This window comes from Saccostrea cucullata, unplaced genomic scaffold, assembly GCF_032062105.1.
Source record: "Saccostrea cucullata isolate Sc308-1 unplaced genomic scaffold, CSIRO_AGI_Scuc_v1 ctg448, whole genome shotgun sequence".
In the NCBI taxonomy this organism is placed as follows: Eukaryota; Metazoa; Mollusca; class Bivalvia; order Ostreida; family Ostreidae; genus Saccostrea; species Saccostrea cuccullata.
The window spans coordinates 1-442,500 of record NW_026937346.1 but is presented as its reverse complement, the minus strand read 5'-3'; the positions used below and the strand labels follow the sequence as shown (position 1 = coordinate 442,500).

The 442,500-nt window shown below is 32.6% G+C and overlaps 27 protein-coding genes and 1 long non-coding RNA gene across 42 annotated transcripts in view; 12 read left to right on the top strand and 16 right to left on the bottom strand.

The window, feature by feature from the left end:
* Window positions 1-25,904, top strand: part of LOC134247976 (major antigen-like) — a 33,162-nt gene extending 7,258 nt beyond the window's left edge. The window contains exons 3-5 of one of the 4 annotated variants that reach the window (XM_062730384.1): window positions 22,432-22,579; window positions 23,573-23,721; window positions 24,883-25,904. In XM_062730384.1, the coding sequence (XP_062586368.1) occupies window positions 22,432-22,579; window positions 23,573-23,721; window positions 24,883-25,022 (437 nt within the window). In that variant the 3' untranslated portion in view covers window positions 25,023-25,904. Of the gene's footprint in view, window positions 1-2,916; window positions 3,065-5,475; window positions 5,625-7,506; window positions 7,707-10,528; window positions 10,801-22,431; window positions 22,580-23,572; window positions 23,722-24,882 lie in introns of those variants that run through there. The other 3 variants (XM_062730383.1, XM_062730381.1, XM_062730382.1) reach the window with 3 other exon arrangements.
* Window positions 25,905-29,311: 3,407 nt separating this feature from the next.
* Window positions 29,312-49,000, bottom strand: LOC134247974 (uncharacterized). 3 transcript variants are annotated; one of them, XM_062730376.1, is made up of 3 exons: window positions 48,628-48,972; window positions 48,396-48,503; window positions 29,312-29,898 (listed from the first exon to the last, which is right to left on the bottom strand). In XM_062730376.1, exons 1-3 carry the CDS (start codon window positions 48,917-48,919, stop codon window positions 29,426-29,428), a joined length of 873 nt encoding a protein of 290 aa, XP_062586360.1. In that variant the 5' UTR covers window positions 48,920-48,972; the 3' UTR covers window positions 29,312-29,425. The 3 variants fall into 3 exon arrangements, with proteins under 3 accessions (XP_062586360.1, XP_062586359.1, XP_062586361.1); XM_062730375.1 differs by having other exon boundaries at window positions 48,396-48,512; window positions 48,628-48,971; XM_062730377.1 differs by lacking the exon at window positions 29,312-29,898 and adding an exon at window positions 46,969-47,475 and having other exon boundaries at window positions 48,396-48,512; window positions 48,628-49,000.
* A 1,976-nt stretch (window positions 49,001-50,976) lies between these two features.
* On the bottom strand, window positions 50,977-74,245 carry LOC134247975 (complement C1q-like protein 4). Of its 3 annotated transcripts, XR_009987957.1 has the most exons (3): window positions 73,968-74,245; window positions 73,580-73,696; window positions 65,421-65,558 (listed from the first exon to the last, which is right to left on the bottom strand). XR_009987957.1 is itself a non-coding variant. In XM_062730378.1 (2 exons), the coding sequence occupies exons 1-2, from the start codon at window positions 74,056-74,058 to the stop codon at window positions 51,391-51,393; spliced, it is 564 nt and encodes a 187-aa protein (XP_062586362.1). In that variant the 5' UTR covers window positions 74,059-74,235; the 3' UTR covers window positions 50,977-51,390. The 3 variants fall into 3 exon arrangements, 2 of the variants coding, with proteins under 2 accessions (XP_062586362.1, XP_062586363.1); XM_062730378.1 differs by lacking the exons at window positions 65,421-65,558; window positions 73,580-73,696 and adding an exon at window positions 50,977-51,863 and having other exon boundaries at window positions 73,968-74,235; XM_062730379.1 differs by lacking the exon at window positions 73,580-73,696 and having other exon boundaries at window positions 64,672-65,558; window positions 73,968-74,238.
* Window positions 74,246-75,067: 822 nt separating this feature from the next.
* On the top strand, window positions 75,068-78,679 carry LOC134247957 (uncharacterized). Of its 2 annotated transcripts, none has more exons than XM_062730350.1 (10): window positions 75,068-75,417; window positions 76,043-76,107; window positions 76,243-76,354; window positions 76,549-76,619; window positions 76,792-76,909; window positions 77,033-77,170; window positions 77,783-77,856; window positions 77,978-78,050; window positions 78,196-78,261; window positions 78,407-78,679. In XM_062730350.1, the coding sequence occupies exons 1-10, from the start codon at window positions 75,397-75,399 to the stop codon at window positions 78,470-78,472; spliced, it is 804 nt and encodes a 267-aa protein (XP_062586334.1). In that variant the 5' UTR covers window positions 75,068-75,396; the 3' UTR covers window positions 78,473-78,679. The 2 variants fall into 2 exon arrangements, with proteins under 2 accessions (XP_062586334.1, XP_062586333.1); XM_062730349.1 differs by having other exon boundaries at window positions 76,240-76,354.
* A 5,437-nt stretch (window positions 78,680-84,116) lies between these two features.
* Window positions 84,117-97,578, bottom strand: LOC134247972 (staphylococcal nuclease domain-containing protein 1-like). The gene is made up of 21 exons (XM_062730368.1): window positions 97,300-97,578; window positions 96,321-96,467; window positions 95,590-95,713; window positions 95,129-95,210; window positions 94,592-94,752; window positions 94,209-94,300; window positions 93,877-94,035; window positions 93,153-93,259; window positions 92,913-93,003; window positions 92,519-92,610; window positions 91,089-91,209; window positions 90,206-90,288; window positions 89,311-89,494; window positions 88,870-89,011; window positions 88,550-88,662; window positions 88,210-88,398; window positions 87,639-87,904; window positions 87,219-87,285; window positions 86,988-87,095; window positions 86,392-86,640; window positions 84,117-85,878 (listed from the first exon to the last, which is right to left on the bottom strand). Exons 1-21 carry the CDS (start codon window positions 97,342-97,344, stop codon window positions 85,813-85,815), a joined length of 2,688 nt encoding a protein of 895 aa, XP_062586352.1. The 5' UTR covers window positions 97,345-97,578; the 3' UTR covers window positions 84,117-85,812.
* An 8,675-nt stretch (window positions 97,579-106,253) lies between these two features.
* Window positions 106,254-127,332, bottom strand: LOC134247971 (ras-related protein R-Ras2-like). Its single transcript, XM_062730367.1, is given in 6 exon segments — window positions 106,254-106,729; window positions 107,299-107,417; window positions 109,331-109,439; window positions 114,004-114,106; window positions 122,713-122,800; window positions 127,185-127,332. Coding segments are annotated over 6 exon segments (588 nt in total). The 5' UTR covers window positions 127,284-127,332; the 3' UTR covers window positions 106,254-106,659.
* A 2,552-nt stretch (window positions 127,333-129,884) lies between these two features.
* Window positions 129,885-146,390, top strand: LOC134247970 (inner centromere protein-like). Its single transcript, XM_062730366.1, has 18 exons — window positions 129,885-130,093; window positions 130,433-130,549; window positions 134,961-135,585; window positions 135,832-135,888; window positions 136,850-137,880; window positions 138,048-138,147; window positions 138,355-138,391; window positions 138,632-138,659; window positions 138,886-138,937; window positions 139,149-139,274; window positions 140,573-140,682; window positions 141,044-141,211; window positions 141,687-141,762; window positions 142,093-142,298; window positions 142,943-143,051; window positions 144,374-144,585; window positions 144,778-144,914; window positions 145,430-146,390. The coding sequence occupies exons 1-18, from the start codon at window positions 129,885-129,887 to the stop codon at window positions 145,615-145,617; spliced, it is 3,588 nt and encodes a 1,195-aa protein (XP_062586350.1). The 3' UTR covers window positions 145,618-146,390.
* A 2,396-nt stretch (window positions 146,391-148,786) lies between these two features.
* LOC134247969 (uncharacterized) lies at window positions 148,787-153,821 on the top strand. Its single transcript, XM_062730365.1, has 7 exons — window positions 148,787-148,983; window positions 149,812-149,958; window positions 150,523-150,704; window positions 150,932-151,050; window positions 151,286-151,330; window positions 151,445-151,555; window positions 152,637-153,821. The coding sequence occupies exons 2-7, from the start codon at window positions 149,837-149,839 to the stop codon at window positions 152,730-152,732; spliced, it is 675 nt and encodes a 224-aa protein (XP_062586349.1). The 5' UTR covers window positions 148,787-148,983; window positions 149,812-149,836; the 3' UTR covers window positions 152,733-153,821.
* A 785-nt stretch (window positions 153,822-154,606) lies between these two features.
* LOC134247968 (uncharacterized) lies at window positions 154,607-173,937 on the bottom strand. The gene is made up of 3 exons (XM_062730364.1): window positions 173,547-173,937; window positions 173,048-173,191; window positions 154,607-155,319 (listed from the first exon to the last, which is right to left on the bottom strand). Exons 1-3 carry the CDS (start codon window positions 173,737-173,739, stop codon window positions 155,156-155,158), a joined length of 501 nt encoding a protein of 166 aa, XP_062586348.1. The 5' UTR covers window positions 173,740-173,937; the 3' UTR covers window positions 154,607-155,155.
* A 1,704-nt stretch (window positions 173,938-175,641) lies between these two features.
* Window positions 175,642-183,245, top strand: LOC134247967 (osteopetrosis-associated transmembrane protein 1-like). The gene is made up of 6 exons (XM_062730362.1): window positions 175,642-176,096; window positions 176,737-176,842; window positions 179,326-179,474; window positions 180,028-180,144; window positions 180,950-181,121; window positions 182,049-183,245. The coding sequence occupies exons 1-6, from the start codon at window positions 175,761-175,763 to the stop codon at window positions 182,129-182,131; spliced, it is 963 nt and encodes a 320-aa protein (XP_062586346.1). The 5' UTR covers window positions 175,642-175,760; the 3' UTR covers window positions 182,132-183,245.
* A 541-nt stretch (window positions 183,246-183,786) lies between these two features.
* Window positions 183,787-186,447, bottom strand: LOC134247966 (uncharacterized). The gene is made up of 3 exons (XM_062730361.1): window positions 186,049-186,447; window positions 185,011-185,205; window positions 183,787-184,694 (listed from the first exon to the last, which is right to left on the bottom strand). Exons 1-3 carry the CDS (start codon window positions 186,437-186,439, stop codon window positions 184,081-184,083), a joined length of 1,200 nt encoding a protein of 399 aa, XP_062586345.1. The 5' UTR covers window positions 186,440-186,447; the 3' UTR covers window positions 183,787-184,080.
* A 3,436-nt stretch (window positions 186,448-189,883) lies between these two features.
* LOC134247965 (uncharacterized) lies at window positions 189,884-195,096 on the top strand. The gene is made up of 3 exons (XM_062730360.1): window positions 189,884-190,282; window positions 191,136-191,330; window positions 194,310-195,096. Exons 1-3 carry the CDS (start codon window positions 189,910-189,912, stop codon window positions 194,918-194,920), a joined length of 1,179 nt encoding a protein of 392 aa, XP_062586344.1. The 5' UTR covers window positions 189,884-189,909; the 3' UTR covers window positions 194,921-195,096.
* Window positions 195,097-203,040: 7,944 nt separating this feature from the next.
* On the bottom strand, window positions 203,041-203,967 carry LOC134247994 (E3 ubiquitin-protein ligase TRIM9-like). The gene has a single exon (XM_062730412.1). It carries the CDS (start codon window positions 203,965-203,967, stop codon window positions 203,041-203,043), a length of 927 nt encoding a protein of 308 aa, XP_062586396.1.
* A 5,796-nt stretch (window positions 203,968-209,763) lies between these two features.
* Window positions 209,764-210,977, top strand: LOC134247960 (uncharacterized). Its single transcript, XR_009987956.1, has 3 exons — window positions 209,764-209,788; window positions 209,999-210,056; window positions 210,781-210,977. It is a non-coding gene; the product is annotated as an uncharacterized LOC134247960 (long non-coding RNA).
* Window positions 210,978-226,619: 15,642 nt separating this feature from the next.
* LOC134247973 (uncharacterized) lies at window positions 226,620-246,604 on the top strand. 5 transcript variants are annotated; one of them, XM_062730372.1, is made up of 8 exons: window positions 226,620-226,770; window positions 234,247-234,324; window positions 236,108-236,239; window positions 236,956-240,261; window positions 243,136-243,198; window positions 243,344-244,810; window positions 244,933-244,963; window positions 245,892-246,604. In XM_062730372.1, the coding sequence occupies exons 2-7, from the start codon at window positions 234,315-234,317 to the stop codon at window positions 244,941-244,943; spliced, it is 4,989 nt and encodes a 1,662-aa protein (XP_062586356.1). In that variant the 5' UTR covers window positions 226,620-226,770; window positions 234,247-234,314; the 3' UTR covers window positions 244,944-244,963; window positions 245,892-246,604. The 5 variants fall into 5 exon arrangements, with proteins under 5 accessions (XP_062586356.1, XP_062586353.1, XP_062586354.1 ...); XM_062730369.1 differs by lacking the exon at window positions 244,933-244,963; XM_062730370.1 differs by lacking the exons at window positions 226,620-226,770; window positions 244,933-244,963 and adding an exon at window positions 233,780-233,940.
* A 1,996-nt stretch (window positions 246,605-248,600) lies between these two features.
* Window positions 248,601-256,806, top strand: LOC134247993 (WW domain-containing oxidoreductase-like). Its single transcript, XM_062730411.1, has 7 exons — window positions 248,601-248,958; window positions 251,371-251,456; window positions 252,372-252,579; window positions 254,080-254,114; window positions 255,282-255,476; window positions 255,613-255,780; window positions 256,798-256,806. Exons 1-7 carry the CDS (start codon window positions 248,883-248,885, stop codon window positions 256,804-256,806), a joined length of 777 nt encoding a protein of 258 aa, XP_062586395.1. The 5' UTR covers window positions 248,601-248,882.
* A 13,238-nt stretch (window positions 256,807-270,044) lies between these two features.
* Window positions 270,045-277,688, bottom strand: LOC134247964 (ras-related and estrogen-regulated growth inhibitor-like). Its single transcript, XM_062730359.1, has 4 exons — window positions 277,143-277,688; window positions 273,501-273,557; window positions 272,825-272,898; window positions 270,045-270,784 (listed from the first exon to the last, which is right to left on the bottom strand). The coding sequence occupies exons 1-4, from the start codon at window positions 277,240-277,242 to the stop codon at window positions 270,296-270,298; spliced, it is 720 nt and encodes a 239-aa protein (XP_062586343.1). The 5' UTR covers window positions 277,243-277,688; the 3' UTR covers window positions 270,045-270,295.
* A 17,127-nt stretch (window positions 277,689-294,815) lies between these two features.
* On the bottom strand, window positions 294,816-303,130 carry LOC134247963 (ras-related and estrogen-regulated growth inhibitor-like). 2 transcript variants are annotated; one of them, XM_062730357.1, is made up of 6 exons: window positions 302,864-303,130; window positions 302,460-302,615; window positions 298,248-298,304; window positions 296,663-296,736; window positions 295,337-295,544; window positions 294,816-295,112 (listed from the first exon to the last, which is right to left on the bottom strand). In XM_062730357.1, the coding sequence occupies exons 2-6, from the start codon at window positions 302,590-302,592 to the stop codon at window positions 294,931-294,933; spliced, it is 654 nt and encodes a 217-aa protein (XP_062586341.1). In that variant the 5' UTR covers window positions 302,593-302,615; window positions 302,864-303,130; the 3' UTR covers window positions 294,816-294,930. The 2 variants fall into 2 exon arrangements, with proteins under 2 accessions (XP_062586341.1, XP_062586342.1); XM_062730358.1 differs by having other exon boundaries at window positions 302,971-303,109.
* A 4,803-nt stretch (window positions 303,131-307,933) lies between these two features.
* Window positions 307,934-312,748, bottom strand: LOC134247956 (glutathione S-transferase 3-like). The gene is made up of 7 exons (XM_062730348.1): window positions 312,603-312,748; window positions 310,667-310,817; window positions 310,208-310,259; window positions 309,709-309,841; window positions 309,278-309,413; window positions 308,559-308,693; window positions 307,934-308,324 (listed from the first exon to the last, which is right to left on the bottom strand). Exons 2-7 carry the CDS (start codon window positions 310,742-310,744, stop codon window positions 308,202-308,204), a joined length of 657 nt encoding a protein of 218 aa, XP_062586332.1. The 5' UTR covers window positions 310,745-310,817; window positions 312,603-312,748; the 3' UTR covers window positions 307,934-308,201.
* A 3,790-nt stretch (window positions 312,749-316,538) lies between these two features.
* LOC134247955 (uncharacterized) lies at window positions 316,539-318,495 on the bottom strand. Its single transcript, XM_062730346.1, has 4 exons — window positions 318,395-318,495; window positions 317,229-317,324; window positions 317,014-317,121; window positions 316,539-316,724 (listed from the first exon to the last, which is right to left on the bottom strand). Exons 1-4 carry the CDS (start codon window positions 318,431-318,433, stop codon window positions 316,599-316,601), a joined length of 369 nt encoding a protein of 122 aa, XP_062586330.1. The 5' UTR covers window positions 318,434-318,495; the 3' UTR covers window positions 316,539-316,598.
* A 1,234-nt stretch (window positions 318,496-319,729) lies between these two features.
* LOC134247954 (uncharacterized) lies at window positions 319,730-325,902 on the bottom strand. Its single transcript, XM_062730345.1, has 5 exons — window positions 325,818-325,902; window positions 323,990-324,108; window positions 321,614-321,724; window positions 321,206-321,280; window positions 319,730-319,900 (listed from the first exon to the last, which is right to left on the bottom strand). Exons 1-5 carry the CDS (start codon window positions 325,900-325,902, stop codon window positions 319,841-319,843), a joined length of 450 nt encoding a protein of 149 aa, XP_062586329.1. The 3' UTR covers window positions 319,730-319,840.
* A 14,857-nt stretch (window positions 325,903-340,759) lies between these two features.
* On the bottom strand, window positions 340,760-345,558 carry LOC134247962 (uncharacterized). 2 transcript variants are annotated; one of them, XM_062730355.1, is made up of 7 exons: window positions 345,320-345,558; window positions 343,804-343,901; window positions 342,032-342,186; window positions 341,830-341,942; window positions 341,579-341,718; window positions 341,122-341,337; window positions 340,760-340,807 (listed from the first exon to the last, which is right to left on the bottom strand). In XM_062730355.1, the coding sequence occupies exons 1-7, from the start codon at window positions 345,439-345,441 to the stop codon at window positions 340,767-340,769; spliced, it is 885 nt and encodes a 294-aa protein (XP_062586339.1). In that variant the 5' UTR covers window positions 345,442-345,558; the 3' UTR covers window positions 340,760-340,766. The 2 variants fall into 2 exon arrangements, with proteins under 2 accessions (XP_062586339.1, XP_062586340.1); XM_062730356.1 differs by having other exon boundaries at window positions 340,761-340,807; window positions 341,109-341,337.
* A 2,939-nt stretch (window positions 345,559-348,497) lies between these two features.
* LOC134247992 (uncharacterized) lies at window positions 348,498-365,274 on the top strand. The gene is made up of 6 exons (XM_062730410.1): window positions 348,498-349,550; window positions 359,774-359,845; window positions 360,110-360,139; window positions 360,227-360,327; window positions 361,385-362,159; window positions 365,048-365,274. The coding sequence occupies exons 1-6, from the start codon at window positions 348,613-348,615 to the stop codon at window positions 365,151-365,153; spliced, it is 2,022 nt and encodes a 673-aa protein (XP_062586394.1). The 5' UTR covers window positions 348,498-348,612; the 3' UTR covers window positions 365,154-365,274.
* A 322-nt stretch (window positions 365,275-365,596) lies between these two features.
* Window positions 365,597-373,922, bottom strand: LOC134247961 (uncharacterized). The gene is made up of 3 exons (XM_062730353.1): window positions 373,086-373,922; window positions 366,235-366,405; window positions 365,597-365,794 (listed from the first exon to the last, which is right to left on the bottom strand). Exons 1-3 carry the CDS (start codon window positions 373,140-373,142, stop codon window positions 365,624-365,626), a joined length of 399 nt encoding a protein of 132 aa, XP_062586337.1. The 5' UTR covers window positions 373,143-373,922; the 3' UTR covers window positions 365,597-365,623.
* Window positions 373,923-385,457: 11,535 nt separating this feature from the next.
* On the bottom strand, window positions 385,458-386,739 carry LOC134247953 (G-protein coupled receptor dmsr-1-like). Its single transcript, XM_062730344.1, has one exon. The coding sequence runs from the start codon at window positions 386,668-386,670 to the stop codon at window positions 385,585-385,587; it is 1,086 nt and encodes a 361-aa protein (XP_062586328.1). The 5' UTR covers window positions 386,671-386,739; the 3' UTR covers window positions 385,458-385,584.
* Window positions 386,740-393,717: 6,978 nt separating this feature from the next.
* Window positions 393,718-396,408, top strand: LOC134247991 (toll-like receptor 4). The gene is made up of 2 exons (XM_062730409.1): window positions 393,718-396,150; window positions 396,253-396,408. Exons 1-2 carry the CDS (start codon window positions 393,733-393,735, stop codon window positions 396,406-396,408), a joined length of 2,574 nt encoding a protein of 857 aa, XP_062586393.1. The 5' UTR covers window positions 393,718-393,732.
* Window positions 396,409-404,190: 7,782 nt separating this feature from the next.
* On the bottom strand, window positions 404,191-405,674 carry LOC134247952 (uncharacterized). Its single transcript, XM_062730343.1, has 2 exons — window positions 405,637-405,674; window positions 404,191-404,745 (listed from the first exon to the last, which is right to left on the bottom strand). The coding sequence occupies exons 1-2, from the start codon at window positions 405,649-405,651 to the stop codon at window positions 404,200-404,202; spliced, it is 561 nt and encodes a 186-aa protein (XP_062586327.1). The 5' UTR covers window positions 405,652-405,674; the 3' UTR covers window positions 404,191-404,199.
* An 8,958-nt stretch (window positions 405,675-414,632) lies between these two features.
* Window positions 414,633-433,403, top strand: LOC134247990 (uncharacterized). Its single transcript, XM_062730408.1, has 4 exons — window positions 414,633-414,659; window positions 414,998-415,478; window positions 427,949-428,122; window positions 432,997-433,403. Exons 1-4 carry the CDS (start codon window positions 414,648-414,650, stop codon window positions 433,401-433,403), a joined length of 1,074 nt encoding a protein of 357 aa, XP_062586392.1. The 5' UTR covers window positions 414,633-414,647.
* Window positions 433,404-442,500: the final 9,097 nt, after the last annotated feature.

Here is a 442,500-nt window from a genome sequence, read left to right as displayed (position 1 = left end):
TAATTTGACTATGGACGCTAAATATGTTTTGTGCTGAATGGAGACAAATCATCGCACCGACCATGTCCCGGGCATGTAAAAAAAACTTCCTAAAACATTTCCTATCACATTTTTCATCAAAACGCCACAACTTAAATCTAACTATCTATCAATTATCTATAGCTAATAACGTTTTTTATTCTCTAGCAAGTTATAATACACGAAGTCATTTATCTGTGCTTTTAAGTACTTCGCTTGATCAGGATTTACACCTGTGACCTCAGAACGCAAGTTTCGAGATTATCTCCCTTGATGCGCTCTTTCGTTGAGGAAGGGGAGTTTAGTTGGCGCGCAAACAAACAGGTGGGACAGATATTTACTATTGAATATATCGCATCATTGATATACTGGTTTATCGTAATTATATAATTGTAAGGATGCACTGTTCACCTCGAGAATAACCGAATTAATGTAAAGGTGTCATTTTTAAAAGTAAAAAAAATCGAAACAAAAAGAATCAAAGTACTGAAAGTACTGAAAAGCGGTTAGCATGCTTTCATCGAATATGTACAGTGTACAATCACAAAAAATGCATTGAATGATGATATTAAGTAGGCATGCATATCTTTTTCCATTGTCATCAGCGAAGAAGCAGACACAATGAATTTTGTAGTACTTAATTAAATGGTATAACCAATAACATCCCAGACTGATGTCACAAATGTTTGTTTCAAAATATCAACCTGCGATTTTCAGTTTGAAAAACAGAAAGTTCAATTTAAAAAATTTCTCCCTAAGTATCTCCATTGGTGGCGTCCAAAAGTGCTCAGAACGAAAAAAAAATTATGTTGATGTTGCCAATTTTATTGGCTTTCATGCTCTATTGATTCTGAAATTAGGTAACTATAAAGGCTCTATAGCAAACAACTCAAAAAGAAAATAAAATGATAATTCAAATTCTTTGGATTAATTGATTTGGAGTACTGTACATAGATCTTTAGCTGGCTAGTCTGAGAAAAACGGATGGACGAGCAGAGAATTAATTACGGTAATTTCAGAGAGCTTCAGTATCGTAGGCTCACTGCGGGTCAGCAGGTGGGTTCATTCTATCTATTCCCACTTTTTGAAAATGAATTTTTCCCTGGAAACAAAGCTTTTATCATCTTTTAAATAATTTCAATTGAGAAAAAAAGGAGAAGAAAACAAACGTTTCATTATGGAAGTAATCCATAACTGTACAACTTACTTCAGTATTTTTATATGAAAGCTTTCTTCGTGTACTAGTATAACTTAAGTTAATTATAGGGATGCCTTAATATTTTGGAAAATGAAACTCGATTGAGAGATTCTCCGATGTTTTGCAGTTGGTAATAACCTTCAACCCCTTTAGCCAGTAATTAACCCGTCCTCCCTGTGCCCAGTAGCATAATTCGGTCAAATATTTATTGCTCATGAGAGTAGCCTTATAATTAATCACAGGCACCTGAATTTTTATCAGTAAGTCTCCAAATTAGCCAAATATCGAAACATTATACCCCCTCTATATATAAATACACAAGGTGTCCAACGCCAGTTTGACCCCATGATCGATTCAGGCTTCAATTTAACACATAAATCGGAAATGCCTATTGGTTTTTTTGTAGCATTAGAATCGAATATAATTCTCGCTATACATTTCTTCATAAAGTTTAAATCTAACGCATTGATAATGTTATCAGCTTAACTTCATGCTGACTTCGAATTTCGTCACAGGGACCGATCGCCATCAGCTGATGTCATGGAAATTTAATCTCGACACAAATGCTTCTATACAAAAACTTTAAAAAAAAAACAATTATAAATTTATTTCATTGACAAACAAAATCAGAAAAAAAATTAAAAACCAAAAGATTATGTGTTTTGATAGTCTTGATTTTATTTAACATATGTTATATGTGTTAGATTCAAATCATAGGTACTAGGTAGAGGCTTTGTTGAAGTTTCCGTTGTCGATAGGTAGCGCCTTATGGAAGTTTCCGGTGTCGACACATGCCATAAAGCGGCTAGCGAAGCTAACCGCTTAAAAATCAGTGGACGTGAGACTTTTTTAGACGAGTCTAATAAATACGGTAAACATGAAACTGATCATTAGATGTCGGCAATCTAAATAACACGTTGACTTTTTTCCCTTATTATAACCCACTAACTTTTTAGAGAATGTTTGTACAATCAAGAAATCTTTTAATAAAGACCACGACGTTTATTTCGTTTTCAAGTACCCTATAATTGAAAGTAGATAGTAAATATACACAGTTGAGCTTGATAAAATCATAAAACGCATCACTGTTTAACATTTTTATCTTTCTATAATATTTATTTAAATAAATTTAAGAAGCCATAAACATCGTTCATTTATTTATGCACGTTTGTATACATGAACAAACTGTCCCACCTCCATGCTGAAATGGATACTTTTTGCGCCTCTATCGCAGGAAAGTTACAATCTTGAAACTCGCGTATTGCACGCAACATTGGCGATCAAAATATACACATTGAGAAATTCAAACTTTGTGTCGCTGAAAGCACCCAAAATACTTGTATCTAGAAAAGATTTTTTTGATGCATTAGTTTAATAGCATATAAACTTTGTTATATGATACAAAATGAGAATTAAAAAAAACCCATTGTGTTTTACTAAGATTTACTGTAATATAAGTAGGAACTATCTATTTAGCATACTGCATCATAGAGATGTTGTTTCTTCTAAAACACTTAAAACACCTTTTTTCAAATGAGAAACTCTCCTTAGATACACATGCATACACCTTCTATAGCCTAATTAATCCTAATGATATTTTGTTCTAAATAATTGTTGATTGACTGTTCATATGATCATCACCTATTATCAAAACTTTATGTTTATGTATGATGCTTAACTTTTTCTACATCTGGCAATAGACTGCTTAGAATCAAGCCACTGTTGGTTGCTGTATAGCTTTGACTATGACAATAGCTGGAATGGATGTGAAGGTGGAGCCCAATACGTAAAGAAGACAAACTATTCTTCTGCTCCTTATCTCGGTGTGATGATATGCAGCTCTAAAAGGTATTTATACCGTCCGTATGTGTTATGGTTTTTATACATGTTTTATCTGTTTAAAGTTTTATTTGACGATCAAAGTAACTGGTTTTAAGACCCTCTGAAACAGAAAACGGAACATAATTTCATAATATAATGAAAAATAAACACTTTAAACTCGACGACATTATCTAAAACCTCTTGCAATTTTGCTACTTTACTTTCATTGAACAGCTGCCTAATTTTAAGTTACATCTATGAATTAGCTAAACACTCTGCTATCCTCGTAAAACTTCGACGAGCAGAGTCTGGGAAATATCTGTGATAACATTTGAAAATCCAAAACAAGGCTTACCAAAATTTAATCAATTTCGCTGAAAAGAATACATCTGTATAACTGATACAAATTGATATATAAATCGTCACAATACATAGATTTAAAAAGAGTAAAAAGTTAAATGTTCACAAGTAATAGCAGCCAGAAAGGGGTTGTTTACGGTATTATCGCAACGGTTTTGGCCAGTGAGTTATGCATTACCTTTCCATTGTTGTCTGAAGCAAAAGTGAAATTACTTATCCTACCTGCAAAGTATTTTTTATCCATAAGATATAAGATATAAGATCCGAGTTCTTTTATATAATATCACAATCCAACAGAAGAAACATAGATATAACGTTTTCAAAGGGGTCATCAAATATGAAAACAAAATAACATCCTTTCTCGGTCACAATGTGTAACGCTATTTTGTTTTTTTGTTGGTTTTTTTTTTTGCGAGGCTCTCTGCTCGTCGGACTTTACGGAGACAGCTGGATTTGATTGAATGTGACTCCAGTAAAAATCGTTATAAGCGCAGACCTGGGAACTGGTGAAGTTGTACATCCGTAATTCTTTATATACGTATAACAAAATTCGTATACTCAGTTACTATACAGTGTATATTTCTTTCAAGTTTTTCTACCGAATATTTAGAAAAGCAATAATTACAAAACATACCTTGGATAGTTAAGGTCTAATTATGAATTAAATTTTACATTAAAATAATTAAATGAAAAATTGTTGTAAAAGATGTAACCTTTATATTAATTTTATTCTCTACGGGACTCTAAATCAATTTTCATTATCCGTGAATTCGTTATATCAGAGTTCGTTAGAGCCGTAAATTTTTGCAAAGAATTTTAAACAATTTGCCCATGTTCCCGAAGAAAATCGCTATATCCGTGAATTTACTGTATCCGTGTTCGTACTAAATGAGTTTTACGTTACTTAGTTTCCTTTACTGTCAAGCAGAATGTGATTATTATTGCGGCATAGCAATGTCGGCAATACTGTATCTTACAGGCAAAAGCAATAAAAAGGCAAAAGATGAAGAGAATGCATATTTAACTTATTTAACTGTTTGCGCATTGCGAGTTTGGGAAACTGTCAATTAGATGGAATTGTTTTTATATTTGTTTTTGATCTACTGAATATTCAAATGAATTTGACTGGTATTTCATTTCCTCGTAAAGAATTTTAGTCAGACAAAAAATGGCAAAACATGTTTGATCAAATACTTCTGACAAGAATGTCTGATGATTACTTGGACATTGAATCGTTAAATGTATTTCCCGTGCCTCGTGTTTGTATGATTTCTGTTTAAACCAAACATTAAGTATTTCATTAAACTGAAATCAAAATGCGAATAAACCAACCCCCTTCCCCATCGGATCAGCCCTTTAAACTTTTGTGTAACATTGGATTTAAGCACAAAAACACTTTGTATTATTGCACGATATACCCGGATCCGACAATGGGAAAAACTGTAAATGTATCAACGGTTTCTAATGCCATAAGAATATACCTATTAAATTCTTTGATTTTAAAGGGGAATTGGAAATAGAAATAATAAGCTACATACTTCTTTTTATGAATAAAAATGAAACACTGAAGTTAATCAGAACTATAAATAAGTATATTTACCATAGGCATTGAATAGAATTTCCCTTACATTTTTTTAAAAATTAATCCTTTAATGCTTTAAGACTGATTTTCTTTCTCTTTCAATGCACTGTAACTTTTCCAATAAAAATATGAAAATAAAATTGATATCATGTATTCACTGTTTTGTAAACTTGTAAGTTATAAATATAAGTGAGGTTATAGAACTTTTGCATAGATGGTGATATTGTTCTCTTTTAAATTGCTTAATATTGCTGAAGGCAAATTGATATGCAGGTCGATATATTTCAATGAAATTTGTTTTTATGTTTTATGGAGCATTGTGTTTCAATTTCTACTCTAATTCTGAAAAAAATCATTTCACGATAAAGAAAATGTGAACCTGTTTTGTTTAATTATATACACAAAAGTTTAAAAATTATTGCTAAAGCTAATTACATTTATATAGATGTATAGTCGTGAAATTTATTTTCTTTCTTATACTTTTAACATTTATTAGATACAAGCTATTTCTGAGCAGAACACTTATTAGCAAATATTATAACATCGGTGATCATAGTGGTAATGGACAGGATCACTGTGAACTTTTGGGGTCTGCACAGAAAGGCGTATTGCCTGGAACATACTCCCAAGCACCTAACACACAAGGTAAGGAAAGGGCTGTTCAAACGCTCTTTTGAAGTTTTGAATCGTCCTGCTTTTGTATTTTCGCTTTCTTTAATTCAGAAAACTAAACTAAATAAGTAAAGTACTAAGTGTTGAGAGTAAGTGATATAAAGTTATATTATAAAAAAGTTACCATTAAAATGCTGCAGCTTTTGTTTGTGAAACTGTGTAGATAAATGGTAAGACTAAAATGAGATTTTTTAATTTTAAGGAAACGTTTTTCATTGTGTATGATCAAGTTTTTAAATAAAAGAAATAAATGGGTTTTTTATTTATTACATAACCTCTTCCAAATGACAATATTGTTATCCGTTTTATCTGTCTTCCTGCACTGTGTTACTTACTTTTATATCTAAACATTCAATTTATTCTAGTCCGTTAATCACATTGTAATCAATTTTTTATATTGCTTTTTACATGTAATGGGTGAAGGGGAACAAAAATAATAAATATCATGGTCAATGTTCTTGTAGGTCCTTGTAAGGCTTGTAGGCTTTGGGTCAAACAACAGAATCATGAATTTTATGAAATTTTCCTTTTCTCTTGGTCAAAGAATCATAAAAATTCTAAAGCTTTAGTCTAATTTATACATTGAACTAAAATGTTGCCGATTTCAACCGACCAAAATTAAAACATTAATATTATTTTACAAGTCGAAGTTATCTGCAAAAAAGAGATAAAATCAACAATTAATTAACATTTTACTGGAGATTGAAAATTTAAATTAAATTAATTCTGTTTCGTGATCATAGGTCCAGGGCATCAAGCAGTCAAACTGTTGTATGATTGTAATAAACTGAACTATCAACCAAAAATTTCCCCAATCCGTGCCACAAAGGTCAAGGGTCTGGTGATAGAACGGAGTTCTATTGATCATACTGATCGTAGTTAAAGTGCATTCTTTGATAATCTTCTCTCCTCTTGGGAATTAGACAAACTGATTAAGTATAATGTTATGAAAAGAAGGAGATCTCGTCCAAAATTGTTAATGTCATGGCCCTTGGACCAGGGCTTGCGGTGTTAGACTGGGGTTCAAATGATTATAGATGGTTGAACTGTAACAATTGTTTTTAAAGTGGTATTTCATGCTTCTTAATTGGTATTATTAAAACAAATTATATCTGGATGGTTATGATAAGGAAGAATGCTTCATCTGAAATTCTGCATTTTTGCCTAAGAAGTAGGGGTTTTAATGAATTGGGGATCTTTATATAAATTTGGGAAAAAGCATATTTTTTGACAAAATATTTTCTTGTGCATTTTGCCATTCCATGGAATACCCAAAATAAGTGCCATATCAAAACATTTAAAAATGATGTAGACAATGCAGATATGAAAAATCGGTGCAATATCATCAAATTTATTCAGTGGTATAGGAGTTTCGGGTGAGAGATGAGTATTTTTCAATATTACAGAAATCATGACGGTGTCCATGTTTTGCTATAAGGAATTCAACATAAGTGTTTGATCGAAGTTAGGTAGGACATGTTTAATGAAATATAATAAAACACAGACTGGGAAAGTCCCAGTTGTATATACATTAAAGAAGTATGTGGATAAGGAGATGGGTACCCCAGTGCGAAACGTACAGACAAACGGGTGAAAACCAATCACCATATACCAGTCTGCTTTTCAAGCAGGTATCATAACAGTAAATTATTTATAAATAACAAAATCTAACGTGTTAAAAATGATACTGGGAACACTAATAAAGGAGCTTTAAGAATGCAAAATATATTGCCGCACAGCATTGCCCTCACCTTGCCAGATTTTAAACATTTTTTTTATATTCCCGAATCGTCTAAAAGCAGTGTTTACCTGGAACAAAAATGAAATGAACTGACATTTTCATTTTTTTTTTTAGGTTTCTTTCGATACAGAAGAGGACAAGAATTCTCGTTCGGAACTTTAGGAAGAAAACCAATATCGACCCCAAAGCACGTTGAAAAATGGATTGAGTGTGGTGTCAGCATACCGGGAAGTGACAAAGTCATCTCCTTATAAAAAGACCTATATTTAATGAATTTTCTCTCAATTTTGGTTTTAAGTAAAGGCAAAATCGTTTTTACATGTTATACAATCATTGCTTGGTTTATGGTCCATACAATGATTAAGACACCTAAGAAGTACAGTATAGAATAAGGGTGGCTTAATCATCGTGTTGACCAAAAACCCACCAAATATTATTTTATTATATACTTTAATTAATGGCACAATTTTTCAAACAATTCATGTCATCCCTACCCTTACAGTAACACACATCCTAACAAAACTATCACGTGTATTAATGTCATGTCCTTATACGAGGGTTGTTCAATAAATAATGTCCTGAACTGTATGACTTACAATACAATTATAATATGACATTAAACTTGACTTTCTCTCATTATTGAATCTTTACTGACTTTATAACAGTTTATGTAACCACTTTTAATCACATAGTTTCATCTTGAGAAGCTCGGAAATAAGGGTATTCAAAACACTGCATTATAAATGAATGGTAAAGAATCAGTAAACTAGAGTGAAAATAAAAGCTACATTAAAGCTGCTGTAAAACTTATCAAAAAATCCAAAGAAATATTCACTTAAATATGTGACATTTACAGCAACTGATGCCTATTTTTATAGACAAATAAGCAGGTGGATTTCAATGATAACAAGCAAATTCAAAGAATTGTGGTCCCCCGCTTTCGGTGCCTTTTTGGGTGAGATGTCATTTTTTATGACATTTGTGTCAAATTAGAACGCCGTATCATAAGTCATCTATTTAGAAATTATCACTGAACTCAAAGGTCAAGATCAAAGGGTTAAAGTTCATGGTATCCAATGAAAAGTCTTCTCAAAAAGATTACATATGTGGAGTAAGAAAGCCCTAGCCCTTACTATTCAAAAGTTATGGTCAAGGTTACAGTTTTCCCATAAGTACACAAATCTCGAAGGTCAATGTCAATAGGTCAAGGTTGTTGGTATAACATGAAAGGTCTTGCCACAAAGAATACATATGTGAAATATAAAAGTCCTGCATGGTGTCTATTGTTCAAAAGTTTTGGCCAAGATCAAAAGTAAATCAAACTCTAAGGTCAAGGTCCAAGGGGCAGAGTTCTTGGTATTCGATGAATTGTCTTCTCACAAGAATTATATAAATGAAGTATGAAAGTCATAACCCTTACCATTCAAAAGTTATGGTCAATGTTTTTTTCATAAGTACGGAAATCTCCAAGGCCAAGGTCAAAAGGTCAAAGTTGTTGTTATCCTGTAAAAGATCTTGCTACAAAGAATACATATGTGAAATATGAAAGTCCTAATACCTGCCATTCAAAAGTTATCGCCAAAGTAAAAGTTTGGAATTTTTGTGTAAAAGTGGGTCAAACTCCAAGGTCAAGGTCAAATTTGGTGGCATCCAAAGAAAGGTCTTGTCACAAGAATACACATATGAAATATGAAAGTCATAGCTCCACAAAATCAATAGTTATGGGCAAGGCTAAAGTTTTTGTGACGGACGGAGAGACTGACAGACGGACAGACGAATGAGATTTAATGATGTCCCCTCACTTTCGCGAAAGCGGGGGACAAAAATTATATAATGGCCATCAAAAATGGGTATTTTCCTTGCCAACATAAATTATAACAACTTATATACTGTTTTCCAAACTTCAACAAATAATATTTGATTATGTATGATGGACTTCAAGACACATAGCAAATTTGATAGACATCATATCAGGAGTAGTTTACAATGTTTTTAAGAAACGTTTGACAGTAAAAAAATCTTGGTATTCAAAGGTCACCCCATATTTTGAAAATGAGTGAAAAACGAAAGCGTGTACGAAAGTCTTAACAATTATTTTAAAATATCAGTAATCGTAGTTATCCACGTTTGTTTTATATTCAAACTGATATTGGAACATGAATCTATTGCTTAAAACCATCAAAACAAAATTCACTACAAAATGTACTAAATATTAGTGGTATAGTTGTTCAAATTCGTTTTTGGGGAGACAGTTTAATATCTGGAGGAGTATAGAAAGCAATGTTTTGCAAAAAAAATCGAAAGTTCATTGATCATTCAAAATGTAAAACAAATGACAGTTAAAAACAAATGACGGATATTTAAACCTTATTTTTTTTCTAAACAGTCCAATCCAGTGGAAAAGTGTATCTGGAAGTCAATATGGCGAGATGAATGCGTCCATAAAACAAAATGTAGTCACAAGAGGCGCGATTCGGGCTGATTCTGAGAAAGAGTATGATGACGACGCTGCTACTGGTTTTGTTGTTTTGAGTCTAAAAGCTGGGGACGAAGTTCAGATTGTGTCTGTTACTTTTAACAGACAGAGATCTTTATACAGCGAAGTATTTTTCATCCATTCCATCTTTACCGGGGAAGGAAGTAAAACTCTTTCTCAGATTTTTAAAATGTGTTTTTAACTGAATTATAATGCTTTTTGAATCTGTGTTTGGTTTTAGAATTTTAAGACGAAAAATTTCTACTTCATATTATTTGTATTTATATGTAAAAAAAATAATACTTAAACTCTAAAATATTGAAACACGAAGGCATAATTACAATTCATGGCAATTAAATACTAAGTATTTTCGTGACGTTTCTTAATTTACTAAGCAACCACATGTCTGATTTTTCTAAATCCATCCTTTTGTAGAATACAACTCTGATTTTTTTTTTTAGAAAGAAGAAGGCTTTCTTTATTGTCTACTTAACAAATAATTTCAATTTTCAATATAGGGTAGTACAATGTCATTATTTACTATATATATATATATATATATATATATATATATATATATATATATATATATATATATATATATATATATATATATATATATATATATATATATATATATATATATATATATATATTAAGGTTTTTATCGAACTTCAAGGGGAGAGACTTTTTCTTTCGAAACAATAGGATATACACCAAATCAGACCAGTAACTGGTACGAAAAATGGATTGAGTGTGGTGTCAACATACCGGGAAATGACAGAGTCATACCAGTGTTGTAAACATGACTAGAATATTGTCAATGCTTCAGTGAAGTTTAAAAAAGACAATTGTGATTTTATTCATTTTCACGTCTGTTTTGAGTATAATTCCTATAAGACTGTCTCATATCTTCCGGATTTTTTTTTAAGGTAAGTCACTCCTCAAGTTTGTTATATCAATGCTTTTTTGAGAAGTATATTTTTGATAAGTATTCATAAAGTGTAACTCAAAATTGCAAAGAAAATAGGGGGTCAGTGTACATCCTTCTGATCTACGGTACATTTAAGTTGACCTTTTTGCACTTAAATTTCATCTCTTTGGTTAATTACTTTAACCCTTATTATATTTGATTAGATGTAAGCAAGGCAATAAATGTAATCTTATTTTTTGTAAAATAGTTTGAATAATATTTAACATTAAAAAAATCATGCAAATTAATGCGCGTAAATTATTGTTTGACCTTTTTGCACTAAAAAATAACATATTTGGAGTATTAAAAAACTTAATAGGCAATAAAAAATTTTCTTATATCAAACTGTTTACGACTTGAGTGCTGATCAGTCACAAGTATCGAATAGTTTAAAATAATGAAAGAAAAAGGTGGGGTCAGTGATGTTAATTTTGAAATATTTGTCAAAATATGTGATTTTCAGGCTAAAAATGGTGTAAATTTGACCTTGACTTCTTTCATATATTTTCATTTTTTGGGAAAGTTTGTTGAGGGAAGGTGTAAAAGTTAGTCTAAAATATAAATTAAGACCTATATTAAATATTTTTAGCAATATCAAAACGGAAAATATTCTCCAAGTAAAAGTATTTGAGGCTAAATTTCCATTACATTAAATTTTATAAATGTGCAGATTTGCAGAATTTCTGCTAAATATCCTTCCACTAAAAGAAATAGTCCCTCATAAATCTTTCTTCTTTGTTGATTTTTGAGCAGTTTTTTCATTGAATGTTAAAAAATTTACATTGTTGAATATAAATATGTCATAAAAATTGAATTTTGATTAGTAGTTTTGAAGTAAAAGCTTCTGCGTGAACTTTTCTAAAAAGCTGAGGAGTGACTTACCTTAACATATTAGATATTTAGAAATTTTTTACATGTTTTTTCAATTTTCTTCAATAAAAATTCTATAACACATTTCAAAAACATTATAATTTCTTTTTTGAATATTGATAAGGAAAGATCCCTGTCAAAAATTTTGCGTATTGTAGAGCCAAGTAAATATTCAATACTTTTTGTACATGTCAATCTATTTAAATCAGATAGACATAATCTAAGAAATGAATAAATGTGCTATAGATTTTGATGTCAAGAATAAAAATTCATTTAATCATGTCTGCATGATCAAATACTATCTAGCACTGAAATATATTTATAATTAAAACGTACAGAAATATATTGTCAATTATTGATATTACTAGAAATAAAATTGCAATTAATTTGGGTTTCATCAATTTACGGAATGCATCAAGTAAGCAATGTTTCCAATATACAAACAAGTAGACGAAAAAGAGAATATCACCAATCTTAAAGTCACCATTCATAACTTCTATGGTCGACACAATTAACTTGTCAATCTATCATGAAGTCAAACGCTGATTGACGTTTTTCATTACCATTATTTTCACACTGAATTGTCGACGGATCCTACCCTTATTTCACATTCATGTGACAAGGACCATACAGCGGGTGTGACCGGTCGACAGGGGATTGTAACTCCCCCATGGCACCTGATCCCTCACGATTTTAAGGTCCATGTGTGCTCTGTCTAGATTCTAATTATTTGAATGTACGTTTGAGCTAAATACTGTTTTTATCTCCATTTCTTTCATTTTGAAATTTATTTTGATTTCATATTAATTATACCTGAGAAAAATTAAGAATTTTACCCTACATGGATTAAGTAAGATCATCATTTAGATCACCAATAACCCCGAAATAGCCAATGTTTTCAAATAGACAATCGAAGATGCATGTTTTAATTGTTTTAATTTAAGAAGTCCATTCTGGTTTCTTACTAAAGTCCGTCAAACCAGCAAGTCAAAACGAGATTCTCTTCATCAATGTATAGTTATACGAAGTATGTGGCTGGCAAATGTAAAAAAAAAATCAAATAATGTTTATCATGATATACATTTCATGATTAAAAGAACATAAGTGTTGCTTAGAAATGTTAGAATTATTTACTTATCAATGAGGAACAAGCATTTTTAATGACGTAAGCGATAGGCACATAATGTTATACAGTCATATAAAACATATAGACATTAAGTAAGTAAAACAATCTTAATTCTAAGATAGAATGTAATCCTAGCTTTACACAGAGTTGCATTGAAAAGATTGATTGAATATTGTTTAACGTCCCTCTCCAGAATATTTCACTGATATGGAGACGTCACCATTGCCGGTGAAGGGCTGCAAATTTAGGCCTATGCTCGGCACTCAGGGCCTTTGAGCAGGGAGGGATTTTTATCGTGCCACACCTGCTGTGACACGGGGCCTCGGTTTATACGGTCTCATCCGAACAACCGCCCCATTTAGTCGCCTTTTACGACAAGCAAGGGGGTACTGAGGACCTATTCTAACCCGGATCCCCACGGGACGCATTGAAAAGATCTGAGTAATGGTCAGCCGGAATCTTTGTAAGCAGGCTAAATGGGAAGATGGGACCTCCTGGTGGGATAAGTACTTTGATTGCAGCTTCCGCACTTAAAACCGTTACAGGGACCATAAGACTTTGCAATTCTTCTAAAATCTCGAAGACGTCAGAGGCCCAACTAAGAGCTGACCGTGAATTGGTATATTTTTGGATAATTTGTTAATTTAAACTGGTGATTTTCTGGTTAATAATTGGATTAGTTTCATTGGTAGATTTGGGTGAAATCTGTTATACATGGTGCGCTTATAGAATTCTTGAAACATAACCCTTATTAAATAGGAATTAACTCATAAGTACTGGTGATGTTTTATCACAGAGTTATAGGTGATCAGACCGGATTATAGAAAGCTGTTGGTGGCGTTGATTCACCAGAGGTGTTCATAAGAAGAGTATTGATGATAATTGTTGGTGACTTCGATTCACCACAATTTATTACTAGAGTTATACAAAAACTTCACCAGTTATTCTTTTAATAATATTAGGGTAACAAATAGTTAAATGGGTGTTTGAATTTTTTATATTTTTCATTTTGTTGTTTTATCAAGAGTCGCGCATTATTTTTATACTTTAATAAACTTCATAATGTCTTAGTATTCTGGGGCTCGTAACATAAAGCTTGCTAAGTTTTTGACTTAAGGAGGGTCATAAGTACGGTTTAGGCACAATCTTAGGATCTGTCTAAGTACTACTTAAGTATGTCTTAAACCGTAACATAAAGCAAACTAAGCTAGGTCCTAGCTATGTCGGACTTATATTAAAAATATCTCATATGTGTTAACCTATAGTTTTTGATTTTATATAGATACATTGCTAAATGTGATTCAGTTAAGGTTTTAATTAATTACATATTAAAGTTGACGTCCTTACCTATCGGTTTAACTTATGTTAGATTAGATTTCATATTAAAATTATAATTATGTTATAAACTATTCGGAATGTTAGAAAACAAATACCGCACGGTCAGAAAGTGGCGATTTGTGATTCATTGTAAACGTTCACGACAATTGTTCATCACCTGAGATGTTTTCAGTTTACCTTTTGTATCTCTTTTGTTTTGATAAATGTTCACTTACCCTGTTATTATCGCAGACAAGAAAAGATAATCGACCGCCTATTCACTCGAAATTGAAACTCTAAAAAGTTCAATACATTTTGAATCCCCACTATGTATAAGGCCATGCAAGTCAAAAGCAAAAAATGTAGAAGTTTTATGATATATATACTCATTCGCAATATAATCAAGGATACAAAAAAAAATCGGGATATGTCTCATTCTCTCTCTCTCTCTCTCGAAATGTAGTGAGCCCTGTCTAAATCCGCGCTGGTCGCGTTCTACATTTATTCTATACTTTAAACAGATACTTTTCATTACTGTTATAGTCATCATCCCCTTTCTTTTCTGTTTTTAACTAATTATTTCAACTCATATTTTCAAAGTGAAATTACAGATCCATGTTTTATCGCTGTGTACAATTTATAACTACCGGCATAACCGAGTTCCCACTAATTTCAGACGTATCCCTAAAATTAAATTTTGTGTTTACTTGTATGCTGTATTTTGAGTGAAATTGGAATTGGTGTTCAGCCCCCCCCCCCCCCAAGGAAAAAAAAATTCTTAAATCAGCGTCAAATAGAGATAATTATTTTCTTTAATGCATAATATGAATAGAAGAATCTTTTAACATCGACAGTCAACATTAAATAATTCTAAATATATGTACAAGAAAGTTAAGATATACTTAAGTCACCTCTACCGGCCGCCTAAGTTTTGCTAAGATTGGCAAATCTAAGTACGCTTCTAGTTACGGTCTTAAGTTTTAGACTGTACTTAAGTCCTACTTAAGCACGGTCTTAGACTTAAGTAGCCTTTATGTTACGACCCCCTGGATTTCTTTTCTTGTGAATTCTTCAAACTGAGGAGGTTACGCTACATTACGCATTTGGCTCGTTAAATATCCGAACCCAAACTTTGTTGACGTTTCGAGCCGCGTCACAATAATATAGTTAAGGTAAGGAGACCGGTTTATTTCTTTTTAAATGAAACATAAAACTAAACTTTCGATAATTTTTTCTGTTCTTATTTTAAAATATGTTTATTTAAAATCAACATGTATGTCGAAATTATCCAGAGGAACAATAATTTACCTGGACTTTTTAGACCCTTGGTATACATAACATATCCGCCGATGGCTTGATCTGCCGAAAATTAATGACAATATTTTTCCTAGCATATGGCCGATAATTCCAAATGAAACATATATTAACATTTTAAAATATTTTTCTTCAGTAAATCATACTAAACTTGAAAGAGTAATTTACTACATTTAATTTGTCATATAAACACGAAGTAAAAAACTTTATGCGTACTAAATGAATAATTTTGCAAGTATTTAAAATCTGCAATTCTGCAGTATGCTAACTAAGTAAAAATTCAAATATCAGTAATAATGATAATTATGATTCTACAAAAGTACAGTGCTGGATAACGATCTATTTCTAATTTTGAGTCCCTCATAATACTGCACGAGAGATATGAATATGATGTCATATGAGTTAGTATGTTGGTTGATAATGAAGTGTGAAAATTCAAAGATAGAAAACTGTTTTATCTACTATCTATCTGTTTGAGGCTCTACGGCACCGTCAAATTAACTTTCGGTCTTGTATTGCTTATCACATAATTATTCAAGTGCGAGAAAAAAATACCGAATATTGAAATTGTATGTAAAATTTAGCCTTGCAAAATGTAAAGAAAGTGTTATATGTAAAATAATATTGTATAATATAATAAAATAATGCAGTTAATTATAATAAATCAAATGTGGATTTTAATTTCCTTTCTAAATACAATTTTGATTCAAAATGTAACTGATTGTCATGAGATGATTTATTTATTTACACTTCCATTAATGTCATCTAAACCGAAAGGGCTTACCATCATTAAAATGAAATGAAATATATGAAACAAATTAATTTTGAGCAGACCAAACATGGACCTCGAGAAATCAACAGAAATAGGATCAGGTGCCATGGATAGAAAATACCTTGAAATTTAAAAGCCGTTAAAGGATTTATTTCTCTTTGCACATTCTAAACTTCTTTTTACCCAAGCGTCCCAATGCTTGCACTTATATAGAAAAAAATCGAAAATCGTTCATGCATGTAATTGTTGTACCTTTCAGCCTTCCTCACACAGAAGTACGTTCCAGAAGTCAGATTTTCCAGCACGAAGTTACCCCAAATTCCAAGATTTACTGCGTGGCTAACGAATCAATATCTTAAAAATCTTTTTGAAGGATGTAATGTGGTGTCCATTCCTTGTACTTTAATATTCAGTATATAGACATTACATTTCAGTAGAATACATAAGATCTAGTTACTGGCACTGTAAAACCTAAGACTTTAGTGTATCAACAACTTCAGACTTTTGAGTTTAATGTTGTGGATACAACACCAGACATTGTAGTAGTACTGTACTATTTGATTTTAATACGTAGCATAAAATATGAACATTTAAAACTATTTCTATTTATCTTAATCTTTTTTATAATCCTTTTCCTTGCAAAAAAATACCTTACTAACGTTCTGGTAACATAACTTTTGGTGGAGGGTAGAGGGGCTTGATAATAATCACAAGAAAACAGAAACAGATGCTTTAAAATGGTTGTACAAATTCTTCATATTCTTCATTCTTCATAACGAAACACTGCAAACAGACCAACAATGCACTTCTCAGTCAAAAGGAAAACTTCAAGGCGGAAGCTAGTATGTTAAAATAAAAGTGCAAATTTGAGTCTCACTAAAGAAACATCTTAAAGCTTTTCAACTATAAGAGTTTCTTGAGGATTTGGAATTGTACAAAGCACTTCCTTTGTGAATCTGAAACTGAAACTAAAAGCGGTTTTAATATACTTGTTTAAACAGCAATGTAAAGTATTTGCGCATATATGCCTGGTAGAGAAAGATTTAAGCATCAAAGAATCTACAAAAATTAATGTGTGAGATCCAGAAGATATCAAGAAAGTTTAATCATGTTATGTATAATTGATACTCTTCCACATTTTGAACTAATTGTACCAAAACTCCTATCAATATAAGTTCTTTTGTTTTTCAACATTACAAAATACTTTATTAGGTGTTTTTTTTAGTTTTAGTCTGTTTTGATCATGTTGATCTTCTTAAGTCCATATGAATAGGCTGGCATGTGATCCAAAATTACACATAAAAATGAAAGATAAAAATGATACCCTAATTAAATTTGATTTAAGTAGGAAGTGTAGATCAAAGAGAGCTACGATGATTGGTCAAATTGCTTCTTATTTAATACAAGCTGGTACACAAATCCTGAAGTATATAGTTTATTTTGCTCTTGAATATAACAAGTAAGTACTTACGATGCAAAGTGTCATAAGCATCTGAGTTGTTTTGATTATCTCTGAACTTTTTCTACCTTCTATACGCAAATAAAATACTAATATAAATATATGCAACTTGTGTCTAGATCAACATTTTGCATATGGTGTTTGGAAGGACATTTAATTTTAAAGTTTACGAATGTCAGTTGCTAATATTTGAACAATGGTTTCTTTGCATAGTGCATATCTATGGATATTAATATTTGTCGTGGTAGATTCCCACTCGCCACTGACAGATAAAAAGGCAGAAGATGGCATTAGTGTAATATCCTCGTGCGAATCAAATAAAATTGTCGTTAACAATCTGCAGAACCAGATAAATCAAGAAACGGTGATAAGGCTTTCATTGCTGAAACAAGTGTATTCATTGGTCAACGATATGATAAACGTAAAAAAGGAAATGGCAGCCATGAAAACCAACGCAGAAGAAATAAGCAAAAGTACCGATGACCTACGACATGAAGATTATAAAATGTTGAATGAAATAGAACAGATGAAACATGACCACAACGATACATCCGAAAGTATATTAAACGTACAGCATGAGCACAATAAAACGTTGAATGAAATAGAACAGATTATGAAATTTAACCAAAATAACGCATCTCAAAGGATAATAAACGTACAGCATGAATATAAAACAATGTTTAGTGAAATAGAGAAGAAATTGAAATTTTTCCATAATGATACCTCTGAAAGGATAGAAAACGCACAACTTGAATATAAAAAGGCGTTAAGTGAAACAGAACAGAACCATAATGACACATCGGAAAGAATAGTAAACGTATGGAATTACCTACTCAACCTTAATAACTCTGTAGGAAATCTCCGAAATGATACCGTTAAAATCAATGCTAAGTACGGTATCCAGGGTATGTGGAAATGTTGTTTTGTTTTGAACATATTTTATTGACAACATGTCAAAGGGATGGGACACAAGTTCCAAAAACTTAGATAGTCGTCGTCTCCCATACATTAAATCTCAATAGTCACATAATATAATGTATAAATTTAAGGGGAGACAGGGCACATGTCACATGACTATAAAGACATATTACTTCATAATCGGTGATGATATACATGTTAAACGTTGTTAAAATCAAAAGTTCTTGTATAATTTTATTCTAAATTCTAAAATTGTTTTTAAACATTTAATTTTAGAAATTATTATTGATAAAATTTTTAAAGATCTTGCCATCATTTAGATATAATTGTGAAGTTGCTCAGTCCACACATTTGTTTCTCTTTATCCTGCAGTCTGACGTCAGTGACGTCAAAGACGTAGTGTTTGAATTCTCAGTGCAGCGAGATCAAGTAGACACACCGTCATGATCAGTTTTATTTCATAATAAACAGGTCACAGTCAATGTATAGTGATAAATTTCTGAAGCAGATTTTTTAATTAATACTTTTTCGTGTTTAGTAGCAGAGATTCTCTCTATTTAGATAAATTTGAATGTTTATGTTAATGTGTGACGGCACAATTGATTCCCTGCATTCGGAAAATACAAACGTGAAGCGTTTTTATCATGCTTACGTCTAATTCAACAATGTCCTGTGCGATATTGAGGTAAGCTTCACCCTGTAACATCTATGCAGTAAATAATTACGATGAAGGACTGACATTTAATCATAAATTTAAAAATATTTATTGACAGAATTGTTTTTTTCCAAATGAGGTTTTTGTCGTTGAAGCTGCCTTGAAAAATGCAGAAATTACCTCACCCGAATACTATATAAAATTAAAACAATTGCTTTCATATAATTTAAACACTATGAATATTCTGAAATATTTGAGTATATAGTGTTATCTATCATATTTATCGTTTGTGCGTAAAAATTCGTATTATGGACTCTGTTATTGGCCCGTAAACATGAAGTATCTAAACGCCATACAAACTCTAAACAGGGCGGTATTTGTGGGTCAATATCTTTTAAATAAGTCAAGAATTCCCATGACAGGACCGTTTTAAAATGTTAAGTACATATTAAATTAGTAATATAAAAAATACGAAAAAAAATTCATTGACAGGAATTTTTTCAGCGAGAGGTCCTGTTCCTCCTTAATGCAACCAATATTCAAAAAATGTCTATTTTTATTAATTTGTCAAAAAGTATCCATTCCACATTTAAATAGGTAATTCTGTACATTCTGCATCATTGTTCTCAGCGCAATACTAAATGTTTATTCAGACAACTCCTAGTTATCCTTTTTATTTTTAGTCCTATGCTAAATCTGATGGTACAAAAAGATTTTATTGATCACTTAAGAAATGAATATAATATTTTTTTCCTTTATCGAAGTATCAAAGAAAAAATTTGGACGGAAAACGTCATTAATGCGCGTAGCGCATTGATGAAAACGTTTTCCGTTCAAATTTTTTCTTTGATACTTCGATCAAGGAAAAAAATATCACATTCATTTCATATCATTTAATTATGATTTTTAAATAAATAAAATAAAATTTTCTTTTACTTTACTATGAAATTTACGCATCAAAAGCAGTGCGTATGAATATATCACAACAACGTTAACGTTGCTGAAATTCAAAATGGCTCAGCCTACTTCCTAGGCCTAACGAAAAAAAAACAAGTTCTCAAATATTGTCGTGTCACTACCAATCTTCTCAAACAACAATTAACAGTTATTTAACACAAAAAAAAATTACCAGTTGTGTTATTATATTTTACTAAACCCCAATGGGTATATTCCTCCCTGTAAGTCTGTAAATATAAAGGGAAGCTACTCAAATATCCTAACAGTTTCTACTTCTATTTCACAGAAATTTTGGATTTTCTATTCGTTCCTTTTCATCTGAATTTCACTTTGAACATATAAATACGTATTTCAACCTGTCAATGCTGTAAAATCTTAAAGATTCTGTTGCCGACTGTAAAGGATTCCGTCTCATTCATGCCGTGTCGTTTTTCTCGATCATTGGTTTCCTAAGAATTAACACATTTAACGGCATTTTTCCAGCTTTAGTGGCATGAAAACATTTCTTTACCGTTCTATTGTTCCTACCAGTTATCTCAAAGACATTCTTTTAACATAAGTTTGCTGATTTCCTTCATTCTTTCCCATAACTGTATTGTTGTCAATGCAGACGATTTTGGTTTGTTTAGCAAAGGGGGATAATTCAAAAAGAAACGAAAGTAGGAAATAGGCTAAGTCAGGAACGTAACAGACAGGTTTTGAAATTCAGGAAAATATCTATTAAAGTAAAACTATTTATTTATTCCTTCAAAAAGTAATCTGGAAGCGGGAAATATACATGCATAAAGACTGAAGACAGCCAAAGTAGTTCCGACTGCTTAGTGCAAGCGAACTGTAGATTTTATTGATGCAGTTATCAAAAGAATTTTTTATCCAATCAGAATCAAGTATTTTATAGAAAATAAATGATTTTAGAATTATGTTTTAATTTACCTAGATAAAATGCTACAAAATCTTTGAGTATTTTACTTTTTTCATAACATTCATACTAATTGCAGAAAAGATCGTGAAAGATTTAGTATCAGAGCATGAAAAGATTCAGGACAGACTGGGTATCCTGCACAATGATAGTGAAAGAAGACAGTCTGAAACAAAGAATGTTAGCCAACTACAACAAGGCCACACTGAAGATGAAGGGAGACTTACAAAATATCACTTCTCGGGTCAACATCCTGGATCTTCTTTCAAAACGCCATGCTCAATGTTTGTAATACACTCTACACTCAGTTAATGGACTCAATATTTAATATCTTACACCTTCTACTTTCAGTTTGAGATAAAAATTACCCCCTGATCTACTGTATAACAATGTAAATAACTGCATTGCTTTTAACGAGGCCGTCTAATTTGAGTGCGCATGACTTTGCGCAGTTTTTTTAATTTCTTGCAGTCATTTGTGCGACAATACACCTTTGCCAAATATTTTTATTTTAGTGCTAAATCAACATTATTTGTAACCCCTATTGGTAAGAAAATGCGATTTTACGACAATAATTAGGGGAAAAAAACGCTGAAATTGCTGTAAAGACGTCACCATTTTCGGATTTTGTAAGCAATGCATGAGGCTAAAGAATGACACATGACTCGCTGTATGTTCAAGACGTCCATGCATATTTTTCAAAACAACTGATGACACAACATCCAAAGAAACATACTAGCAAGCTAAACATTGCTATTCTTTACCGAAAAAATCACATGCGCTGAAAATTCATCTGCATTGATATTTATTTATACCGTGATATGTCAATTTTAGAGGTATTTCGCTTTGAAAAATAAACTTAGTACATGTAATTATTTCCTAGAGGAACCTAGATGGTGAACTTTTTTGAAATTTCATAGTTTGGTGTCTTTTCACAATAACTTTAATCTACTTGAATGCAAAAGAAATCTCTAGGGCAGAAAACAAAAAAAAATATGGAAAAAATGTAATAATTTGGCGGTGGTTTTCTAACAAATTCCCTTAGGGTCCAGTAGTAAAATTTGAAAACTTTTGAGATAGTCCCCATAGAAATCGGGATGGTAAACTTTCGATTTTTTAATCTTAAAACAATAAATATAACAGTAAAAATCATTTTTCAAAAAATTTTTAAAATCCCTATGGCAGAAAAAATTAGACTCGGCCTTTTTTTAAAAGTATATTATTAACTTAGATTCATTGTAATATACTGTAAAATAATGCACTTTCTCTACATTTGACAATAGACTGCTTAGAATCAAGCCACTGTTGGTTGCTGTATAGTTTTGACTATGACAATAGCTGGAATGGATGTGCAGGTGGCCGCCAGTACGTAACGAAGACAAACTATTCTTCTACACCTTATCTCGGTGTGATGACATGCAGTTCTACAAGGTATAAATGCCGTCCATATTTTATCTGATGATAATGAATGTCTTGTAAAGATTTTTTAAAGGTGTAATATCCCTCTGATAGGAAAGATAACTTTCTGAAGACAATTTTCATGTCAGATTTTTCAAATTTTAGTCATGAGAACCATTTTACAGTCAATTCAGTCAAGTTCAATCGTCCAGATGTTGTTTTCTACTTTTTATTGGCAATATCTTTATTAGTTTTTGAAAAGTAAGCAAGGCTTCATACTTCAAACTATTTTCCATTTGAATCTAATGCTATTGGTGTTGAGGAAAATCAAAGTATGGTATTTTTTTTTTAATGGTAAAATTTGGAGCAGAGGGATATTTCACCTGAAATCGAGTTCCTTAAGAATTATTATTATAAGAAAAATAATTATTATTGTTACGTTTGGTTTACTTATTAAGTTGAATGATTTGTCTAGTGCCTTAATTGTATGTGAATGATTCTTGCCGAAAGAATACATTAAACGCCCACAGTCTTGCATGTATATTACATTGAAAATCCGTAGAAGTTAGCAGATCTGCTGGACTCATGCATGGTTTTTATGGCTGCTGTCTAAAATAAAAGTCTGAGAGAGGAAACACATTTCTTTTAAACTTTGATTCAAAACACAAGGATATTTGTGAATTGATTAACTGTTTATTGTTTAATGTCTTTCTCGAAATTTTTCGCTCATATAGAGATGATGCATGCCAATTTCGTGTGCATCTGTCTCTGTGTCTGTCTTAGGTATGCCAAATATGCATGTACATGTAAATCTCCTGCAGCCGCCTTTGTGTTTAACATCAGTGGCCAAGGACTGCTGAAATTGGCATGGGAGTCCTCGTGTAATTTGAATCTATGTCTACATTTTAAAAATCTAAATCTACAATTTCATATCACAATAAATATCGTCGTATTATCAAATGCTGGTACAGTATTTTAAGTACTGATGAAATTAATTATTTCTTTTCATGATTTAAACCTTTTAAGGTACAAGCTGTTTCTTAGCAAAATATTAACGGGTAAATACTATAACATCGCTGATGGGGGTGGTACTGGCGAAGATCACTGTGAACTTTTGGGGACAACACAGAGGGGTAAATTGCCTGGAGATTTCGAAAAATCAGCAAACACACAAGGTAAAAAAAAACATTTTAGAGATGTAAGAAAAACATTTGAAATTTAAAAATATTTCTTCGAAGAACCCACCATAACTTTAAAGAGGATCTACGGCAAGTTTGCAATAATGTAGCCCTCTCCCTTTTTGGACAACTCCTGAGGATCTCCGTAATGGTGCAAATGCTGGAGCGATTCACTCCCGCACGTTTTTGGCTTAAATAATCAGTTAAAGGCTATTTAATTTACATTTCTTACTTGAACTCCAAAGATGCCGTTATGCAAAACATAAATCAATCCAAATATACATAGGACAATCCACATATCAGTTATTTTTCGTGTGTGTCAACATCACAACTTGAATTTATCCGCCATGTACTGACCTTGGTCGATTTTATTTTGGGACAGCCAATGAGAGAATGGATCTAGAGGGAACGGATCACAATAGAAATTACCTTATTTTAGGCATTAAAATCACTGTTTACGTAAAAAGTCTAATGATATAGTTTTATTTATAATGTTTAGTGGTGTTTTAAAGCACAATCATTTATTAAACCAGAAGATTTACTTTACTGAGTAATTATAATTTTCAAGAGCGTCTCAGTGCATCACGTGAGAATCGTCATGGCTTCTGATGAGAGGGACTGTAAACAAGCAGATTTATTTTATCTGGTTTTTGCGTTTAGCGGGCTATGTTGTTGACAGTGAATAAAAATTTCGCCCTTTTTAGAAGTAAGTTGAATGTAAAAACAATTTCTTTTGCCTGCAATTGCCCGTATTAAAAAAACATTTGCACCATTACGGATATGCTTTGGAATTGGATCCCTCTCCAGAAAATATCAGATAAAAAATCGGAGAGGGCTACATTATTGCAGCTAGTTTGTAATATAATGTGACGAAAATGTCCATCGTCATATTATTCGTATTTAGTACAATAAAAGTTAGTCTATGTAATGTCGAAATACAAAGACTTATTAGTATATTCGATATTAATTTTTAAATTTCCAGACGTGTCTTAATTAATTTATTCAGTACAGCTACTGTCAAATCAATTTCCTTCTTTGTATATATTTCTCTAGAAAAAAAACTCTGAACAATTTGAGAAAAAGAGAGCCTTCTTTATTGTCTTCAGCTTTACACATGAATTTAATAATCATAGTAATTATCGACTATGTATATTATAGGTTTCTATCGAAGTTCAAGGGGAGAGAATTTTTCGTTCGGAGCGATAGGATATAGACCAAGCCAGACCAGTATGTGGTATGAAAAGTGGATCGAGTGTTCCGTCAACATACCGGGTAACAACAGGGTCATACCAATGTAAACTTGACTAGAATATTGTCATACCAATGTAAACCTGACTAGAATATGTCAATTTTTTAGTGTGATTTTAAAAAAAGAAACATAATTGTGGTTTTATTTATTTTAGGCCTGTTATGAATATAATTCCTGTAAGGCTGTTTCATGCCTTCAGGATTTTTTAACATTATAGATATTTAAAATTGTTTCTATTTTCTTTTAATTTTCTTCGCTAAATATACATCAATTCTATAACACATTTTAAAAAGATTTATTACACTCTTTTTTGAATATCATTAGTAAGGAAATACGCTTGTCAAAGAATTTGTGTATCGTAGAACGAATCATTTTTTCCTTATTTTTATAGATGTTACATATAACCTATAAAGTAAGAAATGAATAAATGTGCTATTGATTTTGATGTCAAGAATACTCATTCAAAATGCTATCTAGCACTGAATTAAATATATAATAAACATGTACAGATATGTGTTGTAAATTATTTACATTACATTAATTGTGCTTTTGATTTGGGCTTTATCACTTCACCGGGTGAATCAAGTAAGCAATATTTTCAATTATTGGATTCATGCTGTTTGTATTGATATTTATGCCTAAACAAAATCATCTTGAACTAAATTAAATTACCATTGACCCAAATTAAACATGCAATAAAGAAGTAATGTTTCTGAGCATAATGTACTTTTTGTCTTTATGTATACTAGTATTTCATAAATGGAGTCCTAATTATTGGTCAAGTCATTCTCGAATCTTAAAAAGACTTGAAATAATTTATATATACCAGTGATGGGGTAATTGAATAAAGTAATTGTAATTGAGTGTAATTAATTACATTTTTCAAAGTAATTGCAAGTAATTTGTATTTGAGCGACCCTTCAATTACAAGTAATTGAATGTATTTAAATACATTTCAAAAAAAGGTCATGTATTTTATATTACTTTTCAATTACATTTCAATTACTTTTTTTTCAAAATAAAAGTTTATATATTTTAAAAGGTGTTTTATACTGATACACAGTTTTATACTGGTGGGTTTACACTACCTATTCCCATGTTTTATAAATCTCAGTTCTCCCTATTCCCACTTGCAAATAGCAATGATTGTTTAGATAGTTAATTTGTTTTACAGCAATTAGACTAACTACATCCCATTTTAGATTTATCTGTATTCTATTCATTTTAAGATGGAAAATAATTAATGGAATTGTGATAGATATTATTTATTTTCTTCAAAAATATGGATTTGAGAAAGTAACAAAAAAGATCTTGCCATACACCATACTGGTTTAGCATGGGCTTGTGTTTGTACAATAATTAATTGTCTCATAATGTTTAATTTGTTTATACAGTGTGTCACACTCATTATAAGGTTAAGGTCTAATTTTGACAAGGTGTGAACCCCTATCATACCCAAGAACAAAAACACTTAATGAAAGTTTTGAATTCGATCGCTATGGAAAAAATCTTATCTAAAAAAAAATCATTTTTTTTTCATAAAATTAAAACTTAAAGTAATTGAAAGTAATTAATTACATTTGAAAAAATCAATGTAATTGTAATTGCAAGTAATTGACAAAATTATCAATGTATTTGAAAGTAATTAATCACATTTCAAAGTAATTGACCCCAAGCCTGATATATACCGTTTCCAGTCGGTTATTATTCCTACACACATGTAGCCACGTCTTCTCGTCATGAAGACATCCTAGAATCCACATTTTTTATTCTAAAATAAAATCACCTCCCATGCCTTTTGAATCGTTTCCTGATATACTGAACGATTCATTATTCTCGGTAAAAATTTCTAATTTCCGGAGGACACTAGATGCGAAAAAAGCATCTCTTATAAAAGTCTCCATATAAAATGGCATCTAGAATCCAAAAAAAAAAAACAGGGCGAATTGATTGCTGATCTGATTGCAGAGGTCTTGTTCCTCCTCACTCCAGCCCGGAACACATGAAGTGAAAGACATTAAGTGAACACGGCATCAACCATAAATTTATAATTGGGATTCTTTACATGTTTCGTCCATTTATAAAATCCGGTGGTGATAGTCTTTTATTTCTTTTAAACTCTTTTCTGGCATACAACAGGAGCATGGAGCTCTTCTGCGACAACTTGAAAAATATTTGAAAAAATTGCTTTTGTGGTATTCTTATTAAAATACTGTAAAATCACATATTTTCATGGGGTCAAATTTTCGTGGTTTGAGTAAAAACTGTTGGTTCGTGGGGATTTGAATTCGTTGGTGAAGAAATGCTTTGTAGTTATATATGTAATATTATACATTTCGTGGTGGACATAAATTGGTGGGTCTATTCATGCCTCGAATACATGGAAAATTATACCCCCGAGAAAATTTGTAATATCATAGTAAACCGTAAAAAAAACCTCAGATCTTTGCATAAAGATATGACATAAAATGGGGCAAACAAAAATATCAAAGGAAAAAAAAACACTTTTAAAATTGACGGTAACGAAATTACGGTTGCAGCCATACAGGATGCCAATGCTTTCGGGCTTTGAAAGGCCATCATCAATGCCAAGTTAACTAAAATGACGTTCCAAAGTAATCTAAAATCTGCTTTTTTCATATCCATTTCAAAATATTCTTATCCAATTGTACATCAAGTCTTCAAAAAGATTATAATAGTATTCTGTAATTAAGAAAAAAAATCCAGATATTTCTTGTATTTCTATTTTATTTCTCTGCATTTCCATGCTCCATGTAAAAGTAGTATTTTTCCTTGCACTTAATATATATATTTTTTAATTTCCTCTACTCAGTGTTATTGCTTGATCAAAATTTATTTATTTTTTATTGTTACTTAATCCTGAAAATGAATAGGTATTTTTCTTAAAATAGTGTAAAAAACGTATATTCTAAAATTAAATTAAAATTTACAGATCTTGTTGACACATGTTAAGAAAACTTACTCATCGGGTACCATAATTATATACAAATACTTCAGGCAATCGCTGATCAGAGAACACATATCATATAAAATTTGGTGTTCTTCAATTTTTTCTGCACTACACCATCTCTCATTCTCTAACACGACATGCACTGTCAAATGTTCTACACCCTAGAGTGTAGGGAAGACCATCACATCCTACTTTAATGTCCAAGATCTTCCCTTGCTCACCAACTAATAAAGTTAGGAAATTTCGGTAAAATTTTATTCTGTACAAATACTCGTTCTAGAACGTCTGAAGAGCACGGATTTTCAAAGCAAGGATCACCAATAACAATTTCATGTTTGTTATCTTGTCCAAATGGCATGAACAGATGAGGAAATAAAAGTAAAATAAAACAATTAAATAATTATACAAGTAATTAAACAAAGTAATTTAGGAAAATTTAAATAGAAAATAAACAAACCCTTCAGTTGAAGTATTTGTAGTCTAATTATTTTTCGTTTGATCGATATACTCCTCAAAGGTGTTATTTGCTCTTCGCATTTGACTCTCCACAATAAAACAATCAAAGAAATCTTTCCTAAATTATCATTAATGCATACAGATGTTCTCGTAAACCTTATTGCAATTTCTATAAATACGTTACTAATCAAAACATTTATATTGTATGTACAAATTTATATATTTATTATATGTAGTACCTGTGTTTCCTAAATTTCTGATTTGCATTATCGACCTGTGATTTAAATTTAGGAAAAATGCTTGTGATGCATTTGATTATGTCATATCGTGGTGATAAGTCTGAATTTTTCTCAAGAATCTTTAGTGAATTTGTATTCTTTAATATAGTATTCAGTTGAACTGCTACAACATGTATACAATATACATTCAATAGTAAAAGCAATTCTAACTCAAGACCTTCCGAGCTCTCTACCGACTTGAGTTGTCGTGACGGCTTTACATCAGAATAATTTTGCGGATGACAAATCATTATCCGCAGTGCAAGTAAACAAAAATTTTGACATCTTTGTCGCAACTATGCTTGACAACTCAAAAACAGATACATTATGATTACGTTCTTGAGCAATATCGTTTTTGGCACTAAAGTTAAAAGTAATGCAATATGCACATCGTCTGTATCATTTTAGTATCATATAATATATATCTCAAAAAGCACACCAAAATTAAAACCTTTAAAATAAATATTACTTTGCTTTTCGTTAAAAGCTTTAAAAAAGATTTTTAAAAAGATAAAAATCTTTTTAATATCTGAACAATTCATTCGCATCTTCCAAAACAAATGCATATGCACCTTCACCCATGCGTATTTGGTTTCATGTCTAGTTGAAAAAAAAAATTAAAAACATAACAGCATTATTTGATTTGTTTAATCAAAGAAATGAAAAGTGGTTAAATGCTTCAATCAAATTGAGTTATCAATATCCACAGTGTTTAATACTTAACGTAATGAAAATAATAGAGAAAAATTATGTGATCTGAAATCCTGAAAATGATGTTCGACCAGTTTTATCGTTGCTGTACATGGATCCTTGGCCGTGAAACTTATCAGACACAATTTTTATTTCGTCTCCAGCACTGAGACTTAAAACAACAAACCCGGTACTAGCAGCTTGATCGTACTTTTTTTCAGTATCAGCAACAATCGCACCTTTTGTGACTCCATTTTGTTTTATCGACGCATTCATTTCACCATAATTGCGCCCAGATGACCCAGCGACGTGTAATCCCGCTGCGTGCAAGGTCCAAGTGAAGGCATAGACGCCTGAAGTCGGGGCAGTGAATACCCCGGTTCCTCTATTGTAGCCACGGCCAAGGTTTGTCTCAACTGAATCAAAGATTAATGTCGTTCCAGTCGGTAGAGCTTTAAAATTGCCAGAATAGTACGCATAAAACGCAACGTGTGGTTTCTGATTCAGGCATTCCAGTGTTCGTGTGCAACCTGAAATATTAAATATGATGTGTTTAATTCACATACTAGTATATTTTTAGATGGACATTATGTTAATTTGGCGTAAAACATACTGAACTACGACACTTATGTACCCTATAAATGACGAAGTCATTAGGAACAGAAACCATTTCGACTGTCTTGTTATAATTCTTATATTTAGCTTTCCAGTTAAGATTGATTTATATTGTTCTAGTTCCACTCAATGATTTTTTACTTATATAGATACATGACCATTTGTACCCCTAAAGGGTTTCAAATGTAAATCTTTAATCTCCACGAAGGGCTATTGGACTTTTACGAGAAGCGCTGACTTTTACATTTGAAATATTACTCTCACACTAGGACAGTGTACGGAAGCTCTTTTACGATATGAATATTTAGCTCAACATTTAATTTACAGAAAATAACGGGCTATTTCAAAGCACAGATAAATTGTCCTTGAAGAAAACGTTAACCATCCTACCCTCAAATCCAAGCCTTCACGTATAAGTGCCCCTAACACCACTATGGCCACTAGAAAAGTTTTCCTATCATTATCAATTCTGTACCTCCGTAGATGATACGGGTTTAAATGTCCAAGTAAACAATCAACTTTAAAAGTCAGTGCTTCTCGTAAAAGTCCATTAAGCTAGCGAGGGATCTATACTAGTATCATATGCCAACGTCTACTGTGACATGGAGACTGGGATTTTAAGGTTTCATCCGAAAGACCCGCAACTTTCACTTCAAAGTGCCAAGCGCTTGGTTAAGAATCACATGCTACATTTTTTATCGTCTTTGTTCTGTTTACATCTCTGTTTAGGGGATTTGAATTCTTAATATGCTTTGCTCACAGGTTTTCCTATCTGGGCAAAAATGGTGCGCAGTGCACAGTTGGAAATTGGTTTTAGGACAAGAAGGTCATTCGAAGTTCCTTTCATGATACCAAGACATTTGTCAATCCCACTATTTTGGAAATAATTGCATGTTATATACACTAGCACCGATCCGACAAATGTTCAATTCACAAATTAAAAATTAGCAAGTGATGCGTTAGCAATTTTGTCTAATGTAAATGAGTAATTAAAAACACTTACTTTTACTCTTTGTTCAATGACATCCCTTTCAAACTAATCTTGGATCTGGACAAAAAACTTTATCTGACCGTTAATTTTGCAAAAATAATGTTTAAAAGCGCTATCATAAAATATCCTTCTACATTCCTTTTAAAAAAAATTAAAACCATTTTTAATTTCATGTAAAATAGAAAGTTGATAACAGATTTAAATTTTGATTTTAGTCGTATGTTCTTTTCTAATACAGGCCCCTGGATTCGATTCACATTAGATACACCACGTTAAGACTAAGACGTAAACATAGGTAGTGACAACTGGAACATCTCGGTCCTTTCACAGAAAAACACTGTCAAAGGCCCGAAGTGTTCCGAATGAGGTAGTGACTGTTCACCAATCGCACAGCAAAAGTAGTGAAAGACACGGGTCACAGAGTTGTCTCCATATGAGTGAAAAATTCTCGAGAAGAGTGTTAAAAAGTAAAACGACCAATCAATCAATCTTTTCAAATTTTTATGACTTGATTTTAGAATCTAAAATTAATCTGTATGTTCAAGTGTTAATTAATCAGTAAGTTCTATGGTCGATACAATGATCTTGTCAGCATATACAGTTTATCATTTTTAAAGTTAAATGCTGACTGACGTTTTGCTTACTAATTGATGGGTTATTTTATACACATTGAATTGTCGACGGATGTTTCCGTTATTTCTCCATGGCACCTGATCCCACCTCTGATTTTTTTAGGTCGATGTTTGCTTTCAGCAGCTTAAATTTTGTAATATTTAATGGACGTTTGAGCTTAAAAACTTTTCGTTATCTCCATATATTCTATTGTTAATTAAAGTGTATGCTGTAAACAAAAATCAAACATTTTTTCTGCTATAATGAACAAATGAGATATACGTACTTTCATTTTTTGTGTTGATCAAGTGATTTCCAAATTCTTGTTTGAAAAAGGAATATTCAGTCTTGAGACTTTGTACCTCAGTTTCTAATGTTTGAACATCACTCATCACTTGTATGACTAAAATTAAATATAAAATCTTATATTTGAAAAACATATTTATGCTTTTCATCCAATATTTGAATGATGTGTTTACACATGTACTTACCGTATGTTTTGTTTTTAATTTCCGCCTTGAGATGGGAATTTTCCGTTTCCAGACGCTTAACATCATTCTTTAATTTTTGAACATCATTTATAACTTGTATGACATTTCTCACGAGCTGTAGCCTCTGAGTCAAATCTTTAATGATTAAATTTTCGTTCAGATCACCCTCTCTATCAATATTTAAATTCGACGAAGTATTGGCATTAGTGAGCACAGCTTCAACATAGCTATTTACTTCAAACATTAGGACAAATGTCACAAAGACAGAAAGGCATAAAGAGTACTCCATGATAAACTCAACTACGTACAGCTGAAAGAACTGACGTTTATATTTCCGATACGACTTTTTCTTTTATATATATATATATCAGCATTTTTTTAATATGTTAGTCGCAGCTGATGCATTCATTTTAAGATTGTGTCACATTTAATCTCATGAGCTTCTTTTCAAGGCTATTGAAAATCTTGAAAGTTGTTTTCTTGCATAAAATTACATAATCTTCATTTCTTTTTTGCAAAAAAAAAATTTCATCAGATTAAATCAATACTGGTATTTTATCTATTTTTTACAGTGAGTGTATAGCTCAGATAACTTTTTGTCACATCATGCTTTGCGAAATTGGAAGTAGAAGATTTCTCATACTGATAATGTAAAGTTGTGCAAGAAATTATTTGATAAAGGACGGTATATTTTTATATTTTCAATAATAGAGAACAAAGTTCTGCTTTCAATTCAAATCGTTATTTTATTTTCAAATATTTCTTATTTATATTTTGAGACAAATATATATCTGATACAAAATATCAATATTGTAGCATTTAAAACAGGTGAATATCTGTTAATAAAAAAGTTTTCCCTAAATTTCCTAAGTTCTTTTGATATACGAGTACAAGTGACTGTGACTCTCTCTCTCTCTCTCTCTCTCTCTCTCTCTCTCTCTCTCTCTCTCTCTCTCTCTCTCTCTCTCTCTCTCTCTCTCTCTCTCTCTCTCTCTCTCTCTCTCTCTCTCTCTCTCTCTCTCTCTCTCTCTCTCTCTCTCTCTCTCTCTCTCTCTCTCTCTCTCTCTCTCTCTCTCTCTCTCTCTCTCTCTCTCTCTCTCTCTCTCTCTCTCTCTCTCTCTCTCTCTCTCTCTCTCTCTCTCTTTATATGAACATGTATATAATAATTAATGCTAATCATTATTAATATCATAAAATAATTGACATGAATTAACAAATTAATTAGCTAGTATCTTGATATCCTTCACTTAAGGTCAGACGAAACGTTTCTCAAATATATTTTTGTATCTCTTGATATTATATAAAAGGTTATTCTTATTTGTCATTCTCTTGTGATTTCTACATTGTATTATAAGTACGAGGGTTGTCCCGTAAAATCGTGGACAAGATGTCTAGTGTGAAAAATAAACATCACTACGTTCTGAAATTTTCACTTTTATTTAGTACATATCTTAGTAATATACACAGCAAATTTCAGATATATATATGCATAAATAAACAAATTGTAAGATTTTATGCAATGCATTGTATCAACCTACGGCGCATAGATTATAACGTCAAAGTGTCTTATACAGCGTCACGTTTTATCTTTGCTGAAAATGAAGTTGGATGAGTCCGACTTAAATTTAGGAATTTCATTGATACACATTCTTTAGTCTCAATAAACAGCCGAAGAAACAATTGGCACCCTCATGCGATCTTCTGAAGATTTATTAGCAAGTTACGGACAATATTCTCACTATCATTCAACTTATAGAAAATCTCATATCGGCGGTCTACTGTGACAGCGTCTTTTGCTATTACCTTAGGAGTTTGTCCGTATGTTTTGTACTCCCCAGGGACTCGATCAAAAAGACATAGGTAAAAAAACTATTTCATTTGTATACTTAAGATATGGGGATATTTTTATAATCTTTTTACTTCTATTGTCATTTCAAGTCTCTAAAGATGTCATTACAACATCGAAATAAAACTGAACTTCTCTCCAGTACTCCGTAACGTCATAAAACGTCGCCATTTTTCGTGTGTTGTGTTTACCACTTTCTTATTTTGAATGCTCGAGAAACTGCCAAAATTTAACCAAATGCCTTAAAATTTTTACAAAGACTACAAAATTGATTGTGGAATTGAATTATAGGATATTTTTAATCCACATCTTATGTATTAAAAACTTTTATTTTGAATTCAAACTTGTGTATTTTTTAATAAAACCTTGGTTTTTTGACATATCGAGTCGACATATGGATGGAAATAACTATGCAGTTATGGGTATTCGTGACATAGCAAGTCCATGGTTCTCCAAGGGAGGAAACTATTTCCCGATGCGGAGAAGGAATTAGTTTTCTACCGAGAGGAAGCATAAACTTAATTTTTCCTGAGTACCGATTCCTTAAAGCAATATTAGCTGCAACTTTGATGTCGGAATTTTTTGTTGCAAAATTGTAAATAACTATTTCAATAAGAGAAAACAAATAACATTAATAAACTTCTTTTCATCATATTTGCGATGGGCGCACTATTTATAAGCTGCAATTGAATCAAATTTACATTATTGTCGTCCTGTATAATAAAGATTTCTTATATAAAACAGTATATTGGATTGTATTTTGAAGTCTTTCTTCTGCTTTATTTTAGTCTAATTGATCATCAACTTGACATAAAGGTTTATATTACAAACAAATTTATCATGCAACGCAATTTAACAGCAAAATAAAATTGTCAAAAATGCAGCTCATATTGCTTTAACTTGGAAACAATCATATAAAATTTATTAAACGAGAGACATTTTAAAAAACAATAGAAGGCATTTAAGTTATCACAATTTTTAATGAAATAATAAAGCAACGTCCTGCGATGTAGAAATAATTTTATAAACAATTTTCATATAATGAAGCAATCGAGAAAAAGAAAATTATTGTAACAAGTTCTTTTTTACATGTTTAAATTTCTTTTAAAAATTATGCCTTCTTACACTCATATATGTGAACGTTTACTTCCGATAAATTTTACAGTTGAAACATTTCCAATATTTATATTTGAAAAAAAAAATGCAAACTTGGAAAAGAGGGTTCATCCTCATCACTAGAGTATCTTTTTTTTTAAATTGACCGATGCCAATTCATACGACCAATTACATATTTCACAGGCATAAGCCGACTTGCACAACATTACAGAGTTGGTTAGCTTTAATTACTTCTTTACTTCCATTGAATATATGTAAGCAATTGACATCAAAACATGAATCATATTACAAAGGAATCATGCAATTTGAAATCCAGAAAAAGAAGTTCGGCCATGATCATCTTCGCTGTATATAGATCCCTGACCCTTAAACTTATCAGATACAATCTGTATTTCGTCCCCAGCTTTTAGACTCAAAACAACAAAACCATGCCAGTAGCAGCGTCGTCATCATTCTTTCTTTCAGAATCAGCCCGAATCGCGCCTCTTGTTACTCCGTTTTGTTTTAAGGACGCATTCATCTCCCCATATTCATTGCCAGATGATTCAGCAACGTGAAATCCTGCTACCTGCAAGGTCCAAGTGAAGGCATAGACCCCGGATGATGGAGTAGTAAATATTCCAGTTCTATTATTGTACCCGTTGCCAAGGTTTGTGACTACATAATTAAAGATTAAAGTTGTACCAGCGGTTAGAGCTTGAAAATTGTTAGAGTAGTACACATAAAACGCAACGTGTGTTTTCTGATCCAGGCATTCCAGTGTCCTTGTGCAACCTGAAACATTAAATCTAGAGTATTTAATGCATATCTATTTTCTAATGGTTATTATATTGATTTGTTGTAAACCATGCTGAACTTCGACACTTATGAACCATATATATCAATGATGAATACAATTATTAACAGAAACCATGTCTTGTTATAATTCTTTGCTTTCCAGTTAAAATTGATTGATTTATATTGTTCTAGTTCCACTCAAGAATTTTTCACTTATGTAGAATCAGGACCATTTATATCCATAAAGGGCTTCCAATATAAATCTTTACTCGCCACTTAGGGCTATTAAGCTATCGAGGGACCTATATCATGCCAACAATTACTGTGACATATAGCCTGGGCTTTCAAGGTTTCATCCGAAAGACCCGCAACTTCAAAGTGCCGAGCGCTTGGTTAATCGCATGCTACATTTTTGTTATCAACTTAGTTCTGTTTACATCTGTGTATAGGGTATTTGAATTCCTTAATACGTTTTGCTCACCGATTTTCCACTTTTAAAAGTTGCTGTTTAAATTAGTCATTAAAAACACTTACTTTTATTCTTTGTTTAATTACATCCCTTTGAAACTAAACCTGGAACTGGGCCAAAAGCTTAAGCTGACTTTAAGAATTTCAAAAAATGATATAGAATAAAAATATCCTACTACATTCTTTTTAAAAAGAAATGTTTTTATTTTAATGTAAATTAGAAAGCTAATTAGAATGTAAAGAGCAGATTTGAATTTAGGTCTTAGTTGTAAGTTCCTTTGTAAAACAAGCCCCTGGATTCGATTCACATCAGGTACATCACGCCAAGACTACAAGTAATGTAAACATATTAAGTACTGAATCTTCCTTCGCCAAGCGCCAGGCATTAGAAGTGAAAGTCACCGGTCACAGTACTAGTGATGTACATATATGACTTAAAAATTATAGAGTGAGATGTTAAAAGGCACAAGACCAATTACTCTATCCGTCAAATTTTCATGACTTTTTTATAGAATCCAAAATTAATCATAAGTTCATGTTCATATATAAATTAGTACGTTCTAGCCATTTTATACACATCGAATTGTCCACGATTTTTTTCGTCGTTTTTCCTTGGTCTTGACAAAGAACACATGGTAGGTGTGACCGGTCGGCAGGTGATGCTCAGTTCTTCATGGCACCTTCTCCCATCCCTGATTTTCTGTTAAGGGGCAATATCCCTCTGCTCCAAATTTCAAGACTTTTAAAAAAAAAAACAGATATTGATTTTCAGCAACAACTATAGCATTAAATTCAAATGGAAAATAGTTTGAAGTATGAAGCGTTGCTTACTTTTTCAGAAATGAATAATATGTCAAATCATGATGTGAAAAAAATTTGATATGGTAAATAGAAAGATCAATTTTTTTTTTATCTCACAATTAAATTAGAAATTTGAAGTATATATAAAAATAATAATTACTATCATACCTATCTGATTCCCATTAGAAAACATACTGAAGCGCTGCTTTTTAAATCAGAATAACAAATTGTTTTCTGTGCATGTAAAATAACACATACATAAACAAGAGTTATCGTTCCATTATCGCCCTTGAAAATATTTTTTAATGAAACAAAATATTAATTAAATGTTTATAAACAATACTACATCTGAAATTTCTGTACAATTAAAAGAATTATACTTTAAGAGATAGAGATTACTCAATTTACACTGTTTAAAGGAACTTAGTATAAATGTTTTAAGTAAACTATTATAAATAACTAATAAATATACGAGCAATAGAAACTAGAAATCAACATTTGTACATTAGAACAGGTTTGATTGAGTTGACTATAAAATGGTCCTTATGAATGAAATTTGTAAACTCTGGCATGACAATTTACTGAATTTCATGACAAAATGTCTGAAGAAAGTTATCTCTCTTGTCAGAAGAGTTATCTCTCTTATCAGAGAGTTAATCCACCTTAACGTAGGATTCTTCTCATAATTCCTGTATTTAAAAATTGATGTAATATTTACAGAATCAGGAAGACAACTTCATTAAATGGTGGTATTAGGGAGATTAAATTTGACCGTTTTATATTAGATGCAAGGTCAGGTCAAGGTCAAAACCTTTTCCCTGGACATTAAGATTTAAAAGAAAAATACTGTTGCCAATGATGTGATCCCTACATATACAGTGGACCTTCAGATATCCGGATATTTCAGTATCCGGACGATTTTTCATCGGAACGAAATTTTTAAATGTTATACTATCTTGTTTAACTTGTGATTCAGATATCCGGATGCTTCACATATCCGGACAAATTGACTGGGAACCAAAGCGTCCGGATAAATGAGGGTCCACTGTATTTCAGATGACTTCTTTTGCATGAAAAGAAATTAACATATGGCCTACAAGATGATTTTACTAAATTCAGTATATAAATTGGCATAAATAATTTAGATAAAATGAATATTGGCTAATCCAAATTTTCTCGACTTTTCTTAATTTTTTAGGATATATATATTAAGCATTTTTTTATGCATCCTATATTCAAGTTTTTCTTATTTGCACATATTGGCAAGTTGTCAATCAAAGATAGAAAACTCAAATCTGTATTTAAAAGATTGGAAGCTTTTAAAAGCTAGTATAGTTCTTGTTTGTTTGAAAAATTATACTTACATTTGAAAATTTTCTCAAGTCTTTGATTGTAAAAAAGATGATAATTAAATTCATTATTCGACAATGATTTTGAGAGGCAGAAAAAGATATTTTCATACGCCACCATTCAGCCAAAAATATAGTTTCTGTTAGTTTCAAACACAATTTACCATTTCAATGTGAAGTTGTAGAATTGTGATGCGAAAAGAAAAATATTGTCTTTTAAATCTCCTACACCCTTAATATATAAGACATACCGTATAAGTGGAAATCTTAGCGAGACGCAAATTTAGCGATTTGTCCTTAAAAGCTGGTGATTAATTTTTAGCGAGATGTTATTTTAGCGATTTATAAAATGTACATGTACACTAAAGAAGCTATAACAGATAAAACGCAATTAATTTTTAGCGATATTCAATTTTAGCGATCTCGGCACCCTCGGTAATAATGCCAAAATTAAATCCTAGCTAAAAATTTCACTTATACGGTACTAGTATAAGCAAATATACTTTGAATATTTCATCTAGTCAGAAACCAGAGAAGAATCCTACCTTAATGGACGTTTAGCTTGAAAACTGTTCCTTATCGCCGTTATATTTTATAGATAATAAAAGTCTCTTCTATAAACAAAAGTCAAACATTTTTTACTACTGGCATAATGAACGAATTTGATATAAGTATCATTTGTTGTGTTGATCAAAGTATTTACAAATTCTCGTTTGATAAAGGAATTTTCTGATGTTTGAACATCATCTTTTACTTTAATGCATGAATACCAATTTAAAAAAATTCCATCATTAAATATATATAATTAAATGTTCTATCTATATTTGAAAAAATGCTTTCATTTTCATTCTAAAAGATGTGTTTATACTTACTGTTTGTTTTGTATTCAATTTCTGCCTTGAGATGGGAATTTTCCGTTTCCAGACGCTCTACATCATTCTTTAATTTTTGAACATCGTTCATAACTTTTATTACATTTTGCGCGAGTTGTATCTTCTGAGTCAAATCCTGATTGATTAAAATTTTGTTCAGATTACCCTCTCTATCAGTAGTTAAATTCGAGGAAGTGAGCACAGCTTCAACATAGCTATTTCCATCAAACATTAGGACAAATGTCACAAAAACAAAATGGCTTAAAGAGTACCCCATGATAAACTCAACTACGTACAACTGAAACAACTGACGTTTTATTTCAAATTCGTCTTTTTCTATTAAATATATCAGCAATTTCTCAGGATGTTACAAACTGTAGTAACTGCTACTCAAAGCACGTATTTTCAGATTACACCATATTTACATTCATGACCTACTTTTCTAGGCTATTTAAATTCTTTAAAGTTGTTTTCTGGATCACATTACCTTAATTCCGTGTGAAAACCATTTGATAAAATAAGGTTAATTTAATCTAGTTTTGTGATTAAATAACAGTAATAGTTTAGATAACTTGTTGTCAAATCATGGTGTTTTGCGAAAAGGAAAATGGATTTCTGATACCAATAATGTTCATTTGGAAGGTAAATTAATTGATAAAGGACGGTACGTTTATATTAAAAGGAAACAGAAAATGTAAAATTCAAATCTGAATTTAATATTTTTCTTATTTTCCAAACATTTCTGATAAATACTGCGAGAAAAAATATATATCTGATACAAAATATAATTTTGTAGCATTTAAAACAGATTTGTATCTGTTAGTAAATTTTTTTTCTGTACTCTCTCTCTCTCTCTCTCTCTCTCTCTCTCTCTCTCTCTCTCTCTCTCTCTCTCTCTCTTTTAAAAAAATACAGATTTGAAAGTCTGCAACTGATGTCTTGGTCTATTTCACTTAGTGATTTTTACTTGTTACATCTTCATCTTGGTATAAAACAGTGTTAATGAAACATATGGCGATAACGAACGGTATTCAAGATCATTTTATCAAATAAGTTCATTAAACAATACAAAATAGGAGCAGAGCAAATACAGACCCCTAAAACATCAGAGGTGGGATCAGGTGCCAAGGAGTGAGCACTCCCTGCCGACCAGTGACGTATTCAAAATAATATTATTAAATAACTTCATTAAATCTCTCTCTCTCTCTCTCTCTCTCTCTCTCTCTCTCTCTCTCTCTCTCTCTCTCTCTCTCTCTCTCTCTCTCTCTCTCTCTCTCTCTCTCTCTCTCTCTCTCTCTCTCTCTCTCTCCACTACGTGTTGTACATGTAAAACATATTATGCTCGATATATAAAAAAACTAAATATTAAAAAGTCTGCAACTGATGCCTTTGTTTATTTCAAGTCCAATGTAAAGAATATTTTCACTTACTGAAATGATCCAAAACATCAGAGATGTGATAAGATGCCATGGAGGAGTGAGCATTGCATGCCTGCCGACCGGTCACTCCCGCTGTGTGCTGCTCGTCATGATCGGGAAAAATGGGAAAATCCGTCATCAATGAAGTGTTTAGATAATGGACTAACAATTATTTAGTATGTCATCAAAAAACATCAGTCAGTTTTTGATACAATGATGAATTATATTTGCTGATAAGGTAATAGTATCGACCATAGAATTTACGAAATGATTACTTTAAATGAGACTGCTGATATTCTTGTTTCATCAACTTGTTTAATTGTCAATAATTTACCTCGTTTTAGAAATTGTTCATACGTAAAGCATGCCTTTGAGTATCGAATCAGCTGAGATATATGTATAAAGTCCGTATGCAGGTTATGAAGGTGTAGTGCTGCATAAATAACGGAAGTTGACGATTGAAAGGTTAAAGTCATCACGTTTATCTTAGAGCTTGGTTGTTAAATTTCCATTAATGTCTTTTTTCAAGTTAAATATCCACATATAAAACAGATGTGTTAGAATCCGTAACCCACATATGAAACTGATGTGTCAGACTAGTACAGTGTGGTATCTTTTTTTCTCAAGCTCGCCCGGATATATCGTATCGACGTAAGAATGGAAGTTACCATAAATTATCATAAATTATTTTTTACCTCCAATTTCAAGTTATGATCGTTTACCACTTCTTAACACTTTTATAGAATTACAAGTGTAAGAAAAGCTAAATACTAATTCATGAGGACTATGTATATCAAACAATTACAAAAATTAACCAATTTTAGCAATCCTGATAGTATGATGTTAACACATTATAAGAGATGGTTATCGAATATGGATTGGTTTACCGCAAGACGTTCCGACCGATTAACCGATTATATCATTTACCGTATCAAAAAAGACGTTTTCTTGATACATATATTGCTCTATTCATACATAAAGAAAACTGACGAAGTCTAGATCTTAATTCATTTGAAAAACACACATACATGCTTATATATTGAGGACAACGCACAATATAATAAATCAATATGTAACAAAACAAAATACAGTACTGACCCGTGAGACCCATCCTGGCACCCAAGCAGTCTCACAAAGCAGTGCTTTGGGACCGCTCTGGGACTGTGAGAACTATGACAATGAGGTCAACCTTACGGCTTTAACTGACATTTTAAATCTAATCTTTTTCATCTCTGACTCTGTTTCTGGCATTTTTATTAGATACACTGTACATATACAACACTAATTTAACTTTGATTGACATGGCATTTTATAAATCAGTTTTATTAAGAAGGATATGGCGATAACGAACAGTATTCAATCTCCAAGTCCATAAAACAATACAAATAAGAGCAGAGCAAACACAGACCCCCGAAACATCAGAGGTGGGATCATTGTATTTGCTGATAAGTTCATTGTATCGACTGTAGGACTTATGAAATGATGACTTTAAACGAGACGGCTGATATTATTGTTTCATCAACCTGCTTGTCAATAATTTACCTCGTTTTAGAAATTGTTTATACGTAGAGCAAGCTCTTGCATATCGAAACATCAAACCACAAAACTTTAAACTACCAAAGTAAGACCATAGGTCCAATAAAAGTCCTTGATATGCATGCTCGGCATGTGCACATTAGATAGCAAATTAGACGTGTATGTATGTGTGGCTAGCGAGGAGGGGCAGGGTCGGGTGCACGTTTTCTCCGTATGTTAATCATTGTATTACTATGGACAAGCATTTCATTTTTGGAAAGATATAGATTTTAAAATAAAATGTATGTAATCATAATTGTCATTAAACCCCCTCCCTGCTATATATGCCAGACTGGCACAAATTATATATTTTTTAGATTCATTGCATTTGTCAATCAAAAAGCAAAAGTACATGTAGGTAATAAAATCAACAGATAGTAAAACATATAGTTCTCTATTGATTTAGCATATGTTTATTTTTTTTTTCCTTTTGCTTCAGTTTTTTTTCTTCGCCCACTACTCTATTGGGAACTATACTCAATCTGCCTGACAAAAAGTAAATTATTACATTTTATGTTCCTGCCTTTTGCTTAACCTCGACGCAAAATGTAACATCGCAAAATGTAATAGATGGTTTTCCTTTGACATATTTTGCCTCGGAGTTATTTTCTATAGTCGCTATCTTGTAGGGCAAAGCAGTGAATTTTCCTCTTTGGGCAACCAATTTTAAAAATACGTGTCAGAAATATATGGGGGGATATTTATAATCTCAAGATTATGAATTAATAGAGGCTTAAACAAACGTATTTTCATAAGAAAAATAGTGTTAACTTTAACTGAATAACCAGTGTAACAAATTGAACTTGGTTGAATAATGAAGGGATCTGGGAATGTTGCACTATGGCGGTCATGGGGAATAACTTTTTTTTTAAATTACCTTAACGGAAAATTATCTATAATCAAACAATCGTTTTATTACTATTTGGGTTTTTTTTTTTACATTTTACGTTGATATATGCGTTATAGATATTTAATACTGTTTGTTATATCCATATCCTTCATTCATCTCTACCAAAGAGGAATTAAGTAAAACTGTTTCTCAAATGTTAAAAATGTGTTTTAACTCAAATTTTATGTTTTGAATCGGTGTTTACTTTTAGAAATTTAAAACGAAAAGAGTCTCGAGACATATAATGTGTATTTACTACAATGATGAAACGATAATTAATTTCTAAAACATTGAAATACGAAGGCATAATTACATTCTATGTCTATTTAAAACGTTTGTTACGTTTTTTAATTTATTCAGTGCAGTTACGTATATGAATTCTTTAGTGTACGTCTTTGAATAAACTTTGGAAGAAGTGAGATTTCTTTATTGTCTTCAGCTTCATGTCTGAATTTTAACAAATGATAACAAAGAAAGGGTAATCATACTATGTATTTTATAGGTTTCTATCGAAGTTATAAAGGAGATACTTTTTTGTTCGGAACAATAGGCTATACACCAAAAGTGACCAAGTGACGAAAAATGGATTGAGTATGGTGTCAACATACCGGGAAATGACAGGGTCATACAAATGTAAACCTGACTAGAGTCTTGTCAATGATTTAGTGTGGTTTTCAAAAGACATTAAATTTTGTGATTTTATTTATTTCACGTCTGTTTTGAGAAAAATCCCTGTAAGATTGTTTCATGCCTTTTCTCATTGTGTCTCACCATTTTCAAAAGAATTTTTACAGAATATGGGGGCATCCTCTCAAAAACTACTTGACCAAAAAGATGAAACTTATCATAGAACTTCATTACCGTAGATTAATGGTTATGTCTGTCCACGACAGGGATCAAAGTTTTACATACGATTATATATGTAGGGAAAATCCTTTTTAAAAATCTGATGAAATTAACAGAGAAGTTTTTAGTTTAATAGAGGAACATCATCTTATTGTGTAGATTCAGATTTGTGCAATCGCAAACCATGACTCTTGTGGTAGGGCGGGGTCACTATAGGGAATCAAAACAATCTAATTAAAATCCGACTTCTTAGATCCGCGCCGTATACTTCTTACGCAGAGTATACGGCGCGGATCTAAGAATTCGGATTTTAATTAGATTGGGAATCAAAAATAGCAAAATGAATAATTTTTTTAATGTTTAAAATTATCTTATGATAGCAAAACTATGTTTGTCATGTTTATATGGAATCATTATCAGATAGTGTAGATTGAAGGAGACCAAAACATGTAGGTTTGGGCAGAAATGGGGGATCAAAGTTGATGTAACTTATAATTTTGCACTCGATCTTTACAAAACACGTTTTTGCATTAACGGTAATAAGATATAGCTATATATCAATTCCCCTTACCTATGCAGCAACATATACCCTTGTCATCTACAACTGGGGATTATATCTCTCAGCTGATTCGATAGGCACAGGATACTGTACGAGGGGTGATCAAAAAGTTCGAAAACTATCTCTATATCTACAAAACCACAATTCAGATTAGAATGAAATTCGGTACACACATAGCCATACACAAGGTCTATAAATAGCATATGCTGAATAAAGTTTCTCTCCTTGTTTGTGACGTCACAATATGAAAATGGCGTCACTATTTAGGTCACTTGTGACGAAAAATGGTTGTCTCAGTCGAACTCGTTCAACAAACGACTGTACAATTTATTGTAATATCTTAGAACTCTCTACAGTATCATATAATAATTTGTACGCAGTTTATTGAGATAAATGAGTTCCTATAAATTCAATTAATGATTGGATTAATCGTTTTAGTGAAGGAAGGCTGATGGTTAAAAATGATACTTGTCATCTTGCCCAGTGAAAGTAAGTTTGAAAAGATATGTATTTTTAATTAAGCAATTTGCTATCAAAGACCTCCAATTAGCACTTTGAAAAATAGTTGAATATTTGAACAACGATATAAGATGGTATTAAATACCTAAGATATCGTTTACTTTAGATTTTAAACATATATGAACAACAAGAAACAAAGATATAATAAAAAGGATGCACCCATTCTCTATCCACCTTATAAAGGTCTCTCTTGAGACAGAAGATTTGTGTTTTAATGGTCGCCATGCTTATTTTTGGAAAGGATGTTATTATCCACCCATTCTGTTGCCGAGATATGACCATTTCTGACAAATTAATTGTTCTTGTCATAAAAATTAACTCACATGGAAAGAAATATAAAACTCGGAAATTGTGACAGAACGCTACGGAGGGGGTCACGTGACCGCAAATATCACGTGATTCGCGCAAGCGCAGAACGGTGGTTGATGTGCATTAAAATCGGGGAGGACTAATTTAAAATATAATCAACATTAAAACCAAATATTGTTTCTTTTATGGAAATTTATATTTAATTAGTTTGCGAACTTTTTGATCACCCCTCGTATGTATGTACAATTTCGGAAACGAGACAAAAAAGTTGATGAAACAAATTAAGAAGGACAGTCTCGTTTAAAGTCCTCATTTCGTAAGTTTCATGGTCGATACAAATTTCCAGTCAGCAAAAACTATCTATCATTGAGTCAAATGCTGACAGACGTTTTTCATACTTATTCGTAGACAATTATTTATGCACGGAATTGTCGACGGATTTTACCTTTATTTCCTGATCATGACTAGGAGAACACGACTGTTGTGAACGAACGCCGGAGATATTCTGAAATCAATTTCAATTACTCGACATTAGCTTGCGCCCCTGGTCATTCACATGTAAACAGACGATGTTTGAAGTACAGCGAAGAGTTGCATAGTATTTGCAAAATCTTTCAATAGGTTAAAGTTGATTTATTACTCCATAATTGTAAGGTCAAGTCCGTAATACAGTGGACCTTCAGATATCCGGACGCCAGATATCTTCACTATCCGGACGATTATTTATCGGAACGGAATTTTTAAATGTTATTTTGTCTTGTTTAACTGGTGATTCAGGTATCCGGACGCTTCAAATATTCGGACAAATTGACTGGGAACCAAAGCGTCCGGATAAATGAGTGTCCACTGTAATTCCTTTCGCAAAAAATTAATTTGAAAATTCCACTTCTCCGCTCAGCGAGCAGGTTTTTGACGCTGTTTACGGAGATAAACGAAAACAAAGATATACATACCACTTATAGTTGTGTAGATAAAATTATCGTAGAAGACACTGCAGTGATGGTATTAAACACTTTGCCATTGCATTTTCTCTGAAATTGTAAATAAGTGCGTTTCTGAGGAGGGGGTACTGAGTGTAATTCGGAGTTTCATACCTTGTGTTATTATTATATTATTGGTTAAAAATTAATTTCCGAAACAAGTGCCTATGCAGTGTCCCTACTAATAAGACAAGCTTCAGACAGCTCAGTATTACGTTACGCTACAACTCCATAATATTCGTAGCCCTGGCACGAAGGTAGTCACGGAGAATTGAAACTGTATGAAGTTTGCTTCAAAGGCCTAAGCTGATTTCGATTTAAAAAATTAAGGTCAATTTTGGAATTGATTTCAGAATATCTCAAGAAGTATAAGGAATTACGAAATAAACTATAGTAGTAATGAAGATTGTTTATATATGAAAAGATAAGGATAGAAATTAAGTAAAATTGAAAAGCATTTGATTTAAAAGAATTTTATTTGCGAAAGTAGGTACCCTATAAAAAGAGTTCCATTTTTTTCAACATCTCAATTTTTTTTCTATGCGACCTAAAGGCCTGTACGTATTACACCCTGACGTCGTGAAGTCAGGCAACAATTAAAGGAATCATGCAATTTGAAATCCAGAAAAAGAAGTACGGCCATATTTTCGTCGCTGTATATTGATCCCTGACCGTTTAACTTATCAGACACAATCTGTATTTCGTCCCCAGCTTTTAGACTCAAAACAACAAAACCAGTAGCAGCTTCGTCATTATTCTCTCTTTCAGAATCAGCCTTAATCGACCCTCTTGTTACTCCGTTTTGTTTTATAGACGCATTCATTTCGCCTTATTGACAAGATGATCCAGCGACGTGTAATCTCGCTGGGATCAGTGTCCAAGTGAAGGCATATACCCCGGATGCTGGAGCAGTAAATATTCCAGTTCTTTTATTATAACCGTTGCCAAGGTTTGTGACTACAGAATCAAAGACTAAAGTTGTCCCAATGGTTAGAGCTTTGAAATTGTAAGAGTAGTACACATAAAATGCAACGTGTGTTTTCTGATCCAGGCATTCCAGTGTTCGTGTGCAACCTGAAACATTAAATCTAGGGGTTTAATTCAGATACTTGTATATATTCAGATGGTTATTAAGCTAATTTGGCGTAAAAGCGCTATCATAAAAATATCCTTCTACATTCCTATTAAAAAGATTAATACCATTTTTAATTTCATGTAAAATACAAAGTTATTAACAGATTAAAATTTTGATCTTAGTCGTATGTTATTTTGTAATTCAGACCCCTGGATTCGATTCACATTAGATGCATCACGTCAAGACTAAGACATCAACATAGGTAGTGACAACTGGAACATCTCGGTCCTTTCATAGAAAAACACTGTCAAAGCCCCGAGGTGTTCCGAATAAGGTAGAGACTGTTCAATCCCCCATCGCACGGCACAAGAAGTGAAAGTCACTGGTCACAGTGCTGTCTCCATATAAGTAAAAAATATCGAGTGGAGTTTTTAAAAGCAGAACGACCAATCAAACAATCTTTCAATTTTTTATGACTTGATTGTAGAATCTAAAATTAATCTTAATATTCAAATGTTAATTAATCAGTAAGTTCTATGGTCGATACAATGACCTGTCAGCATATACAATTTATCATTAAGTAAAATACTGATTGATGTTTTCCATACAAATTGTTAGGTCATTATATACACATTGAATTGGATTTTTTCCGTTATTTCCTGATCATGACAAGGAAACACGCGGCGAGTAAGACCGGTCGGCGGTGGATGCTCACTCCTCCATGGCACCTAATCCCACCTCTGATTTTTATTAGGTCCATGATTGCTCTCAGCAGAGTAAATTTTGTAAAATTAAATGGACTTTTGATCTTGAAAACTGTTCTTTATCTCCATATATTTTATTGATTATTAAACTAAGTATATGCTGTAAACAAAAATCTTTTTTTTTCTGCTATAATGAACAAATCAGATATACGTACTTTCATTTTTTGTGTTGATCAAGTGATTTCCAAATTCTTTTTTGGTAAAGGAATATTCATTCTTGAGACGTTGCACATCATTTTCTAATGTTTGAACATCTGTCATCACTTGTCCGACTAAAATCAAAAAATCATATATTTCAAAACATATTCTATATAAGCTTTTCGACCTATATTTGAAAAAAATATATATATGCTTTCCTTTCCATATTAGAATGATGTGTTTACTTACTGCGTGTTTTGTTTTCAATTTCTGCCTTGAGATGGGAATTTTCCATTTCCAGACTTTTAACATCATTCTTTAATATCTGAACATCATTCATAACTTGCATGACATTTTGCACGAGTTGTATCTTCTGAGTCAAATCCTGATTGATCAAAATTTCTTTCAAATCACCCACTCTATCAGTAGTTAAATTTGAGGAAGTTTTGACATTGGTGAGCACAGCTTCAACATTACAGCTATTTCCCTCAAACAATATGACAAATGCTGCAAAGACAGAAAGGTATACCGAGTACTCCATGATAAAGTTACGTAAGTACAATTCAAACAACTGCAGTACTATTTCCTATTTGTCTTATTCTTTCATATATATCAGCAATTTGTCAGGATGTTAATGACAGCTGAAGCACTCATTTTCAGATTGTGCCACTTGTAAGGAGCTACTTTTCAAGGCTATTTAAAATCTTAAAAGTTGTTTTCTGTATTACATAATCTGCAGTTCTTTTTTTCAAAGCATATATTAGATAACATTTAATCAAGTAATTTTGTGATTTAATTGCAGAAAGTACATAGCTCAGAAAAAACTCTTGTAGCTCCATGACGTTTTGCGATATTCGAAAAAGTAGATTTCTCATACTGATAATGTAAAGTCGTTCAGGAACTTACTTGATACTTTGAAGGACGGTATATTTTTATCAATAGGAGACAAAAGTCCATTTTAAATCGTTATCTAATCATTTCTTATTTTCCAAATATGTCTGACATATACTGTGAGAAAAGTTTGTATCAGATATATATATTTTTAATTTTAATTTTTTTTATAAAATTTGTATCAGTTATATATTTTTCTTGCAGTATACAAATTATAATTATGTAGCATTTAAAACAGGTTAATAATTCTGTTAGTAAAAGGTTTTTTTTTTTTGGTTTCATATTCTTTTCATATACGACTACATGAAAATCTCTCTCTCTCTCTCTCTCTCTCTCTCTCTCTCTCTCTCTCTCTCTCTCTCTCTCTCTCTCTCTCTCTCTCTCTCTCTCTCTCTCTCTCTCTGTCTCCCTCTTTCTCTCTCTCTTGTGGACGTTTACACGCACATGTATATAATTATTATTGCTAATCATTATCAATTTCATAAAATAATTGACAGGAACCAAGGTATCGCCATTTTAAATCCACTGTGAAGAGTATTTCCACTTAACGATATGATTATTTTCTTGTTACACATTCCTTTTTACATAGTGTTAATAATTATTTGTTTCTCTAATTCCAAGTCAACAGTGTTTACCAATTCTTTACGTTATTAACACTTTAATAGAAGTGCATGTTTAAAAAGACTAAATGCTTATTCATGAGGCCTCTCAGACAATTATCAAAACCTCATTTATAGCAATCCTGTTCAACAAAGCGAACGTTCGCGAACGCTATCCAAATTTCCTTATACATCCAATAGAAATGTTCGCTAGAGCTAGCTCTGTTGAACAGAATTCAGGTGTTTAGGAGGAGTAAGCATCTGCTGTCGACCGGTCACACCCGCCGTGAGTATTGATCAGAAAGACGGAATATTCCGTAGTTAAATTTGGAATAAAAACAAAAGCTTATTGATTGTTCTGAAAAACGTCAACCAAAACCCATTAAAGGTTATATATGCTTACAAGGAAATTACATACAAGACAATAGAATTGCAACTTGAAACGCGATTGTTGAAGTCCCTGTAACATCAATTTATCTGCCAGTAGCCTCGTCGGTTTAAAAATTGATCATACTCAGAACTTGCTCTTGTGTATTGAGTAAGTTAGTTACCAAAAACTCCAGAATATGCAGGAGATAGCCAAATATTATAACAAAATATAGATAAAGTTGACGATAAAAAAAGCTGAATATTGTTTGTCATACGATTTAGTAGTTAGTTGGCCCCTAGACGCCTCCATATGAATGAAAAATTCTCGAGAGGGACGTTAAACAATATACAATCATTAGTTGGCCCTTATAGTCTATAGTCAATCAAACATCCAAATATGAAACAGATGTGCCAGACTCTGTGGTGTCTTTTATTTAGAGCTCACTGGGATATATCGAGTCGACATATGAATGGAAATAACTATACAGTTATGGGTCTCGGGACATAGCAACTTCATGGTTCTCCATGGGAGGAAACTATTTCCCGAGACGGCGAAGGAAATAGTTTTCTACCGAGAGGAACCATAAACTTGATTTTTCCTGAGTACCGATTCATTAACTGTTTTATTATATGGAAACAATCATATGAGATTTATTAAACGAGAGACGTTTTTAAAAACAATATAGAGTCATTTAAGATATCACAATTTTTAATGAAATAATAAAGCAACGTACTGCGATATAGAAATTTCGTAAACGATTTTCATATAACGAAGCAATCGAGAAAAAGAAAATTACTGAAACAAGTTCTTTTTTCCATATTAAAATTTCATTTAAAATTCTGCCTTCTTACACTCATATATGCGTACGTTTACTCCCGATAAATTTTACAGTTGAAACATTTGCAACATTCATATTTGAAAAAAAAATTGCAAACTTGGAAAAAAGGGTCAATCCACATCACCCAAAATAGAGTGGGTTTTTTTTTAAATTGACCGATGCCAATTCATATGACCACGTTACATTTCAAATGCACAAGCCAACTTGCACAACGTTACAAAGTTGACTACTGAGTATCTTGAATTACTTCTTAACGTCTTTTGAATATATCTAAGCATGTGGCAAAATGAAACATGAATAATGTTACAAATGAATCAGGCAATTTGAAATCCAGAAAAACAAGTTCGGCCATATTTATCGTCGCTGTACAATCCTCCCTCACCGTCAAACTTATCTGACACAATCTGTATTTTGTCCCCAAGGTTTAGACTCAAAACAACAAAACCAGTAGCACTGTCGTCATCATTCTTTCTTTCAGAATCAATCTTAACCGCGCTTCTTGTTACTCCGTTAAGTTTTATGGACGCATTCATCTCGCCATATTGATTGCCAGATGATCCAGCGACGTGTGATCCCGCTGCGTTCACGGTCCAAGTAAAGGCATAGACCCCGGATGATGGAGCGGTAAATATTCCAGTTCTTTTATCGTACCCGTTGCCAAGGTTTGTGATTACTGCATCAAAGACTAAAGTCGTCCCAGTGGCTAAAGCTTTAAAATTGTTAGAGTAGTACGCATAAAACGCAATGTGTGTTTTCTGATCCAGGCATTCCAGTGTTCGCGTGCAACCTGAAACATTAGATCTAGGGTGTTTAATACAAATCTATTTTTTAATGGTCATTATACTAATTTGGCATAAAACATTTTGAACTACGCCACTTATGAACTATGAACTATATATATATATATATATATATATATATATATATATATATATATATATATATATATATATATATATATATATATATATATATATATATGACAAACACAATCATTAACAGAAACCATGTCTTGTTATAATTCTTTGCTTTCCAGTTAAAATTGATTGATTTATATTGTTCTTGTTCCACACAAGGATTTTTCAATAATTATTATTAGCCTTCAGAATTATACAGTCAATCTGATTGGTTTAGAGCAGGCAGGTCACGTGCAGGGACACAGCTCGTGATGTCTCCCTCACGCACAGGGAGAAAACTGTTATTTCCCTTCAGATGACAATGAAATAGCTTAAGCGATCATGCAGGGTTACATGTACAACTGTGTTGTCGCCCTTTGAATAGAACTACAGTGGTTTTAGCGACATATAACTCCTATCTATAAGTACAATGGCTAAATATGCGGGATCGGAAAACAATAAATTCTAACGATGACGTCAAAGTTGTCTGTTGACATATTTTGAAAGTATGGAATCGGAGCAGAGTAGAAGAAATTAAGAGGTTCGATTACTATTTTCTACTCTATCTAATTAATAATCGTATATATTCTTCAGGATAATAAAACTATTATGGGCTGTTTAGAAGGGAGACATCACCAGTTATCAGGTCTGAGTAGGGTTGTCACCCTCGGGCGCAAGCGCCCTCGGGTGACAACCCTACTCAGACCTGATAACTGGTGATGTCTCCCTTCTAAACAGTCCATAATTGTATAATATAGAGACAGGACCATTTATACCGATAAAGGGCTTCAAATGTAAATCTTTACTCGCCACTCAGGACTATTAAGTTAGCAAGGGATCTATACCGTGCCAACGTCTACTGTGACACGGAGTCTGGAATTTCAAAGTTTCATCCGAAAGACCCGCAACTTCAAAGTGCCGAGCGCTTGGTTAAGAGTCACATGCTACATTGTTATTGTCTAAGGTCTGTTTACAACATTAACTTTATTAAGGGGATTTGAATTCCTTCATAAGCTTTACTCACCGGTTTTCCGGTTTTAAAAGTTGCTGTATAGATAAATCATCAAAAAAACTTTCACTCTTTGTTTAATCACATCCCTTTGAAACTAAACCTGGAACTGGGGGTAAAATTTTGCAAAAATAATGTTTAAAAATACGAAAGCCTATTAGGATCATCTAGAGAGAAAAAAAAAATTAATAGGCTTTATAACACATTTCGAAAAGGCGTAATAACGCGAAAAAAGGCGTCATTACGTCTTTCCATTCCAAAAATGCGTTATTACGTATTTCCATTCCAAAAGGGGTTATTACGCCTTTTTAAAAGGCGTAATTACGCCTTTATAAAACGCATTATTACGCCTTTCTAAATGGCGTTATTACGCCTTTCCTAAAGGCGGTATTACGCCTTTCTAAAAGGCGTTATTACGCCTTTGCAAAAGGCGTTATTATACAATTATGGACTTCAGTGTAGGTCGATATGTGGTTATAAGGACTCGTGGCAATTGATATTGACCGAAGACACAGAAAGTGATAACGACCGAGCCTGCGATGTCGCTATCATTTTCTGTGTCTGAGGTTAATATCAATTGCCATGAGTCCTTAAAACCACATATTGACCGTTCACTGAAGTTCCCTCCCCCATTTTTCTTGAATCTCATTTTTTTTTATCTTGGTATTTTTCTAAAGCACTTTCATGCATATTTTAAATTCATTCATCAATTCTTGCATGGAATGTTGAAATGTCCAGCGAGAGTTATTTCTTAATTGTTGGTTGACAACTGTTTATATGCAGCGGAGATCTATGTCATTTTTCTTGTGTTTCGATGTGTTGAATGTCAGACATCGTCTTACTATTTAATTACACGCTTTTTGTTGGCTTAATTGTACATACGTACTTATGAAGTTGTGTTGTAATTTAGAATTGTCTTAAAGTTACCTTATTTCTTGTGTGATCGATGTTTTATGGTCTTCGAGTACACACGTTTCACTGAAACTTCTGCCGCCGCCATACTTTGTTTACTTGTGTATTTTCCCGTGATGCTTCACGGTGATCTATTTTTACTGGAGTTATTTCGGCGGAAGATTTGATTGTAAATTCTTTTAAATTAAATGTTAAACAGTGTTAAATGAGCTTTTAAAAGTGTAACTTTATGTTTTATGAATTTATTTAATTTATTTACGTATTGTAATAATTTCACATACGATGTACGAGAGTGAGATTTCGTTACGGGACGATGATTACATTTGATTGGCTGATTATTATTTACGGGATGGAATTATTAGTTATGATTGGTTATGAATTATTGCGGGTTTTGTTAATTCTATAAATACTCGGATGCTGAATATCGTTTGCTCTCTCGTTTTCTTTGTGACCTAGAGAAAGGTTGCCAGTTTTGTCCAGAGTAATTTAAGGTGTGTACTATTTCAGTATCTTTGTGACTGAAGTACATAATACATAATGTTAGGTTAGGCTAAATTAATATTACTAGTAATTGTACTAGTTTTATTTATAATTACTAGTTGTGAACTAGTTATTTTTTATCTTCTTTAGCCCAGTTTAGGAGTTAGGAAATATTTCTGCTGCGTGCTAGTAGTTGAACTAGTAGCGGGAATATTTATTTGTAAATTAATTATAAGTCATTTATAGAGAGCCTTTACGTTTTATTTTGGTCGGGGGAATTTACTTAAATTATAAATTTACTGGAAATAGTGCCAGTTGCCCAGTTCTATATCAGTAGTTGTACTGATTTTGGTCTTAGATCTATGTCCCGAGGGTTGAGACTTGTGTGAATTTCAAACATTGTTATTTATTTTCGCTGTTCATGTATTACTGAATAAAATTATAAAACTTTACATCGAAGTTTTTGTTCTCAACACAAGGCAGGCGTTCCGAAGCGTTACAATTTTGGCATCCACGGCGGGATCCGTTTAAATTTACGGGTCCTGTGATCGAATCATAACAACGCTTTGTCTGTGTTTGAGAAACAAAAATTTTATTAAGCAAATCAAATAAAAATAAATCACAATGGCAGGACGTAGAAGTCGACGGAGGCGTCGTGGTCTTCAAGAATCCAGACCTACCTCACGAGTTTCGTGCTCCTCCGTAGATACTGTAAGAGAAAATGAAAGCGAATGTGAATTTCCGTGTGAAGGAGCTGACATGCACAGAACTAAGCCATTTGCTCATCCAAATAAAGAAGCCTCTCCATTACCAAATTTACGTAACTCAGATACAAGTTTAATGCTTGTGAGTTCTCAGGCAGACGTTGTGAGAGATGGAGAATCTACACCTTTTATTGGGCACTCAGATACAGTTTCTGTAACTGTGAGTACTACTACGGAGCAGACACCGACAGCACACAGTGTAGTGACGCCTAAAATGAGCCATCTTCACACCTGTGGTCCCACAACTCAGATGCCTTTTGTACCTGTTTGCTCACATTTTGCTGAGAATTTATGTACAGGTTTTCCTAGAGAGCCGACAGCTGTCCCTAGTATGTATATACCTGCAGTCCCTAGTACAGGTACTCACATGAGCCCCTCCATTACACAGACAGCAAGTCCAGTATATGGGTTACCTGTGAACTCTCATACACACAGCACTTCTTTGAGTTCATGTACAGGTACAAATTATCACACTACCTTACCTGTAAACTCTTATGCAGTTCCTTGTACTGCGAGTTTTCAAGGTCCTGTTTATTGTCATCAAAACCAGAGTGCCCATATGTTTACTCCATTCCCCACAATTACAACACCAGGTCACAGCAGTTGCACGAGAACTCATTTACCTCTAAGTTTGTGTACAGGTTCTGTGCCTGTAAGTGTACCTGTACCTGTAAGCTTACATGTACAGGTTCTGTACAGGTTCTGTGCCTGTTGGTCTAAGTACAGGTTCTGTACCTGTAAGTTTGTGTACAGGTTCTGTACCTGTGATGCTGAATCAGACCTTCTCTGCTCCCATGAGAAGTGCACGAGATATATCAAGGACAGAAAGCGAGCAAACTGCACTTATCCAGCTCACGGAGATGGTAGAGCATTTACAAGAGAAAATTAAACAGCTCTCTGAACAAGATCATCACCAAAGGACCAACCCTGACAACAGACAATCAGATACATGCAGTACGTCTCACGAGTGTTTGAGTAGCGACAGAGAAACATCGCAAGAGTCTGACTTTGTGTACCGGAAAAAGGCTAGTAAGCATCACAATGTAAAGATTCCTCCATACACAGGGAAAGAAGACTGGTCTGTCTGGTTCTGTCGTTTTGAGGAAGTTGCAGATAGATACCACTGGACAACAGACGACAAACTGGACCAATTACTGCCCAGATTACATGAAGATGCTGCTGACTTTGTTTACGGCCAATTATCGAAAGAGTCCAGAAGCAGTTATAAGAGACTTACAAAGGAACTGACCAATCGTTTTCGTGCAATCGAAACCAGTCGTACATATCTGTCAAAATTTAATAACAGAGTTCAGAAGCCTGGTGAGCGAGTCGAGGACTTTGCTGCTGATTTAAAGCGCCTGTATGTCAAAGCCCACCCAGAGCGAGACTCAAAGACTAGAGAGGAAGACTTGCTCAGGAAATTTTTAGATGGTCTGGCTGACAGAGAAGCCCAATTTCATGTAGAATACGTCAAGGACCCCTCAGATATACATGAAGCTGTACGACAGGTTATAAATTATGAAGAAGCAGGTCGGCCTTCAACTAAGAAACATGTCAGAGAGGTGAAGTCGCTGTACAGTGATTCTGAATCTGAGGCCTCATCTAAGACAGTCACTAAAGCCAAGTCGATGAAAAAGAAAAGCGCATCAGAAATGTAAAGTACGGCCAAGGAAACAAACAAGCATCAGTTGGCACTATCGAAGCCTTGCAGAAACAAGTCGATGAGATGGCAAAAGTTCTCAGCAACCTGACTAAGCAGAGCAACACTGGGACACAGCCAAGTAGGCCTATTATTGGTACATCTCAACCAGACATGTCTTCGGGTCAAATGGCTCCTCTGGACAGACCACAGAAACATAGCTGTTTTTACTGCAAAGCTGAAGGTCATTTCATAAGGGACTGCCCAAAGAGAATTAATGACCTTCAAGTATCAAAGGCACCTTTAAACAGGCATTAGCCGTTCCTGTGGGTCAAGGACCGGCTACAGAAGAAACTGACAGACAGACGAACAGTTTAGACCCACCAACAGACCGACAACCAGATAATTTTGATGAGTCAGAAGATTTTTGTTTTATTTCTAATCGAATACCAGATGCAGATGGTGTGTACATAGAAGGAAAAGTAAATGGTTTAGATGTCCACATTACAACAGATACTGGTGCATCCAATACTATACTTTCATACAAAGTGTATGAACAACTCAAAGAGGTGAACAGACCCAGACTTCAAGGAAAGTCGCACTTACGAGGAGCTGACGGAAGTACCATTCATGTTTATGGGAAAGGAGCGTTTGATTTGCAACTTGGTTCCTTGGCCCTCAAGAAAAACCTTTTAGTAGCTGATATCCAAGATGAAGTGTTACTTGGAGTGGACATCCTGCAGAATAGTGATATTGGTCAAGCAGATATTCTCCTGAGTAAAGGACTGATAAGGTTCAAAGGTCATGATATTCCATGCATACAACGTGGTGTGCCTAAAGATATTACCCTCCGTTGTGTGGAGAGATGTGATATACCTGGGAATACAGAAGTAATAATACCGGCTTTTATTCAGCGTGAATGTGAGGTTGATGTTGAGGAGGACCTTATGTTCGTGCCAAGTGGAGATCTTATGGAGAAGACCTCCTTACTGTTTGCCCCAGCAGTTCTTAACATCAGAGGGAAACTGTGTGTACCCCTGAGAGTTATGAACCCTTTTGATGAGGGTAAAACGCTTTATCCAGACACAGTAGTGGGTACTGTCGAAGGATATGGGGGAATAGTAAATGTAATTCGACCGGTTTATAGTGACCTAAGAAGCCTTCGCCGATCTACTGAACTTTCGCCTGGAGAGGCATGTGAGGTTCCAGATCATTTACGTGAACTGTATGATGGCTCTTCCCAGTCCTTAAATATGTCAGAAAAAGAAGCTTTTCGGAAATTCTTGCTTGACCATCAGGATGCATTTTCAAAAGATGAATGGGACCTAGGACAAACCAATTTAGTAGAACATGAAATTAATACTGGTGAGAGCAAACCTGTAAAACAGCCACCTCGTAGAGTTCCAATAGCGCTAGCCAATGAGGAGAGAGATGCCATTCTGAACCTTAGAGAGAGGGGCATAATACAACCTTCTACATCACCTTGGTCCTCTCCACTGGTCTTAGCTAGAAAGAAGAATGGAAAAATAAGAGTCTGTGTGGATTATCGAGCTGTAAATAATTTAACAGTTAAGGATGCATTCCCACTCCCACGAATTCAAGACTGTCTAGATTCCGTTGCAGGAGCTTCAATGTTTTCCACTCTGGATTTGACAGCAGGATATCACCAAGTCAGAGTTAAGGCTGAAGATATACCAAAAACAGCATTTGTTACAAAATATGGTCATTTCGAGTATAAAACCATGCCTTTTGGATTAACTAATGCACCAGGTACATTCCAGAGACTTATGGAGATGGCATTAAATGGCCTCCAGTGGGACATTTGTCTTATTTATTTGGACGATGTAGTGATATTTAGCAGAAATTTCGATGAACACATGTCCAGACTTAGCCAGGTGGTTCAGAGAATAACAGATGCAGGTTTAAAATTGAAACCTGAGAAATGTAGCCTTTTTCAAGATGAAGTTATTTTCCTTGGACATAAAGTCACTAAAGATGGAGTCTTACCAGATAAGCAGAATGTAGAGAAAATTTTGAATTGGACCAGACCAAATAATGTTACTGAAGTACGACAATTCCTTGGAACTGCCTCTTACTACAGGAGATTTATAAAAGGGTTTTCGGTGATAGCTAAACCTCTTACTGAACTTACACAAAAGAACCATTCTTTCCGCTGGACAGACTTATGCGAGAAAGCATTTCTGCAACTAAAGAAGATCCTTACTGGGCCCGATATAATGGGATATCCTGACCCAAACCAAGGCCATTTTATACTCGACACAGACGCCTGTGATGTAGGCATTGGTGCTGTATTGAGCCAAGTACAGGATGGACGTGAGAAAGTGTTAGCCTATGGGAGTCGAACCCTAAACCGTGCTGAAAGGAACTATTGTGTAACTGATAAAGAGCTCCTAGCTGTTCGTTATTTTGTGGAGTACTTCAAACAATATCTTTTGGGACAAAGATTTATCCTTAGGACTGATCACCAAGCATTAGTCTGGCTATATAAACTGAAAGAACCTAAAGGAAGAGTGGCTCGCTGGATTGAAATATTGTCAGCCTACAATTTTGAAATCGAGTATAGGCCTGGTACACAGCATGGTAATGCTGACGGTCTATCAAGATGTCCGAACCCAGCCGACTGTAGCTGCTCAGAAGGTGACAGTTTAGAAAGCCTGAAATGTGGACCTTGTATTAAGTGCAGAAAGAGAGCTGAGACTATGGAAACTCAGGAAAACCTTAATCAGGGGGGTGCTATAACAAAACAAGGAAACCGCTCGTGTGACAACAAGAAAGCGTGACAGTTCTAAAAATTTACCTGAAGGGACACAATGGATGTCAAAGTACAACTCATCAAGTTTACAATGTCTCCAGAGAGAGATAGACAGCAAGAATTACTAGGCAGTTATATGACTCTCAACCACCATAAGTGGACACCAAAAGTGGAGAAGAGGCTGGACTTCAAAAATTAAAGAAAATTTAGAGCTGGTCCTGCGTGTAGGCAGAGATGTATTTGAAGGATGTACCAATTTGGTTGTGATTTACATATGTTGTTGGTTTATATAATACATAATTACCAGTAATATGATATTGGTTCTTACATTTTAGATGTCTTCATTGTTAAGAGTGTCTTCGGCTGGGAAGAGAGGGCATGTCTAAACCTAAGCCATGGCCCCGGCGAGGGTGAGCGCTACAATCCAGTTCCCCGCAGAAGGTCCCCGAGGAAACAACCTAAGAGGTTACAGTCTGTGGTTACCGTTCCTCCAGCACCATCCCTGCCGGAGCTGCTGACCGAGGAGGATAAGCAGCTCATACAAGAATTCTTTATCCAGGAGCCCATGGAGCCGGAGACTTCCCTACGGGAGGAGAATGCCCGTCTCCAGAAAGAAATTGACCGGCAGAAGCGGTTTATCGAGAAGAATCAGGTCACCATATCAGACCTAGAGAAGAGGTTGGATCCTGGAGTTGGTCCTCACCATTCATGATGGCCCCGCCATTTCCCCGAAGGTCCCCGATCTTGTGGTTACCGTTCCTAGGAGGATCCTCCCCAAGCCGGCACACAGGGCTACAGAGCACCACTCGCCATTGGATGATCTTTTCCAGCCAGACCGTAGATTCAGTAGGCCTTACAAGAGACATTAGATTTATATTATATTATTAGAGCAGTAAGTACATGTATAAGTAATTTAAGTTAGGAAAATATTCATCTTTAATATTTGTAATTAATTGGGAGATAAGTTAGAACTGGGAAGGTTTGTGGATTTTATATGTAATTTTTCTAAAATTGATATTTTAAGCATTGTAATGAGATTCATTTCTGTAATATTATTTACCTTTGATATTTTTGCTTGCCAAGTGTCCATCCTCTTAAAGTCTTTTTCTGTTATCCTGTGAATGAAAATTAGGAAGATTGTACATTACTTGTTATTTACAAGTTATACTTAGAGTTATACTTATATGTCTAAACTGTTAGCATTAGCATTATCAGAACACTGTATTTATATGTGTGAGTATCTATAATGAATTTTTCAGAGGCTGCTAATATTTTGTACATCTATTTTAGTAAGATAAACTCATTCTTAAATGGCAGTTATTATCGGTAAATATTAATTGAATCATTATAATTTATGTACATTTTAGCTTACTTACCTTATCACACTGTGCTCTGCTCATTTGTCTTCATGAAATTATGTTGAACTTCATGTTTTAATTCAGAATTTTGTGTTATGTATAAAGTTTCTATTATATTGATAAGTGATATGCAGGAAGGTTGGTGTAGTAGTGTTATAGTTTGTAAAATTCTATGATTTATTCATTCCTAGAGATGTGAATTTTTGAGAGGAGTTGATACATTTTTTTTTAGTAAGCTTTGTGAAGTACAGCATTTGTTTCTGAGTAGTTTCCCTTGTGTGTATAGATTAGCTGTACTGTTCAGTGTTCATGGAAGTATATGTGTATCGAGTGTAGAGTATAAAGTAGAATATTGAAATATGTCATTGATTGTTTTAATTAATTGTTGTATGTGAATTTTATTGTTTGTATTTTGAGTCCAAAGGGACTTGGACTCTTAGAGAGGGGCAAAATGTAACGATCCCTCCCCCATTTTTCTTGAATCTCATTTTTTTTATCTTGGTATTTTTCTAAAGCACTTTCATGCATATTTTAAATTCATTCATCAATTCTTGCATGGAATGTTGAAATGTCCAGCGAGAGTTATTTCTTAATTGTTGGTTGACAACTGTTTAAATGTAGCGGAGATCTATGCCATTTTCTTGTGTTTCGATGTGTTGAATGTCAGACATCGTCTTGCTATTTATTTACACGCTTTTTGTTGGCTAAATTGTACATACGTACTTATGAAGTTGTGTTGTAATTTAGAATTGTCTTAAAGTTACCTTATTTCTTGTGTGATCGATGTTTTATGGTCTTCGAGTACACACGTTTCACTGAAACTTCTGCCGCCGCCATACTTTGTTTACTTGTGTATTTTCCCGTGATGCTTCACGGTGATCTATTTTTACTGGAGTTATTTCGGCGGAAGATTTGATTGTAAATTCTTTTAAATTAAATGTTAAACAGTGTTAAATGAGCTTTTAAAAGTGTAACTTTATGTTTTATGAATTTATTTAATTTATTTACGTATTGTAATAATTTTACATACGATGTACGAGAGTGAGATTTCGTTACGGGACGATGATTACATTTGATTGGCTGATTTTTATTTACGGGATGGAATTATTAATTATGATTGGTTATGAATTATTGCGGGTTTTGCTAATTCTATAAATACTCAGATGCTGAATATCGTTTGCTCTCTTGTTTTCTTTGTGACCTAGAGAAAGGTTGCCAGTTTTGTCCAGAGTAATTTAAGGTGTGTACTATTTCAGTATCTAAGTGACTGAAGTACATAATACATAATGTTAGGTTAGGCTAAATTAATATTACTAGTAATTGTACTAGTTTTATTTATAATTACTAGTTGTGAACTAGTTATTTTTATCTTCTTTAGCCCAGTTTAGGAGTTAGGAAATATTTCTGCTGCGTGCTAGTAGTTGTACTAGTAGCGGGAATATTTATTTGTAAATTAATTATAAGTCATTTATAGAGAGCCTTTACGTTTTATTTTGGTCGGGGGAATTTACTTAAATCATAAATTTACTGGAAATAGTGCCAGTTGCCCAGTTCTATATCAGTAGTTGTACTGATTTTGGTCTTAGATCTATGTCCCGAGGGTTGAGACTTGTGTGAATTTCAAACATTGTTATTTATTTTCGCTGTTCATGTATTACTGAATAAAATTATAAAACTTTACACCGAAGTTTTTGTTCTCAACACAAGGCAGGCGTTCCGAAGCGTTACAATATCAGAAATTTGTCAGGATGTTAGTCACACTTGAAGCACTCATTTTCAGATTGGGCCACTTCTAAACCCAGAAGCTACTTTTCAAGGCTGTTTAAAATCTTAAAGAAAAGTTGTTTTCTGTATCACATAATTTGCAGTTCATTTTGCAAAACATTTTATTAGATAACATCCAATTAAAGTAATTTTGAGATTTAATTGCAGAGAGTACATAGCTCAGAAAAAACTCTTGTAACTCCATAACGTTTTGCGAAATTCGAAAAAGTAGATTTCTCATACTGATAATGTAAAGTCGTTCAGGAACTTACTTGATACTTTGAAGGACGGTATATTTTTATCAATAGGAGACAAAAGTCCATTTTAAATCGTTATCTAATCATTTCTTATTTTCCAAATATGTCTGACATATACTGTGAGAAAAGTTTGTATCAGATATATATATTTTTAATTTTTTTGATAAAATTTGTATCAGATATATATTTTTCTTGCAGTATACAAATTATAATTATGTAACATTTAAAACAGGTTAATAATTCTGTTAGTAAAAGGTTTTTTTTTTTGGTTTCATATTCTTTTCATATACGACTACATGTGACTCTCTCTCTCTCTCTCTCTCTCTCTCTCTCTCTCTCTCTCTCTCTCTCTCTCTCTCTCTCTCTCTCTCTCTCTCTCTCTCTCTCTCTCTCTCTCTCTCTCTCTCTCTCTCTCTCTCTCTCTCTCTCTCTCTCTCTCTCTCTCTCTCTCTCTCTCTCTCTCTCTCTCTCTCTCTCTCTCTCTCTCTCTCTCTCTCTCTCTCTCCCTTGTGGACATTTACATGCACATGTATATTATAATTATTGCTAATCATTATCAATTTCATAAAATAATTGACAGGAATTAAGGTATCGCCATTTCAAGTCCAATGTAAAGAGTATTTCCACTAAACGATATGATTATTTTCTTGTTACACATTCCTTTTTACATAGTGTCAATAATTATTTGTTTCTCTAATTCCAAGACAACAGTGTTTACCACTTCTTTGCTTTATTTACACTTTACACTTTAATAGAAGAACATGTTAAAAAGGCTAAATACTTATTAATGAGGCCTCTCAGACAATTACCAAAAACTCATTTACAGCAATCCTGTTCAACAAAACGAACGTTCGCGAACGCTCGCCAAACATCTTTATACCTCCAATAGAAATGTTCGCTAGAGCTAGCTCTGTTGAACAGAACTCAGGTGCTTAGGAGGAGTAAGCATCTGCTGTCGACCGGTCACATCCGCCGTGAGTATTTATCAGGAAGACGGATTATTCCGTAGTTAAATTCTGTATAAAAACAAAAGCGAAATGATTGTTATGAAAAATTTCAACCAAAACCCATGATAGGCTATATATGCTTACAAGGCCATTACATGTACGACAATGGAATTGCAACTTGGAGCGAGATTGTTGAAATCCTTGTAACATCAATTTATCTGCAAGTAGCCTGCGTCGGTTTAAAAAATTTATCATACTCAGAATGCGCTCTTGTGTATCGAGTAAGTTAGTAAACAAAAACTTCATATGCAGGAGATAGCTAAATATTACAACAAAAAATAGATAACGTTGACGATGAAAAAAGCTGAAATATTGTTTGACATACAATTTAGTTGTTAGTTAGCCCTTATACATGTAGTCCATAGTCAATCAAACATCCGAACATAAAACATATGTGAAAGACTCTGTTGTGTGTTTTATTTAGAGCTCACTGGGATATATCGAGTCGACATATGAATGGAAATAACTATACAGTTATGGGTACTCGTGACATAGCAAGTTCATGGTTCTCCATGGAAGGAAAGTATTTCCCGAGGCGGCGAAGGAATTAGTTTTCTACCGAGAGGAACCATAAACTTGATTTTTCCTGAGTACCTATTCCTTAAGGACAGATGATACAAACACAAAATTGATGCCTAAACTGATATATAATTTTTTGGCATAATACCGGTATCATTGAAAATGATGCAAATAATAAATTTCTAAAATATAAAGAAATTGTAAACTTTCTATAATGTTCAAAATTCATATACTGCGATATAAAAATAATTTCATAAACGATTTTCATTTAATGAAGCAATCGAGGAAAAGAAAATTACTAAACAAGTTCTTTTTTAAATGTTTAAATTTTATTTAAAATTCTGCCTTCTTACACTCATACATGTATATGCGTATGTTTACTCCCTCTAAATTTTTACAGTTGGAACATTTCCAATATTTATATTTCAAGAAAAAAGAAAACTCGGAAAAGAGGGTCCATCCTCATCACCCAAAATAGAGGGTTTTTTTAATTGACCGATGCCTATTCATATGACCACGTTCCATTTCATAAGCACAAGACGACTTGCACAACGTTACAGAGTTGATTGTCTTTCCTTCCATTGAATATTTGTAAGCAAGTGACATAAAAAACATGAATCATGTTACAAAGGAGTCATGCAATCTGAAATCCAGAAAAAGTAGTACGGCCATATTTTTTGTCGCTGTATATAGATCCCTGACCGTTTAACTTATCAGACACAACCTGTATTTCGTCCCCAGCTTTTAGACTCAAAACAACAAAACCAGTAGCAGCTTCGTCATTATTCTCGCTTTCAGAATCAGCTTTAATCGACCCTCTTGTTACTCCGTTTTGTTTTATGGACGCATTCATTTCGCCATATTGACCAGATTGTCCAGCGACGTGTAGTCCTGCTGTGTTCACTGTCCAGGTGAAGGTATAGACCCCGGATGATGGAGCAGTAAATATTCCAGTTCTTTTATTATACCCATTGCCAAGGTTTGTGACTACAGAATCAAAGACTAAAGTTGTCCCAATGGTTAGAGCTTTGAAATTGTAAGAGTAGAACACATAAAATGCAACGTGTGTTTTCTGATCCAGGCATGCCAGTGTCTTTGTGCAACCTGAAACATTAAATTAGAGTACATGTATATATTGTTATAAAAGGTAATTTTGATTTTAACACTTATTTTAACATTTTTCTAATCATATCCCTTTGAAAAAGGACAACATTTACTAGTAGTATTGTACATTGAATTTCAATACCCAAAGTAAGGATGACTTTTGCAAGATTGTTGTATTAGCCTATTGGATCTAAAAAAAAAAAGATGAATGTGAAATTTTTTTAATGAAGATAGACGCTGCACGTCAATTGAGGATCATAGCGATAGATCTACTGGGAGACAGAGTTGACCAAAGAAAGTCCCTTTACTATTTATGCAAAACTGAATTTAACCCACGCGTGGCGCAGTGATAAGAGTGTCTCCTCCATAGATTCGCGGAGTAAGTAGTGACCCTAACTTAGAGACCAGTCATCGGATGAAACGGTATAAAAGGAGGACCCGGGTAGCAGTATGTGCTGGCAGGAAAAAGATCCCTCCCTGCTAAATAGGACTAAATACCAAGTATAGGTCAAAATTTGCAGTTCTCTACAGACAGTTGGTGGCGTCTCTTACAAGGAACTTTGAAAATTACTGCACTTAAAAAAATTGCATGACTTAGTCAATGTTCTGGCAAATTTAGATAACAAATAATTAAGTTTAAAAAAATATTCACGCGCAAGATGGCGGCCTTTACTTTACAGTTATTTAAATAAATTGGTAAGGAGGATGGATTCCTGTCTTGCTTCTGACTAAATGAATTATTCAAAGCATATTTGCTTATATGTCTTACATACTAAAATGTGAGGGATTTAAAATATATTTTCTTTCCTTCTCGTGATAAATCATCATTGAAATTGGGTTTGAAATCTAGCAGGGACTATATTTTTGCGGAACAGCAGAGTATGAATATATCTCTTTTCCTGCTTCAATGAATTGAAATTTATTTAATTTTTTTTTAAACAACCAAAGACAAAAGGAATTTTCTAAATTGACTGAAATTACCAGGTACTAACAATAAACTTAAGATTTAAGATACATAAAATACAAATTAAAAAAAGATTAAACAAAATACATTTTAAGCGTTTGAATCTACCAATTCTAAGAACAAATTTGAGCAAAATAAATCGGTAAAATGGATTTTTCTCTCTTAAACGGTCAGAACATATTATGTTTGTATCATTTTGTATCTTTATATGACTTCCTCACCATATGTGAAGAAGAAATTAAATATAGGAAGCATATAAAAATTAATAACTAAAATTCCCTTAAATTTAAGAAAAATGGAGGAAAATTGGAAAAGCCAATACATGTATTTAATTAAGTTCTATGACTTATCTTTATTTGAAAGTACTTTGGATTTCTTTCAGGGAAAATTTTTCACCATGCTTTGCCACAGGCACCACCATATTGGTGGGAAAAAAATCACAAAAGGGACGTTGAACAACATATAAAAACAAACAATTTGAATTAAATTGAGAATTAAAAAGAAGGATTGTAAGTCATAGCTTTACTCCATAAAAAAACAAGTTGTTTTACCCTGGTATGTTATGCACAATGTAGATAATGTCTTTAATTCGTCACTTTTCGCAATATCCTTCTGTTGCCGTAACAGAATTCGGTTTAAAAAAAAAAGAAGATGGGCGAACAAGGCGGGCAGAATGCTTATAGCGTCAGATACATGTATTAAGAAATCCTATTCAATATGTGAATTTAGTATTTAAATCAACTTCTAATTATTGAAATTTTTTAATATTATGCGTAAAAAACTTTTCTGAGAGAGAAAAAATCTCGTAAAAACATTTTTCTTTCATAAAATTATTAGATGGTATTCGTGGGATTCGAACCCTAGCAATAAATATCCGACGTATCAATAGCATACTGCTTTGAGACTAACGCGTTTTTTTTTTTGTTTTTTTTTTCTCTTTTATTGATATATTCATCTTCATTTGCATACACTTATAACAACTAAGTTACAACAATATTAAAAAGAGGGCAATAAAAATCACATAAGTTTGTTTAAAAAATAAATAAAAGTATGCCTTCCGTTTCTTTCACAATATGATTTCTGTTCAAAAACTTTTTATAAAACATATGTTTTCTATTTTCATCAATGCACAAATAATGAAAATAATATGAAATATAATGTCTCAACATACATTTGCACAATTTTGTAACATCAATAAGTTTGCCACAATGTAAGTATATTTGTCTTCTTTTGTAAATTGAAATTCTACACATTGACAGAAAAAAATTCAGAAAGAAAATATTAACATGTTTGAGTTTCATTGAAAAACCGTTTAAAAAAATATTTTCAAAATTCAAGGTATTATACACACTATTTTCACAGTCTTTCAAGAACGATTCTAGATGATAAATAACAAAATTCTTCTTAAAATCTTGTAGTTCTTTACATTCTAAAAATAGGTGAAATATGTCCTCAGTACCTGATTCACAAACAGCACAAACTTTAGACTCAATCTTCCCAATTTTAAATAATTTTTCATTCGTAAAGATAATATTATGAAAGACTTTAAAATCTATTTCTATAATATCTGGCGGTTTAAATGGTTCCCATAATATCAACCATCTTTGTTTTATGTCATCTTGATTAACCATTTGAAATTTATTACACCAGAATTGGTCTGAAACAGGGTGTAAAAAAAGCTTTGCAATAAGTAATCTATAAAATATCCGTACAGTACAGGAATTGAATACCATATTTTGATCTTTGAATTTGATACAAAAATCAGGTTCAAAATTATTCCTTGTATATTCAGTTTCACAAACATATTTTCTCCATTCATCTGGAATAACTGATTTCAAACAAATATAATTGTCTTTGATAGTTTTGACATCTATATCAGGATTCTCCTCTTGAATAATTTCTATAATACAAGAAACAGGTAGAAAACCAGGTATAACCTCATAAGTAATGTCTTTTACATGCGAAATACCTGATCTTATAAAATGATCCCATTTCAACATCTTACTATTTGTAACAATTTGTGGATTACAAAATAAACAATAATCATAAATATCATTATTATCTTTCTTGTATTCTATACTATCTTCTATTGCATACCAAGCGTCCATCATCTCCTTATAGTACTGAGGGAGAAACTGAAGATCTTTCTTATTAAATCTTAATAAAAATAATTCAAACCCTGCTCTCAAACCACAAATTTTTGACAAAAAATATCTACATGTTAACTTCCATAAAAAGTTTTTTTCATTGCACAAATATTTTGCTAAATTCTTCAGTCTGAAGGCCAACATTTTAACATATATATCAATAACATTCAAACCACCCTCTCTTTTTTCTCCAATAATCGTTTTGTATGCGACTAAATGTTTACCATAATTCCACAAAAAGTGTGTACATTCCCTTTGAATACTTTCTATAGCCCATTTAGGCATTGATATCACACTTAAAAAATACCACAGTTTTGACATAAATAATGTATTTATAACTACTGCCCTTCCTTGAATTGTTAACTCTCTTAATCTCCAAAAATTCAATAATTGTTTTATTTTCTGCACTTTGTCTCTCCAATTTAGGTTTTCACATTCTTGTTTGTTCTTTCCAAAATATATACCTAAAATTTTCATTACATTTGTTTCTGAAATACATAGTAAATCTTTTTCATGCTCCAATAACTTTGCGGTTCCAATACACATTATTTCAGATTTTTGTTTGTTGATTTTTGCACCAGAAGCTTTTCCATATAAATCAAACATTTTCAAAATTTCAAAAATAGATTTCTTCTCACATGTTGCCAGAGTTGTGTCATCAGCATGTTGAAACATCAATGCACGTTCATTAGACATTGGTATAGGAATTCCTACAATGCTTGTATTACTTTTTATATAACAACTTAAAGGTTCTGATGACAATACATACAATAATGCAGAAATAGGACAACCTTGTCTAACAGAGTTTTTAATCGGAAAATATTTGGTTAAAAATCCATTACTCTTAACACTGCTGTAAATATCTGTGTAGAATATACTAATCCATTTTCTAAAAATTGGTCCAAATCCAAAAACTTTCAAAACATCAAGTAAATAAACATGACTTACTCTGTCAAAAGCCTTTTCTTGATCTATTTTAATTATATATCCTTCTAAATTATCCATTTCAACCATATCTATAATATCTCTTATACTAATCAACGTATCAGCAATATCTTTACCAATAATACAACAAGTTTGATTTTCTGATACAATGTTTGGCAATACAAATTTTAACCTATTAGCCATTACTCTCGCTATTATCTTATAGTCAACATTAAGTAGGCTAATTGGTCTCCAATTTTTTAAACATCGTTTGTCACCTTTTTTCTTGTATATCAATGTAATAATACCCATCTTCATAGAATGTGACAAATGTCCTTGCATTTCTATCTCTTGATAAATTTTAAATAAAACAGACGAGAGTTGTGGTAAAAACATTTTGTAAAATTCAACAGTTAACCCATCTGAACCTGGACTTTTGTTATTTGACATTCCTTTAACAGCCTTATCTATTTCATCACAGTCAATAGCCTGTTCACACATGTCAACATCTGTTTCATTAAGTTTTTTGTCAACAAAAGATAAAAGCTTGTCCTTACTTTCACTTTCAATTGTAACTGAAGAATATAGCTTAGAATAAAATTGATACTGTAAATTTAAAATAGAATCAGTGTCATTCTTAATTATCCCCTCCTCATCAATTAATTCTTTAACTGTATTAGACTCTTGTCTCTTCTTTTCTAAATTCAAAAAATACTTTGTACATCTATCTGACTCATTTGCCCATTGAGCTTTTGACCTCAAAATAGCTCCCCTGCATTTTTCATTTTCTAATTCTGCCAAATCCATTTTTAATGCTTCATATTTTTCTATATCAGTGTTACTACCATTTGCAATATTTTGTGACATTCTCTGTAAAGCATTTTGAATTCTATAAAATTCTCTATTCTTTTCCTTTACTTTCGTCTTGCTATAACATTGTGAAAATTTCTTTATCTTATATTTTAAATTATCCCACCACACTAATAATGACTTATTATATAACTGACAACACTTTTCCTGTTCAATAATCTCTGTTATTCTTTGTTTGTATATATCATCCGACAATAAATAATTATTATGAATCCATACACCTGGGCCTCTTTCACACACATCAGTGCTAAAGTATAAAACTACCATTGAATGATCACTAAAAGATGTATTTGAATACATAATATTCTTAACAAACATACGTAGATCGTTAGAGACCAATATATAATCAATTCTGCTTTGTACAAGATTCTCTTCAATAATACGTTTCCATGAAAATACAAGCTCTCTTTCGTTTCTTTTTCTCCATATATCAATAACATGAAACTTGTTCATTATTTCTATTAATGCTTTATAACTCTGGTCATATTTATGATTTGTTTTTCCACATCTATCATCTTCACTAAGTGTGTTATAAATCTCCCATAATTATAAGATTTTTTGTAACAGGAATAACTTTCAAAATTCTTTGAAAAAACATTGTTCTTTCTTTAATATCATTGGGTGCATATATATTGATGATGTCAATAATTTCATCATTTTCTTTATACCTAACATGTAAAAATCTTCCATCAAAACTTTGAACAAAATCTACATTCGAATTGATATTATTCTTTATTAAAAAAGCTACACCTCTGGCTGGCGCAACAAAATTACTGTAGATGATTTTTCCGTTCCATATATGTTTGTAATTTTGAATTAAGTCATCATCCCAATGAGTTTCTTGCAATGCAATAATGTCGAATTTTTTTTCTTCAAATAATTTGACAACATTTTTCATTTTATCTATATTTCGTAACCCATTACGGTTCCAGGAGGTGATCAAAACCATTAGAATGAAAAAGAAAGAAGGTAACATCTCCATTTCTATTTATTTTTCTTTGCCTTAACCTTCTTTTTTACTTTCTTCTTTCTTTTCTTTTTTCCGGTGATTACCACCTCATTCCCGGTGTCTGTGTCTGTCTCCGAAAGTTGTTCCTCTGACAATTCACTACCCATCTTTTGATCATTATTGTGAATCGCTTCACTTTCTTGTGCGCACTTGTTGGGGCCTTGTGCGGTACACATTTCCTCTTGCTCAACGCTTTCTGTATTTTCCTCTGTTTTTTCCGATGAGTTCTCTGGATCGATGGTTTTACTTACTTCCTGTGAAGTTTCTATTTCTTTGTCTTGAATCAATCCTGTTTCGGTCTTTTCCGTGATCTCGGTTTCTTTTTCCATAACGTCGACGTCTACTTCCCTTTCGTGTACCTCATCTGCTTCCATATTCGATAAGTTTTCTTCGTCCTCGACCTCAGAATTTCCACTACTATTGTCGTAACTGTGATCACTCAAGCGACAATGGCATTTGTGAGTCCATTCACCACACTGATCACACAAACTGGATTTACACACTCGAGCGTAGTGACCTTGTTGTTTACATTTAAAGCAGGTGAATTGTGGACATGCCCTAAATAAATGATCGCTAGCATAACACAGCGAACACACCTTTATTTGACCGTTGTGTATACATCGGTAATATTCTTTGCCGAACTTCAATGTATATGGGAAGGAGGACATATTAGTAGGGAGTTTCACCCTTACATACCTGGTCCCATCGGCTATGGTCGTGCCCGGGTAAAATCGTCTATTTATAGGCGATAGAATTTCCACACCCATTGTATTTAGTGTTTGTTCGATTTCACTATCTTCAATGTAAGCCGGCAGATGGAGAAAACTTACAATAATAGTAGATTGAACCACTTCATAGCACTGAAAAACTTCATTTCCGACCTTTATTCCTTCCAACAAATATTGTGTTGGTGCTTTTCCGTCTAGAGTTATCTCATACAAATTACCAGACTTTGGCACACATGCGTAAAGGGACCCAATACCACAATTTTCGTGAATGAAGTTAATTATTTCATCGGGTCTCACATTAGAGTTATCTTTGACATTCACAATAACGGTGTTCTCTTTACAATACTTTCTATAATTGAATGGTTTCAAATTATTGGATCCGCCAAGATGGCCGCCACTAGACGTGGCAGGCATCTCGAACACTCTTTAATTGTTCAATAGTTTACAGTGTTCAAGTCAAAAACTAACAAAATATGAACATATATACACTATGCCTCCCACTAAAACGTAGAAGACAAGAATTCACTACTTACAGTTGACACAAAAGGTCAATTTATGCGGAGCCTAATTCCTTCGTGCTCACTACAATAAGCAAACCGGAAGTTACTAACGCGTTAACCACTATGCTACAACACTCATGGTGATAATAGGCATTTAAATCATGTTTGTGATATGACCCGCGACTTAATGGACTTGAAGTATTTCTCGGAAAGATGCCAATGTTGTGTCATAAAAGTGTACTTTTAAGGTAAAGTGGGTCTTCGCTCCATGTTTTTGAAAACCAAAAAATGTGTATTTTATTGCACACTTTTAGGATCCTCTTTCAAAAAAATGGAGAGAGGAACCACCCATATTGAAAAATTTTGTTTAAGTATGAGAAAATGATCTTTTTGGGTTTTTTTTTAAGTGTGTGTATATGCTTTTTCATAGACAAATATTTTCAGTCTTTGTGAGATTTTTGTAAATTCTAGAGATTTTACATAAAGTATATACTTTAATGTTAGATGAAATATCAAGTAAAATTTGGATTTAATTGAGATTAAAATTTTGACTTCTTATCTGTTGCACAATAGGCATTCTGCCCGCCTTATTCACCCATCTTCTTTCAATTTATTTTTCATTATACAATGTACCCCTGTGTCTTGAATACTTTTGACCAAGAAACAATTAAAAAATAGACTATGGGTTTCATTTTTTAAATATAATTTTCCTTCTTTTTTTATCATAGAATGCAAAATAAAACTTTCATGTTAAAATGCTTTTCAATGGGTGATAATAAAAATATGCTATGCTAAATTTTACCAACACAAAACTTTTTTTATATATGTTGGTTTTTTTTTCCTACTGACATAATCAAATCACAAATCAAATATACGTACGTTCATTTCTTGTACTGACAACGTGATTTCCAAATTCTCGTTTAATATAGGAATACTCTGTCTTTAGACTTTGCACATCAGTCTCTCAGGTTTGTACATCACTCATCACTTGTATGCCTAAAATTATTTTAAAAAATATTTTATATTTAATTTCAAAAACAGAATGACGAATCGGTATTTTTTTTTATTATTTTTTTTTTTTGGTATACAATGTATTTAAAAGTAAAAATCCAAAAAGATCACAAAACATTTACTGCAAACGTTTTCGCCATGTATACCGGTATATATACTGTATATATAAAATAATGCTTTTATTCATTTGTTTTGTAAAAAGAAAAGTAAATATATATGCTTTTCTATGTATTTTTAAGATTATGTAACTACTTACTCTCTGTTTTGTTTTTAATTTCTGCTTTGAGATGGGAATTTTCCGTTTCCAGACGCTGAACATCATTCTTTAATTTTTGAACATCGTTCATAACTTGTATGACATTTTGCACGAGTTGTATTTTCTGAGTCAAATCCTGATTGATTAAGATTTCCTTAAGATTACCCACTCTATCAGTAGTTAAATTCGAAAAAGAATTGGCGTTATTGAGCACAGCTCAACATAGCTATTTCCCTCAAACATTATAGGACAACTGCCACAAAGACAGAAAGGCATAAAGAGTACTCCATGATAAACTTAAGTACGTACAACGGAAGCAACTGACTTTTTATTTCAAATTCGTCTTTTTCTTATATATATATATATATATATATATATATATATATATATATATATATATATATATATATATATATATATATATATATATATATATATATATATATATATATATATATCTCAGCTTTTTTCAGGATGTTAGTAACTGCTAATTAAAAGTTTTTATTTTCAGATTACACCACATGTGAACACAGGAGATACTTTTCTAGGCTATTTAAAATCTTCAAAGTTGTTTTCTGGATTATCTATTTGAAAACCATTTCATTAGAGAAGGTTAATTTAACCTAATTTTGTGATTTAATTTAACAAAGTGTATAGCTTCCTTAGATAACCTTTTGCCACACCAGGATATATTGGGAAATTGGAAAAATAAATTTCTCATACTGATAATGTAAAGTTGTGGAAAGGACAGTATATTGTTATATTTTAATAATAATTAAAACAAAAGCAAATGTTCAAATAAAATCGTTATTTCAGTGTTCTCCATGACCTGTTTTACTGTGTTGCTCCCGACACAGTAAAATTTTCTCCGACACAGTAACGATTCAATTTCATGCATGCGACACAGTAAAGATCTAAACAGACAAATTCTCTCTAACCATGCTAACTGAAACTTAATCAAACAATTCTACCGTCGTTCAATTCAAAAAGTTATAACACTTAATTACTAGGGCTTCACCTTGAGTAATCAATCAATTATCTCCTAGACCCTTGCCGGAGAACCCTGTTATTTTATTTTATTTTTTTTTTAATATTTCTGATATTGTGAGAAAAGTATATCTCTGATACAAAATATCATTAGGTAGCATTTAAAACAGGTTTATATCTGTTTATAAAAAGTTTTTCTTTAAGCTTCATGTTCTATTGATGGCTGAAAAATTGCCGACTCGGCGATAAACCGTATCCAATAAATCAATCTTTTGATATATACGACTTCATGTGACTCTCTCTCTCTCTCTCTCTCTCATGAAAATGCCGATGACATCACTGTTTAATTCACGTAACAAAGCTACTTACGTCATAATCAGCTGATTTCGGTTGACATTGGTCGTGTATAACCAAAACTCCAGGCTGTAGATTGTTTGTGATCATGGAAGTAAAGGGAGAAGAGGTAGGAAGTATCTTCATTTTATCAAATGCATGTAATTTTTATAAATGGTTATTACTCAGACGTACCTACTGAGATAAACTCGCATCTCATAGTAATGATAACGATCGAGAGAATTCGAGTTAACTGTTTTAATCCAGATAAAGAAAGGTAACTAGTCTTTATTGTAAAACATTGTATGCAATCAGCAACTGTCATATTCTGAGAATCATAATCCTTAGTTTTATTATAGGGGTAGACATGAATTATCTTTTTTTTCCGGTAATTTTTATCATATAATGGTAGCTTATGTTTCCATATTTTTGATCTATTTTTCTAAAACATATAGTTTTCAATTGAATGACGTCATAATACCAGTGACATCATAATACCAATGTCGACATAATGCCTTTTGCATTATTCTTGGTTACCGTTTAGTTGCATATTTTCTTACGTTGTTCTTTGAACAATGGCAAGTTCATCGACGGTAAGTCGTGAGGAAAATTCTAAAACATTCATTAAACTCTTAAACTGTTATAAGTTAAATTACCGACTTACATGTGACATCATTTAATTTTTATCTATGTAACGCTATACTAGTATATAATCCTTGATCATTAAGTTAAACATTTAATTAAATTGGTTTCAGATAGTGCAAAGCATCCTTGATGAGGTCATTTTCAAGGTCTACAGATATTGTACTACTGAGTACAGGTATGTAAAACAGACACTAAAATTATACTTTTTGATTGACTAGCGTATTTTACAAATGTTATTTATACCAATTCTATTAAACCTGTGATAAGTCTACATGGAGAATAAAGCGTGTTTGTTTCTTCCTCTCAGCAGTGCCATAGAAGAGAAAAATATGCCCCCTGCTTTACTCGGAGCTTCTGATGACAAAATACATGTAATTGCAAAACAGGATTTCTACGCGGAGCAGCAAATAACGATGAAAAAGGTAAAATAAAAGAATAGTACTCTACTAAATAAATAATGCTGAAAATATGACGAATGCTTTCCTGGAAGAAAAAAAATCGTTATACCGTAGATAGCACAATTTTTTTCTACCAGGAATAGCAAAATTGACTCCTTGAAAACTTTGAGTGCAGAGGAGCACATTTAAATTAATTGTTATGTATTATTAATCAACAGATATATCGCAGAGTTGCTCGGGAGACTGTGCGCGATTTAATTATTCTTGCAACAAAACAGGCTGCCGCAAGGTAAATGATTTATAATTGAAAATGTTACATTCTCTAGAAAAAAAATTGTCTTTTGCCCTTCTAAGTCGTACAACGACAAATATCATTTGTACATTTCAAGAGCAAAATTACAGTTTAGTGCATGTTAAATATCAGGTATACATGTTGAACTTTTTTTTATTTTTGCTTTTAGCCCAGAAAATGGACAGTTGGTGAAAACTTCACAATTCCGATTCGCGAATTATGACCCACAAAAGAGTGCATACATGTACCAACAACATATGGACAATAAGAAAGAGAAAATACACAAGGTATCTATTGATCAGAAAAATATTTATTTAAATATCTATAAATTCATAATATAATTCTTGTATTAGACGTACACACTGAATATAATTTTCTCCTATAATTAAGTGCTTTGTTTTAACTTTCAGAAACTGCAGGTTAAAGTCACGATTGGATCAGAAATTGTCCAATACACACTCAGATGCCCGGCCAATCGTGCAAAAGTTGCAGGGGGAAACCTGGCGATACAGAAATCTAATGAAGCCCAAAGGGAAATAACCCCAAAGGTATGAAAGATGTTTGTATGCTGAATTCATTGGAAATGCATTCTTCTAAATGTAATTTATCCTCTTAAATGTTCTTTATGGTCGTAGGAAAATTTTTGCAGATATACATGTAATAGTACTAGTATTCTGTAGAAAACACTAAGTATACTACAGAAAATGTACAGTAATGAAATATATAGCTGTCCCCCCCCCCCCCCCCCCCCCCCCTAATTGAAATGTCTCCCTATGTACGGACTGTTATTTGTAAATTATAAGGATGTATCTGTATGCATCTTTATAAAATTACGTATATACAGTAGATATCTGTTATCTCGAATTGCATTATCTCGTAAACCGATATATCTCGAATAACAGAGATATGTTGGAGTGGGTTGACAGTCCCGATTATATTTTATTAATATTTAACCCCCCCCCCCCCCCCAACCCTGTAATCCAAATCATTGCTCAGATATTCCGACTTTTTATCCAATATAGAGTTAAAGATAATGCAGTTTGATTATATTACTGTATATGAAGACGTTTACATTTGAAAACGAAAGGAGAGATTAAAAATTAATTGATTTTTATCACTGACAGTAGAGATTACACATATCCTTTTTTTTTCTTTGACAGCCATTGTACAAAGCTGCAGAGAAAACTGCGAATGATCCTAAGACTCAAGATTCACGTGACTGCAATATTCCTGGGTATGTATGTGTTTCTTGTATAATTGCCTATTGACAACTGCCATTTGAAATATGAGACAAAAGAAGAAAATTATAAAGTTAACATTAAGTTTGTTCAACTATTTACTGCTCCTGTTTACAGACCAGCTATAGTTGACGTACATGAACATATACCTGCCTATGTACAATCTGAAACAGATGCAAGCCACAAAACAGTACGTTTTTCACTGTTTGATATTGAAGCGATTTTGAATGTTTAATTCATATGCTTTTTTTGTTTTGAAATAGACAAATGAAATAAAAAAAATAAACGAAACTCCAACAAAGAAGTTTTGTAAGTTTTTTTTTTTTTACTTATAGGAGGACGATCCTGAGCCAAAAGGCTGGAGAAGATTTCTGTGTTGTGGCAATCCACAGAAAAAACAGGTAAACTGTCCTCTTCCTATCATTATCTGATGCGTTTTCTGGAGGCCTCACTCTTATATGATTGTGTAATATACATGTAATGTTTATTAAACATGATAACTGCATTTATACGTTTAAATAACGTATATTAATTTTTTTTCAACAGGAGAAAGAGAAGAAAAAGAAGCTTGGCCTGCTGAACAGACTACGTCGATTTTTTGCCCGTCGTTAAATTGTCTGAAATTTGGGCCTAGTTGATTCCTAGCTAGTTTATAATTTATGTGTCAGAAGATATTTGAAGATAATATTTAATTAATTCAAAGAATATGTATATGATTTCATTTGGACAACTCACTTTCCATAACGGTTACCATCATTTTGAGATTTTAAGTTAAAGATGTGAACTTTTTAAAAAATAAATCAAATTTATATCCTTGTGTATATTTGCATGGTTTTGATTTCTAAAATGCTTTCCTCAAGTGGTCTTATCCAGGCATAATTAAGTTCTTATTTAAAAATAAAATGCTTTCTTTGTTTGTTGTTACTGGAATGAACGGAATCAGCTGTTGAGGACAAAATACATAACCCGCGTAAGCGGGTTATGTGAATTTTTTCTGCAATAGCTGCGACCGTTCATTCCAGTAACAACAAACAAAGAAAGCATTTTATTGTTTATATTTATATCTGTTTAAATGATCAATTAAAGTAGGACTAAAAAGATTAATTATTGTATTAATGATGCGAACGTCTTTATTGATGGAACAGCCACTGATTAAGAAATCTGTACAGGCGACCTGCCTACTGTAGTTTATGCAGTGATGAACGCAATGGGGTTTCTCAAGAAATAAAGGAGAAAATATTCAGTTGATGTAAATATATTACTATGAAAATTGAGAATCCAAGTTTTACATTGAAATACATAGGGAAATTCTTTAAAGTTCTTCTCAACCCACTGGGCCAGAAAAAGCTGAAAGTTATGTGGAAGCAATATTAGGTACACTGTACATGTAGATTGGATTCTGAATTGTTCACATCATGATTAGAGTAAACCTTTGAAAATGTCTTGTAAAAAGTTGAGCTTTAATAAAGAGACCAACTGCGACCATTTTCTTTAATCATATATTGCCTAACGTGTAAACGGCAAAAATACAGATCGACCTCTTGAAAGGATTGTATAGGAGAAGCATCATCTACAGTGTTTGGTCTGATCATTCTTCCTGATTTTTTTTTTTTTTTTTTTTTTTTTTTTTGTCAAGAAGTTTTTTTATAACACAAAATATTTGTGAAATGATGACTTTAAAAAGACATTGCAGAAAGCTATTTGAAATCAGCTTAAATTACAGTAGTCTTAATTGTTTTAAAAAATTGAACTTCCTCACATGCATGGACTTCATGTCTCAGTTTATTCGATATAGAGGAGCGTGCTCTACTTCGATCAATTTTTTAATCGAAGCAAGCTATTGACAAATAAGCTTATGAAACAAGGAATAAGGCCTCATTTTAAGAAAGCATTTGGCAAGTTCTGCCGTCTAGACATTGACTTTGTCAGAAAGTATATATTATATAAAGTCGAATGCCCGAACCTTACGACGACGGGTGTCTCCGGTCGGGGGTACGTTGGGCCAAAATAGAGAATCCATATGTTTTACATCGAAGTATCATTCATGTCCAGTTCACAATATCAGTTCGATATTGTCGACATTACAATGATAACATTGTTGACACATATTGTCTACATTTGTTTTTTTATTCATTATGAAGACATTGCAATGTAAACAGTGTTAATGCGATATCGCGTTTACATATAGTCTTCGTTGTTATTGTTTTTACATGATGACATCGTCAACAAAGTTGATACGATATCGCGTTTACATCGTCTATATTGTTATTATTTCTACATTGTATGTTGACATCGTCGACATCGCAAGGTAAAGAATGTTGAATTGATATCGCGTTTACATCTTCTACATTGGTATTATTTCTTCATGTCGACATCATCGACGTCGACATCGCGATGTAAACAAAAAAATAAGAAGGCAACGTTGACTCGATGTCGACTCGATACTGACCAACATTGCGATGTCGACGATGTGAACGATGTAAACAAGAAAATTAAGAAGGCAATGATGACACCATCAACCTTCATTGTGATGTCGAAAAAGTGAACAATGTGAACAACAGAAAAGGGGAAGGCAATGTTAACAAGAGGTGAACTCAATATCCAGCATTGCCATGTTAAATATGTTATGATATTAGGAGTACTGCACATACCTCCTAAAAAATAATGTTCAATTTTATTACACAAACAAGAAACAAATCAAAATATAATATATATGAAGAGAAACGCAGGGTGTTTCCGCTTGTGGTGACGGGTGTTTGGGAACTCGGTGATATATAAAGGATTGATACTGCAACACACACACACCCTCTCTGACGCTCTCTCTCTCTCTCTCTCTCTCTCTCTCTCTCTCTCTCTCTCTCTCTCTCTCTCGGACTTTTACATGTATAATAATTAACGTTCATCATTATCAATGCCATGAGATAATTGACAGGAATTAACAAATTAATTAGCATATTAATATACTTCACTTTTATTGGATACATCGGAACTTCTACACACACGACGTGGTTGTGCATATTATGCTCGATATATTACTAGTATATCTTCATTAAACAATACAAAATAAGAGTAGAGAAAATACGAACCTCAAAAACATCAAAGGTGGGACCAGGTGCCAAGGAGGAGTGAGCATCCCCTGCCGACCAGTTACACTCGCCAAGTGCTCATTGTCATGATCAGGAAATAACGGAACAATCCGTCGTCAATTCAGTGTATAAATAATGGAGTAACAATGAGTATGAAAAACCGTCAATCAGTACTCAGTATTTGACTCGATGATAAAGTGTATTTGCTGACAAGGTCATTGTATCTACCAAAGAACTTACGAAATGATGACTTTAAACGAGACTGCTGATATTCTTGTTTCATGAACTTGTTTGTCAATAATTCAATAGTTTTAGAAATTGTTCATACGTAGAGCATGTTCTTGCATATCGGATCAACTGAGATATTTATAAACTCCGTTTGCAGGTGATGAAGGTATAAGTAAGGGAAGTTGACGATTGTAAAGTAGTAAAATATCCAAATATGAAACATATGTGTAAAATCCAATGATTTCCTAGACTTGTTTCTTCCTTCTGAAAGGTGTTTTTTCAAGTTGAAAAAAAATGCTTTCTAGACTCCTCCAGAAATTGAACTGCCTCATCGAATACGAATTTGAAGAACAAGACCACTAATATTTCAGAAAAGTGCATATCTGTCTTTGTGCTTTTGCAATTCTTTGCTCTTCTCAGACCTTTGCTGTTTTTCTCAAGTACATCTTATTGCAAATTTTGTTTTGAGGGTTTTAAGCAATAGACTCAAGTTTCATTATCTGTTTAAATTCCAACATTATTATTTAGATATTCTTACACGCTGTCGTTTTAACTCATTTTTCAAAACAGACCTTTGAGTACTAAGCTTTTTTACAGTCAAAAGTTTCTCTAAAAGAGTGTGAACTACTCCCGAAATGATGCCTATTTAAAGTCAATTATACATCATCCTTGATTATTTGTTGAATTTTGGCAAACAGTACATTAGTTGTTATAATTCTTTTTTGGCAAGGACGCTACCAATTTTTGATGCCCATTATATAATTTTTTATTATTGAAATCCACCTGCCCATTTCAGTGTCTTTAAAACAGACATTGGTTGCCGTAAATTTTACGTATTTCAGTGAATATTTCTTTAATTTGTGATTCTTTACAAGTGTTACAGCAGCTTTCATGAAGCGTTTAATTTCATTTTAGTTTACCGATTCTTTACCATTCATTTTTAATGCAGTGTCTCGAATAGCCTTTATTTTCAGCTTCTCACAATGAAACTATGTGATGAAAAGTGTTCACATAAACTGATATCAATTCATTAAAGATTCAGTCATGAGAGAACGTCAAGCTGAATTTCATATATCTGTATTGTAAGTCATAAGTTCAGGACATTATTTATTGAACAACCCTCGTAAGAATGGAAATTACGGTACCATAAATTCTACCACGATTACTGCAGAGATCAAAGAAATGTCGCGGACATTAGTTTCCAATAAATTTCGAACGCCATCAAAAAAAAATATCAGCTAGATCAGAAACACGTATCAAACCTGTATAGTTTAAATGCATATTTGACTATAGAAATAATTATGAAATACTTGTTTGACCACATCGATGTGTCATCTTTTGCAGTCTAAACACTGTAAATTGCATAAAGTTGCTGATGAATATCTGTTCCTATAGCTAAGCCGACTGTTTCACGGACCACCCTACACAATTTTTACTGACAGCTAAAATATAGAAAAATGATTTTGTTATTCTGTATTTTTTAAAAATAATCCATATATATTACAAACAAATGTCATTTATAAAAGGCCATTTTTAATGCAACCGTGTGAAAGCTCAAATCGTCTGCATTTTAAACAGAGGTAGGCAACAAATTCCCCTTTGGTGTTAAATGGAACAGTGTAACGCGACATGCATTGACATGATGACCTTATTCGCTTCTCTATAGAGGTACTTTAGAGCTCTTAGTAGAATAGAAAAAGTCCTTGTTGTCGTGCATGATCAAGGATAACCTCTTTGATCTCGAAGTGTTGTTTCAAATACAAAAGCCTCGGCTTTTATCTTTCAAACAACATTTCTAGACCTCGGAGGTTATCCAACATTCAGGACACCAAGGACTTTTTTCTTAATTATTTCATTCTCCAATTTCAAGTCGTCAGCGTTTACCTGTTCTCTACGTTCTTATTTTTTTTAATAGAAATACCAGAAAAACGCACAAAAATCATGAAAGTTGCATATTCTCTATGAAAATTGTTGAATATCCTAGTATCAAAATATGGATAGAAAATCACAAATGTTCCGTACCCTAGGTCAATTGGTCAAGTTTGAGGCTGACAAGACTCAAGGGAAAGAAATTTTAATATATATTATAACAAATATTTTAAACAGTTGCTATTTTCGACCTTCACCCCTTGACATATAAACTTTGTTCAAGGTCACTGCACATCCATTGTGGCATTCTTTGAGTGAAGTATGAGCCACATTGTACCAAGGAGAGAGGAGATATGCTCCAGATAGGATTTTTCGTATAATTCTGCTGAAACCTTGACCTTAGACCTAGAAACATGGTTCAGGGTCACTGCACACCTTTACCCAAAGGCACTTTGTGGGTGAAGTATGAACAAGATTTGTCGAAGGAGAAAGAAAATATGCTCCAGGCAAGAATTTTAACAGAAGCTACATTTGACCTTGACCCCTTGACCTAGAATTTTTTTTTTCAAAATCACTGAACATGCATTAACCAGTGGCACTGTGTGAGTGAAGAATGAACTACATTTGACTTAGGGGAGAGAAGATATACTCCAGACAAGGATTTCTCATATAATTTTATGACCTTCACTTTAGACCTAGAAACATGGACCAAGGTCACTGCACACTCTCTACCTAGAGGCACTCTGTGGGGGAAGTATGAGCCAGATTGGGCCAAGGAGAGAGAAGATATACTCCAGACAATAGATCTCAGACGGACAGTAGGACAGCTGGACCAACGGATAGACAGACTGACATGAAAGGGTGCCCGCCAACGGTCCGGTCCCTAATTAAGTGATCAATCTGCTAGATGATTTTTAAGAAAACGTAATTTTTATCTTTCAAATAAATAGACCCATGACAGCAGCTATACTTTAGGAAGCAGTTATTGTGAATACAAAGATATATCTCCTTTGAGTAAGAGCTTCCTTAAACTGCTAGTTCAAATTCCTTCTGTCAATCAACATAAGGCAATGTATTACTGCAACCTTCAACCTTTTATTTCAATGTCTGTCAATACAAAGAACTAAGCTGGTGGCATGCATACACGATGTACTCAACATTATAAGGAAAAAATTGTATAATTTAATTTGTAGTTGAATAAGCTTGACAGAAAGATAATTATTTGGGGGAAAAAAAGTTTATAACAAATGAGAAGCACCATAAAACAGTTGACTCTTAATCAAACAAAAAAAAATTAAAATAACATTTGGTATATTGATACAATCAAACAATGTATATTCCTTGCATATGCTTGGGGTTTTTTAATTTTCTTTTGAGGATTTCCTACCTCTAATACATGTATCAATATATAAAATGTGCTAAATCTTGTATTTACTACAAAAGAAATAATTAGGTTTTTAAAATTATTTTTTTAAATATTTTTTTTTATCTGAGAAGAAAATCAATTGAAAGAAGAAGTACAACCATGTTTTAAAATGCAGCAAAAGCCATGTTACTTTTCAGTCGTCAGTTTTTAAATTCTGATATGACAACTGTCATGGCAACCAGAAACGCATGCTCATTGAAAATCAAATGCCCATCCTATTAATACAGTCAGATAAACCAACTTATACGTACAAATATTTGATATGATGCTTTCACCAAAGTGACCTTTAAGACAAATAATACATGATAAAAAAAAATCAATCTGAAAAGGATAGAGATGGTAATATTTCTTAAGATTTTAAAATACATGTTTAATATTCTTTTTACCTTTGTTTTAAACAAGACCTGTCTACCAAATCTAACAGGGGTTTTGGAAACCTATGAAAATTTTAGTAACATGCATAATTCAACAGAGTTTTTTCTTGAATAAATTAAGTTGTCCATGCATGTATTATTCCCATTGATTAATGGTACATGAACATACATGTATTATATCAACAGATGCACAAAAGAGATGACACATTAGAGTTATTGGTAGATTTTCACAGTTTGGATACCTTATCATAAGGTATGCATCATAATAAAACACAATGAAACATCATTCATCAATGACTTATTAACTGTAATTTTATAGTGATACATGCAAGAATTCCTGAATATTGTACAAGGCTTTCAGCTTTACAGCACAAATAAGAAATGATACACAGCATCACATACAATTTGCTTTAAAGACAGCTCCATGCTTTTTACTTTTAGTGACATTTTAATAATGTGTTGAATTTTTACAGCATTTACAAACATATATGCTGCAAACAAATCATTTGAAAGTTTTCATCAAAACTAAAGATACTTATTATTAATTATTGGCACCAGATACATAATAATCGTTTTGATACTGGTCTCCTGAACACATCTTTATAAGTCCTCTGTCCCACAATATCGTGCAAATCTAACAGAGTCAAATGCATCAACACAATATCTATATATAATAAATACTTTATGTAAGGTTAGGAATTTAATGCATAGAAAAATCATCACAAACTTGTATACTAAATAATGATGATAAAAACGATAACGAAAAAAAAAAGAGAAATTCATCTGACTGTATTTCATACCTGTACATTCATAAGTTAATTGCAAAAAATATATATATATATTATAATATATGTAAATAACAATTCGAATAAAAATGAAAATTTCCTAGATTCCACTTGTGTTTGCGAGGCAAAGCTAGATTCTACTTATGTTTCACATCTTTTAGGTGGGTCTTGACGCGACCTCAGTCTATCGCGAGTATCCAAACTCTTTTGCGTCATCCTCGGTGAAGTCGCCATATCGCCACATATTCTCCTGAAAAAATTATAAACAAATATAAATATGTTTAACGAAAAAATATATGTATAAAAGGGAAAAATTCCATGAATCGTTAATTTTTGGTGGGAAGTTAATTGACTGTGCAATGGGAAGATCCAAGAATTCAAGTCCTCTATAACAAATAATAAAATTACAAATCATTGGATCATATTCACTACTGTATCATGAAAAAAAGGTTTTCATCAAAATATTTTTTTTCTCCAATGCTACTAAAAAGAATTTACAGCATCTGTATTTGTATTTATAAACCCCCTCTTCCAAAAGCATTTCCCAAAGAAATGCAGGTGCAAATTTATAATACTGTTAAATTGCTAATCTAAAGATTAAAACAAAAATCAAGTATGGAAGAGAAATATCATATATACTAATTTCATGCTAAGAATATGAATTAAGAAATGAATTTCATGGAATGAGAAGTTCCGCAAATTAGTTATTTTATTAAAAAGAATTTTCATTTGCAAATTGTACATAAAAGTTTTTTATCCATACCCTGGAGGATTTGGCCTTTTCCTGTGCCTTCATGTAGTCCGAGACAAGTTTGGCCAGCCGTTTCTCGCGGCGTTTCTCCGCTAGCAGGTAACCGCTAGAGATCAGCTTCAATGCTATGTCGTCTTTTGTGTCGGGGTTTAGCAGGCTGACGTATTCTAATCCCCCCACTTTGTATTCAACATTCATTGACAGCTGTCTGTTTGCTACTTCGTCATAGAAGGCGTCGACCGCATCTGCCTTGAAATCCTCCTACAAAGCGAGAATTAATGGATAAAGCTTCACATGTTAGAAAAATCTAGTGAGAGGTAAAACAAATCATTCAAATAATTTACATTTTATTAGAATAAATGATATGAATCTAACTGAACATTTTGTATTGAAATTCAACTTTGAAATAAATAAAGATTAAAACATGCAACTTTTTGGAGGGGGCTTTATGTTTTCATACTAAAAAAACTTGACTATCTTCTGTCATTTTGATTTATCCTGAACATATTACAATGGTGTGAAAACTTATACACTCATGATCATCTAGCTTTATTCAGATAATTAAAACATGACTTATATAAAATCATGCCTATACGCCTGTTACATACATCAGATGGGAGGCCGACACAGGCCAGACAGTACTCCGTGGCTTGTGGGGCCAGGGTTTGGAAGGACGCAGACAATGTAGCCAGGTTAGTAGTCGTGGTTTGCTCCCTCTGAAAACGATCAAAAAATTAATTAACTATCAGTCTTTATTTCAAATAACAAAAAAAGTCTTTTCATATCTTTACAAATGTGTTTTTTCTTTTCTTTCTTTGAAAATCTTTAGTATCACTTACATTTCCATAATCAACGTAGAGAAGTGTGACCTTTGACCCCTCGACCTTTTCCACTTTGGCTCTATACCTGAAATTCGAAGCACACATTACTTATACCTGATACAAACACATTCTACAGAAGTTTCCTCTAAACCAGCTTTTCTTTGCATCCTTCTTCTTTACAACATAAACATTGAAACAATTTAATAATTGATGACTTTATTTAGCAATTTTCTTGGTCCCTTAAGAGCTCACAATTGTTACATGCAAAAAAGTTGGCAAGTATTAACAAATTTTTTTCTAGAATTGAAATTTATTGCCCCCTTGTAGAAAGAGCAAGTCTCCTTCTATTTTGTGGCATTCTCTGTCAATTCAATGTGAGAGTTTCTTTCCCTGCATCATTATCAAAACTTCTGTTTACAGAAATTTACCAGTACGTACCACTCATTGTCCTGCGAGAATTTGGCTGCACACAGATCATTACGTTTTGGGGTGTAGGCCCCGGGGAGAGGGGGATTGGCCTCCATGTCTTGTCGGAGCTGATCCATCAGTTTCTCCAGCTGAGGACCGTTGTCGACCAGCTGGGCGTAGAATTTCAGGTCGTCGCCCACCTCCGTGACGATGATGGGTTTGTAGCTGACGTTTCTCTCGGTGGTGTCCTCTACGACCTCTTCTGGTTCTGTCGCCTCCTGGAAGTCCTTCCACAACTAAAAAATATGCAAATTTTATACAACATGAATTGTCCTGGCAATCTCTTTCTATACAACATGAATATTTGAAAGGGATATTACAAATTATGTTGATAATGAAGCAAAGCGCCTGTCCCTCGCACTTCATTAGAAGTGTGTTTTTACTGTACTCCAAATATCTGAAATCCTCTGACAAAATGGGATTTGTGAAATATAAATATATCTAAGAATGCTCAAACACACAACATTCAAATTGGAGGAAATATAGCAGTAAAATTTTTCAATACAAAATCTTAGATTTCAGTTTATAATCAGCAACTTACATTGCGTTTATTTCTTTTGGCGTTCTCCTCGGCGATTTTCAGCTGTTTGTAGTAGTTACTCCTCTCCGCGGTAAAGTGCACCTTGGCTAGACCCTCTTCTACTAATGCCACTGATAAATTAGTGTTGTCCACAAACAGCCAACCAATGAAATTACCTCCCTTGTCCATACTTTCTACCTGCACATCAACCTGAATACAACGTATACAATATCAATTTTTGAAATCATGTTAATGTTCTATGTAAACCAACAGCATTAAAACAATTGTCTTGAAAAACCTCCAATCCATAGTTTGCACTTGAAATTTTTTAATTGATGCGATTTAAAACATAAGGAGTTACCTCTCTCTGTAAGCACATTTCTTTTGTGAACTGAAGTGCTTCATCGCCATAGGGATCAGAAGGGGACATCTGTCCGCCCGGGAGAGGTCTGGCTCCGCGAGGGCATTCAATACCTACAAAAAAAAAAAAGTTACAAATGTGCACTTAGAACTGACTTTGTTTTTCAGCTTTTGTTTACAAGTAAAATTCATTTTGAATCACAAATTACCTTTATATCTATAAGCGGAAAAACCCTAGATTTACTTCAAAACATTATGAGCCAAATATTACTTGGGAAAAAAAGATGGAGGTACAATTTTAAAATGATTTCTCCTTGGTACCTGATATAAGGAAGGTGAAGAGACAAGTTTCCCTGGGCAGATAGAGTCTGAGACGAGACCCGCTGGCCACAAATTCTACGACAGCTTCCGATTTACCAGCCCTCTGTAGAAATGGCAGAAACTGCTTACACTTGTTCACATCCTGTAAGCAAAAACAAAAAGGTTATGTAATCCTAAATCAGGAATTTGATTTAATGCTGCAAGAATAATAAGGGAATTTCTTTCATTTCAAATACTGACCAGAAAAATTGTAATATGAAAACCTTCAAATATGTCTTTTTTTTTATTAATTAAAATAGTTTACTTTGCTGAAACACGAACCAATATCTGCCTTCTAACATAACTGTGTTTCCTTATGACATTCAAATCAATCAATGATTATTTTCATCCAATCAAAACTTTCATTCACAACTGAAAAAATAAAACAACAAATGTTGATACCCCTGAGATGTCTGCCACCCTGTGGATTGGAGCCTCTTTCTTGGAATGCAGGCCGACTCCTTTCTTCTGGGCCCTGGCCTCGGCTGCCAGCAGCTCATCATAGTGTTCTGACCGCTGGTCATCCTCCTGTCTGTATCGGACCACTGTGGCCAGTCCTTTACCCACCAAGGCTTCTCCAACATTACTGTAATTAATGAGGTACCGTTAAATAGCAGAACTCAAGCAGGGTTGTGGTTAACCACTCGCCCACTCGCCAATGCGATTAAAATTTCAAGTGGGAGATGAAGAAATCAAAATTTGATCGCCCACATGGCGAGCGTCTTGTTCCCGGAACATGACCGTGCTTTGTTTGTATTTTTATAATCCACTTCCTTTTTTCATAACAAACACTACGCTAACCATGACTTTTGGTGTCGTGTGCAAACTATTACATTTGTATACAATACAAGCACTTGCGTGACCTAGACGTATGCCCTAGTGAAACCAATAATGTGGCGGTTTATTGATAGTTATATATACAAAGAAAAGCAGCATTTTCAAATATTTTGTTGATGAGGTATGTGGGCCCGTAAATCACATTGTGGGCCCCTAAACTTTGAAAAGTAAGGGGCCCACATGGCTCCTAGGATGTAAATGGTTAACCACAACCCTGTCAAGAATATTAATTATTGTCATTATACCAAATATAAGAAATAAAAGTTTAGGCAACAGTCCTTACTACACATATAACTTTGAATTTTAATTTTTCATCTTTTACTCTTTTCATCTTTTTCTCTCACAAACACCTGGATAATTTGGATAATTTTTGCCAGATTTATGTTCCAAGTATTACCAGTTTTTAGGAATTCAATATAGATGGGGTTATCAAGAAACCGTGAGTTTTACAGTTACTTACATTCCAGATATGGTGACGGTGCAGCAAGTCTTCTCAGGGAAATTGTTGTTAGCTGGCTGAATGTAATCCACCTGGACGTTAACCTGTAATTCACAATCAGCTGTGTTAAATCATATTCCCCTTCTTACTTACATAACACTCTTAAAATGACAACTCACAAACAAATCAATACAACCAATAGAGGACTACTTTTATTATGTCACTATAACCTACCTATAGTATAGTTATGGAGAGAAATAAAATTCAAAATAATTTGCTCTTATATTCTGACTATCTGCATGAAAGTATTATATCCATTGCTATCAAGGCAAGAAAGCCCTGTACTACCCCATATAAAGCATACAAAGTCAACATCATGTACTGCGAGCTATTTCCTAGAGATTTTACCTCTACTTCATGACCTCACATCTCTTGAAAGTTGAAACCAAATATCAAACAATATTCCATACAATGAGTCCACAACATTGTTTATAAATGTCTGGGATTCACAGTTGCAAAAGATAAGTATAACTCAAAAATGAAGCTGGCTATTCCTAATTCTCAATAAAACTGCCAAGATCATATCTTGTTTCTAATGTCAAGATGTATCTTATTTGCTTTGAAAGAAACTAGAAATGGTAATGGTTTTCATAATCTCATTTAGTAATAATCTGTTGAACTTCAGTCTCTCGAACACCGATTTCTCGAATACCATGGATATGTCAAAGTGATTTCAAAGTCCAAATAACTTTTTCTGTAAGAATTTTACCTTTGACATTCCAATATCAGTCGATATGTTGTAAATTTTTTCTCAGTTCCTTTGAGCTTGAGATAACACTGTTTTGCTGTATATGATATTTGTGCTTGTACAAAACTATGTTTACTGTGAGTGTCCAAATCTTACCTTTTTGCCAATGAGTTTCTTCCTCAGGAATTCTCTTGCCTCAAACATGTACGGAACGTCGTACAGTGGTCGAATTCGGCTTTTGGAAGGAGATTCTGAATCGGTTGCAGCAGCAGTATTTCTGAAATCAACAAGAAATTATGTTTGTTTAGAATACAAGTATGAGAATTTCAGGCCTACAGCATAAAAACACTAAGCAAACCTAATACTTTTAACATCTAACATTCAAAGATATTTAGAAATACGAATTAAAAAAAACATTGATGAGAAAGGAATTTTCTATCTCATCACACTTTCAAGGTTGTAAGTAAACAAATTAAAGGTACTTGGACACAGATTTGAAGTTATTATTTTCTCTATAATATTACGACTTATATATTTTAATAGCATTTCACACAAAAATTGATTAAAAATCTTATTTCGTTTAAAAGATATTGAAATTTCAAATTTTTCGGCTGGTTTGATTGACATATCCTTGCATTCTCACAAATTTAATTTTATTCTTAATCCTTAGGAAAAGTGGCAATCTCGTTTTGTATAAATGAAAAATATTAATACTATAATCCAGAAAATTCAGAGTAGACACGTTTGAAAGCAAAACAAACACACAATATATTGTCAGTCCGTGCAGTTGTGGTAAGCAGACTGTGACGATTGAACGCACCCGGTGAATTCTAAATATAAACAATAACAGAACTCGAGCCCTGTTTACAAAAACTGTGTACATAACACGAGTGTGCTCGATTTGCTAAACTCTGTACGCATCTCCTAGTTCGAAGGAGTTGTTTTGCTTTCTAACATTTCTACTCTGAATAAAATCATTTTTCTTGATAAAAGTTTTTATATTTCTCATTAAAACACATCAAAATTGCCACTTTTCCTGAGGATTAAGAATAAAGTTAAAATTTGTGAAAGTGCAAGGATGTGTCAATCAAGCCCGCCAAAAAATTTAAAGTTTTAATAACTTTTAAATGAAATAAGATTTTTAATTAATTTTTGTGTGAAATGCTATTAAAATATATAATTTGTGATATTATACAGAAAAAATGAGAAAATATTAACTTCAAATCTGTGTCCAAGTACCTTTAAATATCCTACTCAGGTCCATTTCAGAACTGAATACTTAATATAGACTAAGTAATACATGTACTGTATTTCACACAATTACTTAATATTGCAAAACTAGTTAAGTTGACAGTTAATGAAAAGTTTTTGCATATATTTTAGCACTATAAAAATAAAGGCAAGTATTTTTTTTATTTTGCAAGTGGTAGTTTTCACAAAATTTAGCAATAATAACACCCCAAATACGAAGAAATGCACATATATTTACATGTTTACTGTATGAAATCTACTGTATGTGAAAAGACAAATTAATTTTCGGGGTTTATTGGACAAAGCCTAGGTTTCTGTCAATATCCACTTCTTACCTGGGGGGTCGGATACTGGACAGGAACACCTTCTTAAACTGGTTCTTTTCTGTTTTGACAACTAGAGCATCACCGTTGACAACCTCCACAACCTGATAATTAATAACGGATAACAGATTTCTAAAAATCTAATGCATTAAATCTAACAAACAAATGTCAAATATTTAATTCAATTCTTGATAGTGGAAGTCAGTTTGCTGTACTTATTTTTTTCGCTTGTGGTTAATTGCCAATTATTAGAGATTACAATTTTTCAGCAATCATAGTATAGGTCTAAATGCTTTCAAACATATATTTCATATATGATACCCAGTACCATAAGAAATTATGATATGATTGACCTAAATTTTTCAATCTGCAAAATTGTCTTTTTATTTCCTAAGGTACAACATACCTTTCCACTGAAGGACTTGTCTTTGATGTCAACTGTCGGTCCAGAGGGAGAATAATCCTTCCATAATCGTACTTTCTTCTCTTTGGCAACTCTGAAATGAGAAAAAAAATGTGAAAAATTTCTAACCTATATTTTTATCACTCAAAAATCAAAGTCTACATAAAATGGCCTTGTATTACAAGCCATGTGAACTGTAACTGATACTATTGCCATGAAGAGAAAGATATGATTTTGGCGTACTTTTCAGCAGCTCGTAGTTTATCGGCCCCCTGAGTGACCACGCCCATGCTCCAATCCACACAGCGGGCAAATCCCTCCCTCAACAGCAGCTCAGCAATGTTACCATTCTACAACCATAAAAAACAAAAATTCTATAGGCATTGTATTGCTTGTGAAATTCTTATGAGATCCAAAAACTGCATCTCTGGGAAACAAATTTCACTTTTGTTTTGCATGTTTACAATCGCATACAATTTTCATGTGAAATATGAACTACTTAACTTGCAATCATTTTAAATAGTAGAAGGTCAATAAATATATTTCTAAGCAATCAAAATTTTAAAATTTTAAACTTGTTGGTTGGAACATAGTTCCAATGCCTACAAATCACATACAAAATATTCAATGTATGGGTTCCCTTAAAATGGTTATCGTTCAAAGGCATACTGTAAACGTATTACATTTGGCTGTGTATTCTTTTTAGCATTTTTGGCGGAAAGCAGAGTCCGCTAATTCAAGTACAACGCTAAATGTTTTATACTTAAATACATAAATAAGAAAGATAAGAAATGAGCTAAATCAAATCTACGCTAACTTGTTCAAAATTCAATTTCCGCCAAATATCATACATGCTAAATATAATACATTTACAGTATGTAAATTTGTGGGTATGGGTGGTCCATTAAATCCTCAGACATTAAATTCCCACAAAAGATAATTCCACCAGTAATGTGACCCTACATACCGGGTGTAGGACTGTCCCCAGCAGGTTTTGGTTGGAGACTCCCTCCAGTATGATCTGTACGTCCCTCTGCAGTAGACGGACCTCGGTGAAATATTTGGCCTCCGCAGCAAATTGTTCAGGCACCTGCTTACCACTCTCATCTTGCTTGAACATTGGACACTAAGAAAAGAACTTGTACATCTTAAGAAAATTCTGGGATACTTCATTGCATAACATGAGAAGGAAATGTATTTTTCTTGAATAAAAAAATATTTAGTACATTTTAACTCATTATGATTTTTTCCCCAAGCCAGTTATGTATTTTTCCTAAACAAAAAACAACAAACACAAACCTTTATTCCAGAGAGCATGATGGTGACATAGTCAAACGATGGTAAGAGGAAAGCCCTGACAGTGCACCCATCTCTCACATGTTCTATCACAGCTGTTGATAAAAAAATTACATGTGAAATGACACATCAATATACCGAATTTTTTTAGCCAACTTACAGTGAAACAAACACTTCATTTCATAAAGATTAATATGATCAATCACATAAAATGAATAAGTATTTTTACATCTCCAAAACAGGTGATAATCCACAGAGCTCATATTAGAAATTCAAAAACGTCAATAGCGATTTTCTACAGTATGAAACTAAAAAGAAATTTTAAAAGATATTTGACTGACAGAATACTGAGCCACAATTCCTAGTAAGAGAAACGTTAGAAGTACCATCAATTGGTTTGTTGTGGTGAGAGTCCACAAAGTTTCGAGGGTTCTCCACGTTCCACTTTACGTTGCGTACATGTTTAGCTGCCTCCGCTGTATTCCACTTTCCCTTCCCAGCAGCCTTTGCTGCATCCTCCAACTGGATCAGCTGTTGTTGACCTGGACTGTGTGTTACATTAAAATCCATGATATAGACTTTACACCCAAGAAGGCAAGATATACTAATTACACTGTACAGGGTTATTTTCACCCTTGAACACTTGCAAACAATTTTGTTCCACTTTAAATTCACTCACACCAAGTTTTGCTGAAGCGATTATGCTTTTTTTTTTTGTCCCATTTTATATTTGCCCATGAGCAATGAGGGTAAAATAATGGCAATTAATATAAAATGTTTCCAAAATTTCACAATATAAAATACGGAGGAAAATTTTTTTTACTCAGATGATGTTTTAAGCTTACAACTATGCTTGGAAATCAAAAGAACCGTTTACTTTTTGACACTGTTAGCTCCCCAGAAGGGAGATAAGTCTGACTTACTCATCGGGCCTGAGCCCCCCTCTTCTAACTTCTACCAGCCCCTCAGTCACTAAAGCCTCCGTAATGTTCTCTCCTGATGTATCTGTAAGGCAAATTCTATATTTATAAGTCAGGATATGGCAATTTTCTGGCCCTCCTTCTTTCTTTTTAAACTTAAATACAGTACTAAGTTTCTAATTATTAAGTTGTAATATCTTTAAATACAATTTCATACAAGAGTTTCTAATCTAACTGATTAAAGAAATACTGAGGAGAAAGCATCCTCGCACTTCTGCTCCTCCCCTTTTTACCTTTACCAAGATAAACACACCCATATTCTCTCCTTATTCCTGGTAGTGAGTTTTCTATAACCAACCCTCCCCCAACCACTCTTTAACTTTCCCAAGGTACACAGAATCATTTTTACTCCCCGTGTCTGATACTGCCTGTTCTATAACAAAATCTACCCCTCTCTCTCTTACCTTTCCCCAGATAAACACAGCCATATTCCCTTCCAGTCCCTGGTACTGTGTATTCTATGACAAAAGCCACTTCTTTCCCAATCAACTTCTTCCTCAGGTACTCTCTGGCTTCCCATGCAAAGGGCTGAAATGGATTAATATGGCATTTTATTGGCATCCCTTTTCCAATAGCACAGCTATGACTACAGTAAAACTTGGTTATAACAAAGTCACTGGGACCTGTAAAAATACTTTACTATATTGGTAATTTGTTATATCTGTGTAAGGAATTCATAAATGTTTACACTGGGGGATCCAAGAAAACTTCACTTCATATGTGAATTCATAATATACAGGTTCGTATTAAACAAGTTTTACTGTATACATGCACACGATACACACATGTTCATGTGCAAGAATAAATTATCACAATGTAAATTTCTACTCAATTCAGAGGTTCTTCAGGCATTCAAAATCCTAGACCTGTCTCATGTTGGGACATGAAAATGACCCAATGCCCAAATAAAGATTCATTAAGCAACACTGCATAGTTATGTAGCATTTTATAACCCGTCAAGAAAAGATATTTCATTTAAGTTGTTAAAACAGGATTGTAATGCAATTTTCGGCAATATAATTAATACAGCTCTGTTGAATTTTAATTATTTTTTAACCTGAACTTTCAAAATATCAAAGGTAAAACCTGTCTTCGATATGTTCAATAATTTCAGGTATTTTCCCGGTTTTGTTACCTCGTCCTTTGTCTCCACGCTGTCCTGTGCTGGATTGGGCCGTCTAGCCATGCGAGGGGCAGTGATGTTGGAGAAGCATATTGTTTTCTCTGGGGGTGGGCCTCCCTTGGGTTGACCCCTGATGACCACTGCATCTCCCGACAAGACCTGCAAAAAATGGTAAAAACTTAGATACGTAGATACTGCACATATACATGTTGTGGAAATGTTTAAAAGCATGGTATAAATTGGAAATTTGGATTTTATTTTTAAATTAGACTAGTAGTTTACATAGATGTTAATACAGTTGTTTCAAAATTGTTTATTAAAGATAGTTAAATTTATATTTCTTGAAAATCTAAATTTCAGTAGGCATTAGATACACACATGAAGCTCCTGAAAAATGATGAATCTATATATAGTTTTTTTTTAACTATAGCCTGTCGAATTTCCTATCACTAACTTATTACTTCTAAAAAATACATTTTTTTTTAAACAAGAAGTTTTTTTTTGTCTATCACGACTTCCTAACAAATGAAATGTGCATGTATATGATGTTATTGTACAACTATACTTTGAAATCAGAACAAATTATTGTTTTTTTAAATCTTCAGCATGTTTTTTTTTTTCATATATAGATCTGTCAATACATTAACATTTTAGAACGTGTGCATGATGTGTGAAAGTACCATATGCATATGTGGTTCATACCTAGTAATAAATTAACCATGTTTAGTTAGCCTCGTGAAACTCATATAACACGTTTGTTTTTCATGTATAACTTAAAAATAAAATTACATTTAAAAAAAAAAACAACATAGAAGACAATATGCCAGTTAATTTCTTTTTCTAGTCTGACAAACACAATCACATCATCTGGTATGTTATGCAGAAAAATACCATCAAGCGATTTCTAATTAAAAAAGGAACATTTGTACACGACTATGTAAAATTTGAATAAACAGCGCACTTTTAATGTAAGCGATTTTAAAATTCTCACTTGTTTCACGATCCCACGGTGAACAGCTGTTTGTGAATTGCTCATGTTGTTTTGACTCGTGGACAGTCGCGTTGTAAAAGGAAGTCACTTTGTCACGTGGATGAAATTGAAATAACGAAAGCTGATTACAATCCTAGCCTCAAGCAACAAATATGTAAGAAAATAAATCTCTGTATTGTGTATATGACATGTCCTCTGCTGCTCGTAGATGAAAAGTGAAAACACGTGAACCTTCTTTTCGCCGGTTTTGGTGATGTGGCGAGATCTGGCTCATGTGAATGTTTTAAAGATGCAAAATTCTACACTGAACGTTTTGCATCAAAATGATGATGATTTATTTAGTTGTTTTTAAAATGACTTTTTAATCAGTTTAATAAATTTACTTCAAAATTTTAAAATGCTAAATGTACGTGCATTTGTTTTTGCTTTTCTTCATAATTTATTTTATTTTCGTTGTTTCGAAATTCTTTGTCCGGATAATAACGGAAAAGATGGCGAGGTGGATCTTGTGTATGATTTATAAACATAAATATTAAATAATGCAATAAACAATCTATTTATTTTTTAATTATGATGTTTTTTCTTAAAATCCCAAGAAAAATTTCTTCAAAAGCGGAATTTAAAACAGGGGCGTAGCAAACATAAATTACTTACACTATAGGAAATGTTAATTGAAGACCTGGTTGCCCCCCCCCCCCAACTTTAAGTGATGTACCGAAATGGTACTGAAAGTAGTTGACATTGAAAAAAAGCCCCCCCCCCCCCCCCCCCCCCCCCCCCCCCCCCCCCCCCCCCCCCCCAAAACCTATTTCCCACTTGGGCCATTTTTTTCCCATTTTTTTTTTTTTTTTTTTTTTTTTTTTGCTTGTCAACTTTTTCAGGTACGTAAAAAAAAAATTTTCTCTGGCTGCCCCCCCCCCCCCACTTTCAAAAACGATGCTACGCCACTGTTAAATATACCAAAATACAATTAAAAGTAAGTAAAAGTAACCGAAAATGTGTCTGATCCAAAAGTAAGATAAGGGTGCACGTACTATGGCTATATGTAACAATTAAAAATTCTCTGAAAGTCTCATTAAGGATGCGATTGCAAGGCGTCACCCAATAGACTCATATTTATGGTTCAGCAAAAAACCATCATATGAAAATTCATTTTAAAAAAATAGAAAAAAGGAGGGGGTTACTGAAATGCATGAAGCTTCAAAATTAAGTCACTTTATATCATTGGTATAACATATATTAGTTGAAAATTCATTGGGTAATTTTTGTCTAAACGTTGAACACTGCTCTCGAGGTGAATTAAAATATTACTGTAAATTTACAATTAATACTCCCCAAAGCAACGTGGCATTACTTCATCTATCAATTGATAGTTTCCGATACAATTTTTATTTTCAAGAAATATAGAGCATATCATTTAATATCTGGAGAAATTTTTTTTTTTCATTTCAGTTTTGATGCGTGTATGCCATATTTAAACATTCACCTAATAAATATATCAAAAGATTGGTGGTTACCATGACAACCATAACTTCCTTATAACTCCAATTTCCATGGTTGGTATTTTGATATTAAGATATACGTAATTAACTTTAAAGGCAAATTAATTATATGTGAAAATGAGAAGAAAAAAAATCATTGGACGAATATTTTCACAGAACCTTGTAACCCGTTCCTTAGATTTCATTCAGTGGTATAGAAGGAGTTGAGAATAAGAGATGGGTACCCAATAGATCTATGCGCATATCTAGAGGGGTGGGGTCTGATATTGTAGCAGAGCAAAAACGGAAACACGCGCCTTTGCTCTTTGTCTGTACGTGCATAGTATCTTAATTTTATTTCAAACCCACTGGGATACATCGTATCGACATAAGAATGGAAAATAATATAACCATTGTAATTAATACAACGTGTCAACACTGTAGTTAGAAAGGTTGAGTTGTAGGCCACAACAAGTGTTTTAATTTCCTCTTTTCACATTTAAGATTTTGAACGAATTCTGCTACGTATAAATACAAAATACTGAATAGGTCGATCCGCAATAGCGGTGCGTGATAAGTACCCATGCGATTTCTAATAGATAGTTTGAAGACTTGGTCTAAAAAAAAAAAGCGGGGGGGGGGGGGGGGGGGGGGGGGGGGATGAATATTATCAAACAGAAATTCATAAAGGTATCTTTTTAATTTCAACTTGTGTGTACAATCAGAATGTTTCTAACAAAATAATTTGGCAAATGACCAATGACAAAGTGAGTAAATTTACGATTTTCGTTGAAAAAAAAAAACAGCTGTCAATGATGTCAAAATAAAACATTTAAGAAATGAATAGACTATCTATTTAACCAATATGGATCCCTAATACACGGAGCATCATGATGTACAAAGTCAAAAGTCAGAGTAATTATAACCAACAATAGCGGTGTTGTAGAGAAGGATTTTCCCCATAGCCAACCCCCCCCCCCTCGGAAATCGTACTCTAGAGCAGGATTGTCCCGACCCTGAGGGGAAATTTCACACCAGAGCCCAATTTTCCCCTCTTTCTTTCTCAAAGTAGGATTTCTCCCTTGTTAGAGAGTCAATGTAAAACACAGCCGTAATATTTTTGTGAAAAATGATAAACGGTATAGTTCTGGGCCTACTGATTTTTAAATCGTAATGCGTGTTTTTCGACTTGTGTGGTTAAATTTTCTGAGCACAAATTTCAAATCATGGAGTCTCAACCCATACAGTTAGATTTCAATAGAAAATGTAAATGTCCTCAACTTCCATGTCTTAACACCTCTAATGGCATAGGGTACTTGTATGTATCACATTTTTAATGTGGAGTTTAACAAGGCTATGTACATGTAGCACAAACATTCATAATGTCACATATACATGTATAGAGTATCCAAATATTGAGCATCAAGTAATTCAAAGAACTTTGGTCCCATATGGTTTCAGATGAATAAAGTCCAGATATATGCAGATAAAATTTAGATCATAGGAAAGAAAAAGTGAGCAAGCTCACATACCCCACGCTCCCCCAAAACTCAAAGTGCTGAAAATCCCAGAAAAAACAAAGGAATTTCCCCATTATATGCACATCTACACATTGTGTCCTAAATCATCTGCAAAGTTTGCTGAAATTCTGTGCAGCGGTTTATGAGGAGTTGCGCTGACAAACTGTTCATCTCTGTATTCAAGATATTGTCAAAAATCTAAGTTGAAAAGTGTGGAAATTCCCGGAAAAAATAAAGGAATTAAATTTTTTGGTAATGTGCACATTTACACATTGTGTTCTAAATATCTGCAAAGTTTGACGAAATTCTGTGCAGCGGTTTAAGAGGAGCTGCGCTGACAAAAAAACAGGACTGACTGACTGACGGGTCAAAAACATTATACTTCACGCAACTTGTTGCATGGGGTATAAATATACACACAGTTTCTTTTGTAGAAACTGTGGGACGTGGAGATTGGTTCTTTGGACGAGACCATATAAACTGAGGCCCCGTGTAGCTGCTGGCACGATAAAAACTCTTTACTGTTCAATGGCCGTTAGTGCCGAGGATCTATAGGGAAAAAAATGCAGCTCTCCACAGGCAAGTGGTGGCATCTCCATATTATAAGTGAAATATTCTCGAGAGGGAAGTTAAACAACACAAGAGGCCCAGGGGCCACATCGCTCACCTGAGCATATCGTCTAGGGAAAAAAAATCAGATCAGAACTGAAAAGTTTACTTAAAGGGGAGGGGGGGGGGGGCTTGAATTTAATACTACTTTAGAATGTCTTCATATTGATACAGCATATAACTTTGCTGTTCTTGATAAAAAGATCTTTTAAAAACATTTTCTTCCTATACTATCACTTATCATAGCTTTGAATTACTAGTACTTGAGAAGACGATTTTTATAAATATTTTCCCTATATACTCCTATGTAAAACTTTGATCGGCCATTGTGGCCCCACCTTACCCCCGGGGGTCATGATTTGAACAAACTTGAATCTACACTATATGAGGATGCTTCCAAATGAGTTTCTTCTTTCCTGGCCCAGTAGTTCTTGAGAAGATTTTTGTAGATTTTCCATATATACTCCTATGTAAAAATTTGATTGGCCATTGCGGCCCCACCCTACCCCCGGGGGTCATGATTTGAACAAACTTGAATCTACACTATATGAGGATGCTTCCACATGAGTTTCATCTTTCCTGGCCCAGTGGTTCTTGACAAGAAGATTTTTAAAGGTTTTCCTTATATACTCTTATGTAAAACTTTGATTGGCTATTGTGGCCCCACCCTACCCCCGGGGGTCATCATTTGAACAAACCTGAATCTACACTACCTGAGGATGCTTCAACATGAGTTTCATCTTTCCTGGCCCAGTGGTTCTTGAGAAGAAGATTTTTTAAAAATGCCATTAATTTTTCACTAATTCATAATATCTCCCCTTGAATGAGGCCTTGGCCCTTCATTTGAACAAACTTGAATCCCCTTCACCTAAGGATACTTTGTGGCAGGTTTGGTTGAAATTGGCTCAGTGGTTCTTGAGAAGAAGTCGAAAATGTGAAAAGTTAACGACGACAACGACAACACCAACGACGACGACAGACAACGGACAAATTTTGATCAGAAAAGCTCACAGGATCCTTCGGCTCAGGTGAGCTAATAAATCAATCTTTCGTAAAAATTTCTTGTCCATTCTACACAGGAAAGGAACTTAAAAAATGAAAAAAAAGAGCTTGTAGTGTATATAACAGTTTATTCATAAAATAAATGATATCAGATCACAAAAAATGACAGACACCCACTCAAAAAAGCATATATTCCAAAAAATGTGATATTATTCTGGTTTCTAATTTGTAAAAGAAGGATAACTCTTACAACAAGGATGTACCAGATTAATCACAAAAATATTGCATACAGACACAGGCCTTTAAAAAGCATGAATGTATTGATGCACCCAAACACTCTTTCAAAATATATTTAATAAAAGACATGCAAAGTATTATAACTTCACAAAAATGCTCCCCTGTAAAAAAAAAAATTCCAAAAATATTGATATTTTGTTGGAATTATATTTCTATGTTCAGTCTGTCTTGAGACATAGGTGGTTCTTATTCAAAATGTAAACTCTAGCATACACAATGTTGCAATAAGGTATAATTTTATCAGGTAGTGAGAAAAAAATGGTACTCTGTAAAAAACATACAAGTGTAATCTTAAAAGATTTAATTATTTCATTCTCCAGTGAAATTGAGAAATGGAAGCAAAAGCTGCAGTACATTCATGTCCTACACAAAAAATCACTTTGAATTGTGATTTTGATATTTAGGGGGGAAAATGATTGTCAACTGAAATATACAAGAATAGTAAATGAAAACTTGCACATTAATAAACCTAGACTAAGACTATAAAAGAACTTGTATGATATTTTGATGTCTATATGTAAATGTGACATGAAAAAGTTTTAAAAATTCATTTTTTTTTTTACTTTTTTTAAGAGCATTTTTGCTTCACAGGGAGGTCTCTGGAATAACTGAAATACTGGAAAATTTAAGATATGAAAATAAATTTAAATAAACACTAACATTTTTCAATGTTGGACATTATTACTAGTGATTTAAAAAAATAATCTTAACAAGTGCAAAACAAGGACATAATAAATATTACACATAAAAACTTAAAAATAAACTCTTACAATTAACCCTTCTTTCTGTACTATAAAAAACTCTTGCCTTTTAATTCATTAAATATAGGCTTTAATTTTAGGACATTATAGTATTTAGATTTTCATTAAAATTGCTTCATAGCATCTTCTGATTGCAGAGTTATAGGAAATTTCTTCTACAATGATTAATTAAATATAAACAAAAGACATTAGTATAAGTTCATTGAATTTTCAGTATACCATAAATCACTTTTTTTTCATGAGAACTTTATTTACACATAATAACGCAAAGCAATGTGCTCGCAAAAATTTCATTCTCGGGTATAAAAGTATTCCTTACAATTATATAGAGGAATAACAACAATTTATGAAAATTTTGTCTCGCTAATAAAGAGTCATCGACTATCTTGCAAAAATAAGGTGTCCCTAAAATTTAATGATCTACAGTACATGAATAACCCTAAAGTACATCCTTTGAACCATCAATACTTTTGATTGCTTATAAACACTGAACCCGGTGAATTACTGTAAAAATATTCCAAAGTTATGTACTCTATTAAGGACAATTTAATAATTGATTGTTAAACAAATTTCTATGCATGTTTGATGCATTTCTTATATTATGACTGCCAAAAAACCCCACTAAGAATGAAATTTAGCTTTAAGCTAAGAGAGTCTACTTAGTACAGTATATAAATATCGATATATCAAAACAAGATGACGTACAAAAAAAATGCACACAAAAATAGAGGAGAAAATACAGATACAATCAACATTTAAAATCTGGATATAGAAAGTCATACATAACATACAGAAGACTGAAAAAGAAAAAAAACAAAGATTGAAAAAAAGTCCAATAATAAGTTAACAAAGTTGAATATAATGAATCAAAGATAATCATAAATAAAACAAAGAAAAAAACGAAAATAGAAAATCAACAGATTGACTAGTTTGTTTGCTATCCTCTAAATAGTTTGAATATATTAGAAACAAATGGAAGCTGACTAAGAAATAAATATTCTAACTAGTTATTACACCTTATCATTTTATTTACATGACTCATCACATCCTTTTTACACAAAAAACAAGATATAGATTTTTCATTTGTTTTACACAGCATAACACCTTTTTTTCAAGATGGAATAAAGTTTGTCAAACAAGAATAAAAGACAAATTTAGCAAGCTCTCAATGCATAATTTAAAGAGTGATGTCCCTTTGCTATAAGGTTTACAGACCCCCCTGAAAAGAGGAATAACTCTCACTGAATTAATGTCTACAATACCTTAAAAATTACCTAGTTAAAAAAGAGGTTATTATGTCAAATTTTGCAAAGCTACATGTTCTGAAATTGATTGGCAATGCATTTCAATAATATTGAGATATAGGGTGGGATTGATTCAAGTTTCACAGGAGTGAAAAAAGGGAAAATGAAAATGTGCACTATTTTGATTGAATTCATTTAAATCACATTTCATTTCAATTTCATTTTGCTCTTCTAAAACAGTAATAATTAAAAAAAAAAAAAAAACGATTTCCAGTTTATGGAGCAGAGGACCACCCTTACAAAAAAATTACTTATTTTGAAACATTGGAAACCACTTAGGCATTGCAACTTCTGTTAATTTACGGGAAATATTTGTTAGAACACTATAAATTTACAATTTTACTTTGAAATTAATAACTTTTTTTCCTGAAACTTCTCAATTTCTATACTAAATAAATTATCTCGTAAAAAATCTTTGGTATATACATGTATAGGTATATTCTTTGAGAACGGATTCAAAGTTTTAAAAGTTTCTCATAAAAGGCATAGTAGAAGAAAGAATATTCCAGCAGGAACATTTATATAGTGGTAGGTGATGAAGAGATGAACAAACAGTAGTAATATATAAAGTTAATGTAAAAAGCATGAAAAAGCAAATAAAGCACATGTACAAGCCATTAGCACTATTCTGAGTAGCTGAGAAAACAAGAGGACACAAAATCTCTGTCCACTGGAGTTGTCAGTTTTTCATATACATCCAAATGTCAAAATTGTATGTACATCTCTCCCCATTTTTCCAATTACATTTTAGTTTGAGTTTATAATGCCATTTGAGCCAAGCAAAAATTATGAAATCTCTCCCCAAAGAATCCCCCCTCAACCCCCCCAAAAAAATCTTTATATGATATAACATTTGTTAAAAGATATAAAACATTAGGGAATTTATATGGGAAGTAAAACCTACAGTTTCTCCAATACATGGAAGTCTGCATGTTGGGGGATGGGTATTAAAAGGAGGGTAAGAGGTGTTACATTTTGAATCTGTTTAGCCAGAAGCACCTTTCTCCATGCATCTGTAAATTTAATGGAGATTTTATATAAGGTGATTTGCGAGGCTGAAAATTATTCAGCCTCTGTAGTGTACAAATTAATCCACCTTTTTTGTAGCAAAATGGACAATGCCATGTTAAACAGTTCTCTATATTCTTTGTCTAAGCTAAACAAGTATGCTTATTGTTTCTTTCATAAAAGCTACTGTAGATACAAAATAAATAAATTTACTTGAATTTTGAAAAATGTGAATATTAATTATTATATACAGGCTAATTAAAAATATAACATTGTATACAAAAAAAGATCAAATCTGTGGAATGCATGATGGCAAAAATAATTGTAAAAAAAAAAGATTCCTTAAACTGCAAAATGTTTCCTCTACTCTTAATATATTCTACAAAGTAATTTGCAAGAAATAAAAGTAATTCTATGTACTTTCTTTACACGATTACACATACATTCAAAATCTTCCATAATTATGTTTAAAAGCAAATAAGTTATGTACACAAAAATAATGCAATTTTTTATTAAAGCTGAAATAAACATTGATCTTGATTAAATTGAGGTACTATTGGAGGTATCTACTGACTTTTTTTTTTGGTTGAAAAATAAAAACGTAACAGTCAAACCTACTGTGCATTTCTCACTATACAATACAATTTCATGATACATCTAAAACATATTCTACCAAGGATTTTTTCTCTCTGCCAAACTTTTGAAATAACCTTTCTTATTTCTTAATGCCATATTAAAAATGTTTATCAGGATTTGTTGAGTTTTCCTCATGTTTTCATAAATTTGTTGATTGAGACTTTATTGATTTTTTTTATTAAACTTTTTGAAGCTGGTTCATTTTAATTTACTAGACAATTTTCTAAAATTCCAGTAAAAATGAACTGAAACAAACTTTTCACATTCATATATCTTTTCACTTTAATCATGGTTACCATAGCTACTATACATATGCAATTTTTATGCAAATTTTCTATACAGAAGTAAAATACCACAGGTTTGACTGTTATAATGAAGGTTTTGATTTTTGAATTCTTTTGTTCATAAAAAAAAATAAGTTAAATTACCTGTAAACAAAATAAACAGTTCACTTGTCATTCTTCCATGACATTACATACATGTATATACTTTGTGTATAGCAACATTGTGAGCATGATGCACATAAATCTACAGAGTATTGACTCTTGCTTGAAGCTTGACCACAACATAGAGGAGAATGCAGCTTTCAAACACTCAGATGACCAGGACTTGGATTGTCATTACCAGAATGAGGCTGACTTCACATGTATACACAACAAAGCTTTCGATTCTCTTGTGTTACATCAGGTGGGTATAACTTGTCCAGATTAAAAAAAAAATTGAGTAAAGAGCATACAATCCATCATAAAATGGTGCACCTTTTACTTCGTTTAGGAGGTTTGACTGGAGGACTTTCATTGGCTTGGAATCTCCTGCAAGGAAAACAATTTTAAGTTATTATAACATCTAACTGAATATCCTAAATGCTGTTGAACTTAAAATTTCATTATCTAAATATCTGCATTATCAATAAATTTTTTCTCATCTGATTTTCCCAATTCCCAAACAAGAACTTAGCTGAAAGGAGGACACTTTAAACTAATGTTTCTTTGCCCTCTCCAAACTCAGGATTAAAAATTGATTTTGGTGAAAAAAATCTATTTCTGAGAAAATTTCAAAATCAATGCTGAATCTTCAATATCTAAATTAAAACAGTTTTGTTGAGCCTTTTGTTTCATTCAGAGGAGAGGATAACCATATTACATGTATCTTTTAAACAAGGCCTGAGCAACATGTATATACTGTATAAGCAGAATTTTTAGCGAGGATTTAATTTTGACATTATTATCGAGGGTCTTGAAATAGTTTCTTTAGTGAGCATTCTAAAATTGTTAAAATTACACCTTGCTGAAAATAAAACACCAATTTCTACAGACAAATCACTAAATTTGCCTCCTGTTAAAATTTCCACTTATATGATAGAGAGATATCATTGGCATACCTTATAATTCTAACCAGATCATAAAAAGCTTTGTCTACATTCATCCGCACTTTGGCACTGGCTTCAATATAACTAATCTTTAACTGAGCAGCAAACTCCTGGCCCTCTTCTCTCGTAACCTACGGAGAAAATGAAAACATTCTGTAAATGAACCTCTTTTGTGAAGCATTCCAATCTAATTAGATTTTTATGAAACTTTTACAATGATACAGTAAAACTTGGTTTGTACGAACATGGATATTGCAAATTCATTGATATAACAAAGTTATCTTGGATCCCCAGCTATATAAATTTAACAAATTCTTTATACGGATATAACGAATTACCGATATAGCGAAGTAATTTCATAGGTCCAAGTGACTTCCCTATAACTGAGTTTTACTGTATATATAGGGGTCTTACAAATGCATGTATTTAAAATTATCATAAAGATTGTATGATTGAGCTTTAATTGATATCGCAAACATCTAGTACATGTATATCTAGGATATATAATTAGGTCAAAGTAAGTTGAAAATGCTAACCACCTTTTCTAATGCATTTTAAATGAAATACCTTGAACCATCTGATTTCAAATTCTTTTTCTTAGTTCCAGGGAATTTGAGATTTCTAATGAGATTTAACTTTTTGCTTATTTCAGTACCTACAAAGAACCCCAGGTTTTTTTTTTTCATCATGGTGAATGCACCTAATAAATACAAATTTATGCAGCAACAGACAATATACAATTACGAACATCTATGTGGATGAAGGGGGAATTTTGTGAAAGAATTGAAGTAGAGAAATTTTATATTTCATGTGGAACTGCATAGGTTTCTCCATATCATGAAAACAACTAAATTTAAACCCTCATATAAATAAATGATTTCATAGAAAATACAGATAACCCAGTGGATATGCTTAATACATGTATGAATCTATGGGTCAGCCAGTGGGTGTATAAACTTGAAAATGTCAATATTATTTTTATGAACATATTGTACTGAAGTTCAGATTCTCATATCATTCTACTTTTAAAGAGATAACTCTGGTATGTTACAGGGGGGAAGTCCATTTAAAAGCCATTAAATTATGACTTCATAATTCATTGATTTATTAAAAAAAATATCTGTCATCACAATGGAAAAAAATAAGTATTTTAATTTGTTGTCCTATAGAATTAGGAAATGTTGAATAATTAATTTCAAATATGGGAATTTTGCCTATATCTATATTGCAAAAGCTATTAATGACAGTATTTTAAAATCAAGAATCACACAAATATCATAGGCACATCTTTGGTAAATGTACATGACATGGAACCCAATGATTTTTATCATCATCAACATTCCCCCTTGGAGAAATCATGTACAAGTATACTAAATATAGCTGCAGAACTGTATATTAGCCTTATGGTTTTATATATTTGTCTTTGACCTTCATGCTGCAGATCCCGTAATGCAAAAAAAGGGCAATTTATGGCGCAAGATTTTTTCCCCACTTTTGGGGAGAATTTCTCCACATTCCATTGGTTACTCAACTATCTTTCGCTCCCATATTATAGACACATTCATTATCCAATCTGTATTTTTTTTTATCCACCTCCCTACCCTTCGTAGTTGTCTCTGAAAATGATTATTGTGCTTGATTAGAATTGACTTTTAGATTGCTGAAAATTCACCTCAAGCGAGTTTGTCGCCTCTAGAGACAACTATAAAAGGTTAGGAGGTTGATAAAATTTGTTAAAAAATGTGTCTAAAATTAGGGAGTGAATGGTAGTTGATTGACCAATGCTGGAATGTGGTGAAATTCTCCCCAAAAGTGCGCAAAAATTCTTGTGCTATAAATTGCACCTTTTTTGCATTACGGGATCTGTAGCGTTATGGTCAAAGACAAATATATAAGACCATTAAACTACAGTTCTGCAGCTAAACTAAATATTGCTGCTGCTTTTAGTTTTAATCATATAAAATTTTAATTTTTGCAACTAACAGGAACCATTAGACAGCTGCATTTCTGCAGCTATCCAACAGAATTAAAGATAACTACTAACCACCCGTGAGTGTTCTAGATCCGCCTTGTTGGCTACCAGTATCATTGGAAATTCTTATCGGTCTATTACTCGTAAAATCTGTTTGTGGAATTTGTATGCTTCATTAAAACTGAAATAAAACAGAGAGATTATAAATTAATATCATAATTAAATTATTTTCTTTTTTTAAAAAAAGATAAGCAAGGACATTGAAACTGAAAACAAATTAAGTCAAAATTTTATTATGAAATCTTTTGATTTAGTGGCTGAGACAAATGACAACGAAAAAGTTGGTATTCCCATGTTTACCAAGTATAATTTATTATATAACCACAGTGATACTATTTTAAAAGATCCTTGACTTGAAAATTGTTTTCTACTTCACCTTTCCTTATTGTATAAAACTATCGGTGTTTGAGTAATCTATTATAAAACATGCAATAATTATTTAATTCAAAAAAATATTCAAGTATTGTACATCACTAAATTTTTGCGACACCTTATTTTTTTTGGGGGGGGGGGATTGACATTTATTCTTTATTAGTGAGGCAAAATTTTCACAATTTGAGGCAACTGCTCTATATATAACGTTGAGGAAAATTGATACAAATATACATGAAAATGATATTTTTGTGAGCACATTGTCTTGCCTAATCACGTGAAATTAAGGTCTCACAAATTAACAGTGTTCCCAACAATTATGACCATTGAAAGTCTATATCAATATAAGATGGTTTCACTATCATATGCCTTTTGAGACATATTCGTGTCTTGGCTTTCTAGAAAAAGTGTGAACAGGTGAAGAAAAAATTAAGCACATCTTCTCATGACAACATGCACTGGATAAAGTTTTCTACAACACCAACAATGCATGGTACATCTAACGTATGTGACAGTTGTGTAATTGTTGTGTCAGTGTTGCGCTGTCACATCTTCAGTTTTCAATCAAACTATAAGTACGAGGAACCATCTACTTCCCTAACCGTTGAGCCGTTAATCAAATTCTCTACTTTTTTTTCGATTGTGACAGCTTTTGATAATGGTTATATAAAATAATACACTTATTAAAATGTTTTTGCTATATCTCATTACAAAAAAATCAGATATATATAATGCATACTGCATTGCCTCATATGGGATGCAATGTCATGTCATTGTTCAATAATTCCAAAAAAATCATTTTCCATGATATCCCCCCTCCCATTTCCATCTTAGCACTAGGAGACCTTTGTTGTTATTCTCAAAAAGCTGAACAAATAAAAGCATCAAGCTTAATCTTTGTTATATGCTCAAATGACCTTGATGTAAGTGTATTTCATAACTTCATACAAAATCTAACTGTTCAAAGTCCAACAACATGTGATTTGCTTCTCAATCTACGTTCATTTTTTTTTTATCTCTTTGTAGGACACTTAACTTATCATACAATGCAGGCATGGTACCCCCTCTAATCCTTTAGAAACCATATCTCATGATCTTGCGGGGAGAGATATCTGTCCCTGTGTATCTAAAATGGCAAACTTGAGATACCGGGAGGATTGAGCTCAGAAAATGATAAACACTGCTCCTATATGAGTATATCGCCAATTCTCAGTTTATTATAATTACTGTAAAGCAACTTTTATTTGTGATGACTTTATTTCGCAATTTACCAGGGATAAACTAGTTCGCAACGATTAATTTTCGCGATCAAGCCTATTTTGGATTTGTTGTTATGAGGCACACAAACTTTAAAGATCGGTTCGCAGCAAGAAATATTTGCAATGACGGGGCTTTCGCAAACCTCACGAAAATTTCTCACACATGAATAAATTTTTTTTTTACAGCATTCAATCAGGAGACCTCAAATATTTGTTTGGTGTCAGAGTTTTTTAAAAATATCTGAACAATATAATATTAGCACTTTGTAACGCTTCTGTGAATTCAAAGTCTTATCAAATTTTATTCAATGGTTTAGGAGGAGTTGCTGGTAAGAGATGGGTATCCACCTAGCATTACGTAAGGAAGTATGTATTGATAAACATCCCCATCACTATATACTATAAACAGGATTATTTCTGTTGTGTGTTATTTTCACCATTTCACACTAGTAAGCAATTTTGCCCTTTGCAATTTGCTCAGTTACAATTCTGCTAAAGACTGTGTTCTTCAAATTTGTTCCATATTTACATGTATTTGCTCACCAGTGTGAGTTAGGGTGAAAATAAAATGGGTGAAAATTTCGTTCTATATACCCCACTTTTCAAGCAAGGAGTATAATGATAGAGGATGCATTTAAGTATTACAGTTTACGATAGCAGGTGTAATAGTAGAAGTTGTATCACCAGTTTTATTCCTATCAATAATTAGTTTGATAGCATTCATACAAAAGGAGCCAAGAGATGGTGAGTACACATTAAACAACTGAGCTTTCAAAAAAGTTTGATATAGAGGGTCACTTTTCAAAAAGTAGGGGACATGTTGTGGGAGATTTTAGTACATGTTATTGAATTTTTCTCCAATGAATTCAACTGAATTTTTTTTAGTTTTCTAAAGGATTGGATGTCAAGGGACTTTGAATTTCTTGTGAATTTCAGAAGCTTAGTAAATCTAGTAGTCCTTCAACTGAATGTTTAAAGAAAAATTTACACCCTGTGAAAAATGAGTATCAGTACTTCCAGTCTTACTGTTGTCTGCCTTTCATCATTTTAAAACTTAAATTAGACAAAAAATGCATAAGGAGAGGTACTTGAAATCTTAAATCTAACAACTAGTTATTAACATAGACAATAATATTACCAAGATACTTACAGCAGACTATATATAGACTTCTATGAAATTTTCAAGTCAAGCAAAAATTTTAGTTGACCAGTAGCACATTGAGAACTTGTTTTTAGGAGGCTTATCAGATAGATAGATGACAGACAATTATCAGTGCATTAGCACTCTGATATAACCTGACCCCATCAGTGACTGAATACACTTGTCAATAATCCTCCCTAGAGAGCCTTGTCCCATGAGGAGAAGTTTATAATTTACCTCTCACCCCACCCACCATCCAACCACATGTATGATAAAACCCATAACACTCATCCTCTCATTGTCTCAAGTTTTCCAGGTACATGTATTCCCCCTCCCCCATAATCCAGTCCCATGTATTGATAAAACCCACAACTCTGACCCTGTCATTGAGCAAGTAGATATATGTACTGATACTAACCAGTTGCCCCATTAATGAAGAAGTTTAACAATTAATCCCCACTTAGACACCCATGCATGATCAAAACTACAAATCTCTCCCTCTCATTGTATCAAGTTGACAAAATAATCTGATACAAACCTTGCCCCATTTAATGAAAAAGTTTACAAGTTAGCCCTGCACCCCACCCCTAATCCAGCCCCATGTATGATAAAACCCACAACTCTTGACCCAATCATTGAGCATGTAGACAAATGTACTCGCGATGTACAAACCTGGCTCTATCTGTCACTGAGTATACTAGTAAAAACCCCTCCCCAGATATAGACAAAATGTACTCATACAAACCTGGCTCTATCAGTGACTGAGTATACTAGTAAAAACCCCTCCCCAGATATAGACAAAATGTACTCATACAAACCTGGCTCTATCAGTGACTGAGTATACTAGTAAAAACCCCTCCCCAGATATAGACAAAATGTACTCATACAAACCTGGCTCTATCAGTGACTGAGTATACTAGTAAAAACCCCTCCCCAGATATAGACAAAATGTACTCATACAAACCTGGCTCTATCAGTGACTGAGTATACTAGTAAAAACCCCTCCCCAGATATAGACAAAATGTACTCATACAAACCTGGCTCTATCAGTGACTGAGTATACTAGTAAAAACCCCTCCCCAGATATAGACAAAATGTACTCATACAAACCTGGCTCTATCTGTCACTGAGTATACTAGTAAAAACCCCTCCCCAGATATAGACAAAATGTACTCATACAAACCTGGCTCTATCAGTGACTGAGTATACTAGTAAAAACCCCTCCCCAGGTATAGACAAAATGTACTCATACAAACCTGGCTCTATCAGTGACTGAGTATACTAGTAAAAACCCCTCCCCAGATATAGACAAAATGTACTCATACAAACCTGGCTCTATCAGTGACTGAGTATACTAGTAAAAACCCCTCCCCAGATATAGACAAAATGTACTCATACAAACCTGGCTCTATCTGTCACTGAGTATACTAGTAAAAACCCCTCCCCAGATATAGACAAAATGTACTCATACAAACCTGGCTCTATCTGTCACTGAGTATACTAGTAAAAACCCCTCCCCAGATATAGACAAAATGTACTCATACAAACCTGGCTCTATCTGTCACTGAGTATACTAGTAAAAACCCCTCCCCAGATATAGACAAAATGTACTCATACAAACCTGGCTCTATCAGTGACTGAGTATACTAGTAAAAACCCCTCCCCATATATAGACAAAATGTACTCATACAAACCTGGCTCTATCAGTCACTGAGTATACTAGTAAAAACCCCTCCCCAGGTATAGACAAAATGTACTCATACAAACCTGGCTCTATCTGTCACTGAGTATACTAGTAAAAACCCCTCCCCATATATAGACAAAATGTACTCATACAAACCTGGCTCTATCTGTCACTGAGTATACTAGTAAAAACCCCTCCCCAGATATAGACAAAATGTACTCATACAAACCTGGCTCTATCTGTCACTGAGTATACTAGTAAAAACCCCTCCCCTGACCTCATATACTGCTCTCTCATGGCACAGAACTCCTCTTGTCCTGCTGTATCTAAAACTAAAAATAAAATTTCATATAATAAAAATAAAAATTTTCATGAAATGCTGTATTTCTGTGTTAAAATACTGTTTCAATATAAATGTGTATAATTGAGTAGGAAAATGCTAAATGCATTTTCAATTTAATGCATTGTCGACGACTTTGTGCTCTTTAGCTATAAATAACTATATTTATAACCTGTTAGGGTTGCCCATAAGAGCCGGGCTGTGTGGAATTTCTCCACCTATGTAACCCCCCCCCCCCCCCAGTTATTCTGGTATTGCACTTCAGTCCTCGATTTAGAAGAAGAACCCTTCTACTTTTAAAATGTCTCCTACTATTTCAATTCTTAAGGACAAGCCTGCCTGTTAGTCTTTTTTGCATTTAAAAAAATATGACTATTAAGTAAAGGAAAAAAACACAGCAGGAGAATTTTAATAATTCACAATCAGAAGGTATTGAAAATTCACTTTGATATTATTACAAGTTATCATAGGATTAGATATGCATTTAAAACTTAAAAGTTGCACAGGAGAAATTTTAACATGTTTATAGTACTTGTCTTTTCACCTAGAGTATAAAGATATTTTGCATGTTTTTAATTCCTCTTTATATTAATAAGCAAATATTTGTACATGTCATATCCTGATAAATTGCATGCATATTTGTTAAATTCCTTTAACTTTTGTTTGATTTTTTTTTCAAAGAATTTTATATCAATATGTGCACACTGAATTAAGACATGGGAAATTAATCTTTTTTAAATACTAGCTCATATTTTATCAATTAAAGGTAAGGGGATTAATTAACAAAGAAATAATTTTAACACCTGCACCTTCAATAAGGTATTTTTTTTCTTAATTTTAAATTTAAAAATAGAAAATAAAAAAAACTCCTTATATTAAAAAAAGAAGCACTTGTTCATAAGCAAAAATTATAAATAGGAAAAAAAAAACTCAGGTTACTTGAACAATAAACATCCACAAAATTTTACGAATTAAAGCAGTATTTTATGATTTATGATTATTACCTCCTTTTCAAAATTTGTTTACCGTAAGTTTGTGTACACAATGCATTTGCTCAATATTTGACTCCCATTAACACAAGAGACAAGGAAGCAAGTTGATCGACTGTCTTAAAACTGTTGCATTATATTTAAAAAAAATCAAACTTAAAGTTTTATTCAGGACACTTAGCCAGAGACAACAATCATAAAAATGTGTCATAACAGGAAAAGCTCAATGTACAAGGTGATGTACAAGTGTGTATGCCGGTATGTCCCAAGTAAATAGCATTCTCTTATCGGCATCATAGTTGCACTAAGTCACAAGCGAAGTACAGCCAGATTATGGGATTTTTCTCTCTGAATTTAGTACTTTTATATTATCTTTGGAATTATATTATAGGACCATTGAGTGATGAAATTTAATCAGAGCCTTGTGAGTAACAGTTAAAGACTATGGGAAAAGATGCTAGCCTAAGTCCCAAATGTTGCTAATCCAGGTCCAAATTGAGCAACAGTTGCTAAGCTTGACAACAATGTTGGTACCCTGGCTGGCTCCAAAAGTTGCAAGCAGAGCCTTGGGATCCAAAGGTTGCAAGCTCAGATCCCAAAAGTTGCTAGCCCAGATCCCAAAAGTTGCAAGTCCAGATTCTAAAAGTTGCTAGCCCAGGCCCCAAAAGTTGCAAGTCCAGGCCCCATAAGTTGCAATACGAGTCTCAAAAGTTGCAAGTCCAGGCCCCATAAGTTGCAAACAGGGTCTCAAATCTGCGAGCCCTGGCCCCAAAAGATGCTGGCCTGCCACCCAAACCTGCTAACTCAGGCCCATGCACAATTAATCTAAACTGTATGTAAATGTTTGATCATGGAATCCAGTCTGAATACTGTATTGGATTTCACATCACTTGCAAAATGCCTAGGAAACAAGTATTCTAACTAGATGCTGTCATGAGACAGTAATACCCGCACTAATGTGTTTGCCTCTAAATACACACCCGTACATATTGAGCTTTCCATGGAAAAGTCAAAATAATTCTATAATTTACACAGTACATGTATTTGTCACATAAAGTATAACATTCTCAGACCCTGTGACTTATGACTCAGTATTTTATATATATCATAGGCATCGGAAGGAAATTGAAAGGGGGGGCTAAACCAACAAAAAAGGTACCTGGTAAACCCCAATTTTCAATACATAGAAAACATATGAAAATGTCTATCTTTGCAAAAAAAAAAGGGGGGGGTTTAAAGCCCCCCTAGCCCCCCCCCCCCCCCCCCCCCCCCCCCCTGGCTCGGACGCCCATGTGCTTGAAAAAACAGAATCTAATTAATGGTGTGAATTAGATTTTAAAAAATGTTTTGATCATAATTGGAACCTTCTTTAATTAAATAATGCCCCCCCTCCCAAAAACACCACACACATACACACCCTCGATCTCACGAAACGTACATTTTTTTTTTAATAGGCTTAAAACATAGTTTGTTATGAATTAATTTATTAAAATTTGTTCTTAAACTTTACAGTCATGTTTACATGTAAACACCTTTTGGAAAATTTCTACATCACATTGGGTTGCGTCACCCGTAACATATTTTTAGATTAAGCTTCACTCGGCACACCTCGGCTGATTCGTACTGAACGGAATCATCCAAGGTTTACATAGCATGCACATGGTGCAGATGTGTATGGAAAATATTCATTTTGTGTTATAATTGGATTATATTTCATGAAGTTGACAAGACTTGTGACAGTCGGTAAGTACAAGTTTAAGTATAGATTGGGGTAAAATAAACCGAAAGGTTAGGGTTAAGTTCAAAGATCATTGCATGGCACAGTAGTCAAATTTCACATTGTGAAGTTATCTCCCGTTGTCCATCTGACATTCAGTTACTCACTTACTGGTGCAGATCCAGATTTTTTTCAGGAGGGGGAGGGGGGGTTCACACCTCAAGTCATAAAAATGCTAGCCCAGAATTTCCTCACAAGCAAGGAAAAAAAAATGAAAACAAAATAAAATCAATGATAATGGTGTCATAGGGTCATGTTTTATAAGGGGGATAATGTCCAAAGTCATTTTTTTTTGCTTCAGTATATAGTCTTATTTGAATAACAAAGCAAATTCCAGGGGACGGGGGTCCACTCTCCCTAGCCACTCCCTGCCCGTGAAATTACAATTGATCTTGTGACACCAAAATAGATTTTTTACCCATTTGACTATATACAAATTTTGCTTCTTGTATTAATTAATAATGTCTGTCTGTTTGTCTGAAGAAATTTGATCAGTAATTTGGCTTAAATTTTGATCAGTAGGTGCTAGAGCTTTCATGCTTAACATGTGTATTCAATGTGAACTTTTAACAGGTATAAATATGTTTGACCTTGACCTTTTGAGTTTGACCCACTTAAAAAAAACTTTAACCTTGGCAATTAACTTTTGAACAGGAAGTACCAGGGATTTCTTAGGCCAAATTTTTTTTATTAGTTGTTTTACGGATCCGCCGACCCCATTTTTCTAAGTTTTGGAAAAAAAATAAAAAATTCCATTCAATCCTTTTTTTATAATCGCCGATCGAACTTTACTTCAAACATATTAAAAAAATCCGGAAATGACCGTACATTGTTTGAATTTTACTAAGTTGTGATCAGAACCATGTAAACGCTTCTACTATCGACCCTTTTAAAAAATCTCTGCAAGCGTTTTATAGTCAGAGATGAAATAAGTGTGACAGCCATCCATGTGTGAAACATTTTAGGCTTTTCAAAACAGAATATAAATGTTTTAAGAACAGTAGTAAATGTATAAATGTATGACGGTTTTTATGAGCTGATCAGGCTGGTGATTATTCTATATATGATGTTATCTGATCAGCGAATGGAGTGTGGTGGTTGAGAAAATTACAGCCAAAACCAACGAATCTGATGTCGTCACTTGCACTCCATCCGACACCCATAACTTTTCTTTGAGGGTTTGGCGAAGTTTTGAACAGTTATATCTAATGGTTAGTTAACAGTTCATATATTATTTAAGACATTTTTAAAAGCACATGTTTGACTGTATTTTAAAAATTTGCAAGACGTGTTGTCGTCAGAGAAACAAAAGATGTGAAAGAAATGTTTCTTAAAGTTTTAAATTTTAGATTTGGAAAAGGAACTGACTCATCGGGATGTTCTTAGACAAAAAAATGTTTGTATGAGAGTCATAGGAATGTGAAACCCAATGGGGATGACTTATCATTCTAGTAAGTTTATTTGTGTCCAATGATTGTGCACTGAATTTTAGTTTTATATCGTTTAATACTGTTTAAGAAAAGGTATTATCTGAATTTGATTAAACTTTTATTATTTTACAGGGGGTTGTGTAAAATTTGCTGAAGTGTGTCTTTCTGTGGCAATGTGGAAATGTGGACGTAGCAGTGACAGGACACCCGTATCCAGTCATAGACATACACAGAAAAGTTTAGCATTGTTCACTAATATGACTCTCTCTGCTCGAATCGTTCTCTGTTAGTGAGGAATGCCAAGAAAGACATTTCTGTGCAATGTTCTGAGGTTGATTTCCCCAACTGCTTTATATGCTGTATATTAAAAGTTTTGAACATTGAACACTTCTTCTTCTTTTTTTTTTTTTTTTTTTTGTAGCCACCCAATGGACATTTTCCCCAAAAAATCCGTAAAACAACTAATAAAAAAAAATGGCCTTATTTCACATGTGTATTCCTTGTGACAAGACTTTGATACCAACAATTTTAACCCTTTGACCTTGACCTTTGAGTTTGCCATACATTTGAGAAACTTCAACCTTCACCATAAGCTGCCATACATGGGCATCAGTGTTTAACAAACACATCTTGTCTTCATTATTTTTAAGTGGCGTTGTCTCCATATGAGGGAAAAATTCCAGAGAGAGATGTTTTCACAATAAACAAACAAATTACTAAAAATAACATAAAACATGAGCATGTTGGTTGTATCTCTTGTTCTCCCTTGAATCAGAACTGATGATATAAATACAGTTAATTCTCGATAAACCGCCACCTTCTGTAATTTAGAAATCATGGCGGTATAACGAATTTGGCGATGAATTGAATTTTCCATCTTTTAGGAAATAAGACATAGAGTTATCGTTCTTAGAAATACCATTTAGCGTTTCTATTCTTATTATCACATGTACATGTATATATAAACATATTTCTATATTTGAAAATACTTCAAGTAATTTTTTTAATGTACAATTTTGCTAAAACAAAATATTCAGTTATGAAATTAAGACAAGTACATGTGTATGCATGTAAATCTGCACGTTTGATATTGAAAAAAAAAATGCTGGGTCGATCGTCGTGATATATTGCCTATAGTACGCAAAATAAGTTCTTGAATAAATTCGTTGTTTATGAAATCATTGTTAATGAAACGTTCAGAATTTCTGACTTATAATTATTTTTTAAGCAAACTTTGCATTGTTTTTAAAAGCAGAGATCATCAAAATATTTATCGTGATCGGCGTACTTTACAACGACCGCTTTCGTGGCGAAGTGTTACTTTATAAATGATTTTATTAAACAGAAAACAAAATTATTTTAACAGTTCATGTTAAAATCATTGTTTATTTAATTTACTTAATTGCACCTTGACTGGCTTTGCATGCATTACAACAGGGATAGCGTCAACCAATTAGCCGCGTTTCACTGACCACATGCACCTGTGGCGGTATTATCGAGATAATTGACACTTAAAAATGGACGTTTGTTGTGAAAACAGGGTGGCGGATGGCGGTATGCGAATTTGGCGTTATAAAGAGAATTTTATATAGCAGGAAAAACGTTCTTGGGAAATCATGGCGGTATCGCGAAAATGGCGATGAATCGAATGGCGATAATTCGAGAATTGACTGTATTTTAAAACAATAATTATAAGATTTGAAAAGGTTGTGCATCTTAAAATTGACGAAGTTCTGCGATTGATTTAGCCATAAAAGTTTACTACCTTTATTTTGCTACTTAAAACACCTTGATTAATTATTTTCAATCATACTGTTCTCTGAAATGTTCAGTTTTTTTCAATAATGGATACATATGTCATACATTTTCAGCTTCTCCAAAAATTGCATGAAAAAAAAAACAAAACTTTTCAAATACTGTAACCATGATAATCCTTTAAAATAATTGTGAATCCTACATTTTTAGCTCATTTGAGCTTTTCTGGTTTCCTTATCACATTACGTCTGTCATCCATCTGCTTGTCTGGAAAGTTTTTACATTTTTAACTTCTCTACAACCACTGGGCCAATTTTAACCGATTCACATAGAAATATGTACATCTGTATGTCAGTCTGTCAATTTAACCTTGGTCATCACGGTCATATCTATTAAATGTGAAGAGACAAGGCATTTGTATTAAACATACCATGTATTAGTATTTACCTGTGACAATGGCATGATTTTTTTTACCCATGACCTTGAAGTTTGACCTACTTGCAAAAAAATTACATTGCTTTAAATTTATCATTTTGGTAGAATTCATATTATACATGCATGTATATTATTACCTATGATAAGACCTTTCTAAATAAATCATGACTCGGTGACCTTGACTGAAGCTTAACCTACTTTTCATAAATGTTGCATTTGCTTATAACTTTTGATTGAGAAGAGATATGACTTTCACATTTGACATGTACATTACTCATAAGAATTGAAGATTTTTCCCAGGATGCTATGATTTTTTTACCCTATGATGTAGATGTTTTACCTAATGTTCAAAATATTTAACTCTCCTAAAAGATGATGAGGCTACTGATTTGACCCCCCGGGGCAAAATGAAAATACCGAAACCTTACTACACATCTACATGACACCACCAACCATCTCCCAAAAGATGATTAGGCTGCTGAGTAAAATGTAGAAGGAGTTAAAGGAAGAAGGGGCTTTTAGCATAAAAAACGTAATTTTTCGACACTCATTTGATCCCCTGGGGCAAAATCAAAATTCCGAAACCTTACTGCACATCCACATGACACCACCAACCATCTCCCAAAAGATGATTAGGCTGCTGAGTAAAATGTAGAAGGAGTTCAGTGAAGAAGGGGCTTTTAGCTTAAAAAACGTCATTTTCCGATCCCCATTTGACCCCCCGGGGCAAAATCAAAATTCCGAAACCTTACTGCACATCTACATGACACCACCAACCATCTCCCAAAAGATGATTAGGCTGCTGAGTAAAATGTAGAAGAAGTTCAGGGAAGAAGGGGCTTTTAGCATAAAAAACGTCATTTTTCATTTTTCGAACCCCATTTGACCCCCCCGGACAAAATCAAAATTCCGAAACCTTACTGCACATCTACATGACACCACCAACCATCTCTCAAAAAGATGATTAGGCTGCTGAGTAAAATGTAGAAGAAGTTCAGGGAAGAAGGGGCTTTTTGTATAAAAAACGTCATTTTTCGACCCCTTTTTGATAACCCGGGGCAAAATCAAAATTCCGAAACCTTACTGCACATCTACATGACACCACCAATCATCTCTCAAAAGATGATTAGGCTGCTGAGTAAAATTTAGAAGCAGTTCAGGGAAGACGGGGCTTTTTGCATAAAAAACGCCATTTTTCGACCCCCATTTGATCCCCTGGGGCAAAATCAAAATTCCGAAACCTTACTGCACATCTACATGACACCCCCAACCATCTCCCAAAAGATGATTAAGCTACTGTGAAAAATGTAGGAGGAGTTCAGGGAAGAAAAGTGTGACACGGACGGACGGACATGAGTAACAACAATATACCCGAACTTTCTTTAGAAAGTGCGGGTATAACCAGGGACATTAAATACTGGTAATTTAACACTACCAAAAATTAATAAGTATCCATATATTATAAACCTTGATAAACCATCTTCAATCTAACACTTATTAGTAGTAGTACCATTATGGCTATGAGATAAGACAAATATTTATTCAAATAATGCAGAAGTGTATGTCCACATTTTACCTTGTTCAGGAGAAAAAATATCTATATAACTTTTGCCTGTACAAAAAAAAAAAAAAAATGTTGATTTGTGGTGTTGTAGGCAATGTATCTGTGTATATGGCGAGAGTACTTAGTGGCCACTTCAATCTTAACCTTGCTTTGTGTCATTTACGAAAATCACTTAGGAAACCACTTGTGTACACCGACTGACTTGTTATAATTCCATGTTTTATAGAACATGTAGATCTACAGCTGTGCCAAGAAAGAGGTGTGGTTTTACTTGTCTGCTTGACTGATTTTTTATATACTCAGTCACACGAAGATTCTGCATAAGATTAAGAATATGCAAATGTACACATGCACTGATTTAATGTATGAACTGTGAAACAATATTCTACAGAAAGGTAGCATTGTGAAATTTACAAAAGAAAAGCTATGTCTTTCATCTTTACTGAACTCAATAACTGTGCAGTATTAATTAGGACAGTGTTGGTACTTCAAGTTAAACAAGTTTAAAATTTTCTTGAAGAGGCCGGTTGCTGATCCCCCCCCCCCCCCCAAAGTCTCTGCATATTATTAGCTTAAAAAAAATGTAACAGTTATAAAGTACATGTAGTAACAGCAGAATTTTACTCTAGGGAATTTTAAGCTACTTACTATCTAGTCTTGCCACTACCTCATCAATAACACATTGTTTTGTATAGGAATCTTCTATTGTTGGGTCATAATCTGTTACAAAATATGACTGAAAAAAAAAAAGAAAAGAAGTGATTAGCATACAACTAGTCCATGTTTCTGGAATTACGAACTACGATGTTTAAATGGAGCAAGGTTGAAAAAAGAATATGATTAATATTTTTCTTCCTCAAATTGATATCATATGTTATTTCAATACATATATTCAGTTGTTAAATTTTTGATTTACTGGGAAAAGAAGTTATTGTCACTCTGATGATCATATGCAAGTTAAACATCGAACCAGGATTGGGAGAATTGTATCAAATGAACCATGTTTTCTGTATGCAACTGGAATATGTTTTAAGGCTGATTAAGTTCTTGTGAAATCATCCAAACACATAGACTAATGTATGTGATCTATTATGCTGTTCATCTTGCACTTACCTAAATTTAGATATTTACATACTATATCTGTTGGACATCTTGTGCATGAGAGAACACTCTAATTTACTTGTGATTTCCATTCATTCCATTTTTCTCTTTTATATTAATAAACTTAAAAGGGCCCCAGTAAGCATGGTAAGAGTTACAATAGTGTTAACTTACAAATTGTAAACTGTTCCCCAAAGTATTCAAAGTATAACTAAGTCAATTTAACACTAAAAATAAATCATCAAAATTGACTGACATTTAACAATTTAATTTTATTGAAATTACAATTGAAAATACTAGATATTCTGTTGAAATTTTTTTAAAAAATAAATTTATGACAATGATTTCTTGTATGATTAATTTTAGAATTCATAGTTTTTTTTATAATTTAGCAAACAGTAATAGATAGTTTTCGATTGACCAAGAGTTACTTCCCGTTGGCCGCCATACTGGAGGTCCAAATGATCATATTTATTCTTTGTTCAACCAATTTAAAATTTTTATATTTGCTATTTTGAATTAGAAATCATTATTTTTCTGAAGTATATAATTTTTTGGAAGCCTCCTTTATTTAAAAAAAAATATTTGATAAAGATTTTCCACCAAATATTTCTGCTATATTTTCTTAAACCTGGTAAGACAAAGAGGGAAAATCACTGAGTCGACCTCCAATATGGCGGCCAACGGGAGGTAACTTTCGCTAAATTCAGGCCTATCGAAAACCATCTTCAAGGTATCACACCGGTAATTGTTTTCACTATATAATTCTATATAGAATAAAAAATCGTTAAAAATCAGGTATTTGTTTACATGAAAAAATATTTAGCAGGAGGTGTTAAACGTTACCTGTCACATTAGATGACACCAAAAAACAGGGTACCCACACGGCATTTTCGGACTTTTTCCATCTGCAAACACGGCTACCCTCAAATCCACGTGTTTTCACTGTGTTTATAAACACCTCGAGTGCACTACAGGAAGTAGCCTCCTATGCCATGAAAAAAATAGTTCCTGTCAAAAACCTTTATTTATTCACAAAGTACATAAAATTTACTAGGCACAGGTACCAAAGTTGTAAAAATGGCATGAAAGAAAATAGAAAAACGTCTCAAAAGGAAAGAAAATCAATTTTATATATATGGACCTACATTTGACTAAGTTCATTTTGATTGGTCAATTACCGGTGTGATACCTTGAAGGACCTTTGAAGGTGTTCGATTTTTTCCATTTTTGCACCCGAGATTCATTAAATAATTGTCCCCAACATTCTTAAGTCTGGTGATCTAAATCCCCTTATTTCTGAAGATATGAAGCATTTATCTCCCTTACTCCAGAGCAGTCGAGAATAACACACAGAGCACTTTAGAAGCAGTTTTTTGTGCATCTTTTGAACCAGAATTTCATTATTAAAAGAATAAGCTTGGCAACCAATTTTTTATCTGTGGAGAGCATATGCTTTGTTCTTCACGACAAACAGAAAAGAGTTTACAAGTCTAAGATCATTATGTAATTATTACATAACAAAGTTACATTTTCCCCTTCAAAGAATGAACAAAAATACAGAAATTGTTAAATACTGGGTTGATAATGAAAACTGTATCTGGTCAATTTATGTTCCAAATAAAGCCTAGGTATTTGTCTACAAGCTGCTGTGCAGAAGTTTATCTAAATGCTGTGTTGTAACTCAGGGCAGTCAAAATCATATCAGCATCTAGGGAGGTTCTTCACAGCTCCCACACTCCATTAAACTGGCTTTGATGATAAGAAACTGGAGACAACAATTCAGATGTAATTTATTGTTGTGATTTATGTAACTGGCTTTCTCTTAAGACACAAATTAGCCATGAAATTTCAATTTAACATGCATAATTATTCTCTTTTCATGGATTTACTCAGGAATTCCAAAGGTGTTTAATGAATTTCCATGATTTATGCAAGATTATATCTTTTTGTTTCAACAAATTTACATAAAAAATAAACATTTAAATTTTAAAATAAAAATATTAAACATTTTTATGAGTTTGAATACTTTTCTATTTGACAAAATGCATCACAGAGAGACCAGATTCAGGACATCCTCCATGATTCTTTGAGGTGGGTGGGTGTACAAAAACTGCTGATAAAATTTATAGGAAGTGGTCTGAGAAGGAAGGTGCACCTTATTAGCTGAATTATAGTTATTCTGATATTATAATTATGTAAATATGCCAAATTTCTTCATCAGTTAAATTTGGAATTTATTAATATTTCAGTACAATGATATACTTAATAGATCATGCTCATATAAGCCTCAATGAGTGAGACTTAATTCAAAAGTGACAGTCAACACCTACATATAAATGAAAAAATAACAAAAAACAGTCTCCGGCAAACTGAAAAAACATGAATGTCAGCTGCGAAAGCATGAATAAAGTCCTGAGAACCACAAGAGGCATGCCATAATGCTTAGTGACATTCTGAACTACATGTATGATGCATGGTTAGAACTCAGCATAAGTGTTATCATGCAGACCCGGGCAGTATTTCAGGATTTTTTGGTCATAACCATCCTTACTGTGAAAAATTCTTAATGAATTTTACTTATGTAGCTTATGTATTAGGTTTATTAGACAGATCTGACTCATTTCATTATTTCTATTCTTCCAATGCAGTAATATATGTATTACTGGAGGTGTGAATAAATTAAAGTAAATCATGTGTCTGTAGAAATTATCATTCTGTGAGAACATATTTTACTTGTTTACATTTTATCGCAGTTGTCGCTTGTGCTGAAAATTCATTCGCAAACCTAGAATTAGTCTATTTTTGAAAAATCAGCTTTAACACCCTTTACCGCAAAGTCTGTAGACACAGTAATTGACTGCGGTCAGCTGGTGCAAATAATGTTTAATCATATAAAATGATAAAACAATATTCTCTGACTTTTTTCCACATTTTAGATGCATAATGCTACCTTTTTAGTCATATTTTAAAGTTTTGAGTGTAAAAAATAACCTATTGTTAATTTTTACACAGAAATCTGTGAAAAAAAATGTAATTCTAATTCTAATTTTAAAATTGTGTGTTTTCAAACAAAAAGTTCATAAAATCACATATTTTGTTGAAATATGCCTTTTAAAAATGAAAAATGCCTTTAATAAGGATTAAAACGATTTTTCATAATCACCTTCAAGGTATCACACCGGTAATTGTTTTCACTATATAATTCTATATAGAATAAAAAATCGTTAAAAATCAGGTATTTGTTTACATGAAAAAATATTTAGCAGGAGGTGTTAAACGTTACCTGTCACATTAGATGACACCAAAAAACAGGGTACCCACACGGCATTTTCGGACTTTTTCCATCTGCAAACACGGCTACCCTCAAATCCACGTGTTTTCACTGTGTTTATAAACACCTCGAGTGCACTACAGGAAGTAGCCTCCTATGCCATGAAAAAAATAGTTCCTGTCAAAAACCTTTATTTATTCACAAAGTACATAAAATTTACTAGGCACAGGTACCAAAGTTGTAAAAATGGCATGAAAGAAAATAGAAAAACGTCTCAAAAGGAAAGAAAATCAATTTTATATATATGGACCTACATTTGACTAAGTTCATTTTGATTGGTCAATTACCGGTGTGATACCTTATACATGTGTGAATGCAATTAATTTTTATTAGGGTAAATGTGTGAACTGATTTTACAAGAATGTTAAAAAGATACAAATAAACATACATACATGTAAAAGAAAAGATAAATTTCTCTGTATTAGCAGTGAAGGTTCACCCAAAAAATTAATGAAATTTACTTTCAAGTTTGGATTTTGAGACTGATGACATAAATTTGTAGGTTAAAACACGCATTTCCACCAAAATATACTTAAATTTAACTTTAATCAATATTGACAATAAATAAAATTAGGGAAAATATACATATAGAACCTAGTGAATCACTCTGAATCACCACCCATTTAATGAGGGGCTCCTCAATTAGCCATTGTGACAATAATTAGTCACTTTGCCAATCACATACCTGTATAAACTGAATTGTTAGAGCACTTTTCCCTACCCCACCACCTCCAACAACGACAAGCTTGTAGCTTTGACTGTAATTATTCGAATCCCTAGACATATTTACTTTGTATGTTTACATGTCAAAATGCAAAATGGCGGAAGTGATTCATTCGGAAGATCTCTCATTTTTTATTGTTTACAAAAACATTCCGAAAAAAGTGGCAATTTTGTTTTCGAATTTTTTCTTGTAAAAAAATGAAATTTTTTGCTGCATTCACTACCCTCTTTTGACTTTTGAAGAACAAATTAAGAATTGGAAAAACCATAACAGGCTTTACCATTAAATGCGAAACTACCTAGATTTAGAAACACTTAAAAATCATTCATGGTTGTTTTCGTTCACAAGTTTAATCTGAAATGAATAAATCTTTTATTTCCAATCTGTTCTCTTCTGTTCATTTCCTTTTTCGTTCTGAGACAAAAATACAAAGCCATAGAGATTTAACATACTTTTCCGGTTTTGTCCGGAAGTTAATTATATGGTCTAGCCGGAAGTCAATTTTCATTGGCTGATAATTTGGAGGTAAAATTTCATATATTTCAAAAGTGGGACTCATCGGGAGGGAACAGTGAGTAGTTGAATGGTCTTTTTTATCGTCATATTTATATCATAAGCGATTCTTTCATGCCAATTGAAACAATTAACCATATATGTTTTGTAATAATTAGATCCTGTACCTCTACTAGTCACAAGCATAAACTATGCTGCTACATCACATGTCATTGATGAATTCATTTTGATTCATGAATGTCAGTTGATGTTTATAGTCAGCGAAATGTCTTTTGTGCAGATTATTAATGAAGATGATGAAAAAATGAATCAGGCGGTATCAGTAAATAAAACATTTCAATTTTGTACATGTTGTATACATATAGATCATCAGCCGTTACGTAGCTATTAAAAGCTATGTAGGTATTTAAACCTACCCAAAGTAGCTATTTTTACCTACTTTTTGTTTTACTTGCTTTTTCGGCCAAACTCAGGAACTGTGCAGTAGCACCAATTCTTGATACAGTCACACTGATGATGAATATGAGATTATCAGGTCCAGTCCAAAGACTATTTCTACCTACGTAGGTATTAATAGCTACGTAGGTATTTAAAGCTACCCAAAGTAGCTATTTTTACCTACTTTCTGCTTTACTTGCATTTTGTAGCCAAATGCAGGAACGGCGCAACATGGTGAGTACACAATTTCTTGATACAGTCACACTGATGATGAATATGACAAAAATTTGGCCAAAAAATGAAAACTTCGTATATTATCAATTTTGCATAGAAACTAATGTAAAGTTGCCGATTCAGGAAGTAATCATTTTTTGGCAAATTTTTTGTCGTATTCATCATAAGTGTGACCATATCAAAAAATATGGTATTTACCATGTTGCGCCGTTTTGTCTTTTGGTCGCAAAATGCAGAAATTATATAAAGTAGGTAAAAATAGCTACTTCTGGTAGCTTTAAATACCTAGGTAGCTATTAATAGCTACGTAGGTAGAAATAGTCTTTGGACTGGACCTGATTATGACAAAATTTTGGCCAAAAAATGATAACTTCGTATATTATCATCGTTTTGCATAGAAACTAATGTAAAATTGCCGATTCAGGAAGTAATCATTTTTTGGTTAAAATTTTGTCATATGCATCATGAGTGTGACTGTATCAAAAAAATATGGTATATACCACCATGTTGCATCGTTTAGTCTTTTGGCCACAAAATGTAGATAATACAAAAAGTAGGTAAAAATAGCTACTTTGGGTAGGTGTAAATACCTACGTAGCTATTAATAGCTAAGTAGTGAGAAATCGTCTTTGGACTGGACCTGATCATTATCATGATTATGATACGAGTTGTAACTTTTTACAACAGTTAGCATGGTTAGGGGTGAGACTGAAATCCGTCATTTTTAAAATGATGATTTCGAGTAATAAAATAAATTTTTATTATGACTAAACTCATCATCTTAAAAAAATGAGGAAATATTGTCATAATTTCGAGTGTTTCTAGAATACGGAGTCATATATCAGTATCTCTTTGAAATGTTAGATCCACCAACCAAAAAAAGGACAAAAAACATTGTAAACAAACTTCATTTCTCTAGTACAGTTGACTACAATACTGGTTATGTTGACAGTAGAAATTTCCAAAGCAAAAATAAGAGTGGAAGAGTTATTTGTCAATTTATTTCCATTAGATAGCAAAAAAGACGAAAATGATGATATTCCGTTTTTTTCAAAATGAGGGTATGGGCGTACTAAAAAATCTTGCTTGTTTTACAGGGCGCAATACTTTTTTTATGGCTTTAACTTTTATCGAGACTTTTCTCTACAAATAAGTATTCTCCCAGACGGTGTACTATACTTTAGGGCTAAAAACCATGTAAAAATGCAAGTTTACCTGAATAACTGGGGTATGACAGAAGAAATGGCAAGTAAACATTGTGAATTGAAAGAAAATCCACACATGCCCAAAGGGCATGTGATTTGAGAATTTTCATGTGCCCGCTGGCAAATTTACCAGGTCCCGGGCATTGGGCTCCCAGGTTATTTTGAAGACTGCTTTTGATGACATTAATTAATTAGTTTATGGGTTAATGAATGTGCTGAAAATGAAAAGAATAACTTGTAGCAAACTGATAATTTTTTATGATTATTTCAGATGCCCAAACTTAAGAAAAATAAGAAGAATGCCACTAAAGTCCCCATGGAAATGGTGGATGACAATATCAAAAATGTCATTGGGAAATTGTTTGTTACCTCCTTCACAAGAATTCACCAAATCATCAAGGAAGATGTGGTTAAAATGTTTGAGGACGAATACAAATGGGCAGATGAACTGCTAGAAGAAGTTAAACGAGAGTTTTCAAGGTATTTAGTGTGTTAATGTGTAAAATTTATTATGTAGGGTTATAGGCATAAATAATTCGGTGTCAAGTCAGTCTAAAGCTAGACATATACAGAGAGCATATAGTTAGGAGTTACTCTTGCCTCTTTAATGATTTTGAAGAGCTCTTACATATTGAAAAGCTTTATCTAAATTAATGAATCAGAGAGGAAAAAGTAACTTCAAGGGGTCTCCATTGATTTTAAAAAGCTAAGATTAAAATACATTTAAAAAAGCTTTTTACTTGCTTCAATATATCTATGGAATAAGAGGTCAAGATTTTCAAGTTAAACAATTTTAACTTTATTTTGTTTTGTTCTTAGCCCTGTCAGCAAGATCAAGCTATTGCCAAAGACCCCCTCTGCTAAGCGAAAGAGGGGACGCATAAGGAAGGAAACGGTCATCGAAGAAGAAAAAGAAACTGAGAATCCCACAGAAAGGTTGAAGATTCAAAACATATATATCAGGGCTAGACAAATAGCACTGCCCGACGCCCGGGGCAACCAGTTTTGGTTGGTGGGCAAGTAATTTGATAACAGGTACCTGTCCGCGGACAAGTGATTTTCCAATTAACCAAAAAAAAAAAAACCATGTCCGATATACTCAATTATCTTTTGCGTTATCGCTTTAAAAGTATCATGAATCACAGAAAAGCACTTGTTTTGCACTGCTGTTGACCACTGCATCGCTGCATATGCGTACATTGAATAGTCGGAACTCCTCTAGATTTTACCAATTAACATATCGTTAAAATATGCAGATGTCGTAAAACATGGAGTTACCGATGTCGTCAAAAATATTGTATGGGAATTTAGACATTTATTGTCAAAATATTAAATTCGTACTGTGAATACAGATGCTAGTGGTATTGAATTTGTTGTTGATTGCTGTTCCCTGGCAATCACACAGCCGGGCCGTGGTGTCGATGTTCTGTTCACAGACTCGCGCTTGTGTTGTTTGTAGGTTTGTGATTTTATAGATCTATGGTCTTGGTGTATTGTTTAGGTCTCTCACTCAAGAAATAATTTAATATCAATACTTCAATTCTATGTAATTTAAGAACAAGAAACTTATTGACGCAAGCGTCAAAAATCGGCCGCAAACCAATTAATTGTTCCTTTGATAAAGTAATAAGAAACTGAAATTTGCGTGATCTGTTTTTTTAAATTTTCTTACATTTATCTGTTAAAATATCCTCGTTACATGAAACACTTGTATAAGACATTGCCGATTTTCTTCATGCATAATGCATGTACAGTATATGTATAAACAAAACTGTCCATAGACCTCTGCGTCTCTGCACTTTAATAAAAACGTCTTAGAGGATGTTAACACCTCCCCCCCCCCCCCCAACTCCCTCTAGATAAAATAAATATAACAAATCCTGTTTAAGCTGATTAAAAAGAGAAAGTAAAATTGTTGATATACAACTCGTTCTTTGTTTTAGACTATGCCTACATATAAAGTTGCCGCACTTTTGTCATGTAAGAATTTGTCAATCAGGATTGGATGAAACATTTACCCCCCAATATTTACAAAATTTTGATTATATGATTATTGTGCTTTTAGTAAACATTTAAAAAATCTTTTTTCAATTTTCTATTAATATAAATATATTTATTTAAATTTTTCTAACTCCGCAGAAACGCACGGCCACTTGAAACTTTCATATCAACTAACCGACCGCCTCCTGGCGGCCGTAAAAAGGTGGGACAAGCATATTTTTTGGTAGGACAGGTAGTTTTACGATAGTAACCTGTCCGAGGGCAAGTACTGCAAAATTGTATTTGTCTAACCCTGTATATATATAAATCCTATAGTCAATTTAAAAAAAAAGGACATTACAAACAGTCAAAATTATAATAATGATTGTGAGTCTCGGAGTAATTGTCTAATGATGTCTGGCATGAAAAACCGAATGTTCCTTGGTTGAACTGTATGGAGTATTTGTTCTCCCCCAAAAGCATTCAAAATGTTGTAGAAGGGGTAGTTACATTATTATAATCAGATTTGGATCTTTTTTGCAAATATTTGTACAAACATATCTTAATTGCATGGGGTTTTTCAGGGATTTCCCACTACCCAGTGTAGGGCCGAATATGGGCCCCATTCCCAATTGCAAAACCCCTCCTTTTTCACAAAAATGAACTGCATATGTTAAATTTTTGAATGCAGAAGAACTTGAGAAGTTAACTTGATCATAATTCATGAAATACAAACATTGTCAGGGTTTGGAAATTGTGTAAAACTTTATTATAATGATCAATTCTTTGATTCATAGTTCTATAATACCTATGTAAAACATCAATTTTATTCATCTTAGGCCAAAATAAAATTATAGTTTGTTTGGAATTGCCGCCCGCCTCATTGAAATACCCCCCGCTCAAAAAATTTTATTGGCGAAATATTGCAAATTATATTTTTTTATCGTTCTATCGTCTTGCATCAATTGTTTATTACAAGTTAGTTTGTTCGTCAAAATAGCTTTTTAAAGTCGGGTTTGAGCTCGCATTAATTTAACAACACTGGTCAATAAAACGCTTTCTTCATAATATTTATGATATAGAGATAAGAGGTGGCGATTTGACAAAATAAAAGCCGCCAAAATGTCAGACCAGGTTGGATTAGTGGATAGATAAAACATTCAAGCGGTGAAGAGCAGAACATTTATGCATCTCCATAAAATTAAAAGGTGAATAAAAAATTAAATGGAATGTTACAACAATACCTGGAACGAGCTATTCTATAGATTGCACACTGAACTTGATAGGCTAATGCTACGTTTACACTATGTTCCCGGCAGCCACGGCAGCCCCGTTTGCCCGAAACGTAGTGCGCCTTGAGATTTTGGTTATTTTCCCCTCTATATCCAAGTCTTGACAAGTTCTTTTGCGGTCTTCTACGGAATCCGTGATGGGCCGTAGGAAGAAGTTGCCGTGGAGTGCCGGAGGCTCCACGGGGCAATACGGTTCTGCCACGTATGCCAGCACGTTCCCCCCAGGCCTCTTACGTTCTGATAGGTCCCCTCTCGTTTCTCGCGTTCTTATGAAGTTCTTATACGTTTCTCACGTTCTGTCAAGTCTTTCTACGTATGAAACATGGAAAACCGGGAAACTATGCATCACGTTTGTACCAGAGAAGGTCTCCTAACCAGAAACAATCATTGTATCATGACCCTTCGAAGATAAAACATCATGAATTCCCAAGATGAAGATTTTATTTTCGCGTGTTTGCTGGGTGCATCCCTAAAATCACTTCGTCAAAATGAAGAGAATCAGCAGCAGTTAGAGAGAGGGAAGGCAGGAGTGCAGCAACTTCTCGGTTGTTCAGACTCGAATGAAACTTCTCTGCAGTGCCCGGCTTTTATTTGCTTCCTCTCAGACCGCGTGCGCCGTGTCAGACCGTAGTAGAACGCAACGCACCGGGACCATAAACCGTAACATGCCGGGACGAACCGCGATTGAACGCGAGGAAACGGCTACCATACACCCTAGTTTGCCGTGAGGACCGTGATGAAACGTGGCAGAACGTAATAAAATGGACAACAACCGTAAACTAGCCGTGACAGAACGCAGACTAAACTCAGCAAAACGTCTCAAAACGTGAATGGACCGTGAGATGAATGGAAATATACATTCTCCCTTCCCACTGCGGACTGCCTCTAAGTTCTGTTACGGTCTATTTCGTGCTGTCGCGTTTTTTTGTTGCGTTTATTCCGTTTTACTACGACCTACTAAGTTTCACATCTGCAACGTGGCCGCCGTGGCACATTTTTTGACAGTTTAAAAATCTGGCACGGCATCCACGCCAATCGCGATGAGTTACGTTTGCCCATCCCGTTGCCCCAAGTTTTCTCACGCCCGTCCCGTTTTTTCCACGGGGGCCTGAAACGTGATTGCCGTGGCTGCCGGTAACATAGTGTAAACGTAGCTTAAGTGCGTCATGTTGAAATTAAAAATGATCGTTCTGACAGGTCCCAGTTAAAAAATTACATGGATTAGAAATGTTCTATCCCAAATACTAAAGGAAAATGTTGTGTGTCTGACAGTATAGATGACAAGTATTTGAAACGTAATGTTAAAATTGATTGACACTCAAGAACAGACATGTACATGTACCAAGCACCCCCTTCCGCTTTTCCACAAATCATCCCAACAATTCTTGAGCAGTTAAGAAATTTTGTGTGGTTTGCACCGTTTGTAAGAGTTGTAACAAAGGGCTAAATTTCAAAGAGAAATGCTTTAAAATAGACCTATAAAATTATATATATAGCTGAAAATAAAGAGGTAAAGTTTACTGCTGCATTCTCACGAAGTGTTGGTGATCTGTTTTATACTTTTAAAATTATATAAAGATTTAAAAAAAAAAAAAAGAATTTTGATGCTGAAATTTGACTTTAAATAAATGAGCAGCTCTAAAATCTAAATTGGATTGATATTTGAGTACCGTTCTGTGTAGGGCTATGTATTGTTTTGAAAATCAAACAAAAATTATATTAATAAAATAAAAGAAAAAGGAAAATTAATGAAAATCACCACTGTTTACATTTTTTGTATTATTTAGCTTCAATTTGTAAAAAAAAAAAAAATTCCCTCCCTCCCTCCTGGGTCTGAAAACCCCCAGGCGGCAATTCCAAACAAACATTTTTTTTAAGGATGGCCTTAGTGTGTATTTCTTTAAAAAAAAAAAAACATATAATAAAATTTCCCAATTAGTAATAAAATGTCGTTAAATTCCCAATTCCAAGGGCCTGAGCCCCATTCCCAAAAGTGAGTGGAAAATCCCTGGTTTTTATAGTTTGATAGGATATTTATGGAGAACTGGATAACAAATTGTCTATTTTGTTTTCAGTGTGCCTACTCCTTGTGATACGGATGCTAACATTCTTGCTTACGAGACGCCCCCTCAGCGGACCTACCGTACCAGAGCGGCCTCAAGGACAGCTCAAACCAAGAGAGTTACCCGCAACACAGCAGCAAAGAAGGCCGCCAAAAATTCAGAGAGTGAAGACCTGGCCAATGAAGTACAACCCACGGAAGATAAGAGAACACCAGTCCTTAACTTCAACAGTTCAACTAAATGTGATAATTTAACACCTAATATACTTTTGAAAGGGGGGACTTCTAAACCCCAGACTTCTGAGTCACATGTTTTTAGCCCTCCGGTTGGGAAACCAGGTAAAGGTCATGTGAAGAACAAAGTTCATGCATATGAAGAATACATAGAGCAAAACAGCCCCTCGTCAAGTCGTGGACAAGCCGTGAACCAGAGTCCCGTACCAGAAACACCGGAACAAACGGAATCTGTGTTTAGACCGGAAGAAAGTTGTCAGGAGACACCAGAGGCAGTGACTCTGGGTAAAAGGTTGAGTGTACATAAATCCCTGAGGTCCACGTCTGCCAGTAGAAAAAGTTTACTGAAGAGTAGTAAAATACACATGAACCCCAAACTTCTACATGCAGCTGAAAATAAAGAGGTAAATTTTGGTGTTAGAATAGAAAATATATTTTATGATGTTATAACTTGTGTTTTGATTTCCAATATTGCATAGAAAGATTGTTGATGATAAGGAATAAAATTTTGTTGAGTAGAACAGCAGATTAATCAATGCTTGCTTTTTTGGTTATGTATTCATAATTGCTTGGACATAAAGTCTTTAACATCTTTAAAGAGATAAGGCTTGTTATTAACTTAGACATTTTTTTTAATTATTATTTTGCAGACTCCAGGAAAAAAGAACAAACTTAAGCTGAAGAAGAAAGTCCAAAAAGATCAACAGGTAAAAACAGTCATCATACCGTATATCAGGATTTTTCTGCGTGTATCCAATTTCCGCTTTGTTCGCGACGAGTTCTGAATCACGGAAAATAAACGGGCGTAAATTTAATACAAAGTTTTCTTCTTGTAGTAGAATTATTTCCTAATACTTATATCGTAGAGGGTAAGAATAGCGGGATCAGAGGACAAGCGCAAGATACCGGTAATAGGTAAAAGCCCTTATTGTTTGTTTACTTATTGACAAGCTAGCTATATGGGTCACGTTCCTTGCAAGAGGCTATTAAACTAATTATACCTGAGCTGCTAGTCAGTTTGGAACAGTAAATGACCTATGATTGTTTAAATCTTAAAAAATAATATGTGTGGATTTGAGAGCTAGTACGCAACACAGGTGTGTAATCAGCTGAGCGGGTCTTCCGAAATTGACAAGGTGATGGTCGATCGATCTATTTCTCACCCGTATGAAGTAACTCAAGCTTAATGACTTTACATTTAACATCCAATTCCTTCATAGGCTTAATCAATTGTAAGTAATATAATCACTGGGATGTTGAAATAGTGAAAATTTGATTCGCGTAAATTTAATATACTGATTTAGGTTCTGATTCGCGGAAAAAACATGACGCGGAAAAAACCTGATATACGGTATCATCAAGCCTTTGGCAAGAAATACTACAGGTTCTCGGACTTGCTGTAAAATCACATATTTTCGAGGGGTCATATTTTCGTGGTTTGAGGAAAATACTAGTATATATTGGTTCATGGGGATTTGATTTCGTGGTTGAAGAATTGTTCAGTAGCAATATATGTGAAAAAATTGAATTTCACGGTGAACATAAATTTATGGGACTCTTCATCCCCCCCCCCCCCCTCCCCCCTGGAAATTAGTGATTTCACAGTATGTTCTCCATCAAAGTAAATCAATGTACAAGTATTAATACTATTATCTCTGTTTTTTGTAGGACGAGGAAGAAGGAGAAAGCCAAAGCGAGACAAATATTGTAGATTCTTCAACACATGATAATTCTGATGAAAGAAAAGTAGATTCAGACAAGGAAAATTCAGCAGTGAATTGTGCCGAGTCAGTGCAGACTGCTATGAACATTGGCAATGAACCAGAACATCAAGCAGAGAGTGAATATGAAGAAGAACTGAGAGAAAGTATACAAGTTCAAAAAGATGAACCAATGGAATCAAAGGAGGTTATTCAAGAGCCTGAAGAAAAGGATAGTGATGAACAATTGTCAGGTGAGGAACAAGATGTCTCAATGCATAGCGCTGCAGAGGAGCCTTTATCTACCTCACATCAGTCCGAGAAAGACTCAGAAGAAAAGGGCGGTCAAGAAGAGGATGTTTGTATGGAAGAGAGTGAAAATGTCCCAGCTGTAGACACTAAAGAGAGTGAAAGTACCCAAGACCAAGAACAGGTTGTGGAAAACAGAGAGAGTGAGAGGAAGGTATTGTCCTCGGATGTTATTGTAGGAGATTCTGATGATGATGAGGTGATGTTGTTATCTGAGGATGAGGAATGTAAAACGTCCACAGAGTCCAAACAGAAGACAGATTCCGTCACCCAGGCTGACGACGAAAGTGAGGAAACAGAAGAGGAGAAACAGCCACCTAGGGCCAGCAAGCGCACCAAGCAGAGAAACCAGCCCAAAACTCAGGTCAAATCCGAGTCCGATAGCGAAACAGATGCTCTTCCTCCAAAAAGGACCAGGACAAAAACCAGGAAAGTTTTGGAGAACGAGAGTATGGAGGTGGCCAAGCCAGTCAGACAGAGTACCAGGACCAAGCAGAGGAAGCAGGAGGGAGCCTCCGTGTCGTCTGCTGCGGGTTCAGATACCACCAGCGAGGTGGACTCGGGTCACGGCAGTCTGACCAATGGCTCCAGGACCACCAGGTCCAAGATGAGGAAGGCTAAAGGAAGCTCGGTCACTTCTGATGCAGATGCTCATTTTGCTGTCCCAGAAAATCCTGCTCCCAGGGCAAGGTTGGATTTTCGGAGAATAAAATTCTTGCTCAAGTTTGTTTTGATCGTTTTTTTTCCCCTACGTGCAACCTTAAAACTTCATATTTTTAAAGAGGTTGAAAGTTGATGAGATAAAGCTAAGAAATAATTATCAACACTTGTAGTACACACAATCTGATTTATTACAGAACAACCTCAAGAAAGAGAACTCTGGACACTGATGGAGAAGATGAAATAAACACATCTCTGTCAAAGAAAACCAAGAGGGAAAGTGGGGAGTCCTCTGAGGTATATTATTTCCATTTCAATGCAGGGTACCTGGAATACTATTTCTGAAAAGGGGAGGGGGGTAAAATGTCTCAAGTGCCCTCTCAGCACACTCTTTGCCTTTGAGAAATTATTCAAATAAGAGTATTTTTAAAAATGTAGAGGGGGATCCTACGCATTACTCTTTTTATGATTCTCATTGAAATATTTTTATTTTCGTTTTTTCAGGTGACTTCTGATGCCAAGAGCAGCAGTTACAGGAAAGGTAAATAATCAATTTAGTATTGAAATACAATAAAGTGTTTGTTGAACATAATGTAGGCTGTACAGTCCATATTTGTAACATGTATCAAACAATGCAACTTATAGTTTTTAAAGTCTAAAAGTACATGTCCCAACAAAGAAAAAAATGAGTTTTCATTTCTTTATGTGCTTTATTATTTACATTTTGAAAAATGTATCTCTTTTTTTCAAATATGAATAATTTGATTTTCTATAATTTTAGGTACAGACACACTGACAGATGATGAAAGGTATGAATAATGAAGTACTGGGAAATTATCACTGTTTGTGAGGAACTAAAAAAAAATACCACAGAATCAAAACTTGTTAATGTGCAATGCATAGGGTTCTTCATTGATTTGTATTAATAGACAAATAACATTCTTGTAAATTAGTAAAAATTTGGTTACGATGAACATTGACCTCCCTAAATGTAGTACATTAAACCATTATATACATGTATGTTGTACATTGTAGAAGCAGTCAGAGTGAAGAAGAAACACCTGATTCAGCGCGAGCACAGGCAAAGGTATCTAAATACATGTATACACTAATAGGTCGTTCACATATTAAGGGTCACATCGAAAAATCAGTTTGCAAATGAAGGAACTAATCGTGCTTTTTTCAAGTGTGAAGAGGGGTGGGGGGCTACTTTTTTTTTTCTTAAAGGCAGAGGGATTGTAATTTCAGTTACTTTTTATATTGTTGGTTTGTGAAATGATTTTCTTGTGTTTATTCAGATTGTGAAACCCGTGTCTTTCCTGAACAACTTGAACAATAAGGTGGTGCGACCAGCTGGACTCAATTTCAGTGGAGTGAAGTCCTTCCTGCATCAGAACACTCCACCTAACAAAGTCTCTGTCAAGGTCAGTTCTTGTATATTTTATACAGCAAAAAAAATTTTGACATAACAGTCTGAGAACAACATTAAATTTGAATCCTCACAATAATTTCTGCATTGACATTGATAAAATGCAAATAGTTTTAATTTCAAGAAATTGAGAGTTCAGGGCTCGACATTAACGCTTGTCCGGTACCAGTGAAAAAAAATACGGACAAGTGATTATTGCTAAAGGCACTTGTCCGATTGGACAAGTGCATTTTTATGTAAAGGAGTCTATAAATAATAAAAAGAACGACTGTTGAAAGCTAATAAGAATTTACAGGACGGAAGCTGTACATAAAAACCAGACTTCGATCCCGATATTTATTGCTATATTAATTGAGTTCACATTCGATCGGGATCGAACTTCACTAATTGCAAACTAATGAAAGTCATGGAAGTTACGAGCCAAAGTGTGGATTCTGTTTGATGTTGTCAGGTTTACTTGTGGACATTTACGTTATTGTCAGGACAGAAAGCCCAGACTAAATTTCGTGTTATGTGTTTTAGTATTTATCAATAACATCACGAATCAATCAAGCACATGACGTGTAATGGAATTTATTTTTAGTTTTCAAGTATTAAATCTTGAATGATAAGATAATTGAAAAATTTTCGGACAAGTGAAGTTGAAGTTCGGACAAGTAAATGTCTTGATCACTTGTCCGAATGGACAAGTAGGGAAAAAAAGTTATTGTCGAGCCCTCGAGTTGTAGGTATTATTCCAGATGGGTGTTTCTGTGAAATGTATATTAAATACAAATAGACCACTATAGTCTCGTTTACCCCAGACTCTCGCTCTCGAGACTTTGCCCGAGCGAGAGTCTGGTCTGATTCCTATTTAATTTTTGTAATTTCAAATTGAGGCTTACCGAGAAATCGGTATGGCTTTTCATTGGCTGATACATTCTCTTCGAATGCTAAGATCTGTATTCTTTAAAAAGTCAGATGCTGCGCCTTTACTTTTATCTGGTTTTATAATGAAATACCTCTGTTTGCTTTACAAGGAATAAAAAACGCGCATATCTTTGTTTAAAAAGTAAATTTCACATGTATTTTCATGGGAGTCGCCATCTTGTTAGCCGGTTTAGCGACCTCTACTGGTTACAAAAATTAAATAGGAATCAGACCAGACTCACGCTCGGGCAAAGTCTGGAGAGCGAGAGTCTGGGGTAAACGAGACTAAGACCACTAAAGCATGGTTTAAGAAAAATATTTTAGTTAAACAAAATCAGAATTAAAAAATTTCAATTAAACTGTTTCTATTTTCTGTTTTGACAGGAACAGCAAGAACAAAGAAAGAGAGAGCTAGAGGAGAAGAAAAAGAAAGAAGCCGAGAGGTTACAAAAGAGAGAACTGGAAAAGAAGAAAAAGATAGAGGAGCTCCGAAAGTAAGTTTTGTTTCCTGCAGAAAAGTATAGGCAAGACTGTTAATAATTTTACATTTCTAAAATATTTATGCTTCTTCATGCTATACAAATCTTATTTTCTAAAACCTACTAGGTGCAAGATTTTACATGAGATAATTTTTCTTTGAAATTTAAAAAAAATGTATTACAAAGTTAAAATTTTAATTGTTGAAATAAACTGCACAGTCTAGAAACAGACAACATTTTGCATCAACACCCCTTTATATATTTGTGCGAAGAAAATGCTTTTCATAGAAAAATGTTCTTGCACCCTAAAAATGTAAATCAAAGGCAAAGAAAATCTTTGCTTTTATAAACTAATATTGTGAAACTGATTTTGTAGAAAAAGGGAGGAAAGGATGAGAAGAGTTAACGAGAGGAGAGAGCAGGCCAATCGTGAGGAGATGGAGTCTAAAAATAGAATAATGAAGACCCTGGAGGAGAAGAGTAAGCAGGCGGACGATCTGAAAGAGGAGAAGATGAAGGAGGAGCAGGAGAGACAGAAACTCAGGTAGGTCCTCACAGAGATGGGGAGAAAAATCTAAAGTAGCCCCCCCCCCCCCAATAACATGGGAGAGATGTGTGGTTTGTCTTCCCAAACGTGACAGAGATATGTGTAAATACAGGACCCATGGAGGTACTAGTTCATGTATATCTTCTTCATGAGAGAATCGCTGATACATGTAGTTTGGGTATAGAATAGGAGAATATGATCTGTCTTAGAGGGGAGTCATTTTTCCTTTGGTTGTTGTAAATAATGTTCGTTCATATCAATAGCAATGAGACAGCTTGCTAAATTTTACTTCACTGGATTTCAATTGATTGATGATGTTTGAATATCAACCAGTTTTGATGTTAAAAGAGTTATTCGTGATTTTTAAAACAAAGACAACCACATTCAACCCTTTGTTTGCTTCATGGATGCATTTAAATATGTTGAGTTGTATCAGTTATGAACAAAGATTAAATGGACAATTAACTTTCAGGTTGAAAAAGCAGGAAGAGGCAGAAGAGAGACGGAGACAAGAAGAGGAAGAGAGAGCCAGAAAACTCAAAGAACAGGTGGGTGGAAAAATTTTGAATATTTTATACTAATGCACATCAGAAAAATTTTCTTTCATTCAGTGTTGATAAACCTGGATATAGTGATGGCTGAAGAGAGAAAATGTGATATTTGTATACCTAAAATTTTTATGACCCCTTTTGAAGAAAGGAGGTCATATTTCTTTGCTGCTGTCTGTCAGTTGGTCCACTTAGTTTTTGTTCATTTTCTTTACAATCTTTGCACATACTTGAATGAAATTTAGTATACAAATATATCAAATTAACATCTAGGTCAAGTTTGTGTGAGTACACACACAATAATTTCATCCAATATTATGTATATTTCAGGAGGAGATGGAACAGAGAAATATCGAGTTCATGCAGAGGAAGAAGGAGCACGAGGAGCAGGAGAGGATGCGGAGGAAGGCTGAGGAGCGCAGGAAGTTTGAGGAGAGGATGGCGGAGTTTGAGCGGGAGAGGATCGCCGAGCATGAGAGGCTGAAGAAGATCGAGGAAGAGAAAATCAGGGAAAGGCAGAAACTCAGGGAGGAAAGGTACACAGATTAATAATACAGCCAAACTTTGTTATCTTTCATTCAATGGGATTGAGATCGAAACTTCCAAATACTGTAGACATACTTTTTTTCACAGGGTCATAATTCTGCGAAATCTCAATTTCTGTTAAATCCCTGGGTAGAAAATTACGCAGATTTCTTAGACTGTCACAAAATGAAGGCCTCATATTTATATTAAGTATGCTTGGACAAATTTCCCCGGAAAATTTGTAAAAGCGTACATAGCGTAAATTAATACCACGCGGAAAAAAGTACTTCTACAGTAAGAGTACAAGGTTCAAGGTTAAAGTACAGAAAGAAAATAGTGGATGGGACTTTCAAATCACTTTGACATCTTCACTGTATTCCAGATATCAGAGTTTATAGAGATACTGAAGTTACACTGTATTAATTATCTTTAAAATGTTGTCCCCCATGCTTTTTCTTAATGTTTATGTAAGGCTCTAAAAGGGAGTAGGGGTGGGAAAGAGTTTTTGTTATTGAAGGGGGATAGTTAACATTTAAAAATTCTTTGTTTATATTTATAATGTAATTTTTGCTCTGTTTGAAACTTTTGATTATCATTTATTTAAGATTACATGTTGAGATGAATATTTTAGAAAATTATATAACTGTAATTTTAGAGAGAGGCAGCTGGCAAAGGAAAGAGCTGAGAGGGAGCGGATTGATACAGAAAAGAGAAAACAAAAAGAGTTGGAGCTCAAACAGAAAATGGAAAAAATCAAAGAAATGGTAAATATAGAGTTGCTCTAATTTTAAGACTGAAGTTAAATGTATAACTTGTAGTAGGTACAAGCGAATTTTAGTTGAAATGTTTTCATGGAATTTCAGTTATTTCCAATCTCCCGACTCACGGTAAAATTGGGTCTGTAGGTTTAGTGGGAAAAATTTTTTTTTTCCAAGAAAATTTCAACATATTTGATGGGATATTAAAGAGGAATGAAAAGAAAGAAAATGCTGTGTCATGGAATGTAGGAAAACAATGTTTCAAGTTGGGCCATTTTGTAATCAGTCGGTTGGGAGAGGGCAATCGAACAACTTTTTATGCCCCCCTTCGAAGAAGGGAGGGCATATTGCTTTGCTGCTGTCTGTCGGTCGGTCTGTCGGTCCATTTAGTTTCCGTTCATTTTCTTCATAACCGTTGCACATACTGAAATGAAATTTGGTATACAGGTATATCAGATGAAAATCTAGGTCAAGTTCTGTTTTGGGTACGATCACACCATAATTGACAGAGTTATGCCCCTTGGACTTAGAAAAAATCCAATTATTTGCAGTTTCCGTTCATTTTCTTTGGAGAGGTTGCACATATTGAAATGGAATTTAGTATACAGATTAGTTAGATGAATATCTAGGTCAAGTTCTGTTTTGGGTACGATCGCACCATAATTGACAGAGTTATGCCCCTTGGACTTAGAAAAATTCGATATTTTTGCAGTTTCCGTTCATTTCCTTTTGAGAGGTTGCATATATTGAAATGGAATTTAGTATACAGATTAGTCAGATGAATATCTAGGTCAAGTTCTGTTTTGGGTACGATCGCACCATAATTGACAGAGTTATGCCCCTTGGACTTAGAAAAACTCCATATTTTTGCAGTTTCCATTCATTCCTTTTGAGAGGTTGCACATATTGAAATGGAATTTAGTATACAGATTAGTCAGATAAATATCTAAGTTAAGTTCTGTTTTGGGTATGATCGCACCGTAATTGACAGTTATGCCCCTTGGACTTAGAAAAATTCCTATTATTTGCAGTTTCCGTTCATTTTCTTTTGAGAAGTTATACAAATTGAAATGGAATTTAGTATTCAAATTAATCAGACGAATATCTAGGTCAAGTTATGTTTTGGGTATAATTACACCATTTTTGACAGAGTTATGCCCTTTTGGACTTAGAAAAATTCCAATTTGTGGGGAAGGGGGGGGGTGCATAAGTGTTTTACAAACATCTCTTGTTAAAGATGGCTTTTCTTGTACATGTTATAAGATAAATGCTTTCTTTATTATTACTCCACACTGATTCTCTATTTTGTTCTTCCCTCTTCTTCATAGGAGAAGAAGCGATTAATGGAAGAAGAGAAGCGAAGACAAGAGCTGAAGGAGAGGGAGAAGGCCATCAACGCCATCGTAAATAAACACAACATGGCGGCCCAGAGTGTTCCCGCTACCAGCGTTGTCTCCGGAATGCCCAAACCCAATCTGAACTCCACGCTGACCGTCGAACAGCCAATCAACAGCCAGGAGAAAATTCCAAACCCGGACTCGTAAGAAATTCTCTTCTTCCATATTTTAACATAAAAGAATGAGAAAATTACACCATAAGTACAGGTTGAAGCTTATGTTGGAGGAACTTACTTTATTTTTAGATGATGCATTATAAAATGAAGTTGTTAGAAAAATTTCAGTCAAAAATTAGATTCAGGGTGGATAGATTTCGAAAAAATTTTATTTTGCAGGTATGAGATGACGCCGGCCAAGAAATTTCTGCCCCAGAAGGTCTCCTTGGAGAGCTATGACATTTCTGATCTCCGATCTGACGATTCCACTGATGAAGACGACGCTCCCAGGAAAAGGGTGCCAAACTGGGCCCTAGGTAATTCTAATATGATATCTTCAAAGCTCATGTATAAAAAGATTTTCTTTTATGAACCCTATGTAACTGAATTGCCACTCCTATTGTACTCAAGGCATCTGTTTTACTCAAGTTCTTTTAAAAATAAATGAATATGAGAATTTTTTTTTTTTTTGCAGAGGACATGCATTTTGATCTTATTAATCTCTGAACATGAAATAAAATTTACATTAATTATGCGTCCCTTATGGAAAGGAAGGATAAATATGCAATGCTTAATGTCAAAAACTCTGTGAGAGAGAGATGGAGTACTTAGTATTAGCAATAGAATGTTCAGTTAAAGAGTGCTAGCATCAAACAATTCTGCTTCATTATAAATGTAATTTGTCATGTTCGTTAACTATTCACTATATTTTTAAAAAGCCACAGGGAATGAAAATTACTTTGCTATAAGTATCAGTTCACTATAAGTGTATACATGTATGTTTCTACTGTAAAGTAACTGCTCTTGATACCTAATTATTTTCTTTTTCTAGGGGCTTCACTGAAGGCAGCTTTGATTCAGCAACATTACCATCCCCCCGACCTGAATCTCCTCTTCACAGAAATTGTGCCCCCAGATCTCAACGAATTGTTTGTCAAGAAAAAGGCTAGGTTTAACAAGAGAACAAGTTCTGCCATCTGGACATCACCTATACTGAAACCTGGCATGAATCATCATTGATATTGTCATTTTGTTTTTTACAATGACATTTCAGTCAAGAACAATGCACCAGTGCTTGCATTCCTGAAATGCAGATCCATGTACGTTGATGAAGTTTGTCATTTTCTGTGACATTTTGTGCCAATGAGCAATTATTATTTTTTTTTTTTTATTTATCAGTTTTGGAAGACGACAGAATTTAATGCATGAATGTGTGTAAACACGGTAGAGCATGTTTTTTATTTCCCCTTGATATATGTGTAAGTGTACATGGTATTTAGCGGGATTCTGTTGATGTACACAAGTTATGATATTGCAGAAGGGAGTGTGATTTTATTTTTTCTTGAGAGAGTTTGTATGTAGTTGTGGTTTTAATCAAGTTTTCTACTTAATTTGTCTTTTCAGGTCTAAGTATAAAATTCATTTTACATATTGTACATATGACAGTCATTGAGAAGAATAGGCACAAAAATGTGCATATTTAGTCATTTGAAGGTTTAACCATAAACTGTTTTTTTTTTTTTAGATCATTTACCCGAAAACAATAAGTTGAAAATTAATTCTTTAATTTTTTTTCCTAGCTTTCTTTCATATTCTTTCAATCCTTACTCTCTCTTTCTCTCTCTCTCAAAGCTGATCAAAATTGGAGAAACAAACCACTAAATAATAACTGTATAATAAAATTTCAGGTCTAATTCCATGAAAGCATTCATTTCAAAAGAATTACTTGTAGATATTTCCATATATGCATGTAAGTGATTTAGGCGAATTTTTTTTCTTTTTCATTGTATCTCATTTTATGTTTTTGTTTCATTTGACAGGAAATATTTGCAAAAATTAAAAATGTAATCCATGTATTAAACTGACTTGTGCCGCATGAAGGAAATGCATGTTTACAAATGAAGTAAATATTTAATGATGACATAGTATCAATTTGTTTGTACCATGAACATTTCTATTAAATAAGAAAATAATTTTTGTATCATTTGTTTTTAACCTGATTGAGGCAAAATTTGGTATACTTGGAGTATCAACAATATTCATACCCAACTGGATGCATTAACAATACTATTGATTAGTTGCAACATGTTTTCAAGTACCAGTAAAAAAATTGACCAAAATTACACATGCTCGTGTGTTTATAATATTTTTCTACTTGGTTGTAGTAGACTTAAATGGAAATTTGAAATAAAATTTGTGCATTTATCACGCAAATATTTTTTGTGTGTAATTGCTACCACAAATCCATGGGAAAATGTTAGGCTATCAAGATTTAATTGAGAATTTAAAGTTTAATACTTGCATCTTTTCTTTAAAAAAAAAAAAGAAATATAGCATTTGCCTTTGGTTAAGAATCTGCACTTTGACTCCATTATGGAAGTGAGCATACTTGATGTGAGGTGATATCACTGTGACAGTGTTTAACTGAGTATGTTAAATATTTATCTTCCAATTGATATTGTATCTTGGAAATTTGGAGAGTTTAACACAAAAAAAAATATTTGAGGGTATCCAGAAATATACTGTGAAATCACAAATTTTCATGGGGGGTTAATTTTCGTTGTTTTAGAGGTATGACGAGACCCACAATTCATGTCCACCACGAAATGTAATACACTGTATGTTACATACATAAGTACTAATTAATTCTTGATCCATGAAATCAAATCCCCACGAACCAAGAGATTTTTCTCAAACCACGAAAATTTGACCCCACAAAAATATGTTATTTTACAGTATGCTCATCTCAGTGGTAGCTCTATCAAAATGTTCCGAAGGTTCGTGAGCTTTTCTGATCACATTTTGTCGGTCTGTCTTTAAACTTTTCACATTTTCAACTTTTGAAGAACCATTGGGCCAATTTCGAACAAATTTGCCACAAAGTATCCTTTGTTAAAGTATCTGCAGAACTGTAGCTCTCCAAAAAATATATTGAACCATTGGGCCAATTTCAAACAAACTTGCCACAAAGTATCCTTTGTTAAAGTAGCTGCAGAACTGTAGCTCTCCGAAAAATATATTGATAGACCGGAGAGCTACAGTGCCACCCATTGAAAAAACTGTATATTTATTGCGCACAAAAAGGGCGCTTGTGTATGGATTAATTCTTCCAAATTCTTACCTCAGTTGAGAAAAATTTAGTTTTCAAAAAATTCCATACTCTTCTATCAAGTACTTTCGTTTGTTGACATCTACACGAAGCGCGTTGGGCCGAACTATCTTACAAACCAAAATGACAGTATAAACAGAGGAAATTTTCTATGATCTCAATTTCAGGGACAGGAGGGCTATAAACAACATTTATAAGGTATTTTTTGTTGTGGAAACAGTGAAAGATTATATTAGGAATACACTGGTAGTAGGATTTTGAGATTATAGTTTTAAAAACATGGAGAAATAAATCGATAAACAGCGCACTTTTTTGTGCGCAATAAATAATACATTTTTTTTCAATGAATGGCACTGTTGTAGCTCTCCGGTCTGTCATATTATTTTTACGGAGAGCTACAGATCTGCATCTATTCATGTTAAAGAGGATTCAAGTTTGTTTATTGAAGGGACACTCCTTCAAAGGGGAGATTATGACATAAAAGTAAAAAAAAAGGCATATTCTTTCAAAACTTCTCCAAATCCACTGGACAAGAATGGCAAAACTTTTATGAAAGTATCCTCGGGTAGTGTGGATTTAAGTTTATATCATGACCCCAGGGGATAGGTTGGGACCACAATGGTCAACCAAAGTTTTACTTTGGAAAAATATTTTAAAATCTCGTGAACATCAAAGCCATGATTGGTCAAATATGGTATCCAGAGGAATTATCTAATCTAATCACAAGGAGTACGCATGTGAAATATGATAGCCATTTAGCCCCACTCAATCAAAAGTTATTGGTAAGATTAAAGTTTTCCCGCAAACAAACACACGGACAGGGCAAAAACCATATATCCCTATAATTCTATAACGTGGGCAGGTGAGCTTTACAGCCTCAGTGTTTACGACAACTGTGAAATTTTACGATATAAAAACTAAAGTTTCTTTACATTATTTGACACTAAACTTATTTGAGTAATTTCTTTCTATGGAAATATATAGACAGAGACATACATAAAACTAACAACAATATTGAAAGACAGTAATGTCACTGATATGCATTAGACGGGCACCAGTTAATTTTACGACAACCAAAAAGAAGTTGATGTCAACAATATCGTGGCATTTCGTGATTTGTTCCTTAATTTAGCACCTGAAACACTAAAAACAGTAGACTATAACACGTATTTATAACTTTTGATTAAGTTATAGACATGAAGGGAAAATAGCAGGATAGGGAATGTTGAAGAATCTGTCATTGATTGTGTAAATTGACGGAGAAAGACCAAGTGCAGGTAGTCAATAGGTTTTGCATTATTGATAATTCAAGTAAAGCAGCTGACACACTGCTGTATATCTTAATCGCAAAATCCATTACAAGACATACTGAAACTTGCATATGGAGACAAATCTAAAAATATTTAGATAAGCTACAAGGATTTGCTCCCAGAGTGTTCAGAAATATTTAATGAATTCAAAAATCACAAGTAATACATGTACCAACTAATTCATATATTTCTTTGCACTCAAGGAGTAAGCCTTTGTGAATAAGCAGAAAGAATTTGTGTGATTTAGATTTACCATTTCTATCGGGAAATGTCTACGACATGACTGTGTGGTGCTGACAGAAGGGTTTATGATGATCATTAGGTCTTAAGCAGTCTAGCTTAATTAGTTCTCAGGCAGACAGGGAAAAACTGAAGATGAATTAGAGCTTGGTGGTCAGGCTATTTTAAACAGACTGCGCTTTCCTATTTTTCTTTAATAATTTTATGCCATCAAACAGCATAAAATATACCATAAATGTATTATACATGTATTTAGCATGTAAATAATATTCAGCAGAAATTAATTTTTGAACAAGTTGGTGATTAACCTAGCTCTTGACTTCCTTTCTACATGTTCTATATCTACATGTACAAGACATTCAACGCAGTACATCAATTCGTGGAAACTGCTTTTCACTTAAGGCACTATTTAAAAATGAATGTACAACTAACTAATGTTAAATGTTTTCAGTAAAGTTTATGGACCCGGTATCGTTAAGAATTAGGAACAAACATTGACACATGTTTGTAAACATTCCTTGTCATTTATATTTAAAATGCTATGTTTCGTTTTAGATGAATGGATTGGAAATAAAGCATAATGCCCATAGACAGAAGAGCTGGCCTACAGTTAGGGCTGCTGTTAATGGCAGTCCCATTACAATACATCGTGTCTAAGTACATGTCAACTAATGAATCTCAGAGAAGCTATGCAATCAGGAAGTGAGTTTGTATATGATGTAGTCTTTTAAATATTGCAATGCCAGTGACAATGTCACACAAAAACGGTGAAAAAATAAAAATATGTACCTGGTAGTTTAATACTGTAAACCAACTTTCATTTGCATGCGAGAAATATTTGCGAGTTCTGCAACCTACTTTTATTTGCAATTAGTAATCACTGCAAACCAATAATTTTGATAAATATTTATAGAGAATGTATCCTGGGTTGCAAAAATTAATTGTCGCGGATTGATTTCAAATTGAAGAAGATGAAGCGAATAATAGTTGCTTTATAGTACAGTACATTTGTGATCTTTTTGGCGGATTAATTAAAACAAGGAATTATTTGGGGGAAAAAAGACAAGAAATAAAAATTAATTGTAGTCATTCTCCCCGAGTTTGTTCCACAGTGCAGCTGGGTTTAAGGAAGAATATTTATCCTGGAAGTCATGGCATATTAAGCTTCTAACTTGTACACATTTTCGTTAAGTTTGCTCCACAGTGCCGCAGGGTTTAAGGAGAAATATTTATCTCAGTATCTAACCTGTAGAATTCTTGTTTCAGTTTGTTCCACAGTGCTGCAGGGTTTAAGGAGAAGTATCTATCGTGGAGGTCGTGGCAGCAGTGGTGTATGAGCTTCATATTTCGTGAGGAGCCTCGGAGTTATGCTAGTCAAGACGATCTGAATGGGGAATCCCCCGCCATAGAGGTGCAAAAATTCAAGGATCCAGAGGGGTATTTTGGAGGTAATCATGCATGTGACATTATTTACACACATTGGACCAATATACTTCACATGAAAAATTATAAAAATATGCCTAAAATAATTTCATATTGTTTTACAGGTAATTAAATTCTTTGTGAATTTTAGATATGAAAAAAGCATTCTAATTTTTAACAGTAGGTGCTAAAAAGATGCATATGAATTTTTGCAATGTGTCAAATTATAGAAATATAATTATGTTAATTTCAGCCTCTACAGAACCTCGAACTCTAAGGTCACCAGAGGTCAAATACAGAGTGGGTCAAGTGATACGACACAAAATCTGGGGCTACCGAGGGGTGATAGTGGCTTGGGATCCACAGGCCAGGGTAATGATTGATTGATTGATTGTATATTGTTTAACGTCCCTCTCAAGAATTTTTCACTCATATGTAGATTCCACCACTTGACGATGGAGAGCTGCAAATATTGTCCTATACTCGGCACTCGGGGCCATGGAGCAGGGAGGGATCTTTGAAAATGAATTGAAATTTTAGGAATTCTTGGAGTGTACTTTGATGATGCTAATGATGTTACTTTAGAATTATGCTTTTTCCCTTTCAGGCCCCAGAGAGCTGGATAGAACAGAACCATAGAAAAGATAAACCTGTAAGTTAACCTTCAACAACAAGTGTCCTTATTAAGGCATACCCTTAGCTTATTTCATGCTAACAAAACTACATGACTGTATTCAGTTTGAAATATATAAAATGCTTATTTCAGCATTGGAGGACTCAGCCTAACTATGCCATACTTGTGGACACCAGGGACAGAATGACCCCTCAACTGACCTACGTTCCACAGGAAAACATTGACATAATATCCAATGTCAAGGTAATGTCAGAGAGACATTGATACCAAATGTCAGAGAAACACTGATATAATATCCAATGTCAAAGTAATGTCAGAAAACATTGATATAATATCCAATGTCAAGGTAATGTCAGAAAACACTGATATAATATCCAATGTCAAGGTAATGTCAGAAAACATTGATATAATATCCAAGGTCAAGGTAATGTCAGAAAACATTGATATAATATCCAAGGTCAAGGTAATGTCAGAAAACATTGATATAATATCCAAGGTCAAGGTAATGTCAGAAAAACATTGATATAATATCCAAACTTAAAGTAATGTCAGAAAACATTGATATACTATACAATAATGTCAAGGTAATGTCAGAGAAACATTGATATAATATCCATATTTAAAGTAATGTCAGGAAACACTGATATAATATCCAATGTCAAGGTAATGTCAGGAATACTGATATAATATCCAAAGTCAAGGTAATGTCAGAAAACACTGATATAATATCCAATGTCAAGGTAATGTCAGAAAACATTGATATAATATCCAATGTCAAGGTAATGTCAGAAAACATTGATATAATATCCAATGTCAAGGTAATGTCAGGAAACACTGATATAATATCCAATTTCAAGGTAATGTCAGAAAACACTGATATAATATCCAATGTCAAGGTAATGTCAGAAAACACTGATATAATATCCAATGTCAAGGTAATGTCAGAAAACATTGATATAATATCCAATGTCAAGGTAATGTCAGAAAACATTGATATAATATCCAATGTCAAGGTAATGTCAGAAAAACATTGATATAATATCCAAACTTAAAGTAATGTCAGAAAACATTGATATAATACACAATAATGTCAACATTGTCAAGGTAATGTCAAAAACATTGATATAATATCCAGTGTCAAAGTAATATCAGAAAAATAATAATAGGAAATGTCAGAGAAATATTGATATAAAATCCAATGTCAATGTTACATCAGGAAAACATATACATGCTTCCTCTCTGCTGAAATATTGCCATTAAAACTATATTAAGTCAATCAATCTTCCCTGTTTAAATCTGCAACTGAAATTTTCTCTTTTTTCAGATTATGCATCCTGGGATAGAGAATTATTTTGAGGGATTTGACGGTGCTCAGTATATACCACGTCCTTGGCTAAAAACTGTGTTCCCCCATGATTGACCTTGACATTTCGTTACATGTCCTTGACATTTCGTGATATTTCTGATATTGTATATATAGGAGGTACATGGTAGACTTTTCAAAAATAATTTTCTTTTTGATTATTTTATAGTTGTTAAATGTTGATATATTTTTGATTTATCTGACCATACATCTATTTTTCTTGACTGGTGTCTTTAATAGCATCTTCATAAAAAAAAAATAGTGTTTTAAAAAAACTATTGCAAACGATGTACACATTTTCTTTTTGTTATACCTGTATTATAATTTTGGAAACTTCAGATTTACATATGGCACATATAGATTTTGAATTTACATGTTTTTGAGTTTCTTAATTGATAAATCAGGGAGTTTTGAAACTCTTGTGGGCACAGAGTGTTAAGAAATCTTCGAGAATTTTTAAAAAAATATTTTTTTCATATTTAAAATCATTTCAAAAATCAAAGATGAATTGTTTGCCAATAAACAAACTTCCCAAGATTAAAAAAAATTGATTGATTGAATTATGGCTAAATTATTGTGCAATGCCATTTATTACCTTTTGTCTTTCAGTTTAATTTATTTGATAGTAATTTGTAAAATTTCAGTGTGTGACATTTTATGTAAGAAATGATAACAATGTGAGACTGGCATTTATGTTTGAACCCAGTAAATAACAAATCCTGCTATCCCAAGTTGAAAATTTTTATAGAGGGTAGTTCTTTGAATCAAAATATTTTACTGGGAAATTCAATAAATCTGATTGGTTTTCTTGATATCACATGCAAAATAATATTTTACAATAATGACTTGGATTACTAAAAATAACTTGGGGAAAATCTGGATGCATTTGTAGTAGTGAAAAATCTTTAAAACACACAAAATCTAATGATGAATTTGTCTCTTTTTGTTTAGTAAATTTGCTTTTCTCTGAAGTTGATACATGTATATTTATGGATTGGATCGACTTCAGAAAAAGGCTATAATATTTGTATATTGAGGCAGTTTGTTCTGTGCCATTCATGTTTATAACTCATCAAACTCACTACCATCAGGGAATATGGTTGTTATGGCTTCAAAACTATTTGCTTGTACAACTCAACATGAACTCTTGTTGTTAAACTTTAAAATAAACAAATTAAAAATAATTTTATAGTTTTTTTTTTACTTTTAGTAAGTCCAAACCCATATAGGAGGTGATTTCAGTTTGGAAAGGCTGTCACAGCCATCCACTTTTAGTTGGGGTTACTATCACCTACCCCCATAAAAATGACATTATTGAGCCGGGGGCACACACTTATGTCAGTGCGGTTCCTACAACAATTAAGTCATTAAATTGGCATATTAATCTGTTATAAATGTCTTTGCTCTAAATCATTTTTAATTCGTAAGAATGTACATGTAATACTGCGAATATCAAAAATGTTTTGATTGAACGGAGAGAATATTTATTTATTACAATTAAGGAAGATGGAGCATGTTCCCCCCATCCATATCTTTTGATTTGATTTGGGAAAAACATGGAACCCACCCACACCATCTTTTGATCTGACCAGGACTTATTGAATAAGTATAATACTGTGGAATGATTTTTTATTTAATTCGTGGGGGGTCAATGGTCGTGGATAGGCAAAATTTTGTTTGTTCGTGGGGACGAAATTTCGTGGGTAACTCATATATACAGAAGATGCAATTAATAAATATGTTTATAAAATTAATGTTCGTGAGGATGTAAGTTCGTTGATAAGGGTGACCCACGAAATCTACAAACATTGATCCCCCACGAACTTTGATGATTCCACATAAATATAGAGATTAATGCAAGAGACCGTGATTACTTCTTCAATGTCCACAGAAACTAAACAATGTCTTCTTTTTTCAGAGTTTATTGTGGTATTTATTCACCATCAAAGAGGATACTGTAAATCACTACATTTTCGCGACACTTAATTTTTGCGAGATAGTTATTTACTTTTACTAAGCTTAAAAATATTTTAACGAATTGGGGTTATTGCTCTATATCATCTTTAGGAAAATTTAAATAAATATACGCGATATTTAAATTTTCGCGAGAACAGTGCTCGTGTGATTAGCGAAAATAAAGTTCCCGTGAATAATAAGTGATTTACAGTATCAATAGTAGATGATACACAAAAATAAGAGTCATTTCAGTATAAGGTCCTCCATTTATTAAAAATTAATCAGTTCGGAACATTGTGCTTACATTTCCATTACGAGAAACTCCTCATTGCTAACATCACCGGGAAGTGACAACAAGCTGGCTGTAATTGAGATGCACTTCTTTTCCTTTTTTCTTGGGGGGAAGAGGGGGGGGGGGGTTATACTTAAGCTATTCAGACTGATTCGCATTAATATTTCATATTTTTCACAAATAAGTGAAATACACAGGAACTCTCCATTGGACCATGTACAGGTATTTATTTTCAGTGTCCTTTAAGTTTTCCGACGACGAGAATAACACCTGTACACATAGACGTCAGTATTGCAATTATAGCCAGGTAAAAGCAAAAGCTGAGGTCCTCCGTCTTGTAATCTGGGTTCCTGAATTTGGCAGCGAAGATCGAAACACAAATAAAACTCATCACAGCTGGAAAAAAAAGACAAAATATTGTTCAATTTAATTTTCGGTGAAAACATGGAAAAGTAAAGAAAAATTCTTCATTTGAAAATTAAGGAGAAAGTCAGAAACTACACTGATGCAAGTATAACACACAGAAAATATCTGTGTTCACTGCATAGGAAGGTGTTGGATATAAAATTTTATTGCAAAAGCTCAAAGGCTGAACTCGAGATAAAAACGAAAGTGTTAGAACATGCAGGCACAATTTATGAATATACGTACAACCCCGGTCAATATATTCTACGTATTGATCGTAGATACTTCCAGGTCGATAATTCTACGACTCTTCTCACGGTGAAATAACCCCCCCCCTTTTTTAGAAATCTGACCCCCTACCTTTTCACAGTTATATTATTTTATTTATTTATTTATGTCTTCTAATACTGATAGGCAAGCTCATAATTTTGTACAACTTTTAATCAAACAAAACGGGTTTATAGAGATTATATAATAAAAACATTTATTAAAGTGGCCGTATACAAGATGGGGGGGGGGTCCAGATTCACGATATGTCCATGATTATCAGTTACGTAAAATATTATAATCACTTCCCCCTCCTCAAATGGCTACAGAAAAGAACCTGTAAACATACAAAACGAGACAATCAAACATATCACATAAAGAAAAAGCAAAAAATAGCACATAAAAGCAAAATAGGACACAAAATGTGATCGACTTGCAGACTTATCCTACTGGAAAGCTGGAGAGAACGACCTGTCTTCTCCTCGTTATGGATCAGCTAGGGTAGCTTAAATAATTGAAGTTTTCCGAAAGTAATAAAACAAAATAATACTATATCTTTTACCAAAATTTAAGTTGAAAATTTTCTTTGATATATTTTTTTTTTCAAAGTGCGTTAATTGTTTCCATGGTAAAATGTTGATGTATACATTTTTAATGCACGTTAAAAAAAATCAATGTGCTTTTCAAAGTGCTTCATTTTGTGCGTGTCTATTTTCGGTGACAGATCCAGGAATCTTGAAATGGGGGGGGGGGCATGTTTGGGACTGATGTAGGGGTCCACAGTCACAAAAAATCATTGTATTTTTGGACACAAGGGGGAGGGGGGAGGCCCAGAGCCTCTAAATCCGCCAGTGATCTGAGTTGAAAGACTAGCTATTGGATACACAAATTTCCTGTACTGCCCTGTTCTCTTATGCCATTGAATGATCATTAGTTGACTCTTTCAATTGGTGAATAATGCCTTTGGCTATTTTACCTATTTGGTCATTTTCAGGCATGTGATTCATGTCATGTGGTTTAAAGAACCAATAGGCTTAATTTAGATTTGTTCCCGCTATTGGTGAACTGTCTTTGTTCTTCAGATCATGCAGAAAGACAGATTCCTTTGAGGAAACTGGAAAGTTCTAAATACTGTATCTTTTATGAAGTCTGCCAAATGAGAATTGTATCCTGTAGCTGACAGACCCGAAACGTGAAAGATTAATTATTGGTGAGTATGTATATATGTATGTTCATGTAGCTTTACAGAGTTTGCCTTGCTCCATAAACACAATGACAGGGCAAATAATCTTGAAAGGAGAGGGGCAGGTTAGGGTCGGTGTAGGAGCACACAGCCCAGATTTATAAACTCTTATGCATATTGTGGACACAGAGAAGGGGGGGGGGGGGGGGCTGGTACCTCGCTGTGAAACAGGTGATTGCTGGATAATCATTTGAAGTACATGCATATAATGTTTTTATCATAATTAAATGTAATGTAAAACAGTTGCATTGAAATGTACATGTATATATAACATAATATTATATATGAATCATATTAATTTTCAAAATTAATGTTTTAATATACTTTTATGCAGTCGAGGGAAATAACTTGTAAATTAATTTAAAATGAAAGAAGATAGCAAGAGGTATCTCTCTTGTAATATGCATATTACCTTGTAAGTTAATTATTAATTTTTAAGCCTTTATAATCTAAGATCCAGGGTTATATATAGTTTTTTTTGCCTGTCCATCTGTCTTTTTGTCTTTGTGGGCAAAAACTAATTTAGTTAACTTAGTGCATATTTTTTTCTTTGGATGCATGGGACTATTTCTTTCTTATTTCACAGATGTATTTTTTTGGATACCACCAAATTTGACCTCTTGACCTTGACCTTAGATTTTGACCCACTTTTACAAAAAAAAAAAAAACCCAACCAAACTTTAACCTTCGCCATCTTATGAACAATTGGTGCTTAGGCTTTTATACTTCACATATGTATTCATTGGGATTAGACTGGCCTTTCAACATATATATAAATATTTGATTTTTTGACCTTGACCTCAAAGTTTGATCATTGACATTGATTTTGGAGTTTGACATGCATTTGAGAAACTTCAACCTTTCACATAAGCTCCCATTTCGGCACATCAGTGTCTCGCAAACACATCTTGATTTTTTAGCTCACCTAATATTTATCATATTTATATGAGAGTATGTTGATCATCCTCAGATAATGTAGATTCAAATTTGTTCAAATTATGACCCCTGGGGGTAGGGCGAGGCCACAATGGATGTTCAAAGTTTAACATAGAAATATGTAGGGACCTAAAGGTTAAAAAGCCATAGTTTTATCAAAGTCCCCTACACTAGCCACAATGCTCAGGTGAGTGATGTGGCCCATGGGCGTCTTGTTTTAATTATCAGAAAATTTCTTTTGACTACATGTGTTTATATTTCTTTATAATGATCTATTTTATTTGTCAAAGGTGACAGACTTCTTCCAGCAATGGGACAAATTCAGGAAGGAACAGATAGGTTCAGTCAAGGTAAGTAAAATCTTAAAATAAAACTGAAAAAGTACAGGTACAGTTTGGCCATCTTTTAAGAAATGTTTGGTTGCCCTCAGTCCCAACAAACAGTATTAAGTTTTACTGTTAGAAAAGCAATACTTAGAAGGTTTCTTCCCCATTCACATATTACTAGTAATAAATCATTTATAAAATCTTATTAATAAAACTCAAGTTCTCTTATGATAAAAAAACACAGAAAAAAATAAATTTGCTACATATTGGGAATTTTTAGTGAAATTTTGATGGATTATATATTTTTAATGTCCCTCTTAAGAATTTTTCACTCACATGGAGACGTCACCACTTGATGGTGGAGAGCTGCAAATATTGTCCTATACTCGGCACTTGGGGCCATTGAGGAGGGAGGGATTTTTTCGTGCCAGCACCTACTGTGACCTCGGTTTATACGGTCTCATCCAAAGGACCGGTCCCCATGTCCCACAGTGGGATTCGATCCCGTGACATAAGGATTGACTCCTTACTTCATGACTACCCTAAAAACCACTGCATAAAGCGAGTGACCTGAAATTTGGGGGAAAAGAGTTAATGTTCAATTTGGACAGGGTTAATTTTTACAAGACCTGGATGTAAGGGATATCAAGCCCTGAGTTGGTGCTAGAACTTTCATACTACACATATGTATTCTAAATATTTGACAAGATATTTAACTGATGTCAGAACAGTTTTTGGATATAAATATTTTTGACCTTGACCTTAGAGTTAGACCCAGTATTAAAAATTTTAACCTTGGTCATAACTTTTGCACTATTTCATATTTCACAAGTGTATGCAAAGTGACAAGACCTTCCTTTGAATATCAACAATTTTAATCTTTTGACCTTGACCTTTGGAGTTTGACTTGCATATGAGAAACTTCTACACTCACCATTAGCTGCTAGAAGGGGCATCAGTGTATTAACAAACACATCTTGTTTATGCTTTAATAGTATTGTTTATTCCTATTATAGGGCTATTGTGACCACTGCATATGAACCCGGGTTGGTTGTTGATGATGATGGATGATGCCTATACAAGAAGAAGCTGTTGAATGACGGTCTATACCTCTACCCTCCTTGTGAGAGCTACATGTTTTAAGTGAATAGTGATTATATTAGTTTTGTGCAGGCTGACTTTAGCCTAAGTACAATAGTGAACAACACTGTGAATTGTGATTTTATATTGTGACTTATGTGTGCTTTGACTCTGTGGTGATTCAACTGGAATTATTCCACCAGCGATTGGTAAGATAGTCTACCATGCAGCACTTGTTTACCTAACCAGTATATAGTTAAAGCCATATATGGCGTAACTGATCAAAAAAATGTATTTTTGAAAAATATAAAATTAAGTAAAGAAATATAGTTGATACATTTAAATTAAAGCTTTTCATACAATTCTGAACACGGAGAACACCTCGTTTCATCTAATAATACGATTTTATCTTCTCTGTAATGTGTTATTTAAATCTGTTGTATTTTCTTCCGAGTCGGAGAAAATTCCAAGAATCCAAATTAAATTGAGATCTCTTTATAACGCAATTGATTTAGATTTTGTAATTTATGGAAAAGTTCTATCTTTATATATAGTAATGATACAAATAATACGTTCTCATAATTTCAGTCCAATAATTTTCATTGTACATATGCCATATATGGCTTTAAGATTTTATACCCCCTGCTTGAAAAGTGGGATGGTATATATATAGCTATAGCAATTTGGATGTCCGTCTGTATGTTCGTCTGTCTGTCAGTTTTGTATAATTATCTGCTCTATATAGAAGTACATGTATACTGAAAACAAAACATTTGTGCCCTGTCCTTATTGTATTGGTATTAAATGATACAGAATTTTAAAATTCAGATTCTTATACTAACACCTTTGCACTGCACTGCATGATACAAATGTATATTATTTGACAATTTTTCTGCTGACTGGACTGAACAGATGTTAATGACAGAGCTGTGGGAGAATGCATATTAAAGGTAAAGGTAATATGGTTATGCCCCACCCCCACCCCTTGCCCTTAGTCACATGTACATTCACATGTATGGTAATTAATAATTATACCGGTATATATGTTTGTATGTTGATGAAGTGAAATGTAGTTGGTGTGTGACAATTAAGTCAGGGGAGCTTATTTAGTAGATTACATGTCTGTCTTTCTGTCTGTCTGTCTGTCGTAGTTTATATTTTCAGTGAATATCAAAGTACATGTATACGGAAAGGATCACTTCATTATAAATAGGGATCTGACCTATAGGACCGGGCTTGGTTTTTTTCTCTACAAAAAGCTTGTCGATTTCCGTTCCGATTAATGACATTAGGCCGAATACATTTAACAATTTGTTTTACCTAAATCTTTATTTCAGTGAGTAGAGGCAAAAGAAACCTTTTTATTAATTTTCTGAGTTTGTTATCTCCAAATGGAATAATTGATATTTGTCTTTACTTCTCATTGTGCATAATGGTAATGTCTACTCTCTCTGAAATTATATTCTTTATGTCTAGTCTATTTATCCGTGGATAAAATAAAAAAAAAAATGTCATTAATGTGTGCAAATTAGGCCTAAATAAAATTCAAGGGAGTACAGTTACTGATATATGTAGCAAAAATCAATGTGATTAAATTCTAAGGAATATATACAATTGAAATTCGTCGCAGCTCAATGCTGCCAATAATACCTGTATAAAATAACACAGAGTGAGTTACTCTTGTCCTCGGAGAAAGTGTGCTTATTCTGAGCTTTGTTCCGCCTGACTGACAACTGTACATTTGATTGTTACGATTTGACATCTCTTTAGTTTTTCTTGTATCAAGAATGGACATACATAAACGATAGATAATTGAAGGAAAATACACAAGTCTATTTAAAAAAATGAAATTGTCTTTGAAAAGGCGAAATCTAAAACTTTAAAGGTGTGGTGCCAGGTGGATTCGAACCCGCGACTTTAAAAAGAAGCATTTCACGATGTAAAACCGACTCATATATCAACTGAGCTAGTCCGTCTATAAGAATGATAGGTATAAATTTGAAGCAGGTTTTTAAAATCAGGTTTCCTTATTTTTTGTAGGTTTTTTGGGAAGTTCGACCCTAGGGCAGGGGTGCCCCTAAAAAAATCCTGTCTTAAATCATTCCTTACTTCATAACCTATCAAAATATCACAATTTTATTTAGGGGCAGGCCTGCCCTAAAGGACTTCTAGGCCAAAATTCATGCAAAAATCAACGCTTTAACGGACAAAATGGTGTTTCAGCCAACTTAGGAGATTTATTGTAAAGTTGTAAATAATAAATTTTAGGTATAAAATACAAATTTGAAAAATTTAGACATATATACGATAGAAAACAACAAATGAAAATTAATATTTAAATGTAACTTTTTCCGGGAAATTGTTCTCTCCTATAGGTCAATTCTTTTGTTGAAGCGAATACATCCTTTTTGGTTCTCAGAATACAGCTGAGTATCTCCCTTATACCTGCTCACTATATATATAGAGTAGATTTAAATAAATAAGACTGCCACTATTTTATTATTTCATCTGCTCAATAATATTTTATTTTAATTCATTTCAATCACATTATTTAATTATTTCTGTGTATACTACATGTTTTTTTTGTTGTCATTGCCTTTTGAACATTTTTCAATTGTTGTTCCTCTGTACATGCTCTATTGTGTATACAAAATATAGACCAAATTGAGGTGAACTAGAGTTATTGCCCTTTATTCAGAGTAAACAGTTATTTATCTAATAAGTTTCTAATTTTTTTTTTTTTGACATTTCTTTGATTTTGTTTCTTTCTGAGCTACTTTTAATTCTTATTGAATAAAATTAGTTGAATTGTAATAACTTTCGCTGCATTGTTAAGGCTTGAATAAGGGGGCGGAGCCAAATTTATACGGGAAAAGTTCATTGTGACGTCACACAAATATATGACTTTTATGTATTTCTCATAAATATCTGAAAATGAAATAATTTGCAGCTTTTAACTGTATTAGCATAATAAACATCAATAAAACTTATCAATGCACTGAAAAAAGTTGCTAGTTAAATTCCATGCAGCTTGTTATAAACAAAGCACTGATCACGATGAACTTGTAAACATGACGTCATTTTGGTAAAAATGACGTATTTCATGTGATGTGAGAGGCAGATTGAGAAATTTTTTAACAACGAAAATTGTGTTTTATTATTCAACGGAATGTTATTTACAGGTTTTAAATAGTTGATTAATACCAATGTTTATCCTTTGTTTAGTGCAATTATTCATTAACTATCAAGAGAATGTATTTTATTATAATTATGTCGTGTTTTATGTACAGGTTACTTATATCTTACATCGAGATGCCTCATAAAATCGTACTTTCGCAAGGGGAAACACTTATTGCATAGATCTTCACCATTTTTTGAATAGAGATAAAGGATATTTTTCTTAACTTGAAAAGCGCTGCTGCTTTCATTAAATCGAGAGGGTGAATTTATAAGTACACAAAATATTTGGTAAAAGTCAAACATATTTCGACATTGGCCTATTTACTTGAAAATTTAACTATTAACTTTTCAGAAACTACAAAGTATGCAAAGACAATTAATAGCTTGAATTTTTAATTTCAACTAGGGTATGCCCTTGCTATATTGAAATTTGTTAATGACCTACATTCAGTACACGTACTATGCATTCATCAAGTGACTGTCCATCGATGTGACTAAACTTCGTACAGTACAGAGTGGGTTATACAATGCTATTTCCATAAGTATTTAAGTTCTGTGATAATAAAAAAGCTAAATTAAAATAAATTCAGTTTTAAAAAAATCCCCCTATTTGCACGTCTATTTTTCGTTGATTTCTCCTTAACAGTGCTGCGTTGATTTTGTTAATTTATATTTTATTGTTCTCAATCAGAATTATATTGACTGGTATTTGGACTAAGAGTAAATTAATTGGATATTGATTACTGATTAGTGATTTATTTTCAAATTTTTTGTGAATATCTTATTTAATGTTTTTGGAAATTCTATTCATTATTGTTGCAAAAGTGAGGGGACATTAAATCTCATCTCTCAGTCTGTCACAAAGATTTTAACCTCGGACATTACTTTAAAATGAAATTAAAGAGATTGGCTTTCATATTTCATGTGTATATTACCTGTGACAAGACCTTTCCAAATATACTATGAATTTTTTGACCTTGACTTTGAAGTGTGACCTACTTTTAAAAAATTTAGCATTACTTTTGGTTTGTCATATTACATTTGAAAGAGAAAAGGTACCTCTTTAATTCATATTACACATGTATATTATCTGTGACAATATATCTCCCTGAATATATTATGTTGTTTTTTTACCCTGTGACCTTGACCCTAACATTTGACCTACTTCTTAAAAATGGTATCTTTCCATAAACTTTTGATTCAGAAGAGACAGCTAGTACTTTCATATTTGACATGAGGATTGCCTACGACAAGATATTTCTGAACATGCTATGATTTTTGACCACAGGTTGGCCTTCATGTTTGACATAATCAGTAATTTTTAAAAAAAATTTAACTTTGGTAATAATATTTGAATGACATATGATAGGGCATTCATATTTCATACAATATGCTATAATTAATGGCATCCCACTTACTTGGACACTGAAAGCAGCAAACCACAATTCTTTTTTTTTTAAAATATATTATTTCATCTATGACATTTATTTATAAGATTTGTATAACTTATAAAAAAAAAAAAAATTCAACAGATTTTCTGAAATTCTAATTTGCTTAAATTGGTGATTTTTATTTTTTTTTTCATTTGGCATATCATTCTTCATTTTAATTTTTTTTTTTTGCCTCACTTATTAATAAGCTGAATGCTCATTAGTGAGCTTCAATTCTGATTGAAATTGTTCGTTGTCTGTCAATTCATTGTCGAATCATCATCATTGTAAACTTTTCTCATTTTTATCTTCTTCTCAAGAACTACTGGTCCTGACCAATTTCAACCAACTTTGCCACAATTTATTTTTGGGTGATTACAGAAGTGGATTTTCATTCTTTTTTTTTTTTTCAAATGATTTTTCTTCCTCCAAGGGGAGATTATTATGAATTTGTGTAAAAATAATGGCATCATTTAACATTTTTTCTTCTTCTCAGGAACCACTGAAAATAAAAAAAAAAACTTATGTGGATCATGATCATTGTGCGATAGTGTGGATTAAAATTTGTAAAAATCATGTCCCCTAGGGGTAGGGTGGAGCTACAATGGGGGATCAAAGTTTTACATAGGAATTCTTTCAAATTGTGACTCACAGGAGAATAGAGGGCCATAAAAGATGATCATAGTTACAAGAATATAAAGGAGATAAACATTCACGGTAAATCTTTTTCTATCAAACTTCATATGCTATTCATCTGTATCAACATTTTATGACCTTGACCTTTCCAATGACCTTGACCTCACTTTTCTCAATTAGTGTTTAGCTCTGAGTTTTAAAGAAACCATTTAAGATATTGTAATACTTCATATGCTGATACACACTGATGAGCTATTAATATTCAATTGCCTCAAAATTTTTTGACCTTGTTTTTCTCAGATCGTGACCTCACATCATATATATAAGCAAGACCTATTCAACTGTATCTATTTTGACCTTTCAATTTCCTATGAACTTGACCACAATTGTCTTTGATTTACATTTTGCTTAGTTTTAATGAAACCAGTTAAGATATTTTTAGGTAAGCTTATGCACTTAAAAAAAATTATCATCCATATCAGTTTTTAAAGATTTTTAATTTCAATTTTAAAGAAACTATTTAGATTTTAAAATTCTCATCAAACTTCATACAATTTATATACCAATGATTTCCCTATTGCATTACTAATATAAACTCAGTGGGGCATCCATGGCCTATGGACATATTTCTAATTAAATGTATTATTTTGACATAGTACTGGTTGTTATTTTCAAAACAAACATTTTATTATATTATAGCATGTATATTGTATTTGTGATGTAAATCAAAGTGATACATTTTGTGATGTGAAAAGTAAAATTCCGAAAATAGTGAAATCAGTGAAATATATTGAATTCAATTCAAGAAATGTGAGTGATTGAATATTGAAGTGATTTAGATATCTGCATTGGAAATTCAAATTCTGTCTAAGATCCTTGGAAAAGTTCATAATGGGAGATATTTCAGAGGAAGAAGCCAAGAACAATTCATCAGTTCTTCTAAAGCCTTGAAGCTGAAACCCCAAGGTAGATACACCCCAGGATCTTCAAACATGATGGCTACAAAGATTCGTTTACTAGCACTGGACTGTTAAATGATTAACCTACAGTACCAATGAAAACTGAATCTGAAAGGACAAGTGCACTTAAGCAATACTTAATGGGCCCTTTTGATGTGCCATTTTACTTCAAAATATATTACCAAATGGTTCTCTATTGGTAATATTGGATATTTCTAATTAAAAAGCATGTTAAGCACCACTTAAATAAGCATGGATTTGAAACAATTGAATATTTTGAAAGGCCTATGGATACCCTATAGTATAAATCCGGAAAAGTCGTACCGAACCTTCTTTTAGTTTCGTTTATGTTAATCAAGGAATAGGTATTTAAATCGATATTTGAACAATCTGATGGTGGATCATAGTCGGGCGCATTTGCGAAATGATATTTCTTGCGCCAAACCTGTTTTTTAAAAATATGGAATGAAGTTGTGTAGTTGTCTGTATCTAAAACGTGGGTTCAACATGGGTCATACAGGTAAATAGCTCTCACTTGCTATAGGAAAAACATTGTACTTTTTATACATTTTTAATATTTTAAGTACGAGCCTAATCGTGTGCAAATTTCATACTTTCACACAAATTTTATAAATGATATATGCGTCTTTTGTCATTCGCACAAGTTTGCACAACGTTAGGCTCATAGTTAACAAAAGCTTTGAAATGAATGACCGTTCTCGATTTACTATAGAAAATCGCCAATGTCGGCTGACCCCTACCACATTGTATAGTTTTGTTCTTTGTATATTCGTGGATTTCAGCGGTAAAATTTGTTGAATCTGTGGTTTAGATATCGATTAATAATTTGAAATGAAAATTTTTGCTTAATTTGATTATTTATTTTTTCACATATTACCGGGGCCCGTAAGTGCACTTGTTCTTTAAACTGATGCTAAAAAAGCACTACACTGAGGATCTCCAAAAATATCAACATTCTCTGGTGATCAAATGTGAAACATCCTATGAACTATAAATGTTATTATGAGACTGGGTCCTTGTGCAACCATTGTCACTATTTATAATACTCAAGATGATCTATATTTATGATACCATTGAAAGCAACCAAAGAATATCTTATAGGAAAATTCTATAGTGCAGACCAAGAATGTGATAAGACTATATCAGAGAGTCCAGGGGTGTGGCAATGCACTTTGAAAAAATTAGGCACTGTGAAAAAAAATTTCAAAGTGTATTAAAAGCTAGTTAAGGCCAAAAAAAAAAAAAAATAATAATAGTTTTGTTTCCTGATACAAGACTCCTGATACCCAATCTACCCATTTTTTTTGCACCCAACCCTAAATTTTTTTTTTAGTTTTGAAAAAAAAAAATTGAGAACTTCCAGAATCTTATTATTCTGTCACCATAACTGGTTTCCCTGTAACACAAAACAAGCATTTCATGAAATTCTGTGCTTTAATTAAATATGGACTTTCATAAGACACTACTTGTCAAACGTCATGAAATTTGATTTTAAAAGACAATATTGACCTGTGACATATGTTCAATTTGATCATGTATTAGTTTGTATCCCCCAAAATGCTGTCAGTAAAAATTAGATAAAAAAAATTATTTTGCTACCTACCAAGTAGTACCCTATTTTTTTTTCAAGCTGGTAGCAGGAAACAAGACTTTGTTTTTCTCTTTTTTGGCCCAAAATCAACACACTGAGAAAATTTTTCAAAGTGCATTAAATTTGGGACAAAATCAACACACTTTGAATTTTTTTTTGTAATTAGTGTGTTTTTTTTAACTAAGGAGGTACTAAAACTCATTTTGAAAATAATAAATAATTTAATAAAAAATTTAGGGACTTATATTTTAATTAATAGACAGAATTATTTTTATTTATTTCTTTTGAAAAAACCAATGAATTGTTCAACACTCACTGAGAAAGAGGAAAAGACATATAGAAGGAAACTTATCCCATTTTTTTTATATACCTTTCCTTCCTAAATATATGACTGTTACAGTTTTGCATTCATTTTTCTTTCCATAAAATTAAGTTTTAAATAATGAAATAAACAATTAAAAAAATGAAAAAAGTTTTCCTAAAAAAAAAAATAAAAGAATTTTAATGATTATGAGATGATGGGGGAGTGGCAGATTTTTCATTTATTTAAAATCAGTGTAATTGAATGTAATTGAAAAGTAATTGTGAATTACATGCCTTTTTGGAAAGTAATTAATCAAATAACCATTACTTGTAATTGAAAATTAGGCCAATTACATATTGATTTCAATTACACCAAAATTTGTAATTAATTACAGTCAATTACCATTACACATAACCATTACCCCAAAACTGATTATGCACCCTCTTGTTTTATAGAAGTGAAGCTAATAGGGCCCATGTGTTGGAAAATAATTTTCAACGAGCATACAAACTTGGACTCCATTTTTATCACATAACCCATACCTCTTTGACTCTACCTCTCAGATACAAAAAAGACACCATCAATGAAAAATTATCCAAATAATTATTTATCATATCTAAATTTTGACAGAGTGTCAATGAAGTCTGGCACATTTTTTTTCAAAGTGCATTGTTATGGTCGATTTAAATGTTCATTGAAAATAAAAAAAATATTTTTACAAAATGTTAACTTGGTCCCAAATTTAATGCACTTTAAATTTTTTTTTCAAAGGTAGATAAAGTCCTGAACTGGCTCAGATCAACTAAGGCAGATGTAGTTCATAGGCTATTACCACTGCTTCACTGCAAACTTACATGATAGTAAGCATATTAATATTGTTATTCAAGCATGTATGTAAAAATTAAATGCATGAACATATAATGCTATGATCAAACTGCAAACTAAGAAGCAGTATTTTGTGATGTTTAAAGTTATTCCCCTTATACACGTAGTTTTAAAATGCATTTTTTCCACTAAAAGGTAAAAATAATTTAAGTAAAATGATAAAAATAAAACAATTCATAATTTTCTCGATAGTTTTTATTATTAATCTTAATCTTATTTTAAATGAGAGGGAGTTGGGAGACAGAGTGGGGGAGAGGGAGAGAGAGGGAGGGAGAGGGGAGAGAGAGGGAGTGGGGAGGGAGAGGGAGTGGGGAGAGAGAGAGAGAGGGTGTGGGAAGAGAGAGAGAGGAAGTGGGGAGATAGAGAGAGAGAGAGAGGGGGAGAGAGAGGGAGTGAGGAGAGAGAGGGAGTGGAGAGAGGAAGTGGGGAGATAGAGGGAGTGGGGAGAGAGAGAGAGGGTGTGGGAAGAGAGAGAGAGGAAGTGGGGAGAGAGAGAGAGAGAGAGAGAGGAAGTGGAGAGAGAGAGGGAGTGAGGAGAGAGAGGGAGTGAGGAGAGAGAGGGAGTGGGGACAGATAGAGGGAGTGGGGAGAGAGAGAGAGAGAGGGGGGGAGAGAGGGAGTGGGGAGAAAGAGAGAGGGGTGGAGATGGGGAGTGGGGAGAGAGAGAGGGAGTGGGGAGAGAGAGAGGGAGTGAGGAGAAAGAGAGAGAGAGTGGGGAGAGAGAGAGGGGGTGTGAGAGAGAGAGAGAGAGAGAAGTAGGGAGATAGAGAGAGAGAGAGAGGGAGTGGGAGAGAGAGAGAGAGAGAGGTGGTAGAGAGAGAGAGTGGGGAGAGAGAGAGAGAGGAGAGAGAGAGAGAGAGAGAGAGAGAGAGAGAGAGAGGGAGTGAGGAGAGAGAGAGAGAAAATGGGGAGATAGAGGGAAAGAGGGAGTGGGGAGAGAGAGGGAGAGAGAGGGAGAGGGTGTGGGAAGAGAGAGAGAGGAAGTGGGGAGATAGAGGGAGAGAGGGAGTGGAGAGGGAGAGGAAGTGGGGAGAGAGAGAGAGGGTGTGGGAAGAGAGAGAGGAAGTAGGGAGATAGAGAGAGAGAGAGGGGGGAGAGAGAGGAAGTGGGGAGAGAGACAGAGAGGAAGTGGGGAGAGAGAGAGAGAGTAAGAAGAGAGAGGGAGTGGGGAGAGAGAGGGAGTGGGGAGAGAGGTGGGGAGAGAGAGAGGGAGTGGGGAGGGAGGAGAGAGAGGGAGGGAGTGGGGAGATAGAGAGAGAGAGGAGAGAGAGAGAGAGAGAGAGAGAGAGAGAGAGAGAGAGAGAGAGAGAGAGAGAGAGAGAGAGAGAGAGAGAGAGAGAGAGAGAGAGAGAGAGAGAGAGAGAGAGAGGGAGTAGGGAGAGAGAGGGAGTTGGGAGATAGAGAGAGAGAGGGAGTGGGGAGGGAGATAGAGAGAGAGGGGGAGTGGGGAGATAGAGAGAGAGAGAGGGGAGAGAGAGAGATGGAGTGGGGAGATAGAGAGAGAGAGGGGAGTGAGGAGAGAGAGGGAGTGGGGAGATAGAGAGAGAGGGAGTGGGGAGATAGAGAGAGAGAGAGTGGGAGATAGAGAGAGAGAGAGGGAGTGGGGAGACAGAGGGAGAGAGAAAGAGTGGGGAGAGAGAGAGAGAGCGTGGGGGGGGGAGAGAGAGGGAGTGGGGAGAGAGAGGGAGAGAGAGAGAGAGAAGTGGGGAGATAGAGAGAGAGAGAGAGAGGGAGTGGGAAGAGAGGAGAGAGAGGGAGTGAGGAGAGAGAGAGGGAGTGGAGAGAGAGGGGGAGAGAGGGAGTGGGGAGAGAGAGAGAGAGAGAGAGAGGGAAGAGAGAGAGAGGGAGTGGGGAGATAGAGGGAGAGAGGGAGTGGGGAGAGAGAGAGGAAATGGGGAGGTAGAGGGAAAGAGGGAGTGGGGAGAGAGAGGGTGTGGGGAGAGAGAGGAAGTGGGGAGAGAGAGGGAGTGGGGAGGGAGTGGGGAGAGAGAGAGAGGGTGTGGGAAGAGAGAGAGAGGAAGTGGGGAGATAGAGAGAGAGAGGGAGAGAGAGGGAGTGAGGAGAGGGAGTGGGGAGAGAGAGGAATTGGGGAGATAGAGAGAGAGAGTGAGGAGAGAGAGGAAGTGGGGAGATAGAGAGAGGGAGGGAGTGGGGAGAGAGAGAGGAGGGAGTAGGGAGAGAGAGAAAGAGGGAGAGAGAGAGAGAGAGAGAGAGAGAGAGAGAGAGAGGGAGGGAGTGGAGAGAAAGAGGGAGTGGGGAGAGAGAGAGGGGGGAGTGGGGAGAGAGGGGGAGTGGGAGAGAGAGAGAGTGGGGAGAGAGGGGGAATGGAAGAGAGAGAGGGGGAAGAGAGAGGGAGTGGGGAGAGAGAGAGAGGGAGAGAGAGAGAGAGAGAGAGAGAGAGAGAGAGAGAGAGAGAGAGAGAGAGAGAGAGAGAGAGAGAGAGAGAGAGAGAGAGGGAGAGTCAGTAATTGAGGGAATGGGGATCGAGGGAGAGGGAGAAAGAGAGGGAGTGGGGAGAGAGAGGGAGTGGGGAGATAGAGGGAGAGAGAGAGGGAGAGAGAGAGAGAGAGAGAGAGAGAGAGAGAGAGAGAGAGAGAGAGAGAGAGAGAGAGAGAGAGAGAGAGAGGGAGTGGGGAGTGAGGGAGAGGAAGTGAAGGGGATTGAGGGAGTGAGGGAGAGAGAGAGGGAGTGGGGAGAGAGAGGGAGAAAGAGAGAGGGAGAGAGAGGAGGAGTGGGGAAAGAGTGGGATAGAAAGAGAGAGAGGGAGTGGGAAGAGAGAGAGGAAGGAGGGAGATAGAGAGAGAGAGAGAGGAATGGGGAAATAGAGAGGGAGAGTGGTATTAGGGAGGTAGTGAGAGAGAGAGAGAGAGAGAGGGAGAGAGAGAGTGAGAGAGAGAAGAGAGTGAGTGGGGAGAGAGTGATGGGGGATTGGGAAGAGAGAGTGGAGGAGAGAGGGAGTGGAAAGTGGGAGATAGATGGGTAGTGGGGAGAGTGGGAGAGAAGTGAATGAGTGGGGGCAGAAGGAAAGAGTGAGTGAGAGTTGGAGGAAAATGAGGAGGCAAGTGGAAGAGAAAGGAGGAGAGTGGGAGAGAGAGTGAAAGGGAAAGAGTGGGATTGAGAGAGAGGGGGAGAGATAGAAGTGGGGAGAATAGAGGGGAGAGAGTAAGTGAGGAGAGAGAGAGTAGGGAAAAGGAGAGTTGCTCTGATTAAGGAGAGAGATGGATTGTTGGAAGTGGGGAGCAGGAGTTGGAGAGGAGAGAGAGAGAGAATGAGGAGAGAAATGAGAGATAGAGAAATAGGAAGGAAGTTGGGAGATAGTGAGAGTAGGGAGAGAAGGGATGGGGAGAGAAAGGGTAATGAGCAAGTGTGGGAGAGAAATGAGAAAGGGTTGGAGTTGGGAGAGAGAGAGAAAGTTGGGAGAGTGAGAAGAGGGGGGAGCCATTGGAATTTTGGGAGCAAGAAAGTTGGAAAAAAGAAAATGAGAGTGGAGAGAGTGCTAGGTAGTCGGAAGGGAGAGTTGTAGTTTAGTTAGAGAGAGTGGGAATGGGTATAGAGGAAGAGAGGGAATGAGGAGTGGGAGTTGGGTGTGGGAGTGGAGAGTGGGAGTCGAGAGAGAGAGAGAGAAGAAACATCAATATCATTTGAGCCTTGCAATATGGTTTCTTTTAAGTGGGCTAATTTAAAAACTGCATTATTAATTCAAATTATATCACTTTTTAATTTGATAGTTAACTTTACAGCTGAATATGGTGTAAATGAGCTAAAAAAAATAAATACTAGAGGAACACAGTCACCTGACGTTACTTATTTTTCTTTTAATAAAAAATATACCCCTACCCAATAATAAACCTTTGTTATTAGGTAGGGGTATATTTTTTATTAAAGGAAAAATAAGTAACCTCGGGTGCCTGTGGAGAGGGAGTATAGATCTATAGTATATCTATAGATCTAATGTATATATTATGTAGTCTGGTTCCCACCCCCACCACTTAGTTTTTCACCCAAAATGAAGTGGCGGGGGCGGGAACCAGACTAAGCATGATGCAGATCATCGCTGTATGATGCTCCAAACATAATATAATAGAGAGCAATAATTGATTTGATGCATACATATATTCCACTTTTCGCTCTCATTGGTTCGATTAATGCTTGCACAACTGTATGTTAATACTTTCAAAAGTCCATTTCAACAATACAAATAAAGGGTAGAGCAAACACGGATCTATAGTAAAATTAAAAGTGGGATTTGATGTAATAAAGTGTAGTTAGCATCCCCTATTGACTGGTCACATCCCCTATGGTCCTATGCATTGATCATGTAGACGGATAATTCTACATAATATTTATAATATAGGAGTGCAATTAGTGCCCATTGGAATTCCATGCAAAAGTTTGATGGAAAACTTGGTCTCCAAAGACTACATACATATATATTTTTAAATGAAGTATTTTCACTGATGAAAAATTACAGTTACATGATGCAAACATTTCCTCTAGCATAGAAGTAATTTGTAAAACCTCTGATCCTATTCTCAACTCTCTCTTCAGCTTTTACTATAATAGATGAGCATATATTATATCCTATGTCACTACTGTTGAACAAAGTGTGTAAGAATAAAAAAAAATCATGCAGACCAATATTCTTCAATTTAGAAATTCGAGATGAATTAATCCGACCTGATTTAAATAAGACCTCTATCACCAACACCCCCGCCCCCTCCCGATTACAACTACTGAATTATATACTGATAATACCCTGAGACCTGAAAAGTGCACCCCCGCCCCCTCCCAATTACTACTACTGAATTATATACTGTACATCACTTATTTCTACTGGATTATTTCAGCCCTGAGTCCTTACCTGTGGCAAAAGATGTGATGATAATGGCAAAACGAAGCCATTCTTTGTGTCTCCATTTGAACACGTAGATGATCATCAACGACAGATTTAGGATAACACAAATGAGCGCTAGGCATCCAAAGGATTGATAGGCAGGTCTCCATCCTATAAAATGAAAGGGAAAAATATCTTTATAGACATGCATTTTTGTTTAAGAAAAATGCAACCAGCCTCTTTAGATTTATATTTATTGTACATAAGATTCAAATCATTGAAATGAATGACTCTCGATGCAAATTAATAATATTAATTGTGCATCAATTGCAATCATTTTGATTATGTAGGACGTAAAGGAGGTGGTGAAATCAATAATTATTAATTAATTTTAAAGAGATGGAAATATTCAGATTTTATTCAATTAATGTATGATATCGGGGTGATGGTGGGGGTAGGGGTGGGCATCCATCCCTCCCCTTAAATATATCATGAATATGTACCAGGGTATGCACATTGTAGATACCTGTGTTGGAACCAAGCACATTATTCGAACACGTCTTAGTGATATAATTGGAAACACATGTTTGCCACATCCCTCCATAAATTTCCTGTGTGTCAAGGTCAGTGTAATACCAGAATGGCGCAGAGAAAGACACAGTGTATGTTATGAATGATACAAATGTTGTCACAAAGCTTATCACAGTGTAAACATCCATTTTATAACTGAACACCAAGAATTCGCATATGTTATAGCTTTAAAATTCGAATCACAGAGCTGCATGTTGAAAAGGTGTTTTTGGCGTGAAATTTGCTAATATCAAAATTCATTTAGATCTCACTGATTCTCTCCAAATAAAGGTAAAAGCTCAAGCATTACAGAGATTATGTGTCTAACCAGTGAACACTCTCAAATCAGTTATCAATGAAATGATGTATCTTGTATTATCAGCAAAGAAATGTTTATAGCTCACAGATAAATATAGTATTAAACTGATACATATAGGCCTACATAAGATAAAAATATGTATATGCATGTATGACAGTGAATCATTTCATTCACTTTTGATTTTTTTGTTTCCGTTCACTGAAAACAATTTTTTATTTATATTCTAAATCATGGAGTGGGGAGGGGGGGGGGGTGTTCGTGTCAAGCCATAAGAAAAAAAAATCATCTACATAATCTCTAATCAATTAAGAGGGAATCTGTGCTGATTTTCTTTTGTTTAGTACATGCATATGCAGGCAAACACATGCCGAGAAGACATGAGTCTCCAAGCCCTAGCTGCCACCATCCACTTCAAGTTTCGTATATACAAATTAAGCTTTAATGGGGGGGGGGGGGGTCCCACTATATATGTATACAATTTTAAAAGTGTAAAAATTTTCACTGATTTTAACACGCACTTATTGCAGTGCTCTTTTAAAATGATAAATATGATTCCTTATTATTTGGTATAAAATATTATAACCTTGTCATGAATTTTAAGTGCAGAAAGGTCAAATTACATGCATATTTTTCTCATTTACCGGGTATATATGTACTTTCTCCTGGAGTCATGCATTCACTTTTTTCTTTTGCAATTTCAAGCTATGGTATATTGAGTAAACATCTAAACTTCTAAAAAAAACAAGATGTGTTTGTGAAACACTGATGCCCCCGTATGGCAACATAGCAAAAATTAAACTTTTCTTAAATGCAAATTTAATTAATTGGTACCAAAAGTAGGGTATTCTCACTGGAAAACAATTGTGAAATTTGAAAGTAGGCCAATGTTAAAGTTTTTTCAATAAGTACAAAAATCTCCAAGGTCAAAAGGTCAAGGTAATTGGTAAACAATGAAAGGCCTTGCCACATAGACTACTTATGTAGAGTATGGAAGCCCTAACCCTATCCGTTCAGAAGTTATGGCCAAGGTAAAAAAAATTTTAAAGTAGGTCAAACTCCAAGGTCAAAGGGTCAAAGTTCTTGTTATCAAATGAAAGGTCTTGTCACAGGAATTAAATAATTATGTAAAGTATGAAAGCACTAGCCCTAATCCTTTAAAAGTTAATTATGGTCAATATTTGCTTTTTTAAAGTAGGTCAAACTCATAGGTCAAGGTCAAAGGGTCAAAGTTCTTGGTATCCAATGAAGCGTCTTCTCACAAGGATTTAATATTTGAAGTATGAAAGCCCTATCCCTTACCGTTCAAAATTTAAGTTATGGCCAAGGTTAAAGTTTTTCACAAGTACAGAAATCTACAAGGTCAAGGTCAAAAGGTCAAGGATGTTGGTATCCAATGAAAGGACAAAGTATACATATGTGAAGTATAAATGTCCTGGTATCTACTGTTCAAAAGATATGGCCAAAGTAAAAGTTTAAAATTTTCATGTAAAAGTGGGTCAAACTCCAAGGTCAAAAGGTCAAATTTGGTGGTGCCCAAAGAAAGGTCTTGTCACAAGGAATACACATGTGAAATATGAAAGTCATGGCTCCACCTGATCAAAAGTTATGGGCAAGGTTAAAGTTTTTGCGGACAAACAGACAAACAGATAGACAGAGAGACAGACAGACGGACACGACAAAAACTATATAACCCCAAAACTTCGTTTACGGGGGCATAAAAATATCTTTGCAGTTCTACAAACCAAGTTCAAGGCTGACGTATACCGAAAAGCGCTCAATTTCTCCCACTTCGTTTATTAGTGTGACCCTACTTTCACTTTTGTCACATGATGATCATGAACGCGGAAGAGAATGAAACAGAACAGATTTAAATGGATATTTATACAATTAGTGACTGTTATAGGACTTGTTTATAGTCAAGTATGTCAACCACTGACTTCAGAATTATCAACGGCCTATATTTTCCGTCACCAGCCTTCACTGTTTACAAATGAAGTGGAGTCTTTTAAAACTATCATTCCTGCATCAAACGTAACAGATAAGTGCTGTGCGTATCTAAATGACTTTGCCGACAATGCGTCCAATTTTATAAGGTGTTCAGTGGAACGAGCAAGGCCACTTAGATTCTGTGAAAAATGTGTTGATTCTTTTGCAACTGTGACCAGTATTTATAATGACATAGAAAAGGCAAGTTTTTAGCTAATTGGCATTTTAAAATGACATAGAAAAGGCAAGTTTTTACTTCATTGGCTGTTTTGGAACAGTGTACATATGAATATACTTTAATTTAAGAACTTAGAAGCTAGCTATTTTGAAATAATGACAAACTATCTTGGAAAAGCTTCGTAGCCTCCTTTTTATCTTTGTGCTCCAGAGAATTTATGTATATATGCTGATATGGGACATTAATATGAAACTCTAAGCAAATTAAAAAGTGTTTTTATCTTATGAAAGTTGTATTATCCACTTCTAAAATGATTATTAACAAAAATTGTATTCTCTGACAAAGGTAGCTATGCGTTATTGAAAAGTTTTATCTTTATAGCTTGAAAATCACTAGTGAAACAAATGTGTAAATGTATTAAATTTGGCGTGTACGATATTTGGCGGAAATTCAATTTTCAACAAGTTAGCTTAAATTTGATTTAGCGCTGTCTGAAGTTGCTAGTTATAAAAGTTAATAAACAAGGCATTTAGTGGTGTACTTGAATTAGCGGACTCTGCTTTTCGCCAAAATCACTAAAAAGAATACCTCGCTTAATGTAATATGTTAACAGTAGGTCTAATTGACATAATTAATAGTTATAATTTATGTACTTACCTTTAGAATGTTGGAGGCTGCCATGTGTTCCTGTTGGATGCTGACAGAGTACAGGCCATTCTACAGATTCATACGATGATAAAGGCACTGTGGGATGCTTCAGACTGCAACAGTAAGTCTATCATTATGATGGAGTCTATAAATTGATTGATTGATTATTGTTTACTTTCCTTCTTGAGAATTTTTCACTCATATGGAGACGCCACCACTTATCGGTGGAGAGCTGCAAATTTTGTCCTATACTCAGCACCTAGGGCCATTGAGCAGAGAGGGATATTTTGGGTGCCAGCACCTACTGCAGCATGGGACCTTGGATTATACGGTCTCATCTGAAGGATCTGTCTCCATCACGTCCATGTCCCTCAGAGGGATTCGAACCCGTGACGTAAGGATCAACTCCTAGTCCTTACCTCACGAATCTAGAGCAGCACAATGCAGACGACTGGAGTTTTTCCAGTTAGGGATTTAAGCAAGAGTTATTCCCCATAGCCCCCATATTGTACATATAGGTCAACATTCCCTTATTCCTTTATTATTCAACCAAGTTCAATTTGTTATTACTGGTTACTGAGGTATAGATACCATTATTTTTCTAATGAATATACATTACTTTGTAAAAGCCTCTATTAATTCATAATTTAAGACTGCAAATATTTTACCCCATATATTTCTTGCATGCATGTTCAAAATTGGTTTCCCAAAATAGAAAATTCTACAATTCAATTTGTTGATTGACCAATAAAGGGCCCTCTAGGGGCAGAAAGAAAGTTGATTGTTAAAATGTATATAATGGTTATGAACATACACATGAAATACAATATACATAAGTAGGAAAGAGTTGCTTGATGGCGGCTAAGGGGAATAACTCTGAGGCAAAATACTTCATATGAAAACAGTCAATTGTTATGAGATTTGATAGCTCAGGGAGAGTGTCTTCAAACAATGAACTAAGATTTTCCCTTCAGGAATAATTGACCCTCATGAAAATGCACATGCATGTGTATGTGATTTTTACAGTACCCAATTAGAAGATTAAGTTGAGTGTCCCTAATCATCTTGATCATACAAATAACAAGGATCCATCATTTAATGTTCATAAACATAGGGATATATCAAAGATATGGCTAATAAAGTGTACAAAATGAAATTAAGTCGGATGCTTTCAACTTGATTTGATCTCCCCCAGTGAGACTTTCTGCAGTGACATTATGCTCAGTATCAATATGACAAATAGACTGTATATTTTTTAATCTTGTTTTCATGCAGTGAGAGACTGAGAGTCTTTTTTTTAACCTTAAACTTTCCAATGTAATCAAGATTTACCTGATCATAAGAATGAGATCTATTTTTTTCATGCAGTTAGATTGTAGACATGGTAGAGTTGGTCAAAGCTGAACACGACTCATAATTATATAGGCCTATGCCATTTTTGATATCATTATTTCAATTAATACATCAACACCAGGGTATATACTCTTCAGATTTGTTACACCTGAATGCTTCATTGTCACAGGTATTGGTGTGGAATTCAAACTGTTTGTATTAAACATAGGGATATATCAAAGATATAGCTAAAGTGTACTTTTATAATTATCCAATAAAAATAATAATATCCAATAAGAATAATTCAGATATTTCACATCACATACACCGCATTGTTATACATGAAAAAATAAAAGATTTTATGCCACAATTTTACTTACAATTCAGAACAGTCCAAAAGATTTTACATCTATTTCTCTAGGGTAAGGGTGGAACAAAGCAAATATGGCTTCAGATAATTACTTTCAAAACAGGAAGTTTGTTAGACAAAGAACATTATATTTTGAAAAATATATTTTTTCTCTAAATAACTTTTTATCTATTTCACACTTTAGTAATATTCCTATTAAATAAACAAGGTTCTATCATTTAAAATTATTGTTGATATATGATTCTGAAATTTTTGTATGAAACATGCATCAGTATAAGCATTAATTAAATGGACAATAAGTGTAAGGTGTGACTGGTCAAGTGGGTCAGCACTGGCTCAACAGTCCAAAGGTCCCCGGATCAAACACCGGCAGGGGCAAAAAATTTTTATTGATAAAATTTATTTTTATATGTTTAATAATTAAATCACTATCTTACATTACAAATTCCTGCATTAGACGAAGTATTTGTTATATTTTTGTTGCTACTGAGTGCTGTATGCATGTAGCATTCATGTACATGATGTATGTCTGTCTACAGCAATGTCATCTGATTACAATGAACAGTGTCGGAAGTCAAGCCCTATATATAGCAGTCTTCAAATTTATCAAGAATCCAAACAAAAATGGCAGACACATTCCTTGTACAAATTGTATGCAGCTTTAATAGTTAGTATGAGAAAAAAGTACTTGTGAACTCTTGAGGTCAAGTACTGTTGTAACAAATGTAAATAAAACAGTACAATAATGCCAGTGACATTTTGATCAACAAACGTAAACTCAGCGACACATTTATCAAATAACAGTTATTGGTTATCTGCTTTGTAAACATGATCAAGTTAGCAAGTGATAAAGGGGGGTAATTCCTATGAAAAAAAAAACATACAAAAAAATTTTTTTTTAGATTGTTTTACGAGTGGATCTATTGATGTGGAACAGAATGGCACTGTGACTTATAAGTATAACACAGACACGATGGACTTCATGGGAAAGTATGATAACTTCACGGAATGTGTGGATAGATACACCAACGGTACCTATCCAGATTTCACAGTAAGCTTTACTTACAACTGTAAATAAGTTTTTATTCGTGAGAACTTTATTTTTTACATAAATAATAATGCAAGGGCATCTGCTTTGAGAAAATTTTATTCTTAAAAATTTTTTTTTCTGTCATGGTTTATATAAACAGCAATAACCAGAATTCCAGAAAATTCTGGAAAGCTTAAAACTTAATCTTATAGGTAATAGGCATTTCATGGAAATAAGGTTACACCAAAATTTGGCATTCTTAATTACACGTCCTAGGTAGCTTCATTGGTATGTCTGCATTACATGTAGTATCAGAACACTGAGTGAGTAAATCTCTGACAATACCAGTTTAGTTTACAATGAATTTATGACCTTGAACTTTGACCTTAAAATCAATGGGGGTCTTCCTTAGGTCACAGGGCGTGGTTTATATATTAATAATTTTTGTAGCCCTTCATATTTTTATGCCAATAGAGACAGTATTTCAAGCTGAGTTTTGGAAATTTTTTTTTTTTTCAAATTGCTTACCACACTTTTCAAGGAATATTACAGAATACTGTTTTCTTCTTTACAGTCCATTAATTACACGGTATGCCATGCCTGCTTACAGATGTATCAAGGCCTCAATGATCATTATGCAGACATGAGAAAGAGATACAATGGAAAAATTTGTATGGATCTTGTTGATATGGTGTGTATTATATGCATTTATATAAGATCTAAGAGACTGAGGAAGATTTTATCCTGATCAAACTCAATTTAGTAAACTTGATCAGCAACTCTCAACATAGTACAGTGTATATCTACATCTTCACTAGCCAAGGGTTTCCGATCCGAAATCTACTCAGAGTAGATTTTGGGTCGGAAACCCTTGGCTAGCGAAGATGATATATCTACTGAATTTAGAAAGCTTTCATTCTAAGGGACAGAACTCTATATAGAAAACTATAGAAATGATTTTGTAATACATGTAAAGAGTTAGAAAATAAGTTCTCAAAAATATAAAGACTGAGAAAATTAAGTTCTCAAAATTCTTATATTTCGTCAACTGATGAAAATATACATACAATAAAATAATCAAGGTTTATATAGCAGGAGAGAAATAACTGAAAGTTTATTAATTGAACTGGAATTTTAATATCCAATGTTGACCATCAATTAAATCTTTGTAGAGTAACTGTCAAATTGGTCTTCAAAAAGTTTTCTGCATGCAGCTTATACCATCGGTAGATCTAGAATTATTTTTAATACTGCTCTTTTTTTCATAATTTCAGATGATTTAACTTATTAAAATAAATATACAAAACAAATCATCAAGGTGTATTATATCAGCACAGAGATTAATATATTAATGGATCTAAAAGCTAACTTCTTGATGACCATCTATTCAATTAAATCTTTGTAAATCCATGGTCTTCAACAAGTTTTCTGCATGCAGTTTATATATTAGATCAAGACTTATTCACAGCTTATCATTTTTTTCCCCATTATTTCAGATGAATTACACTCGCCTGATGTGGGGAGATGCCAGGGACTTGAACTGTACAAACCACGACAGGGACGACATGCCTGTACTGCTCACCAGCATCATTCTACTCACCATACCATTCCTGTTCTACGGAGCCACCTGTATTTGTGGGGAAAGAAAGAAGCTCAAAATCATGACTCGTAAGTGGGTTTGTTTACTCTGTGTATAATGTATGGGATTAAGCATTGTCCAAGATGTGGAAATATGAATTCAGACAAGCAGGATATTTTTGGTTCATGTACGCGTAGCACCAGCAGGATTTTATTTTTTTTCTCACAATTTTATGAACTATTTTAAATCTCACCTTTGTTAAACAAATTAATGTAAAAAAATTTAAATTAAGATGGTCAATATTTAGGGAATAACTATATCCTCTAATTTAGTATTTGCGACCGTTAATGCTGATTTAATGGTTGCAAACTAAATTTTACCAGCAACACGTAAGCAAAGCCAGTAAAATGCATTTTTTTGGTTTATGTCTTATTTTGTGTTGAGTTTCGTTATATGAAATATGTCACGGAGCATTGTTTTTTTGCGACACTCTATTATGACATCACAATAAAAAGCTTTAACTCTAATGCTTGTTTTACTGCTTCAGACAAAGCACATTAGCCAATCAAAATGTGTCTTACAAATCAATTGCAGTAGAATATGTTATTTTCTCAAACAATTTTGCCTTGTCACAGTTTTGTACTAGTGTATTTGAAATTTAACCTATTACACATGTACTGTATACAGGGAAATTTTCGCCCCCGTTTTATTTTCGCCTCTTTCGCTCTCTTCCCGATTGGGCGAATTTAAAACGGTGCGAATCCAAATAACACAGCATAATTTCTTAAACAAAACTTTGAGTGGGCGAATTTAAAGTGGGGCGAAATTTTTTGCAAGTGTGAAAAGGCGAAAATAACACGGGGCGAAAATAACCCTGTATACAGTATATATAATTTGCCCACTTGTAAGTTGGGCGAAGGATGCAAAAATAAACTAAGGCAAAATTTCCTTGTAATTCAGTAACTCTTGACTAATTTGAATTTGTTTTTCTTAATTGATTTTTTTTCCATTTCTAGAGAAAAGATTAAAGAATCCAATTTCAGTGGAGGTTTCTAAAACAGACAACTCACATTCAAACCATGTTAATAGTATATCCTGAAATCAATGGTGGAAAGCCAGAAGAATTCTCAAAGGAAGAATGAAATCTGACTTCTACAGTTACAGAGAATTGTATTGTATTGTCAAAGATGACATTGGAAACACAACAAAAATGTTTAGGATATGATTACAATTATTATATAAGCTGTGTTAAAACTTTTAGTAGGTCTTCTCCACAAGATCACATTTACTTCATTTAAACAATAAAATGCTTTCTTTGTTTGTTATTACTGGAATTAACGGAAGCAGCTGTTGCAGAAAAAATACATAACCCGCTTACGCGGGTTATGTTAATTTTTTCTGCAATAGCTGCGACCGTTAATTCTAGTAATAACAAACAAAGAAAGACATTTTATTGTTTATATTTATATCTGTTTAAATAATCATTTAAAGTAGAATAAAAAAGATTAATTATTGTATTAATGATGCGAACGTCTTTATACGTTTCATTGATGGAACAGCCACTGATCAAGAAATCTGTACAGGCGACATGCCTTATGTAGTTCATGCAGTGATTAACGCAATGGGTTTTCTTAAGAAATAAAGGAGAAAATATTCAGTGGATGTAAATATATTGTGTTAAAGACAAATGTCCTCTTCCTTTTTTTGGAGGGTTTAAAAAAATTATTTTACTTGAGCCATTACAGAGTTATCAAACTTGATTTGACAGCACTTTAAAATCTGGTGTCCCTATACAAAGTGGGAAATATATTGAATGTTTTTATGTTGAAATAATTTCTTTGTTTGAAGTTGTTTAAAAACAGAGGAAAGCGCGTTTTACTGTTACACCAAGAAATGTGCAGTGTACCCGGTAAATTCTTTGACAAATCATAACTGAGTATTGAATGAAAAATCAGAACTTTTTAAGAATGTTTTTATTCCTGAAAGGTTTAATCATGTGAATAGCAAATGTTCATTGTCAATATATACAAACATGTTTAATGCTACTGTGATAGCAACATGCATACTTTAATATGCATGCCACAGGAATTGTCAGTTTGTTTATTCCAAACATCTCTTGTGTGGAAAGGACTTTTACCGGTAAATTACTCTCTTCTCACTTTCTCTAGTCTAGTATATATTATATGTGCTGAATAAAATGTAGTTAAAAAACATTACTTGTCTTACACTAACACTAATGAATGATTTTAAGACCTTTTGACCTCTAAATCAAATAGGTCCTTTAGATCATAGTGGATTGTGATTTAAAATTTCACTGCAAAATTAAGCTCAAAGGCTCCTTGAAATATTGCCCAGAAAAAAAAAGTATAAAATTATACAGACGTTTTGTCCTCAAAATCAAGTGATTTTCATTAGCCCTTAAGGATTGTGATATAAAATCTGTAGTAAAAGCTAAGAGGTTTCTCGAAATATCTACTGGAAACAAAAATATTACACTCAAACAGAATGTATGAATTAATGACCTTAACAGTTGGAAAAGATAGCTTCTTCTTAGGTCATAGAGAGTTGTTACATAAAACTTCAATTGCAAGAGCTAGATATATTAATAATTTAATGGGCCGATAACCATTATCCAATTCCAAGGTTCTTGAACAGGCAGAAGCCCAATAATTTGAAGAAATAATAAATGATTGATAAATAATCCTATGTTATAGTAAACATGATAATAACTACCATCCTTTCCCATTTCAAATATTTTATTGTTCTTTTAAACCAATATATTTACAGAAAATTATATAATTTAATTTCTATACAATTTGTTTATATTAGGTTGAAGAAATGAACAATAGTAACAATATTCAAGTACAGTTTTCATTCAAAACTGTTGTAGCATCATTATAGTTTTCTTTCAAAACTATTGTAGCATCAACAATGCTGAGTAACCTATCATTAGAAAACAGGTAAACAGTGAAGAAGTTTCACACTAAGAGAAGTGCACATTATGCTGCATTCGCTCCCCTCCCCCCACTTTGTGCTCTTGAAGATATTCTAGTTTTTCTCCATGGATTTTAAGCCTTTCCTTCTGAGTTCAATAATCTTGTTTTGTTTTATTGAAATGTATTCACTGAAACTCAACTGCTGTCTCACCTTTACTTTGGGTGGAGTTACACCTACCATCGGCATTTTAAGTTCATTCTTATACACATTTATTTTTGTCTCGGCTTGCGCAAAGAAACCTGCTTTGTATTGGAGCATGTCTTCCGTTAACCCTGTGCACAAAAATTGGTAATTAACAGCTAGCCAAGCTAAGAAGATGGCCTCGACAGAAAACCTGGTTTCAGATTCTACATAAAGTGGAACTGGGGTACTCTCCAAAAGCACATCATGCTCTGAATCATAAAACATCAAAACCATGGCATTATCTGAAATGCCAATGGAAGGAATGAGAAAGTTAGATAACTCTGGATGTCTTTTCTTCTGTAGAAATGAGAACACAATAGTTTCTGCAACCAGCTGTGGGTTCATACTCAGTGGATTACTTTTAGATTTCACCTCAGCTGGTGAATTTTTGGACGATTTATCTTGTTCATCCTCCAAGTTCTGGATAATTATGTCACTTTTGATTATGATGTCCACATTTCCATGCCATACATTAGGGTTCCCTGCATGAAAAGAACAAGCATGAGTACTTTGTCATAGGATAGCTGACATCTACAAACATCAATCATTTTATCATGTTTTTACATATGAATATTTTCTACTGAAACATGCAAGAACAAAGAACATTTACTTATAACTGATTCAAAAAATAAGGGACACTACATTGCCTAACTTCTACATGAGCATGGTGAGTATTAAAAGAAAAATTAAAAATAATATTCTGATTACATAAGCAATTTGTGTTTCTATTGAAATTCTGATACTGTGAGAAATTTTAAAGAAATTATATACATGTCATATGTTGCGTATGAATTTTACCTATACTGGTATCTCCATAGTCTCCAGTCACCACACAGTTTACATTCCCACATGCACACTTATTTCCTCTCCTTTTACTTTTACAATGTTGGTCAATGGTGTAGTCAGAACATGTTGCTATCTTTGCAAACAGATGGTTGGCCAGCATAGATGTCATGTCATCTTCATTTTCAATATCCATATTAACTTTTTTATCTACAAAAAACAGAAATAATTTCAGAAGTTGTATAGTATTACCAATTTCAAATTTACATCTCTAAGAGGCCCATGCCATTGGCGACAATGCTTGTACAATTTAATCCTTCATTTTCAAATATTTAACATGTTTTTACTGTGATCCCTGGTTCTACAAGTCAGAAATCATGTTCACAATTCTCTACAATTGTTAAATCTTGCTTTTTGCACATTGATAAAAAAAACCCCATCATACTCAGATGACTTTGTAAGTTCTATCATGTCTATGTATTTTATATTAATTATAAAAACTGTGTTATTTCCTTAATAATTATCAGTGATTATATAATTATTGATCATTTTTAATTTAGAAATGTGAAATATAATCTTTGGTGATTAAAATTCCCATTTTTTGAACAGAATTAGACTAAAAACTGTATGTCCGATACATATTGGAAATTATTTTTCGATACGATATGATTCTTGAATATCGATACGTATCGATATATCGATATATTGATACAGCCCTAATCATGTCTATATGGTCCATACAATGACTTTGTTAGTATAGTGCAACTTATTACTAACTGAAAAATACCAACTGATTTTTTCTCTCTTGATCATGACAAGGAGCACACGGCAGGTGTGACACGTCAGCAGGGGATGCTCACTTAGCAATGGCACCTGATCCTACGGCTGATGTTTAGAGGTTCCTACTTGCTCTGTTCCTCAGCTTTTTATTGTTCGGATGCATTTTTGAGCTTGAATGCTGTTTGTTTTATCCATATATTTCACCAACAAAGTTTGATAATAAACAATTAAATAAAAACTATCAGTTTGAGCTTTGTAGCATCCACAACTTACCATCCTTCAAAAACTTGAGGAGCCTTTCCAAAATTATTTTTTCATGTCTTGCCTCCGGAATTCTCCCCTCCAGAAATTCAATTCCCATATCAAGCCCCGTCCTGAATATGTCACCCAACAGAAAACTCTGTTCATAGGATTGCAAGTCACAGAATGCCTCAGAAAAGTGCACTCCCCTGTTAGAAACTACTGCATTGCAAGCTTTAAGTTTGTACGGTGTCAATGTGAAATGTGGATCAACAGTCTCACAGATCTTGAAGCATGCTTTCAATAAGTCTTCAGATTCAAACTCTGACAAGTCATCTGTAGACACAACAGACAAAGAATCGGTCGCCCTCCGCCGTTTGGTGGCAGATGGGCCCTCTGTATCATCTGTATGACCACTGGCCATTGGAAAAAGGAAAACGATCTGCGCGGTTAACAGTTTACAGGCACGGTGTATTGACCTGATAAGTGTAATGACCTGATTGACCTGATGAGATATAAAATGCTAATTACTTAATAAACAGAAAGAATTTGGAAAAGATCTTTTTCAAAATTGTTAATATTAATATAATATATAATCTGGTCACAAAATTTTGTAATTCAGGGTGTTATATGAGATTTATTTGATGTTTAACTCATTTGAAAGAGTGTAAAGACCTGATATCTAGTGAATTGACATGATGGAATGTTTTCCCCTATAATTTACAAGTGTTGTGGTATTGATGTAATATTAAATTAATATATGTTTCAGTCAATTATTTTCTTCAAGTATAAAGTATTAAATTTTATAAATTGGATTTTTAAAAAGGTTTTTTAAGTAACTTTCCCCATTCAACATGTAATGACCTGATAAAGAATGACCTGATGGATTTATCCTAAGTAAATTATCTTGCATATAATTGCTTTCTTTAATTTGAATTTGACTTGTATGTGTAATATAGTTTTAGAAAACTAATGTGTAATTATTGTTTATGAATTACTGAAATATCTTTTAGCAATTTATGAAAAGATTGACTTTGACGTGACTTGATAATTTTAATTTCTTTGACCTGATATTTCTCTTCTGAAAACTTATAAATTCCTCTTGCGAAAACTTTTACTTTTGAATGAATTGATATACTTCGTTAATCACTTTTTGTCTAACACAAAATCTTGAATAAGTTATACATTGAATGAACATGTAATGAACGTATATAAATTAAACAAAGTTGTTTGTGCTAATTTTTTTTTTTAATATTTTTTCCCTCAAGACTTAAAGTCATTTGTGCAGCAATTTATTTGAAAACCAACTGAGTTCTAAGTTGTTAGAACTTGTGTTGAAACTTTAAGTGTAATTTTTATTGCAATAAAGGACGTTTGTCAAAATCAATAATTTAATTTACAGTGACCGGATATTTTTTGGAAATATTTTTCTATAATTAAATCTTGTATGGATAGCATGATCTCAAGAAAATTAGCATATTTACATGTTTGTGAGATAAAAATTGAGTTTTTATACATTCATGCATTTAACTTTTTTCAAAAAAAAATAAAATAAATATTTAGCTGCATATCTACTGTATATAGAGCAAGTGTGTAAATGTTTATTATTTATAATGGTATATAGGAAAATTAATTCAATTAACAATTCAGATATGACCTTATTCATCTCAAATTCTACTGTTTAAAGAATGTATAGATAATTAGCCAATGGATTGCAAATAAGAATTTAATAGAAGTACATGTATATAAAATACACATTATAATTAAGAATAAATATTTTGTAATCTTCCACATACAATGTATAATATTTATTTTTTGTTGTGTTTTTCAATTCATTTAAAGACTTATAAATTAAATATGTCTTTTTTTTAAAACCCTTGCATGTTTTTTTATTTAATTTATCTTTATTTTAAGTGATCTTTTATCAGAGAATAATGCATTGAAAAATTATAATGTCAAAGAGACACTGCCCCCTTGTTTGTACAAGTGTATATCCCCTACCCAATTAATCCCCTGGATATGGCTTCTGTATGTCACCTGTGTAATCCCAGTCAACATGGTAAACCAAGACTGGTGTGAATTGATAAACAAACACAAAACACATTTAACTTTGTTATTATGTACATACATGTGCAAAATACAGAAAATGTAAGATACATACATTTTATTAAAAAAATACTTTATAACAAATTTCTCGTACTATTTCTTTTTGATATTTTTTGATATGTTCAGACTAACTAAAATTAAATTTAAAAAGATCTTTCTATTCATTTCGATACTTTATAAAAAGATAGTACTTTCCTGTATATAACACAATTTAAATCAATTACGTTTCATAGAAATTCGAGATTTAAAAGTGTAGTAGATTTTTTTCTGACTTGGAATGAAATATCAGATACAAATAAAATCTACTTTTAACTATAGAAACGTTACAGACTTTTCAAGTTCTAAATCAGTGAAAAAATTAGTTTGAACATAAATAGCAAATATCATGTAATTACTTTTAATCTCGTATTTTATTTATTTTTTTTTAAGCTCAGATCAATATGTAATTCAGTGTATTGTTTTTTCTATGTGAATTAAGCATTTTATTTATTTATTTATTTATTCAATTTGACAAAAACCACCTGTGGCGCAAGTCATACATAATAATAACATTATACGTATACAGTAAACAAATTTTAAGATGTAAAGAGAAACTAGTAAGTTATAAAAATAAATTCTAAACAAGAAAAAGAACTCGTAAAGAGACTTCATAATATTTTTTATGATAATATAATTCCTTATTGTTTGCATCTTACACTGTCCCATGTGCACATAAAAAAATCTCAACCGATGAATTAATGAAAAAAATATACATATTTAAAAAAATTCTATGCAAGAAGGATTGAACTGTATATTTTATGAAATCATTAAATCATTAAGAACTGATTGAAAAAATAATTATTATAACCAGGTATATATCTTTTGATCCGCAAATAACATGTCTTGTCAATGTAGATCAGGTCATTCCATATCAGGTCATTACACCGTAGCAAAATTGAAATGAATATAACAGTTTGTAAAAACAAAATATAAGCAATTTTTATGTTTTTACTGAAAAATTATACACATTGTAACCAAAATTTAAGAAAAAAAGTTTTTAAAAGGATATATATTTAATAAAACAACATAAACGTTCATCAGGTCATTACACTAAATATCAGGTCATTACACTGAATTGTTCGGAATAATCTCCCATTCATGTAAATAAATGACTTATAAAATTTTATATTTTGGTTTTAGAATAGGAAATGACATAATATTCAAAATTAAATTATAAAAGTTTATTTTAGTTGTTATTTTATCATTTATTTTTTGAAATGATGTACATCAGGTCAATCAGGTCATTACACTCATCAGGTCTTTACACTGTGCCCAGTTTACATTTATCGCTTACAAATAATGTAGTAGAACGAACCCGACTCGATTGAAGAATAAATGACTCAAACCCCTTGGATATTTCAGAATTATACCAGAAATCATATCATGTCCATAGGACCAGCATGAAGGACGTAGATTTCCTGCTCAGAATTAATCTGTAATGCCAGGGACCCATAAATTAAAAAAAAAACAGATCATGAAAATACAACATTAGTGATGAAATGATCCGGGATTTTTTTTTTCCAACTCAACTTTAAATAAAAAAAAAAAACCTTTTTTATGGAACATTCATTTTAATAACAACAATACATAAAGAATTTTATTTTATTTTATTTCAGAAGATAAATGGTTTGAAATTTTACTTAGGTTGACCTTGGAGCCAGGTGAGCTAAAAATCTACAAATTGATACATGTATAACGATCCCGATCAAATATAGCCGATAAATTTATTCTTTGTCGCAAAGGAAAGAAATGGCGTCAACAAGTAAACGTACGAAGATAAGTGCTAATTCTCATCAGCAACCTTTGTCAGTGGACGATTTGTCGGATTATGAGGTTGACTTGTTATCAGCAGCTTTACACAAACTTTGTTCAGCTCGGGCTGTGGATAACATTAAGCTTATTCCTTGTAAACTGAACTCTTGCAATGCAGGACTCATCAATGGAGCAGGGATCCGTTTTTCTGAGGCATTTTGCGATTTACAGAGCTTTGACAAAGGATTCTTTATGGGGAATATATTTAGAAAAGGGCTAGATATTGGAGTCGATTTCCTAGATGGGAAAATTCCAGAGTCAAAGCAAGAAAAGATGTTACTTGAAAAACTTGTTAACTTCATTAAGTCAGGTAAAGCAGTAAAATGTTATATATTTATGTAAAATATTTCTTTCGTTACATGTTTTGGAGGTACCATTAAAATTCTACTGTTTTTATTTTGCCTCTCTAAAATCCCATGTAAACCTTTGATAATTGAACCCTATATTGAGTATTGTAGTGCCGCCCTGATGCCTATTCTCTTTAGAGAAGTGTATACATTTTCACCTACTTGGATGTAGGTAAAAGCCTGCATGTCCTCTTTGACTTTCCATGTAGGAAAAACCTGTCCACTTCTCTAAAGAGAATACCTTGATATCTGGAACCATGATTTATCGACTACCCAAGGACCATCTTCGGCCAAAACTCTCTGTGGTATCTAGGGTACTCGCTCTAGGGAAATATCAAAGTCTGTCCATCTCAACCTGCCTTGGGCCGACTTTCTCAGAGATCCCCGAAAATGCTGCATGGTTTTTATCTCATTCTCCTTTTATCCTTCATGTTGTACTTGGTCTTTCTCTTTCCATCTGCAGTGCTTAGCTGTTCTTGAGACTGATTGAGGCTCTCTTTGAAGTCCCTGCCCTATCCATCTCTATTGCCTCCTGGTAATTATGGTACATGAGGATGACTAATCAGTTTTAGCCCCCCTCTCTACATTAGCTGTGATTTACAAGAAACTTGAATTTATACTAAAACCAAGAAACTCGCATCATCTCTGACCAGTGTTTTCCCTTTATTTCAAAGTAAAGGGTTAGAGGTCAGTTGTAACAGGCTATTGCAGCTAAAAACAGCCGTTAAAGATAGTAACGGAAAAAATTCACTTGGTTCTATAAAATTGCATCCAACACTTCAATTAACCTTACTTATTCTTTTTTTTTCATTGCAGAGGAGATGGTTGAAGTGGAATTTGAAAATAAAGTTGACAGGACAGTTTATCTGGCTAATCATTTGTTTGGGAAGTTGGCCCTTTCATGGTGGTACACCATAGACAAAAGCAGTAAAATCAGACAGAGAGGCAGTAAATGTAGTTGCTCCAACAAAAGTTGTACGTTAACAGGAAAATATGGAGATACAAGTATAGGTAGGTTTGCAAAGACAATTATTGTTAGGACTTGGTATACTAACATTATTTTTTTTAGAAAAGGTTTGCAAATAATTTATGATTTTATAAATTATAATTTATGTATCCCACTCTGTAAATCAGAATACAAGAAGTTTTTTTGACATCTTGTATTTGATAGAAACGATATCTTGTTGCCTTTAAACTCCCTTTGACCAGATTCTCAATCATGATATAGCTTTTGTAATCAAAATTAAGTCATTAATTAACAGAATATGCATTGATATATAAACATTTAATTTCTTGGGTAACAGTCTGTAATTATTTTTTTGGCTTTATTTGATTCTGTCTTGCTTTATGGAAAAGGTGAAGATAATGAACACAGAACAGTGATTGATTTAAAAAAAAAATATAAACCAGTGATTGGGAGGCTAAAATGGTCAATGGAACTATGGGACAACTGTCAGCATTTTTGATGGGCCATTTTTAAATTATGAATGGGCTATCAGCATGATCAGTATAATCTGAGGGGCCATTTTAAGAAAAAGCTAAATGACAAATATGAAGTACCAAAGAAAACATGTTTTTAATGAACCGGATCTTATTTTGAACACATGAAAAACAGCAAATTTAAAGGAAACCTCAAATAATATAATTTACCCGTATTTTGCGTTTAATTACATCAAAATTTGGATTGAGCACCACCCTACCCTACTAATGAATGTTGAAATGTACCTAATCTAAGTGCTTCGTTAAACCGGAAGCAGTATTTTACGGGATTCCACCAATGAGATATGTTGTTTTAAATTTGACTGCATTTATTGATTTAAAACGAAAGTACCTTGGCGCCAACATTGAATGATTTAATGAGCCATTTTTATACGCCCGTTTTAAGACGGGACGTATTATGTTACAGGCTTCATGTCCGTCCGTCCATTCCTGTCCGGCTCATAACTTGAATACTATTAGGCCTAGGATTATCAAACTTTGTCAACTGATGCTTCTTGGGTAGACGATGTGTCGCGCACGAAAAGTAGGTCGCTCTGACATTTAATAAAGATGCTATAGCCAAATATGGAAAAATCCTGTCCGGCTCATAACTAGAAAACTATTAGACCTAGAGCTTTCAAACTTGGCAAAAGTATACATCTAAAGTAGAAGGTGTGTCGCGGCCTATTTCAAGGTCACTGTGACCTTTAATTAAAGTGAGTTTAAAAAAAAAAACTAAGTCTTTTAAATTTTAAATTTCATAATTCTAAAAAATGTAAAAATATAGTTGTATCCTTATTAAAAAATGTTAAATTAAGTAAAACTTATTTTTTCATTATATACTTTACAGCAATCTGTAACAAATGTTTATGCTTTGAGAGGAATTCAGTTTGTCCCATGGGCATAATTATGAAGCACTGGTCAAAAAGAATTTTGATAGCAGAAATTTGCATGTCAAATTAGAGAGAAATTAATTTTTATTGTCAGGAGCTAAGAGCATCTCTAGATCTGATGCATCTGTTATCTTAATTTATCTCCTTGGAGTTGGGCAAAAAGAAATGGCCTCATAGTTGCTTGTGTTAATTAAGAGTTCTTGATGGCTAGTCCAGATAAAGATCTTTCAATTGGTGTAATGTAATTAAAACAAAGTGTTGTTTTAGTGTATGATTAAAACTAAATTAGTGTATTGTATAATATGATTAAAATTAATTATACATGTGTTCATTGAAAAAAAAAGAATTACCGGTATATTTCAGTTTTTATATTTTTGCAACAAATTGCAGTCATGTCTCACTTAGAATTTTATAGTCTGAAGAATAACTTATGTTTGATTTTTTTATTAGACTGTAGCATTTCCATTATTTCATAAAATATGCAATCAACAATTTAAAGCAGCAATGGATATTTGTTATGCTCTAACACAACCAGTTTAGAATTATATGATGTATTATTTGTTATAATCAATCCCTACACTGTAAGTCTCTTAGAGATGTATGATAAGAAATGGAAATTAGATCATTGAAATCTGTGTCAATCTGTTAATCAAGGCTACCTGATTTTCTTGCATTCTAACCAATTTATGATTATTGAACAATATTTGACGGGCGTATCATGCTGTAGCGGGGCACTTTATTTACTTTAATGCGACTATGGCGTGTGGCGCAAGCCCTTCCCAGTCACTGATAAACAATACAAATTTTTGAAGAGGATGTAAAATATGGACCTCTGCAAACTCCAGAGGTGGGATCAGGTACCTTGGAGGAGTAAGCTTCCCTTGTTGACCTGTCACACCCGCTTCAAGCATTACGTAGTGATCAGATAGAATGGGCATTCTGTAGTTGAATTCAGTATGAAAACAGGCTTAAATTTTGTTTCTTTAACAAACTTGCATATTTTTTAAGATAACCATTTTCAAGTTATCTCCCTTACCCTCATATTCTAGACTTTGAGTGCTGGTAGTGGTTTAACTTTAAAATTTTCATGGACTGTTTAATAGCTGATTAGCATGCAATCAGCATAAAGTACAACTATTTTAGACTAAGTGAAATGGTTTTTGTTTGAGAAATAAATTGCTTAATTTGGAAATAAATTTCAGAACTTAAAACATAATCTTGATATAAACTTTTCCTGGATAGCAATGATGAATGAAAGTATTACATGTACACAGTTTTTTTCAACTTTCTTTTAAACATGAAACATGGCAGTAATGGTGGTTGATTTTTGAAATGAGCCAATTTTTTTAATGACATAGTTAATTTTAATACATGTACTCTGAATAAAAACTTGTGTTTTTAGGAGGAATAAATTGAACATTAATACATGTTGTTACATATTTATAGATCCTTAGCTTTGATATAATAATTGTCTGTTGAATATGTTGAATACATTATATCGTAAAGAATTTAGCACTGTAAGGTCATTTGAAAAGATGATCTCCAGTTAAATTTACAATTTGTCAGTTGGCACGTGTAGGTTATCAAATAAATTTTAAACTTGGACCTCCTTTTTCAGGAAACCCACAGGTGTGGCATGGCAGTGTAGACCTTATAATAGGAAGTGATATCGTGATTGAGAATTTAGAAGAGGAACCAGTTTATCCAGATGGTTTATCAGTTAAGGCGCAAAATGATGCCATAACAAGAAATTCCAAGCTGGTTGCCGAAACAATTGTGATGTCATTTCTTCAGAAGAAAAACCACCCTGAAATGTCTAGTTTTCTCATCCCTTGTTTAGGCATTGGAGAAAACGTACTGCTGATAATGTTCTATGATTCGGAACATGATGTTTTTCTAGAGAGCTCAGTTATACCATTGTTTTCAGAACTACGCAAAAACAGGTTTTCAATGGAGGCCATTTTAGTTTCATGGCTTGCTGTCAATTACAAATTTTTAAGTACTGGTTTGACAAATGATATGCTTTCTTATACAGCAGGTTTCTGTAAACAAGCCAAGAGCAGCATAGCTATTTATGAGAATCAGTTGACATTCCAAAATGTAGGCCTAGCTGAAGTAGTAGACATTGATTTACCACAGGAATGGGATTATAATGCTTATCTGTTAGAGAAAAATGACAAAATTGATGAAATGAACAGAAAACGAAGATTCAAGGATTGCAAGAATTAGTCATTAGAAATATAAGTTGTTCATTGTGTATTTTAAAATTTACTGCACTTTGTATCAGTTTTTAAGGTCTACATTGCTTTTCCATCAAACATCCTTATTTTTTTTCCTCAGGAACATTTGTGTCACAGAAGCTGCCCTTTCATTATTGATCCTCTGAATGAAGTTTAAAAAAAAAAAAAAATGACCTAAGATTGTGATATTGGATTAAATGAAGATTTTTTTTATGTTACATTTATCTAAAAAAAAATGATTTTGACATGAGATTTGTTTATATTTGACCCTAGTACCAAAGATACTTTTCATCCTCACTGGGCATTAATTATTACACGTATTATACTGTAGATTCCTTATTTTTCGCGAGTACTTTTTATTGCAAACTCGCTCTTTAACGTCAAATCACGAGAGTTATAATTCGCGAATCGACGGTTGATCAACATTATATATATAGACTTAAGCACCATAAAAATAAAAGCGAGTAATATTTTTTCGCGAGTGACGCTTCTCGTGAAATTACGCGGAAATTATTTCCTCGCGTATAATTAGTAATCTACAGTAAGTACGAATCTTGAACATGCTCAAGTTGAATACAACATGCTTTTAATTATCATAATGGTCATTTTCTCAATTGATAATATGTGATTGTCATATTTATTGTTCAAGATACTCTATTTTTCTTCCAAAAACAGTGGATACTTTACAAGTATTTTCTGTATTTATGATCGATTTTTTAAAATGACTGAACAAATACAGTTTATAATAAACTTGTGTATCTTGAACATTTGTTATGTCAAATACATGTTCAAAATGAATCTTATCAAAATTTTGTTACCAATTTACCCCGGTATTGTATAATAAACAAGTTAGCGTAGATTTGATATAGCGCATTTCTTGATATTCTTATTCATGTATCATTGTTTAAGACATTTAGCAATGTACTTAAATTAGCAGAAGTATCTCTCCGCCAAAAGTGCTAAAAAGAATATACCGCCAAATGTAATATGTTTACAGTAACTAGTTCAGGCAGTGGGCACATAAAATCGAGCATGGGGAGGGGGAGGATACTGTAAATGTATTATATTTGGCATGTACGATATTTGGCGGGAATTGAATTTTTAACAATTTTGCGTAGATTTGATTTAGCGCTTTTTGAATGTGCCCTACATAAACTTTTATACACAAAGCATTAAGCAATGTACTTGATTTAGCGGAGGCTGCTTTCCGCAAAAGGCGCTAAAAAGAATACACAGCCAAATGATATTTAAAGTATTATCCCCCATCACTTTTTGCTTCAGTGTAGCAAAGTATGGGTATTCTAGTGGTATTTTGTTGAAACTGGTATTGAAAGACTTTGGAACATATTCCTGCCACCCCCAACCTCCGATGCAAAATTAAATAGGATTTTGGATTGGCAATTTTCCTCTTTAGCTCACCTCAACAAAGTCGAGATAAGCTTACGCTATATCCACCAGGTTGGTGTCCGCATTCCAGGTTTTAGGAGCAAGTCCTTTCCCAAGTAACTATAAGCCCTTCCTAGACCAAACTTGTATGGATGATGAATCTAAGGATGGACACTACTGGACTTGCTTCGGATGCTGGATCTGACCTATATTTTTCAGATAAGTGACCAGACTCAAGTTTTTGGAGCAGGTCTATCCCCAAGTAATTATCGTATAAGCTCTACCTGGACCAAACTTGTATTGATGATGCATCTAGAAATGGGCACTACCAGACTTGCTTCAGATGCTAGACGTTTTCCAGTTGAGTGACCAGATTTTAGTTTTTGGAGCAGGTCCATTTTCAAGTAAATTTAAGTCCTTCCTAGACCAAACTTGCATGGATGATGTATTTAGGGATGAACACTACCAGATTTGCTTCGGATGCTGCATTTTGCCTACATTTTCCATATGTGTAACCAGCTCAAAGTTTATCTGAGCAGGTCTTTTCTTAAGTAACTATAAGCCCTAAATGTACCTGGACCAAACATGCATGGGTGATGCATCTATGGATGGATAATCAAGACTTGCTTGGGATGCTAGATCTGATCCACTTTTTTAAGCTCTACTGGTCAGAGACCAGAAGAGCTTATGCGATAGTAATGCATCTGGCGTCTGTCCAGCTGTCTAGCTGTCTGTAAACAATTTTTGAAAATGCTACTCCTCGTACAGTTTTGGTCTGATTTCAAATAACTTGGCACACAAGTAGACTACGCTAAGATACATAATTCTGTTTATCAGTTTTTGATTTTGATGAACGGTGTTGCCGTGGTTACTAAAAAAAGAATTTTCTGTGAAATTCTTTCAAAATGATACTCCTATGTAACAACTTTCCAACAATTGAATTGGTTCGTGTTTTAAAGGCCATGAAATTCAAAATTTTGAAAGAGGTATGCACTATTGCCTATCATAACTTATACACTTAGCTTGCTTATTTTGGTTACTTTTAAGACCATGTTAATACGCAGAGGTAGATCAGAGTAACGAAAATGCGTTTCCACTTTAACTAGTTGTGCACCCCACATCACAGGAACCATTGACCCTCGGGGCACATATTTCAAAATTCTGGAAATTTGATCATAAATTTTATTGCATTTTAATTATTTATTTTCATACTATGTAACCCCACCACCACCCCAAGTACGCTGACCCAGGGGCCCTGAAATTGACAATTTTGGAAGAGGCATCCTTCCTCATCATAACTATGTGCACATTCCATTGGTTAATACTCAGGAGCAGAGGGAATTTAAAGAATGTATTTTCACTATATAATCAATAGAGCCTCAACCTAACCCCATAACCCCTGACTCTGAGGCTATGAAATCCACAAATTTGGAAGAGGCAGCCTTAATCACCATTATCCATTTATTGACTGAGTTCGAGGGCAACATGCGTTTTGTCGGACCCAAGAACCAAACAATCTGCCTGAGGCTATTAAGCTGAAGGCAGACAGTTTGATTCGAGGGTCGACAAAACGCATTTTGCCCTAGAACTCAGTCAATAAATGTTTTGTTATACCTTTCATTTTATTTAATTTTTTACATACATGTATTTTGTACTGTCCTCCGTGCACGTGATGTAACATCAAGTTCGCTACTTTTGAACGCCAACGAATGAAAATGAGATTAAGCTCCGCCTATTCTGTGACGTAAGCGGTCCAACATCTCACTCAGCGGTCCAACATCGATTTTTTTTATGCCCGCTTAGCAATACATTAGAAATGTTAGAAATATGTTTCGTATAGGTTTTTACAGGAACAAATTTCTAAAGGTATAACAAAACTATGTATTTGGTTAGTTTGTTAAATATCTAGGAGAAGAGATTAAAGTTTTTCTAAGAATTTATGCATTTTCACTATATTTATTAATAGAGCCCCGCTCTAACACCAGAACCCGTAACCCCAGGGCCATGAAATTCAATTCATAATTTTTGAAGAGGCAGCCTTATTCAACATACTAGTAACTACGTCTTTTGTTTGTTTATTAAATACCCAGGAGCAAAGACGAAGATTTTCAAAGAAATAATGCATTTTCACTATATAATCTATTTAGCCCCGCCCTAGCACTAGATCCCCTGACCACAGGACCATAAATTCCACAACTTTGGTAGAGGACTCAATGCTGATTACAACCCAGGAGTACTGATGATGATTTTTTAAAGATTGCATTAATTTTAGTGTTTTGTCCCCACCCCTCACGCCCCAGGGAGACAGGGACCACAAAATTGGGTTGCATGATAAGTGATTGATCACATAACAAAACCAAAATTCCTGAGAATTATTCCTAAGATCATTGATTGTAATTCATCGCCCAAACAAACCAATCACATCATCAGGATCTGCTTGCGATCAATGTGATCGTCATGTTGATTGAATTTACCTGGTGGCAGTAAATACATCATGACTATTTACTGCCGCCCGGTAAATTCAAAATTTAATTTACAACATGACATGATAATCAAGGGTGTTTTACCACAAATTTATTCTCTGAATTGGAAGGTTAAAGCCTTTATACGGAAGACTCTTCATAGGGATACTGGCGTGGTAGTGAGTGGTCGGAACATCTGGGATCGACTGCACAGATTTGACTTACACGCCCGACGCCGTCGTGTCATTCCCTGTTAAGGTCAGACGACACGTTCCTCAAAAATATATAATTTTTCCTAAGAATTTGTCATTGAAGTATAGGTATTGAAACAAGTTTTCTCTCAAAATATTAGGGTACCTTACCAGGCATTTGGCCAAGATACCATAGGGTCGTATTTCTTATACCGGGGTATAACCCTTATGGCTAGTCTTCTAAATGGCCTATAACACAATTTTTGGTGTACTTATATTTAAAAATATTTTGGAAACAATGTAGAAACCAGAAGAGAATGACAAATTTGAATGATTTTTGATGTAATACCAAGATGTACAAAACTTATATTTGAGGAACGTGTCATCTGACCTTAAAGGGATCGTTAAATTAGGGTCAATGGACTGGTATCGTCACCCTCGAGCTCATTGCTGGGATAATCGCCAATGGAACAATGTGGGACCACGTTATGTTCTAGAATGAGTCGAGGTTCACTGTGGACTTCCTGGGCAGACGAAGGAGGGTTTAGCGCCGACGTAACGAACGTTTTCATGTCGTTAACTTCATTAGACATGATCTGTATAAGAGGGATCCGTAATGGTGTGGGGAGGCATCACTGTTGCGGACAGAACTGACTTGTATTTTGTTTCTGGACGAGTTGTACCATTTACGCGTCGTTATGACCGATTTTACATTTTTCAAGTTCAAGTTCAAGTTCATTTATTTCACTCACACCAACATCAGTGGTACATGAGGTACAATATATAAATTAGTCGTCATAATTGTAAGAAAAATAATAAATATAATTATGATACAATAGCATAAATGAGAGGCATAACATATGTGCAAAGTATAGCAATAGACCTACAATGAAAATAGAATAAAAATAAAAGAAAAGAGGATATGGTAACATTTAACTTATGGAGGACAGACGGTGTCGTTTATTTTAGATATAAATATACAAAGGTTTTTTAAAGATTTTAAATTTGTCGTTGACATAATTTCACAAAACTTAAGTGTATTTGGCGTTTTACAATATCTGGATTGTAAAAGATTCTTTCTGACACTATTCAATGTTTTGCATTCTAAAATGAAATGAAATTCGTCTGCTATTGGCCCTGTATTACACAGTTTACAAACTCTTTCATCTAATGGAATATTTGACCATCTACCAGTTTCAATTGGGAGGTGGTGGTTTGAGGTTCTAAATTTTATTAATATTTTTTGGAGTTTACTAGGTAAAATACTTAGATATTTTTCAAATCCAAAATCAATTTTAAAAATTTTGTAAATTTGACCTTTTGATGAATTATTAATATCACTATGCCATTTTTTAATAAACTGGTCTCTTAATCTTTGCTTCACTGCTACAAGTATCCAATTTCTGTCAATGGAACTTTGTTCATACCAAATGTTAGAGAACCCACAAGAGGTTAAAATTTTATAAATGAAATCTACCCATGGGTTTTTTGGACCTCCTTGAAAATATTGAGAATATAGATATTTATACAAAACACAGACTATTTTGTTTTCTGAAGAATTCGGGGTAAGCAATTTTAACCAGTACGAGATCATTCTTGTAAAAATAGTAATATACAATGGGAATCGCCCAGTCTCCCCATACACCATATACGAGGGCGTGCTACTCTTTAAGGTCAGATGACACGTTCCTCAAATATAAGTTTTGTACATCTTGGTATTACATCAAAAATCATTCAAATTTGTCATTCTCTTCTGGTTTCTACATTGTTTCCAAAATATTTTTAAATATAAGTACACCAAAAATTGTGTTATAGGCCATTTAGAAGATTAGCCATAAGGGTTATACCCCGGTATAAGAAATACGATCCTATGGTATCTTGGCCAAATGCCTGGTAAGGTACCCTAATATTTTGAGAGAAAACTTGTTTCAATACCTATACTTCAATGACAAATTCTTAGGAAAAATTATATATTTTTGAGGAACGTGTCGTCTGACCTTAAATGGAAAATATGTTTTAAAAATTTTAAATGTACACGTTCAATGATGTCAACGATTTCGTAACCCCAAATTTCACAGCCATAAGTCAAAATTGGAACAACAACTTTATCAAAAAGATCTAACTGACATTCAGTTGGTAAGTTAAATTGTCTTATATTCCTTATTACACCATACATTGCTTTTTGTGCTTGTTCACATAAATGTTTTTTGGCCTTACAAAATGAGCCTGAGCGTGAAAATATTATCCCAAGATACTTAAATTCTTTTACATTTTCAATTGCATTATTATTGTAATAAAATACCTTTTTTGACATTGGTCCTTTAGAAAACACTAGAATTTTTGTATTACTAACATTAACATTGAGTTTCCATTGTGAACAATACAAATAAAAATCATGTAGAGCCTTTTGCAAATCTACATGTTTCAGCCATGATAACAGTATCGTCTGCATATAACAAAATTAAAAGCTTGAGGTACACATATAATTCTTCTTCAATAGCATCAGTTATACTTTGTAAACCAATAATACCTCTGTCAGAGAGAAACTCTTCCAGGTCATTGATATATAATGAAAATAAAAAAGGTGATAGATTTTCACCCTGGCGAACTCCAACGTTACAATTAAAATAATCTGTGGTTGTACCATTCACATTTATCATAAATTTAATTCCAATATACATATTTTTGATGAAGTTAAAACGTTTGCCACTGACTCCACTCTTAAATAGCTTATGCCACAATCCAAATCTCCAAAACGTATCAAAAGCTTGTTTAAGGTCAATAAATGCGCAGAAAAGTTTCTTTTTTCTTTGAAAAAAAATCTGACATAAAAACTTTAAGGTAACTATATGATCTAAAGTTGAGTACCCTTTTCTTAACCCTGTTTGACTCTCATTAATTAGATTTACTTCTTCAGCAAATGTTTCTAATCTTGTGCATAAAATACTTGTAAATAATTTTCCTAAACAGCTCAATAATGTTATGTGTCGATAATTTTCTGGTTGTGTTGGGTCACCTTTATTTTTATATATAGGTTTAACAATGCCAATCAACCATTCATCCGGTACGGTACCTGAGTCAAATATTAAATTGAACAATTTTCTGTAAACGGGTAGAAATATAGTAATTGTTGAAGTTATATGTTCATTAAACACTTTGTCAAAACCACATGCTTTGTTATTTTTAAGCTTTTTGACACTTTTCAGTATTTCTTCATCACAGATAGCACAATTCAGGGTATCAACTGAGAAATCATTTGAAAAATTTGTTACATCTTCCTGTTCATCTAAGTTATTAGGTGCAACATTACAATTATTATCTTCATTCATATCTTTCAAAAAATTATACATGTCATTTATATCGACAGCACATTTCTTATTTTTATCAGATCTATTCAAAATTTTCCAGTAATCTTTGGGATTTGTAGAATGCAAGTCTTTGAGTTTTTTGGCAATGTTCTTTCTATCATTTTTGATGCTCTCATCCATTGTTTTCTTATACATTTCAAGATGACAATGCCATATATGTCATAGCCCAGGAATGGCCAGGATCGTTACAGATTTTCTCAAATAGCAGAATAGCAGATTATGAAAACATTAATTACCCGCACTCAGCCCAGACCTTCCCCAATCGAGTATGACTGGTACATAAGCCAACGTCAACAACCATGCACCTGCCAATACAATGTCCAAATATCAAATGAGAACGGCAACAGAAATGGATAATATCCTTCCTCAAGTTGGAAGTATATATGCCTCGCCGAATCCGGCGAACCGTTTTACCCTCTACTAAAGCTGCATGGTCCTGTGTTGGCGTCTGTCCTTAATCTGGAGAATCTGTCCTTCTGACTATACACAGAGTTTTGAATAAATGGACAAATGTTTCCCCTATGTTTTCCTGTCATTTGTTTCCTGTCCTGTCATTGTCCTTGTAAATCCAATATCCACTACTTTTTTAAAAATACTAGTAGTATGTTATACATCCATGAGATATAATATATGTCTAAAATGCAAAGTATTTGTATGAACCAGAGTATTTTCTATTTCCAGGTTCTTTTTAAAACCCCATTCTTATACAAAAGTGCTCGGACCATCATTGTAAAACTTGATTTTATCCTGCACTGACTTTGTGCTGTCATGAATAATGTCGAGGTTTTTCGTATCTTCTCTTATGGAACGAGGAAGAGTTCCAATTAAACGAAACAATTTATCCTCTGTAATTTTCGCTGGTTCAAAATCAGGAACTGTAACTTTTTTTGGCAGCATGTGCTTAAACATCATTGGGTCAATCGCTGTGGTTTTAAATGAAATCAAAGATTTAAACTCCTCCATTGTTACGTGTAACATATGAAGGCATTGTTGCTTTGTCTCTTGAATTTGACGCATCTCTTCTTTCATTGTGGATTTTATATCATCAAAGAATGCAATATCCTCTTTTTCGTATTGCTTTGCAGTAGTGTGGTATTTTTTCATAACATTGTCAACAAGACTGTGTAATTCTTTTTCAAAATTCTTAATCACAATCTCCCTATCTTTATGTTTCTCATCAATGCTTGATATCATTTTGTCTAGTTTATATAAAACTTTGCTAAACTTGGGCTCAATATCTTCTTCAATAAGTTTAACGTGCTCCCGCAATTCCTCAAATTTCGAATTACATAGATCTGCTATTTTATCAAAATTGTGTTCAGCATGGGATCCAGAGGAAAGACAAAATGAACAGAGAGGAATATCACATTGGCTACAGAAATATTCACACTTATTTTGATGATGCTTGCAAAGAGGTAAGTTCTTGAACTTGAAAGGAACAACTTCATGCTTGATTATTTGATCTTCTGTTATATGCTGACCTACACATTGCTTACATAACTCAATACCGCACGAATTGCACACTAATTCCGCATTAGATTTCCTGTCCTTTCCAGGACAGAGATGGCATCTTTTCACGTCTTGAGCTCGAATATGTATTTCTTCATCAAACACAGATGCTGTTGCCATGTCTTTGTTGTATCTGTTATTGTTTAGAAACAGTTGGTATTAGAATATTATCAAATATTTACATTCGGTGTGTTTTTCTACTAAGCAAACTGTGAAATTGATTTGAATACCATTTTTGTGTATACTCACGCGTAGAAATATACACGGAGAAACGTGCGTTAACGTGACGTCACAATAAGGCTGAAGCGACGTTGGTAAAAGTATAACAAAATATATAGGGCAGCGAGAAATTCAAATATTGAGTATATATTTGGTGCTTCCAAACATGTAAAATGTTAATAGAAGGAATGTTTTTAAGTTTTGTGTGACTAATTTGTGTGTGAATCACACAGACTTGCACGTAGGAATATTTGGAAACGAAAGCGTTACAGACAGACAGAAAGACGGACAGACCTAAATTAATATCCCCCACTTTTCAAGCGGGGGACAACAAACGGGGCAGAACAGAGAGGTCCTGAGGAGTTTGGTATAAAATTACTTTGCAAAAGCTCAAAATCTTGAAATATCACCCGGAAAGGATATTGTTACACATAGACAGAATGTATAAATAAACGACCTTGAACTTTGACCTTTTGGACTCGAGATCAATAGATGTCTCTCTTAGGCCACAGAAAGTTGTTATGAAAAATTTCACTGCAAAAGCTCAAAGGGTTCTCGAGATTTGGCGCGGAAATGAAAGTGTTAGAACAGACAGATTTTGCGTATTTATGACCTTGACCTTTGACCTTTTGGACCTAAAAATCAAAAAGGGTTCCTCTTTAGTCCATAGGGAGTTGCTTTTTAAAATTTCATCGCGAAGGCTTAAAGGGTTCTCGAGATATCGTGTGGAAACGAAAGCGTTACACACAGACAAAAATACTGACAGCTAGACGGACGGACGGACAGAACCAAACAAATTAACATCCCCCACTTTTCAAGCGGGGGACAAAATATATACGAAGATTTTAGACATGATTTCTTTAAATTTTCCTTACCGTAGAATGGAGAGTTATGTTTGTCGAAGAAGTTTCGGTTGTGACAGAAATGACTGCTGATCAATATGACCTAAATCCAATTGACAGTTTTAAAAGAGTTAGTATTACGTAAGATTTGTTTTTCTTGATCATCTTGATCGTAAGACCCGATAGAGTAGATTTAGCAAATTGGAAATGTTTTAAAATTGATTAATAAATTGTATTGAAAGAAAATTTATCAAAGTATTTCGTGTATAAAATACGTGAAATGAAAAATGATACAAAGTTCCTTTTGTACAATAAACTACATTTTTTGTTAAGCATCTTATTTCCAAAATATTTTTCTTGAACCTGCTAAAAATGATATGTATAAATAAAAGAATAAAATATTTAATAAGTATTTCTAACCTGAATGAGAGAATGTTCAATTTTGAGTGCATTACATTTTTATGAGCTCTAATATATTGGCTGAGTTTTATTTAACTAATGTGTTTTTTTTAAAACTGCATGATTGTTTAATAGTCTGGTTAAATTTATGACCCCTCGAACACTTTAAATGGTAGTATTGACAATATGTGTACAAATAAAGTAAAACAAAATATGAATCGTTTAAAGGTCCATATTTGCCCCCTCCCCCTCCCCGATAATTTAGAAAAAAATTACTTTTCAGTTATTCTTCACATTTTTGTCTCAATCTTTCTAGCAAACGTTGTATTTAATCCATTTTAACTTTAATTTTATGTATTTGTCTGATTAAGGCTTCACCAAAGTCAACTTGTCCGAACATTTATTTTTACAACAGCTCCAGAATATTAGGTTTATAAAGTTAAAACTTTCACAGTTTATAAATATATCATTAATTATCAGATAGAATTTATCACTTGATAATAGATACATTTAAAAATATTTATTTAGAAAAATTCTTTTAAAAAATGCATATATATATATATATATATATATATATATATATATATATATATATATATATATATATATATATATATATATATATATATATATATATATATATATATATATATTGTCCAAATGTTAAGATATGACATCGAAAGTACATTGTAAATGGCGGATTCTAATCACTCTATAGAGGTATTGTCGTTATATATTTCATGCCTTATAACAGCCTTTCAGAGACAATTCACGCTCAAATTGCCCTTCATTGATAAGCATAATTTATATTATTTCTGCAATGATGGTTTTCACTAAAAGTTAATAATTAACAAGGTGCATTTAAAAAAAAATGTGCAAATTTTTAAATATATTTTTTCTTTAAAACATATTTATTTGAATATTTGTTTTTAAGTGATGCATTCTATCTGTTTATCAATGTTTTATTTATACAATGTAAATGTTTAACTTTAAACTTCACATAGTTTTGTAGCTATTGTAAAAAAAAAATTTTGGACAAGCTGACGTTTGGTGAAACCTTAATATAGCAGGGAAGCGTTGTTTACATCGATTTCTCATAGACTTCAGGTCACATTCCAATATATTGCAGGCCGATTTTTATATGCACGCTTAGATATCTCAAATTGTAATAAGAATATCCGTGTGGTATACTTATCATTTACATTTATGAAAAAAAATTTGAAACAATCGATCGTGTGCTCATTTGCTATTTCCCCAAAAGGTGCAAAACCATGGGTTCTTGTCACTGTAGTGAAGACGTCTTGTTTACAAAATGTTAGTATGTAGTAATACAGCAGTTTGTCTTTTTGTCCCCCGCTTGAAAAGTGGGAGATATTAATTTGGGTCTGTCCGTCCGTCTTTCTGTCTCCACACGATATCTCGATAACCCTTTGAGCTATTGCAATGAAATTTTACATAACATCTCCCTGTGGCCTAAGGAAGACCCCTATTGATTTTGAAGTCAAAAGGTCAAAGTTCAAGGTCGTAAATTTATACATTCTAACTGTATGAAACAATATCCTTTCCAGGCGATATTTCAAGAAGATGTTGAGCTTTTGCAATGTAATTTTATACCAAAACTCCCTAGGACCTCTCTCACCTCTCTCAAAATGTCCGCCCCGTTATTGTATTACATGTCGCTATTTTTAGCACAGGGGCATGACGAGAGTTAATACGTATAAAACAGGTTCTCGGCGGACTTTATATTCTTATTACATCTATGAGAATTGTTTAATAAAGGTTAAATTAGACACCATGTATTGCGTAAAATTTTGACAATATCGAACGTGAATATATACATGTATGTGACTTCATCTTTGCATATGAGTTTCGAAGGAGAAAAGCAGTTTCTTGGTCTAGTGGTATGTCTCTTGCTTAACTTTGAGAGGTCCCCGGTTCGCATCTCGGACGATCCATTTTCTTTTTTTTTTTCGAAGTACTTTTTTTTCTTTACTAATTGATATTATTCAGCATGTGAAATAAAAATTAATGAGGTCTGGCTTGTACAAACGCATAAAAATCATCATTACAGTGTGATGAATATTCCATATTAAAAGAATCCTCTATACACATAATAAAGAATAAACAATCAAATCTTTATATCCATATTGGCATATTTTATTTGCTTCAATATACATGTATACATTTAATAATTCTACAAATTCAGTCAAGAGATCCGACCCCCCACCCCACCCACCACCCCCACCGATTTGCGCATGGTAAAACGCTCATTTTACAATTATGCGCGAAGTATTGCGCATATAAAAAATCTCAGTCAGTCCCCTCAATTTATTGTTTTAATAATGGCGTATTTGTCGTAATCGTCTAAAAAGTTTTCAAATTTATGGTCCTACAGAGAGTTTTGAACAATTCAAATGGTATCATTGAAAGAAAAGTATAATAAATTGAAAGGCTGTGTCTTAGCCGGTAAAATTTGATTTAAATGGTATTTGAAAGATGATTTAAAGTACTATTAAATTGTCAGCATTGTCTGTTATGTTCAAGGCTTTCGTTATTTATTGCTGAGTATGTAACTCTTATTCTGTAATATCGAAACTGCAATGAGTCAGATCGAGAAAATATTGGACACCCGCTACTATTGGTTTACATTAATGAGGCAGTGTATGTCAACTATAAAGGTTCAGAAACGAAGGAAAATTCGATTAAAACGTAATTATTAATGCATAATTTTATGCAGTAAAATACAATCTACTTTTTGGATAAACACATGTAATGAGCAATCCAGTAGTTGCTTTAAGTTACGCCCGCTCAATGTATTTCTCTGGGTATGTTCATATTTGCAGTTTACATGGTAAACGTGATTTAAACTTCAATATTTTTGATAAAACCTAAACAAGTTGAAAGTAATATGAGTATATAATATTTGAACACTTCATGATTTCATATTTTCTGTGTTAGTCGATATATGGCTGAAATATTGCCAATTCGACGTAAAAGGTTAATTGTCTTCGAGAATAGATGCAAGATCCACAGCTCCTCTTAAATCATTGAATGAAATATAATGAAAATTTCACAGAATCTTTCTTACATAGTACCAGTGTGTATTGTTTATTTGCTTTTGATCTGACACAAAAAATTGCTTTTGATTGACATAAAAAATATGGCGAAAGATCGAAAAAGCAATTTTGGTCTCATTTCAAAAAGCTTCATTAATTTAATTAATATTTTATTATGTAAAGTAAGCTTAAATAATTGCAAAAAGCTTCCTTGGTGGAGTATGCAACCCAAATATAAAGTGTCTTTCTCCCATGGTTCAAAAGTTATGGCGAATGTTAAAGTTGACAACAGACAGACAGACAATCAGATAAACGGAATGGACCAAACAATATACGCCTCGTACCCATCGATCCGGGCGCATAAAACGGTGGCTCGAATACAGATGGTTGCTATGAAAGATATTAGTGAAATAATGGAGTTTATGAATAGTATTCAAGATTAAAAGTCCATAAAACAATTATACAAAATAGGAGCAGAAGAAACACAAACCTCCAAAACATTAGAGAGGTGGAATTAGGTGCCATTGAGGAGAAAACATCCCCTGCTGACCGGTCACACCCGCCGTGTGCTCTTTGTCATGATCGAGAAATAAGAGATGAATCCATCGTCAATTCAGTGTTTAAATAATGGACTAACAAAAAGTATGAAAAACGTCAGTCAGCTTTTGACTAAATGATAAATTCTTTTTGCTGACAATGTCATTGTATACACAGCCAATTGTGCCTAAAGTTAATTTAATGTTAATCTCAATTAACATAAAATTAAAAAATAGCTTGATATTAGTCTAATGTCACTTTTGTGTTTAACTAACGTTTAAGGTAGAATGGGATACGTCCATGTTACGAAGTACTTCCGTTCGAAGTATTGTTTTGATTTGGTTTAGTGCCTTTAGTAGCCCAGGGAAATAGGTTTTTTATCAAAGGTATCTTTTTTTTTTGATGAAGAATACAAGTAAAAGTTTAAAGTTTTTGCATATATTGAGTTATATTTGCATACTTTTGGAATTGTGTCTGTTTTCAGTATGTAGGTTTTGTTCATTAAAAGGTGTACGAGAATTTGCTTTTTCATCCGGAGAAAACACTGCTCATTACATAGAGAGAGAGAGAGAGAGAGAGAGAGAGAGAGAGAGAGAGAGAGAGAATACCATACACATCAGTAACAGAGTATTAAGTACAAGGAAAGACACAGAGAGTTAAATCCACAATGACTCAACATGTATTTTTCAGTATCTTTGATCAGTTCAGGATTTGTAATTGTCTTTAAGAGAGGGATTGGATATTTCTTCTTCTATTCATTAAAGGTTTCAACATCAGAGATTAAAGAAGGAGGAGCCACATATCAGCCTGCTGTTGACCTTGAAACCTCCGAACTGTTGACTGAAGAGATACCAGCATAGCTGTTCGACTTAGAGACAACTGGTTTAGGTATCATCACCTTTATAAGATAGTTTTACTCTTCATTAGATGTTAATTTTTAATATCATTAACTTTTATTTTCTTATGTGTGAGTATTACAGTTTGAGCAAAGTATTACACAAAGGTATTTATTTACCATTTCTTAAAGTGAGCAATGGCAATTTAATCCTTATAGCTTACATTAATCATTGTATAATTAAATACTTTATAATTCTTCAGACACAGAATCCAGCATAGTGGAACTTTCTTGTGTCTGCAAGGATAACATCTTTCACAGGTACGTTCTACCAGATGCACCTATTCATCCAAAGGCGACAGCGGTGACTGGTTTGCATATGGCAAGTGGAAAGCTGTTTCATAAGAAAAATCTAGTTGATGCTATTGACATTAAGAAATGTTTGTCTGTATTTAATTCTTAATTGGTTGAAATCATTTGAAAATCCATTACTTGTATGCCATAATGGGAAATGCTTTGATTCAGTCATTCTTGTTAAAACTTTCTTAAAACACCCAGAGTGTAGAGGTTTACAAGAATCTATTAGTGGATTTATTGATAGTTTACATGTTATCAAAGACATTTTGCCAGGGAGATGTACATATAGACTTGAATCCCTAGTTTCAGAAACAATGGGAGTCTCTTATGAGGCACATTCAGCAAAAGAAGATTTTAAGATTCTACAGGCATTAGTGAACCATCACAAATTGACTGAAGACACTCTCTTTGATTGTTTGATCTCAGCGCATCCTTTGCAGCATTGCATATCTGATTACATGTTGAAAAAGATAACGCATTCTGGTTTGAACTACAATTATTTGAAGCTTGCTTTTCAGAGAAATGGTACAGAAGGTATTGAAAATATTTTAGGAGAAAATAATGCTGATGGAAAGGTTCGAGTCTCAAATCTGTTGCTGCTAAAAATGTTGACCATTTTTGTGCCATATAAGATGTAGATAATATGTTTTTTTAAATTTATGTTTCAAAACCTTTTATGATTATCCAGAGTGGTGTGTCATCCTTAAGCTTGGTAATGTATGGTATATGAATGTAAGTATTACTTCTTTGCGCTGTGCACTGACTGGTAATTACTGTTAATATATTCTGTGTTGTGTCGTTGTTTTTACTACAGTGTATATGTGTGTCTGTGTCACTGTCCATGTTGTGTGCTATATAATTCTGCTTAATCCTTCTCTCTTTCATTTTTTTGTGCTGTGAGTATATATATATTTTTTATTTTTGTATGTTTTCATTTTTTAATTTATTTTTCTGTTTGTTTTCTTTCTTCTTTTTTTGTGCAAGCTGAAATAATTGATGTTCTTAGATGTTTATAGATTATTTTATTATTATTTATGAAATATTTTTTTATCTTGTACATTTTCTTCACTTAGTTAGGTTTCTATTAAAGTTTCCATCATTTAGTTTTTCTTTTATTAAATTCCATTGCTGAGAACAAAAACTTAAAGCATTCAAGCAGTAATTTCTGATTAATAATGTTTTTCTTAATGTAAATACATAAATTTCTGAAATTTCACCCAGGGTATTTCAACCCTTGGTTAAAGAAGGATAACTTTTATATCAGGATCTTTTAATCCAGAAAAAAATTAAAGACCTGAAATATTTTCCATTTTCAAATATTCTTTCAATTTCTTTATAACAATTTGTTTACATATGTACGCACATTTTTCTTGTAGATTTCAATGGACTTTTATCCGTTTGTTTTCAAGAAATGGAGCTTTTCCTGTTTTACGCCTATTTTTTGTTGCAAATAAAAAAAATATATAACCCACATTTTTTTGTCTTTCTTCTTTATTTTATCAGCACTACATGTATCAACTTTTGTCTGCAAATTTAGACATCAGGAAAAAGAATTCTATAATAAAACAATTGTTTTTAATTTTTAGTAAAAAATAGTAAAAAAATTATTAAAATTGTATTCTATCATATTGAAAGGTTGGAGTATTTCAAACCCTTATGATTTATGCAAATAAATGTGTAGGAGAAAGTTTATCTGGTATACCATACCACATTAACTGGTTAACATTGAATTAACGTAAAAAACCCGCACATTTTTATTTAATTTTTTAATGTTACTTGAACAGTAAGTTACACTATTACTTCTCAAGTCAAGAAAAATCTTACAAGATTTGTTCTTTTATTCATACAAGATATATTTACCATCCTAAATACAAAAATATCAGAAGAGAAAATGCTTCTCAACGTCAACTGAGTTGCTGCAATTGGTACATTGCCCATCTGTATAGATTAAGAAAACTATGCAAGTATTATATCGCCAACCTTCAATTTTAGTCTGTGTGTATTTTAAGCTGTTTAATGAAAGGTATTATGATGAATTTACATGTACACATATTTTATTCAAATATCAATATACAATATAAATGGGACATAGCTATAGAAAAGGCAATGACGAAATATTTCTGAATTATTCAATAATTATGCTAACAAAGAAGCTCTTATATAATCAAAGTAAAGCAATAATACATATTAAACATGTCCCCTGAAGTTTGATGGTGTTTTTATATTAACACATTTGCACCTATGTGCAATAATAATGATAATGAGACTTATCTTTGATTACTTATAAGCGGGTCAATGTCAAATCCCGTCAAATTATCGTCACAAAATACAACCAACTTCTAGGCGAGTATATTGAGTATACGGTACATTTGAAAAATGATTCGGCATTTATATTAACGTTAATATTCATTGAATCAAAATATTTTCAAATACAAATCTTAAACAATTATTGATATCTATGAATATTCAGTGTTGTCATGTTGTAAACTGTTGAAAATACTTGACTTTTTTTTGCACTGAATATGCTGATTGATTCTCTTGGCGTGTTGTGTTTTCTTTTAAAGAAGGACAAAATTTCCCAAAAAAACATAATAATTGCTCTTCTGTGATTTGCTTTGGTTCCGAGTCAGGAACAGTCATAATATATTCTGAAATGTTTTTAGCTTTTGTTTCATTCGGTTGGAATTTAAAGGAAATTAAAAGCGTTGACTCTTCCTTGTCTAACATCTGAAGGCATTCTTCTTTGTTTGATTGAGTTTGACGTCTCTCTTCTTCAATTGTGGACTTAATCTTTTCAAGAAAGCGAATATCATGCATTTCACATTCTTCAGCATAAAGTTGGAATATCATGAGGACTTTTTCCACGACAGTTTTCAGTTCTTTTTCTAAAGTCTGTCGCCTTTTATTCCTCTCTGTATATTTCATATGAACTCTTTTAATAAGATCGTCTATCTCTGATAAAGATCGTATGTACCCGGGCTCAATATCTTCTTCAATTTTTTTAATGTGTTGGAGTAATTCTTTTCGTTTTGAACTGCAGATCTCTGCTATCTTACGAATGTTGTGTTCGGCATGGGACCCGGAAACAAGACATAGCAGACAAACTGGAATATCACATTGGCTGCAGTAATGTTCACACTTATTTTCTTCATGATGTTTGCAAAGTGGTATACTTTTGAACTTGAAATGAACAACCTCGTGGTTTTCTTCTTTTAAATGCTGACCTACACATTGCTTACATAAATCAATATGGCACGTATTGCACACAAATTGTGCATATTTTCTTTCCTTTCCAGGACACATATTGCATCTTTTCAAATCTTGAGCCCGTAGATTCACTTCTTCATCAGGTGTTGATGCTGTCGCCATGCCTTCCTTTTATCTGATATGGGTTTAAGACAATTAGTACATGTATTAAGAATGTAATTAATATGCAAATGGAGTCTTAACAGATTATAGGCTCGGATGTTACATGTACACAGAAATACCAGAGAAAAGAAAATGAAGAAAATAAATGAAAAGTAATGAATAATTTTTTTAATGCAACAGTTGACACACCCTAAGGAAGAAATTTCAAGGGAGGGGGTTCATTTTCATTTTGGAGGTACTATTAACAACTAACATTTCTGCGAAGGTGTCAAGAAAGGTCATCAGTGGGAAGTGCCTATCGCGATTCCTACGGCCATGGTTGATACAGACACCCCTCGGAAAACCATTGTCAACATCAACCGATGAGTGGCTTTTTCTCAGAGTGTTATTTGATTTGATTTGAGCAAATTTTATAATGTTATAATAACGGATTGAACACAGTCAAGCATAGCCTAGTGATATAATCCCTCTCCACTAGAAAGGAGTGTCATTTTCAACTCTTATCTAAATCATGCAATATAAATATATTGTAGTTATGTAGAACAAAAATTAAGCAAAGTTGTCCATCTTTTAAATATTTCAATGCCATTGAGATTGTTTTGGAAGAAAATTTGAAAGGTAGTGTATATACTAGTAGTACAAAATCTTCAACGGTTAAGGGTACCAAACACCCTGTTATTCTGTGTGTATAGAAGAATTCAAAATGTAGCACCAGAATAATATTCTGTTCTTTTACTCATAACTTAATATTTTTTTTATGTTGAAGGTTTAAAACCTCAAATCAAATTCGTCCATACAAAAAAGTCCAATGGCATACAATAAGGTGCGAGTTTTGCTAAATTTAGTTTAAATAAAATAAATATATAATTTTTTTTAACCTGTTAAAAAATTATGTGTCAATTAAAGAAAATATTTCTTACCCTTGAAACGAGAATGTTCTTTAGAATTCGTATTAGATCGATATGGCCGCTTATACACAATTTTGACAGAAGACAGTCACTCTTATCTTTTTTTTCTTTATGGTTTTAAAAATGTTCATTTGTTTGACTAGTCTGTTGAATTTATGGAAGATACATACTGGATGGCATTTATATTGCTCAGTAAGAGATTATAAACATTATGAATGGTAAGGTTTCTGAAATGCTGAAAGACGGAGATGGGACAATGCAAAAATACTTAGAAAGCTTCAGGATTGCGTAAGAGTGAGAAATAAGAGAGTAAAAGAATTATATGGCCGGCCAAATGTGGTTTATAAGCTTTTCCAGAGATGATTTAAAGTACTTTCAAATTGTCCTAAAACTTGAATCATGGTTTTACAACATCACATCTATTAATTGCTAGTTAAAAAGTATGTATGAATGTGTAATCTTGATCGAAACTTTAGGTGAGCCGAAATTAAAGCAACAGATCGATGTTTGAGTTGCGATGAGGAGAGTTCTTGAAGTCGTTTTCTTTATCGTTATGTCTCATATATATCGGGCTTTGAGCTTCTAAAAGTGCAATTAAAGCACACACAGAGTTTCATTTAAGGCTTATAACAAGATCAAGTTTGTTTAGGGGAAAACATTCAAGGGACGAAGGTCTGAGAGAACCCCAGAAAGAATCAACTCAAGCCATTCATCAAATCAACGTTGTAGATACTCTCCCAAACTATATACTTAGTATATTCCACCATATGTTTTTTTATATACCCCCCCCCCATTTTCTTGGATTTTTGAAACTGTTTCCTTGTTGAAAATGTTTTCTTTGTTTTTAAATTTAATAACGTCAATATTTACTACTTTATTAGTATGTACCTCTTTTCATGAGCAAATTATCTTTCATATATATAAGGGAGTTTATTTAGTTATTAGATACTGATCTGTGTTGTTTCGAATTCTTTTCATTATTTAATAAAAGAAATTAGGAATGGCTAGCGCTGCTTTTCTTCTATCCAGCATATTTTTTTGTCTAAGAATTTATAAAAAATAATAATGTAATGATTATATATACTAGTCAAAATTTCTAAGTCCCCAGGCAAGTTTTTGCTTTACACCGCTCTTATATTGATTTATTTAAACAGTTAAATTTAATAAGTATACAGGATAATAAAGTAGCAAAATAATTTTTCTCACTTAATTTGTTTTATTGAAGCACTTTAACACAATATGCAGAAACGTTAAGGCACCCTAGAATTAAAGATTAGGGTGAAAATGGGGCTTATCGAAATTGTCTGTGCCTTGTCAACAATAGTTAAATAACGTCTTCTTACATGTATTCCCCACTCCTTCAGTTTGACATTGAGGGGAGGGCATTTCCGGTTCCGGTTCCATTGATTTTTCCGGATAAACTCTTGCATGATTTTGTTCTGTTTGTTGAAATTTAGCAATTTCTAACGATTAAAAGGAATTCAGGTACGCTTTGTATGTTTTTCGGGCGGCAATTTTAAAGGTTTTAATTTAAAAAAAGTCATACAGTGAAAGGAAACAGGAATTTCGTTAACTACGACCAGCTTGGGCCATTTCAACTTCACTTGCACATTGTTGTGTGGACATACACCACATTTTATTCAAGCTTTTTTCTGTTTTTCGTTATCAATTAAAGATGGAGAACACATGGAAGTAAAAAATATGAAGAATACACCCGAAAAACATATGGAACTCGAACTTCATGCTTTTTAACATAACCGGTCACGGTCGAGTAATTACATATTCGATTACAATTTTTTTGGCCTTGACAGGTACATGTAAGTATTGCAAATTAAAGGCAAATTTGTAAGCAACTAGTAAATTGAAGTCAAGGTTTTTAACTTTTTGAAAAATAAAAGTGGGGACTTAGAAATTTTGACGAGTATATATTAATACGATGAAAGAAACCCCGAATGAAACGAAGCCTTCTTTGCGGCACCAAAATTGCAAGTACAGATATACATTATATAAATCAATATAGCATTTGACATTGATCCCAATGCAGAAAAAGTCACTTCCGCTATGCACACAAGGACAACCATTCCACCTACCTACACAAGCGTGCTTCTTTATTCTTTCCAAGCATGAGAAGTATATGACCCTCCATACAGACAGTAAATTCATATTGTCTGTCTGTATGGAGGGTCAGATAGCATGAGAAGTATATGACCCTCCATACAGACAGAAAATATGAATTTACGAACCTTTTCACCTCTGAAACATTTGGGTAGTTCTAAGGCCATACGGAGTTGTGCTATTCAATCAATCGATTATCAATTTTCGTCGCAAAAGCTCACAGGTTTCTATAGATATCGAGCATTGACGAAAGTGTTACAGACAAACAGAAAGAGAGCTAGGAACACAGACAGACGGTCCGACGGACGGACAGACTAAAATTAATACCCCCCCAGCTAACTTTCAGTGAAAATGGGAGACAAAAAAATGCATATTATATTGAGTGCGCACATATATATGACGCTGTTTCTTGATTTATTCCAGCTGCTACTAGAGATTTTTTTTTAAACCTCGTTTAGTGCATGTAGTTTATTTCATTTGATTTTTTTTTTTACATTTTGATACTAATCACATTGGCATCTAGTTAATATTTATCACCGTAGACAGAGGAAGAAAGATAACTCTTTAAATTCTAATTTTTATCACTACAACGATTTGTCAGGACTGGTGAATGTTTTTGATTCAGAAAGATTTAATATGTCAACCGTTTCAACGCTGACTACAATTCTTTTTAAAAAAATATCTACTTTAATATTTCTCTTTTAGTATGATTTTTGTCGTTCTTTTTTTCTTGAATTTGAGTCAAAACAAAAATTAGATTAATTTGAACCAGGCATTCTGTCATCGAAACCACTTTTCTCTGCAGCTGTAAGAGTATATACGAACTATCGAGTTCTTCTGTCAGTTTTTGTACGGGTTTCATCAAAAAGCTGCTGTAACATTTACTTTAACAATTTAAAAAAAATGAATTAGGTAAATTGTGAAACGAGGGTCGCACTTAACACAATATTGGAGAACTTCCGCATCATCAAGGCATTGTTTCTAGTGTGAGCTGACTTAGTCTCGTTTTCCCCAGACTCTCGCTCTCGAGAATTTGCCCGTACGAGAGTCTCGCTCGGGCAAAGTCTCGAGAGCGAGAGTCTGGGGAAAACGAGACTAGAGCTGACTTAGCTTCTATAGAAAGACTTGCAGAAGGATAAAACGTACGCTCAACTAGGACCTCGGGTCCCCCGCAAATAGTTTGTCATTTTGCGTAGTAATAAAACATTTTAGGAACTCTTCAGGAATTAGAGACACAAAAGTAAATTCATCGATATCAATACGGAGACCTCAGGTCACCTTATCTATTAATTGAATTTAATACTATAGACTTTTTTCTTTGTCTTACTCCAAAATGATCATATTAATAACTTTATAAAGATCTACTTTCTAATATATATATTAGCAGAAGCGAAAAGTAATCAGGGGGGACCAGAAGTAACCTTATATTATACATCAGTAAGGAGACCAGTGGTCACCTTACCCTATTGTTGTACATAATTAGAGGGATCATAGGTCACCTTACATTTTGAATTAATAGGGGCCAAAGGTAACCTTTTATTGCACATCATAAACATGATAAAAGGGACCAGAGGTCACCTAATATTGAACATCACAGTACACCACAGGGACCAGTGGTCACCTAACATTTTACATCAATAAGAAGACCAGAGGTCAATATAATCTTATATTGTACATCATTAGGGTGACTAGAGGTCACCTTATATTGTACATCATAAGGGGGACTAGAGGTCACCTTATATTGTAAATCAGTAGGGGAACCAGAGGTTGTATAATATTGTTCATCAGTGGGGAGACCAGAGGTCACCTTATATTGAAATCAATAAGGAGACCAGAGGTCACCTTATATTGTACATCAGTAGGGGACTAAAGGTCACCTTATATTGTACATCAATAAGGGGGACTATAGGTCACCTTATATTGTACATCAGTAGGGGGACTAGAGGTCACCTGAAATTGTAAATCAGTAGGGGACCAGGGGTTATATTATATTGTTTATCAGTAAAGAGACCAGAAGTCACCTTATATTGTACATCAATTAGGGGGACTAGAGGTCACCTTATATTGTACATCATTAGGGGGACTAGAGGTCACCTTATATTGTACATCAGTGGGGGGACCAGAGGTCACCTTATATTAGGGCTGCTCAATAAATAATGTCCTCGTGCTCGGAAAGAAACAAGAGACGTTTTTGAATAATTTATTCATAATGATATAACCTAATATTATCTTTTAATTAAACACATCTCCGTAGACATTTTTTATCCAATTTCTTATTGTTTTTAGAACTCATTTTTGGGTATGACTCTTTGTATACTGGATTATGGCTAATCCTATGATTTTCTGGACTTGTTTCTTCCTTTTGAATTGCTTTTTTTTAATTTTGGAAAATTAAACAAGTCAAAAGGAGAAAGATCTGGCGAATATTGTTTATGCAAAAGAACATAAACTTTCTGTTTATCCCCGAGACTCTTTTTACTCTTCAGGGCGTGCGGGTTAGGACGCTGTCATGAAAAAATCTAAAGTAGTGGATTCCTGATTCTCATTAACCTTTTGATTTTTTTCGCAAAAAAAAAATCCTTTCTGGATTCCTCCAGAAATTAAACTGCCTCACCGAATACGAATTTGAACAACAAGACCACTAATATTTAAGAAAACTGCATATAAATTTGTCTTTGCGCTATTGCAATTCTCTGCTCTTCTAAGACCTTTGCTGTTTTTGTCAAGTACATCTTATTGTAAATTTTGTTTAGAGGGTATTCAGCAATAGATTCAAGTTTCATTATCTGTTTGAAATTCAAACAAAAGTGGATAACTACATTTACTGATATTTTTAATAATTAGATAGATTAGTTTAGATATTCTTACACGCAGTCGTTTTCACTCACTTTTTAAAACAAGGGTGACTTTTGAGTACTAAGCTTTTTTTTTAACTGTCAAACGTTTTTTTAAAGCAGTCTGAACTACTCCCGAAATGATGCTATCAAATTTGCTATGTGTCGTATAGTCAATCATACACCATCAGTGATTATTTGTTGAAATTTGGCAAACAGTACATTCGTCGTTTAATTTTTTTGTTTTCAAGGACGGTATCCATTTTTGATGCCCATTATATAATTTTTTTATCATTGAAATCCACCTGCTCAATTGTCTATAAAACAGACATTGATTGCTGTAAATTTTACATACTAGTATTTCAGTAAGGATTTATTTGGGATTCTTAATAAGTTTTAGAGCAACTTTAATGAACGGTTTAATTTCACTCTAGTTTGCTGATTCTTTACCATTCATTTTTAATGCAGTGTCTTGAATACCCTTGTTTTCCAGCTTCTCACAATGAATTTATGTGATGAAAAGTGGTCACATAAACTGCTATAAATTCATTAAAGATTCAATAATGAGAAAAAGTCAAGCTTAATGACCATATATCTGTATTGTATGTCATAGAGTTCAGGACATTATTTATTGAACAGCCCTCGTAATTTGTACATCAGTAGGGGGACAAGAGGTTACCTTATATTGTACATCATTAAAAATAATGATCACACTATTTTGAACGACAATGGAGAAACCGGAAGACACTTTATATTTTACATCAATAAGAAGACCAGAGGTCATCTTATAGAGTAAGTCAACAGGGAGACCAGAAGACACCTAATATTTTACATAAATATTGAGACCAAAGAACTCCTTATTTGGTCACCCAAATCAACTTATGTGACTTATTGCTATCTGGGGTTTTTTTTTTTGGCTTCTTGTGCGTTTACATTTGAACATTTTAAGCTTTTCTTTGCAATTCCTCGACCATTTACAACCAATTTTGGTATAATGCATCTATGGGTAAAGAGATTTTTTAAATCATGGTCCCTGCCCTCCACCCCCTAAGGCAAAAAGTTGGGGCGAAACTACTACAATTGATGAAATCTTTAAAAATCTTCTTTACTGATTGACATCAAGCCGTCTAACCGTTTACATAATTATCATAAGCATTGACTCCTCTACGAAGATTGTGAAGTTTATTGTCCCAGGGTCAGGGACCCTGGGGTTAGGACAGGGCTATAAAAATTTACATCATGAAATGTATTTATTCTTTTGAAAATCTTTCCCTCTGTCCCTGGATATTAAACAAACTAACTACATGCATAGGTATGATGAGGAACGGATATTCTCTCCAAAGTTTGAAATTCATGACCCAAAGGTCAGGGGTTCTGGTGTTACGGTGTGGCTCTAGAAATTGTAAGGTTAAAACTCATTAATTCTTTAAAAAAATCTTCCTCTCTGCTCCTGGATAACAATTAAACTAACTACATATAGTTATGATAAGCAAGGGAGCCTCTTCCAAAATTATGAATTTTAAGGTCCCTTGCTCATGGGTACCATTGAGGGGTGGGGGCTTTAATTAAATACTGTAATTGAATAAATGGTTTGAAATTTGTTCTTTGGTATGAACCAAATTTTTTTATGAACAAGGGTGCCTTCTCCAACATTGTGAGATGTATGACCACAGGATGAGGGTTTTGTGGTCAATTGGCACTACTATTCATTGCTAATTATTACTGATTATTTGAAATGCACATTTTGTTCCCCTTCGCTCTATATAGGCATCAAGTAGACAAACTAAGCATGCTAAGTATAGTTATGATCGATGAGCAATGGTCCTTTTTTTCAAAATTGCGAATGTCTTGGCCTCTGGTTCAAAGCGCAAACCTAATTCAGTTGTTTAAAGATTTATATGATGTTCAGATGACCTATAAGACCCATAAGCCTCTTGTTGTGTTCTTATAAGAGAACCTCGAGTATCCCGTTAATATGAATTTTATTTGTAACCTCTGGTCCGCCCTTATTTCCTTTTTATATGTCTCTTGGTTAACATGGGTCTAGAATTGTTGATGGCTTATTTCTGCATTCATATAAATTTTATTTATGGCTGGTTTCCTTAAAAATGTACAACAATGGAGACCACTGTTCTACCTATTTATGTACTATACAAGGTGACCTCTGGTCCCCCTTGTTTTGTAAAATATAAAGTGACTTTATGTCCCCATAATGATCTACAACATAGGGTGACTTCTTATCCCCTGGTGATGTATAAGGTAACATCTGTTTCAATTTTTGATGTACAATATAATCTGACATCTGGTCTTGTACAGTATCAGGTGACCTCTGGAAACCTTTCTGTTGTACAATATAAAGGTAACCTTTTGTCTCCATAATGAAATAAAATACAAAGTGACCTTTGATCAACCTATTGATGTATAATATTAATTAACCTCTGGTCCACCTAGTGACGAACGTTACTGTCCCCCTACTGATATACAACATAAGGTGACCTCTTGTCACCCTACTGATGTACAAAATAAGATGTCCTCTGGTCCCCCTACTAATGCACAATATAAGGTGACCTCTGGTCCCCCTGCCGATGTACAATATAAGGTGTCCTCTAGTCCCCCTACTGATGTACGATATAAGGTGACCTCTGGTCCCCCTGCCGATGTACAATATAAGGTAACCCCTGGTCTACCTACCGATGTTCGATATAAGGTAACCTCTGGTCCCCCTACTGATGTGCAATATAAGGTGACCCCTGGTCCCCCTACCTATGTACGATATAAAGTGTCCTCTGGTCCCCCTACTGATATACAATATAAGGTGTCCTCTGGTCCCCCTCCTGATGTACAATATAAGGTGTCCTCTGGTCCCCCTATTCATGTACAAAATAACGTTACCTCTGGTCCTCTTACTGATACAAAATATAAGGTGTCCTCTAGTCCCTCTACTGATGTACAATATAAGGTGACCTATGGTCTCCCTGCTGATGTTCAATATAAGGTGACCCCTGGTCCCCCTACTGATGTACGATATAAGGTGTCCTCTGGTCCCCCTACTGATGTGCAATATAAGGTGACCCATGGTCTCCCTACCTATGTACAATATAAGGTGACCTCTGGTCCCCCTATTGATGAACAATATAAGGTGTCCTCTAGTCCCCCTTTTCATGTACAAAATAACGTTACCCATGGTCCTCTTACTGATACAAAATATACGGTGTCCTCTAGTCCCCCTGTTGATGTACAATATAAGGTGACCTCTGGTACCCCTGCTGATGTTCAATATAAGGTGACACCTGGTCCCCCTACTGATGTACGCTATAAGGTGTCCTCTGGTCCCCCTACTGATGTGCAATATAAGGTGACCTCTGGTCCCCCTACCTATGTACGATATAAAATGTGCTCTGGTCCCCCTACTGATGTACAATATAAGGTGACCTCTGGTCCCTCCTACTGAAGTACAATATAAGGTGTCCTCTGGTCCCCTACTGATGTTCAATTTAAGGTGACCTCAGGTCCCCCTACTGATGTCCCCTACTGATGTACAATATAAGGTGACCTCTGGTCCCCCTATTCATGTACAAAATAACCTTACCCATGGTCCTCTTACTGATATAAGATATAAGGTGTCCTCTAGTCCCCCTACTGATGTACAATATAATGTGACCTCTAGTCCCCCTATTCATGTACAAAATAACGTTACCCCTGGTCCTCTTACTGATATAAAATATAAGGTGTCCTCTAGTCCCCCTACTGATGTACAATATAAGGTGACCTCTGGCCCCCGTACTGATGTACAATATAAGGTGTCTTTTGGCCCCCTACTGATGTACAAATAAGATGACCACTGGTCCCCCTACTGATTTAGAATATAAGATAACTTTTGTTCCCCCTTCTAATGTAAAGTGCAATATAAGTTGTCCTCTGGTCCCCCTACTGATGAGGTCGCCTATTGAAGCATGACCTCATAAGGAAGACAAAGGAGGCATTAAATAATTTATTAACAAATAATTATTCCATTATGTTAAAGGATTGGTGAAAAGTCCGAGCTAAATGAAAAGGTAGGGGGTGGTAGGGGGCAAAATCTTCATCCCCCTGCTTGTAAGAGATCTGCGAATGCAGAGACTGGACATCGTTTACTCTGAGTCGCTTACTATTAGTAAGGAGATCAGAGGTTAGGCACTGTGTTATATAGATACTATAACCTTACATGGAATAATAAAATCATAGGGGAGACTACAGGTCACCCAACATAATCCATAAATGTTAAATCTTATATATCATATATCTTATGATATTGCAGTTAATGTTGCTCAGCAACCCCCCTCCCCCTCTTTGTTTTCTAATACCCGTCAAATGGTTATTCCCTTGACAAAAATAAATTTTCTGTTGTTTTTTTTTTTTTTACACTGAAAAGGCTTCGCAGTATTACGATTTATTCTATTTTCACTTCACGTATGCAACGTACTACATTTTGTAGCGGAGTAAACAGGCCCGATAGACGTGAACTGAGTAGGGGACCTAAGGTCCTAGTTCAGCGAACGTTTTATCGTTCTGCGAAAGACTTCCCCCTACGTACATTCCGATTTATAAATTGAACGACTTGGACATATCAAAATGGGGTGGGGGGGGGGGTACTACACTTTGGGATATATTTTAGAATAGTAATACAAAATCTTTTACCTAATCATACGTACATATCATAACATAAAGACATTACGCGTTATTATAGCAAAAAGGTACATTATTGCGGGGAAAAGGTGTACATGCGTTAAAACGCCTGACTGTAGGGGTAAAGGGTATCACGGTATATAATGCGTTAAAATGTGTGACTGCAGGGAAGGAGGTTAGATTTTTTGTGGCCGATTTGATGATCTGCATCGGTTTAACTTGTTTCAGAACTTTTATCATAAACTGTGATCTGTTCTTAAAAGGATACATGAGCGAAACAAGCAATATATCATTGTTTGTCAACAATCCCTTCTTTTTACACAGAACCAATTTAATGCCATACCACAACACTGTGTAATCAGTCAAATTGATTTCTACAATGACAGGGAAACAACATAAAACTCATTCTTTAAATTTAAAGAGTCCATCAATCTCATAAATGAGATTTAGTTGTTTGAGAGAGAGAAAGAGAAAAACAGAAGTATGTATATTACTACAGGCTTTATCTCTAGAATTTTGCAGTTTTTTTTTTTGGTCATTTGATTCCTTATCTGATATGAAATTACTTATTCTTGTAGTTGTGCGGTATAGGTACATGATTATAAATTCTTAATAAAACATGCTTGTTAGTATATCGAATCAATTAAGCAGTGAGACATAATTGAAGACCATATGCACATGAATACATAAATGTAAATCAAGGACGCTAGGAGAGAAAAAAGAAAGTAAATACGCGTATAGGAAAGTATAGTTGCTAATTTGCAATTAATACAGAATTTCTTTTTTTAGTAAAATATCTATGTATGTCAGTCTATAGAAGTATGTACCCTGCATGCAGGCATACCACTTACTGTAAGAAAAAAAAAAAGAAAATGGTAAGACACAGATGCAAAAGAGCCTGAATCAGGAAAATCCATCTGGAGGAGTGGATTTCACATAATTAAATACGAAGCCGATGTTTCACACTTTGTGGTGTCACTTATTTTGAGTTCAAAGTGATATGTCTAATCAATGTAGGAATGTAAATGAATCATTTTAATTGATAAAACGGCGCCGATAAATCAAACTGTTCATATATCAGATACACATGTTTTAATTAAGGGAGGATGAATCAATAAGTGCTGCAGAGAATAAATTACTTTTCTCTATTTGTTCATATTTTATCAAACGTTCAATAGATTTACTGTTGTCTGAATGATATTTCATACATGTAGTAATGGATATGCTTAAAATAATTATAAAGTGCATTGATTTATGACCATTTGTAAAATTCTGTATTATTTTATTAACTGACTAATTTAAACATGTAATTTAATTATAAAAGACTAAAAGAGGGCGTTTAAAGATTGAAGAAGGTGTGGAAACCCTTTTGTTTTTAAAGTTAAAAATAAAATCTAAAATGTACAAGTTTCATAAAACATCAATCGGAACAGCACTCGGTCTTTTCCGTCAAGTTCTCGACTTGACGGAAAAGGCCGAGTGCTGTTCCGATTGCATAAAACATGTGCTACTTACTCCTCTCAACGACAGAAACTGTGAGTTTGCAGAGTTAAGTTTGTAAAGTATGTATCAAAGGAAAAAGATATAAGGTACATGTATCCCACTACATCAACTTCCTACTTCTTTCTTTGTGCTTGCAATTGGGTCTCATTTTCGATTTTTTAAAGAAATGGATAAATGATCACCCCTCCCCTGGAAAAAAAAATCCCTGGACCCGCCGTTGGTTTCCTTCGTCATTAAAGTTTTAACTATTTGTAACACCCCCTCCCTAAAATTAAAAAAAATAATCTTTGATCCGCCCCGATTAGGGACAGTACAAGGGTATTGAACTGAATCTCGTAAAACATCATGATCATCTGAGAACAGTTAAGTTTCCAGTTTTTGGTAAAAACCTAAGGGTTTTTATTTCCATAACGGACACGCTATATAACTCGATTTTCTACAATTTCTTTCTTCCAGTATAGTTTTAGAACAATACCCCGACCAAATTATATTAAATGACATCTCAACAGCGATAACGAATTCAACATTCCATGAGTCTATTCAATCCTCTATAAACTTATACAGAGCACCGTATCCCCCCTTTATACTATACATACAAAGCTCGCGTGCATTGGTTTTGATTTGGGGTTCTCTCCTATAGTCAAGGGCCTGTAAACTTTATCGATGGTCATCACGCAAAACAGCTGTTGATGTAGTATTGTGATAATATTCCTATTTGTTTGACTTACATTTTTCAGAGTTAATGAATGATTCCATTACAAAGGCTATCTTGATGTAGTAACATTTGATTTAATAACAAGTTATCCCTTAAACAAAGTATCAGTTCGATTCAGTGATATGGGGACAATAAAAGTTTGTACAAGACTTACAGTTTTTTAAACGCGTGTAAGGCAAATGAAGGACTTTTTAAAAGGAAAAACTAGCAAAATTAAATATCAACACCTCTCTTGTAAGTGAACGAACGCAAAAAATCCACGTGCTTTCGAAAATCTCAATTACACCTTCAAGGATTTTTTTTTTTGGTCGTGCATTCATGGAATGCAAATATAATTTTTTTTTTATCATACTTACCTTTCGGCATGCATGTATTATACCGAGTTTTTAACCACTATGGAATAAATTATCGTATATGACACGTCTTAATTCTTATACAACACCATAACATATCGGCAGAATTTTAGACGTTTTGGGACTGGCATCGAAAATATTGAAAGCAGTGAAAAAGAATTAATGAAAATTATTTAAAATACTTCGAGAGATTTTTCCGAACATCATGCATTTCAGGTAAGTAAAGTGCAATTTATCTCTTTATTAATGATTTGTAAAAGTTTTAACATTAATCATGCTAAGTTCTACCTGAGGCTTCTTTTAGTATAGTTATTTAAGTTTATGTAAACCTTATACTTCAAAACAAAAATAACTTTATTTGAAACATCATTTAATTTCCAAACGAATTTTAGTAACCAAATGTACTTTTAGAAATAATTTAATCTATTCATGAGATTAGTACAGTAAAGTCTCAAGTTAAATTGATCGGTAAAATTGTCGAACGTGAAAAATTAATTCAACCATGACATAAATGTTGAATGAAATATAAGCTTCATAAGAATGAGTGGAATAGTTTTGCCAGTGGGTGTGATTACAAAGAATAAATAGAATGTATACAAGAAAATAATCAAAGTACTCAGAAGTACAGAGAGCCGGGCTCATTTACAAAGTAGAATGGATTTCTTACACGAATCATGTTTATATTCTGATGAAAAAATTATTTTAAAACTATCAATATAAATGATAACACACTGACAGTGAGTTTTTCAATCCTAATACCACAGTCTGATTTTGCCAGAATCAGAATTAATCTGGTACCGCAGCTGAATGTAAACAAACAGGCCATTTTTGTGCTTTACCTCGTATGTGTAAAATTATATACGCTAATGAACTATGTTCTTTGACTTATGAAGTTTTCAAAGTCATTACTACTAATGTTTATTTTATATAGATGAAACTTCGTTTTATTTTTGTTGCTTTATTTAGCGTTTGTATTATCTCAAAAGCGGTTGAGAGTAAGAACTATATTTTGCACGTAACTTTAAAATGGCGACTATGGGGTTAATATCCTGCTTTGAACAGGATCACATAAGCCGGCAATTGCTCTTTGAGCAATAAGCCCGGGTAAAAACGAATATAAACATCAATGCGAAAGAGTAAGCTTTAGTTACATTTACTAGACAAAATATTTTTGTGAATGAAAATTATATATGGAGATAACGAATATTATTCAAGCTCCTTTAAACAATACAAATTTTGGGGCAGAGGAAACACGAATCTCTAAAACGTAAGAGGTTGGATCAGGTGCCATGGAGGAGAGAGGGCCCCCTACCAATAAGTCACATTATGTATCTTTATTTGTTTACGTGTACATGGATTAATATTAACAGAGAAACTACATATTTCTATTAAATTGAAGGGGGCACCTAAAGTTTAGTGGGTTATATTGTGTGCTTAATTGTACTTTTGGATTTAATAACTGTGATGAGAAAGCTACACATGTACATATCCCATTCTAAAAGCTGTGGCAAAAACTGACCCCATTCCTCTTTCTCTCTTTCAGTAAGAAAAGAAGAAAAAAAATCATTAAGGTTCATAAACCCTCTGCTCACTCATATGAATTTTTTCTTTAACTTTTATGATTTTCCAAAGGATATGTCTAGCTGAATAGAATACAAACAGTTATAGCATGGCTTGCGGGGCAAAATTTGACAAAAAAGGCACTTAAACTTGACAAATTTATAAAGGAATAACAGACATTTGTGTCATTAAGAGTTATCTCTCTTATCAGAGTATCAATGTACCTTAAGTCTGACTGTTATATATTTGCAAATACCTGCACAGGTCCATATATCATTCTTACGTATGTTACATAATGCACATACTTTATGAAAGAAAAACACTTTTGAAAAGAATTAGCATTTTACTTTACATAATAATTCATTATATTTAAAGTCAGATTTTTAAAAGCTTTAATTTGAGAAGTGGATTTATAATTGATGTTGAAATTGGATAATTTTTGTCCTTTTCAAGGGCAAAGCCCCTACAAAAAGTGTCTCCTTACAATTAGATATCATGTATTATAAAAGTGATGATAATAGAATACGGTGTTCTTGGGAAAAATATGGGGAAGAAAGAATGGTTTCGAAGTTCACCTTTATTATGTGACTAATAGTACAATTATGTCGATTTCCTTTCCTACCTGACAGATATCTTTTCACGGTATCGTCTGACCATGCAAATTTTATTTAAATTCGGGAACCAAAAATACCAAAATTACATGCACTATATCTTCGAATAGAAACTTGTGTTTGAAATTCTTGTGATTTGTCATAAGGCAACTTGGTACATGAATCAGGTAGGGTGATCTGATGTTCTTTAGCAAATAAGGAACTACATAATTTGAAGAACATAGTGTCAAATAACTTGGGGGAAAAAGGGAGGGGCTGGGTGGGGTTTGGTGGGAATAGTGGAGAACTGAATATTAGTTCTATATAATATAGATATGCATTCAGGGACTCCATTTTTCGTGTTCACGTCAAATTGATCTATTTATACAAAATGTTTGTGTATACATGTACTGAATTTTTATGAAAGAAAGACTCAATATTAATAGAAAATATATGACTGTATAATTATGTGTGGTTGTGAAGGCAGCTTAGAATTCTTTTTCTACGTTATGAGTGTCTCAATTTTTTTTTTGTCTTTTGACTTATTGAGATGGACTCCTTCTATACTTATGTATATTGCATTTTTATGGAAAATGTTGAAAAGAATGCCAAGATATAACTAATATTTAATTGAATGAAAATATATAAACACGGTATCTAGAACAAATTGCGGGGAAGATATATAAATAAAAAAAAAACGGCGCTCCCGTACGAACCATCAGAAGTAATACAAACGAAAGGCCATCAGGCAAGTATTTATTCCAAAAAACCTTCTTTGCGAGTCCTAAACTATTTTCGTTCATTTAATAACTTTGGCGTTTGTTATGGTCAAACGTTCATGGTTTATCATTGCGCCAGTTACTTACAACCACCGTGCACTATAAAGTGTCGTGTTTTTGTCCACGGCCGGCGATTATTTCGAGATCTCCTATGATCAATGTCAAGTCCTCGTTTCGCGCGGTCGACTTCTGTTATAATGATTTTTATTCTCTCCACATAATATTTTTTACAGCTTGCACATCAAAACCCCCCTTTTTATTGGTCCAGTATTTTTGTCAAGGTAGGGTCATAAATAAGGTCTTTGTGGGGCGGGGTTGACGCACAAGGTTGAAATCAATATTAAATTTAGAGATTGTGAAGTTTAACTATTATAATACTCGTTGACTGGACAATTTTGAAATTTCTCAATTTTGGCCCAGATATTTTCAAAAAATAATTTGAAATAAAGTTTTAATTGCCATGTTATCAAAATAATCCCCCGGGACGTTTCACTTCGTAACCCCTGTGCGCGACTTTAAAAATAACATTTGAAATAAAAAATCTATTCTTAGTCGATTGCAGTTCCAACCGATTAGAATAGAGGTGTTGTCGTCTTTCTTTCAATCAACGAGCAAATCCATCGGGTCTCTAGGTGAAAAGCATTGTGTATTTTCCGAACAGGGGAAGAGAACCCCATAATTATAAAAAATGATAAGGGTAATTAATTGCAACATTTGAGTAATGGGTATAGATAAAAGACCAAAAAATATGCCTTAAATATAATGCTTGTAGCAAATAGATACCGGTATCTGACCACCCTTAAATTTGTTTTAATCTTTAATGATGTTAGATACATGTCAAGGAGGCGACACAATAGTCATGCGTTCCTTGACCTCCTTGGAACACTCTTGATAGTTTAAGAGGTGCAGAGGTGCTCTAAACACAAATGAAATTTAAATTTTTTTTTTCAATTCAAAGAAATTGAATAATATTAAAATGTATTTATGTATTGGACTTCTTAGTTCATGTTCAACATATGGTACTTGGAATATTTCTCAAGAAAAATGTTAAAATACGAGTACGTGTATTTACATGTATTTAATTTGTTATTTTATGCCAAGAACACTTTAATCTTCAATGAATTATGCCGATCTCTGAAGATTTCCTTTTAATCTATATCTTATGTCTAAGGGTACATCACTCAAATTGTATCGGAACTATCAAGGGATTAGAACTCTTCAGTGTCTAGTGTTGAGAGCTTCCTGAAGACTCGAATATATGGAATCTGGATGGAAGTTTGGTTCGATAGTGTGACGATGCAATAATGCAATGACGATAAAGCACTGGCACTGTGACGATTGAGCGATGGATCGATATATCGCTTTGTCGATGTTGCAATGACGCAGCAATATAGTAATGGTAATTCGATGACAACGTGAAGCGATGGTGTGATGGCCATGGCGCCTTGGTACAAAGACGATGAAACGATATCGCACCATCGAAATCGCATTGTCGCTCACATCATTATCAAGCTATAGCACCGTCGCGTCATCGTTTCATCGCGCCATCCACCCTTCGGTCGATAATCGCGGTAATGCGAAAGTAAACTACGTGGCCCTGTTCGGATTCCATATTCTGAAAACCCAAAGAGTAATAAAATTACTAGCCGTGGTTTTGAAGAACGCATTCGGGCCTGTAAACATGTGGAAAACTTTACGAAACAAATTGAACGAACTGAAATGATATCAGAATCGGTAAAAAATGGGGGGGGGGATTAATTCAATATTTACTGACCTACTTTTAAAGTTTCAAGGAACTTCAACAAGGAGAAAGATAGATGTATTTTTAATTTTTCATCTTTTTTAATATAAAAACTTGATTCTAGTTTAGGCAAATTTTGTGGTCCATGAATCGAAAGCAAGGGCCTTATTTGTGACGTCTTATTATATATAAAGACATTTGAAGGTCATCTGGCAATGTACGAGAAGGAAGCATAAAAATTTTGCGCATGTAAATTATTCTGGAGAGTGTACAACATGACTCAGGTTTGGAAAACGTATATTTCAAATTGGTGCATTTATACCAAACAGGGTCATAAGCTTGTCAATTCCGGATAGAGGATAAATTTCAAGGTTCTCAGAAACCGGATGTACTCGTATTTTTGAATGATATATATGTTACATTAAAGTTCAAGAATTTGGAAAATTCAAGAAACTAACCATAACAATTTTCTTGTTAAGCCGACACAAACTGCAACTCTGTTTTTCACAATAAAGTGATTATAAGCTGATCATTCAATAGGAAAGTGTTTTAGTAAAGGAAAAAAATATCAACACATTCATCCAATTAAGTATATATATATTTTTAAAAATAAAATTTGCCTATTATTTTTTTTCTGTTAATTATTTACTTTTTTTTTGAAATTGTAAATTTTCAATGAAATGAATAACATATATCGGTCCTTTCTTATAAACTTAATTTCATTGTATTTCCTTTGTTTTACTGGGTAAATTCTGATTCATCTTACATGCTATGTCGTGTCTAGGAACAGCAAAAATTGAATTCATGTACTACAAGCAAAAATAAAAGATATTTGAAATGTTTCGATGCCATGGTAGCTGTTTAAAACTGACACCGCAAATGACACTATTGAACGCATACAAAAATCTCAAAGTGATACCAACATGTCATATAATGTCTGTGTAAATCTTTTTGGCATTCTATCATATTATTTGATTTTTCTGGCGACAGTTTAACTTAAGAGTTTCGAGGTATGTACAACAAAAAGCACTTTCGTTTTATCTTTTGTAACACTAAACGATGGAATTTTGACCTGGTTTATTATCAGAATGTTATCAGAAACTAAGTGTCGACCAAAAAAATTATAAAATATGTAATTTATATATTTATATATCGGTTAATGATATCATAAATACGACAAATCGTGTACATGTAGTTGCGTTTGAATACCTGAATTTAAATTTAAGTTAAATCTTATCCTATTTGAAGTTTTGATGAAGAAATGTTCGATTTGTTAAGAAGTGAAAATATCTCATCCCAGGCAAACTGCTCTATATTTTTTAAAATTAATATATATACTTTTTTAACGGATTCAAATCAATTTTAAAAATACCAGCATTTGCAGGTCTTCACTCAAATTTATCCTGAAATGCAAACGAAAGACGTAGTAACTATGTCTATTTTTTAAAGGTATATCATCATCGTATTTAAACATCTATCTATCACCCTTAAAATTTGAAAGAAAAAACATCTACAAGTTATTGAGCACCGACTTTGAGAAATGCGATATAATAAAAGAACCAACCAAGAATCTTACTCTAACACATTATTCAAAGGGAAATGGAATGAAAGTGAATATACGCGTGTTTTATCAATACAATTACTACTTTCTTTAATTCGGTCGAAGTAACTTTTCACCCAAATATCCATGTACCTCACATACGTAAAGCCTTTATATGTAACTTTGCCAATCAATTAGGTTGTCAATTTCTAGATCTTAACCTGTCAATTAGGTCGCATGACGTAGTAATCGTGGATCCAAGCTCGTATTTTTCATCACTTTCTTGTCCACATATCGATTGCAATTTATGGAATGTGGCGATCGAGAGATTGTAAGTTTCTATGATTTATTTTTAAGAATTCGGACTCTAAAACGTGTAATTTGCATTTTAGGAATGGATATTTTCGGTATAAAATAACGTCATTTTTTTTTAATTGATTCTATCATTCATATTTTTGAAAACTCTATTTTGTTTCACCTTCGCAAAATCTATATAAGATGGGAAAATGGAATAACTACGGAACGAAATTAGCATTTTTTTGCATACAATTTCAATAGAGGGGTCCTATAGCTCACTTTCATTTGTTAATTTGATTCACAGAAAAATCTAATATTAATTTGCTTTAAATATCCCAAAATTTTTGGGTTCACTTAAGTAAAATTCTTGGTTAATGTCCAAACAATAATAATCATTAGATATTTTTAACATTAATATTCATAACAGATCAAAAAGAAGCATTGATTAATTAAACTCTTTTGACTTCAAAGTAAAGAAATCGCGATAGCTCTAAAAAATACAACATAGGCAAATTTTAGTAAATGTATGTTTTTCATTCGCTTGTCACATAAAACATATGATCGACGTATATATTTTTTTTTTTTAAAAATTGTTCAGGTGAACCTAAGTTTTTGATTTATGAAGTATTGTTTTCGATTTGCATAATAAATTTAACCACAACGAGTCTTTCTTAAAGTGAAGTTATTTTCTTTATGTGTCATTTTGCTTTTGTGTGACCATTATACTGCGCCGCCATAGTCGGCCGCGGAAAGACCCAGGATTAGTTTCTCTGCACATTTTTTTTGTGTTGGACTTCCAATTTCTGCGGAGTGTTTTGTGGGTGGGATGGTCAGTTGTACATGATATAATTGCCGTCCCACAGGTGCAAATAGTGTCAGGTATCGTGTACTACATGTTTGGTAACAAAATGTGACACATTTACGTCTTACGGAGCCATTTTCAGGCACTTGAATAGAACCTTCGTAACGTTCTGTTTTCTTTGACAAAGACTATTATTTTGAGTTATGCGAGCGATGTCTTCACATTTTTGATAGATCTTTCGGTCTGTCAGTTATAAATGTAAATCATATCCTGCTTACTTCTCTGTACCGTTGAAAGAATAATTTTACTTAAAATTTCGCAGACGACAGGGAAATCCTCTTTCTCCGATTCGTTTCATGCAAATATGAATTCTTTTATTCCAGAGAGTTTCGATGTTGTGAAAAGGACCCAGATGCCCGTTTTTTAAAGATTACATTCCTAAAGCAGCAACATGGGGAATGGTAAGTGTTAACCTTTAAGCAAGATATTTAGAATAGCTCTACTGCAGAATAAGCCACTTAATTATTACCAAAATTATCATTTGAAATAAATGCTTATAATAATCTTTTTCACTGTGAAGAATACAAAAATTCTCCAGAATGACAGAAATGGATTTTAGATTTACATGCATGTAGAAAGGCGTTGTCTCCCACTGGACGAATTACAATTTCTTTTATTACTCTTGTATATACATATATATGTAAACTGTTTTTTTTTTTTTATCAGCGAATAATATTTTAACATAAGAATGTCATTCATGCCATGTTATGTAAGAATTTCTCAATTCATAAAGCTTTAAAAATCTTTAAAATTAACACGTGTTTTCTTAATCAATGGGGGCGAAATCCTTTTTCATATACTGGCTTGGAATGTCGAAAACCACAGTCTGACTGTGGGGCGAAGTGATATTAAAATTCTGTTTTTAAAATTAAGATGAATGCACATGAATACCAAATAGACATTGTAGATGGATGAAACTAGTAAAAAGGTGAAGTGGCAAGTATTTGACACGAGACAATAGCATAAATATTTAGGTCAGCGTGACCGCAATACCACAGAGTAATATTGCATATGTCACAAAAGGTGTAGCGATTTAATGTTCTGTGCAAATGACTCTCATATTTTTTATAAGAAGAGAAAATATCATTAAGTTTGCATGGTTTATTCTTTTCATGAGAGAGAGAGAGAGAGAGAGAGAGAGAGAGAAGAGAGAGAGAGAGAGGGAGATCATAACATTTTTCTACCACCTAAATCCTAATCTATCGATTATTTAGATAACTTTCCAAATTATTTCGTCTCAGACTGGTACCTTTATGACACGGTTAAAACAGCACATAAAAACTTGCTAAACTGACCATAACATAGCACAAATAGTGGCCCGCCATGGCCCCAGGGGCCCGAATGATTGAAGATAAACAACGCGATAAAGCCTGATGACTATATAGAGGAATGCCGTGCGTTAAAGTGGATGAAATATGGCTGTCAATCAGTCATATGTATTTATTCAATAATTCGACATTTTTTTTTATTTTTGCACACCAGGTGTTCTGATGAAAATGCACGTGTTTTAACCAGATGCAGAGGAAAATTAAGAAATTATAATTTATATGTTGATATCGTATATTCCTCTGCTATAAATTTTCAAGAAGAAATACGAGTATTCGAAAACTATTTTGGAAAAAATTGATATATTTTTTTTTAAAAATCTAAAATATATTACTGGTTCAACTGAATCATGTGAATAACAAAATGTTTTTTTTTTTCTAATCAGAAAAAAGAAATTTTCAAGAATGAATTTAAAGAGAAATGAACATGACCACTCTTGATTAAGCTGTCCAATTAATTAATTGGTGGTCGAAATTAGCAACAAAACCACCATCTGTTGTGCGTCTGAATCAATTGCTCCCCAAACGACCCGATTGTGTGTCGCTGATATTGTTAGACTGTGCGTAGTAGGAACAAGGCTTCCCATTAACCTGGTGTCGAATAATGCAAATGTACCTCATTTTGTATGTAAATTGAAACCCCGAGCCCAACAAGTGAACGTAGGTATTAGATAGCGACACACCACAATAGGAAAGGTAAAGAAAAAAAGAACAAAATCTCTCTCACTTGTGTCACTGTAACTTCACTTGATTTTCAGCGGCAGGTTGACTATGCTCTATAGATACACGTATGTCATGTTTTAGAAATTTGTTAAAAGTTTTGAAATTTTAAATTTTGAAATTTTTATTTCATCTACAGAACATTCCACACCGGAGAGGACCGAGAAGTGCCCTGTATTTGAGAGTCCGGTGATTCTGCCCCTCCCTGAGAAGGAATTGGATGACGGGGGAGTTTATAAGGGGGACCAACCCAATGACCGTATTCTGAAAGGTACGTCTGACCCAAATCTATAAAAGAAAGTTGATTTAAAGTTTCAAATGTGTGTAAATAATTTTTTTATTTGTTTTACTTTTCTCAAAGAGCATCTGTATATATATAAATATTTTGTAATGACTTCCAACCTTTTGTTGAGTCTGTCTAAATTTTTCTAAGGAAGGTGATTTAAAGTTTCAAATGTATTTAAATAATTTTTTTTAATTTGTTTTTATTTTTCAAAGAGCATCTGTATATATATCATTCATAAAGAAATATTTTGTATTGACATACCGCCTTTTGTTGAGTGATAACATCTGCCTTTGATGGTTATAAGGCATGAAATTTAATTTTGAATAAATTTCTCTTAAATATCTAAAAGTCTCATGAAAAAGAAAACAAGCAATGATATGCTTAATAAATTCCGTAACACATGCTTATGAAAGTGTTTGGCTGATATATATAAACATACGAATGGTATTATATTACACTATAAAGAAAAATGCATGTATTGAATTTCTTTGAGAAAAATATTTAGGTGACCGTGTGAAAGATATTTCATGCACTATAATTTCAGCTATCTGATATCAAACAAGATATATTTGCATAAAATATCCCTAAATAGTGTTATCAATTCTCGTATTTAAAAAACAAACGAATGTTCTTTTGCAGCTTTTTGCCAAAACAGTTCATAAAGATCCCGTTTCTTGTAAATTATGCAAATTTTCGTTTAGTTTCAGAAATACTACGGAAAAGCTTGGAGATGGACATTGAAGAAAATGGCGTAACGAGCAATGATAGCATGACAGAGAATGGGTGTGACGTCACGCCACAATCCCCGACATTCCGAAGTTCCATCACAATTCATTTAACTCCTTGTGTAGAATACCTCCAGTCGCCTGATACTGAAAGTACATCTAATGAAAACACTGATATAAAAACTGACCAGGCATTTCATAACGAAGATCGACAGACCGGTGAAAGTGATCAAGTGCTTGAACAAAATATTGACAAGACTATCAGTAACTGCTGTATGAGTCGTAGGGAGAACACGTTATGTAACGGCTATACTTCAGATATGAAGGGACACATACATGCAGGTGTTGCACAAGAAGGAGAAGACGAAGAGGTTGTGAGAGTTGAAAAAGTGAAATATCATCGGGGAAATAGCAATATTGATGAGTATATTGAAAAAGCTAAAAATCTGGCGGTAAAAACGAACGGATTATCAGCAGATGTTTCTGATAGTGGTGATAAAGGTGCACAAAATGGTGACCCCTTGAAAGGAAGTGATAAAATTGACCAAGAATTAATGGAAGTGAAGAAAAATGCAGAAGTTTTATCAGTCGAACCATCACAAGAAAATTGTGAAAACCATGCTTCAGTCCCGGATGAAATTAATTTGGAATTAAAACAGGAAAATGAGAAACATGCAGTGATCGCTGATGAAACAATGGCATCAGCACAGGTGCAAGAAAATGGTGGAAATTATTCACCAGTTGTTTCTGAAACTATAAATTCTGACCTTGAGCATGGAAATAGCGAAAAACAAATCATAACTGTTGGTGAAACAAGACCGTCAGAACCAGCGCGGGAAAATGAGGAAGAGCCTTTTGCAGTCCTCGAGGAAATAATACCTTCAACCGCTGCTTCAGTTCATGCCGAAGAACATGTAGAAAACGCAGAAGCGAATCTGCCTGTGGAACACACAAATGGTCAGGAAGATAACGTTGATGATTTGGAAATAAAAGTTCTTTCAGAAGTTATTAAAAAAGATGAGATTCAGAGACAGACTTCTGCTGAGGAACAGAGAGAAAAATCGAAGAAAAAGCATCATTCTCCTTTATCTAAGTTTGGAGTTAAATTCAATGAGGCATGGAAAAGCATCAAACCGAAACGAAGGGAGAGCATGGAGAAATCAAAAACACGAGTAGCGGGGGCATACGCAGCTGAACAAGATTTTACTGTGAACCATGCCTCTCCAACAAAAGAAAAATCAGCTTTTGAATGGGAAGAACCCAACAGAACCAAAGTAAACATTATTCAAACCAATGGCATATCCTTCGAAGGGGCAACTCAAAAAGCCTATGCAATTTGTAATGAATATGCATATGTTGTTCGAAAGCAGAGTTACTCTAATAAGATCGATGTGCCATCTGAGTTTGCCGAGGATAAGGATATTGATTCTGACGCAATTTCGGATATTGATGAGGAACTTGTAGCAAAATCTACCCGAGAGGACGAGCTTTCGGATTTTGAGGATAGCATCAATGCCGAAAAGCAGGGACCGGTTTATGTGGGACTTATTGTTAAAGATGCAAATGAAGGTGAAGAAAATCCTGCGGATCTAGAAGAAGGACTTTCTGAGAATGGAGAGGAAAGTATTACAGCATCTTTTAACATAGATACGCAGCATGAAAAAACTAACAATGGCCTTAACAGCGATGATAAAAACGAAACAGCTGAACATGAACTTGAAGGTTGTGTTGAATCAACACATACTGACATTTTGCATGAACAACCAATCGCAAATGAAAGCACGGGTACTCAAAGTGAGAAAATGGAAATTGAAAAACCAACTGAATCCACACAAAAATCTACATCGCCCACTAAAGTAAAGAAAAAGAATAGCATATTGAAATATTTGCTTCATAGTCCTAAAAAGAGCAAAACAAAGAAAAAAGAGTCTCAGTTAAGCAAAGCACAAGAAGTGACAATCACCGTTGATTCCAAAACAGAAGCCGTGGAAACTCCGTCTGAGGGCCAGCACACTAGAAATACCTGTGCTGATAACATTGATCCATTGCTGACGTACGTAGAATGCAGAGAAAAAGATTTAGAATGTGCTAAAGAATCTGACAAAACTGTAGAATCGAAAGAGGAAAATTCTTCAACGAATTCTTCGGCTGCAGAATTTGATGAAGTTGATCTAAATTCAACATCTGACACACATTCAAATTTAAATGTAAAAATTGAGGATTTAAAAGATTCATTACCGAATGAGGAGATTATTCCTAGTGTATCCCAAGAAGACGTAGAAATACAAGACAATGCGACAGAGGAAATCGCAGAAAAAGAAAATGCAAGTTTGACATTGACAAGTGACAAAACTGAACTAAAAACTACACAGAACTCTGATATAGAAAAGGCACATTTGAACAACGCGGATAATTTCGACGCTGCAGAAAACGACTCAAAGTTGATCGAAAAAGTTGACGATGTCGAAAGCGTCAATAAAAATCTTCCTCAGAATATTGAAATTGAGGAAAAGTCTGACAAACCTCCTTCTAATGAGAAACCAGTGCAAGAAATCAAAGGTGAACCCAATTTGGAAGAAGAGGAATTCAACGAAAATCAAGCTGTGGTTATAGACGTGACGTGTTCAGACGACAACGATATCATTGTCGATGGTACCGATCATGACTTAGATGTGATCCAAAGGCAAGAGAAAAGAAAACTTCCAGATGAGGAAAACGATTCTCCTGAGCTACAGAATCCTTCTGGAAGCCATTCAGAGAGTGTTACCACAGCGTCACAAAGTGCAAAATCCTCTCCCACTCGTAAGAAGAAGAAAAAGAGAACAAATAGTCTAAGTGCTAAGATATCCGACTTCTTTGGAGTTGGGGAATTCAGACGACGAATATCAACACATTCTAACAAATCAGACAAAAGCCCCCACGAAGAAAAGAATATCTGGTCACCAAATGAAAAGCAGACAGAAAGAAAGCAAAGCGGCTCTTCTCTACACGAAGAAGTTGACAATAGCATACCTGAAACAGAGGCTACATGCCCTGAAATTCAGGAAGAAATTATACCTGAACGTTCTTTGGAGGCTAAAAGTATGCCAACATTAAATATCGAACACTCGGAGGAAGGAGGTGAAAAAACTAAAGCCGAGGCGACTCATGTGAAAATGCGTGGCCGAGGGAAAGAAAAAAGACCCAAGAGGAATTCTTTTCTGGAAAGTCTTGGTTTACATACCAGCAAAAGTAAAAAGAGACCAGTGATTAGCAGTCCAATTAGACAACACTACAGAAAAAGTGAGTAAATGGTCAAAATATTGAATAGAAATCAACTATCAATTAACAAGATGCATTTGGAGTTCATAACTGTTTTTTTAAGTATATATAGCTACATTGGATTTTGAATATTATAAAGAATAAATATAATAATCGATCATGAATACTGTGCATCAGGTGAGGCCTTTAAAACGATGGCAATGAAATTTCAGATACTTACGATATACATGTATTTACTAAAGTTACTAGTATAACATTGCTTTAAGACCACACATGATGAATTTAACAAAGATACTCCCAGGGTAATTACATGTTAACATATGCTAAGTAAACCATGAATGTTAAGTAGTCACATATAGATACATTTGTCTTTATTCTTTAATGTTTAAAGAATTCAGCTCTTTAGGTGGTAATTTAAAAAGTTTCTTTGTATTGAGACTTATCACAGAGAAACTAGATTTCCATAACATTATTAAGATTGACGTATATTCCTGCACAATAAAATAAAATTGGGGTCCCTTTAATGAAAAATATAACTTCAAAAAGAACACAGATGAATTAAAATGCTTATTTTAAAACTAAAATTTAGAACGAAACTATCGTTAGGTTAATTTTGATCAAGCATCTTTGTCACAAATAATCATCATGACAATATTTATAGTAAAAATATCGCCACGGGCAGTTGCGTGACAAAAAAACAAACACATTAGATTAAGATCCAAAAGTTGGCTTTTAAAAATAAATCGTTTTGAAATTATCAGCTAAATTTGCATGATGACGCCCATATTTTTAGATAAACAATATTTGAAAGATTAAAATTACCTTAAGGCTTGCATAAAAATTCCTTGATTTTAGTTTGTTGACTTCATCGTAAACGATACTTAATTAAACTACGTTATAAGTGTATGTAGGTAAATGTTGTAGCCGAATGGAAAATAGTAAAATTTAGTTTTAAAAATTAAAATTACAAAATAAATAATCAACTCTGAAATTTGATTTGACGAAAGCTACGTTAAACGTAAATAATCTTTGGTTATATAAAAAATGCTGCGTAAATAGGGACATAAATAGGACGTAAGAATATTTTTAAGACAAAGTGAAACACAACACACAAAATAGTTACTGTATACAGGGTTATTTTCGCCATGCTTTATTTTCGCCCTTTCCATCTTGAAAACACTTTTGCCCCGTCTAAAATTCGCCAAATCACACTTTTGTTAAAGAAACTATACAGTATTTTTTTTAAATTCGCCCACTCGAGGTTAGGGCGAAAGGGGTGAAAATAAAACGGGTGCGAAAATTTCCCTGTATACAGTATCTTTTTTGAAAAAAATGGAGTTGCTAATTTAAGAAAGTTAGATCTTACAATAATTTGTTTTGAATTCTTATTAAAGTTTATCATTCAAATATCTGTACATGCATTTCTTTCATATCTGCACATATAGTTTAGGAAAAGGAAATGGGCATCAATATGTTTCTTTTAATTTGGAGCTCTGGTCTGGTACAACATCCTTTCACATAAATCAGCTTTATATCAATATAAAAGATAATGCAAATTAATTATGGTACCAAATATAAAATTACTCTATATTACACAGATATTTTAATATTTATGATAAAGAAATTTTAATTACTTTGCAAAATTTTCTGGAATGTGAAAGTATCAAGCAATAAAACTTTTTTATTCTTCAGAATTTTGTGAATTTCAAGCAGATACTGCAGTTATGTCTATATTCAGAAAATAAACTAAAGAGTTGGGGTTTATGCGTTCATTATTAAATGCTTAAAAAAATTTGTTAAAACTAAGTAAAATGTATTTTTTGGGTCACAGTATGAAATATTTCATCTAAAATGAATAGAATTTAATTTAATCGTAGACTTTTTGAATATACTTGTAGTTGAAGTGCATTGTAAATTCCAAATATGTTTTTAAGAAACAAACTATGCTGCAAATTAAACATGTCAGTTTGTAAGTAAAGAGACAAATTTCGCTCAAAAACTCAGGATTAAAACCCCTCAACAACCGTTTGCAATTAATATCAAAATTGTATAATTTTAAACATGTGCAATATGAAACCTTAATGCACTCTAACATTTTCGTTTCCCATCATAAGATGGAGAGAGGTTAATTAGTATTCATGCATTCCAATTTCAAACAGGTGTTCAGATATATTCATAGACATACTCATGTTTAAATTGATTAATGTACTGCGAAATTTACCTCAGGTGGGTAATTTCTACATTTGTAACAACTGTAGGACAGTATGACAGATAAGTGTAAACAACCCTTTGAGGTCACACATGTAGGAGAAAGAGGTACACAAATAGAATTTATATAAACACCGGAAAACTGACATAGACATATTTTAACTGCGTATTAAAAACATGCCAATGATAATGAGATTTAAATATTTTAAGACTTTTTCTCGGGAGGAACCTTGAAATGAATTATTAGTATTGAAGTACTCTGAATGAAAATAACAAAAGAAAAAAAACATCTATTGTTTTGAATATGTTATAGCTTGCGACACACATGTTAAACAATTATAAAACAACTACCAGGGGCTACTTGTTACATCAATACTTTGCAAATGATGCATTTGTCCTTCACCGAAATATGTTATAAATTATATATATTCTTATTATTACTGATATTTATTAGGTATATTGTTTGTATAAAAAGAAATACATGTATGTATACCGTAAATCTGGAAATTTTTGCTGTAGATAAATTTTTAGCAAATATATAAAAATAAATCATCAACAGAAAATGTAAATAAAGCTATTTGTTTTGAAACATAAAAATTAATCAACAGCATTTTGACCCGAATTCGCAAAATAAAATCGACGTAGAAATTTCCAGATTTATGGTAATATGTTTTCTTTATACAACAGGTCTATTTGATGATGAGATCCACATAGATGTTGATCAAGATTTACACATCATATCTTTGTCAGGTAATAACCATGCAAAACTATGTATTTAAAATCTTAATTAAACGCACAACAAATTAGTTCATTTTCACTGAGTAAAGAATTACTTACACAAACTGTATTTCATTCATTGTATCACTATTAATGAGCTTCTCTTATTGTATTGCAGATGACGAAAATGATCCAAATGCCACACCAAAAAAATCCAAAGACAGTGGTGAGATTACGGAAACCGCAACGGAAGTGGTGGAAAAACACCCTGATGAAGATAGAGTTGAGGAAACACCCACCGTGAATGTTGATGAAGTAGAAAAACCAGAGAAAGATAGCGAAGAAAACAATGCAGAAACTAACAATAAGGATACGAATTCCGAAGAGAAAACACACAAAGATGATTTAAATTTACCAATTTCAAAAGAGGAAGGCAGTGATGAAAGTAAGCAGGAGATGAAAATATCCATGGTTGAAAGAAAATTGAGTCCTGGTGAATATGTATCGCTGGAGCAAGCTCCAGAAAGCAAAGCTGAAACCGAGAGTGTGACCGATTATTTAAAATTTGAGCAGGAAGATTCAGAATTATCTCCAGAAATAGAAGGAAAGGAATTAACGTTGCAACTTAATGGAGAGAAGAGAGGAGACGATAATGAATCATGCGATTTAAATTTGGAATCTTCCACTGAGAATTCAGAATTAGAAAATTTTCATTCCTCTAAAATAGAAGCTGAAATTTACAAAGAAATAAAAACTCTCGATACTGAGGACAACTTAAAAAAAGACAGTGATGTTACTGATATATTAGAAGGAGAAAGTGGTACAGAATCAACAGTCACTAACAATGAAACAAAAAATACTGACGAAAGAAGCAGCATGAATGCGAACACTGAAGAGGAAGTTCATGTGTCCAAAGTGGAATCACCTGAAAGTGCGGATAATAAGGAAATTACTGATAAGGAAGTCGAAGACATTTCATCCTTAAATGAGGGAGCAAAAACTGTTGCAGAAAATGAGAACTCAGCAAATATTTCGAATGATGTGCACAGTGAGGACAGTCAAACTAGTCACCACATCACAGTAAAAGCGACCATCGAAACACCTCCCGTGTCAAATGAAATTGATTTATGTGAAGTGATGAAGGACCGTGTCGCAGAGTGTGATGCATTGTGCAATGATGCGGAATATGACAGCATAAAGGTAGAGGAAGAAAGGACAGTGGCGATAGAAAACCCTAATTATTGTGCCACTTGTCCAGTTGAAAACAAATCGCCCTCGGATACAGTTGACAATCTTCATTCACAAGTTGATGGTGACGTCAATGGTCAGGACGAATCTTTAACATTGCCCAACACAGAAGCATCGGCAGAAGAGAGAAAATATTCCACGGCAGCTGCTCGATCAGCGAGTATGGAGGAATTAACCGTTCATTCTAGTCACATTTACGAAGAAATTGAGAAAAAGAGACCAATTATTTATAGACGATTTTCGGATAAAACTGAGAATAGAAAAGTGATTTGTACAAGTCCGGAACCGGATGGAAAGAAAGTGAAGAAAAAGAAATCTCGCAGCAGCTCTTTTTCGGAATTTTTTAGGAATCCAACGAAATATAAAATGCCAGCATGGAGACATAAGAAAACCAAAGGTATTTACACTGATATTTGTAATTCAGAAAGAAAATAAATATATAGGAATGAATATAAATTGAAGACTGTTTTAAATGTGATAAAATAAAACTTTTTTTGAATTGTGTGTTTATTTTCATAGAAATTGTTTAGGATGGTCATAAATACATAAGGTAAGAATTTCTTCCACAATGCGTAAGATTTGTTTCGAAACACTAAATCAAATTCTAAAAGAGTATTTTTATACCTCTTGCTTAGATTATATCTAGTTTAAAACGTAAACCTTGCCTAATATTGTATTAACTTAACTCCAGACTTACGAGATACCAACTATCTTATGTAACTGCTTAATTTCCAATACACTATATACAACTATAATTACCTTTAACAGATACTATTAACAATCGTCATTTTTTCTGGTTAATTAATTTTGGAAGAGTTTTGTCATATCCTTTGTCTAGTCTGAGTACGATATGTATCAGTTGTATTATCATTAACATCGTAAGGAAAGGTAAAAAAAACCCTCATATTACCACTGGGTGGGCAAAGATTAAAATATCTTGATTAACAGAAAAGATATTGGTAAATAGGGTTTTAAAAAAGTTGCCCAATTCTTGTTTCAACCACACCATATCAAAATGTACCCCAATTGATAAGTAGTTTGCAATTTATTCGCAAAATCGGGGGATTGCATTGGCCTTGTAGGGCGATTTTGTAATGCGTTAATGAAATAAGACGTCAAAATATGTAGCTTCTTTGACAATCTTCTGGTCATGACAATACTGGTGTATGATTTATGTGTCTAATTGGACATTGTATCCTTCCCTCTTGGCATTTCTAGGTCAGCGGTCGCTTTAGAGATTTGATAAGATCTGATCTACTTCTTACAATTGTCTATGTTAATTAGATATGTACATGTACAATGTATATTCTGGCTGAACGACTTTTAAAATTAAATAGTTTTAGATTTGAAGGGAAATAAAAAAAAAATGAACAGAGTTAATTTTTCTATTTGTTCAACAAGATAACATCAACACACACAGCATGCACAAGAGAATAAAAATCAATTGATTCTTAATTTTCCTACATTATTCTTTCCAGAACATCCAAAGAACAAAGATGGTGATGTAATCATTCAAGCAAGTTCATCCACATCAATTCTGTACATGTAATGGACTTCGCTCTATGGGAACGGCAGTGATTGTTGGAACTTCTTGTGATTGGAAATTACTTTCGAGAAATTCTAGCATTTAGGAGTTCTAGGAATCAAAAGTTACTTGTTCAAATTTTGTTTTCGAAGGAATGAACAAGTTCTGTGTCGATAATCAATTCCTATGGAGAAAATGCAAAACTTTCGCCAAGTGTTGTTCTTACATAAGTGATGACTGGAGAAAACGGGTATAAGAAAATTCTACAGAGTATGTCCAAAAATTATCACCAGTCTGTTGTCATTATACATTATTTTATTACTGGTATGTTGATATATTTCACGTATCATTTTTTAAAATAGTCAAGATTGCAAGTTAACACTTGTAAAGAAGTTTAAATTTGTATAAAACCAAGAATAATGAATATTCACTATCGACGAAATAATATTTCTGTATTTTTTAAGTGAAAGAAACTGTAAAAGCAAATCAATGTAACTGGTATATCACGAATATACTGTTATGATACAGAAAAGAAAATTTATTGTATTGTATTTTGTAACAGTATTCAACATTCAGTGTACATATCATCATTCAGTATAGTGCTATATTTATGTTTTTCTTTACCAATGTAAAGTTTGATGTACATAAACATATATCTCTATAGAAACAAATCAATAAATTATCTTCAAAGTTAATCTTTTTTTTCGTGATATGGTATAATGACCAAGATTAACAGAAAGTTTTCAGACAAGATTTAATGTTTTTTTTTATTAAACAATAAAACCCGCAAAAAAGGGAAAGAAAAAGATTTTCTCATGATTTTTTTCTTTTTCGTTCTCTGATATATCAACGATGTTTTATCAATTAACAATATATTTTCATTCATATGTCAACTCGATATATCCCAGTAAACCTAAGATATTACACAACACAAAGTTTGCTTGCTCTGATCCTATTCTGTATGTTGGTACCCTTCATCTCCACATTTAGATATATCGACGACGTATTGTCAATTAACGGTGGTAATTTCCATTCTTATGTCAATACTATATATCCTGGTAAGCTTGAAATTAAAGATACCACAGAGTCTGACATATCTGTTTTTAATATTTGGATATTTTACTTGAAAAAGACGTTCATGGTAATCTAACAATCAAGCTCTATGATAAACATGATGACTTTAACTTTTCTATTGTTAACTTACCTTACTTATGCAGCAGTAAACCCTTCATCACCTGCATGCGGAGTTTATACAGTGTATATATCAGTTGATTCGATACACAAGAGCAAGCTCTTTGTATGAACAATTTCTAAAACGAGGTAAATATTGAAAAAACAAGTTGGTGAAACTAGAATATCAGCAGTCACGTTTAAAGTAATCTTTTCATAAGTTCTGTGGTTGATACAATGACCTTGTCAACAAATACAATTTATCATTGAGTCAAATTCTGACTAACGTTTTTCGTAATAATTGTTAGTCCATTATTTATACACTGAATTGACGACGGATTTTCCTGTTATTTCCCGATCATGACAATGAGCACACAGCGGATGTGACGAGTTAGCAGGTTATGCTCACTCCTTCATGGTACCTAATTCCAACTTTGATGTTTTAATTGCTTGTTTTTGCTCGGCTCCTATTTTGTATTGTTTTAAGGACTTTTGATTTTGAATACTTTTCGTTATCTCCATATGTTTTATTTATGGACTTTTGATCTTGAATACTGTTTGTTATCTCCATATGTTTCATTAAAGGATTTTTGAGCTAAAATACTGTTAATTATCTCCATATATTTCACTTCTTTGATTCTCCTGGAATAGCTTCCTAGAAAGCAGAATTTTGTCAAATACTACTTACACGAGTAAATTAACACGTGCATATATTAAGTTCCAGGTTATAGATTTTCTCTATATAGAATTATCAAAATATAAAACAATTTTTTTTATCTCCTGAATTTTCTATTAAACATTTTAAAAGAAGTGTAATAATCTATTTTCTAAATATTTAAACATAAAAGAAGAAACAGGTTGGTTTTCTGGCGATTTATATAAATATCTTAAACAGATTTAACAAGTGAAGTTGACTAGTATTTAATGTTCCTGTTTAAAGATGACGAAAGATAAAGGTTTCAACATTAAAAACTGACAACATTAAATCATTTGCCATTTTCATAAGTGTTTCATATTTTCATTTTCACAAATGTAACAGTATTTCCCTCTTCAAGGATGAAGAAAAACTTTTATGTAAAAAAAAAAACTGACAATATGAAATCATTTGCCAGTTTCATAAGTATTTCCGATCCAAATTTTCATTTTCACATTTAAATTCCAGTGCAGTACATGACACGAGTACATATTTCGTAAATTGCTTGCTAGCGAGAATTGTATAAGAAAATACCCAACACACGTAGTTCATTTCTCCTTTATAGTTAAAAACAAATATTGAAAATGCTTGAATAAAAGCCGCCGAACGGAAAATAACCCGAACTTTAACATACATTTAATAAAATCAGTTCGTTATCCCTGTCTAATTTTATGTCGCTAAATGGTCGCAAATTAAACCACAGTGTACATTTCGTCTTAGGTTATTACGAGAATTTAAATGCTGTACCTGCTAAAACTGTGAGCTTGTTTAGACGAGCTATTGGAAAAAATCACTGATCCAGCACGGAAAGCTTACTGTTATTTCATGAATCTATCGAGGGTATTTACAAATGACAGGGATCAATGCACTACCATGTTCGTACGTTTTAATCAGTAATGAAGAAATAGGTACAGAAAACACACAAAATGTGAAGTTCCTAGAACTAGTTATCTTTTTGGATTTTATTTCGACCTTGCATGTTCTTTAGTTCTTTAATTAAGGGTGTTGTGACAGTTTTGATTTATATTTCCTGGCCTATTTCATATGTTTGGATGTCGTTGTTGAAACTGTGACAGAAATATGGGAGCTAAACCCAGTATCCCAGTGGTGCAATTACCACGGGATACGGTTGTCATAGTAACTGGTGCAAATTCAGGTAAGATATGTACACAATAATTTCAATTTGACATTTTTTTTCCACATTTGCATAGTCAATTATGTGTTATTTTATCCTTTCGTTCAGTAAGCAAGCATATAAATTATTAACATCAAAAATAGAATTATGGGCAATTCATTTACAACCAACATCGTGATCAACACATATAAACCTTGCGGTATTGCCATATTATTTTGAGGGAAAGAATATCGATTTAACATTCATGTACCTATCTTTCACCAATATTTATTAAACATCCCTTCTATTTCCGATATAGTGGAAACTTGAAGCACTGACAGAACTATAATTGCAAGTGGTTCTTAAGTAAACAAGAGACACATTAATGAGTTCAGTTTACAGAATTCAATACTAATTTTGGATCTGCTTCCAAAAAAAGTAATCAATATTTTGAATAGGAAAAGAAGTCAATAAAAAGATTATATGTTTGATACCATAATACATTTGCACTTTAACACTTTCCTTGTAAAGCTTACTTATTGGAATAAGGAAATCTCTAAATGCCTAATGCTTTAATTCCCAAATCCAGCAATCATTTAAAGGATTAATTTAATACGATAAAATTGCCATGAAAAAGTAGAGTCGGCAGCCTATGAAAGTGTACGTTCACTTCTCAAATATTCCATAAAACATATATGTCATAAATATATCCAATAAACAATGACCATCAAGTTTTCTTGAATAGCTTTAATTGTCTATTCTTGGTGACAACTCAATTAAAATACTGGTTGTTTAGAGTTACGATACCCCCTGACACACGTATAGAAACTATGGTCTCAGTATCTTTCTCTCTTGAATACCTTTAAAGCACGGTTGACGTTTTAGTCTTTTATAGGCCACCGCTATCAATACAGAATATTTCAGAGCATATAATAGTTATTAAAGACCATTAAAATAAGAATTTGATGCTAAATGGATAAATCTACCAATGGTAATAATAGACCTTTTATTCAAAAATGAGACATGTTGAATGAAATCATACATATGTGAATTTTAAGAGTCAAGGGCAATGTTTGATTACTTACGTCTCGGTGAATTGCTATACGTAACGTTTCCTGACAGGGATTGTTCTATGTAAACATTGTATTTTAAACTAGACAATAAATGCTTTGGTAAAAAACCGCTTTATTAAAACTTTGCATCAAATTAATAACGCTTATACACATGAAAAATATTTAACCTAACATGCTTTGGTAAACTAATTAAATTCACATTAAAAAAGAATAGATAATCATGAATCAGACAATGAAACAGACATTTCATTCGAACTTTGCACTACAGAGTTACTCTATAACTATCAAATTAAGAAGACCAAGCCTTTTCCATTTATATAACACCAATTTAGAAATGAAAGAACTCTAACTAGAACTAATTTCTATTCCTATGAAAGGGTTCGACAAAAATTAAACTAAATTCATTAAATACCTTCCCTGTTTTAAAATTAAGATTATTAATAATTATGAAAAAGCGAAGCAGTATAGTACTTTAATATGTTATTCATCATGAATTTAAAAAATGGGAAATTTTGATAGTTCATTATATCTTTTGTTTATGTCATTATTTAGAAGCAATTCATATATTGCCTAAATGTGCGTTTAAATAGTTCACAAATGCAAAATAGATTCAAAATAAACATTTTTACTATATGAAATGCTGTTCAGGACACACAAGTAAAACATGTTTGTGATGTAAACCGTTTGTACGTATTGTCAATTCCATAGAATAAATTTTAAATATTAAAATATTATCAATAAGTAATTTCATTTTTCCACTGGGGATATGGAGACTGATCCTTTAGATGAGATTGTAAAAACATTTGTAACATGAAAAAGTACACAGATGCTGGCACTAAAAGATATCCTCACTGCCTCAAAAGGCCTCGAGTGACGAGTATAGATTTCAATTTTAAGATATCCAACGGCATGTGTTATTATCAGTGAACAATACTCAAAAGGGATGTTGAACAAACAAACAAACAGGAAATAGAACAAAGAATAATCTTTTTTTTTTTCAATACAAATACTTAATATAGTTAAATTTAACTGTGGACTATTTTTCTCTATGCAGTTTTGCATTATATAGATGATAGATATTCATTCTGATCATGTTATCTTTCAAACACTTTAAATTCCGCTGGGTGATTCTTTATTTTCAAAAGTAAGCCTTTTTTTGTTAAAATAACGTTGTGTCAATTTTTTATGCAATATGGCCAAATCTTTTGATGTGAATACAATTATTGTGTAGGACCCTTTATCAATAAGGCACAATTTCTTATTTTCTGTTTTTATGGCATATCAACGATTTGTTTCAAGCAGGCTTCCCATCTGCGTGCCTGATCGTTGAATATTAAGCATTATATTGATAAAGTCTTACATGGACATTTGTGTATTTCAGGAATCGGTTATGAAACAGCTAAGTACATCGCAATGATGGGAGCTAAAGTGGTTCTGGCTTGCAGAGATGAACAGAAAGCGAACGAGGTATGCATTATGAAAGAATTTAAATGAAAGCGATGTAAAATAGATAAAGAATACTCTAAATTTGTTTAAATACTGTATAATTTTACCTGCTCTTACAGATAAAACACAATAGTTGAGTGGATTATTTTTTGAAATTTAAAGCCTGAATTTGTTGTCGATTTTATCACAAATAATGTTGTTATGGAGTAACATCAAAAATCAATTGCTGTCAAAAGTTTTTGTGGTTTATGCATATTTATAGCGCGTTGGCCATAAAATCTATTCTTCTTAATATGACTAAAATCCAAATCCCTATTCATTAGAACTAATACATTATGCATAAACATTTATAGATACATTTTTGCCTCAAAATCAAAATTTCAAAGTTAATTAATGAAACAACAACACATGGATAAATAATGTGATATCCACAATTGTAAATAATCGATGCTATTGTAGTAAAATTGCTGCTAGTAGAACGTTTATGTTTCTGTCAGACCTGATGATATCAATATTCATAAACGGTACAACTGACTTAGTTATGATGACAATTATTTTCATAGATACACAAAATATTATAAGACACATTTAATTAAGTAGTATCAAACATTTAAGGTGTGTTAATGTCAGCAAGAATATATCATTTCACGAAAAAAGAGATGATATTAATGAAAATAAACATTTTTTTGTTAATACATATAATTTATTCAAGGTTGTATACGAAAATAGTACAGTTTGGTCTATAAAGGTCAGAAAAAGTTGTAGATCAAAATCTTTTTTTGGTTTACCTTGACAAAAGAACATACTATTTGAAGGTTTAAAAAATTTGCATTTTCTTTTTAGAAAACACGAAGTTTTAAAACAAGCACATATTTTAAGATGTCTCCAAGATTAACACTCTCTTGCATATTTATTTTTGTTTTATTTATTTTAAAGGCAATGAGGCGAATGGATGCAGAATTTCAAGAGGAGAAAAGACGTAACTCAATGAACATAATAAGAGATGACCATCTAGCTGTAGAATTCATGAAGTTAGATTTGGCCTCTTTGGAATCCACAATGAATTTCATCAACACATTCAAAGCCAAATACAACCGACTGAATCTCCTTATTTGCAATGCTGGTGTTTACTCTAAAAATAAAGGTGAGGAGAGAGAGAGAGAGAGAGAGAGAGAGAGAGAGAGAGAGAGAGAGGTGCATTTTAAGTATCCTTTCTCTGCTCTATAAAGAACAGAATTTTGCCACTAATATCCCACTAGAGGCATAATGTAGATACTAGTAAGTATGATTAACAATCACTCAATAGGGCAAGAAAACATATAAGTATACAGCAATACAACATAATTCTAGATATTGAGTTTAGGTAAAACAGAGGTGATAAGTAATTTAAATTTTCTCCCTTGCAACAGAAAGCTATACATATGACATCGACAATACAATGCACAAGGATATGCATATTTCAGCAATGCAACTTTCTTGACAACATTCCTCCGCATAACTAATAAAGATCAGCCATTCAATACTCTATGTGTCAAATTAAACTCAATTAAACAAGAGAGATATCAAGTTAAACTTAGTGTAAATATTTCAAATTGCTCATTTTCCACAAATGATTAGTAAATTATTAACTGTCATAATGTTAAAGTAATGTGTAACTGTTTCAATAGCTACTGAAAAATTGGCCTATGTTGAAATAATACATTAAAAAAAATGAATGAATGCATGGCCATATTAGGCTTACAACTGCAAATGCAATGTCGAGAATAAAATCATACAACTAATTTATATATTTAAACTCCGTGCCTCTATTAGTAATGTTCAGTCTGTTTCTCAGACATAAAAGATTTTGTGTTGAGTTTATAGCTTTAATTTGCTTTATCATTATGATTCAATTGATTTTGAATGTTATTGTTGGTATATTATTGCATAAGGTCTTATCTAATATTAATAAGAATTTATTTACTTACAGCATGTTGTTACTAAAAGTTATGTTATTATCAAAAACATTTAACAATTATAATTTAAATGCATATAATTGAGAAAAAAAACATATCTTTTGCAAAATGAATATATACAATGTAGTTTCTTCTGCTCTTTAGTTCATTGTCTTTTATAAAACTAACAAAAGTAGAAGAGAAAGGAAATATTTTTTATTCTTTCGCAGACGCTAACAGATTTCAAAAATAAAATTTTGAGTTGACATATCAGGTAATAAAAATACACTTATATATATTTTTAAATTATCCTGTTACATAACATAGTTATCATAAGTTTATTACTTTAATTTGCTTAAAATTCTTTTCTGTTATTCTAATTTGCTTTTAGAAAAGTGTAATTCTTAAGAATTTTTTCTTAAGGTCTCAAAATGAAATAGACTGAAAATATTAGTAATATTTTTTTACATAGCATGTTATTATTAAAAAAAAAATCAGAATATGTTAGCTCTACAATTTAGATGTAATATAAACTTTAAAAAAACATTTGTTTTGCAAAATGAAAAATGGTAAAATTCCTCCTGCTTTATGGATTTTTTGTCATTTTGTCTTTTATAATAAAATTCACAAAAGTTTTAAAACTTTTAGAAAGGAAAGATGTTTATATTCTTTCACAGAAACTAACAGATTTCTTTTTTTTTCTTTTTTAGTGATGACGGAAGATAATTTTGAGTTGACATATCAGGTAAAAAAAAATAAAAGTGTATCTTTTTTTAAGTTATCCTGTTGCATAAAAAAGTTATCTCAAGTTTATCACTTAAATTTAAGGTATAATAAGAAGAATGTTTGTCATTTTTTCTCTCTACATGCATCTTCAGTCACAGAAAAATTTGTACGAAATATCAGGTGCGCCTTTTCATCTGTTTATGTCTCGATCTCAACTTTCTATCTGCCAGTGGACTTAAAATAAAAGATAACACAGAGTCTGTCTTATCTGTTTTATATTTGGATATTTTATTGAATATATAGACGAATAGGCCAACTAACGACTGAATTGTAAGACTAACGAAATATCTTCAACTTTTCCAAATGTAGTAATGGTCCGCTACTACCTGCATATGGCGTTTATTTTCCAACTTATTCTCTACCCAAGAGCCTTATACGATCAATTCATAAACCAATGCAGCTATTCATATATATAAGTTACTGTTACAAGAATTTCAACAAATTCTTTTCAAGTTAGCATTTCGTAAATTTTAAAGTCGTTATAATGAACTTATCAGCAAAATACACAAAACTATTTCTAGGTTGTATTTCGACTTGTTCCATACAAAAGTTAAGCATTTGTTTTAAATGTACACTTAATTTGACTATAAACTGTTCCGTTCACTTGATCAAACGTAGGGTTCATGACGGTTGCGACTGATCAACAGGATCATCTGATCTGACATCTAGTATTTCCAGGAGTTGGCGTTATGTCCCGTTTACAGAATTGTATTGCTTGTAGTTTTTATGAGATCGAAATCTTTAGATCCATTTGTTTCATTAAATTCGTTTAATTGAAACGCAAGTAAATTTGTTTTTTCTTTTTTGTAACTTGAAGCTCTCTCAATTTTTTTTACTATCATAAGCCATAAGTGTCTACTCTGTAAAGGTTACGATTACATCTTTTACTGATTTAGAATAAGAAAAAAGAAATCAAAACATAAAAATGAAAAGGACAAGGCGGAATTTTAAAATATTTACAAAAATAGAAATTAATAAACATATGAAAGCAACATCGACTTGTTTTCAAATATATGTTACTTGTAAGTCACTCTACACTGTATAAGTAAAAGTATACAGTTACGAGTAAATTGCAATGTAAATTTATTTTACTTTCAATTATCTATTGTTTCGAAATACCTTACAGGTGAATTATCTGGGACATTTTCTTATTGTCGCTCATCTGATTCCTCTTTTGACGAAATCGGGAAAGGACTGTCGCATCGTATTTGTTTGCAGTGAAGCACACCATAAAGCAAAGTTTGACGTTAATCTCGCCGAAAACGGTAAAACAAGTCCTTTTGACGCCGACTCCATATATAACAATACGAAGCTCTTTCAGGTTAGTTTAAGATGAAATCATCTTTTCTTGATATAAATTTATTGAATTGCTTAATGTTTACTGTATATTTATTGATTCATGAAAAATGTAAATGATCAAAAAGGATGATTGGATAAAAGCAGTCATATGTTTACAGATTATGCAAATGTACTATGTTGATAAGATTCTTCTTGATTCGGATGTGGAAGTTTGCTGCGTAAATCCTGGAACCGTAGACACGGAACTGTTCAGGAATGCACTACCAGAAGGGCAGCCAGGGGTTCGAAAGTTTTGCATGGATTGCTTTGGTAAAATTAAAATAAAAGTTAAATTAAAATTTGTATGTAAAATTATGTATTATGTAAAATATATATATATATATATTGAAAAAAAAAACAAAAAACAAAAAAAAAACGCTATATACAGCCTATTATTATTAACTTGATTAGAGAAAAAATGTAGCTCATAGTATCTCTATCCATGAAAATAGGTTTTCACGATTTAAATGGCATTCATCAAAATATTTTTTATGCTTTTTATTGAGTTTTTATTAGAACTGTATTTCTAAAGATTAATCTCTAATTTTATATTTAAAATCTTTTAAAATATTCTTTTAATAACTTAGTGCAATTTTAGGTCAAAAACATTAAAGATTTCACACACGGGTTTTATGCTTTACGTTATTATTTATTTATTTATTTATTTATTCCCAAAGGACTTATTGGTATAAATGTTTCACAGTTTGGATATTACAAACATTCAATTTCCTCTGTTCTTACACGTTAGTCTGCACCCAGCTGGCCCAGTAAAACAAATTATTTTTAAAAATTAATCTTTAAAGAATTTTCATGATGATCTTGCAAAGAGAGATTTATTAACTTACAAACTTTATGCCTTATTTTATGTCATGTCCAATTTTTGTCGTATTCAGTTTCAGTACTTTGATTATTTATTAATTACTTGCGTAAGATACATCAAAGAAATATTGTCTTAAAAGTTTACGAAACAATTTAAATGAGAGGGAAAGGCATGACAGAGTATTACAAATTGAAGTAAATTGTGCACTTTCGAATTCTTTTATTAGTTTCGTTAATATTTCTTGTCTCCTCATCTTTTATTTTCAAGATTACAAATACTATATAATTATTAAATAATAACGTAACAATTTATTTACAAACATTGTTATAAATTTTGAATCAAGGCACAATTATTAACTTTTTATATATATAGTTTCGACTAAAATATTATAATATTATCGAGGCATCTGCATGGAGATGCAAACATTACATTCAAGTCAGAGTTTACGTAATTATGTAATTGTTTGCTTTTGATTTTTCTCTAGAGATCCTGAATATCAAAATTTTCTTTGGAGCTGTACAAGGGAACTTCTGAAGAAATATATACCACCGGATATTGACAAGCTTTTAGACATTCCTATTAACCTTAACAACAAGTCCAAAAATTAACAGACATGGTGTGTTCTAATGTTTGATTGTACAAATCAGTCAACTTTATCCTATTCCATATTTTTTTTATCAAAACTTTCTTCCCAGATTGATTTTAAAAATTATATTCATACATATAAATCTATACATGTATGTATATTATCTGACTCCGTCCATTTTGATTAATATGTCTTTACTGTGTATTTTCAAATACTACTAAGCGTATTGGATGCTCATATTTTTTTCTGCAGAATACGGCCATATTTTTGCTATAAATATTTTTTCCCCGCAAATTTTGATTTAGAATTAATTAGTGAGTAAGGCGTCGTTATGAAACGAACACATATAATGAATTTTTGAAATATTTAATTAAATAAAGTTAAGTAAAGTAGCATTGATTTCACTTAAAAAGAAGACCTGAATGTCTGCATTGTATTATTTCTTAATCATTTTGTCAGATCCATTTTCTTTCCGCAAGATTTTCAATTTAATAATGGTTTGTATCTTACTTATAACATACATGCACATCACACACAAGTTAATGTAGGAACAAATTCTTTGAGTGAAAATTTGAATTTTAGATGTTTTGATGAACGGGGTTGTCTACATAGCATCAAGAAAAGCGTTTTTCTTCGAGAAAATGACGAATATACCGTAAATAATTTTTCCACCTGAAATCTATGAAAAATAAATAAAAGGTCAAATGATAAAAAAACATATGATTTTAATCGAAAAAAGAACTAATTAATTCCTAAATTGAATGCATCGTCCATTTAAAAAAAATTATGTTGCAAAATGCCAATTTTTGTTTAATTTACAATTTTTGAGTGATAAACAGTAATATTTTACTTCATAAGATGTGAAAAAAATATTTTCTACGTAAATATGTACATAAACAATAAAAGTAGAATTTATTTTTTTTTTATAACAAATTTCAATGCAACATTTTGCTGGAAATTCTATGTAATTTCTTTCGTTTCATTCAATGTGGGGATGTATGAGACGCAATATAAACAGACGAAGAATTGGATGATGTTTATTACAGTAAAGCGTACTAATGTACATGTCTTAGAATACAAGTAAACACTTACAGCCACTCCCTGTAATTCACAACACATTTGATTTATTTTTTCTAGACATTGTTCAAATCATTTCGACATGTCTAGTTGATGGTTTATTCAATGATAATTAATAAGTCAGCAATTCTTCAAACGGCATTATAACGAATAGTAGATGAAGTTGTTCCTCTGAATATGACAATTGTTTTGTAAAGTCTTCAATAAAAAAAAATTGAATGAAAAAGTTTCCTATCTTTTATACTTGTAAGATTTTCATTTTTTCCTGTAATGTTATTTTTCTAACCAAAGAAACATTACATGTATTCAACAATAAAATTTTCAGCTCAACAAAACAACGGTCTCTTTTTCTTTATTATACGTTCCTCACTATGTTAAAATATTAACCTTAGTGAAGGAGAAACTTCAGTAAAACTGTGCAAAAATGTTATCTAGAAGTGATGTTAACTAGATGTGGATACTTAAAAATTCCAAGAATTTTTTGGAAAATTTGTAGCCTCAAATTTTTACAAAATTTTTTTTTACAACTTTATATACATCAACAGCATTAAATTAACAATGGTCATTTCCACTTTATATCAACTATATGCCATGTAAATCAAAGATCAACCTCCCACACACTGCATAAAGAGTTCTGATTCTAAGACTTTTTCTGGTATTGTCAATTAACCAAAAAATAAAAATTTACAATATATTACTCAATTTGTAATGAATTAAAGTATTCAAACATTTTAAAAGGCGATAATATGAACGTGTTTTTTACATGTATTTTTTCCATTGAAGTAATTAACAGTGATTTCTATTCACTTATACAGTGTTGTCTTTGAACATTTTTCCCGGGGGTAAATGCCACGCACCACATGGTGAAAATTAAATAAATAGGCTCAATATTAACTCCTTTATAGTTATACAATATATTTTTCTCCATGTCCAAAAAGTACTTTGCACTTGTGTAGAGAGGGTGCTTAAGATGTTACATTTGAAAAGAACGTTTATGGACAGCCAAGTTGTAAGACATACGAGATTACTTTAACGTTTCAATTGTAAACTTCCCTCACTTATGCAGCAATATACTTCCATCACTTGCATACGGGGCTTATACCTTTCAACTGATTTGATACGCAAGAGCATGATCTACGTATGTACAATTTTTAAAAAAAGATAAGTTACAGACAACCCAGCTGCTGAAAAAGGATCTCGGCATCTCCTTTGAAGTAATAATTTCGTAAGTTCTACGGTCGATACAAAGACCTTGTCATCGAATACAATTTTTCCTATACTGACGGACGTTTTTCATACATATTGTTATGTCATAATTTACACACTGAATAGTCGACAGATTTTCCCGATATTTCCCAAGTCATTACAAGGAACACACGGCGGATGTGACCATGCAGAATATGCTCACTCCTCCATCTGATCCCACTTCTGATGTTTTGGGGATCTTTGTTTTCTCTGCTCCTATTTTGTATGGGTAAATGGTCTTTTGAGCTTATCTTCATATACATATTCCATGCATATATGTGAATAACTGTACTTTAACGTTAAGACAGTTTAAATTATATAAATAAATGCAATTTTATTGCCATTCTCTCATAAGGAAGGATGTTTTAATTGTAAATTTGTGAAATCACGGATAGCTAAGTTTATCTGTTTGTATGTATGTTGATTAACGTCCCTCTTGGGAATTTTTCACTCATATGGAGACGCCACCACTTGCTGATGGAGAGCTGCATATTTCATCCTATTCTAGGCACTAAAGGCCATTGAACAGGGAGGGATCTTTTTGTGCCAGCACCTACTGCGAATCGGGTCCTCGGTTTATACTGTTTTATCCAAAAGACCCTTTTCCACCTCCCACAGTGGGATTCGAACCCATGACATAAGGATCAACTCTTTACTTAGCCACTCCAGAGCATACGCTCTAACTACTTCGTCGCGCGGGCGACCTGATAGCTACGTTTACGATTATTATTGTTGCAGTTGACATCAATAAAGTTTTATCCTCTGATATATAATGACGTTCAATCAATGAAATGTTTTCTTTTATGAGATCATTTGAATTTTTATTGGCATATCCGAGTCTTCAAGTAAATTTCTGATATTCTGAATTGAAATGTACAAGCTTAAACTCATTGGTTTCATGTACTTTAGAGGAACGTAGGTTTAATTATGCAAGGGATAATGAAACATTTACCATTAACTCCTTTTTTAGAAGGGAATTCTTCAAATTCATAAGTTTTTGATATTTTTAATATTCTTAACCAATAAAATGGATTTGAATTACCATATCTTTTCTGGATTCATAAACGTCTAAAGTAAAGCAAACAAATATACAAAGCAGGTTCCAGCAAATGCTTTACGAATAGTCTTTCTTTACTAATTACTAAAGGATCAACAACAGTGAAGGGGAAACTCTATGAAAAGTTTACAATATATTCTGGAAATTGTGTACGCTAAAAGAACATTAAAATAATTTAAAATCGAAAAAATTTACCAAAATCAAAACGTACGACTGTTGAACCATTTATACCACAATTTCCAATGAAGAATTAAATTTTAAAACTTTTGTCATCATACATAGAGACATTTTTGCATAAAAATTGAATTAGTTGATTAATTTTCCTTTTAATTGATCATCTGCATACTTAATTTGCTACACATTTTATGATTGTACATTTGTACAAGCACTCTAAATTGATGTTAAGTATCTATGTTTTTACGGAGAACAGGTCTCCAATAATTTATAGGAATTCCATTGTTACATTTAAACCCTGTTTTTCCCGACGTTTGTGTAATTTATATGACACAAAAATATGTATTCAAAAACGTATACACGAAAAGACGAAAACACTCGCTTTGGCTTCAACTCGATTTTGTGATATTATCAATTGAAAATCGTTACTTCATATGTTTACTCGATATACCAAATTGAACTTGAAATAAAAGATACCACAGCGTCAGACGCATGTGTATAATATTTTACTAGATAAAATAAATGTCATTTTCTGATTTTGTAAAAGATGTTTTCAGTGAATGTTACCAAAAATGAATGTCATTTTATTGTACAATGTACTTTTATCATTAGATTGTAGGTGATTCATAATTATAATTGTCGTGCGACACAAAGAATTAAAGGCGATAATTTGAAATACATGTATATAATAGATAGTAAACAATAATATGACGAACACCTACACTGAATAACACACGAATTATTCGGAAAATTGATACGGGTATAAGCCTGCATGCTTTCACAGTTTACTATACTTTTGTTATAAACATTGCTTAGACTGTTGTCTGGGAATTTGCTCTGTTTTTATTCAGACTGTGCTAATTACTTGTTACGCATGTAGTTTCGTCATAGACAAGATATTTGAAAAGACACAGAAATTTTAACGTTTTCAGGCATGTGACAATACAATTCACTCTTTTTACCATTCAGAGAATTAAAAATGTCTTGGGATGATTGAAATTTTAATTTCTTAAAATGAAAATTGCTTTTTTGGAAGAGTGGTTTATATTAGAATAGTTATACTCTGTTTGAAGTCAATAAATAAACAAGTGAGCGCAAAAATTATAAATAAATCTGAAAATGCAGTTAACTCAAGGATAAATCGTTTTCCCGCGATTATTTTCCCAATGAATTTTAAAGAATAAAACAAGGCTTTTGTAACGCTTACTTTAAAATCCTTGAGTCAAAATATTTATCTCCTTATTTATTTTATATACATACATATATATATTTCCTTTTATCGTTTTAAAAGTCAGAGACCTTTGTTTGCATGTTTAATCAAAAGTCTTTGATAAAAGTGTATAGCTCTCGATCTACTGGTCAGTATTTATTACAAAAGAAGAGAAAAATAACCAAGGAAATTGAAGTGTTATTTTACTTAAACTGTTTATTCTAAATAAAAAGTATACAGACAGAAAGATACATAGAAAGACGGGAAACAGACATTTAAAACAATTTCTTAACCGTCTCTGTCCATTGACCAGTTGACCTGAATACTAAATATACATTGTAAATTTGCATTGTCATGGGAAAAAATTAAATAAAGGTCAACAACATGAATAGCAATTCATCACAAAGATGTACTGTGTAGGATAAAGCTATTCTTTCGTGTACAATATATTCATTCATTTTTTTCAATGTTACGCTATGAAATTTTTTGGCAATGTGACAAATTGAATACTTTCAAATTATCAAGTGCCAAAAGATAATCAAGTAGTCTTCCTTGTTTAGTTATCGATGTGTTGCAAAATTATAAACACCGGCTAAATAATTGCTTAATTAGCATTATGTTTAATTCTATCAGCCCAAAAGTTTACCCGAGGAAGTCTGTTAACAAGAATTGCTGCTCAAAAATAGATGATCGGAAATGAGTGACAACAAAATCGGATACATGTAGTTTTCATCATATACTTTTGCACTTTTGAGCAGTAACATTTTATGCTGAAATTATGGCACTTTTTATTTGCTACTCGGGTGCTCGCATTTATGCTGTGTGGCAAGCACTTTGAAAAAATTACGTTTGTTTTTTTCGTGCGTGCTCAACGCACTTTGAAAAATTTTTCGAAAGTCTTGGCACATGGTTACTCTACAATTTTAAAATGGATATGTCCTTTTTTTCAGTGTAACTATTCTAAACTTACAATTTTGGATACAGATGTCAAAAGCAGTAAAATATTCTATATTATATGTGTAAAATAGACAAATGTACATTTCAAGAGAACACTTTATTAAAACATATTTATGATGTTTATGATATAAACTTGCTATTTTAAATGCATTGCATGCAAGCTTTCGTCATTCGCAAAGATATATTTTTTGGTAAAGCTGTTGCATTGCTGCGAACTTATGATTTATATATCGCGTTCAATAAAACAATTAAGTTTAATTTTTTTCCATTTTATTTTATCAAAACCTTAAATATTTAAAACGTATATCTTGTGACTTTAGAAAAAAAGTTATCAAACCAGTTATATGTATACAAACAATTTAAAGTGCGTGTTGTCAAACATGCAATGAAAAAAAATTTATTTTTTTCAAAGTGCGTGGCGCACTTTGAAAATTTTTTTCAAAGTGCGTAATTTTTCAAAGTGCGTTGTAACAATGCTGGCTAGCTGTCGTTTGTTTCGTTGCTGGTTTGTTATTTTCTCTCTTGGCACATGGTTACTCTACAATTTTAAAATGGATATGTCCTTTTTTTCAGTGTAACTATTCTAAACTTACAATTTTGGATACAGATGTCAAAAGCAGTAAAATATTCTATATTATATGTAAAATAATTTAAATATTAAAACATATTTATGATGTTTATTTAAACTTGTTTTTAAATGAGCATGCAAGCATTCGACAAATGTTTTTGAAATTAATTGCTGCGATATATATATATATATATATATATATATATATATATATATATATATATATATATATATATATATATATATATATATATATATATATATATATATATATATATATATATTAACAGCATACAAGCAATAAAAAAAGATCCGTCAATGCTTTTATACATGTACAACATAACTTAATTTTTCTCAGCAACGTAAATTACATTTGTTATATAAGAATGAGGTTGATTCATTCTTGATGGTCAAACAATCATTTCTTTGCTTTGAAGACTTTGAATCAAGATTGAATCTGATAGATTTAACAAGAATTTTAATTTTGGAACTATTTAAAATGTTAATATTCATATATTTTACTCTACAAAAAAACGCGTGCTTTGACTTTTACATAAAAATTATGGTATTTGTGCATTCCGGTATACCCAACAAACCTTAAAATTATATATAAAAGTGCTCTTCCTCCAACACCAAGCGACAACTGACAACAAATGAAAAATATCTAGACATATTGACTGACTAATGGTCGTCGCCCTCTAAGTAAATCTTATACATATAATTCACAGGTGCAAGCAGAAAAAACGCAATTACAATTATGCATTAATGTTTATTGATCATTTATTTATTGAACAATAAAATGACGGTATCTCGATAAAAACGTTAGTTATATGTATACAAACAATTTAAGCTGTTGTCAAACATGCAATGAGTGGCGCACGTTCTAAAGGTTATGACAGGGAGCTCGAGGCAATTAACCCCTGCCTCCTTGCCCTGTTCCTAGGACTTTGAAGATCGTGGGTTAGTTTCTAGTAAACTGTACTGGTATGAGCATACATTACATCTTATGGATAGTAAATAAAGTGAAAATATCCACTGAGATTTGTTTGAGTCCGACAGATTTGTGAATAAAAATAAATTTGAATATTGTGTTTGTGAAACACTGATGTTCACATATAGCAGCCTATGGCGAATGTTGAGTTCTTTAAAAAAAAGAATGTCAAACTCCAAAGGTCAAGGTAATAAGGTCAAGGTGTTGGTACCCAATGGAAGGTCTTGTTACAAGGAATACACCTATGAAATATGAAAGCAGCTCTATCATAAACTGTTCAAAAGTTATGACCAAGGTTAATTTTTTTTAAAGAGTGGGTCTAACACTTAGTTCAAGGTCAAAATTAAGGGTCAAAACGATTTATACCAGCTGAAAGGTCTTGTCACAATATATACAATTGTACACTTGTAAAGTACGAAAGCCTTAATTCCAACTGTTCAAAAGTTTTGGCCGAGGTTAAAGTGTGGTATTTTTTGTAAAAGTAGGTCAAACTCCATGGTCAAGGTCAAGACGTCAAATTTGGTGTTACCCATAGAAAGGTCTTGATACAAGGAATACACCAGTCAAAAGTGAAAGCCATAGCCACAACCACATCATGGTTATGGGCCAAGTTAAAGTTGACAACGGGCAGACAGAAAACAGACAGACAAACAAACAGAAAGACAGGAAAGGACAAAAGCAATGTACCCCCCGGAATCATTCACTGTGGCCTTCAACTCGACATTTAGATATATCAACGACGTATTGTCAATTAACAATGGTAACTTCCATTCCTACGTCGATAAGATATATCCTGGTAAGCTTGAGAAAAAAGATACCACAGTCTGACACATCTGTTTCATACTTGGATATTTTACTTGAAAAAGACGATAATGGTAATCTAACAACCAAGCACTATGATAAACGTGATGACTCTAACTTTTCTGTCGTCAGTTTCCCTTACTTAGACATTAATATACCTTCATCACTTGCAAACGGAGTATATATCTCAGTTGATTGGATAGTATGAGTATGCGCTACTAATGAACAATTTTTTAAACGAGGTAAATTATTGACAGGCAAGTTGATGAAACAAGAATATCAGCAATCTCGATTAAAGTCATCATTTCGTAAGTTCTATGGTCGATACAATGACATTGTCAGCAAATACAGTTTATCATTAAGGAAAAGGCTGACTGACGTTTTTCATACTAATTGTTAGACCATTATTTATACACTGAATTGACGACGGATTTTCCCGTTATTTCCCAATCATGATAAGGAGCACACGGCGGATGTGACAGGTCAACAGGGGATGCTCACTCCTCCATGGCACCTGATCCCACCTCTGATGTTTCGGAGTTCCGTGTTTGCTCTGCTCCTATTTTGTACCATTTTATGGACTTTTTTTCTCCATATCCTTCTCGATCCGGGGGCATAACACCATACAAAAAATTCGTAAATGCTTTTATACAACATCACATAATTTTTCTCAGCAACAGAATTTACAATTGAAAAAAAACAATATGTAAGAATGAGATGGATTTATTCTTGATGGTCGAAAGTGTATTTCTTTGCTTTGAAGACTTATGTTTATAACTGAATCTGATAGATTCAACAATGAATTTTATTTTGACATTCTAATATATGTTAATATTCGTTTATTTTACTCTACAAAGTATATGCGCTTTGACTTTTACATGAAATAGTTTTTGTGCATTCCGTTATACCCAACGATCCTAAAAATTATGTATAAAAGTGCTATTCCTCCCACACCAAGTGACAATTGACAACAAATGAAAAGTCACTAAATATATTGACTGGCTAGGTCGTCGCTCTCTAAACATTATATAAATTACTCACAGGTGCAAGCGGAAAAACCGCAATCATAATTATGTATTAATCTTTATTGATTTTCTATTTATTATGTGCAGGTGCAGCCCGAAAAGTAAATTAATGTTTAATTTACAATCATGCATATTGGAAATATAATTATAGAAAAAGGTGTACGTTTGTATTGAATATGAAATGTACATGTATCTCATGATATTTTATTAAAATCATGAAGGATTAAAATATATTCGTTACATTGTACAACTTACATTCTTCTTTGGTCAAACTTTTTCCCCGGGCGGCGTTTGACCGACATAGTATCATATACAACTGTAATTTAAAATTAGATTCTCACGTCGAGACTGAGTTGGGTTCTTCAGCATTCTTCAATGCTAATTAAATGTTAGACGTCATACTACCAATCTTTCCTTCAACCAACGTAAAAAAAGAGGAATTTTGCCAAAAGTGCTGGACAATCACAGAAAAATACCAAAGCGGATTAATATTTGTGTTTTTTGTGTGTATCTTTTCGCTTTCGAATTTAATTTCCGATCCTCATTACTGTTCGCAGACGAACGCAAGCACACCGAATAGCAGACGTACATATGTCGTCATAAAAACCAGTTCTGTCTGGCATCATAACCCATCGTGTCACTTTATATATAGATCAGAAACTAGACTGCTATAATAAATTCCGGCATTGGAAGTTGTATCTGTAGGAAACAAAACAATTCAATAGGAAATACTAAACATCTTGAAACATTTTTTTCTGCAAATCTGCCTGTATTTATACACGCTGATTGTCCAATGTGTGAAAATTGTGAGAAAACAATCAACGATCGGTCTAAAAATCTTCTAACAATGTAAATCTTTAAAGGGTATACTCATTATACACAGATCCCTGGAAAAAAGGTGATGGAATAAGGTGTCCAGGAGGACTCAACTTCCCCTGTTGACCGATCACACCCCATATATATTGATCAGGTGGACAGAACATTCTGCAGTCAAATTCAGCATAAAAACAAAGACCTAGCAATTGGTGTGACACAAGTCATCGAAAAGAAGACCCAATGATAGGTTATATCTTTCTGATCCATTGAATACCCTTTCCATCTTTGCAATTAATGATATTTTCAAATTAAAAATATGCCTATTAATGTTTTCATTGTAAATATTTAAATGGTTCTTTACAAATCATTCGAAGAAGAAGGGAAACGTTACAAAGAATATTTTAATGGGTTAAGCGAACTTGTACTGAATCAATCTGACATTGGTTCGAATGCTTCTTAATTAAGCATACTAATATAATATGCAATTAACAAACTTTCCTGAGTTCTAGTCATTCTACTGAAAAACGAGAACTAATTGCAACAGTTCATATTTTAATGCAGATTTGTAGATAAGCTATTAGTAACTCACATATAAAAAGTTTAGAAAAATTCACTCAGGGGAAAGTTGGGAAATCGAAAGATTAAAATTAGGGATCAATATGAATTTAGAATTACCTATTTGCACACCGTACTTTTTCTATATGAGCTTTCTATGACAGACAGCCTGTAAACAATAGCCAATTAGCATTAAAAGTTGTTGTTTTTACCTGTAGTTTGATATGCAGTCAAATCTAAATCAAAAAATTTATACATTTGATTTTTAAAGAAGTGAAGTTTTGACTTCCACACCGGCCAAATATCATCTACACATGGTTGCAATTACCAATCATGTAAACAAAATGTATGGAACGCTGTTTGTATTCACAATATACATGTATGTGAAATTCCTAAATGTGAATGTGTTTACTTTCATTTTATTTGTAAACACCTGATGGACATTTATACCTCAGTAGTTTTGGAATTTATAGACAAGAATCAAAAAATGTATGGAACACAGTTTGTATACAAAATAAGTCAAAACAGTCTTTTCTAAAGAATTCTGCAAGGAAGCTTATCAGACAAGTACAATGTATATCAGAGTTGTAACATGCATCATCACAGAATATATTTTGATTAAATATCTAGAAAATTTATAGAAATTTATCATTTTGAAATAAAGAGTACAGAATTTATGGAATCACATGAACAGGATTTGATTTGAAGGTCTCTAAGTTTAAATCATCAAATATTTAATTCCATTCAGGCATCTCCGGAACTTAAATTTGAACTGTGTAATTCGAACAATTTTTTTTTTTGCTCTCCAGATTTATGCTTATTGCTTTTGTAAAGAGTAGTGAACTTTATATAAAAATCCAATTGATATTGACCTTTTGATTTCTCTATAAAGACTGCACCATGCATCTATACATGTACAAAAGCTGCATTATGTTTATAGTACAGTATATGTCATTAGTGAAAAAATACATCTACATGTACCTCTGTTTTATCATCCCTCAAGTTAAAAAAAGCGTTACGAAAAAAAAAAAATGTTGAATTGTCTAAAAACAAGGGTACACATTTTCTCCATAAGATATGTTTTTATCAAGCGCAATAATAGACTTAATGCAAGTTTGTGAAATAATTATTTTTATAAATAAATTTTGATGCCATTAGCCTTCAAAGACTTTAGCGACATCAGGCATAATGTGTATGCAACATAAAAGAATTCGTTCATTGTCCATAAAACATCTGTCTGAGTTTCTGTTTATAAAACGGCATGCTCCTCAATTTGAATTTTTATGTCTTTGTTTTGTTTGTTAGTTGTCCCTCTAGAGAATTTTTCACTCATATGGAGACACAACCACTTGCCGGTGGAAAGCTGCAAAATCATACTTACTAGCTAGTATACTCGACACTCAGGCTTAGGCCATTGCATGGGCAGTTAGAGATCTTTTTAGGGCTAGCACCTACTACGACGTGGGACCTCGGTTTATACGGTCTCATCCAAAGGACCAGTCTCCACGTCTTAGAGTGGTATTGGGTTTTCGTGGGTTCTGTTTATTACTAACTACTCAAATTCGCGTGGCGCAATGGTAAGAGCGTTTGCCGTAGGGTCGCTTCAGTAAGAAGTTGATCCTAATTTCGTGGGTTTGAAACCGGTCCTTCCGATAGATTAGACCGTATAAAGTGAGGTCTCGTTTTGCATTAGATGCTGCATGGCACGAAAAAGATCCCTTACTGCTCAAAAGCCGATAGTATAGGTCTAAACCTACAGCCCCACGGCGTCTCACTTCGAAGAAACCTTTTCGAAGGGATGTTAAAAAAGCATACTTACAAAAGATTTCTGAAATTCAAATTGATATTTTAACAGACATATCATGTACATTTTAAGGACATCCAGTGTTGTAGGTATAACAGCTGATATAGTGTTTTGCTGGAGTTCCTACTCTGGTGTATCTATTGTCACCAAGGACAAAATGTGACTATGGGAAACAATTGATAAAAAGTCATAAAGAAGAGGGATAATTTCCTGACTACCTTTGAAAAAAAATATCACCATCTTAAAAATATAAAAATTCAACATGTTGAAATACCAGCAAAAATTAATGAATTACACTTTGCCAGATTCTATTCTGCGCGCTGGACCTTTTGTTGCTAGTTATATTAAGAACAGCCATGTTTACATGTAAGCATATTATGCTACATTGTTCTGTCGGATTCCTTCTCCTATTGTTTGGTGAATTATTCTGGGGTGTGAGCTCAGTAACAATACGTCAAAGGCCAACACAACTAGTAATTGTTGATAAACTTGACGTGCTTTCTCCAGCACTAAGTGTGTGGTACCGTATTCCTGGCTATAGCTTTCATACCTCTACAGTTTGTTTGTTTGCTTGCTTTCCTTTACGTCCTTTCAAAATTGTTTTACGTATAATGGGACGCCATATATTGGCAGTGAAAAGCTGACACTTTAGATACTTGCAAGACTCTGGGTCCCTGGAATTTAGACTAACTCATTCTTGATCTTATACGGATGTTGAACAGGTAATGCCAACTTTCGAACAACAAGGACCTCGGTTTATATGGCCTTATTTGATGTGTTAGTTCCTTAAAACTAGGGGAAATTTACGATTCCTCATAGTTTGTTATAGTATATAATAGCTTTCAATCCACCACTCAAAAATGAATTTGTGTTATCATTTTTTATTACGTAAAACATGATCTATAAAATGGAAGTTAAAACAAAAACAAGAAATATTGAATATCCGCCTTTCTCGCATCGTTCATGAACGTACATGCGTAATTTATCTCTTATCAGTCCTCATTTGTAAACAAGTATCACAGATAAGCTTTATTTTATAACGAAGCTCATCAGAAGCTTGAGGTGATGAAAACTTCTTTTCAACTTTTACTGATAAATGGTCCAGAATGAACCTGATTAGCTAACGGTAAAGATTGCTTTCCGCCGTCTGTTCAAGGTAGCAGACGTGTCGATTGTCTCTTCCGGTTTCTCCTCGTTGATAAAACTTGGTAACGACAATTGTTTACACAGCTGTTGACGACACTTGCGCGGTTTCCGGCACATTAGATAAATATCCTCAAAAATTTTTGACACAGAGTCTATACTTTCTCTGACAGAAATTTCATAAAAAGACAAACAACCAAGTTCTAGAGATCTTTGAAATCCTTCTTCCTGTGTAACCATTCTGTCATGAGTTCGATCAATCTGATTGGCTACTAGAACCACCGGTGTTGACGTCATTACGGAATCTGGTGACGACACACTTTTGCGTTGTTTTTTACTGTAAGAATTAATGAGGAATTTTAGTCTGCTCACTTCCCCAAAACTGCATCGATCGGTCACTGAGTACATAAGAATGTATGCCTCTGCCCACTTTATATGGTCTTCTATACGACTTTTCTCTGCCTGAAATGTGGAAAAAATTGGCAAATAAGTATTCGATAACTTTCCTGCTTGCTTATGTGTACAAAGCCGCTGTTTTTGGAAGCCATTATGTCTTTTTCTTGATCATAATATGAATTTTGAATTTTTACCAAATGTTTCCTAGAAAGCTATCCATTCATATGAAAAATTTGACCTTTATTTCTTTACGTGCGCCTTGACATGCGAAACAGTTGGGCATGTTCTTCAAATGCACGATATGGTCAAGCCCTCGATTTTTACGTCACAGGAAGATAGTTTCGCCCATTTCATATTTTCTTACATGCTTAATTACACGTATGATGTTGTTCAAAAAATATATTAAGTGCAATTTTATGCTCATTATCGTGACTATGAAAAATGAAAGAAAAAGTGAGCTAGCTCACATACCCCACGCTCCCCCAAAACTTGACGGTGAAACACATAATGAAAGGCACAGTGCACTTTAAATACATAATATAGATCAAAAAAGGGCAATAATTGCAAAAAAATCTTCACATCAAAATGTCTTGCATATAAGGACATTTAAATGTGGAATGAAGTTTCTAGATAAATAATGGAATCAAAATTTCTTTTCTCTTACAAATCCAAACATTAATTTGAAGTGGTTGGGGGGGGGGGGGGGGGTTGAGAAATTTTCTTGAATAATAGGCAAAACTCTTTGGGATAAAATAATGGAATATGTCCTAAATATCTGCATAGGTTGACGAAACTATGTACAACAGTTTAAGAGGAGTGGGGCTGACAAACTGTTCATCTCTATATTCAAGGTATGGCCAAAAAGTCTAAGTTGGAATGTGTGGAAATTCCCGGAAAAATAAAGGAATCGGAATTTCCTGGTAATATGCACATCTACATATTGTGTCCTCAATATCTGCAAAGTTTAACGAAATTCTGTGCAGCGGTTTATGAGGAGTTGCGCTGACAAACTGTTCATCTCTATATTCAAGGTATGGCCAAATGCCTAAGTTAAGAAGTGCGGAAATTCCCGGAAAAATAATGGAATCGGCATTTCCTGGGAATATGCACATCTACATATTGTTTCCTAAATATCTGCAAAGTTTGACGAAATTCTGTGCAGCGGTTTATGAAGAGTTGCGCTGACAAACTGTTCATCTCTATATTCAAGGTATGGTCAAATGCCTAAGTTAAGAAGTGAGGAAATTCCCGGAAAAAATAACGGAATCGGAATTTCCTGGTAATATGCACATCTACACATTGTGTCCTAAATACCTGCAAAGTTTGACGAAATTCTGTGCAGCGGTTTATGAGGAGTTGCGCTGACAAACTGTTCATCTCTATATTCAAGGTATGGTCAAATGCCTAAGTTAAGAAGTGCGGAAATTCCCGGAAAAAATAATGGAATCGGCATTTCCTGGTAATATGCACATCTACACATTGTGTCCTAAATACCTGCAAAGTTTGACGAAATTCTGTGCAGCGGTTTATGAGGAGTTGCGCTGACAAAAAAAGAGGACTGACTGACTGACTGACTGACGGACTGACTGACTGACTGACGGACGGGTCAAAAACATTATACCTCCCGCAACTAGTTGCGTGGGGTATAAAAACCCAGTAAGCTTTTTCACTAATTATTTTTCAATGACACGAGATACAGTGAACTAATTGAGAAATTTAGCCTTCAAGTTGTTGCATGGTTTTTCAATTTTGCTTATATCAGCAATGTTGTCATCAAACAAATGGGTCGGAACCATTATTTTAATCATTAATTGGACTTAATATACGAGTAAAATAATATAGTAATTAAGACCACACAAGATAGAGAAAGTAGGTTTAAGATTCAATATCAAACGGATTAATCTTTGTAAATGGATTAAATTAATTGTTAATTGGATTGATTATCGAAATCGTTTACCGTTAAAGAAATTTGCACTCTCTCAGATTAAACATTTAATTGGGAAAAATGTCTTGAATATTGAATCTTTTCATAAACAGACCCAGGAAATAAGCTAGGTCAAGCAGAAGAAGAAAAAATCAGCATATGCTGAAAAAAGAACTATTTACCTGCGCGGCCGTATCCAATAATTCTAAGGTCACTGTGTCACCATCTAAACATCTTGAGCAAGCGTAAACTTTTTCTACAAAGAAAAAAAGCAGTACACCGTAAAATAAGATTATCTTGTCTTCAAACTTTTACAAATGCTCAGAGCATGAACTTTATATTTTTGAATCAATGTCTAGTGCGTGTTTACATTTTTAGATTAAGCGGATTAAGACACAAGTGTACGCATTTACTATTTTTCCGTTTTTACCACCTGATTTGCTTTCAAACGTAAAACTCGAGACAGGAAGGCGATATGTGAATTAGTGTCCAAGAATGCATTCGCATTTATGAATAAACTAAAATGAAGAGACCAGAAATTTTTTAGTTAGAAAATATTTACATTTTTAATAGACGGTTCTTTACCCTTACATATGGCTCGAAGACACATTTTGGGTCATTGGTTTTACAAAATTAAGAAAAATGACCCCGAAATGCACCAAACAAAAAGAAAGAACAAATTGCATTAATTAAATTAAAAGATGAAGGAGTTTGTATTTATGTAATTTCAGACACGTTGAATTGGTACGAATTCAATTTTTAAAAATTGAATAAATAATAAATATAATGCTTTACATGTATCATGTGTATATCTGCATGATTTATATTTAATAAAGAGTCCTTGACCTTGGATCATACCTAAATCTGGATCGTAGTCCCCAATGAACCGTCGTGTGATGAAACGCACAGTCAAAGCTGCAAGAAAAAGATAAAGATAGATCAAGCATCAATTCAAAAGATTATTAGCACATTTCTATATTTTTTTTATATCCACAAGCTGTTAACGTTATCAGCGGATTTGAGGATGCATGTTGCATACGTTCTCTGCAGCGATGTGTATGATTTCATCCATTTTAAAATCTTATGTGGTGCAAAAATTGACCTATTCCTTCATGCAAAGATACATTTTGGCAGGTTGACTTTTATTGTGGGAAAAGCAAATTGATTAGTTTTATCTAACTGCATAATATTTCTTAAACTTTCGGGCCTTTATGAACTGAAAAGTTCAATGGTCTCTTTAAATACAAGTATTGGTTTAAAGAATAGCAAGCAATTTATCATTCATGCATGTGACTTTATTTTTTTTCAGATGCATTGATATCCAAAAATCTATTTATAAAAACTTTTGTTATCAAGTCTTCATTAATCTAATCATACGAATTATGTAAAGGTACAAATAAGAGTACGTCTAATCTTAATTCGATAAAGGAGCTCTCTAGAATAGAAGATAAAAATAAGCTGATGCAGGGGTAACGAGAAGCACTATCTTTCGGTAAGTTTCCCTCTCTGAGAAAATCTCATCAAAATGCAGCCATCTCGCTTATAACAATATAATGTAATTTATTTATTCTTTAAAAATTTACGAGAGAGTTTATCAAACATCATAGGCATTTACCAATGAAAGGAAAAGCGTTCGAAAAGCAAAAGAACTGTGTACAGAAAATATACTTTGCTACATTTTGCCATTGTTGAAAACTGCTTTTGATGCCTCCAACTTGCGTGTGGCCTGAATATTGCTGAACATTTTTTCTCTCCATGTACAAATCAGAAACAATTTTCCGATTATCATCAAATATTTACATATTAAAGACATTAAACTAATTGAAAAAAACCTTAGTGATCTAGCCCAATTCTATACTTTCAGAAATTCAGTTTAATAAATATAATACACATGCAAACATTTGATTTTCATGTATGTTTTTTTTTTCTTTGCGTAGAAATTCCCATCTCACGAAAGTAGTTCAACAATGCTCTTTCGGCATTAAACTCTCTGACGACGTTTTCAATAAAACATTTTTGAAAAGCTTAAATGGTTCAGCTTTTCACACATTAAAGAAATTTAACAATACAGTTTAGATCTGCTAACAAAATTTTAAGCTCCCATGAATTGAATGCACTACTTGCAATTGTCGGTTGTCATTGCTCATTTAGTTTTGCACTAACTGGTCAGAAGTTTTTGTTAGGATTTATCTTTCAAAGAAGGAGCATATTATGCAATATTTAATAAAAGAATTCTTACTCATCACAGAAAGAAATCTGTAAATTGATGGCCTAACGGAATGAATTTATTATACATGTACATGTAGATACTTAAACAAATGAACTTCTGACCAATGGAATACTAGTATTCTCGAAGGAAAGTTTCACCAAAATTCTTTGATTTTTTTCACGCTTTGACAAAAAATTCAGAACTCGAAAAATATACAACATATCAACTACAACTTATTAAATTGCACAATAAGTGGAATCTAGTATCGGAGTAAAACTTACAAATTTTGAAATGGAGGGAAAAAAACTAGTACTCAAGAACTCTGGCACGCTTAATGGGGGATTAGCTTGATCATTCCTTATCGGAGGCCCATCTGTGACTACACGTCTCGCTACTTGATCGAGATTAACATCGAATGTACACAAAGATTTACATAATGCTACATTTGGGCCCCATTTACTTAAATCCTATTGCTTAATCAGAAAGCGTTATTTTTCTCTCTCAAATAAATAAATGAGTAACAGTTAATTGTTTTATTGATCTTTCATTTCCGCCATTTAAATGGTTAGTACCTTTAATATAAACAGTTTAATTCTATAATCGAACATATGAGGAAATCAGTTATATAAGATAATAATATTAGGGAGAGGCTGGTTATGATATGTTTTTCTAGGGCACTTTTAGGAGTGAAAGATCGTAATAATGTTATTTAAAATTCTGTTTTAGGTTAACCGGGCCATTTGATTTCCAAATTGATATACATGTACTGTCTAAAATAAATAGTTCCTCTTTTCCAACATTGGTTGGCACACGGCGAATACTAGTATAACTTAGTGGCATTGTGAAATCATCGGTAGTGCACTTTCAAGGTCATCAGTTTCATTGAAAAAAATGTTACTCTACTTAGCCACAACAGTCTCTCCTTCTAGTGGAAATTTCATCATGACAAGATGTACTCTGCCTTTCATATTCGTTGCAGAATTTGGTCATAAAAATATGTCTGGCAGAACCGGACTTACAGATACATGTATTACAATGTAATAACCATTTATGTCAACTTGTACACCATTTCATTATTCTTAAATTCTGCTACTTTTTTATTCATTATCCCATTTGAACATTCGTTTCGCAAAGGTTATGAAAGGGAGAGGGTACCGGATAATTGAAAACTGAATTGCATTTGTGTGAGGAATTTTCAAACAGAAAAAGGTTATTGCAAAACGATACACCCTTTCCTAGGATTTCTGTTCTTTCAAAAATTAGGTTTATAATCAATTCATATTGCAGTGCAGGTCTTGATAAGAAATTGCCAAGATGGCACAAGAATCTTATTTTAAACATCTATTTCTCTGTTTCCTCCTCGATCTATATATACTTGAATAAACATAATTTCCTGAAATTCATTTCTGCTGGAATTTCAAATTTCCGTGTAGGACGAGAAAAGAGATTAACATGCTAAAATAATGCGAATGTTGGCTTTAACTTAATCAAAACTATCTTTGATCGAAATGAGAAACCGGCTATTCAATATTGTTTTTGTTGATGAAAACAAAACAGAACGTATTTTGTAACGTCATGGAATTAATACCGTTTACGATAATAGACTCTCACTGTATTTTACTGGTCACGTATTTTTACATGGTTGATGTCAATTTTTTTCTTATACTACACAAAAATATTATCAAATGGTCCAATTGATCATGTTGATAGATTTTTCTTAAGATTTTATTATCAGGAAAAACTATTTTGTGATACCATTATATTGCTAACAAACGTATTGACTTTAACAAACATCTATGATGTTTATCTATTTACAGAAATGTTCTTTGAAGCTATTGTTCAACAACCCTGTTGATTATTAAGCCAAAACTAAACTAATTATCAACATTTTGAAAACCAATTGAAACGATAAATAGTCTTACTGGAACTGGAACTCGGTGGTTTTGATATTGTATTTTCAAAATGACAGAGAAAATTTTAAAGCGTTGGCCACACTATTGAAATGTTATTTTTCTATTGCAAATATTCACAATGCATTTACGAAAGATCTTTGAGCGAATGAATTAAAATGAAAAAAAAGCCTTATTTCAGTATTTATTTTGCAAAAGTCTGAATGTAATCTTAAATTTATGAAATAAAATCAAAATATCTGAAACCCTGTGAAAAATTGAACTATACATTAAACCCCTGCCACCCCAAAAAATGGAGAGAAAAAAAGAAGAGAAACAAAAGCAACATCTTAAAAAATATTAGCAAACAACAATTAAATATTTAAAAAGAAAATTACTTACCCGATTTTCCAACCCCATTTTGTCCCAGAATTGCAATCCGCAAGGGTTTCTGTTTGGAAGACATCGAAATTTTTCGTCGAGGTGTCGACATGGTTCGCATATTTTCTCCAATTTTACACGGAACAAAACACCACACAAAAGCACTAGACGAGAGTAATTCTGTAGTTAACCAATATCTACATCTAATACATCTAATAAATACCCTAGAGGGTGAGTTGTTCACACATTAGTTTACATCTCCATTGATAAACACATAATGAATCGTAAATTGCTTCCCAGCGTTGTACGATCTAGTAGCGCGCTTGCAGTCTCTCTGCTACTTATGGTCAAGAAAAGATTAAAAGGCGATGTCCGGATAAATTGATTTATATAGCCGTGGACATAAATGGAAGGACTTAGTAAATAAAAACTACACGGTAGGGTAAACGGCGTAAGTGTATTGTAAACAAATTTAGCACCACCTTATTCTTACAGAGGTTAACACTATCGAACAGCTCTTAGCGAAGTGTTTGCTTAAGCATGCCCATCGTCGCATTAATAGGAAATGACAGGGCATCCGTGCGTCGATACCAGCGTGAAATCGTGATCCAGTGAATTACATGTATTAAGCAGAAATTGATGCGTTCATAGAAAATTATCTGTTATCTTAAAATTTATGAAGTATTCCTTTGAGTGTAATCTGGAAAGGGGATTAGAGCTTACGCGACGATTAAAAAGATGTATTAGAACCTGTTGACTTATAAACATGTACTACGATTTACTACTACTCGCGATCGTGCAATCCTCTTACATGAACATTTTATTATCCTGCTTTAGACCTAGATCTTTTAATGTATTTTTCTTTGAGTAGGTTTAATTACTCATTGACCCCAAAATAAAACTTTCCCAGGTACTCTTTTTAAATGTATCTGCAAATACACAAATGAAAACAAAACATACACATAGAAGTACCTGCCCACTCAGTAATGGTTGACCATTGTCCGAGTGCATGTCGTCTCTGACCCTTCATAGGTACAAGAAAATGGCACTAATGCTGCTTCACGGGTAAACCGGTACATAAAATTTGGTTTGAGATCAAATATATCTGTTTTGCACTTTAGCATTTACAAAATTATGTATAAATTGATGCTTTTGCTGTTCACGGCCAAGTTAACTGCCGTTGATTATACTAAAAAATTCAAAGCAATTTAATAAAGCAAGTTATAGAAATACTTGATAATAGTATGGTGTAACAACAACAGACTCATTTCACATTAGAGAATACACATTTTACTTCTTTTTGCAACTCTTCTGTTTGCTGATTAAGTTGTGAAAAGAAATTTGTTCAAACCGAAAACAGAGAACCTCTTTAATTTAAAGATTGCTGATTTAATCAACTGGATAACCATTTTCATCTTTGATCAAATTAAAATCGACAAATTGCTATCACGCAACAGACAAGCAGTAGTTTTGTAGGCGAAGATCACGAAGACATTGGAATTTATAGGAAGGCGTCTAAATCTGTAGAATTTTGATAACCTGCCTCGATAAAATGCAAAATCAAATGCATATTAAATTCAGCGGAAATACAGCACATCGAAAAACAAAAAAGCAAGAAAATATTTCAAAAATCCAAATGAATCTAATTTAATAGCTATACAAAATGTATCTCCCGTAAAATGCTAGAGCTTACATGCATCTTTCAGGGAGGAACGCTTCTGGGACCAGAATTTTATTTCATATACTAATTCATGTTGTAGGGCTAGGTAAAAAAAAATGTTCGGACAAATTAGAAATTCGTTCGGACGAATTAGACGGTTTATATATAGAAATCGTTGAGACAAATAAGTTATTTGTCGGGCTAATTACTGGATCAATGGTCTTTCGGATGAGACCTTAAGAAACGACGTTTCGCGCCACGGTAAACAAAAGCACGAAAAAAACCCTTACTACTCAAAACACCCATTTCTGAATATAGGTATAAATTTGAAGATCTTTTTTCGTGAATGGAGAAGTCTCTACAAGCATATAAGTGAGAAATTCTTGAAAAGAGAGTAAAAAACCACAATCAATCAATCAATCAATCAATCAATCAATCAATCAATCAATAAACACATCGAAACCCTACTATAGGTATCAGATTCCACCTCTTCAGACCTATAACCATCCGTTTTTTTCAACTTTTGTTTCAATAGTAAAGAGTTGAGACCTTTGGGTCTTTTCTCTCTTTATCTTGAGTCATTGCAGCAATTAACATGCATATTCAAGGATTGTAGAGTTTGTATTGTTAGCAAATAGTTTCCCCGTGAATTGTGGGGAAAAAATAATAGAAACATGCATTGCAGACTCAGATGAACAGAAGGCAAATCTTGCAGAAAATGTTGATTAGAGACAGGTTGCTGAAACAACATTAATATTACAATTTACTTAGCAAGAGATTTTGGCACCTATCTGTAGGAACTTTGGCCACAGATGTACATATGTTTAAAGAAAAATTTGAGAACAATGAAATCGATAACATAAGACCCTGACGATATTATCAAGCAGAAGCATAAAAAATTTCTGCACAGCACGGGAACAACACGACCTTAGGTTCATTGACTTGCCATCAGGCATCATTTACACATAGAACGTATAACTATTACTCGAGACACCAGACTTTTTCAGAATCTGTGAAGTTAACAAATCTTCTACGCCATTTGCAATGATGCTTACTAATTATATGGTTTCCATTAATATTCTTAGGTGTAGAAAAATCTACATAAAAATTAACCTAAATCAGAAACTTCGCAGTGGTTATTTAACATTATCTACATTTTGACCCATAATGATTCATTCGACTGAGAATGCTAATTTCTTTTTCCTGACACATGCAGTTTTCCCTCAAACAATTCCCTCTCACGGAATTAAATCTCAGCAGACTTTTTAATTTATCATTTTCTAATATTAATCATTTATCTCAGGTATACTATTTAAATATTAATTTCACAATTTTCGATTGGGAAATATCCGAAAACAACATGAACAATACAAAAGTATTCCTACATTCCATCGCAAAATGAATAAATTCTACTGCATGTAAACAGATATTCAGTTGGTAGTGTATAAATGGTGAAAAACGAACCAGCTGAGATCGATCCAAAAATTTTATAAATATGACAACAATATTACCCTGATACGTGCAAAGGGGGATTCCCGGGATGGGACCAGGTGCCTAAGAGGAGTAAGCATCCCCAGTTGACCGGTGATATCCGCCGTGAGCCCTATGAAATGATCAAGGATAGATTGCGTAGCAAGTCGAAATGTACATTAAAAATAAAGGCCTCGCGTTTAGCATAAAACAGATCAGAGAAGCAAGGAACAAGTGAAAGATTGCTTTGTTCATAAGGTCATTATAACGATCAAGAAATTTAAAATAAATATGAAGACTTTAAATGAGGTTATTGAATTCCCTGTAACATCAATTTATCAGTGAGTAACTTGCCTCGCTTTAAAAGAATGGATTATAGTCATGATCAGAGCAATTAAGTCCATGAGTAGCGAATAAGTTGAAAAATATAGACACCCTAAATAGGTGGTAGTTAGAAATATTGCAAAAGTAAAGAGAATTCAACATGTAAAATCTGAAGTCACCTCATTTGTCATACAGTTTAATTGTTACATGGCCCTTATCATTTATAGTCGGTAAAACAACAACCTAATGTGAAACTGATATGAAATACTATGTAAGTTTTTTTTATTTAACTTGGATAAATCAAGTCGAAATTTTAAAGAAAACATCTACTAAGTATTCAACCACCCCCAGTTTTATTCCAAACTGCAGTAGTTAGTTTTAAACGACGTTACTGTTACTAGAATCGAGAAGAAGAAAAAACTATAATATTTGAAAACAAAAGGGTCTACATAATATCAAGTTTCGAGGTAGCAAAATTCTGGAGGATACACTTCTAACCTCAGTCTCATTTTTTTTAAACGATGGAATTTCAAAATTTCTTTTTGAGAACAAGAAGTAACTCATTACTTTTTATGGCCCAGGAGCCAGATCTCTGACGACACTTACACAAGTTATACGGATTTAAAGAGAAAAGTGTATATTTGCATGCATAAAGAAACCAAACAGAAATTCTAAATCAAACCAAAATGGAAAAATATTTAGCAATATAAACAGGAAAAAAAATGTCTAGGTTAAAATGTTCGTTAGAACAAAAAATCCGAAGTAATAATTGCATTGTATTTGACAAGTATGTTACTAGTATTTCAAAGGATGCAGTAAATATTTCACTTTCAATGAAGGCAAGAAAAATGTGCTTATTGCTCAGGTTGTGCTATACTGTACAAGTGCGTTGCTGTGAAAGTTAAATTGCTTGAAAATAATTCTTATTTTATGTTTCCAGGCCAACTAAAATAAGACCTCGTACATTTTTCTCATTCGTCAGACAAGTGACATTTTTCACTTGAACAGAGTAACATAGTGACATTGCTTTTACATGTCAATTAGTCAATAAAAGTTTATTGTCTTTTTTAGAAACGAAAATTTATGGCCAATTCTCTGCGTAAATTGTTTTGATGCTCGTTAGTTTCACATGCATTGTGACTTTGAAAGCATTGGGTGATTTCCAGTATCAACAACACAATTCAGCTAAAAGTTACTCCTCTCTGACCTTTTGAACCTCTTTTTAGTATCACTTTGTAAAGACTCTAAGAAAAGATGCTACCTGATGAATGATAATCAGAGGTAAAAATTTGTTCTTATTTGATATGCTATGTATTTTTATATAAAAAGGTCTTAACTGTCATTTTATTTTTATATTATATATATATAAAGCACTTAATTAAAAAAAATATTCTTGTAGTTATTTTGATATTACAGATATTTATTATATTATATAAGTAAAAACGAGATATATCAATAAGAATAAACCATCAAAAACTATTTTAGACAGTTATTTGATGATGATGTTAAAAACAAGACGCCCTGAATGAGGAACATTGCAGGCTAACATGTAATATGTTACCAAGAATTATCTTATCAGAAGACCACGAGTGCGCCAAAATGATAGAATGATAAAAATATGAGTTTTATCAGCGCACCAAGATCCACTGTTTAATCGCCAATAAATAAAGCTTGAGATAAAACAGATTAAATAAACTGTACTACTGAATAGCACTCGATAAAACGTAAACAAAACCACGTGTCAAAAGGAATTATCGTTAATATGGCACATGTGTTACCAGTGCTAAATTGGTCAGTTGGAACATATTTAGATCAAAACCTGTTGGAAAATTCTTTTAACGTTTGCATGAAATACTGGATTTTTAAAAAAATGCTGTCTTCTAGCTTCTGATCAACCATACAGAATCCAAATAAGTATTCCAAGAACTTTCTGTTCAATCAAAAATATTCATTTTAAACATAATTCAAGGAAAAAAACTTAAATTAGAAGTCATGTTTTGAAAATAATTTTGATGTTTGCAAAATATGATCATATACATGATATACATGTACCATAGAAAATTATATTTGCTTTTAAAAAATTCGAAGATATCAAAATGAATAATATCCAAAAAATAATTCCATTTTAAATCCTTTTTTAAAGGAAATGTTTGCAAAAATTATTATCAAATATCAGGATGAATAGTCTTTGTTTTCTCTAATATGTACATGTATGAATGAATCATATAAATAAATATCGGAAAAAGCACGTGCATTAGTATCTAAATCACCATTCGCACCACGTGAAATTACGACAGTCAACAGTCCCTCGATACTAAACCTGTAGACAGGTGTCTCCAATATTGAAGTTATTTAAAAAAAATTATCTGGTATTACCGTCTTTGAGTGTGCATAAACTCAATTACGTGTCTATTTGAATGTACATCCACAATTTCAGTAAATAATGATCGCTTTATTCGAAAAGTTATACCTCATACATTGTATGTAACATTGCAGATGGTTTGCTGTTAGAGACTTTTTACAGAGAATGCTTTTTAAGGATTAAGAGCCTAATTATTTGAACTGATCTACCAATGGCCAATTTACCACTAAATTAAAAGGCATACAGATAAACATTAGCTTTTCCATCGTCAAATTTCTTTACTTATGAAGTACAAAGTATCATATTCTGCTTTTATCTGCATGTGACTTATGTCTCCCAACTTAAAAACTACTCTAAAGAATGCTATGGGAACGATCAATTTTACAGCAAGGGATGCTTACTCACTGATAAGTTGACGTTGCAAGGAAAATCAACAACCTTATTTAAAGTCAGCATTGAATAAATTCTGTTGTCGTTCTGATGACCTTATTAGCTATCATAACCAATCACTAAGTCTTATTTCGACTGTTTTGTTTCTTAATTACCAACTGTAAGACCTTAGTTTTTATACTAACTCTGACTGCAGAATATTTTGTATACTTGATCAATACATAAGGCTCACGACTGATGGGGCCGGTCAGCAGGGGAAGTTTACGTATTCTAGGCACCTGATCCTATCACCGAGTATGTGTTTATGTTTATGTTTATGTTTATGCCCTGCTCACAGAATTGAATTGTTTGAATTTTTTTTTGAGATCGATCGCTCTTCGTTTTCCTAATCTTTTTTTTATTATATCGTATGTGAGAAGAATAGAAGACAGGCTAAATTTATTTTCAGATAAATGGTCAGAAAATAGATATAAAATTAAATACTTCATAGTGGCCAATCCTTTTGTATATGTGCTGTAAAGCATGATAACATTCAAATGAATTAATTTAATAGTATATATGCACTCTTTACATGACTGATCAATTATATTTCCAGAGGCATTTATAATGAATCTGCGCTATACATGAATTCAAAATATTTTTGCTGCTTGTTTGAAGATGTTCCGGATCACCGTGAACCCAAAACATTCTGATTATTTATGATGTCTTTGACCGGTGTCTTTCATTTCACACTCTTTAGCAGTACTTTCCACCAATTAGCACATCCCCTATAATTTTTTAGATATTTCAAAGATAACTATAGAACGAACAGATTTGTGTGATTAGTAAAATATGAATGAATTCGGTAGGACGAAAGTTTAAGATACTGTAGAAGTACTTTTTTCCGTGTGGTATTAATTTACACTATGTAAGTGTTCACAAATTTTCCTGGGAAATTTGTTCCAATGTACTTAATTTATATACATGTAAGGCATTTAGTGAGAATCTAGGAAATATGATAATTTTCCACCCACGGATTAAACAGAATTAGTATTTCCGTGGAATTATGACCTCATGGAATAAAATTACGTCTACAGTATTTAAGGATTTCTTGTTCCTATATCTAGGATCTAATGTTGATTTTCAATAAATCTTTTAAGGTTGAAAAGTACAAATTAACTACAAGGAATAAAAGGTTCGTTATCTTGTGATGCTTCAATTAAGAATATGTTTTTGAATGAATATATAGAAAAAGAAATGAGCTTTTACGTTCAAGAATTGGATTCACAACAGAAGAGTATGGAGAAGGAGGAGAAACGGCACAGTAAAGTACATTGACACTACTGACAATATAGTGTATTATATCGTTAGTATGATGGCAACTAATGTACACAAAAATGATATAATGTTAACTGTTACAGTGTACATTGACCTGACAGTGGAGACAGGGTGTCGTGCAGGCTTGATCTCGACAGATGATTGGCCAACTTCCACACAATTAGATATAATGCCAAAATAAGAGGTACCATTGTGGATAAACGTGGATGAACTTAAAATAAGTACAATGAATGGTTTGTATTGAGTTAAATAAATTGAATTTACAAAGGTAAGAAGAATATTACTGATAAAGGGAAACAAACATATGAAAGACAAAAATGGTTCAGTAATACGTTCAATACAATATGCTTTGGGGGTCAGCGTTCGCCCTGTTCCCATTTTGTATTGTTTTATAGACTTTTGAGCTTGAATACTGTTCCTTGTCTCCATAACTTTAAGGTTCATTGATACTCTGATAAGAGAGATAACTCTTAATAACATAATTGTCTATTATTCTTTTATAGATTTGCCAAATTGAAGTGTCTTTTTTGTCCAATTTTGCCCCGCAAACTATGCAATACTTTTTTGTATTTTGCTTATAAAATACATTTGTTTTGGAAAATCATGACGGTTCAAGCAACATTTTATATGAGTGAGCAGAGGGTTTATGACCCTTAAGTAAATATTCAAAATTTAATTATTTTATTAATTACTGACCTGAAGTTCATTATTATGAATTATTTTGATTATTTTTAAATGAAAAATATTTTTTGCATCCAGATACAACAAATATATTTACAAAACATATTTTGAATGGAAAATGCAAAGGAACGAAACATATTGTATATTACCATTAGAATACAGAGCAGAAAAAGGTCGTTATACACAAGATATGATGCTTTTGAGAAACACGGGAAAAATCATTAGAAAAATAGTACAATAAACGGAGACAAATTGTCGTTAAATCTGATTGTTGATAAACATTTCTCAAGTCTTTGAACTTTAAAAATAACACTCATTTGGAAAATCATTTTATCTAATTAGATCCCATGTGTATGTGTAAGTTTTTGTTAGATTAGATGTTTGTCGTTAAAGATAGGATTGTTTTCATGTGATTTTGAATTTCTTTAGTTATTTTGCTTTAAATTGTATTCATTTTTTAAAATCTTGCAGAGATTAGTTTAAGATTAGGTTTACGAGTCTTTGAAATTGAAATCTTTACACTTTTCAGATGTCTTTGAATATATTCATTATAAGTTTTTGAGTGTAACTTATAACAAAAGATACACATTTCAAGGAAACCTTGTTTTAATAATAATCTTTATATTGTAAACCAACTTCAATGTTTGTTTATTACATGTATTAATAAAAAAACATTAAGTAACTGATAGTCTGTATTAGTCGAATTTGATGTGGTTGCATACTTTTGAAAACCTTATACTTGTAATATTTTACCGACAAAGAACTCCTTTAAAGATATTTATAAAAAGAAACATTTTTTGTATCCTTGCCATTTTATAATTTTATTTGATCTGTAGAAATACATCGTAGTTCCCGCATATATGCTTCTACTTTCTCATCTTGATTTTTTTCCTGACCCGTTTTAATGACAGCAATTACTTAAGTGATATCAGATTAATGATGTTTGTTGATGTTTTTTCTTACAACATTTAATGTTTTGTAACCACAATGCAGTTTTCCTTTGATTTCTTACACTAGTATCCTAATTTGGTAAATGGGTTGCATGTTTTTTTGTAAATATAAGCAGAAAAATGCAAGATGAATATGGTTCTCTCTGCTCTTTAGTTAAAATTTTTTTGTTCAAATTCATTTTGGTTTCTTTTTGTAAACGAGGGTATCTACAGTCTCGTTTGATGTCATCATATTGCAAGTTTTTTGTTTGACACATTGATATTTTCAGAAAGTACAATCTTTCATTGCTTAAGTGCTGACTAACATTTTTCATACTTATTCCTATATAGGTCATTATTTAGAGAACTAAGGATTTTTCCCGTTTACTCGACTACGACAAGGAGCACATTGCGAGACAAAGGTCGACAGGCGATGCTGACTTTTCCATGGCTCCTGATCCTGCTTATACTGTTTTTGAGATCTGATGTTTGCTCTAAACCGAGTTTTATTGTTTAAATGGACTTTGAGATTGAATACTCTTTATCTCCAATGTTATCTCATACTATTTCATTAGTTCCCTTTATGAAATATATGGAGATAAAGAACAGTATTCAAGCTCAAAAGTAAAAAAAATACAAATAGGAGCAGAGAAAACACGGAAAACATCAGGGGTGGGATCAGCTGCCATAAAGGAGTGAGCATCCCCTGCCTATCGGTCACACCCGCCTTATGCTTCTTGTCAAATTTTGGAAATGACTGAAAAATCGGTCGTCAATTCAGTGTTTAGATAATGTACTAATAATTAATATGAACCAGAAGTCTCTGTCGGGACTGTAGCTCTACTGGTTTGTACTTATAACAAAGGATGAAAAAAGAAGCCATTGCCATCAGACCAAAACTGTAGAAGGAGTAGCGTTTTAAAGGAATTTCACAGAAAATTCTATTTTTAGTAACCATGGCAACACCGCTCATCGAAATAAAAAACCAATGCACTATTCTATGTATCTTAGTGTAGTCTACTTGTGTGCCAAGTAATACTGAAATCAGATCAAAACTGTAGAAGAAGTAGCGTTTTAAAGTAATTTCACAGAAAATTCTATTTTTAGTAACCATGGCAACACCGTTCAACGAAATCAAAAACCGATGCACTGTTTTATGTATCTTAGTGTAGTCTACTTGTGTGCCAAGTAATACTGAAATCAGACCAAAACTGTAGAAGAAGTAGCGTTTTAAAGTAATTTCACAGAAAATTCTATTTTTAGTAACCATGGCAACACCGTTCAACGAAATCAAAAACCGATGCACTGTTTTATGTATCTTAGTGTAGTCTACTTGTGTGCCAAGTAATATTAAAATCAGATCAAAACTGTAGGAGGAGTAGCGTTTTAAAGGAATTTCACAGGAAATTCTATTTTTAGTTACCATGGCAACATCGTTCATCGAAATAAAAAACCGATGCACTGTTTTATGTATCTTAGTGTAGTCTACTTGTGTGACAAGTTATATTAAAATCAGACCAAAACTGTAGGAGGAGTTTTTTTTGAAAAATTGTTTACAGACAGACGGACGGACATTTACTATTTTACTATCGCATAAGCTCTTCTGGTCTTTGACCAGTAGAGCTAAAAACGTCAGTCAGCATTTGACTCAATGACAAATTGTATTTGCTGACAAGGTCATTGTATCGACCAATTAATGAATGATGATAAAGAAAATTTACCCACAGAAGATTCTACATATATAGTATAATGTGTAACTTGCTCTTCTATCCATGTATCTCAGATGTGTGCTTCATCTTTCAGGAGAAAAAGATGAGATTAATTCTTTTTAAAAATGCTTATTTCATTTTCGATATTATTGGAAAAAAATTGACAAGTACATGGCATAATACAGGCAAGGCTATGGGAAGTGCATGTAATTGTTATTTAGAGACATAACGTTTACAATGAATATTGTATGTATTTTAGTTTATTTTATTTTGTGTTCAACATTTTAGCTAAAAAATAGAATAGACAGTCAACATTCTAAATAGTAAGAACTTTTGTTAGAACTTTCATTCTCAAATGTACAGTATACTGTAATGCAACTTTTATTCGCGTGCGAGAGCCTCGTCATTGCTAATATTTCTCGCGGCGAACTGGTCCTTAACGTCTCTTTGTCCATGAACAACAGATCCAAAAAGGCTTGCTCGCGAAAATTAATCGTCGCAAACTAGTTTACCCCCGGAATATGGCGAAGTAAAGTCGTCGTGAATAAAAGTTGGTTACAGTATACAGGATTTCAAAACTGTTATGCTGAGCTTAAGTTGTTTAACATACAACTATTGTATTCTTTTTTATTATTTATATTAAAAAGGAGACACAATACTGTGAATTTTTTTTGATGTTAAATAAACTTTTAGAAACATTAGTTACGACATTTAGTGCTATTTTAAAGTAAAACATCAGACGTCAATGTACCATGAAACTAACGTAAAAATAACTTCAAATTAACTTTTAATTAAAGTTTTATTGAGATTACTATTAAATTAAAGTTAACCACAATGATACAATCTTGGTATGAAAATCTTTGGAAGCACAACATAGAAATACTTGTCTTTGACTAACCGCAATAAACATGTCATTGCTCTAATCAGAAATAAACAAACAAGTAAGCAGGTGCTCGGAGAGCATTCATTGAGTAATTTTTAATCCTAAGAGTAAGGAAGATAAATTTTACGTAATCTTTTAAAAGATTTATTTGTTTATCAACTATAGCGATATGAAAAATCTACAAGGTGAGTTATATTGATAAATTATTTAGAAAATGGCATACTTAGTATATATAATGATTAACTATCATTCATTGATTAGATTAGAGCAAATTGATTGTTAAGTCTCAAGTAATCGCAGATATAATAGAAGAATTTCTCAAGCTTTGAACATTAGCCATTGCTGAGAAGCCAAAGAAACAATCACCCTAACACAGGAATCCAAATAATAAAATATTGCGAATGTGCCAGTTGTGGGTGTAAGTTATGACATATGTAACATATTTGAAAAATGCTTTTCCGAAATTTCCACCTGATTCTGAACCAACTTAGAAAATCAGGTGGAGATTTTGTAACAAGAATAAGATATTTCTTTGTGTTGTTTTTAAGAAATCAAGAGCATCAGGAATATCGAGGTCATCAGGTGATATAACCAATGATCAAGATTTAGGGGGTTTAACTTCCTTACGATCATGTAGGTTTATTAGTGTAATAAACATCCAGTCAGCTGTAAAGTATCATATAATAAACAGTCTGTCGACGGAATTATTTAGATACATTAAATGATGCGTCTTATTCTTGTCAACCATTGACAAGTATTAAACAACGCTTTCGACCTTGTTTCATGAAATTGTTGCATTTCTGACATCAAAATCAGCTTCGCATCGCAAATGAAAAGTTTAATCTAAAACGATTTACAATGCCTCATTGTTTATTGACAGGCGTATAATTATAAATTACAAAGATGTTCCAAATACAAGAACTTATTGTGTTACTAGGCTTTTGAGATTAAGTGCATGGTTAATCTAATTGTGATAACGAAATATACCTTTAAGTACTTTCACTTGCTTAAAGAAATGCTAAGTGCCAAAAAATGAAATCTGACAAAACGCTTAAGATTATATTGTAAACTGTACACATTCTTTATTTTCGTATATTGTTAGGTTTTTAGGTGCCAATAAGTATAATTTGTAGTTTTTTTTATTGGTTCATTATTATTTTTACCAAATCTTTATAGGTAAACATGTGAAACAATAAACTACATAATTATATCAGAGAAAAGTGCTATTCTTATATTTTGCTACATGTACATTTGACACACCTGCATTCCGTATAATTTGGTGGTAATTATCTTTGATTATTAAAGGCATACGATGCACTTATTTTTTTTCGATGTATGACGAAGTATCAGAGATCGTGATAAGAGGTTCATTTTTACAGAGCTGAAATGAAGGCTGGGTGTATATAAATCACATACGGGTAAAAAGTTAACTCAACGGAAATCACAAAAGCAAAAAAACAAAATGTAATATGATATATATGTACTAATGACGTATGATAATGTTAGAGGAATTCTAGCAACATTTTTTTTTGCAAACACATATACAAACACATTGTTTTACAAACACATCACAAACTATATATATAGGGGACATCACCATATATATTCCTAAAGATGGCGAACCAATTGCTGGAATTGTGAGAGAAGTTTCGAAAAAAAAATCCCATTGGTAGATATGGGGATCAGAATAATGATAACATACCATGGTTCATTGATTAATCCTAAGAGACGGTTCTTTTACCCACTTAACAGCCAACACATATTTAGAACAAATGACACAATGGAGTTTTTTGTTTCTTTTGTTTTTCACATACGCATTTATCATCTGAAAAAAATCCAAGACATCAGCACACTTTTATGTTTATTCAAGTAATTCTTCGAATGAAAGCTTCTTTGTAACCGTCTCAATTTTTTCTGTAAAAGCTTGTGTGGTAAAGAATGTCGCCTTCTTTTTCACGAAAAAAGTGACATGTTCTGATATGAAGGCATTTTTAAACAATATATTTAAACAAAATCTGGTAACATTATTATAAACCGACAATAAAACGTTGATGTTTTTTACAATACAAAAAGGGGTGCAATCACACTTAGAGTACTTCTCCTCCCAACGGTGTTGCTTTAGGATATTAATAAATTATGTGTTAAGATGTATCGACAACATCTGATACTACAGTAAAATGTGCTGAATTGTGTATTCCTAAGCACAATAAAAATATATGACAACTTTGTGGTTGACAAATATGTGGAAAAATATTACGCAATTATTAAACAATTTGAAAATGTTTTCCTTTGAAGTCATGTACTTTGAATGTATTTTTAATTGCACATGGATATATTTTATACAGAAAGTTAATCTTCAGCAGGAATTTTCTTCTTAATCTTAATCTTAATCAAAGACAAATTCCATTCTAATCCAATTTCATAAATCTTCTAAATTCTACTAAACTACTCAAAAGAGGAGAAATGAACAAGATGATAAAGACGTCAACAAATTCAGTGTAAATCAAATTAATGCTTTTGATAAGAAACTGGAGCCCATAATTATCAGATTTATCTGACACATATTTCAGATTGATGACATCTTCCAGACAACTTGAAGATATTTCAAAGCTTTTACTAGGACAATAGGTGATCTGAACTCAAAGTGATGCCGTAGATTTTATTTGGAAAAATAATCAATAAAATCGGTGATAAAAACTTAAATTTATAAAAGAAAGAGAAAGTGAAAGGTGTCATTGTTTACGATTGGTATTTTGTTTCAAATGCATTGTCAGCGCATTTTAGTTTTAAGAGTTCTCCTTGTCAGTTTTTAAGCTGAATTTAGCTGAGAAATTCTCAGTTTGATTTCAGGTGTTGATAAGCACGATGTAGAGGAACACTTTCTTGTGCTGTTGTTTTGCACCATTTCCTTTCTTGCGTCATACAATTTAATTCTTTCATTCACTTCTACAGCTGGATTAAAAACATTAATTCAGATGGTTAGACAATTTTGTTACAATGCAAACTGATTATTTACGAAAACGTTTGTGATAAACAGCATTCCTAAATAGTTTTACAAAATATTTACACAAAAACACACTGTCAGGTTTCTCTCTTGAGTAAGGACAAGGAGTTAATCCTTAAGTCGAGGGTTTGAATCTGTTGCATGATGTAGACTGATTGCATGTTGTTTAATGTCTCTTCGAATATTTCACACATATAGGGACCTTAACATATACTGGTGATGGGCTTCAAATTTTTACCTTTACTAGACAAACATGGCTATTAAGGAGTTAGGGATTTTTTTTATCGTGCCAAGTCTGCCGCGACACTATACCTCGGTTTTTAAGGTCTTATCCAAAGGACTCGCAACTTTAACTTCCAGATGGCAAAGAAACAGTTGCTATCCAATTTTTTTTATCGATTGAGGTCAGTCGCGGCCGAGATTCAAACTCACAACCTTCCGAACACGGAGCGAGCTCTACATGACGTAGAGACCAGTTCCTTGGAAGGGGCTAATAACTCAAGGTCCTGTGTCACAGTAGGTGCTGAGACTAAAAAACCCCCACATTTCTCAAGATTGTTATTGCCGAGTACAGGTCTAAACGTCGCGATATGATTGACAAATTCTCAAAAGGGATGTCAAAACAAATATGCTTACTTGAACAAAAGTTTGTCTCGAAATTACTTTGCTAAATATTTCTAAAACTATATCCGTAGAAATAATTGTTAAAAAAAAAATTCTAATAGTACAGCAGACGGTTAATAATTAGACACATTTTGCTCAGTTGTTAAATCAGATAAATCATATAGTATTACTCATGTAAATACCCGAAATTTATTCATATAGATGTTTGCCAGGAATTTTTATCTGATTCAATTAAATGTTAATGCATTTCTTTAATTTTAGAATTCTTTAAATCATGAGTATTATTTTTAAGAAATGTATCATCAAATAATTTACATTTCCAGTTTATCCTGGACTTCCTCTTACGAGGGATAGGGTTCATATGATGAATTATACCTTATTAAGAAGGTTGACAGAGTATCTTAAGTGCTATTCTAAGGTAAATGCAATTGTCAGGAAATTTTAGACTGTTTCCGTGCAAGCTTGTGAGCTAATATACAAGTTGCACATAATTTTATATGAAAAGTGTTCAGTTTTCCAGGGACAAGCTAATATTGCGTATAGAAAAAAAATCTCCAGTAGAGATTTCTAAATTAAAGACCAGGATAGATAACTCTTGTATGAGCGGTAAGATCAAGCATACAATGCTCGTATATCAGACACAATGTGAGTTATGTCTCTTCGTATCATTGGCTTTGTTTGTAGTAAGAATGGGTCAAAATGCAAAAAAATGTATGAAGTATATACTCATGTGTCAAGTAATTTTATCTTCCTCAATTACTTTTCAACTGAAATACTTCACGATAAGTGGCAATCGAAAAATGAATCTTACTCCTTATTGACATCTGGTCCCACTTCTGATATTTTAAAGGTTTGTTCTTGTTCTAGATCTCTTTAAAATATATTTATTTTCAGGGAAAGAGTTCGGTTCACTTTATGCATAAAACAACCATTTGAATATAACAATTTATTGACAAACACTTTATGTTCCATTTTAAACATTAAAATAAAGAATGAACATAGTGCTTTAATTTCCTATTACAAATTTTCCTCTCAAAGACCACCTTTTGGACGCATTTCGTGACGTACGTCATAATACGTTGACTAGCCAGAAATTCACGTCATTTCTGATAGATAGACATTCACTAAAGGTCTAAATGATATTAAATGCATTGTAACTAAAACTAAGGCAGTTTAATTTTTTCAGAAATCCACAGGGCCAAAAAGGCCATTAGTGAACCTTGTTCCTTAATCCTGACTACTTTTCGTTACCAATACCAAGCGATCTTTCACTTCTTCTAGTTGTTTTAAGACATAGCTCTTCATGATAAATATACCAGTGTGAAGCGGTGTAGTTCATTTCCTCCTGAATCTTCAAAAAATTGAATTCTTATATTCACATAATTCTTCTGATGAATTGCCCCAAACAACTGTTATTTTTAAAGCAAAATTGTTTGCACTTTATTTAGACCTTAAGTATGGAATTAGCATGTAACAAAGGATATATTCATGCTCATTACTGATAGTTCATGAGACAATAAACAGTCTCGAGTTCCTATTTGGAAAGAATCTTTAGGAAAATTACTTGGGCATGTTAATATATTGAAAAAAATCTAGATATAGCCTTTGCCCAGTATAAATTTTGTATAATTTACTGGATAGAGAAAGGTAAGACAATTTCGATCTGAAATTAACTAAAGTACTAAAAATGGTTTTAAAAGAATATTTTGACAAAATGGGATCCAGTTAAATCGAAAAATGCAATCATAACCCCAACGGCATTTTTTTTTGTAATAATAAACTGTATCATTATGTCAAAGTACATTTTCAAATGTGAATACTGCTTTTATCAGATGTGTTTCCTATATTATGAACACATTATTTCATCTGATTTGCAATGTTCAAGCAGGTCTGTATACTAATGATTTCCTAATCAATTCATATTTATTTCGTTAATTATTAAGTCTGTAATTATCAAGAGCGCGCTCAATGGTGATATCCATATTATAAATGTGTAAAATGTAAACGCTATGATAAGAAATATACTGCTTGCGAGCAAAATTTGTTATATAGTCTTAATAAATATTTTTAACATACACCATCTGTTTAATAGTTCTGCAAATATTTCAAACATATTGAAAACTAAAAAGTAGTATAATTGTTATTTTATGCGTAAAAGTAAGTTAGTTTGACTGGTATTAATATTTTTAATGATTGTAGAATATAAAATAGGAGATATATGTGAAAAATATACAATGATAGAAATTGTAAAAACTATGATGTTACTGCCATGGTTACTATGCACAGGATTTTATTTTGAATCAACATCTGTATCGCAAAAATAAAACAGCAGAACAAAGAATCAAAACAAGATATATTTAATGAAAACTATTATACATTAACAACATAAAAAACAAAAACACAATAAAAACTGTAAACACTTCCATCATATTTCAAACACGTGAAAGACAAGTGAATCAAGTCGATACTTTTTCTCTTCCAAACGCACCAAAAACTCTGTCAAAGAAAGTCCGGGAACGCCTCTTGAAATCTACAACCTCACGTGACAAAGTAAGAAATGCCTCGGTCACTGTGTCAACATCTTCAGAGGCAGAAACTTCGAGAAAAGGACACCCCATTTCATTGGCTAAACGTTGTCCTACCAAATAAAATGTATTGCTTAAACTTACATTACAATGCAATTCTATGCATAAAATAATATGATAAAACGACCTTGTTTCCAAATACAGCAGTAAAAGGGGAAAAAAAACGTAAACTGTAATTGATATCATCATAGACATAAAACAGCTTTAGGTCTAAGATATCATTAATCCTTTCCACTGGGACAATGTAATATGTGTACTAGGATCTATTCTACCTTACCTTCATCCTGGGTGACTTTTCTCATGTGAGCAAGGTCACATTTATTTCCTAAAAGTACCATTGGAATGCTTGCGCCTTTTCTATTTTCGTCGATTCTTCTCCTAATCTCTTGTATTATGTCAAAAGAATCCCTGCTCACCACTGAGTACACGACTAGGACTCCATCCGCCCATCTTAAAACATCATCACGGGCTCCACAGTCATCATTCTGAAGTACAACAAAATCCTTGTGCCAATTTAATCTGTAAATGTATACTTGTTGCAATTTTTAACTAGTTGATTAGACCATTATTTATACCCTGAATTGTCAACAGATTTTTTCCCGTAATTTCTTGATCATGATAACGAGCAAACGGCGGATTTGACCTGTCAGTAGAGGATGCTCACACCTCCATTGCACCTGATCCCACCTCTGATGTTTTAGAGGACCTTGTTTGCTCTGACCTGATTTGTATTGCTTGAATGGATTTCTCTTTTTAAAAACTGTTCGTTTATTTATTTTATTAATAGATACGTTCAAGTAAGATTAGATATCAGCGTCTAAAGCAAATATATTTTTGTTAAGCAGTTATGAATTTACCGTAACATCCCGAGTACAGGTTTATATAAGGTACAAGTGGAACAATTTAAATTATTATGAATATGCTTTATTGTCCAAACAATTTGAGGTAAATGTAAATTTGGGTAGGAAATCGGTGAACATTCTTTTTAAACATCTGGCTACTCACACACACATAGAAGCTTCTCAAATTTCCTAGTAGCATCTTAATCTCATACAGCAATGCACAAAAAATGAAAATTTGGGATAAGAGTAATTACGTGTATGTTCAATAACTAGCATATTTTTGAATTATGCACTGGGAGAAACAATCAAATGAGGATAAAGAAAGTAATTGCACTGAATGAACAAGCAAGTGCTTCCTTTTTTCAATAATTTTACTAACAGGAAAATCCTCTTTACTCATTTTTTGTGAATCTTAATTGATTTTCTTAATTTTTAAAATTGCAGATTTGCTGATTTTGTTTTACACTCGTTTTTAAAAATTCATACAGAGAGGGAATTATGCTAAATGTCTGAAAATGCCCAAAAGAGATAAGGCTTAGAGGCTCTAATGATTGTGTATGCTAAACATAAATTAAAAAGTGGCATTTTATAAAACACCGATTAAACATTATATTTCTAAATTGTTGAAAACATACATATATTTAGGAATTATCAAATATTCAGAATTATTAGTTTCAAAATTTTGAATTTCAATATGTTCAAGTTTTTCATCCAGTTTGTATTAAAAATATTAAAACTAGGAGATCGTGATAGTTAATTACCTCCGACACAGTGTCCAGTACTTCGAATGTTATCGTATCCCCGTCTATTGTTGTAGTGTATTTATATTTGGACTCTGTAAAAGAGATAATAACTTTTATTATTATAATAAACATTAGTCTAGAATAATGTGCTTTTCTGCTGTAATAAACGATGTATGTTTCTGTACCCTATCCCGATGTTTTTTCTAAAGAAACGTGTGTTTTGTGGCATAACTGTAATTAGTTGCTGTGAAATTTCCCATAATATTCACATAGTCGTACATATTGTTTGCAGCTTTATAGCAAAGCAAGGCAATACTGAGCTGCAAGTGAAGTATAAAGAAAATTACTGTCTTTTAATCTCATCATTTCTGCATGAAATCATTACACTGTACGCACTTGTTTTATTTAGTTTTTGTCTGGTTATGATTTTTCGGTTTTCGTTTATGACAATGCCTTACAAGTATTGAAATCAAAAAAAGAGATTTAAGTTTAACAAAGTTAAAACAAAATTAAGAGCTTAAAAAAAATTAATTTCATCCACATTGAAGTGAGAACAAATATTTTACTTAATTTGTTTGAAAATGTTCGTATACAGGCAAGCGCTCTGTTTGTTTGTCTCGTGCAACATACAAAAAGTATCTTATAATCAGTTAATATTGCTCACAAGTGAAACGTCATCAACGTACTGTAGATGGGAAACAAAATTTGTATAGAATATTTAGAAGTGTCTTAAAAAATTCACAAAAATGTAACCCCACATTTTGCACTGAAACGATCAAATTATACACCAAATCAATACAGTAACTCCAATAATAAAAATGCTCAGAATTTATACTTCTTTAACTATCTGTATTAGATAATAGAGCGAAGAGGTTTCCCTAATTACTGAAATCATGGCAACCCCACATAACAGAATGCACCGCTTAAGTGCAGCCTATTCATTAAGTTCAAACACTTTATTAACAGAAGATCGTAGTGTGAAATAGCTTTTACGCAACTCGAAGGCACTTTTCATCGACATTTTACTTGTCAGTCAAGTATAAACCCCCATTTTAAGCAATGTGATCTATTGCCGCTTAAGAATAAATCGATCTTGAAAAAAAACTGACAAGCTTTTACACTTTTACATCAGATAAATGCAATTTGATCCATGTATGATAAAAGAAATAAAGGTCATTCACACTTAGGAACACACAAATTTATGCCAATGAAAAAAGTTTTCAAAATATTCATGCAATTCATTTCAGTGATTTTTGTTTTTAAAAAAATGCCGAGCGTGAAAAGTGTAGGCTATAGATAATACTTTCTTGTCGGATTTTCAGCTCAATCTTTCAATCAGTTGTTCTTCAAAGTAAAGCACTCTGACAAAATTTACGCACACTCAAAGTTTTAAAAGTGAACCGATCTGAGTAAAATAAAACTCAACGGTCATCCATGCATACAACAACAATTCCAAGAAAAACAAGTGAGGTATCTTTGTAGATAAGCAATACACCTATCAACGAAGCTGCCTGATGGGCATTAGGCAAGGTAGGTATCTATCATTCTAATCAAATAACAAGAAGATGTAGAACTACAGAAAAACATGAATATATTCACTCACCAACTGTTTGGTCATATTCACCTATAAACCTCTTCGTCAGGAATCTCACGGATAGTGCTACAAGGGGAAAAGGACAAATATAAATGTTATCATACTTAACTCAAATAAAATGTTACAAAAGACACTGTGTATTCAATATAGTAGTTTAAAGTACTCCACACCAATATGTAGACTTATATATTTGTATTATCTGACCTGAGAAGAAATTTAAAAAACACAAGTTACTAATTAAATATGATATTTTTACTTAAACATTCCAAGTAGCTGCGTAAACATAGGGTTAACGAAAGCAATGTCAAGCAAAGCTAACTATACAGTAACAGGATCTCAAAAATTCTGGTGTCTTATCATGTTAATATTTCAAAGTTTCTTCTCTAGATAGTATGATATTATCATTAAAAGAAAACTGCCAACAACAATAAAAGTAAAAACAAGTCAACACGTTAGTATATGGTGTCTTAAGATAAAACAGAATATCAGTTGCTCGTCAAATTACATATCGATGGTATTTGTGTTTACGTATTTAAATTACTAAAATATCTTTGTTAGGATGCACGTTTTATTTCTTTGAATTTCAATTTTATCAAAGATAAAGTTTAGCAGTATAGGAAAATTTTTCGGCTTGAACCTTATTGTATGAGCCCAAACGTATGTTTAAAGTTACTTTTTTAGCATACGACTCGTGTGACGTTCATTGCTTTTTTATATAATAAAATTAATATATATCCTTCTGTCAGAAAAACTCTTAATAAACCCTGATATCTTACTTATTGTGTCCATTCTATTTCTAACATGGCCTTGGGATTCTTAAATTACAAAATTATTCATCACCAAGCTCTTCAGTTTTTCCTATTCGACATCCCTATTCACTTATTGCAATTAATGAATTGAACATTCGTTTAGATTCAATGTGTTACTCAATTTACATTTGATTGAAACATAACTTTCTATGTCTTCACTCTCCTAAATATGCTATAGAATTAAGTTACATCAGAACAAAAAAAAATTTTCTCATAATTAAAATAGAAGTTCTATCATACAGTAGTGCTGACCTCTTGAATTGACCTTGGATATCTTGCTGACATTCCTAAATAATAAAATAAGATCAAACTTCATGTTTCATTTTTGCAAAAGATTTTTTTGGGATTTGCGTAAAAAAATTCGATAAAAAATGTTATTTACAACACCAAGGTCGATGAAAAAATCAAGCTTTTCTAATACAGAAAAAAAAGATAAAAGTCCTTCAGAAAAAATTACAAACAAAACCTAGCATGTGTTATCAAAGAACTGCAGTGTTATGAACTAAATGTGTCCGATGGTAGAGAAGGTATCTAATATTTAACACCTCATTTGATTATAATTAAGTCAAGTATCTACATATTCTTTACATTGGCAAATCGACAAATGTACAGTGTATTTATAAATGTTCCTTTTGTCTAATCAAAAATCAAGATTTATCTTTTTTAAACTTTTACTTCTCCTGTAGGAATGACAGGATATTCCATTCATTTTAAAATCGGCTATAAAAATATATCAGACTGGTGCGATTGAATCGTTACTTTTATCTTCATGTAAATTTGCCCCGAATTTTATTGATTGGAAAGACACCTCGGAATGATAATTTCAATGTATTACCTACACATTTTACACATAGTAACCGAGATATATTTCTACAAATTGATTGCTTGCCAGAATATGATTGATACAAATACAAAAATTTACAAGAAAAATAATCTTTTATGCCTCTAGTTTGTAGCAAAAGCAACAAAACCAAAGGTTGAAAGATGTTAAATGTGATAAGTAGATAAGAACAAACTGATATTACAAACGCTATGTAGGCGTATAAACATACAATTTATGATTTCTTTTCACTTTGCTACAGAACCAATGAATCGTTAATCAAAAGAAAATCAGACAGAAGGGATTGTAGTATTTTGTGTTTTAGGCTCGATCAATGTTGATATTGATTTGGAATAGATTTGACAGAATCCTGGCAATGTAAAAATGACAGATGGTATATCGCTCAAAACTTGCCCTCTTTTTATCTTGCATAATGCATGTGCTCTACACTATCTTCTTTAATACATATGCATAGGGCATATCGACATTATCAATTATGACGTAATAGTCACAGACGGGGCAGATATAGCGTCATGTCAGTCGTAACTGTCAGGAAAGATACTCTCGTTTTTATTCACATTGTTTATCTTACGTAAAAATGAACTCTAGGTTGTTGATGCCATGTAGTTTGTTTTTTTTCTCTAAATGAACATGATTAGCTTTCATTTTGTATATAAGACGTTCATAGAAAATGTTTGCGAAAGGAATACTATTATACAAAATATATTTTCAATTCTACATATGACACACACTTTATGGTTTCACTGTTAAAATTGTGTCTCTTTTGTGAAACGCAACAATTTGAACAATAGTTGTTTTTTTTTCAACCATGTGTATTTCTATATTTGTTTGCTTTACATCATTCTCGTTAATTTTGAAGACTTTTCTGTTTGTTAATCCTACGGTAATTAACTATAATCATACATAGTAATAACCAAAAAATCTTCACGCATTTAAATGATTTTCTTATTTATATCTTTCATTCTTCCCATTTTCTTTGCTAAACTATGTGATGTTCCTCCAATCCTTGGCTTAAAGAAGATCTTTTCACGTGTTGTTTTTGATTAAACAAACATCTTTAAATGAAGACGTTTTGTGTAGAGCAAATTCCTCCTACATTGTACATTATGTGCCATTCTGTGTAAGGATAAGAACTGTGTTTGTGAATTATCATTTTATTGTTATATAAAAGAAAAACAAACCGTTTCCAAAATCTTTATTTCTAATGCCTTACATTAGAATAATGTCTCTTATAATGAAAAGCGTGCTTCTTGGCAATAAATCTTCTTACCAGCTAGGGTACATGAATAAGCATGGTTTATGCATATTTTACATGCAGATAATCCTTGCTCTTACTTGTACTTAAGCCTGTGATTAAATGTACCAATAAAAATTTCAATTAAACAATAGGGAACACAAGAGGTTAATTGATGACGTAAATATATCAAAAAGGAGGTCATTCTCATCAAAAGTGAACCGATTGGTTTAATTAAAATAACGAACATACACCAAGAAATCTCATTAATGACGTTTCTTCAGTTTTCACTCAATATCATCTGTATCCCTTAATGAAGGGTGAATGTTAGTTGGTACGTTATGTAGAGAAGCCCTAGTCTGCAGCTTACGCAAGGCTTAGACATAGAATCCTAAGAAATCATCCAGCTGCTCATTATTATTTACTGTTAACATATGTTTGAACTATTATCTTTTGACACGAGAGTGTCAGTCTTATTTTGTTTCAAATTTGCAAACGTGCATTGTTTATATAATTAAAACTGTCTTTGACTGATGCAACTGACACATACATGATTAAAATTATTTATTTTCAAATGGGACGTTTTCTGTTATAATTTAAGTAAACAGTACAGTTATCTTATGAACATGCAGTTAGAAGTTGCAAATCACTTGTTAGTTTGTGAGGTTTAATTTCATAATTAATATATGTTTGAATATTAAAACCTGGATTAAATCGCACATATCATAAGTATATCATTTCATATTGAAAATTCTGAATATAACGTATTTGCATGATATTTGAATATTGGTTAGAAAGAAATTAAAGAATATATTTTTAATATTAGTAAAGTTGCAATTTTTATTGATGTACAAAAGGAATGCTCAGATTTTTTTTTAAACAAATAGGTTATCATCGAAAGCTACTGCATTTCTTCAGTGAAAATCATATCATAGATATGCAGAATCTGGTATGAAGACGATTAGATTATTTCTTATTGATTTAAAGATGATTTGTATATTAAATTTATTATACAGCGCAACGAGGTATACAATCCAATAACAAACTAAGTTTTAAGCACTTTCCTAGATACATAGCCTTAAAATTAGAAAAATGAATAGTATTCCAAGTATACTTATTTCTTTCCAATATGCATAATATATACATGTACCTGTATATAGCTATTCTATCTTTATATGTATATTTTAAAACAAAGAGCAAAATCGGGTGCGAATATCTAAAAAGTATTTTCCAATACCATTTAGATTTTGATGGTTTGATAGTAGACAGAAATGTAATGCTGTTACATGCAGGTACTTGAAATGTTGTCAAAAGGCTTCCATGCAAGAGAATCTTACCACTCTTGCCGACACCGTCTGTTCCAATGACCGCTACTTTTGTTTCACCAAATGACGACTTCTTGCGGCGGAGATACGGACGTAAAGTGTTACCAGAAACACTTGGTTCTGTCAAACCACTTCCGGGATTCATATCACGTCATTCCTGATCGTCACCTATTGCAATTTTTTGTCAAATATTATAGTTCTTTCATTTTTTCAGCCATAGCATTTTTCTTCCCTGGATGGTTTCAAGGTATTCGTGATTTTTACAAGATACATATCTTTAATTCAAACACATGTAGTACATAGATTTTTATATAATTTTTATGGCAATATAATTTATGTAAAAAAAAGCTAATGGTGCATAGAATAATATATTTTTCATTAATAAAACTGAAGAAATGTGCAATATTGTTACATACCTGTGTTAAGTAAATAAATATTCCAAAAATCATTGACTATATTAACTTTCGCACATATAAACTAATGCTTCTGATCACCTTCAGTCAGCTCACTCATAAAAACAAACCTAGTCGGACATATCAGCTAATTTCGAGTGAAAGCCCATCAGCTCTGATCCTTTCGTGAGATTCTCGGCGGCTATAAATAAAGCCTGGAGTACATCTTCCATCTGCCAAAGACACAGCGCTCTATAGGTGTATACGTATCTTTTTGTTCTCTCCTTGTTTATTGGTACCAAGCAACCACAGGGGGCAAGTTCCTTGTCTTTGTATATTTTGTTCTTTGGTTAAACGCTCTATCAGGGTACAAGATGTTGTTTGGGTTTATTCTTTACCTCAAAGGTGCCCATAATGAACAATTACAGGATGTTGGTGTGTTATCTCTTAGTATAAGTTTCCAAATACAAAACCTTTGAGAAATGATTGCAAAGGCTGTCTTGAGCTTGTTCAATTGATGTTATTTTTCAAAATTATTTTGGAACATTTCAATAGTCTTTCCTTGTCAAGAGAGAGAGAGAGAGAGAGAGAGAGAGAGAGAGAGAGAGAGAGAGAGAGAGAGAGAGAGAGAGAGAGAGAGAGAGAGAGAGAGATTCCTTTATCATGCTGATCAAAACTATTTTAATTAGCTATTTCCGGAATTTCATTCATTCTGATAACGCTTCCATAATATTCCAGATCATACGGCCTCCTACAATTACAGAAACAAGATTTTCCACTTACATCTACCGTAAATATTTGCTAAGTGTTGATGGGCCAAGACCTAACACATTTTATTCATAAATTGGCTCTAATGCTGTAAGGATAAAACTGACAGATTACTTCCGCATCCCGTGAAGATCAATATGAGGATAGCTTTTCAAAATATCTGGAATTTCAAATGTTTTTGTTATCTCAAATACTTTTCGTAAAGAGCATATATTTTTTACATATCTTTTATTGAAAACGCAAGCTAATTAAGTCTTAATGTTCAGTGCATGTATACATATCAAACTGCATAGCAATGAAAGCATTTTTATCAAGAATAAAACTCCCTAATTACATGTATTTAAAATTTTCATAATAAACATACTATTCAAAATAATTATCAATGTTTAAATTATATATTTTTTACCCAGTAAAACATGAAGACCTTTGTTTTATTTGTCCTTGTTTGCTCTGCTCCAATTTTGTATTGTTTTATTGACTTTTGATCTTGAATACTGTTTGTTATTTCTACTCCTACGTCGATATATATCCTGGTGAGCTTGAGAAAAAAGATACCACAGAGTCTGACCATCTGTTTAATAGGATATTTTACTTGAAAAGACGTTAATGGAATCTAACAACAAACTTATATGATAAACGTGATGATTTAACTTTTCTATCGCCAACTTCCCTTACTTATGCAACAATATACCTTCATCACCTGCATACGAGGTATATATATCTCAGTTGATTCAACACGCAAGAGCATGCTCTACGTATGAACAATTTCTAAAACAAGGTAAATTATTGACAAGCAAGTTGATGAAACAAGAATATCAGGAGTTTAGTTTAAAGTCATCATTTCGTAAGTTTTATGATCGATACAATGACCTTTTCAGCAAATACAATTTATCATTGAGTCAGATGCTGACTGACGCTTTTCATACTAATTGTTAGTCCATTATTTATACACTGAATTAACGACGGATTTTTCCGTGATCATGACAAGTAGCACACGGCGGATGTGACCGGTCAGAAGGGGATGCTCACTCCTCCATGGCACCTGATCCCACCTCTGATGTTTCGGAGGTCTGTGCTCTGCTCCTATTTTGTATTGTTTAGTGGACTTTGAGATACTGTTCGTTATCTCCATATTCTTAACTCCATATGTTACATTGGAACAAGGAACGTCTTACTGTTAAACAACATATCTGAATGGGGAAAGTATTTCAAATAATTAAATTGACAAAGGTGTTTATATTTATATGTCTTGAATTCTGTTGAGGAAGATGAAGAAAAAGCTTGAGAAAGACGTTTCTTTGTTTTAAAACGTACAGGTGCATTGAATAATAGAAGAAATGATATTTTTCAATTAATATGACTAATAAATATGTATCAATCTTAAAAACATCACCTAAACAGAAATATGTATTGTATAATAAATCAACAAATATTTTGACTTTGATGAAAGGGTGTACATTTTTACACCACAGGCATTTTGCAACATCCCAGCTGTATAGATCAGACTGAACAATCTTATTTTCACAGCGCTTTGTGGTTTTACACCTAACATATTTCATTCATTTACTGGCTCTTAAAACTTTGATGTTCAGTGATCACTTCAGGCCTTCATAAAATCAAATAATGAGAATGGTAACTTTCCGAAATTTAAACAGGCTGTAGTGTCTGAAAAAAATATCAATTGTCATGAAAGGTGTAAATTTGAAATGCATTTCTGCAAAATGATGTGTTTATGATGCAATTAAGATACGGATCTGCAATCCACATGAAAACATTTGGTTTTTCTATATAAATGATATTAATTATTTAACATAACGATGTGTTGAATGAGAACACTTTATATCTTGGTTAAGAACTGATTTCAATTACAGTCCTAATATTTTGGTTAAGAATTGAGTTCGATTAAGTACATTTAGTCGAAACATATTTGCCGCATGCAGTTGTTTATGTTTTGCAAGTTTCTATGTGAAAAAGGATAATGTCTTTCAATTAGTATAAATTAAATCAATGTTTCATTGTATCTGCATTATATTCTAGCAATGAAAAGATATCAGCTTTCAATCTGTACTATGATCTTTTGAATTTATTTTTATATTACATACTATGAGCGTTTTAATTTATTTTCAAATAAAAATAATGACAATATCTTTTTGTTTTTTTTTTGGCGCAAGTCTTCCAACCATCTGTTGAAATTCCAATTGGTACCGATTGGGCCCCGTTATTAGTACACCTATTTTTCTTTTTCATAAGAAACACGGGAAGTAGAAGACACTTGCTATGGCCTTCAACTTGATATTTAGATACATCGACGGCATTTTATTAACAAAAGTTATTTTTATTCATTTGTCGCTACGATATACATGTACATGTATCCAAAGTAGCTTGCAATAAAAGATACCACAGATCTAGAATCTAACACATATGTTTCATATTTGGATATTTACTAGGAAAGAATTTAATGGTTATCTAACAAGCAGGCTTTATGACAATCATGTTTTTAAAAAGAGATAAGTAACATACAAACAAGTTGAAGAAACAATAATTCAACAGTCTCGATGAAGGTAACTTTTGCAGTTCTGTGGTCGATATAGTGCACCTCTCCACCGACAAGTGGTGGATTTCATCTTGGAGATTATAAAATAAGGGATAGATCAAAAAGTAAAATGAGGTACACAATGGCATTATGTATTAGTAATACAGAATCTGTCTGTGAGAGAATCATTAAATTTTATTCTGTGCTTAAGGAGGAGTTGTGGAGAAAAGATGGGTTTCCCTTAATATTATAGAAAGAATGGCTGTTTCCATGTTTTTTTTTCTCTGTGAAACACGAAATAAGTGTTTGATTAAAATTTAATATTGGAGGTGTACAATGGAACTCTGCAAGAAAGATTCTGTGAAAGTCTCATTAAATCATTCATTGGTAAAAGAGGAGTTGCGGATAGTAGATGGATAGTTCAAAGCTTAACAAACCGATGGATATCTCGATCTCTATATATACCCTCTCACTTTTCGAGCGAGAGCTCTTACAGTACTAGAAGTTTTGTAAGCACTATCCTCAAAAATGATATCCCACCTCCCAAAAGATAAGAGTAACAAAGAAATGTACTGTAAAATCACATTTTCTCGTGTGGTCAGATTTTCAAATTTTAGCTAAAAACAAACATTGTTTTGTTGGAATAAGATTTCATCAACAACAAAATTAAACCACCACGAAGATAAGTGATTTCACAGTATTTCTTCTAGAGGCCCGAAAAGTGTCGGATAAAAAAGTAAAATAGAAGGCACACAATGGACTTTGTATTAAAGAATCTTTGAAAGCATCCTTATATTAAAATTTCATTCAGTGATATAGGAGAAGTATTGATAAGGGTTGGGAAAAAGATGGGTACCCTTCAATGTTATAGAAAGAATGAATGAATTCATGTTTTACCACAGGAAGCCCGAAATATGTGTCCAATAAAAAATAAAATGGATGAAATCGAACAATGGCATAATGCAACAAACATTATGTGAAAGTTTCATTAAATTTCATTGAGTGGTATGAGAGGACTTGTGGATAAGATTGGTCTCCCAAAGCATAACGGACGGACATGCACCCCTGTCACTATATAATCCCTGCTTTTCAGGCTTGAGGTATAACAATAGTACTTGAAAACACAATGTGAATCATTTTCACTGAATATTCAATAACAACTTGCACTTAACCCAGGATCCTTACACCTCGTTCAAATTCAACATGTAGATACGAGAATATCTCGATGGAAATTTTACAGTTTCATTACAAAAATATCATAAGATGATTGACTGATTGAATGTATATTGTTTATCCCATCACTTGCCGGTGGAGAATATTCACATGGCACTCAGGGCCATTGAGCAGGGAGGCATCTTCTTCGTGCAAGCATCGCGACACGGGACCTCGGTTTATACGGTGAAAATTTTACAGTTTCATTACAAAAAGTATCATAAGATGAAGAAAATCATCAAAAACTTCATAAGCAAAGATGACACGCTTTATTTTATAAAATTTTCGCAGATACATGATCATTGATAATGCACATGTACAAAATGTATGAATTTAAAGGTTTTTAAAACAAAGTTGTACAGTACCTAATTCTTATTTTAAAAACTAACTTTTAAAATTGCCATCGATTAAAAGTTAATTAACAATAAGAAGTGTAATGAATAGCACATAAAACAATTCATAAAAGATAAAATTAATTAGATCACTGCATATTTTTTAATATCTGACGAATTTCGATTAATATGTTTTTAATTTTAAATATTCAAGTTTCACAATGAAAAAGACTTTCTTCTAAAATTTAAAAAAAAAACCAAAGCAATTAATAATGATTTACAAATAGTCATATATTTCCATATAATACTTTTTGTATCTAAATCCTCTTACATTTAGTATTATCATTAAAGACTCCCGTCTTCCCTCAAACGTTTAGTATCATCAATACATACCTAATGTCAGAATTTTCTAAAAATCCAGTTAAAACCCAACAAAACATCACAGACATTCAAGCATAAATATATCAGTTCATTAAAAATATTTAATAAATTAACAATATATTACCAGTACATGACACTATTTTCGATTAAGAACTCGTTTAACTTCTGTTACATATTGTTCATCGTTCTTTCTCTTCCGAAGTGGACCATTTAGAAAATTAGCTATTGCAGGTATAGAAATCAATCGGTTGTAGTATTTCTACAAAATATGAAAAAAATATATTGATCGCTTTTATATTCATGTAATTATTGAATGTATGCACTTTTTTTGTTTAGAAATGGGGTGATTACTACTATGCTTATCCATTACTTAGCTTTTGCTTTTTTCACTAAAAGTCTTATATTTGTAAACAAGTGCTAGGAAATTGACAGATAATATTGCATTTATCTACCTGAAGAGGTATAAAGGTAGAGAACTCGTTAAAATGCTTACCTTGACTTCGCTATAGTTATCTAAGAAGTTTACTCCCCCATATTCCACACACAACAATAACACCTCTAGAAATCCTACATCCGCCATCGTCAAGGACTTCCCGACTAAAAACCCTGTACCATTCTCTGTCAGTCTCTGTTACAAATAGTCTCACATTAATTCATTTTGTTTTAAACTTCGGATTGTCCTGCAGATAACGTTATATTTCAGGTATGACATTTATTATTATAAATGTCCTACAATTATTTTCTACGTTTATTTTCATCATAGGATATTCCAACAATCTGATATACATATAATACATATTCATTTCTTAAAAGGCTAGGCAGTAATCAAATCTGCGAACTTCACTCATCAAGAGATAGTGGGCTTTGGTGTATGCAAGGTACATCTGTACTTGGAATTTTTACACAAAGTTAAATAATCAAGCCATAAATCCTATTAACACCATGTTGCAAGATCCGGCACGGAGAATAAAATTATTAGAAATTTAACAAATCAAGTTGAATATTAAATCTAAATAATAGAAGATTGAAGATATAATCTTTTATGGAATCTGTAGGGGTGAATGTACGTAGTCGTTAGTTTTTTTATGACACAAATGCACTTAATATCTGAGTGTCTTTAATTTTCTTTCTATAAAATCAACTTTGTATTACATATTTCTCACGATTTATTTTTTCTTAAAATCATATTTATAAAATCCTCTTTTTTAATACCTTTTCAAGGGCAGGGAAATATTTGTCATCTCCTGCATTCTTTGCGTCTGTTATGGCCTGTTCTTCCGTTTTCAAGAAATTCACCGGTAAAAACACCATAAAAAAGTCACGTGATGCTTCGTAATACATGTCGATTCTGTAAACAAATAATTTCAAGCATGTTATTTCACAACATAATCAATATTATGTACCAAAAAATATATATATTCAAATTGTTATAAATAAAACATCTTCGCTAGCTAAATTTTCACATTTTTTTTTTTTTATTTTTTTTCTTTTGAAAAGGGGAGAGAAGCGGATCGTCACCCTTGGCTAGCGAAGATGTAAATTTAAAAAAATATTTTTATTTGAAATTTAACATATTTTCAAGGGACATGAATAAAAAAAATAATAAAAATGCATGAAAGAAATTAAATAAAAATCTTTATTACATTGCTGCCTCCTTATCGTCTGCTCCATACAGATGACCTTTTCGCGCCACATAATGGACGATAGCGTTTGTTTGCACTAATTCCATATCATCAATCTTAAGAAGTGGGACTTGTTTAAATGGCAAAGAACCATCTATAAAATAATGTAAACATTTGAATATTCAAAATTCATGGATATATTGTGCTTCGCTTAGATTTCTAAAACCTGCTTCTAAAATTTGTTTGCTTGAATTTGCAGACTAAATATTTGGGGCTTAAAATACACTGTGCAAAGATTTATTTTTAAAATTAAATTTGATCAAAAAAAAAAGTTTACTTCAATATATTAAGTATGTAGTTTTGGGAGGTTTTCATCCCACGCAAATTTGAAGTCACGCTTTCATGACTTGGTAGCATTTGCACCGGTTTAATTGTCAGTAAAAATAACATGTCACTATAGCACACATTTACGAAGGATACGTATTAAAAAGACAAAAATGTTAGACTTAAGTATATTTACCTTGAATTAATTTCGTGAATTCCTCTCTTTGGGTCAAAAAACTCTCTGTAAACTAATAACAAGACATAATTACAAAGTTATCGTTAAATACAGAATATTTTTATGCGATTTTAACAGACAAATCTGCGTTTGATATAATGCTTGTCGCAAAATGATCATATTCATTCATGAGTACATAATTTTAAGACATTTAGCGTTTCATTCAAAAATATGATTGAATAACAAAATTCAAAGTCATTGAAAAGCACTTTCCGAAAATAATTACAAAACAGCGTTTACAATCTAAATTAATTATTACGACTTTTCCATATAAGGTTCACAAAACATACCATGAGATAAATTATACATGTTTGACTTCACAGAACATGTATTTCAAGCAACAGATTTGTCTTTTTGCAAAATTACATCCCTCTCTATCTCTATGTCAAAGCTTTATAATGACAATATACAAACACATACCGTGATTTCTGCAGCTGCTAGCATCAGGCGGATCAATTCCCCGCGTCCACGCCCGTTGAAATACACCAGATGCGCCATTTTTACCAAATTTCCGGTCAGCTCGCAGCGCTATATCATCTAAATAATATCACCGTCTAAATCCAATATTCGTCTGAAAAAGGAACGACATAGGAATTTATGCGGAAAGAATGCTAAATAAATCTGGTAAAGTACATTGCACATTCATAAATCATTCATGTGGACCTGTGTAACGATATTTTAAAGGGCAAGTTAAACAAGACTTATGAAGGATGGAAATGCTGCATGAAATTGTACATCAAAGACGTTTGTGGGATTATCACTGGCGGATTTAGAGAGGCCACAGGGGACTCGTCCCCTTTTTGTGTCCAAAATATACATGATTTATAAATCGTTATTTTGATGTGATGGGCCCCTATCCTGACCCCAAACTGTTTGCCCCGGCTAGCTACACTGGTGGATTAGAGTTGGTCTCTCCCACCTTGTGTCCAAAATATACACATTTAACAATTTTTTGTGTGGCTGTGTGTATATGAGTACAGAGCTTTTATACATTCGAAATAAGCGTGTCAATGAGAATGAGAGGTTAAGGAGCTCCAACCCCAACGCTATTGTTTGTCAGGTTTTAGAATGCTTGGTAGCGGTGATTAAAAAGGGTACATTAATTTCATGACCCCTATAATGCATCTATACACATGTAATCTCTCTCAAAAAAAGAACGTACCTGTGTTGTAAACATTCACATAAAGCTATTGCTGGATCCAAATTGACACACTTTTAAATGACCGCATGTTACATCGTACATGTACCGTTATTTACACTTCACCTCATATGATAATATCTGTGTGAATTAATTCGACGTCGTAATTAATAAAATATTTGTAGAACACCTGTTTAGGCAACAAATGGCAGGGTATTTAATTTAGAATAAATATTCAGAAATCATTTACCATGTTTACGCCAGAGTGGAAATATGTGTCGATTTAACTTAAATCTAATATAAGGCGATTATTTTGATCTCGATTGACAAAGGTGTTCTACTATCACAAAAGCAAGACTGGGTTGACTAAATCGCTAGCTAAAACAAATCCAGTCAGAAACATCGTAAAGCTAAAAAGTTTTAAACCTAGTATAGAACGATTCAAAGAGATCTAGGCTAGTATATGATCTCAAGATGTTTTACATGTATCATTAAATTTCTCAACAATCGATGTTATCTTCCATGCAGTCCTTGAGATAAAGAATACTTTAATTTGCACAACTATAATCCCCTGAGCTTACGCATGAATGAAAATCAATAAGACAGAAATAATCATAAAAAATTTTCCGAAGGTTTACATTAAAATGTATCATAGTTTTAAGTGTAAGTATTGTGTAAATAAAAATTATCCTCTCTTAAAGAGCTTTGTAGCCAACATAATTGTACAAAAAAGTAAACACGTGCAAGTGTCATGGAATATACAATCATGCAGATTGTCTGTGCAGTTCAGCATTAAGCACTAACCTATTTTACAGAGCGAACCCTCGATTACGTTAACGTTGTGTCCTAGCCTATGCACTAGTACTGTAAGGCTATTTTTGGATCTTAACATTGAAACAGGAACAATTATATAGGTCCCAACTATTACATCTAACAATGATTAAGTCACCTTAATACTCCACCAATAAAAATTACTTTACAAAATAATGTTTTTATACCCCTACATGTAAAATGAGACATAGTGTGTTTGGTCATTTGAATGATACAAAATAAATCATTCAACAGCTGTTGAATTATACATGATCAGCTGATGATTTAACATCTGTACAAGGTACATGCAGACACGTGGTTTAATAACTGTATCACCGACTGAAAAGTATGAACAGCAAATTAATCTTTATCACTTGAAAGGTTTGAGAAAATCTGCAAAAAACAAACCTGATAAATCACAGCTACATGTACCAGATATACAGCCGCTGCTACACTGTGGCATTCTTCAATATACACAAACACGTTACACGGTTTGTTTACTTTTTTATCAAACAGGAAACCTAACTATCGAATATAACAAGGAAAACTATTTCGAGGTCCTTTTTATTTCCGGATTATAACATTTTAATTAAGAACATAGACTGGCTTGCCTGTCTGATATCCGATATTCCTGCGTACGGTAAAGACATGCAATACCAGTCTAATAAGAACATTCTTGTACGACCTATGTGAAGGTCCAATAGAAACTTGTAGGCCGTCAAATAGCACAACTTTAGGTTATGTGGGTTTGTACAGCAGATATATAATTACTACTGACTTTTTTTTTTTGTTTTATTCTTTTGAAAATAAGAAATCCGTTGCGCACGGTGTTGGTGTCAATTTCAGCAACATCAAAATGACGTAATTTTACATGACGTTAAATCATTTATTTGATGTTAATTTCATTTTCGACTTACAATTTTGATGAAAGTAAAATATCAACCTAATGGAACTCGAAAACTTACTTGTCTTGTCATTAGTCTTTTGCAAAATCATTTTTTTCTAGTTAAAAAACGTTCTGATTGTACACACAAGTACTCTGAAGTTTATATATGTATTTAAAGATTCTTGAATTTCTTATTAACACTCTCTATGTGGTTTTTGGAGACCATGCCCCACCATAATCTGTTGGAATTCGCATGGATACAACTCGCGCCTCGTTATATATGCTGACCAATTTTTGTATCCATATGAAGCAAAGAACGAGTGCACTTATGGGCCCCGGTAAAATGTGAAAAAATAAACATTCAAACTAAGCAAAATTTTTCTTCCCAAATCATTAATTGATATCTAAACCATAAGATTCAACAAATTTTACCGCTGAAATTCAAGTATTTACAAAGAACAAAACCATAGAATGCGGCAGGGGTCAACCGACATTTGTGATTTTCTATAGTAAATCGAGAACGGTCAGTCATTTCAAAGCCTTTGTTTACTATGAGCCTAACTTTGTACAAACTTGTGCGAATGACAAAAGACGCATAATACATTTATAAAACTGGTGTGAAAGTAGGAAATTTGTACACGATTAGGCCGGTAGTTAAAAAATTAAAAATTTACAAAAAGTACAATGTTTTTCCTATAGCAAGTGAGAGGTATTTACCTGTATGACCCATGTTGAACCCACTTGTGGAATAAATTATTTAAAATACTGATAGTCACGTGAGTTCTACCAAGGTAAACATTCCTCAAAGGTGCTCACTGTAAAACATCGGCAGGTTTTTTTTTATCATTTTGTCAAAGTTGTGCCGCCTAAAAATATTTCTATGTATCTATATTTAAGATTACGGTAGGGTAAAGAGAGTTTAGCACAACTCATAAAAGTGTCAGACATTTTTAACATTTATGCAAGACAATGAAACAGGTATTGAAAGCCACCTAAACACTCCCTTTAGATTTCAAATTCAATTTATGGTATATATTTTTTCAAATGCAAGAGTACTAGTACCGATTTCTTAGTTTGATTATTATGGCTACAGGCAACTACAGAACTTCTTTCATTTTTTTTAAAACAGATAAAGCACAATAAAGTTACATTCCACAAACGCGCCCGACTATGATCCACCATCAGATTGTTCAAGATCTCTTCGCCTTGATTTACATAAACGAAACTAAAAGAAGGTTCGGTTCGACTTTTCCGGATTTTTAGGGTGTCCATATAGGCATTTAAGAAGAGTAAATTGTCTCAAATCCCTGTCGATTATGGGGGTGATTATCGTGCTTTTTAATTAGAAATATACACTAGTATATTACTATTTCCGAAAGAGAACGATTTGGTTATATATTCCAAAGTAAAATGGCACATAAAAAGGGCCCATTAAGCATTGCTTATGTGCACTTGTCCTTTGTCCAAAAATTCATACGAGAAAAGATGAAAACACTTGCTGAGGTCTTCAACTCGATATTTAGATATTATACCGACGACGTACTTTCAATTAGCAATGGTTATTTCCATTCCTACATGTGTGTAGTCCGAAAAATCTGACGTTTTTCTGGCTTTTTTACGATTTTGATATTTTACATGCCAGGAAAACGTCAGAACCGGCGCCATTACGAAAACTAGGAAATCGCCGCCTCCAACCGGAGGCGGCATTTAGAGGTTGATTTTCGATACTTGTAAACCGAATTAAATGCTGAATTCACATTTTATCAATAGTACTACACCTTTAGTACTCACTAACATCGTTTTTATGTACTGTTTATGAAATAATATAATCCGATGAACACATTTTATCTGACTGTTGAGATTTGTTTCATTTCGTGCATTTTAAAATCGTGCAAGTTCTGAATCGGAATGTGGAGTGGTAATTTCTATTCATCGATATTGGTGAGTTCTAGGAGCATTGTGCCATTGATAAATTGTGATTTCGGCATCTAATTCGGTTCCCAAGTATAGAAAATAAACTTCGAAGACGGTGAAATTCCCGGTTTTCGTAATGGCGCCGGTTCTGACGTTTTCCTGGCATGTAAAATATCAAAATCGTAAAAAAGCCAGAAAAACGTCAGATTTTTCGGACTAACATGTGTGTCGATACGATATATCGCTATGATCTTGAAATGAAAGATACCACAAAGTCTGACACATTTGTTTCATATTTAGATATTTAACTTGAAAAAGACATAAATGGAAATTTTACTACCAAGCTTTATGGTAAACGTTTCAATCGTCAATTTTCCCTGCATATGTAGCAATATACCTTCATCACTTTCATTCGGGTTTTATATCTCTCAGTTGATTAATTATGCAAGAGTACTACTTTGCTCTACGTATGACATCTTCGCTAGCCAAGGGTTTCTGATACGCTACTCTCCTCATGAGGAGAGTAGCGTATCAGAAACCCTTGGCCAGCGAAGATGTACGTATGAACAATATCTTAAACGAAGTGAAATATTGACAAACAAATTGGTGACACAATTTTATCAGCGGTTTCGTTTAAAGTCATCATTTCATAATGTTCTATGAACTTGTCAGCAAATATAATTTATCATTCAGTCAAAAGATGACTGCATTTTTTTTACTAATTATTAGGCCATTACATACACACTGAATTGTCGACGGATTTCTCCGCTATTTCCCGATCATGACAAGAAGCACACGGGTGGTGTGTCCGGTCAGCAGAAGATGCTCACTCTTCAATGGCACCTGAACCCAGCTTTGATTTTTTAGAGGTCCATGTTTGCTCTGCTCAAATTTTATTATTATGTAATGGACTTATGAGCTTGAATACTATTTGTTATCTTCACATCTTTGCTAGCCAAGGGTTTCCGATCCGAAATTTACTCTATTCGGATCGGAAAACTAGCGAAGATGTTACATTGTATCTCCATGGGTTTCATTTTAACTTGCATAAGGAAAAGTGAGAAAATTAAAACAGAAATTATATATATTTGGTCTATTGTATGATCTATTGTATGAATGATGTTCATGCATGATACCTCTACGTCTAGGTATATTGTAAACAAGTCTCATCTCATTCCAAGTTGCAATGTGCGGGCTTTGGAGATTTCCTACATTGTTTTTGTTGCCTATAGTTTCTTGATCCAGTTTTCTTTTTGTTGTCTATTGAATGGAGAATTTCAAAGTAGAATAATTAGTTTGATGATATGTTTTGTTAAAAATTCTAAACCTCGTTAAAAGATTAAAGGGATAATATTTTATAAACTTTTATAATAGAAAAATTAATATCAGCCACAAATGTTTTTCTTCTAATCTTAGTTCCTGTGAAGTAAATTGGCGAATCTCTGATTGCGTGTCGATTTGATGCTTTGATGCCATTTGTCTTTTGTAAATATTAAGTTTTCATATTTTGTAAAGGTCTATCAAATAAAGCCAAGAGGATAACTAAGAATATGCAGACTTTATTTGACAAAACTATCACATTTGTTAAATGTTGAATGTCACATTTAGTTTAGTTTGACTGCCGGGACCTGCCCACAAAACACACGTAGATTGTGGCTGAGTTGATTAAGATCATGGAAGTTGAAGGTTGCAGTAGATGTATGCGAATCCACAAGGTCTATCATATTTTTCTGTTAAAAAATATTACAATAAGTTATCATAACATCAACATTTAAAAATTTGCACATATGCTATGTATTGATGTTGTTTGAAGAGATTTGAACCTTCGCTGAAATTTTATTATATCAAACATTGCAACCTTTTTTTGTATAATTGAAATTCAAAACAGGGTACAGAGAAAGGAGAGTTACAATTGGATAAAAAGAAAAGCATCCTAACCATTCAGACACCAAAACTGGAGGTGCACATTTCTTAGAATTTGCTTGTTAAACTATGCTACATGAATGTACTTTGATTTACCTCAATAGCATGGAGACCAGCACTTGTATGGACGCTTTGCTGTTCAATGGCAGATAACACATAGAGATAACAGTGATGGCGGCCAGTGATTGTCAAGGCCAAGATGTGCTGCGAAATTATTACAAAAAAATAAGGTTTTGAACCTAAAAATGCACAATTAAAGAAATATGTCAAATTTCGGGATGTTAAAAGAGAGGGATTTCTTTCTTATATACCGTTGTATGATCGTAATGAAAAGCAAAGCCTTCGTTAACAAGATGGTGCGCATGCGGCCTTGTGTGATGAGGATGGTGAGTCGTCGTAGACAATACCTATTATAAAAAAGTTAATAGCATAAACCATGAAAAACAGTTTTTTGCCGTTATTATTTTTTTTCATCTTGAAAATAAAATTATTTTGCATTATCAGATAAAATTAATCTTTAAGGTCTTGTTTTTTATTTTGATTTTTGGGTGTAAATAAAGGCATTTTCAACTATCTTTATTCAGTAAGAATTTGGGTGAAGTTTAAGAGTTATCTCCCGTCTGTATTAAAAGTCGCGTGTCGCTATTTATAGCAAAGTAGCCATGAAGAATTTGTAATAAAAGCAGTTTAGATATGTAAGGAAAAGATTACTTGTCAGTATAGAGAAGGCAGAGAAAAAATGTTAATAATCACTGGCATGAGCAAGGTTTTTAAGATTTTTTAAGACATATAAAAAATAGACATGGAAAATGACACCTCTTTTTAATGATCTCCAGCTGTGTGTGATTTGCTTGAAAAAAAAAATAAAACATTGTAGGCAGTTTGTTTTAGTGCTAAGAAAATGTTAAATCTTAAAACTGTTCAGGCCTAGGTTTTCTCGAGGATATTTTATTAGAATATTTTATAGATTTTGTAAATATGACCTATTTTATTGTCGAACATGTCAATCTCAGGAACAATCCAATTTTTGAGGAAGGTAAATCTATACAGAAAACAGAGGGATCTGTAGGTAAAACTAAAGGGTATATAGGAAAAGGCCGATGAGAAGTCATGCATACAAAATTTATTGATCAGAACCCCACCTCATTTTGTGTTGCGTGTGCCGTTTTTGTGTACAGAAATTTGTTATTAACAATAAATATCTAATTATTTAAGCAAGAATTTTCTTTAAATATTTAAAAGAATACGAAAAAATAAAATCTATTTATATTGGCATTAACATAATGAAAAAATGTGTACAATAGTCCATGTTTTGTATATTACAATTTAACAATTATAAAAAATAAAAAATAAAACCCGCCCACCCGCAAATTAGGATGAGAATCTAAAGATTAATTTTACCTGGCCTTATCAAATCAAGGTTTGTAGTTATTTTCCTAGGCCTGTTCAAGTAAACAAAACTGTTTTGTATACTTACAGCTGGAATGAGACCAAATGTTAATAATACCGAAAACATTGCTATGTCTTTTCTGCAACAGTTCTCCCGAACTGGGTTTGTTCACATTTCTGATAGAAGTTACGAAATGTGAACTTTCAGATAACCTCTTGACACATTAATTCCACACATACATGTACAGTAACGAACTGAACAGATATGGGGCTCCTCAAAGAACAGAAAGTTATATAAAAATGTTTTATTGACGTAAAAAACGACAAAGGTACTAGTAAAAGGAAAGACACAATATGCATATTTTGCATGTATGTAAACTGATTGCATTTGCCGTGATAGTAAAAAAGAAATAATTTGAAGTTTATATGAACTTTTTCATTATTTCTGCCATAAAAGTGTCAAAATAACAACGAACGAGATTTACATTAGCAGTTCACAAACACCATTTTTGCACGTAAACTGCAGACGAGAAATATAAGAAGAAATTTATCAACAAATAGAATTCAAGCTCAAAAGTCCATTAAATAAACAATACACATTTTGAAGCAGAGCAATCACTGACCTCTAAAACATCAGATGTGGGATCAGGTACCGGGGAGAAGCGAATATCCATCCCCTGCCGACCGGACATAACGCGGTGTGTTCCTTGTCATGATCGAGAAATAAAGGAAAAATCGTTTTAGTAGCATCAGCACGTATCATATTCCCAGCCAGAGAGTTGTGAGCTCATTGTAAAACACTCAGACTTTATGCATTACTCAATATCGTACATTACATAACGTAGCAATAAAAAAACAATGCTACCATGACAGGAATATTCGGCGTAGGCTTTTATATTTGTATTTCATAAAGAGCAAATAAAAGGCATTTTTGATAATTTATATTTAAAAAAGTATATTCAGATCATATTTTATTTTAAATCAAACTTTTTAACATGAATTTATAATATTCAATATTGAAGCATTATGACGCCAAGATTGCAAGTTTTGCTAGTATTGGCCATATCAGATTCGCTAAGGATAAGCCCAGCAACAATGACCATGAAAAATGTAATATAATCGATAAATGTATATCAAGAAATATTTAAATCAGTTATGGTGTTTTTAAAGTATGAATGCCAAAAACTAAGACGAATTTCTTTTATATAATGATAAATGTCCTTTATAAAGGGAAAAAAACACCATAGCAACAGATTATCATTCTGGCTGCTTGCTAAGTAGCATTTTATTCGCCTAATTACTTAATAATTTATTTTTTCAAACTTTTTTTTCAAAAGTTCTATCGCAAAGAAAATAAATAAACAAAACCAGAAAAAGGTGTTAAAGTTTATTAATAATTTGATAATATCAAAAGTGTATATTAATCATTTACAAAAGTAATCAAAGCAACCATTCAGTCATTTTAAAATTTCCTTGAGGTCTGTCTTTATCCGAGTTTTTTTTTTGAGTATACATGTAATAATTCCCAGCATCTTTATATCAAAGGACGCTGCTCTTGATATTCCACAAAACTGTGAAGCAGTAATTTGAGAATCTGAAAATTGATCAATAAAATATAAGACGGAAAACATTTGGTACAATTTACATTTATATAGATTTCTTGAAAACGTCTGACAAATATCCACCAGTTAAAGCACCCCCCTTCACCCCCTTTAAATCTTCCTCAAATACTAGCGATCGCATATCTACTCCCAGATTTAACCAACTGAGCTACACCGTTGAGTTATGACCTTGGTTCAAGATATTAATTGTCATTGGAATCAGTATGCTAAAGATAATTATTCAACTAAATGTTTCAATATTATAGCGCTTCGTGGTCTATTTCGAAATACACATGAAAATAACGAACAATATTCAACCTTTAAAGTCCATTAAAACAATATAATGTGGGAGCAGAGAATACACGAACAACCAGAAACACCAGAGTTGGTACATGTATCAGAGGTTGAATCAATTGGCCTATTCAGTTTTTTTTAAGTTTTTCTTACTCATCTACCGTGAATTATCATCAGAGGTTACCTTTTATGTAAAGTTTGTGCTGCACCATGGTTAGATAAATTCTGAAAAAAGAACGTTTAATTCTTATGCTTCCAATTACAATTTTTGAAATTATTAAAATTATTTCTCTTTGAGGCCGCCATACATTTCGTTATTTTGTACGGCGTAGGAATACTTTATGCCGCAAAGAAACGTATACAAGATGAATATCGATAAAATCCAACTTAAATTGTCAAAGCAATCAATAAAATAAACTTATAAAAACTCATTGAATGTTTTTTAGTCCAACAAATATCGTAAATACGCGTATTCTCCAGAATAATTCGTCCTTGACCATGGCTTTATATACGACGTCATAGCGAAACTTGCAGACCGAGGCCTTTTACTCTGGTTCGTTCAAAGATTTAGGGAGAATATGGGATCTGTAGGATGTAAATATATGAATTTGATGCTGAAAAGGCAAGATTTTAACTTTCTTTTCCAATCACAACGAATATACAACTGAATATGGAAAAAAAATTTCATCATGATCAGCGATTTTTTTAAAATTAACACTCGTTCCGACAGTGACATAAACATAATATTCCCGTCTGTCATTGGCTGTTTATCTCCTTTTCATTCATTCATTTTTTAATTCCAGTTTCTTGTAATCATAATTTAGCTAAAACGGAGTAGAAGTATCTGATTTCATTGTTTTTACAACAGTCAAGAAAGTAGTTCTGATTGAAAAATTCATCGATGTGTAAACTTTTTCTTGAATTTGTTCTCGTCCAATCAAAACACAGGGAATCAATAAATAGAATTAAGATTGGAATTATCGTGAATTATCATCAGAGATTACCTTCAAGTTAGCTGCACCATGGTTAAACCAGTCCATTTGATGTTTCGCATTTACCGAAAATGAATTTTTTTCCCTCTGAAAAAAAAACCCAGGAATATGCGTTGACCTTTAGACAAAAAGAAGGTGAAAGTAATAATTTGAAAAAGAAGTCATTTATCTCGTATTTCTCATATGCAAAAAAAAAAAGACCCAAAACAGGACAAAACGGGAACCCCTCAAAAACCAGAAGTATAAGACGCCCAAAAGGAGTAAGCATCTTTTTATACTATTAACTCCTACCGTGGGCCTTTTGTATTCTTAAAGCTTCGGGCATTCGGGGTTAGTTCTATAAAATTGGTATAAAAACATTTTAACTTAGCTAGACCAAATACAACGCAACATGCAAACAAGTTGAATATAAAATCTTACCTTTGTCCCCTCTGATTTGCTCCGTTTACAAGGCCTAGAGCAAAAGAAGTCATCCATTGGCTGTGGTAATCTGGTCTCCAAATACTTTAGTTGCATATAAATTTCATGAATCTGTTGGAATGAGGAAAATATTGTTTTTTAAGGTATGTCACTTGTTCAATAAGTTCTATGAAGGATTTTTTGAGAAGTATAATTTAGATAAGTACTCATACGGTATGACTCAAAATCACAAAGAAGATAGGAAGGCAGTGTGCATTAACTGACCTGAGGTACAATTAAGTTGACCTTTTTGCACTTAAATTTTTTCTTTTTGGTTAATCACATTATTTTTATCATATTTTTTCAGATGTAATCATTGCAATACATATAATCTTATTTTACGTAAAACAGTCTGAATAATATTTGTCACTGAACAAATCATGCAAATTAATGCGCATTAATTAATGTGTGACCTTTTCGCACTAAAAAAGTAACATATTTGTAACATTAAAATTCAAATACGAAATACAATATTTTCTTGCATCTAATTTTTATGGGCAGATCAGTTGGAAGTATAGTGTTGTTTAAAATAATGAAAGAAAAAGATTGGGTGAAGTGATGTAAGGTTTTAAAACAAAAAACCGATATAAATATCAAAATATATCTTCATTTCTTGGCAAAGTTTGGTGAGTAAATATATGAATTTTATTCTAAAAGTATAAATTGAGACCTATATTTAATATTACAGGCATATCATAACGGAAAATATTCTCAAAGTGAAAATATACGGGGCTTAAATTCCAAGGTATTAGAGAGTATCAGTGAATTTACTTTTTCTTCGTGACATTAAAATTTTTTTTTTTACAGTGTAATGTGTGACCTTTTTGCACTAAAAAGTATCATATTTATAGTATTAAAATACAAATACGCAATAAAATATTTTCTTGTTTCTAATTTTTATGAGGCATTTAAATAAAAATAGAGACAAAAATATGTGGTAAGTTTTCTTTGATATATTGGTCAAAATGTGCGATTTTAAAACAAAAAAAAAAAACCGATGTAAATTTCAATGTTTATTTCTTCAATTTGTTGAGTGAATGTATAAATTTTATTCAGTATCAATTGAGTATATATTCAAAGCATATCAAAAAAAATATTCTCAGCACATTCTCTTTAGTTCCAAGGTATTAAATCTAACAAATGTGTAGATTTGCAGAGTTTTCTAAATACCCTTCCACCACGAGAAAAGTCCCCCATAAATTTTGCTATCATTATAGTAGTTGCATATTTTCACGTTTTTTCCAGAGATTGCGCTTTCTATATCAAATTGTTACAAATATATAATAAAAGTTACTCCCTTGAAAATTGGTTTATGAAATAACTTTTTAATAATATAATTGAAATTAATTAAAACAAGCATTTTGTGACGTAAACATAATGCATATATGCTAGCTATTACGATGAGTGCATACATAGACAACATTTTTTATAACGCGAAAAAACCACAGTCACCATATAAATGAGTTAATGCTAAGTGATTATTCAATAGTTATTTGAATGAATTTTTAAAACTAAAATGCAGTTAATGCAGTTTACACGTAGAAATTCACCGGGCCAAAACCCATGGTCAAAATTGATGAACATATAGCGTTGGCTATTAAAACAGCTTTTTAACAAATACAGGTTATTATCTGCCTGCTTGAATTAAAGTATTATTAAAATAACTGAATAACAAGTACTACTCGTGATTACTGAAATGATTATGTACTGCACGAACATGTATATAAACCTATGTTATCCCCCATAAATATTATTAAAAATTTATTAATTTGTTGAATTCAGTTTATTTACACTGTGAATATAGCGAATATTAACACCGCGAGTTATTTTCCCCCTATACAGTATTCATTAATTTGTGAGCAGTTTTTTTAAATTCAGTATTGACAAGGTTACATTGTTTAATTAAAATACATTACGCAAATTGAATTGTAATAAATTGTTTTGAAGTTAAAGGTTCTGATTTAACTTTTCTAAAAAGTTGAAGAGTGACATACCTTTAAAATTATTTTTCTTAACAAGGCAACAAAAATGCGAAATAATTTGATAAATTTATTACAAAACGAGAAATTGTTTATTTGTTGAACAAACTAATCACATATTTATCCTAAAAATCATTATAGAATGAAGTGGATTCCAGTTTGGAACATTATAAATTTTAAAAAAATTATACAAGGATTTACACTTATTTATATGAATCTACGGTACTTTACTTTTAAATATCAATTTCACGCAGAAATCACCGTGACCTCCACTCTAAGGACATTCCTGATGCTAAACTAGGAAACAACATTTATGGCACATGTAACAGTTAAAAGTCAAATAATGAATATTTCTCACCAAACAAAACACAACTGTTCCAAAACTTTCTCCAACTAAATGTACTTTCTGTAAATGTATACTGCGATAAAATTCGGGCCGATCTGGAAGAGAATGGTTCACGTAGGATTTTGACGTGTCTGGAAAAAAAGAAACATTTTCAGTATTTCATTCTGCTTATAATTTTTGAATACTTTCTGAAATATGCAACCATTTTAACATACAAAAATTCATAGATTCTTAACTCGAGAATAATATCGCTAAAAGAAATGAATCTGAAAAAAATTAAACTTAAATTTCCTCTGCATCAATATTTATTATTCTACATGTATGATGTTGAATTTTTTATTCAAGGAGTGAGAAATCGAATTCTAGCTTTGATATTTATTCATAACTTTTTATTTTTGTCCACTTAGAAAACTTTATGTTTTAGAAATTTTAAGAAATTTGTTATACAAAGTCCAGAAGTTTAGAAGCAGAAGTAAATAAGACACACCCCTATATCTTTTTCTCTCTTTTTTTGACGATTGCACTTCACATTTTATCATCTTTATATTTTTATACCTGTTTAACCTAGTATTATTTCAAATTTAAACTTTTGAGTGCTCTGTTCCATCAAAGATTAAAAATAAATACAAAGTAAAGGAATACGTCTGAATATATACTGTAGGTTAAAAAAACCTGTAATGCACACATTTATTTTAAACAGCTCAAGTATATATAAAATTACAATAATCAACTTTTACTTCATATATTTTATCATTACCATATTTATTGACTTTTTGTCTTCAGCAAGTTTACTTTGTCATAATAGCACATCGGATTCATTCTCATTATGCCGGGCAGGTATACAAATTTTAATGCTGCATGTATATTTATTAGCACAACTTGCTCAGAGTCCTTCAATAATTCAAAATTGTCATGACTCTTAGTGAAATGAGTTGCTCTACCATTATTTCAATGACCATTCACACCATTTTTTTTTGTTTTTTTTATAATGCTTTTATTAAAAATCGTCACGTTTTTCTTTTTGATATGACTTTTGACGTTCTATAGATTTTCATCAAGACTATGATATAAACGGAAAAGATTAGCATTTAAAAAATTTTTTTAAAAAGTACTCAAAACATCTTTTCTACTGCATTTATATCAAAATTAATTTAATAACTCAGAAAAAATATTCAATCAAATAATTAAGTCCATTACACGATTGCCGTTTCGTCATTTTTATTGAAATTGTCACAAACTTGGATCCTTCAAACGGAAACACCACCGTACTATCTTTTCTGCTATTTCACAGCTGTTTGTCGAAAATGAAAAAAAAAAAACCAACAAAACTTTTAACTGAATTTATGGGAATTATTATGCAAATATTATTGAAATATAAGAAATCATCTCATATAAAAACATACCTTTTTTAATATTAGAAAAGTAAGTATGAACTCATGTACATGTGCAGTCGTTTCGGAGTTTATTTTATGAATATATTTAAATTTACAAGTATAGATTATCACATATCTTAAATCTAAATATACCTATTTCCCATATCTGAATCACAAAATTATTAAAAAAAAAACAAATATTTAAACAAGTATAACATACAAATGTATTTGCAGAAATTATAATTTTTAGTTACACCCCAAAACCGTATCCCTATAAAGAGTTTCTTTTGTCCAGTTTGGTACGCTTCTAGCATTGTACATTTCGTGTTTTTGATAAAAGGTACATGAAGTGGAGCTTATGCACGGTACAGTCCAATTTTGCACGACAAAATTTACGTTTTGCAAGGTACTAAATCCTTAAGAAATGTTTATTATTTAAAAGAAAGTTCAATAAAATTAATACATACTGCAGTTATCAATACGGACCACGATACAAAATCCTCTTTCACAAAGTGTAAACAGCAACAGCGTAAAAATCTTTCCATAGTGCATGGTATATGTTACTGGAAAAATACAACAATTACAATGACTTCTCTTTATATACGTGTGTCTCTATCGCTGTTAAGTGAATTAAAATTTAAAAGCTTTTTGATTGTTCTAACTTGATATCCTATTGTGTATTTACGATATTACATTTGCTAAAGTTTGGTACAAAATGCGAGTAGGAGTCAAATATAGGAAGACTATCGATTTCATTTATGTAAGATTACTGATTTTCCCCGGAGAATTGCAAGTAAATTGTTCATACATGGAAAAAAGTTATCTCTCATGAATGGTTTTTGAAAAAAAAGAACTTTTTCTAGATCAAAAGGAAACACTCATTATTAATGATTTAATTGCATCGGAGAGCCAAAGAACAGAATCTATAGAATTTATTTTAAAAGATGCAATTGTGAATTTTTTTAAATACGAAAAACAAGCGCTAGTCTCAAAGTAGAATGATAATTATGATTTTTATTGCTAGGGTTCGAATCCAATGAATACCATCTAATATTTTTATAAAAGAAAAATGTTTTTCGATTATTTTTCTCTCAGAAAATTTAAAGGTGTTTTTTTCCCTCACAATTTCATAAACTTTGAATGACTGCACTTAAGCTATGAGAGTTGGATCCCGATGTTTTGCGCAAAATAAAATTCCAAAATTCATTAAATTTATGTTTTATAGCTATTAAACAAAATCTTAAGAGCAGGTTTTGGTATATTATATTACATTAAAGCAGTAAAAAATGCCGAGCGACAATAGCTTTTGAGACGGGGTCTAACATTTCTATTGTTATTCATATATATATATTGTTTATATATATATATATATATATATATATTTTTCTATATATATATATATATATATATATATATATATATATATATATATATATATATATATAAAATTGCACAGAATATAGTATTTAGTATTTTAACTTAAACTTATACATATCCAAAGGACGATGTTGGCCAAGTTGCGGCTCATATCTAATTTTTAAAAAACGTCCCAAAACTAGGGTCGAGATAGCTACTAAATTAACCGGTCACCGAGCATCAACGATTGATATTATAATCACCTTTCTCACGTGACCTACGCTAACGCTTTCACTGAAAATTTCATTGTGTTTAAGTCTCTGTTGTAACAGTATCTTTCTTGCTTCCAACTTCAAACTATGGGAGATTTGTGTGCAAATTTGAATAGGTTTTGAAGATAATATGTCTCTTATTTAACTTTATGATATTCATTAGCAATAAAATAACACGATCTCTCTCTCTTCTCCATTTCAATTCGTAGTGCGAAAAAATCATATGTGCTAATGTTTACATTTCACAACCATTCGGTTTAAATGTCTCCGCCTATTTGCGGATACCGTACATTCGAAAGTGGTCAAGTTCAAATTTCCGGAATTTAAGGCTTTTACATGTTTTTTTCAATTATATTTTCTGTAATTATAGAAATATGTATGTCAAAAAATTCTAGAAATAAATATCAAAAGCATATGCATGCACATTAACCAAAGATTAATTTAGCGATATATTGTATGTTAAGCTTAAAATGGGTATATATATTTCTTATATTTATAAAACTATTTCAAAAGGTTTAACAATGTAGAATTCTGACTTTGTGATGTTGGACAAAATTATAAAAAAAATTAAAAATAAATAGTTTTAGTGCAAAACAGAGTTCAAACAATTTCAAGGTCATTGCGCGCAACAACTTAGCTTTATAGCAGGCCGTTCAGGTAAAACATGCAGTTCTATTTCGAATATTTGTCTCGAATGCAAGTAAAAGCAATGCACAACACTGTTAAAAGGTTCATTGGGAAATATTTACATCCACTGAATATTTTCTTCTTTATTTCTTAAGAAAACCCATTGCGTTAATCACTGCATGAACTACATTAGGCATATCACCTGTACAGATTTCTTGATCAGTGGCCGTTCCATCAATGAAACGTACAAAGACGTTCGCATCATTAACACAATAATTAATATTTTTAATCCTACTTAAAATGATAATTTAAACAGATATAAATATAAACAATAAAATGTCTTTCTTTGTTTGTTATTACTGGAATGTGCATACGATGGGTAACCAATGCTTTTATGCAGAAAAAAATTTACATAACCCGCTTACGCGGGTTATGTATTTTTTCTGCAACAGCTGCTTCCGTTCATTCCAGTAATAACAAACAAAGAAAGCATTTTATTGTTTAAATAAACTTAGTACATGTAAGTACGTGAATAAATCTACAAAAAAGCGTCACTGACTTCACAGAACTTGATCACGTGTTCGACTACGGAATTGTTTGACTACAGAATGTTCCATATAATATGAACACATAGGACCCATGGTGGGTGTGACCTGTTGAAAAGGCTTTTTTGTCCTCCTATTCACCTGATCCCGCAATTGGAATTTCCAGAGGTCTAAGTTTATGCATTCTTCACAGTTATGCTTTGTTTTCCGATTGTTTGAGATCCATCACGTTTCGTTATCTTCAGCTTTTTTTTCTATAGAATGCTTATAATATCTATTATTTATTAAAAATCTCGAAATTGTACAACTCCATGACAGAAAAAAAAAACTTATTTCAATTTTTATATTTTAATCGATGTTTTTCCAATTCGTATTTCCATTTTACACTGTATTTGGAGATTGAAAGCTAGTTTTTTTTTTTGCGGGGGATGCGTTTTAAATTTCCAAATTCTTTAAAACTATATTCGTTTAATGGAATAGGCTGTAGTATTAAAGGTCGTTGAAACTGTATAAAGATTATAAAATATATCAAGTTACAGACAGTTTTTACAGGACATTAGTGAATAGAAAAAAGTAATAATGACTAAGTGGGAATGTAATCCAATTCGAAATATGTTCAATTGTAACTCAGTACTCAATCTTCTATGTTACATGTAACTTCATAGTGGTTTTTTATCGATCTTTTGTGTTGTATCTTGAATATAGAAAATTTCATGGGAAAAAAAATTATATCAAAATATTATTTGACAATGGTGAATGCTTGAAATTTCAAAGCAATCGAAAATCAAGCTTGTTTTTTAGAAATTATTATACGTAGAACACTCTTTATTATATATATGAAATAGATGTAATAATGAAATGTATATTGCTACATAATAAGGGCAAATGATGATGTGAATGTTGAAGTCATTACATCTCTAATTTGACGTCAAAGTTTTTCTGCAGTTAAACATCCAAATATGAAGCACATCTCACTTTCTTTGTTTTGCGTTTTACTGTGTGTTCAGTGGAAAGTATAAAATCAAATTAGGATTGAATCTACCTAATAATAATTTATTAAATGTTGTCAATTTATCTAAATGTTGAAATTGGGGCACACAAGAAATTCCTTCTATCCGTGAATTTTTTTTTGAATATACGTATATGTGTATTGTTCTTCAAAATAATATAAACAGGTCAGTTAGTAAGGGAACCTAATTAAAACCTATGGTATTCTCCAAAAAGAATAATGGAAGACATGACATCCTAAAACTATACATACTAGATATGTGTTATCAATAAGAAACACGGGCTTATTTTTATACCCCGCTTGAAAAGTGGGATGGTATGCACAATGTAGTGATCGGATTGTCCGTCCATCCGTACATGCGTCTGTCTGCTTGCACGTCTGTTTGTTACGCATAAAATATATTTGTATCCGATCAAAAAGTAACATACGAGGTGCAGAATGGCACTATGTATCAAAGATTCTTCGAAAGTCTCATTAAATTACAATCAATGTTAGAAGAGGAGTTGCGGATGAGAGATGGGTACTCCAAAGCGTAACAAACAGACGTGCAAGCAGACAGACGCATGTACGGATGGACGGACATTCCGATCACTACATTGTGCATACCATCCCACTTTTCAAGCGGGGTATAAAAATAAGCCCGTGTTTCTTATTGATAACACATATATCTAGTATGTATAGTTTTAGGATGTCATGTCTTCCATTATTATTTTGGGGTTCTCAGAGCAAAACATGGAAACATGGAATAATCCGATGTTTTCTATAATATTGAACGGTACCCATCTGTTGCCCGCAACTCCTCCTATACCACTCAAGACTCAATAAAAATAAAGGGTATTGTGACGGGTTCTTTATTACATAATGCTATTTTACTTTTTGATCTTACACTTATTTCGGATCTCCGAGAGCAAAACATGGACTTTGCAATATTGTAGGCTGGGGTATCATATATGAACTCCTTGCTCACAGTGCCTCATGTTCATATTAGCCTCGGTGTATATATGTGACATAGAATGTTTCTAACCTAAAATGTTTAACTTTTTATGTGACCATTGATAGAAAAAGTTTCCAACGAAAAAATGAAGCATTTGTTTATGGTTTTCATGTTCATGTCCTCAAACGTTCCATCCAACAGCATCCATTGTATGATTTCATAAAGCGTCCAGAACGTTTTCATAATTGATCCATTGTTCTGTAAAATCTTCGACAGTTCATAATATTTGTAAAAAAAAATGTCCCCATTTCAAGGATCAGAATTTCTATAATCTTAGTCATTTGGATACCGGTATCTAATCATGCAATAACAAATTCACGTATTTGCCACCAATTGAGCCTGTCTGTTCTGCCATGCCTTAGATCTCGAAAACCATAATTATAAATGATAAGTGGAATATAACCGACTCTGATCGAATTCGAAAAACTACAAGCAATATTTTTTGTAATGCCGATATACGTCATATATTTAAAAATAATGAGCGTGTTTAACATTATACTTTACTGTGAGTTTTGGGGAAAATTCGAATCATCTATGACTATGAGGCTCTTCTTTCCCCCTTTCTCATAACTTGAGAATGTAACTCTCAATAATTATATCATTAAGTTTATCAATGGAATAAGGAAATAAATACCAGAAATTAAACCCTGAAATACTAACAACAACACTTTTTGAAAAATAAGGAAAAGATATGAATTCTTAGAATAAATAGTTCCTTATGTCTAAGCGGTAAAGGAAATAATGTCCTCGCTTGATAGGTAGTCTAAAAAGCCAAAAGTCAAGATTAAATTGAAAATAACGCTGAATATTTGTATATTTGTACAATGTACTATACTGTTAAAGATCAGGTTCTCATCTCTTCCATTTTATAAAATATTTTTTCTCTTTCAAGCAATAGTAGTACAGTATACTAGTAAAATCCTTCTCTAATAAAATGCTTGTATAAAAATAGATCAATAGATTACGAAAACTATAAAAAAAGATACAAAGTCATATGTTCAACTTTTGAAGTGTGTCTTTATTTGAAACATTTATTATGTTACAATTTAAATCCGGAAAAGGATGACCAATTTTCGTAAGCAAACTTTCCATCGCCTCCATATGTTCTTATCCAAACTTTATCATTCTTCTTCATTTTTATTATAGCTGACGTAGATCCGGTAGAGTAGCTTGTACAGCCTGCGGCGCCATTTGCATGATTATAACCAACAATTTTACCATTGAGAACAATTTCCGTGTTCAAATATTTTCCAGGTTTTGTAAGAATGGTCCATATGAATGAGTAGATTCCATCCTCAGGTGCTGTGAATTTACCAGTAGTACCGTCATAGGCATTTCCTGTGTTTCTGTTTTATGTTTCCAAATACAACAACAACGTACGTAGGGAGAGGGCTAAAATAGGCTTTGCCTGCTGCCCAATCCCATTCACTTATGTGAATAAAATTTTGTATAAATAAAAAAAAAACAACGTACTTTCCTAGATTCACTTGCCGTTTAGACAAAAGTGTGTGAAAAGCAATGATCTCTGTTAAGAAAATGCAATATGTTACGTTAATTTTTGTTCCACCAAAAAAGTTTTACATTTTCGTACTTATGGAAAATGATTTGGAAGTACATGATCTGATTTAATAAACATATACCATCTTACTTACTTTTTGAATCATATCGGTAATATTATTGTCATGTAAATTTTGAATTAACCGGGTGGCAGTAAATACATAATTTACAACATGTCAACCTGTCATGTTGTAAATTTTGTATTTAATGTCATGATATTATATTAAAAAGTTCGTGATTAAAAATCGCTTAAATCCCTGGTCTTAACAAAAACTCTCAATGAATAATAGTATTTAATATAATATTTACACATTTTTTTGTTTAACATTCTAAGAAGAGAGTAGTAAAACCAGGTAATTAATTACTTTTCTCTTTTCCAGAACAGTTCATTGGTTTATATCCCATTCCTTGACAAACAGAATTGTACTTGTTGAATTTACTGATAAAGTCTGGAAGATGTTCTTTTGTACACACTTTTAGCAATATGCATAAAATGAGGAACGTCGTCTTCAGCATTTTTAATCTATTTAAAAACATAAGTTTTAAATATCATCATATTAAAAAAAAATTAATAATGAAATCTTAAAAAATTCTATAGAAAATAGCAACAAATTTAGAAAAAAAATACTTACATATTTCGGAATGTAAGCTAAACTATGTGTTCGTTTTTCAATTTACTGTCGTTTTCATTAAATATTCTTGTATAAATACTTTAATACAGTAATTAAAATGTAATAGAAGATTTTCGTGCAATTTTTTTGGTGCATTTTAAGGGATTGAATATACATGTAACGTCAAGTCTTTATAAACAAACAAAAATATTTTACGAGCCCAGCGGTGTTTTAGACATTTTTTAAGTGATAATTGGAAGTTTTGTTGACTTTAAACGATGATGGCCAATTAACAAAAAAATTGTTTGACAAACGAAGTGACTTTTTTCAAAAGAAATTACGACTAAGACCATACACTTCGAATTCAGATGATTGTCAAACCTTGTACAATTTAATGATTATGTTACAAATACTCTGCATAAATATATCTTACTAAATTCTTTTAAATAGATCTCAACAATTTTTAGATTAACGTCAAGTTTTTTGTAGAATTTTATTTTGTTCTTAGTCTTAGGTTCTTTTGCTAAACGGGGTTCTAATCTTTTGTTTGTCTCTCAACTTATTCGATACTCAAACTTTTTAAAAAAGTATACTTTAGGTAAATCTATTCTTAAACCGAGATAGGCTACCGACAAATCAAATGTTGGAGGGCTTTTATAATTAACAAATTCGTATTTCATTTGTTCTACGGTCGTTGTAATGTACTTACAAAGCAAAACAATGTATCACTAGGTCGTATTTTGAATTCTTTTTGTAGTAAATATATCGATGATAAATGATATCTCTGGTATATCTCTGGTATATTTTCTGAAGTAATTTAATTTCATAGGCGTAGTCACAAACTTAAAAGTGGGGGGGCTCAAGTCCAGAAATTTTTTGACAAGCAAAAAAAAAAAAAAGAAAAATGAAATTTCCCCAAACTCATTTCCTGAGAGGGGGGGGGGGGCGACAAATCAAAATTCTTTGACAAGCAAAAAAAAAAAAAAAAAAAAAAAGGAAATTCACCGGGGGGGGGGGGGGGTAGTGTACTTTTTTTCAAAGGCAAGTTCTTTTCAATTCAAATTTACTACACTATTTTTTTTATACAACTATGTATTGATATTATTTCAAAATAGCTGTGATTTTGTTCTTCATTAAAAAGTGATATCTCTGGTATATCTCCCCCGCTATTTTGTGACTACGCCTATGAATTTGGACATAGTGGACATTTGAATTATTCACAACATTTTTCCTATTACATTTTAGAATGAATTTCAAACTTGGGATACACAAACGCCGAATTTCTTTAATCAAGAATTACAAGGTCATGCTTTTCAGACGTTTCAGAAATGTTTACACATTTTAAAGCTTACCATAATTAGTCATTGCAATCATTAAAATTGGTTTTAAAAAATAAGTTGAAACTTTGTCCATGTCCCTTTGAGAGTGAATTTGGAAGGTAATTTGGGGCTTGCTAAACCAGTTATAAGGCCTGTCACGAAAAGGTTGTTAAAATAAAAAAAAACCAAGTAAAGACGCTATCTTTCTCTATGGTCTGCATTGGCGTATACCCAAGCTGTTTTGATACTTATTGTTCGTCCTTAATAAGGATTCCTAAATTGAGTGTAGTGGCTAAGCAGTTAAAGGACTATGACATAATACTGTCCGTCCAGAATAAGGCATCCTACAATATATTTTGAATTTGGATAATTATATTTTATTATGTAACAATTACATAACCGGATTGGGCAGCAGGCATAGCCTATATAAGCCCTCTCTACAATATATGCCGTAGTGCGAGGGCGACTTGGATGTTAACATAGTGTAAGGTTAGGACTACCGATTACTGTTATATTTAAGATTATTGCTTTCCTCTAATAAAAATTGATTAAGTGATTTACCAGTAGATTATATTTTAATAGATAAGTTTAGGATATATTTGTATATTTCAGTAGACCATTAAAATCATACCATTTTTTTCCAATCATTAAATGTTGATAACCCCGAACCTTGTAATTGTCCAGGTACGATCCCTGTGATTTAATGTAAATACAATCACAGTACTTCTCAAGAAATAGCGCAATGATTATTTGCATGAGCTGCATACAAAAAAATGATCTGATGAAAAAGTCGAAATAATATTAAACTTATCCGTAATATAAATGCTTTTTTGGACACGTAAAATCATAATTATAGTTGTTTTTTTTTAATTTTTACGACAAGCGACAAGAAGTCTGTTGATTATATGAGATATCGTATTTTATAACACTATTAGTAAATTAAAATCTGTCTTACATTTTTCCCCAAGTAGAGTTAAGTTTCACATTTCAGAAGATTGAATTTATATTTCTCATAGGACCTTGCAAAATCTTAATCGGGATGTCTTATTAATAAGAAAAACTGACAATGGTAATAAGGAGTTTTCCAGTGCATTTCCTCTAGGATGTTGTAAATGAGTGCGTTTCTGAGGAAGGGGGGGGGGGGGGTACTGACGTACTGAGTATAATTCGGATTAAGATACCTTGTGTTATTATTATACTATAGGTTAAAAATTATTTCCGAAACAAGTGTCTGTGATAAAACGTCATATTCTTGTTATTTATGAAGTCAAAGTATTGATTTTTCACACACAAAGAATTTAGGTCATAAAATTTGTAAGGAAATAACTTTTGTCACATTATGTTTTTGTAAAGCCTCATGGCCTGGTCACAAAGAAAACATTGCTCTCAATGCTATGTTTGAATGTCAAGAAATTGCCTATGCCAAACACCCTTTAAATTTGTTTATTAATGCAAATGGGATTCGAACCATATTTTATTCAGCCAAAATGATATAAGATTTCATTTCCCATCATTATGCCAAAAATGAATAATTTTGGTCAGGTAGTTTAGGTAGTTTAGGTAGTTTAGGTAGTTTATGATCATGAAATATCTAAAAGGTTGGCGTTTTTCTGGAACAGCCCTCGTGTTGATTGATTATGAGATTTTATATATAAAAATAAAGATTATTCAACAACAAAATCATAAAATGAAACCTTTCGGTCACCATTCAGTAAACTTACGAGACCTTTTAGAATCAATTCAGTGCTATTTCAGTAACTTTTTCAGTTAACTAAATGGTTCAGGTTCAACCTGTGAATTAAATGGCCTTGAGAAAGAAATATATATGTATTTGGGTGTACATGTTCATGTTCTTATAGGACATTTCATCTGACTTTCAATAAGCAGTTTCCGTTATAATTCCTCTAAAAAAGAGATGCAAAAATAATGAAGATTCAGTAAACAAAAACTAATGCTTACCAATACAAGGAAATACCTTTTCATGAAATTGTTAAAGAGTTTTCATGGTGCAGTGTTTTTGGCCTTTCTTAACATAATTTTGTCGTAAACGTTAGTACACTCTTATTGCCTGGAAATGATGATATTTATTTACCACTTCCACCAGTAACTAATGTACATATGCATTACAGGTTTAATTCTATTCAAACAATGTAGTTTATGTAGGTCTTATGTAGTATTTTTATGCCCCCCTTCGAAGAAGGGAGGGCATATTGCTTTGCTGCTGTCTGTCGGTCTATTTAGTTTCCGTGCATTTTCTTCACAACCGTTGCACATACTGAAATGAAATTTGGTATACAGGCTTATCAGGTGAATGTCTAGGTCAAATTCTGTTTTGGGTACGATCGCAGTCTTTTTGACAGAGTTATGTCCCTTGGACTTAGATAAATTCCACTTATTTGCAGTTTCCGTTCATTTTCTTTGCAGAGGTTGCACATATTGAAATGAAATTTAGTATACTGATTTTTCAGCTGAATATCTCGGTCAAGTTCTGTTTTTGGGTACGATCGCACCCTTTTTGTTACAGTTATGCCCCTTGGACTTAGAAAATTCCACTTATTTGCAGTTACCGTTCATTTTCTTTGCAGAGGTTGCACATATTGAAATGAAATTTAGTAAACAGAATTTTAAGCTGAGTATCTAGGTCAAGTTCTGTTTTGGGTAGGATTGCACTATTTAAGACAGAGTTATGCCCTTTTGGACTTTGAAAAAATCTGAGTAGGGGGAGCGGGGCATAAGTGTTTTACAAACATCTCTTGTCTGTATAGCTTTTAACCGAATATTCAGTTATTAATAACCTAAAGAATGTCCTTGATAATCCGTCGCTATTTTTTTTTATACCCCCGCTTGAAAAGCGGGAGGTTTTATACATTGTAGTGATTGGGATGTCCGTCCGTCGGTCTGTCTGTTACGCTTTGGGGTACCCATCTCTTATCCGCAATTAACTCTTTTTATAATCACTCAATGAAATTTGATGACACTTTCACAGAATCTTTATTACATAATGCCATTGTGATCTCCTATTTAACTTTTTGATCCCGACATATATTCTGGGTTTCCCGCAACAAAACATGGACACTGCCATTATATTCAAATGGGAGGCGGGGGTATCATTTAGTGAGCTCATTGCTCACAGTACCCCTATTTTTTTTTGGACATGTTTTTATTACTAAAACAGCCAAATGGAAATTACAATTCGATTCTAGTTGCACGTACAATTTTACAGTGGTTCCTCTCTGTACTCATGGGCGTCGGAAGCAAATTGAAAGGGGGGGGGGCTAATCGAAAGTGGGGGGGGGGGGGCTAAACTAACAAAAATAGTAATTTCCAATTTTCAATGCCTATATAATGTCTATTTTTATTTTCATTTTGTATATAATGTTCCGACGCCTATGATACTGGCCTTAAAACCAAAAACTGAGAATAATTTTTTTGAATGACTTGTCATTTATAACACTTAAGTTATCAAAGATTTACAGGTTTATACATGACTGTCCTATATTCCAATTTTGTTTTCTTATCAGAACTATTTCAAAAGTTATTTAGATTTGAAATTTTGACTTCAGTCTGTTCCCAGTTTATGGTTTTGGGGCTTGGTCTGTCGACTGAGGCTCTTATATGTGTATCACCAGCGGGTGTGGAGTGGATTATAGAAATTCTTATTGAGGATGCAATACAAGAGAGGTAACTGCTTCAGACCTAAGAAAGTCGAACGTTTACATTTCTCGTATAACATACCACACGTTTTCCCCACAATCGCCGTTTTTACTCAAAATACATGTACTATACTGGCTCCTTCCTAATTTTTCTTTTTCAAATCTCACTTTTTCATCAATTTTCAATTTACTTTAATGCATTTGAACTGGAGATTTACTTTATGTTAAGACAATCTGAAAAGTTGTTTTAATTACGATCATCTTTCTATCTGCGCGGTGTATTTTTAAAAGAATTTCAGTGCCTTAACCCTTCAGACAATGTGATAGTTTACAAATCCCATCAAAAATGCTTTTAAATAGATTATTTTCTCTACTACAATTTAAAAAGATATCAGCCGCTCGCTGAAATGTTTATATACAAGTACCTTGTGTGCTTTTTTCCCTCAAAATCTTTACTGTCGGAGAAAACCCATCGGAGAAATTTGCCGGAGACATAACATGTATTACCATTGTTATGCTGATGACACACAGGTTTACCTGATTATTAACCCGAAGGACAGTTGGGACGACATTGCGAATAGACTTGAACGGTGTCTGTCTGATATACAAGACTGGATGCAAAACAACATCCTTAAGTTAAACCAGGATAAGACTGAACTCATCATATTTACACCGAAACGTATGGCAAATGAATTTACAGGACGTAAACTCGCTTTTGGTGGATCAGTCATCAGTAATGCTTCCTGTGTTAAAAATCTCGGGGTATTTTTCGACAGCAAATTAAGCATGGACTGTCAAATCAATTCGGTTACAAGATCCTGTTATTTCCATCTTCGTAACATCGGTAGAATAAGATCACTCATAACAGAGGATGCTTGCAGGACACTTGTTAGATCTTTAGTGACATCTAGACTTGATTATGGCAATGCACTATTGTTTGGCCTCAATGCCACATCCTTGCAAAAGTTGCAGAAAGTTCAGAACACTGCAGCCAGACTGGTGACACGTTTGAGAAAACATGAACATATAACACCAATTCTCATAACTCTTCACTGGCTACCTGTGGCATACCGTGCACAATATAAAATTCTGTTGTACACTTTCAAGGCCTTACAGAAGCTAGCCCCGAAATACATCCAGGAACTTGTTCAGATCTATCGCCCACAACGTTCACTACGGTCTGGGGATTCACTGAGCCTTGTTAAACCACGCACTCGAAGTAAGATGTATGGAGATAGAAGGTTTGATGTATCTTCAGCCACCCTGTGGAACTGCCTCCCGCTGGATCTTAGGAAAGAACAGTCACTTGAAGTTTTTAAAAGAAATCTAATCAAAGTACTGAAAGTACTGAAAGCCGGGCTTAAGAACAGCACACAGGTGAAAAGAACAGGTTTCAGTTAAAGTATGAATGATATAAGGAATTATTAGATGCAGCGAATGAAAAAGCATCGTTAAATTTTATATAAGAACAATAGGTTTAACTTTGATGAAGTATAAGGGTGATTTTATCTTTTTATTTTTGAGCTTTATATACTTTTTCTTTATTGTTATTGAGCATTTTTTTTCTTGCCTTATGCCATGGCGTCAGGCACTACTAAGCATCAATATTTCCTACGTCCGAAGCTAAGAGGTCACAGTTAGCCAGCAAAATTTTGTGCATGCTGATTATCATCGAATTTTGTTACCTGCGTTTCAACAACAACAGTTAGCAGAAAAATGATCATATTACTGATAGACTGAGGATGTACTTAAACATGCATACAATCGCAATATGTCGTCCCCAACTTCGTTCGGGACGACATAATGACTAGAAAGTCTGCTATTGCAAGCAATAGCGTATGTTTCCCGAACTGGAGAATTTTCATTTTGTCATCAGTAATACTATGCCCATTAGCTAAGCTTGGACAACCATCAACTCGTATCAGTCCTTTCGGTACTTTGATTTTAAAATCGGAGCTAAGCGCATGTGCATGCATATGCAAGTTATAAATCCCATCCTGTTTGGTTCAAAACTAGAGTAGTTATAGCCATTTAAAGTTTTAGCCAATCAGATTGCAGTGCACATGCATGCACATGTTTTCATGATTATTGTTATATATCATATTGTAGTAATGCATGACTTGTCGTAATGCATGACTTATTTAAAATTTCAATGTATTTCATCAAAAAAGAAAGAGATATTAAAATTTTTGTTTCAGCCAATCAGAGCAAAGTGCACGTGCATGCACATCATTTCGTGCTAATCTGACAATGTCATATTATCTACACTATTAAAATATCCTTATATAATATCCTTATGAAATGAGCATTTCATCAAAGAAGTGTAAAAGTTAAAGCAATATTCAGTATACAAGTCATTTAATGTTGCACGCATCCGCACGTAAATGCGTATGCACACAAAATGACCTTTGTTCCATACATCTACACAACATGCCTATTAGCCTTAAAAAGGTTTTAGCTCAATTGGATGGACATTTTTCTAGAACTCAAACTTGGACAACCATCAAACCTATCTGTACTTTCAGTGCTTTGATTTAAAAATCGAAGTTCAAGAATTTTGACTTTTCCCCCCTTTCCATGGAAACTAATAAAAGCTTCGAATTTTTAAATCCAATGAGCACAATTAAAGAACCTAATCATTACATCCACAAAATTTCATGACGAATGTGCAAGGGTCTATGCCTACAAGTTTTGGGGATTTTAGTTCATGTAGAATAGTACTTGATGCAACAGAAATCACCCAGGATGTTCCAGGGAATGATATGAGATTGCAGGCCAGCACATACAGCGGATACAAAAATTCTCACACTGTTAAAAGTGTTACAGGTGTTGCACCTAATGGTGCTTTGGTATTTATTACTAAATTGCACCCTGGCAGCACATCTGATGTTGCAATTGTAGAACATTGTAAAGTCTTAGAACAGTTATCTCCAGGTGATATGATCTTAGCAGACAAAGGGTTCACTATTCACAAGTTGTTGCCCCCAAGGAGTACATCTAAATATTCCTCCCTTTCCAGTGAGGTCCAAGTGCAACTATGTCGAAGAATTGCTAAGTCACGCATACATGTTGAAAGAGCAAATGAGCGTATTAAGAATTATGAAATTTCAAGGCATGTTCCGCAGCAATTTAGATATATTTCTACAAAAGTCTTTCAATTATGCTGTGTTTTAGTCAATTTTCAGGATCCCCTTATGCAGGAAATTGCTCAGAATTTTGCAAGTGTAGATAACTAAGATATTAAAATTAAAATGTTTTCACCATGTTTAATGTTATATCTTATAGCTGTTGTAAATACGGGAGAAATTTACAGAAATAAAAGTCTGTCAAAACAGATATGTTGATCTCCCAATTGATGTCTTTGTTAATTCTCACAATCGCACAGTCTTTTGGTGTCCAGACCATAAAATCACACAAGGATTTCCCAATTATATGAAGCTGTCCTTGCACTTGATCATAGTATTGGTGTTCTCTCATAGCTTGAAGGACTTGACTCCATTAAAATCCTGAACCTCTATATGAAAAAAATATATATGTTGAAGATTTTTAAAGAATAAGAATTTTCATTGGTGCCTCAATCATTAATATAAGACAAAACTATTTAACTAATAAATATTTACATGTATAAGTATTTTGTTCCTTACTGTACAATAAAGTGAGAAGGCAAATCATCTGCCTTGAGGACTAACATTACAACAGAAGGAAAAAACTTTTTTAACAATTGCTAAATTGTACTTAAATTTATCCAAACTAATATATTGGAATTATTTAAAGTAATATCTCAGTACATGAAACGTATTCAAACAAATACATACACACTATTATTACCTAGGCAGAAATCGTGTACTTTTTCAATAGCTTCTGGAATTGTCATATTCTTTGCTGAAAAGGGGCATTTCACCTCCAGTATTTCTGGCTTAACGTTTGACATCTCTAATATGTCAGCGAGTCCTGGATTCTGATAGCTGAATCCGAATGCAGCAGGACAACGAATGAGTCCATCGGGGCTTGACCCAAGAACCCCATTACAGTGTAGCCAGATACCTAATATGAACAGTATTATAAAGTTTCAAAATAGCATTAATATGCAACACTCTGATTTTCTTATGCATTGATGACTTGTTATAAATAGAATATACAAACAGTATATTTATATTCATTATCTTCAACTTCAGTTTAATAACTGAATTTTAAATAAATTAGCTCAAGAAAAATTTTTATTTATCATCAATTTTTATTTGCTTTAAAGAAATTGAAATTTTGCTTAGGAAAGAAATGTACCAACCTGTTGGCTCTACAACTGCATCCCCAAAAGTTCTATACTTTTCAATTGCGACTTTTTCATTGCACGTCCCCCAAATAATGGCATCCTTCTTTGACAGATCATAAGCTGAGCATAATCTTTTGTATAAGGAGACAGGATATCTGTTATATAAGGAGCAAACTTTCAATATTTTTGATTTTATAATTAACTGCTTTTACAAGTATCATTTATAATTACATATACATATAAAGGCATGTAAACTACCAGTATACCTATTTCTCTTGATCGCTGCCAAAACACAACCAAAGTTTGAAGCTGTTGATCTATTCTTCCTAACAGATGACCACATGCAATTTTCCTTTTGACCAGTGGTAAGACAGGCAATCTAAAACATGACAAAAATCTTAAAACTTAAACAACATTCATAATGAAACAGAATACATTCTATTCATTATGCAACTCATTTGTCTTTACCTGTTGGATTTCTTGCTCATTTATCATTAATTTTTGCTTCATCCAAGCGATTGGATTCTCTGCAGAAATAAATTCCTGGCTAGAGATGAGGTCTTCAACTAGAGGCACTGCAAGTGTGGGCACAGGCGGCTCGGGGGATAGTATCCAATGCATTGCTGTTGATTTAATTAAACAAAAAAATTAAACCCTCAGTGAAAAAGACAACAAATACTCAATAAACCTGTATTGCAGTTACATCACCAATTCTTAATACTGGTATATATGTTAAATATTTTTTCAAACTTATTTTATTTACTACTTCAAATAAATTTTGGATTTCAATATTTATACATGTGAAAAGAATGTACAAATAACTTCCTTTAAGTATGTATGAGAAATAGGGTGAATAATATTTAAACATTTTACTAAAGGTTGCAGTTGAGTTGAAGTTTTATATTATGTCACGATCTTCTAGTTTGACAGATGCGTTCAAGGTAAATAGTATACGCCTCCTAACCGCAAGCTTTACGACTGGAACTTTCTTCTAATCCTTGATTGTTTGCTTGTACAACAGACTATTTCTGTGTCAAGGTTGATAATATGAGTTTATCAATCACATGAATTGTTTACGCTGAATGCATCTGTCAAAAAAGATTGTGACTTGATGCAAAACTTCACACTGAATTGAAATTGATAGTATAAATGTATAATTAAAAGTTTAAAACAAAGTCAACACAAAAACAAAAGAGACAAGAACAAAACTAAACATGTAAAAGACAAAAAAAGCAAAAAGAATGGAAAGACTGCACATCTTGTCAGAATTTCAGTCCAATGTCAAATAAGCCATTAAATATCTGAAGTCCAAAGTCCGGGTGTAATGAGTTAGTTAGGTGTTTTGTGAATTTATATATATATATATACATGTGTGTATATGCATTCTATCCTATCACAGTATAAATTTTCAAAAAAGTAACAATAGAATAAACTTGTAAACAATGTGACACTAAAATAAAACACCAGATATATTAACCTGAAAATCTCCCTACAGTTGTCAATTTCTGATATAGGAACTCCCTGTCCCTATCATTGACTGGCCTATTTGTTGCCCTAGTAATTTTTGACAAAAGTTGAAAAATGGAGCATAATACAACACTGAATGGTTTTACATATACCATGCTAGCTGCAGATCTGTAGCTTGCTGGTCTGAAAAAATTAGGATGGACGACCAGAGAGATACAGTTCCATCCATTGAAAAAAGTGTATATTGCCCATAAAAAATATGCTATTTCTCTATTTTTTATATTTTCACTTTTGGGGTACTGTCATTTTTTAATATTTTGCACCATTCATGAAACAGTCATAATAAATGCATACCTGTAATTTATAAACCTGTCAGGTGCAGGAAAAAGTTCTTCCATCGTCTTAGTTTGACGAGGTGGCGCACTCTGGATGCTTAATCCAACTCTGGCGTACATCAGTTTTGCTGACATTTATGTACCTGTATCAACATGTTCCATAAATTTACTAAGTTATATTATAGTCTTGGGGCCTAAAGTTAGATTTTATAGTTACAAGTATGCTTATATATGCCAAGGTAGTGGACTTGGAGGTTCCAGGGCACGAATAGTACCCTGCTACCTACAGTCACATGGTGAACTGCACACTTGTATATACCGGGTATATATATTGGTGTGCATGTTTTGATATAATTTCTATTTAACATTAAATTTGGTAAAGCATACCTAAAACAGACCAAGTGAATTTACATATTACATAAATTGCATATAAATTACCCATAGAGAAGAATGCTGGCTTTATGGTGACATTTGTCCATCCCATGTACACATTCACAGGTACTCTGTTCAACTGTGTAGTTAGAACCAAGAGTAATCTAATAAAATAAAAAAAAAATAACCACCTAGAATTTTACTTATATTATCTGATACTATCAATTTTAAAAGTAAAAAGCATGTTTACCATGTTTACATGGAAACTTGAAAATTGTGGAGAGAGAAAAAAAAAGAATTGTAAATTTATTTATTATTATGTATTAAGACATTGCATAGACACTTTCAGTCAAGGAAATTCGGAAAGAGGTTTGTTCTGGATTTATTGCATAGGCAGGATAAAACATATAACGTGCGAGTACACCCATTATTGCCGAGTACCCATTATTGCCGATTTTCGTTTTTACGTTTAAAAATCTGTCAAACGGTATTTATTTGTAAATTTTTTGCAAAATACATAAATTACACAATTTTTCCAAACCCCAAATCGTCTCGGAGAAAGAAAAAGTTGTTTAGAATGAATTAATAAACTCACCATTGATATATCAAGTCTTTGAAAACGCACAAAAAAGCAGTCGTGCGACAGGACATGCCATAGAATTTTCGGCTAGCTTTCCATTTTCCTGACAGAATCAGTCATGTTTTGGTGCAAATCAAATGAATATTCTCCTGCATGCAATGATACTAAACGAAATTATCCATGGTAATTTTTCTACTTGCATTATTTAACGAAAATTACGATGAGTATGAAGCGTCTGCTGTACGACGCCATTTTTGTTTTATACGGGAGCGGATCAAAATCCACCACATGCACCTGTTCTTAATAAATCTGCAATAGGTTATTTTTATCGATTTATTTTTGCTCATATCGCTTCAAAATTATATGGACAACTTTTTAAAATAACATAACAAGGTGAAAGTGTCTTATTTAATTTTTTTTAAATAAAAATATATATAAATGGGAAAATAAATGGGAAAATGAGGAAAAAATTCACAAGTTCTGGATGACATGAGAGTACAAAGACATATCCTGGATTCATCCTTGGAGAAACAATATACTCAATAACTTGCTCTACATTTTTTTTTTCTTCAAGAGATAAAAAAAAATAAATATTATGAAAAATGGAGTTCTATTGAAGATGGGGGTGCAAGCTACTTTTCTTCAAAAACCCCTTTTACAACTCCAAGTCATTTTATGGCTATAAAAATTGGAAACTAAAACCCATGCAGGGGCTGGATGGTCTAAATTCATACTTTATAATTGAACAAAATAGAGAAAAGTTACTTCCATTTACAGTTACAATATTTCTTTACATACTCCTATATATTTTTAATTCTTCACATAAAACTGTAAAGCTTTGATTTAGCAGCCATAGGCAGAGGTCTGTATGACATTCATTCAACTCCTTAAAATTTCTTCAGATACTGTAGTCAACCATTTATTTGGTCATTGGCAAGGCAAAGACTTAAAAAAAAACCTTTTCATTCTTCCAAAAATCTCAAAGAAATGGGATGAACTTACAGTAACCTGTAGCTCCGGTCTCGCATGGAGGCTTGCACAATTCCCCTTATAAACTGCGCATCTTTGTCATACACAAACTTTAAAACGTGGTCAGATTGTACGGCAGTCTCCGATTTCCGCATAAGTTTCGTTGTACCAGCTGTATAATTTGACCATGGAGAACGCCATACCGCAATCGCGTATACCTAATACCTTGTGTAATATATGGCGTCTTCTTTGTTTATCTCCAGAAACGAAATCTGGCGATGTCTAGGGGGGGGGGGGGGCACTGTGTAGGCCTAACACCTGCATCATTAGGGACTCCTCGGCTGATTAGGTTTGCCGAATAAGTGGAAAATTTAGCCTGGTACCCTGTCTCACCATTGCCGAGGCAGTGACGCAGAGTAAACGAAGCAAAACAGGGACAGGGAACCAGGCTATGCGTAGGAATTTGTTAAAAGTTCTCTACTAAGAACAAATGTATTTTTGATAACTGCACAATAATAATTACAGTACAGTTTATATTCACATTTAATTAATCAGATTATGAGTATAAATTGTTTCAACAGCGATTACAAGTAGATACACTATATTTCAGAACGTCAGTTTAATTTGGCGACTATTGGGTCAACATCCTGCCTTGAACAGGAAGTTGAACAGGATCCCATAAGCCGGCTATTGCTCTTTGAGCAATAAGCCCGGCTAAAAACACATCTTTTTAGACTCGCCTTTAGTTTATAAGGCTCTAGTCACAATGGAGCATCCAGTTGGTTTTATTTTATTAAAAAAAATGCCCTATGATTTTCCCTTTTTGCTATTTTATATTGTACCCGTCCTTTGTATTATATTGTAATTGTCTTCTACGTGTAAAGCGCTTTAGGGTAATTCCATAATTATATAGGGCGCTATATAAAAGTAGAATAATAATAATAATAATACTGTAAAAAATTAAGTCTATGTCTATCAAACTTGATTTCCAATCAGATTATGAAATCTGAAACGGAATTATAATTAATACATGTGAAAGACTAAGGAGAGAATGACCCTCTACTCTAAATTTCTCATTTTCGTCTTTAAAAACTTTCCTAAATTGATTTGCATCGAGGGCTATAGGATCGAATGGAAATGAAATTTATAATGGGGTGTTAAGCTCTGCTTTTTCTTCAGAATTACTTTAATTTTTTTGGGCAGATATCAAAATAATTTACACAGAGACTAGGAAGAACAATGATTTATAACGATAACGGGTAAATTTCATTATTTAGTATCATACTTACACATGTATTAAATTCATAGTAAAGTGCTGCCTCCTAAAGAAAACCTTCTTTAATTTTTAAAGGTTTAAAAACTTTTGTTTAAATATTTTTGAAAACTAAAGAAAAACTCAGATGTTCTGTGAGCACTGGGCTCACTAAATATAAGGCAAGTAGCAACGGGGGGGCTGCCCCTTTTTTTCCCAACACTACTATATCTGGCGGCAGCCACTTATATATCTGGCGGCCACCACATAAATTATTTTGCAAAAGGTGAGTTATTGTATACGGAAGCCCGTTGGTGCCACGTACGAAAAAATATATTATATATCGCGGTCGCCACTTATTATTTGGCGGCCGCCACATAATTTATCTGGCGGCCGCTACATAATATCTGGCGGCCGCTATATAACATCTGGCGGCCGCCACATATTTTTCTGGCGGCTGCTATATACATTGTAACATCAGGCGGCCGCCACATATTTAACTGGCGGCCGCCAAATATTTATCCAGCGGCCGCCACTTATATATCTGGCGGCCGCTACATAATTTATATGGCGTCCGCCAGATAACACCTGGCTTCCTGATGCGCGCGCATGCATATGTTTTAACGTGTGATTTCAGAGGTGGACACAGTGTTAAAATTATAATAGCGACATCAATCAACCAAACTTGTAAGAGATTTGTTATGAACCAACACTCCAATCCGCAATTCTAGTATATATGTTTTTGCATAGAACAGATTAATATTTAATTTGAATTATGCAAGTATTTGTAGAGTGTTTTGGTTATTAAGAAGCCGCATCAGGGGTCACGGACATAAATCATGGTGTTAGTTTTAGTGAGACCAGGTTATCTCGTCACCTATATTCTTGTGTTTGCTGTAAGCTATGATTGGTTGAGAATTAAATAAAGTTTTGCATTTTGGATGTCTAACAAATGGTGTTCCAATATTTCAGAATTCGTTTTTTATCATTAACTTTTTCATCAGTAAGCAGCGGCTGTGTCAACATCCATCTTCTTAACCCAATAACACTCAACTTTTGCAAAATAATTTATGTGGCGGCCGCCAGATAAAATATTTTTCGTACATGGCACCAACGGGCTTCCGTACTCCCCCCCTCCGTCTCTCATATGATTTAAATCAAAAAAGTGTATGTTTTGCTTTGCGGGACCCGTAATAAGTGTCCGATCAAAAAGTAAGATAGGAGGTCTCATTGGCATTAGGTAATTAAAGAGTCTGCATGTGAAAGTATCATTAAATTTTATTCAGTGGTATGACAAGGGTTGCGGATAAGAGGTGGATATCCTTCCAAATCATAGTGAGAATGGCTGTGTACATGTTTTGCTATGGGAAACCCGGAATAAGTATCGAATGAAAAAGTAAATTATAGGGGATGGCACTATGTAACAAAGATTCTGTTAAAGTCTCATTAAATTCTATTAATTAAGTGGTATATGAGGAGTTTGCGGATACGATTTGGGTACCCCATAGTGTAACAGATGGACGGACAGACAGACGAACATCCCAGTCACTATATACCTTCCCACTTTTCAAGCGGGGGTATAATGGATGGAAAATATTTCAGTGTTAAGCATCTCGAATGGGGCGGAGAATGAATAACTGCTAGGGTCAGGAATCTTAATATTGCTGGCATAATATTTGAATGATTTAAAGTGAATTCAAAAATGACTTGGCCTCCCAGTACATGTAAGTTCCATTTTCCGCTGAAACGTAGATGTAGCATCATACATGCGATATGATATATGTACGTGAAATATGAATGTAATTTATGACCGTCTAGCAGTTCGTATAATATTGTGTGCTCGGATACTTTTAGACAATCTTTCCTCATATCTTAATTCAACATGACAATGTGCATCACATACCCTAGAAAACACAGTATTTCGTCGAGAAATGAACAAGTTACATGTAGTAGATGATGTCGTCCAAATATCGAAATCAAGCATGTGTTGGAAAAGTGTTGGAGTTTGTAAAAAAAAAATATATATATATAATTATATTAATTAAAAAATGCGAAAACTGAACGTTTTAAAGAGATGACAAATCTCACCGGAAAAGGAAACAACTCCAGTGTGGATATATTTAAAGATTGCATCAATTACAACGATTTGTTTCTGATAGTTGCAGTTGTGATTTTGATACTTGGAGTTGTTGGAAATATTGCAACATTTTTCAAAATAGTGCTTAACAAGCGTTTGCGAAGGCCAGTTCCGGTTTCAATAGCATGTCTCGCTATTGCAGATTTTTTGAGTTTAAGTATGCAGTTTATTCGGGTACCTCTAGCACAGTGTGATAACTATCCCAACATAAGTGTGAAAGAATATCTTCTGAATGGTACTCTAGCTGTGACCAATTCTTCAGCCATGCATATCATTTTGATGTCTGCCATTCGTTACGGTCTAATAGTTCATCCCTTGAAGATGAAATGTCGTCTTACTACTAGAAAAGTCATAGTGTGTTCTTGTGTTTCTTGGTTAATCAGCCTCGTTTTGGGAATCATCTACGGAATATACAACCGGAAGTATTACAATCAGGAAGTTAAAGAGAAAACGGACGCCATTCTTCAATTGTCCATAGCGCTGTATTTTCTACTAATTCCAATAATGTTTTTCTTGATTTTCTACATCATGGAATTGCGTGCAATGAAAAGGTCTCTTCTACAACAAAGAATATTAAAATCTATTAAGAATATTTCAAGGATGATAACTGTGATTTTAATCCTTTATGTCGTGTTTATCTCCCCTTATGTGATTGCTGACATATTCCGTGTCCTGTACCAACATCGGATGTTCGGTGCTTTAGAAAGCAATGACATTTATGACAATGTCATACTAAAAATTTATTCTGTAGCACAGATAATAATTCTGTTGAATTATGCCGTGAATCCTTTCATTTACTTTCTCTACCGCAGATTGCTTTTTCGGGTGAAATCGTTGTCCACTAGGAGTCACAAAATCAAACGTCGTCATAGGTAGTAGTACATGCAGTACATGAACATCAGTCTGAATATTGTCTCTATTTTTACAAGAAAGCACAATATATTAAATTGAACCGTTTCCGATTTGTTTTTCTATAAAGACTTTCATTTGTTTACACCTTGAGTAACATGATTTGAATTTTGTATGAAAGTTTTTTTTTAATTAAAATTATTTCCTTTAATTTGTCGTCTATTAATTGTATTTCAATGGTCAAATTCTTTCATTTCTAAAGAATTTAATTTGTAACATGAGTGTAGTATGGACGACTAAAGTTCCATGTATTCTCTCTCAGCCCGTTTGTTCTTTAATACACACTTCATATAAAGTACATCGTATACTTATTTTTTTCTTTATCTCAAAATTTTCAAATTACCGTTAAAGATAAGAGATGAACATCTTCTTGCAAGTGCGAAACTTTAACAATATTGAAGACTATTTATAACTTATCTTAGTAGAAAAAAGTAAACTTCAAGCCTTTATATCAATTAATAACACTCTGATTATGTTAAGCATTTTCAAAAGCAAATCTTAATTATTGTGCACTGGTTGTTAAAATAAAAATGCTAAAAGTACAAGACCTTGTTTGTGAACTAAAAAAGCCACCCCCCCTAAGAAAAGATTACCTACCACCCCGAGTGGCAAATCAGTACAAATATAGGTATTAACTGATGTGTTCCAAAGTGCGTTGCTTTAAAGCATCCTTACAGATGTAAAACAAATCTTAAGTTATACTGGTCAGGTTGTTTATATAAGAGGTAGAGCCACTTTGGGCCTTATTTGGCCCTGAGAATTTCTGAAAATTCAAAACTGCTCATTTTGGTTGCAAATGCAGTATTTATCACTTGGACTGTTGGTGACCACGTATCTATTAATTGTGACGTAATTTCACATCTAGTCAATGCATTATGACGTCACAAAATGCGTCATTTTCCTCATATCCTGTAAATTCATTTGAAAATGACCTAAAGTAGAAGCATTTTTTCAAAATTTCATATAGAGCACAACCTCTGATCCAAAATATGCCAATACATAATGAAAGGCCTATTTCTGAAGATCATAAGACAGATTATTTTATTAACATATTAAATAATCTCATTTAATTGACGAAAAGTCTATTGTTGTTGATATACTCATACTAAGTACGAGGGCTCTTGCTCTTTAATTTATGTATTCTTATGCTCATAGGCAAGCTCACCGCAGCTTGTTTTTGCTAATTTTGTATAAGTCGAATAAAACAATTTCATAGAGATGAATAATGTCATTTATTAAAATGACGGTATAAATGTGAACAATTTAACAAACAAGAAGGGGATCAGATTCACAGGCTTTGATTAGCAGTTACGTAAAATATGATAATGTCTGATCCCCCAAAACTGACTAGAAAAAGTATCTGTAAGACAAGACAATCAAAACATCATATGAAAAAGTTAGCAAAAAGATGTCACATCAAAACAAAATAGGCCAAGGATAGCAGTGTAACAAAATAATTGTACATAAAAAAATATAAACAAATTAAATCAGAACCAATCAAATATATGAGTTTACATGACACATTAATACCCATTTTAAGGGGTAGGAATGCCGGGGTGGAGGAGGGTCTTCAAAATAGACGTGCCTGATGTTAGCGTGGTCAGCATGCGGGTTATCACAATACAACTGAATGACTCGCTGAGCTGACCACGTGACCTTACACCTATTATATGTAATCCATCAACCAAGGCGTGGATCTAAGAATGTTCACTATCTACCAAAATTAATCCTACCGGAAGCCTCCAGCTAAGTTATCGCATTCAATACATAGATACAATTATTATTCTAATAATTGTTGTTTTATGTATTCTTATGCTCATAGGCAAGCTCACCGCAGCTTGTTTTTGCTAATTTTGTATAAGTCAAATTTACTAGAATCATTAACTCATGCATTTGCTTGAAAAATCCATGAATACTATAGTAATATTGTGATAAAATTAAATATTGGATTCCTGAAAGTGTATTTTCAGTTTATTTTGTTATTGTAAATAATGTGCTTTGAAAGACCCTGTCGATAAAAATCCAAAACACATTTAGTTATCTGTAAATCAGGTTCTTTTATTTAATATCTTATGATAAAATGTCCTTTTTACACCTGCTAAATAGAATAAAGTTATCTCAAAATGTCAGTAATATATGTACAATGTATGTTAAATGTCAACTTCCAGGATCATGAGATGGTAATCCTATAGCGCCAAGCACATACGTATATGTTAACTTTATAACAATTTTAGTTCCCAATTAAGATGTAGGATGTGACAGACACACAGACCTGGGTAAAGTGATTCCTGTACCAATGTGCTCCGCAGGCGAAATTAAACTGTATTAGCCAGAGGTACTTAGATTATTTTCTACGTTTTTGTAGAACACGCATTTTTCCAAACATAGTGTTCAATATACAATAAAACTAAAACTACTCTGATTTGATATATAAAAAACATGGATAACAACCGCCGAATAAAGATTAAGAAATTGGCTCTAATAAAAATTTCTTTCTATAGAGTCCTATATTACATTCCAAACATCATGTAAAACAATTTTTTTCACCCCACCCCCCAAAAAATGTTTACATTCATACATAAGATGGGCTCATTTGCAACGTGTATACAGCTTTATGTTTTTTTTCTGCTTTTAATTTACAACTGCGCCAAATTCTGTACCCCATGCTGACCAATGGACATTAGATTGCATTACACATTCAGACATTCCCCCCAAAAAATTCGTTGATTTTCAGATACAAACTGGGTGCCCCTGCAACAATACTGGCCACTAACTTCCATGAGGTTGTTTTTTGCAACCGTTCTAATAAAAACAAGCTAATTCAGAGAATTCGTGTCCCCCGCTTAGGGAAAAAGTCGGCTCCCCCTGACTGAATTTGTAGAATTATTAAATGTATACATGTATACTGAAGGAAATAAAATACATGTATGTCAATATGCATATAAAGATTTGATTGCTTATTCTTTATTATGTGTATAGAAGATTTTTTCATATGGAATATTTATCACACTGTAATGATGATTTTATAACCTCATAAATTTTTCATTTCACATGCTGAATACTATCATTTAGTAAAAAAAAAAAAGTATTTAAAAAAAAAAAAAAAGAAAAAAGAACGATTCAACCGAGACTCGATCCCGGTACCTTTCACATTTGAAGCGAGAGACATAACCACTAGAGCACGGAGTCGCTTTACTCGGAGTGAAGTATATGCAGAACTGAAGTCACATACATGTATATATTCATGTTTTCATGTTCGGTATTCTCAAAATTTTACACAATCCATGGTGTTTGATTTATTTAGCCTTTATTAAACAGTTCTAATAGATGTAATAAGAACATAAAGTCCGCCGAGAACCTGTTTTATACGCAATAACTCTCCTCATGCTCCTGCGCTAAAAATAGCGACATGTAATACTATAAATACTTATAAAACAAACGGGGCGGGGCACTTTGAGAGGGGCGAGAGACGTCCTAGGGAGTTTTGGTATAAAATTACGTTGCATAAGCTCAAAATCTTCTTGAAATATCGCCCGGAAATGATAGTGTTACACACAGACAGAATGTATAAATTTACGACCTTGAACTTTGACCTTTTGACCTCAAAATCAATAGGGGTCTTCTTTAGGCCACAGGGAGTTGTTATGTAAAATTTCATTGCAATAGCTCAAATGGTTCTAGAGATATCGTGTGGAAAGGAAAGTGTTTTAACAGACAGAATTTGCTTATTTATGACCTTGACCTTTGACCTTTTGACCTCAAAATCAATAGGGGTCTTCTTTAGTACATAGGGAGTTGCTATGCTAAATTTCATTGCAAAAGCTCAAAGGGTTCTCGAGATATCGTGTGGAAACGAAAGCGTTACAGACAGACAGAAAGACGGACGGACGGACGGACGGACGGACAGACGGACGGACGGACGGACGGACGGACGGACAAACCCAAATTAATATCCCCCACTTTTCAAGCGGGGGACAATAACATCATGGATAAATACATCTATCGTAAATGCACATAGCAGCATATATACACTTCTCCTGATTGTTTCGACTTAAGGCTACAAGATAGGATCGCTTGCTGCTGATTTCTATAACAAGTTTCTTCTTGTTCAACTTGGATACTTTCGACACTTGTTCGATCGTTTCTTCATTAATACATTTAGAAGAATCTGTGCTCAGTAATAAAAATCGAGGAACGCAATACGTATACCCCCGATTTATTATTTTTTTTTCGACAGCTGTCAAAAATGTTTAAGAGGTTTGACAAGATCGCTGCAGTGAGCTTGGGCGATGACTATACCATTCTGAATACCTTCATCGTGTTCTGACATCATAAAAATAAACGTATTAATTAAAACAGTCGTTAAGGAGGAGTTGTGTAATTGGTGCACCGAGGATCTACGAGATTTTTATTGCAATTACACGTGCATCACATACCGTGGATTATGATGTTTATGACGGGTTTTTGGAAATTAAGAGACTCTCAAATTTCGGATCATGCAAACTCTTGGCTGTAACCATGAGATATAATTTGACATCGTGGTGTGAAAATATTGTTTTATTGCCTTTAAAACTGCTAATTTGGGAATAAATTAATCGACTTCTTCTGGCATAGTGAAATTTATCCTTGAATATATTTTGAAAATTATATATTCTGAAAGATTGGTAACGCGGCATAAATTTACTCTGGTTTGTGAATACACATGTAGTTGCACCACTTACAGCCATGTTGTAAATTGGAAATGCAATGCTCAGAAATCATTTACCAAGTTGCAGAATTATTTCGTTTTAACAAAGAAAACAAGTTAACTGATCTAGATGGGATCATTAAAATGTGCAATATTCCCGATGTAAAAGTAAAATTATAGGAAACCTAAAATTGGTATTTTGGTGCTTGTGGAAAACATGCAAATAGCAGATAATGTGACGTCACTTCCAGATGAGGATAGAATCAAAAGCAGTCTTCTTTGTTCTGAGGAAGAAATTGTTGTATTGGTGATAACATCTATGATCTTAATTTTCGGATTCACTGGAAATCTAATTACAGCCTCCAAAGTGATAATCGAGAAAAAATTACACAGGCCAGTACCCGTATGTATATCATGTCTCGCCATTGCTGACCTTTTGACCTTGTGTTTTCAATACATCCGGGTACCTTTGTCACATTGTCGTATTGAGATCAGTATTTCAACTCGAGAGACATTAATGACAATAACGGCCGTCGTGGTTCATTCCTCCGCCATGCATATAATTCTGTTGGCATTGGTCCGCTATGGATTAATTGTTCATCCTTTCACAATGAAATATTGCCTAACTTCCGGTAAAGTTGTGATTGCTTCCTTGTCATCATGGTTGCTTAGTTTGGTACTTGGACTTATATATGGTTGGTACAATCGACAATATTACAAAGGACACGTGGACGAGAACACAGATTCCATAGTTCAGCTAGCGATTGCTTTGTATATCTTGATAGTCCCAATCTGTTTCTTTGTGAGTTTATACGTAGCCGAGATGAATGTGATGAGAAAATCCCTTCTTCCGGAAAAATCGTTTTACATAAAGAAGATTTCAAAGATGATAAGTTTGATCATGGTTTCCTATATTGCCTTCTTGGCACCGTATGTTATTGCAGATTCGCTACGGCTTCTTTACATGAGGGAGATCTTATCGATGGACAAAGAAAAATTTGAGACAATGAAAACTGTGATGTTCAATCTGGCTCGGGTTTTTATTCTCTTAAATTACTCTATAAATCCGTTCGTTTATTTTCTCTTCATTCGCTGATAAACTGTTGAATTATGTTTACAGTAGGGTAATGCATCAAGATAGTGAGAAAATGTAGCAGTTTGATTAGCGTTTTATTGCGCCATGAACACGTCAGTTTTGTGCAGTCGCTGCATACATGTATAAGCTGAGGAGATGAATGTGGGCATGTAGATATTTAAAATGTTAACGTTTTCAAAGTGTGATTTGATTGTATTACAGTTGTTCAAAGACATGCATCAGATTATGACAGATACGTGAATTTATAATGTAGATTAAACATTTATATTATTTTATTCTTAGCTGTTAATTTCTAAATATTATCTGAAAAGATTGATATTTTTTAATTAAAATTTAAAAGGAGGGTATAAATACTATCAATAGGGAAATATATAATTTCGTAGAACTAATGAGTAAAGTTTTTTTGTAAGTGTAGTAAAAACAATGAAATTCTAAGTGAAACAGTGAAAACGCATAATTTATTACTAAAGTATTGAGAAAAAAATATTTTAATGTAGGGCCGGAATTAAAAATATTTTTGTTTCCCCTAACCCGACCCTAAATTCTCAAGTTGTAAAAACAATTTTATTTTCTGATAGCAGCTTTGAAAATACATTTTAAAATTCAATGGAAAATTACATTTATAAATAAGAAAGTACAAAAGAAATTGATGTGTGAACAAAATGCTAAGTACTGGTATCATACATATGCCGTTTAAAAGCAAAATTAATGATTATTTAATTCACAGCTGTAATTTAGTTGAGCTTGTGAAATATCTCACGCCAAAGTACATTTATATAAATTGAATAACTGGCAAGATTCTCAAATACGCAAAGACTGGACATCAGAGTATATTTTTTCAAACCTTCAATCAGCCTCAAGTGCTTATAGACAATCAATGTACTTTTTTTAGGGCCGTGAGATTTACAGTGATTCTGGAGCATTTTGCTTTGAAGTTAAGATGGAAGTTGCTAATTTTAAGTCGCAGTTTAAAATACCAATGAGGCACGTTGAAGACGGTCCTTCAAAATTAATGGAACATAAAAACCTATGTCCAGTTTCGCGGAAGATGCTGGCTCAAAAAAGATCCGTCACTGCTTAATGGCAAAAAAGTGCGTAGTACGTCTAAATTTGGAGCAATGGGGAAATGTTCAAATGTCGTCCCAAAAAATCTCGAAGGGAAAGAATAAGCAAAGAAACAACCAATCTTTAAGGACCTTATTAAAGAAAAATACACCGGACGTCTCAGGAAGCTGAATTTAAATGATTTCAAAACTATTTGGAAAGAGTAACTATGTAAACAATATTTAAATGAACCAAACCAAATCATGCTATAAACAATGTCATAGTCTCAAAGTTTAACCCGCAAATAAAGGCATGAAAAAGGACAACTGAATTATATTTATCAGGATGAAAGTATGCAGACATATTTACAACAACTCCTATGATTCCATAATGGCATATAGTAAACATAGGAACATAGATGAACTGGTTATTAGATCAAAACTCAAATTAAATAAAATACAGTGAAATTGAATGATGTGTTCACTAGGTGGGCCCCTCATCTGTTCATGAGGCTGGCCTTTCCATGTATTACGTACCTAAAATTCAACAGACAGATTTGTTTATTTGTTGTTTACCGTCCCTTTCGAAAATTTATTTACTCACATGGAGACGCCAAGACACCTCCGAAACACTCTAAATTAGTCATTGTAAATTTTATTTTCAAATTGTTTCAAGAGTGAAGAATTCTAGTTAGCTAAAGGCATAAGATTGAGACGTCGCCGTTGTTTTATGAAGAACTAATTCTCTTTAATTAATCACAACTGGGCGCCATCTCATTTCCAACAAATCCTTGAAAATCACAGTACCTAGAACAATGTCGACCGTTCTGTTAAAAATTGATTTTGATGAAATTGTATTTTATAAAACTTGGTTGACAATAAAAAAAAATTTTGAATCATCTTTTTTAAAATATATTCTCAGTCGGCGCGATTTAATTGGGTCGGTCGCGTTAGGGGAAACAAAGGTATTTTTTATTTTGGCCTAGACTTTTTTGTTTTACCTTGTTCTTGTCTGAAAAATAAATGACAACTCAATGTCAAAACGCAAGCTTCATGAAGAGCATGACGTCACTGAAAGTCTTAGTCAATGACGTCACAGTAAGTAAAGCTATTCGAACTGTGACGTCATAATCGCAACAAGATGAATCCTTCTCGGTAAGTTTATTTTTTTTATGATTCCAACTTCATCCATTCTATGTTTTACTTATTTATAAAATCACTTTTAAAATATGATTAAAGAACAAAGAAACTTTTAAGGAGATGAAAATGAGATTGAACGGAAAGTAACTTACATACATGTATATAATGTACATTTAGTACCTAGAAAACGCTTTCTTTTAAATACAGTGTCTATTAATGGTTACCATAAATTAGACCATACAATGTTGTTTTGTAAATCTGTGGATCCAAAAATAGATTTTATAGCCTCTTCAATTTAGAGAAGCATGTTATGACTTAACAGAAGCTACATCTATTTTTAATAATAATTTTTATAAATAATAGCTATAAAACAACAACCTTAAATAATAATAGGCTTAGTTCAAGATCAATATTATAAATAGTTCATATGTATACGAGCATTATTGAAACGCGGTTAAGATAGATGATTTAGACATAATTTATTGTAATCCTTCACATTCATATGATACTTGTAATTGTTTTGAAGAAAAAAAAATCATAGTAAACTTCATAATCTTTTTCTTGTCATCAATAAATTCCGGAGAGAAAATTATAAGATTTCTTTAAAAAATCTATTTGAATTTTGAAATTTATAACAGAGAGAGAAGAGAGAGAGAAAAAAGATAGAGAGAGAGAGAGTGAGAGAGATAGAGATAACATTTACGCCTAATTAATGTATCATGTTAGATGGCCAATTATTTGTTGTAATAATAATTAGTTAATTATAAGTAAATTATTAGTCGTCTATATCTATTCTGACTTTTCAATTTTTTATGGCCTCTCCAAATTTTCTATATATACATGTAACACAAATGTAATTATTAGTCATCGGATTGTAAATGATTAGTCGTACACTAGGCCTATTTAATTCCCTTTTGGCTTTCGAATCGATCAACCTACATGTTACAAGTACTGTATTATATAATGGTCATTGATGTTGTTCATTGGTATTGCAATGTTTCCAAAAAGGGAGTTTTCTAAAGTTTATGTTTTTTACATTAAAAATGCGATAAACAGCTCAAATTTTTATTAACAAATTGCCAAAAATCAGATCAGTAGTTAAATTTATTTAAATAAATGTAGACATAACTATATTTTTCTGTTTTGTCTGACATGTATATCGTTCTGCTGTTGGAGCCAATAATTGTTATAAATGCGTTAATATGTTATCTTAGAGCTTGTACAAAAATAAGGAGCTTAGAAAAGTGATAACGCTGATGTTTGTTGTTAGTGCACATTTTGCAAGATATTTTATATTGTTTAAATTATAAAATATAATTTCATAATCTTTGTTGGTGTACTTGCGAACAACTGGCAATACACATACGCTTATGTTATTGCTTTCAGGTGCAAGATATCGAAACGAAATGAATATTTGACGTTTTAATAACTGTTTTAAAAACCTGGCCACTTGTTATAAACACTTCCCTTCCACTTGTAGAATTTATTTTTTTTTTCTCTCTCTCCATAGTTAATTCATTTAACATGCATCAAAGAATAAGAATTAACAAGGAAAAGGTCAATTAACCCTTATTATTCTTTAAATAGTACACTCTTAATTATTGCCAGAAACGTCAATGAATTCAGTTCTAACAAATATCACAACTCGATTGCTTTAATGTGAAAGGAAGGCATACACTCATTAAAATGTGCTTTGCTTTTCATATCGTATTGAATTAATGTTGAAAGTAAATTAAGATCTTTATTTTATGTACATTTTGGAAGAAATTTTATAGATTGTTTATATAATAAAACTTAAAAAATCTTTGTTGGTGTACCGAGTAATTGTAAACAATGTCTGGCGGTTCATGAATGTTGCTTTGAAAATTCTAATTGAAGAAGCCTGTCTCCCTTTATATTCAATAATTAATTATTAATGCGGCGTATACATCTCAGTAGTTGTTTATATTTTAAAAAATCACTTTTTAAATAAATAAATGAAAAAAAAAAAAAAAATGTATTTAGGAAATGCATAAACAAATAAATATATAAAAATACATGTATTACATTCAAAAATTAAGTAAATGAAATGTTTAGGGTTATGTAAAAAAATAAGTGATATGAAAAACTATAAACGTAGTGCTGGAAAATTAAAGCAAAATCACATTTAATTCCTAGATTTTTCCACATCTTTTACCAATACTATTCTTATTACACGAAATGTAAACTGTATTTTATTTATAGTCGAAATAACTTCGACTGCTGTCATCAGATGCCAGCAGAGGGCAACTCTAGTGAGAAGTTCGATGGTCACATGTAAGTGGGTTTAATATTTTTAAAATCATAGCTGAGTTATCTTTAATATCAATATTGCATGATTAAAAGAATTCTACTTAGTTTAAAAATCTATTTTTTTTAACATGTTTTCTTAGAATTGTCTTTTTTGAAATCCTTTGCAGTTACAAATATCTTTTTATTTTTAGTAAAATGAAATTTAAAAAAACCAAAGTGACACACTTTCTTTATTATTATTTTTTTTGTTTATTTGTTTATATATCTAATTCATTTTTCTTTACACAGGATTCCGAAACCTACTGATGTGGACTGCAGGTTAGTAATTCTACGTGGAAAGCGAGACAACTCTAAATATTAATGATTTCTTGACTGAACAACATATGTCTCTGCATATTTTTTCAGCGTGGTTGGGGACACAAAAACTTACCGAACCAGCAGTAAAGCTAGGAAGGCCACATTTGAAGTGTTTCCACAGAATCTCACAGCACGAACAGATGAAGAAGGTATTGTGTCTGAATGTTGTTGTTTTTTTTTAACTAAAGTTCATAAATATCTAGAGATTTCTGAATTATAATGTATAAGTAAATACTTTTTACTTTATCTTCAAACCTAGGTTTATAAAGAAGAAACCATGTTGCATTATTCTTATTAATTTTGTTAACAGACAAAAATGATAGTTTTCTATGATGCATTTGCAAGGTGTCCGCAAGCCAAGATTTTCTGATCCGCTCCGATCCTTCCATTTGTTCTACACCAGACAATAAAAATATACGATTTTTTTCTTTTAAAAAATAATTGTATCCTTCCTTGGAAACGTCTTTAAAGTATATACTATAAATGAATACATCATGCATAATTATATCAAATTAAGCTGTATTTACAATCACTTATTGCAGCCCAAAATGCCATAAATATAAGTTTAAGTGTGAAATAATTCAAATGTTATAAAGAATTAAAGGTTTTCTAAACATTGAAAAGACTGTTAATCAGAATGTTCTTTTTTTGTAAATTACGAGATACATAATATAATTACTTCCATAAAGTGAATCTGTAAAAATATATACGTTTTTCATATTTAATATATATAGTTGCTTTCATTTTCTTCGAAAAAATGACAGATCCCTTTTTTTAGAACATTAAATTTTACTTCTCGGATAAAAACGTACTCTGCACAGTTCGTGTTTTATATTAAAAATTGAAAAATAATACATTTTTAAATATAGGTGATGCGTGTGTCTAACTTTTGAATTTATACTTTATAAAGCCAAATTTATAATTATAATTCAAAATGGTATCGTTTTTTAATAATTTTTATCCGACTTTAAGTAACATATCATATCCATCAATTAGACGCATGCCTTTTCACTCATATCGAAGCGGTTTGATGATCAAGACTCATTTTCATTGTTTACTTTATATATTTCCCGGGCGACAATTGCTGGTTACAACAATGTTTTCTTGTTTACCTTGATACAAGTAGCTCTATACTTGTAGAAGTTGTTGGGATATTGACGTTGACAGATACAGAAAGTTAAAGAGTTTTTCCCCCCACATTTTCAGGAAATTTTGTTCTTGAAGAGCCCACTAGAGAGGCAATTGACCAAATGCAAAGAAAGTTATACTGCAGCTCTCGGTATAAAAGCATTTACCCGGAAATTGCAGGAACAGAGAATCTCGGAAATTCTCGTTCAGTGTGTGAAGCGAGAAAACCAAAACGGGTAAGGTTTGCTGATGACATAGGGTATAATCTAGAGGTCAAACCAACTCCACGGCAAGATTACGAGGCAATCATCAATCCTGAAAACTGGCCTCGATTTGAAAACGAGGCCGACTGTTCTGGCCCTGAAGCCTTTTGCACGTATTTTGGGAATACCGATAATTCAAAGCCAGGAGTGTCTACCTATGAATATCCATACACCGTACCTATTCCTCCAAAGAATTTGCGTGATGGAAGCACTATGAAAGCCAGAGATATGGACAGAAATCAAAACTATCATTTTCTGACTTCCGCCATTTACAACTATCAGTTGCCATCAGCATTACACAATGAAGATCTGTCAAATGTAGATTTAGATTTCCCAACAAATAAAGAAAAAGTAAAGAAAATCTCTCATCCAATAAAAAAGCACGAGCGTCCTTTGATTCCCACCAAACTCGTACCGGAAATGAAAGCTGTAAAAGAGGAAATGAATATGATGGAAGCAAAAGTTCCGGGAATTCCGAGAACAATTCCTCTTTTCACTCGAAGTGATCTTCCCTGCACCATCAATCAGTGGTTAGATTCGGCAGCCTCAGAAAAGCTAACACTGAAAGGACAATCTGATCTACAGAAAAGGTAAGTTGATTTGAAAAATAAAATCTTCTCTGTTGCATTAATTCTAATTTTGCAGGAAGAAATCTAGGTTGGTATATCGTGGTATGGCACTTGTTCCACTAAGAGCTTTGGTTAACTTATTTTTGTGTTTTTATATATCTAAATGAGTTGATAGGTCTTGTAAATATACTATACAACACAAAGCCTTTCACAAAAATTCAATCTTAGATAGAGCAAATCATTTTATGCCCCAAATCGGAGATTTGAGGTATAAAGTGTTAGCTATAAAAATATCAGAAATTACTTTAAGCTAAAGATATTTTAATAAATATCATATAAAAAAAATAGTTTCAGCTATAAAAATATCAGAAATTACTTTATGCTAAAGATATTTTAATAAATATTATTATAAAAAAAATAGAAATAGCAATCAATGGAAAGAAAACATTCAAAGTTTGCCAATATCTAAATTACAGAGTGAAGGAGAATTTTTAAGATTTCCAAAAAAGACAGAAAATTGGAGAGAGAGAGAGAGAGAGATATCTTATCAAGTATTTGGTCATATATCTAGAAAATTCATCTCCATGCCTGATTGTTTAAAAATCTTTGAAATATTAAAAAAAACAATCATTTTTAGATCTTGAAATCGAAAACCAACAAATAGGAATAATCATATCTAAGTATTGCGTACGTGTATTTGTGTATTAGCTTTATTGAGAATGAAAAATAGCCTTTTATAAGAATTTTTCAGAAATCAAGATGAAAAATGTGTGTCGTTAGGTAGCTTAAAAATATTTAAAAAAAAAAAAAAAAAAAAAAAAAATTCAAATCAATTCTGAATTTTCAAGTTTACTTTTCGAAATGCATTAAAAAATAGCTGTTTCCTGGTAAAAACTTTTGAGGCATGCAGGCGGAGAGCCAGAAGTATGGATGACAGACACCTTACTACTGGTGTTCGCCCACTGGAGTTAAAACATTGCAAAACATTTTATGCTTTCAAAACAAATCGACTGAAAAAGAGATTTGCTGAATGATTCATTCCGTTTGCCAAACAAAACACACTAAGGTCCCATAAATGTCGCATAATGATTTCAATATTTACTTTCAGGACAGTATAATTGATTGTGCAAGATCTTCACAAGACAGTCTTGTATATTCCCTAAGCGGCCCTGCATGTCAACTAAATGCGCGCTTTATACCTCAAATGCCCTTCTTACATATCTATAATTAATATTTCAAATAGCGACTGCGTTCAGAACAATTTTTATTTCTAGAAATGGAAACTTGATACATGTCTGTAGGGAAATCACTGTTAAGGAAAAATCTATAAGAATTAGATTCCCTCGAGCTCGTATATACCTCAGAAGCTATCTTCGTTTACACTTGCCGAGAGATATCAAATTGTCTTTTTTTTGTTGGATTTAACCGAGTCTAAAAATTCCCATTATTGTATGTACTGCAGTTGAATTACGATGTTGTGAAGTGGAATCTCTGAGGTCTTTTTATCTTGTTACATTTTCAAACATTGTCGCCTTTTCGAGACTAATCACTTCGTCACTCACAGATGCGGTTGCGATCTGAGCTGAAGAGTGTTTGAAATAGACTGATGCTAGACATTAAATCATGTGACCTTTACAAAGGGTGACGTTTGCGTTTCGAAATCTCTCGGGACGGTGTTTCGTGTTTTCGTGTTAATGGAGAAATCATATGTGTGAGCATTATCTTACAATGCTCGATCATCTTCATTGTTAATAAGTTATAAAATCAATACGAATTATTCCGAATGCCTTTAGAAGCATGGAGAACTAATTGCAGTTTATTAGGGTGTTTGAAAATACCACCACGATAGTTAATTCTAAGTATCAAGTTACATTAACGGGTGGAGAATATATTGACATTTAAGCATCGCTCTGTTTTTGAGTTGTATTATATTGTGGCATTAAAATCAGAGACTAGCAAAGGAAATAGGGAATAAAGAATAGGGGTAAATAGACGATAGATATGCCTAGTTGTCATTTAAAGAGAAGTATCTGAAATACACACAAACGTGACTATGCCTCTCATCAGGCAAAAAGTAAATATCAGTTCACAATTATATCAGGTTAAATAAAAGAACTATATGCGGTATATTGCATATATTTGCGTGTTTTGAAAACTTCCTGAAATGTGCTGAATTCAATAAATTGTAAGAAATATAAATTACAGAAAATATTATAGTGTCAAAGCAGTGTATTCACAATTTTTGTTTTAAAATATGATGCATTATATTCTTTTTCAGAAAGAGGACAAAATGGATAACATTTTTTTAGAAAATTTATAGATGTGTTTGTTCAGGAGAATATTGACATAGTTCAATATATCATTCCACAATCATATCAACACACATGGTTAAATAAAATTTGTTTACATTTTTCTGTAAAATTCATAAAAAAACTGAAATTTAAAGTTACTCAACTGACATTTCCAAAACTAGAAATCAATTTGCTTTGGGGGGCATATTGGTTATTACCGTAAAGTTAATCCTAAATTTCCAAAGAACATGGTAAAAGCTTTTAATTGAACATGGTAAAAAGATTAGATAATGGGTTTCCCTGTTAAAATTATAAGTCCAAGTTGTAATTCTATTTATTGAAAAGAGAAAAATGATCATTAGGTCATTTTAGATAAGGATCCAAAAATAAAGAATATACCACTTTGCAAATCTATATATAACTGTCAAATCTATTTGCATTTTGAAACAAAGCATCCATAAAATTACTACAATATACTCTTTAAAGCCATAGAAAAGTAGAGATGAAAATGTATCTTTTCCTCACAAAATTCGTCTAGAAAAGAAAACATCTGGAATAGGAGATTCTTATTTAACAAGGATTAAATGTTTATATATTTTAAGTATTAAATAATTTCAGGTACCACGAAAATCACCAAGAGTCAATTCCAGATTTAAGGGACAACAAACGATACAGCAAGAAAGTGTTCTTTGATGGATTCAACTCTTCGGCCTACAGGGGATAAAACTCTGTAAGGAATTGTGAACTCTTCAGTATTTAGATGGAGAAAAAGTCTTTAAGGACTCTATGAGTATATTTAAATAAATAATGCATCAGCATAGGCCTGTTTTATTCTTATGTCTTTGATGAATCAATAAAAAATACAATTCAATGAAACAAGATGATAATTGAAAAATGGCGAAATCAATGAAGATAGGATTTCAAAGAAAATAATTAGAAGAAAATCCTTGTGCGTTTAATGGTATCAAACTTGAAAAAGGCATATTATTTACCTCAAAGTCAAATCAAATGAATAAAAGATGCATGGTTAATTACTTAGGATTATTTAGTGCAGACTTTAGTAACATAGAAAGGGATACAGCTGACTTCATGAATACTGATTAAGAATGAAAAACCTGACATGTTTTTGAAACTTTTTTTAAACATATAAAATGATATAAAATGGTATAAAAAGCATCTATGATTTATTAATTGCTAACGTTTGATACATGTTATGAGCAGAGGCGTATTGCTGTTATTGAAATTCAAATGAAATTTAAGTCCATCACAGCACCGCTTTGGCTTGTACTCGATTGCTCCATTTTCTGGACTTGGCTGAACCTTTTCTTTATCTGTAAAGCACCTTGAGGAAATTTCATTCTTTGGCTGTTAAAATAATACATAAAAAATAAAAAAAAATAGTTAACAAGCAATAAATATATCTCCTGATGATTATCGTTGTCATTCAAATGTATATTTATTGTATGCTTAATGTAAAACTGTTGCTGTTTCAATATTATGAAAAGACGAACGAAAATCGTGTTTTATATAAAACGTTTAAAGTTATTTTTAAAAAAAAAATCACTTCTTTGAAAACAAAATCTCAAAAACATAGTATATCTTTCCATAAACCATTTGAATCTTATCCAACAAAGACAAGTGATTGTGTTGTACGTATTTCCAGAAAGGAATTGAGATGTAGTTTACTCAATCCATATAAATATTGAATCCTTTTAAAGATTTACCGATTGGACAATTCAATTGCAGGAAGATGAATTATATGTAAACCTTGAAATGCTAAATTAATCTCAATTATTCAAACCTACCATGCATCTGAACACATAACCAAACGCATGATTGACCGGATATACAGCTACGTCTTCAAATGAATGACAACACCGGAAGGAAGAACAGGGAATTGTGGGTGGTGCAGCGTAGGCCAGGGTCCCATTACAGCAGGGCCCTTCGATGGATTTTGGCTCTGTATTATCCCAGACCTGTAAAACAGAGTTGCTATCAATAAAAAAAAAATTCGGAATCATCTATAGAGATGTGCATTTATCAACTTTGCTTTAAATATTAAAGACAAAAAGTCCTGAAAATAGCATTTATTTTACTAAATGTAAAATTATTGCGGGCTCTTCATTATTGTAGTAAAATAACAAAAGTCAAAAGCGTTTTCACATTTATCTAGATTACATCAACTGTACATAATATATTCCGGCTCCGCTGTAACCATAACCTTTACACCATACACCATAAAACACAGAACACAGGACGTAACGTACTACGTGAAACATAGAACGTGACCCCAGAAGTCAGTGTCTGTGTTAACATCTTAAAGTATTTTAACTTTACAAAACTTTGACAGTACATGTATAAAATTGGACAGTCAGAGCTCGTACATGTACAGCTATATCTCGGTAAGTCGGTTTTAAGAAGGGCGGAAGCCTAAACTCAGGTGAAAAAATACAGGTCGTGGAGAGGTACCAAAAAGGGTGCTTGAGTAAGAGGTCCAGAATAGGATAACTGAGAGAAACTACGGAACAAAGTTAGAACAATAATCAAAGTAAATTTAAAATACAAATAGACAATATAACACCGTAAATGTGACAGTTCCAAACTTTGCATCATTTGATTTTAATTAAAATTGAGAAAATTTTATATAGTACACTGTAAATCTTGCTACGAAATAGATTCTAGAATAGACAAACAATTAAAAAAATCTTTTATTTGTAAATAAAATAAAAGCTAATTTTTTTAAAATTATTATTATTTTACATTCCCTTTCATATTTTTTAAAATCAATTTACGCTAAAACGTACTAAAGTCTTGATTTTTTTAAATCACATTTTTAAAGGTTTTACTTATAAGCAATCTAGACTAGAGTTTGATTTACTTTCAAATCCTTCCTCTTCAGATTGAAAAGCTAGACTTTTGTCTTAGACTAAGGCGTTATATTAGTCTCTCAGGAACAGGTTAAAAGTTATTTAATCCTGCCTAAGAATACAGTTCATAAGTAAAGCTGGATCACTAAGATTTTCAGTTATCAGTTAAGCAGTCTTAAGATTGTTGTTGAAGAAAAAGCAATATGATTAATGCAGATCCCCAGAGCATGGGATATGACACTAATGACTTGGAATTTTCAAAGAAAAGTGCCATCTCTTTGTTACGATAATTTGTGCTGAAGTCACTTTGAGAGTTATTTTGATAAACTGCCGTATTAGAACCTTTGATTCATGTTCTTTTCGCATGAAAATTCCAAAATAATTGTCTTGAATCGATATAATTTGAAGCAAAGATTACATTTAATCAGCATTGTTCCAATTTGAAATGAATGTTCGTGAACATGAAATTTTGCTTGAAATTGAATTAATTGCTGCACTGTACTTTGAAGAATATCATATGTTAGCAAAATGTAAAGGAGAGAGATACTCTAAACATTTAAAAAAAACTATATTTAGACCTTTAAGAATTAGGGGTTTTTTCAGAACTATCAGAGCAAATGTGCTTAGACACAGATTTGATGTTAATATTTTTTTTTCAAATTTGCTGTATAATTTAATGACATATCATTTGCTTTAGCATTTCTTACAAAAATATAATAATTTTTTTTACATTACGTAAACATTTACAACAAAAGAGCTCGTGCCCTGTTTACATTTCACAGGTGTATTTAATTTGTTAAACTCTACTTTTGTATCCCCGAGCGTTGGCGAGGGGATAAAAACGCAAAACGAGTTAGATAAAAGTAATATCCAACTTCAAATCATGGGAGATTCCATTTATCTTATTTGATATTTCACAACCAAATGTTTTTACACTATTTTATTCAGAACTCCACTTTATTTTACATCATCACGCTAACGCAAACACCGTTAACGTTGTGACGACACAACTGCACCTAACTTTGGGGTATAAAAATTATCCAATGGGTAAAGGTGTAAAAAAAAGTTGGATAAATAAACGTGTTATGCATGTGACAAAGGTATATTGCTGCGCAAGTAAGGAAGTTTACGATTGAAAAGTTCAAGTCATTGTGTTTATCACAAAGCTTGGTTGTAAGATAACAATTAACGCCTTCTTCTTGTAGTTCAAGTATTTGAATATGAAACAGATGTGTCAGACTCTGTGTTATCTTTTATTTCAGATTCCTAAATACTCTGGAATAATATTATGCTTTTTGTTCACATAAATCACGATTTTGTCACAAAACATAACAAATTCAATTAACATTGGAGAATGATATGAATGCCTGTGTAATAGAAAATGGTATGAAATTTCAAAAGAAGTCTTAATGTCATTATTAATCTTTTGCATTCATAAAAAATGTTGTATTACGTAATAATGACTTTCCTGCTACGAAGATCATAGCCAGTCTTGTACATAATGAAATAAAATCCAGTGTTTTGAGCAATTTAATTTCTATTATCATGTTATGAAGCGCAACCACTGATGTAATCATGGCTGCTCAATGCGTTTAACGATCCCGAGGCAAATGTAGAAAGAGAACATGACTGGTTGTTTAGCGGCCATGATGGATTTATGAGATCCAATCTGCAGCAGAATCTCACGACCCGTATCAAAAGTAAACGCTCGTTAAACGTTATTCAGAGAAATTAAATTCACAGAACACTTAAAAACTAAATCGATGGGAAAGATCTATTCGACACGAGAGACCATAATGAGTAAAAATTGTGTCGCATTATATTGCAAGGCAGAAGCACTTAATGTTGCGGTCTAGTTCTAATTAAGATATGTCCTACATTCTTTGAAACATTACTGAGACAGATTTAATGTTAATCTATGAAAATAATAAAGTCTTTTACGTGAGGAGTAGGCCAGGGGAAAAGATCCATTTTTATGAGAATTAATCAAATTGGAACTTATCTTTAGAGAAGAACGGCATATAGATGAGTCTTTTGAAACATAAGCACCCTCTAGATGTTTAAAATGAAATCTTTTTAAATAAGGACTTAATTATGTGCATGGTTACAATAGGACCATTGTAGGAGATCGGAATTTTGTATGGTATTATATTGTAAACAAAAGGTCCACGGGCAAAAACACAAACTCGAGTAAGCTTTGTCCCGTTGTTGTACGTAATGTTTATTTCGATTCTTTAGTCAAAAAATTATTTCTCAAACAAAATGTATATGAAAAGGTATAAGTAATAATTCAGTCGAATTTGAATTCACTCATCATGGAGGGTGCTTTTGGACACAGCCTTGATACAGGTAGTTAAAACACAAGTCTGTTCAAATCATGGAAATTGGAGATCGGATGGGGCTACGAAAGTATCAAAGGTATTAGGAAATACACTGTATAAAGCAAGTCTTTATATCACTTTTCTCATGAACAACAGCGTCACATCAAGTAATATTCATATGTAAGTACATGTTTATGTGTATCGTGGTCCTCCGGACAAGAATTTGGGTCACAGTGAGGGACAGAACAAAAACGTAAATTAAAAGGGTATAAAGTGTAAACTTAGAAAAAAAAATAAATTCACACAGATGTAATAAATCATAATTAAATGTGTGCATTGTTTAGCCGTATTGATCAATATTTTTGGTGCAACGTTGGACCCAGGGGATAGGATGGCGCTAAAGATGGATATCAAATTTTTCAAAGTGCATAGAAAAAAAATCATTAAACACTATCAACCAGCAATAGTGAAGGTAGATACATATGTAAATATATATTTCATGTCCTAAAACACCATGACAAAGACTGAAAAAGGTAAAGAAAATCAAGATTGCTCACTATTAAAAATGAAAATTAATAAAATGTAGAGATATCGAAAAGTATTCGAGCTCAAAAGTCCATAAAACAGTACAAAATAAGAGAGGAGCAAACACGGACCTCCAAGTGCCATGAAGGAGTGACCATCTCCTGCCGACCGATCACAACCGCTGTGTGCTCCCCAGGCTTCTCCATGAGCTGTTTTACTGTGTTGCTCCCGACACAATCAAACTTTTTGAAATATCAACTTAAGTGTCACTAGCCTGTCTGATTGCACTCAGATTTTGCTCTTAAGTATCCCATAAACTGGGAGACAAAAACACAAAATGCAGGTGTGTCGGAAAATTGCTTCATAAGATAGAACAAAAATCATGATCAAAAGGCTGCGGCAATATCTTTTATTATGGCGTTTATTGGCAAGTTGGTACTTATCACCATAGCCAGCAAATCCTCCAAATACATACAAGAAACAAAAGTGTCAGACGTTGTAGTGTCTTTTACTGGGCAACATCAAATCCACACATGATTTGAATAACTACTGCTAATTGATAAAACTTTGTCGAGATTTCAGACTGTCGGGTTGAAGACCGAAGCAACTGCTTTCTTCTGATTATGTTGAAGTTATGAATACATCAATAAGATCGCACAATAGATTAATTTGTACAACATAAACCTAAGAGATCGTTGTTAAAATAATCTGAATTTTGTAGTTTGGAGGAACTTAGTTAACTTATGGAATCATGGTATGTAAAGAAAGATAAGAAATTTATGTTTTTTAACTACATGTAGTAGTTGGCTTTTAAAACTTGATCAAAAATTCATCTGGCTTCAGTTCGTCTGTTGATTTGGAGAGATTAGAGGTGATTAATGGTAAGTGGTAGACACCAAGAAATCTATTTTATTAACACAGCAAACATGTAACTGCCACCTAAATTGATTTAATTTACCATGCATAGAATCGTGTACATTTTAGCTGGGTCATTACATGACAAATCTAGAAATCTGAGAAGCAGATTTATGGGTATGTTGTCGCGAGACCATCCTTGTTTCTCGTTTAGCTCAGACAGGAAGCTTTAAAAGAAATATTTATATACATGTATCACTGATTCCAAAGCCCATAAACAGTCTCACTGCTGCTTTACTGGACCTTTTCTCTCTTCATAAAGACATGCCTATGTTAAAACTGGTATATTATGGAGCGCTCTATTTGTTTCTTTGACGTCTTTTACTTGAAGAAAAATCAGAATATAATTTGTTTCGTATGATGGAATGAATATTTGATTTTCTGTTTCTCTATTTTCTCTCCTTATTACATAATCAGATTAAAACACCTCGCCATTGTGTATCCATAACGTTTCGTTTTCAGGAATTTGGAAAACCCAATGCTTACGATGGATGAAAGTATTCATAGCCATAAACTGAATAGGATTTTCCTAATGTCGTTCGAATGGATCTCTTATGACATTGATGTCTTATTTCAAACGCAGGGCTTATATTTTCCAATAAAACAGTATTAATAAAGATTTTATTGTATTAGAAAATATCCTTCTTAAATTATTGTCCTTTGGTTGTAATCAATGAGGCTATTTAAACATACTACTAGATACTATGAGCAATGTGCTCACTAAATAATACATACCACCCATTTATTTTTAATCCCAAAGTCCATTTTTTGCTATGCGAAACCCGAAATAAGTGACAGATCAAAAATTAAAAATAAAACGTGCATAATGGCACTATATCACAAAGAATCTGAGGATATCATTTGATTTTATACAGTGGTATAGAAGAAGTTTTGAAGAAGAGATTGATACTCATCAATATTATAGAAAAAATGGCAGAGTCAAAATGCCAGATCAAAAAGTAAAAAAAGAGGTGACAATGCCAGTATGTAACAAAGATTTTATGAATGGACCTATGGACATCCCAATCACTATATACCCTCCCAAAGAAAAGATAACACTTGTTTTGGAAATAATTTTTAAATTTGATTTAAATCGTGTTTTAAGTAGATATTAGTTTTTAATATAGAAACAAAACACATGATGAGAAATATATTAATGTTTTATTTCGTAAAAAAATTCATTAACAGTCATACACTAGTCATTATATTGTATTAGACATTTTCGTTCACTTATGTTTTGCCACTATTCATATTTGCGTTCAAGATGAAGTTTTTTTTTCAATAATTAATTAAAAGTTTAGACTCAATTTAAGGTTATCTGACCTTGATAATCAGATGTTCAAATTACTAATAAATTAAAGCTATCAAAATTATATCAAATAAAATCCTCAAGACATTTGTTTTTTTGCAGAATTATATAAATTGCTTTTATTTTGGAAATGCATGATAAGTGCTTAATTATGAAACTTAGCGTAAGCATATGGTAATACAAAGTATGAGTTTTAACTTGATATTTAGGAATTCTTATATGCTGTATCTTGTACATGCAATTGCTTCTAGATTGAAACAGTTATTTGATGCATTCTCATAATCTAAACTTATCATTCAGTTTTATACTAGATAATTAATGTTTTAGTGTAGTTTTCTTTAAAATATCTAATGTATTTTGATCAAAAATTGTTTCTTAGGTACAATTTTCAATATAACTTAAAGTATATACTTTGATTCTTTGATTTAAAATAATAAAAAAAAACTTTATAGTAGAACTTTTCTTGAGATTCCCAGCTGAATCTCTCCTAAGCTAATACCAACGATTTAAAATTTGTACCATTTCTACTAAAAAATTAATCAATTAAAATATGCATAGATAAATAAGATAACATAAATTATAAAAATGTGAAATTCTCAGTAAAAAATGCACTGTAAAACTAAAGTGAAAACTACTTTAAGTAAAAATTTGATATTTTTGTTAAGTAATAAAATCTTTTCGTTAGGGTATAAGAAGAGAATGATGAATGATATACTTACGGCTAACGAAAGGTCGATACAAATAACAACATCCAGAAGCAAGGATCGGATATCCATCTCAACACAACAGATGATGGCAATGAGCTATATATCTAAATATTGAACATTCTCAATATTTAAACCCACTGTGAATTCGTTAACGCTCATACCTCAGAAACATCCATTGTTAATATTGACGCCTTATAAATTCTAAATTTCATCAGATGTAAGATTAAAAGGGCTTTCGTATGAAGTACATATACAAAAATCAAGCTCAATTCAAATACTTGTTCCAATTTCTTCATTTTCTGATGACTGAATTATTTTTACTCCAATAAACTCCCCATGTAGTCATTTAAATGATACTCCCTACTAAATGTTGAAGCAGTTGAGGTTTTATCCAATATCTGACTACATATCAGAGAAAATAATTCACTTTGGCTTCTAATGCCTTTCAAGTGTCATCAATGGGAATGCAGACTTGTTGTTAATCAGTCTTCTCTTAGTGACATCTAGAAACTTGACAAGCTACTTTGCGTACTTATAGGGGAAAGTAAAACGCGTTTGTTTCCGTATCTTTTAAGTGGAATAAAATTCTTTTCTACTCACTATGTCGTTGAACATCTACTTTATGCTCGGGGATATGTTGATCGTAATCCTTTGAATATCTTAAATAAATTGTATTTTCACTTGATTACTTATCTATAATTGCCGAACACTTATGCTGATTTCAAAAGTACGAATGTCCTAAAAAGTACATACTTTCCCCCAGGCACCCACAGAGGAAGAAATGAAAGCACTTTTTTACCATTACAGTATCATACAATTGTGAAGGTTCTAATGGTATTTGTAGAAGGAAACACAGAAATTCGATAAAAATTTACAAATATTTGGTCTCTGAATATCCTTATAGCAGTAATTACGCTAGTGTAATGAAATCTTGTATAGAATTGCTCTATCTACTAACACGCTGTAAGGATGAAACTAAAATAAATGTATCAAGGGGTAAATATTAGTAGCAAAAATTTACATCGGGAAAAGAACCTTTCTGAAATAATCAATAAGGAGTCGTGTTAATAGTACCCAATAAAGGACAATAAAGAGAAGGAGTAAAATGTCCAGAGGAAGGTTTATTGTAGTCATTCATATTAAGCCTCTATACAGAGGATTCTTTACCAGAATAGTGAACAGAAACTTGTAGACAATACATTATTCCTTTATTGTAATGGGCACCAATGTTAATTGAATTCCTCTTGTTATTTGCGATAATGATACATATAGAAGGATTTCCCTCATTGGAGGAAGCCACTACGTATTCTATGAACGTAGAATCTGACAGGAAGTATACTTTGTAACTTGGCGGAAGTCTTATTATTATTATTTTTTAAAAATATTTATTGCCTTAATGGCTCGTATTGCATAGAACATTCGCTTTATTGTTAAAGTGTACAGTCCCTTAATAGAACGCTTTTTATTGAAAATATGAATCTATGAATTAAAACAAAGGCATTATTATTTTCAATTTGAATTCATAGACACACTTTACATGTACGTTGTTATCAACAAAAAAATGTGATTGAATAATAAAATCAACCTTTCCTGTAAATGGGAGCTATGAACAAAGACCTTAAAACAAAGGCATTATTATTTTCAACACCCGCTTTGTACTTTGTCATGATGCCACACATTATTCGTTGTTATCAGCATAAAATGGACTAATAATTAGTATGAAAAATGTCAGGCAGCCTTTGACTATGTGATAAATTGTATTTGCCGACAATGGTATTGTACCGACCGTAGGAGTTACAAAATGATGATTTAAAACGAGACTTTTGATATATACAACAGAGGTATGGAATTCATTTCACGGTGACATGATATTTTCACGAGTGAACATGACAATATCTGCCGACCGATCACACCCGCTGTGTGCATTTTTAAAATAAAATTCTTTGAATTTTTCCTTTGTCATGATTAAAAAAAAAACAAAAACGAAATTAGTGAAAACACTGTAAACATGGATTTAGCAACACATTTTTGTAATTCCAGTTTTATTCGCTAATGGTTTATCTAATAATTAGGTAAGGAAGGTTTTTTTTTTAAATGGGAAGGGAAACAGCACTTCTGATATTCATCAAAATGATGATTTAATCCTTTCAATGTGAGATATCTTTTTATTTAATGAATAAATTACGGTATATCACGGGTAAAAATGTAATAATCTTGTTTCATCAACTTGTCTGTCAATGCTTTACTTTGTTTTCGAAATTGTTCATATGTAGAGGATGCTCTATCGTATCGAATCAACTGTGATATGTAAACTCTGTATGCAGGTTATGATGGAATATTGCTGCTTTGTAAGGGAAGTTGACGATTGAAAAGTTAAAGTCATCACTTTTATCATTGAGTATGGTTGTTAGATTACCATTAACTAAAGGGCTTTTGCAAATAAAGTATCTTAATATGAAAGATGTGTCAGACTCTGTGTATCTTTTTATCTCACGCTCACCAGGATATCGTATTGACATGTGAATGGAAATTACCATTATTAATTGACAGTACGTTGATATATCTAAATATCGAGTTGCAGGCAACAGCAGGTGTTTTCTTTATTTCACGCATAAGATTTTGCACACACTCTGCTTCATATTAATCTAAAAGTAGATCAACTTAAAACAGAGCGCAATTGGTACCCATGGGTATTCCAAAACATTGTTGGAAAACATGGTCTACAAAAACCACATACTAGATATTGTGAATCAGAAACTTAAGCATCTTTTTAATGTAAACTTCAGAGTATTTGTGTTTACAATCAAAATATGTTTAACAAAATAATTTTGCAAATATTTAATGATAAAGGTGAGTAAAATGACGAGTTCCATTTTTATTTTTAAAAAAGCAGCTTTCAATGATGTTAAAAGCCTGGACTTTTATTTATCGTTGGGAATGGTTCTGTATAAAGTTGAAAATCGTAAATTATTAAGCTCACGATTTTGTTAAAATCTTGTGGTTTCAAATTGTTTTAAGGTTCCTTAGAATGATTAAATATCCACATCTGATTTATACCACTTTTTAAATATATAGTTGCACAGTACACTTGAAGTTTCTCCTTCACCGCTGTTAATATCTTAGTGAGGAGTAAAGATGTAACATGTGGTATACTAGTTACTGTATATATTTGCAAACAAATATTTGGAAACAAAAGTCGTTGTTTATTAATTTAATACTCAGTATTACTTATTTTTAACGCTTCAAATCTTTCTTGGCATACTGAAACAAACATGGTTTTGAAAAGTATTTTCTTCCGTGAAACGTGAATGGTATTTAAATACTTTGAAACCTCTGCTTGAATGACATTCGAAGAAAATTGAATTGACTCAACAATAATTAGGGGGTATTGTATTTTCAGCCTCCTTGTACAAAAATTCCATCCTTGGTAGTTTAAAATTTGCGCAATAATTCGAATCTGCCATACTGTTAGTGTCCCTTAACAAGCTAAGTTAATGAACTTCGTGACGGGGCTTAAACATCGAGTATTAAAGGACACGCATTGGGAATTAAGGCATTCCAGTCCAAATAACGACCAACATAAGGTCTCTAAAGAAGGAATTATGGAATTGATTGCAAAAATGTGTTAAAGGACCCCTTCACAGATTACAAATGCAGAACTGATTCTAAGTTAAATGAAGCTGTTATGAATCCTGATCACTGACTTTTTTTTATTACACAAAGTACACCCTTTCAATCTTTCAGTTAATGTTTAGAAAGGTTCTGAAATTATAATTTCAAAAAAATATATTTTAATCATAACGTTGGAAGAAATATCTTTAATTTTGAATAGAGTATCATTATTATTCAATTCTATGACTTAGTATTTGAAAGGATTCAAGATATGATTGTGGACTTGTTTTTATGGGTACCTAAACACAGTTGCTTTGCCGAATTTTTAGAAACAAATTCATATCTCAATTTTTATTCAAAATATGAATTCAGTTAACTGAATTTAATTTACTTGAAAAAACTTCCAAATTCACCTACAAGGACATTCTTTAAGACTTCATATCTGTGTTTGTAAACATTAGCACGAGCTCAGTTCTTTTAAATGTCAGCTATGTTAAATTTGTTGACTCTGTATACATTACTGGACACGGAGTGACAAAAAAGGTATTCAGCTAATATTCTGTTTTGATGTAAAATGCGCTAGCATCTTCATGATTTTATTCTTAAAATTAAAAAAAAAACCATTTACTCAAATAATGTGTCTAAGCCAATTTATGAGGAAGAAGAAATTTAAAATTCTTTCTGCACTGAACAGACCACTGTAATTTCATTTTTCTTGTAGGATTGGGAGGTTGGGTAGTGTGAGTGTCACTACTGTATACAAGGCTATTTTCGCCCCGTTTAATTTTCGCCCTTTAACACTTGCAGACAATTTTGCTCCATTTTAAATTCGCCCGGTCATTGTTTTATTCAAGAAATTATACTGTAAATTATATTATATTTAATTTCGCTCTGTTTTAAATTCGTCCAAATTAAGGTAGGACGAAAGGGGCAAAAATAAATCGGGGGCGAACATTTCCCTGTATACAGTATTTGCGATTTTTTAAATTTAATTATGTTTCAAACATCAGTAAAATGTATATCATAATTAATATGTCTTTCTGAAGCATTATCTATTTCACCAAAAAAATTTTTTTTTCTAGCATAATGTTATGTCACAAAAAAGAATGCGCTAGGATATTTTGATGATGAAATGATGGAGAAAAAAATCCTTATTTGGCTGGAAGGTAATGTATATTGTAGTTTTGCATCATTTTTAAAAAATCATAGCTTTTTATACATGTAACTCTCTAAAAAACAAATTTAAATCATCATTACACAAGCCCTGGAGGACATTTACGTACTTCTTTGGTGTTATAACTAAATGTTTGTTAATTCTTGTGAAATTAAATTTGTAATCACACGTTTGCAATTTATCTGAGCTGGAAAGATGGAGACTATATGTAGTTTCAGTAAAGAGAAAATGAAAAAAAATTTACATGAAGAATTTACATCTAGTAATATCTGTACTGGATGCTAAATTACAATTTTTCAATAAAAAAAAAACCACGGTTAAATCAGGTCTTCATGTAAATATAATATCATTTTAATAATACATTTAAGCTAAGCTACACGTTCATAAAAGCTATGTTACAATTAATCTAAACTAGCAACCAGGATCATAACAAATAAGCTATTACATGTGAGTCAATGTTCTTTCAGGTCTTTCCGTACATTATAGGGCTGGAAAACTTTTAAAAAATCAGTTCTATAAACAAACTTCTACAATTTAAACCAAGCACAAGAAAATTAGAGATGGAAAAAATAGGCATTCAAAACAATTATATACCACTTCCTTTGTCATCATGAATGGCACTGAATTCTGCTTAAGTGTAAACAAGTCAAATTTTTACCAAAATCGATTAGTAAAAATAAGTACATTACATATAAGAAAACCCCGGTAGGAGTGTGCATTATAGGAAACATAAGATGAAATGAGTTAACAAAGTCTTAATTAACCACATTGTTAAATTGCTTTTCATCAAAAAAAATTTACCACTGTGTTAGATAATCACTTTATTAGGATTTAAAACAATGTTATTCTAACCACTATGCTAGATTGTATCATTTTTTTTTCAAAAACCAGGCAGAACATTTTAAATGATTGATAAAGCCATTAGACCCAAAGCATTTTCTTTCAAAGCTAAATTAGAGGAATGCAAACCAGTATTTGAACTGGTCACTATTTTCAAAATATAAATAGCATTGATTATGTTTTGAATCTGCAGAAATATTCTCCCTTTATTAATATGAAATGTTTGATTACACATTTTAAGACAATTTCTATGAATATTACTTATAAATTGACCATTTTAACATCGAAGTTAAAATAGCAGAATGCAAAACAGTATTTGCGTTGTCACTTATTGAATTTTTTTTACGAAAACAATTTAACCAGGTTTGTTTGAATTTGCGAAAACGTTCTTCCTTTATTAATATGGAATGTTTTATTACATGTACACATTTTCAGACATAATTATATGAATTGTCTATAAATTGACCATTTTAACATTTATCTGACATGAAAAACAAAAGGAGAAAATAATTCTTTGAAATTCATTTTTTTAATATGTTATAAGAAATCTGTAATGATATATTTTCCATCTTTTACATCGTTTCCCCTGACATCATATACGAGAACATCGGCTAAATTAGGACAATATCATTGATCGAATTAAAACAATGCTAAAACTCGATTTAAATTTTCCAAAACCATTCAAACTATTGATCTTGTATTTTGTGCATTAAATCAATAAATATTACGTAATACAGTATCGCCTAAATTAGGACAATAGAAATGATCAAATTGAGAAGTGCTAAAATTTGGTTTAAATTCTTTAGAACCATTCACAATATCGATATTTTATATTGTGCATTAATTACACGAAGCATTACGTAATAAAAGTTTTCTACGACTGAGATAAGATGAAGTCTTGTCCATAATGAAATAAAATCCAGTGTTTTGAGCAAATTAACTTCTATTATCATGTTATGAAGCGCAACCACTGATGTAATCATGGACGTTTAATGCCGTGTTACGACTCCGAGGCAAATGTAGGAAGAGAATTGATTGGATGTTTACGAGTCATGATGGATTTACGAGATACAATCTGGTAAAGAATCTCACAGCCTGAATCAAAAGCAAACACTCCTTATATGATATTCGGAGAAATTAATTTCACGGAGCATATTTCAACTTGGCATTGATGGCATTTCTTGAGAGCATTATAATCAGTAGGTAGCCTTTCTTACCAAAGGTGCCTAAAGACACCCATCCCTTCCACCGCGTCTTTTCGATTTTCTTTCTCATTATCTATCGATAACGTATTTGATAAAATCTATATCAATTTCATTCGAAAAAAATATTTTAAATGAAGCTTTTTATCAAATCTACCCCAGTCTCTATATTTATAATTAATTTGAAACAAATTTAATTTAGATAAAGATTGGGTAGAAATATGCGATAAAATGTTTGTTTAAGCCAATTTTCAGAATTGATGGAATGTATCTAATCATCAAAGTGTCACGCATATATAATTTATAAGATAAAAGGGTTGGGGATATATCGGGATTTGGGGGTTGGGTTGGTTTCATCAACCTGTTTGTCAATAATTTACATCGCTTGAAAAATTGTTCAAATGTGGAAAATGCTCTTGCGCATCGAATCAATTGAGGGATAAGTTCATGGGTTTTAAGACTTATTTCCGACTATCTGAATTAGGCTATATTGGTACCAGCAACTTGCGCCAAGTGCGAGGATATATTTGCAACATACAGTCAGTATGCAGATGATAAGGGTACATGTATATAGCTGGAAGAGTAAGGGAAGCTAACAATTTAAAAAAATTAAAGTCGTTATGTTTATCATAAAGCTTTGTTTTTAGATTACCATTAATGCCCTTTCCTAGTAAAATATCCAGATATGAAACAGATGTGTTAGCCTATCTGGTATATTTTGTTAAGACTAATTGGATATATCGTATCGACGTAAAAATGGAAATACATGTAACAAAATTTTAAATTGAAAGTACGCCGTCGATATATATTTATCTGTCGATGAGATGAAGATTGAAGCAAGTATTTCCTGTTTGTGTAAAAGAATTTTAAACAAATTAAACTTTATATGATTACAAAGATATGTCAACTAATAACAATTATATAATCAGTAGACTGATTGTTGGAAAACCTAGTCTCCAAAAACTACATAAATATTGTCAATCAGAAAGTCAAGCATCTTTTTGATATCAATTTCAGAGAACTTGTGAGTAAAATTAGATTGTTTTTTAGACATGGTAATTTTTCAAATGATATGCAATGACAAGGTTAGAATATTTACGAATTCTACTGAGATGCATAAATATAGATAGAAGGGTATCCTAGGGGAGGGTGACTGGGTCTCAAGGGAAGGGTGAATTAAATCTTTCCTATTTAGTCAGTATAGTATATGTATTATACATTTTTGGTCTTTACTGACTGAACAGGTTTACTACGCATAGCGGTTTGATATAACATATAGTCACAAGACAATTTCGAATTCACTTCAACCCATTAAAATCAAAATTTACATTTAATTTATCCTATACTAGTCTTAAAAGTAAATGTATACTATTAGTACATGTATTTAGATTTTCTTTTAAAAAATATATGTTTATACATGTATATTGATAACTTTGTATGACTGTTGTTCAATTTCTAAATTTCATAAAATAAAAAATTGAAACTATTTCCTAATCAATACATTGCAGTTCATAACAACAATTTATGATTTAATATAGCGTTGTATTTGTATTTAACATTTTATCTGAAGGTGATGGCCGTGTTAATCAAAACGGTCCTTTGATCATGCAGCATACCTTGTGGCTAAGGGAACATAACAGAATAGCCAGAATACTAGACGGATTAACCAACTGGGATGATGAAAGACTATTTCAAGAGGCAAAACGAATTGTTGGTGCACAGTTTCAGCATATCACTTACAATGAATACTTACCCACTGTCCTTGGCATTGAAATTACTCAGCCATCTGGAAAGTACTTCAAAGTCTATGACCCCAAGGTGAAGCTGATGTTAAAGCTTAACACGATTCGTAAATGGAATGTGTCCACCATTTTTGCTCCCGATTCTCGGCACTCTGCAAACCCGTATGTAAAGGGCAAAACTTGGTCATTGTTTAGTGTAATCAGTGGACACCGGTGTAGATGGACGTACATGTATGCTACACAGCACTTGGTAGCCAGAATAATAACGTAATACTTCGCCTAATGCAGGAAAATAAGATACCAAATAAATTTACAATTATAGTTGTACAGTCAATGCAGTATACAAACAACACAGGTACACATAACTGTAATAGAATGTAAACTAAGGTAATGCAAAATAACCAGCACGAACACGAGTTGCCATACCAAACCGATACCCGTGACAATAAAGCAGTCAGGTGTGACGAATGCGACGAGTATACCTTAGTGTTGAAGTATTATAGATAATGATATCGAAAATGGCGTATGCCAATTTACGAGTCGAGTTCAGCTTTAAGAGCAGGCTTTATGGTGGCTGCTTTCAGATTTGGACATAGCATGATAAACGACAACTTTAGGTTCAGAGAAAATTGCTTCTTAAAATCCAGACGACATTTATGAAATGGGGGAGGGGGGGGGGTGAGAGTATATATATGTAGTCATATACTTTACATGCTTAATATAAGTTGTGTTTTGAAAATCTCCACCTCTGTTCCTTGGAATTATTTAGACAAACTCATTAAATAGTTACAATGAGTTTGAGTGTCTCTTCCAAAAATGTAAAATTAACGACTCCTAGGTCATGGGTTTTGCTCTTTTGACGGCTTTCAATTGCTTATTTAGCATAAATGTATCAATGCTTTAAAATCGTGTGCTCACCTCCTGGGTACTAAGCAAACAAACTAAACGATGCTGAATGCAATATGATTGTAAATGTATTAGTATATTACATGTAGTATTATACCTTTCCTTGATGTTATTTTTCAAGAAATTCTTTTATATATAATTTAATGTATTTGGAAACTTCCCGATTGAATGAGAATACAAGAAAGAATGTTCTATCCGTAAAGAAAAAATACAAAATAACTATTTGGTTTAAATGAGCAAAGCATTTAAGTCAGATTCTTGCCTGGAAAGCAATATAAAAGATTGACATAAAGATTATTTATATATTTAAAAAAGTCGTAAATAGAACATTTTGCACTTTGGTGATCTAAGTTAAAGTGATAGGTAGAAGAGGTATCGTTTACTGGCTTAAGAGACTGGATATACCTTACCAAAGTATCATAGGGAGCTAGGATGACTTATTGTAATTAGTGACGTGGTAGATAGCCACGTTGTATACCCAAGTCTGCATGAATTTTAGCACCAGACAAGTAACAAAAAATATCTGTAATGACTGAATACCTTAAAAAAATAGGTAAGTTTCTATTGTTCTTGTAAGGCGTAAGAAAACCATATAGTTATTAGTCCAAGGAGATCACTCGGCTCTAGCTTGTCACAATAAGCAATTGTATTTTACAAGATTGTTGCAATTCTTGGTCAAAATTGTGTCGTCTATCAGCTAATTATGTTCTATACCTCTTTTGATCCTTTATACATGTACTGTTGCATTATACTCAGGTGACCGTTAAGGTCCCTGTGCCTCTTGTTTTGATAGAGTATATGTGCATTCCATTGACCTGAATGCAGAACATTCAGATGTTAAAACACTATGCACTCAAGTAACATCGTCTATAAATACATATCAATAATGGTCTACTAACATATAAAGAAGAACGTTAAAATGCATATGTATTTATATGAATAAGTGAAAATCTAATTGTAAGTAATTACAAGTGTCAAAAATTTCTTTACTCCATCTAACGGTTTTAAAGGTAAATGAAAACCATTATTTTTACCAAAAAGATGTAAAAAAATACCCACAGCCTCCAAATAACAGAACTAGCCACATAATATTGAAAATATAAGAAAAAGACTGCATTCTAATTAAATACGTGTACAGCTGGAAGCATACTTTTTGACAGGGAATTGAGAAATGACTATCAGATATCAAGTTTAAAAACAATAACCATGTTATATGTACATGTTGTATAACGGAAAAAAATATTCTAACCTAAATTAGAAAAGAATAATTCATACAAGGCCATCCTTATCTTTATGGATGCTATGAATAGTATAATGTTGTTTTTGACAGGAAGTGATTTATATGAATAAGTGAAAATCTAATTGTAAGTAATTACAAGAAAAAATTCTTTAGTTATAAAAGATTTTTTTTACCAAAAAGATAAAAAATTACAAGCCACCAAATAACAGAACTAGACTTGTTGATAAGTTTCTTAAATACGTGTACAGCTAGTCTTTCAGAAAAAAAATGGATTTTTTTTTTATATGTACATTTTTGTAAAATATACTTAAATTTATGGCAAAATAAATCATACAAGGCCATCCTTATCTTTATGGATGCTATGAATGTAAATATTGTTTTTGACAGGAAGTATGTATGTATGATTATAAACTTACAAGTATGCCTTTACTTGTTGATAAGTTAGCATATATCCATTTTTTTTTATTTTTGTTATTTAAATTTATGCTTTTTGATGCGTTCATTTTATATTTACTTCTCAAAATATAAAACACACATTACTTATGTCTGCTAGAATGTGACATAAAACATTACATTTAAAAAAAAATCAATAGTAAAAGTAACTTTCACAAAATATAAACTGTACAAATCTACCCCTATTTCGCAAAATTTCCATCACGCTAAAATCGGATATACGGTATTAGAATGGAATATCAACATTTTGATGTGTTCGGTATAGGTAATATGCCAGGTTTAAAGGTACTTGGACACAGATTTGAAGTCAATGTTTTCTCTTAAATATTACGACTTATATATATTAATAGCATTTCACACAAAAATTAATTAAAAATCTTATTTCATTTAAATGATATTAAAATTTCAAATTTTTCGGCGGGTTTGATTGACACATGCTTGCACTTTCACAAATTTTAAACTTATTCTTAATCCTTAGTAAAGTGGCAATCTTGTTGTGCATTAATGAGAAATATTAAAACTTTTATCGATAAAAAAAATTTTATTCAGAGTAGAGATGTTAGAAAGCAAAACTCCTTAACAAATATCGTCATTCCGAACTAAAATGCGTACAGGGTTTAGCAAATCGAGCACACTCGTGTTATGTACGCATTTTTTGTAAACGAGCACGATTTCTGTTTTTGTTTATGTTTACAATTCACCGGGTGCGTTCTAAATCGTTACAGTCTGCTTACCACAACTGCACGGACTGACAATATATTGTGTGTTTGGTTTGTTTTCGAACATTTCTACTCTGACTTTTCTGGATTATATTATAAATATTTTTCATTTATACACAACGAGATTGCCAATTTTCCTAAGAAATAAGAATAAAATAAATTAGTAAAAGTGCAAGGACGTGTCAATCAAAACCGACAAAAAATTAGAAATTTTAGTATCTTTTAAATGAAATAAGATTTTTAATTAAGTTTTGTGTGAAATGCTATTGAAATATATAACTCGTAATATTATAGAGAGACTGATAACTTCAAATCTGTGTCCAAGTACTTTTAATGTCATGATAATTATCTTCCCAACATTGATTTTTATCAAATGCTATATCTTTAGGTTTATATAAATTATGAGGTAGCAAGCGAAGCCTATTTTTATCAAAGATGATTTTCAATGAAAAAATTTAACACATACAGAGAATAGGCAGAGCAATGATTTATTGAATTATTAATACAATTTCCGTGCATGTAATATATAATGTTGAAAAATTCATATCAATTTCAAAAATGTGCTAGTTTCTCTCTCCATGAACAATTATTTGATACACATTCAGTTTTAAATTGTTAAATTGTTAAAGTAGAAACTCCATGTTAATTGTGACGTCGCGTGATGACGTGTTACATGTACGCTCATTATCAGTATAGCGACTATCAAATCTTTCTTCTCTCTTTCGAGAAAACGCTTCTTTCAACACTGTACGAAACTGTTTGTTTATACAAAAATAAACGACAAAATTCAAAGTAGCATTGAGTAGGCCTGTCATGTCTACAATATCACCTGCATGGGAATATAAGAGAAAATAAAAGTAATGGTTTTCCCCATCCTCAATTGCAGAAAAAATTGCCATTATCCCGACCGGTAACTCCATTAATACATAAATCAAAACAATGACAACGAGCATAATTGTCGTTCTTCTGTATCCGATTTTCATGTTGGTCCGTTGAAATCCACTTGGACTCGCCAAATTCTGTCTACGTTTCCCTGCTGCACACATCTCTCGGATCAGTAAAGCACTAAGGAATATCATTGCTAATGTGGGCACCACTTTGTAAATTACTCCATACAGCCAAAGTATTGTTCTCTGATAGTCCACATGGTTTCTAGCAAATGTTGTTTTTCGAATCCAGTATCCTGTCAGGTTCAAATTGTCTTCAGACAAGTCATGCACCTCGTAATACAGATAATACGGTACCATAGCTAGTGAAGACAAAATGAATACCAGTATAATTACCAGTTTAGCTCTTTTTTTATTGCAATACCTCTCTGCAGCTTTTGGGTGACAAATTTTTACATAGCGGAAGACTGCCAATGATATAGTTAGTCCATTTGAAACTGTGCAGAATGCTATAAACTCATGAAAGCAAATGACAATGATATACATCCATTTTTTAGAATGATAAATCATTGCACTGGGTCCTGTGACTGTAAAGAGGTATGTCGCATACACAAGATAGAAAAACAAAGTCATTCCATCCGTGAAGGACAAAGCTGGTAGCAAAATGCTGATGGATGTTCTCATGGCTCTTCTGGACCAAACAAAACCGTTCAGAATATTGAAAATGATACCAATGATGCAGATAGTTCCACTAACATAGCCATGTATCAAACGATATCCAACAACTTGCTCAAAAATCACCTGTTCAGTACTGTTATTCATATTTCCTTTGTATAATATTATTATTTCTGGCTTAAAATTATTTTTCAAATTAATATTCAATATGCTAGACGTACATTACACGATGCTTCTTTGAAGGCATTGTTCGGGAGAAACGGGATATAACATATATATGTAAGAGTACACACGGAAGAGGCGTTTATATATGTAATAATGGATATACATATATCGAGAAAAAATATACATATATATAGTACATACAGTATCTGCCACCGCCCCGAGATCTATGTTTCGACAAGTGAAAAATATAATACATAAATATTGATTTCTCATCAAGTTATTAGGGATGTCAAAATATTTATTTTCCTTAGTCGAACATTTGATTGCATTATTCGAACGATAGTCGACTATTTGGAGCAGTTTAAAAAAAATTCATTGATAACGTTTTTATAAATCAAAAACCCTTTTCGTGATGTTATGTAAAAAATAACATCAAATGCCTATACTGTGTGTTACACACCGATATTCAGATAAACCTTAAGTTGGGATAAAATGTAGAATGAAATAGATTTACATCAGCAATTGATTCTCCATAATGTATGAATTTTCGTAAATCACATAAATTGGTCTGTACATTCTTTCGATCTAGAACGCTTAGACAATTGCTTATTTAAAATAAATTGGAAAAGGGGAGATTATTGTTTTAATAATTATCGAAGCTTCAATACCTTTACGGCTATGCTGTGTTCCTATAGCGTAATTTAAACATTCGTAGAGGTAATAAATAAAGTTATAATTGGTACAAGTCCAATTAATAATTTTCAAAGTCTAGTAAAGCGCTGCATAATTTACTACAATAACAAAAAAGTTCAGTAATTGAGAAATAATAATCGTGGTATGTAATTACTGTGCTTTCCATGCGTACAATGTGGAAACTTATTTATATACTGTAACTGTGTTTAAGCTCTTATTCGTCTGAGTACAGATACTATAATGGTTTGAGGAATGACCTTTACAATTTTGAGTTGAGAATTATTTAATACCTCCTTTTTTTGCATTTATTAAATGTTCGAATGTCGTTTCATTTTTCGATCGCCGGTCCATTCGACTGATTGTCGAATAGTCGACTATTCGTTGACATTCCTACAAATTATTGATGCTTCTTTTCTAGTGTACGTTATCGGATAGATAAAATAATCAGTGACCTGCTTCTGTCTTCGTCTTTAAGACACATTATATAAATTGCATTTTTAGAAAAACTTGGATTTAATTCTACAGGACTTAGTGGTAATAAGACTTATACTCATACTTCCCTTAAACTTTCTAAGGAAAAATTTCTTCAAATTCATATGTGAGTTTAAAATATTTTTAATATTCCACAGAGCCAAAATAAATTTGAACTACCCTATATGTATTGGATTCGGAAACGTCATAAAAATCCTTACATTCAAAGATACATTGCAGGTTCCAGCAAATGTTCAAACAAGCCTCTTTCGTTACTCCTCACTAAAATATTGACAGTAATAAAGTAAAAAACTTCAAGAGTACTGTACAACAATATATTTAAGAAGTTGTGTGAATCAGATGTGGGTACTCAACTATTCCAAAGAACTTTTAGACAATTTGAAATCACAATATTTTACTAAAATCAACAGCTTAAAAACTTACGACTTTTCAACTTTATACACAACTATTCCCTACGAAAAATTAAAGTCCAGGCTTTTTTTATATCAGTGACAACTGCTTTTGCAATAAAAATTGAACTCGTAAATTTACTTATATGTACCTGGTCATTGGTCATTTGCAAAATTATTTTGTTAAAACACATTCTGACTGTACACACAAGTATTCTGAAGATGACATCAAAGAGATGCTTGAGTTTCTGATTGACAATATCTATCTGGTTTTCAGAGACCAGGCATTCCAACAATTCCCATGGAAATTCCCATGGGTACAAATTGCGCTCCGTTATTAGCAAACCTATGTTTATATCCATATGAAGCAGAATTTGTGCAAAATCTTATGCGTGAAAAGAGGAAAACACTTGCTGTGGCCTTCAACTCGATATTTAGATATATCGACAACGTATTGTCAAATAACAATGGTAGTTTCCATTACTTCGTAGATACGGAATATCCCGGTGAGCTTGAAATAAAAGATGCCACAGAGTCTGACACATCTGTTTCATACTTGTATATTTTACTTCAAAAAGACAATAATGGTAATGTAACAACCAAGCATACTGATAAACGTGATGACCTCAACTTTTCTATAGTCAACTTCCCTTACTCATGCAGCAATATACCTTCATCACCTGCATACGGAGTATATATATCCCAATTGATTCGATACGCAAGAGTATGCTCTACGTATGAACATTTTATTAAAGGAGGAAAATTATTGACAAGCAAGTTGATGAAACAAGAATATAAGCAGTCTCGTTTAAAGTCATCATTTTGTAAGTTCTATGGTCGATACAATGACCTTGTCAGCAAATAAAATTTATCATTGAGTCAAATGCTGACTAAATTTTTTCATACTAATTGTTAGTCCATTATTTATACACTGAATTGACGACGGATTTTTCCGTTATTTCCTGATCATGACAAGGAGCACACGGCGGGTTTGACCGGTCAGCAAGGGATGCTCACTCCTCCATGGCTCCTGATCCCACAGAGGATGTTTCGAAGGTCCGTGTTTGTTCTGCTCCTATTTTGTATTGTTTATGGACTTTGAAATTGAATACTGTTCGTTATCTCCATATCCTTCATCTACTCATTTACTTGGCTTTTAAACTATGATCTTAAATTCAATACTATTTTTGAGTATATATACGTATAGCAGAACACAGTAATACAATTTACAATATGTTCTGTTTTTGATTGAAAAAATAAGGAGATAAATATTTTATCTACGCAAATAATAATTTTATGAATTCCGTTCGTTTTTCGGCGCTTATCGGATCAAAGCATATGCATATATGTATAAGGTCGTTGTGCCAAGATTCTGATAGACTCTCTCATATTTCCATAATCCATTATTACTCAGAATTTGAAATGTTTAATTTTTTTTGGTGAACGGGGCTTGTGATTTCAAAATACATGGGAGCCGTTTTACAAAAAAAAAAACAAAAAAAAAACAAAAAAAAAAACTGACGACTGAGAAAAAAAATCATTCTGCTTTTAACTTTCTAGTGTTAAATCTGAAGCAAACTAGCATGGCGCGGCGCCATGCCCCTTTTTCTCGGCGCCATGCCCTTTTTTCCAGCGTTTCTTATTTCCATTAAAATTATTAAATATTATTTTTTGGCTTTTTTTTGCAGTTCTGATTATTCAGTGCATGCTGATAATCCCTTTGTGTATACAAAGACAGGAAATCACTTCACGCCAACTGATCTAAAACCTTTTTAATTAAATAGGTGTGTAGGTAGAGGATTGCAACTTCAGAAACTTCATTTGCGCGCATTGATTACGCAAGAATTAGCCAAAGACCAAAGTAAATTAATTTGTAAATTATTAACTAATTAACTTTAACATTTTTTTTTAAATATTTAAAAAACACATTTTGAATAAGAGAAAACGATATATTTTAGTGTAAAATAATTACAGTGTACAAAAAAATTAATGTAATGCGATAAAAAGGCTTAAAAACAACAAGATATCTTTTCTGTTTTTTCAAAATGCTATGAAATTTAAAATATAGGCATCAATGTTTTTATGATTAAAGCCAGATTTTTTTTTAAAGCAAATTATACTTGGCACTGCATTTTTTTGGCTTAAATTTAAATTTTCACTGGACCATGTTTTTCAGAATTATTTCAAAGTAAAGAGATAATGGTCTCTTCATGTATTTTTCAAAATGCCCCCCCCCTTTGCTTTCCCTGAAAAAAAATCGTATTTTTGTTTAATGTTTAACTTGACTGTGCTTTAAAATTTTAACACAGTCCAAGCAGGTAAAAAAAAATCCTACCTCCAAACTTTATATAATTTTTGCACATATTTCAGATAGATTAATACAATTCCTTTCTCAAAATGTAACCTTCCTTCTTTTTTAATCAAAGAAATTGGATGTAAATGCCTTTTTTATATTCTTTTTGTTTCAATAATTGTCATGTCAACCCAGGTGTGCTTCATGTGTTGGTAAAATTAAAAAAAATGATTAAAACAGATATTTTCTTTAAATTACTTTATTAAAAAAAGATTATATGAAAGGATATTAAAAGTTATTATAATAAACACGTAAAAGTATGTAAAAATTAATAAACGTTTAATATAATTTTAATTAAACACATTAATTAACATTTGTTTTAAAAGTGCCCTTGTGAGATCCTGTCGCGACACAAAGTGCCCTTTTGATTCCTTGATTACCATGCCCTTTTTAGGGTCTAGATTTAACACTACTTTCTTATTTGCATTTAAATGAAAATGGTTTAAAACTTTATGAAAGGAATGTGATTTTCATGATAAAGATATTAATTCCAAACATTCATTTTGTAAATTTTTATTACCAACTTAAAGTTTTGGTCTTAGTCGTAAGTTCTTCTAAAAAACGGCCCCCTAGACTTTAATCTATAGTTGGGAATGATTATATAGAAAGTTGGAAAATGGTACAATTTTATGTTGTTGTCTAAGTAAGTTTTGTGAGTTCAAATTTTCCAAAAGTTTCTTGAACTTTGAAGCACTGTAAAATCACATATTTTTGTAGTGGTAAATTTTCGTGCATGATCAAAAACCTAAGGGTTCAAAAGGTTTGAATTTATTGGATGAATTGTTGTTGAATAGTAATGTAGATGGCCTTTTACATTTGTGGTGGACATCAATACGAGTGTCTTTTCACACCTCGCAAGCACCAAAAACTAACCCCTTTAAAAATTAGTAAATTCACAGTATCTTCATCTGCATAACATTACATCTCTCGTTTACATTCTTACTGTTTGTCTTACCTAACTCTGTACATTGTACACTTTCAAAATGAGTATTAACTTATTTTTTTCCAAGCCGAGTTGAAGATTACCTAAAATATAGTCTCATATACTGTAACATTCTCACAACTCATTTAGTTTATTAACAGTTTCAAATTTATCTCTCTTCAATAAAATCTTTACAATGAAATGAATCTTCTTTGAATTCTTTTTACAAATAACAAGTCACATGTAACACAATGAACCTCTTGATAAATGAGCATTAAAAATGTACTTCGGAAGGATTACAAGAAAATGTATATCTTTCTGATATCTTGCTTTTTGTAAGGAGTCTTTACTTAATCCTCAATTGTTGTTGAAAAACAATAAAACCATTTTTTTTTAAATTTCTTGAAATGGGATAGCATTTTTCAGGATTACAAGAGTTATCTTTCTGAACTTGCTTTTTTGTATAGTCTGTACTTGATCCTTTGTTGTTGAAAAACAATCAAAACATTTCTTTGGAAAACTTTAATAGAATAGTATGTTTACGTTTGGGGAAAATTTTCCAATCTCTTTCAGAGGGTTAAGATAAACATAATAGCACCCAACAACAAGAATTCTAATAAAATATTGAAGTTTAAACTGGGCATTTTTTACATTGTACATACTCATTCAAAATAGCTACATGTATGACCGAGATAAAAAAGTAAATAAAATAGCTTTATCGCAACGGTTATTCCATCAATCCATGTCTTTTTACCCTTCAGAAGCATTTTAAAAAATCAAAAAAATCCGAGAATTCAGATGCACGAAACAATCCATTTCCTTTGGATATATATTTCAATTTTTTGCTCTACTAAATGAAAATTATGAAAAAAATCTTTTAAAATGTTATTTTTTAAAGTCACAATGTGAGGCAATACCATATGTGTGTGTTTTTTTTAAAAAGATAATTGAATTAAAATACTTATGTAAACAAGTTTTGAAAAACCTTATTGTCGAATGCCATAAGTTTCCATAATATTAAACATGAGGCAGAAAAAAATGTATATTGCTTGAATCCTAGTTTTAAAGTGTAAAATGTTAAAAAGTACCTGGATTCCTCGTGCAAATATAATATCATGTTTATATTAAATTTACATATGTGTCGATGTGTCCTTCTCCACAAGTTTTCTAAAAGAAATTTCAATGTTCTTGTAAAAATACTAACATTTTCCTCAATACTTTAACACATCGACTATAAGATACTAATGTACTCTGAAATATTTACAACGTCATATAGATTGTAGGCCTAAAACTTCTTTAAAAGATCATTATATTCATTAATATCATAAAACGTTTGTTGTAAAAATCAAAAAAATTTAAAGGTTAAAATTTCATAATATTTATTTTTAGACATCATTAGATAAGATAGGGATTGAAAATATATGAATAACGAACAGTTAACATTCAAACTGATAACATGTAAACCATTGAACAAAATCATATCGGTTCAGCGATTATTTGAATTCTGTATTTGTTATTCCATTTGTAAATGCATATCACATAAATCAGACACGTCAATCAATTCAATATAATTAAACAATTTGTACATGTATTTTGTTCAATGTAAAATGATTAACCACTGCATATGATCAATGCACCATTGTTGACCTTTATCTAAAAGGCAAATAATAGTATTCTTTGTTGGAAATGTAGATAATTTATTGCTAACAAACTTTAACTCAGTATTGAATGACATCATGAATATCTTAGGCACATCAAATCGCTGAATTCTACTATGCATGGTAAAAAGGATTGAAGAACAATTTAATTTTTAGCACAAAGTCATATAAAGTCCTGTTACTTCTTTATTTCTTAATATAATAATTCAGTATTAAATGACATCATGAATATCTTAGGCACATCAAATCGCTGAATTCTACTTCTTAAAAAGGGTTCATTTAATTTTTAGCACAAAGTCATATAAAGTCCTGTTACTTCTTCATTTGTTAATATAATAGCTCAGTTTTAAGTATGTATTGACAAGATTTAAAACCTCAATTCCTCTGACTTTAATCCAGTTAAAGAGTAATCATGTCTGCAAGTTCTGGACAACATTTATAAATTGAAAGAGAAAAGTAAGTTTGGATGAAAAAAAGCAAATCTAAAATCACAAATCTAGTTACATTGGAAACTGGATCATGGGATTTACTTTAAACATGTTGTGCTCATTGAATGTGTATGGAATAATGATTTGTATATTATTGTCAATCACCTTTTCGAGATCTTATCTTTGTGACTTGGGATCAGTGAATTGTACCTGCCAAGACCTAAAGAACCAAACGAAAGTTGATTGCTCCCACAGGGGTTTGTATAAAATTCCACACTTTTACGAAAATAGTACCTGGATCGATCTTAGTGATAATTTCATTGAAAAAATTGAAAATAATTTTCCAAAGAATGTTGAGTTTATCAATCTCTCGAGAAACAAGCTGAAATGGTTGAGCAACATTTCGTTTCACGGATTAGAAAAACTAAAAACGCTGAACTTGGAATATAATTGCATAAACATCTCATGGTTTTATAAAGGAATATTTTCGGATTTGAAGTCATTGAAAGAAATAAGTCTGAAGGGAAACATCAATCCGGTAAAGAATATCCTTATACGAGATGACGCATTTTCAGACTTAAAGGAATTAAACATTTTGAAAATGGACGGCCCGAGAGGTATAAGATTTGGAGAAGGTTTTATGAACTTAACAAAATTAAATATTTTGGATTTATCCGGAATCACAGGAAACTGTTCGTTTCGGGTATTACCTAAAGATTTATTTAGGCATTTACCACATATTACCTACATTGATGTATCGGCATGTGAAATCTTAGATATTGAAGATGGGGCATTTGGTAATCTTTCATCACTTCAACATCTTGATGTTTCGCATAACAAGGGAATAGGATTTGCATCACTTCCAAATATAACAAAGAATCTCAACCATACAGACATACAGATTTTGCGATTAAATGGCATTAACTGTTTAACTGGAATAGGGACAAAAGTTCTCACACATCATCTTATCAACTTGCAAGAAACAAACCTGACCGAAATATACATTGAAAAAAATCGACTAGAGCAGCTTGAGGCTGGAGCTTTGAGAGTTCTTCCTGGTTCGTTAACTACATTATCAATGGGTGAAAATAAATTAACTCAAGGGAAATACATATTAGACTACTTTTCCATGGATAGTTTACGAATCCTAAATCTAAGTGTCCAACTTCGCCCGGCGCCATATCCGATATCAATATTTGAAAATTGTCAAGAAAAACGGGATGACTGTGAATTTCCTTTTGCTGGAAAATATAGCGAAAGAAATACAAGATACCAAAATATTGGGTCAATTGTTGAATCTATTTTCCGTACAAATGACAATGGGTTAGTGACAATTGATTTTCCTGAGTCAATTGAAGTAATTTATGCAAACTCAAGTCGACTGTACACAGCCATTCCAGAATTTGGGATAAATTCGAAAAGTTTCCGGGAATTCTATTTACAAGATAACTTTTTCTTTTCTTGGCTTGGACCTGTTCACGGAATCCAGAATTTAACAATTCTAGATCTTTCCAATAACTTCTGCTCATTCATTTCAAAATCGTTTTTTAGATATGCAACAGGAGTGGAGATCTTAAATTTGTCTAATAATGATATCGGAAAACATTTCGTTGATGACATTGAGGGCAAGATACTTGAAAATTTGCTTTCCGTACGTGAACTTGATTTATCATATGACAATATTAACGTGTTGCCAAGATTAATGTTCAAGAATCTTCAAAACCTTCAGGTTCTGAATTTAAATGGTAACCTGCTTTCTGAATGGCGCGTGAAAATGGATCACATGAGAAATTTAAAAGACATAAACTTGGCTAAAAATAGACTTACAACAATAGACGTTATTCAGCAGCGGTCGTTTGAAACCCTTTTTTCAACTTCCAACGTTACAGTTGATATATCTGATAACAAACTTTTATGTTCATGCGAAAATTTGCAGTTTCTATCTTGGATAACTACATATAGAATGCATTTTAAACAGTTTGAATTATATCAGTGCTCACTGGCAAGTTCTAAAAAATTCAATTTTTCAGAAGCCGTTTCGTCTCTTGTCACTTTGAGAGAAAATTGTAGGTCTTTATTGGTGATATACATTCTAACATCAGTTTCAATTGCTTTTTTGATAAGCGTGGTTCTAGGTGTTACAATGGTAAAAAATAAATGGAAGATTTTATATCTGATCTTCAGAGCCAAGAAGGTATTTAAGAAATGTGGAACTTCTGCAATGCAAGTAGAAACTACTACATACGATTTTCACGCATATATTTCTTATTATGAAGATGAAAAGCATGAAATGTATCAGTTTGCGACAGGCGACATAGTCGAACATATTGAAACTCAATTAAACATTAAACTCTTCATCCCTGGTCGTAACGATGCAGGTTTGGGTGGGCAAAACAAATATAATATTATAATAGAAAACATGGAAAAAAGCAAACGTGTTATATGTTTAGTTACTAAAGAGTACTTAATATCTGAAATGTGGAAATATGACCTCAAGGTTGCAATGGATATTGGTATCGAAAGGGGAGTAAATTTTAAATTCATTCATATTATTTTATTTCCAAGAGTAAAAGAAAATGAACTCACAGAAGAATTATTGACTATTTTGAATTATAATTCCTGTTTGGAGTATCCTGATGAAGAATGTGGATATGATCAATTTTGGGAGGAGTTCAAACAAATATTTGAACAGGATATTTCTGAGACCAGGCAGGATGTCACGTCCGAAATAGAACTTGAAAATCATTCTGATACTGTGCAACTCCTTACAACTGAGACTGAGTAAGGGTTATAAGACTTGAAACTAAAGCCTCTTCGAAACATGAACAACAGTTAAAAGATCTAATTTGATAGTGAAAATAAAGGATTCAAATGAAATATTGACTCAATGAAGGACAGTTACCACAAAGATAATGCAGTTTTCTTTGTAGGACGTATGTCTGAAAACAATGTTTGCGTTTCATTTTCATGGTCAATTTTATTTGATTGAATGTTGTCCCTTTTCAAATTGATTGTTCATAAATAATTTAATGCTTTGAATGAAGAGAATGTTATGTACAAGAACTATTTCTTTAGGTTTGTAACATGCATAAGGGTATGACGACATGTAATTAAGTTCAGTCATTTGTTTAGAGAAATAAATTATTTGTAAAACTTTTTTGACAATTTATTAGAATCTTACAGGCATAATTTATATATTGATGCAAAAAAAGACGTGTTCGTCCAATTAAATCCAGTCAATTTTTTAAAATATAAAAAACCTCTTTTCTGAAGGATCATAAAAACTTACTATTTTCAATATTTTTTTATCGGATTTAAATGTTAGTCAAAATTTAGTCAAAAGGTTTCATCGATAGAAAAAGACCATTACTTCTTACGTTACAGGCATAAGTGGTTTCGGTACAAAGGAAATATTATATATTTTCCTTGACGTTCATTGCATTCAAACACCTCTTTTTAAAAGCTTTCTCTAAAGGTTATTGAAATCACTTCGGTATCCGTTTCTCCTAGAGCTCTGAAATAGTCAAAGCACATATGTAATATTTTTATATCACCTTACACGACTCGTGCATTTCATGACGTCATTCGAAGTTAACAATATTTCAACAATACTTTAAAAACAAACGACGCACAGGATTCTATGTGTGTTAAATGTAACATGTTCTTGAATTTCTGTTTTTCTTTTTTATTTCAGATTTTGTTCGTGCGGAAAGAGACCATTTCGGACTTTAAAAAATCGTTGTTATATTTCTCTATTTTTGGTATTAATCTAGAAAAATCACATTTTATAGCAACATTAAATATGTCATGTAAAGTTTGGTAGATATAAGTTGAAGGTTTAAACTGTAACAAAAAACAATAAACTTCGACTATTTGGAAGAAACCTCGTTCTTCTTTATCGATTTCTTGTAATGCACCATTGAATCACCATGATAGAATCAGAGGCATACCCTCTGATGATCTCGGCATGCGCCCTCTGGGCTTGGGTCTATGTCAGTTGCTCTCAGACTATATCAGTCGTCTCGATGATAGCAGGACCGAGATTAAAACTGCCGTAAGTGTAATATTCTATATTTAATAATAATAAAGCCTTTATTCATCCAGGTTGTTAAGCAAAAATGCTATTTTTCAAAATGGTCCTGCAATATAACATACGTACATACAAACAGGTATTATCAAAGTACAGTATAAAAGAAAAAAAATACATAGAAGATTTGAAAAAACAACCCTAGCCCCGGGGGTCATGATTTGAACAAACTTGAATTTACACTACCTGAGGATGATTCCACATGAGTTTCATCTTTCCTGGCCTAGTGGTTCTTGAGAAGAAGATTTTTTTAAATTTCATTAATTTTTCTCCAATTCATAATTATCTCCCCTTGGAAAAGGGCACGGCCCTTCATTTGAACAAATTTGAATTTCCTTTACCCAAGGGATACTTTGTAGCAAGTTTGGTTGAAATTGGCCGAGTGGTTCTTGAGAAGAAGATGAAAATGTTACAACAACGACAACAACGACAACGACGACTACGACGACAAACAACGGACAAATTATGATTAGAAAAGCTCACTTGAGTCTTTGGCTCATGTGAGCTAAAAAATTGAAATATAAAATGAAATAAAAATAAGCAAAATTAAGATGTATGGTTGTATTCTCTAATAGAGTTTCACTTCAATCATACAACACTTGTTGAATTTCTTATGTTTCACACAATGTAGACCATTCATTGCAACCTGAAACAATGATAGACCTCTTATTACACTCAGGTTTTGCCCTGAGTTCTATAATACAATAAATTTGATCAGGATATTCTTGTTTGTCTATGGATAACATCTGATACATGATTTAAAACATTCAAATAATCAGGCATCAATCCACGTACTACTGTATACACTAAAATGACTATTCTAAAAATAAAGTAATCTGATAGAGGCATCCAAATAAGTTTAGGAAACATTACTAAAGATGGCCTTTGAAAATTTCTGCTGTTCAAAATGACCCTAACAACACCCTGTACGTTTTTGTTTTATTATACTTTCATGTTAAATACTAAAATCTGATTGGTTTAGACGCAGTTAACAATCTGTTCTATTACCCTCAGCCTTAGCAACACAGGTGACAACGGGTTACGCAACGGTAATGCCACATGCGTGGAAATTATGCGCGTACGGTTCACCGTAGAATTCTCAAAACGTCAGTTGCGCGTTTGAAAGAACCGGAATAAACTTGACGTCAATAAAAGCTTGCGGCCGATGCAGCTTACTTGAAAACAACAAACGACAGACGAAACATCCTTGCAAGTGCAGAAATAACGAAACTTTAGATGATAAAGGACTCGTAGAGTATCAAAAAACAATAAAGAGGTTAGTAAATCTTTTTCGAAGTAGCGGGGAGTTTGAAAGCTTTCTAAACGTGAACGAAAAGGCGATTTTGTATTGCTGACATAGTAAATCAAGAAGACATTCAGTATAATAAAATAAATGGTCAACAGTTGAAATTGACACCCCTCGGAAAACCATTGTCAACCTCCGCTGACGCGTCGGTTGACAATGGTTTTCCTTGGGGTGTCAATTTCAACTGTTACCCTCCAAAACAGGCACCATTTATATAATATCGATAGCTTTTTCACATTTTTAGCAGTTCTTGGATTACTCCATATAGTACAACAGCATGTAAAAAGAGGCAAATCATGATATTATAAATCTTCAACAATGCATCATTTGACATAAAATATATCCAATTCTTCTCAAAATACCAATTTTCTTAGAGATCTTGCATACAAGTGCTTCAATGTGACTTTTCCAGGACAAAGCTATTAAGTTTTATCAATAATTATAATACAGAGTAATTTTGACTCCTGTACGCATTCTGTGACATGGTTATTTACACCTTAATTTAGTTTTTAACATTTTGATAATTTTTGTGATGTTTCAAAAAGCACACACTGAGTTTTAGACAAATTTATACTGAATTTATTTTGCTCAATCCAATATACATGTATACTACGTTGCAGTATGTTTTCTAATGAATTTACCAGCTTTGACTTTAATGGCTTTCAGTTACATCTTGTGAGGTATCATCTGCATACATATTTACATAACAGTGTTTCAGTGCTTATTGATAGTCATTTATAAATAGGATAATAACAGTGGGCCTAAAATAGAACCTTGAGGAATCCCATTAGTAACATCCTTTTCATCGGATAGATCTCCTTACCAAATAACTCTCTGTACACGATTTACTAGGTACGATTTAAACCATTCAAAAGTATCGTCACATATACCAAATGATTTAAGTTTGTGCTTTAAAACCTTGTGATTGAAGTATCAAATGCTTTCCTTAAATCAATGAAAAGTACACAATGTATATGTTGGTAAACTTTTCCCGAGTACCATGAGATTTGGTGCCGAGCGAAGCGAGGGACCAAATCGAATGCCGAGGGGCAAGTTTAACAGCATACTTAGTCCATGCTTCACACGAAAAATTAAGCCCTTTGTGTCTCTGTCTATTTAATTACAAATCTTTGTGTGTTTCTTATTATTTAATCAAGATAACGATAGTTTGACCCTGACTGTTGCCATTTTGTACAGGCCCAGATGTGTTTATTATACCCTCAGGGTAATATCTACCTTTCAGGTGGGGTCTACAGTGAGTAATTTTGAAACAGGTTCATTTCTATAGATTCAAAAATCTCTTTATGAAAATAGTCATGTAATTTTAATGGAGCATTTTAGTTTTGTGGACATTATTAAACATTTTTTGGTGGTAAAATTGAAAAATTTCTCCTGAAGAGCAAAGAATTCCACAGTAAACAAAAAGCAGGAAAACTAGCTAGAGGTACTGTGCGCAATGAGCTCACTAAATGATACCCCCCGCCTCCCATATGAATAAAATGGCAGTGTCCATGTTTTGCTCTGGAAAATCCAAAATATATGTCAGATCAAAAAGTAAAATAGGAGGTGCACAATGGCAATATGTAATAAAGATTCTGTGAAAGTTTCATTAAATTTCATTCAGTGATATGAGAGGAGTTGCGGATAAGATATGGGTACCCCAGAGCGTAACAGACGGACGGAAGGACAGACGTACAGACGGACGGAATTAACGATTACTATATACCCTCCCGCTTTTCAAGCGGGGGGTATTAAGAAAGGTTTACAGTTGGATGTACCTGTATACTACTTGAGCAACATAGGCCGGTTCCTGCATATTTGAACTTCTTAAAAAATCATATTTTGACTTTTTGCTGTGTCCCAATCAGTCCATATCTTTTAATTGGAATCGAAGAGTAAATTAGATAGTAAGTAAAATTTTACTGTTCTCACTTCTCAATAATTCTGATTAAAGTACCAGTATAAATGGTAAATTATTAATATTCAAACAATTACTAGACATTTCTTAAATTTTTCTTTAACTTTTGTTATAATTTAATTTTTTTTTCATGTATTAATTTGGCTAAAGTTGAAAAAATCAGGAAGAAAGACAGGAGAAGAGAAAGAGATCTTTATTTCTTTACTAATTCATGTAATTATGTAGATTTTTTAGACTATGTAGCACATTAGATCTATTATTCATTGTCTGATGACTTGCCCGTGTCCATGATTGCATGCAATTACCTTTCATTATTAATGATTTGCTGAATAATAATACACACAATGGCACTGTCACTAAACCATGAAGCTTGGGCTTGGGGTGTACCAAGTGATTTGGTAGCAGCAAAAACCCTTTGTTCGAGGTGTGAAGTATATATGTGTGAAATGGGGGTAGACTATAAGTTAACATTAATGAAAAGTCTGCTGTTACAAACATTAACCTCATAGATGATTTGGAAAGCTTGAATTTGTAATCTTCATTGGGCAGTCTACTAAAACATCTTGTGCTATTTTGAATTTTAAATAGGCCATCGGAATCCTGGCAAGTGAATAAAATTCTCCTCCCATTCTTGGAAGAATAAAACCGTTGAAATAACTTGTTTTACAGCAAAATAAATTAGGTGAGATGTTAACAAAATCGATGGCCATCTTGAAAAAAAATTGAATTCGCAAAACTGTCACAGTAAATGCTTTATTTAAGATGGAGGTGGGCTTTTTTTCAAAGCGACATGTTTATTTTCATATCAAACAAACACACATGTATATACCGTATTCATTTGATATTGCCTTATATCTAAATGAATACTGAATGTGTACTGTAACAGACTTTTAAGCTAGAACACTGTTTGAAATAATCTCTATAAACTAGTACTAATTTCGTGCATTTGCAAAACCATTCAGTAAAAAGATTATATTCTGGTCGTTTTGGGGAAATACATGTAGTTACTCAATAGCTAGGAAATTCATGTATTAGTGAACATTTTAGCCAATTTTACACGTTTTTACACGTTTTACACGTTTTATTGAATTAATTAAACTTGACTACTTAACATTTTTAAAAGACTTAGTATGTATACAGGTCTAGTACTAAGCATGTCATAAGCAGCTTCATAAAATTGTTTCCTCAAAGCTGATATGATACATTTATTTTCAATTTTCAGTGAATTGTACTTGTATTTTATTGAAATATGAGCGGAGGAATGCCTAAAGGCATTACAATTACAATTATAGCAGTTACCAGAAAAAAGTCCAATGTTTCGTTAACGAACTTATATTCTGATATTTCAAGTCTTATACTTTTTTGTTCATTATATTTTTAGTTTCTACACATTACTTTATCAAATATCAAAACAAAAATTGGGAATCAATGTGCTTATTTTGACACTACAGTATATTTGCACTGAAATATGTGTCCTTTTCATGGTATCAAATAAACTATTAATCTATCTTTTAAGAAAAAGCTCTTTAAATTTTTGACTCAAAAAAGTTTCAAATTACTTTGCACTTATCAATTTACTTGACCTTTCTGTACTCATAAAATGTGATTTTTCTTGCATTGAAAATTGAACAAGCAAGAAAATTCAATTTTCTCTCCTTGTGTAGGCCAGAGAAAAAAATGTTTCAAAGGAACGTGCGTTTGCCTTTTAGTAACTTTCTTCAAATAGTGTAACTTATATGTTACCAGTACATAAACCAGTTATTAGTGTTACATAAACCAGTTATTTATACATAAACCAGTTATTAGTTCCTTACATTAACCAGTTATTAGTTCGTTAAAAAAATCCAATGATAGTAAGATTGCATTATAATCTGGCAATCAATTACAAAAACAATTCGTAACCCCTCTAAGTATTCAATATAATGAATAATTTACAATTTAACATCAATGTAATATAGAACTTGTATTAAACGTAATGTTTTTTTAAAGTTCGGATTTACATCAAGCTCTCGGTTCTCCGATCATCAGGTTCTGAAAATCAAACATTGACTAATTGAAAGTAATTTAAAAAATTCTCTGAATGCTCAAAGTAATGTGTTTTTATCCTAACGTAAAAAAAGGTTTATGAACTATGAGCATTACTATTTATTACAATAAAAGAAATTATTCAGAATTACCACTATGTCCCAATATATTTCTTTTATTTTTCTCTAAAGCACATTATATTTAACTGAAACTTAAAAATGCAAAAATAAGGAACTTTATTTTATCAAAATTCTTATTTTTATTTTAGAGTTCTAGATGTACACTTAGTTTACATCAAAACAAAAATTGAGACTTCTACATGTATATGGTACGAATATGATATATATTTTTTCTACACAAATTTGAACTACAAATATGTTTTTTAAAGATCGATTGCTGACATCCTATTTCATCGTAAAAAAACATTTAAACATTTTAAACATTTTTAGAAATTAAACATTTCAAAATATTTTAAGTAACTACTTTATTTTTTTCAATTTCAATTCATATACAGATTTGCAGATAGTCTAAATAAATGGGGATTTCTTTCAAACTTACCATGCTTAGTAGCAGTTTTTTTCCTTTAATCTATTCACCTTCGAAATCCAAAAAAATTCTTTGTAATACGATACATCCATGCATTATAAAGATTACATTACAAAATAAATCCTTTGTAATACGATACATTCATGCATTGTTAGCATTGAATTACTAAGGAAAAAATATTTTTTGGGGAAAACATAATTTTTTGATCTTTTTAATCAGCATTCCTATAAACAAACGGGATCATCGAATGATAAATCCAATGAAAAGTAAATGCTGTAATTTTAAAATTCACTAGCCATTACATGTAATGGTTTACAAAAATAAACAAAAGAAAAAAGAATTATATTTTCAAAGATTTAAAAGTTGTTTAATTATATTTAAAAGTGCCTAAAATATACCACCAAATAATATGTGCTAAAACCTTTATACATATCTTGATATTACTGCTTTATATTCTCATTTTACATATATTATTACATTAGAACCTGTGTTTTCACTCTTTTGTCATGGCCTGTCTAGGTATTACGTACAAAAAGAAATCAGGTCTGTGATATAAAAATTTAAGGAAATAGTATCAATATTTCATAGTGTAAAGTTACTCAATAAAGATAATACATACAGGAAACTTTAATACATGGATAAGAACTTTTACAGAGAAAAATATTGCACTGAAGTAAAGATAAAATAAGTAAATTTAAATCGGCATGGTTGGCAAGATCGGTCGAAGGACATTAGGACTTCTAATGCAGGTACAACCGGCTACGACCTTCTCAAGTTTGTTTTCATATGTATATCTTCTACTAACCGTGTCGCATCCTGTACGTCTCAACACGTGAACATAATAATAGATAGGCTGGCAGCGAGTACATCCGGGCCCGTTGTTTACGTCACAACAAGTGCTTTCACTTCTTCTACAACAAGAGTGGCTACACTGGGCCTCAATGATGGTTTTTGGTTTTCTGTTAGGATCAATATTCTTAACAAAATGCCATTGACATGTGGCTTGGACAGAACAAGACTGTAATCCAGAATTTCTATGGTTGGAAATATTTTGTCGGGTGATGTCGATAAAAGTATCTTCGACGCTGTTTAATCCTCTCAAAATCATCCCTTCTTCTCCAGGCAAAATGGCCACCGATTGAGTTAGTAGATCATTGCTCAACGTGGGCAGTGTGGATGGTTCTCTGCATTGTGTTGGATGACTTCGTATATAAGATACGATGATGAACAGTGTTACAATCTGAAAGATTTGAAAGAAGACTACATGTAATAGTGAAAGGTATAAAAAAAATGATAAAACGTTTCTTTTATTCTTTTATTCATATTACCGGTACTGTGTAAGGACTTTCAAGTTTTTTTTTCAAATGTTTCGAAAAAAAACCCCTCTTTTTTGAACATTGCTGTCATTTTGTAGAAAAACTTTGCTATTGAAATGGGTACGATTTTTTCGAGTCATCGTTTGCAAAATTTTTAAATCGACCAAATGTTTTCGAAGCATAAATTAAATTCAATATAAAAGTATTTTCAGTAAAAGTTTTTTTTATTTGATATTCAGGAATGATAATGAAGAACAATTTAAATTTAAAACTTTAAAGATAAAATATAAATCATAACATCGATCGTATCATATTTATAAGTGTTGTCATATTATTTGCAGCATTATTACACACAGTCAGAATAATTACATAACATCTTAAACTCAAGATCTAGTAAATGACTTTAGCTTAACCTTTTGGTGCTTAATCCTTTATGTCATAATCACTTTCAACTTTCTTTTTCCCGTACTTTAGGACTCTAATACAAATACATTTTCTTTATCTGATATGGAAGAAAGTCCCATATTCATGACTGGATTTCTTAATTTTTCATTGAAAATGACAGTTTAAAAAATGATTTTTGATCTTGTTTACCTACACATTATGCCCCAAAGCACCTTATTTTGACCAAACTTAACTTATAAAGAATCTTTAAAGGAATTTATTTCTCAAATTAGGAAAACTGAAGGCACCTTTCATATACTAGATCTTGACCTAAAAGAAGGAGCATGCATAAGAAAAATGATTTAGCCTAGCGGAAACTTATGACAGAAATAAACGCGCTTCCATTTTTGAAAGCAATGTGTATATTCTACCTGAAGAGAGTACATTGTTGCCTCTGTAAGTGTTGGTGATCTGGGATCTACCAAAGATAGTTTTGGAGTCTTATATATGCTTATTTTTAAAGGGAAAGTGACAAAGCTAATATTCACCACGAAGGGGAAGTGTGATCTCAGAGACGGATTTAATTTCAAATAACGGTACGGGTGATATCAAAAACTTTCCGGTTTAAAGAAAGTGTTTTAGCTACCAGTTAGCTGTCTCGAAGGAAATTCAATTTTAATTATAAACTGCATGTTACGTGATATGTGTTCCAAAACGTTCTTTATTTTTGAATTTGGTGTCACAGTCAATCAAAAATCAGGAGTTTTTTCCTGTGGTTTTACCTTTTATTTCTGTTTTATAAATTGCAACATTTTTTCCACTGAGGACTTAGATCTTTATCCACTTATTTTTTTCCCTCAAAAAATGTAAACTGAATCAATGTTTGGATAATTACATTTTAGTCACTTTCTTAACTGATTAGTAAATCACAGCAGTCGTGGAGATGCTTAATTTTCAAAAGAATATTACATGTATACTGGATATATCATGAAAACAAATAAAATATGAATGATTCCTTAGGAGAAAAAATAATTATCCGTTTTTTATTCCTTTACTTTTTAGTGATTAAACTTATTATTAATCAATAAAAAAAACATATGTTTAATAGAAGAGAAAATGAGAATTCTTTGTTAGAAAAATTAATCACGCTTTGAATTTTGTTTGTAACACCTATCAGCCGAACAAGGAATTTTATGTGCTTGTAAACATTCTTGATCAAAGATAATAAAATATATCTGATTGAGCAAAATGAGATATGGATTTTCATTTGAACATGAAACAGCGTAAGCATATGAAATATTAAGAAATAAAATTCTCTTGACTAATTGTAAATGAAAGTGTTTTTAAGTGATTAAGAGATAAGACAATATTATACAAGGATATCTGCAATTTTTATTAAAACCTTATCACAGCAACCCAACTATTACGACATAAATGTATGAAAGTACTGAAAAACAGAAAATGTCACAGTAACTATTATATGTAAACCAAAAAGGAATTATTTCTCTTTGTTTTGAGAAATATTTGTTGCTATATTTTTACTTCCTGCCTGGTATAAAATCTGGGTTTTACTTTTCGGTGAGCCTTAAAAATAAGGAGTATTTTGTTTACGTTTTCCATAAAGAACTTTTAATTTCTAAACATTTATGAATGTGATATATTCTGAATTGTGTATATCTTATCTTTATCCATTATAAGAATGATTTTTAAATAATTTTTTTTTACGAAATCAATTCTTTGAATACATAGATAAAAATATCAACAGGCTATTTTAAAGTCACAATTTTGCAAGTGGTTTGGTCCATACAATAAATATGTCGGTAAAAACAATTCATAAATGTATTGTCAGAAATGTTTCGTACAAATTCTTAGATCATTAGTTACACTGAGTTGTCTACACATTTTCCCATCATTTCTTTGTTACAGTGTATGATAAGGAGTACACTGCGGACGTGACCGGTCGACAGGGGATGGTCACTATTCCATGACAATAGGTTCCATCTATGCTCTAAAAGGAAATTTGTTTTCTTATATATATTTACAAAAAAATATTAAAGAAAAAAAATTTGAACCAATTTTGATATGTTAAATTAGGAAATGTTATGTTAAAATTTTTCACAAATACATTATAATTTTTTCCCCTAAAAATTAATTTATTTTGTAGATGAAGTAGAAAGAAATTATCAGTTTAATTTCATTATGTACATTTATCATAAATAATTTAAATCACTCTGTTTACAATTAACAAGCATAACAACGCATCCTGTATTTTACAACTATTCTTTTAAATCAATGCTATAAATATACTTCCGGTCACGTCCTCCAGTATAAAAAAGTTTTGAAATCTTACAATGGATCTTTGGCTTCAATTTAAAAAAAAACACATTTGAAAGATAAAGTAAATTAGATATTTTGTTTAAAAATCCATTTGCTTTGCCTAATTACACGTATCGCAAACGAAAGAGGTTTTTATTGGTTTTTAATCCGTGAATCAGTGAAAAGGATTTCCTGGTCAAAACATTGAACAACCAAATGGTTATTTTTTTTCTAGTCTTAAACCTAAAATCATCAAACGAAAGTTTTTTAATTCTTATAAAAGTTCTATGAGATTATAATGATATGGAGCCATTTATATGGTTCTGATTTATGTTAAACATTGATATTATTTAAAAAACAATGAGGAATGTGTATGTGTCATATTCGACACATTGAATTTATGTATATTCAAATCGTTTCTAAAAATATTTATCCCTCCCCCAATGAATACGTTCTTCTATATTAAAGTTGTAAAGGTTATCTGTAGAAAATGATTCTGAAGTATAAGCATTTCCTCAGCGGTACACAAGTTATTAATGGCAATTAAGTCGGTTACATATTTTTTTGCTTAAATTGATTTTTGTCTTGTGCTTCTATTTTGAATAAGTTAATCCAAAAATTAGACATTTCTATGAAGACAGGTCTTTGATTTAATGGGAAAAGGTTGTAGAATTTTGCCAAAGATTATAACAATTGTTGTTTAAATGCACATAATTTTCCTCAGGATAGTATATATAAAGCGGAATCTTCTGAAATTTTAAATGAAATTTAAAGTATTAAATTTTTTTTAACTTTAAACAAACAGAACCTCACTTTACTCACAGTTTCAAACATTTCAAACAGCTTCACATTAATTAGCTCATAAATCGACGAATCATTTACTAACATGCATTTATTGCTTTTCTATAGAAAAACAATCCTATTTTCAAATACTCACATACAAAGAATTTGGAACATTAAGGATAAAATACTTATGCATACCCATGTGTCTTCTAGAAAGCAGTGATGGAGTATTTAATGAAATATTTTCAATATTTTTATTTTGCATTTGTTCGCACATGAGATTTCACTTCCCAAGAAATACAATATTCCATGGTTTAGAAATATGCGAGATAACAACGAGGGACGATAAATGTGAATATTTTGAAATAACAAAAATTATTTTTGTTCTCAGTAAAATATATAAAATAGCTTATATGAGGAGAGGGAACCAAAATGTAAATCATAGAATACAACATGTACTAAAAATGAGTTTATTACTAGTACGTACTGTACATTTTTTTAAATAAAAAATGTCAACTTCATTAATAGAAAACCAATGATCTACAAGTTTACAAAAAGAACTTGTAGCTACCTCACCTTGATATCGGCTTAATGCATTTTAAAGATTTTTTTTAAAGAAATTAATTGTCTTCTAAGGAAATATGTCTTTAAAATTCCAAAATTTTCAAACATTTTTTTCGCCCTTTTCATCCTATATAAACAGTCTCAAATGAATAGGTTGGGGTATGAATTAATACTTGCAATATACTCTGGTAATCTACAAAATTTGTAAATGACGATTATTCCAACGCATAATTGATTCGTTTTATATTCCTGTTTTGTAATATATTGCACAATACATTACAGATATAAAAATATAAGACAGAAGAAAATTATCAACGATATTCACGCCACAATGACAAACGCACTTTGCCTCCCACAATGTGGATGGTACTCTATTATGATTAACATTTCTTGTAAAAATCCAAGGGCAGTTGGCGGCTTCATTGGTTGGTATGTAGTTTCTAGTCTGAAGATTTAAAATCTTCACATTTCGTCTTATTGAGATTTCCGAACTGAGCTGTGTGTTGACTCTCCCTGAATACGTCCTAAATCGTCTTTCGTGAAAAAGCTGATTGCTACATTCGACATTGAACCTTGCACCAGTTTGAAAGATGAATAATAATTGTACCTGCAAAAATAACTTTCTGTTTAAAATTTGACCATTTAAATTCATATAGAAAATGCCAATTTTAATATAGCGGTCAAATATATATAGAAATTGATTTTTTCCCCAAAATGATTGCATTGTTTAAATACATATTAAAAGGTAATGACTAAATACCAAAATAATCAATTTTAACATTTGTTGTCCTTCTTGCCCCATGCTCTTGATCTTTTTTGTATGTAGATACACTTCTTATTTTTTCAATATTAATTATTCTTGTTATGAATCCTTTTATAATAACCTAGTTTCCGGTCGCAATTATGGATAAATATAAACCAATTAAATACCAATTAAAGAGAGAATATATCTAATAATATAAAACAATTTGGGATAAAATCATCAAAGCTAAACACTTCCGTAACAAAAAAAAAGAAGGAATAAACCACGAGTCTATCTTCATGGAGGAAGCAGGTAAATATTTAGCAGGTTATTAACGTCATCCCAGTATTTGTTTTATAAAATTTTATAATTACATATACGTTCTTTGTAAAAGAATCATTCTTAAAAAAGACAATATTGATTGCATTCATTTATATCTTTGCGTGAAATGAAAGGTATACATATATCTCCATTTTTGTCAACTTATTCAGCATAAACTTAGCCGAAATGAACATTGCTGATAAGGATATGTATATACCGGCATGCATCTGTAATGAAGACAATCAACGATATTCACGCCGCAATGACAGACGCACTTCGCCTCCCACAACGTGGATGGTATCCTATTATGATCAATATTCCTTGTAAAAATCCAAGGGCAGTTGGCGGCTTCATTGGTTGGTATGTAGTTTCTAGCATCTGAACTCATTCTAAAATCTTCACATTTCGTCTTATTCGAGATATTTCAGAACTGAGCTGTGTGTTGACTCTCCCTGATTACGTCCTGTTCGTCTTTCGTGAACGAAAGCTGAAGCTGACTGCTACATTCGACATTGAAACTTGCACCAGTTTGAAAAATGAATAATAATTGTACCTGCAAAAATAACTTTCTGTTTAAAATTTGACCATTTAAATTCATATAGAAAATGCCAATTTTGATATAGCTGGCAAATATAGAAATTGATTTTTTCCCCCCAAAATGATCGCATTTTTGAAATACATATTAAAAGGTAATGATTAAATACCAAAATAATCAATTTTAACATTTGTTGTCCTTCTTGCCCCATGCTCTTGATCTTATTTGTATGTATATAGATTCACTTCTCAGTTTTTCAATATTAATTATTCTTGTTATGAATCCTTTTATAAGAACCTAGTTTCCGGTCGCAATTATGGATAAATATAAACCGTCTTAATTAAATACCAATTAAAAAGTCCGTCTATATATCTAATAATATAAAACAACAAAAAGAATTGGGATGAAATCATAAGAAGCTAAACACTTCCGTAACGAAAAAAAAATTAAACCACGAGTCTAGAACAAACTCTTCATGGAGGAAGCAGGTAGATTATAAAGGTTAGCAGGTTAAATTAACGTAATCTCAAATTTGTTTGATAAAATTTTATAATTACATAATATAGTCTAGAACATAGATAATAATGAATGCAATCAATATTGTCTTTTTTAAGAATGATTCTGTTACAAAGAACGTATATTATTATCTTTGCGTTAAATGAAAGGTATACAAATATCTTCATTTTTGTCAACTAATTCAGCATAAACTTAGCCGAAATGAACATTGCTGTTAAGAAAGGGATTGGAAAAAAAATAATATTGATTAATGTGTACGTAAACAACGTAGATTTTTGCAATAAATTAATATATAATATCTCTTAAGGAAATTTATTAATTAGCAAACATTTATATTAAATTTACTTTGTTTGACCCAAATAAAAAGCATAAAAAAAATACAAGTGATAAATACACATACACAAAACTAAATCACCAAAGTCTGCCTGGCGTATAAATACGGGTACTACGCCAATACCTTATAAACAAAACAAAAAAATATGTCTGTCATACTTTCAATTTGCATTTCTTTGTTACAGAAATATAGTTTATCATTTTAGATTGAAAAATAAATAAAACTTAGATTATTGTTATCTGTTTTATTGTGGACTATTTTCGTTTCATGACGCGCTAACGGGTGTTTCTCATTTTGTTTGCACACACCACTTCAGTTATAAGACTGCATCTTTCAAAAAATGGTAATCGAATGCTTAAATATATGTACCACAATATTTATATCAAATAAATAAAGACTAGCATCGAAACACATTTGTTGAAAGTTTATTTTAATTATTCTAGCTAGCTGATATTAAAAGAAATGCTATTTAAATCCATTCGAATTGTTGATCCATAATTTTCAGGAAATACTCTCTTAGGGTCTCTAAGGGTACTAAGATACTTTGTTGTTGGTTGTGAAAAGCTGGCATTGAGTAATTGAAATTGCTTTTAAAAATGTCTCTTAATTCTCAAAAACCAAGGAAAGGCAAATAAATCGCCTAATGTGTATTTTAGCAAAAAAGCATAGGTACCCAGGCTGTCAAAGAAATTGCACATTTTTATACAATAAAACTATATCATAGATCCTGTCAATTTGTAATTGTATCACATTTCATTTTTACTCATGTTTCATGTATTTTTATTGATAGACGTTTTTTTTAACTGACTACCTTTGCAGATTTATTACTGAATTCAGTCATTTTTGTTTAATCAATGTATGACACTTATTTCATCATTTGATCAAATATGTTTGTGGCAAATTGAAGAAATGACCTTTGTCACAAAAATTAGTTGTTCTGTCATATAATTTAAAAGCAGACTCATTGGAGAACAAATCTAAAATAGTTGTTTCATGTTGAAAGGTATGTTATGGAAACAAAATGTGGAATGACATGTTATTTTGTGAAGGGAAAATTTGGGTGACATAAAGATATCTGTAAAAATGGAAATTATAAATAAGTACAATGTACATTGTATTTAATAAGATATGTTTTACTCGTAAAATTCGATAATATTTTTCTTTTTTTTTTAATTAAAAAAAAATCCAATTCCAAGTCATAAAAAAATTGCTTAGGTTAAATAACAATTAGATTTTATTCTCTGAACATATGTGTGTGTTAAGTTACATAATCAATAGTTTATATTTACAATTAATATTAACAAATTCCATATCACAACAATCAGCAATTTATATAAAAATACACTTCCGGTCACGTATTGTAGGATTTTTATTTACACTCAGGAACACACATTTTGTTCTTCGAAATGCAATGGGTTAATCAAATACCTCAATGAAATTCGTTACTGAAAGGAAATCAGATCGCTACGCCTAATAAGGCCAAACATGTCAAGGAAGTCCCACTACTTGTAAATCATTAACAAAAGGGGGATTTAAATGCATTTCATGACCTAAATAGTAAACAATCAGATGGGTACATTTTATCTTGTCATCAATTTAACACAAGTTTTAAAATCTGATTGACGTTCTGTAAGGAAACTGTATATAATTAGAAAGTTTATTTTGTATTCAGCAAATAAAACTCTTGAAAGTAAAATCTATGAATTTACACATATAAATAAAACTCTAAAAATATTTACAAAAGTGTTTATTGTTTTGTTTGCTATACATGTATTTAAATTTTAAGATTTGTATAAAAAATCTATTCCATTTCTTTTCCTCCAATGATGTTGGAGGAAGTATCTGTACACTAACATGCTAAATTATTTACTTCGTGCTGGTTTTTCAAAAGAAAAAATGTCTTCTTCTTTCAGCGATTTTATTTTTTATTTTGTTTACTTATAATGTGTATTTGTGTCAATTAAAAATACAAAAAAATCTTCTTTCCAATGTCGTATTCCTCCTTGTCTTCTTAGCAAATCTGATTTTTGAAGGAGCTCAAAATATTTTTTGGTTTTATTTTTTTTTATGAATTTATAATTCTGAATAAAGTTTACCCCTCCCCCAAAAGGATTATGTATTTTGGAAAGCTTTCCACAGATGTGTATGATTATATAAGATATAGTTAGGCTTAACGTCATTACATTATTCATTTCTTATTTTATTGGTCCAAAGATATGGACGCAAGGTACAGAATAAAAGCTAAAAATCCTATATAACGTTCGAAATTGGGAACAGAAATGATGTTCTCAACACATAAGATATGAAATGATGTGCCATAGGGGGTAGGTCTGAAATGCTATCCTTGCAAATATCTGGGGAAAAAATGAAAAAAAATCAATAGTATTACAATGCATACATAAGAAATTAAAAGAAAAATTCCAGTTAAAAATTATAGCGTGATTTTTTTCCTTTTTGATTGAAACATCTTTGTTAAATTTATGACTTGAATATAATTTTCATCAAAAAAGTATTGAATAAGCTTTAGAAAAAATTGGATGGTAATTTCTTAATCCTTCTAAATGACAAAAAGTGCATAGATTTCGATAATGCAGAAACTCATACATTTTTGAGAATAATGATTCTAATCCCCCCTTTGTTGCGTTATATTTGATGTTAATTCTTTAAGAGATTTAAGTAAAAGGATTTTTGAGAAATAAATACGTTATATACCATTTGCCATACTTCTTATTTAAAATTCAACTATCATTTGAATGATGCATTCAAAAAAATTAAATTGAATTCAAAGTAAATATTTTGAGATCCAAGTGTTTAATTATGGCTTTGAAAAAATAATTAAATGCAGATAGAGTAAAATTAGGTAAACTAGAATGACATTTGATTTAAGCAAGGTAGTGCATATAACGAATACCATTATTTTGTCTTTATAGAAGTAGCCATTGGGTTGTAAGAGATAGAATTTCCCTGGTGAATTTTAACAATATTAAAAGGAATTTTAAGGGGATCTTCGCCAAATTTGTGTGCTTTTGTTTTACTGATAACTAATTGTGAATAAAAAATCCGAATAGTATGCATATCTTTAAGATTACACGTTCGCTCTCTGAATATATAATTACTTATTATTTAAAACGCTTTTAAAGTGTTTTTTAACAATTGGCTGGTCTTCAATATATGTATACTATAAGAAATAATTTCATTTGTACTTACACTGTATAAAGATTTCCTCTTCCTGAACTCTACTTTACTGAGAATATCTAGCAGGACTATATAAATAAAAGTAACGATTTATTGTTCAGAGAATAATCATTACAAAGTTCAACAGACACACAACATGGGTTTCAAGGTAGTATCTTTTAAATGACTACTTCGTAAATTTATTTAAGACAATTTAAATAAAGACATAGCCCAATAAAATATTGTATTCAACAAACACAGGGAATTGAAAGTATTATTTGTTTTAATGATGGATTTTCAACTTAAAACAAATAGTATATTTGAACTTTTTATTCTATAATGAACGTTAAATTCTGGGGGAAAGTAGAAAATTGATAGGCTTATAAATAAAACTTTTGGTGTGCGTAACTGTGAATAAATATTAAGCGAGTAGGTATTATGCATTATGTTAAATTCCGAAATAAATGCAAATTTGTTCATATTTCTTTACTTTATTTTCTATCAAAGATTTGTCTTCTGATTCTGTTCCACATTTGGGGTATAACCTATTCAACACAAAACGTGATAGAAAATCATTTTGGGGTGAAATCACTGAAGGATTCATTTTTCCTGGCTAGTCGTCACGGTTCACTACGAGAAGAAACAGCAGGTATCATGAACACTTTACGCCTTGACCATGATATAAACATCACTGTTACCGACTTACCACTTGATCAACCAATGCCAGGATATGAACATTATTCAACTCTAAGTTCCTGTCCTTGGAAATATGTTATAACACGAGATGTTAATCGAATACCATCAGCAATGATAGAAGCCAAGTGTTTGAATGCCAACTGTCAGAGCGTTAACACAAACCATGATCTACACTGTAGGACTGCTTGCCATTGTCAAGAGGTATACCGATTTGTTCAAGTTAAAAGGAAATCAACTTCTGATGGACGTAGGTCACAGTATTCAAAAGTGTGGGAAAGATTAGCTGTTGGTTGTATTATTTTTTAATTTCAAGAAATCCAATATTATGAAAATCTACGTTAATAAAATTGATGATCTAGAATTAGCAAATTTTGAGAATATTTTATATTTTATACAAACCATTGACGTTTTCATACATTTATTCAATTTATTTGAACCATGTTTGTATTTTTTTTAATTAATCAACAGCCTGAATAAAGAGCATCGTCAATAATTTTTGTTGTCGTTGTTTTGTTGAATGACATTTCCCAATTTATTTATTGTCATTGTTTAAACGCAGATTAATCCACGGATTTTCCGGCCAATTTCCGATCTTGACACAGAGAACACAAAATGTGTGATTCGTTGGGAATTCTTTTATGATACCCTGATATTAACCTAATGAAAACCTTACAAGTATGGCTGATGTCAAAAGACAACACTTCCTTTACAAAAGTTTTTTTTGTGAATAACAAACAGATCAAATCGTCTTCAAAACGACATCACAACTACAAGGGTAATATATGTGAAATATGGTATATATTTGAAAACATCAGCAGTTCAAAAACGTTACTTTCTCCTTTCATAAGCAGACCAGCAATGATCAATGAGAGCTTTGCTGATTGATTTGACCCATTACTAGGTATATAAATTGGGTGAAACTAGTTTAATAATAAAAACAGTGTAGCTGCTTTGTATAAAATTAGGCACCAGGAAATTTCACATAAATGAAATTATTTGCAAATAATTACAATTTTTTTTATAGCTAATCATTATAGGATTACAGTGATCATTTCAGTGCGCAAAATGTTTACTTTAGAAAAAAAATCCTGTCAAATTACAACGATAGTAAATTATAGTTTGTAAAGTATCATATTTAAAAAAAAAATGCCAAAAGCACCTTCATTCTGTCATTTCCGACATTAATTGTGCAGTTGTTAATTTGTGTGAAATTATATCTAAATATTGAAAAAAAGACATTCAGACGGCTAAATCTATGCGCATTTCATCCTAAAACATAACAAGATTTATGTTTCTAATGCTTTGAACATGTTATGTTTTTCCATACTTTGTAGTACTTATGTGTGTTCCCTAATTCAAATAAAAAACTCATAAATTTGTAAACTATAAGTGTCATCAAGACCCTCTACATTATATTTAAATATGAAAAAAAAAAAACATTCTTACACGCATTTAGAATTCCATCATACAAAATAATAGTACCTGATAAAACCCTTTACGTGGCATTAACATTTATCATAGTAAAAATAACACATTTAATTTACCAAACTATAACCTGAATACAAAATTTCATTTAGCAATATAAACTGTTTTCTAAATATGTAGGATGTTCAAATGTATTTTAAATTCTGCCTAGTGAAATATGTTACACCTGAAACATGCAAGTGAGTATGTAAAACACCTTTATCACGAGATTTTGATCGGTTATTTATTTGTTATACTCTTGATATTTTGAAAAGCGGAAACAAAAAAATCAATTTCCCTGAAAACGTTATTGAAGGAATATGATTTGCACAGAGACCATAAATATGAGTAAGATCTTTGCTTCTTTTACATGTATCAGTAAAATTGTTTATATATTTTAATAGAAATAATACGTATAATAATTAAATTTTATCATTGTTAACAGAAATCAAAGATGAGTACAGAATTTTTTAAAATGTGAATTTCAAATGTCATAAAGGTTTCTCAATAATCCATGTTAGTTAACATCGGAGATTGACTTATTTGCTATGAAGTAGAAAGCATCCCCATCCAACCAGTCACACTCGCCGTGTGCTCATTGTAAGGATCGGAAAACAACGGAAAAAAATCCCTGGACAATCAAGTGGTTAAACAATGTCCACAAAAATTCAGTCAGCATTTGATATAAGGTAGGATTCTTTTCATAATTCTTGCATTTAAAAAATAATGAAATTTTCACAGAATCAAGAAGTAATATCACCAAGTGATGGTATCAGTAAAATAAATTCGATCGTTTTATATTAAAGACAATGTCAGGTCAAGGTCATTACTCTTTTCCTGGACATTAAAAAAAATACTGTTGCCATTTATGCAATCCTTACCTTTATTGCAAAAGATTAAATGTTTTTCTTTTTGCACAAAAATTTGCTACCATAAATGGTCTATAAAATGATATCAACCAATTGGCCCAATTTAACTCAATTGGATATTGACTTTCCAAATTTTTTTACTCTTTTTAATTTTTCTTTTTTAGAAAAAAATAGTTATTTTATATACTTTCTGTATTTGAATTTTTCTCATTTTCACATATAGTAAAGTTGTCATATAAAGATACAAAATGATACAAAAACAAAAAAAAGTTTTGACCGTTTAGTTAGGGGAAAGCATTCTTTTTTCGGAATTTTGGCTCAGAGCTGTACCTTTATTTGAAGCTTATGAGGGATAACATAGTTCTAGTTTGTTTGAAAAAATCATATTTATTTGATATTTTTAGAAACGCTAGACTTTTATCATTAATTTAACTAACCTTTGAAAATTTCTTTAAGTCTTTCACTGTGTAAAAAATATAACTAAATTCATTGTTCTATAATACTTTTCAGAAACAGAAAAAATTCGCCCCCATTCCGTCAAAAATATAATTCCTGAGAGTTTTCAAACGCTGTTTTTCATCTCTATTTAAAATACACCTAAATATATAAGACATATAAGCAAATGTACATTTGGATATTTCATTTAGACAGAAACCAGAGAAGAATCCCACCTTAATTATAATAAGTTGTATTTGCTGACAGGTAATCATAAAGTCATAGAAGTTACGAAACTTGTTCCTGCGCATCGAATTAATTAAAAATATTAACTCCTTGTGCAGGTGACAAAGGAAAAATTCGCCACCATTCCGCCAAATATATAATTCCTGAGAGTTTTCAAACGCTGTTTTTCATTTCTGTTTAAAATACACCTAAATATATAAGACATATAAGCAAAAGTACATTTGGATATTTCATTTAGTCAGAAACCAGAGAAGAATCCCACCTTAATTATAATAAGTTGTATTTGCTTACAGGTAATCATAAAGTAATATAAGCTACAAAACTTGTTCCTGCGTATCGAATTAATTAAGAGATACTAACTCCTTGTGCAGGTGACAAAGGTAGATTAGCTGCATAAGTAAGGAACGTTGACGATTGAAAAATTAAAGTTATAACTTTATCATATAGCTTTGTTATTCGGTAACTATTTATTTCGTTTTACATAGTATTACCTATGTAGCTTGTAACACGAGCTTTGATTGATATTAAAACCGGGTGTTAATTCCCGTACAGATGGCTTGAGGCTAGGGTAGAAACATGACGTCACAGTTCATAGTTTATCTATGTGGAAAGCAAACATCATGACTTACGATGCATTGTAGCAATTCGTTAATCTTACTTAGAGCTCGAAATACATTTGATTGGATTTGTTTACAAATAAAACATTTGGTTGAATAAAAAATAACTTTGATATCTAGGTCCAATTAGGCCTAGGTAACTTATATTATCCTATGCAAATTATATGAATAGAGGCAATTTCATTAATCTAAATTCACGCTCATCAAACCATTCACGGGATATTTTAAGGCCTATTTTCTGTAGTTGTCCTTAACTAAGATAAAACTATACATTTCTGAAATTTCTCATAAAGCAGGCACCTACGTGTGTATTGATGTTAACTTCGTTGTTACTAGGTTGAATATATGTAGTAGATGTATATTTTATTAAATAATTTAGAAATGATAAATAAATAAAATAAATTTAAGATAATTAAATAAATTCGAATCTAAAGTCCTTCTATTACTAATAAGGTATTAAGTGTTACCACCCATCCCTCTTGATCCACCTATACATTTCACACACACATTCATTCATTGGTTGAACATTTACATTTCATTGGTCAAGGGTTTTACATTGTCTAGTGAGTGATATTTACTCAGTTTGAAAGATCTCAGAGTTTCAGACGTAGAAAACTAGATCTGGTGAATTATTTTGAATTCTCACTGACTTACTGACAGAAACAGTACAGAAATATGTAAGTACTAATATTTTAACATATTTTAATCTATATTAGAATATGAATTATGATATACATAAGAAACTAAGAATTTGATACTTTATAAAACTATGTGTATAGAATATTTTATGTCTAGATCAGATGTTGATAAATCTGATAATTCCATGAGTTAATTTATTCAGATTCTATTAAATGTATATAAGTAAATATTTTCATAAGAAATATTTTTGGTGTAAATACAGAGTTATTGTAAAGAGCATATCTTTAGGAATTTATTTATTATTAATATAGTGTAACATCATATCTGAAAAGATCCATACAGTTTGTCAGATGGACTTGATTCCACAAACCGGTATGCATTACTGTTTTATTATTTTGGTTATATATGAAAGATAACTCTTCACGATTTTGGAAAGTATGTTTAGCTTGTAAGAGTTATTGCCCTTTATATATGTAAAGTGTAACAACATTCCATAGAGTGAAATATTTATTTATGACACTATTTGAATAATGACTCCTATGTATATCTACTATTATATTTTATTGTACCATTCTAATGTTATTGTATATTTTATATTAATTTCAGAGCCAATATGATTGTTGATATATAAATTATGATGAAACCAGAAAGTTCTTCGACTTATTATACCCGCACTTTCTAAAGAAAGTTCGGGTATATTGTTGTTACTCATGTCCGTCCGTCCGTCCGTCCGTCTGTCACACTTTTCTTCCCTGAACTCCTCTTACATTTTACACAGTAGCCTAATCATCTTTTGGGAGATGGTTGGTGGTGTCATGTAGATGTGCAGTAAGGTTTCGGAATTTTGATTTTGCCCCGGGGGGTCAAATGGGGGTCGAAAAATGACGTTTTTTATGCAAAAAGCCCCGTCTTCCCTGAACTCCTCTGACACTTTACACAGTAGCCTAATAATCTTTTGAGAGATGGTTGGGGGTGTCATGTAGATGTGCAGTAAGGTTTCGGAATTTTGATTTTGCCCCGAGGGGTCAAATGGGGGTCGAAAAATGACGTTTTTTATGCAAAAAGCCCCGTCTTCCCTGAACCCCTCTTACATTTTACACAGTAGCCTAATCATCTTTTGGGAGATGGTTGGTGGTGTCATGTAGATGTGCAGTAAGGTTTCAGAATTTTGATTTAGCCCCGGGGGGTCAAATGGGGGTCGAAAAATGACGTTTTTTATGCAAAAAGCCCCGTCTTCCCTGAACTCCTCTTACATTTTACACAGTAGGCTAATCATCTTTTGGGAGATGGTTTGTAGTGTCATGTAGATGTGCAGTAAGGTTTCGGAATTTTGATTTTGCCCCGAGGGGTCAAATGGGGGTCGAAAATGACGTTTTTTATGCAAAAAGCCCCGTCTTCCCTGAACTCCTCTTACATTTTACACAGTAGCCTAATCATCTTTTGGGAGATGGTTGGTGGTGTCATGTAGATGTGCAGTAAGGTTTCGGAATTTTGATTTTGCCCCGGGGGGTCAAATGGGGGTCGAAAAAGGACGTTTTTTATGCAAATAGCCCCGTCTTCCCTGAACTCCTCTTACATTTTACACAGTAGGCTAATCATCTTTTGGAGATGGTTGGTAGTGTCATGTAGATGTGCAGTAAGGTTTTGGAATGTTGATTTTGCCCGGGGGGGACTAATGGGGGTCGAAAAATGATGTTTTAAAAATGTCTTAAATGATTTCTTTAAAACTAAGCGAAATACAAATAAAAAAGGATAGAGGTCAAGGTCACAGGAATGTGCAAGGTGAAGTTTTTTATGCAGTTCAGTAGCTTCACTAATACATATCAGCATATTATGTTTGATAAAAATATCTTGAATTATTTAATGAAACTGAGCTTAACAGTTTTTCTAAAAAAAGAGAGGTCAAAGGAAAGGTTGGGGCCAAAATGTTGTTGCAGTTGACAAGCTTACATCAGTATGAATTTACTATTAGCATATGAAGTTTGATAAAACTATAATTAATGGTTTATTTAAAACTTAGATAAACACATATTTTAAAAAGTGAGGTCAAGGTCAAAGGAAAATTCAAGGTCAAAATAAGTTGATGTATAATACCTCTCAGCAGTATGTATCAGCATATGGAGTTTGATAAATATATCTTGAATTGTTTATTCAAAACTGATCTAGACATTAATTTTAGAAAAGTGAGGTCAAGGTCACAGGAAAGGTCAAGGTAAAAAAGAGTGAAGCATTGTAAAGCTTACATCAGTATGTATCATCATGTGAAGACAGATGGAAGGGTGGAGGACGGACATGACAAAACTATACATGTATTCCTAATCATGGTGTGGCATAAAAAACTTGAATCTACATTACATGAGGATTTTTCCATCTATCAAGATTATACAAGCAAATTCAAAGAATTGTGGTCCTCTGCTTTCTGTGTTTTAGTGAATGGGATGCAATAATTTATGGCAGATTGTCTGTCAAATGTGCACCCCTATCATATATCAATTTTTGAAAATTGGGTCAAAGGGGAAAAATCATACCATGCTCTCAAACATTTTGTTGCAGGTAATGTACATGTCAAATATGAAAGTCCTATCTCTTTTGATTCAAAAGTTATATATACAATATAATATTTTTGAAAAGTAGGTTAAACTTCTAGGTCAAGGTCACAGAGTCAAAAGTCATGATATATTTAGAAAAGTCTTTTCACATGTAATAAACATGTATAATTTGAATGCCCTTTCTTTTCTCTTTCAAAATGATCAATCTAAAATGTTATGTTTTGGAAAGTAGGTAAAACTTAAAGGTCAAGGTCTTACTTGGGTTAAAAAATCATAGTATATTTAGAAAGTTTTGTGGTAATGTACATGTGAAATATGAAAGCACTATCTCTTATTATTCAAAAGTTATGACCTATTGTGACAGATGCACATACTAGCTGTCAATAAGATGGACAGACTGACAGACAAATGAGATTTAATGTCCCCTCCCTTTCCCCAAAATGGGGGACAATAATGCCCTTGCTGTTCTTGAGAAGAAGATTTATGATGGAAAAAATCCCCTGCATATTTCTTAACGCAAATCAATATTGTGTTTTCATGTCATTTTGTTTGTTGGTAAACATCCCTCTCAGGAATATTTCACTCATATGGAGACACCACCACTTGAAAAATAATGAGGACAAATTAGATTTGAGATCAACATTCATTTTTGGAGTTTTCAACCATTAAGACGTAAAGAAATATTAACTCGATCCTTATCCCCTCACCCCTTCCCAGACCCCTGTTTGTTCATGTATGCAAACTACTACTTGTTTTTACATTTAAAAAAAAATGTTTATACAAATAGTTTAATGTGGTCCATCTCTGAATGATTTTCATTCCTAATTTTAGGAACGTAGGTTGACACAAATTCATGAATAAAATGTCAAGTAATCTTATCATTGATGCACTTTTATTTAATTTAATGCAGTCATATTCAAATTGTGAACATTTCCAGCTCATTAGGAGAGTGGGGATGACCTCTAGGGGTTCATAACCTTTATACCATTAAATTTACATAACATAATAACACAAGTAACAAAATTATGTATAGTCAAATGAAAAAAGTTTCCTACGATTTAGGAGTCACATAATCATTTGTCAATAAAAATGACTTTGGATGCCAGTGTCCCTCCACCCTAGAAAACAGACCCAACCATAACTTCTTTTTTTTTTTTTTTGCTTCTCAGGAAATTCTGGTCTGGACCCCCCCCCCCCCCCCCACCTCCCTCCCAGAAAAAAAATTCCGGATCTTGTAACTGAATGTAACGTTGATAACGGGGGATAACTCTTCAGAATGTGAAATTCGTCTATTGTAGCATCGGATGACCTTTGATCCTTTAAACTTGAACCTAACCGTTTGCATTTCAGACTATTTTACCCAAATCTATACCAAAACTTGTACTTACCGATTGTCATTATTTAGGCCTTGTCATCTTCATGAAATATAATCCAGTTAAAACACAAAATGAAATAATTCCTACTGACATATATGCAATGATGCACATTAGTAGCCTACTGCACGTGCAGTGAAATCTAAAATGATAATGCCAATGGTAAAACTAGTACTTAAGTTGGGTACGTGACGCAAGCCCAATGTGATGCAGGTGTTCAGATACATGTATAGTGCAAGAACAAATTGAAAATTATCATTTACAAAAGATGTTTTATTTTAACTTTGCCATCTAGGCCTATTTCCAAAAACAGGCAAATAAGGTGTGTTTGTGTGTGTGTGTTGATGGGAGAGGGTGCGGGTTGACTAAATTGATTGTGTATATGGCAGCTTTCAAGAAGTTTCTGCCTAATCAAATATAAATAAACTTTGCACATTTTGAAAAAATTTATCAAAAACGCTTTACACTAATTTGAATAATATTATTTTTTGTTAATCTATATTAGAAAATAGATTTAAAAAGTTCCAATTACGTACAAGTAGAATTTTTAGCGAGGATTTAATTTTGGCATTATTAGCGAGGGTGCTGACATCGCTAAAATTGAATAACGCTGAAAATTAATTGCTTATTATTTGTAAAAGCTTCTTGAATTAGCATTTTAAAATCGCTAAAATTACTTCTCGCTAAAAATAAAATACCAGATTTTAGGTAGAAATCGCTAAATGTGCGTTTCGCTAAAATTTCCACTTATACAGTATGTGCCAAAAATTTATACACCCCCCCCCCCTTTATCAAACCTAATTTACATTATTAATTTAATTCTGTTGTTTTATGGTAATCAATTATGAATATGAAATACCAATAAGATGGAGTCCCATGGGTCACATGGTCACTAGCTGCAAATCTGTAGCGTTATGGTTTTATATATCAGTCTTTGACCATAAAAACTGCCCAAAAGTGCGCAAAAAATATTGCGCCGTAAATTGCCCCTTTTTTTGCATATGGGGATCTGTAGCGTTATGGTCAAAGACAAATATATAAAACCATAACGCTACAGATCTGCAGCTACATTCAAGTCACCTGAGCATATTATGCTCAATTTGTCAATTGATGAATACATGTATTATGTAAATTATTGAATTATATTGACTTTTGCCTTGGTAAAGCCCAGTATGAAGAAGCGTGCATTTAGAGGCAAACACCTTAGTGCGGGTATTACTGTCTCATGACAGCATCTAGTTCATGTTATTATTGCCGGGATTCCCGTTACATATAAACCAGGTCTAATCTGTACAAAATGATTTAAAAAAAAAAAGATCTACTTTTTCTTATAGGTTATAGGAGATGACTGACCTTCAGATTACCAATGCCTTTGTGCGTTTCGTTGTAATTGCAAGAATTTTCTTTTGTTACAACTGGACCTCATGGCAACCCAGGTATGACATCGTGGGTCAGAAATACTTTCTTTCAAAGAACAGTGAGTCATAATACTGACCAAAGGTGAAATGTTTATCGACTCTTCTAACTTGTTCACTGTTACCCAATGTGAATTTCCTTGAGTTCTGGTGCAATTAAAAGATAAACATATCTGCGACTCACTGTTCATACACTGAACACTAGATCTAAAGTTTGTGTTTGTCACAATTTCGTAAGCAACAATCAGATTCGTTTGGCACGTTGTTGCATCATTGCTCTTGCTCGTGACTGACGTCAACGGACCAAGTTTTGAACGGTTCTAAAGTTCAAACACTTCCAATCATTTTGACTCCAAACACAGCAGTCACTATAATTTTTCTACGTTAAGACACTTCTTTTTTATTCACGTCACAGTTTTTCCATGAATGTCTTCTGCAGGATCCAACGGGTGGTTTCATATTGTGCTATGGTCTAGACATTTCCTTTTCAATGAAACCGCAATGAAGTAAAAATCCTTAAACAAGCGTTTACAGTAAATAAATCTCACGGTAAAAGATCTTAGAGTTTTCATAAATAGATAAACATGACTACATTTTTGAATTATAAAAAAAGAAAATGGCTAAAAGCTTTTGTACAAAATATATCAATATATCTAAATTAAATTAGACGTCGTCTGTGTGCATATAATCAAAAACATAAACGAAATTTTGCTTAAAATTCAAACATGCAATACTAGGAAGTATCCATCTAACATTAACTATAATATTTCATTTTAATGACACATTACAGGGATCAGTTTAACCTTGTCAGGGAACATGATATATATCATATTACATTTTAATGAAAAAGATTTCACTGAGCTTTTAACCCCTTTACTGGAAGAATATATAAATAGATAAGCATAATTTGCAACTTCGTTTTGAAGATCAAACCGGTAAGATTGTAATCTACATTGATTAATTTTTTAATACAAGGGTTGTTTGTTAATATTGTGAACAAGTTGTCTAGTTTGAAAAAACATCACCATTGCATTCTTAAATGTTCACTTCTGTTTAGTATATATTTCTCAAAATATACCTAGCAAATATACATCAAAAACATGAATGCATAAGTAAAAAAATAATGAAATGTGCAGGGATGTCAAAGTTTCTTAGCAGCGTAACGTATTCTTTTTGTCCCAAAAAAGTTGGATAACTCGCACATAAAATTTTGAAATTATTAAAGCACATGTTTGAGTTTGAATAAACATTTGCTGAATATTTCAGCATAGTGCGCCTACTATTTTCGGAGGAAAACGTGCATATGTCTTTAGCATTTAAATGATTGAAATCAATATCAATATGGTTTTTGTAAAATGAAGCATTTTTAGACGACTTACGGTTTGACTAGAAGTGATCCTAATCGTCAGTAATTTAGGTCGGAAATCCTCTGTAAGATAAATAATTTGATCTAATGTTTTCATATTTGAAAAACTAAGACATTCACATGTAATGTTTTTTACCAGTTTAACCGGAAAGTTGTTGAAATTGACAAAAGACAACTGAAAATACGGTTGGACGTCCTCTGAGACAATTCAATGCAAAATCTGTAAAAATAAGCAATTTTATACTACTTCCTGTTTGCCCGGAAGTCACATCACCTGACGTACTTTGACGATCCTACTAGATGTTACTTCACATTTTGAACTACTTTGATTCTTTTGTGTATTACAACTTCTCATTACGTTGCAAGATATCAGGAAAAAAACTTTTGATTCAACTACATCCATCATTTTAGGGGCCCAGCCCATTTTTAGAGATATCATTTGAAAGATCTATAGATTCTATACTTCTTTTAATCTATGCGTTTTAAAAAATCTTTCTACGCAAAAAATATAATTAAAATACTCAGGTTTCTATCCTAAGCCGTGTTTGAGAGAACTCGCAGACAAACTAACCCACTTAAATTCACTATTATGCAAAGAATTCGGAACTGCATGTAGAAGCGACGTCATCGAACCCCAAAAATATACATCTAGGTTTTTTAGCTTACCTGAGCCGAAGGATCAAGTGAGCCATTCTGATCACATATTGTCTGTAGTCCGTTTGTTCGTCTGACCGTCTGTCTGTCTGTAAACTTTTCACATTTTCGACTTCTTCTCAAGAACCGCTGGGCCAATTTCAACCAAACTTGCCACAAATCATTCTTAGGTAAAGGGGATTCAAGTGTGTTCAAATGAAGGGCCACGCAGTCATTCAAGGGGAGATAATTGGGAATTAATAAAAATTTGGTGGCATATTTTAAAAATCTTCTTCTAAAGAACCACTGTGCCATTAAAGCTGAAACTTATATGGAATCATCCTGAGGTAGTGTAGATATTAAATTCTTAATATCATGACCCCCGGGGATAGGGAGGGGCCACAATGCCTGACCAAAATTTTACATAGAAATATATAGGAAAATTCTTTAAAATTCTTCTTCTCAAGATCCACTATGCCAGAAAATGTGAAACTTATACGGAAGTATCTTCAGGTAGTGTAAATTTAAATTTGTTCAAATCATGACCCCTTTTATTAGGTACCAATCCCTTTTTGATTATATCGATGAATGATATTGAAATCTTCAACAAGTTTCGTTCAATATGTCTTTAAAATTATTTACATGAAAAGAGATGTGAAAGAAAGGCGATGAATCTTTTTGGAATTTTCAATATATTTTTTTTTTTCGGACTAAAGCTAGTGCTGACATGCGGAATTTCCGGTAAAATGAAATGCGTTACGCATATCTACAGACATAGGTTTATCATATGTAAAAGTTTCACGTTTCTATCTAGAGTCATTCATGCGAAAATCTCCTTACAACCCGACACTTTAAAAAAATAGAATCGGCAATATCTCAGACCGAAAGTGACATCATGAAAACACATTAGGTACAAGTTATACAAATCCATCAAGCAGTTTTCGAGAAATCGCGTGCACAAAATCGGGAAGGAAAAAAAATAGTAAAAGTAAATGAAATCTAAGAATAACAGAAAGGTCTTCCGCTGAAGACAAGGAACCTTTTTAGAATAATAATAGTGTTTGTTGTTTTCGTTTATTGTGATATTAATAATTATAAAAATTGTAGTAAATGTCTTTTTTCATATTGATGTAAATAATTTTTTCTTTCGTTTCAGATAATAAAACACCTAAAATCATGAATATGCTGTACACTTTTGTTTTGTTTCTTGGAATATTGATTCAACCAATCAACTCTAAGATTCTTGATCCAAAGGAGCTTATTCAGAGTATTTCGTCCTATAAGGAAGCATGCTCAGCTGTTGGATACGAGAGAAAATTATGCTCATATCGTACGCCATCATTTTGCTACATATATAAATTTCAATTGAGGAATCGCAACGTATTTATTGTTTCAGCAAGAGGGTCTCATGGACTTAACAGTAGAAAACCCATCTGTTGATACCTTTTGGTACATTCCAACAACATTACTGTTTCATATCAAGCACCAGTTGATCATTTTGTAATGGTAATGTACCAAAAATACCATGAGGATAATGTGAGATAACGAACTGATATTAAGCTTAAAAGTATACTGGAAATATATAGATATGCAGGAGATAAAATTCGGACCTCTTAAAAAGGTGATGGGATCTGTTTGCAATGGATGGATAGATGAAAATATACTAGTTAAAATTCTAAGTCCCCAGGCAAGTTTTTGCTTTACACCGCTCTTATATTGAATTATTTTAACTTAATAATTTAATAAGTATACAGGATAATAAAGTAACAAAAACAATTTTTCTAACTTCATTTCTTTTATTGAAGCGTTTTAACACAGTATGCAGAAACGTTAAGCCACCCTAGAATTAAAAATTCACAACGTTAAATACTGCATTATTATCCATTCAAACGAATTCACAGCAAAGTAACTGTTTCTCAAGGAGTTTCACTATTTAAGAAAACATCTTTTATTGAATGTTTTTTCAATGTAGAAACTAGATCGTCCTCTAGTTTCGCTAGATTCTGCTGCTGGAAAAGCTGTCTCACACCCCGGTCTATCTTCCTCCATACATGCTTATTAGGGTTGAGATTAGGATGACAAGGGGGCTAATCGAAATTGTCTGTGCCTTGTCTACAATAGTTACATAACGTCTTCTTACATGTATTGCCCACTCCTCCAGTTTGACATTGAGGGAAGGGCACTTCCAATTCCGGTTCCATTGATTTTTCCGGATAAACCCTGGGATGATTTTGTGGTGTTTGTTGAAATTCTAGCGATTTCTAATGATTAAAAGGAATTTAGGCATGTTTTGTAGGTTTTTAAGGCGATAATTATAAAAGTTTTAAGTAAAATAAATCCATACATTGAAAAGAAACATCACTATCGTTAATTACGACCAACTTGACCCATTTTAACTTCACTTTTACATTGTTGTGTGGACATAGACCGCATTTTATTCAAGCTCTTTTCTGTTTTTCGTTATCAATTAGAGATGGATAACATATGGAAGTAAAAACCATGAAAAATACACCCGAAAAACATATGGAACCCGAACTTGATGCTTTTTAACAAAAATGGTCACGGTCGAGTAATTACACGTTCGATTACAATGTTTTTTGGCCTTGACAAGTAAGTATTGCAAATTAAAGGCAAATCTGTAAGCAACTATTAAATTGAAGTTAAGGTTTTTAACTTTTTGAAAAAATAAAAGTGGGGACTTAGAAGTTTTGACAATTATATCCCCCTTTGACTGAATATCTTGCCCTTGTACTCTTTGTCATGATTCGTAAAAAAAAGTATGTTGAAAATTCAGTTTAAAAGTAATAGATGAATAATTTTTATGCAAAAATCAGTCAACTTTTGAATTGGCGAAAATTAATATGTACTAGCATATACAGGTCATAGAATTAGAAAAATAAGAGACACTTGATGTCGGTGTATAATCAAATATTTGCAATTTTATGTATGTAAAAAGAAAATATTTGTGTCAATTTGGTAATATCATCTTATAGACCCTATATGGTAATGTCTTTTTATGCAAAACAAAAACCATTTAATCTTTTGAAATAGAAGACTCTATATCATGATTGGATGCTGTTATTTTTATTCTTAATGACAGAGGAAAAATTTTATCACCTTGACCTGACATTGACTCTAATATAAAACAGTAAAAACTAATCTAACTCATACCATCACTTAGTTATATTGACTTCTTTGTTCTGTGAAAATTTCATTAATTTTTAATTACAAGAAATACAGTTTTGTGTGAGAAGAATCCTACCTTACGAAAAATTCTTTTTATTTGATCACCACTTTTCCACAGAATATGTCTTTTAGAAAACCCATAATTTGCAAAATTCAAATTCACAGATCCATTTCTCTTTACTGATTTCCTGGAATTCAAATATGACTTCCCATTACCAAATATCCAATCTGAGATATGAAATATTTCAATGTGACAAAGTTTAGTGCAAATGTGATGAGAACATTTCCTTTTCCTTGCAAATTGAATAAGAGACTTCAAATATATATTAAAAAAATATGTAAGATCTTTGACCATGACTACGCTTACGTCTCTGTGATATGATGGCAGAAACTTGTCTAAGTACATTTAAATGCAGTCCAATATTTGAATCTTTTATCTGTTGATACAATACAAAAATGCAATAAAAAGAATATATTTCAATCGTTTGTACACGTTATCTTAAGCCGATGAAGAGCTTTAAATGTAATCAAATACTCTGCACCCTATGTCATTAAGCAGTGAGAAATATTTATCTAGATAACACCTACCGCGACACAAGACCTCTGTTTTTGAGGTCTCCCCCGATAAGCCCATCACTTTTCCTTCCTTTGTCGGGAGCTTGCTGAAGGAACTGCTATCATATAACACAAGTACGGACCTCCCAACAACAAAACGAATGCCCTTACTTTCGACTAAATCTTTTATGATCTGGAAATGTTCTATCCATTTTTGTGTCACATATTTTAAAAGAAAATCCAATGAGCAATATGTTTCGGTTAAAACGGATTTAAAATCTTGCTTAAGATTCTACAGCGGTAAGAATAACATGTGAAAATTTCCTAAGATATTGTTTAATATGCATGGTTAAACATAAAGAAAAAACAAAATCTTTGAAAGGTCGTTCTAATGAGAATTATTCAAAACATTTTAGATTTTGACCAGAATAGGAGAGAAAAATCTTAAACAGATATCGATATAGATTTAGATTTATATCGACGATTAAGATTTATATATATCAACGACGTATTGTCAATTCACAATGGTAATTTCCATTCCTACGTCGATACGATATATCCTGGAGAGCTTGAGATAAAAGATTCCATGAAGTCTAACACTTCTGTTTCATACTTGGATATTTTACTTGAAAAAGACGCTAATGGTAATCTAACAACCAAGCTATATGAAAAACGTGATGACTTTAACTTTTCTATCGTCAACTTCCCTTACTTATAGAGCAATATACCTTCATCACCTGCATATGGAGTATATATATCTCAGTTGATTCGATACGCAAGAGCATGCTCTACGTATGAACAATTTATAAAAAGAGGTAAATTATTGACAAGCAAGTTGATGAAACAAGAATATCAGCAGTCTCGTTTAAAGTCATCATTTCGTAAGTTCTATGGTCGATACAATGACCTTGTGAACAATTACAATTTATCATAGAGTCAAATGCTGAATGACGTTTTTCATATCAATTGATAGTCTATTATTTGTACAGTGAATTGACGACGGATTTTTCCCTTATTTCCTGATAATGACAAGGAGCACACGGCGGGTGTGTCCAGTCGGCATGGGATGCTCACTCCTCCATGGCACCTGATCCCACCTCTGATGTTTCGGAGATCTGTGTTTGCTGGGCTCCTATTTTGTATTGTTTTATAGACTTTGAGATTGAATACTGTTCGTTATTTCCATATCCATCGATTAGAGAATTACTTTTAATTTAGGTCTTCGCAATACCCTTTGTACTCGAGAAATGGATTATATACAATCTTCTAAATATACCGAGGATTTCTAATTGTTCACAACATTCCACCAGTAGCTATAGGTAAGTCGGAGCATAATTGAATATTCTTTTGTTCATATGAAAGTCTTGAACACTCTTGTTCTCCAGAAAAAAATGCACCAGAAAATTGGAACGTAAAATCATCTAAACAATGCTTATAATTTTAGAGTGCTCAACCCTCAAAGAAGGTGATATATTAAATAGGGGATAGAAAGTTAAAAATTGAAGTGTTTATGGATAAATATAGTCTTCAAAATCTTGTCAAGAAACACAGGGTAAGAAAAGATGAAAGGTTAACTTCCTGACTCTAACAAAAAAGATCAAATATATAACACAAGACTAAATAGGAATCTAAAAATAAATTTTCTTAAGATAAAAGTTTTACATCGGACTTAATCAGAAGCCATTTCATAAGTCTTCTCGAATGATATTTGTTTGTTTGTTTTTGTTTTGTTTTTTAATCAAATCAGTGACTTTAAATTCATGTTTGAATTGAAATGAAATTTAAGAAAATGATTGTATATTAGTGAACTTATTAACTTCAACGTCTAGCTCTGCTGGGAATACATTACAAAACATTTAGTTGATTTTGATATACAAACAACAGTTACAGGTAGTACATGTATATGTAATGGAAGGTACATGTAGTTGAATTTAAGTTTGTTTAGCTAATGTTTATATAGGAAGATTTAATGTAAAATAGCATGAGATCATCAAAATGCAATTAATACTATAAATTATAGTATTCAAAACCACTGAAAATCAGACAAAAATATTTATCAATTTAAGTATGGAGAAAGTCAGATGAAGATGACTGTAACTCTGGCATCTGTCAATGTTTCTCATGGCAAGCAAAGTACATATTAAGTTGCAGAAACTTACCTCACAGACGTAAAATTATATAACGTTGGTCATAGCTAAGTAGAGCCCAAAGAACGTCAAGTCGCTAATATTGGTAGCTCCTAAACATACTTGAACAATATAGCAAATCGCGTCATTTAAGAGTTTTGAATACATGAATATTTGGTGAGGTAGACATGGATTGACACAGAGACACCGGGGGAAATAATACATCCGTGTTGTTGTCCTCAGCAGACGAAAGGGTAAAGGAAAAAGGTTGTTTATGCTAAGTTTCAGGAAAATTATAATATGATTGTTTATGCTTATTTTTCTCCTTCTTTTGCAGGCTCAAAGAATAACAAAATGGCTGTAGCTTTCCATGCAAAGATGAAAAATTCGCAAAACAATTTGAAAAGCAACCAGAAGGTTTTATTTGAACATGTATTCCTTAACATTGGCAGTGGCTACGATGCAAAAACTGGTGTATTTACAGCGCCAGTGGACGGAATTTACCGCTTTGACTGGACAACATTGGCAGCGCAGAAGAAATATTTTATTACTTTTCTTGTCAAGGAAAACGCCCAAATTAGCTCTAATTACTGCGCAGACATATATGACAATGAATATGGCCAATGTACTTCCTCAGCTATCGTAGAGATGAAGGCAAATCAAAAAGTCTGGATAAAACCGTATGGCGGTTATGCACAAGGTGTAACTGGTAGCTACAGTTATTTTTCCGGGTATATTATATAAATGAAGTAAAGAAAATCAGTTATAATATATATCTTTTGTCAGTATTTATATTTTCAAATTATATTTTAATTATTAAAAAAATACTAGTATTAGACGTTTTGTGCACAGAATGGGAAAAAAACATTATTAATCAATCGCTTAATGGTGATGCACACCTAATGATATCTTATAGAAGCTAATTACATTAAGCCACCATTTAATCCACCATAAAGCTGCAGCTTATAGGTGCATAATGCCCAAAATCCATCAAGAAACCATAAGTGCACCTATAAGCTGCTGTTAAATGGTTACGTAATGTCCAAACTTAATTACACTGCCTTTTAGCATTCGCGTATCACGTTTTTAAACTTTTTTTCAGTGCGTATAAATTTAGGCACTGAGAAGAGTGACAGCAAACTTAAAATGGAAAAAATTCACTACCGAAAATCAGATTGTTAAAATACTTGTTTCTAAAATTATTTTTATCGATGAACACATAATATACATGTATATTATTTTTGCGTAAAAATCAGGTATTTTTTAAATTAGATAAACAATGTACAGTGCATCGCTTTGTCAGATAAAAGACCCTAAAATTAGGTGTTCCCACCTGTCTCCGGCCAACTAAGTGAAAATCTGTACATAACGTACATTTTTATGATCCATTATTTTTACAAAAACATATAACAACTTTAAAATTATGATTTAAAGCAGGAAGCTGTTATTGATATCCATTATTATATAAAACCAGTAAAAAGTGCAGATGATATAATAAACAATATCTTGCGAGCCTGACTTTTACGGAGGGGTTGTCATTAATTTAAACAAAAAAGTCCCAGATGTTCAAAGCATATTAAAAATTATCATTTGCTTTTTTTCATTTTTCCGATGATATATTTTTGTATTATATCTATTAAATTGCTTACAAACTTTAGAATAACAGAGAGAGAGAAATACTTTAAATAAATCAACAAGAGTCCTGGGGGCCACATCGCTCACCTTATCAACTGGCCCGTTAAAAGCAAACTTAAGTTTTCTATTAGAAAGTTTAAATACAAAAGCGGGTTTTGAGGAGAAGTGTGAATTAGAACAAAATTTAATTAAAAATCTCTAAGGATCTTTCTTTTGATCCATATTAGCCTAGCTGTGTAGCGACCGCTAATGATATAACGCCTATTAATGATACAAATATCATTAAGCGCAACAATGCAAGCCTTAATAACATAAATCATTAGATTTATAGTTGATATGCTCATCTTCTTAATAATATGAATCTTTCATTAACCAGCAATTTAGCATTAGCGATTGAAAAGGTCAACCATGACTGCAATGATTTATGGCATTAAGTGTTACAGTTGCAAAAATTAATGATATATTCATCATTAAGCTGCGTAATATCATTAGCGGTTGCTACATAGCTGTTCATAAGATGAATTTTTAAATTGATATAGCATTTATATTCCTTGGTTAAAATATGAACCACTTTAATGGCTCCGATTTTCTTCTGATTGGTCATGAGTTGAACAAATCGAAATTTATACAACTTTTTCTGATGCTTTTATATTGATGATCAATCGTTGATTCTTGTTTATGTAATATAAAAATTTTAAAGACTCTTCCTATGCATTCCTGTGTAAAATCGTGATCAAGTCACAACTCCACCACGGGGTAATGATTTGAACAAACTTGAATCTGCAATACCCGAGAATCCTTTTTTATAAATATAACCAAATATGACCAATCACAGTTTTTCCACTCTTGAGAAAACGATTTTAAAAGTTTTACAATGTTATCATACTTAATACTCGGTGCAACCAAAATCCTCCCACACTTGTCCGAGTGGTCATGATTTGAACAAAAATGAACACTGTCAGGGATGCTTCTACATTCATGTAACTATCACTAACCCTGGCTTTGCTGTTCTTGAGGATAAACTTTGTGAAGGCTTTCCTTACGTATTCATATGTTTAAATTCGATCCCACTCTGTGTCCCCGCCATAACTCAGAGATCCTGACTTGAATACACGTGAACCTTCACTAAATGAGGATGGTTCAATTTAACTATGACAAATCAAGGCATTGCTGTTCTTGCGAAGATTTATAAAAAAAGATTTTTCCTCACTCTACTCCCAGGGGTCAAAATTTAAATAAATTGATTTAACACTACCAGAGGATATACTTCCTTGTGAGTTTCTTCTTTCCTTGCTCAGTGGTTCCTGAGAAAAAAAGTTAAAAAGATTTTTCTTTTGTTTATGTTAAACTTTGATACAACACCACAATTTGGCTCCACATTACATGTACCCCCGGCCGGTTGTTAAAATTATAAATGTTATTTGAAAGTTTTTTTTTAAAGATCCATTCATATGATTATATATATCGTACATCTAATTGATTAAAATATAGATTCAAATAATAAAAAAATAAATGGAAACGTACATTTACAATTTTTTTGAAAAAAAAAAAATCCAAATGAATACATGCTTTGTGAAAAATATAGGTGAAAGGTGAAAAAGTTTGCCCCTGGTAACCAAATGGTCCTGGTTTCAAATCTTGTCGGGAACATTTTAAAAAAAAGCTCTAAATATTTCTTTCTTTCCCTTTCTTTTGCAAATTACCAAATTTTTTTTTATTTGTGACAATAGATTGTTATAAAATAAGTACATGTTACTTTGAACATATTCTTTTATATCAAATTTCCTCCCTTTTAAAACTTATTGTAGCCCCATCCATAATGAGGTCACACCAAAAGTCATACTTTGAACAAATGAGATTCCACACTACCCCACGATGCTTCCACATACGTTTCGGCTTTTCTAGCCCAGTGTTTCTTGAGAAGATAAAAATACTTAAAGTTTACGAGGACAACAACGACAGACAGGAGACATTTTGTTCAGAATAACTCAGTTGAGCCTTCGGTTCATGCGATCTAAATTTGCAAAATAAAACCTTTGATAAAAAACATTTTACTGTAAGAAATAACGTTATTTCATAATGTAATGTACCCTAAATTGTATAAAAAATTCCGGAATCTTAATGTTATAACTTTCAGAGGAAAAAAAATATTTATAGCACGTAAGTAAAGATAAAATAAATGAATTTAAATCGGCATCGTTGGCAAGATCGGTCGAAGGACATTAGGACTTCTTATGCAGGTACAACCGGCTACAACCTTCTCTAGTTTGTTTTCATATGTATATCTTCTACGAACCATGTCGCATCCTGTACGTCTCAACACGTGAACATAATTATAGATAGGCTGGCAGCGAGTACATCCGGGCCCGTTGTTCACATCACAGCAAGTGTTTTCACTTCTTCTACAACAAGAGTGGCTATATATACACTGGGCCGCAATGATGTTTTTTGGTTTTCTGTTAGGATAAATATTCTTAACAAAATGCCATTGACATGTGGCTTGTACAGAACATGACTGTGATCCAGAATTTCTATGGTTGGAAATATTTTGGCGGGTAATATCGAAAAAAGTATCTTGGAAGTTGTTTAATCCTCTCAAAATCATCCCTTCTTTTCCAGGTAATATGGCCACCGATTGAGTTAGTAAATCATCGCTCAACGTGGGCAGTGTGGATGGTTCTCTGCATTGTGTTGCATGACTTCGTATATAAGATACGATGATGAACAGTGTTACAATCTGAAAGAATTGAAAGAAGACTAGTAGTGAAAGGTTTAAAAAAAATGATAAAAAGTTTCTTTTATTCATATTACCTAATTATATCGTTATAACGTATCGGTTTAAAGAGTAATGTGTAAGGACTTTCATGCTTTATCAAATGTTAAAAAGAATCTCTTTTTAAACATCGCTGTCATTTTGAAGAAAACCTTTGGTTAGTTATTGATAAGTGAAAAAAGAATCGCTAATCGACGATTGAACAGTTTTCAAATTGTCCAAATATGTTCGAAAAATAAAGTATTTCAATATAAAAAAAGTGAAAACATGTAAATTTTGATAAATATTGATATTCATATAATTAGCATTGCTAAAATACTAAAATGCTTAACTGTAGAGAGAACAAATAATCACATCATTTGAAGCTTAAACGAAAGTACTGCAATTTTATTTGCAGGAATATTGTTCTAAATTGTTCAGAATCAGAATAATTGCATGATATTCCCCCAAGTAAGAAAACATGGTTTAGCCATTATAAAGCTTAGAAAAGCGTGTTCCTATATGAAAACAATGCTTATGTTCTACCTGAAAAGTGTACATTGTTGCCTCTGTAAGTGTTGGTGATCTGGGATTTACCAAAGATTTCAATAACGTACGACTGATATCAAAAACTTTTTTGTTTAAAAAAAGTGTTTTAGCTACCAGCTAGCTGTCTGAGATTAGGCCATTTCTGACAAATGGGCTGTTATTGTCGCAAAAGATAACTTACATTGTAAGAAATATGAGTTCGAAAACGTTTTTAGCTTCTGTGACAGATTGCTAAAGAGCATGTCACTTGATCGCCTATATCACGTGATCGCTTATATCACCTGGTTGCAGATGCGCATTAAAATAAGAGAGGCCTACTTCGAAACATTTTTAACACTGAAACCCCATATCATTTCTTTTTCGGAAGTTATTCAATCAGTTCGTGAACTTTTTGATCAACCCTCGTATATTTCAATTCGATTCTCTATTTAAAGAAAGTTTTGAAAATAAAATCTTTTTTTTAAAACCCATTGATTAATTTTAGTGAGTCAATACCATGTGTTTATTTTTTTAGATAATAGACTTATAGTGTTCATGTTACAATGTAAAACATGTGGAAAAATATGCTGAGTGCCGTTGAAAACTCCTTAATGCTTTTATGATGCCGAAGAAATATAAACATTTTGAGTCCAGTTTTTAGAGTGTATCGATACCAACTATACCTCGTGAAAATATAATATGAATGTACACGTTTATAATCTACATATGAGTAGATACGATTTTTTGTCTTTTTCAATAAATTGTGCTTTTTAAAGAAATTTTTGTTTACTTGTAAAATACATTTTCATCAATACCTTAACACAATGACTGTATGAATCATATATGTTCTACATTAATTTATACATGTACAACTAAAAGGCCTTTAAAAATTTGTTTAGGAAATCGATACATTTCATAAAATCATCAATATCAAAAGGATTTTGTAGCTATAGGATTATCAACAATTAAAAAATTAAAATTTCATAATATTTATTTTAAGACATCATTTTTCAAATTATCGAATATGAAATATCAAGAACATTAGGAACAGCGATCAATCTGATTACATGTAACCCATCGAACAAAATCGATTCAGTAGCTTTATAAACTCGGTATTTGATACTCAGTTTGTAGAACGTATCACATTAATCAACAACGCCAAATCAATTCAGCATGTTTCAACAAATGGCATTATTTGTTTTGTTCAATGCATATTTATACATCACTGTACATGGGCTATGCACCATTGTTTACAAGGTACATGCCTTAGTCATCGTTCAATAATGGATGACACCATAGATATATTAGTAACAACAAATGAATGGATATTAATCTGCATGGTGAAAAGGATCCAAAATTGTTCAGCGTTTAACACAAAGATAAATAAATCAGTGAAACTTCTTGACATGGCAATAGGAAAAACTTTTTTAAATTACCTACAGTGTTTTTTAAATTACCTACAGTGTATATGTAATGAGAAGATTAAAAACTTCGATACAGTTATTTTTAATTCATCCAAAGTTTAAACTTACCTGGATATTTGTGGACATAAAATTAAGATATTGAAAGAAAAAAAGAAGAAGTTTTTAACAGATTTAACTTGGATTACAACTTGTAAGGCAAAATCACTAATCTAGATAATTTGGAAACATTAACATGGGATTTATTTTGAATATGTTGTTCGCATTACAGGTGTATGGAATAATCATATGTCTATCGATGCCCGCCGTCTCTTCAAAATCTTATATTTGTGACTTGGGATCAGTGAATTGTACCTGCCAAGACCTAAATAACCAAACGAAAGTGGATTGCTCACACAAAAACCTGTTTAAAATTCCAACTTTTGGGTCTATTGTTGAATCTATTTTCCGTACAAATGACAAAGGTTTAGTGACAATTAATTTACCTAAATCAATTGAAAACAATTATGCAAACTCAAGTCGATTGCATTCAGCTATTCCAGAATTCGGGATATATTTGAAAACTTTCAGGGAATTCTATTTACAAGAAAACTTTTTCTTTTCTTGGATCGGACCTGTTCACGGAATCCAGAATTTAATAATTATAGATCTTTTCAATAACTTCTGCACATTTATTTCAAAATCATTTTTGACATGTGCAACAAGATTGAAACTCCTAAATTTGTCAAAAAATGATATCTGTCAATATTTCGTCGATGACATTGAAGTCAGGATGCTAGAAAATTTGTATTCCATACGTGAACTCGATTTATCGTATGATAACATAAACGTGTTGCCAACTTTAATTTTCAAGAATCTTTATAAGCTGGAATATCTAAATTTAGCATGTAATTTACTTTCTGAATGGCAAGTCAAGATTGATCATATGAAAGAAATGAACTTCATAAATTTGGCTAAAAATAGGCAAACAACGATAAAGAAAAGTCACCAGAGTTCTTTTACCAGCCTATTTTTACTTTCTAATCTTACGGTTGATATATCCGAAAACAAACTTTTATGTAGGGAGTTTCTTTTCTGGATAACAGCTTATCAAATGCATTTTAAACACTTTGAATCATATCTGTGTTTGCTTTCAAGTTCCCAAAAATTTGAGTTTTTAAACGCTCTTTCTTCTGTATTGTCATTGCAGGAGAATTGTAAATCAATTTTGTTGATTTATGTAATGATATTAGTTTCAGTCGCCTTCTTTATGATTACAATTATAGATATTATAATTGTGAAGAATATGTGGAGGATAAGATATTTGATTTTGAAAACAAAACAAAGTTTGAAGAGAACTGGAACTAATTCAAAGGAATTAGCCCCAATGAAATTTAAATACCATGCCTACATTTCTTTTTCTGAAGACAAGTATACTTTTGTTACAACAGACATGATTCAACGCCTTGAAACCGAATCAAACCTAAAACTGTTCATTCCTGACCGTGACGATAAGATAGGCCACCTTGAGGTTAATAACAGGATGGAAGAAATGCAAAAATGCAGGCGGATGATTTGCTTGCTTTCTAAGGATTATTTGAAATCCAGTCTGCAAATATTTGAAATTAATGTGGCAAGATGGGAAGGTGTAGAGCGAGGAAAAAGCTTTAACTTCATTCATGTTGTCGTATTTCCTGATGAAATTGAGGACAAAGACATAAGAGTGTTGCGAAATATTTTGAAGCATTATTGCCATTCAGATTATCCTAGACAAGAATGTCTTTATGACGAATTCTGGAATGAATTGAAAGAGCTTATCGAAAAGGAAGTAAAGTCCGACTTTGATCAGGAAATCAAGCCTACTGTTGAGAAGAAACCTTCCACTGACATTGAGCACAACTCTGATTCCGAGACAGAGCAGCTTATTACGCATGATATAGAGCAGCTTTTTATGCATGATATAGAGCAGCTTTTTATGCATGATATAGAGAGGCTTATTACGCATGGCATTGAGCAGGTTATTACGCATGATATAAAGCAGCTTATTACGCATGATATAGAGCAGCTTATTACGCATGGCATACAACAGCTGTTTTGAAAGTTTCGAATTATTATCTCAAATACTGTTCGCTATCTTCATATCTTTCAAACCTCTTTTGAATACGTGATTACCATTTCATGGATATGTTTTTTCAAGTTCTATTCAAGATGAGTAAGCTTTAATGATTCCAATTCAAATCATCATTACTTTATTGATTACTTTGGTGTATATTTAAATTCGAACACCTTTGCTTTTTTACATTCATTATTTTTTCCATTAAAAAGAATTACACACTTTGATAAAGTTTATTGCCTTTTGTTAAACTTGCTCTTGTTACTTGAACCATTGAAGGAAAACAGAAAGACAAATGACAAGGGAAGGGATGTATAATATACAATTGATTACAATCATTTACATTCAAAACTGGGATAAGGCCAAATGATGATTAAATTAAATTGATATACACATGTGTATGTTATATTTATCGCAACTTAGTGCTTATCCCAGGTATTGTATAAATTATGATTACAAAGTTTGTGCAACAAGATGTCGGGTATCAAAAAGAGGCCACAAGTGATGCTAAGGTTTTGAAGAAGATTGGCATACTCTTGCTAATAATTTTCTGTGTATATGGACACAGATATCAGAGAGGCTGTTGCCCACTTGTACATTGATTGATTTGTTGACTCTGGGATTAGCTAGATGGAACTTTTTATCTATTTGAGTTGAATAATTTCATTTTTAGAATAGGGTTGAAACACTTAGGGTCAGTATATTGACGGTGTCTGCCTTTGACTCATCTAAGAACAACAGTTGAAGTGTGTTGACAAAATTAAAGTTATCTTAGTCGACAGTCTTGTCAGATCAGCTTCCCGGAGAGGAAGCGAAGATAATTCAACATCCAACACAGATTTGTGCCATACAATCCATGGGAGCTACTAGAACTCGAGCATTTTGAGTGTGTTACTTGCCCTTCCTGCTTGGTCTGGATCTGCAACATATTGCCTTTCATTAATCTTTGGTGGCATCATTTTCTACAATGAGTCCACGCAAGTTGTATTTTTCGCACATGAGAGTGTAATATGGTACCAGCTGTATCCAATCCATTTATATGCACAGAATAATTAAATAGCATGCTTAGGTCTTTATGATGTTAAAGGTGGGTTGATTCTTGGAACAATGAAAGTTGTCTATTTATAAGTACATCATTTTAAGAATTACCATGAACAGGTCAGGTACTATTCATATCAGTTGCAACTAAGACATAATAAATAAGCGTTGAAAAAGTATATTCTAATTTCAGGTCAACTTAGAAATGAGCTAAAACAAACAAAATTAACTGCACTTGTCATGCCAATTAATGGCAACCACATTATAAAGAAATACAAAGATCTTCCAAACTCCAGCTGTTGTAAGTAAGATGAAAAAATATGTTATCTTCACATAAATCGCATAGAGATCCATTGGTGATCCCAAAAATGACCA

Excerpts from the sequence above, each read along its gene's own strand:
- LOC134247955 (XM_062730346.1), bottom strand. The coding sequence starts at position 318,433 with ATGTTTTCGGTATTATTAACATTTGGTCTCATTCCAGCT. Across the intron at positions 317,122-317,228 it reads TTCATTACGATCATACAACG|CACATCTTGGCCTTGACAAT; the intron begins GTATATAAGAAA and ends ATAATTTCGCAG. Across the intron at positions 316,725-317,013 it reads CTGGTCTCCATGCTATTGAG|AAAAATATGATAGACCTTGT; the intron begins GTAAATCAAAGT and ends ATTTTTTAACAG.
- LOC134247957 (XM_062730349.1), top strand. The coding sequence starts at position 75,397 with ATGGAAGTAAAGGGAGAAGAG. Across the intron at positions 76,108-76,239 it reads TATTGTACTACTGAGTACAG|CAGTGCCATAGAAGAGAAAA; the intron begins GTATGTAAAACA and ends TCTTCCTCTCAG. Across the intron at positions 76,355-76,548 it reads AGCAAATAACGATGAAAAAG|ATATATCGCAGAGTTGCTCG; the intron begins GTAAAATAAAAG and ends ATTAATCAACAG.
- LOC134247992 (XM_062730410.1), top strand. The coding sequence starts at position 348,613 with ATGACAAATCTCACCGGAAAAGGAAACAACTCCAGTGTGGATATATTT. Across the intron at positions 359,846-360,109 it reads GAGAAGTTCGATGGTCACAT|GATTCCGAAACCTACTGATG; the intron begins GTAAGTGGGTTT and ends TTCTTTACACAG. Across the intron at positions 360,140-360,226 it reads CCTACTGATGTGGACTGCAG|CGTGGTTGGGGACACAAAAA; the intron begins GTTAGTAATTCT and ends ATATTTTTTCAG.
- LOC134247967 (XM_062730362.1), top strand. The coding sequence starts at position 175,761 with ATGAAACAGAACAGATTTAAATGGATATTTATACAATTAGTGACTGTT. Across the intron at positions 176,097-176,736 it reads TTTATAATGACATAGAAAAG|AATGTTGGAGGCTGCCATGT; the intron begins GCAAGTTTTTAG and ends ACTTACCTTTAG. Across the intron at positions 181,122-182,048 it reads GAAGCTCAAAATCATGACTC|AGAAAAGATTAAAGAATCCA; the intron begins GTAAGTGGGTTT and ends TTCCATTTCTAG.
- LOC134247973 (XM_062730369.1), top strand. Across the intron at positions 236,240-236,955 it reads CAATGACCGTATTCTGAAAG|TTTCAGAAATACTACGGAAA; the intron begins GTACGTCTGACC and ends ATTTTCGTTTAG. Across the intron at positions 244,811-245,891 it reads GAGACATAAGAAAACCAAAG|AACATCCAAAGAACAAAGAT; the intron begins GTATTTACACTG and ends TATTCTTTCCAG.
- LOC134247966 (XM_062730361.1), bottom strand. The coding sequence starts at position 186,439 with ATGGCCAGTGGTCATACAGATGATACAGAGGGCCCATCTGCCACCAAA. Across the intron at positions 185,206-186,048 it reads CCTCAAGTTTTTGAAGGATG|ATAAAAAAGTTAATATGGAT; the intron begins GTAAGTTGTGGA and ends TGTTTTTTGTAG. Across the intron at positions 184,695-185,010 it reads CTATGGAGATACCAGTATAG|GGAACCCTAATGTATGGCAT; the intron begins GTAAAATTCATA and ends CTTTTCATGCAG.
- LOC134247963 (XM_062730357.1), bottom strand. The coding sequence starts at position 302,592 with ATGAATCCCGGAAGTGGTTTGACAGAACCAAGTGTTTCTGGTAACACT. Across the intron at positions 296,737-298,247 it reads TGAATATGACCAAACAGTTG|AGTCCAAATATAAATACACT; the intron begins GTGAGTGAATAT and ends TCTCTTTTACAG. Across the intron at positions 295,545-296,662 it reads TACTGGACACTGTGTCGGAG|AATGATGACTGTGGAGCCCG; the intron begins GTAATTAACTAT and ends GTTGTACTTCAG.
- LOC134247994 (XM_062730412.1), bottom strand. The coding sequence starts at position 203,967 with ATGGCAACAGCATCTGTGTTTGATGAAGAAATACATATTCGAGCTCAA.
- LOC134247969 (XM_062730365.1), top strand. The coding sequence starts at position 149,837 with ATGCCCATAGACAGAAGAGCTGGCCTACAGTTAGGGCTGCTGTTAATG. Across the intron at positions 151,331-151,444 it reads ACCATAGAAAAGATAAACCT|CATTGGAGGACTCAGCCTAA; the intron begins GTAAGTTAACCT and ends TGCTTATTTCAG. Across the intron at positions 151,556-152,636 it reads ACATAATATCCAATGTCAAG|ATTATGCATCCTGGGATAGA; the intron begins GTAATGTCAGAG and ends CTCTTTTTTCAG.
- LOC134247993 (XM_062730411.1), top strand. The coding sequence starts at position 248,883 with ATGGGAGCTAAACCCAGTATCCCAGTGGTGCAATTACCACGGGATACG. Across the intron at positions 248,959-251,370 it reads AGTAACTGGTGCAAATTCAG|GAATCGGTTATGAAACAGCT; the intron begins GTAAGATATGTA and ends TGTGTATTTCAG. Across the intron at positions 252,580-254,079 it reads TGTTTACTCTAAAAATAAAG|TGATGACGGAAGATAATTTT; the intron begins GTGAGGAGAGAG and ends TTTCTTTTTTAG.
- LOC134247991 (XM_062730409.1), top strand. The coding sequence starts at position 393,733 with ATGTTGTGCTCATTGAATGTGTATGGAATAATGATTTGTATATTATTG. Across the intron at positions 396,151-396,252 it reads ATATTGGTATCGAAAGGGGA|TATCCTGATGAAGAATGTGG; the intron begins GTAAATTTTAAA and ends TCCTGTTTGGAG.
- LOC134247975 (XM_062730378.1), bottom strand. The coding sequence starts at position 74,058 with ATGAACGATGTTCAAAAATTAAAGAATGATGTTCAGCGTCTGGAAACG. Across the intron at positions 51,864-73,967 it reads AATTAAAAACAAAACAGAGA|GTTGCACGCGAACACTGGAA; the intron begins GTAAGTAGTTAC and ends CTAATGTTTCAG.
- LOC134247956 (XM_062730348.1), bottom strand. The coding sequence starts at position 310,744 with ATGGCGCATCTGGTGTATTTCAACGGGCGTGGACGCGGGGAATTGATC. Across the intron at positions 310,260-310,666 it reads TAGCAGCTGCAGAAATCACG|TTTACAGAGAGTTTTTTGAC; the intron begins GTATGTGTTTGT and ends TCTTGTTATTAG. Across the intron at positions 308,325-308,558 it reads ATAACTATAGCGAAGTCAAG|AAATACTACAACCGATTGAT; the intron begins GTAAGCATTTTA and ends CATATTTTGTAG.
- LOC134247972 (XM_062730368.1), bottom strand. The coding sequence starts at position 97,344 with ATGAGCAATTCACAAACAGCTGTTCACCGTGGGATCGTGAAACAA. Across the intron at positions 96,468-97,299 it reads ACCGTGGGATCGTGAAACAA|GTCTTGTCGGGAGATGCAGT; the intron begins GTGAGAATTTTA and ends CATTTTTTGCAG. Across the intron at positions 95,211-95,589 it reads CTGTGTTTATCTGGGGAAAG|ATACATCAGGAGAGAACATT; the intron begins GTAAGAGAGAGA and ends TTTGCCTTACAG.
- LOC134247953 (XM_062730344.1), bottom strand. The coding sequence starts at position 386,670 with ATGAATAACAGTACTGAACAGGTGATTTTTGAGCAAGTTGTTGGATAT.
- LOC134247990 (XM_062730408.1), top strand. Across the intron at positions 415,479-427,948 it reads GGAAAGATTAGCTGTTGGTT|ATAATAAAACACCTAAAATC; the intron begins GTATTATTTTTT and ends CTTTCGTTTCAG. Across the intron at positions 428,123-432,996 it reads GAGAAAATTATGCTCATATC|GCTCAAAGAATAACAAAATG; the intron begins GTACGCCATCAT and ends CTTCTTTTGCAG.
- LOC134247965 (XM_062730360.1), top strand. The coding sequence starts at position 189,910 with ATGGCGTCAACAAGTAAACGTACGAAGATAAGTGCTAATTCTCATCAG. Across the intron at positions 190,283-191,135 it reads TGTTAACTTCATTAAGTCAG|AGGAGATGGTTGAAGTGGAA; the intron begins GTAAAGCAGTAA and ends TTTTCATTGCAG. Across the intron at positions 191,331-194,309 it reads ATATGGAGATACAAGTATAG|GAAACCCACAGGTGTGGCAT; the intron begins GTAGGTTTGCAA and ends CTCCTTTTTCAG.
- LOC134247970 (XM_062730366.1), top strand. The coding sequence starts at position 129,885 with ATGCCCAAACTTAAGAAAAATAAGAAGAATGCCACTAAAGTCCCCATG. Across the intron at positions 138,392-138,631 it reads GAGCAGCAGTTACAGGAAAG|GTACAGACACACTGACAGAT; the intron begins GTAAATAATCAA and ends CTATAATTTTAG. Across the intron at positions 138,660-138,885 it reads ACACTGACAGATGATGAAAG|AAGCAGTCAGAGTGAAGAAG; the intron begins GTATGAATAATG and ends TGTACATTGTAG.
- LOC134247964 (XM_062730359.1), bottom strand. The coding sequence starts at position 277,242 with ATGCGAACCATGTCGACACCTCGACGAAAAATTTCGATGTCTTCCAAA. Across the intron at positions 273,558-277,142 it reads AAATGGGGTTGGAAAATCGG|CTTTGACTGTGCGTTTCATC; the intron begins GTAAGTAATTTT and ends TTTTTCTTGCAG. Across the intron at positions 270,785-272,824 it reads TATTGGATACGGCCGCGCAG|GCAGAGAAAAGTCGTATAGA; the intron begins GTAAATAGTTCT and ends TCCACATTTCAG.
- LOC134247974 (XM_062730375.1), bottom strand. The coding sequence starts at position 48,919 with ATGGAGTACTCGGTATACCTTTCTGTCTTTGCAGCATTTGTCATATTG. Across the intron at positions 48,513-48,627 it reads AATTGAAAACAAAACACGCA|TCGGACAAGTGATGACAGAT; the intron begins GTAAGTAAACAC and ends TTTTGATTTTAG. Across the intron at positions 29,899-48,395 it reads GATCAACACAAAAAATGAAA|GTTGCACACGAACACTGGAA; the intron begins GTACGTATATCT and ends TTAATATTTCAG.
- LOC134247961 (XM_062730353.1), bottom strand. The coding sequence starts at position 373,142 with ATGGATATCCGATCCTTGCTTCTGGATGTTGTTATTTGTATCGACCTT. Across the intron at positions 366,406-373,085 it reads GTATCGACCTTTCGTTAGCC|GTCTGGGATAATACAGAGCC; the intron begins GTAAGTATATCA and ends TCTGTTTTACAG. Across the intron at positions 365,795-366,234 it reads GTTATGTGTTCAGATGCATG|CCAAAGAATGAAATTTCCTC; the intron begins GTAGGTTTGAAT and ends TTATTTTAACAG.
- LOC134247968 (XM_062730364.1), bottom strand. The coding sequence starts at position 173,739 with ATGGATGTTTACACTGTGATAAGCTTTGTGACAACATTTGTATCATTC. Across the intron at positions 173,192-173,546 it reads TGTGCTTGGTTCCAACACAG|GATGGAGACCTGCCTATCAA; the intron begins GTATCTACAATG and ends TTCATTTTATAG. Across the intron at positions 155,320-173,047 it reads CATCACATCTTTTGCCACAG|CTGTGATGAGTTTTATTTGT; the intron begins GTAAGGACTCAG and ends TTTTTTTTCCAG.
- LOC134247954 (XM_062730345.1), bottom strand. The coding sequence starts at position 325,902 with ATGCACTATGGAAAGATTTTTACGCTGTTGCTGTTTACACTTTGTGAA. Across the intron at positions 324,109-325,817 it reads GGTCCGTATTGATAACTGCA|ACACGTCAAAATCCTACGTG; the intron begins GTATGTATTAAT and ends CTTTTTTTCCAG. Across the intron at positions 321,725-323,989 it reads GAACAGTTGTGTTTTGTTTG|ATTCATGAAATTTATATGCA; the intron begins GTGAGAAATATT and ends TCATTCCAACAG.
- LOC134247962 (XM_062730355.1), bottom strand. The coding sequence starts at position 345,441 with ATGCGGAAATCGGAGACTGCCGTACAATCTGACCACGTTTTAAAGTTT. Across the intron at positions 341,943-342,031 it reads ATGAGCAAGAAATCCAACAG|ATTGCCTGTCTTACCACTGG; the intron begins GTAAAGACAAAT and ends GTCATGTTTTAG. Across the intron at positions 341,338-341,578 it reads TGCAGTTGTAGAGCCAACAG|GTATCTGGCTACACTGTAAT; the intron begins GTTGGTACATTT and ends TGTTCATATTAG.